General features: G+C 40.7%; 3 protein-coding genes and 1 long non-coding RNA gene across 6 annotated transcripts; 2 read left to right on the forward strand and 2 right to left on the reverse strand.

The window, feature by feature from the left end:
- Positions 1–60,528: 60,528 nt before the first annotated feature.
- On the forward strand, positions 60,529–426,237 carry ANKFN1 (ankyrin repeat and fibronectin type III domain containing 1). 2 transcript variants are annotated; one of them, XM_033183583.1, is made up of 17 exons: positions 60,529–60,578; positions 136,980–137,020; positions 240,792–240,926; positions 265,185–265,386; positions 268,303–268,513; positions 287,966–288,160; positions 289,931–290,044; positions 346,003–346,100; positions 348,456–348,546; positions 354,697–354,804; positions 362,465–362,564; positions 362,862–362,994; positions 363,469–363,585; positions 372,268–372,483; positions 392,022–392,188; positions 395,339–395,489; positions 397,032–397,322. In XM_033183583.1, the coding sequence occupies exons 1-17, from the start codon at positions 60,558–60,560 to the stop codon at positions 397,221–397,223; spliced, it is 2,292 nt and encodes a 763-aa protein (XP_033039474.1). In that variant the 5' UTR covers positions 60,529–60,557; the 3' UTR covers positions 397,224–397,322. The 2 variants fall into 2 exon arrangements, with proteins under 2 accessions (XP_033039474.1, XP_033039472.1); XM_033183581.1 differs by lacking the exons at positions 60,529–60,578; positions 136,980–137,020; positions 240,792–240,926 and adding exons at positions 406,898–407,064; positions 413,627–413,843; positions 425,343–426,237 and having other exon boundaries at positions 265,201–265,386; positions 397,032–397,200.
- On the reverse strand, positions 393,667–453,416 carry LOC117067266. Of its 2 annotated transcripts, none has more exons than XR_004430677.1 (5): positions 453,300–453,416; positions 450,909–451,021; positions 450,319–450,417; positions 449,704–449,795; positions 393,667–395,740 (listed from the first exon to the last, which is right to left on the reverse strand). It is a non-coding gene; the product is annotated as an uncharacterized LOC117067266 (long non-coding RNA). The 2 variants fall into 2 exon arrangements; XR_004430676.1 differs by lacking the exon at positions 453,300–453,416 and adding an exon at positions 451,763–451,881.
- Positions 453,417–512,607: 59,191 nt separating this feature from the next.
- Positions 512,608–514,706, reverse strand: LOC117067267. The gene is made up of 2 exons (XM_033183584.1): positions 513,487–514,706; positions 512,608–513,261 (listed from the first exon to the last, which is right to left on the reverse strand). The coding sequence occupies exon 1, from the start codon at positions 514,704–514,706 to the stop codon at positions 513,975–513,977; it is 732 nt and encodes a 243-aa protein (XP_033039475.1). The 3' UTR covers positions 512,608–513,261; positions 513,487–513,974.
- A 61-nt stretch (positions 514,707–514,767) lies between these two features.
- On the forward strand, positions 514,768–516,672 carry NOG (noggin). Its single transcript, XM_033183585.1, has one exon. The coding sequence runs from the start codon at positions 515,287–515,289 to the stop codon at positions 515,983–515,985; it is 699 nt and encodes a 232-aa protein (XP_033039476.1). The 5' UTR covers positions 514,768–515,286; the 3' UTR covers positions 515,986–516,672.
- Positions 516,673–576,716: the final 60,044 nt, after the last annotated feature.

Genomic DNA, 576,716 nt, shown 5'->3' on the forward strand with positions numbered 1-576,716 from the left:
CCCAAGGAGGATTCAAGACGCCCAAGAACTTAGGAAGTAAGTGGAGACTAGGAATTCTGCCCATCTAGCTTGGTGGTTTTTAGATCTTGTCCAAATGCTCCATCCATGTACCCCAAAAAAGGCCAATGGCTAAACCATCATTCATTTAATCTGGCAAGTTTTTGGAGGGTCATAGCAATGAATTTTACAAGGACAGGTCAGGTAAGGTGATATCTGAGTGAAGTCAGAGCAATTATTCACTCCCACAGCTTTAGGGCCTGGCTCTGTTTTCTTTATTTTTAAGGGGCTGTGTTTAAGGAACTTGCTGGGAAACTAAGCTATAGTCAAAATTATTTATTTCCTGATCCCAAAGAGCCTGCTAGTGTTCTCTCTTATCACACCTTTGAGCCAGTCATCCAGGGGGAATTGCTCCACATTATCCAAACTTGCCTTTTCCCTCAGTTCACATTAGCCTTCTTCTGGAAGCCTCATACCTGGCCTCTCCCCTGTGTTCACCTGGTAACTCCTACTCTTTCCCTAAGACCCAAGCAGTGGTTCCTTTGACTAGCTTTCTCTGAACTTCCTACCCTTAAATACATTCACTGTCACTGCATTCCTATAGCACTTTTTTTTTTTTTTTTTTTTTTTTTTTTTGAGACGAAGCCTTGCTCTGTCGCCAGGCTGGAGTGCAATGGCGCGATCTCAGCTCACTGTAACCTCCACCTCCCAGGTTCAAGTGATTCCCCTGTCTCAGCCTCCCAAGTAACTGGGACTATATGCATGCGCCACCACACCTGGCTAATTTTTTGGTTTTGTTTTTGTTTTGAGATGGAGTCTTGCTCTTGTTGCCCATGCTGGAGTGCAGTGGCGTGATCTCAGCCTAACTGCAACTTCCACCTCCCAGGTTCAAGTGATTCTCTTGCATCAGCCTCCCTAGTGGCTGGGATTACAGGTTCACACCACCAAGCCTGGCTAAATTTTGTATTTTTAGTAGAGACGGATTTTCACCACATTGGCCAGGATGGTCTCAATCTCTTGACCTTGTGATCTACCCACCTCGGCCTCCCAAAGTGCTGGGATTACAAGTATGAGCCACCGCACCCGGCCTCCCATAGCACTTTCATTACATGCCTACACATGGAGTCATCTTAGATGGCAACTAGGGCTTTTCTTCTTTCGACTCTTCTTTTCTCCTTGCATTCCTTCAATGGAAACTTCGTGTTTAACAAATGCTTAGAACACACTATGTGACAACCATTGCAAATATTGGATATTCAAATCCCCCTGATAACCTCACTAGAAGAGTATTATTGCTACTCCATCTGATTTTACAAATAAGGAAACTAAGTCGTTTAGAGGTTAAGTAAATTAACCAATATAACACAGCTAGTACAGGGCAGAACTGACATTCAGACCCTAACTCCAGAGTTCTGGCAAATGAACAACTAACAATGCTAATTTTTCTGGAGGTAACAGGATATCTCCAAAGTACTAGAATTAGGACTAGGAAGAAGGTTTTTATTGTGTATGTACGAGGAAGTATGGAGAACAAAAGCAAAATATTACGATGTTGAGATACTATCTTGCTTTATAAGCTGAACCTGTTTTGCAGCATCTTTCTGAATTCTTTCTGCAAACAGGTATCAGATAAATAGGAGTAATTTTGTAAGCCACCTTCTTCCCAGTGGCTCTTGGTTAAGGCCATTTTCCTCTGAGGTCTGTGAATAGGATCCCAAATGACTAACATTTGGTTAATCATTAATAGAGTGGTTAACACATAGGCTTTAAAGTTCAGATGATTTGGGTAACAGTCTCAGCTCTGCCTCACTGTGTGGTCTTGGGCAACTTACTTGACATCTCTGAGTCTCAGATTCCCGATTTATAAAATGAGAATAGTCACTGCATCTACCACTGTATTTATCAGTCAGGATGAGCTTATGCCAGAGTAACAGGCATCTCGCATTTATCAGTGGCTCAGTACAACCAAGGTTTGTTTTTCATTCAGGCTTATGTTCACTGCAGGTTAGCAGAAGGGATTTGCCCATTATGGTTACTCAGGGACATGGGCGGATGGAGCCTCCACCTAGACCAATGGTTCTCCACCTCAGCACTCTTAACATTTTGGGGCCAAATAATTCTTTGTTGTGAGGGATGTCCTGTGCATTGCAGGATGTTTAGCAGCATCTCTGACCTCTACGGACCAGCTGCCAGTAGTATCACTTCCCCCAGCAGTGACAACCTAAGCTATCTGCAGAAATGTCCAATGTCCCATGGGAAGCAGAAATCACCCCTGGTTGAGCATCACTGATTTACACATGCACTGCCATAATCAGAACAATCAGAATGGCTGAAAAAAAGGAAAGGTTGAACAGAACACTGGCAATGAAATGCTCCCACATGAAAATGACATACTCACTTTTCCTCAGTGTGGATTGACTAAAGCTGGCCACTTGGCCAAATCTAACTTCAAGGAGGTAGCAATACAGTATTATTATAAATCAGGAAGGGGGAGAGCTGAAATATCTGTCAACAGTTCTAATAAACAACCATCTAAGGCTGTTGAGAGGATTAAATGAAATACTGCATGTGATGTGTTTAACACAATGCCAGGCAACAATACGAAGAGTTCACTACTTAGAAACTATTGATATTAGAACACAATGCAGGGCTGGCCAGGCTGGGAAGAATGGAGCTATGGGTCAAACTGGCTTTACCGACAGCTCCTTTGTAGGGACATAGAATTCGTACCTCAGTTGTTAGAGTTTTATCTAAAGGCCAGGAGAGCTTGGTTAATTTGTGGTGCTTAATTGCAAAGAGTGCTCTTATTAATCAATATTGTTGGCCAATTGAAGATTCCTATTATTATTTAACAACAACAGCATCAGCAAAGAACCTGGTTGAGCCCTGCCTGAAAGCAATCCAGCCTCTTAGTTAGTAAGCTAACCTTCTTACTCTGGTGTTCTAGCCACTCGAGCCTTCTTCTTTGAACACACCATAGATACCATCTTTTCTAGCTCAGGGTCTTTTATTTCTCCTGTCTAGAAGGCTCCTGTCCCATTTATCTAGTTAATTCTTACTAATTTGTTTACTTTTCAGAAAAGCACTCCTGACTTCTCCGGCTAGATATTCCCTCCTCCACCCTCACTCTAATAAATGTTCATAGACCTGAAGCCTTTCCTTCATTACACATTACAATTTGTAATTATATATTTACTTCTGGGATTAGTTGATTAGTGTCTGTCTCCCTTACTGGTTTCCAAATCAGTCATGACTTTTTTTCTTTTGCTCGCCTTATAACCCCAGGGCCTTTCACCTGGAATATAGTAGGCACTCAGTAAATATAGACTGAATGAATAAATGAACAAATGAATGAAGGCAAAGTGAATGAATGAATGAAAGTGAATGAAAGAAGGCAAAGTGAATGAATGAATGAATGAATGAATGAAGGCCAAGACTAAACTCTAGGTCTACTGATACCTGCTTTGAAATCCTTCCTTTAAACCACACTGCGGGTAACAATGTACTCATCCCAACAATACATTTTCCAGGAAAGGAAAGTGGGAAAAAGTCGTAACCTAAAATGTCAGGTCCTTCACTTCCTTGAGGGCACTCCTAGCAGAAGGTATGCCACCTGCACACATAGTGACCAAGTGCCTCACCCTGGCATGCCACCACAGTAGCTGTGTTTGCACAGAGCTCCCAGTTCCTGGTTGGGAACCATGGTGAAGAGTCTCTAAACAGAACTGGCTGGGCAACCTCAAGGTGGAGCCCAGGGGAACAGCCTGAAGGCTGGGAGCACTGACAGGCCATTTCCGAGCCCCAGGTGGTAAGTCTGCCCTTCTTTCTCAGGTTTTAGGGGTAGCTCTTGGCCTCATTCATCTGACCCACTCCCGGTGACCCTTAACAGCCTGGCAGCTGGCCTTTCAAACTTGAATGGAAATCCATTTTCTTCCCTCTTTTAACCTGGAGGGAATCCAAATCTCTTCCCCACTGGCTTGGGGCCCATTCGCACCCGTGTGCTTGCCTCCATCTCCAGTAAGAAGTAATCACTTTCTCCTTGGTTAACTGAACCCTGGTCTGCAGAGAATCAGTGGGCTGCTCATTGCATCTTTCCCAGGCACACATAGATTGGACCTGCTCAAATGCCACTTACTCTCTGCCCACCACCTCTCTGCCTCTCCTTGTGTGCCTGTGAGTCTCTTTCTCTCTTTGAAATATGATCATACTGCTTTCTGCTGAGGCCATGCATGCCATACCTAAAAGTAATACAAGTAAATATTTAAGACAAAACTTCTCATAAATGGCAAAAAAAAAAAAAAGATTTGCTGTAGTAAAGCTGGGTTACTACGAACAAATCCCTTGGTACAAATGTATGCTAGAATAAAAATAAAACGTACAAGCAAACCCCCAAAATAAGCATCTTAGCTGACATCTTCCATAGTTCTAAATTTGTTAAATTACCTGTTTGGGGGTATGTAAACATGAAAATTGATGGTATTGGTCAGAAAGAAAAAGTCTGATAGTTAATGCTAAAGTTTTTAGGTAACTAGCTAACATAATTATAAAGTACATCTTTTAAAAAAGAGGATGGCAAAATAGTGGTGACATAACTCATTGAGTTTACTCCATTAACTCTGAAGAGCACTTGAAATCATAACAAGCAGAATGGCTGCTATTCCAGTGGCACAGCCTGCTGAACCAAGGACAAAAATGGTAATCTGAAGGAGAAATCTAGGGTCTGAATCAAGAGTATGTTGCCTGGGCTATATATTTTTACTTAAGTGCATGGCAGAATTCTCAAGAGGCTAATTACAGACGAAATTATCTTCACCTTATAGATTAAATTTGTTCATGCAAGGCTTTATTGATAAAAAATTGTCATAGTGATATATAAATTATTCAGACATTTAGGGCCATTGCTATTATGATGCAGTCTTTTATTAGAACAAGAAGTCATTTTTAACAGTCCAGGAAGGGTTATGCATTGTATAATTCCAGAGCTTGTTCATGACTAAAATCCATTCTAATATCATTCTTGAGGGACTTGACTTATAAAAGGATGGCCTCCCTCCAGAATGGTGAAGACTGTTTAGCTGTGGTTGCTACTTTAATCTGATTTACTGTTTATGAGTCATAATGTGAGGATCTAGTCGGGTTACAACTAAAATCAGTTTTATCCAGCCTCTGGTCTTTTTTCTCTCATTTTTGATTTTTAATTACTAAAGTAATACTTGATTGTAAAATAGCCAAGCAGAACAGATGTATAAAGAGTAAAAAGTGAAGTTCTCTTTTTAACCCGTGTATCCAAGCCAAATCTGTTCCCTTCCCTCTCTAGATATAACCACCATTGACTGGATAATGTTTTCTAAAAATGAACAGGACCACGCACAAGGGGATTATATATGAAAATAAATTCACATGGGGTTAGATTATCTTAAACTTTTAAATAGAATCACACATATATTTTGGTCTGCAACAAGCTTTTTTCCACGTAAGCATATGTTATGGAGAACTATGCCAATATGTATAGATACACCCTAATTTCTTTTAAACTATTGTGTAGTGTTCCATTCTATAGATTGCCATGGTTTATTTTACTTTTCTTCTATTGTTGGAGTTTAGATGGTTCCTGTTTCTTCACAATAACAGATATGTATCAGATGTATATATACATGCATATATATGCGTGTGGGTATGTGTGTATGTAATTGATGTGTGTGTGTGTATTTCTACAGCATTTCTATATGACATAATATTTCTGTAGGATGAATTCCCCAAAGAGCAATTGACTGAGCTAAATTGTATATGCAACTTAAACTTTGATATTGTCAAGGATACTATCATGTGACCTGAAAGTGCTCTGCCAATTTACACTGTGTGATGGTGTGTGTGATGGTGCCCTTTTTGCCATGCCTTCACCCTGCTAGATATTATTCATCATTTCATTTTTGCCGATCTGGTGGGTAGAAAATCACATGCCAACGCTGATTTCCGCTGCATTTCCAAGGTTGGGAGGGAGGTGGACCTAGCCTTATCTTTAGGTTTTTTTGTGTAATAAACCTTCAGATGAAGCAAAATACAGTCATTGAGAACTGTACAGAACCCAAAAAATGAAAGAAAATGAGACCACTTAAGCTCAGAACTGCATACATAATGAAAAGGAGCCCCAAGCTGACTTCTTTAATGAGGCAGTACTAATTATGTTAAAAGTTAGCAAGATAAAAGAATGGAAAGGGCCCTATTTAGCCCATTGCGTGCTGTGTAGAAAACAAGCTGGTGGAGTCAGGCTGTACAAGCTTTCATTGAATATCTGGACGTGTACTGCGGGACCATGGACAAGTTATACACCTTCCATGTATCTCAACCTTCTCATCCATAAAATGGAAATGTTGTCATTTTCATAGGACAGTTGTAATGAGACAGTGCATGTCTAATCTTTGGCACAGTGCCTGGAAAAGAAATGTTGGGCTCTATAATTGTTAGCCATAATAATAGTAAACACAATAGTACTATTGCCATTATTATCATAAGTCAAATAGACAGTCATACACCCACAGGGAGAAATAGAGTCTTTGCGCAGTGACTAAGTGGCAAGTGAGCAGGTCAGATGGATATATGATTAGGACAGATGTTAGAGAGAAATTCATTGATCCTTTGTAGAGCAGAGTACAGTTAGCCAGAGGGAAATGATGAATTATCTTCTAATTGCAAACTAATTAGTTATCAGAACAGGAGGGGATCTTAGAGGCCGTGGAATACAAAAATTTCATTGTGTAGATGAGAAACCAAGACTCAGAGAGAAGTGACTTTACCTAAGATTACACAGCTACCCAAGCAAGAGAAGCAAGACTGGGATCTGTGCCCAAGTCCATGTTTCCTACATATTCATATTTTCTGAATTATTCTTCATCTTTTAGTTAAACAGAGAAAGATATAATGAAGAATGAGTCTGCAAAAGCACCTTTTTATTTCTTATTTCTGATTTTGGATGACAGCTTTTAGAAAAATAACCAAGTTAAGTGTGCTTGCACATCAGTAAAGAAATGACACCTCAAGAGAAAAATGGGACAAAGTGAAGACCAGGTAATTCACAGAACAGGAAGTACAAATGGCTAACACACATGTGAAAAGATGGTCAACTTTGCTAGTAATCAGGGAAGGACAAAACACTAGTCCTTCATTTATGCAGTCAACAAGAATTTTTGAGTGCCTGTAATGGACTAGGAGTGGTTCATTTTTCATCATCCAGATTGGCAAATATTTTAGAGCATGATGTCAAGTGCTGGTGAGAGTATAAGGACTCTCAAACATAGTGTGAGGAGTGAGAAATTAATACATACATTTGGAAAGCACTTTGGACAGCTCCTGGCAGATTAATGCTCCTACCCCAAAAATATCCATGTCTTAATCCCCAGAGCCTCTGAATACACTGGGTCACATGGCAAAGGGGAATTAAGTTTACAAATAGAATTAAAATTGCTAATAAGCTGATCTGAAAATAGAGACATTTCCTGTATTATCCAGTGAGAGCCAATGTAATCTCAGGGGCCCTTAAAAGTGAAAGAGGGAGGCAGATGAATCAGTCAGAGAAGGAGAAATAATGACAGCACAGTCAACATGCTTTGAAGACTCAACCTGCCATTGCTGGCTTTGAAGATGGAGGAAGGGGCCATGAGCCAAGGAGTATGCACAGCCCCCAGAAGATGGAAAAGGCAAGGAAGAAGATTCTCCCCTAAAGCCTCCAGAAATAAATGCAGTCATAGCAACACTTTGATTTTAGTGCAGTGAGAGCCATGTCAGACTTCCAAGATAATAGATTTTGTATTGTTTTAAGCCACTATGTTTGTGGTAATTTATTATAGCAGCAATAGAAAACTAATATATTAAAATTTCAATCGAAATGTGTTGTGCCACTTGTCTCAGCAATTCCTCTTCTTGTTATTACCTTGGAGAATCACTGCAATTTGTATTTGAGGGACCACAGTCAAAGATGTCTGCTGTGACACTACTTGTATGGATGAACAATTGCAGGGACTTCAGCATGTTATCCATGAAATGGGATAGTAAGCAGATGTTAAAGTGAATGAAGCAGATCTGTAAGTAACTAACATGCCAAATTCTCCCTTCAAAACAAAACACACAGAAGAAGCAAGTTGGAGACCACCGCACGCAGTATATACCAATCATATAAAATTGTCACTCTCACACAACTAAATTATATATTTTAATAATCCGTACAAGTGAATGGAAGGATGCATGCCAAACAAAACAGCTATAACCATGCAGAAAACAAACAAAACAGTTATAACCATGCGGAAGACTGTTGAGTTTGAAAAGTTTATTCCTTATATAACTTTAAAATAAAATTTAATTGAAAAATAATGAGAGATCATCTGAAGACTCATTCTCACCAGCTCACATATACCTCTCCTTTGGTTTGGTCTACTTGAATGTAAAAGGACCTTGTGCTAACATGTCTGGGAAGAAAATGCTCCAGCATACAGGAGAAAGGATAATTTTGAATAACTGAATTTTCATTGGGGCTAGAAGTCACAGGACTCCCAGTTTTCTTAGTTCTGGCCAGGAGAGTTCTGGTTCTCTTGAGCCCCTGGTCCTACAGGGGAATGGCAAGGCAGGAATCAAGGGTGCACAGTCAAGGCTCTCTAGCACCTTCTCTACTAGTTATGCTATTACATTTTAGAGGACAACATTGAATGTTCCATTTCCCAAATAGGCATTGAGTTTTTTGTGCATAGAGCACTGCAGTGGCCAATATGGGGAATGGAAATTTTTCATAACTCAGTTCAAACACCACCACTTCTCCAAAGTCTTTCCTGACATTTCCCAGCCACCTCCCCAGGTAGAACTGAGCATCCTCTTTTTTCAGCCTTCTTAATGTTATCTATATTTATACTGAATGCTAGATTGCATTCATTGTTTTTACGTATGTCTCCTCAACTAGACTGTATAACTCTTGAATTCAGGCATAATGCTTTATTCTTTGTGGTATTTCATGCCTTCGACATAGTAGGGCCTTATATAGCAAGTACTGGATTATTATAAACAGGATGTACTTTTTTACACTCAAAGGATTTACAACCCAGTGGCTAAATGAAAGGTGGTATAGTTTGCATATGGTTTGTTTGACTCTTCCAAGTCTCATGTTGAAATTTGATCCCCAATATTGCAGATGGGGCCTGATGGGAGATGTTCAGATTATGGGGGCAGATCCCCCATGTCTGGCTTGATGTCATTCCCAAGAAAGTGAGTGAGTTCTCACTTTTAGTTCCCACAAAATTTGGTTGTCAAAAAGAGCCTGGCGGGGGGCGGAGCAAGATGGCTGAATGGGAACAGCTCCAGTCTCCAACTCCCAGGGCGACCGACACAGAAGACCGGTGATTTCTGCATTTTCAAATGAGACTCCACCTCTGGGGACAGGGCACAGCTAAACAACAAAAGGGGAAGTAGCAGAGGCCTGTGCAGACGCGAATGACTCTGTCTGACAGCTTTGAAGAGAGCAGTGGATCTCCCCACACGGAGGTTGAGATCTGAGAACGGACAGACTGCCTGCTCAAGTGGGTCTCTGACCCCTGAGTAGCCTAACTGGGAGACATCCCCCACTAGGGGCAGTCTGACACCCCACACCTCACAGGGTGGAGTACACCCATGAGAGGAAGCTTCCAAAGTAAGAATCAGACAGGTACACTCGCTGTTCAGCAATATTCTATCTTCCGCAACCTCTGCTGCTGATACCCAGGCAAACAGGGTCTGGAGTGGACCTCAAGCAAACTCCAACAGACCTACAGCTGAGGGTCCTGACTATTAGAAGGAAAACTATCAAACAGGAAGAATACCTCTACCAAAACCCCATCAGTACGTCACCATCATCAAAGACCAGAGGCAGATAAAACCACGAAGATGGGGAAGAAGCAGGGCAGAAAAGCGGAAATTCAAGAAATAAGAGCGCATCTCCCCCTGCAAAGGAGCGCAGCTCATCGCCAGCAACGGATCAAAGCTGGTCAGAGAATGACTTTGACCAAATGAGAGAAGAAGGCTTCAGTCCATCAAACTTCTCAGAGCTAAAGGAGGAATTACGTACCCAGTGCAAAGAAACTAAAACTCTGGAAAAAAGAGTGGAAGAATTGATAGCTAGAATAATTAATGCAAAGAAGGTCATAAATGAAATGACAGAGATGAAAACCATGTCACGAGAAATACGTGACAAATCCACAAGCTTCAGTAACCGACTCGATCAACTGGAAGAAAGAGTATCAGCGACTGAGGATCAAATGAATGAAATGAAGCAAGAAGAGAAACCAAAAGAAAAAAGAAGAAAAAGAAATGAACAAAGCCTGCAAGAAGTATGGGATTATGTAAAAAGACCAAATCTATGTCTCATTGGGGTGCCTGAAAGTGAGGGGGAAAATGGAACCAAGTTGGAAAACACTCTTCAGGATATCATCCAGGAGAACTTCCCCAACCTAGTAGGGCAGGTCAACATTCAAATTCAGGAAATACGGAGAACACCACAAAGATACTCCTCCAGAAGAGCAACTCCAAGACACATAATTGCCAGATTCACCAAAGTTGAAATGAAGGAAAAAATCTTAAGGGCAGCCAGAGAGAAAGGTCGGGTGACCCACAAAGGGAAGCCCATCAGACTAACAGCAGATCTCTCGGCAGAAACTCTACAAGCCAGAAGAGAGTGGGGGCCAATATTCAACGTTCTTAAAGAAAAGAATTTTCAACCAAGAATTTCATATCCAGCCAAACTAAGTTTCATCAGTGAAGGAGAAATAAAATCCCTTACAGATAAGCAAATGCTTAGAGATTTTGTCACCACCAGGCCTGCCTTACAAGAGACCCTGAAGGAAGCCCTAAACATGGAAAGGAACAACCGGTACCAGCCATTGTAAAAACATGCCAAAATGTAAAGACCATCGAGGCTAGGAAGAAACTGCATCAACTAATGAGCAAAATAACCAGTTAATATCATAATGGCAGGATCAAGTTCACACATAACAATATTAACCTTAAATGTTAATGGACTAAATGCTCCAATTAAAAGACACAGACTGGCAAACTGGATAAAGAGTCAAGACCCATCAGTCTGCTGTATTCAGGACACACATCTCACATGCAGAGACATACATAGGCTCAAAATAAAGGGATGGAGGAAGATCTACCAAGCAAATGGAGAACAAAAAAAAAGCAGGGGTTGCAATCCTAGTCTCTGATAAAACAGACTTTAAACCATCAAAGATCAAAAGAGACAAAGAAGGCCATTACATAATGGTAAAGGGATCAATTCAACAGGAAGAGCTAACTATCCTAAATATATATGCACCCAATACAGGAGCACCCAAATTCATAAAGCAAGTCCTTAGAGACTTACAAAGAGACTTAGACTCCCATACAATAATAATGGGAGACTTCAACACTCCACTGTCAACATTAGACAGATCAACGAGACAGAAAGTTAACAAGGATATCCAGGAATTGAACTCATCTCTGCACCAAGCGGGCCTAATAGACATCTATAGAACTCTCCACCCCAAATCAAAAGAATATACATTCTTCTCAGCACCACATCACACTTATTCCAAAATTGACCACATAATTGGAAGTAAAGCACTCCTTAGCAAATGTAAAAGAACAGAAATTATAACAAACTGTCTCTCCGACCACAGTGCAATCAAACTAGAACTCAGGACTAAGAAACCCAATCAAAACCGCTCAACTACATGGAAACTGAACAACCTGCTCCTGAATGACTACTGGGTACATAACAAAATGAAGGCAGAAATAAAGATGTTCTTTGAAACCAATGAGAACAAAGATACAACATACCAGAATCTCTGGGACACATTTAAAGCAGTGTGTAGAGGAAAATTATAGCACTAAATGCCCACAAGAGAAAGCTGGAAAGATCTAAAATTGACACTCTAACATCACTATTAAAAGAACTGGAGAAGCAAGAGCAAACACATTCAAAAGCCAGCAGAAGGCAAGAAATAACTAAGATCAGAGCAGAACTGAAGGAGATAGAGACACAAAAAACCCTCCAAAAAATCAATGAATCCAGGAGTTGGTTTTTTGAAAAGATCAACAAAATTGACAGACCGCTAGCAAGACTAATAAAGAAGAAAAGAGAGAAGAATCAAATAGACGCAATAAAAAATCATAAAGGGGATATCACCACGGACCCCACAGAAATACAAACTACCATCAGAGAATACTATAAACACCTCTACGCAAATCAACTAGAAAATCTAGAAGAAATGGATAATTTCCTGGACACTTACACTCTCCCAAGACTAAACCAGGAAGAAGTTGAATCCCTGAATAGACCAATAGCAGGCTCTGAAATTGAGGCAATAATTAATAGCCTACCAACCAAAAAAAGGCCAGGACCAGATGGATTCACAGCTGAATTCTACCAGAGGTACAAGGAGGAGCTGCTACCATTCCTTCTGAAACTATTCCAATCAATAGAAAAAGAGGGAATCCTCCCTAACTCATTTTATGAGGCCAACATCATCCTGATACCAAAGCCTGGCAGAGACACAACAAAAAAAGAGAATTTTAGACCAATATCCCTGATGAACATCGATGCAAAAATCCTCAATAAAATACTGGCAAACCGGATTCAGCAGCACATCAAAAACTTATCCACCATGATCAAGTGGGCTTCATCGCTGGGATGCAAGGCTGGTTCAACATTCACAAATCAATAAACCTAATCCAGCATATAAACAGAACCAAAGGCAAAAACCACATGATTATCTCAATAGATGCAGAAAAGGCTTTTGACAAAATTCAACAGCCCTTCATGCTAAAAACGCTCAATAAATTCGGTATTGATGGAACGTGCCTCAAAATAATAAGAGCTATTTATGACAAACCCACAGCTAATATCATACTGAATGGGCAAAAACTGGAAAAATTCCCTTTGAAAACTGGCACAAGACAGGGATGCCCTCTCTCACCACTCCTATTCAACATAGTGTTGGAAGTTCTGGCTAGGGCAATCAGGCAAGAGAAAGAAATCAAGGGTATTCAGTTAGGAAAAGAAGAAGTCAAATTGTCCCTGTTTGCAGATGACATGATTGTATATTAAAAAACCCCATTGTCTCAGCCCAAAATCTCCTTAAGCTGATAAGCAACTTCAGCAAAGTCTCAGGATACAAAATTAATGTGCAGAAATCACAAGCATTCTTATACACCAGTAACAGACAAACAGAGAGTCAAATCATGAATGAACTTCCATTCACAATTGCTTCAAAGAGAATACCTAGGAATCCAACTGACAAGGGATGTAAAGGACCTCCTCAGGGAGTACTGGAAACCACTGCTCAATGAAATAAAAGAGGACACTAACAAATGGAAGAACATACCATGCTCATGGATAGGAAGAATCAATATCGTGAAAATGGCCATACTGCCCAAGGTTATTTATAGATTCAATGCCATCCCCATCAAGCTACCAATGACTTTCTTCACAGAATTGGAAAAAACAGCTTTAAAGTTCATATGGAACCGAAAAAGAGCCCGCATTGCCAAGACAATCCTAAGTCATAAGAACAAAGCTGGAGGCATCACACTACCTGACTTCAAACTATACTACAAGGCTACAGTAACCAAAACAGCATGGTACTGGTACCAAAACAGAGATATAGACCAATGGAACAGAACAGAGTCCTCAGAAATAATACCACACATCTACAGCCATCTGATCTTTGACAAACCTGAGAGAAACAAGAAATGGGGAAAGGATTCCCTATTTCATAAATGGTGCTGGGAAAATTGGCTAGCCATAAGTAGAAAGCTGAAACTGGATCCTTTCCTTACTCCTTATATGAAAATTAATTCAGGATGGATTAGAGACTTAAATGTTAGACCTAATATCATAAAAACCTAGAAGAAAACCTAGGTAGTACCATTCAGGACATAGGCATGGGCAAGGACTTCATGTGTAAAACACCAAAAGCAATGGCAGCAAAAGTCAAAATTGACAAATGGGATCTCATTAAACTAAAGAGCTTCTGCACAGCAAAAGAAACTACCATCAGAGTGAACAGGCAACCTACAGAATGGGAGAAAATTTTTGCAATCTACTCATCTGACAAAGGGCTAATATCCAGAATCTACAAAGAACTCAAAGAAATCTACAAGAAAAAAACAACCCCATCAAAAAGTGGGCAAAGGATATGAACAGACATTTCTCAAAAGAAGACATTCATACAGCCAACAGACACATGAAAAAATGCTCATCATCACTGGCCATCAGAGAAATGCAAATCAAAACCACAATGAGATACCATCTCACACCAGTTAGAATGGCAATCATTAAAAAGTCAGGAAACAACAGGTGCTGGAGAGGATGTGGAGAAATAGGAACACTTTTACACTGTTGGTGGGATTTTAAACTAGTTCAACCATTATGGAAAACAGTATGGCGATTCCTCAAGGATCTAGAACTAGATGTACCATATGACCCAGCCATCCCACTACTGGGTATATACCCAAAGGATTATAAATCATGCTGCTATAAATACACATGCACACGTATGTTTATTGCAGCACTATTCACAATAGCAAAGACTTGGGATCAACCCAAATGTCCATCTGTGACAGACTGGATTAAGAAAATGTGGCACATTCGCTAATCAATAAACGTAATCCAGCATATAAACAGAACCAAAGACAAGAACCACATGATTATCTCAATAGATGCAGAAAAGGCTTTTGACAAAATTCAACAGCCCTTTATGCTAAAAACGCTCAATAAATTTGGTATTGATGGAACGTACCTCAAAATAATAAGAGCTATTTATGACAAACCCACAGCTAATATCATACTGAATGGGCAAAAACTGGAAAAATTCCCTTTGAAAACTGGCACAAGACAGGGATGCCCTCTCTCACCACTCCTATTCAACATAGTGTTGGAAGTTCTGGCTAGGGCAATCAGGCAAGAGAAAGAAATCAAGGGTATCCAGTTAGGAAAAGAAGAAGTCTAATTGTCCCTGTTTGCAGATGACATGATTGTATATTTAGAAAACCCCATTGTCTCAGCCCAAAATCTGCTTAAGCTGATAAGCAACTTCAGCAAAGTCTCAGGATACAAAATTAATGTGCAAAAATCACAAGCATTCTTATACACCAGTAACAGACAAGCAGAGAGCCAAATCAGGAATCAACTTCCATTCACAATTGCTTCAAAGAGAATCAAATACCTAGGAATCCAGCTTACAAGGGATGTCAAGGACCTCTTCAAGGAGAACTACAAACCACTGCTCAGTGAAATCAAAGAGGACACAAACAAATGGAAGAACATACCATGCTCATGGATAGGAAGAATCAATATCGTGAAAATGGCCATACTGCCCAAGGTGATTTATAGATTCAATGCCATCCCCATCAAGCTACCAATGACTTTCTTCACAGAATTGGAAAAAACGGCTTTAAAGTTCATATGGAACCAAAAAAGAGCCCGCATTGCCAAGACAATCCTAAGTCAAAAGGACAAAGCTGGAGGCGTCACGCTACCTGACTTCAAACTATACTACAAGGCTACAGTAACCAAAACAGCATGGTACTGGTACCACAACAGAGATATAGACCAATGGAACAGAACAGAGTCCTCAGAAATAATACCACACATCTACAGCCATCTGATCTTTGACAAACCTGAGAGAAACAAGAAATGGGGAAAGGATTCCCTATTTCATAAATGGTGCTGGGAAAATTGGCTAGCCATAAGTAGAAAGCTGAAACTGGATCCTTTCCTTACCCCTTATACGAAAATTAATTCAAGATGGATTAGAGACTTAAATGTTAGACCTAATACCATAAAAACCCTAGAAGAAAATCTAGGTAGTACCATTCAGGACATAGGCATGGGCAAGGACTTCATGTCTAAAACACCAAAAGCAACGGCAGCAAAAGCAAAAATTGACACATGGGATCTAATTAAACTAAAGAGCTTTTGCACAGCCAAAGAAACTACCATCAGAGTGAACAGGCAACCTACAGAATGGGAGAAAATTTTTGCAACCTACTCATCTGACAAAGGGCTAATATCCAGAATCTACCAAGAACTCAAACAAATATACAAGAAAAAAGCAAACAACCCCATCAAAACGTGGGGAAAGGATATGAACAGACATTTCTCAAAAGAAGACATCCATACAGCCAACAGACACATGAAAAAATGCTCATCATCACTGTCCATCAGAGAAATGCAAATCAAAACCACAATGAGATACCATCTCACACCAGTTAGAATGGCAATCATTAAGAAGTCAGGAAACAACAGGTGTTGGAGAGGATGTGGAGAAATAGGAACACTTTTACACTGTTGGTGGGATTGTAAACTAGTTCAACCATTATGGAAAACAGTATGGCGATTCCTCAAGGATCTAGAACTAGATGTACCATATGACCCAGCCATCCCACTACTGGGTATATACCCAAAGGATTATAAATTACTCTACTACAAAGACACATGCACACGTTTGTTTATTGCGGCACTATTCACAATAGCAAAGACTTGGAATCAACCCAAATGTCCATCTGTGACAGACTGGATTAAGAAAATGTGGCACATATACACCATGGAATACTATGCAGCCATCAAAAAGGATGAGTTTGCGTCCTTTGTAGGGACATGGATGCAGCTGGAAACCATCATTCTTAGCAAACTATCACAAGAAGAGAAAACCAAACACCGCATGTTCTCACTCATAGGTGGGAACTGAACAATGAGATCACTTGGACTCGGGAAGGGGAACATCACACACTGGGGCCTATGATGGGGAGGGGGGAGGAGGGAGGGATTGCATTGGGGAGTTATACATGATATAAACGTCATGCACATGTACCCTAGAACTTAAAGTATAAAAAAAAAAAAAAAAAAAAAAGAAAATGTGGCACATATACACCATGGAATATATGCAGCCATAAAAAAGGATGAGTTTGCGTCCTTTGTAGGGACATGGATGCAGTTGGAAACCATCATTCTGAGCAAACTATCACAAGAACAGAAAACCAAACACCGCATGTTCTCACTCATAGGTGGGAACTGAACAATGACATCACTTGGACTCGGGAAGGGGAACATCACACATCGGGGCCTATCATGGGGAGGGGGGATGGGGGAGGGATTGTATTGGGAATTATACCTGATATAAATGGCGAATTGATGGATGCTAACGAGTTGATGGGTGCAGCACACCAACATGGCACAAGTATACATATGTAACAAACCTGCACGATATGCACATGTACCCTAGAACTTAAAGTATAATAAAAAAATAAATAAATAAATAAATAAATAAATAAATAAATTTAAAAAAAAAGAAAAAAGCCTGGTTCCTCTTCTCTCTTTTGCCTCCTCTCTCATCGGCTCCGCTTCACCTTCCGCCGTGAGATGAGTACCCTGAAGGCTTTACCAGAAAGAGATGTTGGCACCAGGCTTCTTGTACAGCCTGCAGAACCATGAGTCAAATAAACCTCTTTTCTTTATAAATTACCCAGTCTCAGGTATTCCTTTATAGCAACAGAAACAGGCTAAGACAGAAAGCAAGTTAAGACAAAAAAGATTACATTAAATTAAAATGTGACTTTCTCATGATAGATGTGATGGTTACCTTTCTAGGGGATAGTGACTGCAGGGAGCATGAAGGTGGCTTATTGGAATGCTGGTCATATTCTATGTTTTGATCTGGGAGTTAGTTATACAAATGTGCTCATTCTGTGAAAAATTACCAATTATCTGTATATACGTTCTTCTTCAATAGAAAGTTAAAAATTTTTCACCTCCTCAGACAGGTCCATCTTGACCACTTCATCTAAAATAGCTCCTATTCTTGCCTTATTTTCCTTATTTTTTTCTTCATAATTCTTGTCACTCCATGGTATTATATTATAAATTTATGCCTTCATTAAATCCATAAGGATTGGACCACTGTCAGTCTTTTTCATCACCGTGTCCCCAGAGCCTCAAGTGGGGCTGAGCACATGGCCCTCAATGACTATTTGTTGAATTTTCTATGAATACATGTAGTAACAAGGAATGAAGTGATTGACTTTCACTCAGTAACATCACAAAGGACACCTGATTTTAGTTGCATCATTAGGAGACTATTCTTATCAAATGGATGAAAAATAGAAGGAGATAGATTGTGAGCTCACAGTAGTCATCACTGGACTGCAAAAGTACTTAAATAAATGCCCTTAAATTTTCCCTCCAAATGGGATGGGCCACAAAAACACTACCCGGGGCATTTGCAAAATCTAATTATCTTCTAGAGAAGTTTTTACTGAGCAAGAAATTTATCTCAAGAAGGCTTCAAATGTTGATTTACTTTAAAGTTAGACTTCCTGTTCTTTCTCATGATCTACCAATTACACAGGAGATAGCCAAGGCGAGAACTGGAAAAGGAATATGCAAAGACAAATAGTATCCTAGGAGGGCAATTTTCCCAGATTCTTTTGTTTTCTTGTTCTGTAAGGTTTCTTTTAAGCTACATTTTACAAACCACACAAATTACCAGTTTAAAGTGTTCCATTCCATGGTTTTTAATATATTCATAAAGTTATGCAACCATCACCACAATCCACTTTAGAGCATCTTCATCACACCACAAAGAAGCCTAGTACCTATTAGCAGTCACTCTCCATCTCTGCCAATTCTCCAGGCCTGGCTACCAGACTCGCTGACTTTCTGATTCTATAGGTTTGCCTATTCCGCACATTTCTTGTAATAGAATCATACAAAATGTTGTCTTTTGTGACTAGATTCTTTCATTTGGTATGATGTTTTCCGGGTTCATTTACATTATTGTGTTTCAGTATTTCCTTCCTTTTTATTGTAAAATAATACTCCAGTATATGGATATATTACATTTTTGTATACATTCATCAGTTAATGGACATTTGTACTTTTTCTTCTTCTCAGCTATTATGCATAACACTACAATGAACCTGCAAGCACAAGTTTGCAGGGTCATATGTTTTCATCTCTCCTGGATATACATCTACAAGGGGAATCTGTAGATCAGATGGTAACTCTGTATTTAACTCTTTGAGGAACTGTTTTCTAAACTGCTCTCAAAAGTAGCCACAACATATTACATTTCCACCAGCAATGAATGAAAGTTTTCATTTTTCCACATGTTCTTTTAACTTTCAAATACATTTATTGTAATACCTGATTTGCATATAACTATCTCTGTCATAAAATCAAATGGGTATACTTATATCTTAGAATCTGTGATATTTACTTATGTCCCTTATTAGTCCCTTACTAATATTGCTGCTGCTGCAACTACTGCTGCTATTGATGATGATACATAGCATTTATTAAGGACTTATGATATTACAGTCACTGTTCAGGTATGCTACATGTGTTAACACACATTTCATCTTCCCAGCAATCCTCTAAAACAGATAGTCTAGATGAGAAATAATGAAAATTTGTACTGAAGGAACAGTAGTGGGATATTAAGAAGTGAACATATTACATCATTTATCTATTTACTCAGTCCACAATATTTATTGAGCATGCCCTCTCTGCTAGGCATACCGTGTAGTTTACCAAGTTGACTGCTATAAGCAAAAGAGATTTGGTCTCTGTCCTTAATGAATTTGTAATCTATGGGTTTGAAAGATATTTAAGAAATGAAATCAAGATGCATTGTTAGTTAAATTGATATGGAAAGTGATACACAAAAAGGTTTCCAGTTGGGGCGGCAGGAAGACAGTTGTGCTATTTTCTTAAGGAGCATGGAGGTTTGGGGAGGTGGAAAGGTGGGTATAAGACAGAAAAACATATAGTTTCTCTTTTGAACATGTTGATCTTTAGGGATCTGTGAGACATATAATAAACAGCTGGAAATACATGTTTGGAATTTAGAACAGAGATCTGCTCAATGTATAAATTTTGAAGTCCCATAGATCACTGAAATCATGGGCACAGTTGCCTAGGGGAAGCATAAAAAAATGATGTGAGAAGACTTTCTAGGACTAGACCTCGAGGAACTTTGACATTTAAAGACAAGTTAAAGAAAGGCAAGGCAGTCAAGAAACAAGAGCTTGTAATGCTCCTGAAGCCAGAAGAAAAGTATGTTTCCTGGAAAAGAGCCATCAACAGTTGTGAATGCCACTCAGAGGCCCAGAAGGATGAAGACGCTTTGGATTGAGAGGCCTGGCAGTTATTAGTGACCTTCTGGATAGCCATGTGGTAGGGTAGTGTGGGAGAGTACACCAGGCCAGTAGAACATGATGGAATGGAGGCAGAAAAATGTTATAACTCTTTTTAAAAGCTTGGTAGAGAAGAATCTGGAATAGGGCAGTAACTAGCAGGGAAAGAAACATGGTTCACTTTGCCTTTGATAGAAAACGCTAGAAGAGTACTTATGGCTATTGGTAAGAATTAAGTAAAGTATGAAAGTAATGATTTATGTTCCAAGTTAAATTATACTTTATTAATTTCGCCTGCACCTTTTGTGTATAGATTGAGCAAATGTTGAAAGTTTTACTAAGCACAGGGTAGCAGAAAAACATGAACTCATCCTGGACCTGTCATGTATAGATTAAGTTATTTGATTGCTTTAAGCTTCAGTTTCCTCATCCTGCTTTCAGGATTGTTGCAATGATGAGAAATCACATATGAAAAGTCATTATTATCACACCTGGCACATAGACAGCTCCCAATAAATGGTAGCATTTATTATTTCACTCCACACAGCTGTGGGATTTGTGTTAGTCAAATCCTTTCTTAGTTTTCATTGCTGGCAGGGATGTTGTTTCCATTAATCTAAGCTTCAAATAGCTAACTTGGTTTCCTGTTCCTAAGCCTAATTCTCAAATGATGCTTCATTCTTCTATCATCAACATGTATTCAATTTTTCAACATGGCTTTACCCTTTTGATTACATTACTCAGCCATATTTTTAATCATCTACTGTTGTCATCATTGTCATTATCATTCCATAAAAGGGAGTTCCCCAGCATCAACCTGCCATTCACAGCCCTGGGCTTACACTGCTTGACTTGATGTATTTCTACATCTCACTCCATTCTGCCCTTCTACAAGACACATTTTCCACTGTTCTGTTATGTCCATCTTCTCATCACCCTTTGGACTTGATCTATGATATTTTCTCCCTAGAGTTGAACTTGATTCCTTTTAGAATGATTCTTATAGTCTTTGGCAATCTTGGGATATGATATTCTCAGTTTAATACAACCCTTAGGATTTCTTTTAGAGTGGTTCTAATGGTCTTTGGCAATCTTGGAATATGCCATGCCTAGTGGAATTCAACTCTTATGACTCTCCTACCCAGGAAAAATGCCCACCAGATTACTGCAGCCTCATCTGGACAAACATTGGACAAGCATGAAAACAAGAGAAAAATCGCAATGCCAATTGATATGATGAGTAATATACCTTGATAGAGAACTTCCTAGAATGCACTAATTGTTTCACAACTTCAACTGTCTTCTTGACACCTCCAGTGATGGTTGCACCATTACCTTGAATTCAGGAGGTTTGAGTGTTAACTTGCCATTATCAGCTCCATTTCTTTAGTGTTCTTTTCCTGGCAGTATGCTATTTGTTCTTCCAGTACAGACTAGAACTATTACTAGTCCAGTAATATTAGAATTAGTCAAAACTCTAATATCGTTTTGATTCCTATAACCCTTGCCCCATACCACCAACTCTACTATCATCCATTTAGTCATCAATACTCAAACTCCTTAATGATTTTGAATTTATCAATTTTTCCCATTTCCCTGACATTTTAACCTATATCCTAGTCTTCCTAGTTCCTCACAACACTCAGTGATTAATCTTCTCAGAACTGCACTTTGATCATATCACTACCCAGATAAAAAACCCTGTGACTCCATATATTTGAAAAATAATGTCCAGATGTCCCCATCCTACCCTTTCATCTTTTTAATGTTTTCCTACTTCTTTTTTAAAAAATCTTATTCCAAGCAGTGTATTCTACTTGTTTTTTTCCCAGTGTCGCCCTGGAGTTGTTCTTGCTTTCTCTCCTTTACTCGTATAGTTTCACTCACATACAATCATCTTCCTCAAGACTCTCTTAAGTTGAACATCTTTCAGAGAATCAGCACCTTAGTGTTATTGATTCCCACTGTATGAGCTAAGAGCACTCAGCTAGCTTAATCATGTCCTGGATGTTAGTCATGTAATGCCTTATTTTTGTCCGTCTTTCATTTCTTAGAATTTTACATCTGGTAAACTCTTAAAGATGACATTATCTTTGGCTGTTTTGCTAGAGGTAAAGTGTTCATTATATGGGGACCTTTGGTCTCTTTTTTTTTTTTTTTAATACTTCAAGTTCTAGGGTACATGTGCATAACATGCAGGTTTGTTACATATGTATACTTGTGCCATGTTGGTGTGCTGCACCCATCAACTCGTTAGCACCCATCAATTCGTCATTTATATCAGGTATAACTCCCAATGCAATCCCTCCCCCATCCCCCCTCCCCATGATAGGCCCCGATGTGTGATGTTCCCCTTCCCGAGTCCAAGTGATGTCATTGTTCAGTTCCCACCTATGAGTGAGAACATGCGGTGTTTGGTTTTCTGTTCTTGTGATAGTTTGCTCAGAATGATGGTTTCCAACTGCATCCATGTCCCTACAAAGGACGCAAACTCATCCTTTTTTATGGCTGCATAATATTCCATGGTGTATATGTGCCACATTTTCTTAATCCAGTCTGTCACAGATGGACATTTGGGTTGATCCCAAGTCTTTGCTATTGTGAATAGTGCCGCAATAAACATACGTGTGCATGTGTCTTTATAGCAGCATGATTTATAATCCTTTGGGTATATACCCAGTAGTGGGATGGCTGGGTCATATGGTACATCTAGTTCTAGATCCTTGAGGAATCGCCATACTGTTTTCCATAATGGTTGAACTAGTTTACAATCCCACCAACAGTGTAAAAGTGTTCCTATTTCTCCACATCCTCTCCAGCACCTGTTGTTTCCTGACTTTTTAATGATTGCCATTCTAACTGGTGTGAGATGGTATCTCATTGTGGTTTTGATTTGCATTTCTCTGATGGCCAGTGATGATGAGCATTTTTTCATGTGTCTGTTGGCTGTATGAATGTCTTCTTTTGAGAAATGTCTGTCCATATGCTTTGCCCACTTTTTGATGGGGTTGTTTGTTTTTTTCTTGTAGATTTCTTTGAGTTCTTTGTAGATTCTGGATATTAGCCCTTTGTCAGATGAGTAGATTGCAAAAATTTTCTCCCATTCTGTAAGTTCCCTGTTCACTCTGATGGTAGTTTCTTTTGCTGTGCAGAAGCTCTTTAGTTTAATGAGATCCCATTTGTCAATTTTGACTTTTGCTGCCATTGCTTTTGGTGTTTTACACATGAAGTCCTTGCCCATGCCTATGTCCTGAATGGTACTACCTAGGTTTTCTTCTAGGGTTTTTATGATATTAGGTCTAACATTTAAGTCTCTAATCCATCCTGAACTAATTTTCATATAAGGAGTAAGGAAAGGATCCAGTTTCAGCTTTCTACTTATGGCTAGCCAATTTTCCCAGCACCATTTATGAAATAGGGAATCCTTTCCCCATTTCTTGTTTCTCTCAGGTTTGTCAAAGATCAGATGGCTGTAGATGTGTGGTATTATTTCTGAGGACTCTGTTCTGTTCCATTGGTCTATATCTCTGTTTTGGTACCAGTACCATGCTGTTTTGGTTACTGTAAACTTGTAGTATAGCTTGAAGTCAGGTAGCGTGATGCCTCCAGCTTTGTTCTTATGACTTAGGATTGTCTTGGCAATGCAGGCTCTTTTTTGGTTCCATATGAACTTTAAAGCCGTTTTTTCCAATTCTGTGAAGAAAGTCATTGGTAGCTTGATGGGGATGGCATTGAATCTATAAATAACCTTGGGCAGCATGGCCATTTTCCCGATATTGATTCTTCCTATCCATGAGCATGATATGTTCTTCCATTTGTTAGTGTCCTCTTTTCTTTCACTGAGCAGTGGTTTGTAGTTCTCCTTGAAGAGGTCCTTGACATCCCTTGTAAGTTGGATTCCTAGGTATTTTATTCTCTTTGAAGCAATTGTGAATGGAAGTTCATTCATGATTTGGATCTCTGTTTGACTGTTACTGGTGTATAAGAATGCTTGTGATTTTTGCACATTAATTTTGTATCCTGAGACTTTGCTGAAGTTGCTTATCAGCTTAAGGAGATTTTGGGCTGAGACAATGGGGTTTTCTAAATATACAATCATGTCATCTGCAAACAGAGAGACAATTTGACTTCTTCTTTTCCTAACTGAATACCCTTGATTTCTTTCTCTTGCCTGATTGCCCTAGCCAGAACTTCCAACACTATGTTGAATAGGAGTGGTGAGAGAGGGCATCCCTGTCTTGTGCCAGTTTTCAAAGGGAATTTTTCCAGTTTTTGCCCATTCAGTATGATATTAGCTGTGGGTTTGTCATAAATAGCTCTTATTATTTTGAGGCACGTTCCATCAATACCGAATTTATTGAGCGTTTTTAGCATGAAGGGCTGTTGAATTTTGTCAAAAGCCTTTTCTGCATCTATTGAGATAATCATGTGTTCTTGTCTTGGTTCTGTTTATATGCTGGATTAGGTTTATTGATTTGTGAATGTTGAACCAGCCTTGCATCCCAGGGATGAAGCCCACTTGATCATGGTGGATAAGTTTTTGATGTGCTGCTGAATCGGTTTGCCAGTATTTTATTGAGGATTTTTGCATCGATGTTCATCAGGGATATTGGTCTAAAATTCTCTTTTTTGTTGTGTCTCTGCCAGGCTTTGGTATCAGGATGATGTTGGCCTCATAAAATGAGTTAGGGAGGATTCCCTCTTTTTCTATTGATTGGAATAGTTTCAGAAGGAATGGTAGCAGCTCCTCCTTGTACCTCTGGTAGAATTCAGCTGTGAATCCATCTGGTCCTGGCCTTTTTTGGTTGGTAGGCTATTAATATTGCCTCAATTTCAGAGCCTGCTATTGGTCTATTCAGGGATTCAACTTCTTCCTGGTTTAGTCTTGGGAGAGTGTAAGTGTCCAGGAAATTATCCATTTCTTCTAGATTTTCTAGTTGATTTGCGTAGAGGCGTTTATAGTATTCTCTGATGGTAGTTTGTATTTCTGTGGGGTCCGTGGTGATATCCCCTTTATGATTTTTTATTGCGTCTATTTGATTCTTCTCTCTTTCTTCTTTATTAGTCTTGCTAGCGGTCTGTCAATTTTGTTGATCTTTTCAAAAAACCAACTCCTGGATTCATTGATTTTTTGGAGGGTTTTTTGTGTCTCTATCTCCTTCAGTTCTGCTCTGATCTTAGTTATTTCTTGCCTTCTGCTGGCTTTTGAATGTGTTTGCTCTTGCTTCTCCAGTTCTTTTAATTGTGATGTTAGAGTGTCAATTTTAGATCTTTCCAGCTTTCTCTTGTGGGCATTTAGTGCTATAAATTTTCCTCTACACACTGCTTTAAATGTGTCCCAGAGATTCTGGTATGTTGTATCTTTGTTCTCATTGGTTTCAAAGAACATCTTTATTTCTGCCTTCATTTCGTTATGTACCCAGTAGTCATTCAGGAGCAGGTTGTTCAGTTTCCATGTAGTTGAGCGGTTTTGATTGGGTTTCTTAGTCCTGAGTTCTAGTTTGATTGCACTGTGGTCGGAGAGACAGTTTGTTATAATTTCTGTTCTTTTACATTTGCTAAGGAGTGCTTTACTTCCAATTATGTGGTCGATTTTGGAATAAGTGTGATGTGGTGCTGAGAAGAATGTATATTCTTTTGATTTGGGGTGGAGAGTTCTATAGATGCCTATTAGGTCCACTTGGTGCAGAGATGAGTTCAATTCCTGGATATCCTTGTTAACTTTCTGTCTCGTTGATCTGTCTAATGTTGACAGTGGAGTGTTGAAGTCTCCCATTATTATTGTATGGGAGTCTAAGTCTCTTTGTAAGTCTCTAAGGACTTGCTTTATGAATTTGGGTGCTCCTGTATTGGGTGCATATATATTTAGGATAGTTAGCTCTTCCTGTTGAATTGATCCCTTTTACCATTGTGTAATGGCCTTCTTTGTCTCATTTGATCTTTGATGGTTTAAAGTCTATTTTATCAGAGACTAGGATTGCAACCCCTGCTTTTTTTTGTTCTCCATTTGCTTGGTAGATCTTCCTCCATCCCTTTATTTTGAGCCTATGTATGTCTCTGCATGTGAGATGGGTCTCCTGAATACAGCAGACTGATGGGTCTTGACTCTTTATCCAGTTTGCCAGTCTGTGTCTTTTAATTGGAGCATTTAGTCCATTAACATTTAAGGTTAATATTGTTATGTGTGAACTTGATCCTGCCATTATGATATTAACTGGTTATTTTGCTCATTAGTTGATGCAGTTTCTTCCTAGCCTCGATGGTCTTTACATTTTGGCATGTTTTTGCAATGGCTGGTACCGGTTGTTCCTTTCTATGTTTAGGGCTTCCTTCAGGGTCTCTTGTAAGGCAGTCCTGGTGGTGACAAAATCTCTAAGCATTTGCTTATCTGTAAAGGATTTTATTTCTCCTTCACTGATGAAACTTAGTTTGGCTGAATATGAAATTCTGGGTTTAAAATTCTTTTCTTTAAGAACGTTGAATATTGGCCCCCACTCTCTTCTGGCTTGTAGAGTTTCTGCCGAGAGGTCTGCTGTTAGTCTGATGGGCTTCCCTTTGTGGATCACCCGACCTTTCTCTCTGGCTGCCCTTAAGATTTTTTCCTTCATTGCAACTTTGGTGAATCTGGCAATTATGTGTCTTGGAGTTGCTCTTCTGGAGGAGTATCTTTGTGGTGTTCTCCGTATTTCCTGAATTTGAATGTTGGCCTGCCCTACTAGGTTGGGGAAGTTCTCCTGGATGATATCCTGAAGAGTGTTTTCCAACTTGGTTCCATTTTCCCCCTCACTTTCAGGCACCCCAATCAGACGTAGATTTGGTCTTTTTACATAAACCCATACTTCTTGCAGGCTTTGTTCATTTCTTTTTCTTCTTTTTTCTTTTGGTTTCTCTTCTCGCTTCATTTCATTCATTTGATCCTCAATCGCTGATACTCTTTCTTCCAGTTGATAGAGTCGGTTACTGAAGCTTGTGGATTTATCACGTATTTCTCGTGACATGGTTTTCATCTCTGTCATTTCATTTATGACCTTCTTTGCATTAATTATTCTAGCTATCAATTCTTCCACTCTTTTTTCAAGAGTTTTAGTTTCTTTGCGCTGGGTACGTAATTCCTCCTTTAGCTCTGAGAAGTTTGATGGACTGAAGCCTTCTTCTCTCATTTGGTCAAAGTCATTCTCTGACCAGCTTTGATCCGTTGCTGGCGATGAGCTGCGCTCCTTTGCAGGGGAGATGTGCTCTTATTTCTTGAATTTCCAGCTTTTCTGCCCTGCTTCTTCCCCATCTTCGTGGTTTTATCTGCCTCTGGTCTTTGATGATGGTGACGTACTGATGGGGTTTTGGTATAGGTGTTCTTCCTGTTTGATAGTCTTCCTTCTAATAGTCAGGACCCTCAGCTGTAGGTCTGTTGGAGATTGGTTGAGGTCCACTCCAGACCCTGTTTACCCGGGTATCAGCAGCAGAGGTTGCAGAAGATAGAATATTGCTGAACAGCGAGTGTACCTGTCTGATTCTTACTTTGGAAGCTTCCTCTCAGGGGTGTACTCCACCCTGTGAGGTGTGGGTTGTCAGACTGCCCCTAGTGGGGGATGTCTCCCAGTTAGGCTACTCAGGGTTCAGGGACCCACTTTAGCAGGCAGTCTGTCCGTTCTCAGATCTCATCCTCCATGTTGGGAGCTCAACTGCCCTCTTCAAAGCTGTCAGACAGAGTCGTTCGCGTCTGCACAGGCCTCTGCTACTTCCCCTTTTGTTGTTTAGCTGTGCCCTGTCCCCAGAGGTGGAGTCTATAGAGACAGGCAGGTTTCCTTGAGCTGCTGTGTGCTCCACCCAGTTCGAGCTTCCCAGCGGCTTTGTTTACCTACTTAAGCCTCAGCAATGGCGGACGCCCCTCCCCCAGCCTCTCTGCTGCCGTTTCAGTTAGATTGCAGACTGCTGTGCTAGCAATGAGGGAGGCTCTGTGGCCGTGGGACCCTCCCGGCCAGGTGTGGGTATAATCTCCTGGTGTGCCGTTTGCTTAAAGCGCAGTATTGTGGTGGGAATTACCTGATTTTCCAGGTGTTGTGTGTCTCAGTTCCCATGGCTAGGAAAAGGGATTCCCTTCCCCCTTGTGCTTCCCAGGTGAGGCAATGCCTCGCCCTGCTTCAGCTCTCGCCGGTCAGGCTGTAGCAACTGACCAGCACCAATTGTCCGGCACTCCCCAGTGAGATGACCCCAGTACCTCAGTTGAAAATGCAGAAATCACCGGTCTTCTGTGTCACTTGCGCTGGGAGTTGGAGACTGGAGCTGTTCCTATTCGGCCATCTTGTTCCCCCCCCCCCCCCCCGCTTTGGTCTCTTATGTGTGATTCAGCCTCCACCAGGAATGTCACATCAAAGAGGGACAGTGACCAAATGAAATACGTTCAGAGGGAAAGTGCTATGGGAAAAAAGGGTGGGGGAGAGATCTGAAAATGGGAATATTCAGGGTTGGTAGATTGGACAGTTGTCTCCACATAGTTATAGAAAAATATTTAGAGTTAGTCCATGTGACCCAGAGAATAAAGGGGTCATTAACATGGGTTATATGAAAATATTTTAGCAATCAGTACAGCAGAAACAAGAATCCATTAGAAAGGAAATTGGCTGTAGGTTCAACGTAGAGCCCTAGAGGGCCTCCTTGCTGTACTAGACGTGAAGCCTTTGGTTTCTGGATCATGGCAAAGTTAGACATTCCTCAGGAAGGTGCTGGGGTTTTAGGGTAGCAGGGGTTGGTGACGGGGAGATAGTTTGGGCAGTGGTTATCTAACACTACTACAGAGGTGCTTTAACAACTAGCACATATTCACTAGTACCTGCTAGCTGAAGATCAGATCTGGCCAGTTAACAGATTGACATTCTGAAACTTGGCGTAGGAAGAATCTACCCCTAGAATTGGACAGTCTGAGTAGTGGCTTTCCAAGACTTGGACAGCTTTCAGAAATACTACCAACAGGAGGAAGTTATAGGGAGATAGATTCTCACTAAAATATTATCTAAGTTTTAACCATTGAGCTAATAGTACATAATATTGGCCTAGAAGACCTTTACGGCTCCTTCAAACCTTGAAATTACAGTTTTATAAATTTATAATAACGTACTTTCTTCATTTTATAGATGAGGTACCTAAAAGGAAGGTCACGTGCCTGAGATCTACTTTGTTGTCGCTGTTTAACTTCCATATCATGGATTTGCTTTTCTATGTATATTTGTCTTGCTCTCAACCGCAGTTTGCTTCTTCTACTGCCTACAATGATTAGAAGCATAGTATATATACACAGGGTGTTAATAAGCATGTGATATATGAATGGATAGATTGTTCATCCCTGTCCACATCTCAAGCTCAGGATCCCACAGAGAAAACTTCATTCATCCCGTGCTCCCTTCTTCTGCTTCAGACTATTAGAACTCACCACTGCTTCTTCTGTCCCTGACCAAATGCTAATGGAGGTGCTAATGAGGCCCTCTGGCCATCAGAAAGAAAGAGAAAGAAAATCAAATAGTCTAATTAATCCACAAATTCTAGTCACTGAAAAAAAGTGGTCATATTTCCTATAGAAAGCCAGACGGGGACTAATGGGCACTAAAGCATTGGTCTTGGCTCTTGTGGGTGTGTAGTTTGGAGGTTACCTGTTGTTTTTTCAGGGATTATGAGGCACCACTTGGCTTCCATTTGGGTGGAGCTCACCAGAACTCTGTTCCAAGTCTGAGTTGTCTGTCTGCTTATTAAATGGAAAAGGAGGGCAGAGAGTAACCTCTTTGTATAAGGTGAGCCTAATATTAATAGCAAACATTTATTGAGTACTTATTATGTGCCAGGAACTATACTAAGCATTTTCCTTGGAAGAGTTCATTGAAACCTGTACCATTATTTCCCCTACTTTATACATAGGGAAACTGAGGCATGGACCGGTTAGGTAAAGTGCTCAAGGTCACACAATAAGTGGCTAAATATATGGTCAGACACATTTTAGCTAGTGCTAAGTCCATCGGCTGCATTCTGTAGCCCATGTTCTTGACTGTTTCTGCCAATACCATGTCAACCAGAGTGGCTGCATCTTCCATTCGCGAACTCTGAGAATGCGGAACAGCTCCTGCTTTGAGCATCTCAGTGAGAATGGGGCTGAAACCTCACAAAATGGGAGTTTAATAGATAGGCTTGAGGATGATAGGGAGGTCAGGAGTAGGAATATGCCAGAATCATCTGGTGGGCCAGAGCAGAAACTCTGTGGCCTGTGTGACCTGTGTTTGGCAGGTTTAGAGTTCAGCCTTTTTCAGGCCTCCCAAAAGCACACAGAAGATTTTCACTATAGCAGGGAGCCACATGGGCCTTATCCGGTGAGAATCAAGACGACTGCACTTAAAATCAGTATTGTAAGTGAAAAGCACATTTAAGTGTGAAATCAGTAGGTGTGCTAGGTTGAAAATCTAAAATATGAGTCAAGAAGTTAGGAGTAATTAGGTGTAAAGAGAGACCTTGCTGCTCATGGATTAACAAACTCAAGTTTGTTTTTTTCTGAAGGCCTTGTGTACATTATGGGTGTGAGCCTATGTGCATGAGTGATTGTGTGTATGTCTGTGTGTGTGTGTGTGACAGAGAAAGAGACAAAGACAGAGAGAGAGACTGTGCAACTCACTGCAAGTCTACATGAATTATGAGAGGCATTCCCCAGTAGTCTTAGTCCCACTCTAGGGGTTCAGTAAGAACCCCCAGAAGGAATCTCTTCTGAATTTGGGCTGGCAATTAGTCACACCTGCTGACCAGTAGGTGAGGCGTCCATGGTGTGCAGAAAACAAAGCAAGTATACCAACTTTTAATCTAGTTAGTCCTTTGTTTAACATGTAAATCACCTGGGGTGTCGAGTTAAAATTCAGATTCTGATTCAGTAAGTCTGGGACGGGGGCTGAGACTATATTTCTAACAAATTCACAGACATTTTGCTAGTCTGTGAACCACACTCTAAAGTCTACATAATTTTCTCTTTTGATCCTAATATAATGTGTGTGAATTTCCATATTTGACAGATAAAAGTGCTGAGGCATAGAGTACTGAATGATTTGCTCAGTCATGGAGCTAGTGGGTTCAGTCCATGTGTGATGGCCACAGAATCCATGCTGCTCCTGTTACACACCACTGTAGCACACATGCACATTCAAGCTGCAGCTTCTTTGAGACTCAGTGTAGTGGCATACAAATGTGGTCCTTGGCACTGGGACACAGGACAGACCCCAGCATCCCTGCTGGTTTACTCAGCCCACTGTTTTCTTGGGTGCCTGGGTTTGGTGTATGCTGGGACAGGAGTCTGGCTTTACCCACTCTAACCTTCTTGTTCAGGACCCCAGTCAGCTCCTAACCTAGGGTTGGGCCCACTTTCTATTGTCCCAGTCAGACGCTCAGAACAACTCCCATTACTTTTGTTGGACTAGCCACTAGACACAACTACAGGCCCTCACTCTGCCCCTTGGATGGAACTAATGAATTAGAATACCATTTGGAATGTTCTAGAGTAACAAGCCTGCCTTTGGGATTATTTGTTTGCCATTGCCAGTCACACCCTCAAGGGGCCAGCCCTTTTCTCTCCATATTTTTAACCCATGCTGTCCTTGGTTCTCTTTCCTGGTCTCCGTGTGACCTCCTGACATGCCTAATGACAAGGTGACACTATTTCTGAGATGGTCTCTAGCTTCCTGGGGCTCATATTTGAGTTGCGTAATGAAAGCAAATAACCAGTCACTTGTCTCTCTGCTTTGTTCTTTTCCCCACTCTTCCCATTGTTAAATGCATAAAACCTGAGGAATCTACCGCAAACACCATTTGTCCATAAAGCCTTTCCTAATCACCTCAACTTACATTGACCTCTCTTTTCTCTATACCCCCCTACCCAACAGCATCTTCCTTTCATGTGTCTCATAGTACTTAACACTTTTGACCTTTCACTATGGGCAGCCTGAGCTGTGGCTTCCCTTTGTATCTTTGGTTCCTCAAAGGGAGCTCCAAATCTGGTTGGTCCTCCTATCTCCAGCAATATGCTTTGCACATTGTATGTGCTTAGTAAGTGGCTGTTAAAGGAATGAAATTATTCCAAGTCAGACTAATACTTGGTACAATGAAGGAACAAAAACCGCAGAGGTGGAAGAACAATTGAATAAAAAGGAAGCTGGGAAAAGAGGAGACTCCCTGAAGGTCTCATAAAAGAAATGTGGTTGATGTCTCTCAAAGGGTGAGTAGGACTTCCATAGTGGGATTACTAATAATTATAATAACTAAAAGGTATTGTGTGCTTACCACGTTCCAGACACTGGCTAGACCATGTGCTCATTTTATCCTCATCATAGCCCTGTAAAGTAAGTTGTTTCTGTGATCGTCTCCATTTTACAGGTGAGGAAACACAAGGAAAGGCACAGAGAGGCCAGTTTACTTTCTCCAGGCATGTGGGTAATAAAGTTATGATTTGAATCCATCACTGGAACTCCACAGCATGCACTTTGAATACCAATGCTCTAGGTAGAGATGGAAATGCTCCAGGCGCAGGTAAAGCCATGAGCAAAGGCAAGACAAGTGAGGGAAGCAGCAATGCACCCCACACAGCAGGGGCAGACAGGCCGGCAGGGGCCACCATGGTGCCAGGCAAGGCTGGGAAGGTGGTCTGGGCACAGTCCGGGGTCATGTTTTCCCCTCATGAGAATGAAGACTATGAGCTACAGAGAAGAAATACCAAGTCAAATTTGCACTGAGAAGCATTATTTATGTGCTGTCTCTGGCCCTGCCCAGGGCTGCTGTTCTGTGGGGAACGAGGATCCCAGCCAGTGCCCCTGGACTGTTCTGTGGGCCAAGGAGCTCACTGCAAAGTCACACTTTGGAGAATAAAACTGCTGGTGATGCCCAGAGTGGCCCAAATAAAAGTCAAATACCACATTCAGTCCTCCAGGGGTGTTTTTGCTATTAAATTAAGTCTGGAAAATAAATAATTGTCTTTGGATTTGATTTGAGAGATTTTTGGTCATTGAACACTCAGGAAAAAAAGGGGGGGCTAACTATTTCTTGAAAGATTGCTTGACTGGCTCCCCCTGCCAGACGACAGCGGATCACAATGAAGGCATGCTGTCTGCAAGGAGATGCTTTTCTCCCCCTCCTTGACACAATTATCCCAGAAAAATAGAGGGGGGAGGGGAAGCTTCGTCATATGTTCCAATTTTTATTGCTACATTCCTTGGATGGCTCCATATGTTTACCTTTTGCTGACTTTAGACTTGGTGTTCTCTGTGGCTGCTGGCGTCGGCCACAGAATTCTTTCATGTCTATTACTTTATTAAGGAATGTAAAAGCCACATACAGACCGACCAGGGGACACAACAGTAGGAGACACAAATAACCCTGAATGCGCTCGCAAAGAGGAGGCTTCACACCTAATTCTCCCGGATGAGTTGTAAGGCTCTCCAGGACCAAAAGGGGGCACTCTTAGCACTTGCTCCCAAGCCCAATCAATAATACCATTTTGATAAGTAAAATAGTGCAGAAACAGCACCAGGCTTTAAGATTGGTCCTGATGAAAGCAGAATGGGGTGAAAGAAACCAGCTTCATTACTAGAGATTTAAATTTTTTTTCTGACTTTTCATCAACTAGAAATAGAAGCTCTAAATCATGGGGAAATGGTTAAAATTAAATGGGATAAATGCACAAAAAATTGCTTTGCACAATGCCTTGGCACATCTATCATAAACGCTCAAAAAGAGTAGCTATTATGTACTCAACTCTTTCTGCCTCTTAAAAGGGGCACTGAAGCTAGGTCCAGATTGGCTCATAACACAAGAGTGTAATAATGGAATGAGTCTTTATATTGAATACCGTTAGACAGGACTGAGGGATAACAAGTAATGACTGAATTCCTACTGTGCACTGGGCACTTTGCATAAATTATCTTGTTATCATGATTTTGTAGATGAGGAAATTGAGGCTCAGGATGACTAAATATATTGTCCTTGTATGTAGGAGAGGCGGGATTTGAACCTAGGTCTGTCAGATTGATTCCAAGCCTGAGCTCTTTCTTTTTTTAATTTTTTTTTTTTTTTACTTTTTGAGATGGAGTCTTGCTCTATTGCCCAGACTGGAGTGCAGTGGCACAGTCTCCGCTCACTGCAACCTCCACCTCCCAGGTTCAAGCTATTCTCCTGTCTCAGCCTCCTGAGTAGCTGAGATTACAGGCGTGTGCCACCATGCCCAGCTAATTTTTGTGTTTTTAGTAGAGACGTGGTTTTGCTGTGTTGGCCAGGCTGGTCTTGAACTCCTGACTTCAGGTGATCCACTCACCTCGGCCTCCCAAAGTGCTGGAATTGGAATTACAGGTGTGAGCCACCACACCCGGACAGCCTGAGCTTTTTCTATCAGACAAAAAACAGTTTAGGATCTTCTGTTCATAATGCATTATTTTCTCACTTAGTCTCAGACCCCCACAATCACTTTACCAAAGCCTGAAACCAGTGCCAGAAAGCTCTAATCCCTTGTAGATTACAATTCCATTTCAACTCAAAGACCTTAACTAAAATTCTTCACTTTTTCAGCAAAGCTTGTTTGTGGAGAAAGGAAGAACTGAGGGGCTAGGTAGTGGAGGTATTCCCTGTGCCATCAGCCTCCAAAGATGTTTGTTGGTGTCTGGAAGATGCTTGCTTGTTTTCCTTTCAATGAGTCTCTCCAGGCTTCTGCACCTGCTATGTAATGGCAAAACCATTGCTATGAAACACACCAAAACCAAGTCCTCAAACTTCACAGAATTCATTTTATTTCAGCACCAGTCCTCTTCCCATTTCCTTCCCAGGATCTTCACTCAACTTGAAGATTTCTGCTTTCATAGGAGTTTATAGTCTGCACTGTAACCACCCAATACATTAACAGGTTAAAAAAAGAGCATTCTTGCTCAGAAAGAGCTAGAAAGACTGTGTAGAGCTGGGGAGGGTGTTTTTACCTCCCTCCCAGAAGCCAGTAGCCACTTTTTTTCTTTTTCCTGGGAGGTGCTCAGTGATTAGGAGTAGAAATACTTTGACTTGACATGCAATGGACAGAAGGGATTCTTTGCTGAGATGACAAAATGTGTTTGCTTTGTGATTTTCCTTACGATCCTGAAGTGGGTGAATGACTTGCAACTGAAGGATGTTTTGATTATCAAGAGTGTTGCCCCTTAGCCAAACTAAGAAAGACTTCAGTCTCACTTAGGATTGAATGTTCTCTCATTGAGTATAGGAGTATAGGGTGTTCTGGTCTGTAACAATGTCCTGGTTTTTAGCCCTGCAAGGCTTCCAAGATCTTCAGAAACAACATCTCTTTCCATCTCTGCATCACTGGTGAAACTTTTTATAAAACTGGATGCTCTTTCTAATGAGAACTGGCTATGTGTGTCTAATGTTTGCACTGGGGCAGTATTTCCCAAGGCAGTAGTAAAGGCTCTGAGAAGTCCTACAGTAAAGAAACCTATGTCACTTTACTTAATCCAGGGATTCTCATATATATCTGACCACAGAATCCTTTTAGCTAACATCTATTAATATCCCATGGAAACAGTTTAGGTATAAACATATAAACTCTTGGAACTGCTTAGAAGGGATAACCTCAACTTATTGATGGATTTGGATAGACTATTTAAAGCAGAACTATTGGTCACAGATTTGGAATAAACACTGAAGCTGCCTTCGTGGTCTGTCTGAATTATTTTTAGATCTGTGTAAGTATTTATTTTTAGATCTGTGCATGTGTTTATATATACTCCATATAAATATGCATTTTAGCTGTGAGGTTAGAAGATCAGGAGGAAAAAAGGAGAAGATATTCCTTTTTATAAAGAAGCAATCAGTGTCTTGCAGGACAAGGGAAAATCTATTAATTTTAAGGCATCATTGGTACCTTCTATTGCTGGCAGGCTCTGGTCACAAAATTAGCATCATATAGCTTCCTATAATGATAAAAACATCTGAACTCCTGTTCTCCATGAATGCCCTGACAATTGGAGATAACGCTTCTTCTTATCAACCTCCCTTGATTCTTTTTATTCAGCCCAGCCCACTCTTCAGCCCCAATGCAGCACCCAAAACACTTCTTTCAAAGTCATTGATACCTATACGATATACTCACTGGTACTCTTTTGGATGATGCATTAAGTAATTCAGAAGACCGTGTTATCTTATTCAATGTTGTGATCTAGTTTTTATTTCCAGAGCATGTTTGAAACCATCTAAAGAAAGTTCTTAGAAACCCACTCTGGAAAAAAAAAAAAAAAAAGTACAATGATATATATATTTTTTTAATTGTTGAAAAGTCATGGGAATTCTTTTTAAATATTTTAAATGAAACATAAGGTTGCTTTCTGAAATAGAACTTTACCCATGTATTTTTTTAATTGTCACATATAGGCTGATTTTAAAGTAAATAAGAACACAAGGTTCATATTATTTTAAATGTATATTGTATTTGTCTTCTCAATGCTGTGGTTTTTAGGTCTGTGAATAGCATCATAGTATGGAGCCAGCCTATTAAGCAGCCTGTTTGGGTAAGGAAACCCTTAGACCAGCACAATGTTGTATTGCTCACTGTGTCCTTCCAATATGGTTAGAATTCCACAACCTAAATGATCATTTGTTGAACAAATTCATGCTTTTATTAGTCAAAATACAGAGAAAACAGAGCCTCCCTGTTTCAAGATATTTGCTAATGCATGGTTAATTATCACATATAGCTTACTATAATTCATTTTACAGGGGAGACCTCCTGCAGGTAACATACTAGCAGTTTATGAACCAAAATAACCTCACTATAGATTAGAGCCGTCCCAGGGCCGCTCAGACAGTTGGTGCTTCTAGACCTTCTCACTTCACATTGCTAATTCGAACAAGGCTTTATTTTTATATTTGTCAGCAGCAAGACTGTAGGATGGTTGTTAAACCTCTCCCAGGCCTAATTAGAGCAGCAATGCTCGCATTCATAATGAAGCTCGTGTCTTGCTCAGGAGGCAGTGATCTGGGCTGTTACAGTAGCTTCCTGGCAGGCCCTCGCTGGCAGTTTTAAGGTAGCTAGTGGCTGCGATATTAAGTGACTGTTGAAATTCATTGACTCCACCACGGCTAATGTGTCTAGATGACAACAAGTTTACACGGTTCTTTTATAGTTGCAGCAAATGGGTTCATTTAAATATTTATTGGGTGATTATGGTGATGTGAAATGGAAAAAAAAATGCAAAGTGCAATATCTCAAGTATGGCTGTTTTTAACTGTTTATGTGAGGTCCGGATCATGGTATCACTCAAAATCGCTGCATCTTTCCCTTATAAATATTTATACTAGATCAGCAGTGATGAATGCTAATTTATTTGCATTTTGTTTCTTTATTGACTTCTTCCTGGGCAGAGGTTAGCTGTGAAAAGTCATGCATGCAGGCTTACTGGATTGAAGGATATTTTGATCTGCCAACCAAGGGGCGTTTTGATTAGCTGGGGGGAGGACGTTTCACTTTGCTGAAACTGAAGAGCCCTTTTTGCTCTTGGAGATGCAGCCTGAGAGCGTATTCAGGCAGCTGGTGTTTTGCCCTCTGTCAGAGTTGATATGCACACTGGCAAGCAGTTTTGCCTCCAAAAGACTGCTTTTCTGTATAGCAACTTGTCAAACCTCCTTGGACTGAATTGAGTGAGGCTGGCTGATCTGGGGGTTTGTCAGGCTTCTAACTCAATTTGTTTTTTCTTATTCTGTGAGTCACTTAAAAGATTACATTTTCACAAAAGCAAAAAAGGCATATATCTTAAACTGAATGGGGCATCTGAGACAAAGAGAGGAGTAACTGAAAGGAACCCAGCTTTGTGCTGTAAAGATTAAACCTATATGATACCAAAGAACTCAAAAAGTCTGTAGGGGAAACTGTCAGAAAATTCCAGGCAGATAAAGGGCAAATGGAAGCTGTCACTTTGCAATTGAATATTTTGACTCACTATGTAGCTAGAACATAAGATAGTGATTCTCAATACACCATCCATAATGCTATTTATTATTTTCTTTCTTATGTCTTGAAACAAACTATATCTGTATAGCCTCAATATGTGTACGTGTAGAATATTCAGGAGGTTTTTAGTAGCAGCTTTTGAAATAACCCATTACTACATATAGGATGCCCTGGAGATCTGATGACTGTCTAAATGAAAGTTTGCATGAAACACTTAAGGCCACTGAATCAGAAATCTCTGAAGCCACCATAGTTGTTTCAGTTGGCAAAAAATAAATAAATAAATAATCTCTGACTCTAATTATGTATCTCTTTTTACAAAATGCACGCATTTAGAGTTTGACCTTTTCTAGTGGACTCCAATCTTGAACCTGTTCTGAGGACATTAATTACCCAAGAATCCAGAACTATCTCATGATGTGATCAATAGTATATCCTTCTGGGCACGGATGTAGCAAGAATTCACTGCAGTGTGGTTCTACAAAGTCAGGTTATTTAAAGAGATTTAAAATTATGTGGGAATCTCACTATTAAGAAAATTCTATGGTTGGGGTGGTGGCTCATTCCTGTAACCCCAGCATTTTGGGAGGCTGAGACAGGATTGCTTGAGCCCAGGAGTTTGAGACCAGCTCGGACAACATAGCAAAACCCTGTCTCTAAAAACAATTTAAGATGAGAATATTATGGTGAATCTTTGATCATATGAAGACTCCTCTGAGGAATAGAATTATTCTGAAATCTACAAAGGTGTACTCTGACTTAAGAATCTAATCATATTGACCCTCAAATTAAAACTTGTAATCATGAATTCCTTTCAATGTAAGAATTCATGGCTTCATTTACTGTTCACAGTTGTAGCTATTTGCAAGTGACTCATGATAGGTAGTTCATGATTTCTTTTTAATTTGAATCTTCTGAGCTACAGAGATGATGTGCAGAGGCTGATCATGTCGTGCAAAACAAAAACCCGCATCTCAGTCCAGTTTTGTTGGTCTCAGTTAATATAAAAGTATCTTTTAATCCTCTCAGCTCAGTGAGGATGCATTTACTCTCCCCATTTGATAAATGAAGAAACATGGCATTAAAGCAACTTTGGCGTTTTCTGGAGATCTCAGGTCTGTTTGAGAGGTGTGACCTGGCATGGGGCAATGCTCCTCTGCATAGCCATATGTGGCCACCTGCTCTCAGGGCACCTCTTGCAACTGTGAAGGCTCCACTGTAATGAATTAACTAGTATCTTTCATAAGAGATTCAGTCTACCAAAATTTTCTTTATTCACAATTCTTCAATTTTATGAAGCAAGGACTGTCTCTAATGGGTTTTCCTCAAATTGGAATACATCAATAAATTACAGACACAGTTGGTCATTGGGAAAAGTCATGCCTTAGTCTGTCCAGGCTGCCATAACAAAATACACTAAAATGGGTTGCTTATAAGTAACAGAAATTTATTTTCCACAGTTCTGGAGACTAAGAAGTCCAAGATTAAGATGCCTGTAGATTCAGCATCTGATGAGGGCGCTCTTCTGGGTTGCAGACTGCCGACTTCTTGCCATGTCCTCACATGGTGGAAGGGTACCCTCTAGCTAGTTCTCTGGGGTCTTTTTCATAAGGACACTAATCCTATGCATGAGTGGGGAGCTCTCCTGACCTAATCATGTCCCACAGACTCCACCTCCTAATACCATCACCTTGGTGATTAGGTTTTAAGACATGAATTTTGCGGGGAAACAAACATTCAGACCATAGCAAGTCATGAGGATTCTAGTTCAAAATTGTTTACTTTAAAATCAGTACATTGGTGCAAGTGTCAAACACAAAATAGGGAAGTACATTCTGTTTACACATGAGAGATTATTTAAAAAATAACCATTCAGGCTTACCTTTCTAGATACCAACCCAGGAAAGTCAACTCTCCATTACATTTGCTGGGGGAAGTCAGTAAAGAAGATATCGACTCTTTTTTGTCACTGTCATTAAGTGGATGTATCCTTGAGTTGGCTGGTTAATTTATTTCTGGTGAAAAAGTAACAAATATCCTTTCCTCAAGTGCACAGGTTCATTGATTTTTACATGGTGCAAGATAATTGCTGAGAGTCCTTGCTTACATGTGCACTATGACCCCCAAAGTAAACTAACCCCACATTTAAATTAAAATCAACTTCAGCATGTATGACTTCAAACAAAAGCAATAGAACCCTCAGTTCACTTTCTTCTCCTACTGTGTTTTCCTTTGTTCTGATCTGCTGAAAAATGACAGCCTTAAAAATGGAATAGCAGCGCCTGTTTGTTCTCGGCTCTGATACCATTTGGGAGGTGTATACCTGTGTGTGTGTGTGTGTGTGTGTGTGTGTGTGTGTGTGTGGTGTGTGTGTATACATATCTATATCTCCTCCTGTGTGCTCATAGATTTTTGGGCTTTCTGGGCTACATTCCATCACTCTACATTTCCATGTCATGTGTCTGAGTCTGTACCCACTAATGTCATTCTCTCTTTGATTCTCAAGCTTTGTCAGTGTAGACAATCATTGAATCTGTAGTTCTGGCTGAACTGTACTATTAGAGATAAGAAAAATAAATCCAAAGTGTTTTTTTTCCTACTCTCACAGACCACTCAACATAATACTTCTGACACCAGATGTGTAGGGATATTTTATCATACAACAAGCAGTTCTCCAGCACACACCAGCTGGATGTCTTACAATTCAATTCAATTCTGACATTACATACCTGCAGATAGCATCAGATCTCATAGGTTAAGGCCTGAGTTCTGTAAGACTTACCCCAGTTTTTGATGCCAATCGCAAGTAGTAGGATGTTACCTATACTATACAAGTGTACTATATAGGTATGTGGGCTATAAATCATGGTTCCCACTACTTCCTTCTTGCGTTTAAGAATGGCTCACAGAACTCAGGGAAAGTTACATTTACCAGTTTATTAATAAAGGATATAATAAAGAATATAGATGAACAGACAGGTGGGAGGGATATGTAGGGTGAAGTTGAAAAGGGTCCCAAAGTGCAGGAGCTTCTGACCCTCTGGAATTGGGGTGTGGCATGCTGCTGGCACATGGATGCATTTGCCAAACCAGAAACTCTCCAAACCCCACAGTTTAGGGATATTTATGGAGGCATCATCACGTAGGCATGATTTATTATTCACTCCATTTCCAGCCACTCTCCCCTCTCCAGAGAATGGGGGCTGGGACTAAAAGCTCCAAGCTTATAATCGTGGCTTGATCTTTCTGGTGACCGGCCCCTATCCAGGAGGCCACCAAGAGTAACCTCAAAAGAACAAAAGATGCTTCTATCACCCAGGAAATTCCTAGAGATTTAGGAACTCTGTGTCAAGAACCGGGCTCGAAGACCAAATGTTAGAACTAAAGATCCTCCTAGCATTCCTATTGTTCAGGAAATTGCAAGGGTTTTAGCAGCTCTGTGCCAGAAACTGGGGACAATATGTGTATTTCTTATTATTTCACAGTATAATAAAGAATTGTAGATAGAAAATCAAATAACCAATTAAGGATGGCATGGCTATCCAAAGCTGTAAGTTGAAAAGATAGGTTCTACTTCAAGCTATTTTGTACCCTAGTATAAAATATCCTAGTGCAAAGAAATGTCAATTCTTTCTACCTCCGTCTCAATCAACTATTTTACAAGGCATGTTTGTATAGATGTTGGTTTTATTATTTTTTTCTTCTGTTGTGTTCTTCTGATGGACTCTTCAGGTAAAGTTGTGATTTCAGAGTTGAGTAGGGGCACTTTTTTTCCTGAAGGCTGAATCTTCCTGGTGTCATTCATGAGGTGAAGAGGTTGAGCCTCAGGCCAGAAAGCAGAACTTAGAAGGCCAGATATTATTATCATCCCCAGTTCACAGATAGCAGAATTCTCAAACAGGATGAGTGGCCTGCTCAATCTCATATAGCCCCTCTGCTATAAACAAACAAACAAAAAAATCAAAGAATCTAGGATTATTCATTCTAGCCTATCCTTTTTATGAGGGCCATAGGTTGGCAAGCTGCCTTAAAGCTGCAATGATAGTTACTTTAAATGTAGCATTTGTGCAGCACTATTCACTTTGTAAATTGTGTGTGTGTGTGTGTGTGTGTGTTAACCTCACGACTACCCAGTGTAAAACAATACGGACTATTTCCTGCCCCAAGTCGATAGATCAGGAAATGAGATTCGGAATTCAAATAAATAGCCCCAAACCACACAATGGAGGAATTTGTATTAGAACCCAGTTCTCCAGATCCCTTACCTGGTGTTCTTTTAACAACATCATGGTGCTGATTATGGGCTTTCTAATGTCTCAGTATCAGCTGCTGAGAAGCCACATGAAGATTCTCAAATATACAGAGCACTTGAGAAGGTCATTGCTTTGTTCCAGTCAGTGGGGCTTGAAAACAATCGTTCCCTGCAGCTCCAAGATGCTTTCTTGTTCTTCAGGCTTAGAAGTGATGTACAGATTAGAGCTTTCTGACCTTTGGAATCCATTTTGTGTTTGTCTTCCTCTGATTAAGAGTTCTATTTACTCTATGTTCAAGCTTCAGTGGCCATTAAAAATGAAAGAAAAAGTTTGAGGATCACCTTGTTACATTCTAGTTTATTAGAGCATGAACATAATAGGAAGTGAAAAACTAATCCAGGAAGTAAGCAACCAAGTAGAAAAAGATGCCGAAATTATGAATGGAAATAGACGTCAAAAGTTATGTGAATGAAAAGAAAGGAGGAAATTCCACAGAGATTGTAGTGGAGCATGCTATGAGATATTTTGATAAAAAGGTATCATTTCATGCTCTAAGAACAATAAAAGAGATTTTTAGGGGCCATCACATAAAAGAACCCCATTATTATTCCTGTAGGAAATTATCTATCAGGAAGAGTTTGACCTGTGCCATCCAGAGGCACCTATGCATGGACAGTCAGTCACAAGACCACAGTAGACAGGGTATGTGGCAATATACCCGATAAGACCCCTGAATCTCACCATTCACTGCCCCCCATGGAAACGAATGGTGGGTTGGGTGCCCAGAGACCCCAGTGTTCTGTATGGAAAATTGTAAAGGGGCACTGAGGACACAGGTGATGTTTTCAGCTATTCCAGCTGAAGGCCATGTCTTTGGAAAAGAAAGGAGGCTAAGGGAGTGAACAGCTAGAGACAGTGTTGAAGAGAAGATGTTAATTTCCAAGACTGTGGCCTATGACACCAGAACAAATGTCCTGGCTAGAATCTGTAGAATCTGGCTACACGTCACAAAGACTGGGAAGAATGTATTTGACAGACAATTCTGCCCTGATCAACAAGAGTGGAAACAGGGATTTTGTCAGAGAGAGGTAAAAAGGCCAAATATACTGCAAAACAGAATTATATGGAAGATGCTATATCCGACATAGCAAGATGAAGCACAGGGCGGGCAGAAGTTCCTAGTAGTTCTTAGGCAATGGTAAATGTCATTTATATACCAAACCTACAGAATAGAGGGGACAAACAGTTGGCATGTCAAGATTCAAAGATATATGCAACCTTCTAGATATTTCTCTATTTGCATGGTGAAGCCTATGACTAGAATATACAATAAATGAACCATTATAAAAAAGCCAAAAGAGGAATATTAATCCTATCCAGAGAAACACATTTAAATGGCAAATACTTCTGACCAGAATTCTTGCCCTGGCTAAGTCACAAAAGATGGAAATTCTGTTGCTCTGAAAGATTAGGGTTACTCTTGGTACATGCAAACAGACACCCTTACCTGGGATCCACCATAACTGCTCACAAAGGAAATAAGATCATTTATTCAAGAAACATCTACTATGGATTGGGTGGTGGAAATGCACAGATGAGGCAGACACAGCCTCTGCCCTCCACGAGGTTGCAATCTGTTAGGGAAGAGAGATGTGAAAAATGAATATTTAAAATCCAGCAGGTCAGGTGTATTTGGAGGTATAATGGGGGTAAAAGTGAAAATCATAGGGGATTGAAAGGGAATGAATTTCCCAGCAGAAAATGTGACCCTTCTTTGAATAGTGGCTTTGGAGGTTTGTGGATGAATGAAAATAATGTATTCCCTTAGGGGGCTGGCTCTATAAGACACAAATCTTACAAAACATCAGAAGTTGGGTGCTTAAGCAGGGTCAATCTCAGCACTGCTAAAGAAGTTTCTCATGAGGCAAATCCCTTGCCCAAGTTTCCCTTATTTACTGCCAGCCCTGATGAGCCCTCATAGAAACTTCCAATCTACCTATTTCAAGCCTTTCTTGCTTGACATTGGCTTGTGGCTAGTCCTGCCTACTTGTAAATCTTTTCTTAATCCCATCTGAAGAAACGAGGTGGGATATTGCCTATCAAGGATAGGAAAAGCAGAAGAATTTAGACCTGTAAATAATGGAGTCATATACTAGTATAAAAACCTATAGATTGGAGAGGGGAAGTAAAGTAAAAAGCCTATCAATTGTAATAAAGGGAAAGAGAATCAAAAGTTCTGTTTTGGTGGAATTATATCATAGGATACCTAGCCAGATGGTGTTTAAGGATGATATTTTTCTAATATAATTTATTTAAAATTATTTCCTAATACAGAGTATATTTTAAACATACAGAGATAATAGGATGGGAGACTTTAACTCTACATACGTTTACCAGAAGTCTGATTCCATTAAAATTAGACTATCTCACAAATATTAGCCTCATTGACAATTTTATCATTTAGCAAACAGAGGGAAAAAAATAGATGAATTTCCCTTTGACTTAGAATTGGCCTTCAAAACAGTCTTGAATTAACAGGAATTTTGAGAGAACCTTCTCCAAAAGGTTAAAGATACAGTAAGGATTGCTGGACATGTTACCTAAGGCTTCAAGAAATTCAGAGACTAGCTAGAAGCAAGCCCACATCTAGAAGACATCTAAAGAGACTGAGGACTTCTAAATTTGAGGAATACTGAGAGTTAACACTGTGATTACTCAGTTGAAAATAATCCCACCAAAGATAAAAGGAAACGGGCAACTCATGAACCCTATTGGATACATAGTGGGAGTTTGTGCATTTAGATCTCAGAAAAATTCATCCAGAAAATGGGTTTGAATGCGAAGATATAGTATTAGTGCCAGTTATTTGCTGATCACTAAAAACAGAATGAAGTAAATCTTGGGTAAGATCCTCATATCACTGAAGCCTTTCATAGCATGCATACAGAGTGGGTGCTTAAACAGCTATCAAACTGAACTGCTGTCCTGAATAACAGAGAGAAGGAAGAAAGCTCAACTTTTTTTTTCTTTTCTTTTGTTTTCTTTTGAGACAGAGTCTTGCTCTGTTACCCATACTGGATTGCAGTGGCGTGATCTCGGCTCACTGCAACCTCTGCCTCCTGCATTCAAGCGATTCTCCTGCTTCACCCTTCCCAGTAGCTGGGATTACAGGTGTGCACCACCACATCCAGCTAATTTTTTACATTTTTGTTAGAGACGGAGTTTCACCATGTTGTCCAGGCTGGTCTCGAACTCCTGACCTCAAGCGATCCACCCACCTTGGCCTTCCAAAGTGCTGGGATTATAAGTGTGAGCCACTGCACCCAGCCACAACACTCAACTTCTATTTAGTTTTTTTTTATTTTCTAGCAAGAATTATCTTTACACTCAATGAAACAAACAATATAAAAAAGGAATTCAAGTCAAGATTGAGGGAGAACAATTAGGCACTCATGAGCTCAACTGTTTAGGTGTTAGAAAGTTGTAAGCTCTAAAATAAATATACATATGTCCTCTTAACAATCTTATGATTAACTATCAGATGAAACAATGAATGGGAGAGTTCTCAGAAGGCTAGTGATCAGAAGCTATCCAAATTTACTAATATCTAATTCCTTAAACCTAAATGTTCATAAACATTTGTATGTTTTTATTTTATTTTTAATGCCATTATTAAAATCCTTGACAAAATTCTAGAAAAGATGATTAAACTGTAGGCTAAAAAACCAAACAAAAAATAAAGTGATCACCAAGAACCCACCATTGTTCACTAAGAACAAATCATGGCAGGTTAACTTCATTTGCCTTTGAGTTAAAATTTACTATGCTGATAAATTAAGGGACTACTCCCAAACATAGCACTTATTAATTTCAACCAGACATTCAACAAAGTATCTCAAATGGATTCACACCTGGTTGAATAATTGCATTCAAAGACTTGAGGAAATGTTGTGCCATGAGAATCGGGTTCTGCCCTCAGCTTGTGACCTGTTCAATTGGTTGCCAAATTTGTTTTTACCAGCAGAGGTAAAAACAAATTTGGATTTGAGCCTACATGATTTTCCTCCCAATTATGCTCTGTTGCTGACAGAGGAAAGTGATAGGAGGTTGAAAATGTTAAAATCATTCTATATCAGGAAATGTTAACAGAACAGGCAAACTGCCTGAAGAAGTGAGAAAAGAACCACGCTACTCATATGGGCTGCTCAGAAGTCACTGTCTTTTTTCTGGCCCTTAAATGCTGTATAGGACATTTCTTCCCAATCTCCATAGCCTCATTGCAGCATTACACATTACTGACCACATTACCAACTTTTTTGCATCATCTTCCCTTGGTTCCCACAGTGTTATACTATCTCAGTTTTATACGTTTCTTCCTATTCTTTTCTCTGTTTATTAGTTAATCCATTTCCTCTGGCAACTGGATTGAAACAAAGTTCAGTCCTTAACCTCTGCTCTTCTATCCCTTGGAGCAGTTGTATTACTTCTGCACTAATGGTTCCTAAATCTATAAACTCAAATTGACCAATTTCCTAAGCTCAAGTCCCGCTTAAGCAATTGTTTGATGGACATGTATATTTAAAAGTCTATAATCATCTCAAACTCAAAACATCTAACTATGCCAAATTGGAATATATGTCTTCCCCTATGTTCACTATTAATATATCATAGACATAACCTTTATCTCCTCCATTTATTAAATTATGTTGTCACTTACACTCCCGCGTAGGACATCTGTTAGCCACCCACACAGACTGAAGGCTTATTTAGAGTAAAGGTCACATCTTGTGTTTCTTTATATCTCCACAGTCCCTACTATCAGTCTTACCTATCAGAGATATGCAAGTAATGATTTAAGCATTGATTTGCTCCTGGCTTTCTGGATGTGCACCCAGATTCTCCAATTCTCAATCTCACCATCTCTGCTTTATTTCTAAACCTCCCCTTACTGATCTTCTCCAAGGGCTTGGTGTGTGTGCTACAATCCACCTCTCTTGTTAGCCATCTCTGAGCGCTACATTTATCAGGGACAGTGGGTGTTGGCAGGCAGACAAGAAACACAAATCTGTAGACAGAGCCACCACAAGCCAATCTTGCCAGTACAATTCCTGCAGTTTGCTGACAGCCATGTGGTGATTTTCCAAGCCTCTAATATGGAATACCATAGGGCCTTTAAGGAGAAGTAGTTGAAGATTGGGGCAGCTGGCGATTTTCCCTCCATTTTCTATCTTTGAGAGGGTATGTACCTGACATTTGATTCTAAAATGATCTGGGATGCCATAGCCGTCACATAAAGAATGGTCCAGCAACAGAGTGAAGTTTTGGATTGGAGTGGTGTGAATGCTTCAGCAAATCTTCTGAAGACCGTCCAAAGCCACACATAAATAATGAGTTTGGAAAGACAACAAGAATGCATGGGATGTGGCCTTCTGAATCAGTCATATAGTGTTCCTGGAGTGGTGGGGTATTTAGGATAAAAGATCATTCGCAAAAACTCCTCAGGGTGTGTGTGGGGCGGGGCGGGGGGCAGTGAAGGGTGGGGGAGTTCTTTGAGCACAGCCTTCCAGTGCAGTTTGAATTTCCACACAAATCCTCACCCTGATGCTGTGACCTCAGCTGAAGCAGCACAGTGTGGGGGTGGATAATTGCCACAAATTCATGAACTGTTTCACACCAAAGCAGCCTCAGACATCCTTAATCAAAAAGCACTTCCAACCCCATGTCAGCGTGTAAGATAGCCCCCTCTTTTTCATAACCAGGGTGTACTTTTTATTTATTTATTTTGGAGATTGAGTCTGGCCCTATCGCCCAGGCTGGAGTGCAGTGGCGCAATCTCAGATCACTGCAAACTCTGCCTCCCGAGTTCAAGCGATTCTCCTGCCTCAGCCTCACGAGTAGCTGGAAATACAGGTGCCCGCCACCACGCCCAGCTAATTTTTGTATTTTTAGTAGACGGGGTTTCATCATGTTGGCCAGGATGGTTTCGACCTCTTGACCTCGTGATCTGCCCGCCTCGGCCTCCCAAAGTACTTGGATTACAGGCATGAGCCACCGCACCTGGCCAGCTAGGGCTTACTTTATGGTCTAGGCAGTTTCATGGGAGTCAAAAAAGAAGTCACACCGATGCTGCTCTGATAATTTTGTCAACTGGATGGAAATGACCAGTTGAAAATCTCCTTATTGTTTTGTCCCTCCACACTTATGTCAAGAGTAGCTATTGGCCAAGTTCACTCCATGAAGAGTAAATCATTCCTCTGGCCCAACAAAAGATGCCTTTGCAAGCACATAAGATTTATAAGCTAGTGATGGGCTTAAAGGACACTGCCCAAGAACTTGAATCATCTGCACCACATGCCTAAAGGGTTAACTTACCTCAAGCAGGCTTACAGAATGAAATTCAGACCCTGGAAAACTCTGGCTCTAAAGATAGGAAGCTCCATCTCTAGAAGGCTCTCTGTGCTTCAGACTTTTGTTTGTTCATCCATCCTATCCTGTATTTCCTAATGCTTAAGCCTTCATTTCTTGAAAACCAGGGTGGTCCCCAAGCAGCAGCATCTGTGTTTTACAGGTGAATTTGAGCTATTTGGCTTCAGTACACCTTTTCCAGTTTGTGTTTTGCTGTAGGACTTTTGTTATGATAGACTCTCCATAATTTGCCTTCTGTTTACCTCTCCAATCTGAACTAACTTCTCCACCCTACTCACACTCCACACACCCATTCACACAAACTCTCTATGATTCCCCACTCCCACCATTTTTTCTATTTGGTCAGTTTACCCAGAGGCAGGATCTGATCACTCACCCAAGAATGCCTTTGGAGGTTGAGATAGGTGACACTCACCAATGAATATGAATGAACGTTTAGTTAGTATTCACAGCAAGCTGAGATTCTCAGAAAGGGAAGACGTTGCAAAGAATTCCAATGATGAGAAGGAGAACAATTAGGGGTGGGGTTGGGGGGTAGTTTGGGACTTTTTTATGTTTAGATGAGAGGCTAAGGTGGGGGACTTCATGCATGGTAGGCTAGAGGCTACACTGTTTGAAATTCCAGCCAGCCCAGAGAGGTCTTTCTTGTCAGGTATCAAAGGCAGTGGTGGAGAGGAGGGTTGAGCACAGAAGGGATCCTAGGATCCTGCCAGCACTCAAATACCAAAGATGGAGTCATCCCCTTTATGACACTTGGAAACCTCTTCACTTTCACACAAGTAGCCCCTCCTTGGGACACACTCCAGCTTGTCCCCCCCAAACTCCCCTTATGAGCCATCTCCTCTGGAGCCCTTTCCTGACTCTCAGTCAGCTGCAATGGACCATCCTCTTCTCTGCTACAATCATGTCCTGTGCTTTCCTCTATTTTTATGGTATATATCATATTTGATCTTTGCTATAGATTGAACTGTGTTCTCCCAAACGATATATCCAAACCCTAAGCCCCATTACCTTATGAATGTGGCCTTATTTGGAAATATGATATTTGCAGATATAATTAACTCAAGGGTCTTTGGATGAGGTCATCCTGGGTTCAGTATGGGCTATAAATCCAGTGATGTGTCCTTATAAGATAAAGGAGAGGGAGATGTGACACAAAGGGGAGGCCAAGTGAAGACAAATGCAGAGACTGGAATTATGCAGCTACAAGCCAACAAATCCCAAGGACTGCCAGCAGCCACCAGAAGCCAAGAGACAGGCATGGAATGGATTCTTCTGCAGAGTCTCCAGAAAGAATGAACCTTGCTGACCCCTGGATTTCAGACTTCTGTCCCCCAGGACTGTGAGAGGATAAGTGTAGGCTTTTTCAAGTCACCAAGTTTGTGACAATCTGCTGTAGTAACCCTAGCAAACTGATCACTTTATAATCATCAGTCTGGATTTGTATCCTTATCACAAGAGCAGTGTGCTTCCGGAGGGCAGAGGTTGTCTTTTGTTCATCTTTGGATCCCTCCAGCCCAGCACAAGTGCCTGACACAAATGGAGGCGCATCTGAAAAAAAAACTACTCAGCCCAAACCAAATGAATGCAGAGGCAAAAGGACCACAGAAATTCTGTCTACAGCAGGAGGACTTCTATTGAATCTACCATCTATGGCGAAATCATGAAGGGCCCCATGTGAAAAATCAAGAGTACACCATGGTTTGCACTTTAGGTTTAGGCTGTTTCTTTACTTTTTGCCTGCAGGTGGATGTCTAGAACTATTGGGTAATGGGAAGAGTCCATGCACCAGTCTGCACAGGCACTAAAGTACTTTGGCATGCATCCAAACTTTCTCTCTGAGTCCATGTTAATCAGATTTGTCCATAAGATAGACAAGTAGCTTGGGTACTCTGATTTAAACCACATGCCCTCGTGGGAGTCCCTAGAATGAGGGTTCAAATGCTGCAAAGAATCTGTTGTTTGGTTTGGGTGCTTTCTTCTCTCACTGAGCAAAAAGATGGTTTTTTTTTTCCTCAGGAGGGGGTGAATGAGTGAGGATAAAAATATTTACTTAGGGACCACCTAGGCCAGGTCTGAAAACTCAGCCCAGGTGGGAAACTTCAGCCTAGTGAGGGTTCTCTGTTTTTGTTAAAGAAAAAAGAAATTGCAGATGGACAGCCCAAGAGCATTGGAGCAGACGTCTGAGGCACGAATCCCTGAAGCAGACCCAGGGACCACTGCCCTTTCCTGCTTTCCATCGCCTCATTTTACAGATGACAAACAGCCCGGCCACTTGTTTAAAGCTCAGGGTTTTCTTTTTCCGCCTTCTCTTCTCTTACCCTTTTTTTTCTAAAAGCCACAAGAGTGTTAGGTGATTTTGCCCTCCCTAGCTAGGGAACATTTATTACAGATGCTTAATCTTTCCCCTCTTCTTGGAGCAGCTCAGGCCCTCATACCAGGCAGAAGCTGAATTGTTGCCTTGGCAGAAACACTGCCCACACAAAAGGGGTAGGTGTTTTTAACTTTATCTTGTTCTATAAGGCAGGCATGGGTGAGAAACAAGCAGTGAGTATGCACTGAGCAGGCAATGGGAATTAGAAACCATGCAATGGGTACAAAAGAAATTAAAGGATCTTTCCTTGACTTCAATACGCTGTCAGACCAACAGACAGACATAAAGGGAGTCAGAAAAATAGAACGTTTTTTGCTAGCAGATGTGTAAAACCTGTACTATTAGTCCATTCTCTTTTTTTTTTTTTTTTTTGAGACGGAGTCTGGCTCTGTCGCCCAGGCTGGAGTGCGGTGGCCCGATCTCAGCTCACTGCAAGCTCCGCCTCCCAGGTTCACGCCATTCTCCTGCCTCTGCCTCCCAAGTAGCTGGGACTACAGGCGCCCGCCTCGTCGCCCGGCTAGTTTTTTGTATTCTTTAGTAGAGACGGGGTTTCACCGTATTAGCCAGGATGGTCTCGATCTCCTGACCTTGTGATCCGCCCGTCTCGGCCTCCCAAAGTGCTGGGATTACAGGCTTGAGCCACCGCGCCCGGCTATTAGTCCATTCTCATGCTACCATAAAGAACTGCCCAAGACTGGGTAATTTATAAAGGAAAGAGGGTTAATTGACTCACCTCTTTTGCTGCGGAGGCCTCAGGAAGCTTACAGTCATGGCAGAAGACAAAGGAAAAGCAGGCACCTTCTTCACAGGGCAGCAGAATTGAGTGCCAAGCGAAGGGAGAAGCCCCTGATAGAACCATCAGATTTCATGAGAACTAACTCATTATCACAACAGCATCAGGGAAACCAACCCTATGATTCAATTACCTCCACCTGGTCCCACCCTTGACACACGGGGATTACTGGAATTACAATTCAAGGCAAACTTTGGGTGGAGACATAGCCAAACCATATTATTCTGCCCCCGGCCCCTCCCACATCTCATGTCCTCATATTTCAAAACCAATCATGCGTTCCCAACAGTCCTCCAAAGTCTTAACTCACATTAGCATTAACTCAAAAGTCCACAGACCAAAGTCTCAGCTGAGACAAGGCAAGTTTTCAAAACTATGCCTTCCAAACAATAACCTGAGGTCTTACCTCATTCCAGCATTAACTCAAAAGTTCACAATTCAAAGTCTCATCTGAGACAAGGCAAGTTCCTTCCACCTATGAGCCTGTAAAATCAAAAGGCTCATATCTGAGCCTTTTTTGTATCTGTTATGTTTTTGATTGTATCTATTACTTCCTAGATACAATGGAGGTACAGGCATTGTATAAATACACCCATTCTAAATGTGAGAAATTGTTCAAAACTAAGGGGCTACAGGCCCCATGCAAGTCCAAAATCCAGTAGGGCAATCATTAAACCTTAAAGTTTCAGAATGATCCCCTTTGACTCCATGTCTCTCATCCAGATTATGCTGATGCAAGAAGTGAGCTCTCATGGTCTTGGACAGCTCTACCCTGTGACTTTGCATGGTATGAGCCCCCCCCCCCCAAGCTGTTTTCATGGCTGGCGTTGAGTGCCTGCAGTTTTTTCAGGTGCATGATGCAGCCTGTCAGTGGAACTACCATTCTGGGGTCCAGAGAACAGTGACCCTCTTTTCACAGCTCCACTAGGTCATGCCCCAGTGGGGACTGTATGTGGGGGCTCCAACCCTACATTTTTCTTTCACTCTGCCCTAGTTGAGGTTCTCCATGAGGGCTCTGCTGTTGCAGCAAGCTTCTGCCTGGGCATCCAGGCATTTCTATCCATCCTCTGAAATCTAGATGGAGGTTCCCAAACCTCAATTTTTGACTTCTCTGTACTCACAGACCCAACACTATGTGTTAGCCACTAAGAAATAGGACTTGCACCCTCTGAAGCAATGGCCTGAGCCGCACATTGGCCCCTTTTAGCTGTGGCTGGAACTGAAGCAGCTGGGATATAGGGCACTGTGTCCTGAAGCTGTATAGAGCAGCAGGGCCCTGGGCCAGGAAACCATTTTTACCCCCTGGCCATGAAGGTCTCTGACATGCCCTGGAGACATTTTCCCTGTTGTCTTGGTGATTAACTCTCAGCTCCTTGTTAGTTATGCAAATTTCTACAGCCAGCTTGAATTTTTCCCCCAACAAAATGGGGTTTTCTTTTTTATGGCATCATACGGTTGCAAATTTTCCAGACTTTTATGTCTGCTTCCTCTTGAGTGTTTTGCCACTTAGAAATTTCTTCTGCCAGCTACCCTAAAACATCTCTCTTAAGTTCAAAGTTCCACAGATCTCTAGGGCAAGGACAAAATGACACCAGTCTCTTTGCTAAAGCATAACAAGAGTTGCCTTTACTCCATTTCCCAACAAGTTCCTCATCTCCATCTGAGACCACCTCTGCCTGGGCATATCATTGTCCATACCACTATCAGCATTTTGGTCAAACCATTCAACAAGTTTCTAGGAAGTTCCAAACTTTCCCACATCTTCCTGTCTTCTTCTGAGCCTTCCAAACTGTTCCAGCCTCTGCCTGTTACCCAGTTCCAAAGTCGCTTCCACATTTTCGGGTATCCTTATAGAAGCACCCCACTCTACGGGTACCAATTTATTATATTAGTCCATTCTCATGCTGCTATAAAGAACTGCCTGAGATTGGGTAATTTATAAAGGAAAGAGGTTTAATTGGCTCACAGTTTCACATTGCTAGGGAGGCTTCAGGAAACTTACAATCATGATGGAAGACAAAAGAGAAGCAGGTACCTTCTTCACAGGGCAGCAGAATGGAGTGAGTACTGATCAAAAGGGGAAGCCCCTGATAAAACCATCAGATCTCATGAGAACTAATTCACTATCATGAGAACCACCCCCATGATTCAGTTATCTCCACCTGGTCCCACCCTTGACATGTGGGGATTATTGGAACTACAATTCAAGATGAGATTTGGGTGGGGACACAGCCAAAATATATCACTGTACTTTTCATTTTTCAAGAAATCTTCATATCCATGATGTTATTTCATCTTCACAAGATTCCTGGGATATAAAGCAGGTATATGATTTTCAGTTTCCAGATATGGAAACAGAGAGGTTATGGGAATGGACTATTTGTGTCAAGTTAAGATAAAAATCTCAACCTGTTAGCTACAATTTCTTCTACTTGCCACTTTAATAAGAGTGGCTACCCTCTGCTGGATCCTTTTCCTCTGCCAGATCCTATTCTAAGCCTTATTTCATTGAATCCTCATAAAGGCTCTCTAAAGGAAAAACTGTTGTTACTCCTGTCTTACAGATAGAGAAACTGAGACTTATCCAGATAACACAGCTAGTTATTGTTGAAACCAGGTTCAAAACCAAGTCTGTCTAACTCAAAAACTCTTTTTTCTTGTAACTCTAAAATTTTAAAATTTCATTTGATGAGACAGAGTAAAGTAGCAGTTAGCGTTAAGAGGACTTGATCAAGGAAATTTCTTAGCAGATGTAAACATTGGAGTTCACTTAAATGGAAAGAAAATGGGAGGTAACATTTATTGCATAGTTAAAATAGGTGAATCCCTTTCAAAGCGACACTAATCTAGCATTCCCTACATGAATGGGATGATTCTCTTAATTTTACAGGAAAGAGACTGAGGCTTGGAGAGATGGAATACCCTGCTTGCAGTCCCACAGCTAGGACTTTAAATTAGAGACAGGATTCACATTTGGGTTTGTTTGACCTCAGGTAATTTGCATGTTTCTGCTTTGCTGTGCTTAACTGTGCTATGAAAGTGGAAAGTGACTGCAGGCCAGATTGCACAAGGTTGAGCATGTTCTAGTTGTTTACAAGGGGACTTGCAGGGACTTTGATCAGAATCACCTATCTGTGTTGGAGGAGAACATAGGTGTGACACAGCTAAAATGTTTAGGAGGAAAAAAAAATGATAAAACTTGGTAGCAGTAGACTTTTATCTTCTCTTTTGATAAATTCTTAAACATTTTCTTTTGCTCAATAGCAGAACAAATAACTGCACATTTCCATTAATTATTTACTTTGCTTCAGATTCTTTTGACATTTCTATCATGTGCTGACAGATGTAAACACCCTCTTATTTTGTCTCTTTAAGGCTACATTTGTGGAGAGTAATGTTAATGACTGCTACTGTTTTTTGAGTACTTACAGTGAGATAGCATGCATATGCTTATGTCATTCTCCCAACAATCATGAAAGCTATGTATTAATTTCCCAATTTTCAGATGAGGTAACTTCAGGCAAGAGAGGTCATATAATTCGTTCAGGTCACATAGGGAGCAAATGGCAGAGTTAAGACATAAACGGGTCTGTGTGATTCCAAAATGTATTCTCTTTCTGTTGCCTGAAGGTAACCGGATAGGCTATACATGGAGGCAGTGGGGGGTGAGAGAGGGTAGTCTTTTCAGGTCATGTTTGTGTATTTTAATTTGAGATAATAAATAATAGGGAAGGAGATGACATGATGGAAGTGGTGTTTGGGGCAAGTGGGGAGAGACTGGAGGCAAGAAACCCCTTTTTCACAGGCCATGAATAGTAATAGGAATTTGAAATCTTGGGCACGTGGATAAAGGATGGTGGCTGTAGAAATAGAAAGTGATGTCTTGGGATGAGTAAGCTTTGTAGAAAAATAACTGGTGAGACTTTAATCATAACTAAAGGAAAAGGAAGAGCGGAAATGGCACCAAAGGCGAGTTCTCAGGAGGTAAAGTCATATTATCATCACTGGGAGAAAGTAGATGAAAAGGGTTTTGAAGGCCAGCATTGTTTCCTCCTCATGGTTAAACAGAGAGGCCTAGAGGCAGGGCAGCCACTGTGAATGATTGGGCCACATGCACTTGTGCCAGTACCTCTACAGGTGGTCACAGGTAAAGAAAGAGCTTCCCTTCCCGAGTCCAAGTGATTTCATTGTTCAGTTCCCACCTATGAGTGAGAACATGCAGTGTTTAGTTTTCTCTTCTTGTGATAGTTTGCTAAGAATGATGGTTTCCAGCTGCATCCATGTCCCTATAAAGGATGCAAACTCATCCTTTTTTATGGCTGCATAGCATTCCATGGTATATATGTGCCACATTTTCTTAATCCAGTCTGCCACAGATGGACATTTGGGACTGGGGCCTATCATGGAGAGGGGGGAGGAGGGAGGGATTGCATTGGGGAGTTATACATGATGTAAATGATGACTTGATGGGTGCTAATGAGTTGATGGGTGCAGCACACCAACATGGCATAAGTATACATATGTAACAAACCTGCACGTTATGCACATGTACCCTAGAACTTAAAGTATAATAAAAAATAAAAAATAAAAAAAATTTTTCAGTAAATGTAAGAATATATCTAATTTCACTAAAAAAAGTTAAAATTTAAAAAAAAAAAAAAAAAGGAAAAGAAAGAGCTTCCTTCGAAAGGGGAATGTCATCATTATCAGCCCCTCCCCAGATGTGAAGCCTTGAAGTTATGTTGGCTAAGAGCTGGGAGAAGTATGCTTGAGGCCACTGAGAAAAAGAAAAACCTATGCTGAGCCACACGTGTGTCTACACACCTGGCATGGCAATCCTGTTCTCCATGACGATGTCCCTCCCTACCCCTCCATAAGCCCAGCTGCCCTGCAGGAGGATTTGGGAAGACTGCCTCTGGAGCTGTCCAGCTCCCAAGGTTGGAAGGAAGCCTTTATCAATCCCATTACCACTTCGAACAAAGCCATGCTTTCTGAGGAGGTGTAGATCTTATTATATTGTTTTGTTTTCCATTCTTTTCTATCCATTCACCAGATCACCCTCTCTTTTGCTGAGTAGCTTGCTGACATTGTGTATGACTCTCGTTGCCCTGAGAATGTTTCTACCTAAGTTTTTTGGCCCGAATTACTGACAACAGCTACAAACCCCTGCCTGCAGATATCTATGCACACACTGGAAAGTTCCATATAGGGCAGAGGTCACAAAGTGGCAGCCCAGAAACTAGATGTGGCCCACTGATATGTAATTTTCTTTGACCTACACAATGTTTGTTAACACTTGGAATCAACATGATTAAGCTGGGAAGTTTCACACATTTTCACATTTGTAGCTTCTCTTAAAAATATAAAAAGCCCTGGAAAATACAAAAAGTTTCTGGGTCAGAACCCCACATATCAGTAAGCAGCTGGAGCTGGGTTACTGATACCCCCTTTACATGTAGCATTTGGTCCCTATTTTGCCACAGTCTCTACCACTCTTTATTACCTGACACAAAACCCACTGCCCTCATATGTCTCACTTAGCTGGCCTCTGTAGGCATTTAACTTTGAGATCCCAATGTGTGGTAATGGTATTGGTTTAAGCAGAAGCTAGTTGGTGCCTAGACATTATAAATGCACTTGAGTAGTAGATATGACTGAATTCGAATTCCTTTCCCTTCCTTTAGGCATTCTTCTGCTAATCACATTCTCTTCCCAAAATGCTCAGCACCTTCTGATGAATGCTGAGCACCAAAATATTGTCCCTTCCTGCCACTGTAGTGTAACATAACCCCAGGTTAGCCTCCTTCCACCAAGACTCTCATTCCATGATGTCTCGCTTCTTGCTCCCTAGCCCAAGCAGAATGATCTTGCCAGCTGATTCAGGGAGATATCAGTGACATTGCTGTCACTTGAGTCACATTTTGGCAAAGGAAAATGCAAGAGAAAGAATGTGATGAAATAATTAGTTGATTATTTGGGAAAGGATTTGGGACACTGGGGAAGTGAGCAGAGTGGCCTGAGGAGGTGGAATGATCAGCCTGGAGAGCTCACTCTGGGGACAGAGTGAGAGGCAGAATGGAAGGACAGGGACCTGACATGGGGAGCCCACTAGCGAAGCTGTGGCTGAGCGTTTCTAGGCTAAGAGTGTAGTCCCATCTCTGCTCACTCAGTATGCAGCCATCTCTCTGGGCCTCAGTCTTCATCTGTGACCTCCTCATGACCTTAAAGCATTTGTCCTCTATTACTCACTTTGGCACCTAACACCTTTACCTGCTGTTTTCATCATGAGGGTGCAGTGAAGACAGGACCCTGCTCCCTTTGGTCGAAATCTTCCCCTGGTTAGCACTGTCATCCATGCAAAGTATGTATTGTGTCATCATCCCCTGAAGAAAATAAGAAGGAAATCTGGGTCCAGATATTCCCAAATGATATGAATGTCTAAAATGCTGGGTTTGTGACTATGTGCCAGTTTTTATTTGTGCATTTTGATAGTAGGTTTTGTTGGATTTAGATTACTCTTTTTATAAAATAAGCAGCATGGTAAAGTGGAGAAAGTGCTGGGATGGGGCTACTTCCAGCCTGTCTACTACTACGAAACATACCCTTAAATGGGGTCTCTCTAGAGGAGATGGGCTGAAAACCCAAGGGTATTGAAAAGAAGAAATAAGCATGTACCTTGAAAGCCTAACTGGGTCTTTTTGCAACTCTGAGTTTCTGGGATTTCATAGCCACCATCTGACCAACAGCACCACTGAGAGAGCTGGTTTTTATCCATTAAATAAAAGCATTACTTCTGTTAGTCTCAGCTACACTTACTGCAATAAGCCTAAGTAATGTTAAAGACCAAGTCACCTTTATCTTACATAGATTTTAAACTTTTCGAAGCAGGCAGATACTATAACTTCACCTTTACTGACTCTTTTCTTGATCTTAATGTAGCTGACACTCAACAAAACACTCACAAATTGACTCATTGCTGTTCAATTCTTCAGTATATGTATCATGCACTTCCTGTGTAACAAGCATTTTACTAAGTATTAAAGAGTTTTTTTAAAGAAAATGAATGAAGCATGGTGCCTTCCATCAAGGAGATTCTATTCTGGTAGAGGGCCATTCCTGGGATTATATACACATACAGCAACAACTGAATCCATTTGATAAGCATTCTGAGGAAAAACTGTAAAAAGTACTATGGAAGCTGAAGCTGGGGATAGTAATGGAAAGCTCCTGGAGTAACTGATGCCAGAGCTAAGCCTTGGAAGATGAGTAATATAAGAAGCTCACCATCTTGCAGGGAAATATATATATGTGTGTGTGTGTGTGTATGTGTGTGCGTGTTTAATTTTTCTGAGTTCATCACTGTCAGTGTGATAGCCTCACTCCATGTTTAGCCCAGATCACCTGCAGAGATACCTGTTATTACTTCTTTTCATTTACTTGCCATTTTTTTCCTACTGTATAGTAGCAGCAACATTTAGATAGAGAGTTCCCTTGAATTCTCTTTTTTTAAAAAAGCAGTTAGACATCATGATCAAGGGTAATGGGGCTCTGTGTTCGAGTCCTTTATTTCGTTCCCATTCATCTGTGGGTCAATAGGTAAGCCACATCCCCTGAGCCTCAACTGCTTCAAAGTACACATCCTGATACCTTGCTGGACAGGCAATTGCTGGAAACAAGTTTTTCTTCAGGAATCATTCAGGTAGCAAATGTTTTATTGAACATCTAAACTGTGCCAGGCACTAGGTGAGGAATCAGGGTCCAATCAAACTCTCCAAACCACTGCTCAACACACTCTTCCTTTGACAAATGGGTTTTCAAAATAAGCATGCACATAATGTGCCTCCTTTGGCACATTTCCTAAGAGATTTCATTCTGAAAAGCAAGGCCAACCTCAGCCCTTAAAGTGCAGGCCAAATAAAAACTTGCTTGACTATCAAGATGATATTATCATCTCCCCTCCAGTTCCCACCAGACTTCTAGGAAATAGCCAGACAGCTCCTCCAACCAATGCAGTAGCCAAAATAATCCATTCCAAAGCTTCAACTGAGCATCTTAACTAAATAATTGTTTACCTGATTAGTATTCAGCATCCGCAGAAGGAGGCTGAAACCCACCCCTTTCAACCTTTCCTCTCTCCGTCTCTCTCTCTCCTTCCCGCCCTGTCTCCTTTCAGATATACATTCGAATCTCACCCCTTTCAGGGGCACAGAGACCAACTCAAATCTGATCGCAGCATCATCGATAAACTTATTCCCTCCCTACCGGGCACCTCCTAAGATATTTTTCACCATTTCTTTCATTCTTTGAAAATGATTTCTTTGTCACCAAGCCTGTGTGGCACTTCCCCTGCCTCTCCTCTTGACCCTGCACTGTAATCTGGACACTCCTGGAGCCAAGCCGTGGGAGAGGCAGCCATGCTCAGTCTCCCTGGATAAAGCCAGGGTTCCCTTGGCAACGGGTCCGTGTGGACATTCGCAAAGGGGTTTCCTCCACCCCTCAGGTCCTCTTTCAACTCAAGAGCTCAGTCCCGTGTCTCTCATGGAGGCGTCTCTAACCAGGGTAGGAAAACAACAGTTCTGAATATCGGTAATTGGTGTTTGGAGACCATTGTTTTGCATTCAACAGGCAGGAAAATGTGAGTTGAGTGGGCGAGTGAATTCGGGCGTGAGCTGGTGAGCATCCCTGGTCAGGCAGAGGGAAAGCTGATTTCGTTTCTGTAAACAGGCAAGTGTTGATCCGAAGTAGTTTGGGTCTGTAATGTGTGTCTTTGTCTTTTGGGAGGTGGGAGAATGGGAGATGAAAGGAGAGAGGCTTCTAGAAGCAAGTTTTTACTTTATTGTCTTATTTTCTTTTATCCTTATCATTTTTATTTATAATAAAGGCAAAGAAACCAGGGATTACTTGTCTCCATGTTAATGCCAACTCTTGCTCATGATTTCTGACTGTGCATGTGCTCTCACTCTCTCCTGTATGGATTCTTTCCTTTCTCTCTCTCTCACACACTTTTTATGGACTTTATTGTCATGACGATGGAGAAGTAAAATTTTTTTTAAAGTTGGAAGTGGACTTTTTTTTTTTTTTTTGTAAGAGGTCATCTCTGAAGAGCTGAGCCAGCGCTAGGCAGGACAGGGACTGATTGACACGTACTAACCCTGTGGGCTGTGTCGGTGGTATTGGAATCCCTGTTACTGACCCAAGTTGGTCCAGAAGACCTCAAATGTGCCTTTGGTTGATGGAAGAAATGCCTGTTATTGACTTGGTTGATACTAATCACAGGTTTCTACAATAATTCAGAAGGTTATTATTGACGTCCTGGCTGAGGTCCTGGTAGGGGATACTAACAGGAGGAACTGATTCAGTGCCTTCACTTCCCCTTAGGAGTTCAGAGTAGATGAGGACCTTACCAAAAAGCTTCTCAAGAATGAACCTGCAGCTTAAGACTTGAAAAAAGCAGAGATAAGTGCAAGTAAGGCATGAAAGTAGAATGCCAGAGAACTGCTCAGTTTTCCTTTCCTTGTCTCTCTTTTCCTTCCTTTCTTTCTTTTCCTTCCTTCCTTATAAAATCACATCCAGAGTGAGGCCTAAGCATAACTACTTATGGAACCTCTGAGATCAGTACCTTGAAGTACTCGCTGAGTTTAAACTGGTTACTGCACTAACCTATTAACCAATATGCCACTACACACACACACACACACACACATACACACACACACACAAACCGCAATAACAAAAAAAACACTTATTCTTTTTACTGTGTATTCATAGTAAACCCTTTGGGGATAGGAACTATACAGTTTCCAATATTTTACCCCTGATTCTAACCAGTTGGGGGTCAGGTACATTTGGGGGGCTCCATTCATGGTTGTAGAATTGAATTGAATGAACAGTGTGGAGTATTATTACCATTTGTTCCACGAAGTGTAGAGCTAGGACTAGTCTTGTGGTCAGAAGACTTAGGCTCTAGGCTCAGAGCTGGCACTAATTAGTGGCAGAACTTGGGCCATAGTATTTCAGTTCTCTAACCCTCAGTTTCTTCATCCATCAAGTGAAAGGGTTTAAATGAAAACAGTGTTTTCCCAACAAAAGTAGTTATCTAAAGCCTTCATGCCACCCTCAAGCCTAGAGGATAGGAGGGTTTGGGAGAGGGAGGCCAGTCTGGTCAAGAACAGCTGCTGTAAAGAGTAACATAGCAGATAGAGGAAGAGGTAGAGCAATAAGTGGCTCAGAGACTGGAGGCTGGAAAATGCTGGACCTTAGAGGACTCCTCAGGTCCCTTGTAACTCTGACATTCAGAGTCATGAGACTAATCTCTTCCAGTTTGGTGCCACTTCTCCTGTATTAGGTACTTTGGAAGAATGACACAAAGCAGTACCGTTATTTGTTCCAATACGGGCCAGCAAGCTATCCTTTCTTCCATGAGACAAGGCTTCTCACTGCTAAGAGGTTTGAATCTCTGCCCTTGGAATGTGCCAAGCAGCTGGTCCTAAGCCAGACACGCTCTGTCACTTCATTCCAATATAGTCTTTCATTTATTCAACAATCAACAGGTAATTACTGAAAGCCAAGTTTCCTTTTTCCTGGATAGTGTGGTCAGGAAGGTTCTCTTTGAGGAGGCAACAGCTAAGCTGAGGCACCAGTTAAGTGAAGGAATGAGCCCTGCTTACACTGGGAGAATAGCACGGGCTCCAGGATGAGGACCCCTGTAAGTATGAGTCTCTTGATTTGGGAGTCAGCTTGGCATGTCTTAAGGCAAAGCAAGGTGCCTGGGGCAGAAACAGAGTAAAGCAGAGAGGAGAGGTCAGAAGGTTGGAGTGAGATAGCACAGATCACAGGGGCCTTGTAGGTCATGATAGGGAGCAATGGGAAGCCATTGGACAAATTTTTACATAGAAATAATTATATCTGATCACTCCAGCAACTGTGCAGAGAACAGTGTTTTAGAGACCCTACCTGTAAAGTGGTTAGTTACAGTAAAGGGCTTGGAAACTAAGCAGCCTATGTGGGAAGTCACATGGTGTCTGGGAAACTTGAATGTGATTGAATCCTGATCTTGGATTTGAATCCTGGATTTGAATCCTGATCTTGAGGCTGACCTATTATGTAATTTGGGCAAGTTATTTAACTTCCCTGATCTCCATTTCCTCCTCCTCTCTCTCTCTCTCTTTTTTCTTTTTCCTTGAGATAGAGTCTCACTCTGTCACCCAGGCTGGAGTGCAATGGTGCAATCTTGGCTCACTGCAACCTCCACCTCCAGAGTTCAAGCAATTCTCATGTCTCAACCTCCCGAGTAGTTGGGACTACAGGCATGCACCAACACGTCAGGCTAATTTTTGTTGTGGTTGTATTCTTAGTAGAGACAAGGTTTCACCATGTTGGCCTGGTTGGTCTCGAACTCCTGGCCTCAAGAGGTCCACCCACCTGGGCCTCCCAAAGTGCTGAGATTGCAGGTGTGAGCCACCATGCCCAGCCTGTTTCCTCACCTCTTAAAGAAGGATCGCATTATCTACCTCAATGAGTTGTGAAGATGAAAGCAGAGAGATTACATATGTCATCTCAAAGCAGCTGCTTAAAATGATAGCGTTATTGTCCAAACTAATCCCATGACCTTTGCACTATGGGCCACAGATGAGCAAGACCACTGGAAATGTAAGGTGCACGGTGGGTTTCATATATTATCCTCTTTATACCTTGCTCCCTCTGGGAATGTGGGAGGTGGAAAAGGAAGAAGTAAGGTGACTTGTGCCAAGTCTTGCAGCTGGTTAAGTTCAGGGCTGTGTCTAGGGGCCAGGTTCTTTGTTCCTGCCTCGTGTTCTTTCTTCTGCACTTAGAGTTAACAAACTACAGCCCCATAGGCCAATCCTAGCTTGCTCTCTGATTTTATAAATAATGTTTTATTTGAACACAGCCATGCTCATTCATTTATATACTATCTGTGGCTGCTTTCACACCAGGACGGCAGGGTTGAGTAGTTACAGCAAAGACCATATGACCCAAAAAAGCCAAGATATTTACTTGCCAACACTTTACAGAAAAAGTTTGCCAGCCCCCCATCTACACCATTCTTCTCCCTTAATTGGCATGGCTTTATTGTATTTAGCTTAGATATTACCAAATAGGAAGGGCTGGCCTCTCTAGGTCTCCAAAACAGAGGGATTCAGAGCACTGTCCTGGTGGAATATTGCAGTGAGAGATCTCAGGCCACTGGGAGCCAACAGAAACACACTGGTCACCTGGCGGGGGACAGAAAAGGGAGAGGATGGGGACTCTGAGCATAGGTACCTGGGTAGAGAAGAAGGGAATCCCAAATACTTGCCCTTAGCTATTTCAGACCCCAGAGACAGCTATCTAAAACAGGTGAGGAGGAATGTAGAGGGCTCAGGATATGGGCAATGCAAGCAGCTTCATCTGACTACCACATCTTGAATGTGCACTGCTGAGTGGGTCTCTCTGAGACACACCTATCAGGGATCAGCCAGACCTCAGGGCTGCTCATCACTTTATACCCCCGGATGACCATCATTAGCACACTGGGAAACAATGCTTGCTTATTCCCAGAGACCACAGTTCAAATGCATATGGGTCTTTCTGGCGACCCCTCCTTCCTCCCTCGAGACTTTAGGAGTATGTGTGGACTGTGGTTTCTTACCAGGGACTATTTCCCTGCCTGGCACTCAAGAAGCTCATAGCCTGGCTTCAGGTGTTTGGATTTCCAAGTTCCCACTGATGCACTTAAATAGGCTCTTGTATGCAAACTCCACTGCCTTTAAACCTACTGATGCATTCAGTCTTGACAAGTGATTACTTACCTACCTCAAGGTTTTAATCTAGTGCTTGAGGATACATTTGTAGGTGTAAATCTATAGGTCAGAAAGCAGTGGAGGCTTCACTTGATTGGATACGTGGAATCCGAACTTTAGTTTTACCGGTACGTGTTCCTCTCCACTCCCGATTTCAGGCTTGTTGCCTTAAGCAGTGGAAACTGAGTTACACAGTTCTTCAACTCCAGGTAATATAAATATAGTGCCATGTATTTCTTGGCACTCATAACTTTCCAGCCAGCCTACATGGAGAACACCCCAGCTTTTAGGAATGCTAAATAATCCACCAGACCCATCTGCCATGGTGTTTCAGGCTCAGTAGGCTCCTCCCACTGATCTAATGAACAGATGTGCTAATTTTTCACTTGCTGGGAATGTTTCAGCCATTTGAACACCATGGACTCCGGGTTGGATCAATCACCCAGTGTCCTAACACTCTAGTTAATCCACAGACTGAACAACTCCTCTCACATACACCCCAATGGTTATCTTGCCTAATTCCAGAAGTTGTTCAGTAACTGAGTTCAAGTGGCATGATAGTCCAGTTCCAACATGGGCTCATCCTCCCATCCCAAGACCTTTTTAAAAAGAAAAGGAGGAAGAAAAGCAATCTTAGCCTCCACAATAATTCCCTTCCATTTGCCTTCTTCCATCCTGGTGCTTAGATGAGGTTACAACCCTAGCAGAAATGAAATGAAATGAAACTATAAGAAAAGGTCAGCAAATCTAAAACACTGCTGCCTGTTATCAGTGCTAGTAGTCTTCATTAAGCCACTGGGAGCTTGGACAAAGCAAGTGGAGCTAGATCAGCTTCTACTTTCTTGGAATGTGCCATCAAAATAAGAAACTGCTGAAATGAATTGAGCAAGCGGATTCAAGGGGGTAAAGACAGACAACGACACAGCATGTGGAAAGGGAGGGAATGCTACAGAGGAGCCCATGCTAAAAATAAATGATTTTTTACAAGTGTGGTTAACTTTACTGAGGCTTAAAATTGCTAAGCACCGCATGTATTTCCCCCCCTAAAATAAAAGCTTTGGGGAATTTTGATCTGCCTCATATAAAAAGCTACAGAAAAGGAAGGTATCTGTGAAAGCTTTTAAAATTATTACCATATTTCAAGTAGGATAATTATCAGGAATACTTGATGCCATCAGAAGTAAACTAATACAGAATTGCTTTATTTACAGCAATTTAGGCATTTGTTTTGCCCCATTAACAAGATTCCCTAGCATTCTTGTTTATAGAAAATATTTACTACCATCTAGGAATGGTCTAGGTCAAAAAAAAAAAGAAAAAGAAGAAGAAAGAAGAAAGAAAAAGAAAGAAGAAGAGGAAGAGGAGGAGGAGAAGGAGGAAGAAGAAATAGAAGAAGAAGAGAAAGAAATGGGCCAATTTTGTTGAATTCTGTCTAGTGTGAGAACTTTCCCTGTCTCCTGAATGAAAGTCATCATTCTGCATTTAATCAATATCGAGAAAATGATATTCCATGTTAAGTGTGACATTTTGTTTTGTGTTTAGTTGGGATTGGAACCAGTTGATTGACTGAACAGGCTCCAGTGCTGCCCTTATGAGTCAGCACATGAGTCTGTAATGACCTAATTTCATAATTTAGGATTGGACATCTATCACACAGCCCCTGCCCTGTCTCTAATTTGCCTTTTATTTCAGCATGTCACAGTTAGCCTGAGCAGATAGTACTTTTGTGAGTTCTGAACATTTCTTCAGCAACTCTGAAATAAATATGAGATTTATAGCATTACCTTTGTCCAACCAGCGTATATTTCCCCAGATATAATTTTGTTCCCGTTTTATAAGATGTTGACAAGTAATAACTGCTAAGTGTTTTTATGTGATGTGATTAAAGCTAGTAGTGCGTGAGAGTGTCCGTTGGAGACACACTCTAACCTCTACCCTCCCCCTTTCCAAGACACACGCATTAATAACACTTTAGCACCAGTAGTTACTGTTTTTCTTGAACATTGTCAGTCTTGCAGTCTGATTAACTGCTTTTGCATTTGGGGTTTGGGTTGTGTTTTTGTTCGTTAGACAGAAAGCTGGAGGAGCAGAGAGAAATGGGGCACGGTCAACTTTCCTGCATGTTGTTAGAGCAGGGATAGTAATGGAAATAGCATCTTAAAATTACAGGATATAACCAAAGGGGCGGAGGCGGAGGATAGGAGTAATTAGAGGATTTGACCAGAGGTGGGGGCAGGGCAGGAGGGCAGGGCAGAGAGATGGGAAGGGTGGGCCATCTGGTGTTAATCTCCTGCTGTGTGTTTGCAGGGCAAAATAGTCAGGGTACTTTGTCAAGGTACAGTCTGCTTTTGCAGACACAGATGGAGCAAAAGGGAGATTAATACATGTGGTTCTAACCACCTTTCATATCTTTACAGCTAAACATTATTTATAGAAATCAATTAGTTCTCTGTCTCTGCAATTTTATTATGAGGCTCTGTCCAAGTTTCTGGCAAGCTCTTTAAGAGGATGATTGATGGTAAACTTTCAGAATGAATAAAAAATGAACCCTCCCCTAGGAATTGGTGTGGTGGAGAGAAAGGTAAATGATAAAAATTACAAACTCTGCAAGTTTCTAGGAAATTAATGTAGGATCAGTGTGGTCCTTGTTACACAGTTTTTCCTTATAGCTAGCTTTCTTTTCTCTTTCTCTTTCTCTTCCTTTCTTTCTTTTTTTTTTTTTTCTTTTTCTTTATTTTCCACAACATTCAGCAGTCTGTTTGCTATGGAAACTTTAGGAGAGCTTGATGCCTACAACTGAACTTGTGGGAAAGTAAAGGTTTATTCATTTGCCAAGCTAGTAAATGCCACTTTGATTACTGATGCTCATAAGAGATAAAGAGTTCCAGGAAAAAAAATGGAACAGAGCTCTCATGTTTTGTCTTATGGAAACTTTTATAAGAGATGGGAGCTGCCAATTGCTTCCATTAAATTAGTCTAGGAGCCAAGTAATGATAAGTATGAAATCCCTTTGTAATGAATCCTGTGGAAGATGCCTATTGATTTATTCTGAAATTCCAGTCTTGGTAGAGACTGCTGCCAAAGCTCACACCCTCCAGGCTCAGAAATGAAACAGTAATGATACCTTAGAGGTGAAGAGGGAATGATAAAATAAATCAAAGTTCTAAACCCAGGAGAAGACAGGAGACAGTGGCACATAGTGTACAAGTTCTAATGCTATTGAACCTTGGGGTGTGAAGTTGTTCTGTTTTGTTAACTATTTTGAAAAAACAAGAGGGTTCCTTCGGCCTCTGATACTTGAGATGGTGGTGATGCCAAAGATCAAATAGAAATAGAGGAGATTTGTATGCCACTTTAAGAACTCTAAAGGTTGCTGGAGAGTTTCCTAGTCTCATTCAACCTCAGTTTTCTCCTCTGTAAAATAAAGATTATGATGGTATCCACCTCAGTGGTTTGCTGTAAGTATTAAATGCATTAAATTGCTTAGCATAGTATAAACACAACAAATTCCATCGTGGTAGTATCAATAGGGTTAACAGGATTCAGAATAACTTTTCTCATTTTCTCAAGGTTTGGCATTTACTATAGAACTTGTTCCTATTTACTAATTGAGAAATGTATCTGAAGGGGTCCTAGTAACTGCCTTCAGGGAAGATAATCATTATTTCCATTTTGTATCCCACTCTGTATTACTTTGATACGAAACTTATACACAGTAAGTGCTCAATAAATACTTCCTGATTTAAAAATTCTAGATTTAAATGAAATTTGCTTGAGCTGCTAATACAAACTTATACAGGCTCTATATAATGCAATGTGTTCATCTATGAAATAACTAATTTCTAAATTTCCGTAATTCCCCACATTACACAGAACATCCTTTGACATCTAGTTTGATGAAATCAGCTAACATAATGTATGACACATAGGTGCTTAATAAACATTTATTGAATGATGAATTGTTGCATCAACCCTGTAGAGGAGAATAAAAGAAAACTAGGCAAGGAAAAGATTTTAAATTAAAAAAAAATTAACTTTTCTCTTAGATTTCAGTAAAAAAAAAATTCATGAATTGAATTAGAAATATAATTGCTTACCAGCCATACAAAATGTGTCTTCCTAACTTAAAGGAAAATACTTTGTATAAGATATGGGACAGTTCTCAGAGTCTATAGGAATGTTGGACAACCATGCTTGCCAAAATGCAGGGTGCAGGCAAGCAACACAGATGTGAGAGCAGAAGCTTTACCAGCTTCACTGGTAAGTTTCTGTTGTTATTTTCATCCTAGTTCCACTTCAAAGTCAAAGTCCCAGGAAAGTCTGATTGGCCTAGCTTGGGTCACATGTCCACCCCATCCCCAAGTGTAGTCAGGGCAGGGTGTCTTATTTAGAGTCTCACCAAGAGTACATAAAACTAAGGAGAGGTAGTTCTCCCCTACCTAGAAGAAGTCAGGGTTCTGTAACCAAATTTAAAATGTCCACATTATAAACTTAATAATAGCTATACATAATAAGTATGCATCTATGTTTATTTGCTTAGGGCCGCCTCACAAACTACCACAGATTGAGTGGCATCAGCAACTGAAACTTATTGTCTCTCAGTTCTGGAGGCTGGAAGCCCAAGATCAAGGTGTCAACAAGGTTGGTTTCTTCTGAGGACTATGAGGGAAGGGTCTGTTTTAAGCTTTTCTTTTGGCTTATAGATGGCCATCTTTTTTTTTTTTTTTTTTTTTTTTGAGGCGGAGTCTCGCTCTGTCGCCCAGACTGGAGTGCAGTGGCCTGATCTCAGCTCACTGAAAGCTCCGCCTCCCGGGTTTACGCCATTCTCCTGCCTCAGCCTCCCGAGTAGCTGGGACTACAGGCGCCCACCACCTCGCCCGGCTAGTTTTTGTATTTTTAGTAGAGACGGGGTTTCACTGTGTTAGCCAGGATGGTCTCGATCTCCTGACCTCGTGATCCGCCCGTCTCGGCCTCCCAAAGTGCTGGGATTACAGGCTTGAGCCACCGCGCCTGGCCTAGATGGCCATCTTGTCTTTGGGCCTTCGTGTGGTCCTTCTTCTGTACATATCTGTCCACATTTCTTCTTGTTATAAGGATACAGTTATATTGGAGTAGGGTCCACTTCAGTGACTTTGTTTTTTAACTTAAGTACTTCTTTAAAGACCCTAACTTCAAATAGAATTAAATTCTGAAGTACTGGGGTGTGGAAATTCAACATATGGATTTGGGTGAGGGAACAAAATTTAGGCTGTAACCACATGTTTTAAACACAAATGAGTGGAAATATCAGTTAGTAAACACCTATTTTATCTATAACACTTTTAGTAAAAATGGAGTAATTGGCCAGGTGCAGTGACTCATGCCTGTAATCCCAGCACTTTGGGAGACTGAGGCAGGTGGATCACCTAAGGTCAGGAGTTTGAGACCAGCCTGGCCAACATGGGGAAACCCCGTCCCTACTAAAGTACAAAAATTAACCGGGCATACTGGCAGGCACCTGTAATCCCAGCTACTTAGGAAGCTGAGGCAGGAGAATAGCTTGAACCCGGGAGGCAGAGTTTGCAGTGAGCCGAGATTGCACACTGCACTCTAGACTGGGTGACAAGAGTGAGACTCCGTCTCAAAAAAAAAAAAAAGAGTAATCACTTAGTAAAGTCTACAGAGTTATTTAACTTCCATACTTGCTGGTTGAGCTCATCAGAATAAACAGGTTTTTCTCCCCCAACCTGTTCTTTCTCTTTGAAACCCATACTTGAACCTTAATAAATGAAAGTCAGTAAACCCTTTCTAACCGAGATGCCAATTTTGCCTATAACATTGTTCAGAGAGATTTTTCTAAGAGCAGAGCCAAGCAGAAATGACTCGTTATTACCTCCGCTACGCATACAGATTTTCATTTGGACACTAGCCACTGTTTAAACTTGACACTGTCCAGCCTCGAGCAATACATGAAGCAAATAATAGTCATGTAGCGGTACAGAAAGCCCTGGCTGGCTCCTGGGCTATCTAGCTTGCTTCCTAAAACTTCCAGCAACCCTGGTTTATAATTCTGTGATTCACATTTTCTCAACACACATACCTGTGGGCTTCTTCCATGACCCATGCCGACTTCCATACCTCCATACCTATGTTTCCTTGGAAAGATGTGCCCTTGGCGACAGGTTTCTACTGACCAAGGAACGGAGAGGTAGCTTACTCCAGAAAGTTTAGGGGTAGTTTGTGCTGTTGACATCTTTGTAGGGGAAAAAGTAGCATAGCAGTGCCATGAGGCCTGCCTATCAATGGGAACTTGTCCATTTAGCTCTACCTAATAGTGTTTGCCTTACTTTTCCTTCCTTTCCAATGCCTATGAATATTAATCCGTCAGAATTAGAAGACAATCTGAACAAGCACACAAGCTACATGAGTGAAGATGCCAACTCCCATCTATGAGGGAGAAAGTATCTCGACATGCTGAATAGTTTTGGTTTATTGCTCTTCCCTCAGAGTATAGGCATAATGTGATGTGTGTTGTATGGTGTGTGTGTTTTGCTGTTTGTACACATAATCATGGAATTTGGGTAAATCTGCATCAGCAATAGCAGGTGTGACTTAGGTGTAAAAAAGTAATCCCCTATGTGAGTCAAACAGTAAAAATGTGGACCCCCAAGGCCTCTCATGATCTCTCGTCCATCCATATCTCCAGCCTTGTCTTTTATTCCCATCTACTCTGGCCACATAGTCCACTCACCTTGCTTTTCCACCCTTCTGTGCCTTTGGATCTGCTGCTCCCTTGGCTCAGAAAGACCTCCATTGCATCCCACCCTCCTCTACACCCAGATGACTTCTAATCATGTATTGCATTTCAGCCTAGATGCCAGATCCTCTTCTACTCCTTCTCTGCCCATCTCCCTACTCCTTGGTCTCAGTCAGATGCCCTTCCTCAACATGCCATAGTACACTGCCCATCTCTACTGGATCTGGTTCTCATGTTGTACCCTAATTCATTGTGAGTTTGTTTGTTTCTACCCAGACTCTGCGATGCTTGAGGGTGGGGACTGTCTATCTCACCTCTTACTCTCCAGTAGCTGGCACAGTTACTTAGCACAATAGCTGGCACATGATTAATGTTTAATGGCTAGATCAAGGACTGAATGAAGAAATGGATTAATTAAATGAAAAAAAGAGCAATTTAGAGACACAGCTTTCTTAATATCAACAATCAACAATCTGGAAGTTCTGAAAGCCTCTTTATTTGAAAATAGCAAAGGCTTTTTAACACAGTCAAACGCCCCCCAGATTCCAAGTTGAAAATTGTCTGTGACCTGTAAATTATTCTTGGGGCCTCATATCATAAAGTTCAGCCAGTTTCTCAGGATAATGCATCAATTTGTTTCTCAATAGAAAGCTGTTCTGTCAGTTAAAAATACTTGGTGGTGATAACTATTGCACAAGCCATGCTGGAAAATAAAATCCAGTACAGATTGCCAAAATTATAACCTACTAAGAAGAAATGATAATATACATAAAATGCTCATTATTATGGTGCAGTGAAAAGTACACTGGATTTAGAGCCAAAAGGCATCAAACCTGGTCCCCATCATTCACTAGTTAGATGGCACTGGACAACTTAGTTAATGTTTCAGAGCCCACCTAATTTGCTTTTCGTCCAGTAAAATAGGGTTCATTCAAGTTATCTTATGAACTTTAAGCTCTGTGTCGGTATCATGGAATGAAAATTGATATTGCTATGTGCCTTTCATTCTGTTAAATGTTTTAAAGTTGAGTAAACCCAAATGCAGATTCCTTTAAGGTCACATAGGATCTGTTTCTTTCTATACCATCCTCTATCTAGCTCATGGCTTAGCAATTACAACAGAAAATATTTCAGAATCACCCATCGAGTCAGCGTTCCATGCCATTATACTTGCTATTACATAGACTGCTATTCTATATTACACAAGACCACTATTAACTAGGCCACTCACTATTCTAAGCAGGATTTTACTTAAATGAGATAGGGTATGCTTTATGTCTCATTTCCTCGTCAAGTGAAGTAGATTTGCCAAAAGGATTCAAATAAGTGTTGTCTATGTAACATGTTCTACATACGCAAATTTTTCAGAGTCCTAGTGGAATTTATAAAATGTCCACAACCAACAGTCAGCACCACACACCCTCTTGTTGCCTCTGAATCAGCTGCATGGGATGCTTGGCGTCATATAGACCAAACATTCAGATGTTGGACTGATTTTTTTTTTTTTTTTTTTTTTTTAGTTTTCATATGGGTGTTTGGCACTCAGAGAAACAATCAGCTTCAGCCTGGAATACAGGATCCAAGGATTGTTTAAACATGGGATTAGTCTGGGTTTTCTGGAGGAAAATGTTCTTTTCAACATCACTTTCCAGAACAGAGATCTGATCCTGTTTATGAACCACAGTGCCAGTGTTGTTACTAACAACAAGAACTGTTCCTCTTCTGTTGAAATCACACTCATCCATCCTTTTCACTTCTAGTGCCCCAATTCAGGCCCTAGTCCATGATTCCTAATTCTACTTGGGAATTTACCTAACCTTCCCTGCCTCTGTTTTCCACATGTCAGTCTGCCCACCATACTCTCATCATCATTTCAATGCAATCTCCCTGCTGAAAAACTTGCAGAGCTTCCCTCTCACCTACCGATAGTTCAAATGCACTAGATCTTCCAAAATCTGATGCCTAGTGTGAAGAAAAAATGCACAAAAAGAGAAATCAGGTGGTCTTTGTTCTAGTTCCAGTTATGCCACAATGTAACCATGTGACCTTGGAAGAGCTACTTTCCCTGTCTAGGTTGTAGTTAGCTTTGAAGAGTTGCTTTTCCTCTCTAGATTTTAGTTTTCTGGAATGTGAAATGAATGAAGTGATTGGACAAGATCAGAGATGCCAGATAAATGACATTCAGGCACCACTACTTTCCTATAGTGTCCTTGGAATTCATCGTTAATTGATCTTTGGCTTTTTCCCACTGAGCCCTAATGAGCTTCAAAATTATTAATTCAGTCACTTCCAACAGACCAGTTAACTTTTGAGACCAAAGCCCTTTACCTCCCTAGATGGGGTGATCTCTGAAGTTGCTTCCTGCTCTAATATTCAGCAATCCTACAGTCTCTTTCCATCTTAACCACCTACTATTTCTAACGTGAATCCCATACTGCAGCCAACGGCATTTTGAACAGTTCCTCTAAATGCATTTTGAACATTTTAGGCCGCAGGAATGGCCTAAAATGTTTTCAGTCACAGTTTTCAGTCAAAATCTGACCCACCCTACAAAGCTCAGGTGAGTTCCCCTCTCCCTTGAAGCTTTTGCCAGTAAATTTAGCTGGACATGACCATGCCCTTCACTCCTGAATCCCCATAGTATTTTTTCGTTTAGTTATAACATATATTGATGACAAACTCTATACCCCCTCTCTAGCTTTTTGACTGCTGTATTGAATATTTGTGTAGCTTTCTTTGCCTTCCATTAGATTATAAACTCCTGAAATTTAAAATCAGACAACCTATGTTCAAAGTCCAGTTCTTCCTATTAGTTGTCATGAGATAAAATATTGAATCTCTTTAATTATTGGATCAGCCATCACTCTATACCCAGCCCCTAGTGCTGTGCCTGGCATAGCTTAGAAAATCAATAATGACTTGTTTAACAGAAGGAAGAAATGGACATAAAGAGAGAAATTTACTAAGACCTACCTCATGAGCGTAGTGTGGAAGTTAAATGAATATACATATACACATAAATATTATATGTTAAACATGCTATATAAACATATATCACGTATACATATATGTTGCATATATACATTCATATGTGTGTCCATACGTGTGTGTGTGTGTGTATAATGGAAAACCTTGGCTCAAATGTTGAAAATGTCTAAGTTGCTATCAGTAAAAATGATACAATAATAAGGGATAAAATACTTACTAAATTCTAATTGTGTGCCAAGGACTTCACATAATTATGAAAGCTGGCATGGTGTGGTAAAGCAGTGCAAACTTTGGAGCCCAATTAAATCTGGGTTTGTAGCCCCACTTTTCTGCCTTAGATGACTTTGGGTGAGTTACCTAACTCCTGAATACCTTCATTGTGTATATTCAAATGTACTACACTATAGTGTAGTAACAACTCCAAAATCTCAGTGGTTTAGCATGACAAAAGTTTCTCACTCATACTACATATCCATTGCAGGCAAGCAGGAAGTTCTGCACCATGTAGTCACTCAGGGACCTAGGCTGATGGATCTAGGCTTCACCACCTTACAACTATGTCATCTGGAACATGTGAAAACTTCCAGTGCTACAGCAGGGGAAGAGGGAGAGAGAGAGTGTAAAGGCTCTCACTTAAGCAATTAATGGCCAACACAGAAGTGACTTATGTCACTTCTAGTCATAGACCCAACCTTGGTGAGCCTGGAAAATGCAGGCTTCCACATACTCAGAAAGAGAGGTGAACCAGATGTCAGTGACCACTAGAAATGTCTGATGAATAGGCAGGTGTGGTGGCTCTCGCCTGTAATGCCAGCACTTTGGGAGGCAAAGGCAGGCGGATCACTAGTCAGGAATTTGAGACTAGCCTGACCAACATGGCGAAACCCCATCTCTACTAAAAATACAAAAATTAGCCATGCATGGTGGTGCATGCCTGTAATCCCAGCTACTCAGGAGGCTGAGGCACAATAATTGCTTGAACCCACGAAGCAGAGGTTGCAGTGAGCCGAGATCATCCTGCCAGCCTGGATGACAGAGTGAGACTGTCACAAAAAAAAAAAGAAAAAGAAAGAAAAGAAAAAAAGGCTGATGAGGATAATAATGACAACTGTGACTACTGTGTAGGACTCTTAGGAGAATGAAATGTAGTAACCTCATCAGGCAGATAGGACAGGCCTTCAGCAACTGTTGGTGTTTTTCCTCTTTTTTTCCTAATGAATTGGGACAAGTTGTATATGTATTTGCTATTCCTTTTTCATTTCAAACTTAAGTCTTTGCACATATTACTCAATAAATATTCACTAAATAATTTAAATAGGAAATTTGCAATTGTTTTTCATGGGCTATTTTAAATTCACAGGAAATGTATTTTTGTGGTTATAATCAATTGCAAGACTAATTTACCATTTTGGATAATTGTCATATCTAGAATATCGATAGACATCGTACGCTCTTAGCTTTGTTTTTTCTTGTTTTGTTTTGGTTTAGTTTGTTTTCACAAGCACTTTTAGAATTCACGCAACTTGTTGATAAGCTTATATTTCATTAGTATTACAAGGCATCTTGTTAGCATGATGATGCTGGTTTCATACAGGTGCTAATGAATTCCATCATCACCCTAATTGGAGCAGTTACTTTAGAGGGGTAGAGGCTATTTGGAAAGGGAGGTGGAGGAGTGAATGGATAAATGGAGCGAGTAGGCTTAGACCATTGCTTCTAGAATTTTTGACTAGAGATCACTGCCTTTGTTGAGATGTGGTTTCAAAGGAGTCTTGTTTTGTTTTCGTTTTAATATGGAGGGAACCGAGCCTGTTTGAATACTGTGAGGAATGATCTGGAAGGCAGGGGGAGTTTGGAGATGTAAGAGAAAGTGGGGAAAACAGTGGTCTTTAGAGAGCATCAAAGAGGCACATCCAGAAATCATCTGAAGGCCTGGCCCTGGACCAGAGGAGGGGCATGTTCTCCTTTGAAGCTAAAGGAAAGGCACAGAGGAAGTGTGCAGAGGCAGGGAGGTGTGTGACCCTGGCAGGAAAAATTTAATTTCCATTTGAGAGCTTCTAATTCCATTTAAAATTATTATTGTTTATTATTATTATTTTTCAGAGACATCTCACTCAGTTGCCCAGTCTAGGGTGCAGTGGCACAATCATAGCTCACTATAACCCTGAACTCCTGGGCTCAAGCAATCCTCCTGCCTCAGCCTCCCAAGTAGCTGTGACTACAGGCACGCCACCACATCCAGCTAATATTTTAATGTTTTTATTGAGACAAGGTCTCACTATGTTGTCCAGGCTGGTCTCCAACTTTTGGCCTTAGGTGATCCTCCCACTTCAGCACCCCAAAATTCTGGGATTATAGGCATGAGCAACCATGCCCAGCCTTCTAATATTTTTATGAAGTAGTACATCTACCAAGTGAGGAGGAAAGGGATGAAGGGTAGCAGGATGAGTGGCAGATTTAAGGAGAGCAGAAAAGTAAGATGAGCATTGATCAGAGTGGCAGAGCAGGCTTCCTAGAGATCCCAGGAGACAGTACCAAGCCATCCCGAGGGCTCAGTGTAGAGATGTTAGTAATACATCCATGGCAAGCTGCACTGCTACACCCTGTTCTGCCCTGTTGGCAGCCTCAGCGACAAACCCTAAAGGTGCTTGTGCTGGGGAGGCAGCAGGCAAGAGCAAGTGCCCCAAGGCTGCTCTTTATAATCCTAATCAAGTGGGTTCACTGACTTTGGTCAATCTGATCATCTATCCAGAAGCTTAGACTGCAGAGATTGGGTTAACAGAGAGAGGCCCTGATCAGGCCAATCTGGTAAATCCACATGGATGAGTGGCAGCCATGCTGAAGAAAAAAGACCTTGCAAGCCCCCATCCCAGGTCCTGAGAGTGTCCTCTTGTTCTAAGACTAAGGATTCATTCACCTTCTTTGCTCCATTTTGAAAAACAAATATGGAAGAATCTTCCAAAAATGACCTTGGAGTCAAAGAAAATGATTAGTGACGGCACCCATTCACTCCGTCAGTCAACACTTATTGAGCTCCTCCTATTGAGCTTCCTCCACGAGGAAGAAGGAAGGCTCCCTGCTCCTTCAGGGATACCTGCCCAGAGAGTAAGATAGACACCTAAGCAAATAATTACCAATGCGAATACAGGAGTAGGTATAAGAGCTATAAGAACTCAGAGCGGGAGCGACAGAGTCTGCAGGAGGCAGACAGGTTGCTGGAGCTAAGTGGATCATCAGGAAGTAGAGGGATGTGTTTAATGCCAGTCTTCATTAAATGTATTAAAATAACCTAGCAGGCCGGGTGCAGTGGCTCATGCCTGTAACCCCAGCACTTTGGGAGGCCAAGGCGGGTGGATCATCTGAAGTCAGGGGTTCAAGACCAGCCTGGCCAACATGGTGAAACTCCCATCTCTACTAAAAATACAAAAATTAGCCAGTCATCGTGGCGCATGCCTGTAGTCTCAGCTATTTGGGAGGCTGAGGCAGGAGAATCTCTTGAACCTGGGAGGCGGAGGTTGCAGTGAGCCAAATCGTACCACCGCACTCCACCCTGGGCTACAGAGTGAGACTCTGTCCAAAAAAAAAAAAAAAATATATATATATATATATATATATGTGTGTGTGTGTGTGTGTGTGTGTGTGTATGTGTGTGTGTATTCCCCATATTTATATATATCTAGTTACCTGCCCTTACTACCACCACCATACACACATACATCCCTATTTTCTCAAGTTGATATAAGTCTCTGGAATAAGAACAACTTTTAAACTTATCTTTGGGGGCTGGAAGGAAATTGAGAGCAGGCGTGGTAAAGCTTTCTCGGGACCAGGTGTGGCAGGGGCTGATCCTCAAGAGAGATATTTGCAGGAGTTAGAAACTCAATGAGAGTCTCTGAAGGAAGCAGGAACCAGCACTGGCAGGGAAATGCATATGATGGGAAATGGCCTCAGGGCTTCACTAGGAACTCTCCATTTGAAAGCAGAAGTACCAGGAAGCATTGTCTTATCTCCATCTCCCCTGGCCTTTTGTACTCACTCTCCCTTTTGAAGGAAGTGAGGGACTAATGCTGGGGAAATTGGAGCCAGTGGTTTTGATTCATGGCAGGGAAGGAACAATGTACACATGGGAATTCTGTCTCTGGCATTAATTAGCCTGGTGGATGGGCCAGGAGCCTGTGTTTTTCCCTCTGACCTAAGCAGCACCTTCTGTACCCCAGGAGGCCTCTGCAAACCAACGGTCTACAGCAATGGTGATAACAGCAGTGTAATGAGCAGCCAAGGGCATTCCAGGAAGTTGTGTTGTTTATCCCCAAACTACCTCTCCATTTGTGTGAATGAGTGGCATGATTCATTTTCCATAAACAGCGTGGGTGAACAGAAGGGGAAAAAAATCCAAAGGCTGGAGACTGACATTTCACTTTGTAGAAACTGCCAAGGAAAAGTTTTCTTCATTTTGGTATCCCTCTGAGAAGAAGCCAATTCTCTGAAACAAGAGGCTGTCCACAGCTGGGTCACATACACTGAGTCTGGGTCTTCACACGGACCCATTAAGAATGGCCAGGCACAGATGAGAAGACAGAAACAGCAGGGAAACATGTGACTGAAATGCAAACTCTACCCAGACATACCCTGATGTCTTAAGGAGGAAACTCCTAGCTAGCAGGGCTAGCAAAAGAACCAAGGAGGGTCTCTGTCCTGGCTTTTCTATTTATCACATTGACATTTAACCTCCTTGATCAAGATCTTCTAGAACTTAATCCCCAGCATCCTTTGGTATTTGCTGTTATCAGGAACAATAATAATAATAGCAAAAAACAAAAACAAGTCTGTGTTTAATTGCAGGCTTACCATGTTTTTGTTATATACATGAATGATTAATGTAGTTTATTTGATACTCTCTGCTTTTCTGAAAGATAAGTATTATTATCCTTATTTTATGAATGAGAAAAAGTAATCTCAACGTGATTAAGTAGCTCTTAGCCTCTGATGAGACATAGCAGAACTTGATTTCAAATCCATGCCTGTCTAATTCGAAAGAATATGTCTTTCGGAAGGGCTGTGATGCACTATTCCTTTTATGTACCTCGTAACTTTAGGGAAAATGGTATGTCTACTCCTCTTTTCCCCAACAACTCCTGTAGCTTTCTTCTTCTGCATCCTTGATTGCAAGCAGCATCTTCTTCTCACTCTTTCACTTACCTGACTTTTAATTATCATATCAAGTGAAACGTCAAAACATCAGGCTGGGAGGAACTGTATCCAGCAGATTCAGGACTAGGAAACAGCAAGCTGGTGACAAGCTCAGTGTGATACAAAAGACAGGGCCATGAAAGCTGCCATGCTCAGTGCTAGGTGGTGGCAGTGAGAGCTCTTATTGGTCCCAAGAGCAGGACATGGTGGGTGCCAACTCAGAGTCTAGAGGCTGAGCCCAGGATTAAGAGCCAGGGGAGCTGCCAAGTAATTGGAGACAGGAGCATGGAGTGTATTTGCTGAAACAAGCTGTTTGGCCTGGGGAGCCCATGTGGGGCATCCAGAGAGTACTGGAATGGGAGCACTTTCTCAGTTGGCCCCTGTCCCATGCTGTCTTAAAGACACTACCTGACAACTGATACTACCGGTCAGGCAAGGCCCATTTCAGGAAGTCCTCTGGAACCAGCCAGCAGACAGGGACACACAGATCCCTCCCTGGAGCACTTGTATCATCTGTTGTCGGCACCGCACACTTAGCTCTTGGCAAACGTCATGCTGTGTGGTTAGTTTTCAGTCCCCACCACTGTGATACAAGGTCCTAGAGGGCAGGCTGAGAGCAAGAATGCCAATTACACTTGTGGGTTGGCTTTCTCCATCCACTCCCTGGGCCTCTATCTGACCCTAAGTAAAATTTGTGGAAGTGGATTTTATCAACTAGCTCCAATAATTGTAGTTTTAGAATGATGTCCTCAAATGTCAGCTTACCTATGGATCTGTCTGCATGCCTGTCCTCTGCTAGCTCCTGGCTCCCCTCTCTGGTCACTCCTCATCACTCTTGGGCTCTGCCACTTTGCCACCTGGCGGTTGTCCACACATTCCTGCCTTCACCGGTTGCCTTCTGTTCCCCCTGCAAAGAATGTATTTCCCCAGACATGAGTGTGGCTTCTTTTACCACCATGTTCAAGTATGTGCTTAAGTATCACCTTGTCAGTGAGGCTTTCCTTAACCTTCCTACCACCCTGGTTTATACTACACAGATGCCTGTGCTTCCTACACCTTCATATTTCCCCATAGAACTCAGCATGTACCACCTTGCCATATACTTCACTCTCTCTCCCACAAGAATGGAAATTATAGGAGAACAAGGATTTTTGTCTTTTTTTTTTTTATGCTCCCACCCCAGCCTTCCAAGTAGCTGAGGCTAAAAGTGCACACAACCATACCCAGCTATTTTTTATTTTCTCTTTTTGTAGCGACAGGGTCTCCCTATGCTGCCCAGGCTGGTCTTGAACTTCTGGCCTCAAGCGTTCCTCCCACCTTAGCCTACCAAAATGCTGGGATTCCAGGTGTAAGTCACCACACCCAGCCAGATTTTTGTCCTTTTAACTTACTACTGTACTGTCTCTCCAATTCCTAGAAAAGTGCCTGGCATAGAGAAGATACTCTATAAATATTTGGTGAACGAATGAGTAAGTATCATCTGGGAAATGTCGAAATTCAGATTTCTGAGACCCCCTGATCCCAAATATTAATGACTTGGCTGACATTCTCCACAATCTGCCCTGAGTACTCCTTCTTCGTCAGGGTAGACTCTTCATCAGGGTAGACTCCTGCCTCCTTTCTCTGATATAGCTGAGTCCTGGGGCCAGGCAGGTCCATGCCATCTGCCAGGTTCCTCTGTACTTGCTGTGCTATCAGGTGCCATTGCTGCCTTCCAAGAATCCGTGGGTCAGCTTGACATTGTGGGTGGTGCAGTTGGGAGGGGAGAGACTGCATTCATTCTCTGGAGACTGCATTCATTTCCTGGACTGGCCACAGAGCCAGATGCCTGCAGGGTTCTCTCTTTGCCAGCAGCCCTTCAAAGGCTTGTGAGCCCACTCAGCCCTCCAGAGACACTCTTCACTGCAAAGCCTCAGGCAGCCTAGCCAGGGGACTCTGGAGCTGATGCCACCTGGAATCCCTAGCAAGTGTGCAAAGCAGCCACATTCTGGGACAGCTGGATTGGAGGAGGGAGCAGAGGCTGAGGTTGGCTTCCAAATCCTCCAAGCGATGATCTTTTTAGTGAATTGCTTGAGGGTTCTCTGGCTAGACCTGGTGCAATTACTTGTACTCCCCCTCCTTGGAGCCTCTCTGTGCCTTTGGGACAGCCTTTCCCCCTTCTCACCATCATCTTTGGTGATTCATGGTTGTTTTCTGCCTATGGATCAGCTGTTCATTCCTGCTAAGGGTCCTATAATTAGACAGAGCACAAGAGCTACGGCTCCCTGTTTGTGTTTTGCCCAGAGAAGTCTCCAGGGACACTCAGACCCTACCTACTCAACTCTCAAATCTATTCACTGACTCCCACGTCAGAGAATAAGGATGAACAAAGATTGATCTCTCTAGTGGAGCCCCTCCTCCCACCTTTATGCTTCCCTTCATCTTTCCCCTCCCCCAGACTGAATGTCAGTGTTTGATAGCCAAGCTTAACCCTGGGGATTTGAGAGGGAGTGGCAGGGAATGGGTTTTACTCAGGTCAAAATGAGTCTATAAGATACATAAGCTTAAGTGGACCTTCTTTATTTATTTTTTTATTCAGTGGGAGGGAGTTAATTATCTCTCTCCGTGTCACAACTCCTTTTCCTGCTTCCTGATCACCCCCACCCACCTTTTGAAATGAAGAGTAATACAGGAAGAAAACCTATATCCATGTTTGTATTAAGCAAATATTTTCTAACTTTTACACCCAGACTACCATCCACCATTATTCTTTGATGTCTGCAGGATTTTACTTATACACAGTAAGATATCAAAATATGTGCTCCATTGATTGAGGACCTACTTCATATTGTCATTTTTTAGTCTGGAAAAGTTTACTCATGATATGACAGGGTAGGAATTTTGGATGCCAGACAGTTAGTTGTTGTCGGTTTGTTTGTTTTTGTTTTGTTTGGTTTTTACAAGGAGAGAGGTAAAACGAACAAACCAAAAAATAACAACGAACAAAACACCTAGATACAACTGGTTGGGACTGAAGACACTACCAATCATGGACATCGGCACCTTGAAATGCCCTGTGTTATCACAAAGATGATACCACTATACCTGGTGCTGTGAGGTGGTGAGTGGAATTGTTTGGGGAATTTGCTACACACATTGCAAAGCCCTTGTGAGACATCTTCAGAAATGAGCAACTCAGCTCGTGAAGTCAGAGCCAGTGAGGCCAGTTGGCAAGCAATGGTGAAGTCCAGATCCCCACCTGCCTTCACTGGATAAAATGCCTTGTCACCATCCATTTCCACCATTCCCCACTCCCTCCTTGGACTACTCAGATATGCTTACTCCTGCCGTCCCAGCTGTAGAACTTTCCAGCCCTATGCATTCAGTTATCAATCAATGGAGATTTCAGCTGCACTTGGGCTGGAGCAGGACAAACCAGCCTTTCTTTATGCCAACAGGGAATGCTTGAAATAACTAGACACACAACTCTGATTGATGCAGCCACAGTTTACACACCACACTTCAGACGGTCTGAAATGGCTGGAATTAATAGCCTATTATAAGATAGTAGGGGTGTGGGGGTTGGGAGTGGGGGTCTGGGAAAGGGAAGCAGGAGAGAGAGAGAGTCAAAAAAAAAAAAAACCTTTTTAATGGTCTTCTAATTTAAATCTATTTATTTGATTTTTGCAGAGTGTGACACGAAGCGGGGTACTGGGAGGGGAGTTCTTATCACCCTGCTGTGAGTCCCTTGGGGAGCTCCAGCCAGCTTGGCACCAACTTACTGCAGTTTTTTAGTAAATGATGCACATCCATGTGGTTGGGCAAGGAGGGGTTAAAGAGGCTAGGGAGTCAGGGACTGAAGAAGGGAAGAATGGCAATCGCTTCACTTGCTTTCATGCCAGGCTCTGCTAGCCAGCTGGAGAGAGGGGAAATGGAGTTTAAAACTCCTGGTAAGGAATTTTTCCTTGGTCTGAACATTGTTTAAATTCCTGAAGTGGGTGATCCCTGTAATAAATACCTTGGACTTTGTAAGACAGATATATTTACTCAAGTTTAAAGTTTGGATTTGATGGATATGCACTTGGGAATGCATGGGATTGGAGTGTTTGTTATAGGTTGGAACCCATTCAATGCGCACAAGGAGTTAAGAGAACTCCATTTATAGCAAAGCAGACTGTCTTCACCATTCCTTGTGGTCACTATGTCAAAGTCTGTGCTTGATCCCTTATTTTGAACATCGTTGGCTCTCAAAAGACGTTAAATGAGAAAGAGAATTTGGCCCAAGGTACTAAAAGCACTTTTTTAAGACTTACGTGCAAATGGAGCCTTGAACTAGGTCACCTGTCTTGTATGTAGGAAAACACTTCTTTGAGGAGAGAGTAGATAATATGAAGCAAAGGACAAAGATGAGGGTAGAGCCAGAAAGAGCTGAACACTCCAGTTTATGTTCTATTTCCCTGTAATGTCACTGGCTCAGGACTGATTACATGTTGTAAAAGAAAAAAAATCACCGTATCATTGAGAGTATGGAGTCTCACAGAACACAATGCCTTTTGTCTAGGCTGAAACACTTGCTATTCCCTTACGGAATATCACTCAATCCTATTATCACTTAAAACAAGCAAGCCAGGTAATTCCAAGAAGGCCAGGTTGGGGTTACCAGGAACTCAAGCCACCTTTGCCCTTTTTGACTGTAGAATGGTAGGCATTTCCCCAGAGCCCCCAGGTGAAAGGGCCTCCTGCCCTTTTCTTCTTGGTGAATGACATGATTCCAGCCTAACTGGCAGAGTGAAAAGTTGACTAGCCACCATGGATTCTGTTCAACCATTCGGTTTGGTTTTCCCGAGGGGGTTCCCATCTAACCACAGGCCTATGCCAGAACTGCATGACCTTGCCAAGCTTCATGGGGTCCATGTTTAAGAGGGTGCAGCCTCAGGCCACTGTGTGCATGCCCTTCTGCTGCTGCCCAACAACACAGATGAAATTTTGGTTTCCCAACATGGGAATGAATTCCCAGTTTCCATGATGCATATGTGTGATGTGAAAAATCATCTCACCTTGGGCTTGAATAGGCCTCTCAGAAGCAAGAGCCAGGTACAAACTGGAGATTCCTGTTCCATCTGCCCTGTTAAAAGAGGTTACGAGGGAACATTTTTCATAATCCACTTACAATTAATTTTCCTCCTTTGGCTGATGCTCAAGCCCACACATCAGTGACTCCCACGTTCCAGATGGACTTCGTTGCAGGAATCAGAATGTGCCTCACAAGATAAAAGATCAATATAACATTTGTTTGAGAAAACACATTTCTCTTATAGGCTGAAGTACGTGATGTCTGCAACAGCAGAAATAAAGATGTGAAAATATTACTTTCTATGATATTGGTATTTTAACAGCCTAAGCTCCTAATTTTACTATAACTGCCAACATAGGGTTTTGTTTTTGTTTTTGTTTTGTTTTGTTTGTTTTTGTGAGATCCTGAAATTTGTTTTACTATATTATTAATTTTTAAGTTATTTTCTATGCAATATTCTCCAATTAAGTTCATTATTTAGTTAGGATTTCACTGTCACTTAAGGAACGTCACAATGGAATTGGTTATAAATGCATAATAACTGCTAAAGAAATTTACCAATTTTTCTTGTGTATTAATGTAACCAGCCCTTAAAATTGATTACCAGTCTTTTGGGGATAGTGGGATGTCATTTGCTCTCCCCTGCAAGTCCATACCAACTTTGTTTTTAACCAGGTTGAAAAGTCCTAAAAGGTTGTAAGACTCTTCAGAGGGAGAGGTGCAGACTTAGGTGAGCTGGGCCGGGATTAAACTCTGATGAGAACGATCTGATGCATCAGGCTGCTTCATGTATTATATGACTTGAGGGCACCAAGAGAATCATAAGAACTGCTTCAAAAATTTAAAATAGTCATTTGGGGGACATTCATTTAAATATGCCACACTATAAAACGTATCATTAGATATGTAAAGTTCCCAATATAAATACTTTGGCAACATAAGCTACTTTTGCTGATGTAAATACATTTTAGCCTGTGGATCCCTGAATATATAGAGTGCTAACCTAGATTCAGACTCGAGGCTGCATGTGGAAAATCTCAAAAGTAGGAGCTGTGAATTCAGCAGTTGGTTATTAGAATTAAAGTCACTTAAAATCTATACTTAAGAAGGTACTTAAAATTCTCTGGGCTTTTCCCAAATCAGACTCTCTCAGCGTGGGCCTGAGGATCTATATATTTTTAAAACTCAACCTTGAAGAATGAGTAGGATTTTTATCCTTAGGGTAGGCGGGAATGACATTCCAGGGGGCATGATGGTTTAGTTGAAAGGCATGGGTCAAAGAAAGATAATGTGCTTCATTTACTTGGTCTTTGCTGCAGAACTTCTCAGACCTTTTATATGCTGATAGACAGATTAAAGCATTGGAAGGATGTAACATGTAGCATTTGCCAAATCTGTTTGAACATGTTTCTTGATCACAGGATAAATGTCCCTTAAAACAGACTTTGGGAAATTCTATTATTAATATTAAGTTATTTTCTATGCAATATTCTCCAATTAAGTTCATTATTTAGTTGGGATTTCACTGTCACTTAAGAAAAGTAACAATGGAATCGATTATAAATGCAGAATAACTGCTAAAGAGACTTCTAGTTACTAATTTTTCTTGTATATTGATGTAACCAGTCCTTAAAATTGATTATCAGTTTTTTTGGGGGTGGTGAGATGTCGTTCACCCTCCCCTGCAAATCCATACCAGCTTTATTTTAACCAAGTTGTAAAGCCTATTTGAATACGTTTCGTGATCACAGGTCAAATGTCCCTTAAAACATACTTCGGAAAATTCTAGGCTTAGGAAAGGAGAAGGCAAAGTAGAGAGACTCCCTGTTAACACTTTCTAAGCTTTTAGTCACACAAGGGCATGGAAAACAAACTCTCCTGTGGTTTCTTAACCAGGAGCAGTAGACCAGGCTCCTGCCAGTCACCATTGCTCTCTTGGTGTTGACCTGGCCTTGTTTGGTACATCCCTGGCCTGTTTGAAACACAGTACTCCTGCTCCAGACAACTTGAAGAACGGAACACATTTTTTCAAAGCGCCAGAGGGGGGATAAAAAAGCAGGCAAAACTTGAGACAAGAGCCATTTGTAGGGCAGCAGAATGAGCTTTGGCTTTTTTGCCACTAGCTTGGGCTAGGAAAACACAGAGACCTGAAGGAGCTGAATGTTAGGAAGAAAGGCCATCTGAGACATGAATTTTAATATCTGCTTGACTTCTTGCAAACTGTGTGACCTCAAGCAAGTCACTTTACCAGTCTAAATCTTGGTTGTTTCATCTGTAAAACTGAATTGTCTGCCTACATAGTTCTCTGAGGTACCAAAGAAATCATATTTGTAAGACACCCAGTACAGAGCCTGGTGTTTAGTGGAGACATATGAAGCCTAATAAAGCATTCCTTCCTTCCCAAAATCTGGAAGCAATTTTCTTTAAGCTGACTTTGATTCAAGAAGCATTCGTTGCACATTCTATTATATGAAAACCAGTAGATTGAGCTCATCTCATAGCTTGATGACTAACCAGGGAAGGTGTTCAATAAATACTTTTGTATGACTGGATACTCATATGGGAATAAATAAGTCAACAAACAGAACCATAGATTCACAGAGGAAGAAGTGATATCCGGGGGATGCATGTAGCCTTCCATTCCTCTTCTCATATATGGAGTATTGGTGGGCACTCTTCTGACCTCTCTTTCTACCCTTTACTTGACCTTCTCCAAGAGAGAAGTGTGGTTACTCTGACAGTTTACTAGACCACATTTTTCTAGGAGGCAAGGTCATATTCTGTCTCTGAGCTACAAGTAGAATAGAGCCAAATTTAGCAGACCTGCCATTCTTTGTATTGCCTGTTGCTAGGTGTGTCAGCGTGTCTGTGGTCCTCATCCATGTTTATGGCTGTGTGAGGGGACTCAGGGTCTCTTCTGTAAGCCCATTCTTGCCTCCTCACGTTACCCAAATGTGCAAACCCTAAGATTCAGGCTAGAAGCCTTCATCTGAGCCTCAGGCCTCCACATAACATTCAACTAAGCAGTTAAAAGGAACTTTATTATAGAGATGACACTACTGAAAATCACCAGAGTAAAGTATTCAGCATCTAATTTATAAAATGAAATCATAGGTTCCCCTAGTATATAGTGTTTTCATTGGTAAAACAATTATACTGTTTTCAATCCTTATTAACTCTCCTACAGGCAACATATATTGGTATCCTCCATGACAACATAATTCGTATTCTAAGCATATTTTTCACCATCTGCTTATGTATTCAAGTTAAAATTCGACAGCTAAATATATAAAATGGAAAGAGCATAAACAGTAAAATTGATTTTAGTACTCAGAATGACTTGATTATCTATATTTATAGCTGTAATTAGAGAAAGACTTAATGCCTTATATAATCAGTTCTTTATTGAAAGTTTCATGACATAGGACTTGATGCTAATTTACCTTGTAGCATCAAGGAAGGAGTGCTGTTCTCTAAGCCACACTATTGGCTTTAGCTTTTAGGTTCATTAACTACAAAACATGTTGCCTTACCTTACTTTTAGTACATTAAGGGCTCTTTATTGAGCAGCTTTCAAAGGGAGTTTCTATTCCAAGTTGCTAACATAATATATGCTTTTCCCCAGAGTCCAGTTGGCTGTTTGAGTCTAGGGAATGAGTGATGCTCTTTGTTATTAGAAAAGTAATGTTGGCCGGGCGCGGTGGCTCAAGCCTGTAATCCCAGCACTTTGGGAGGCCGAGACGGGCGGATCACGAGGTCAGGAGATCGAGACCATCCTGGCTAACATGGTGAAACCCCGTCTCTACTAAAAAATACAAAAAACTAGCCGGGCGACATGGCGGGCGCCTGTAGTCCCAGCTGCTTGGGAGGCTGAGGCAGGAGAATGGCGTAAACCCAGGAGGCGGAGCTTGCAGTGAGCTGAGACCCGGCCACTGCACTCCAGCCTGGGCGGCAGAGCGAGACTCCGTCTCAAAAAAAAAAAAAAAAAAAAAAAGAAAAGTAATGTTAATTCTGTATAATGTCAATATATCTATAGCATAACACAGAGAAGAAGTTTCATTTTTCTTGCATGGATGCCTTTTTATTTGGGAAGTTTTAGAGCTATTCCTACATATTTTTAATATTCTTTTTGTATTCTGATCTCTGAAACTGGATGATTTCCCCCAAAGTTTTTTTTTTTTTAAGTACACATTTTCATAATAGCATTAACTACTAGTTATAGAGCACTTACTGTGTGCCAAATCCTTTGCAAAACACTTTATATAAATAGTGTGTCATTTCATCTTTGCAACAACCTGACAAGGAAGGCACTGTTATCTGTCTGTTTTATAGACGATGAAACTGAGGCTTAGAAAGGTGAAGTGACTAACCTAAGATGACATGACAATGAGTGGGAGCACTACTAGTTAAGCTCAGGCAGGCTGGCTTTCAAGGATGAATTTCCAGTCATCCATTACAGCTGTAGACCAGTGAAATGCAACTTCCGGAGATCAGATCACTGCTTATCGCCTATTGTTTTCTTTCTCTTCTTAGCATATACAACCATTACGTATGCGTGTATGAATGCATATACACACATATGTCATATATGTGTGTATACATGTTTTTATATGCTTATATATACAGACATACTCATTTAATTGTGCCTCGTTTTATTGTGCTTTGCAGATATTGCATTTTTTACAAATTGAAGGTTTGTGACAACCCTGCAGTGAGCCTATCGGCATCATTTTTCCAATAGAATATGCTAACTTTGTATCTCTGTGTCACATGTTGGTAATTCTCGCAATATTTCAAACTTTTTTGCTGTTATTTTATCTGTTGTGGTGATTTATGATCAGTGACCTTTGATGTTACCATTGTCATTGTTTTGGGGCACCACAAAGTGCTCCCATATAAGATAGTAAACTTAATCGATAAATGCATGCATTTATTGATACTCTGACTGCTCTGCCAATGGGCCATTCTGTCATCTGTCTCCTGTTCCTTGGATGTCCCTATTTCCTGAGACACAATACTGAGAATAGGCCAATTAATAACCCTACATTGGTCTGTTAGTGTTCAAGTTAAAGGAAGGGCCGCTCATCTCTCACTTTAAATCAAAAGCTAGAAGTGATTCAGCTTAGTGAGGAAGGCAGGTCGAAAGCCAAGAGAGGCGAAAAGCTAAGTCTCTTGTGCCAAGCAGTAAGCCAAGTTATAAATTCAAAGGGAAAATTCTTGAAGGAAACTAAAAGTACTACTCCAGTGAACGCACAAGTGATAAGAAAAAAAACAACCTTATTGCTGATATGGAGAAGGTTTTAGTGGTCTGGATAGAAAATCAAACCAGACACAACATTTCCTGAAAACAAAGCCTAGTCCAGAGCAAGACCCTAACTCTTTGAATTTTCTGAAAGATGGGAGAGGTGACAAAGCTACAGAAGAATAGTTTGAAGCTAGAAGAGGTTGGTTCATGAGGTTTAAGTAAAGAAACCATCTTCATAATATAAAAGTGCAAAGTGAGGCAGCAAGTGCTAATGGAGAAGCTGCAGCAAGTAATTCCGAAGATCTAACTAAGATAATTGGGGAAAGTGGCTACACCAAACAACAGATTTTCAATGTAGAAAAAATAGCCTTCTATTGAAAGAAGATGCCATTCGTGACTTTTATAGCTAGAGAATAGAAATCAATGCCTGGCTTCAAAGGACAGGGCAACTCTCTCGTTAGAGGCCAATGCAGCTGGTGGCCAATGTCAAAGCCAGTGGACATTTATCATTCTGAAAAAACTAGGGTTCATAAGAATTAGGCTAAATCTACTTTGCCTGTACTCTATAAATGGAATAAGAAAGCATGGATGACAGCACATCTGTTTACAGCATACGGATTACTGAATATTTTAAGCCCACTATTGAAACATGCTGCTCAGAAAGAAAAGATTTCTTTCAAAATATTACTGCTCATTGACAATGCAGCTCGTCATCCAAGAGCTCTAATAGAGATCTGCGAAGGAGATTAATGTCATTTTCATGCTTGCTAACACAGCATCCATTCTGCAACCCATGGATCAAGGAGTTATTCTGGCTTTCAACTATTATTATTTAAGGAGTACATTTCATAAGGTTACAGTTACCATCAATAGTGATTCTTATGATGGATCCTGGCAGAGTACATTGACAAACTTCTGGAAAGGATTCATCATTCTAGATGCCATTAAGAACATTTATCATAGATGGAAGAAAGTCAAAATACCCAACATTAGCCAGTGATATAGTTTGGATGTTTGTCCCCTCCAAATCTCATGTGGAAATGTGATCCCCAGTGTTGGAGGTGAAGCTTAGTGGGAGGTGACTGGATCATGGGGGCAGATACCCCATGAAAGGCTTAGCATCCCTTGGTAATGAGTGAGTTCTCTCAGAGTTAGTTCACATGAGATCTGGTTGGTTAAGAGTCTGGGATCTCCCCTTTCTCACTCTTGCTCCCTCTCTTGCCATGTGATATGCCTGCTTTTGCTTCACATTTTGCCATAAGTAAAAATTCCCTGAGGCCTCACCGGAAGCCAGGCAGATGCTGGTGCCATGCTTCCTATACAGCCTGAAGAACTGTGAGCCAATTAAACCTCTTTTCTTTATACATTACCCAGTCTCGGGTATATCTTTGTAACAATGCAAAAACAGACTAACACAAACAGCATTTGGAAGAAGTTGATCCCAGCCTTCGTGGATGACTTTGAGAGGCTCAACACTTCAGTGGATGAAGAAACTGCAGATGTGGTACCAATAATAAGAGAACTAAAATTATAAGTAAAGCCTTAAGATGTGACTGAATTGCTGTGATCTCATGATACACCTTGAATGGATATGGAGTTGCTTCATATGAATAAGCAAAGAAAGTGGTTTCTTGCCATAGGATCCACTCTTTGGTGAATATGCTGTGAACATTGTTGAAGTGACAATAAAGGATTTGAAAGGTTACATAAGCTTATTTGATAAAGCAGTGGCAGAGTTTGAGAGGACTGACTCTTATTTTGAAAGAAGTTCTACTGTAGGTAAAATGCTATCCTTCTACAGCATTCTGTAGAAAGAAATATTTTGTGAAAGGAAAAGTCAGTCAATGTGGGTGAACTTCATTGTTGTCTTATTTTAAGAAATTACCATAGCCACTCCAGCCTTCAGTAACCGCCACCCTGATCAGTCAGCAGCCAGCAACACAGAGGCAAGACCCTTTGCCAGCCAAAAGGTTAAGACTTGAAGATTCAGAGTTGATTGTACACAATTTTTAACAATATTTTAAATTAAGATATGTACATTATTTTTTAGACATAATGCTGTTGCCCAGTTAATAGACCACAGTACACTGTGAATGCAAGTTTTATATGCACTGGGAAACAAAATAATCAACGTGACTTGTTTTATTGTGATATTTGCTTCATTGCAATGGCCTGGATCTCAACTCGCGTTATCCCAAGGTAGGCCTGTTTCCTACATGCAAATGATATAAACATTAACTATGATTTTGGCATTCAAAACCACTTCATTATATATTTGTAGCTGTAATTCCTCAAGGCATATACACATATGCACTCCTTTGTGCTTCAGTGTCATTTGAGAAAATTTTCAAGCTTTTTAAATATAAATCATCATTCTCATGATCTCATTTGATCCTCAGATCCACCCTGAGAGGTTGACACATCCTCTGCTATTGTCTCATCTTAGAAATGAAGTGACACATCCAAGGTCAGTTCACCACTTGTGGTAGAACTCAAACCAGAACTCCCCCTCAACTGTTATGCCAGAATATTAAAGTATTGTGCTATCTTCCATAGGTCCTCAGGCAAAGAATAATAGTCTGGGCTGCACACAAGCTAACAGATGGAAATAAAATGTCAACCTTCAAGTAAGTGACAGAATAGGAATCTCAGGCACAGTGCTCATGTAATAGCATTTCATGGGTGAATTTGTCGTTTTTGTGAAGAATCCACCATCTTTGTTATTCATCAGTCTCTGTCCATATAGTTAACTATGTAGTTCGCCTTGTACCACCTTGAAATCTCGACCTAAACTCAGTCCCAAATGTCATCCTAGGTGTACATATGGTACATATGTACTGATGTGACTTCCCCCACTAGATTGCAAGTTCACTTCTGTGATCCGGTTTTCAGTATAGAGCCTAGTAGTAGACGATCTCAAATATTTATCCATTCATGTATTTGTTCTGCATAAATTTTTGCTGAATTTACTGGCAATTGGAAAAGAAATGGAGAAATAGAAAAGGAAAAAAGTTTGAGACATAAATCCCAGTTTTAATTATTTTGCCATAGGACAGGGTCTCCATAACCTTTATAACCCCCCTGCCCAAAATATCAAACTTTGTCTGGAAAAACATCCCTAAGAGCTTCTCTGTCCAAGAATGGGTCAGAGCAGGGCTGGTTGTGCCAAAAATGGCCTACGAAGATGTTCTTTGGGGACTTAATGTGCCCTCTAGGACAGTGGGACCTATAAAACTTGTAGGAGGGAATTCTAGGGAGGAGACTAACATGGCAAAGCAAACCGCTCCCTCCCACCACAGAGTTAAAAACAATGTCCAGCCTTTAAGTTGTGGGAAAGAGAATGGTGAAATCATTCTCTGTCTGGCACAAGTTGCAGACTATTAAGTCGTTTGGGAAATGTGGACTTGTACCAATCTACGAGATTGGCCATGGCCATTTTAATATGTTTTTGAAAATCAGCAAGTGCTTAAAAACTTGTAGTAAAAGCCCTAATAAACTAAATTCGACCAGGACTCTGCCAGAATTGTATTTACCTCCTGAAGTGGAGAGTTAGGAAACCACGTTAAAAATTAAAGTGGAAAAAAAAAAAAGAAGAAAAAGCATAGATCCGTTAGTTTGGGCAGTTGTTTGGTCAAAAGAATTAACTGTCCACTCTCCAAGGCAGCTCATGTTTCAAGTGACAGGTGAGTTTGTTTGATGGCATGCAGTTACAAATAATGCCATCTCCCACCTTTCTACTTTTGTTTTGTTTTACAAGTCTTATTTGCTTTTACAAGGGTAAGTTTGGAGGGGGGTAGGTAGTTACTGCAGCCAGAAGAATAAATGCTTTGTGCATTGTGCATATCCATGTAGTATACTGAACAAGTACTAATAAGAATAAAATTATTGGAACAAATAAAAAAAAATCACATATGCTTTCTAGTCACCTGGGAGAGGGGCCGTGCCAGCCTTCTTGAGCATATAAAAATAATAATTCCTCACATCTAAATGGCATAATAGAACTTATAAAGCCCTTTCACATATATTATCATGTTTGATCCTCAATAACTTGAGTTAAGAATGATCTGTGTTGTGATACCATTTTACAGTTCAAGAGGGGTTAAGCGGCTCGTCCAAGGAGCTACTAAGAATTGGTCAGTCAGTGATTCCAACAACGTCCTGGTGCCAGAGCATTCCACGTTGTCCACTGTGACGCAAAAGAGCAAAAATGTATGAATTGGAACAAAAATCTCTAAGGTCGTTTTGTGTAGAAGAAAACTATTTGGCACAGGAAATGACTTATCCCTTGGCTCCCTACATATCAGAGAAATGGTCTATACCAGGACAAGAGCACAGTGCTAAGAATCACCTACAGCCCAGTTCAGGCACAGACTAGTTGCGTGTTGCTTAAGACACATATGCAAAATGAGGAGCTAATGTATGGCGTCCTGTTACCTAAAGGTGTTGTTAAAAATCACACGGGGCTAATGTAAGTTACTGTGCCTTTTGATATTGCCTAAGAACTCGCTGGCTTTGAGGTCGCTTTTTCTATCTATATTGATGAGGAGCTGGTGGGTTAACTTCCCAGTGTTTCTGTAACAAATTACCCAAAACTTAATGGCTTTAAACAACTGAAATTTATTCTCATAGTTCTGGAACTGGAAGTCTAAAATCAAAATGTCATTGATTTTTAAAAAGGCAAGGAAGAGGAATCTCCCTTAAAGGCCTAGAGGGTTTAAAGGATGTTCCTCTTCTTGTCTTTTTCAGCTTCTAGAGTCTGCCTATGAAATAAGAGATAATAATTATTATAAGTATTAAATAAGTGTTTCTTAAATATGTATATGTATATGTATTTCTTATTACATATGAGAAATAAAATAAGATATATATATATGAAATACACATATTGTTCTTTGCTACCAGTTATTAACACAGAGCTCTTGAAACACCTATGCTTTTCTGAGTGATGGGGGTATTAGAATAGTCTTTTGTGCTAATATTTGGTCCCTGACCTGGTGTCTGACACAGAACTCCTAAATCCTTCAGAATATCCTGGGTGATAGGAGTGTCTTTTGCCCTAATGAGGCAATTCTTGATGAGCTTCTAGATGGCTTCAGGATGGGAGATAGTCACCAGAAAGACCAAACCTTGATTAGAAGCTCAAAATTTCCAGTCCCATTTCCCCATCCTCTAAGGAGAGCATAGGTTCTGGAGACAGTTAATCAATTATGCCTATGTGGTGAAGCCTCCATAAATATCCCTGAACTAGAGCTTCTGGGTTGGTGAACACATGGGGGTACTGGGAGGGTGGTGCACCTCGAGACAACATGAAAACCCAACACCTCTTTCCTATACCTGGCCCTTTGTGTCTCTTCCATCTGGCTGTTCCTGAGTTGTGTTTTTATAATAAACTAGTAAACCTAAGTAAGTAAATGTTGCCCTGACTTTTTGTGAGCTTCACTTATAGTGAAGTATCAAACATGAGGAAGGGGATGCAGGGACCCTCACTTTATAGCCAGTTGGTCAGAAGTGCAGCTGACAACCTAGGACTTTTGGGATCTGAAGTTGGATACAGTCTCGTGGGACTGAGCCCTTTAACTGTGGGATCTAATGCCAGCTCATGATTCATAAACAGCTCCAAAAACACTATCTGCAACATCCCTTTTATCATATAATGTTTCCTCTTCACAGATTTCATAGATTAGGACTTGGACATCTTTGCAAGCGCTGTAATTCAGCCTACCACAGCTGGAATAAACAATACTTCAATCTGAACTTGTAATTCTGCTCTATCATTCATAAATACAATTCTAAAACTTGCGGTTTCAATGGAACAAAATAGAGAGCACAGAAGTCAGCTCACATAAATATAGTCAACTGATCTTTGACAAAGAAGCAAAGGCAGTATAATGAAGAAAAGACAGCCCTTTCAACAAAGGATGCTGGGACAACTGGATATCCATATGCAAAAATAATAATAATAATAATCTAGACACAGACCTTACACATTTCACAAAAATTAACTCAAAATGGGTCACAGACCTAAACAAAAAGCATAAAACTCCCAGAAGCTACATAGGCAAAAATGTGGATGGCCTTAGATTTGACAATGACTTTTTAAACACAACACCAAAGGCCCAATTCATGAAAAAAAAAATTGATAAGCCAGACTTCATTAAAATTAAAAATTTCTGCTCTGCAAAAGATACTATTAAAAGAGTGAAAAGACAAGCCACGGACTGGGAGAAAATATTTGCAAAAGACATATCTGATAAAGGATTGTCATCTGAAATATATAAAGAAATCTTAAAACCCAACAAGAAGAAAACATACAAGTTTGTTTTAAAAAAGAGGTGAAGATCTTAACAGATGCCTCACCAAAGAAGATATACAGATGGCAAATGAGCACCTGCAGAGGTACTCCATGTCATATGTCACTAGGGTGATATACCACTATACACCTATTAGAATGGCCAAAATCCAGAAGGCTGAGAACATCAAATGTTGGTGAGGATATGGAACAATAGAAACTCTCTTCATTGCTGACAGCAATGCAAGCCATTGTGGAAGACAGTTTGGTGATTTCTTACAAAACCGAACATACTTTTGCTGTAGTACCCAGCAATCACACTCCTTGGTATTTATCCTAAGGAGTCGGAAACGTATATCCACACAAAAACCTGCACACTGATTTTTATAGCAGCTTTATTTATAATTGCCAAAGGTTGAAAGAAACCAAGACATCCTTTAGTTTGTGAATGGAAAAACTGTGGTACATCAGGCAATGGGGTATTATTTAACACTAAAAGAAATGAGCTAACAAGTCACGAAAAGACACGGGAAAACCTAAATATTTATTACTAAGTAAGCAAAAGGCGACATATTGTATGATTCCAACTATATGACGTTCTGGAAAAGGCAGAATTATGAAGACAGTAAAAAGATCAGTGGTTGCCAGTGGTTAGCAGGGTGGGAAGGATGATTAAGCAGAGCACAGAGGATTTTTAGGTAGTAATACTCTGTATGATACTATAATGTTGGATACACATTAATACATGTGTCTTAAACCCACAGATTACACAATACTGAGAGTCAACCCTAGTGTAAACTGTAAACTTTCGGTGATAATGATGTGTCAATGTTAGTTCATCAATTGTAACAAATGTACCACTCTGGTGAGGGAGGCTAGGCAGGTGTGTGAGCAGAGGATATATGGGAAATCCCTGTACCATCTATCAATTTTGCTGTGAATCTAAAACTACTCTAAAAGATAAAAATCTATTTAAAACAAAAAACAACAATATAGGTGAGCTGCCCTTTCCCTCCTTCCTATTATTCATCTCTGTTCTCTATGACTCATGTAGACAGCTGAAGATGTTTCATGAATGAAAGGGGAGAGAAGAGACAGAAGATACCTCAGGAACAGGCACATGAGATGCATCTCTTAGCTCCCCTTTTTGTATTACAATGAATATTTGATCAACCTATTTGAACAGTTCACCCTAAGAGCGTTAATATTCCTTTGACCTTCAAACTCCTCCATCTAGATTGGCATCTTCCTTGGTTGGCTCTTTTGGGAAGTTGGATAGTTTTTTTGGTGCTCCCATGCACTTTGCACACAATACAAATAGAACATTTACCATTTTGAATGCTAAAAACTAACTTGTCATCCAGAAATCATGTCTTCTGCCTCTCTAGATTCTATGCTTCTCAAAATCTGTGTTTAATTCATCTCTGCCTATTCAAGGGTCTACCTAGCTCCTACAGACAAGTCCTTGGTAAATGTATATGGGACAAGTGTGTTATACAGGATTTTATTTTACACAGTCACAGGTCCAGAGGCAAACTCAGTTCTTCCTAGTTCCTCTTTCTTGGCCCCCATCTCTAATCGCCTTATTTCCTCCATGTCATTGTCTCTAACCCTGTGCCTGGTGCCAAACATCCAATCTTAAACAACTGGCTATGTAGGAAAACCCAGGAACCAGAAGGAAGCAGGTGCTTATATGCTCAAAGCAAAAAGAATAACTCTGAGTCCATTTCCTTCTCCCCATCAAGTAAACTATCAGGGGTCTATGACAGCAGCCAGACTCAGGACAAATAACTAAAAGTATCCCTCAGCGTATTATTCTCTTCGCTCTGCGAGTGCCTACAGCTTTTCAGCTTCCATTCCATAACAGGGCGTGTATCTTTATTGATGATGTTCCCATGTACTTAAATAAGAAAAAATAAAATAAGGAGACAAAATAAAAATGCTTAGGCATAGTACATATATATGCCACATTACAGGATAATTAGTTCCCCCCTCAAATATTTTAACACTACTTCTTATTAACACAAAAAGAGATACTTAAGAAAAAAGATGATATCAAGTAAAGCATTCAAAATGTGAAGTTATGGGCCTTCTCATCTTGGAAGGCTGAAGCAGGAGAATCGCTTGAGACCAGGAGTTTGAGACCAGCCTGGGCAACATGGCAAAACCGCATCTCTGCAAAAAATACAAGAATTAACCAAGTGTGGTGGCTTGTGCCTGTAGTCCCAGCTACTTGGGAGGATCGACTTGAGTCCAAGAGGTTGAGGCTGCAGTTATCCATGATTTCACCACTGTGCTCCAGCCCAGGCAACAGAACCCTGTCTCCAAAAAGGCAAAACAACAACCACAACAACAACAAAAGTGAAGTCATGGCACCACTTAGGGGACATGTAAATATAAAGAATTATTGTTTCCTCCATGTACTCAGTCAAGTAATTCTACCAGGGAATCAAGTATGAGAATTGAAGGTTTAATCAGAGTTGCAGCCAGGAAGACTGGCTCAACTGCCTTTCAATCCTGAGAAATGGCCAGGCATGGTGGCTCACATCTGTAATCCTAGCACTTTGGGATACCAAGGCAGGAAGATCGTATGAAGCCAGGAATTCTAGACCAGTCAGGGAAACATAGTGAGACCCCTGTCACTACAAAAAAAAATTTTTTTTTAGTTAGCAGAGCATGACACCACATAGCCTATAGTCCTGGCTACTCAGGAGGCTGATATGGGAGGATTGCATGAGCCCAGGAGTTTGAGGCTGCAGTGAGCTATGAATGCACGACTCCACTCCAGCCTGGGTGACACAGCAAGACCCTGTCACAACCAATAAAACAGAAAATCCTGAGAAGGAAGATTCCCTGATGCTTTTTTTCATTTTGAGCTGCCATAGCTGTTCTGGTGCCTGATAGAATATTAATGACTTGGGAAGAAGTTATGGCCCATCAGAAAGGTCATGTCCATTGTGTCATGCAAATGACCCTTTCTAACCTGGCAATTTGAAATCCTAATGTGAGCAGGTCTAAGTGTGTCTTGATTTGAATTATGTCGATATTTACTTCACTGACACAACTTTACTGCTGGATATTTCCTAGTACTTCATAAAAAACACTTTTATGTTTGTTCAACTGAAAGAAGATTTGTCTCCCAGGAAAACCATTTAAACATGTAGAGACTGAAATCTCATTTTCGAATATTAGGTTTCATTTTATGACATATCATGCTGTTTAGTACAGCGTATCTATATTAAAAAGCATGAACAAGTCAGCCTTGTTCTGTTCCATTCCTGTCCCTCTCTAATGTACATTTATAAAAACACAGACCTATCTGATTCTGCACACACTGTACAATATTTTATCGATTACAGTGGAACTTAGTTATATCGTGTTTCCAGAGACTAAGAAAAGAAAACATAGAAAGTGGGAAACACTGAATTTGATTATGCTAGGCGTGGAGTTTAAAAGACCTGAATTGTGGGGAGGTCTCGTATGTGGGAATAATAAAAATAGGTTTTACTAAAAACTACCTTTTACAAACCATCGGACAGAGGTATCCCAAGTGTATTCCTTTGTGTCTAGATACATACTACACACAGCAAATTCCTAGGGAGGCTGCTGTTAGTTTTCATTTTCTTCTGCGTTTTCCCCACTGCTAAACTTTAGTAAGGCTCCTGGCGTCTCTGGATGATTATTCCAATGGTCTTCTAACTAACCTGCTGACTGCAGGAACTCTCTCCTCAGTTAGCAAATGCTCTGAAAAGGACAAATCCCCTTAAAAACCCTTCATGTCTTCTTACTACCTGGATTTATATCCTTCAAAGACTTTTATTTTTTTATTGTATTTATTATTATTATACTTTAAGTTCTAGGGTACATGTGCACAACATGCAGGTTTGTTACATATGTATACATGTGCCATGTTGGTGTGCTGCACCCATTAACTCGTCATTTACATTAGGTATATCTCCTAATGGTATCCCTGCCCGCTCCCCCTCCCCACAATAGGCCCTGGTGTATGATGTTCCCCTTCCTGTGTCCAAGTGATCTCATTGTTCAATTCCCACCTATGAGTGAGAACATGCAGTATTTGGTTTTCTGTTCTTGCGACAGTTTGCTGAGAATGATGGTTTGCAGCTGCATCCATGTCCCTACAAAGGACACGAACTCATCCTTTTTTATGGCTGCCTTCAAAGACTTTTAAACCAAGTGGAAAATAATTTATATCCAAAGATCAGCTAAACCAGCAGTCCCCAACATTTCTGGCATCCGGGACCAGTTTCGTGGAAGACAATTTTTCCACGTGGGAAGGTGGGGGATGCCTGTGATATGTGCCTGTAGTTCCAGCTACTCAGGAGGCTGAGGTGGGAAGATTGCTTGAGCCCAAGAGGTCAAGGCTACAGTGAGCCATGATCGTGCCACTGCACTCCAGCCTGGGCAACAGAAGGAGACTGTCTCAGAAAATACAAAACAACCCTAATGTGAACTGTGCATGTGAGGGATCTAGGTTGTACATTCCTTATGAGAGTCTAATGCCTGATGATCTGAGGTGAAGCAGTTTCAGGACGATTACAGTGGAACTTAGTTGTACTGTGTTTGCAGAGACTGAGAAAACGCAACATAGAACTTGGGAAACACTGAATTTGATTATGCTAGGCACAGAGATTGAAAGACCTGAATTGTGGAGACGTCTTATATATGGGAATAATAAAAATAGGTTTTACTAAAACTACCGTTTTACAAACCATTGGACAGTTTCAGGGTGAAACTGTTCCACTGCACGATCTCTCACATGCGCAGTTCACAATAGGGTTGGCGCTCCTATGAGAATCTAATGCCACTGCTGATCTGACAGGAGGAAGAGCTCAGGTGGTAATATGAGTGATGGGGAGTGGCTGTAAACAGATGAAACTTTGCTTGCTTACCCACTGCTCACCTCCTGCCATGTGGCCCCGTTCCTAACAGGCCTCCCACCAATAGGTACCAGTGTGTGGCCCGGGGGTTGGGGACCCCTGAGCTAAACATTTGTCCTTATTTCCTTCTTTTTGGTTTTATTTCCATAGTTCACTCTTCAGTGTATCTGAAAATTAGTGTTTTCTGTGAGGTAAAAATTACTATTTTTTCCCAATTAGATATTCAATGATTTATAACGCCTTTTCTTAGGTGATCCTTCCCTTCCCCGCTGATCTGTATTTTCTCCCATGTTGTGTAAGGAGATGTTTCAGACGCCTGGGTCTGTTTCTGGGCTCTCCGCTCCATTCTGTTGTCCTTCCTGCCTATTCCTTCCCAAACACAACTCTGATATAAGGAATGTAGCATTGGGAATGTTTTAATGTCAGGTAGGGATCGCTACCACCTTCTTTAATCCTTTTTCTTAATAACTATTTAGTTCTTCTTAGTAATTTGTTCTTGCAGATAAATGTTAGAATCATTTTGGAGTTCTGGATATATTCCACTGAGATCTTGGTTGAAATTTCATTAATCCTAAAAAATACATTTTGAGAAAATTTATGTCTTTACAATATTTGCTCTGCTCATATGAGAATATGGCATGACCCCCCTCTTTTCATCTCCTTTTACGTCTCTGATAAATTTTTTCCTATAAATCCTGCACATTTTGTGATTGTATAGTTTACCTACAGTTGCTTTATATCTTTTGTTGATAATCCAAATACAATTTTTCCCATTATGTTTTCTAGCTTGTTATTGCTGTTACAAAAAAAAAGACACAGACTTTTTAAATGTTTATTTCATACTTTATGACCCTACTGAACTCTCTTCTATTCCAACATTTTTTTAGTCTATTCTTATGGGATTTTTAAGAAGTTATTTTCTGAAAATAATGATTTTCTTTTCTCTTTTCCAATAGGCAAAGGTCATGCTCTTGATTTCTGCTCTGGTTCTCATTACATTGGCCTGAACTTCCAGAACAATACAAAATCACAAAATCAATTTTGATCTCCCAACTTTGATGTTTCTCTCTCCCCAGCCCAGCCCCTAAATATCCTTTTTTTCCTGGCATTTGGATTTGACTCCCCTTAGTGCATTCCAGCATCTCTCTGTGTCTTGGATAAGAGCTCCCTTTTCTAACACTCACCCCATGGAACTTTATCCTCTAGTCTGTCCAGGTGCACCAGGCAGTGTCGCCAGATAAAATTGAGGACACCCAGTGAAATCTGAATTTCAGATAAACAACAAATACGCTTTTAGTATAAATGTGTCCCATGCAATATTTGGAACACATTTATACTAAAAAGCTATTTGTTGTTTATCTGAAATTTAGATTTCACTGGGAATCCTGTGTTTTTCTTTGGTAAATCTGGCAACCCTAGTGCCAGTTCCAATTCTGAAGACAAGTTGACCTCTGGGATCACACATCTCTATGCACGTTTGTCTATTATCATGTGATTAATATTCTGCTATAATGGTATGTTCAGTTGCTACTTCATATCCTCAGAAGCTACTGGCAGTTGATGTATCCTAGGCATTTGGTTGTTAAATGGATTTTCAAAATGCATGAATGATGGCAAGCAGATCATCAACTATTTATTGAATATTACTGGAATACATGAACTGTAAAATGTTTTGAGGCTTAAGTAGAGGAATAAACAGGTGTGACTGAGTCTACTAACTGCCAAAGAATCCAAGAAAAAGGGAAAAGTACAGTCAGTTTTTAAACTTTTCAAAACTGGATTTTTTTAAAGTTCAGAAGATAAGTGAATGTATCACTTTATCTTTTTATTATTAGAAAGAACCATGAGGACTGAAATGGAATTGAGAGACCTGAAATCAAATTCTGATTCTACCATGAATTGGCTATTTGGCCATACACAAATCACTTCAACTTCCTGGTTTTAGTTGCTTCATCCGTAAAACAAGACCATTGGAATAGGTGTGGTTATCAAGCATTGTTTTAGTGATGGGGTCCTTAGAAATGAAATATTACACAGAACCTCAATATGTAATGCAATAGAAAGCAATTCTATTTAAAGAAGATGCAGCAAGTCCAGGATTCCCCGACTCAACTCTCCCTTGCCCTTCAGAGTGGCCCCTTAAGGAACTCTGTAGAACATGGACACCCTTGGGCTGTACAGTCTTCAAGACTAGCGTCCCAATCTGCTTTGACATACGTACATGATACTGTAGTATAATAATCAGGTACAGATTACCTGAGAAGAGATAGGCATATAGATGTATGGAGAGTGACATCTCAAGTCACCAATGCTTAATTTCTACTCTTGATTCTTATTTGATGAAACAGAGGGAATCTATTAGTCTGAAGTCATCCCAATCCTCTATAGCTATAGTCTTATTTAATAAAAATAGTCATAGTGATGATCAAGGTCATCAGAAGATTGTGAAGCATTACATAAAAAGATTAATTTCTGTGGAATGCTAGATTTCTCCTTGCACCCCTCCAGACTAGTTCCAGTGGGTGGGACTACTGCAGTCACCTTCTAATGGTGGAGCCCTCACAATCCAATCTCTTTGCCTCCTCAAGAGTGACCCTTTCTAAATGACCACCCCACCATGTCACGCACAGTGCAGCCTTCCCACCATTACTGTTGCCTTTCATTGCTCTTAATATAAAATGAACAGCCCTCAGTGAAGCTCACCCAGTCCTGGATACCTCTCAAGCACTCTCTTTCTAGCCAGGAGGCTCCTCCTCAAACCCACCATAGTTCCTCCCACCGTCAAGCCTTTACATATGCTGTTCTTCTACCTAGAAAACTATTCCCTTCTGTCTTTTCCAAGTTAACACTGACTCATCCATCAGACCTTTATTTGAGTGCTGCTTTCTCAGCTGTAAGTAGACTGCCTTATTGTGCACTGTCATAGTGTCCCATATCCTCACAATCACTTGTTATCGTTGTATATCCATGCCTGTTCATGTCATTGTTTGATTAATGTCTGTCTTCTTTAAAAAACTATAAACTGTAAACCCCATAAAAATCCAGCAGCACTGTGTCTGACATATAATATATCCTTAATAAATATTTATTGATTAAATTACTTATGAGATAGAGAAATGTGTTCATACCTTTTACAAAGATTTGCCACAAGAGTTAAGAACTAATGAGTGCTTTGGTTGATCAAATGTTATTTGGAAAAAAAAATTTAGCTCTTCAGTATATCTAATTCTCTATATATCTGTAATCATTGTGATTTAATGTTTTGTTCACACCAGTCACAAGTGGGGAAAGACTACTCTAGCATTTTTAACAAAGAAAATGTAGTAAAATATTTTCACAGGGGTAAAACCACTGAAAAACTAAGTAGGAGACCATAAGGCAACTCACAAGTTAGCAATGCAGAAAATTACTACTATCCCTGTACTGGAAGAAGAAATAAACTAGGGCCATCCAGTGGACACTGAGACCATGGTGGGAGGATATGTCCATGGGAGCCAGAGCACAGAGGAAAAACTGCTTCTGCCAGAGATGCTTCTGGGGGCAAAGTACAAAGGGCAGAAATGTCCTTCCCCATTCCTCCAGTGCTTTAATCTTTTCCAGCTCTTTTCCAGAGGCCAGTAGGTAAAGTAGCCTGGGAAGTGATTACACTTGATATACAACAGAGCAGGGGGAGAGTTGGAAATGGATGTGAGCTCAAAGAAACAGTTAACCCTCATGGTACCCAACTTAAATTATATGATCAGCAATAGTATCACATCCAAGAGTTACAGAATTAGTACCTACATGAGTAGTAAGAGTCAAAGACTTTCTCCTCAGCCCAGCCTAGATCAGGGCTTTCCAAACTCATCTCCATGCCTCCAGCCTGGGTGGCCTTTGTATGGTTACCAGCATAATCTTCCTAAAACACTTGTATGCACAGACAGGACATTAGTGGGGGCCTTCTTAGATTCTCCACTGTTTGTGGAATATTGAGGAAGTGTCTTATCCTAGCATTGCTAATCCTCCAGTCTGCCCCTACTCTCCTCTCCAATTAACCTATGTATGATGAACCAAGGAAGCCAAACATCACCCATGCTGTGCCTGTTCCATTTCCCCCCTCCACACCCTTTTCACCATTCACCTATTCATCTTTTGGGGACCAATAAATATTCTGCCTCCTCCAAGAAGATGTCCTTGATGTCATCAGCTCAAATGAAGTGATTCATAATGGAAGAACATGGATTTGTATAGGGGTAGATTGTCCGTTATAATGGAGGGGAGATATCATGGAGTGTCCATATATTAGAATATTATTATGGAACTGTTCAAAAAGGTTTTGAAAAAAATATAATGATGTGAAAGAATGTTCATTATCATGTAACTGTAAAAAGTAAAAAATCAAAACTGCATTTATAATTTTTTAAAATACATACACATGTATACACACATAAAATACAAATGAGAAATGTTAGCTAAAATGTTAACCCTTATTATTTTGGGGTCAGAGAACTTTGAGTTACTACCACTGTTGTGTTTTTAGATATCTGTGGTATCTAAACTTTCTGTAACATGCTCTGCTTTTATTATGAAGGAAAATAAATAAAAGACATGATGAACGTGGACTTTGGATACACACAGGCCATTTCAGACCTTGATGAATATTCTCTCTCTTAATTCATACCATGATGTAGGTAATCTACTGTAAGTTTCCAGGGACATTTTTTGTTTTTATGAATATATCATCATTCTGAAGGTCTCCCTAAGTATCTAAGATCTCCACAGGACATACATACATCTTAGGCCCTTTCATCCCCAGTGCCTCAAATTGTAGTGCACACATCCCACACTTTTAATAAGGGACATAATGAAGACATCTCCTTTGCCCTGTCTCCTGTGCCCATGCACATCCGTCGTCAGGTGATGCTCCCCTCATGGTGCTTTTCTGACTGCCCCTAGACAAGTCCAGGTCCTCAATATTCATTCCTGATCTCTAGGACTTTGATCTCCGTGGTTAGTCTCCAAGCTGCACATCACACTGTGTTCAGCTTCATTTTCCTAAAACATGACCTCAGGGACTGAGGGAATGCCCACCATCTTGAGCCTGATTGGTTGCCATGCCAGAGGGCAAACAGAGTTTCCAGAGTCTTACCTCAGCAAATGAATGAGCTGTCAAGGAAGTAACTTCCTGTTATTTGTGTTTGCTCTTTACTTATTGGCTAGAACTAGTCATGTGATTTCATTCATGTACAAAGGAGTCAGGAAGTCAGCTCTCCATGTACCTAGAAGATGGAGAGTCAGAAATAGTTGGCAAAGAGTGTAAGTAACTATTATGAGGCTCAATAAAAGTTGAATGTTGGTTTAGAATACAAGTTAGGCATAATCTAGCCAGAGGCATCTATTTTTATAATAAAAATATATAACCAGCAAAGAAAGCTCATAGTGGGATATAAATTGGGAGGAAGAGGGGCAAGAAATGGGCAAACTTTCAGGCTATGCCTGCTTTTTCTCTGAAATGATATCTTAGTGGTCCCTCTTGGGAAATTAGGTACTGTTTATTTATTTATGTTAAATTAATTAATTAATTTTTTAGAGATGGAGTCTCACTCTGTTGCTCAGGCTAGAGTGCAGTGTCACAGTCTCGGCTCACTGCAACCTCCACCCCCTGGGTTCAAGCAATCCTCCTGCCTCAGCTTCCTGAGTAGCTGGGATTATAGGCACCCGCCACCACACCCAGCTAGTTTTTGTATTTTTAGTAGAACTGGGGTTTCACCATGTTGGCCAGGTTCATCTCGAACCCCCGACCTCCAGTGATCTGCCCGCCTCGGCCTCCCAAACTGCTGGGATTACAGGCGTGAGCCACCATGCCCAGCCTATTTTTATTTTTGAGATGGAGTTTTGCTCTGTCGCCCAGGCTGGAGTGAAGTGGCATGATCTCAACTCACTGCAACCTCCCCCTCCTAGGTTCAAGTGATTCTCCTGCCTCAGCCTCCCGAGTAGCTGGGATTACAGGCGCCCACCACCATGCCCAGCTAATTTTTGTATTTTCAGTAGAGCTGAGAGTTTGCCATGTTGGCCAGGTTGGTCTCGAACTGCTGACCTCAAGTGATCTGCCTGCCTCAGCCTCCCAAAATGGTAGGATTACAGGCACAAGTCACTGCGCCTGGCTCAGGCACTGTTTATGATCATACATTATGGATTGGAAACCATTGTCATAATATAGACATTTCAAAATCAATGTCAAACGCTTTTTGTGAGCTTTGCCCCTGTACCTCCTCCCCATCTGTAATCCCAGAACCACTGGTTTTAAAAACTTTGTATTGGCCAGGCGTGGTGGCTCACGCCTGTAATCCCAGCACTTTGGGAGGCCGAGGCAGGCGGATCACGAGGTCAGGAGACCGAGACCATCCTGGCTAACACGGTGAAACCCTGTCTCTACTAAAACTACAAAAAATTTAGCCGGGCGTGGTGGCGGGCGCCTGTAGTCCCAGCTACTCGGGAGGCTGAAGCAGGAGAATGGCGTGAACCTGGGAGGCAGAGCTTGCAGTGAGCTGAGATGGCGCCACTGCACTCCAGCATGGGCGACAGGGTGAGACTCCATCTCAAAAAACAAACAAACAAAACAAAACAAAAATTTTGTATTATACCCTTCTTGACTCCATTCTCCTGAATCAAGATTTCCTTGGCTGCAGAAGGCGGCTTGCAAATCACTGTGATTTCAGGACTGAATGAAGAGTTTATTTCTCCATGGTACAAAGGGGTGACTACCCAGTCTTGTTCCCCAAAGCACTCTTCAGATCAAAGACATTAGCTGAGCTACTGAAGTATTAATTAGCTGGGTATAATTGTCAAAAATTAGTTTCTGTGTGAACCAGTTGAAACAAAATAATTGGGAGTTGTCAGCACTTCTAAATATTTATAAAAGTTGATGCAAATATTTCTTTACATATCATCTGTTTGTAATTTTTATTGCTCCTGCTCTCTGCAAAGTTACTCATAAGTCATTAAATCCTTTCTCTTGATACTTAAATTAAAATATAAACTTTTTCTACTCAACTGACAGAAAGCTAAAATATTTTTGTTTGAATTCATTTGACAATGTGTATTTTTGACAGTGTGTTTATATTCCTCATTTATAATGAAAAGTGATACTATACCCATCCCTTCGAGGAGAAATTTCTGATTTTTTTTTTCGTAGCCAATTCATTCTATTTTTCCATGTGGTATTCATTAAGTCATTCCCAAATTTGTTGATTTTCATTATATCTATAGAGTGTTAAAATTTCTTTCACACTTCTACAATTGGTTAGCAATATTAGGCCAGCTTTGCTTGACATCTTTCCTTGTGCATCAAATCTACACTAGTCCTGAAATATCAAGAAATGACAGAATCTCTTGGTTAATAATCCCTCCCCCATAGGAGAAGTAATCACCCTTTCCTCTTCATACATCCTCTATCAGATCACAAGTCTCTTTATCATCTGAAAGCATGCTTCCGTCCACATTTTCCCTGCCATTTTGAAATTTATTTTTCTACTTGTCCTGTCTGAGAAATAAAGATCCTCATGACTTTATAATATTAACACTTGCATTGAAATACTCAAAGTTGATAAAGTTTATTATTCCTATTATATATTACATTTAAATTCATTATAAAAAATTTTGGACAAATTCCCACCACTTACCAATAGCCCTAGTATATATTTCAGTGCATTTCCATTTATAGTTTTGTCTGTATATAGTATTTTATTTGCTGTGTTTTCATGTAATTCATATCATTATCTATTCAATTGTCTTCTGCTTTATTTTCCATTGTATCATGAGCTTTTCCTCCAAGTAATTACAACTGTTCATTAAGTTCTCCCCTCCCCATGGCCCATGGTTACATGATAGTCCCTTAGTAGATGGATGTATACAGTTTAGTTGAGCAGTTTCTTACTAGATTTGAGAAGCACAGGATGGAGTTTGTGGCCTGAATCTATCTTTTCAACCCCCATTTCTGCTGGTAGAATATATGCACAGAGAACAGCAAAGAAGCCAATGGGATGGAAAGTACCAGGCTCACACTGTGGTTATCAGCTATGGATCACAGTGTTATCTGGGGGAGAAGGTTGGCAGAAACATCTGGAAAAAAGAGAAAATGTTTTTGGTTTCAGTTTTGTAAGAATGCCAGTCTAGCATTTGTGACCTGGGAGCATAAATAATTGAACATAAAAATTTTGTGCCAAGCGATATGAAGAAATTAATACTATCCCCGTGCTTCCCATATCCTTTGGCAAGAGATGGCGATGGGCCCATGCATCCTGTTTCCTTTCTCAGAGACTGGCCTTTGAGACATTCCTCTCTACTTGCAAAATTAAGAAATTTCAGTGGTGGCCTGTGTCTCTGGGTTTCCTTGTGGCTCAGTTCTATGTTATACATTTTAATGTTTTTAATTTCCATTCCAGATTTGAGCCCTACATGTTGCCCCCTCCTCAATGCTCAATCAAGGGTAGGTTTTTACAATAGCCCAGCATCCTCTACCTCTCAGAGCAGAGTGCTCCAAGAGCGAGAGGCCCCTGTCTAAGCAAGGTGCATGGTTGTGCCTTCCCCAGAGTTTCAATCTTGCTCGCCTTTTTATATTTCTGCAGCTGCAGCAGAATCACAGGAGGCAGTGTCTATTGTCTTTGCTTCCTACACTGGAGTTCTGAAGACTAGTGCTTCTCAAAATGTGCCCCCTGAACAGCAGCATCAGCATCACCTGGGAGTTCATTAGAAATACAGACTCTCAAACTGCATGCAGACCTATTGTATCAGACACTCTGAAGCTGGGGCCCAGCAATCTGGATTTTGACAAGCTGTTCAGGTGATCCTAGTGCACACTGTGTTTGAGAACCACTGCTGTAGTCATGTCTTTGAGTGATGCGCCTCCTCTGCTGGCATAGTTATCTCAACAGATCTTCATACTGAAGCTCTTACGGATGTAGCTGCAGCTGGCTTGCTTAGGTAGGCATTCTATCCTCTACCATGTGCTTTTCCTTTCCTTGGTCTTTAAATCTCCAGGCCTTGAGTGAATTATGCTACTTCATTGATAGCTAGAACATTCATCTCTGCCACCTTCATTCCTGTTGCAGTGGCAAAGGCCTCTGCTCTTTCATTTGTCTTATCATTCTCCACTCTTTTCAAACAAACTCAACTGTTTGTAAAAGTGTAATATTCTTCCTAATTTGGCTCCCTCCCTTTTTCATATGTATTGCTAATACCCTGGCTGGATCATAGCACCTCTCTCCTTTTTCTTTCTCTTTCTCTTTGCTTTCATCCCCATTCATTTGTTTTCTTTATGATACTATTCCAGATGTTGTCCTTCAAGATCCTCCTTAATAATAGATGTGAAGCCAGTAACTTCAGAAGCTGCCAAAATATCCATGGTTTAAGCAAATCCTGTCCACGTCTAACTCTCCAAGCAGGATACTTGTACCCATCAGCCCAACATTTGACTCCATCTGGACTCAAAAGTTGTAGCCCAGACTGGCTTTCCTTAGACAAGATTTCTTTTTTTTTCTTATTTGAGACAGAGTCTCACTCGCTCTGTCACCCAGGCTGGAGTGCTGTGGAGCGATTTTGGCTTGCTGCAACCTCTGCCTCCCCGGCTCAAGCGATTGTCCTGCCTCAGCCTCCAGAGTAGCTGAGACTACAGGCACATGCCACCAAGCCTGGCTGATTTTTTATATTTTTAGTAGAGATGGGGTTTCACCATGTTACCTGACCAACGCCAGGCTGGTCTTAAACTCCTGACCTCAGGTAATCCACCTGCTTCAGCCTCCCAAAGTGCTGGGATTACAGGTATCAGCCACCACACCCAGCCGTTAGACAAGGTTTCTCAATCTCAGCATTGCTGATGTTTTGAACTAGATAATTCTTTGTTGTGTGTGCATTATAGGATTTTTAGCAGGCAGTAGCTTCACCCCCTCCCTGCCCCCCAAAATCCTGATTATCAAAAAATGTCTCCAGACATTGGCAGCTGTCTCCTGGGGGTAAGGTGAAAAATCTACCAGTGGGAAAGCCAGTGCCTTAGTCTGGCTATCTCATTCTCCCTGAACCTTCCATTAGAAGATTACCTGCATGCAGTTCCTCACGATATCCACTGATCCTGCCTCACCGCTATAATAACTGTGTCATCTTGGCACTTGTGAAATAATCCCTGAAAAATTTCACTCTGATCTTCCTGGTCATCCTTTATAGTCCAATACAAATTTTGCACGCTATTCAGTGTGGCTCTCCTATTCCTCAATGCAGCAGCTTTAAGAGTACATCTCCTACGAGTCCCCCAAATCTGGACAATCTTTCGGGACAGTGGTCTCCTTTCTTTTCTTTCTTTGCTTTTTGGATGTTTAGGCACCAGTCATGATGCCTCTTTTATTGTTATTATTATTATTTTTTAAGACAGAGTCTCGCTCTGTCGCCAGGCTGGAGTGGCACAATCTTGCCTCACTGCAACCTCTGCCTTGCGGGTTCAAGCGATTCTCCTGCCTAGGCCTCCCGAGTTAGCTAGGACTACAGGCGTATGCCTTTAAGAGCATTTAAAACTTTTCAGGTTTATATCATCCAACCTAGTCTCTAAAATAACAACATTTTTCCTAAAGAAGTAACTCCTTTTCTTCCACTCATCAAAGCATCTTCCACCATTTTTCTTTCATTTCCAATAGCTCATATTCTAAATGCAAGATCAAAGCCTATGTTTTAAACAATTCCATTCTTCCTTAACTCTCTGAGCAAATTTACCGTAGTGCTCTTATCCTATTGACAATGTTCCAAAAGATAGAGAAAGAGGAAATCCTTTCTAAATTGTTCTATGAAGCCAGTATCACCCAAATACCAAGATCAGGAAAGGATGTAACAAAAAAAAGAAAACTACAGACCAATATCCCTGATGGTTGGATATCAATAGGATAACAGCACTAGGGTAAACTTACTCAGAAAGTTAAGGAAGAATGGATTTATCCTAGTGTAAAATAAACAGATTGTCAAGAAAACAGCCTTTTAAATATACTTCTTAGCTGAATGCCTGAAGATAACAAACCAGGGGCCCCAATTCTCTTTGACCATTATCTGAGTCAGGGTCTCCTAAATCAGAGGTCATAACCAGATATGCATTTAAGAAATAATAACTTATATAAGAAATAAGTTTTGTTGTTTTTAGGAGAGGGACTTTTTTATTATTTCTTTTATATATATATATACTTTAAGTTCTAGGGTACATGTGCACAACGTGCAGGTTTGTTACATATGTATACATGTGCCATGTTGGTGTGCTGCAACCATTAACTCATCATTTACATTAGGTATATCTCCTAATGCTATCCCTCCCTCCTCCCCGACCCCACAATAGGCCCCAGTGTGTGATGTTCCCCACCCTGTGTCCAAGTGATCTCATTGTGCAATTCTCACCTATGAGTGAGAGCATGCGGTGTTTGATTTTCTGTTCTTGCGATAGTTTGCTCAGAATAATGGTTTCTAGCTTCATCCATGTCCCCACAAAGGACATGAACTCATCCTTTATTATGGCTGCATAGTATTCCATGGTGCATATGTTCCACATTTTCTTAATCCAGTCTATCATTGATGGACATTTGGGTTGGTTCAAAGTCTTTGCTATTGTGAATAGTGCTGCATGTGTCTTTATAGCAGCATGATTTATAATCCTTTGGGTATATACCCAGTAATGGGATGGCTGTGTCAAATGGTATTTCTAGTTCTAGATCCTTGAGGAATCGTCACACTGTCTTCCACAATGGTTGAACTAGTTTACACTCCCACTAACACTGTAAAAGCATTCCTATTTCTCCACATCCTCTCCAGCACCTGTTGTTTCCTAACTTTATAATGATCACCATTCTAACTGGTGTGAGATGGTATCTCATTGTGGTTTTGATTTGCATTTCTCTGATGGTCAGTGATGATGAGCATTTTTTCATGTGTCTGTTGGCTGTATAAATGTCTTCTTTTGAGAAGTGTCTGTTCATATCCCTTGCCCACTTTTTGATAGGGTTGTTCGATTTTTTCTTGTAAATTTGTTTAAGTTCTTTGTAGGTTCTGGATATTAGCCCTTTGTCAGATGGGTAGATTGTAAAAATTTTCTGCCTGTTCACTCTGATGCTAGTTTCTTTTGCCATACAGAAGCTCTTTAGTTTGATTAGATCCCATTTGTCTATTTTGGCTTCTGTTGCCATTGCTTTTGGTGTTTTAGTCAAGAAGTCCTTTCCCGTATCTATGGCCTGAATGGAATTGTCTAGGTTTTCTTCTAGGGTTTTTATGGTTTTAGGTCTAACATTTAAGTCTTTAATCCATCTTGAATTAATTTTAGTATAAGGTGTAAGGAAGGGATCCAGTTTCAGCTTTCTACAAATGGCTAGCCAGTTTTCATAGCACCATTTATTAAATAGGGAATCCTTTCCCCATTTCTTGTTTTTGTCAGGTTTGTTAAAGATCAGATGATTATAGATGTGTGGTATTATTTCCGAGGGCTCTGTTTTGTTCCATTGGTCTATATCTCTGTTTTGGTACCAGTACCATGCTGTTTTGGTCACTGTAGCCTTGTGGTATAGTTTGAAGTCAGGTAGTGTGATGCCTCCAGCTTTGTTCTTTTCGCTTAGGATTGTCTTGGCAATGTGGGCTCTTTTTTGGTTCCACATAAACTTTAAAGTAGTTTTTTCCAATTCTGTAAAGAAATTCATTGGTAGCTTGATGGGGATGGCATTGAATCTATAAATTACCTTGGGCAGTATGGCCACTTTCACAATATTGATTCTTCCTATCCATGAGCATGGAATGTTCTTCCATTTGTTTGTGTCCTCTTTTATTTTGTTGAACAGTGGTTTGTAGCTCTCTTTGAAGAGTTCCTTCGCATCCCTTGTAAGATGGATTCCTAGGTATTTTATTCTCTTTGAAGCAATTGCGAATGGGAGTTCACTCATCATTTGGCTCTCTGTTTGTCTGTTACTGGTATATAAGAATGCTTGTGATTTTCGCACACTGATTTTTTATCCTGAGACTTTGCTGAAGTTGCTTATCAGCTTAAGGAGATTTGGGGCTGAGATGAAGGGATTTTCTAAATATACAATCATGTCATCTGCAAACAGGGACAATTTGATTTCCTCTTTTCCTAATTGAATACGCTTTGTTTCTTTCTCATGCCTGGTTGCCCTGGCCAGAACTTCCAACACTATGCTGAATAGGAGTGGTGAGAGAAGGCATCCCTGTATTGTGCCAGTTTTCAAAGGGAATGCTTCCAGTTTTTGCCCATTCAGTATATTGGCTGTGGTTTTGTTATAAATAGCTCTTACTATTTTGAGATGCATCCCATCAATACCTAGTTTATTCAGAGTTTTTAGCATGAAGGCTGTTAAATTTTGTCAAAGGCCTTTTCTGCATCTATTGAGATAATCATGTGGTTTTTGTCTTTGGTTCTGTTTATATGATGGATTACATTTATTGATTTGCATATCAGTGTTGTGTTCAACACCAGCCTTGCATCCCAGGGATGAAGCCAACTTGATCATGGTGGATAAGCTTTTTGATGTGCTGCTGGATTTGGTTTGCCAGTATTATATTGAGGATTTTTACATTGATGTTCATCAGGAATATTGGTCTAAAATTCTCTTTTTTTGTTGTATCTCTGCCCAGCTTTGGTACCAGGATGATATTGGCCACATAAAATGAGTTAGGGAGGATTCCCTGTTTTTCTATTGATTGGAATAGTTTCAGAAGGAATGGTACCAGCTCCTCTTTGTACCTCTGGTAGAATTTGGCTGTGAATCCATCTGGTCCTGGACTTTTATTGGTTGGTAGGCTATTAATTATTGCCTCAATTTCAGGTCCTGTTATTGGTCTATTCAGGGATTCAACTTCTTCCTGGTTTAGTCTTGGGAGAGTGTATGTGTCCAAGAATTTATCCATTTCTTCTAGATTTTCTAGTTTATTTGCATAGAGGTGTTTATAGTATTCTCTGATGGTAGTTTGTATTTCTGTGGGATCGGTGGTGATATCCCCTTTATCATTTTTTATTGTGTCTATTTGATCCTTCTCTCTTTTCTTCTTTATTAGTCTTGCTAGCAGTCTATCAATTTTATTGATCTTTTCAAAAAACCAGCTCCCTGATTCATTGATATTTTGGAGGGTTTTTTGTGTCTCTATCTCTTTCAGTTCTGCTCTGATCTTAAGTTATTTCTTGCCATCTGCTAGCTTTTGAATGTATTTGCTCTTGCTTCCCTAGTTCTTTTCATTGTGATGTTAGGGTGTCAATTTTAGATCTTTCCTGCTTTCTCTTGTGGGCATTTAGTGCTATAAATTTCCCTCTACACACTAGTTTAAATGTGTCCCAGAGATTCTGGTACATTGTATCTTTGTTCTCATTGGTTTCAAAGAACATCTTCATTTCTGCCTTCATTTCATTATGTGTACCCAGTAGTCATTCAGGAGCAGGTTGTTCAGTTTCCATGTAGTTGAACAGCTCTCAGTGAATTTCTTAATCCTGAGTTCTAGTTTGATTGTACTATTGTCTGAGAGACAGTTTTATTATAATTTCTGTTCTTTTATGTTTGCTGAGGAGTGCTTTACTTCCAACTATGTGGTCAATTTTGGAATAAGTGTGATGTGGTGCTGAGAAGAATGTATATTCTGTTGATTTGGGGTGGAGAGTTCTGTAGATGTCTATTAGGTCCTTTTGGTCCAGAGTTGAGTTCAATTCCTGGATATCCTTGTTAACTTTCAGTCTCACTGATCTGTCTAATGTTGACAGTGGGTGTTAAAGTCTCCCATTATTATTGTGTGGGAGTCTAAGTCTCTTTGTAGGTCTCTAAGGACTTGCTTTATGAATCTGGGTGCTCCTGTATTGGGTGCATATATATTTAGGATAGTTAGCTGTTCTCATCACATTGATCCCTTTACCATTATGTGATGGCCTTCTTTGTCTCTTTTGATCTTTGTTGGTTTAAGGTCTGTTTCATCAGAGACTAGAATTGCAATCCCTGCTTTTTTTGTTGTTTTCCATTTGCTTGGTAGATCTTCCTCCATCCCTTTATTTTGAGCATATGTATGTCTCTGCACGTGAGATGGGTCTCCTGAATACAGCACACTGATGGGACTTGACTCTATCCAATTTGCCAGTCTGTGTCTTTTAATTGGGGCATTTAGCCCATTTACATTTAAGGTTAATATTGTTATGTGTGAATTTGATCCTGTCATTATGATATTAGCTGGTTATTTTGCTCGTTAATTGATGCAGTTTCTTCCTAGCATTGGTGGTCTTTAGAATTTGGCATGTTTTTGCAGTGGCTGGTACCGGTTTTCCTTTCCATGTTTAGTGCTTCCTTTAGGAGCTCTTGTAAGGCAGGCCTGGTGGTGAAAAAACCTCTCAGCATTTGTTTGTCTGTAAAGGATTTTATTTCTCCTTCACTTATAAAGATTTGTTTGGCTAGATATGAAATTCTAGGTTGAAAATTCTTTTCTTTAAGAATGTTGAATATTGGCCCCTACTCTCTTCTGGCTTGTAGAGTTTCTGCTGAGAGATCTGCTGTTAGTCAGATGGGCTTCCCTTTGTGGGTAACCCAACCTTTCTCTCTGGCTGCCCTTAACATTTGTTCCTTCATTTCAACTTTGGTGAATCTGGCAATTATGTGTCTTGGAGTTGCTCTTCTCAAGGAGTATCTTTGTGGCATTCTCTGTATTTCCTGAAATTGAATGTTGGCCTGCCTCACTAGGTTGGGGAAGTTCTCCTGGATGATATCCTGAAGAGTATTTTCCAAGTTGGTTCCATTCTTCCCATCACTTTCAGGTACACCAATCAGACATAGATTTGTTCTTTTCACGTAGTCCTATATTTCTTGGAGGCTTTGTTTGTTTCTTTTTACTCTTTTTTCTCTAAACTTCTCTTCTCACTTCATTTCATTCATCTGATCTTCAATCACTGATACCCTTTCTTCCACTTGATCAAATCGGCTACTGAAGCTTGTGTATGTGTCACATAGTTCTTGTGCCATGGTTTTCAGCTCCATGAGGTCATTTAAGGACTTCTCTACACTGTTTAATCTAGTTAGTCATTCGTCTCATCTTTTTTCAAGGTGTTTAGCTTCTTTGCGATGGGTTTGAACATCCTCCTTTAGCTCGGAGAAGTTTGTTATTACCAATTGTCTGAAACCTTCTTCTCTCAACTTGTCAAAGTCATTCTCCATCCAGCTTTGTTCCATTGTTGGTAAGAAGCTGTGTTCCTTTGGAGGAGAAGAGGTGCTCTGATTTTTAGAATGTTCAGCTTTTCTGCTCTGGTTTCTCCCCATCTTTGTGGTTTTATCTACCTTTAGTCTTTGATGATGGTGACATACAGATGGGGTTTTGGTGTGGATGTCCTTTCTGTTTGTTTGTTTTCCTTCTAACAGTCAGGGCCCTCAGCTGCAGGTCTTTTGGGAGTTTGCTGGAGGTCCACTCCAGACCCTGTTTGCCTGGAGAGGCTACAGAACAGTAAATATTGCAGAATGGCAGATGTTGCTGCCTGATCTTTCCTCTGGAAGCTTCATCTCAGAGGGGCACCTGGCTGTATGAGGTGTCAATAGGCCCCTACTGGGAGGTGTTTCCCAGTTAGGCTACTCAGGAGTCAGGGACCCACTTGAGGAGGCAGTCTGTCCGTTCTCTCTGTTCTCAGATCTCAAACTCTGTGCTGGGAGAACCACTACTCTCTTCAAAGCTGTTAGACAGGGACGTTTAAGTCTGCAGAAGTTTCTGCTGCCTTTTGTTCAGTTATGCCCTGCCCCCAGAGGTGGAGTCTACAGAGGCAGGCAGGCCTCCTTGAGCTGCGGTGGGCTCCACCCAGCTCGAGCTTCCTGGCCGTTTTGTTGACCTACTCAAGCCTCATCAATGGTAGACGCTCCTCCCCGAGCCTCGCTGCTGCCTTGCAGTTCAATCTCAGACTGCTGTGCTAGCAGTGAGGGGGCTCCATGGGCATGGGAACCTCTGAGTCAGGTGCAGGATATAATCTCCTGGTGTGCCATTTGCTAAGGCTGTTGGAAAAGTGCAGTATTAGGGTGGGAGTGTTCCAATTTTCCAGTATTAGGGTGGGAGTGTCATGGCTTCCCTTTGCTAGGAAAGGGAATTCCCCAACCCCTTGCTCTTCCTGGGTGAGGTGATGCCCTGCCCTGCTCCTTGGGCTGCACCCACTGTCTGACAAGCCCTAGTGAGATGAACCTGGTACTTCAGTTGGAAATGCAGAAATCAGCCATCTTCTGCGTGGCTCACACTGGGAGCTGCAGGCTGAAGCTGTTCCTATCCGGCCATCTTGGAACCTCCCTCAACTTTTTTATTATTTCAGTAGGCTTTTGGGGAACAGGTGGTGTTTGGTTACATGAGTAAGTTCTTTAGTGGTGATTTCTGAAATTTTGGTGCACCCATCAGCCAAGCAGTGTACACTGTACCCAATGTGTAGTCTTTTATCTCTCATCCCCTCCCACCTTTTCTCCTGAGTGCCCAAAGTTCATTGTATCGTTCTTATGTCTTCGTGTCCTCATAGCTTAGCTCCCCACTTACAAGTGAGAACATACAATGTTTGGTTTTCCATTCGTGAGTTACTTAACTTAAAATAATGGTCTCCAGTTCCGTCCAGGTTGCTACAAGTGCCATTATTTCATTCCTTTTCATGGCTGAGTAGTATTCCATGGTATGTATATTATAGATAGATAGATAGATAGATAGATAGATAGATAGATAGATGTATCACATTTTCTTTATCCACTTGTTGATTGACAGGAATTTGAACTGGTTCTGTATTTTTGCAATTGCAAATGGTGCTGCTATAAACATGCGTGTACAAGTATCTTTTTTGCATAATGACTTCCTCTGGATAGATACCTAGGAAAGGGATTGCTGGATCAGGATGGTTTATTCACTTTTAGTTCTTTAAGGAATCTCTACACTGTTTCCCATGGTGGTTGTACTAGTTTACATTCCCACAAACAGTGTAAATGTGTTCCCTTTTCACCACATCCATGCCAACATCTATTATTTTTTGATGTTTTGATTATGGCCATTCTTGCAGAAGTGGGGTGGTATCACATTGTTGTTTTGATTTGCATTTCCCTGATAATTCATGATGTTAAGCACTTTTTTTTATGTTTTTTGGCCATCTGTATATCTTCCTTTGACAATTGTCAATTTGTGTCCTTAGCCCACTTTTTGATAGGATTGTTTGTATTTTTCTTGCTGATTTGTTTGAGTTCTTTGTTGTATTAGTCCGTTCTCATGCTGCTATGAAGAAATACCTGAGATTAGGTAATTTATAAAGAAAAGAGGTTTAATTGACTGAGAATTCTGCATGTCTGGAGAGGACTCAGGAAATTTACCATCATGGTGGAAGGCACCTCTTCACAGGGTGGCAGGAGAGAGAATGAGTGCCAGCAAGGGAAATGCCAGACACTTATAATCCTGTCAGATCTCATGAGAACTCACCATCACAAGAACAGCATGGGGGATACCACCCCCTTGATTCAATTACCTCCCATCGGGTCCCTCCTATGAGATGTGGTGATTATGGGGATTACAATTCAAGATGACATTTGGGTGGGGACACAGAGCTAAACCATATCACTTATAGATTCGGGATATTAGTACTTTGTCATATGTATAGATTGCAAAGATTTTATCCCACAGACTCTGTGGGCTGTCTGTTTACTCTGCTGATTATTTCTTTTGTTGTGCAGGAGCTTTTTAGCTTAATTAAGTCCCATCTATTTGTCTTTGTTTTTGTTGCATTTGATTTCGGGTTCTTGATTTTGAAGTCTATGCCTACACCAGTGTCTAGAAGGGTTTTTCCAATGTTGTCTTCTATAATTTTTACAGTTTCAAGTCTTAGATTTTAGTCTTTAATCCATCTTGAGTTGATTTTTGTATAGGGTGAGAGATGAAGATCCAGTTTCATTCTTCTACATGTGGCTTGCCAATTATCCCAGCACCATTTGTTGAATAGGGTATCCTTTCCCTACTTTATGTTTTTGTTTGCTTTGTCAAAGATCAGGTGACCATAAGTATTTAGCTTTATTTCCGGGTTCTCAAGTCTGTTCCATTGGTCTATATGTCTATTTTTTTGTACCAATACCATGCTATTTTGGTGACTATGACTTTATACTATAGTTTGAAGTCAGGTAATGTAATGTCTCCAGATTTGTTTTTTTTTGCTTAGTCTTGCTTTGGCTATGCAGGCTCTTTTTTGGTTCCATATGAATTTTAGGACTGTTTTGTCTAGTTCTGTGAAGAATGATGGTAGCATTTTGATGGGAATTGCATTGAATTTGTAGATTGCTTTTGGCATTATGGTTATTTTCACAATATTGATTCTACCCATCCATGAGCATGTGATGTGTTTCCATTTGTGTCATCTATGATTTCTTTCTGCAGTGTTTTGTAGTTTTCCTTGTAGAGGTATTTCACCTCCTTGGTTAAGTAAATTCCTAAGTATTTTAAATTTTTTGCAGCTATTGTAAAAGGGGTTAAGTTATTGATTTGATTCTCAGCTTGGTCGCTCTTGGTGTATAGCAGAGCTACTGATATGTACACATTAATTTTGTATCCTGAAACTTTTCTGAATTTACTTACCAATTCTAGGAGCTTTCTGGGTCTTTAGGATTTTCTAGGTATATGATCATATCATCTGCAAACAGTGACAGTCTGACTCCCTCATTACCAGTTTGGATGCCCTTTATTTCTTTCTCTTGTCTGATTGCTCTGGCTAGGAATTCCAGTACTACGTTGAATAGTGGGCATCCTTGTCTTGTTCCAGTTCTCAGGGGGAATGCTTTCAGCGTTTCCCCATTCGGTATAATATTGGCTGTAGGTTTGTCATAGATGGCTTTTATTACCTTATGGTATGTCCCTTCTATGCTGATTTTGCTGAGAGTTTTAATCATGAAGGGATGCTGGATTTTGTCAAATGCTTTTTCTATGTCTATTGAGATTGTCATGTACTTTTTGTTTTTAATTCTGTTTGTGTGGTGTATCACATTTATTGACTTGCAGATGTGAAACTATCCCTGCATCCCTGGTATAAAACCTGCCTGGTCATGGTAGATTATCATTTTGATATGTTGTTGGATTCTGTTAACTAGGATTTGGTTGAGGATTTTTGCATTTATGTTCATCAGAGATATCGTTCTGTCGTTTTCTTTTTTTGCTATGTTATTTCCTGGTTTTGATATTAGGGTGATACTGGTTTCAAATAGTAATTTAGGGAGGATTCTCTCTTTCTCTCTTTTGGAATAGTGTCAATAGGATAAGAAATAAGCTCTATGAAAGAAACCAGTTTGAGACCATTGGGCAGGGAGCCCCAGGAGCCTGTGGGCAGGCTACATGAATAAGAAGATTAGTCTTTCAGCAGTCCTCCTTGAGCCTATGCAACTTCATACAAAAAAAAAAAAAAGGAACCCAATTTGGATCAGCTGAGCTAGTAGTTCCAGTGCCTAGCACTGTACCAAAAGGCCCAAACCACTCACTCTAGTTCTCTTTACCTTGCATGGAATTTAGCTGGGGTTTTGTTGCTACTTGGTCCAAATAACACAACGTTGGTCTCAGCAGCACATTTACTACAAGCCATTGCCACCAAAGCAAGCCAGAAACTAAGACTGGCATTGCCCATTCATGTTAAAACTGTTCACAACAGCTGTACCAAGAGCAGCAGCCTCACATCTGAGTTCTTTGTATTTATTCTTAACGTTTCCAGGAAGTACACTAACTTATTGGGATTGAGATGCTAATCCTTCACCCCCTCTTCTTCACTAAGTGGTATCAAAGTATCAACTTTATTGATAGCCAGGAGTATCCAGTAACTTTAAAATACAGAGCAGCTGGGAAGCTTGACTAAAGAAGCCAAACCAGGGTTTCTAGCTACCCTTCTCTGAATTGAAAAGCCTGGAGCTGGCACCAGAGCAATGTGACTCAACCATCCCGTCACAGGCAGAAAAGCTGGCCCCAAGAGAGCAGGCCCCTGACTCGCAGCATCAACACAGGAACCCAGGTCGCTGTGCACACAAGAGCAGTGGCTGTAACCAGCAGGCCAACCCACTACAGAAACATGGCCCACACTGTATGTCTGGTTTCGCACAGTCTAGTAAGACAATCTCCTCCTGGACAGAGAAGAAAGTAAAAGGGCGAAGAGAGGGGTCAGTCATTCTCACTTCACATCTCTCACTCATGTGTGGAAGTGTGGAAGCCTCTACCTCAAGGAAAACAGAGGGAGGCAGGAGGCAGGAGAAACATTTCTCCCTCTCCATTTATTTAAGCTATCTGCACCTTTCCCCTGATTTAAGAAAGCTTTGCTATGTACCAGGTGCCATCCTAAGTGCTGCCCATAGAGTAACACATTTCAACTGTCTAACAATCTTGGGAGAAGACTAATATGATCTCTGGTTTACAAAGGAAATTGAGGCTGAAGTAATTTGGGATTTCAGTCCACATAACTCTTACCCCAAAAGCTGTTCTTAAAGCAATAAGCACATGGCTATTTAGTATATGCTGAAATCCCTTCGAGTTCACTTCAGTTCACGTAAACATTTCATATGTTAGGAATCGTACTGTGCCCAGGGAGGCAAAGGATGGGAGGACAGTCCTGAAGACTTGTTATTAATACATATCCACACATCCCAAATGTGCATTCTCATGCCCCAGGAAGCAAGACAGTAGTATAAAAGAAGGTTTAAAACTAGTGTGTCTCTTACTCCAGATATAGGTATAAAAGATGGATTGAGTGACCTCAGTGGTAATTAATTTAAAACATTTTAGTATTAACATAAACAAGAATGTATTTGGGAGCAGAAACACAATTAGCCTGTATTTATTAAGAGAATACATCAGACTTCACAAAAATATGGGGAGGTCTCTTTGGCATATCCTCAAACCTCTGGGGATGTACCTTTATTCACCTCTGTTGTAGAGCTCTTTTAGTAGAAAACTTTTAGAACAACCAAATACGCACTAATAAGTGTACATCCAAGATACACAGTGATGATCTCTGTTTGGGATGGTGAAACTTGAGGGTGGAGGGCATCAAGAAAAGCTTCCAAGAGGGGCTGTTGCCTTTCTAAGCCAAAATTTGTCAAAGAGTAGGAAAAGCAAGTTTTGAAAATAGATGAGCCAGGAGTGTGGCCTGAGAGAGTTATGTCTCTGAGATTTCATCTTTCATGTATTAAAAAATGGGGTGATGCTCCCCATTGCACGGGTGACTTGGAGATTCAAATTAGGTAATGCATATGCCTCATACATACATGGTTAGCAAAAAAGAATGCTAGTGTCTCCCCACCTCATTCTTTCTTCAACTGCAGCTCTCACTTACTCCTCATTCTCTCTAACCTGGTTTCCACTCATTCCACTCTGCAAAATACCTTTCTCTAAGATTTCCTCTGACCTGTCCCATCACTAATCCCAAAGGCTACTAGTCAGCCCTCACTCATTCTTTTAGACCTCTGGAATATTTAACCTACTTGTCATATTCAGCCCATTTTAGTCTATTTCTCCTAATGATTTCCATTATATCCTGTTGTTGTCCTCTGTGATAAAAATGGGCTAACATGCAAACAAATAATATACAGCTATTAAAAATAAGGATGTATAGCAATGTGTATTGATATGTATAACCCAAGTGCCCCAAGGCCTCTAGCCTTTTGGGGCAGTAACCTTTTCCTTTCATAACCAAGTTAAATAAGTTAAGTCCCCATCCACATAACTGGAGGAAATCCACCCACTTTTCCAATATCTCTGAGGATTTCCTGCATGATGCTTATGTTCACTTATGGTTATCTATCATCCTCATCTCCAAACTCCTGCCTCTGGTATAGAGTCACCTTATGTGGCCAAGTAAGTTGGGCTCTGTACAAGGAGGCTGTACACTTTAGCCCTGACTGGGGATGACCCTGGAGCAGCAGAGCACCGTGGTTAGGTATGAGAGCACCACACTGCTTGAGTCCAGCTCCTGAATCTATCACATACCAGCTGTGACTTGGGCATTGTATTTAACCTCTCTGTCTGCCCTTCACCACACCCAGTTTCCTCATCTGTAAATTGGGATTAGAATAGTACCTACCCTACAGGGTTATTGTATGAGAAAGCCCATTACCAATAAGGTGAGCAGACACACAGAGAAGGCTGAGACTGAGGTGATTTTTCTCAACTTAGAATAGGGGTCCAGAAAACACAATGAAAGGGACAAGAACAGGAAGATGGAGGGGCATGGGCCCAAGAAGAAAGTATCTGATTGAGACAGATGCACTCAGTGAAGCCACACAGGACTCTGTGCTCAGTTTAATGCTCTGCTGTCACTGTCTTGAAATTCCTAATAAGTTTATAACATGGGGCACCATTTTTTCACTGAGCCCCACAAATTATGTACCTGGTCCCAGGCACAGGTATTGGTGCCAGAGGCAGCGTGGGTGGGAGGCTGCTGGGCAGACAGAATTGTGTTGCTGGAGAAGCCTAGAAGTTCGTTCACCTCACTGCACTCTATTGAATAGCCATGGTGTGTTGAATATGCTAGACACCATAGAAGATAAAAAGATGAGTCAACAGTTGCCTGAGTTCATGTTCTGATTCATAAGGAACTCAAACCATATACTCTCCTGTTAGAAGGGTTTTAGAGTAGCATCAATTGAGGTTACCTTTTGTGAGAAAGAACTTCAGTGTGGCCTTTTTTTCCCCCAACTTTTATGTATGTAGACTTCATAATATTTTGTAAGTGACCTCAAATAAAATGTTCTATTAAAATTTATAGCTAAATATGTAAACACTGGCCATTGATCAGCTTTCATATTATCCACAGCAGTTTTGAAAGCAGATCCTTTATTCCTTACCAAAAACTACTGCTTTGATATCAGACCATCCTGGCTAACACGGTGAAACCCCATCTCTACTAAAAAAAAAATACCGAAAACTAGCCGGGCGAGGTGGCGGGCGCCTGTAGTCCCAGCTACTCGGGAGGCTGAGGCAGGAGAATGGCGTAAACCTGGGAGGTGGAGCTTGCAGTGAGCTGAGATCCGGCCACTGCACTCCAGCCTGGGCGACAGAGTGAAACTCCATCTCAAAAAAAAAAAAAAAAAAAAAAAAGGAATAACTAATCCTTAGAAATTTATTATTTAATTATAACATTTGGACAGTAACCTACGAGACATGAAAGATTTCTGTGAGTCTGTATTGTCAGCTGATGACTTGGGGTTGGAAATTTGAAATGTTTGAAAGTTGAAAATATTCAGAGTCAGATCATAATGACATCATGTAGAAAAGATTTGAATACTTCAAGGAACTTCAAGGCCTCATTGGAGAGAGTCTTTAGTCAAACAGCTCTTATTCTGCTTTTTTATTCTAGCAGGGTTATTACATTGAAGTGGCTAGTGCAGAAATCAAAGACCTTTCTAAATGTTGATGTCAGTTAATCAGAGAAGGGTGATTTCCATAGATGACATGCTCTGCTAGAAAAAGCACAAAAATGGGAGCCAAAAGACCTAATTTCTCTAAACAAGGCACACTCCTCTGTGCCTCAGTTTACCCATCTGTAAAGCAAAGCCTCAGGTGGAGGACCCCACATTGTTAATGATGCCACTCTTTAGGTGAAACTCTGCCCAGATCAGCCTAAAGGGCCTTTCTGGCCTCCTACACCTCAAATTCAGCATCCCATGGGGTAATTAAGCTTACTGGGGATTCTAGTCAAATAAATTATGCTCAAGGAAGGAAAGCTTCTGTTGTAGGATGTGAAATAAAAGGAAGAAAAAGGAAAATATAAAAAGAAAGAGAAGATGACAGTGGTGCGGCCAAAGCTTATAAGCTTAAACCCCACACTTAAAGTCTCTGCAAAATCCTGGGAGATAACATTCTCTCACCCACATCAGGACTTTAGGACAAGGGAGAAATCTTACTCTAAAGAACAGTAAATAACTGAGGATTGAATACTAAGCATCCCTGTCATTAAAGGCCCTCTCTCCATCCTCCCAGCCGGCAAAAATTTCACACCGCCCTCCCTTCTCCAGAGGTCTCACCTCTCTACTGCTCAACAAACTCCCCCTAGCTGACTTTAGGAATTTCATCCCTCTCACTGTCTTCTGTAGCAGCATTTGGCTCCTAGACCACCGATTCTAGATCAACTTTGCATTTACTAAGTCAAAGACCATTTCCTCATGGTTTCACCTTTTCGTGACTCCAAAGTGTTAGCAGAGTTCTTCAAAATTCCACCGCAGTATGTTGAACGGAATGCATAGAGCAGTGGTTCTTAATTGGGGAGGAAGGGCCCAGCAATTGTGCCCCTCCAGCAACATTTGACAATGTTTTGTGACATTTTTGTTGTCACAAATGACAAAGAGGATAATACTAGCATGTGGCAGGTAGAGGCCATGGACACTGCCAAATATCCTACAATGCACAGAGCAGCCTCCACAACAGAATCAATCAGTCCCCAAATGCCCGTAGTACTAAGGTTGAGAAACCAATATAGAAATTTATTTTCCCACTGATATGAGTAAGTCCATCTCCCCTTCAAAGGCAAAGGAAGTGAGTCAGTTTAGCTTTTGAATAGTAATTTTTTTCACCATACTGTGTTTTAAAATAATTTGTACTTGTCTTTCCCCAGTTAAGGGGTTTTGGGTATAGAACTTTTAAATGATGTCTGCATTCCCTGAAGAATAATTATGTGACTTCTAGATTTCTAGCACTATTATCTCTAATAGATTTACTTGCTAGGATCTCAACAGTTACGTGTCCCAATGGCTCCGCAAATTCAACATATCTAACACTACTTTGGCCACAGCTGTAGCTTAGAACTTCATCCTTTTTCACCTGTATTCTACCTCCTAGTGAGTCATTAGATTCCAACAAAATCTTCTCTCATATTGCTCATTTCTGTGGCTAGCCATATCACCCACCCCATTCTCCAGGCGTCACCTAATCCCCTGTCCACATCCAGTAGATCACCTGGTCCTATAACCTGTTTCTCCTTAGCCCCTTCTTTCTCTCTCTCTTCCCCCTCGCTCCCTCCACTCTTCCCTCCCCTATATTACTCCTCTGGTTCAGTCCCTCAACACAGATATCTGGGTTAATTAAATAACTCCTTCTGACTATTCCTTTCTCCAAGTTGACCTTTCTAAAATCCATGCTATATAAATCCATTCATATTTCTTCCCCATTTTACCAACTTTTAAATACATTTCTTGGCTTTCAGAATAATGTTCAACCCTTTACCTGGCTGAGGTGATCTAACTCTTGCTGGTCTCTGTCCCATCTCTTTTCAGTCTTCCATGTGGAATTCTTTAGTCTAACTTTTTTGAGCTACTTTGTGTTACTTCAGCACACGCCCTGTCTCGGGGACTTCACACATGCTGTTTTCAGCAAAGAATAATCGTTTCCACCTCTTCTTCTTACCCAGCACCTAATCATCTTGAAATCTCAGCTCTGACATGAACATCACTGCTCTGGGAGAGTGTCTCTGTATCGCCGGAGCCATCCTTCAACATGTGTGTCTCTCAAATACCCTTAGAATAAAGGGCACTTTCATCACATAAATTTGTGACAGTCCCTCTCCCTGGAATTCATACCCAATATCAGAATATTACAAGTTCTGGAAAAAGACTGCCATAAAAATATATATTTATCTTTGATCCAATATTTACCAAACTTACTTGAACATTTGACTTATTTTTTTTCCACAAACCTATTATCGTTTGTTTTTGGAAAATTTTGCCTTAATCTGATTTAGGAAGAGCTTTCTTTGCTCCTATAGATACCCCAGGCGTAGCTCTATTACAGTACTTTTCACACATCCCTATAATTGCAGAGTCATTTTCTAATAGGTCTCATATACAATAGACTGACTACAATGCCTCAATAATAAAATAATCACCATGTTTTTATCAGCATTATACATCCAATACCTAGAACACATTTTAAATATCTGATAAATATTTGATAAATAAATACATTGGACAAAGGACAATCTAGTTCATTGCTATTAATAATTCACATATGTTAAAGAGTAGGTGCCTGGCCAGGTGCGGTGGCTCACGCCTGTAATCCCAGCACTCTGGGAGGTTGAGGCGAGCGGATCACAAGGTCAGGAGATCGAGACCATCCTGGCTAACACAGTGAAACCCTGACTCTACTAAAAATACAAAAAATTAGCCAGGCATGGTGGTGGGCGCCTGTAGTCCCAGCTACTCGGGAGGCTGAGGCAGGAGAATGGTAGGAACCCAGGAGGTGGAGCTTGCGGTGAGCCAAGATAGCGCCACTGCACTCCAGCCTGGGCAACAGAGCAAACCTCAGTCTCAAAAAACAAAAAGAGTAGTTGTGTTTTTTGTTGTTGGTTTTGTTGTTAGTTTTGTTTTTTTGTTGTTGTTGTTTTTTGTTTTGATAGAGAGTCTCACTCTGTCACCCAGGCTGGAGTTCACCATGTTGGCCAGGCTAGTCTGGAACTCCTGACCTCAGGTGATCAACCCGCCTTGGCCTCCCAAAGTGCTGGAATTACAGGCATGAGCCACCATGGCCAGTCAATATCATTGTTTTGATAAAATATTTTAATATTCAAGATAGAATATAATTTGTGATATTGACATGCTTTCTGAGCGTGCCATGTTTAAGTAAATTTCTTAATGTCTTTATCCTGAAGATAAGGGTTGATGCTTGGTCTGGCTTCTCAATCTGGCATGGGCATGGAAATCTTTTTTATTGTTTTGGGAGTCAGTTTTGAATTTGTTGCTGTTGTTGTGTGTTTTGTTTTTTAAGAAGACCACAACTAAAGACCACAACTCAATTGTGAGTTATTTGGGGTCATTTTCTGCCCCAATGGTGGCTACTGAAACCAGCACAAACTGTCAGAGCAGTTTCATTAAAGGTATTAGGAGACCCTTGTTTTTTTTAATATTAAGCTCAAATCAAAATGACCTTAAAAGGCAGTAACATTGAAGTCAGAAAATCTGTATTCTAGTTCAAATCACTTGTAGCATGATTTGGAGATGATCATTAAATCTCACTGATTCTTGTTTCTCCCAGTAACTTAATATACTGATAAATTTATTCTCTGTCTTCCGAAGGTGATATGAGAATTACATGAGATGATCTATGGAAAAACTGTAAGCTTGAAAGCGTTCAACAAGGTACTCCCAAATGAAATGCAAGCCCCTCAAAGGTGGAGCTTATTGATCACTCTCATACTTAATACCTGGAAAAAGAGATATTCATAAATATTGAATTAATTAATGCAGATAATAAAATAATAAAACATTAGCCCTGAAGCTATGTTAATACAATGGGAACAAAAACAAAACACATTTAAATATTGTGTTAGTCCAGTCTCCCATTATTATAAAGAAATACCTGCTGGGCACAGTGCCTCACCCCTGTAATTTTGGCACTTTGGGAGGCCAACTTGGCAGGCAGATGGCTTGAGCATAGGAGTTCAAGACCAGCCTGGGCAACGTGGCAAAGCCCCATCTTTATAAAAAAAATACAAAAATTAGCTGAGTGTGGTGGGCCGTGTCTGTAGTCCCAGCTAATTGTGAGGCTGAGGTGGGAAAATCACCTGAGACCAGGGAGGTCGAGGCTGCAGTGAGCTGTGATTACACCACTGCAATCCAGCCTGGGTGACAGAGACTCTATCTGAAAAGAAAGAAAGAAAGAGGAAGGGAGGAAAGGAAAGGAAAGGAGAAAGGAGAAAGGAGAAAGGGGAAAGGAAAAGGGAAGAGGGAGGAAGGAAGGAAAGAGGGAGGGAGGGAGGGAGGAAGGAAGGAAGGAAGGAAGAAAGGAAGGAAGGAAGGAAGAAAGGAAGGAAGGAAGGAAATAAATACCTGAGACTGAGTAATTTATAAAGAAAAGAGGTTTAATTGGCTCACGGTTCTGCAGGCTGCACAGGATTATATCTTGGCATCTGCTCGGCTTCTGGAGAGACCTAAGGAAACTTAGAATCATGGCAGTAGGTGAAGGGGGAAGCAGCCAGGTCACATGGCCAGAGCAGGAGCAAGAGAGAGAGAGAGCATGAATATGCCACACACTTTTAAATGACCAGATCTCATGAGAACTCACTATTGTGAGGACAGTACCAAGAGATGGTACTAAACCATTCATGAGAAATTCACTTCCATGATCCAGTCACCTCCCACCAGGCTCCATCTGCACCATTGGAGATTATGTTTAAACATGAGATTTTGGTGGGGTACACATCCAAACTATATCAAATATATAAATATATGCCATATTTATACATCTGTTTGTATATATGCCTATTGATGAAAGGCCTGAAGTAGATGAAAGGTGACCAAATTATGAAAATTTATAAGGAAAATTAAATGTCAATAAACATTAGAATCAAATAGAAGCTTATATGATGTACAAGAAATTAATACTTTTGTTAAGAAATTCAGTGATAGCCAGATATAAGTCTATATCAAGAACAATTTTAAATGGTTAAAAATAAAATTCAAATATTCTTATAGCAATCAAGATATACAGAAGTCCAAATATAATTTGAAGTGGTTGGAAACATGGATGAACTTTACCTAAAGAAACTCCCAGCTCTCTGCAGGGGTGACAAAGCAATTTCGAATACAGTTATCTGTAGATGGGAAAAGCTCGGTCTACATTTGTTGGCAATGCAGAAGGATTCCCCGACACCCTGGCTTGCAGGTTTTGGAGGTGGTGGGCAGATTCAGCCAGTGATTGGCAGCTTTTGGACACCACCATTTACAGGGCTGAGGAATGTGAGGGCACTGAAGCCTGGGAAAATGCCTGCCTCCCAGGAAACAGGGAACACAGGCTCTTTTTCTCTTCAGTCCAAGGGGCCCACACCATGGAGCCTACTGCCCTATCTGGAAACTTGTAAGAAATGCAGAATTCCAGTCCCCACCCGAGACCTTCCAAACCAGAATCTGCTTTTTAGCAAGGTCCCAGGTGATCCAGGTCCCAGGAGCACTGGCCTAGAGGTTGTTCTCAGCAGGACTGCTTGCTTTAGATGTGTGGCTGGGGAGGAGCCCAAAAGATACTCTTTTTGTGTAACACGAAGAGACTTGCCACACTCTGAACTTGTCTGGAGGATCCTGAGAACTTGGAGGCCTCCCCCGCACCCTCATTTGAGGGGTCCTAGCCTACCAGCCTGTTCACCAGGAAAATATTCCTCCTTTGCCTCTCACAACTTGCAGACCCACTACTACCCCAAAAGCCTGTCTACATGTGTGCTGAGGACTCATTTCCCTGTAATGGGTTAGAAAGATCTGGATGTTTGCAGACGAGTAACAGTGAGGAGAAAAAATGCACAAGGCATTGAAGATGACTCAGCAGTTTGAAGGAGGAAAGAACAACACAATCAGAACAAGTGGCTCTCTGTGAGGTAGTCTTAAAGAAAGAAAGAAAAAGGACACTAAAAGAAAATAATGCAAATTCCTAGGTAGACTAGGGAAATTATTACAAAGGAATGATCTGAGAAAAAGAGAGTTCTTGAAACTCAAAAACATTGCTGAAAACTGAATAAGGTGTCTTGAAGTTCAGGTGGAAGATTAGCACACAGAGAAGAAAAACTCAAAGAAATGGAAATTATGCATGCTAAGTGAAAAATACATATGGAGGACACATCTTCTTGTTGGTAGAGGATGAATAGTTTCAACCTTCCTGAAGAGTGATTTGCACAACCCATCTAATATTAAGCTGCATCTACCCTATTATAAAGTACTTGCAAGTCACAGAACTACTTTACAGTATAAGAACACACATCTAAAAGCAAATGTTCAAAATGCTTGGTCATTACAAGCCCACTGTAATTGCAAAAAATTACCAACAACCTGAATGTCTGTGAATATAGGATTAGTTAGGACATGTCCATAAATGATTCCTACTTAGCTACTAAAAAGAATAAGATCTCTGTACACTGACTTGGAATCAGTGTCCACAAAAATATCATTAAGAGAATAAAAGCATATTATAGAAAATTGTCTAGCACGACTTATAGAAAATTATCTAGCACAATCTTGTTTTTGTTGTAAAAATTTTCATGACATACATATGTATGGATAAAGGTTTATATATGCATGCTTTCATAAGCATAAAAATATTTAGAAGGATACCCTCACGTGCTGTTGATAGAATTGCTTCTGAAAAGTGGGGATGTTGGGGAAAGTGTTTACTTCTTTGTGTGCTTCAAAATAAATCTGTGCAATTCTGAGTTCTTTTACTTCATTTGAGTGGGTTTTTTAATATTTTCTAAATGTTTGATAATGAAAATTGCTTATTTAAATTAAAAATATTTGTAACTGTTAAAAAGTTATAAAGAAATCAAAACACAAGGAGTCATGTATAAATAAACATGCTAAGTCAGTGGAATGGTTCACCAAGGCCTCAGCAAAGGCACAGAGTCAAGGCTAGGAAAAACAAAAAACAGCAAATTCCAATACCGTAGGAGAAGCCATTGGCAGTGTTTATAAAATTAGTAAAATACGAGTGAGGCCAAGGGATTAAAAAGCTACCGTGAGCAAAATTATTAGAAGTCATGAAAAACAATCTGATATCACTTTTTGAAGTTGAGTTTATTGTGGGGTCAAATCAGAACCCACAGAGAAAAAAGAGGTCATGTCCCCCGACTGTAACCATTTAAGGAACTAGTACAGAATATTTTAATCCAATGAGTGGTACAATTCTTTGTACAATAAGTTTTCAGTTTGGACTTAATGAAGACAACATAACTGTCACACAGTAAGCACTAGGATTGGGCCAGTTCTCTTCCAAATGCCTTATATGTATTATCCTTCAATAAACACAACAATCTTAGGAGAAGTACAGTGCTACTCTTACTTCTATTTTATAGATGAAGGTCTCGAGACTTAGAGAGATTAAATAACTGGCCAGAGGTCACACTGGAGGTTGGTGGAAGAATTGAGACTTGAACTCCTGGCTCTCTGATATTGCTTCTGCCCCCAGAGTGGGGGCCATGGGCAGAACCCCTACAACTCTTGACATCACATCGCTATGCTTTCATCACATAGTCTTGGCGTTTAAAGAACACTTGATCAAAGCAAAGAGGAGATACACTATTCGTAAATTATTATTATTACCTGATAATTGGCATATTCTATCTTAAATAAAGCCTTTATTCTTAAATTAATTTCACAGGTAATTTAAGTGGTTACCTGTACTCCTGAGAATAAGTGGGATAGAGAATAGGTAGTCCTACCATAGCATTAAGCAAATAAGTAAAATTAACATAAGATAGAATTAATTCAAAATTCAGAATAAGAGAGCAGTAGCCACCTCATCTCAAAATTCATAATCTTGAACATATAGGAACTAGATTATTGTGTATCGTAAAGAGGAATAGGTATATAGGAGATTTTACTCCATAGGTTATATTATAAAATTACACTTGCATTGATGCAACTTTTTACAAACCATAGACATTTTAAATAACTGACAACTCAAACCAGATATCCTAATCAGCATAGAACACTCAGAAATCTAAGTGATCTTATTTTCTAATGAGTATCAATTGTAGGTTACAGATGACAACAAGATGGGATCAACCACAGGAACCAGGGTGAGAAGTTGAGATCAATAAATGGTATGGAGAATCCCCTAGTTGAGCGCTTGGTTTAAAGATAAAGTTCTTAGAAGAGATCACAGACAGAGATGTATCCTCAGTGTTCAACACAGCTCATGTGAAAGTGGATTTCAGCAAAGGGACCAAAGAATGTGTCCCAAGGGCTTCGGGCAAAGTCTGTTCTGTATGAACCTTGCTACTGAATCAGGCGCATGTCCTACCATGATCCAAGGAGGATAACCTGCTGACCATGCAGATCTTCTGAGGTGGGCATAGCACAGGGCAGAGCCAGGATGTACCTCACATCTCCCCTGATGTGGGAGCAGAGAGACTAGGCTCCCGTAGCTAAAGTCTTCTAAGATCCACATAAGAAGATCCCCATTTATGATCTCTTAAAGACCCTTGTGTGGTGGGAGAATGGACTCTGCCAAAGTATATGCAAATAATATAAATGGTGGTCCCTCAAGTGAGCCAGTTCCTCCTGCCCAGGGTCTTGCACTCAGTGATGTTCCCTTGCTTGGTCTGCCCCACACTCGCCATCTGCCTTCTTATGTCCTGCTCTAGGGTAAGAATAATATCTCCCTAGGGTTACTATGAGGAATAAACTACTCAGTACATTAGGAGGTTCTCGATGCATTAAGCACTCCATAGTAACTGTTATTATTATTAAATATGAATTTTTTACCAGATGCTATTTCAATGCTTCCCCAAATTAGACTTCCTTGACCTTTCTGTCTGAATTGATTACCCAATTTCACCTTCCCTCGTCACTGACCACTGTTGTAACTTTGTGTTACATTGTGATGCAATCTCTCTAAACTGTCCAGTTGTCTCTCCAGCCAGACAGAGGTTAATCACGAGGGGAGGGGATGTGTTCTTAGGGCCCAGCACAGTGCCTTGCACATAGTAGGCATTCAGTAAGCATTCAGTGAAGGAGTTAATACTTTGAAGGCCTCTCTTTCTCCTTTAAGAATTCAGGTTTTTCTTTGTCTGTTGTGGAAATAAGCTTTAAAAAAGCAGAGGTGAGTTTTTATGTAACTCTCTGGTCTGAAAAAGCACACTGCCACAGTATGCGTAACTGCTTGATTTATTTTGTACCTCAAGAAAAATGATCAGTAACATTGAATTGAATAGATACATAATGCAGTCTCAAGGACATCCCTGAATAGTTTTCAAAGTAATCAATGATATTGCTGTGAAAATGTTGCCCAAATGAAGACTTCTTGTCCAATGAATCTGTCAAGTAATAGACAGATAATTTTCTTTGTTAATACTTTTGTGGCCAAAGAAGAACCCATTATGTGAGACAGCAGTAAAAACTTTTCTCAGTAGGTGAGAATGTTCCAAATTTGTTTCCTAGCAACAAGTTCTTCAAAGGAGCTGAAGGGTACACAATTTCAGAAGAATTTTCGGTGCACTGTTTTTGTTTGGAAGGGCAGGGGGTGGGAGGAAATGTGTGTCAGGCTGTGATCAGAACGGTGTTCCAGTTAGTGCCACATGTGAGATCTTGTTGGCTCAAACTATAGAATAATAACTAACAACTAATAATAATAACTTCTTCCAGTTAGTGACACATGTGAGACCTTGTTGGGTCAAACTATAGAATCCGTCTGAGAAATTCAGTCCGATAAAAATGTATCAACCTCTTACCTGTATAAAGAAGAATTATCTGTATTATTTGTGGGCCCAGAAATTTAATAATTTAACAATTTGTCGATCAATAAGCCCCCTCCTAACCATCTTCACAGATAGTAAATGAGGAATTGGGTGGCTTGCTAAAACAGGTAGGGATTTTTTAATAAGGATGTTGACTGGAGATATTGAGTAGTTGGAGGAATGAAAATTGGAGAAAAACAATCTGGAAGAGGAATTTGGGACAAAGGTGCAGCTTTGACTGTCATAAATGGAGACATCTTACCCAAGCGAGACCTCCATAGCTACCTTCCCAGCTCCCATTTCATGGATTTATCATATATTCTTAATTTGGTTTTACAACTTGGTCTGCTGATAATAATAACAACAACAGTAACAACACCAGGTAGTACTGGAGAGAGTGCTGGAGACAGGAAATATGATAAGTCTGGTTGCCTAGTTCAATGGCTTAAGACTTTCATCATTTTCTTGCTTCTGGAGCACATTGACACGAGGAGGACTTTATCTAACTATTTTTTATATATAATTGTATTTAACCCTTACGGCAATTCTTTGAAATAGCCACTAGTAACATTTCTATCAATTTTAGAGCATTGAACCAATTTGCCCAAATCACACTATTATTAAGAAATGGCAGAGCTTGGGAAAACATTGTTCCACTGAAGTAACTAATCTGACCTATCCAGATCACTGTGGGTGGTGTGGAAAGATCTTTCTGTAGGTCTGAGGACACCACGATTTGAGTGCTTAGTCTTAGAGATGATCTGGAATCACTTGAATTTCAGAATGCAAATAGTTCATATCAATCATAGGGACTTTCCTGCCATTTCCTATTAAACCTACTGCACTAAAAAGTACCCCTTTCAATATAACCACAATAGGTTCAATAAATTATGGATTTGGAAGCAAGCTGAATTGTCTGGTGGGCTGCCACACTGAACAAATTGCCTGCACAATTGGCCTTCCAAGCATAGGCATAGTCTATTTGTCCCTCCCCTTTCACCAACATCTTGAATAAAGAGAAACTTGGCTTTGGTTTCAATCCCCCTCCTTGCATCTCCCACAAAAGCTTTCTATTTCTTGGAAAAGGAAACTGTCCGTTTATCCTAATAAGTATGAATTGAGAAAACCATATCTTTAGGAGAAGTTTCATTTAAAGGAACAATGTGTCAGAACTTGGCCAACAAGAACAAGGTACAATGTCAGTGTGAACCAGAAGCAAGAGAGTGATGAGCGTCTAAGCCATTGAATGAGCCAGCCAGACTTACCATGTTTTCTGTCTCCAAGATTGGACCTGGGAGACAAAGCAAGCATCAAGTAGTCTTGAAATTCTAGGATATTCAGGAGCAGGGAGCAGAGCATGTGATGAGATACAGCAGCTAGCATAAATGTTTTCTTTCTGGGCTACAGCCTCCTGTATCCCCAAGAAAAGTCTCCCAATAAATATATATTCTTCTGTAGGCTAGGCTTCTCTCTGTCTTTTTTTTTCAGTCAGTGGCTTCAAATTTGACTCCTTTTTCATTTTGAATTAATTGTTGTATAATTTTTTAACATTCTTTTTTTCTTTCTTTGTTTCAGAGGCTACTGTTTAAAGACAGGCATTTTACTTGCAGCAAAATGTAAGTACGTTTCCTCCTTGAAATGGTATCTACTTCTCAGCTGTAATTCCTAAGCCTCCTAATCTTTAAGGCTCCCATCTCACATTGCTGCATTTTTAAAGTCTAGCTCAACACACACAGCCAATCTAACATTTCATACTATTGATTTGTGTAACACCATGGAGCATTTCAGAAACCATTTTGGAAGCAGATTCAGCCTAATTGTGGTTGTGACAATATTGCATCTAAAGCTAGATAAAAGTGAGGAATAAAAAAATAGGCAATGTTCATTTATATATTATGACCATGTGACACTAAACATTTAAATATTCAGTTCTCTCAAATGACTAATTTATTACTCTTTTCCCATTTGCTCCTCACCATGTAGTCACAGACTGTTTCTTGTTTAACAGCATGGTGGTAACCTTAATAATTCCTTCCTGTGTGTACTGCGTTATGGCCACTCTGTAAACCAGTAGTCTCTCCAGAACTAATCTCCTGTGTATTATGTTTCTTTATTCTTAGTACTTCCAGTGTCTATACCTAATTACAAATCCCCTCTATTCTGAAAGACCAAATAAAATTATAGCAGATCTGAACTGGGAGTTCCTGAGTTTTGTCTTTGGAATTAGGGTGATTTTTTTTTCTTTTTTAATGAAATGAAGGTAAGAATAATTTTAACAAAGGAAAAAAAGAAAGTTTCATATGTCTCTGGTGTAATTTAATAATATCCAATGTCCACAAGCAGGAGGTAGATTTAGCTGTAATATAAAGACCCTAGCTGTTCAAAAGTACCTCAAAATGTGTAAGTTGCTTGTCACTAAGCAAGTAATCAACAACTATAAGGTAGATGGTTGAGTCATGTACCCTCATGGAGGCTACATCAACTCTCAGCTTCTAATTCATACAGAATTTCCAGCAGAGAATGCATCTCAGTAGTCACTGAAGCATTTAATTAGACGTTCTAGTACCTATCAGAAACCAAAGAGCACAGTTAAATTGTATATATTATACATGTTCTAATAAATTCTCTTTTGAATCATTCAGTCCCTGAGAAGATTATATGTTCAGCTGAACTGCAGGAAAAACTTAGTTTTTACTGATTTCCCTGGATGATAGTTTTTTGTTTGCTCTCTAGAATAAATTGATCCCACTGCTGTACATCAAATATTCAAGCGTTAGCACAAAAGACATTCACCCTCAAAACATTCAGATTTAATGTCAACATATTACACATTCACTGAAATTTTTTAAAATGTCAATCTCTGTATTATCTTGCTTTAGTCTTTATTGCATTATCAAGACACCTGCATGCTATGAATGTTTTAAGCAGCTTTTACCAAGAAAGTCATGTTAAATTTTATGAGTAGTCTTCTTTTCATATGCTATCATGAGTGTATTGTTTGTACAAATGTTAACTTTTGACTGTATTCTTTCTTTTGAACACAGAAAGCTGTTCAGGGGAAATTGCCTATGTTTACTTTCTTGCATATTCATATTTGCTGGCTCTTTACCATACTGTTACTGCCTATTTAGGTTTTACTAGTATTTTAAATAAGTTAATGTTAAATACCGAAAGATACTTGGTGTATATTAATCGTGAAAATTTGATGAAGGGTAATTTAAGGCAGCATTTTTAAGTCACTATATGTAAATTTAAACACCTACGTGTTACCCTAGGATCTCTTTGTCAAAATTTCAGTTGAAAGTGCTCTTTATCTTTCAGACTGAAAAAAATAAAATAAAATAAGAGGGTGGGGAATGGCTATTTTACCTCAGAGGTCTCAACTTGTGATTGTTTGTTTTCTTTTCATATTTTTTTTTCTTAGAAACATACAGGGTGCTTAGTGACCCTGTATGTTTCATTAGTAAATATTTTGAGAAGAAGGAAGCTTGCACTGGAATTATACACAATCCAGACAAAACGGGTCTACCCGGCTCCCCAAGCAATCTCTGAGCAACTGGGGAAAGGTTGGTCTGACCCACGGAGTCACAGAAACATATTAAAATCACCAGGTAGTCTTGACCTGGGTTCCTTTTGGCAGCTACGTTGAATCAGCCCCTCTGGAGTTGACATTTTGTCCTCATGATGATTGTATTATTCAACCAATGCAAATGGAAAACGACCTAATCAACGTTCCATTCAGACAAGTGAATGACAGGAGACTTTCCAAGTGAAGATCCTGCAAATGTATATGCAACACATAAAATCCCAACCCACGGACGGAGGACAGCCTCATCCAAGTCAGGAAAATATGCCCCCATAGAGGAATAAGGCTGGGTGGTGGAAGGAATTCAGGAGAAAAAATCAAAAGGCTAATGGCTAAGTCCCAGTTCACTCCTTCAGTAGTATGATTGCAGTATGTTACTTAACACTTCAGTTTCAAAGTATCTTTTTAGGGAAGGAGAGAGGAAGGAAGACATTTTTCCTGACCCCTTCAAAGGGTTGTTGTGATAATCACATAATATAATGTTTTGGAAAAATTTTACCATCTAAAAATGCTTTGTATTACCAATAATCTTATTAAATTATTGGAGACCCTCCCTGTTTTAGTGGGAGTCCTTGGGATTCTGGTGGCAAGCTTTGGGCTTTCAAATTAATACTACACAATAGAAGAAAATAGAACACTATTGGGCCAGGTCAGTGCTCTGGAAAGACTTGCACCCCCATTCTTTTGTTTATTTTCAACTTATCATATTCTTTAGGACCACTGCCTCTGGTGGAAGAGAATTATCTTCTGGGTGGTATGGGTGAGAAAGTTGCCAAACAAACCTGAATTATCCAGAGGCCTGTAAAATGCGCAATTGCTTTTTTAAGAGGCATGGTGATATCGTGTGTTCCTTTCGATTTTTGGCAGTAACCATTTTCTGCAATTTGTGGTTTTGCAATTTCTCTTTTCACAGACAACACCCTGGCTCTCATTCAATGCCCCATTGGTGGGGGTGAGGTGGGGAAAAAGAAAGATTCCCTGGGGCCCTGACTGCTCCAGAAAAAGAAGGAAATGTTAATGAAATAAGTCAGAAAGAACACTAGAGACTAGTGGAAGCTGGTTGGTTACGGGGGAAGAAACAACTTTTAATAAATTGCATGGTGTGGCTAGGATTTTAGCTGGGTCTTTCATCGTCTGGGCAAAGACTTGTTCTTCTCTTAATTCTTCTTGCCTCTCCATTGAGCTCTGTTTGGGTTACAACATCAATCTTTTCTCTTCATTTTTTTCCTGTATTCAACAAGCCTAGAGCAGTCTCTTTCACTGTCTCCTTGGCCTCTTATAGAGGGATTTTCTTTAAATATTCCATCTCTAAGTATCCATTTGCCAATTACATTAACTTATTTCATGTAAATTAGCTCAAGAGCTATGCACCAGAATTTTTTGCCCTCATTCTGGGTGCCTTTTCTTCCCCTTCCTGATGGCTTTAATGCCCTTTGCAGAGGAGGTCTGTGGTCAGCAAAGCAGTACAGGGATGTAGCATTTATCTAGGCGAGAGTGATTTGTTCTGTTTCTATTCATTGCCTCTGGAAAGGGTTTGCAGACTTTTGTTTGCTTTTTTATGGCTGCTAGGCACTGTGCTGAAGGATTTAAAGTTGCATCCAGTGTTAACCTTGTATTCTTTCTCTGTTCACTTTTTTATATCAAAACAGTCCTCTGTTCCCCATGGAGTGGATTCCCAGGGCCTATGCCCATTGTTCTTGGGCTTTCCATGCACAAAGGCCGTGTATTTCTTCTCTTGTCATGACCTAAATATCACTGCTTCTTGTACTTCTAATTGCTACTCATATGTTAATTACAATCCCCCAAATTTCACATATTTCAGGAAAATATGATTTTATTGTGTGTGTGTGTGTTATAAACGTTTAGGGAATTACTTCTGTTATGGAATCATAAATCATGGAACTTTGATTTTGGAAGATGCTTTCAGTATGATGCAGTTCAGCAGCCCACCCCTAGCTGTCCTCACATCTTCTCTCGAAGCCCTTCCTCTATCTCACATGGTAACGTAATCCATTTTTTAATAGCTCAGTATTCAAACTTTCTTTTGCTAACCTGAGATAACCTCCGTCTGACTTTGGGTCATTTGTGCTAGTTTTACCTTTTGGAGCGGCTCAGAAGTTGACTCCTTCCCCACATGACAACCCTTCAAGTATTTTGGAATCTGATCCCGTATACTCTCTGAGTATCCTTGTCCAGGCTAAACATCCTCAAATCCTTCAGCCATTCTTCACATGACTTGGTTTAGTTATCCTTTTCCATTTATCCCAGTTGCATTTTTCAATGCTCCTTTTAAAATGTTACAGCCTGAACTGAAAAGAATACCGCTGAGATGGCTGACCAGTATAGAGCTTCTAGAAAAAAACAAAAACAAAAAGGAATGCTCATTCTGGTGTGTTAGTTTTATTACAATAACTAAGAGCACATCAAAAATTTTAACAGCGCTTTAGTCCTGAGGTTAATCTAAAACCTCTAGATACAAAAGCTGCTACAAAAACAGATTTTCAGTCATGTATCTTTGCACTTGGTTTTGAATATGATGCAAAATACATTTATCCCTGCAACACTTAGTAATTTCAGAATATAAGTGAAACTATTCAGAGTTTTTTGATTTTGAATTATTTTAAATCCTTCGTCAGTTTAATCTGCCTCTTGGCTTCATTCAAGAGATTGGTAAAGACAGTGAATATCTGGATTTTAAGCTCCTCAAAGGTGGAACCATGTTTTATTCATCTTTGTCTCTCCTGAAATGTCTGTGATATTCTTTTAAACAACCAGATGCTCAGTAAATGCTTATATTAACTCAATCAATGGAATCAAATACAAAGTAGCTTTCTAACACCCAGTCTGGAACCTGTCTTTAAACTGATATCTGTGCCCTTTAGAAACTAAGATAAATACTTAAAATACACTATACTGCTAATGCTTGGCAATTTTGTAGCATTGTAGAGTTAACTAATAGTGCCACCTCAAGGGCTAGATAGTCTGAATTCTAATCTTGCTAGACTTTACTGGTTATGTGCTTTGGAGCAAATTAGATCACCTTGTCTGTTCCTGACAAATAAAATGTAATAATAAATTATTTGTGTCTGCCTCATAATGTTTTTGTGAGGCATGTAAATGCATGCTCAAATTACATGTAAAGAATATAGAAAAATTACTGGTAATATAAAAATAATAATAGTAGTAATAGTTGTATTGTTGTTGCTTTTGTTATTATTTTCAATATATGCTAATAGAACCACCCAATCCTAAGAGGAACAAAAAATAACTTTGGTATAACTTGTTCATATTAAACCTGTCTTGACTTCAACTAATAATTTTATTATCAAAATGCTAGTGTGATCTGAATATAACTGACTGCTTCATGGGCCATTTAAGCTCAGACATGCATTCGAAAATGAAAAAATCAAAACATCTAAAAAAGTGACAACAATGTAAATTTTTACCAAAGTCCTTCAAAGGGGAATTATGTTACATTCTACAGCAAAATATTCTAAAGATCTTCTTAACCCAAATTTCTCATTTTGAGTAACAACTGAAACATTTTACCATTCTCTCTCTGCTTTATAAAAACAAAATGTGGGCCGGGCGCGGTGGCTCAAGCCTGTAATCCTAGCACTTTGGGAGGCCGAGACGGGCGGATCACGAGGTCAGGAGATCGAGACCATCCTGACTAACACGGTGAAACCCCGTCTCTACTAAAAACTACAAAAAACTAGCCGGGCGAGGTGGCGGCGCCTGTAGTCCCAGCTACTCGGGAGGCTGAGGCAGGAGAATGGCGTGAACCCGGGAGGCGGAGCTTGCAGTGAGCTGAGATCCGGCCACAGCACTCCAGCCTGGGTGACAGCGCGAGACTCCGTCTCAAAAAAAAAAAAAAAAAAATGTGCTGTTTTGTTCTTGTTTTTTTCTCACTTACCTCTTCTCTCCTAATCATGTCCAATTCTCCAGAACTACTAAATTACTAGCCTAATCTTTTCTATTTCTCCTCCATTCCCTATATAATTTTATGTGGCCCTTCCAGGTGGCATGTGAAAAGATGTGTATGTTTGCCTATGTGTATGTGTGTGTGTACATTATATATTATATGCATAATGTATAATATATATTATGACTTTTACTGATATAATAGATATGTAACAAAATTTATGATTGATGAATGAGTATAGTTTCCATGTAAATGTTGTTGATATTTATATATATATGTTAATGAGTGAGACAAAAATGAAACAGAAAAGATATACATCACAGGTCCACTCTTCATCAGTAATGTGAACAACTTCTTTGCTAAACTGGATAATAGTTTTGAATACAGTTGAATATTTCTTCAAATTTCCATGTTACTCACAGTATGACAGCTACAGACAGAACATTCCTTTTTGTTTAATCTGCATTAGTAACATTCTCATAACTTTCTTAAACATAGATGATCAACAAAACAATAAATCAAGACCTGGTTTGTAGCATTTGCCAATTTCTGTGGTGTAAATGCTCCTGCCATGGCCATTTTCAAGTTAATGTGATGTCACTAAATGTGTAATTAGGAAGATGTACAGCAACACACCTTTATATGGTATTTATACCATACGGATACAAAACATGCAAATAAACTAAAAAGCATAGGTAATTTAAAATGCAGCAAAATAATTAAGAAGTGATGAATTTTTAGCACTTATTTCCTTTGGGTTTTTTTTTAAGCTTTTATTTTAGGTTAACGGGTACATGTGCAGGTTTGTTGTATAGGTAAAATTATGTTACAGGAATTTGTTGTACAGGTTATTTTATCACCCAGGTACTAAGACTAATACCCAATAGTTACTTTTTCTGATCCTCTCCCTCCTCCCAACCTCCACCCTCAAGTAGGTCCCAGTGTCTGTTGTTCCCTTCTTTGTGTCCATGAGTTCTCATCATTTAGCTGCTACTAATAGGTGAGAACATGCAGTATTTGGTTTTCTGTTCCTGCATAAGTTTGCTAAGGATAATAATCTTCAGCTCCATCCATGCTTCCACAAAAGACATCATCTCATTCTTTTTTATGGCTGCATAGTATCCCAGGGTATATATGTACCACATTTTCTTTATCCAATCTGTCATTCATGGCATTTAGGTTGATTCCATATCTTTACTATTGTGACTAGTGCTGCAATGAACATTCACATGCATGTGTCTTTATGGTAGACTGATTTACATTCCTCTGGGTATGCACCCATTAATGGGATTGCTGGGTTGAATGGTAATCCTGTTTTTATCTCCTTGAGGAATCACCACACTGCTTTCCATAATGGTTGAATTAATTTACACTCCCACCAACAGTGTCTAAGTGTACCCTTTTCTCCGCAACCTTGCCAGCATCTGTTTTTTGTTTTTTTTTTACTTTTTACTAATAGACATTCTGACTGGTATGAGATGGTATCTCACAGTTGTTTTCATTTGCATTTCTCTAATGTTCAGTGATATTTGACTTTTTTTCATATGCTTGTCAGCCACATGTATGTCTTCTTTTGAAAAATGTCTGTTCGTGTCCTTTGCCCACTTTTTTTTTTTTTTTTTTTTGAAACGGAGTCTCGCTGTCACCCAGCCTGGAGTACAGTGGCCGGATCTCAGCTCACTGCAAGCTCCGCCTCCCAGGTTCACGCCATTCTCCTGCCTCAGCCTCCCGAGTAGCTGGGACTACAGGCGCCGGCCACCACGCCCGGCTAGTTTTTGTATCTTTTAGTAGAGACGGGGTTTCACCGTGTTAGCCAGGATGGTCTCGATCTCCTGACCTCGTGATCCGCCCGTCTCGGCCTCCCAAAGTGCTGGGATTACAGGCTTGAGCCACCGCGCCCGGCCCTTTGCCCACTTTTTAATGTTTTGTTGTTGTTGTTGTTTCTTAAAAACTTGTTTAAATTTCTTACAGATGCTAGATATTAGACCTTTGTGAGATGCATAGGTGGCAAATATTTTCTCCCACACTGTAGATTGTCTGTTTATTCTTCATAGTTTCTTTTGCTGTGCAGAAATTTTTACATTTGATTAGATCCCATTTGTCAACTTTTACTTGTGTTGCAATTACTTTTGGCATCTTCATCATGTCATTTTTGTCCATTCCTATGTCCACAATGGTATGGCCTAGGTGGTCTTCCAGAGTTCTTACAGTTTTGGGTTTTACATTTAAGCCTTTAATCTATCTTTAGTTGATTTTGTACATGTAAGGAAAGGGTCCACTTTCAATCTTCTGCATATGGCTAGCCAGTTACCCCAGCACCATTTCTTGAACAGGGAGTTCTTTCCTCACTGATTGTTTTTGTCAGCTTTGCCAAAGATCAGATGGTTGTAGGTGTGCAGCCTTATTTCTAGGCTCTTTATTATGTTCCATTGGTCTATGTGTCTGTTTTTGTGCCAGTACCATGCTATTTTGGTTACTGCAGCCCTGTGTTATAGTTTGAAGTTGGGTAACGTGATGGCTCCAGCTTTGTTCTTTCTGCTTAGGATTACTTTAGCTATTCAGATTCTTTTTTGTTTCCATAGGAATTTTGAAATTGTTTTTCCTAATTCTGTGAAAAATGCCATTGGTAGTTGGATAAAAATAGCACTGAATCTGTAAATCACTTTAGGCAGTATGACCATTTTAATTATATTGATTCTTCCTATCCATGATCCATGAGCATGGAATGTTTTTCCATTTATTTGTGTCATCTCTGATTCCTTCCTTCTTCCTTTCCTTTCCGTTCCATTCCTTTCCTTCTTTCGATGGAGTCTCACTCTATTGCCCAGGCTGGAGTGCAGTGGTGTGATCTCAGCTCACTGCAACCTCTGCCTCCCAGGTTCAAGCGATTCTTCTGCCTCAGCCTCCCAAGTAGCTGGGACTACAGGCAAGTGCCACCATGCCCAGCTAATTTTTTGTATTTTTAGTAGAGATGGGGTTTCACCATGTTAGCCAGGATGGTCTCAAACTCCTGACCTTGTGATCCGCCTGCCCTGGCCTCCTAAAGTGCTGGGATTACAGGAGTGAACCACTGCGTCTGGCCCTGATTTCTTTGAGCAATGCTTTGTAGTTCTCATTGTAGATACCTTTCACCTCCCTGGTTAGCTGTCTTCCTAGATATTTTACTCTTTTCGTGGCAATTGTGAATGGGATTGCATTCCTGATTTGGATCCTGGCTTGGCTGTTGTTGGTGTGTAGGAATGCTAGTGGTTTTTGAACATAATTTTGTATCCTGAAACTTTGCCGAAGTTGTTTATTAGCTGAAGGAGTTTTTATTCCAAGACTATGGGGTTTTCTAGATACAGAATCAGGTTGTCTGCAAACGGGGTAATTTGACTTCCTCTCCTCCTATTTGGATGCCCTTTATTTCTTTCTCTTGCCTGATTGCTCTGGCCAGGACTTCCAATACTACTAGGCTGGTGCAAAAGTAATTGTGGCTTTTACATTTACTATAATGGCAAAAACGGCAATTACTTTTGCACCAACCTAATAAATTGAATATGAGGAGTGAGAGAAGGCATCCTTGACTTGTGCCAGTTTTCAAGGGAAATGCTTCCAGCTTTTGCCCTTTAAGTATGATGTTGGCTGTGGGTTTGTCATGGATGGCTCTTACTATTTTGAGCTGTGTTCCTTCATTGAGAGTTTTTAGCATGAACTGATGTTGAATTTTATTGAAAGCCTTTTCTGCATCTATTGAGATAATCATGTGGTTTTTGTCTTTAGTTCTGTTTGTGTGATGAATATCATTTATTTATTTACATTTGTCAAGCCAACCTTGCATACCAGCAATGAAGCCTACTTGATTGTTGTGGGTTAGCTTTTTAATATGCTGCTGGATTTGGTTTGCAAGTATTCTATTAAGGATGTTTGCATCAATGTTCATAAAGGATATTGGCCTGAAGTTTTTGTTGTTGTTGTGTCTCTACCAAGTCTTAGTATCAGGATGATGCTGGCCTTATAGAATGAGGTGGGGAAGAGTTCCCTCTTCAATTTTTTGGAACAGTTTTAGTAGGAATTGTACCAGATCTAAACACCCACATCTTTGTACATCTCTTTGTACATCTGGTAGAATACTGCTGTGAATTCATCCAGTCCTGCCCTTTTTTTTGGTTGGTAAGCTATTTATTACTGATTCAATTTTGGAGCTCATTATTGGTCTGTTCAGGGAATCAATTTCTTCCTGGTTCAGTCTTGGGAGGGTGTATATGTCCAGGAATTTATCCATCTCTTCTAGGTTTTCTAGTTTATGTGCATACAGGTGTTCATGGTAGTTTCCGATAGTTATTTTTATTTCTGTGGGGTCAGTGGTAACATTCCCTTCGTCATTTCTAGTTATGTTTATTTGGATCTTCTCTCTTTTCTTCTTCATTAGTCTAGCTAGTAGCTTATATATAATTAATTTTTATAACAAACTAACTTCTGGATCTTTTGAAATGGTTTTTTGTGTGTCTCAATTTCTTTCAGTTCAGCTCTGATTTTGGTTATTTCTTGTCTTCTACTAGCTTTGGGGTTGGCTTGCTCTTGCTTCCCTAATTCATTCAGTTGTGATGTTAGGTTGTTAATTTGAAATCTTTCTAACTTTTTGATGTGGGAGTTTAGTGCTATAAATTTCCCTCTGAAGGCTGCTTGAACTATGTCCCAAAGATTCTGGTATGTTGTATCATTGTTCTCATTAGTTTCAAAGAACTTCTTGGTATCTGCCTTAATTTCACTACTTACCCAAAAGTCATACAGGAGAATGTTGTTTAATTCCATGTAATTGCATGGCTTTGAGCAATTTTTTTAGTCTTGACTTCTATTTTTACTGTGCTGTGGTCCAAGAGTACGTTTGATATGATTTCAGTTCTTTTGCATATGCTGAGGGTTGTTTTATGTCTAATTGTGTGGTCAATTTTTTTTTTTTTAATTATACTTTAAGTTCTAGGGTACATGTGCATAACGTGCAGGTTTGTTACATATGTATACTTATGCCATGTTGGTGTGCTGCACCCATCAACTCACCCGTCAGCACCATCATTCATCATTATATCATGTATAACTCCCCAATGCAATCCCTCCCTCCTCCCCCCCCCCCACGATAGGCCCGTGTGTGATGTTCCCCTTCCCCAGTCCAAGTGATCTCATTGTTCAGTTCCCACCTATGAGTGAGAACATGCGGTGTTTGGTTTTCAGTTCTTGTGATAGTTTGCTAAGAATGATGGTTTCCAGCTGCATCCATATCCCTACAAAGGACGCAAACTCATCCTTTTTGATGGCTGCATAGTATTCCATGGTGTATATATGCCACATTTTCTTAATCCAGTCTGTCACAGATGGACATTTGGGTTGATTCCAAGTCTTTGCTATTGTGAATAGTGCCGCAATAAACATACGTGTGCATGTGTCTTTGTAGTAGAGTAATTTATAATCCTTTGGGTATATACCCAGTAGTGGGATGGCTGGGTCATATGGTACATCTAGTTCTAGATCCTTGAGGAATGCCATACTGTTTTCCATAATGGTTGAACTAGTTTACAATCCACCAACAGTGTAAAAGTGTTCCTATTTCTCCACATCCTCTCCAACACCTGTTGTTTTTCCTGACTTCTTAATGATTGCCATTCTGACTGGTGTGAGATGGTATCTCATTGTGGTTTTGATTTGCATTTCTCTGATGGCAAGTGATGATGAGCATTTTTTCATGTGTCTGTTGGCTGTATGGATGTCTTCTTTTGAGAAATGTCTGTTCATATCCTTTCCCCACTTTTTGATGGGTTGTTTGTTTTTTTTCTTGTATATTTGTTTGAGTTCTTTGTAGATTCTGGATATTAGCCCTTTGTCAGATGAGTAGGTTGCAAAAATTTTCTCCATTCTGTAGGTTGCCTGTTCACTCTGATAGTAGTTTCTTTTGCTGTGCAAAAGCTCTTTAGTTTAATGAGATCCCATTTGTCAATTTTGGCTTTTCCTGCCATTGCTTTTGGTGTTTTAGACATGAAGTCCTTGCCCATGCCTATGTCCTGAATGGTACTACCTAGATTTTCTTCTAGGGTTTTTATGGTATTAGGTCTAACATTAAGTCTCTAATCCATCTTGAATTAATCTTCGTATAAGGGGTAAGGAAAGATCCAGTTTCAGCTTTCTACTTATGGCTAGCCAATTTTCCCAGCACCATTTATGAAATAGGGAATCCTTTCCCCATTTCTTGTTTCTCTCAGGTTTGTCAAAGATCAGATGGCTGTAGATGTGTGGTATTATTTCTGAGGACTCTGTTCTGTTCCATTGGTCTATATCTCTGTTTTGGTACCAGTACCATGCTGTTTTGGTTACTGTAGCCTTGTAGTATAGTTTGAAGTCAGGTAGTGTGATGCCTCCAGCTTTGTTCTTATGACTTAGGATTGTCTTGGCAATGCGGGCTCTTTTTCGGTTCCATATGAACTTTAAAGCTGTTTTTTTTCAATTCTGTGAAGAAAGTCATTGGTAGCTTGATGGGGATGGCATGGAATCTATAAATAACCTTGGGCAGTATGGCCATTTTCATGATATTGATTCTTCCTATCCATGAGCATGGTATGTTCTTCCATTTGTTTGTGTCCTCTTTGATTTCACTGAGCAGTGGTTTGTAGTTCTCCTTGAAGAGGTCCTTTACATCTCTTGTAAGCTGGAATCCTAGGTATTTTATTCTCTTTGAAGCAATTGTGAATGGAAGTTCATTCCTGATTTGGCTCTCTGTTTGTCTGTTACTGGTGTATAAGAATGCTTGTGATTTTTGCACATTATTTGTATCCTGAGACTTTGCTGAAGTTGCTTATCAGCTTAAGGAGATTTTGGGCTGAGACAATGGGGTTTTCTCTACATATACAATCATGTCATCTGCAAACAGGGACATTTGACTTCTTCTTCTTCCTACCTGGATACCCTTGATTTCTTTCTCTTGCCTGATTGCCCTAGCCAGAACTTCCAACACTATGTTAATAGGAGTGGTGAGAGAGGCATCCCTGTCTTGTGCCAGTTTTCAAAGGGAATTTTTCCAGTTTTTGCCCATTCAGTATGATATAGCTGTGGGTTTGTCATAAATAGCTCTTATTATTTTGAGGTACGTTCATCAATACCGAATTTATTGAGCGTTTTTAGCATGAAGGGCTGTTGAATTTTGTCAAAAGCCTTTTCTGCATCTATTGAGATAATCATGTGGTTCTTGTCTTTGGTTCTGTTTATATGCTGGATTACGTTTATGATTTGCGAATGTTGAACCAGCCTTGCATTCCAGGGATGAAGCCCACTTGATCATGGTGGATAAGCTTTTTGATGTGCTGCTGAATCCGGTTTGCCAGTATTTTATTGAGAATTTTTGCATCGATGTTCATCAGCGATATTGGTCTAAAATTCTCTTTTTTTGTTGTGTCTCTCTGCCAGGCTTTGGTATCAGGATGATGTTGGCCTCATAAAAAGAGTTAGGGAGGATTCCCTCTTTTTCTGTTGATTGGAATAGTTTCTGAAGGAATGGTACCAGCTCCTCCTTGTACCTCCGGTAGAATTCAGCTGTGAATCCATCTGGTCCTGGACTTTTTTTCGGTGGGTAGGCTATTAATTGTTGCCTCAATTTCAGAGCCTGCTATTGGTCTATTCAGGGATTCCACTTCTTCTCCTGGTTTAGTCTTGGGAGAGTGTAAGTGTCCAGGAAATTATCCATTTCTTCTAGATTTTCTAGTTGATTTGCATAGAGGCATTATAGTATTCTCTGATGGTTGTTTGTATTTCTGTGGGGTCGGTGGTGATATCCCCTTTATCATTTTTTATTGTGTCTATTGATTCCTCTCTCTTTTCTTCTTTATTAGTCTTGCTAGCGGTCTGTCAATTTTGTTGATCTTTTCAAAAAACCAACTCCTGGATTCATTGATTTTTTGGAGGGTTTTTTGTGTCTCTATCTCCTTCAGTTCTGCTCTGATCTTAGTTATTTCTTGCCTTCTGCTAGCTTTTGAATGTGTTTGCTCTTGCCACTCTAGTTCTTTTATTGTGATGTTAGAGTGTCAATTTTAGATCTTTCCTGCTTTCTCTTGTGGGCATTTAGTGCTATAAATTTCCCTCTACACACTGCTTTAAATGTGTCCCAGAGATCTGGTATGTTGTATCTTTGTTCTCATGGTTTCAAAGAACATCTTTATTTCTGCTTTCATTTCATTGTGTACCCAGTAGTCATTCAGGAGCAGGTTGTTCAGTTTCCATGTAGTTGAGCAGTTTTGATTGAGTTTCTTAGTCCTGAGTTCTAGTTTGATTACACTGTGGTCTGAGAGACAGTTTGTTATAATTTCTGTTCTTTTACATTTGCTGAGGAGTGCTTTACTTCCAATTATGTGGTCAATTTTGGAATAAGTGTGGTGTGGTGCTGAGAAGAATGTATATTCTGTTGATTTGGGGTGGAGAGTTCTATAGATGTCTATTAGGTCCGCTTGGTGCAGAGATGAGTTCAATTCCTGGATATCCTTGTTAACTTTCTGTCTCGTTGATCTGTCTAATGTTGACAGTGGAGTGTTGAAGTCTCCCATTATTATTGTATGGGAGTCTAAGTCTCTTTGTAGGTCTCTAAGGACTTGCTTTATGAATCTGGGTGCTCCTGTATTGGTGCATATATATTTAGGATAGTTAGCTCTTCCTGCTGAATTGATCCCTTTACCATTATGTAATGGCCTTCTTTGTCTCTTTTGATCTTTGATGGTTTAAAGTCTGTTTTATCAGAGACTAGGATTGCAACCCCTGCTCTTTTTTTTTTCTCCATTTGCTTGGTAGATCTTCCTCCATCCCTTTATTTTGAGCCTATGTATGTCTCTGCATGTGAGATGGGTCTCCTGAATACAGCAGACTGATGGGTCTTGACTCTTTATCCAGTTGCCAGTCTGTGTCTTTTAATTGGAGCATTTAGTCCATTGACATTTAAGGTTAATATTGTTATGTGTGAACTTGATCCTGTCATTATGATATTAACTGGTTATTTTGCTCGTTAGTTGATGCAGTTTCTTCCTAGCCTCGATGGTCTTTACATTTTGGCATGTTTTTGCAATGCTGGTACCGGTTGTTCCTTTCCATGTTTAGTACTTCCTTCAGGTCTCTTGTAAGGCAGGCCTGGTGGTGACAAAATCTCTAAGCATTTGCTTATCTGTAAAGGATTTTATTTCTCCTTCACTGATGAAACTTAGTTTGGCTGGATATGAAATTCTGGGTTGAAAATTCTTTTATTTAAAACGTTGAATATTGGCCCCCACTCTCTTCTGGCTTGTAGAGTTTCTGCCGAGAGGTCTGCTGTTAGTCTGATGGGCTTCCCTTTGTGGGTCACCCGACCTTTCTCTCTGGCTGCCCTTAAGATTTTTTCCTTCATTTCAACTTTGGTGAATCTGGCAATTATGTGTCTTGGAGTTGCTCTTCTGGAGGAGTATCTTTGTGGCGTTCTCTGTATTTCCTCAATTTGAATGTTGGCCTGCCTACTAGGTTGGGGAAGTTCTCCTGAATGATATCCTGAAGAGTGTTTTCCAACTTGGTTCCATTTTCCCCCTCACTTTCAGGCACCCCAATCAGACGTAGATTTGGTCTTTTTACATAATCCCATACTTCTTGCAGGCTTTGTTCATTTCTTTTTCTTCTTTTTTCTTTTGGTTCTCTCTCGCTTCATTTCATTAATTTGATCCTCAATCGCTGATACTCTTTCTTCCAGTTGATCGAGTCGGTTACTGAAGCTTGTGGATTTGTCACGTATTTCTCGTGTCATGGTTTTCATCTCTGTCATTTCGTTTATGATCTCTCTGCATTAATTAGTCTAGCTGTCAATTCTTCCACTCTTTTTTCAAGATTTTTAGTTTCTTTGCGCTGGGTACGTAATTCCTCCTTTAGCTCTGAGAAGTTTGATGGACTGAAGCCTTCTTCTCTCATCTCGTCAAAGTCATTCTCTGACCAGCTTTGGTCCGTTGCTGGCAATGGGCTGCGCTCCTTTGCAGGGAAGATGCGCTCTTATTTTTTGAATTTCCAGCTTTTCTGCCCTGCTTCTTCCCCATCTTTTTGGTTTTATCTGTCTCTGGTCTTTGATGATGGTGACGTACTGATGGGGTTTTGGTATAGGTGTCCTTCCTGTGTTTGATAGTTTTCCATCTGACAGTCAGAAGGACTGTCTGTTGGTCTGTTGGAGATTGCTTGAGGTCCACTCCAGACCCTGTTTGCCTGGGTATCAGCAGCAGAGGTTGCGGAAGATAGAATATTGCTGAACAGCGAGTGTACCTGTCTGATTCTTCCTTTGGAAGTTTCCTCTCAGGGGTGACTCCACCCTGTGAGGTGTGGGGTGTCAGACTGCCCCTAGTGGGGGATGTCTCCCAGTTAGGCTACTCAGGGGTCAGGGACCCACCTGAGCAGGCAGTCTGTCCGTTCTCGGATCTCAACCTCCGCATTGGGAGATCCACGGCTCTCCCCAAAGCTGTCAGACAGAGTCGCTCGCGTCTGCACCGGCCCCCGCTGCTTCCCCTATTGGACTTCAGCTGTGGGCTGTCCCCAGAGGTGGAGTCTACAGGGACAGGCAGGCTTCCTTGAGCTGCTGTGAGCTCCACCCAGTTCGAGCTTCCCAGCGGCTTTGTTTACCTACTTAAGCCTCAGCAATGGCGGGCGCCCCTCCCCCAGCCTCGCTGCTGCCTTGCGGATAGATCGCGGCAGACTGCTGAGTTAGCAGTGAGGGAGGCTCCGTGAGCGTGGGACCCTCCCGGCCAGGTGTGGGATATATTCTCCTGGTGTGCCTGTTTCCTTAAAGCGCAGTATTGGGGTGGGAGTTACCCGATTTTCCAGGTGTTGTGTGTCTCAGTTCCCCTGGCTAGGAAAACGGATTTCCTTCCCCCTTGTGCTTCCAGGTGAGGCGATGCCTCGCCCTGCTTCAGCTCTCGCTGGTCAGGCTGCAGCAGCTGACCAGCACCGATTGTCCGGCACTCCCTAGTGAGATGACCCCAGTACCTCAGTTGAAAATGCAGAAATCACCAGTCTTCTGTGTCGCTCGCACTGGGAGTTGGAGACTGGAGCTGTTCCTATTCGGCCATCTTGCTCCGTGCCCCCTGTGTGGTCAATTTTAAAGTATGTGCCATGTGGTGATGAGGAGAATGTATATTCTGTTGTTGCGGACAGAGTTCTGATGAGGTCTATCAGACCCATTTTGTCCAATATTGAGTTCAGGTCCTGAACATTTTTGTCAATTTTCTGCCTCAATGATCTGTCCTCAAAAATACCGTCAGTGGAGTGTTGGAGTTTCCCACTGTTATTTTGTGGGAATCTAAGTCTCTTTTTAAGCCTCTAAGAACTTGCTTAATGAATCTAGGTGCTCCTGTGTTCAGTATATATATATTTAGGATAGTTAGACCATCTTGTTGAATTGAACCCTTTACTATTTTGTAATGCCCTTCTTTGTCCTTTTTGATCTTTGTTGGTTTAAAGTCTGTTTTGTCTGAAATTAGGGTAGCAACCCCTGCTTTTTTACTAACTTCCATATGCTTGGTAGATTTCCTCCATCCCTTTATTTTGAGCCCATGGATATCATTATATGTGAGATGGGTCTCATGCAGACAGCATACCATGAGTCCCTTGATTTTAATGCAAGTTATTCAACTAAGTTTGAATAATTTAATTTGTAGCAATGATTGTGTTTAACAAATAGCTTACAAATTCTTGAAAATCTGACAGTTGCTCCCCGGCAAACTGGTACAAACCATCTCTAGCATAACACTGGTCCTTCCTCTTTAGACAGCAGTGAGGGTAGGAAGTGGGAAGAAGAGATTGGGATATGATTATGAATATTAAGTTGATTTTTTTTCTCAAGTTATAATTTTTTTAAAATCTGTTTTAGACTTTTGCCAAAGATCAGAGACAATCTCCTAAGTCTTCAGCAGGCAGTTTCTACCATCCTTGCCATGAAAATGTTTTCATCTTTAGTATTGATTATGATTCAAAGATTTCATCATTCTATCTTTTCTAAACAATTTTTTTGACTACAAGAATCACAAGTTAAACAGAATGGGGAGGAGAGGATTGTAAGGTACAGATATTTAATGAAATCCACAAATAGAAAAAAAAGCTTAATTGCATCTTATATTAATCTGAACTGCAGAGCTCCATAAGAAATGGAGAGAGGTTGGTTAATGACTACAAAATTACAGTTAGATTGAAGGGAAAAGATCTAGTGTTCAATAGTGAAGTAGGGAAAGGTAGTTCACAATAATGTGGTGCAATAGTTCAAAATAGCCACAAGCTAACAATTGAAGTGTTCCCAACACAAAGAATAAATGTTTGAGGTGATGGATATCCCAGTTACCCTGATGTGATCATTACAACATTGTATGCATGTATCAAAATATCCCTTTCACTCCATAAATGTGTACAACTTTTTAAATGTATCAACCTTTTAGAAGCTAAAATACATATTTTTTAAAAGGAATCAGGGCTGCTGTCTTCTCTCTGGGGCCTCATAGTATCACCTACCTCTGTTGACAAGGCCAATCTATTTACTCTCCAGATTGTATATGTCCCAAAATGGCAGCCACAGGCATCAAGGATTAGACATTTTAGCTCCTCTTTCCATTGGGAAATCCACAAGGATTTCTAAACTCCAAAGAAAAAAATTCCCATGGTTCAAGTATTTTTTCCTTGGCAGGCTACTGGTCAGCATACAAATGGGGTTCCTCAGATTGAAACCCTTCTGGTTGCATTAGATGTGACTCCAGCAGAGTTGTGGGAAGGGATAGGGTCAGAGGAACATCAAGGACTATGAGCAAGGACAGCTTACATATTAGGGAGCTGTGAATAGAAAAACATAATGATTGACATTTTTAGTGTAGTATTCATAGGCTTTTTCATTAAGAAGAAGAAGCGTTATGAAATATTTCAAACATACAGAAAATAATATAATGAGTACCTATGTTTTGTTACTCACATTTAACTAATTTGAGTACATCAATTTTTGGTTCAGATTTTTATAGATTTTAAAGAAATAAATTATTTTAAATGCAATTAAATCTTCATATGCCCCCTTTCCTGATCTGATTCTGCTCTTTCATTCTCAAAAAAAAAAAAAATCACAATCCTGTGTGCTTATCCTTATTTTTCTCTATCAGTGAGCAATATGCATCATCGCTTCATAATTTTTAAGTTTTCATAAATGATACCAAGTCATATATGCCATTCCATATTTTTTTTCAGTCAACATTATGTTTTTGAGATTTATTCAACTCGACATGTGGGTATAATTTGCTATTTTAACTCTAGATAGTATTCCATTGCATGAATATATTGCTATTTTCATTCATTCATTCTATTGGTGAACAATTAGGTTGTTGACAATTTTTGCTATAAAAAAATACTGCAATGATTATCTGTGTAGCTTCATGCACCTGGGCAGAATTTTCTCCAGGATACCAAGATGTAAACTTATTGGATTATAAGATATATGTCTCATTAATATTACCAGATCTTGCCAAATAACCCTCCTAGGGTGGCCAGTTTACATTTGTATGAGCAGGTCATGTAAGTTTTGGTTTCCCCAAATCTTTGCCAACATGGGTTATTTTCAGACCTCAAAAATTTTTTTCAATATGATGAGAGTAAATGGTGTGTCATTTTTCCAGTTTTCAATTCCCAAATTTCTAGTGAAATTAAGCATCTTTTAATATGTTTCTTGGTCATATTTTTGTGAATTGCCTATTCACATATTTTACTATTTTTTAATGAGCTACTATTTTATTTTTATGGTTTTGTATAAGTTAATTATCTCTTTCATTTAGTAATCTATTGTATGTTGTATGCAAATATCTTTTCCAACTCTGTTGTTGGCCTGTTTTTATTTAACTTTTTGTAGAATCATTTTAATTATAGAGACATTGACATTCTAACATAATCTATATTTTTAAGATTTTCATTTAAAACTTTTTTTATTTCCTGCTTTGAAGATGTAAAGATATGCTTCTGTACATTGTTATGTAAGTTTTAAAGTTTTGATTTCGCATTTGTGTTTTTTATCCATATGAAAGTTATATTTTCTGGAGGCTGAGGCAGGAGGATCACTTGAGCCCAAGCGTTCAAGTCTGCAGTGAGCTATGATTGTGCCACTGCACTCCAGCTTGACCAACAGACTGAGACCCTGTTCTAAAAAAAAGAAACAAAAAAAGAAAGTTATATTTTACATGCTGTGAAGTAGGGGGTCTAACTTTATATTTTTCTTATGGAAAATCAACTCACTCCATACAATGTAAGAAACAAACAGTCCGTGATTTCCCCATGGAATTGCTATGCTATCTCTATCATGAGCTTGCTTTCCATATGTCTGGATATGTTTCTAAGGAATCTACTCTGTTCAAATAGCCTATTGATCATTCTCTGACCCAAAGGCGCATTCTCTTAAAACACTATGGCATTAAATTACAGCAATCTCCCCTTATCCATGAGGAGTAAGTTGCAAGACCCCTAGTGGATGGTTGAAACTGCAAAAAGTACCAAAACCTATACTATATATACTATGTCTTTTCCTATGCAAACATACCTATCATAAAGTTTAATTTATAACTTAGGTACAGTAAGAGATTAATAACAATTAACAATAAAATAGAACAATTAAAACAATATGCCAATATCACTAGTCTTGTGCTTTGGGGCTATTATTAAGTAAAATAAGGATTACTTATAAACATAAGCACTGCAATAGCATGGATACTATGACAATCAGTTTCATAACCAAGATGGCTATTAAGTGACTAAGGGGCAGGTAGCATATTCAGCGTGGATGTGCTGGACAGAGAGAGGATTCACGCCAGGCTGGGACAAAGTGGAATGGTGTGAGACTTCATCACCCTACTCAGAATGGTGGATCATTTAAAATTAACAGTTGTTTATTTCTGGAATTTTTCATTTAATACTTTTGGATAATGTTTGATCACTGGTAACTTAAACCACAGAAAATGAAACTGTAAGTAAGGTAGGACTGCTGTAATTTTTAGTAGCTGATAGGACAAGGTTCTGTACCTAGATCTTTTTCTTCAGTATTATCTATATCTTCTCTGTCTTTCAATTTCTTGTGTGATTTTTAAGATTGGTCTGTCAATTTCCACAAAAATCACTATAAGAATTTTGATGAAATTATATAGAATTTATATTCAGGAGAATTGGCATCTTTGTTATACTGTACTATTGCATCCATGGGTATAACATGTTGTATAATATATTTAATCTCTTATAAACTTTAAAAATATTTTATAGTATTCTCTACAAAACTATGAAATATCTTTTGATGTATTTATTAGTATAGTTTTAATGTGAATGATCTCTATACTTTTTACAAATAGTTATTTTTGCTATCTAGGAATACAATTGACTTTCATGTTTGATTTTAAATCTAGCAACACTACTAATCTCTCTAATTTGTTAATGGTATCTCTGTAGATTATTCAAAGATTGTCTATAATCATATGCTCTGCAAATAAGAATAATTTTATATCATGCTTTCTAATTCTTGAGCCTCTGATCTTATTGATTTTATTGCATTGCTTTGGGTCTTCAATTCATATTGAGTACCAGGATGATGACAGCTATTCTTGACTTGCCTCAGACTTTAATAAGAATTTATTTAAAATTTCACAGTTAGGAATAATGTGTGCTGTATGTTTTTTGTTAAATGACTTCCATTAGGTTAAGAAAAAGTCTTCTCATTCCTTGTTTACTAGGATTTTTTTTTAAAATGATTGTGTATTTAATTTTATCAAATATTTTTCTGCCTCTATAGAGATGATGCTATTGTTTTGTTCTGTTGATCCTTTCATGTGAAATATTCATAGATTTTCTGATGTTAAACTATTATTGCATTCTCGGTCTACTTGGTAATGCTTTTTAAAAATGTATTGCTATATAATTTGCAAATATTTCATTTAATTTTTCTCATTTATGTTCACTTGCAAGAATAGTCTATAATTTTCTTTTGTTGTTGTGGTTGTCATTATATTCTTTTTTACATTTATTTAGCATTGAATTTCTTTGTGCTTTGGGAATTTTATGAATATCTTACTTTCTTTGAGACTTTCCTCTCTTTCTCTTCCTCCCTCCATCTCACTCTCCTTAGTCCTCCTTATCTAAAGGTTTTGCTGTTGCCTCTACTGAGGGCCTCACCCAAGACTCCCATTCTAACCATACCTTTAATAGGGGATTATGCCCCTGCTCCATGGTGATATTGCGACTATCCAAGAGCCAAGCCTCCAAGCTAGTGATAGTTTGGCTCAGTTGATGCCTGTAAGGTGAAGCCAGTGTTTCCAGCCTTCCTGGGCCACAACTCAATAGTCTCAAGGACAGCGACCTATTTCTGCCCCTTTGACAAACTGAGAAGACCTACATTAACTCCTGGTTTCAAGTAGTAAGCGCATCTTCAGATGTCTACTTGATATGAAGTATTTTTACTTTGTAGTAAACTACAGGTGCTAAACTCCTAGCCCTCCCTGATTCTAGTCCTTCCTAGCTCTGATTCCAGATGGAAGCCCAGGTGGCTAAGGGCTTCACCTCCACCCGCATCCCATCCCCTGTTTATCTCCTTAGTTTTCAGTTTAACTTGTGATCTATAGAATTATGTATACACACACATACACACACACACACACACACACACATATGCACTTTAAATCTGGAATTAGTTTTAATCTCCAAATGCACTAAGGAGTGTTTCAAGAATGTTAGGTTTTTAATTAAAATTTGAAATCTACATAATTATCAAGTTCTGTAGTTCTGGGCCTTTGAAGACATTTTTAGTTAAATGAAACTTCATTGTACTGGGGTGGAGAAGCCAGTTAGCCCTAGTTTAGCCACAGACCCTCATGACGTATCAGGGGTGGGAAGTGGAACTATTAGTGACCACTAGGAAAGCAGGAAGGTAGAGATAGGGTGTTGTTTGGAGAGAAGTTCTGAGTGGCATACATAGAATGTGGCATGCGGCAGAAAAGGAGTGGTGACTATAAAATACTGTGTAAGTGATGAGCTTTCTTTCTCTACTCACATCTTGTAAACTTAAACACATTAATTTTAAAAATATGTATCAGCATGTACTATTTGTCAGACACTGTGCTAGGTGAAGTCAATAAAAAAAAAAGACAAACAATGCCTATTACCTTAAGTAGCTTATATTCCAGTGGAAAAGGTAAAGTGAAGATGGGGCAGAATAGCTCTCGGAATATTTCCCCAGTAAGATTTGACATAGCATTCCCTGTGTGCTGGTACCCAAAGTCACATGCCCAGAAGAAGCTGGCTCCATGACTCACAGTTATTGCATCATGAACTTCTCAATCTTCAACTCTCAGGGTCCAGCAGCTAAAGGAGAGAATGGAATTACTCAGCTTAGAAGGGTTTTCTCAATACCAAGGTATGAGAAAGCTGAAGGAGTGAGTGATGTTACCATTCATCTTTATGGTTTTTGGATTTTTGTGCTTGAAGCTATATGCTGAGTCATTTCATGAATCCAGGCAGGCTGCATACAGCCAGCAGGCAAGGAATGAGCATTGCTTGGTCCAGACGACCTTAGCAGAGCAGTTAGAGCTGTACTTACTAAGAGTACCAGCAGGGTATAGAGCGTACAGAGACCAAGCTTCCTAGAATTTCCATTGTGGCTCTCTGAAGCTTGTCCCAGTTTGCTCCTCAGTAAAATAGACAATTTAAGCCACTGCTTTGTGTTTGGAAGGGTTTAATTTAGACAAGGATCACTCAGATGGGCAATTTTTTTGTTCCATTCAGATTTCAACATATTTCCTTAGTCTTTGTAATTAAGGTTTTTCTAATTTCAATATATGTTTCCCAAAAGAGGCTTTCAATAATATTGATTGTATGAATCATACATTGCTTACTTGTCTATAGCCCCTTGAAATTTGCTGGATATAGCTCCAAAAAACCCTATTTGTATTTCAAATTCTTTGTATTTAATAGTCTATTTCTGCAAAAGACAAATTTAAATATATATCATTCTGGAAAATAAAAACAGCTAAATCATGTGAGAAACGTTATATGCCTTTCCACACACTGACCCTTTACTAGGCACAGGCATCAGTGGAGGGTCTGAAGCTGTGGTTCCTCAGGTAATTCATTCCCTGCCCTTTTTAATGCTCACAGAGTAAAGAGCTCGTCAAGCAGACAGTGAATCTAGTATTTAGAGGGTTTTTCCTTTGTTTGTTCTCTAGCATCAGGGCACCTCAACAGAAGACAACTACTTTATCTGGTTCTCACCAGCGATCCTTCCTGCCACACTTCTGCTGGACTTAATTGAAAGGTGGTTCTGTAGTGTACTTTAGGGGTGATTTAATGAAATTTCACTGCTAATTTTGACAATTGATTATTTTTACCTTACACACTAATTTTAAACCCTAAATGCCACATGAGCTGTGACTTGATAGCAATTCTAAAATTTAATCAGTAACATTTTAAAGCTGATAGTGAACAGTTAAAATAGTACTGTTTTATCTGGATAAAAATTCATTTATAACGTTTTAAAGTAGAAACATTCTAGTGCTTTTTAATTATGTCATTAAAATGAAGATGAAACAGAAGTGGAAGCTGGGAGACACTATCAAGGGAAAAGCACTTTCCTAAGGAAACTGGAGAATCCTACTTGGACATTTCAACACAGACCTGCAGGAGCCCTGCTGGTAATTGGTTTTTGTAGCTTTGTTATAGCACTAAGTCATGTTTTATGGATTCTTTTAATAGGAGAGCTTTGTTACAATGTATTAAAAAGGAAGACAAAGACAGGTAGCATCCATCTACCAAAAGGTCAAAGAGAAAAAAGCAGATGGGCCCCTTCCCCTGAATCAAGTTAAAATGGTCCTGCCTATTAGAATATAGCATCTCTTTATAGATGCATATATATAATTTTTCCAGAAACAGGCACTCACAATCAAAGTTACTCCTTTCTATAGTTCTACACCCCCGCTGCCTCTAATCAGATGAGTCAGTAGGAATTGCAGTGTGATTCCGAACTGCATCAGAAATATAACTTGGGATACTCAGAGGTCTTCTTCCTAATTTGCTTGTTTGGAGCAAACCTGACTCATTCATAGTATCATGGGCAATCACTTCTCACTCAGCCTTTTGGCTCTGATTAAGTGCAGTATCACGGGCAGAGGCTTAGTGAGAGTCGAACTGAGACCTTTTATCTGTTCCTCTCCTAAGAAAATAATCTGCTGTATTCAGATTAAGACAACAAAAAAGAAAGGAAATAATATGTTCAAAGATATCAAGTCTCTGACAGATACATCATAATAGTAGCCATTGACCCACTTTTGTAACTAAAGTTAACGGCTACAGCTCAAGCTATGTGTGTTGGACCTATCTGGTTTCTAGCCTTTTCTTAGTATTTTCTTTACAAACTCCTTTTGCAATTCTTTTCCCTGGTGGAGCACATGCCTTGAAGGGCTTAGCCTACTAAGTAAATAGTTAATTAACAATAAATGTTATAATTTGTATGAACCAAAATTGCAAATTGCCAATCAGAACTTTGATTTGACTGATGCCATATGTGAGTTGTTACAATTCCGTAAAGAAATAAAGAAACTTCACATTTTCAATCAGACTTAAAAAACACAGGCCATTTCCTTTGATGTATGTAATACACAACTAATAATTATGATATATTCTGGTACGTGAATGTTAAAGGGTAGTCATACATGTTGTGGGGGAATTTCTATTCGGAGAAACTGAAAAAGCATTATAAAATTCCCGGTTACATCTTCCTTTTTATGTTCAAGCTTCAAGCATCAATTACTTATCCCAGAGTTCTGTTTAATTTTTCTTTACCAGAAAAAACAGTTAGCTAGCTTATGTCAAAAGAACATCAAGCTAAAGTTAAAGATCTGTTGCTTTCAACATGTAGAATGGTTTCCTTCTTAAATCTATGCTTATTACTAGAATCCTATCTTTTTTTTCATTTTCCATTCATTTTTATAAAATAACAATAGAAATACAATAAGCTACTCAGATAATTGACAAATACATGCTGCTTTGCAGAAAACATTGGCATTGCCACGAAATCTGATTGGCAAGCAGCACCACATAAAGAAAACTTGAAATGGTTCTTTGATAAGCTAAGGTGCAAGTCTGAATTTGACACAGGAAAGAAACTTTAGAGATTTAAATGTATAATAAACAAAAATGCAGGTCATTTGAAAGTTAAACTTTTAAAACTCAAGCACCACATGTACTGGAAGTAAGATAAAGACTTTTCTTTGTTTTGAAATGGAGTCTCGCTCTGTTGCCCAGGCTGGAGTGCAGTGGCATGATCTCGGCTCACTGCAAGCTCTGCCTCCCGGGTTCATGTCATTCTCCTGCCTCAGTCTCCCGAGTAGCTGGGATCACAGGCGCCCGCCACTACGCCCGGCTGATTTTCTTTTTTTTGTATTTTTTAGTAGAGATGGGGTTTCACCGTAATAGCCAGGATGACCTCCATCTCCTGACCTCATGACCCGCCCCCCTTGGCCTCCTAAAGTGTGGGATTACAGGCGTGAGCCACGGCACCCGGCCACAGACTTTCCACAGATATTTCAGGCCTTGGGCTAACAACCCTAGGTAAAAACAAACAGACAAATAAACAAAAAAAAAGAAGATAAATACTTCAGAGTAATACAAGTAGCTACATAGTAGAAATTTATTGTTTTGAGTATTTATTAGGTGCCAAACATTAAAATGAGTATTTTATACCAGTGATTTTTCCTAATTACCTGATTTAATCCTATTAATAACACCACAAAATAAGGATTCCATTTTATAGAAGAAATTGAAGGTCAAAGAGGAATCATTTTGCCCAAGATCACATGTAACTAGAAAGTGGAAGAACTAGAATTAAAATCAAGTCTGAGACCAAAATCCCTGCTTTCTTCCACACTGACTTGTCTCCTTCTTAAGATTGTCTATTAAAACTAAATAAAATTGTTACATTTCCCCAGACTTCTAATTTGACCTTGGTATGTTTTCTTCAAAGCCCCATTCTAGAAAATTTATTAGACAACGGTTAGCAGGGTCTTGTTTGTGGCCTATATCAAATGTATAAAAAGCAATGTTGTTTTAACTGCTGTTAATTCTGGAGAAGAATTGGACAGAGTAGTGTCTTGCAATCAGACTTGTCTAAACAACATTTGAATGCAACACATTATCATTTCAGAAGAGAATGATGCAATTTACTTAGCAGTCAACAACCATGAGATTTTCAGGAAGGGCGATTAAGAGAAGTAACATTACTGGAGCCTGGCCTTTTGGTCCATTACGTCATTGGCTCTTCACCATAATCCTTTATGTAGATATCATGATTACCATCCTACAAATAGTCTTAGAGAACTTAACGAGATCAAGTTAATACACCGGGTACTTGAAGCCAGCCTCTGCCCTCAGAGGCTCACCTCGTGATACAGAGTATGAGAAGGCTTGGTGCATGCACCTACAGAGAGAAGAAGAGGTAATAGATCTCTTCTCTGGCAGACGTGTGTCCCTCTACTACCAAATATTGCTGTTGTCACAAGTTCCCTTAACGTTTGTTCTGCTTCTAATTCATTAGTATACACAATCCCATAGTTTCCATTTATTGTACAACCGTCTGTGCTAGTTACTTAACTATGTTCCTAATGTATATTATGTCTGGATAAATATTTGTTGAATGAGTATAAGACTTTACACATCATTTAATGATCAGAACAATATTATGAGGCTTATATTACTATTTTCATGTAGGTGGAAGGCAGAGGTGAATCGAGGCCATGCAGTATGAGTAGAGGAGCTGGAATTTAAGCATCTACCAGACCCCAAAGCCTATCCTCTGCCCAGGAATGACTCTACCCAGAGATTACTATTAATGGAGGTTTTGCTTCTAGGCTCTGAGAATTATATTTTATTACATTTGGTTTGGAAATCTATTTAACACTTGTCATGGTTTCCCCAGAAGCAGATCCTGGGGGAAGGATGAAAGTATATGTGGTTTATTAGGAGGCGATCCCAGGAAACATGAGTAAGAGAGTAGGGAAGTGAGCGACAAAATGGAAGACAGCCAAAAATGTCCATTATCCAATAAGTTCACATTATGAGCAACCAAACTTAATCCCACTGGAGTGAGTAGGATACAGGGGAGGGTACAGGGGAGGTGGTGAAGAGAACGCTGTCATGTGGAAACAGCATAGAATAGAGCTGAAAAATTCCAGATCACCTACAGTTTGGTTAGAATAGCTTGGGGTATCATTCAGCAAGTAATTTACCTATAGCTAAGATCATCCTAGCCTTTGAGATTTTCCTAAGAGAATGTTGTTGAAAGACATAAAAGTAAATCTGAATTATGCCTGTAATCCTAGTACTTTAGGAGGCCGAGGTGGGCAGATCACCTGAGGTCAGGAGTTCCAGACCAGCCTGGCAGCATGGTGAAACTCCATCTCTACTAAAAACACAAAAATTAGTCAGGCGTGGTGGCCGGTGCCTGTAATCCCAGCTACTCGGGAGGCTGAAGCAGGAGAATCACTTGAACCTGGGAGGCAGAGATTGCAGTGAGCCAGGGTTGCCCCACAGCACACCAGCCTGGATGACAGCACAAGACTCTGTAAATTCAAAAGAAATCTAATCAAAATCCCAACTGGATTGCTTATAGGACTTGACAAACTGATTCTAAACTCCATATGGAAGAACAAAAGTCCCAGAATAGCCAAGACAATTTTAAAAAAGAATAAAGATTAGGCAAACTTGCCATGAATAGTCAGCTAGACTTACCAAGTTGCAGCCATTAAGGTAGTATGTATTGTCCCAGGGATGCTGGACTAGGATAGAGATCTCAGAAATGGACCCATAGAGGACCCTGGGAAACAAAAGTGGAGGTCGTGAGACATCAGTGGGGAATGGTAGATTGTTCAGTGCTGTGGGTCTGTTGGTTTTTTATACGGAGGTAAATTAGGAGAGGATTTTACTTGTTCCCGTATAGAAAGCCAACTCTCCCACCTCACTGATGGAGATGTAGTCACTGGGGCAGTTTCCAGGGCTTCTGGATTTTCTCCTGCACCATTGTTAGCATTATTTCCAAGGAAAAAACAAACTTCTGTGGAATGGTGTTACTGTACACATTTATACAGTGGTTGAAACAAAGGTAAGGACGTTGGAGCCCAACTTGCTTGGTTTCCCCTTGATACACCCACCCCCAGCATATCCATAGGAACAGAGGCCCATTTTCTCATTAAAAAATGGAGCAGAAAAGACAACAATAACCCAAGGATACTCCCTTCTCTATTTCCTTTGGAAACTTGGAGTTCAAAAAACCCGGTTTTACTCTTCATTTAGAATCCAGTGTTGAGATACACCTACTTAAAACATTCCATGGACCCTCCTCTAGTACATTATGCCCGCTTCAAAATGCATGGGAAATAAGGCTGCATCTTACATGAGCGCTACAATCCACTGAAACAGTGGTTCAAATGATCCTAAAGTCACAGCGCAGCTATTGAAAAAGAAGGGCAGAGTTGTTTAGTCATGTCTGCCACAGGCACAGTAGGGCAAAGTGATGGCATACTTGCCAAGAATTTATCCTTCTTTAATTAACATGTTCCTATTCAAAAATAAAAACATAATTATTACATCATTAACCCAGGGAGCTTGATATTAATATTGAAAATAGTAAATCAGTACCAATTTCTGCATACAGAGTATTTTTTCTTAAAGCATCTATGCCACACAAAGTAGATCTATACATCATATCACAGCTCTTCTTAAGTGATGGGAAAAGGGTACCATCAAGAGTTAATTGCCTTAAGCAAGCCAACAATTGATTAGGAAATATGGTGTTCAGCCCAAGGTTTCCCTTCTCAGTACAATAGACCATTATGTATGGCCATGTATTTAAAATAGTATAACTATCATTGATTATTATCTCAGGCTTTATTACTTTTTAACAATTTAGACAATTTTTCCCATGCAGGAAAGTTGGAGGGCAAGCTAAACCTGTCACATCATTTTATTTATTGAATGTATTTATACCTCACCTCTTTCCAGAAACAAGTTGAAACTGCTTACCACAGTGCCAGATATATAATCTTGTTAACGACAAAATAAAGATTGGTAATTTTTTTTTCCCCAAAGAAAGCTAAATTGTATTTACTCAGCATTTCTTTAACGGGTCTCCTTTAGCATGAGAGCTATGCACAGCTTTGCAATGCTGTGAGATAATGTTTCAACTGTCACGTTGATAAAGCACTTCTGAAGGCTGACCGCAGTGGCTCATGCCCATAAGCCCAGCACTTTGGGAGGCCAAGGTGGGCAGATCATTTGAGGCCAGGAGTTCGAGACCAGCCTGACCAACATGGTGAAACCTCTGTCTTCTACTAAAAATACAAAAAATTAGCTGGGCATGGTGGCACATGCCTGTAATCCCAGCTACTAGGGAGGATGAGGGATGAGAATCACTTGAACCCAAGAAGCAGAGGTTGCAGTGAGCTGAGATTGCACCACTGCACTCCAGCCTGGGCAACAGAGTAAGACTCTGATAACACAATATCTGACTCAAAGAGTAAAGTAGTAAATGAAATCTTATTTGAGTGCATGTAATTGATTTTCTTAAAAATGAAGCCTCTGTTTGGGACAGGTTTTATTCTAGTTAAGCCAACATTTGACTTAATTGCACATAGATCAGGAAAGACTTTTGTGAAGCAGTTAGCAGACTATGTGAATCTCTCCCTACCCAAAAGGTTTTTCCCCATTGTCCAAGTTCCAGATTAGGCATCCCCATCTCAGAACTGCACAGTGGTTATTTTTACTTAACTTGTTTTGATGGTACCAACCAACCACTTGACCTCATCTCATTTGTTTTGAGTCCCACTCCAGATGAAATTTGAAAGCTAACATGGAAATGCATGTTCTATCAGGAGAGTTAAAAGAAGAGAAAAAAAAAGTCACCAATACTCCTAGCTTCTGTAAAAAGAGATCTCTGAGACCCTACAAAAGAATACTAAATTTGAAAAGCTATTCAAGAATGTATTTATCCACTCATTCATCCTTCTATGTATTCAGTAAATGCTTACTGCATGCCTGCTCTCCTTAGGATATTGAGAATAATGAATTTCAGAGATATCTATTAGATTATAAACTCCCTAGAAGGTACCAAGTTGACTCAAGGCAATTAACTGTCAGGTATTTTTTTGTGAATTACAGACTGCGGCTTAACCACAGAATAATAGAGGATGATAAGCTAGCTTCCATTTGCCATTCAGAGCCTTTGTGAGTTGATTATATCTGCTCAGAGAAGCAAATTCCTTTATACATGTAAGGTTATGACTACTGAAAGTAACTTTCGTCATGTATTTCCACTTCTTCATTCTATAGCTGAAGAAACAGAAGACCTGGAGATAGTAAAGTGATTTGTTCAAGTTACACAGCTAACCGATGATGAAACCAAGACTAGAACTCTTGCTAATATGCTCTTTTCACTACAGAGAAAATGAGGGCATAAAATCTGCAACATAATTATTTAAATGTATTTCTAGTCCAGCTGCATTTATTTGTTTGCTTGTTTGGTTTCCTCCCACTTCTTACAAGTTTTTTCTTTTAAATTTTAAATACTTACAGTACAATATGATGAAAATAATAATTGATGGACCAGGTATGGTGGCTCACACATGTAATCCCACCACTCTGGGAGTCCCACGAGGGAGGATCACTTTAGGTCAAGAGTTTGAGACTAGACTGGGCAATGTAGTGAGACACCATCTCTACAAGTGATTTTTTAAAATTAGCTGGGCAGGGTGGGGCATGCCATGCCTGTAGTCCTGGCTACTAAGGAGAGTGAGGTAGGGGGATTGCAGTATAATAAGATAATTGAAATACTTACAATATAATAAGATAAAAATACTTACAGTATAATAAGATAAAAATAATAGAGGGACCAGGTATGGTGGCTCACACATGTAATCCCACCACTCTGGGAGCCCCATGAGGGAGGATCACTTGAGGCCAAGAGTTTGAGACTAGACTGGGCAACATAGTGAGACCCCATCTCTACAAGTAATTTTTAAAAATTAGCTGGGTAGGGTGGTGCATGCCTGTAGTCCTGGCTACTCAAGAGGGTGAGGTGAGGGGATTGCTTTAGCCCAGAAGTTTGAGGTTGCAGTGAGCTATGTTTGTGTCACTGCATCCAACCTGGGTGACAGAGTGAGAATTTGTCTTCAAATAATAATAATAATTGATGTAATCTCGAGTGAGAAAGAAGAGTGAGGAAAATTAAGTGAAGCAATAAGTAGCTTTGGTAAACTAAATGCACTGAAAAAGTTCTACACAGTTGCTAAAAATGGGCTACCAATTAATGCTGTGCTTCCTAGCAGCAGAGAAAGGAAGAAAACATAAATTTTGGTAGGCATCAAATCAAGAGTCTAGATTCTCAGAAGAAATACAACTGTTCTCGCCCTAAAGCCTCAATGAAATTTCTCCATTAGGTCCTCGGAAAAGACATTGCTTCTATTAATTCAACAGTGAATTCTGACAGGTTGTTTCCTGAGCCATTCTGAAGGCCATTGGATGTACAATGCCCAGGACAATGAAAACATCTGGATAAGAGGCCAGGCCAGGTGCAGTGGCTCATGCCCATAATCCCGGCATTGTGGGAGGCCGAGGCAAACAGATCATTTGAGGTTAGGAGTTTGAGACCAACCTGGCTAATGTGGTGAAACCCCATCTCTACTAAAAATACAAAAATTAGCAGGGCATGGTGGCACGTGCCTTTATCCCAGCTATTCAGGAGGCCACGGCACAAGAGAATCACTTGAACCTGGGCGGCAGAGATTGCAATGAGCCGAGATCACCCCACTGCACTCCAGCCTGGGCGACAGAGTAAGACCTTGTCTCAAAAATAAAAATAAAAAGGCCAGAACGTTATGAGTCCACATATACAGCTCACTGAGGGCCCAGCTTTATTCAGGGATATCCAGGATTTACATCACCTAGAGCAATAATAAAGGATTTGCTTTGATTGGGCTTTTGGAGTGTGCCCAGACATTGTATTTTGGGTATTTACATATGTATCTTCATATCTTCTGTGCAAGTCCTATTTATTATCTCTTTAAACTAGTTTTTAATAAGGACTATGAGATGGAACATTCAAGGTTATAAAGGTCATGTATTCTGTTGAGAATTTGGAGAACAAATATTCAGTATTGCTGAAATTTTTCTAACACTGACCCCAGTAGTCTTTTATGAAAATTAATGTTTCACCAGAACAGAACATGCGTCAGAAAATGCTTACAGGAGCAAAGGCAAATAAAACAATCCTTCAGCATATTGGATTTCTGAACCACTGCCCCATTCTCACCATTGTTCCAGGTAATTGGTAATTTATACTATTCTGGAGCGCTACAGTGCCAAGAGAGTGCAAGGTGTGAATGTTTTTACCAGTTTTAAAGTTATAATAATGAGTTAGTGCTACATGGTCAATGGGAGCCTAAGTGTAGATGAATCATAGCGGTTTTACACATTGAAAGTTACAACAAAGCTGCCCTGTTGAATTGTCTGTGTGTACCTTTCATTATCTAAGGGTGGTTAGTTGTGCTTACCAGATTTTGTGAATGACTATGCTTCTTTTCCTATAGCCAGGATGTCCCTGTATGTCCTTTCCCTTGATTCTATCTCCATACCTGCTGTCCTCTGGCATTTCCAGTAGTCTAATTTCCCTGGCATTCATGCTGGTTCCCGGAAAGAAATTAGGGTCCTCTTTCTGAAGAGCTTCTCAACCCCTAGGGCACATCAGAATCACCAGGGGAGCTTTGAAAAAGCCCTCCATCCAGGTTACATTGACCTCAGACACTCTGGGATGGAACTTTCACAAGACAGAGGTAGAGCAGAGACCAAAAGAGGACACCATGAACATGGGCCCCAGAACCCTGGGAAGAAGGGATAGTAAGAAGGGAGGCTGATGAAAGAGTGAAGGACCTGTGCTCTGGAAGGGAGGAATATAATTCTATAGCCATGGCTGCAAATATATGGCAACTCCCAGACACAAAGAACCCTGCTCTTTCACCCCTTTCTGCACATCCTGCCTCCAGCCATCAGACCAGTCTGGCCTCTGAAATCCATTAACACTAACACTTAAATGACTGCTGTCAGAGAAGGTCCAAAAGAGAAAGAGTGAGCAATGAGACAACAGACCCATATAGAAAGGACTGAGGGTGGGGACAAAGGTAGCCATGGAAGGAATTCCTCCATTCTAAACCAGCCTTGACCATGGCCTTGCAACTCTCGGACAATTCCCTTTTATGCCAGCCCTATGTTGATGGTGTTTTGGAGAAGATGGTATTGTTGGTTGTGTCTCCACAGTCCTTGAACCAGGGGCCCTCAAACATACTGGAGGGAACATTGGTGGCTTGGGATGCAGAGGGGATAGAGTAAGAAGTAAGTCTCAGCTTTTCTCAGATTCCTCCCTATTTTGAATCATAGCACAGCTCCAAACACCTAGGAGTAGGGTTTAACCCTCTCTGCCAACACAATCCCCTAACCACAGAGGTTTGCCCCCTCCGAAAGACAATCATTACTTTCTTTAGACTCAGGCAGTGTGAGAGGGATATTCCTTGTGAAAATCAGACTGGAAAAATGAAAATACTGCATTTCCATCTTTTCCTTGGCCCCACAAAAAAGTCAGAATTAATGGCGTACATTTAGAAGCGGTTATTTTTTAATGGAAATTTAATCTACATGTTACCCTATGAAAATGTGGCCTGTTTACAAAGCAAGAAGGTCAGTGTGGCATTGTAACCCAATCACGCTTTGTAAATGGGTCAACTTTTCACTGGGCTATTATATATCGCACAGCATTTACACATGCTTGTTAAATGTTAGACATTCAAGACCATCAAGTTTAAAACGTTTGGGTACCATGATTATATTTTATCATTACTTGTTAAGCCTCCATAATCTAATATTAGGAATTTATGTAGGAACTGCAAAATTGCCATGGAGAAAACTCATTAGAGATAGTAATTTGGGGCTGGGTGCAGTGACTCATGCCTGTAATCTCAGCACTTTGGGAGGCCGAGGCAAGAGGATTGCTTGAGACCAGGAGTTCGAGACCAGCCTGGGCAACCTGGCAACACTGTATCTCTATTTTAATTTTAATAAATAAATAAAATATAGACATAGTAATTTTGCCTGAAGAAAAAATGTATCATGAGCTGAACCCTGCCCCAAGAGTGGCCATTTCCATTCTGAATTCCTTCAGTGTCTAGCAATGTACATCACCAGCGCTAGAGTTAGTCTGAGAACAGCTGCGAAGGAGTTAGAAAAGATGAATGAAAACATTTTCAAAAACTCAAGTCAATCCATTTTATTGGGAAATGGGAAAGTATTTATTTTAATCCCTTGTTTGTGAGCTTGGAAGGAAATAATTATTTACAAATTGCAGAATAAGAACAATGTAATATTTCTTTTAGTCTCTCATAACTCAGGCATTTTCCTCATGGCAGACAAAAGCCTATTGTCTAGTTCTCCGTCCTTATTAAAGGAGGCTGCAATGTGCAGGGTTTGCTTTTTCATGGTGGAGAATTATTTGGGGTTGTGAAACCTGGAATGAAGAATAGAAGAAGAAGAGTCTCACATTTTGAAGGTATAAGAATTGTAGGACATGAGGGGGCAGAAAATGAGACTGCCATCTGACACTTTTCTTTTTCTGAATGATAGTTTTAGGTCACATGAAATGATTAATTAAAATAAGCATTTAAAGTATTAGAAAATAGTATGTAGCCCATATTAAGGACCAATTATGAAACAAGCCCTTTATCTATTATACACAAGAATATTTATAACAAATCTACAGAGTGGCTAATATCCTCCATTTTACAGATAGAAAATTAAGTTCAGATATATAATTACCAGCCTAAGGCCACACATCTAGAAAGTGACTCATCTGGAATTCAAACCCAAGCCTAGCTCTCTTACCGAACACTACTATCCCCTAATATTATCAAGAGTCACTAAAGGGACTCAAGTCAGAATGGATCTTTATAATTATTTGCCTACTCATTCATTCATTGATTCATTCATATTAGTCCCAGATTGCCTAACTGCAACATCACAGGTTTTGAAGTCAAGTCTTAGACCTGTCACTCGCTGTCCTGGTGACCTTAGTCAAGTCACATTAACTCATTTAACTGTGGGTTACTGATTTATAAATAGCAGTATTGTGATGGGACCAACTTCAAAGGGTTACAGTAGATTAGTGAAATGATTGTTTGAGGCCCTTGGTTTGGTGCCTGGTATAGTAAGGACTCAATAGTTTTTTTTTTTTTTTTTTTGAGACGGAGTCTCGCCCTGTCGCCCAGGCTGGAGTGCAGTGGCCGGATCTCAGCTCACTGCAAGCTCCGCCTCCCAGGTTTACGCCATTCTCCTGCCTCAGCCTCCCGAGTAGCTGGGACTACAGGCGCCCACCACCTCGCCCGGCTATTTTTTTTTTTTTGTATTTTTTTAGTAGAGACGGGGTTTCACCATGTTAGCCAGGATGGTCTCGATCTCCTGACCTCGTAATCCACCCATCTCGGCCTCCCAAAGTGCTGGGATTACAGGCTTGAGCCACCGCACCCGGCCGACTCAATAGTTTTTGTATCAATGGTGGTGGTGATGACGATGATGATAATGTGGTGGTACTTGGGGTAGAGATGTCATTTCTCTACTAAGAAAAACTGACACTGGAGGGCTAATGATCAGAGATCCTAGAATCCTAGAATCCTGGAGCCCGTAAGCATCTATAGGATTCACTGTTCCTTGCCTTTGGCTGCAGATGGAACTGCAAACAATAGGGCCACATTCATGTGAATGTGCTACGCGACTGGTTGTTCACCGGCCCTTAAACATTAACAGTCTCTGTCTTGCTCATACATCTGGAAAAAGAGGGCAAATCTCACAGGCTCAGGCCCTGCAGACACCCAGATGATATGGTGGTGGGAGAATTTTCCAACATTCTCCACACCAAACTTAGCTTCTCCGCCAGAACGATGCCCTCACAGAACCCTTGCCAGTATACTCACAGTCACCTACCCTCCAGGCTACGAGGAAATGAGGACACAGGGCCTGTTCAGGGGACTCCTTCTCAACAGCCTTCATCCAGGTGCTTATCACGGTGGAAACAGATAGCCATAGTTTCCCTTGGACAGTTTAAGAAATTATTATTAAAGGATGTGTCACCCTCAATCTAGAAAACAGGTTCCCATAGGTTTTCTCAAGTAGTATTTGGAGCTCCAAGAGAGGATTTTGGAACCAAAGGGGAAACATGTTGGTTTCTTACCTGGCGAAGTCTTCTTCCCTCTCTCCAACCCCTCCACATTCCAAGAGCGTGTTGTCAGCTGCTCACTCTGTCCCTATTCAGATGCTACCCTGGAAGCCTCACTGTCATTACTCCACTTAGAATATGAGAAAGATCTAGACACTAACACCAGCTTCTGCAGCAGATTGATGATGTGGCTGCTAACAGGCTCTTCTCTTGGAGGTTTACAATTTCAGCCAGAGTAAGAAGAGCTGGATAAGGACTTACAAATTCAGTTCTTTTTTCTTTCCATGTTCACTTGCACATGATGATTTTATTAAAGTGATATAGTATTTTTATTTGCCATGAAATCTTCATTCCACAATTTTAATGGGCTTCAGATGGCTTTACCTGTTAGGTGAACTTTTCGGAACTTTCATGACTCATAATCCAAACTAGAAATGTTTTCTCCCTACTACAGCTTAAAAATTATATTTTAAAGACAGCACTAGGCTCTTGATGTGAAAATAAAGACAATATTGTAAAATGGTTGCTATGATGCTATATTTTTTCCTCTAAATTATCTCAGTTTTGCTTTCACATTCCCATAAGGTGTGAGGGTTTGTTGGTGGGCTCCATGCTGGGCAGATGGTGACACCATGTGCTTTCTGCCACAGACCTGTGTGCACCTGGAGCCTGTTTACCATGGGGCAGAATTTGGAATAAGGGGCTGGTAGAGAGGCAATACTTCAGGATACATACAATTTAACTGGTCCACAGCATCTAGTACTGGCATCTTTATTAATAAAATGGTAGAGGCCGGGCACAGTGGCTCACGCCTGTAATCCCAGCACTTTGGGAGGCCGAGGCAGGTGGATGACGAGGTCAGGAGATCGAGACCATCCTGGCTAACACGGTAAAACCTCATCTCTACAAAAATGCACAAAAATTAGCCGGGCGAGGTGGCGGGTACCTGGAGTCCCAGCTACTCGGGAGGCTGAGGCAGGAGAATGGCCTAAACCTGGAAGGCTTGCAGTAAGCCGAGATGGCGCCACTGCACTCTGGCCTGGGCAACAGAGTGAGACTCCGTTTCAAAAAAAAAAAATTAAAATTAAATGGTAGAGGTTTTCCTTTGCACTGATGAAATTTCCAAAGTATTAGAGATGTAGAGTGTCCATGTGACTTGAGTGCTTATTAATTACATCTAGACACTGTGACATGGAGTATCTTATGTAATCTTCACAACAGCTCTGTCGTGTAGGTACTATTATCTCCATATCTGAGGGAACAAAGCTGCAGAAAGGTGAAGTAACAGGCCTAAAATCATCAGCTATTGAATGGTGAAGGCAGTACTCAAACACTCTTTACAGATCTCTTTTTTAATCAACATGCTACGCTGCCTCTGTGGGAGATCATGTGAGATCCTGACTCTTCTACTTACAAACTCTGTAACATTGCTCAAAATTGCCATTTTCACATCCGATAAAGGAGAGTAGCAGTGGCTGCTACGTTAGGACTTCTTTAAGGATTGGAAGTGACTAATGTATATGATGTGCCATATATCTGTATATAGGCATTTGATTTTTGGCAAGTACTGCTAAGGCAAAGTGGTGAAACTGCCTGACTTCAGGAGCCCAATTTTCTATGGATTGTCCCTGTTTTGTCACTAACTCTTAGACTTCTGTTTCCTCCTCTGTAAAATGAAAAGGTTGGGGTAGGGAGGTGTTCCCAGTAGAATGTATACCATAAGCTACTGTGAGATTCAGGAAAGGGAAATAAAATGATAAAAAAGAGAGTGAAGTTCACTGGCATCTCTTATCACAGAGGATGGAGAAAAAGGAGACTAAAAATTTGCTAGTTTGCCGGTGAGCTTGATAATACTAGTTCAATGACTCTGTAGTTAATGAAAACTATATCTAATGTGTTTCCTGTTAATGCTTGTGGCAAATATATAAACAGTTTCAAGCAAATTCTCTTCTGTTTTCAGCATATAGTTTCTTTTTCAGTCCCATTCTTCCAGGTATATTTAGGATCCAAAAGAGTTGGTATCACTCCCCTACCCCACCTCCAAACACACACACACACACACACACACACACACTTTGCAAATTACTCAAAGGAAGTAACATACTCGCACATGCAATTTAACTGATTATGTGCAATTATAAGCATACATCTGCCATCCAAGCAGAGAGCTGCACTGGGTTCCATGCAAGGATAGGCAAAAATAGATTTATCTAAACCGTGGTGGCCTGAGAATTATCATACCAAATTTAAACTTTTGGAGGATATTCAGCTTTCCCAATGTGACTTCCTGTTTTGCAGGAAAGAGCTGGAAGAAATAATAATAAAAGAAAGCTCATATTCATTTCTGTTCACCAAGTGGCTTGTTCAAAACAACATTTTAATGATTTAAGTGTAAATGAATCAGAGACATATGGATTAGATTTCCCTTAAAATGCACAAGATTTTTCAATGAGGGAGAGTGGAATAAAGAATTTCCCCAAATTTAGTACTCCTTGGAATTGCCTTTTCTAATGTTATTAAAAATTGGTGGTGGTGGTGGTGTGGGATAGAGGTGCTGATTCACTTTGCACTGCCTTTGGCCAATAGGGGTGGGTGGGGTCAAGGTTTCTAACATCTCCTTTAAAAGGAGACCATACTTCTCCTTGGGCATCAACTAATTCATCCCAACCAGCATTTTTGATGAGTTAAGTGTAAATGAATCAGTAACATACGGATTGCATTTGAAATACACAGGGGATTTAAAAATGAAGGGAAAAAGTACTTGGTAAAGTATGGCTGGGGTTTTGCCAAACCCATAATGTTCAAAAAATAAGTTTGAAACAATTGATGAATTCCTCCCAGGCCCTGCCAGCCTCACCAGGCACAGTAGAAGCATGGCTGTTCGGGTGATTACTCCAGCCACCTCTCTTTTAAACAACACTAGGGAACAGCCAGGTCCAAACAGTCTCACCTGCTTACTGCCTGGGTGGCTTCCTAATTTTAATATGCACATTTCCTACACAAAAGAGGATTACTTCCCAAATGACAGAGAGAGGTAACTTACTCCTCTTTTGAGAGCATGCAAATACAGTAGACTGTTCAGCCATTTGTTCTCCTAGATAAACATAAAAGATAAATTGAACAGAGATTGGAATCTGTCCCTAAATGGGTTCTGCATCTTGTGTTTGCTTTACTCTTTGACTTCCTCATTTGGCACCTAAATTAAAAAGCAGTGGCCTGGTGCTTAGTAGCCTGTGCAGAGTCCCACCCCTAAGCCAGTGGCACCCTACTTTTCACCTTCACAGACCTTGTTATCTTCCTTTCCTCCCAGCTACTATATTTTGAACAATATTGTCCACATGCCAGATGCTGTTATTGAGAAATAATTTTTACATTTTTCTTATTAATCAAAAACTGCCATTGTAAGAAGACCAACATGAAACACATTGAGTTGCTAGCATTTGAGTTAACAGAAAGAAAATATGTCTTAGTTTCCCTTTGCAGTTGAACCTGGGTAGCTCTATAACTCCGGTGAGTGTTTCTGACATTGTACTAGGGTTCTCTAGAGGGACAGAACTAACAGAATAGATGTATATATGAAGGGGAGTTTATTAAGGAGTATTGTCTCACACGATCACAAGGTGAAGTACCACAATAGGCCATCTGCAAGCTGAGGAGCAAGGAAGCCAGTCTGAGTCCCAAAACCTCAAAAGTAGGCAAGCCAACAGTGCAGCCTTCAGTCTGTGGTCAACTAAGAGTCCCAAAGCTGAAGAACTTGGAGTCCCATGTTCAAGGGCAGGAAGCATACAGCATGGGAGAAAGATGAAGGCTGGAAGACTCAGCTAGTCTAGTCCTTCCACGTTCTTCTGCCTGCTTTTATTGTAGCCATGCTGGCAGCTGATTAGATGGTGCCCACCCAGACTAAGGGTGGGTCTGCATCTCCCTATCCACTGACTCAAATGTTAATCTCCTTTGGCAACATCCTCACAGACACACCCCGGAACAATACTTTGCATCCTTCAATCCAGTCAAGTTGACACTCAATATTAACCATCACACACATATTGGGAATATCTCAGAGAAGACCATTTCTCCCTGCCTGGGTCCCAAAGGGCCATGATTCTAGATAGAGAATCATTAGCCTAAGGGATCTGAAAGGCATTTCAAGATCAAGGTGAAGAGATTTCCAGACCGGCTCCAGTGGAATTCTCTAGGTCCAAGCCCTCCAAGAATTCCCATATAATTTTAACAAAGCTTTCCCAAATACTAGGCAGGTTGAAAGACTCGGTAGCTCTGAGAATCATCTCAGAGAGAAGCTGGAAAGGATTGAAGGCTCCACCACCTTCTTCCCAACACAGAGTTTCTGATGCCTCAGGGCAGTCACCAGCCTCTTCCTTTCATCTAGGGCATCCTACTCCTCATGTGGAGTCTGAAGTCATTTGGCCTGTTCCATTTAAGACTTCTGCAGTAACTTCAATGGTTTCAATCCATCACAGCCACCCAAGCACCATTTTATTTTTAAGAAAAGTAAGTGTGTGTCATCAAAGCTCATTGAAGGGATTAAGGGAAAATTGATTTTATTATTTCCCCGCTCTGTTTTTAAGGGTGAGATGGGGGAGGAGGGTTGGAGGGATTATTTGGAGATTTATATGGAAATTAAAAAGTTACCCTTTTCAAGTCAAGACTTTCAGCAACCGTATTCCTCCATGTTTTTATCAGAGTAGGTGGGAAGGCAGTTTCTTTTGTAGCATTTGAAAATAAGTTTGCTCTATAAATTCCTACGAAGCAGACATAGCTCTGGCAAATGCCTCCGGGGAACGATCATCTTGAGACAGCCATAGAAACAGTTTGACATTAATGAAAATGTGCAAATGAGATAATAGATGAGGATGGAAGAACCATTTCAAAACAACCTGTGACCTTTTTTAATTTTTTTCCTGCCATACCCCCTCACAGAGCAGTAATACAGCAAGATAGTTAGAGAGACGAACCACAAAAGAAGTAACAATTACAGGAGAAAGAAGATTCTTTTCCCCCTTTGTCTATGCCCTTTCCCATTGTCAAGCACCATAGTTAAGATGCTTTTGTAACATTAAGCAGCTCTTGGAACTGAATTATGTCTGCAACTCATGTACATTTGTGCTCGAATGACCAAACACTAGCAGAGAGGTCGAGTCATGGAGGCATGAATATATGCTTAATTTTATTTCCGGAAAGCAATCAAACAAGGGCACTTAGGCCCTACAGTGGGGCCAACTCAGAAACAAGAGGAACAAGTTCACAGGCATTGCTGACATAAGATCGATTGGCCATCCTGGACCATTTAGCAAACAGTTTACATAGGCAGCCTGGGTACTGGATTTAAACTAAATGAAAACTATCGAGAGAATTCCCTATAAAGTGGACTTGATCTATATTAGGGAGCAGGCTAATTATAGGGATTGGCATATATGGATTCAAAGTGAAACACTATATGGGACTAGAGAGTGGTGGTCTTTTATACCAGGGTGGTCTGAAACTGGGGTTTAATGTATGTACAATATACAAACATTTTTGACAGACCATTAACACCTATAATCTTGTAAATATTTGCAATTTTCTAGATCATAAATATAGCTGCATAAGCAGTTCTTTCAGAACATCATTTATACACCATTAAAGGTTAATTTACAAGTTAGTACCTTATAGAAAGAAGATATGTGGGCTTTCTGCTAACTTTCTGTAAAGGGAGACTGGTGTCTCCAAAAGCAATTTGTAGCTCTCCTGTGGGTCTGACTGGGGTCCTATTCAAAGCACTATTTGAATTCTTTTCATCAGCTCATGTTCACAGCAAACTTAATCTTCTGTTTTGGGGGGAAAGAATAACAGAGGGGAGAGAAAGATCTGAGGTCTTCAGACTATGCTTCCAAGCATCCAACTGTTTATTTGAACAGTCTCTTTTGATACCATTCTCATTTGTCATAGTCCCTCTGATACCTGCTGTTGTACCTTAACCTCCATCCCAAAGGACTTTCAACAGTTCTAGATTTAAAGACCCCTTCTAGGGGCCAAGTAACAATGGAAGTCTAACCTCTGAGGCTGCCATTGTGACAGTACATTTGTAAAAAAATCGAAGAGAGCAAAGAAAAGAGGAGAGAAAGTGTTTTGTGTGAGACTCCCACACCCCTCACTTTCCAGACAGGTAACATGGTACTGTAGTCTCACTGAAGATGGTCATAGAGACCCACGTTCCTATAGGAGCTGCCCATCAATCAAGTTGACAGAAAGATGCCATGGAACTCTGGGAAATGGATTGCTAAATGTTGGTCAAATCTGTGGGAAAGCCACATAATAAAGTCAGGTGACCACAGTGGGTTTGTGTTGTCTCTGAAGAGGCTGAGCTGTGTAACTTACTCATATGCTGGAGCCTCTTTTCCTCTGCAGAAAGATTCCATCAATCTCTTTGCCCTTTTTCTGAAATATGAACAGCCGGACCTGCTGGCTACATGCCTGCCTGGGCTGACATGGGCATCTTTTGTGCATCACAAGCCTACTCTGCCTGTTAGACTTCCCAAATTTAGAGGATTCTCAATATTTTCCAGCAGCTCTGGTTTTCAAGAGCTCATTAAGACATCAGAAGGAAATTTCAAGTTTGCAGTCTACATACACTTTCTTTCCCTCCTTTTCTATTGATTTGGGAACATTTCCCACACATATCTCATCTTCCCTGTGCTTTTCAGGCCCCTCAAAGTCAATGAGTTCTCAGGATAACAAGACAGCTCTTCCATACTCACAACTCTTCAGCATAGTAAGCATAGTAAGTGACCTTGGATTCTGTGGGTTTGGATTCTAACATTAGCTCTGCCACTTTCTGACCTTAGAAAAATGGCAGTCTACTTGGGCTTCAGTTTTCTCATTTGTAAGCGACTACCTTGGGCTATTAACAATGGCCTCAAAATTCCTTTCCATGATTCATAGTCCATCTTATTTGGGACCCATGAAACCTGTTAGTGCTATATTTGCCCTCTACAAATACTTTGGGTTTTTTTGTTTTTGTTTTGTTTTGTTTTTGGCATAAACAGCATTACCCTCCCCCAGCCCTCTAGCTCAGGCCATATCCTCATCTACTTTTCGCATTTTTATGTGATATCCCCATCTAAATTATAGCCACTCTGAAAAGTCCCTCTTAAATCTCTCTGCTCCACACATCCCTTTCCATGCCAGTTTAATATTATTTAAAAATAATAATATATGTTGATATAGGCTCATGGGTTTTGTGGGATGTAAAGAACCACAGATATTCTGAGAACAATCCCAAGATTTGGGCAAATGGTATTCTATTAGTCCATTCTCATACTGCTCTAAATATACTACCTGAGACTGGGTAATTTATAAACAAAAAGTTTAATTGACTCAGTTTCACAAGGCTGGAGATGACTCAGGAAACTTAACATCATGGCAGAAGGCAAAGGGGAAGCAAGCACCTTCTTCACAAGGTATCAGGAGAGAAAGAGAGAAAGAGGGGAACTGCCAAACACTTTTAAAACCATCAGTTCTCTTGAGATCAGCATGGAGGACACCATCCCCATGATTCAATCACTTCTCACCAGGTCCCTCCCTTGACATTGTGGGGATTACGATTTGAGATGAGATTTGAATGGGGACACAGAGCGAAGCCATATCATGTGCAATGTTTAATAAAGTCAGAATTTTAGGCCGTGGTTAGAGATTTTGGGAGCCTGAAAAGGACTTTCACAGCATGGAAGCCAAGTATAGGACTGTACAGCTGGCCTTCAGTATTCCAGGACCCCCATGGATACCAACATCCATGGATGCTCAAATCCCTTATATAAAATGGCATAGTATTTGCATATAACACATACACACCCTCTTATTTACTTTAAATCATCAGTAGATTACTTACAATACCTAGTACAATGTAAATGCTATATAAGTTGTTGTTATACTGTATTGTTTTTATTTGTATTGTTTTTATTGTTTTGCTCTCTTTTTGTTTTCAAGTATTTTCAATCCTCAGTTGGTTGAATCCACAGATGCAGAACCTGTAGATGTAAAGAGCTTACTCTACTGGCAAAGTAACCAGTCAAAGGGCATAGTATCTGATAGGGGAGGGACACATGTAAGAAGGTCTTATTACCTGGAGGAGTATCTAGCTACTGGCTCTTCTCTGGGACACCAGAGTAGGTAACTTTTGTAAGCTGTAAATGTTAAAATTTGATTTTCTTGACATTTTTCAGTGGTGCTTGAATCATGAATAACACTGTTTATCTGGGCACTGGAGATCTCTTCCATTTGGAAATACAATCATTTTAAACCCTGGGCTATTTATTGTCTCTTTAATTTCTTATTTGGGGTCTCAAAGGTAGGCCTCATTGCACGAGCACTGTATACTCTGTGAGAATTTTACCTACATTTGAATCTAATTCTGTGGCCTCCCAGACACATTGTTGTTGAATCATTATGAGTCTGTATGCTGCTTTAACCTGAGCTCTTCCATCCTGCCCTTCCATCTCCCTCTCTCTACTGTCAGAATTGCTCTACATACATACCCTTCATTCAGAACCCTATTCTCAGCTTTCTCCACTAGCAATTAACTGAGGTGATAACCTACTGTGTGCACATTGGTGGTTTCCACTGGGTTAACTTGTTAAGTGTCCCTCCTAAGAGTCCTTAAGCCTATCTATCCCTGTGTAAATTGAGATCTTCTAAACAGTGTATCAGGCTACATGACCTTAGTTTGCCAGTGTAGACATTCCTACAAAGAGCTATAATTTCATAATGTCCTTGGTTTTTGTTGAATGTCAATAAATGAAACAGCCATATGAAGAATGTTTCTGCATCTTTTGTAAATTTGCTGTTAAAGACCATGTAATTCAATATCCTTTATATGAAGAACCATGTGACCAATTTTTCTTAGGATTCATCAGTGAAAAACAAAAATTATGTTTCCCGCGGCCGGGCGCGGTGGCTCAAGCCTGTAATCCCAGCACTTTGGGAGGCCGAGACGGGCGGATCACAAGGTCAGGAGATCGAGACCACCCTGGCTAATACGGTGAAACCCCGTCTCTACTAAAGAATACAAAAAACTAGCCGGGCGACGAGGCGGGCGCCTGTAGTCCCAGCCACTTGGGAGGCGGCGGCAGGAGAATGGCGTAAACCCGGGAGGCGGAGCTTGCAGTGAGCTGAGATCCGGCCACCGCACTCCAGCCTGGGCGACAGAGCCAGACTCCGTCTCAAAAAAAAAAAAAAAAAAAATTATGTTTCCCTCTCAATTAATCATTTTGCTTGTGTTTAGTGGCTAACAGCCACAAAACTCAAGAGTGTTTAGAGAAGTGCTTTTGTTTTTGTTCCTTTTAATTTAGGAAAGGAATTCATCTCTCCTCTTTTCTGCCTTGGCTACCAAGAAATTCAGTGCCGAGTCTTTCACTCGGTTGTCATTGATCCTTATCCTAGTTTCTGAACTCATCTAGCCTCTTCTTTCCTCCACTCAATAGGTAGTTTTTCAGTCCTCAGCCTCCTCCCACCCCCACCCTAAAGTAGGCCCCATTGTCCCTTGCTCCCTTCTTAGCTCCTGCTTATAAGTAAGAACATATGGTATTTGGTTTTCTGTTTCTGTGTTGATTCACTTAGGAATGGCCTCCAGCTGCATCTGTGTTGCTGCAAAGGACATAATTTACTGTAAGAAGTGTCTGTTCATGTCCTTTGCTCATTTTTAAAATAAGGTTGTTTGATTTTTGCTTGTTAATTTTTTTAATGTCCTTATAGATTATGGATATTAGACCTCGTTGGATGCATAGGTCACAAATATATTCTCCCCTTGGTAGTTGTCTGTTTACTCTGTTGATAGTTACTTTGCTGTGCAGAAGCTTATTCGTTTAATTAGGTCCCAGTTGTCAATTTTAGTTTTTGTTCAATTGCTTTTAGAGTCTTCATCATGAAATCATTCACAGGGCCTGTGTTCAGAATGGTATTTCCTAGGTTATTTTTAGGTTTTATATTTAAGTTTTTAATCTATCTTGAGTTGATTTTTGTGTGTGGTGAAAGGAAGGAGTCCAGTTTCAATCTTCTGCATATGGCTAACCAGTTATCCCAGCACCGTTTACTGAGTAAGAAGTGCTTTCCCCATTGCTTATTATTGTCAACTTTGTGAAAGACCTGATGGTTGTATGTGTGCAGCTTTATTTCTGGGTTTTCTAACTTATTTCATTGGTCTATGTGTCTGTTTTTGTACCAGTATCATGCTGTGTTGGTTATTGTAGGCTTCTAGTGTAGTTCGAAGTCAGGTCTTGTGACGCCCTGGCTTTGTGTTTTGCACTTAGGATTGCTTTGGCTATTTGGGCTCTTTTTTGGTTCCATAGGATTTTTAGAATTTTTTTTTCTAATTCTGTGAAAAATGTTGGTATTTTGATAGAAAGAGTGCCAAATCTGTAAATTATTTCAGGAAGTATGGCTGCTTTAACAATATTTATTCTTCCTGTCCATGAGCATGGAATGAAAACTAACAAAGATGTTCAGGACATATATTCAACACTTCACCAAATGAACCTAACAGATATGTACAGAATACTCCACCCAATAACAAAATATACATTCTTCTCATCTACACATGGCACATACTCTAAAACTCACCACACACTTGGCCATAAAGCAATTCTCAACAAATTTTTTTTAAAACTGAAATTATATCAACCACCTTCTTGGACCGCAGCACAATAAAAATAGAAATCAATATCAAAATCTCTCAAAACCATACAATGATGTGGAAATTAAACAATCCGCTCCTGAATGACTTTTGGGTAAATAATGAAATTAAGGCAGAAATCAAGAAATTCTTTGACACTAATGATGACAAAGATACAACATACCAGAATCTCTGAGATAACAGCTAAAGCAGTTTTAAGGGGAAAGTTTATAGTGCTAAACACCCATATCAAAAAGTTAGAAAGATCTAAAATTAATAACCTAACATCATACCTAGACGAACTAGAAAAAACAGAGCAAACCAATCCCAGGGCTGGCAGGAGAAAGAAAATAACCAAAATCAGAACTGAGTGGAATGAAACTGAGATGCAAAAACTCATACAAAAGACTAAAAAAATCAAAAGTTTGTTTCTTGAAAGAATAAATAAGATTGATAAACTGCTAGCTAGCCTAATAAAAGTTTTTTTTTTTTTTCCATATATATCTTGTTTCCACAGACAAGACTGTAAGCTGGACTATAAGCTTCTCCAGGATGGAAATCATGCTTTCCCTTTATTTTCAGCTCATCTTCTTCCTATCTGACATTCTTCTGTCTTTCTCAGTCTGCAAATTTTTATTAAATGTGTATGTCATCCCAGGAATTACGCTAAGCCCTGGAGATTTAAGATAAATAAATAAATACACAAAATGCTGAGAAAATGCTTTACAAATAACTGACTCCTATCTTTGTGACATTTCCACTGCTAAGAATGCACCTTACTCTCTCAGGTACAGGCATCCTGGCAGTTTTCTGGGGGTAGTTACATGACCTGGGCCAGTTGTTTCCCCATTTGACTCAGATTTCTCAAGTGTGAAATAAAGAGTCTAACACGATGTCATCCAAGCCCTAGAATTCTAGGGTTCTAAGTCATGATAGCTGTGTAATATGAACAGGAAGTCATGCTGACTTTCAACTCTTCTCTCATTCCGACCCTTCCTCAGCATAAAAGAAGAAAACTACATTTCACTGTCCCCTCTACCAGACATCTCTTCCAGATAAGGTGATTGTACCATTTTAAAGTCATTCACAACCCTTCTCTTATGTTCATCGTAATCGTCCATTTTATTTATATGTGTTCTGCAATTTACACAGCCCTCCCAAACAACTCTGGAAGCAAATAATGAAGGAGTTGTCCCCCATTTTACAGATGAGAAAGCTGACTTTGAGATATTATCATTACTGACTTGCCCAAGGGCATGGAGCTCATGTAAGTTTCTGAATGGTGCCAAAACAGTGTTCTCTCTCAACTACATGAGGCTGCAGCACAGCCTAAAAGATAGAGTCAGCTCTTGTCATCAAAAGCCTGGATTTCATGAGAAAAAAAGTCTGTGAACTTCTTAAGATGCTTAAGTCAAAATAGTTTTGGTGAAGCATAGTTTTAACCCACAGCATAACAAGGCCTTTGGCAAGGAAACAAGGAATACTAGGGACATAGTGTCTGCAAGGAAAATACAACAGAATGCCACATACATCAAGCTGCTCTCACAGTCTGGGGATGAAATAAATTAGAGTAGGGAAAAATTGCACCATGTTTGGGGCCCTCTGTTCTGTGAAGTTCTCATTTAGGTCTTTGCAAAACTCAACCATGTTTTCACTCATTCCCCTAACCCTTGTGTTTCATTTTTAAACCCAAGTGCCTGCAAAGAGACATCCAACGCACATGTTTCTGATTCATTTACACTTAACTCATCAAGCTCTGTTTAAGAAGAGCTATCTGGTGTCCAAAAATCTTTTGGAATCTTTTCCTTTCCTTTGAATAATCCATTGGAAGTTGTTTTTTGTTTTGTTTTGTTTTTTGTTTTGTTTTATTTTGTTTTTACTGGCATGTTCGTGCTTGAGTTGAGCACATGTAACAAAGTTGGGCACTTAAAGAGCCTAGTGGACAGGCACACCCCAATCTGCTTAGAGACTGAGAGGGACATTTTTGGTTAGCAGAGTCTCCGAGGCTCCACAGTCACGGGGCTTCACAAGAGGAGCCTGAAGAAGCTTGAGACAGGGAGCTTGTCCATGACCAGGTCCATGTCGACCACTGCAAGGCCCAGCAAGAAACAGACAAGGCGGCAGACTTGAGGGAAAGGGTTTTCTCTGTCCTGCCCAGCCTCCGGGGCTGCAGGAAGAGAGAAAAGCTACAGAATTGCTGGCTCAGAAGAAGACAGTCACCCCAGGGAAAGACAGTTCTGCTCCCAAGGTAAGCTGTCCTAGTCACCATCATCCTACCTCTAGATTCTGGCAACCCCCTCCTAGTTGGTGGCTCTGCATGCACTCTTGACCTCCTTCATCCCAGATATAAATCAGAGCATGCCTTTCCCTGGCTTATGACTTCCTGGAGCACCTTAAATAAAACCCAAATTCCTCACCATGGCCAAAGTAGTCATCATGACCAAACCTCATTGACTCCTCCAACCTCAGCCCTTACGATTCTCCTCATTCACTCTATTGCAGGGAAAGAGCTTCTGTTCTCTAACTTGAACATGTCAAGCTCATTTCAGTTTCAGGGTCTTTTTGTTGATTCCTCAGCCTGTAATGTTCTTTTTCCTGCAGTCATATGGCTACCTCCATCTTATTATTTCTTTCTTTTTTCAGACATTCCTCTTCCCTTATCACTCCAGCTATAGTAGTACTTCTACCCTAACTTGCTCTTTAATGTTTTTCTTCTTAGCACTTAGCACCATCACCTAACATTATTTTAATTGTGCCATTGTTTGTAAAATAATTTTTTTTATTTTTATTTTTTTGGAGACAGGGTCTTGCTCTATCGCCCAGGCTGGAGTGTAGTGACATGATCTTATCTCACTGCAACCTTTGCCTTCTGGGCTCAAGCGATCCTCCCAACTCAGCCTCCCCAGTAACTGGGATTTCAGGCATACCACCACACCCAGCTAATATTTTGTAAAGATGGGGTTTTGCCATGTTGCCCAGCCTGGTCTCAAACTTCTGGACTCAGTTCACCTACCTCAGCCTCCCAAAGTGCTGGAATTACAGGTGTGAGACACCATGCCTGGCCTATATGATTATTTCTGTTGGCCCCCACCAAACTGTAAGCTCCAGGTCGGGGACCATTCTTCCTTAGATACCTCTGAATCTTCAGTGCCTAGAGCAATACCTGACACAGGGAAGAAGCTCAATATTTAAATGAGTGAGTGAATGAATGACTGTCCTTGACAACTGTTTAACCCAGAGTCATACATAAGCTTAAGAAGCCAGGGAAATAAATGTCTCCTGGTCTTAGAGCAGCAGAAGCAAGCAGACACTAGAAGAACCCCATTTCTGTCTTGGATAAGGTGGTATCGATGCATTGCTCTCAAGAATCTGGCCATTGAGGCAGCTGCTGTGACAGTGACCAGGAAGGGCAGGGGATTCTAAAACAGGTGACTATAGAGGAACAACTTCTGACCCAAATCCATGGAATATTAGAAGGCTTGATCCTATAAGACAAGTTGGGACATGGTACCTGCAAGAGACCAGAGTGACTCAGGAAGATTGCAGCCAGAGTTGGGTAAGCCAAGGCCTACATCCTGCCCCTGAAAATCACTGACAATTTGCCTTTAAACAAGGCATTTACCCTCCCTGAGCCTGTTTCCTTTTTTGCAAAATGGGCATGATAACAGCATGTTGTATAATATCAAATGTATAAAGTACCAAACACAAGATCTGATATAAAAAGGGTACCCAATAAATAGTAGCTGTTGTTATTGGAGAGACTACAGTTGCAAACATTTTAATCATAATGAGCCCAGAAAACATGATTTTGTTACAATATTAGGATAATATTAGGACACCTGTCCTAATAATGACCTGAAAAATTAACCAATTCAAAAGTTGCATTTACTTTTCTATTTTTTATTATGGTATAATACCTTTAAAAAGTACTCTCTTAACCACTTCAAATGTACAGTTCAGTCTACTTTTGATATGGTTGTACAACTATCACCTCCATTTATCTCCAGAACTATTTTCATTTTGCAAAACTGACAGTCTATACACATTAAACAGCTCCTTGTTTCCTCTCCCCTCAGTTCCTGGAAACCACAATTCTATTTTCTATCTCTATGAATTTGACTACTCTAGGAATCTCAGGTAAGTGGAATTATATAATAGGTGTCTTTTTTGTAACTAGCTTATTTCACTTAGGATAATATCCTCAAGGTTAGCATAAGGTCCCCAAGGTTCATCCACATTGTAGCATGTGTCAAGATTTCCTTCCTTTTTAAGACTACATAATATTCCAGTGTATGTATATACCACATTTTGTTAATCCATTAATCCATCCATGGACGATTGGGTTGCTTCTACCTTTTGATTATTGTGGATAATGTTGCTATGAAGATGGGTTGCTATGAGACCATGTTTTCAATTCTTTTGAGAGTATCTCCACAAGTGGAATTGCTGGTATTTACCCCTCTTCATCTGTGGGGTATCCCTTTCAATTCAACTTATTTCCTCTGCATTACAGAAATTGCTTCCTCCTTTAGTCCCTTTCACTAACTTGCCCATTCTTTTGTAAGTGTTCTTATTAATAACCTCCCCTCTGTTCTTCTGTTTGAAAACACTGTATGATTCTTGCTGGGATCTTGAATAATACATCATATAATCCCTATAACATCCATGAGAGTATCTTGAAATGGATAGCAACAGTACTCTTTGCAACTTTAAACTGAACTGAAAAAAAATACTCGTGTTAAATAAATATAAGGTGGGTAAAATAAATACAGAGTCCTTTAAAAACACTGGACAAGGAAACTGTATCTGTTGTGTTAAATCTGGGATATCACTCTTAAGAGAGCATTCCTCATTAGCCATCTGAAAAACCCACAGGTTGAAGTCTATCATCACATTTTATTCCATTCCTTTTTTAAAATTATACTTTCAGTTCTAGGATACATGTGCACAACGTGCAGGTTTGTTACATAGGTATGTATGTGCCATGTTGGTTTGCTGCACCCATTAACTCATCATTCACATTAAGTACCTCTCCTAATGCTATCCCTCCCCCAGCCCCCCACCCCATGACAGGCCCTGGTGTGTGATGTTCCCCACCCTGTGTCCAAGTGTTCTCATTGTTCAGTTCCCATCTATGAGTGAGAACATGTAGTGTTTGATTTTCTGTCCTTGTGATAGTTTGCTGAGAATGATGGTTTCCAGCTTCATCCATGTCCCTGCACAGGACATGAATTCATGCTTTTTTATGGCTGTATAGTATTCTATGGTGTATATGTGCCACATTTTCTTAATCCAGTCTATCACTGGTGGACATTTGGGTAGGTTCCAAGTCTTTGCTATTGTGAATAGTGTTGCAATAAACATACATGTATTTATAGTAGCGTGATTTATAATCCTTTGGATATATATCCAGTAATGGGATCGCTGGGTCGAATAGTATTTCTAGTTCTAGATCCTTGAGGAATCGCCACACTGTCTTCCACAATGGTTGAACTAATTTATACTCCCACCAACAGTGTAAAGCCTTCCTATTTCTCCACATCCTCTCCAGCATCTGTTGTTTCCTGACTTTTTAGTAATTGCCATTCTAACTGGTGTGAGATGGTATCTCATTGTGGTTTTGATTTGCATTTCTCTGATGACCAGTGATGATGAGCATTTTTTTCATGTGTCTGTTGGCTGCATAAATGTCTTCTTTTGAGAAGTGTCTGTTCATATCCTTTGCCCACTTTTTGATGGAATTGTTTTTTCTTGTAAATTTGTTTAAGTTCTTTGTAGATTCTGGGTATTAGCTGAAAGGGAGTTTATTCTTATTCATTTTCCCACAGAAAATTCATTCCCTTTATTTTAAACAACTTACCTCTCCCCAGATTTTTTCTCATTCATGATCTATTTTGGTTCATCATAGGCTATAATTTAAATGCATTGAGTTAGATGATTTTTTGCTGAGGGAGCCCAGCTTCACTGCATTTCCTTTAAATTGTGACAAATTCCATTTTGAGGTTTATTTAAGGGAAAGGAGGCTTCTTAAACAAAAGTGTAGTCTATGCACAGTGGTAGTAATGTTTATGGGTTACCCCCACTAACTCCTAAAATCTCAGCTAAAAAATAATGATCTAGAATATAGAAGCCATTCACGCCAAGCTCCCACTGCCATGTAAGGGAATGACTATCAGATGGTAGCTTTTTGGTACTTCCAGCTTCTGTTAATCGTTCCTACAGTATTTGATAGAATAAAATACCTATTTGAATCAACACTAATAAAATTAAAGTAACTTTGATCTCGTTCTAGAGTAATAACTAAGCACCTCCTAGACAAACTGGTAATGAGAAGTATAGGAATGTACAATTCCAAATTCTACATGTTTGACTTGCAGGACATCAATCTTGTGAGCTCTTTATTTTTATTTAAGACTATTTCTTATTCATTTATTGACCTACAGAGTTATCCTGTGGTAGTAGAATAATAATAATGCTAATAATAATAATAATCACTCTCACGCATTGAGTACCTACAATGTGCCAGGCACTATCTTGAATGCTTCATGTACATTTTCTTATGTAATCTTCCGAGTACGCCTGACAAGTCAGTATTTGTATTCCCATTACAGAGGATGTCATTAAAGATTTAAAAAATGGTACAAAGTCTCATGATAATAAATGTTAGGACCAGAATGAAACCCAAATATGGCTAACTCCGTATTAGCCATAGTCTACACTGCTTGAGAACTGGGTTTGCAACCCTTCAGAGTTTGAGTTTTATCTAGCTCATCGCCATAAAATTATATTTTTAGCCAGAAATGATACATTCAAAGAGATTTTATCAAAACCTGAAAGCTAGCAGTATAGGTATATTTTCATGTAAGAGAATATTGAGTCATATGATCTACAGTATTTCAAATAATGAGACAATGGTATCACCATCAGTGGCATCATCACAGGTGACCTTTTCAATATATGACTCTACAAATAAGATCAAGACATGATACACACTCTGTGTGTCAGAATGTCTGATAAGGGTCATTTGAAAAACCCTTGCTTCCTTAGGAAGGTAAACATTTATAGAGCAAATACCAAGAGATAAACTGGCTCTATATTATCAATTGATAACTTGTTAAAAGCAATTCCCAATAAAAGCTCCTTTGAATTACCTATCCACAACAATATCAAAATGATCAAAGCAGCTTACATCTCACATTGAAGGAAGACTTAACTCATCTAAATGCCTCTTTGCCAACCTCTCTTCCTTCTTAAAGGTAACCACTGGGGAATACAGTTCAGGTTCTGGCAAGAGGATCCCTGAAGGATTCCTTCCCTGTTGCCCCACACCCTCCCTCAATCACTCCCCTCCTCAGCCATCCTCTTGGATCTAAGTTCTCCAAAATTCCCAAATTAGGTATTAAGTACATGTTTATTCCATCATGATTTTCTCCTCTAATCTGGCAGATAAAAATAACAGAAAGAAATATCTCTTTGAAGTCTCATTTTATCCTCTACTATCCCAAAAGTAAACTTCAAAATGTTGCCGGTCTCCTTTCTTCATTTGACCCCAGTCCAAACAGGACAGCTTTAAGGATAAACCCCACATACAACTCCAGTTCAAAAAAATTCCCATTGCTTTAGGAATATGCAGACTGATTCTAAATATGCATCTTGCCCATCACCAGTATTTTTTTTAAGTTCTATTTAAAAAACAAGAGAATGGATCTTTTATTGGCAACAGTAATTCTGACAGTGGATGACTAAGAGACAGCTTGAAAGACATCTTGAAAGATGCCTTATGACCAAATACAAATAATCAAAAACAAAGCTGAACAGCTCAGACATTTGAACTGAACATGTACATTAGAATAGTCTTCTATTGTCTTGAACTGCCTTGAAGTGATAAAAACTTTGAAACTATGACATTTATTTTGAAAGATGTACAACATGAAACTTAAAGGTGAAAGATCTGTTTAGTGTGGTTTTTTTTTAAGCTTCAAAATGAACAGCGTCTGATTCTTAAAGTAAAAGCTGTGAGACTTTTGCTGGAAGCATTTTAATATGTCCTTTAGTTTTTCTTCTTTAGTAAGATATGTCAGTTCCACATTTGTTGACACCCCTCTCTGTGCCATGCACAGTGCTAATGAGAATATACCAGCTAAGGAAAGTGTAGCCTCTGCCTTTGAGGAGATTAAAAACTCTTATGCTGGAAAATAAAAGGAATTACAAATTCTAATATACCCAATATAAAGAACTAAAAATTATATAACATCAGTTTTTCTACCTATTGTCCTATAATTTCCATTTTATAAACAGAAAGAAGTGGAATCCCACAGAGAGAAATAATAAATGTGCATGCTGAACAATGTTCTTTTTTCTTGTGATGTCTGAAAGCAGTTTTCTCTAAATGAAATTTAAATAGAAATTGCTAATATTGAATTAGTAATATTATCAGATATTCTGTGTTTTCACCCAAGAAGCATAAGGCTTCAGGCTTCATAGAGTTTCTTCAGATAGTCTTTTTTGTTTTTATAGCTAGAAAATTGACAACACAAAGACAGCTATTGACTTGGCATCCAGGAGTAGAATAACACACCTGGTCCTAATGCCTATGTTTTTTCTTCCAGTCTTCCCCCTCTCTCTGTTTTTTCTCTTTGTTGCTTCCCTGAGGATATTCATATATAGAACTTTGCTCAGTGCAACACAAAGAGCTAGATGACATTGTCTTCTGGCAGAGAAGTGACAACTATTAGCTTTGGGTTGGAAGCTGCAGTGGTTGTTGATTTTTAAGGTCTACACACATTTATTGAACAAAATATTCATATGACATTTAAAATGAGTCTATTTGTAAGTTTTGAAAATTTAGGCAACTTGCATGTCATTTCTGGGCCTCCGTTTTCACATTATAAATATGAGCACTAAACCAGTGGTTCCCAAAGTTTGCTGCACACCAGAATCACCTTTTAAAAGGAGAGCTTTTAAAAATCCTGATGCCCAGATTGCTTGCCAAACCAATTAAATCAGAATATTTAAGGTTGGGAGCCACATATGTCTTTTTGTTTGTTTGTTTGTTTTTGTTTTTGTGAGACGGAGTTCCTTTCTGTTGCCCAGGCTGGAGTGCAGTGGTGTGATCTCAGCTCACTGCAGCCTCCGCCTCCCGGGTTCAAGCAATTTGTCTGCCTTGGCCTCCTGAGTAGCTGGGACTACAGGTGAATGCCACCGTGCCTGGCTAATTTTTTGTATTTTTAGTAGAGACAAGGTTTCACCATGTTGGCCAGGCTGATCTCGAACTTCTGACCTCATGATCCACCCGCCTCGGCCTCCCAAAGTGCTGAGATTACAGGCATAAGCCACCATGCTTGGTCACATATGTCTTATTTAAAGATTCCCAGTTGAATCCAATGTGCAACGAAGTTAGGGAACCACTAAAGAAAACTACAATTTATCCAATGTCTTTTCTAGCTCCATGGTCCTCTGAGCTTGGACCACGGAATCCTCTGAGCATCAGTTTCCTCATCTCTGTTGTGAGACTCAAACTGTAAAAAACTTACTCATAGTTTTAATGCAACCCCAGTGAAAATCTGTGATGGTTAATTTTATATGCCAATTTGACTGGGTTAAGGAATGCTCAGATAGTTGGTTAATATATATTTCTATGTGTATCTGTGAGCTTTTTTCCAGAAGAGATTAGTGATTGAATCAGTAGACTGAGTGAAGAAGATCCACCCTCACTAATGTGGGAGGGCAGCATCCAATCCACTGAGAACCTATAGAATAAAAGGGCAGAGGAAGGGCTATTGGCTTCTTAAACTGGGATGACCATATTCTCCTGCCTCCTGACATCAGAGTTGCTGGTTCTTGGGCCTTCCAACTCCAGGACTTACACCAGAATGACCTTGCTCTTTCTTCCAGTTCTCAGGTCTTTGTCCACTGGCGGATCTCCTGGTTTTAAGGCCTTTGAACTTGAACTCAATTCTATACCACCAGCTTCTCCGGTTCTCCAGCTTGCAGGTGGCATATTATGGGACTTCTCAGCCTCTATAATTGTGTGAGCCAATCCCATAATAAATCTCTGATATATCTATATATATCCCATTTGTTCTGTTTCTGTGGAGAACTCTGGCTAATACAAAATCACAGAGTTCTTTTGTTGAAGTTGACAAATTAATTCCACAATGTTATAAAAATGCAAAGGATATAGAATAGTCAGAGCAATCTTGCAAAAAAAGAACAAAGTTGGAGGCTGACATGGTTTGGCTATCTCCCCACCCAAATCTCATCTTGAATTCCCACATGTTGTGGGAGGGACCCAGTGGGAGGTAATTGAATCATGGGGGGTAGGTCTTTCTCGTGCTGTTTTCATAGTAGTGAGTAAGTCTCATGAGATCTGATGGTTTTAAAAAGGGGAGTTTCCTTGCACAAGCTCTCTTCTCTTGTCTGCCGCCATGTGAGATGGGCCTTTCACCTTCTGCCATGATTGTGAGGCCTCCCCAGTCATGTGGAACTGTAGGTCCAGTAAGCCTCTTTCTTTTGTAAATTGCCCAGTCTCTGGTATGTCTTTAGAAGCAGCATGAAAATGGACTAATACAGAGGCCTTGAGACTATCAAACTACAGTAATCCAGATATATAGTATTAGTGTAAGCACAGATGAGTAGGCCGATAGAGAACAGATAATGTAACACTTGACCCTTATGAAATAATTAATTGATTTTTCAGCCAAAGTACCAAAACCATTCAATCAGGAAAAGAAAATATTTTCAATAAATGGTTCTAGAACAACTAGACCATAATTTGAAGTAAAAAAAGAATCTCAACCCCTACCTCATACCGTATACAAAAATTAATTTTATATGGATCACAGACCTAAATGTATAAGCTAAAATTATAAAGAAGAAAATGTAAGATAAACCATTTGCAAAGACTTCAAACAGGACACAAAAAGTACTACCCATTAAAAAAGGATAAACTGTACTTCATCTAAATTAAAAATTCAAAGACTCCATTTAAAAATGTATGAATAAGCAAGCCACAGGCTGAAAAAATATATTCGTGTCACATAGGACTTATATTCAGGATATATAAAGAACTACTAAAACTCAACAACAAAAAGACAACCCAATTTTTAAAATGGGCAAAAAACTTGAACAAACACTTCACAGAAGACATAAAAATAATTAGCAGCACATTTTTTAAGTGCTGAAACTCATTAGACATCAAGGAAATGCAAATTAACATCACAATGAAATACCCCTCACACTAATTTAATGGCTAAAAATACTGACAATACCAAATGTTGGTAAGGATGTAGACAACTAGAATTCACATACATAGTTCATGGGAGTATAAAATGGAATCATTACATTGGAAAACTATTTGGTAATTGATTATAAAATTAAACATATACCTACCCTATAACCCAGCAATTCTACTCTTAACTACTTACCTAAGATAAAGGAAAACATATGTCCATTCAAAGACCTGCATATGAATGTTTATTGGAGTCTTATTCATCATAGCCCTGCACTGAAAGCAACCCAAATATTTATCAACAGATATAAGGATAAATAAATTTTGGTATATTAGTGCTCAATAATATAAAGCAATAAACTATGAATACAAACAACAGCATGGATGAATTTCAAAAACATGCTGAGTGAAAGAAGCTAGACACCAAAGTATGCGTACAGTATGAGTGCATTTATATAATAATAAAAATCAGAAGAACAGTTGCCGTGTGTGTGTGTGTGTGTGTGTGTGTGTGTTGGGGGGGGAGGGAAGAGGGTGTGCAATAGACTAGACCTCGCTGGTGTGCTACAAATGTCCTATCTTGATTGGGGTGTGGGTTATGTAGGTATATACATTTATCAAAACATTTGTTAAAATTCATCAGACTTAAATTATCATATGTAAGCATACACCAAAAATTAAAATTTCAAAACCATTTTCATAAACTATAAAGTGTTATATAAGTACTATAAAGTGTTTTAATTTTTGAAGTCTCTCGAGACAAAGATGAGTTTGACATGATGGCAGTAGTGAACTGATGCTAAACAATGATATAGCTCTGAGTTTCCAGTTTTCATCTGCATATTTGAAGTGATTACATCCAACAAAATGAGTTTATTTTATAACTTAGAAAATGAATGCAGCACCCTTTAACCCACTCTAACTAGGAATATTTTTTGAAGGCCTGGTACTAGGAGTGATCTGTACCTATCTGTACCTAAACTTTAAGCTTTGACAAAGTGTTGGCACATTCACTTTATGAATTGCTATTCTTGGCAATTTTAGCAAAATACCTTTAAATTGAAGTCAAAAAAATAAAAGCATAAGAAATGTCATACTGGAAATCATATCCTTTTTTTCTCTTAGGTATGGTAGCAGATGGAAAGGAACTGCTACCCTATATGATTTTATTTTGTTTTTTAACTTTTATTTTAGGTTCAGGGGTACATGTGCAGGTTTGTTATATAGGTAAAGTGCATGTCAAGGGAGTTTGGTGTATAGATTATTTCATCACCCAGGTAATAAGCATGGTACCCAATAGGTAGTTTTTCAATCCCCTCCCTCCTCCCACCCTCCATCCTTAAGTACACATGTGTCCATGTGTACTCAGTGTTCAGCTCCCACTTATAAGTGAGAACATGCAGTATTTGGTTTTCTATTCCTCCCTCAATTCACTTAGTACAACGGCCTCCAGCTCCATCATATTGCTGCAAAGGACATGATCTCATTCTTTTAATCGCTGCAAAGAATTCCATGGTGTATATGAACCATATTTTCTTTATTCAGTCCACCACTGATGGGCATCTAGGTTGATTCCATGTCCTTGCTATTGTCAGTAAGGCTGCAATGAGCATACACATTCATGTGTCTTTATGGTAGAAGTATTTCTATTCCTTTGGATATATACCTAATAATGGGATTTCTGGGTCGAATGGTAGTTCTGTTTTAAGTTCTTTGAGAAAACTCCAAACTGCCTTCCACAATGGTGAACTAATTTACAGTCACATTAGCAATGTAAGTGTTCCCTTTTCTCAGCAACCTTGCCAGTATCTATTATTTTTGACTTTTTATTAATAGCCATTCTGACTGGTGTAAGATGGTATCACATTGTGGTTTTGATTTGCATTTCTCTAATGATGAATGACGTTGAGCATTTTTCTATATGCTTGTTGGCCAGATGCATGTATTCTTTTGAAAAGTGTCTGTTCATGTCCTTTGCCCACTTTTTCATGGGGTTGTTTGTTTTTTTGCTAGTTAATTTAAGTTTCTTATAGATTCTGGACATTTGATCTTTATTGGATGAATAGTTTGCAAATATTTTCTCTGATTCTGTAGGTTGCCTGTTTACTCTGTTGATAGTTTAGTTTGCTATGCAGAAGCTCTTCAGTTCAATTAGGTCCCATTTGTCAGTTTTTGTTTATGCTGCAGTTGCTTTTGGCATATTCATCATGAAATCTTTGCTAGGGCCTATGTCCAGAAATCACATTCCATAGACCAAATTCTATTAATAACCTTACAACAATATGAAAATATGTCTATGAAGCTAAAGGGTAAAACTGATTTAAATGTGATATAACAAAATCTTAATTAATAAATTATCTAGGAACAAAGGCTTCCCCAACCCGCACCTCCATTTTTCACACACAGACACACCACACCTTCTGTAAAGCACAGGGAGAAGCATTTGTTTGCATGACAGCTCCCAACACCAGTGTCCCTGTTGAACAACAAGTACAGATATCCAGGAGAAAAACCCTCTTCTCCCCTCTTCTTTTAACCATACCCAGCTTCACGCATAAAGGACTATTCTGGACAAAGTTGTAGAGCATGGCAGGCTTACTCTGACAACACCAGCTTCTTTAGGAGCTTTGAATATTGTTCAGGGATGCTGCTCAGCCTAAGTAATCAGCCTTGAGTGTTCTCTACACACCCTCTCTGTCCTCAAAGTCATTCTTCCAGGGAAGCCCCAACCTAAGTTCAGATCCACTAATTAGATATTCTTATATATAACACAAGGAGCCTCTCCTGCAAATAATTTAAGCATAATCTCTTTACAGAGTGTAAGCTCATTAACATAATAGGTAAGTGGATGCCACATATATTGCATAGATTATGTGGCTCAATGAATGAATACTGACCTCACACTGTCATCGCAATGCTTTAATGAAGTAATATATTTGATGTGTTAGCAGGCACCTAACACCTGGGTTAAGTATCAACACCTGGACTAAGTACCATCCCCTTTTCACCTTTCTCTTTACAGAGATTTTTACTTCTTCATATTAGATGTTTCCTCATATTAGATGACTAGATCAAAGCAAACAAAAAAATAAAGTGGAGAAAGGACACCGTATTCAACAAATGGTGCTGCGATAATTAGCAAGCCACATGCAGGAGGTTGAAACTGGATTCTCATCTCCCACCTTATACAAAAATCAACTAAATCAACACAGGATGGATCAAGGACTTAAATCTAAGACCTGAAACTATACAAATTCTAGAAGATAACATTGGAAAAACCTTCTAGACATTGGCTTAGGCAAGGATTTCATGACCAAGAACCTGAAAGTAAATGCAACCAAAACAAAGATAAATAGGGGGAACTTAATTAAACTAAAGAGTTTCTGCACAGAAAAAGGAACACTCAGCAGAGTAAACAGACAATCTCCAGAGAGGGAGAAAATGTTCTCAATCTATACATCTATACAAAGGACTAATATCCAGAATCTACAAGGAACTCAAATAAATTAGCAAAAAAAAGGCCGGGCGCGGTGGCTCAAGCCTGTAATCCCAGCACTTTGGGAGGCCGAGACGGGCGGATCACGAGGTCAGGAGATCGAGACCATCCTGGCTAACACGGTGAAACCCCGTCTCTACTAAAAAATACAAAAAACTAGCCGGGCGAGGTGGTGGGCGCCTGTAGTCCCAGCTACTCGGGAGGCTGAGGCAGGAGAATGGCGTGAACCCGGGAGGCGGAGCTTGCAGTGAGCTGAGATCTGGCCACTGCACTCCAGTCCCGGCAACAGAGTGAGACTCCGTCTCAAAAAAAAAAAAAAAAAAAAAAAAAGTGGGCTAAGGGCATGAATAGACAATTACCAAAAGAAGATATACAAATGCCAACAAACATAAAAAAAAGTTCAACATCACTAATGATCAGGGAAATGCAAATCAAAATCACAATGCGGTATCACCTTACTCCTGCAAGAATGGCCATAATGAAAAAAATAAAAAATTAACAGATGTTGGTGTGGATGCAGTGAAAAGGGAGAACTTCTACACTGCTGGTGGGAATGTAAACTAGTACAACCACTATGGAAAACAGTGTGGAGATTCTTTAAAGAACTAAAAGTAGAACTACCATTTGATCCAGCAATCCCATGGCTGGGTGTTTACCCAGAGGAAAAGAAGTCATTATATGAAAAAGATATTTGCACACATATGTTTATAGTGGCACAATTTGCAATTGCAAAACTATGGAACCAGCCAAAATGCCCATCAGTCAACAAAGGGATAAAGAAACTGTGGTGTGTATGTGTGTGTGTGTGTATGTGTATGTGTATATATATATATATATATATATATATATATATGATGGAATACTACTCAGCCATAAAAAGGAATGAATTAATGGCATTCACAGCAACCTAGATGGAACTGGAGAATATTATTCTGAGGGAAGTAGCTCAGGGATGGAAAACCAAACATCATGTGTTCTCACTCTTAAGTGGGAGCTAAGCTATGAGGATGCAAAGACATAAGAATGATACAATGGAGTTGGGAGACCTCAGGGGAAAGGGTGGGAGAGGAGTGAGGGATAAAAGACTACAAATTGGGTTCAGTGTATACTGCTTAGGTGATGGGTGCACCAAAATCTCACAAATCACCACTGAAGAACTTACTCATGTGACCAAATACCACCTGTTCTCCCCAAAACCTATGGAAATAATTTTCTAAATCTTATTTTTTCTTTTTTAACCACCACAACCCAGCCACTTTAAAAATAGAAAATAATCTGATATTATTTACCACTTTCAAAAGAGTCAAAAGACTGACTAGGTTATAGTTTGTGTGTTTCCTCACCTAGTAATAGACTTTCAGAGACACATCTGACTGATAAATTAAATGCTCTGTATCCTGGTATTTCACAAGAGTTTCATAGAGATTTGGAAAATGTGTGTGTGCGCGCGCGCACACTCACAGGCAAACATTCATGTTCACGTATGAGAGAAGAGATTGATTTTCCTTAAATCCCACTATAGGCTCTGTCCTACTTTCATACATACAACATACTCAAATTTCCTCTGAGAAATTCCTGTGGGAAAATTGGCTTGTAAAATTTCAGCAATAGACTTAACTGTTACAAATTCCATTCCTAGGATACTGAGAAGTATAAAATTTCCAATTGTAATTCACCTTTTAAAGTTGTCTTTAAAAGTATGAGATGAAAATACTCCTATGATATTTCCTTTTCTTTTTCCTTTTTCTTCACAAGTAAACACATAGTCAATTCTTCTTAAGTCTAAAATGTTTCCAGTCAGGGTTAATGATTTCCAATTTATAGTGATTGAATTTCACTTAATCTAATAGAATCACCCAGCATAGGAAAGCACAGCTCAAAACAATATGTGATGGAAACCATTAGAGTACAAAGCAGGGTGCTATGTGACGTCAATAACATTTTGTGAAATTTTTGTTTCAGTTTTACATATGCAATATATGCATTTACTGAGTCATGGTCAGAAACATTTGAAGGCCTCTGCACCATGCAATGGCACAAAATGTCCACTCCACAAAACAGGTGAGAAAATTCAAATCTGGCATAAGAACTGGGGTTTAGGGGTGTTGATGTATAGAAGTGCAAGAGGTCCAGGAACAAACAGAAAATTCCTAGGCAGCCCTAAAGAGAAGCTTTGTTAGTTCATTGAGCACAGCCTTAGTAAGATGAGTGAAGAAGAGCAGGAAAATTCTCCCCAACTCCCCAGAGGAGAAACAATTGCCATAATTGTCAGAAACATGTCAGAAAGACCCAAATTATCTGGAATGAGCTATGTAAAATATACAGCACAAGTCAAGATCGTATTTCTTCTGTGACCATATAAATATTACAGTATTTTTTGATAGAAAGGAATCTTTGAGTACTTCAGTAAATCACCTCATGGAGAAATCTACAACTACAATGTCCTTGTAATCTGTTCCTCTCTCACAAAATTTTAATTGAACCACAACAATGTCATGTAGGGTGACAGCAGGGGTGTGGTTGGGGACTGTGTGTGGTCTTTCCCTTGCAGGCAAATTCCTAGTCTCTGAAGAGTATGAGGCAGACACTGGACAAGCTTCTAAAGACTTATTCCCTAGAACTGCTGGGCTGAAGGTGGCATACCATCCTTATGTATTTAAGAATCTACAGCTACCAGCACCCTAGCCCAAGTCTGCCCAAAAATATCTTCCCTCTAGAACTTCCTTGTACTCCTTTTCTTTTCTTTTCTTTTTTTTTTTTTTTTTGAGACAGAGTCTGTCTCTGTCGCCCAGGCTGGAGTGCAGTGGTGTAATCATTGGTTCACGCTATTCTCCTGCCTCAGCCTCCTGAGTAGCTGGGACTACAGGCACCTGCCTGCTCCTTTTCTTATGTGCCTGCCTGCTCTCCATACATAACAAATTCTCCAGATGACTCCTTTATGCCTTTTTTCCTCCTTATTCCACTTCTCGTTAAGGAGTTTTTCTCAAAAGAAAATGGATGTAGATGAAATTCACCCTCTCAATTAAGATACTGCTCAGTGTTGGAGCAGTATAATGCTGACGTGTTTTCCTTCTTAGCTTTTCCGTCATTAAAACTGGGCTCCTCTCTCCCCACGTACAACTCAACTCCTGCTTCTTCACCACAACTTGTGACTCCATAACTGTTGCAAACACAGACTTCACTGCCCAGATAGTCCTCTTCCTTGATTTCCTCCCAATACTCCTCTTCCTCAATTCTCCAAATAGTCTAAATAGAAGAGATTCCTCTTCCTTTCCAAATAATCCTCTTCCTTGATTTCCCCCTGCTGTGGCTGGGCAGCCTGTCAGATGATGATGATGGTGATCACCTCCTACTGATCTCCCCAGTGTTGACCTAGTCTTTGTAACACAAATTTTGGTTTACCCAGGACATCTCCATCTACACTTGTTGTCCCAGAGTCCCAGAGTGACTCTATTTTAATTATACCCCTTTTCACTTTCAAAAAAATGTATAAAGTGTGGAAAAGTTACCCTATCCAGTATCCTGCTCTGCCTGCTTGGTTAGCTATTTTCTAGTGGCCTGCAGCTGGTTCATCCTTCAAGTCTCTAATTCCAAATTGGCCTAGACTCAACATCTCCTACTCCCAGCATCATCTCAAACATCAAGAATGGAAAGCTCCCCTGGGAGGATGAATCTTAGAGAACTAACTATGATGTTATCCTGGAGTCTGTCTGCCCCTATTTTTAGTGTTTCCCTACATTAGGTATCTATTGCTGCATAACAAACCACTCTGAACTTAGTGACTTAAAACAATGATAGTCATTTATTATCCTTCATAGTTTCTGTGATTCAGGAATTCAGTTCAGACATATTGGGGATAGTTTGTCTCTGTTTCATGATGTCTGGGGCCTCAGCTGGAAGATTCAAAGGTTGAAGATATCAAATATCTGGAATAATCTGAAAATTCATTTGCTCACATGTCTGGAGATTGATGCTGGCTGTCAGCTGAGGGCCTCATTGTGTCTGTTGCCTAGAACACACCCATACATGGCCTCTCCATGTGACTGGGGCTTCCTTACAACATGGCAGCAGGATTCCAAGGGCAGGTATCCTGAGCCAGATGGAGACTGTATCCTTTAAATGATGTAGAATCAACTCTCAAGTCACATAGCATGACTTCTACCATATTACATTGATCATGAAAGTTGCAACCCACTGCCAAGATTCAAGAGCAAAGAACATTAGACCACCACCTTTACACTCCTTTTTGTAAGATGATCATATGGTATAGCATATATGTATATACAAACACACGCACACACACACACATATATATAAGCACATAGAAACATACAAATGTATGTATACATATATGTGTATATATGTATATATTTGGGAAATATAATCAGCCACCCCTTCTAAGAACCCTGCCAACCATAGGCAAAGGGTCATCATTCTTGTTACCTCCTTCTATCAAAATTTTTCTAGGATGAGTTCCCCGATATTGTGACATGGGGGTGAGGCTTCTCTAATCAGAAATACTTTAATCCCTTATAGTTGTGAGGCGTGTTACAGTTGCAAGAATCTTTGCATTTGGTCTTCACAACTCTGTGAAGCAGATAAGGGAGGTCTTATTCTCCTCATTTTACAAGTAAGAAAGGACATACAGAAAGGTAAATAATTTACTCAAAGTCGCAGAGCTGGGACTCAGTGCAGTCAGTGAGATGTGGCATTGGGTTTCTTTCCATTACCAACCAACCTCAATGAATGGAAAAGCAGCACAGTACTGTAGTCTGAGCCCAGACTTCAGATCGGACAAGCCTGGCTTCGATTCCTGGTTCTACAGCATTGTAGCTTTGGATAAAGAGCTTCACTTCCCTTACTTTCAGTTTTCTTATCCTTGGAATGAAGGCAATACAACCTACCTCATGTGTTTAGTTCCTGCCATGAGATGAAATGATATTTGTGAAGTGCATAGGATGGTGCCTAACACATCTTTGACCACCAAACAGCACCTAAGAAGTTAATTTTGATAATGGTGTGTGATCTAACAGCTGACATACTACATTTAGAGCCAGGTTTTCTTAAAAAGATCTTGAAGAAGTAAATGCTGATCTGGGCCATGACAAACAAAAGATATTCTGCATCTAAGTGTAGGTGGGACCCATCCTCAAATCACACGGCAAGCCAATCATCTTAGATCTTTTTTCATAGCAAAATATTGTTCTTTTTCATAAGTTTGTAAATGAAACCTTGAAAAGGGCAACCAATTCTCAGACTCCTCTAAACAGACATTACTGAATGGGATATAGGCTAATATTAAATCTCCAGCTCAAAAGGCTAAATATAGAGGCTGCTGGGGCTAGGGAGGTTTGCTTTGTTACACACTGTGGGAATGGGTGCTACATAATGATCTTCGAGTGGGCCAAGCTTTGATGGCTGGGCAGAGCACAAGGTTAACACAACTGGGAGGCCTTCAGCAAGTTACCCTCAGATGCCATTTAAATGTAACTGTGTATGTATACATTTCTGTGACAGTGGACCCAGAGTCATTGAAAGGCCCTGCATTTTTCTCTCATTGTTTCAAGAAAATGTTCTTGAATGTTCTGCTAGCATAGGCAGTCTGATATTTGCCGTTAATGAGAGGCAAGTGAAGGGGCCAAATTAATCAGTGTTTATAGTTCCTGAGAGTTATGCCATGAGGGTAGGGAAGAGCCTCACTTTAGAGTCCTAGAAGTTGCTTTGTAGACTCAGAAAGAGCCATTTTGCTGGCGTTCAGAAATAGTTTTCCATTTTTTTTCTGCCCATCACTTAGGCCTGACTATAAGGCCTCTAATTCTGCTTCCAAGGCCAAAAGGACAGCAGATTCGCTCATAAGAAAACCCAAGGGATACTTAAAATTTACGAGCCAGTCCTCAGCTCCTTACCAGTGTGAAGTTCTCATTCACGTCAGCAGGAAGCTTGCCTACAGGGCAGGGCATCTCAATTGAGTTCTTTCTCTGCTTTGCTGGTTCAGAATCAAACTTGCCCTGTGGCTGCTTTAAGTGTTGATGTCTTGGCATCCAAAAGCAGGGAGACAGCTCCATTTCTCCTGGCGCCTGGAGCCCATGCTTCAGGGCAGCTTACTCTCCTCCCTTCGGGATTGCTTTGGAATCCTCACTGTTTATAAAGGAGGGCCACATTGGCCCCGTTGTAATGTGTGGCACTCTTCACTCAATAGCAATGGGGAGTTCAAAACGTCTTAAGTGACCCTCCAGGGTAACCAAAATCCCAAATCCCTAATATGGAGTAACTGTTTCTGCCATAGTGCCGCCTTAAGGAGTTGAACGGCACTTTGTGTTTTCCAAAGCTCTTTCATATACTTGGTCTCCTGTGGTCTGGCAAGCCCTGTGAAAAAAACAAGGCAGATATAGTTAGTCCCATTTCACAGATAAGAAAACTGAGATTCAGACAGTTGAATCATGCTGCTAGTTAGTTGTAGGACTGGGATGCAAACTCCCAGATCATTACATCTTTCACTGCCATGACTGGGTATTTTATTTTCTCTTCCTTTCCACCCCTCTAATTTTCCCCTTTCCCTTTTCTCTCCAATTCTGTTTTCCTCTGCCCATTCCTTGCTCCCTTTTTACTTTCTTCCTCCTGCTCAATCTGTTTCTCTTCGTTCTCTTCAACTCTCTTGTTCTAACAAGGATTTCAGGCAGGACCAAGAACCCTCTAGAATTACAGCACCAATTTTACCATTCACCCAGCAATTTCAGCAGAAACTTAAACAACTCATAGGGAATCTCTTTGCTTTTCTGTGACTCATTTTTTCTGGCTATGAAATAAGAGTATCATGTGTGTAACTGTAAGATAATAGAATTGTAAAGGTTCTTAAGCCAGAAGAGCCCAAGGAAATATTGATATAGGACCTACATATAACCTGTCTCTTTAGATCAAATTTATGTATGCCTTGATGTAGTGATTTTAACCTTCCCTTAACATTTTGAATAATGTTAAATGGGCACATTTGAGTTGCAGCCAAACCCGAGGGCATTCTCACCCACCATCCTTTCTACTTAGGGAAACACGCAAACTAAATATTCTAAGAGTCCAGTGAAGAGTTGAGTCTATTCGATACTGTAAATAAGGATATCTCAGAAATTGAAAGTGAAAGTGTTAAATTATCTATTTGCAGTCCAGTTTAGGCAGATAGATGGTAACTAGTTTCATTAGCCACTGTACCATGCCTTTTAGTGACCCCTCTCACCTCAATTTTTATTGATTTGCAGATGTTTGAAAGAATATCTGATATCAAAATTACTCTTGGAACAGTGTCTGATCTCATTTCCTTCCCTCCTCTGAAAATTAATGACATGAAGACAAGCTTTCATGAGTGTTTGTCTCCAGCCTCCAAGCCATGAGGGACTGGAATGCTTAGAGAACAATGACTTAATAAATGAGGATTTAAATACTTCCATCCTAATTTAGAGAGACAAAGAAAGGCAATATCTCAAAACCATGCCCCTCAACTCTTAAAAGTATTATGTATTATTTCTAGTTTGAGAAGAAGAGTCTGGATCAGTCAGCCCGTTCTATCCTGACAAATGATCAGGATAGATAGACCCTTGTGGAAGCTGTCAATAATTTCTGAGGGGGCAAAACATCCACAGGAGAATGTCACTGGATCATTTCAAAAATCTGTGTGTATTTGATTCTAGGACTATGTCTCTTCAGAATCTTTTTTATATCTCCCTAAATTCCTTGCCTGGGATGGTATTTTAACTCATTATTGACTAAACATATGCGATTGTCTATTTTGAGTGGATTCACTCTTGTAACAGAAGACACTCATATGACTGGGAGATACCTGCTTATGATGACAAGTAACATCCAAGTAGGGCAGATTAATCCAGGTCAAGCCGATGTCAATAGACATGTGCTATCCTACTGCACAGAACTGACCTTCTGATACCCAGATGTCTAATAGCCACACATTTAGGGGTCTTATGGTATTATGTATTTATTATTATTTATTTATTGTGATGATGATTATGATTTATCCCAGCTAATTTAACTGGTTTCATTTAGCTGGGCAGACCTGAACACTGGCCAGCTGCCTCTAACAGTGGCCTTGAGTACCCTTTGCTTCTCTTGTAAACTTGGCCTGTAGTTCTTTGCTACAGATGGCCCAGCCACCTAGGATGCTACTGGCTCTTTCTGTGGGCCATCCAGAAATTCTTCAGGGATCCTTCTGAAGCAAGGGAGGGTGATGGCTTCTGACACATGGTTCAGGGCATCTGTTGAGCTTCCCTAGCCTATTCACTTATTTCTCTAAAGTATCTTTTTAGCACCAAATACTTGCCTCACAAATAAATTGTCAAATGACCCTAGTTTAACAAAGAACCAGTAATTAGCTAGCTTAGAGAGGAAGGTACTTAATCCACTAGGCTACATGTAATTCTCCTAAAGTTTATGACAAATTTTTATTACCTTTAGAGCTGCACCTTTCATATCCCCCAAATACTGCTGCTAGTATTTTGTTCTTCATTTTGATAGAGCATAGGAGAGCCAATCAGTTGGCATCTCAGAAGGAGGAGGTTGTGAGAATGCCTGTTGCTAAGTAGTGGGCATCATTTGTACCTCCCTGGTTTTCCTTTACATCACTGGCATGGAAATCAAATGCCTTCCAAAGAGGCAGAAGCTGAGTCAGATTTTTGCTAGGACAAAGTAAAACTTGGTTTCCTGGGGAGTGTAGCCAAACTGACTCAGAGGTTAAGGGTCTAACAATTGCAGAAGGAAAGTCAAATCAGATTTTAGTGCTCTTAATCCTATACCATCTTAGGGCTGCCTTCCAGCTCCAGAAGTGATGAGATCAAAAGAAAAATACGATCTCCTCTTCAGAGAGTGTGACTCTGAGAAGCTAAGGACCGTGCCTGGGGGAAATAAACTTGCTCTACCAAGAGTGTTCCAGATTCAAAAAGAAATCTCTTGGAAGAAATGGAATGTCCACTCTTTTCTTGTGTCTGTGATGGGTCTCCAGGTGGTCCTAGAAGGACAGGGGCACAGACATCAGTATGCGTTGCTCATATCCTCCGTATTTTTCTTTTCTCCAATACCAAACCAGAAAGCTTCTGTGTTAGCATCTGTAACCATTTCTAGTTAACATCCACATTCCCTTAAGCAACTGGGAAGTGAATCAAGCAAATATAGCATCTCTAAGCAAAGCAGTTTGATTTGGGGGAAAAAAAAACCACTGCCATCTCACCTAGCAAAAACTAGCATGCTAGAAAAGAGCACAGGATGAAGCCTGACTGCCTGGGCTACTGAGTCAACTAGGAAAAAGTTTCTCATGCTGAAAAAGCAACCATAACCCTACTAAACAGTCATACTTTGCTCACCTACCCATTATAATTACAATGTCTTTCCAGCTGAAATCTAACAACGATCCCCAGTGAAGCATCTTTCCTTGCCTTGCATATTCATTCATTCATTTGTTCAGACAACATTTATTTCATGCCCACTTATATGCCAATGGTTATCAATTTTATGACTTCACTTATTCATTCAGAAATTACTTATTTTTGAACCCCTATAAATGGGCCAAGTACTGTCTTAGGTACTGGGTATATGAAGATATATGAGACAAAGTCCATAACATTAAACATTTATGGTCTAGTTAGTAATTCATATTTTATTCATTCATCTGGTCATTCATTCATTCATTTGCTTATTCATTTTGACAAATCGTTGCTGAAGATCTACTGCATGCCAGGCACCATGTTAGGCACAGGGCCACATACATTTATCCTAATCTTCTCCCCCATCTTGTTTCTAATTCATTGTATCACACAAATGCCACCATCACCAAGCACAGAAGCAAAAACAAACACAACAACTTTTCAGGTTTTGTGTGTGTTCGTGTTTGTGGTCATTTTAAAGGGAGAGGAGGGTAGACTTCAGATGGGTGAGTAAGGTTATTGAGTTATTCCAACGTATTCTTGCAAATATGCACTGGTTTCATGCAGGGTAAGACATAAGAAGGCAGATCCCAGATTCAGGACAGTACAAAGTGAACCTTTAAGTGATGGTGACTGTGAGACAGCGGGATAAGCTGCCTCACAAAGGTGAGATGTGGTTGGAGGTCAGGTGATGACCCACCAAGGATAGCCCAGAGCAGATGCTACCCAGGAGACTTCTGACCCCAAATCGAGAGACTCTCTCTACTCTGAGATTTGATTGCCAAAACAATCTCCCTGGCACATACTAAGTCTTCAATAAATATTCACTAAATGAATGACTAAGTATTAGGCCATTTGTTGTTCCTTGGGCTCCTTGAGGGTGAGAGCTAGGCCCTAATTATCTCTTACAGTCCCAGAGCCTCTGTCCCTTCTCCAGGGATCTAAGGAACAGATCTGGAATGCAGGCCCTCACAAGCTTCCTTCTTAATAACCTAGGCATAAACGTTTTCACCATGTGGTTTAGCCACCTGGCAGATGCTCTCCGCAAAGGAGGAATCCTTTAGAGGCATATTCAGTCATCTCTTTGTTAAATTTCAGGCTTTGTTTTCTTCCCTGATTAGCAAATTGTTGGTTCACCTCCATCACCATGAGACCTTATGTACTCAGGGAACAAAAATTTGTTTTGCCATCAGCTAGAAGGACAAAATAGCTATATAAAGAAACCAAATAATGCCTTCTCAAGCCAAACACTAGAATTGGCTTCTGGTTTAGCTCTGTTTAGGGTTATCTATGGCCCTGTTTCCCTCCAGTAGCTGGTAATCAAGAAGAGAATGCATGATTGCCACTGGAAACCAAGTGATAGATCCACAGCACTATGGGCCAGGCACCACTGCCTGAGGAGAGGCTAGAAGCAGGCGAAGCGAGGAGCCGACTTCAAGATTCTTAGGCCACAGGCCACACCATAATTCAGGTCATTGGACTTTGCCAAGGAAGCTTATCAAAGAAGAAAACAGACTTACATTTTCTAGCTCTCTGCTTCTCTCTCAGACTGCAAGCCTTGGAAATTGGACTGGTTTTCTCCATCCTGGGCAGAGGGAGTAGAGGTTTGAGAATTTGATTGTTTGATAATATACAATGTGTAGCCTAGTACAGCACTTTGGATGCCATTCTACTTTGCCAAAATAGTTCAAGACACAAAGAATTTCAAACTGGAACAAGGGTCTGACCTGCTTGTTTGTGTCATTTAGGGACAGCCCAAGTCTGGCAGAAATAGCAGAAACTTTCTGCCACAGAACTCAACCCGTTAATTTAGATGAAAATATTACTAAATACTAATTCTAAACTTTCTCTACTCTGTGCACAAAGAAACTTCCAAAATCAATGCATACAGAACAAGGCCTGAGCCATTGAGTCCTGGAAGAACTTTCACAGGGCATTTTGATGGGCAAATTTGGGAAGCAATCACCGTTCTAGCAAGAGACCATGATCTTTCTGGCAACAGGAGGAAAGTCCAATTTCTGTGATAGCTACAGAAAATGACTGAGTTTGTTTGTGACCATCTCTGAAATTACATCAGGTAACAAAGAAGCCAATATCTTTTCCTATTATTGACAAAGAGAAGACTGTGTTAAGCCAGCCTATTGGAAAACACTGGGTTTCCTCTGGCTCTAATCTGTTAATGACCACCCCTGGGAGTTAAGGGCTACAACCCTTCCTTGGGGAAACCCCATGTCGTGATATGAAAGACTCGGTTTGAAGTGGGCCCAATTCTTGAGATGGTCATCCTTTCTAGTTATATCACCACTCATTTCAGCAAAAAGGCAGTGCAGTGTGAATTCAAGGAAGAAAGGCAATTTCCTTTAAAATATTGTGACAGAGTCTCCTTTCTCCACAGAGTCAAGCCTTGGTATATCCTCTACTTCTATCATTCTCAAAGGTGATCCCAAGACGAGTAATACCTGTATCAGTATCACCTGGAAAACAGCTGCTTGGTTCTCACCAAGGACTCTTGAAGCAGATACTCTGGGGTGGGGCCCAGCAGTTTTTAACAACCCCTCCAGATGATTCCAATGCACATTGACACATGAAAACCACTATTCTACTCTTCATTAAGGAATCTGGGGTCCACCATGATATTAAAAAAAAAAGCCATGTGTGTGTGTGTTCAGTTACTGTCTTAGTTTTGTGCTGCTATGACAGAATACCACAGATTGCTTAATTTGTAATAAACAGGAATTTTTTCTCACAGCTCTAGAGACTGGGAAGTACAAGATCAAGGCACCAGCTTCTGGCAAGGGCCATCTTACAGAATGCACCACATGGTGGAAGGGGAAAGAGAGAATGAGAGAGAGAAGAGGGGGGCCAAACTCGTCCTTTATAATGAACCTACTCCTAAGATAAGAACATTAAGGATTCATGAGGGTGGAGCCCTCATGGGCCAACTTTCTCCTGAAGGTCCCACCTCTTAACACTGTTGCATTGGGGATTAATTTTCCAACACGTGCTTTTTGGGGGACACATTCAACCACTATGGATACATGTGTATTAAATATATAAAATTATGGCTATATATGTACCAAATTATGGATTTTTTAAATTCAGGGTTTTTTTTTTTTAATTAAAGTAGTAGCTTTTATTGAAACCTCTTGCTGTTTGATATGATAACTCTAAGTCCCTTCTATACTGACCTCCACATGCTCCCTGTGATCTGAGCACGGAGGTGAGGGGCACGGTGTGAACCAGCCATCTAAGAAATCAGAGAACATTCTATTGACTAAGTTAAACTAGATTATTAAGAATCGACTCTACCATTTAAGATTCTCAAAAAAAAAGTGAAATATTTGGCCTTTGGCATTTAAATGAGCCTGATGAACCGGAGATTAAATACTAGATATCTTTGTAAAAGAAGCTGATTAAAACGGCTGTGGGTCAGGCGAGGTGGCTCACACCTATAATTCTAGCACTTTGGGAAGCCAAGGCAGGCAGATTACCTGAGGTCAGGAGTTTGAGACCAGCCTGGTCAACATGGTGAAACCCCATCTCTACTAAAAATACAAAAATGAGCCAGGCATGGCGCACGTGCCTATAATCCCAGCTACTCAGGAGGCTGAGGCAGGAGAATCACTTGAACCCAAGAGTCGGAGGTTGCAGTGAGCTGCGATCACACCACTGCACTCCAGCCTGGGAGACAGAGTGAGACTCCATCTCAAAAGAAAAAACAAAACAAACAAACAAACAAAACAGCTGCGAAGAGCATGAGCTTTGGAGTCAGACAGACTTAAGTCCACTGCCGAGTGGCACTGGGCAAGTGATTTAACTTCTGCGGTCCTCTTTCTATATTGGTAATATGGGAAGACTGATAGTGCTGAGCTCCCAGGGCTCATATGAGGATTAAATTAGATAATACCCACACATCACATGCTTGGTAAATATCACTGATCAAGCAATACTTGGTCTCCTTGTTACTATTATTTTACTGGGCTCACCCATGGTGAATAGTACCGGAGTATCCAGAGAATACTTCCTGTGAAATGTAGATTCATTGGATCTCTGGAATTTTTCTTCAGGGAGAGTGTGAGACAATGAATGAGAAAGAGAGTCATTGATATTTGTGAACTTTTGGGGAAAGGTAATGGATGAGAAGAAAGGCACAGGCCATGGGGTAAGAGTGGAGGTTGCTTCGGATCACTGGCCTCTGAAGCTCTGTGGTGGCCGCAGTTTTCCTTTCTCCTTATTGTTACGGCGTCTGAGCAGAGAGGAGCTTCAGAGCCAGACCTCTGAGGCTGTGTGTGGTGAGCCTGCAGGGGCTGGCAGTCGCTAAGGGCGGAAACCACTGTTTGGGAGCTGCTGGCGGTTTAACTGTTTCTGTTGCTCATTGCTGAGGATGAGAAAAGGGCAGGAGGGCAAGAGCAATCTGCTTATGATTCTGTTTGTGGTGAGTCTGCTAACCAAGAGCTTCCAAGGTCTCTTTGGAACCATGAGTTTATCAAGCAGTTTCTGGAACAAGATTGTTACTATTTCAGCTGGTTGTACGTCAAAACAGCAGTCTCTGAGCCTCATTTTGATTATCTCCTTCAAAAGAACCACCTAGTCCATTGTAGAAGTCACTGGTAGCAACCTCATGGGAGATGCAGCTTTCCTCAGCTTATGAGGTCCTTGCTGCACACCTAAAATTATTTAATCGGGAGCCTTCCTATTGGTGGTGTGAGTGTTGTGATCTGATCCTCTAAAATGCAAAGTAACCATAAAACGTCTCCTAGTGCCTCACAACCTTAGGTGTGCTTCTGTCTCAAGGCTAGAGGTATATCTCAGTCATCTTAGAATTATTTTGGTAAAGAAATATGAAACCTCCAGTTAATGGGTATAGAAAGACTGTTCAACACTGGGGGATGGTTAATAAATCATGTAATAAAACATTATGCAACCATTAGAAAATATACTTTTATGTAATTTTAATGGCTTGGGGGGAAATGCTCCTACTGCAATATACAGAGAAAATAGCAAGAACCAAAACCTTGTACAGCAGTGGATCTCAGAGTGTGGTCCATGGACTAGCAGCAGCAGCATCTGGAAACTTGGAAACTTGGCAAAAATGCCAATGCTCAGGTCCTACCTTGAACCTACTGAGTCAGAGACTCCAAGGGTGAGCAATTGTGTGTTTTAATAGCCAAGTGAATTGATGTGTGTTACATTTTGAAAGCAATTGATATAGAGCCCAAATCAATGGAAAACATATACATATGGAAGAAAATGCACCAAAACATATAGTAGTTCTCTCTATTATAGAATTATGGATGATTTTTGCTTTTTCCTGTTTATCTTTTGTGAGATTTTTTTCTGTATATTCTACTTTTTAAAAAAATGAGTATATTTTGCTTTTATATTTAGAGAAAAAAGTCAAAAGAATAGTTATGTATTTCTGCTACACATGTATCATGTCAACTCATACCATATTAAGATTGTCTGGAAGATTTAACCATTCATGCATCCTCAGTGTTCTTCAATTTCTTTTTCTTAAAAATCAACTTCCCTGTATTTTCTTTGATGAATTTTCTCAGCTTCGCTACTTATTTACTGACTTTCCCACCCCCAAGTCTTAAAGCCCCCTGCTATTATTTATAAACAACATTTTCATCAAAGATCTCTTTGCTTTTTTTTGTCAGAAACAAGCAAATAGTTGTTTTTTTGTTAAGCACAATATTTCTTTATATATAGAGAGAGAATAATATATTTTCATCCATTAGTAACAATTTTAACTTTTACATATATTTTCACACACAATGTACAGTTTCTTTGAATTTATTTGTTTTTTGCTGCATCTTCTCAAAGCATTTTTAACAACTTAATCCTTCTTTCAAGAGTTCATTTACAAAGTAAGCAGATATAGTGGATCTGCATTTATACAGGAAAGTTAAGTTCTAAAATCAGAAAATACAGCCAATATCACATATGATCACATTTACCCCATCTCAGTGATACCAGCATAGACTGGAACAGTCTTGGAATAGACTTCTTCTGAGTCCCAGCCAACATGGCAGAGGCTGTGTTGTGCAAAAATGTACACCTTTAATTACTTTAGCACTGTGAGATGCTCACACCACAAGAGAGTCTCAGTCAGAACCCAAATGAGGAAATAACAGACTCCTTCTATCTTATACTCATTTTCTGGGCAATAGCAGATGAAATTGCCTGAGCTATTTAAATTACATTGGAGGGTTTGTTTTTTGTTTCAGTGGCTGATAGTACACAAGTGCATTTGCCTGGGTCAAAACTGCATGTGGTGAGGTCTCCCTGCATCTCTCCAGTACCTTCCAGTGTTCCCTGGGCTTCTCTCTTTAATATCCTCTCCCCTACCCTTGGATGGTCTCCCCAGCCAGAAGGACTCTGACCCCTCCCTGGTATTCAGGTTGTACCCATCCTTTAAAATTCTTTGCAAAAGCTGCCTCCTACATAAAACCTTTCCAATCTTAGCAGAAAGTAAGCCCTGTACGTTCTGAATGTCTTTGGGATATTTATCCCTCTTTATTATAGTTACATTTGAATATGACTTAGCTTGCCCAGAGGACTTCCAAGCTTCTAGAAGGCAGCATCCAGGTGTCTCTCTAACATCAATATGGGCTTTGAATCAAGATCTGTTCTTTCTGGCCAATCTTAGGAAATTTATCAAATTCCTCTATGTCACCCTCCTCATCTGTAGAATGGAGATAGTTGTAGCACAGACCTCTGAGAATTGAAGTGAGCATTAAATGAGATACTACATGTCAAGGGGCTAGCACAATAGCTGGCACATGGTAAACCCAAATAAGAGCTAGCAGCTTTTATTTCTATTCTCCATTGCAATTCAAATAGTACATTTGGACTCCATAAGCATTTGTGTGTTGGCTGAACGAATGAATGAATGGTATTAGTTAAATTTAAACACACCCCTCTGAATTCTCAATGCTCAATAAAAAGTTTATACTTGTCATCTGTCTGCAAATTCACCACAGAACTTCTTGAACCAAGGATTTTCTGTACTTAAGGTAAGTGTGGGGTGCATATGGTCAATTTTCTGTCTTGAGAAACCTGCCACCAGTTCTCTAGTTTAGACCTCATGGAGCTCCGTGTTTTCACCCATGAAATGTGAATTATAACGCTGATCTCTGACTCTGCCTGGGTACAAGGAAAACCTGAGGAAGACTAGGCCTTTAGGGAGAAATCTTATAAACAGGGAATGCTTAGGGTAATTTGAAGAATCAGAGCATGAGTTTGTAAATTAGCGCATTTCAGTTAGAGGTTCCAATCACACAGGACTCTAGATGTCGCTCGATGAGGGCACAGGGCAAAACCAGCTGCTTTTTGGGTTTGTCAAGCATCTCAAGTTATTTCTCAGGAGTTGGGGTTTGGCAAAGCCTGAAACCCACTTTGCCAAGTCCTTCTTTCCCCCCTTAATTTTTAAGCCCATGTGTATTTTAAGGGAAATTTAATCCACATGTTTCTGTTTCCTTTACACTTAACTCATAAAAATGGTTTGTCAGAGCAATTTGATGTCCCAAAAATCTTTGGAGCCTTTATAATGATATTTTTTAGCCTTTCCTCTCTCCCTTAGACACAGGAAATTGTGTTGTTGTTGTTTTTTTTTAAAGAAAACGAATCGAACTGAAAGTCTCAAGGTCAGTATTGATGGATCAGACAGATAAGCTCCAGGAGCAATGCATTTGAGAAAATGTCATCTTTCACTGCTGCTCCTAAGGGTGATAGGAAGATAGATTCCACACTTAGGCAGATGTCAATCATTGGCAGTGTACTGTGATGGAGTCCTCAGATATTTGATTGGTTGCCCACCAGCCTGAGAGTCTTTCTCCTATTTGTACTTCTGTACTGAGAGATCTGTTCCATGTTGCTTAGAATTTGGGTCCCTCCACCTTGGTAAAATCCTGAAGTTCAGCATTAGAAACTCATGCATGCAAGTAGTCTAAGAGAATTGTAGCCACTAATTCCAAAACATAGTAACTGTTTTTTCCACATCATCCCTAGAGAGAAAACACAGAATTTGGCAGGCTTGTATTAGTAGCCATAGGCAATGTTCTTACAAAGCTTGGTGAGGATGGCATTCCTCCAAAGTTAGTGAGTTTCCTGTCACTGAAGGGATTCACACAATGTCCCAGATATCCACAGTGCAGGCAGAAATGTCCCATGTGTTTGTACCACTTCTCAGCCATAAGAGGGGATATTTGGAGTTGTTTGACCTGCATCAGCTCCACGCTGTTAGCCATGTCACCTCTTCTACCCTCAGCTGCCATTCATCTTTCATTTGTCTCCTTCCTGGCAACATGCTCACTGCCATAATGGGCTGAATCTTTCTGGACACTAAGGGTCACAGAATCTTACATTGTATGGCATGTAATAGTTTGGAACTAATCAACCATAATGGCTTGACTTAATCTGAAATGCTCTAAAATCATCTGGCTGGCTTATCTCAACCCATTTTTACTACACAACATCAGAACTCGGTAGTGTAATGGCCCAAGCTAAGTCTTTCTCTGCCCCAGGAGCCAAAAGCTAGGGAACACTTGTCTCCCAAAACAAAGTTGCAAATAAGAGATCCAATCAAAGAACATCCTGGTTGCTTCTACACCTAGTCCCATTTAGCCAGATTTACTGAATGATGAAGACACAGAGCTTTGAAGGGCTTCTCTCCATCAGTAAATTAGCTTATAATAGAGATAGAATGGTGAAATTCTGAACCTGAATGGCTGAATGAAGAATAATTGATAAGTATGTCTGTAGAACATGAACACCAAACCAGGGCACTGAGACTGCATATGACATTGACTTTGGATCTTGGATGAGAATAGAAAACAACTGACAGGAAGTAGCTGTCTTAGAAATTCAGTGAGTCCACAGGGCCAGGTGGATATCAAGGTTTTATGTGATTGAGATGTTGTAGGCAAGTGCAATGATCAGAAATCTACCACTCTTCAACAGTCTTGGCAATTGAAAAAGGAATTCCTTGGCAGGAATTTACTTTATAGAGTAACTACTTTAAGCCTAGTCCTGGATCATATATTACCTCATTGAATCTATAGAACTTTATGGTAAGTATCATTCTCCCTATTTTACAGATGAGGAAACTGGGGCTCCTAAAATTACTTACTGGGGAGACCAAGTAACTTGTCCAAATTCGCGTAGTTAACAAAAATGCTGGAATTCAAACACAAGTCTGTTAACCTCCAAAGCCCATACTCTTTCATTAAAAGAAAAATGCCAGTAATCCAGTTGCTTTGGGAGCCTGAGGCAGGAGGATCACTTGAGACCAGGAGTTTGAGACCAGTCTGGGCAATATAGCAAGACCTCATCTCTGCAAAAAATTAAAAACTTAGCCAGGCATGGTGGCAGTCCCAGTTAATCATGAGGCTGAGGTGGGAGGATTGCTTGAGCCCAGGAGTTTAAAGCTGCAGTAAGCCATAATCACATCACTGCACTCCAGCCTACATAACAGAGTGAGACCTTGCCTCTAAAAAATAAATAAATAAATAAATAAATAAATACAAATAAAATAAAAGAGAAAAGAAGAAAGAAAAAAGAAAAACGTATTTGTCTAATTACAACAAAAATTCTTGATATTAATAGAAACCCATTCAAACTTAAAGAGATAGAGAACAGAGTTAAAAGTTCCTCATAATCCTACCCCCACAAGATAACCATGTTAATAGAACAGAGTATGTATTTCTATTTTTTCTATGTATAACCTACCAAACCAAGAGACTTACATACAAATTTTTTACACAAAAACAAGAACTGTTCTAGAACTTGCTTTTTAAAATTCTTCTTGAATATCTTCCTGTATCAGTAATACACACCTACCAGATCCCTTTAAATCACTGCATGGTCTTCTATTATAAGAATTGTCATGGTTTAAAGTCCATTAAATAGTTTGACTGATTTCAACTTTTGGTGACTAGAGGCACTACTGTAATGAAATGTATAGTGCCTGTTTATATGTTATTGTACATTCAGTGATGGATAATTATAGGATAATATGTAACTCATGCTCTGTCTACTATACAAGGCCACTTCCTTTGGCTTCCACCAAGGGGTGTTGTTGATTTCTCAGTAAGTTGGATACCAAATTTTCAGACAAGTAATTTTATCTTTCCTTTGGACTTCATCACTAGGGAATCTAAAAGCCGACAATTTCATTAGACTTGAGGTAAAATCAACACAGTCCAACTCTGAGGCAGTACAGTTAGCAGAGTCATGAAAGTGTCCTTTTATTTATTATTATATTCAATAAATACCTATTGATTTGTTGGTGTTGGGGGTGGGAGTACAGGCATGTGCAAAGTGCTGCACTAGATTCTGGTTAAACAGTGGTAAATCTGGTAGCATACCTCCAGGCCACTGGAGTAAATAGTATGTACAAAATTCATCTGCTGCTCAACACCAAATTGTTGCCACCCAAGCTGACAAAGCCATAGTAACACCAGAACCACTCCACAATGCTCATTTTAGCTTTTATGCCAAGGAACCACTAATGGGAGGCATATTAAAGAAGGTTAAACCAGACTATTGAAGCAGGCTATTTTCATAGTGGATCAACTTTTTAATTAAGCTTCTTATTTTGAGATAACTGTAGCTCTACAAACATGCTGTTGACAAAAATAATAGAGGGAGATTCCATGTACTTTTTAAAAGTTATTATTATTATTATTATTATTATTTTGAGACGGAGTCTCACTCTGTCAGCCAGGCTGGAGTGCAGTGGCACAATCTTGGCTCACTGTGACCTCCACCTCCCAGGCTCAAGCGATTCTCCTACCTCAGCCTCCCGAGTAGCTGGGACTACAGGTGCGCACCACCACGCCCAGCTAACTTTATTTTATTTTATTTTATTTGTATTTTTAGTAGATACAGGGTTTCACCATGTTGGCCAGGATGGTCTCAATTTCCTGACCTCATGATCCGCCCGCCTTGGCCTCCCAAAGTGCTGGGATTACAGGCATGAGCCACCGCACCCGTCCAGATTCCATGTACTCTTTACCCAGGTTCTTCTAATGGTAACATCTTCCATCCAATGACAACAATACCACAACCGGAATATTGATATTGTCAAGAAACAGAACATTCCCATCACAACAAAGATCCTTTAACTTGCCATTTTATGACCACACCCACTTCCCTCCTGTCCCTACCCCCTCCTTAACTCTTGACAACCACTAATCTGTTCTCTATTTCTATAATTTTACATTTCAAAAATGTTATATAAATGGAATAATATAGTATGTAACATTTTAATGTTGGCTTTTTTTCACTCAGGATAATTCATCAAGGTGGTTGTGTGTATCAACATTTTGTTCTTGTTTGTTGCTAGGTAATATTCTGTGAAATTGATGTAAATAACAGTTTATTTTAACCATTCATCTGTTGAAAGACAACTGAGTTGTTTCCAGCTTTTGGCTAATATGAATAAGGCTTTTATAAACATTTGTGTACAGATTTTTGTGCAAACCGAAGTCCTTATTTCTCTGAGATAAATGCCTAGTAGTGCAGTTGCTGGAATATATGTTAATTACATGCTTAGTTTAAAAAAAAAGTCCCAAACTGTTTTCCAGAATGGTTGTACAGTTTCACATTTTTACTCAATGTATGAGTGATCCAGTTTCTTCACAACCTCACAAACATTTGGTGTTGTCTTTTTTTTATTTTAGTTATTCTGATAGGTTTGTTATGATTGTGGTTTAATTTGCATTCCCCTAATAGCTAGTGATAGTGAATATAATTTCACAAGCTTATTCAGTGGCTAATAGTGTTGAGTATAATTTTACATATTTATTTAAAATGCTTGTTGCATTTTTGCTATCTATATAACCTCTTCAGTGAAATATCTCTTCATGTCTTTTGGCCATTTCCTCATTGGAATATTTGGTTTTTATTCTTGAGGTTTGAAAATTCTTTATATATTCTGGATACTTGTTCTTTGTCAGATGTATGGTATATTAGTCCATTCTCATGCTGGTATAAGGACATACCTGATACTAGGTAATTTATAAAGGAAAGAAGTTTAATTGACTCATAGTTCTGCAGGGCTTGGGAGGCCTCAGGAAACGTACAGTCATGGTGGAAGGGGAAGCAAACACATCCTTCTTCACATGGCAGCACCAAGAAGTGCCAAGCAAAAGGGGAAACACCCCTTATAAAACCATCAGATCTTGTGAGAACTCACTCACTATCATGAGAACAGCCTGAGGGTAATCACCCCCATGATTAAATTACCTCCTGACGGCTCCCTCCCATGACACATGGTGATTATGGGAACTATAATTCAAGATGAAATTTGAGTGGAGGCACAGCCAAACCATATCATATAACTTAAAAATATTTTTTCTCACTCTGCAGCTTTTCTTACGGTGTTGAATATAATTTCACATGTTTATTTCAAATGCTGATTTCATTTTTGCCACCTATATATCCTCTTCAGTGAAATATCCCTTCATGTCTTTTGCCCATTTTCTCATTGGAATATTTGGTTTATATTGTTGAGTTTTGAGAAATCTTTATGTATTCTAGATACTTGTTCTTTGTCAGATGTATGCCTTGAAAATATTTTTGCTCACTCTGTAGCTTGTGTTTTTAGCCGCTGAACAGGATCTTTCACAAAACGTAAGTTCATTTTGTTAAAGTCCAATTTGTCATTTTTTAATTTTATGGATGTGCTTTTGGTGCCGTTTTAAAACTCTTCCCAGTACTAGATCCTGAAGATGTTTTTCTATGTTTTTTCTACAAGTGGTATTATTTTACATTTTATATTTAAATTTGTAATTCATCTTGAACTAAATTTCATGTATGAGGTGTGAGGCTTAAGTTGAGGGTTGTTTTTTTGGCTCAGTTTTTTTGCCTCTGGTTGTTCACTTGCACCAGCATCCCTTGTTAGGATACTGTCTTTTCTATGTTGGATGGTTTTTGCACCTTTGTCGGAATTCAGTTGGCATATTTGTATGGGTTAATTTCTGGGTTCTCTGTTCTGTTTCATTAATCTGTGTGTCTATCTCTCTGCCAACATCAGACATTCTTGATTCCTGTAGATATACAGTAAGTCTTGAAACAGAGTAACCTTATTCCTCCCAATTTATTTTTGTCTTTCCAAATTGTTTTAGCTATTCTAGTTCATTTGCCTTTTCAACTATATTTTAGAGAAACCTTTTCCATATCTAAAAAAAACTCTTGCTGAGAGTTTAAGAGGAATTGTATTAAATGTATATGCCAACTTGGGAAGGATGGACACCTTTACTATGTTGAATCTTCTTTTTTTCTTTTTTCTTTTTTTTTTTTTTTTTGACACAGAGTCTCACTCTGTCGCCCAGGCTGGAGTGCAGTGGTGCGATCTTGGCTCACTGCAAGCTCCACCTCCCGGGTTCACACCATTCTCCTGCCTCAGCCTCCCGAGTAGCTGGGACTACAGGCGCCCATCACCACACCCGGCTAATTTTTTGTATTTTCCGTAGAGATGGGGTTTCACTGTGTTAGCCAGGATGGTCTCAATCTCCTGATCTCGTGATCCACCCGCCTTGACCTCCCAAAGTGTTGGGATTACAGGCGTGAGCCACCGCACCCGGCCCTATGTTGAATCTTCTAATCCAGGAACACAGTATGTCTTTCCATTGATTAAGATTTTGATTCTTTTTCATCAGCATTTTGTAGTTTTCAGCATACAAGTCCTGTATGTGTTTTGTTAGATTTACACTTAAGATTTTAATTTTTTTGAGCAATTGTAAATGGTATTGCACTTTTAAATTGCATCCATGTAGTCATTGCTACTATACATAAATACAATTGATTTTTGTACGTTCATCTCTTATCTTGTGACCTTCCTGAACTCATTTATTAGTTCTAGTGGTCTTTTTGTAGATTTGTTCAGATTTTCTACAGACAATCATTTCATCTGCACAATTCTAGGAATGGTTTTATTTTTTTCTAATCAATAATTTTTTTCTAGTTAGCATTTCAATAAAATGCCTTTTATTGTGTTTTCTTGATTTCTATTACTAACTAGAACTCACAAAATTATGATACATAAGAGTGATGAGAGTAGGCATGACTTATTCTTGATCTTGGGAGGAAGCATTGTCTTTTACCATTTACTGTTATGTTAGCTGTTGAATTTTTGGTAGATGTTCTTTATCAAGCTGAAGATGTTCATTCTATTGATATTTCCTTTGCATTATGATCATGAATGAATGAATGTTGAATTTTGTTTAATGCTTTTTCTTCATCAATTGATACGATTATGTGAGTTTGCACCTCTTATCTGTTAATATGGTGAATTACATTGATTGGTGTTCAAATACTGAAAAAGCCTCGCATCCATTGAATAAACACCAAAACACCACTTTGTCACGGTATATAATTCTTTTTATATGTTTCTGAATTCTGTTTGCTAATATTGGTTAATGATTTTTTGCATCTACATTGGTGAGGAATATTTTCTTTTTTGGTACTGTCTTTGTCCAGTTTTGTTACCAAGATAATATTAGGTTTATAAGATAAAATATTATGTGTTCCCTCCTCTTTTGGGTTGGAAGAGATTGTGTAACATTTGTGTTCATTCTTTAATTCTTTTTGGAACATTTGGTAGAAAATTCTCCAGTGAAGCAATCTGGGACTAGACATTACTTTCTTTGATGTTTCTAAATTATAAATTCAATTTCCTTAATGGTTAAAAGACAGTTAAAATCATCAATTTCATATTGGGTGAGTTGTGATGGTCTGTTTTTTAAGAAAGTGGTCCATTTCATTACAGGTATCAAATTTATAGTTATAAAATTGTTTATTGTAGTCCCTTATTATCCTTTCAATATCTGTAAAATTGGTAATGACATCCCCACTTAATTCCTGATATTGATAAATTGCATCTTCTCTCTTGTTCTTCAACAGTTAATAGAGGTGCCAATTTTATCTTTTTAAAGACATTTTCTCTGTTTCATTGATTTTCTCTATTGTTTTTCTATTATCAATATCATAGATATCCGCTCTTTTTTTGATTCATAGATTGGAAGAATTTTTTAAAATCTCTTTTGGCTTTCTTTTGGTACAATGGTGCCCTTTCACCCACAGGGGCTACATTCCAAAACCCCCAGCAGATGCCTAAAATCCTGGATGACACTGAACGCTATATATACTATGTTTTTCTTATACATACATGCCTATGATAAAGTTTAATTTATAAATGAGGCACAGTAAGCTATTAACAACAATAACATAATAAAATAAATACTTTTAACAATATTCTGTAGTAAAGGTTATGTAAATGTGTTCTGTCTCTCTCAAAATATCTTATTGCACTCTGTTCACCTTTCTTCTTGTGATGATGTGAGATGAGACAATGCCTACAAGATGAGATGAAGTGAGGTGAATAGCATGGACATTGTGATGTAGCACTAGACTACTCCTGACTTTCTGATGATACATCACAAAGAGGATTATCTGCTTCACATGGTGCGAGATCATTGAGCCATGATGATGTCAATAGTTAGGTATCAGGAGCAGATGAAATCAATGACTTGGGGCATGTAGTGTATACCACATGGATACGCTGGACAAAGGGATGATTCACGTCCTGGGCAGGACACTGGGGTGGTGCAAGATTTCATCATGCTATCCAAAATGGTGTAAAATTTAAAGTTTATGATTGTTTATTTCTGGAATTCCCCATTTAATATTTCCAGACTGCAGTTGACTATGGGTAACTGAAATCACAGAAAGCAAAACCACAAATTAGGAGGGACTGCTGTGCTTTGGAAAATTAAAAATTGTATATAGTTAAGGTGTACAATTCCATGTTATGATACATATTGTGAAATGATTATCACTAGCAAGCTAATTGATATATCCATCACCTCACAGTTACTTTATGTGTGTGTGTGTGTGTGTGTGTGTGTGTGTGTATGAACATTGAAGATCTACTCTATTAGCAAATTTCAAGTATACAATTCAGTATTATTAACTATAGTCACCATGCTGTATATTAGATCTCCAGAACTTAATCAACCTGTGTAACTGAAATTTTGCAACCGTTGACCAGTGTCTCCCCATTTCCTCCCCCTGGCCCCAGATCCTGGCAACCACCATTCTACTCTCTGCTTCTGAGTTCAACTTTTTTAGATGCTGTGCTAGAGCGACATCATGAAGTATTTCTTTTCTTGTGCCTGATTTATTTCTTATTTCATTTAGCATAATATCCTCCAGGTTTATCCATGTTGTCACAAATGATAGAACTTCCCCCTTTTAGGGCTACATAATATTTCTCTCTCTCTCTCTCTCTCTCTCTCTCTCTCTCCTCTCTCTCTCTCCCTCCCTCCCTCTCCATCTTGCTCTCTTTCTCTCGTGTGTGTGTGTGTGTGTGTGTGTGTGTGTACCACATTTATTTTATCCATTACTCACAGTTCATGTGAAGGTGATTATTTTACAAAGTATTGGCTCTGCCACCTTCTAGCCATGAGATTTGGGCCTCACTTTTCTCATCTGTAAATTCAGGTGCTTCTAATGCTACTTCCCATCACAGGGTTGCTGGGGGGTTCAAAAGAATCGGTGAGCATAAGGGACTCATCAAGTACAGATTGAGCATACCTAATCCAAAAATCCAAAATCCCAAATGTTCCAAACTCCAAAACTTTTCAGTGCCAATGTGACACTACAACCTACCCTGAGTACATTATATTTTCACTGTATTAATGCATGTCATTTTTTTTTACTGTTAAGTATTTATGTGTGAAAACGTATACAAACATGATTGCTTATTGGTAGCATATAAATTCAGAAGCAGGAGTGGCAGTGATGCCAAACAACCACAGATTGTCCACATGGGTGGCTGTGATAGTGACGCTTTTGCCTTCTGTTGGTTCAGTGTACACAAGCTTTGCTTCATGCACAAAATTAGCAAAAAATGTTGTATAAAATTACCTTCAGGCTATTTGTATTAGATGTGTATGAAATATAAGTGAATTTTGTATTTAGACTTGGGTCACATCCCCAAGGTATCTCATTATGTATATGCAAATATTCTAAACTCCAAGAAAAAATCTAAAATCTGAAACACTTCTGGTCCCATGTATTTCAGAGAAGGGATACTCAACTTGTAGTCCCATTATTTTGTGATATCAGTGTTGTTAGTTTGTGATCACTCTCTGATCACAGAATCTAGAACTCTTTACAATCTCCTTTTCAGGTCTATGGTTCACCTGAAAACTTGGTTCTAAAAAGCAAGAGTCATTCCTAAATATTCTATTCCCATTGGACATTATCTTCCTTCACCCCCACCACCCAGTGTTGGTCTGACCATAGTAGGTCTGCCCCTCCACATGCTGAGGCCTACCATGTGGTTACTGGAAGCCATCCTCCGCCTACCTGACAGTAGACCTGTGTTCTGTGCTTCTGCTCACTCCCAGCTTGGCTCTGGTTTGCTTAAAATTAAATGATACTTTTCTGTGAGAAGGTGCTTGATTTTCCACGTATGTCTGGCTGCCAATTCCCAGAGACCTTTTGATTTGATGCTGTCTATGACCCAGCGCTGCCTATGTAGTCTAGACCCAGAGTATAAAAGGAAGCCAATCCCAGGAGACCTCAGGGTTAGCATCTAGGCATTATTTCTGCGGATCTTACTCTGACCCATTCTCCCAGCACCTCCTTTCACACTCCTTTAGTTGAATCCCTAACATAGGTACTTCCCACTTTCTTGGAGCCTCTCTCCTAATCCTAGCTGCCCTAACTGCCAGGTCTCTGGCCCTCCATGGTCCTCCACCTACCTCCCTTCCTTTGCTGGTCTCCAGTTTTTCAGCCTTTGTTACCTGATCACCTACTGGAAAGGTCACTAACTTCCAGCCTCACACCTCTCCAAACCTGCATCTGATTTTGTCATTCATCACATATTTGTAGGGCCCCTACTATGTGCTAGGCACTATGCTACATCTTGGGGTATTATTGTGAACAAGGGATGGATTCTCTGCTCCCATGCAACTCACAGTCTAAAAGGGAGCAGATTACCAAACAAGTAAAGAAAGTAGTTACAAACTATGGTTGGTGCTTTTAGAAAAACAACAGGGGGCTGGGCACAGTGGCTCACACCTGTAATTCCAGCACTTTGGGAGGCCAAGACGGGTGGATCACGAGGTCAGGAGTTCAAGACCAGCCTGGCCAAGATGGTGAAACCCCATCTCTACTAAAAATACAAAAATTAGCCAGGCGTGGTAGCAGGTGCCTGTAATCCCAGCTATTTGGGAGGCTGAGGTGGAGAATTGCTTGAAGCGGGGAGGCGAGGTTGTAGTGAGCCAAGATCACATCACTGCTCTCTAGGCTGGGTGACAGAGCAAGAATCCATCTCAAAAACAAAACAAACGAACAAACAAAAAAAAACAGGGTGCTGAAATAAAGATTAATGGACATGAGGGAAGGATATTTCCTCTCTGAGGAAATGATATTTAAGCCAAGACCTGAGAGATGAAAGGGACCCAGTTCCATGAAACAGGGACAGATGTTTTAGGCAGATGGAACAGTATGTGCAAAGGCCTTAAAGAGGACCTCATATGAAGCTGTGCAGATTGTTCAGGGCACAAACAAGCCTGGTCCAGGAGGTAAAGGGAGTGCTGAAACCCAGCCAGGCTCTGTTCCCCAAGCAGTGTGCCACAGTAAGGGGAAGGAACTGGTTCTTTCTCTGAGCCTCATAAAGACACTGTATGAGCTAGTAACAATCTGAGCCTTAAGGTGAAAAGAGGATGGCTCTCAGTCCTTTTCTCTTGGTCCTTGGGCTGCCGCTTGGGTCCACATCCTGGGATCTTGCACTCAGCTTAGAAATACCCATCTCCATATGCCTGCCCATTCTTAGATTAGTCTATGTTTGATTTTATCTATCAAATGATAACAACTCAGATTTACATGGCATTTTACATTTGCTTCAAATCTCATCTGCTCTTCCAATATCTCTGTAAGGTAGCTAGGGCAGGCATTATTCATTAATTATAATTTGCATACAATACCATGAATAGATTTTGTGTTTTGGTTAGTTATGTTTCAATAATTGTATATTCCCCCCTAACCAACACCTAAATCAAGATACAGAATGTTTCCAACAGGCCTGAAAGTTTCCTTCTGCCACTGTCCAATCAAATATCCCACCACCCCAGTCCTACCTAGGCAGCCAGTGTTTTGATTTCTGTCACTACTGATCAGTTTTTTCAGTACTTGGTCATCATGGAAATGTAATTGTGTAGTAAATATTCTGTTGTGTCTAGCTTCTTTTGCTTAATCTGATGTTTCTGAGATTCATTCACATTATTGTATGTCTCAGTAGTTTATTCCTTTTTTATTGTTGAGTAATAGTCCATAGAATGAACATACCACAATTTGTTTAGCTATTACTCTATTGATGATATTTGGGCTATTTCCAGGTTGGCTGTTTTTACTAAGACTGCTATATTCTTGTGTAATTCTTTCCGTGAGCATTTACTTTTCTTTCTTGTGGGCAGAACCCAAAAGTAGAAGTGCTGAGTCATAAGGTATAGTATATTTAACTTTGTAAAAGACTGTCAAACAATTCTCCAAAGTTATGCCATTTTATACTCCAATCAGCAACCTAAATACACTATAGTTACTCCACAACCTCACCAACTCTTGGTTTTAGCCGTCCTGGTGGGTATAAACTAGTATCTCATTTTAATTTTATTTTACAGTTCTCTGAGGACTAATCATATTGAACACCTTTTTATGTGCTTATTGACCATTTGTATATCTTCTATTGTAATATGTCTGTTCTAGCCTTTTGTGTGACTACTATTAATTTCACTTTATAGATAAGAAAATTAAGACTCAGGTCAAGTGGCCAAAGACTACAAAGATTCTCAGCGAATAAGTAGCAAACCCAAGTCTTTTACTCATATCTCCTGACTCTAACCGGTATTTCATTTCCAGTATACTGGGCTTTTTCCTACAATGGGTCTCAAGCTTAGGCTGCCCTCATCAGTAACCTTTATAGCATCCTGAATCTCAGGACATTTTAGATAAAGGCACAGTCAAAAAATGTATGGATGTAGACAAAAGAAGAGGTGAATGATTTTGCATTAACTGAAAGCAACATAATGTTTTTTTTAATAGTCCTCAAAACCATCACTCTAATTCTGGAGTTCTTGTTTGGTACCTGATACCCTCTCAGGCAGGTATTCTCAGTCTCAACTACTCAATGCTGCCAGGCTCAAAATAAGCCCTTTTTGTTCAGGTGCAAATGTGTTTCACTGGGCTACACATAACTCTTTTCAGCCTATTTGGTTTTAATTCAATCAGTTAAAATAGCCACAATTTCTCCTGTCCATATGCCACATTGCAGTCGGTTAATATTTGGTTAATGAAGTGTAAATGCTCCTGAGGCTTGATTTTCTCACTGGAATAGCTGGAGGAGATGGTGAATATGTAGCATGATTCATTCTCTTGCTCTCTCTCTTTCTCTGTCTTTTTCTGTAAGAATTAAATGTACTTTGAAGTTGCAAATGTCATAGAAAACTCCCACTTTTCTTTGATGCTGAAGATAAATCACTGACGGAACAATAAGAATGGATAACCAGCCTTGGTTATAGTTGTACTTGACAGATTGAGTTTGAGCATCTGACAAATGGGTGAAACATTGTGACTCCTCTTTCAAACTGAGCGGAGACTATGTTAGCTAGCAGGGCAGCACAGAGAGAAGGTGCCTGTTGCTGTCCTTTTAATCCTCTCTGAGCAAAATCTTGTACTTTTCTCCAAAATGGTGAAGGAAGTGAATAAGCCATTGACCTTTTAATTCTATTCAATGCATTTGCTGTGCTGCAAGGTGTATCCAGTAGGTTTCACAATGCGGAATAATGACATTGAGTATTTGGCATATGCAGCCCTTGAGAAAGCTCCTCTGAGCTTAGAAAGCTCCTTTACTCCTTAGAAAGTGGCCACAGCAGCCCATTCAGACCCTGCTCTATCTGATTTCATAGGAGTTCAGAGTCTGGGACAAAATGAAGAAAGAGAAGTTGGACGGAAGTCTGAAGACAGAAGAACTAGGCCAGAAATAAAAGGGTCGCACCAATGTCTGTGAAGAGGAGATGGGAATAATAAAGATGAGGCTACAATTTAGCAAGATGAATCAGTCAAGCCTTCTTAAAAGTATTCCTACAGCTTCTTCAACTTTCTTTTTTTTTTTTTCCTCCTCTGTTCTTCTTTCTTCTCCAATTCATTAAATGCCTCTTTGCTGCTATATGCCTTAGGTCACATGCTCCTGGCATTTGTACAGCAAACTTCATCTGACAGTTTTAGAAGAAAGGGGACAAAGTTTTATTTTAAGCTGAGAGTAATTTTAATGGGTAAAGTGGCATTTACAGACAATGTTTAACTGATAGTGCAGACGGCCTTTATAATTGCTGGGTCTTATTATACAGCTATAGGTCTTTATTATTATGTTCGAATGTGCAGATAGAATTAACTTCCTTGCTCCTCTTAGTATTTCAAATTCTCACTCTGATTAATTACAAAGAATTCTCTCTTTAATACTAAGGATCTCATTCCATGAAGTTGTGGAGATAAACCAAGGAGGCTTTTCCGTTTGTCAAAGGGAGGAGGTATTTCTTATGACAGTAGAAAGCTGAGCAATTTGACAGGAGACTGGGTCACAAGCCACCCACACGAGTATCATCTAAGGAACACTTCAGCTGTGAAGTCAATGGAGAAAAGGACCTGGAAAATATGGAAGGCTTCTTTAGAGATTTATTTATTTAGCAGTTAACCAAGGGTGCGAGGACCCTTCTGGAAATTTAGTCTTGGGCACCTAAAATTTAACTTAAGCCTGGACTCAAATGCCAAACAGAAGTATTCCTAGAAGAATTGACAAAAAACAAAAAAACTCATTTTGATTGGCACTCACGAGAGAACAATAAATGAGGGTGGAAGGAGGAGAGTTTTCTCTATGGCTTGACTGACCATTAAAGCTATCCAGATTCCTCACCCAAATCACCACCCACTGAGTGGGGCCACCTAGGGTAATTAAAGGATCAAATGCTCCTGTGCTATATTGTAAGCATTTAAAAAGCACCAGTCCCACTAATAGAAACATCTTGTTGGCTTTCTCTGAAGAAAATCTGAATAGAGAATAGAATTCTATTAATGAGTGAGGCAAATCTCCATTAGTTCCTTTTAAAAAAAGAAAACATTCTTGATAAATAACATTTAAAGCAGATTTCAGGGCACTCTCTAGAAATAGAGATCACATATATTGACTCTGAAATATTAGACTATGTCCAATACAAACCAAGACTAGCTGGGTTGAAATGAAGCATTTTTTTCTCCTTTGTGGCAGAAAAGTTCTTCTATGTGTTAAGTGCTTTATGGCTTCCTGATATCATAGCATGTTAGAGCTAGGAATGATTTTCAATGTCATCTAGCATGACCCCCTCACTTAGAGGAGAAAACTGAAGGTGTTTAAAACAAAACAAAAAAAAGGCCAGAAGAATCTTCAAGAACATTCCAGTTGCTGTCCAGAAACATTACAAATCAGCCTTTTTAGATGCTGCAGCAAAAGCGAAAACTCCAGCCTTGCCTTCATCTTTGACTCATAGGAAAGGTGTAAATCCCACCCACGTAGTTAAAGCTTTCTTGCTGAACTCCTGCTTATTTTGAATTGAACAAAGGCTAAAAAGCCCATTGTGAAATGTTTGTTTGGAGGGCCAGGATCTAAACTTGCATTCCTTGTCATGGTCAGTTTTTTAAAAGAAGATGACAGATTGGAGTCACGGAAGGGGAGAGACTCCAGCAATGCTAGACATAAGAGACCATCAGAAGAGGATGCTCTTTCTTTCTGGCTTGCTGTTGTTATTTTTATTTTCCACGTACTCCCCAGGGTATCAGGTTTATCACCATGGCTGGGATGGGGCTTGGAATGTGGTGGACAATATGACAACAATTTCCTTCCTGGTGTGTCCCTGAATGGCCAGCACAGTCAACGCATAATCAGACAATCTAGAGCTGCACTGTTGCTGTTGACAACTTCATTATGCCTGTGATATTCAACTGGGTAATTCATCTCTCCAGCTTGGCAATATGTCCTGATATGCCTAAATGGGTTCAATGTAATTTTGTAAGCTTTTGAAGATGCTTCCTCTTCCCTTGTGAGACACGATACACACTGTCTCCCCTTGTGCTTAGCTTTGTCCTAATATGGGAAAAAATGATAACTGCCACCAGGAAATAGCGTTGCCTTGTTCAGCTCTTTAGTGCGGATTGAGTCTCCAGACCACAAAGGCAGGAAATATTAGTGATTGGAATGACACAGTAGGTCACTTAATGTCCCTTGTAACTGCCTTTTTTTAATTTTATTTTTATTTTTTGGCCTGCCTCTGCATTTAACCTTCATATAACCAGGGCATTTTTCTACAAAATCAGATGGCCTTGCCAAGGATGTAAAAATAGATAATTAATGGTTCTGGGGGAGGGTGCTGGCCTTTGGCATGATATGTCTACCATCACCAATACTGTTCTGAAATGGAAGAAGCAGATGAGAAATTAGAAATATGAGCATGCATAGCATCCAACACCGATGCTGCACTTTTTCTTTACACTGGGCAAAAGTATAAAATGCATTTCTCTGAGTAATCTTTAATTCTGCTCAATTAAACCTATATGTATTGAAAATTATCTACCACGCAAAGGGTCCCAATCCAAGAGCTGAGAGGGAAATTCAAAAATCAGTGAGGCCCGGGTCCTGCCCTCATGGGGATTTCAATCCAGTAAGAGAATTACATAGAGCCCCAAGTAACTCTAATGAAGTTAGGCTGTGCTGAGAGTGTTAACATTGTTATAAATACTACAAGGAGGGAGGAGAAAGACACTCATTCCACTGGGAACATAAAAGAGAGGTAAATAGGCGGTCTTCAGGGTCACTTTCCTTATTCCACCAGCCAATCTGTATTCTTTTAAGAAAATCTGGTCTGCTGAGAATCTTATTGGAGTCAACTTCTTAGTTCTGAGAGTTAGGACTACTCATCTATCCAATTTCTAAGTGCTTGCTGGTCGTCGTTGATAATGATCTGTTCCCAAGTATCTCAAATGAAAATGGAGAAGATAGCATAAAGATAGGTCAAAGAGTCTTTCAGCTTATTCTTTTATCTTTTTATCTACCTGTATTCTTGACTTTATACAGCTAAATTCTCCTAAGTGGACTCCCGTTGGCAAGTAGAAAATAGCGACTGAATCTGTGACTTTTAACTACAGGTATTTCAATATTAAGATTTTCTTTACAAAAAAAATGAGGAGGAAGGAAAAACATAAACAAAGGAGTAAGAGGAGGAGGAGGGGTCTGTCTAAAATTGAGTAGTCATTTATCCTTCAGTATTTTGACTAATCAACTCAACCATTTTGACTTGTCTATTGAATAGTGACCTTATGAATTCCAGCTTCCATGCCTACTGGTGAAGATTCATATGATTTGATGGGTAGCTGTACATATACATAGGGTTTTGAAAAAGCTGAAACCCTGAAGTCTGATAAATGTTTTATTTTTTTGTCTAGACAAACATTGGTTTATGAATTATCAAATCCTAGAGTATTAACCATTTCATTTTCAAATTGTTTGAGAATTCTGCATAACATCCTTAAAGTAATCCAAGACACAAAAATCATCTTCGGCTTTGAAGCACCAATAAAAGACTTCCCCAGAGGAACGGCCAAAATGAGTGTTGTAAATGGAGAGGGATACCAACATCTCTGCCGTGGATAATAGTCCTCTACCACAACTGCACTACAGTCCAGATATCACTATACAAAGGCATGATTGAGGTCCAATTAGCCACCAACCTATTACACATGTTATTCATTATGACCAAATCTAGTGCATCAAAGAATACAGATGGCCTAGGGATTGGTCATAAGAAGAAGCAACCTGTGCTGGCTCCTTTTAAAGAGATTTAGGTGAATACTGCCACCTATTGATAGGTGAAATTTATGCTACAAATTCCTACTCTGACCTGATGTGCTAATGCTTATCAGAGCAGATCTCATTTCTCGGCCAAAGCATTTTATTAGCCTGAATTCCATAATTATGTACATGTTTTGATGAAAAATAATTATGTTACATTAATGTAAAGCAACTAATGAAATGTATTATATTTATTATATTATTATACATGTTATGTATTATTTCTTATTTCTTGGCAAAGGAATGAGGTGGAAATACCACAAACTTTACAGAGACCTGGGTTTGAGTCTCAGCTCAGTCCCTAAATGCACATAAACAAGGTGATTAATCTCTCTAAACCTTAGTTTCCTCATCGATAAAAAGTGGATAATCCTACTTTGTAGGCTGTGAGAATTCAGTGATACCATTGCATGGCACATAGAAGGTATTTAATAAATGGCACCATTTATTATTATTTTTCCACCGAGCTATTAAAAGTAACTATTTTGATGCAATGATTGGTAATATGACAAACCACATCATGTATCAGACTCCGGTGAACTCTTCCACATGGTTCAATTATCCTTTGGCAATGCTACTTGTCTAGTATAGTATCTTTGACATCCAAAATTAAGACAGTGTGAACATAAATATTAGAACCTGAAGTGTGCCAATTGAGAAAATGAGGATAAATGGGCTTCATTACCAAATGTCTCCTGACTGCCCTAGAGGATATATGGGGCCGAGCAGATAAAGAATTATGATAAAATGTTGGAGCTGCATATAAATGGGGCTTTGTGACCTGCTGGATAAGGTTGAGACTTAGAGCCAGACCCAGGAGGCTCACATTCCTTCCTCGGCATGGTGTGGGGGATCCTGGGCTCATACAGACAATAGGGGATTCATAGCTTGAGAATTCTAATGATGACTGAAAGGAGGGTGGCAGCCAGGACAAGAAGGCTTTTCAGAAGCATGGACTCTGATTATCACGTCGGTGCTACAGCCCAGTGAGAGGCTGCTGAGAGGATGGATGAAGCCGTTCTTGGAAAGCTTTCAGTGAAGTGTTTGTAACCTCCTTTAAGAGAATCCCGTTTCTCATAAATGTGGCACTGGAAAATCCCACATGATTAGTTCAGATAAACACTCTGTCATCGGATTGCACTACCAGGAATACGGGCCATCTCTTTTTGAAGAGTCTTTTTGAATGCAATGTGTCTTGTCTCCAAGACTTAGAGAAAAATTCTGAAAGAGGCTTTCTCAGGATATTTTGGGACCATTACTTTTAGTCTGAAAGGTCAATTGGTACTTAAAACAAAATAATCAAGAACTAGCATGCCCGTGAGCAGTCTGCATCTTTTCTTTAGAGAGAGAGAAAAAAAAAAAAAAAAAAGTCTGCTTTGGATTGAATAGCCAGTGCACTCCCCCACCCCTTTTCTTTTTTCTTTGGGGATTAGAAATTGAGAGGGAGGAGGAGGAAGAGTTTCACATTCATTACTAACAACTTCGCACATAATAAGTATATTCAGATACACCCTGGGGTGTTAGTTTTCTTTTCCTATTTTTTTGTCTCCTTTTTAGCAGCTTTTGGTAAGTAGCACATTTTATTTTTTAAAAAAGAATTGGAGCCGTTATTGAGTAGCCGCGCCCTAAGGAAGGTCAAGAGATTAGGGAACGGAAGAAGGCTGGCCAGGCTCTTTGCTGACCACAGTAAGGGAATGCCACTTCTTATAATTTAATTTTGAGATCCTGATGAAAAGGCACTCCCTAAGAAAAAAAAATCTTTACTGAAAAAAAAGTGAAAAATTGTTAGAAAATAGCCATCAAAAAGTGATCAATTTAAATTTATGTCTAACAAACAAACCACATGGAACTAACCACAGGGCAGACATGCATTTGCAGCGATATATGGACATTCTCAAAATATGGTCAGGATTTTGCAGGGGAAAGTGGACATTACTGGCTTCTAATATTGGTGGGCTTTGGCCTAATTTTATAAGTATTCTGAAATTCTAAACATCATATGTTACAAATCAGAGGAGAGTATACTAAAAGAAACCTTTGAATTTAACTGGTCCAACTCTCTCATTTCGCAAGTGGGAATAAGGAAGCCTAATGGTAAAAAGTAACTTGCCCAAGATCACACAGCTGGTGAGGGGCAGCTCAAGGACTCAAGTTCAAACTCCCCATTCCCAGACCCAGGTTCTTTCCAATGAGCTAAACAACTGCAGTGGGAAACCGCAAACTCTCACATTTAATGGAAACCCTGTACCCATGCCCCCTGGAAATGGCCCTGAATGTTGCTAGAGGCAGCTCATCTGTCACAGCCTGGACTGAAGTCTTTACCTGGTACTAAATGGGTTCTTCAAAGCATTCTATGAATGTCTAGGCACATTGACATGACTCCAAGGACTCAGCTTCTGTTCTTTTCTCTGTCTTAGAAAAAAAGAGCACAGACCATAACCTGCATGCCATAATCATCTCTAGGTGTATATACTAGAATAAATTAATGTCATCATCATCCGCCATCATGTAGGCTAAAACTTTAAGTCACCTTCAACTTGTCTCTCTCTCTCATCCTCCCCGCCCCCCACCTATACTATTGACAATCCTGTAAGTTCTATCTCCAAAGATAGGACTTTCATCTCCTAATTTACATCTTCACGGGCCTTCATATCATTAGTGTCTTCCTGCTTCTGGGTTCTCACCACTATCCACGATGGCCAGGCCAGGTGGATCCTAATCAACTGTTCTGGCATTCTCCTGCTTAGAAAACTGTCACCTAGGCCGGGCGCGGTGGCTCAAGCCTGTAATCCCAGCACTTTGGGAGGCTGAGACGGGCGGATCACAAGGTCAGGACATCGAGACCATCCTGGCGAACACGGTGAAACCCCGTCTCTACTAAAAAAATACAAAAAACTAGCCGGGCGAGGTGGCGGGCGCCTGTAGTCCCAGCTACTCGGGAGGCTGAGGCAGAAGAATGGCGTAAACCCGGGAGGCGGAGCTTGCAGTGAGCTGAGATCCGGCCACTGCACTCCAGCCTGGGCGACAGAGCTAGACTCCGTCTCAAAAAAAAAAAAAAAAAAAAAAAAAAAAAAAAAAAAAAGAAAACTGTCACCTATGGCATAAAGTCCACACTCTTTTACATGGCATTCAAGCTCTCCCCAGTTTAGCTCCTGCTTACTTTTTGAGACAAATTCTATCAGCTCTTCCCTACATTATTCACTCCAGTCCACTGGACTACTTGTCATTCCCTAAGAGCCCTGGAACTCTGCCTTGACACTATGCCTTGACTCCAAACCTGTTTCTTCTTTTCAACCTGTAGAGAGATCTTCATTCCTCCAGTTCCAGTTCAAATGCCACCTTCTCGGTGAATCTTTTCTATGCGTTACAGAAAGAAGTAATAATTCTATGTTCCCTTAGCACATTGCTCATACTTTTTTATGGCACTTAATTCTGCCTTGTATTATAATCGGTTGCATATCTCTTGCTAAATATATCTCTTTTATCTTTGAAAAGATGCCCTATTCATCTTTGAATGGGAGCAATGCGCCCTCCCAACCACATTGCTTCATTTAATACACTGCATATAATAAATGATTTTCTTTCTTAACCTTTACTGAGCACTTACTAGGGCAGGAGGTGTAGTGGCTGAAGGAGAAAGATGCAAAATAAAACACAATCCCTGCCTTTAAAGGAGCCTTTAATTGAATCAGTGAGACACATTCGCAAATACCCTAAGCAAGTTAAATAACTGTGGGGGTGGAATTGGGTGGAGGGGAAGTTCTGAGTGTGGAACAAACATTCTCAGTGTTCCAAATGAGAACATTGGTATTATGACATGGAGGGTGGAGTCATGGGGGAGGAGTAGAAGGAAAGAAAGGGCAAAGCTGCCTTTAGATCCCATCTCGTGCTGTAGTCATTATTAGAGTCTTCTCTAGGTCTGGCTAGTCTCACTTATACTTCCCTCAGAACCAGAGAAATCTTCCTAAAACAAGACTCTGATCATTTAACTCCCTGTTCAAGTGTTTGATGTTCAGTGAATCAAGCATCAGATAATTGCAGGCTTATGCTAAGAGTTATAGAGTACCAGTTTGCAGAGATGAGACGAAGTCCAGGAAACAGCCAGAGAACAAAAAGGAAGAACATCCTGTAAAAGTGCTAGAAAGTGGGAGACAAAGTAAGAGTGTGATCAATGTGGGCTGAGATTAATCCAGAAGGATTAATTGGAGGAGGCAAGCCTTCTGTGGATGGTCACTTGGCAAGAAAGATTAGACATACCAAGAGAACTTTAAGATTCCTTTCAATTCTGAGACCCCATTTCCCATTATTCCTGGAGGTGATTTATGTATTCATTCAAAAAATACATGCTAAGCACTTCAACAAAACATCAAATATTTATTGAATGCCTTCTATGTGCCACGAACTCTGCTAAACCCTGGACATACAGCAGAGAATAAGAGACTTTGCACTTAAACTCTGACAGTATAATGGGGATGACTGATGCTAAACAATGAATGCAATAAAATATAATGGATATAATGATGGCAGAATATAAGGTGTCGTTTCAGACCACAGAACAGGGACCCTAACAGCCTAGGGGCTAGAAAAATATCTCTGAGAGTTGATGTTTAAGCCAAGATTCCAAAGCTGTACAAGAGTTAGCCAGACATAAGGAACTGAGCATCCAGGCAGAAGAACACCCATCATATTTGATGATCTGATTTTCAGAAAGAATATAGTATGTCCAAGGAACTAAGAGATATTCAAAAAAGCTACAGCATGGAATGCAAATAGAAAGGGAGTGAGAAATTAGGCTAGAGAGATAGGAAGAGCCAGAATATGGGAAATTTTTCTAGGGTATGTCAAGGAGTTTATACTTCATCAATAGGCTCTAAGTAACGTTAAAGTATGTAGCACAATGAATCTAACCTACTAAATAGTTATTAAGTGTCTACTGAAGAGTAGATTAATGAATAGATGGATGAATTAATGAATTTCCTTTGCAATAAACATGAGCTTTTTGACTCAACTTGAGTATTTGCTGTAGAAAGTGTTGCTACTATTATCAGAGGCACTGTCCTCTTAGGTCTGTATGGCACGTGTAACTCATGACCCCTGTGAGGCAACCCCCTAACCTTAGTAGAGTTACTCAGTCACCTAGCTTACCACAGCAGATGTAATTCAAGTAAATCTGCATTAAAGCCAAAATGTTTCTAGATGAAAGTGTAGATTTTTACCTGGCAATCATTTTGGCCTAGGCTGTGCAAGAGAAGCCAGACTCTTTCTTAATCCTTAATGAAAAACATAGCCCTCTAAGCCTCAAGGGCATGAATATTACTAAATTAGATTATTCACAGCAATGCTTCCATGGACAAATAAATCCAAGGATAGAAAGTGATAGTAAATGTTCAAAAAAGATATTTTGCCTTTTTAATAAGAAAAGAAAAAGTAAGACAATTGTTAAAAGCTAAACCAAGCTCTTCCTTTTGGCCACCCAGGTTTTATGAGTCACTGAGCCCTGCCTCAGATCGGAGCTGCAGAACAGTCACCTGTTGGGGGCGAGCGAGCTACGGGGGGAGATAATATCTTTAGAAAGGGGGAGAGTTTGGGGAATACAATATGTCATTTCCAGGATTCTAAGCAATTACCAGGCCAAAGATTAACTCTCCACCCTCTTGTTTATGATCAAGAGACTTTCTCCTGATTTGCTACAGAGTCTCATTCAAAATTTGAGAGTTTATTTGGCTCCAGGTATAAATAACAGACTAGTCAGTGCCTAGCGGAAGAGTCCAAAATTACTCCTGAAGTCATCACAGCAGCTGAACATTCATTTGGTAGAGAAAGAATCAGAACAGAGCTTTAGAAAGATTCTTAATGCTGTTGCTAGGGCCATGTGTTGCTGTGTGTGTGTGTGTACGCGCATGTGTGCAGTATTCGTATGTGCCATCAATCGGCAAGTCCCACCCCCAACATAACAAGCAGCCTGTGAAGATCATTTGCCATTTTATTTCAGTGAGAACCATTAAGAATGCCTACATATGCAGCTTTCTAGGAAATCTATTTGTGTCTTTCATTAGTCATGTAAAGCACAATGCTGTGAAAGGAGCCGGCTATACCCATATGTGGCTGGCATAGAAGCAGCACTGGAATTGTCTTCCTGAGACTGAGCCTCTTGCTGCCCTAAGTCCCACATCTGCTGACTACTTTCTCTGAACCTGCTCAGACAAAAACCCAAGCACAGTTTCAGCAGCCCTGACTGGATTTAGAGCTTTCTTAAGATGCCCCCTAGCTCCTGCTAGGAGCTTGTAAGGAACTGCGCAGGTGCCCTGTGGTAAAGGGATGTGACGGCTACCTGTGTGCTTCTGGTCGGAGACAGCTGTGGAAACAAGGGGGTGTCTGGCCCCAGAAGGGCTGTAGATCATTTGCACTCACAGATTGCTGGATGAGCTCTTGGATGCCAGACAATATTTCTTTCCCTGCCGTTGATGTAGTGACCGACTGCCCCTCTGCTCACCCCTGAGTGACAGTTGGTTCGGATTTAGTCTTGTTTGCCATGAAGCTAGATGTCTCTGCAAGCCGTTTCAAATGGTCCTCACAGATACGATAGGCTAAACACACACTGAAGTCATGGTATCCTTTTACTACACGCACACAAGCTACAGGAATCAAACCTTCCCCAGGCTGCAGTCTAGAGAATACACCTAGCCTCTGAGCCAAGCTGTTTACCTCTCCCTTTCTCTCCCCATGCATCATTTGCTCTTTTATTTTGCATTAAGAGTAGCTTCGTGATCATGGACTTCGTCTCTCGCCTGTAGTGATCCTGTTCGCATTTCATTCTTTATGCAGAATAGGAAGGAAGTTCGCTTGCTTTGCACAGAGGCTGAGCCACAGGAGAAAGCAAAGCCAATGTGATTTATTGAATGAAAGCACTGGACAATTACCAACAACTTGTTCCTCTGCTGCCTCAAACAGCATAAACTGGTAAGTCAAATTTATTGTTGTCTTTCTTCATATGAATATGGAGGTTTCTTAGTCGCTGATTATTTTTAATGTGTGTATGTGTTGCTGTGGCTTAAATAAAACTTAAAAATCTGCATCTTCCGAAGTTAGCTGCAGGTGGTCCATGAAGAATACACACAGGCACACACACACACACATAGTGGTCTGCAATTGTACATACACGTCCCTGTGGAGAGACAGGACGGGGGTAGGGAAGCCCCATTTCTGATAATTGGGCATTTTATTTGCAGGAAGCTTAATCACATTAAGTGCTTGCATAACTGATTAGCATTAGCTATGAAAAATACATTACTGTTTTGTTGTGTAAAATTATTTTCCAGTCAGGTTCCTGAGTCCCTAACAAAACACCTGTTGGGTCAGGTAAAGGTGAGTTCCATCGTGCTGATAATCCTGAATGCAAACCCAGATATATTACTGTCTTTAATCCAGTTTTCAGACTGGGCAAGCAGAGCGGAATGCTAGCACTCTGTTCATCCTGGGTGAGCATGCCCATAAATAACATTATAACTGTGATACTGAGGATATCTGCCAAAGGAATCAATGGACATGTGTTTAAACCCTTGCTTGATCCACCACTACTTTTGCATCTATGTTATTTAAGTCTTTTCTTTATTTCATAAAAGATATAGGGTTGATGAGGTGCACTGGGTTCAAAGTGGGATGTTCTAAATATCCAGTTACCCGTGCTGATCATTGGCCTGGTCAGAGTCATCAGGAACTCCACTGATAATCAAGGCTGAGTTTGCTTCTGTACTGGGCTCCAAAAATCCCCATACTCACTTGGTTTCTTCATTTTCTAAATAAGATATAGGCCAACCTCAGCAGAGAGAGAAAGTGAATGTAGAAAGATCTTGCTTTTCTTACCACCGTCCCCGCCCCCACCAGTCTCCTTAGTCTTTTGTTTGCCTTGCTACCCCAAGGCTTTATGGCAGCATCAATCCATCTCTGGTGAATTCAGAGTCCATATAAGTGTCATATAGAGTTTAATGTCTTTGGTGTACTCTATCTGCAGTATATCACTGGCTGTTCAGACAAAGTTGTGGCCTTGGGTGCTGACAAAGATGAATGATGTTAGAACAGTGAGCAGCATGTTTCTCTAAATAAAAACCAAAGTTAGGAAACAGGAGAGATGGGTGAAGTTTTGCCTGGTGGAAAGGATCTCCAAGCCACTCAATCACAAGAGCCAAGGTCATTCTCCCAGGTGATTTGGCCATTTCACAAATGATGGCATTCTAACAGCAAGGAGACCGAATTGCCTACTGGTTGCAAGACTGGTGAGATGTCAGGATAGTCGCATATTTGTGCTGGTTCCCAGATTAAAGATATGTCTTTTGGAAATTTCCTTAGCCTCTGTGGATCTCTGTTTTGCCATTCCTTCTATTCCTAATTGTTTCAAAGAAGACATGCTAAGCTCAGTTAATGTACTCATGAGATACTACTTTAGGTTCTTTTGTTAAATGATGCATTAAGTATTCAAGATCATTGTTCATGTACTTTAATCCAGGGGTCATTCATCAGAAATACACAGATGAGAGTTTATGTGAGGATAAGGGGATCCATGTCCCTTTCCTCATCTAAGAGATCCAGAACACTCTGAAGGAAGCATGATCACACTTAGGGAATTAGAAGAGGAGAAAGGAGCTGAGAAGTGATGTTAAAAAAATTCAAATTCAAATAAATAGGTCATGTAAATAAATAGGATTTTTTAAAATATTGATTAGTGATAACTGACTTGCTATACTTATAACCCCAAGATCCTAAAGATCATCAATGTTTTGAAACAAACATGGAAGTATTTTTTTTCAGAGGGTAGTTCAGGTATGGGTATAATCCGTGTATTATAGAACTATGGCAACTTTCAGCTGCTCAAATTGCTCCTGTACCCATAAATTTAGAATTAGCAGCTGCCAATGTACTATGATTTGAGAACCTCTAGAAGGCTTATTTCCACCCCCCAAAATTTGTCCCATCTCTTTGTATTAGGGTACCTGAAATTCTTTCATCAGAGATTCAGTTAAGTATTGATATCTTTTTTATAAAATTCAAACATTTCTAGAGGAAATAGTAAAGTAAGCCACTGATACTTTATGATAAATGAGTGTATTAAATTTTTTCTACTTCAAAGATAACCCAAAGGATGTGGAATTAGTATTCTATCAATTACTCTGCTTTGTGTTTGCTTCATACCTGTCTCTAAGAACTTCACTTATAATTATTATTTCACTCTTCATGAGAAAAATAAGTACCCTTCAGGCAAGTTATTTCCTTCTTTTATGGAATATCTGGATTAGACAATACCATCTAAATTTCCTATAGGCTTTTGAGAGTCACACTGTGGAAAACCAAACTCACTATCTTTTCCCTTTCTAAACTCACTTCTCTGCCTATGTTCCTTTTAAAAAAAAAAAAAGTGTGGGGGAAGGCGGGGGAGGGTGACTATCATTCGCCCAGTCAGCTAATAAGGCTCACAGAATTTATCACTGGGTTTCCTGATCTCTCTAGCCCCTTCATCCGATCACTAACAAAATTTAGTCCATTTTATTTCCTTCGTCTTTTGAATCCGTCCAGCCCACTCCATCCCCACTGCCACAAGCTTTAGTTGAAGTCGCCAGCTCTCATGGGGTAATTTTTTAAGAGCTTCATACTTGGTTGTCCCCCACCACTGTTCCTACATCTCTCCCCTTTCCAGCAATCCTCTAGTTGCTACCAGAGCAATTCTCTAAAAAAGCAAATCTCAATTTTTACTTCAAAGTCTCCAGTGCTGCCCTGTTGAGTACAGGTTAAAGTCTATGATTCTTATCGTGGCATAAGGGTCCTTTGGTGGTCTGGCCCTGCTACCTCTTTGGGCTTCTTTCCAAATGTCCTGGCATGGTTGATGAAATGTACCACCGTGAGTGTCAGAGCCCAGAAAAATTTCATGGGGACCCTCACTGGCACTGACTTACCAATGTCACTATGATGTTTCCCATCTCTATATCCTAACCTGAACTATTATTCCTAGAATGCCCCTTTTGCCCTTCCTGCTAGCTAATTCCTCATTCATCATTCAAAATCCTCAGGCATCTCCTTCTCTAACCCATTTTCTCACCACCTCTTATCCAATGACCACATCCTGTCACCCAGAAAGTTCATCACTCACCCCTCTGTGCTACTTCTGTGTCTTAGGTTTATTGAGAGAAGTGTTTAGAGGTTAAGATCTCAAATCTAGACTCATACTGCCTAGATTTGAATCCCAGATTTACTACCCTTTAGTAGTGCCTCAATTTCTAGCTGTGTAAAATGGAGATACTAATAGTCCTTCCTCCACATGGCTGTGATGGGATTCAATAAGTTAATATATGTAAAAACACTGCAACACACTGAATGCTTATGTTTCTCTGAAAGCCAAATGTTGAAATCTTAACCCCCAAGGTGGTGATATTAGGAACTGAGGCCTTCAGGAAGGTATTAGGTCATACCTCTCATCATTGAAATTAGTGCGCATCCCCAGAGAGCTAACTAGTTCCTTCCACCATGTGAAGATACAGCAAGAGAGTTCTGTCTTTGAACCAGAAAGTCAGCCCTCACCAGACACCAAATCTTCTGGATGCCTTGGTCTTGGACTTTCCAGTCTCCAGAACTGTGAGAAATAAATGTGTATTGTTTATAAGCCACACAGTTTGTGGTATTTGGTTATAGCAGCCTGAAGGGACTAAGACATGCGTTATTCTAAATAGCACTTGGCTCATAGAAAGTGTTATAGAAGTGTATTAGTCTGTTTTCACATTGCTACTAAAGGAAATTTATAAAGGTAAGACTGGGTAATTACGAAGTAAAGAGGTTTAATGGAATCACAGTTCCACATGGCTGTGGAGGGCTCACAATCATAGCAGAAGGCAAAGGAGAAGCAAAGACACATCTTACATGGCAACAGGCAAGAGCACTTGTGCAGGGGAACTCCCATTTAAAAAACCATCAGATCTCATGAGACTTATTCACTACCATGAGAATGGTATGGGGGAAACCGCCCCCATGATTCAATTATCTCCACCTAGTCCTGCCCTTGACATGTGGGGATTATTACAATTCAGGGTGAAATTTGGCTGGAGACACAGTCAAGCCATATCAAGAAATATAAGCTAGTATTATTAGTCCATAATTTCACATACGACACTATTTCATAGCTATGCATTTGCATAATTGACTACCTTTCTAGCCTATGAGCTCCTTGGGAACACGTAGGGTAACCAGCTCATTTCAATTTCCCTAGGACTGTCCCAGTTTTAGCTCTGAAAGTACTGCATCCTGGAAACACTCTCTCAGTCCTGAACAAACTAAAACAGTTGGTTACCCTATGTGGGATACTGTCTTACTTACTTTCAATCCCTTGGGTCTATCACAGGATACAGGTTACAAAGTAGATCATCCATAAGTACTTGATGAACTGTAGAATCAATACTAATCATCTTTCTATCCTCTTCTTCATAAACAAATGCTTTCATACATCAAAAATAGTGTTCCTCTTGCCATGGAGTTACAGCTGACTTTTCAAAACTTGTCACTTAATATATATACATTAAAGGGCACAGGAACTAGAAAAGTGGCTTCCATTCTGTGTCATCATTGTAATAGAATTGGCCACCCTTTCACACTAAAAGACACACCTGTTACGTTAACAGCAGGTGGGGAATGGAAAGAGTCTAACTTCCTTTTCTGCCTAGTCACAGGCAGGTTGAAGGCTTAAGGTCCCCTAGTTCACATCACAGCTAGAAGAGCAATCTTTCCCGGTCAGAAATGTCCCTCTCACTGACTATATCTGTCTACCCAGCTGTCAAACATGGTTAGAACTCCTATTTTGAATATGCTGTGTCTTACCACTGCTTCTCATCCAGACTGGCTCAGATCTTTTGTCACAGTACAAATATGCTGAGAAAGTCCCACAACCCAAGCTCCAGTGAAACATGACCTCTGGAGGTGTCAGGACTCACAACATGGTAAGAAGTCTTGACTTCAGAATCAAGATCTAGGAAGATGAAGCTGACAGGCAGCCAGATCAAGGTCCCTTAGAATTAATAATAGCAGAGTTGTTATAAGCGTGGACTTTGGAGCCAGAGTTCAAATCCTGCTGCTCCATTTACTGGCTGTAACATCTTGGACAGGTTAGCTAACCTCTCTGGGCCTCAGTAAAATGAGAATATAGTTAAAAGTAGCTATTTCCTCAGAGAGTTATTGTTATATATTGTTTTAGCATGTACAAACAAAACTTAAGGTAAAGCCAATTGCAAATGATATATTGGATATTGACATACAACCTCAGGGCATCAAGAGTGAAGAAAAAAGGGAAGTGAGTCAAGGAAGAAAGGAAAACAAAGGTGGCTGTAACTGAAATAGCAATCGCCTCACAAGAAGACACATCTTGTTGTTCTTTTGTATGCATTGGCTTCCAGGTAGCCCTCAGAACAATCTACAACAAGGAATAGAGAGGAAATTATCTACAGGCTACTGAAAGTCTCCTGTGTCTCACCGGTCCAATTTTCTCCATTTTAGTGGTGTTAGTCTCTTAGGGTAGCCACAAGCAAAGCTAAGGCCTCCGTGGGTCTTGATGGGTCAGGGCTGCTGCAGCTACTGTCACAACCAGCATGATGGGGGCCATGTCAAAACACGCCCCCTACCTGAGACAGCTGGTAGTGTTAGGAGACAGGATGATGGTGGCAATCAAGGCTCTCTGCTTATGTAAGCAGCAAAGCCCAGGGAACAGGTGGTTGTGAAGCCAATGTGAGGAGGCTCCACTCTGCACAGGCTACTCCTCATTTTGGACCTGCATTCTCCAGGCTACTGTATGATTTTTTTCCTATGTTTTCTTCTAAACATTTTATAGTTTTAGCTTTTACATTTAGGTCTAGGATCATCTATTTTAGGTTAATTTTTGTATATGATGTGAAATAGGGATTGAGGGTTTTTAAATTGTTCGGTATGGATATACCATTGTTTCAGTACAATTTGTTGGAAAGATTATCATTTTTCCTATTGAATTACCTTGACACCTTTTTCAGAAATGAATTGATCATATATGTACAGGTTGTTTCCAGGCTGTCTATTCTGTTTCATTCATCTGTATTTCTATCTTTATGATATTGTCTTTATCTATATGGCTATCCTTAATCCAATCCTATATGTCTTAATTACTGTAGCTTCATAGGAAGTTTTGAAATCACAACTTCCAACTTTGTTCTTCTTTTTCAAAATTGTTTTGGCTGTTTCAGATCCTTTCCATTTCTATAAAAATTTGAGAATCTGCTTGTCAATTTCTACTAAAATAAAAAGCCTGCTAGGATTTTGATTGAGATTGCATGGAATATATAGGTCAGTTTGGAAGAACTGACACTTTAACAATACCTAGTCTTCCAATCAATGAACAAGGTATGTGTGTGTGTGTGTGTGTGTGTACACGTACACATTGTGTATATACATATATAGCTCTTCTTTAATTTCATTATTTAATATCATGTCATGTTCAGCATCCAGGCTTTTCATAAGTAGATTTTTATAGATTTATCAGATTATTCTATGTAAACTTTCATGTCGTCTGCAAATGAAGACTATCTCACTTCTTTCTTTCCAATATATAGGTCTTTGACTTATTTTCCTTGCCCTACTTCACTGGCTAGGATGCCCAATACAGTAGAAAAAGTAGGAGTGGACATTTTTGCTTTGTTTCTGATCTTAGAAGAGCTTAATCTTTACTCAGTAAGTATGATATTGGTTATAGGTTTTAAAAGATTATCTTAATCAGGTTGAAGAAGTTCCCTTCCATTCCTGTAAAATTTTTTACCATGAATAAATGTATATTATGAAATCCAAATGCTTTTTATGAATCCATAGACATGATCATATAGTTTTTCCTCCTTATCCTCTCTTTTAATGTATTAAATTACATTGACATTAATGGGTAGATAAATGTTATACTAACCTTGCCTTCTTGGAATGAACCCTGGCTAGTCATGATGCATTATCCTTTTTATAATATACATTGCTGGATTTGATTTGCTAACATTTTGTTGAAATTTTTTGCCTCCGTGTTCATGACAGACATTGGTCCATACCTTTGTTTTCATGTCTTGCCTTTTTCCTGGTTTTAGTATCAGGGCAGTACTAGCCTTGAAAATGAAGCCAAATTTTTGGAAGAGTTGTGTGTCGAATTGGTATCATTCCTTAAAGGTTTGGTAGGCTGTAACATTTAACATGGCATTTATTAAATATTTTAGGATACATTATTAGCATGCAGAAAAAGAAAATGTAAAACTAGAAATTAACATTCCCATAAAAGGTAGTCTCCTAGCTAATATCTCCTAAAGCCTCGTCCTATAGCCAAGTTGTAGAGAACAGCCCACCTTTGACCAATCAGGAGAGTGGGGAAAAGATTACAAAAAGACACAAAGAAACTTTTGAGAATAATGTATATGTTCTCATGAGTGAACACTTATGTCAAAGCTAATCAAATTGTACTTTTTAAAACATGCAGTTTATTTTATGTTAATTATACCTCAAAAGACCTGTTAAAAGGTAATAACTAATATTTATTGAACACCTATTTTTTCCAGCATGCTACTAAACAATGTATATGTATTTGCTCATTTAAAATTCTAATATCCCTTTTTGGACAATACATGACTATTACTATTAACGTGAGGAATAATATTAATTATGAGGAAATTGAGGTTCAGGAAAGCTAAGTAAGTTGCTCAAGGTCATATAGTTAATAAGTTAAAAAACCAAAACATAAAGTTCAATCAACCTTATATCAGAGTTGCTCAAGGTCATATAGTTAATAAGTGAAAAAGCCAAAACGTAAAGTTCAATCAACCTTATATCAGAGTCATACTTTTAATACTGTGCTTAAGACCACCATAAAGAATAGAATAAAATGTCCTGAATGGGATTGCCTAGGTTTTCTTCTAGGATTTTTATGGTTTTAGGTCTAACATTTAAGTCTTTAATCCATCTTGAATTAATGTTTGTGTACGGTGTAAGGAATGGATCCAGTTTCAGCTTTCTACATATGGCTAGCCAGCTTTTACAACACCATTTATTACATAGGGAATCCTTTCCTCATTGCTTGTTTTTGTCAGGTTTGTCAAAGATCAGATGGTTGTAGATGTGTGGTGTTATTTCTCAGGCCTCTGTTCTGTTCCATTGGTCTATATCTCTGTTTTGATACTAGTACCATGCTGTTTTGGTCACTGTAGCCTTGTAGTAGAGTTTGAAGTCAGGTAGCATGATGCCTGCAGCTTTTTTCCTTCTGCTTAGAATTGTCTTGGCAAGGCAGGCTCTTTTTTGGTTCCATATGAACTTTAAAGCAGTTTTTTCCAATTCTGTGAAGAAAGTTATTGGTAGCTTGATGGGGATGGCATTGAATCTATAAATTACCTTGGGCAGTATGGCCATTTTCACGATATTGATTCTTCCTAACCATGAGCATGGAATGTTCTTCCATTTGTTTGTGTCCTTTATTTCATTGAGCAGAGATTTGTAATTCTCCTTGAAGAGGTCCTTCGCTTCCCTTGTAAGTTGGATTCCTAGGTATTTGATTCTCTTTGTAGCAATTGAGAATAGGAGTTCACTCATGCTTTGGCTCTCTGTTTGTCCATTATTTATGTATAGGAATGCTTGTGATTTTTGTACATTGATTTTGTATCCTGAGACTTTGCTGAAGTTGCTTATCAGCTTAAGGAGATTTTGGGCTGAGATGATGGGGTTTTCTAAATATACAATCATGTCATCTGCAAACGGACAATTTAACTTTCTCTTTTCCTAATTGAATACGCTTTATTTCTTTCTCTTGCCAGATTGCCCTGGCCAGAACTTCCAACACTATGTTGAGTAGGAGTGGTGAGAGAGGGCATCCCTGTCTTGTGCCAGTTTTCAAAGAGAATGCTTCCAGTTTTTGCCCATTCAGTATGATATTGATTGTGGATTTGTCATAAATAGCTCTTATTATTTTGAGATATGTTTCATCAATACCTAGTTTATTGAGAGTTTTTAGCATGAAGGGCTGTTGAATTTTGTCAAAGGCCTTTTCTGCATCTATTGCAATAATCATGTGGTTTTTTTCATTGGTTTTGTTTATGTGATGGATTATGTTTATTGATTTGTGTATGTTGAACCAGGCTTGCATCCCAGGGATGAAGCCAACTTGGTCGTGGTGGATAAGCTTTTTGATGTGCTGCTGGATTCGGTTTGCCAGTATTATATTGAGGATTTTTGCATCGATGTTCATCAGGTATATTGGTCTAAAATTCTCTTTTTTTGTTGTGTCTCTGCCAGGCTTTGGTATCAGGATGATGCTGGCTTCATCATAAAATGAGTTAGGGAGGATTCCCTCTTTTTCTATTGACTGGAATTGTTTCAGAAGGAATGGTACCAGCTCCTCTTTGTACCTTTGGTAGAATTCGGCTATGAATCCATCTGGTCCTGGACTTTTTTTTTTTATTATTGGTAGGCTATTGATTATTGCCTCAATTTCAGAGCCTGTTATTGGTCTAGTCAGAGATTCAACTTCTTCCTGGTTTAGTCTTCGGAGGGTGTATGTGTCCAGGAATTTATCCATTTCTTCTAGATTTTCTAGTTTATTTGCATAGAGGTGTTGATAGTATTCTCTGATGGTAGTTTGTATTTCTGTGGGATCAGTGGTGATATCTCCTTTATCATTTTTTATTGCGTCTATTTGATTCTTCTCTCTTTTCTTCTTTATTAGTCTTGCTAGCAATCTATCAATTTTGTTGATCTTTTCAAAAAACCAGCTCATGGATTCATTGATTTTTTTTGAAGGGTTTTTTGTGTCTCTATCTCCTTCAGTTCTGCTCCGATCTTACTTATTTCTTGCCTTCTGTTAGCTTTCGAATGTGTTTGCTCTCGCTTCTCTAGTTCTTTTCGTTGTGATGTTAGGGTGTTGATTTTAGATCTTTCCTGCATTCTCTTGTGGGCATTTAGTGCTACAAATTTCCCTCTGCACACTGGTTTAAATGTGTCCCAGAGATTCTGGTACATTGTGTCTTTGTTCTCATTGGTTTCAAAGAACATCTTTATTTCTGCCTTCCTTTCGTTATTTACCTAGTAGTCATTCAGGAGCACGTTGTTTAATTTCCATATAGTTGTGCGGTTTTAAGTGAGTTTCTTAATCCTGAGTTCTAATTTGATTGCACTGTGCTCTGAGAGACACTTTTTTGTGATTTCTGTTCTTTTACATTTGCTGAGGAGTGCTTTACTTCCAATTATGTGGTCAATTTTGGAATAAGTGCGATGTGGTGCTTGGAAGAATGTATATTCTGTTGATTTTGAGTGGAGAGTTCTGTAGATGTCTATTAAGTCCACTTGGTGCAGAGCTGAGTTTAAGTCCTGGATATCCTTGTTAACCTTCTGTCTCACCGATCTGTCTACTATTGACAGTGGGGTGTTAAAATCTCCCATCATTATTGTGTGGGTGTCTAAGTCTCTTTGTAGGTCTCTAAGGACTTGTTTTATGAATCTGGGTGCTCAGGCAAGGACTTCATGACTAAATCACCAACAGCAATGGCAACAAAAGCCAAAATTGACAAATGGGATCTAATTAAATTAAAGGGCTTCTGCACAGCAAAAGAAACTACCATCATTGTGAACAGGCAACCTGCAGAATGGGAGAAAAATTTTGCAATCTACCCATCTGACAAAGGGCTCATAACCAGAATCTACAAAGAACTTAAACAAATTTACATGAAAAAAACAAACAACACCATCAAAAAGTGGGCAAAGGATGTGAACAGACACTTCTCAAAAGAAGACATTTATGCAGCCAACAGACACATGAAAAAATGCTTATTATCACTGGTCATCAGAGAAATGCAAATCAAAACCACAGTGAGATACCATCTCACACCAGTTAGAATGGCGATCATTAAAAAATCAGGAAACAACAGATGCTGGAGAGGATGTGGAAAAATAGGAATGTTTTCCACTGTTGGTGGGAGTGTAAACTAGTTCAACCATTGTGGAAACAGTGTGGCGATTCCTCAAGGATCTAGAACTAGAAATATCATTTGATCCAGCGATCCCATTACTGGGTATATACCCAAAGGATTATAAATCATGCTACTATAAAGACATATGCACACGTATGTTTATTGCAGCACTATTCACAATAGCAAAGACTCAGAACCAACCCAAATGTCCATCAATGATAGACTGGATTAAGAAAATGTGGCACATATACACCATAGAATACTATGCAACCATAAAAAACATGAATTCATGTCCTCTGCAGGGACATAGATGAAGCTGGAAACCATCATTCTCAGCAAACTATCACAAGGACAGAAAATCAAACACCACATGTTCTCACTCATAGATGGGAATTGAACAATGAGAACACTTGGACACAGGGCGGGGAACATCACACACCAGGGCCTGTCATGGGGTGGGGGGCTGGGGGAGGGATAGCATTAGGAGAGATACTTAATGTGAATGATGAGTTAATGGGTGCAGCAAACCAACATGGCGCATACATACCTATGTAACAAACCTGCATGTTGTGCACATGTACCCTAGAACTTAAAGTATAATTTTAAAAAAAAAGAATGGAATAAAATGTAATGATAGACTTCAACCTGTGAGTTTTTCAGTGAAAATGGCTAATGAGGAATGCTCTCTTAAGAGTGATATCCCATATTTAACACAACAGATACAGTTTCCTTGTCCAGTCTTTTTAAAGGACTCCGTATTTATTTTACCCACCTTATATTTATTTAACACTTGAGTATTTTTTTTTTCAGTTCAGTTTAAAGTTGCAAAGAGTACTGTTGCTATCCATTTCAAGAAACTCTTATGGATGTTATAGGGATTATATGATGTATTATTCAAGATCCCAGCAAGAATCATACAGTGCTTTCAAACAGAAGAACAGAGGGGAGGTTATTAATAAGAACACTTACAAAAGAATGGGTAAGTTAGTGAAAACCAGTAAGGAATGGTAAAGCCTGCAGGGACAAAAGGAGGAAGCAATTTCTGTAATGCAGAGGAAATAAGTTGAATTGAAAGGGATACCCCACCGATGAAGAGGGGTAAATACCATTACCTGACTCTCCAATTTCCAGTCAGTGCCTCCCATTGGGTGGGCAATATCAAGGTTTCTAATCCATGAACAAAGAATGTCTTTCCATTTGTTTATATTTTTCTTAATTTATTTCAATGATGTTTTGTATTTTCTGAAAATTAGTTTTTTACTTCTTTCGTTAAATTTATTTCTAAGTATTTTAATCTTTTTGATGCTATTGTAAATTAAATGGTTTTCTTGATTTCATTTCCATTTCATTGTCATTTAAATCAGAAAGGAGAAAAAAATACAAAAATAAAAGATAAGTTTATGCCGTCTTTATATTTATACTGTATTTTATATTTGTCTGTATAATTTCCTTCTCAGTGCTTTCTGTTTTTTAACTTTGGTTTAAGTTCAGGGGTACAAGTGCAGGTTTGTTACATAGGTAAACTTGTGTCATCGGGTTTTGTTGTACAGATTATTTCATCACCCAGGTATTCAGCCTAGTACCCATTAGTTGTTTTTCCTGATCCTCTCCCTCTTCCCACCCTTCACCCTCTGAAAGGCCCCAGTATCTCTTGTTCCCCTCTATGTGTCCATGTGTTCTTATCATTTAGCTCTCACTTATAAGTGATAACATGCGACATTTGGTTTTCTATGCCTGTGTTAGTTTGCTAAGGATAATGGGCTCCAGCTCCACCCACGTCCCTGCAAAGGTCAAAATCTTGTTCTTTTTATAGCTGCATAGTACTCCATGGTATATATGTACCACATATTCCTTATTCAGTCTATCATTGATGGACATTTAGATTGATTCCCTGTCTTTGCTACTGTGAGTAGTCCTGCAATGAACATATGCATGTATGTCTTTATAATAGAATGGTTTATATTTTTTTTGGTTATATACACAGTATTGGGATTGCTGAGTCAAATGGTATTTCTGTCTTTAGGTCTCTGAGGAATCACCACACTGTGTTCCACAATGGCTGGACTAATTTACACTCCCACCAACGGTGTATAAGTGTTCCTTTTCCTCCACAACATTGCCAGCATCTGTTATTTTTTGACTTTTTAATAGTAGCTGTTCTGACTAGTATGTGATGGTATCTCATTGTGGTTTTGATTTGTATTTCTCTAATGATTAGTAATGATGAGCTTTTTTCGTATGATTGTTGGCTGCATGTATGTCTTCTTTTGAAGAAAATGTGTCTGTTCATGCCCTTTGCCCACTTTTTTATGTGGTTGTTTCTTGTAAATTTGTTTAAGTTCCTTTTAGATGCTGGATATTAGACCTTTGTCAGATGTATAGTTTGCAAAAAAATTCTCTTTTACTGTAAGTTGTCTGTTTACTCTGTTGATAGTTTCTTTTGCTGTGCAGAAGCTCTTTGGTTTAATTAGATCCCACTTGTCAGTTTTTGCTTTCGTTGCAAATGCTTTTGGCATCTTCATCATAAAATTTTTGCCCATGCCTATGTCCTAAGTGGCATAGCTAGGTTGTCTTCCAGGGTTTTTTAAATAGTTTTGGAATTTACATTTAAGTCTTTAATCTATCTTGAATTAATTTTTATATATAGTGTGAGGAAGGGTTCCAGTTTCAATCTTCTGCTTATGTCTAGCCAGTTATCCCAGCACCATTTATTGAATAGGGAATCCTTTCCCTATTGTCTTTATCAGTGTTGTCGAAGATCAGATAGTTGTAGGTGCACAGTCTTATTTCTGGGTTCATTATTCTTTTCCATTGGTCTATGTCTCTGTTCTTGTGCCAGTACCACACTGTTTTGATTACTGTAGCCCTGTATTATAGCTCAAAGTTGGGTAGTGTGCTGCCTCCAGCTTTGTTCTTTTTGCTTAGGATTGTCTTGACTATTTGAGCTCTTTTTTGGTTCCATATGAATTTTAAAATAGTTTTTGCTAGTTCTGGGAAGAATGTGAATGGTAGTGTAATAGGGATAGCATTAAATCTATAAATTGCTTTGGGCAGTATGGCCATTTTCAGGATATTGATTCATCCTATCCATGAGGATGGAATGTTTTTCCATTTGTTTGTGTCATCTCTGATTTATTTGAGCAGTGGTTTTAGTTCTCCTTGTAGAGATCTTTCACCTCCCTAGTTAGCAGAATTCCTAGGTATTTTATTCTTTTTGCGACAGTTGTGAATGGGAGTAGATTTCTGTTTTGGCAGTTGGCTTGACTGTTGTTGGTATATAGGAATGCTAGTAGTTTTGGCACGTTGATTTTGTATCCTGAGACTTTGCTAAAGTTGTTTATCAGTTTAAGAAGATTTTGGGCTGAGACTGTGGGATTTTCTAGATATAAGATCATATCATCTGCAAATAGGGATAGTTTGACTTCCTGTCTTCCTATTTGAATGCGCTTTCTTTCTTTCTCTTGCCTGATTGCCTTGGCCACAAATTCCAGTGCTATGTTGAATAGGAGTAGTGAGAGAGGGCATCCTTTTCTTATGCTGGTTTTCAAGGGGAATGCTTCCAGCTTTTGCCCATTCAGTACGATGTTGACTGTGGGTTTATCATACATGGCTCTTGTTATTTTGAGGTGTGTTCCTTCAGCACCTATTGAGAGTTGTTAACATGAAGAGATGTTGAATTTTATCAAAAGTCTTTTTTTCATCTATTGAGATAATCATGCAGCTTTTTTTCTTTAGTCCTGTTTATGTGATGAATCACATTTATTGATTTGCATATGTTGAACCAACTTTGCATCCCGAGGATGAAGCCTACTTCATCGTGGTGGATAAGCTTTTTGATGTGCTCGTGGATTCAGTTTACCAGCATTTTGTTGAGGATTTTTGCATCAATGTTCATCAAGGACATTGGCCTAAAGTTTTCTTTTTTACTGTATCTCTGCCAGGTTTTGGTATCAGGGTGATGCTGGCCTCATAGAATCAGTTAGGGAAAAGTCCCTCCTTTGCAATTTTTTGGAATAGTTTCAGTAGGAATGATACCAGCTCTTCTTTGTACATCTGGTAGAATTCAGCTGTGACTCCATCTGGCCCTGGGCTTTTTTTGGTTGGTAGGCTATTTATTACTGCATCAATTTCAGAACTCATTATTGGCCTCTTCAATGATTCAATTTCTTCTTGGTTTAGTGTTGGGAGAGTGTATGTGACCAGGAATTTATCCATTTCTTCTAGATTTTCTAGTTTATGTGCATAGAGGTGTTTATCATATTCTCTAATAGTTGTTTGTATTTCTATGGGGTCAGTGGTAATATCCCCCTTATCATTTCTGATTGTGTTTATTTGAATATTCTCTCTTTTCTTCTTTATTATTCTGGCTAATGGTTTATCTATTTTATTATTTTTTTCAACAACCTTACTCCTGGATTAATTTATCTTTTGAATGGTTTTCCATGTCTCTACTTCCTTAAGCAAAGCTCTGATTTTGGTTATTTCTTGTCTTCTGCTAGCTTTGGGATTTGTTTGCTCTTGGTTCTCTAGTTCTTTTTGTTGTGATGTTAAGTTGTTAACTTGAGATCTAACTTTTCGATGGGGGCACTAAGTGCTGTAAATTTCCATCTTAACATTGCCTGAACTGTGTCCCAGAGATTCTGGTACATTGTATTTTTGTTCTCATTAGTTTCAAAGAACTTCTTGATTTCTGCCTTATTTTAATTATTTACCCAAATGCCATTCAGGAGCATGTTATTCAATTTCCATGTAATTATATGGTTTTGAGTGAATCTCTTTGTCTTGAGTTCTAATTTGATTGCAACGTGGTCCAAGAGATTGTTTGATATGATTTCAGTTCTGCATTTGCTAAGGAGTGTTTTACTTCCAATTATGTGACCGATTTTAGAGTAAGTACCATGTGGCAATTAGAAAAATGTATATTCTGTTGTTTTGGTGTGGAGAGTTCCAGTGTTCCAGTGTTGAGTTCTGGTCATCTTTGTTAATTTTTTGTCTTGATAATCTGTCTTATATTATCAGTGGGATGTTAAAGTCTCCCACTGTTACTGTGTGGAAGCAAAGTCTCTTTGAAGGTCTCTAAGAACTTGCTTTATGAATCTGAGTGCTCCTGTGTTGGGTGCATGTATATTTGGGATAGTTAGACCTTCTTGCTGAATTGAACCCTTTACCATTATGTAATGTCCTTGGTTTTTGTTGTTGTGGTTGTTCTTTGTTGGTTTAAAGTCTGTTTTGTCAGAGACTAAGATTGCAACGTCTGCTTTTTCCTGTTTTCCATTTGTTTGGTAGCTTTTCCTCCATCCCTTTATTTTGAGTCTATATGTGTCATTGCTCAATGCTTTATCTTTCTTCATGTGAATTTGTATTACTATCTAGTGTCCTTTCATTTCAACCTGAAGGAGTCTTGTTTATGTTTATTGTAGAGTAGGTATAGTATCAAAATTTTTGTTTATCTGGCAGTATCTTAATTTCCTCTTTATTTTTGAAGTGTCATTTTGTTAGGTAGAGAAATTCTTGACAGTCTTTTGTTCATCACTTTGATTATGTCATACCACTTCCTTTTGGCCCCTTTGATTTGTGGTGAAAATGTTAATCTTATTGAGGATGCTTTGAATGTGATGAGTCTTTTCTCTCTTGCTATCTTTAACATTCTCTCTATGTCTTTGGCTTCTAATGGTTTGATTATGATGTATCTAGGTGTGGCTCTCCTTGAGTTTATTCTACTTAATGCTCATTGAGCCTATGGATACATACTTAAATTGGGGGATATTTTGGCCATTATTTCTTCATACAGCCTTTCTATACCTCTCTTCTTGTCCTGGGACTCCTATTATTTGTATGTTGGTACACTTGACAGTGTTACAAGGATCACTGCACTCTTCGCTTTTCTTCATATTTTTTTCACTCTTCATACTGGATAATCTCGATTGATCTGTCTTTATGTTTGTGATTCTTTCCTCTGCCTGCTCAGATCTGCTGTAGAGTATATTTTTCATTTCAATTAATGTACTTTTAAATTTTAGAATCTCTATTTGGTTCTTGATTTGTTTCATAATTTCTATCTCTTTATTATATTTTCTATTTGGCAAGACGTCATTCTCACAATTTTCTTTAGTTCTTTGGGTATGGTTTAATTCTTTGAACATATTTAAAATAGCTAATTTAAAAGTCTTTGTGTAACAAGTCCAGCATTTGGGCTTCTGCAGGAATCATTTCTATTGACTGCTTTATTTCCTCAGTATAGGACATAATTTTTGTTTCTGTGCATGCTTCATGCATAGTTTTCTTGAAAACTAAGCGTTTTGTTAATGATGTAGCAACTCTGGAAACTACCCCTCCTCCCCAGTGTTCATTGTTGTTTAATGATTTTTTCAGAATTAAATTTGTAAAACCTGTATTTTTTTTGTTATATGTGGCCACTGAAGTCACTACTTGGTTAACTTAGTGGTGAGTTAATGATTGAACAGAATTTCCTTAAATGCCTAGAACTGATAAGCATCCTAGTTTTTGCTGAAGAGCTCTGTATGTGTGTGTTGAGGCACACCTTCAGTACTCAGCCAGGCAGCTGAAAATACCACCTTAGTCTTCACTTCCTGCTTGCAGAGCCATGAAGTCAGAGAGAGATGAGATTTTAGGGTGTTTTCAGGTCTTTTCTGAGCATGCTCCCAGCCCTGTAGTCTGTTAGATTCTCAGGAAAATGACAAGAGTTTTTCAAAGCCCTCTATGGACATCTAATTCCCCATCTAACATAGTTAAATTATTGTTAAACAATTACTAATCTTTGTTTTTGGGGGAAAAAAAAACCCAGCAACAACAACAACAAAAAAAAAAAAAAAACAGAAGAAAAGGCTATTAGCCCTCAGTAGGCTCTAAGTCAGAGTGATTAAAGATAAGCCTTGCAAGTAGGGTTTTCTAGAAAACCCCCATACAGGTCAAATAATGACAGTTCTCTGGAAGTGGTGTTTTAAAGGAGCTACAACCCCATTCTGCCCCCTTCCAGTGGCTGACAGGTTACTGTTTGTTTGTTTGTTTTTTAGTTTTACTTTATGTTCTGGGATACATGTGCAGAATATGTAGGTTTGTTATATAGGTATACATGTGCCATGGTGGTTTCCTGCACCTATCAACTCATCATCTAAGTTTTAAGCCCCGCATGCTTTAGGTATTTGTCCTAATGCTCTCCCTCTCCTTGGCCACACCCACCAACAGACCCCCGTGTGTGACGCTCCCCTCCCTGTGTCCATGTGTTCTCATTGTTCAACCCCTTATGAGTGAGAACATGCAGTGTTTGGTTATATGTTCCTGTGTTAGTTTGCTGAGAATGATGGCTTCCAGCTTCATCCATGTCCCTGCAAAGGACATGTTTTATGGCTGCATAGTATTCCATGGTGTATATGTGCCACATTTTCTTTATCCAGCCTATCATTGATGGGCATTTGGGTTGGTTCCAAGTCTCTGCTATTGTAAACAGTGCTACAATAAACATACATGTGCATGTGTCTTTATCGTAGAATGATTTACAATCCTTTGGATATATACCCAGTAATGGGATGGCTGGGTCAAATGATATTTCTGGTTGTAGATCCTTGAGGAATCACCACACTGTCTTCCACAACAGTTGAATGAATTTACACTCCCACCAACAGTGTAAAAGCGTTCCTATTTCTCCACATCCTCTCCAGCATCTGTTGTTTCAGGACTTTCTAATAATTGCCATCCTAAATGGCATGAGATGGTATGTCACTGTGGTTTTGATTTGCATTTCTCTAATGACCAGTGATGATAATCTTTTTTTTCATATGTTTTTTGGCCACATAAATGTCTTCTTTTAAGAAGTGTCTGTTCATATACTTTGCCCACTTTTTGATGGGGTTGTTTGTACTTTTAAATTTTAGAATCTCTCTTTGGTTCTTGATTTGTTTCATAATTTCTATCTCTTTATTGTGTTTGCTATTTGGCAAGACATCATTCTCATAATTTTCTTTGTTTCTTTGGGTATGGTTTAGTTCTTTGAATATATTTAAAATAGCTAATTTAAAAGTCTTTGTGTAGTAAGTCCAGCATTTGGGATTCTGCAGGAATCATTTCTATTGACTGCTTTATTGCCTCAGTATGGGACATAATTTTTGTTTCTGTGCATGGTTCACACATAGTTTTCTTGAAAATTAAGCATTTTGTTAATGATGTAGCAACTCTGGTAGTCTTATAAATTTATTTAAGTTCCTTGTAGATTCTGGATATTAGACCTTTGTCAGAGAGGCAGATTGCACATATTTTTCCCCAATCTCTAGGTTGCCGCTTCACTCTGATGATAGTTTCTTTTACCGTGCAGAAGCTCTTTAGTTTGATTAGCTCCCATTTGTCAATTTTGGCTTTTTTTGCAATTGCTTTTGGTGTTTTAGTCATGAAGTCTTTTCCCATGCCTATGTCCTGAATAATATTGCCTAGATTTTCTTCTAGGGTGTTTTATGGTTTTGGGTTTCACATTTAAGTCTTTAATCCATCTTGAGTTAATTTTTGTATAAGATGTAATGAAGGGGTCCAGTTTCTGTTTTCTGCATATGACTGGCCAGTTTCCCCAGCACTATTTACTAAATAGGAAATCCTTTCCACATTGCTTGTTTTTGTCAGATTTGTTGAAAATCAGATGGTCGTAAATGTGTGGTGTTATTTCTGAGGTCTCTGTTCTGTTCCATCGTTCTATATATCTGTTTTGGTACAAGTACCATGCTGTTTTGGTTACTGTAGCCTTGTAGTATAGTTTGAAGTCAGATAGCATGATACCTCCAGCTTGGCTCCTTTTGCTTAGGATTGTCTTGGCTATATGGGTTCTTTTTTGGTTCTAGATGAAATTTAAATAAGTTTTTTGTAATTCTGCCAAGGAAGTCAATGGTAGCTTGATGGGACAGGCCACTGGTCTTACCATGAATGTAAACTGTTAGTTTCCAAGACTGCCACAGACCTGGAGAATATGGGAACAGGGCAAGTTAGAATGCCACAAAGCTTGCTGTTCTTACTAAATTCAGCCATTTTTCTTGAATAAAGACATCCTGGATTGCTGCAAGCCTTTGGTTAACTTCCCAGATCCCGAAAAAGTTAATTTTAGCCATTTTTCTATGGTTCTCTTTGCTTTTATAGAGAAAAGGACTTTTGGAGGTCCTTTCTCTGCCATTCCCATTGACATACTATTTTTTTTTTTATTTTCAATCTTTATGTGAAATGTTTATTTAGGTGTGCCATTTGTAAATGGCTTTTTAGGAATTCCAGTTGGAGAGTCTTTGTCTTTTATTAGGAAAAGTAAACTTTTGAATATGTTGTGAGCACAGATATATTCAACCTATAGTTTTGGTTCTGGAATGGCAGGCCCAAATGAATTCTGATACTGTTACCTACAATCTCTGTGACTTTTGGCACCTTATTTAAATTCCCTGAGTTTATCTCATCGTTTATGAAAAGCCAATATTAGGACATTAACCTTATGACTTCATTTTACATTTTCTGTTTATTATGTTTTTTATTTTTTAATTTTTAAATTATTTTAGATTAATCTTTATTCTACCCTTCCCTCTAATAGTTTGAAGTTTCTACTTCCTATATCTGTTTTGTTATATGTTACTATAAACAAACATATAGAAGTCTCTACTTGAGTACATAAAATTAATTTCAAGACATTATTTAAAACAAGCAATAAAACTATTTAAATTGTTATGATATACTTTGATGTCTCTATTTTGAGAAAGATACTTAATGTAATAATTTCTACTCTTTATTGAGTGGATACTATGCACAAAACAGAATAGGTACCTTTCATTTGTTGATAAATTTTCACAACTCTAGAAAAAAAGAGTTTTGATAAATGTCTTTTGATAAATGATGAAATAAACTCATAGAATTTACATAAGATTCCCAAAGTCACATAGATTGCAGGTAACAATATCAAGGTTCCAATTGGGCCTGCCAAATTCCAAAACTAAAGCTACATTGATTTTCAAATGCTTGTCTCTTTCCATAAGGGTAAAAATTTAAGAGTACAATTTGTTGGGAGGGGCATATTTGTAATAACAAATAACAGAAAGTTGTCTTTCTCACCATCTTATCTGACAAAATTTTAAATATAGAGTAGAAAAAGAAAACATAATGATAGAAGAAGCTAGAAGAGTGGAAACGGCTACAGAATAGCCTGGAAGGAAGGGACAGCTGGGGGAGGATGAGAAGGAAGTCAGAGAGACAGAGAAAGTCAACCTATGTTGACTGAAGGGAACAGATGGGAGATGAGCAAAGACAAAAGGGGCCATGTGGGTAGGTGTCATCAGTTAGAGGGCAAGTAGCTGGAATTTGATCAATAGACAAGAATTTATTTACTGGACTTCTGGGCATTGTGGGAGATACAAAAGAATGTAGAGTTATTTTGGGAACAATAATGATGTAGAGAAAACAGATGGCTTGAACTGGGGCATTAATGCTGAAGGAAAAAGCTAGAGACAGAAGGCAGAAAGAAGGAAGTTAAGGCAATCCGCATGTGAGCCAGCTTGCATATGAATCTGGAATTTTTGTGGGAATGGAAAAAAATAAGTTAGAGAAAACCCTCTATTTGCTATTGAATCAACGGTAAAGGATTTGTAGATGAAGAAAAAAGATGCCAAATCACCTTGCTTTCCATTTCTACTTTTGAGAAGGTTATTAAAGATTTATGAAAACATGCACATACATATACGTTACAGACAATGCATTGCATCATCCTTCCAAATGTAAATATGTCCATTTAGCTAAACCTGGGTAGGGCCTCCTGGACATCACTAAGACTGACTAAGTAGGACCACCTTAAAAGGATCTAGGAAGTATTTTTGTCTCGAAGGAAATTGCAGACAAAACTTAAAAGGTGCCTCAGCAAAAGAAACTATCGTCAGAGTGAACAGACAACCTACAGAATGGGCAAAATATTTGCAGACTATGCATCTGAAAAGGTCTAATATCCAGCATCTACAAGGAACTTGAACAAATTTACAGGAAAAAATAACAACCCCATTAAAAAGTGGGCAAAGACATGAACAGACTCTTCTCAAAAGAAAATATACATGTGGCCAATAAACATGCAAAAAAGCTCAACATCACTGATCATTAGATAAAATCCACGATGAGATATCATCTCACACCAGTCAGAATGGCTATTACTAAAAAGTCAAAAAACAACAGATTCTGGCCAGATTGTGGAGAAAACAAAACACTTTTACACTGTTGGTGGGAGTGTAAATTAGTTCAACAATTGTGGAAGACAGCATGGTGATTCCTCAAATACCTAAAGGCAGAAATATCATTTGACCCAGGAATCCCAATACTGGGTATACACCCAAAGGAATACAAACCGTTCTATTATAAAGATACATGTATGCATATGTTCACTGCAGCACTATTCACAATAGCAAAGACACAGAATCAACCCAAATGCCCATCAATGATAGACTGCATAAAGAACATATGGTTTATATACACCATGGAATACTATGTAGCCATAAAAAAAATGAGATATGTTCTTTGTAGGGACATGGATGAAGCTGGAAGCTATTATCCTCAGCAAACTAATGCAGGAAGAGAAAACCAAATATTGCACGTTCTCACTTTTAAGTGGGAGCTGAATGATGAGAACACATGGACACATGGTGAGGAACAACACATACTGGGTCCTGTCAGAGGTTGCGGGCTGGGAGGAGGGAGAGCATCAGCAGGAATAGCTAATGAATGCTAGGCTTAATACCTAGGTAAAGGGATAATCTGTGCAGCAAACCACCATAGCATACATTTACCTATGTAACAAACCTATATATCCTGCACATGTAGCCATGAACTTAAAAGCTGGAAATCAAAAAAAAAAAGAAAACAAACAAACAAACAAAAAGCCTGAGGACATTTAACAACGTAATGAAAATGAATCTCCATTTCTTAAAGTCAAAGTGAATCAAAGTTAGTTTGTGCTAGCAGACATGGAATCCAGTTCAAAGGCATGAAGATGAAATTAACTTTCTGGGTAGTGCTCTAGTATATTAAATATAATAGAATCTCGTATGTGCACTCATTTATTCTAAATTATCTATTGAATGCCTACAACAACAAAAATATTAGATACTATGAGTCTTCCTATATACTAGGCTCCTAAATATTTAAAGTGATAGGAATTTACACTGATTTGATCTTTGTAAATTATATAAATGTACTAAATTATCACATATACCCCAAAATGTGTATATTTATTATGTACTAATTTTAAAAATTAAATTTAAAACATTTGAGGGGAAGTGGTGAGAAGGCAGTGACATGCTCCAGAGAGTGCTGGGCCTGGTGCATCAGAGGCTCTACCAGGGAGACACTTTGCACAGAATTACCTTGACTAGTTATTTCATTCATTCCTTTGTTCATCCAATACATATACACCTGCCAGGCAGCCACAGCCTTGATAGCATCAAAATTTCAAGATCAATACCCAAATTAATTGTGGGTGGCTTTTGAATGGCATGGCTGATCTGGAAACTGACTTCAGGTGTGACATTGGTGGGGATGTCGTTAGAGATTTCTGAAACAACAGTCAAGTACTAATTGAAGAACGCCAGTAGTGAGTGCTTTGGTGGACCCCATCCACGGTATCTGAGGTGAGCAGGGATGGGCCTATGGGTACAAATTCCCCAAGCTTCTGAGTACTGGGATAATTCGCCAAACCTCAGATGGACAGAGGACAGATGCAAGTTAACTGCTACCTCAAGAAATTGGGGCTATGCAGAAGTTAACTTGTGTCTGTCCATCTGAGACAGAGCCACACTTTCTTATATACCCAACAGAAGCCAGCATCTAGGGGCATGTAAGTAGAAAACTCCCAGTTGTATATACCCAAGAGGAATTGAACAGACCCCCTAGGTTACAGAGAGACACTTCCTCACTTGGGATAGAGAAGTAAAGACTTGAGTCGAGGTTCAATCATATATATGTCTGTATGTAAATGAATATGTTTATATAGTAAATGGAGGTTGTCATTTCATTCCTGCCACCAATTAGCTCTGTGGCCATGAATAAGCTACTTCCTCCCTCCGGGTTTCAGCTTTCTCATTTAAAACATTAAAAAGTGGGGTCTGATAATCTCTAAGGTCCCTACCAGCGATAATATTGTATTGGGATTCCAGATACTGACTGGAGATGATAAAATTATATGTCACCTTACAATTTGTGGTGTAAAAGATATAACATCAGACTTTCCTCTTCTTAGGAATTGTTGTGTGAAAATGACCCAACAAATGCAAAATTTACATCTCTGTCAGTCAAAAAAGCATAGTGCTCCCTCATCTCCCAACGCAGCCAAACGCCTGTACAGGAACCTCTCTGAGAAACTGAAGGGGAGCCACTCTTCCTTCGATGAGGCCTATTTTAGGACAAGAACTGATCGGCTGAGTCTCAGGAAGACCTCAGTGGTAACGAAACCATTTTTATTCTTGTGTCAGTTTGATTTATTCAGTTATGTTTGGGTTTAAGTATATTCTAAGATGATTTACGTTTATTTCAGAAGTTGATGCTTGCAATTTTATAAATGCTGGAATAGAGTCAGGTAAGGCAGTAACTGCACATATTAATGTTTTTAGACAAAGCCTGAGTGATTGTGAGCTGTTTCCCTTTCTTTTTGTTTCTTTTTCTTCTCCCTTAATTTTTATTTCACTACTACACTAAAAAATAAATAAACCTCAAAAACTAGCAGCTTGACAAATATGAAGTCTCAGGTTAAATGGGCTTTCTGAGAGTTCCAGTGTTCATTCAAATAATAATATTTCTGATTTCTTATGTATACCACACATTCTTTCCAAAAGCATTCAAAATAGAATCCAAAGAATGCACATGTATTATATGATAGACAAAGAAAGAGAGAGAAGAGGAAGGAAGGAAAGTAAAGGAAAAATGTAAAAAAAAAAAAAAAAGAAAAAAAGACACAAAACACACACACACACAAAAGAAAACTAGGAAAAGAAAATATTGGATATAAGAATAAAAATAGATATATCAAAAAATCTAGGCAAATAGAGTACCTGTACCTGAAATTTATCATTACATTCATCTCTGAGTTCCCAGAAAGTCAAAGCAGAAAAAGAAACACAATTGGTTATAGCATCCCATCTGTTGATAGCTAAAAATGTCTCAGTCCATCAGGAGAAATGAATATTCACCTGTTGCTCAGTCCTCTGGACCTTGTAGATGTCATAGTGAGTTATGTAATCGAGAATGGCATAAATAGTGGAACTGATGATGTTACAGACTTTCACATATAATAGTTTCTTAGAATGGCCCTCAGTAAAAGCTGAGAGCATAATATTAACATGCTCAGCAAGGGGATTTTTGCAGGGAGTAATGGCACCATTTGTTTGCTCTTAAAACAGAAATGAGTCCTAGCCTTTCCAGATAGAAGCATGCCAAAGTTTGCCAACAAAAGCTTGGAGGAGGAAATGACTTAAGAGTGAGAGTAAATATGGCACATGAGAAATTAGGAATACTAAGAGCCAAAAACAAATACATGACTGTGGATGGGGTGGCACTTTAATTTTGAACTCATTTGTTTTCTAATATGTTTTCTAATTTCAAGCTCATCTTTTTGGAGGACTTGGCTGTGGTTAAATTGGGGCCTAAGCATCAGAGGCTCTTCAGTTTAGCAGATTGTGGATAAAACACTTTACCATTCAGCAGATTGTCTTGCAGCAAAGAAAACTGCATACCAAAATAGCTTTATTCCCTGGGTCCCCATTGTCAAAACAAGCATTTGCATAATAGCTTTGTATTTTCCTCAAATTTCAATTTTGTGTTATGTACTCAGCTAAAGCTGACCTGCAGCCTTTGATAGGGAGAATTGATTTTTAATGAGACTAAAAATAAAACCTGACCACCTGAACATTTGGTCACTGGAGATCTTCCACATGTTAATCAGGTGATTCCTATGCACATCAAAACCAGTGGTATTTCAACTCTTTTAAAGACCAACCAACTCTTCGTGAAGATACCAGATACATGTGTAAGTAATACGTGTGTTGGTCTTCTCCCACATGCTAAGAAATATGTACCTAAAAGAATTCCGGAATTCTTCTCTTTTGTTTACTATTAATCCTTTGAAAGAACTTTTCAAAGGAACCATATTTTCTTAAGTGATTTTTTTCTGTAAGTGAACTGTATTCCACAAATATTCAACTCTAGTCCCATGAGGCCCAAAACCAATTTGCCATCCAGTCACTGAAACCCTCCCTGAACACTAACACTTGGACCCCTCATCTCAGGCTCAGAAACTATCAGCCCGCAGGCAGCGTGGAGCTAGTAGATATTTGGAAATACGGAAGTAACATGTAACATGTATATTTTAGGAAGATTATTCTTGTATCAGTATAGAGCGAGAACTGGGGGAGCCCAAGACTAGCAGCAGGCAGGTCATTGCCATGGTCCAGACACAAGATGACAATGTAGAGGCTGGGGATGGGGAGGGAGGGAGTGAGTTTGAGGAAAAACAGAACAAGTGTACTGTCAATTCCAAGCCAGCCGTAACGGCTACCTTAACATTATCTATGCCAGCATTTCTCAAACTGTGCTCTATAGAACACCATTCCAGGAATAGTCAAAGCAAATGCAATAAAAGACATGTTAAAATTATTAAAGACCTGAGGAAGCCTACAGGGAAATAATGGGGTACACTTGGTTTAATTTAATGTTTATCAAATTGATTTGACCACATGCTATTTTCTTCATAGAACATCTCTTAATTATTTTTTTTTTTTCCATGAGATGGAGTCTCCCTCTGTTGCCCAGGCTGGAGTTCAGTGGCACGATCTCAGCTGACTGCAATCTCTGCCTCCTGGGTTCAAGTGATTCTCCTGCCTCAGCCTCTGGAGTAGCTGGGATTACAGGCACCCAACACCACATTCGGCTAATTTTTGTATTTTTAGTAGAGATGGGGTTTTGCTATGTTGGCTAGGCAGGTTTCAAACTCCTCGCCTCAAGTGATCTGCCCACCTCGGCCTCCCAGAGTTCTGGGATTACAGGCGTGAGCCACCACGCCCAGCCAAATGAACTATTAGAGTACTTTTCAGAAGACTGCTTTGGGGAAAGCTGAGGTTTGCTCTTATCTACAGCCTAGCCAGGCTATCCTGTATTCTCTCAGTGCATCTATTCAATGTCCATTAGAAATGATGGAGAGGAAGTCCAACAGAGTGTTTACTTTGGAGACCTTGGGATAAATTGTAGTTATACCACTTATAAGTGGACATGCAGTCCCTGAAACAGTCTCTAAACTTCAAAAGAGCTAAGCTACAAAGACACACTGGTTTAAGAAATTGTGTTAATCTACCTTTGCTCCTCTCTAGAATTTCCAGGGCAATGAAGCCATGTTTGAGGCAGTCGAACAGCAGGATATGGATGCTGTGCAGATCCTCCTGTGTCAGTATACACCAGAAGAACTCGACCTTAACACACCTAACAGCGAGGGCTTGACACCCCTGGATATTGCCATCATGACCAACAATGTGCCCATTGCGAGGATTCTTCTGAGGACAGGGGCCCAAGAAAGTCCACACTGTAAGTAACCTGAGAATAAACACATGTACTGGTAAAGACAGATTCCAGCCTTATGCCACCAAAATAGTTTACTATTAATCCTTTGAAAGAACTTTTCAAAGGAACCATATTTTGCTCTGCTGACTTTCAGAGCAGGAATGATTAACTAAGCATAGACTCTGATAGCCCTCGGATGTTTTCATGGACTTTTCATGCAAGTAGTGACAGCACTTATTGGTCTCAGCATCAAGTTCCTTTCTAAATAGAATATGCTGAGTGGTATTGAAAAGGAACCCCCAAAGAACTTCTAAGAATTTTATCACAAGCTTAAAATTATGTGAGATACTCCAAGTAAGGATACAAAATAAGAGATATACATAGGAGAATGAGCATTTGCGTATTTCTGTTTTGTATCCACAGTCAATGCAGTGGCTTCATTCATTCATTTAATAAACACCGAGTGCGGGACACTGTTCTAGGTGCTAGGAATGTAACAGCGAACAAGACAAAAATCCCTATTCTCACAGAAATTACATGCTTGTTGGGAAGACGTCCAATGAGCAAGTAAATAGATAAAATACAAACTCAAATAGTGATAAATGCTATGAAAAAAAATAAAATGGATGAGTGGCTAGAGATTGATAGGGAAGGGACTATTTTAAACCCATCACCCTGAAATGGGTTGGTACCCATTGACCAATCTCTCACAATCCCGACCCCTCAGTTGTCGGTAATCACTGTAATTTCTGCTTCTATGATATCAACTTTTTAAAAAATTCCACATATAAGTGAGATCACGGCATATTTATCTTTCTTTGCTTGGCTTATACAACATGTTCTTTATCTATTCATCTGTTGATAGACACTTAAGTTGATTCCATATCTTAGCTATTGTGAATAGTGCCATAATAAACATGGGGGTGCATATATCTCTTCAACGTACTGATTTCATTTCCTTTGGATGTATACCCAGTAGTGGAATTGCTGCATTGCATGGTAGTTCTATTTTAAATTTTGACAATTAGGTAGGAAGAATGTCTGCTGTTTACTGCACAGTAGGGTGATGTTGGAATGGTTAACAGTTAGGTATTGTATATTACAAAGTAGCTAGAAGAGAGGCTTTTGCATGTTCTCACCACAAAGAAATGATAAATGCATGAGGTGATGGATACACTAAATACCCTAACTTAATGATTATACAACATAAATGTATATGAAAACATCAAGTTGTACCCCATAAATATGGGCAGTTACATTATGTCAATTAAAAAATGAATACATAAATAGGGTTGGGCAAGAAAAGCCTCTCTGATGTGGTAATATTTGAGTTGAATTCTAGATGATATGAAGGAATGAGCTATGAGAAGATGTAGGGGTCAGATTCTCAGCAGAGTGAATGGCAAATAGAAAGATGCTGAGAAAGGCAGGAATAAGACTGACATTGGAAGAACAAAAAAAGTCAATGGGGCCAAAGCAAAGTAGCAAGAGGGAGAATGATGATTGATGGAGAAGTCACAGGGACCAGATTATGCAGGACCCTGAGGCCATGGTCAGTGTTGAACTTGAATTGTGGAGAGTATGATGGGAAGGCAGTGGAGCAATTTAGGAAGATAAATGACATATTCTGATTTACATTAGAAGATCACTACAGTGCTCTATGGAAAAGAGACAGTGGCGAGGCAATTGTGAAATTGAGAAGACCAGTTACAAGGTCATTTTAGTGGTCCAGGAGACAGACTGGATGCTTGGACTAACAACACAGTGATGTTGAATAGTGTCAGAATTCTGGAGAGAGAGAGAGAGAGAGATTTTTTTAGACGGAGTCTCACTCTGCCGCCCAGGCTGGATTGCAGTGGTACAATCTCAGCTCACTGCAAGCTCCGCCTCCTGGGTTCACACCATTCTCCTGCCTCAGCCTCCGCTGCCAACACGCCCAGCTAATTTTTTTGTATTTTTAGTAGAGACGAGGTTTCACCGTGTTAGCCAGGATGGTCTCGACCTCCTGACCTCATGATCTGCTCGCCTTGGCCTCCCAAAGTGCTGGGATTACAGACGTGAGCTTTTGGAAAGAATGTGTGGTATACATAAGAAATCAGAAATATTATTATTTGAATGAACACTGGAACTCTCAGAAAGCCCATTTAACCTGAGACTTCATATTTGTCAAGCTGCTAGTTTTTGAGGTTTATTTATTTTTTAGTGTAGTAGTGAAATAAAAATTAAGGGAGAAGAAAAAGAAACAAAAAGAAAGGGAAACAGCTCACAATCACTCAGGCTTTGTCTAAAAACATTAATATGTGCAGTTACTGCCTTACCTGACTCTATTCCAGCATTTATAAAATTGCAAGCATCAACTTCTGAAATAAACGTAAATCATCTTAGAATATACTTAAACCCAAACATAACTGAATAAATCAAACTGACACAAGAATAAAAATGGTTTCGTTACCACTGAGGTCTTCCTGAGACTCAGCCGATCAGTTCTTGTCCTAAAATAGGCCTCATCGAAGGAAGAGTGGCTCCCCTTCAGTTTCTCAGAGAGGTTCCTGTACAGGCGTTTGGCTGCGTTGGGAGATGAGGGAGCACTATGCTTTTTTGACTGACAGAGATGTAAATTTTGCATTTGTTGGGTCATTTTCACACAACAATTCCTAAGAAGAGGCCCTGGATATATTTTTAACAGCTTTATTGAGATACAACTCACATACCATAAAATTTACCCATTTAAAGTATGTAATTCAATGGTTTTTAGTATATGCACAGAGTTTTGCAGCCATCACCATCGTCAATTTTAGAACTTCATCGCCCTGAAAAGAAACATCATACCATTTAACTATTATCACTCCCCAACCTCCCCAACTCTTCTCAGTTCTTGACAACCATGAACCTAACTTCTGTTTCTATAGATTTACCTGTTCTAGACATTTCATGTAACAGAATTATATAATATATGGTCTTTTGTGACTGGCTTCTTTCTGGATGTGTTTTGAAGTAGCACTGATAGTACTTGGGGAAGAAAGCTGCACTGGGGCCAGTGGCAGACCCCACCCAGGAGTGGATGGGATAATATCATGCAACACTCACCCTGTGTCAGGCACTTTTCTGAGCACTTCCCTTGTATTGACTCCTTTAATCCTCACAGCAACATTATGAAGTAGGCACTCACATTCCCTTTAGTGAAAACTCTCTGACCCATTGACCACAATGGCTGTGAGCCACTGTTTTTATGTTTCCTAAAAGAAAAAAGTAAACTCATCAAACTGTTAGTTTCACTAATACTGATTCACTTACTTCCAAGTGGTGAGACCCAGAAGGCTGAAAGAGAAGCAAGCAAATATGTAATTAGAGGTCACATCTCTGCTCCTAAATTTCATAAATCACCACTACCCAAAGACTAGGTACAGAAGCAGATCCTTGTATCAGAAAATTTCTTACTTTAAAAATGCTAAGCTCACCACATCCATATCAGAGACAGTGAAGATTTGGGTTCAGTAGGATTTCAGCTCTTCAAAAGAGCTCTGTAGTCAAAGTGCTGCCCCTTTTTAGTGGAACTGTAGGATTTGGAAGGATGATAAATGAGGATGGAAGAAATTGAAATGGCATCTTTGCTGCCTTCTGATTTATTCTGCAACAACGTCTGTCCCAAAGATCCAGGGAGAGAAGGGTGGAGAGACAATCAGAGGGTCTGAACATGGAGAATGCAGACTGAGCCCCATTCTACAGGAACAAGGAGACCATTCATCCAGATGTTGCCATGGCCATCCTGCACGGGGCTGGATGAAACATTAGTCCTACTTACTTACCTGCGACACTACAAAGAACTCTGCTTTTTCTGTGAAAACAGTAAGACTGCCTACCTCCCAAAGCCCCCTGTGCATAATTAAACCTCTATAAAAGAACTCAAGTACTAAATATCTAGTTAAACCAAAAGCAAATTTGTTCAAGAGATCCCTGGTGTTCCTCCTCATTCTCTCTGGGATGATAACCATGTTACCATCACAAAGTTGTAAAGGACAAATGATGGGAGATAAACCCAGGTTTCAATCTCCAGGAAACATGACACCTAAATGACCTTGGCTACCTAAGAAGGCAAAGAGATACTACCACATATAGACTCACATGTGTAAAAATGGCAATGCAATATTGGTTGTGTACCTATGAAGTCTCCACATGCAACATCTCTGGTTTTCACACCAACTCTGCAGGATAAGGTTATTGACTCCATTTTGAAGATAGGAACTTGTGATTCTGAGAAGTTAACTGACTGTCCCAAGGTCACACATCCAGCAAATGAATAGGGATGCCAGGGAACTCAAGCCCAAATCTGTAGGATGCCAACCCCTGGAATCTTTCTGCACAAACTCACTGCCTTTCCACATAACCAATGTGGAGGGCTATGGCCTCTGGGCCCCTGCACCTCTCCCTTTCTACTGTTTGCTAAAGTCATATGATGTATTTCTTTGTTCTATTCTGTCCACTAAGGCGTCAGTCCTGTTGGACAGAGGCAGAATAGAAAAACATAGTGTTTTCAGGCATGTTTAATTCACTTTATATATCAAGTACAAAAGAATCAGAAATGCTTCTGTACATGAATTTGAGCAAGCCCAAGAGAAAAACCAGTCTGCCAACCAGAACCAGATAAGCAAACACCTGCTGTAAACTGTTCCTCAGAAGCCAAAGAGGCAGGATATATAAGAGAGGAAAAGTAACAATGAGGTCTGAAGCTCTTAGAGTGTTTTACACCTACAAAAATGCTTTTGTCTACATCATCTCCCTTGATCCTCACAACTGGCTTGTGAGGTAGAAGTTGTTTTCTTCATCTTTATCAATAAAGAAATTGGAATTTTAAAGGTCAAGTAGTTATCCCAACACAACAAAGTTAATAGGTGGTAGAGTCAGAATTTAAACCCAGATCTGTATGAACTGCCTTGGTGTTTGTGAGAAAACTTTGGCATGCTCACTGTTACACGTTAGATGCTCAATTCCTCCCTGCTTTGGCTCTCCATCTGCTCCTCTTCTAATGACAGTTACATATTTCAAAGCAGAGTGCAGAGTCCAGGGTTTCTAACAAGGTTAATTTTCTTTCTTCTCTTTCTCTGTGTATTCCCTTCTGAAAACTAGCCCAGTATTCTTTTCACTATGCCAACTAAGTATCCTCACACAATTCAGAACATCCTCAGTAGCTTTTTCCATGTCTTAACAGGAATCACAGTGACACAGAGGGTTTAGGGACTTAACTCCTAAACCATTGGTCAGGCCTGTCTTCTATCTTTAACCCCTTGATGTCTGAGCCACATGGATGTGTTCTTTGTATGCATAGCTTGAAACTCAACCATGTGTGTTTCCTTACTCATACAAAAGTCTCAGAAGCGGTGCTCTATACTTGCACACTGCTCTGAAGTTAAATATATGCAGAACCCCAGCCTACTCATTAGATGAATCCACTATCTTTATTCAGTGACTTTTTTCTGTTCCTCCTAGCTTCATGCAAACAGCACAAAATAATATACTTTCCTTGCAGAAAAACAATCAGCCATTATTGAAGTACAGTCCCAAGTACTTTCTTGCAGACTGATGTGCTGAGCTTAGGAAAACAGCCACCAAATCTGAAAGGACTGCAACTTGCAAAGCCAATGTATAGAGGAACCGCAGGACACCCATTGGTATGCCATGGACTGTTTCATACACTTAGGATCCCAGTCGCTATGACTCATTCTCAGTTGAACAACTGCTATCAAAGAAACACTTGTTGTCTCTGTATACAAAAGCCCCCAGTCATATACCCCTCCCTTTTTCTGACTAACTCATATTCTGTCCCCACCCTCAAACCAGTAGCCTCCGGGAGGAATTTGCTGAATCATCGATGGGAGTCTTGCCTTTCTGAGATGGCCATTAAGGCCCCATAGATAGTAACCATAAAGAAACTAGCTCTTTTGCCTATCGTGTACAAATTTGGTCACTCACAGAGACTTTATTTCATTCTTTGACTCTAGTACCTAGTACATAGTAGATGCTCAGAAAATTACAGTTGAATTTTTTTTTTTTTTTTGAGAGGAATCTCACTCTGTCGCCCAGGCTGGAGTGCAGTGGCGCGATCTCGGCTCACTGCAAGCTCTGCCTGCCAGGTTCACACCATTCTCCTGCCTCAGCCTCCCCAGTACCTGGGACTACAGGCGCCCGCCACCACACCCGACTACTTTTTTTTGTATTTTTAGTAGCGATGGGGTTTCACCATGTTGGCCAGGATGGTCTCAATCTCCTGACCTCGTGATCCGCCCGCCTCGGCCTCCCAAAGTGCTGGGATTACAGGCATGAGCCACCGTGCCCTGCCTACAGTTGAAATTTTAGCCTTTGTGACAGCCTTGTCTTATGTTACTGGGAGTCACAGATGTCAAGTCTTAGTGTGCACATGTACATTCATTATGTGTATCCTAGACAGACACAGACCCCCACACACACATGCATATACACAGAATGTATGGGAAAAAACCTTCAAGTATTCCAGTAACTTAAACTTTGGGGTATCTTTTGTTGTTAATACTGTTGTTATTGTTTTCCATACATTGTTACAGAATTTGGTTGTAGATGTAACCTTGGTTGTTTTTATTTTTACACTATTTAATGATACGGACCAGTAAGAATGGAGGAATACCTCTTAGTTTCAGTCTTTTTGCCCTTTCCCTTAGCTACATTCTCCTTCTCTCTAGTCCCTCTCCCCTCCCTCTGAATTTCTTGGTGAATGCCTCCCTCTCACTTTCTCTCAGATGCTGCCTGTGGAACTAAAAAGTGTCACTCAGAATTTGTTGTGTCCAGTTACTTCATAAAATGCAACTGCAGAATTGCTGTCATTTGAGTATGGTGCAGACACCAATGTTACAGTTTTGGCAGTCTCGTCAGGATGCACCACTCATTTCTGCAGTAGTAAGGGGTTCGTGTTTGTGCTGGGACTGGTCAGGCCATGTCTAAGAGGTGTGACTATAAACTAATGAGGCTGGTTTTATGTAAACAAACACACTAGAAAGTCTACAATCCAAGCGAATGTTATCCTTCCACATGGTCCTCCTGGGAGACCCCACACTTGCCCCAACAGTGCTGCCATTGCTCTGAACACTTTGGAATTGTCCTCGGAGTCAGTTTATGAGAAAATCTGACTCGTTGCTGAAAGTCACACCTGATTTTTGTTCCAAAACAGCATTGCCTAGCGTCATCACCCTCTGTGTTCGTCAGACTTGGCTTCAAATTATTTAGAGAGATTTCCTGAAATCAGATCCACCCTCAAAGGACAAAGATTTGCAGCCAATAAGAATATATAAAGAACAAGCCTTAGACAGGTCTCTAGAATGAGCCCTCAATATTTTTTCTGCTTCACTAAAATAGGGGTATAGATCTTCACTCACAAATCTGTTCCTCAAACCTATCTTATACTGCGCACTCCTCACCCACACCATCCTCCATTCTGTTCCTGTAACCTGACAGGCTATCTTACCATAGGGCCTTCATACTAGGTATTCCACCTATTTGAAATGCTTGAATGCTTTTAATCTTGTTCAATACATGGCCAAATCCTTCTTAACATTCACATTTCAGCTTAAATGTGACATCTTCAAGAGAGGCTTTCTCTGGCCACCAAGTCCAAAGTCTAAAATGACATTTTCTTATCACATCACTGTCTTGTCATTTTGTGCATAGCACTTATGATTTTTCTCTGTGTTTTTATTTACTTATTTTCATCTCTTCTGCAATAGAACATAAATTCCAAAGGACAGCACCTCTCTCATTTATTACTGAATCCCCGGCAAACAGTAGACACTCAACTGAATTTAATTGACTCAATCCCAAGCCTATTTCTTTGGAGGGGGGTGAATATATTATCCCTTACGAAGAGAATGATTTTACTTAATGTTGGGCTTATTGATCTTTTTTATGTTCTCAAATAATTATTTAAACACCAGGTGGCCAAAGCCTAAGTTCCTGTTACCTGTTCTTTGAGTTGATAGTTGCATTTTTGTGGTTTTTTGCTTTAAAATATTTAATTGACAAGATTGTATATATTCAAGGTATACAATGTGATGAGTTGATATACATATGTGGTATAAAGATTATCATAATCAAATTAATTCACAGATCCATCACCACCCATGCTGTGTATTAGATCCCCAGATCTTGTTCATCTTCTAATTAGAAATTTGTACCCTTTGATCAATATCTCCCTATTTTCCCCACCCCTAGCCCATGGCAACCACTATTCTACTCTCTGTTTCTATGTGTTTGACTTTTTAAAATTCCAGATTTAAGTGAGATCATCCTTTATGTCTTTCTGTGTCTGTCTTTTTTTACTTAGAATAATGTCCTCCAGGTTCATCCATGTTGTTTTATAGTCATCTTTTTTTTCTTTTAAAAAAAGTTTTAAATATACATACAACATAGAATATCTTCTCCTTGTCAGAAGTGGAAAAATTATAGATAAAGTTAAAAAGTATCTTTGATAGCCCACCCAACTCATCCCCACATGCACACACAATCTAGGTTCCCATCCCTCAAAACCCCAAATATATTCATTGTTATCAGTTTAGAGGGTATGCAGACTTTTCCCCATGATTTATAACATAAACACAACAACAATAGAATTGTTTGGGGTGCAGCTTTTAAATTAAACCCTTAGAAAAGGCTAAAAATTAAATTTCTGAGGTCAGAGTGTTCTGGCTTCAAATCCCACAACTGACCTTTTATAGCTGTGGGAAAATTCCTTACCCTCTCTGTGGCCTCATTTCTTCGTTTGTAAAATGGATATAATAATTGTACTTAACTTGTATTATTATATATTGCTGTGTAATCATTACCCCCAAACAGCAACTAAAAATAATAGTCAATGTTTGTCGCATGTGAGTCTGAGATCTGGGAATGGCTTTAGCCGGATGGTTATGGCTCAGTCATCATCTCATGGGACCCCATGAGATTGCTGTCATTGTAAGGCTTGACTGAGCTAGAGGACCCACTTCCGAGCTTACTCATAGTGGCTACTGGCATGAGCCCCGCATTTCTTGATATATGGGTCTCTCCATATGGCTACTCTACGACATGGGAGTTGGCTTCCCCCAGAGAAAATGATCTAAGAAAGAGAAAAAGAGAGACCAGCCAAGGTGGAAGCAACAGTGATGTTTATAACCTAACCTCAGAAGTGACATAGCGTCATTTCTGCAGAATTCTGCTGATCTCACAGAACAGCACTGGTACAGTGTGGGCGAGAACTATACAAGGGTGTGAATACAAGCAGACATAGGTCACTGCAGGCCCTCCTGGAGGCTGGCTACCTTATTACCCATATAAGATTGTTGAGAATTAAGTGGAATAATACCATTAAAACATTTATCGCATTACCTGGCCAATTGTAAATGATTTCTAAAAATTGTTAGCCAACCTAACTTTCAAAAACAAAATAAAATGACCCAAGAGTTCCTGGTAAAGAATTTAAATATTTTACCCGTTAATTATACAGTTTGCATTCCAAAACACTTCCCAATAGAAGCACTTTTTAAAATGTGTATAATTTTATGTTCTAAAACTACACTGTCCAACACAGAATCCACTAGCCACATATGAGTATCAAACATTTGAAATATATCTCTTCCATTGACCAATGGAACAGAATAGAGAGCCCGGGAAAGGAAACCATGAATGAACGGTAAATTGATTTTCAACAAAGGTACCAAAAACATACAACGGAAAGAGAATAGACTCTTCAATATATGGTGTTGGGAAAACTGGATATCCACATGCAGAAGAATGAAATTGGACCCTTATCTCATACCATATACAAAAACCAACTCAAAATGGAGTAAAGACATAAATATAAAGCCAGAAACTGTAAAACTACTAGAAGAAAGTATACAGGAGAAACTACATGACATTAGTTCAGGCAATGATTTTTTGCATATGATCCCAAAAGCACAGATAGCAAAAGCAAAAGTAGGCAAATGGGATTAAAACAAACTAAGAAACTTTTTCACAGCAAAGGAAACAACAGTGTTAAGAGACAACCTGTGTATTGGGAGAAAATATTTGCAACCTGTACATCCAGTAAGGGGTTAATGTCCAAAAAATGTAAGGAACTCAATTCAACAGGAAGAAAATAAATAAACCAATTTAAACATAGGTGGCCAGGTGCAGTGGCTCACACCTATAATCCCAGCACTTTGGGAGGCCAAGGCGGGCGGATCATGACATCAGGAGACCAAGACCATCTTGGCCAATATGGTGAAACTCCGTCTCTACTAAAAATACAAAAATTAGCTGGACATGGTGGTGGGCGGCTGTAATCCCAGCTACTTGGGAGGCTGAGGCAGGAGAATCGCTTGAACATGAGAGGCAGAGATTGCAGTGGGCCGAGATTGTGCCACAGCACTCCAGCCTGGCGACAGAGTGAAACTCCAACCCAAAAATAAAAATAAAAGTAAAAATAAGCAAGGAACCTGAATAGGGTTTCTTAAAAGAAGACATACAAATGACCAACAGATTTATGGAAAAAAATGATCAGTACCTCTAATCTTCAGGAAGATGCAAATTAAGATCACAATGAGAAATGAGATATCATCTAACACCTGTCAGACTGGCTATTATCAAAAAGATGAAAGATAAGTGTTGGTGAGGATATGGAGAAAAGGAAACGCTTGTACACTGTTAGTAGGGATGTAAATTAGCACAGCCATTATGAAAACTGAGTGGAGGTTCCTCAAAAACCTAAACATAGAATTACCATATGACCTAGTCATCCTACTTCTGGGTATTTACCCAAAAGATTTGAAATCAGTTTGTCAAAGAGATGTCTGCACTTCCATGTTCACTGCAGCACTATTCACAATAGCTGTTATGAAATCAGCCTAAGTATCCATTAACAGATGAGTGGATTTTTAAAATGTTATATATTATATATATACATAATTGAATACTATTCAGGCTTTAAAAAAGAAGGAAATGTAGTCATTTGTGACAAAATCGATGGAATTGGAGAACATTGTGCTAAGTGAAATAAGCCAAGCACAGAAAGATAAATATCTCATATTCTCATTTACTTAGAGTCTCGTGGACTCTAAAACGATTGAACTCATAGAAGCAGAACGTGGAACAGTGGTTACAGAGTCAGGGGGTTGGGGACAATGGGGAGATGATAGTCAAAGTGTACAAAATCTCAGTTAGACAGGAGAAATAATTGGTTTTATTAAATTTATTGCACTATGTCATGAATATAGTTAATAATAGTGTGTTGTACATTTCAAAATTGGTAAAAGAGTAAATTCCAGATGTTCTCACCACAAAAAAAAGATATATGTTTGAGGTGATGAATATGTCTAGTTAGCTTGATTTAACTATTCCACGTTGTATTCACAAATCGTAACATTACTTTGTATCCCATAAATACATATGATATTATTATCAATTTATAATAAAATAAAATTTAAAAAAGAAATGTGTCTAGTGCAAATGAATAAGTGTTCTAAATGTAAAATTACATTGATTTCAAAGTCTTAGTACCAAAAATAACATAAAATATAAAATTAATAAATTTTATATTGATTACATGTTGGAATGGTAGCATTTTGGATATATTGAGTTAAGTAAAATATATTATTAAAATTAATTTCACCTATTTCTTTTTGCTTTTTTATTGTCATGACTAGCAAATTTTAAATGATGTGGCTCACACTATACGTCTATGGACAGCACTGAAAATATTGGCAGAAGACATCGTTATCTTGTTTTATTACTTAAACCTCCAATGATGTCATGGGGCAATCTCCTTTGAATTTCCCAAATAATCCATTCAAGTGTCTTGCATGTTGTGCTTTTAGAGAAGATGTCCATTTTCCCCTTTGAGTTTGATGAGTCCCAAAAATTCCTTTCTGTGTCATTTGTTCTGGCTTCTTAAGAAATCACGAGTTACAATCTAAGTTATATAAGGACTTTGTGAGTCAACATTCCGCTGGAAAGTTGCAGAGAACACTTCAGATCCCCATGTCTGGGTATAATAAGTTGTAGGAGAAGAAAATTTCACAGTAATTAAAATGAAACATTTAATCTCCAGATCTCTAAAACCTTTTTGGAACCACATCTCAATGTCCCTGAGAAAACCTGAAAATGTAATAACAACTCGAGACCTCAGTGAAGCCAAAATGAGTCTTGCATCCTGAATCTTAAGACGGGTAAATTGGAACTATGTTTTGTGTTTCTCTGGTATAAGAGTTTTTGAATTAAAAATATTTAATTTTTAGAATTCCCCTACATTACTTTGTTTGTCATTCCTAGCTTAAAACAAGTCAGTGGTGAAGTTGTTAGAAGGTTGTCACTTATAATCAGCAAAAATAAATGTTATTAACTGCCCAGTGTATATTCGTTACAATGCAAGGTTCAAATCTAAGTGACCTTGTTTTCTGCCTTGAAATAACAGAGTTGAAATTGCTGTTACTTACTAGTATATATGTCTGAACAGTAGCTAGGATGGAAAAATTTTATTTGAGGCAAGAGGGGTTTTTGATGGAAAAACATAGAGTTATTTTATAATACAAGTATTTTGATTTATTTTGTGTGCTTTTAAAAATATAAGATCAATGGATGCAATAATAATAAGCAAACCTCCACTAAGAGAGTCTTCTATGTAAAGACTATCATTAGTTTGTTACAAGTTATAAGACAAGTGCTATTATAATGCCAGTTTTGCAAATGAGAACCCTGGGCTCAATATAGCAGAGGAACTGGTTAGGATCACCCATATGTAAGGGCAGCGCTTGATCTATAGGACCCCAAAGCCTTTTTACCACATTGCTTGCAGTTTGGAAGTACAGTCACACGCGCATAACATTTCAGTCAACGCTAAGCTATGTATATGGAAGTAGTCCCATAAAATTATAAGGGAGCTAAAAAATTCCTATTGCCTAATGATGTTGTAGCTGTTATAACATCACAGTGCAATGCATTATTCACATGTTCATTGTGATGCTGGTTTAAACAAACCTACTGTGCTGCCAGTCATATAAAAGTATGGCACATACAATTACGTACAGGACACACTACTTGATAATGACACTAAACTACTATGTTACTGTTTTATATATTTACTATACTTATCCTTATTTTAGAGTGTACTCCTTCTACTTATTTAAAAAAATGATTAACTGTAAACCAGCCTCAGGTTCTTCAGGAGGTACTCTAGAAGAAGGCATTGTTACCATAAAAGATGACAGCTCCATGCGTGTTACTGCCCCTTAAGAACTTCCAGTGGGATAAGATGTGGAAGTGGAAAACTGTGATATTGAAAACGTTGACCCTAGGCATAGGTGTAGGCTAGTGTCTGTGTTTGAGTCTTAATTTTTAACAAAAACAGTTTAAAATTGTTTCTTTAATTTTTAAAAAGCTTATAGGATAAGGATATAAAGAAAATATTTTTGTACAGTGGTACTGTTTGCGTTTTAAGCTGTTATTACAAAAGACTCAAAAAGTTTTAAAAAGTTTATAAAGCAAAAGACAGTATGCTAATTTATTATTGAAGAAAGAATTTTTTCTACATTTAGTGTAGCTTAATTGTGTAGTGTTTATAAAGTCTACAGTAGTGTCAGTAATGTCCTACGTCCTCACATTCACTCACCACTCACTCACTGACTCACGCAGCGCAACCTCCAGTCCTGTAAGCACCGTTCAGGGTAAATGCCCTATATAACTCTACCATGTTTTATCCTTTATGCCATATTTTTAGTATTTTTAGTGTACTTTTTTCTATGTTGTAATAGATTTAGATAAACAAATACTACTGTCTTACAGCTGCCTACGATAGTCAGTACAGCAACATGCTGTACAGGTGTGTAGCTTAGGAGCAATAGGCTATACCATATAGACTGGATGTGTGGTAGGCTATACCTGCCAGGTTTGTGTAAGTACACTATGTAATGTTTGCACAACAATGAAATTGCCTAATGATGCATTTCTCAGAACATACCCCTGTCAGTAAGTGACATATGACTGTAATAGGAAAGCAAATTTCAGTTCAGGATAAAGAAACTTTCCAATTTGGAGTTGTATGAAAATAGACAAGGTCATCTCAGTAAACAGTGAGTTTCCCTCATGTAGGAAATTATACAGGACCAAGGGTACTAAAGGAGAGGTATCTAAGGTTGGTTGGAAGGTTTCCTTCTAACTCTGAGATGAAATGATTGTCTTACTGCCTCATTTTGTCATCATTAAAAAAGAGGAACATACCAATAATAATGGAAAAGCTGTCACTAAATCGAAAAATGGCACATCATTAGTAATGGATAAATATGTCCGTCTTTTTCAAGCAAACCAAATAAATTGTTCCCTGAAATCCTTGGTTAAAAATTAAAATTAGTATACATTTTACACTCGTTGTATTTTCAAGCTTTAAGCAATTATCAACCAGGCCCAAATTTAGTAATTGCAGGCAAGGGCAAAATTAAGAAACTGTAGGTGGCAATCTGTAGGTTAGATTCTAATGGTGAAGAAAATCCCTTCAGTCCCTGATCATTATTTATCTCGGGATTTAAACAGTAACTCTAATTGTATTCTTTGAACACAAAATTCCCGCCCCACCCCCCACCCCATCCCGTAGTTAATTAGCTGGGTAGGTCTTATAACAAATATCCACTCAGAAGCGCTGGGAGGTAGAAATGCTGTTGATAATTAAACACCACAATAGCACAGAGCCTGTTTCAGGAGCCACCGAGTGGTCTTGCCCCTGCCGACTGCTTACCACACAGTCACAGACCCTCCATTGTGCTGGCATGGCTGCTCAGAAGGATAGCTGCTTGGCTGGAGAAGGGACCAGTTGCAATGAGAGAAAAGACCAAACCTTGCAAAGAGATCAGGAGTATGGCCTCCAGGGAACAGTGTCCTGTGGGTGGAAGTGAAAGGGGAATGAATCCAAGAAAAAGAGAAGTGGATGGGCAGGAATGATAAAACAGACATAGCCTTTCTATTTTCTAAATCAAACCAACCAGTCAAACTGAGTTCACCAATTTCATACCAAATAGATAACAATCAAGAAATTGCAATATATAAATAATAGGTTGATTTGCATTCTATTTGGTTTAGAGAAAAATCCACCGAGTTCTTTAAGGTTTAGATGAAGATCTTGAATAAGTCATCCCATCTCCCTGGGTCTCAATTTCTTCATCTTTAAAATAAGGAAGTTGAAAATGTCCCCATTCTGCCATCAAATCCAGAGGCTAGTAGTTACACTTCTGTAACACCAGATGTTAGTGACAATGAACCTGATCATTGTAGATATTCTGACACCACTGACTCTGATACACAAGTTACAAAAGTCTGATTTTTTTTTTTTATCAAGAGGGATAAAACACCATGAAAACAAACTTGAATAGACTGAAAATGGACCTTTTTTTTTTTAAATGGCAATAAGACATCGTGTCAGATTACCAATTATAGGAACAATTCTCTTTTCCTGACCAATCTTGTTTTACCCCATACATCCCCAGGGTTTTAATACTTGTTGTCCATTTGAAAACAGGTTGTGTAGCTGTGTCATGTATATACCTTTTTGTGTCAAAAGGACATTTAAAATTCAATTAGGATTAGTAAAAATGTCACTTTTCCATTTTATTCCAGTTTTATAAAAAGTAGAGACAGACTGATGTGTATACTTAGGAATTTTTTCCTTTTGTGTTCTGTCACCAATGAAAGTGGCTAAAGAGCTTTCTGATATACTGGTTCACATCCTACCCCTTTGCACTTGTGGCAACAGATGAGTTTGCAGTTGGCTAACAGAAGTTTCCAAAGGGTTTTGCTACATTTTAATGCATGTAATCGGGTTAGGGGAATGGAGGGAATGCTCAGAAAGGAAATACGTTTTATCCTGGACTCTGGACCATACACCATCTCCAGCCATTTACACACACCTTTCTTTAGCATGCTACAGTTATTAATCTGGACATTGGAGGAATTGGCCACTGTCACTGCTTGTTGTTTGTGCGTTTTTTTTAAAGTATATTGGTGCTAGAAAAGGCAGCTAAAGGGAGTGAATCTGTATTGGGGTACAGGAATGAACCTTCTGCAACATCTTAAGATCCACAAATGAAGGGAGATAAAAATAATGTCATAGGTAAGAAACACAGCAACAATGACTTAACCATGTAAATGTGGAGGCTATCAACAAAGAATGGACTTGAAACATTATGAAAAATTGATAATGATTTATTAAATATGATTTCTCAATTGTAAAAAAAAGAAAGAAAGAAAAGAAAATGCCCCCATTCCAGGGTGGCAAAAATAGAAATGGGATTCCCAGAACAATTTTCAAGCTTCCAAAAAGCCTATCACACCATTACTCAAGATAAACTGCACAGTCTAATATAATTATCATATTTACTTGCTTCTGCTTAAAATTTATTAACCCAGTTTGTTAGGTTGATTATCTCATTCTGAACAGATGCTGCTTCTATTGATGGTTATATAGGTCGTTAATAATAGGGAGAAACATGATCACTTTATAAGTCAGCTGGTTTGGTAGACAAAAAAAAAATCTTTCAAAAGAGGGTGTTTTATTAGGCTATTAAAAAAATCCACTGGAAAAAATAAATAAAGGTTTGCTTGCTGAAATGGTTGGAAACCAGTGGCTCAGTCAGTCCTTCTCTGACTTGTGCATGCAATTACTTTTAACAACAGATGCAAATGATAGTCTCAAGGGCACCTGTGGACTTAACCTGGAAAAAAGGGATAGAGTTTTACAAAGTTTCCCTTTTTTCAAAATCTTCAATTTTTGAAAACACTTTCCATTCTTCTCCATAATAGACCTATTTAATTTCTAAATAATATGCTTAATCAAAATCTGCACATAAAATTTGATGCTCCAAGAAGACACATTCATTCCTATTATGTTTTTAGAGACGATCATTTCTCCCCCTACTTCACCCACCATCACCACCATATTACGTTAGAGTTTAGATATCCCAGTTTGAGGTACACTGGGATCTAAATAATCTTGCAGGGCTCACCCAGCTATAAAATTCTGTCTTTAAGTTTCTGAAGAGGCAAAATGCATTATCTTGAAGAGGTGGAATTCCTTTACCATTATAACTCAAATTGCATCTAAAGCCTAGAAGGAAAGGGAAAATGCAGAAACAAAATGTGTGGCTCTAGGGAAAGCAGAAAAATTGTCAGAAGGAGCCAAGCATAGCTTAAGAGAAACTGTCCATCTGAAATGCCACCTGGAATTCACACCAGTAATAGCTGTTGTGGATATAAAAATTAATAGGGGGGATTTCATAGTATTAGAAAAATTTATTTTTATAAATCATGTGTCTATCACCCAAGTGTTGACGCATGCATGCAATTCAAACATCAGGCATACAATAAAAAGCTCACTGGATAACTTAACAAGGACAATTCCCCCATTTTCTCTATAATTTGGAGTGGAAGAAGGAGGGGGCAGTGGGTAGAGAGTGCAGTTACTGGGTCAATTAATCAACCTGAAAACTGTGACACAAACTCTGACGCCTAACCTATGTCTAAAAATACACAAATGTATACGAATTTGTTTTAAACTGTCAATGCCTATATTTAGGACCTTCCCAGCAAGGCTATAATGAGACTGTGTTTGAGGGCTTCAGTTATAGCAGACTCTACCATTAATCTGAAGTTAGTTAAATTAACAGCATTTAGTACTGACTTGTCAATCTCACTGCTCCAGGAAATTGCACCTTGAGGCTACTAATATTGCCAATTTTTCCACTGGAGTGTGCGCCCGCGTGTGTGTATGTGTATTTTTTTTCTCCAGAACCTCTGCGTTCATACCCCATCATTGCTTCCCTACGTCCACAGCACTTATATTATCATTTATTCTGGCCTCCTTTAGCCTTCCCCAGGGATTCTGCATAGTGTAGCTGCTCAGTGAAAGAGTTTTTTAGCTTTATATTTATTTGTTTATTTTTCTGTCATGGCTCATGACTGAGGCTTTTAAAAAAAAGTGTGACAGTATTTAGAGTACATGATTGACTGCTACAGCAACATTCATTAACCATGACAAATCTGCAGCGAAACACAGTCCTGAGTGTTCTAAACAGCAACTTTAAAAAGAAAGAAGAAAGAAAGAAAAAGAAAAAAGACTCAACTCATTTTTCATTGACCTCATCTGTAAATAAATTTAGACTGATGGTGCACAGAGGCAATAATAAATTAGTATTCATTTCCTGTAATTAATGCAAACATGCCTATGAACACAGAGAATATGAATATATAACCACCTAATTACAACTTCAAAATACACCTAACAAATTTTCACTTGAGTTATCTTCACAATATATTCCCCCTTAATTAGAAGAATGAAAGAGTTATATTTCTTTCCCACCCACCAGAGAGAAATATTGTTTTGATCACAGGGAGTGTCAAACACATTTCAGCAACAGATCTGCAGGACTTTATTCTGGTTTACTTGGTTATTTGGTTATCCCCTACCATATTCCCATGCTGAGGCTATCTTTTGTCACTTAACCAGGAGGGGCTCTGAAGTGACCAAGTGACCATCATGGCAGGCCCTCATATGCATAACAGCCATGAGGAGATCATAGGAGGCAGCCTCACTGCTCATCACAAGAAAGGGAAACATTCCTTGCCATTCATTGACATGAACACAAGGGCAGGATGGCTAAACAATCTGATGTAAACCAAAGAAGACTGTCACATATTGGGTAAAATAGAAATAGCATGCTCTCCAACCTCTCTCAGCAAGAGGAGCTTTATGTAACTTATCCTTTTGAGCGTTAGTATCTCTGGAGATCATTCCTACCATTATACCACAATCAAAGATCAATTTCTGATCACATTCGAGCCAGCCAGTCATCAGAACTCATTAGCTCAACTGTGGCACCAGTAGTGGAACTCTTTGTAAGCAATAAATGCACTGATTAACAATAATAAAACTGTGCCTCTAAGATACACATACAAAAATGTCTATAAGCTGGGAAGAATGTGTTAAAGGCAGAAAATCTGAATCAGGTTCTACCAAAAACAAAACAGAACTTCATCAGAATGCAACTTGCCTCATGGATGACTTTTCCTAGGGTCTTCCTGGCCGTACAGAGTTTTGTCCCTACGTGTTTGTCCTTCCGGAGGTCATGGCAACAAATGTGTACTCTCTGGATGAGAAGTGGTCCTTTTGGGTACTTGATGGTGGAATTCTAATTAGCCGAGTTAAGCAGCTAATTGAAGTGCGTGTTACAGGAGGGCCAGAGAGCAATGGGAATATATTAATGTGATGAATTTACCACTTAATCTGATTGCAAGTGTCACTAATTAGATCTTATCATAGTAAGATACTTGATAACAAACACAGATCCCACTTTTCCCAGGCATTTTTTTTTTTTTTTCAAATCATAGTAGACTCTGGGATATATCCTTCCAATGAAGCAGCATTTCCCCAGAAAGAAAGAAGTAATCCCATTTCTTTCCCTTTAGTTGTCAGCCTGGAAAGCCGAGCAATGCACCTCAACACACTGGTCCAGGAAGCCCAGGAGAGGGTGAGTGAACTGTCTGCCCAGGTGGAGAATGAAGGATTCACTCTGGACAACACAGAGAAAGAGAAACAGCTGAAAGCTTGGGAGTGGAGATATCGGCTCTACAGACGCATGAAAACAGGCTTTGAGCATGCGAGTGAGTATAAGCAGAAAACGTCTACATTTCACTAGACTGAGCTTCAGTTTGAGACAGCCAGGCCTTCTTTTAATGATTTTTTTTTTTTCAGCTCTACAGGGTCATGGATGGCCGTTGTCAGCCTGTGTGGAGCAAGGGCTCTGAGAGGCTGTCAAAGGGTCTTTTGTCTTGCTTGAGTTTCTGGCTCCTGATGGGTGCTCTGACCACAGCCATGAGGCTTCATGCCTCTGGCCTCTCTCCACCATGTCACACTCATCTAGCACTTTCCACCCGCTATGCCCTAATGCCTAATGACCTGGATGGTCTGATGCCTTAGGTGGCTATATTTTGGGATAGGGAGGTGGAAAAATATTTGTTTGCCTGTTTGTCCAGTTTCTGCTTCAAGCTCAAGTTTAAGTTGTTTTCAACTCTCCACTGCATTTTTTATATAGAGCTATAAAGTGAACTTCAGTTAACACAGGCAACCGAAAAGAACAGTCAGTCAACTCAAGAATTATGCTTTTGTCTGCACTTCCATTCTCTTTACCAATTCTTTTTGTTAGTTTAAGAAAAGCCTTCTTTTTGGATAATACTCATTAGCACTGAAAAGTAATGCTGAGTGTAGCTCCTGATATAAAAGCAAAATATAAAATTCAAACACTTGTGAAATGTTAAGCTCTCATTCTAGAAGGAGATCTTATCTAAACAACAACAAAAAATTAGGCTTGAAATTTTAACTATAAGGGAAATTTCATTAGTTTGAAAATTCTCTGCCTCTGCTGTAGGAACCTTTGTTGTGATGTAGACAAAGACCAAAGACAGTGATGATGTTTTCTTAAGTACTACTGTACACTAAGTACCAAATCTAGGCCTAATCCTTTCTCTTGGAGCAAATAACTTAGCAACATTAATGAAAGTTTGATTTCAGCATCAATACTCTCCAGCAAGGCTGGAGGGTGCATGGGTTTGTTTAAAGAGATTCAGCACTTGTTTTAATAAATGCATTTGCTATTGTTCCTCATTTAGGACAGAGTAATACTGGAAACAGACATATTTTCAGACTTGAGGTCAATTTTTGTAATTTTCTAAATTATAAAACACCTTCTACGTGTTAAGCAATACCAAAAGCCGTCAGGAGTCCTTTAAAACCTGAGGTTAGCGGACATGACATCCACCCATAAATTTTTTTCTCAGAAAATACTGCTCATTTGTAATAGGAGAAAGCCTGAGAGCAAGGTGAGTTAGAATTCTATCAATACTGGAAAGAGCCCAGAAGTAGGCATCTGAAGCCAGGGGCTTTCATCCTGGCTGTTTGTCTTCACTGTGTTCTTGAACAAGGAATTTGGCCACTTGGGGCTGCAGTTTCCTCACACCAAAAGTGAGTGTGCTGTTACTTGCCCTTCCTACCTAGCAGGGCTGCAAAAAGCCTCCAGTGAAACGATGTACTTTATAAAACATAAGGGTGTCCACAGACAATGTAGGATCCTGCTATCACTTCCTGCCCTTCTCTTCACTGATCCAGCCCAATCTCCTATCATGTTTGCAGGATGCTTTAGGAAGGCTTAACTGGTATTATTTACCTTTTCAGAAAATGTTCTATTGCTCAAATAAGACCCCAATGGCAACAAATAAAAGCCATTGAGACATCTAATGAAAATGTTCAAAAGCTATTAGGCTCTACAAACAAATGTTTCCATAGTGTGTATTTCAGGGTATCCTTTGAAGAGGGAGGAAGATTGTTTGAAAAGGATTTGCTATGTTTAGATCCTTGTGTTTTTCCTTCTGTCCCAGGAGCCCCTGAGATGCCAACCAATGTCTGTCTCATGGTAACCAGCAGTACATCACTCACTGTCAGCTTCCAAGAACCTCTTAGCGTCAATGCAGCTGTAGTTACCAGGTATAAAGGTACTGGACCCAAGGCATTTTTTTCATCACTCCTTTTTAAAAAAGCATCTGCTGTTTGAGAATCAATTGTGCATTTTTTGTGTGTGTTTTTCCTGCTGATAGGAATGTGTTTATCCCATTGACTTTTGGAGTTGAAATATTTCCATAGGCGCTCATGTAAAGGAACAATCAAGTGACTGAGAATGTCACAGAAAGGAAGAACCACAAGACCAGGCTGTCATTTCAAGCCCCTCAATTACTGTTTCATTCTTGTCTGCAGAGGTCCTGCTCTATGCATAGCGTAGGGCTGGGGACAGGTCTGAGTAGGAAACACTGAAGAATCAGACTTGATCCAAGGATCTGAGGGGCTGTGATATGGAACATACTAAATAGGGGTAAAAAAAAAAATAAGAACTAAAGCCAGGTAACAGGGTTGAGGTTTTTCAGAAATGCCGATAAAGTACATTAGAGGTCAGGAAAGAACAAATGGAAGATAAAATGGTGGGATCAGTAAGGGTCCCCTGCAGTGGAGGTGGCATTCAGGCCTGTTTATGAAGGGTAAATAGGCTTTGGACTGGAAGATACTGGGGGGAAAGTAAACTCCAAATGGAAAGGACAATGAACACAGGTATAAAAACAAGAACATACGAGAACAGGTAGAGCAAACTAAGGGAATAAGTAGAGGGAATAGAAAATAGCATGGCTCCAAATGAGCATAGGGTCATGAGAAGGTGCAGTAAGATGTTAAGATTAAAGAAGGAAACTAGGATCAACAGATAAGGATGGAATGAGGCTTGAAATTAAGGCTAGGGAGTTTAGACTTTATGTGATGAATTCTGCAGAGCCATTGAATCAGGTAGGGACAGGATCAGAGGTAGACTTTTGAAAGATTGGAGTGGTAATACTGTGTATGATTTATTGAGAGAAATATAGATTTAGAATAAGGAATGAATTATGAACCTATTCAAGAGGAAGTCATGACAGCCTGACCTGGCTACGATGGCAGCACTGGGAAAAGAAAGGGAAAGCCCAGAGGAAAAGGTACTGCAGAAGTATTGTGATGATAACATCTAATGCTTACATAGCACCTACTATGCACCAGGCACCATTTAAAGCCGTTTAAAGTTTTAACTCTATTTAATCCTCACAATGATCTCATGAGACAAGTATTGTTATGATTCCAACTTTGCAGATGGAAAAACAGAGGCAATGAGAAGTTAAGGAATTTGCCTAAATGCTTACAACAGAGCCAGAATCATCACGTTATGCTGACTCTTGAATACGAGGAACAAAAGAGGAAAGCTATTTTCCGGATTCACAAGGACATATGGAACTACATTGAACAGCCCTAAAAGCTGATAAAACTCTCCACACATATTCCAGGGTTCCAGGCTACAGTGTGGACTTTCTTTGCATTCAGGTCACTATGGCTCTCTCTGCCCACAAACATGTCCAAGTAGTGCACATGCCTTCCTTTCTCCTTCTCAGGACTGTCCCTCGGGGGAACTTCATATGTCTCTGCAAACTTTACTCTGCCCACACCCTGTAGCTTTCTTGGGTACTTAGAATTTTCCAGATAACGCCACTGTGTTTGTAATACCTTAGATAAGGCAGCATTGAATTGATTATCCCTGGATTTTCTGTATCAGTCTAAGAGAAACCAGCCTTAGGGTAATAAGGACAGCAGATAAATGAAACCACCCAGGATGGCCCCCCACAGCCATCCTTTGAAACAGCTCTGATACCTTCTCTCGGTTGTCTGTTCTGCCACGACTGAAATTCAGAGCAAGTGTTTGTAGACAATGTTAGATATGGGTATTTTCTTTTCTTTCTACCTCTCTCCAGCTCAGGATATCAATGAAGAATTTCATCAGTGCTGCCCACCTTGACATTTCCTTCTTACTTTGATGAGTGAGCTATCAGGAACCAGTGTGTCCACACTGTCGGCAATTTAATACTTACCCATAATGCTGGCAAATTCTATCCACATTCACATATTAACACTTCTCATCTCAGGAGACTTGCATTTGGGTGAGGTTGAAATGAAAGGTCACAAGTGGGTTCTGTTAGAGACTGGAGGGGATTAATTAAGCATTATAAATTGAATTGTCTGTTGCATTATGGAGTAGGTTTCCTTGTGTTAATTTATAAGGTCATAAATTGAGTCCTTAACCTGACCACTCTCAAGAGTTATTTAAAACAGCTGGTAGCCTACTGTATCCACAGGGACAGCAGTGCAGTTTTTAATTCAGGGGTTGAAATAATTATTTAATTATGAAAATATTAGCAAAATTACCCTGAGACAGGATAATCATTTTATTTGCAAAAAAGAAAGAAAAGAAAAAGAAGAAACAATTGAGAAATCTACAGAATGAAATGACAATTATCTAATTGGTTAGAGGGAAAGTTTACCCCTGCGGTATTCAGGGTTTGGCAAAAACATCTCAGACTATTCTCCAGAATTTCTGGGTTCAGCAAAACCTCAAGCCTGTTTTGACAACTCAATGTTTTCCTCCTTCATGCTTAACCTAGGGTGTATTTGAAAGGAAATCTAAATCCTTCTGTTTCTCATTTGTTTACACTCAATGCATCAACATATTGTTTTATAAGAGTTTGCTGATATGTAGACATCTTTTTAAGAGCATCTCTTTTTAAGCTTTCTTCACACCATGGGGACATGCACCAGGCCAACTGCCATCACAGCTTGGAGATTAAAGGCATCAATTTCCACATCAAACCTAGGAAACAGTTTTCAGTGAGACCCACGTGATTTTTTCTGAATTTCCCCCTGAATGCAGTAAAACAAGGCTAGGAGAGCTACTGTCTGTTTCTAGGTGTTTTCTCCTTGGAGTCAAAGGAGGTTTGCATCTTTTGGTCTCATCTCACCCATTTTTATGGCTGACAGAGGAAAACCTATAGTTGTTTCAGATGCTTTGATGCTTTGGACAATTGCCAGAACTTTGTTTCACATTTTCTCCTCACTGCCTTGGGTCACCTGCCTGAACCTCTCATTTGCAGATTATGTCATTTCTCTACAGGCCTGTGGCAGAAAACATTTGCAAAAGTGATTTTACTGCTCCTTGCAGGGTCGGGGGATGGTTAGGAAGGCATCCTGAAAGAGGTGCAGTGCAATACCTCTTTTCCATCCACAAGATGTAACATTTTCTAGTTATTATTTTTTTTTTTCTTAATTGGGCCTGGAAGTGGCCACACCTTGGGGTTTGCTAATTACAACATGCTGCAGTAGTTGCTGCATTGCCTGTGTGCAGTACCCGGGTTCTGGGTAGTACCCTTGCCCGCGTCTTTTCCTACCTCCTTCCCTAAAAGATTAGAAACCACCACCCTAGTTCCTTCCTACAAAGACTTGTAATAGCAAATTGTTTAACTGCTCATCATTTGATGACATTTTTTTAAAGTAAAAAGCATCTCTCCTTGCAGAAACTGCCAGGGCCCTTCAGGAGCTCATAGTGTATCTGCTTCTGCAGAGACCAGGCCCATATCACTGCCAACTACCACCTTCAGTTTCTTTCTCAGGAGAAGCAGCCAAAAAATTCCAGGGAGGTGTATGAGGGCATTTCAGCTTCTAGGAAGGAGAGTCTACCATTGGGACATTAAAACCCTCAGGGTTGATCATTTATAATAATAATAATGTGAACTTGATCATAACCTGATGACTTGGACCATCTTTTCTATAAGACTGGAGAAAACCCAGACCTTACAAGCATGGGTGCCCATTGCTGTGTTATGTATTCTTTTTACGCTTTCTGTTTTTTTCCTCGTACACCTTGTAGTTGAGTGGATAGTTACCTATCAAGAAAAATGCATTCCATTAAAGAATATAATTATTTCGATGTTTAATTCATTGAAGGACTAATCTGATCATAGGCATGAGGTAGCTACCTTCATTACTAGACTGAAGTGATACAATTCCACAAAGCAAAAGTATTTATAACTTTCTTTAGCCTCTTTGGGGAAGGAGAGGTGGGGAGGAGGCCAAAGGTTTGCAGATGAGAGCAATGAGGAGGAGCAGGAAATGTTGTCTAGAGGACATGAAACTTAGTGGATTAACATTTTTTGTGTTGGGGTGAAAACACGAAAGTGGGGTTAGTGACTAAATGTATGATGGAGAAAAATAACAAGTCTGGTGGGGATGAGAGGATGAAAAATGAAAGGCAACACTGCTCAAGAGTCACTTCTTCTAAGCTGCTAAGGCTTCTACATCCTTACTCATCCTACTTTCATTCACTAGTTGCTGATTTGTCAGGATCCAGCCAATTTATTCTCCAACCATCTTGTAAACCACCTCAAAACCTTTCTCCAATAATGTATATTGTCAAGAACAGCTTTTCTGCATTTTCATCATTTAACAAAATGTTAACCCTCAAACAATATTGTATAGGAATATATATACATATAAAAGGTCAGGCCAGGCGCAGTGGCTCACACCTGTAATACCAGCACTTTGGAAGCCCGAGGTGGGCGGATCACGAAGTCAGGAGATGGACACCATCCTGGCTAACACGGTGAAACCCCATCTCTACTAAAAAATACAAAAAATTAGCCGGGCGTGGTGGTGGGCGCCTGTAATCCCAGCTACTTGGGAGGCTGAGATAGGAGAATGGCGTGAACCTGGGAGGTGGAACTTGCAGTGAGCCGAGATCGTGCCACTGCACTCCAGCCTGGGCAACAGAGCGAGACTCCATCTCAAGAGAAAAAAAAAAAGGTCAAAGTCCTTCGCCCTTCTTCCAATCATATTCATACCTCAAAGTCTGTAGTGAGTTTGATGTATGTCCTTACAAATTCTTTTTCGATACATATATGCACATGGATATGTACAAAGATTTATAGTTTTGTTTGTGTGCTCTAATACAAATGCTATATTGTTTTTCTAATCCTACAACTGGAGTTTTTTCCACTCAGTGATATTTTTACAGTTCAACAGTATAAATTACACATCTATGTAAATGTGTTTGACTTTTCTTACAGTTGTATAATATTCCTATTCCACAGATAGGTATGATCATTCTCCTATTGATGGATATTGGTTATTTTAATTTTTTCTGTTATATAATGTTACAATCCTTATATGTGTCTCTCTTTTATCTGGAGAATATTTTTCTAGTATTGTTAACTAGAAGCTGAAGGGACTGTTTGTGGATTCACACACTGTCCCATTGATCTGTCTATACCAGTGTTACTATCATATATACCATAATTTTACAGTATATTTTAACATCTGGTAAGGCAAGTTCCTCACCATTACAATCTTTTGCAAAATGTCTTTATTATTCACACACATTGTCTCTTACAAATGAATTTTAGAATTGGCCTGTCAAGTTCACTTTAAAAAATCTTATTTGTTGGATTTACATCATATTCCTAAATTAATTTGGGGAGAGTCTCATCCATGAGCTGTCTTCCTAATCAGGTTGAATTGTATATATTCAGAACAGTCTAATTATTTTCTTTATATATATTCTATATTTCCTATTGAGTTTCATGCTAGCTATATTTTACAGTTTTTGTGGCTGTTATGAATGAACTCTCTTTTCAGGACATTTGGTTGTGGGACAATAGAAGAGTATTGCTAATTAAAAAAACATTAATTGGCTGCTTCACTAAAATCTCTTACTAATAGCTTTTTATCAGTAGATTGTCTTGCATCTCATGAGTTTTTTTTGTTTGTTCGTTTGCATATTGTCTTTAAGAAGGATGCGTTTGTCTCTAATTTTTTTTTTCTTTTTCTGATCTCAGTTCTTTGACAAGAATCAATGTGAATTCAGTTCCCACTATATTGTGAATAGTAGCTGTGAGAGTTGGTATCTGTCTCTCTTATCTGCTTTTAGCAAAATTCTTATTATATTTTACCATTAAGTATGACTTCTACTGTAGGTTTCTGGTGGATACCCTTTATCAAATTAAAGAGATCTTATTTTCTTACCAGCTTAGTAAAAGTGTTTTTGTTTTATTTTGTTTAAGAAAGATATGTTAAATTATATCGTGATTTTTACTATATTTTTCCTAGAAATCATCATGTTCATCTGGATTACAATTACTGATACAGTGTTGTTGAACATAATGTTTAAATCACTGTGATTATAGTCCCTTTAATATTTCAAAAGCTTGTGCTTTTGTGCCTTTTCTTTTAGAATTATTGAACATTTGACTATTTTGTTGGTTTGTTTGAAGAGCTTTTTGATTCATAAAACCAATTTTTTGCTTATTTTCTATTGTATTAATTTTGGATTTTAATGTTACCAATTCCTGCTATTTTCTATGGGCTTACTTTATTATTTCCTTCCTAGTTTTGCTTTTCTTTTATTTGAAACTTAATTTGCTTGTTCCTTTATTTTTCCTGTTTTCTAATCCATGGGTTTAAGGCTATAAATGTTCCCCTGAGTGCTGTTTTGTCCATATCCAAAAAGTTTAAAATGTGGTATTGTAAGTATCATTTATTTGTAAACAATTTGTAATTTGTTTCACTTCCATGTTAATACAAGAGTTTTTCAAGGAATCACTTTAAATTTCCAAGTGGCCAGATTTTATTTGGTGTATTTTTATTGTTAATGTCTAATTTTATTATGCACATATTTTAAAAATCCAAAAATATGGACTATAGTCCTTTTGGGAATTTAACATTCTTACTTGTGGCTAACCACTGAATCAGTTGTATATGTGCCATATGTGATCTTTGAAAAGAGTGTGTAAACTCTTTAGGTTATAAAGTATGAATGTGTGTGTGTATTGTTTAAGTACCCTGATTTTTCCTTAAAGTATTTGTCCCTTTGGTCTTTGATCTCTGAAAAAGCTGCTTGATTTGTCTTGCTTCATGCAGTTTGACTTGATTTCTATTTCAGTTGTAGTTCACATTGCTTCGTCTATGTTTCCATTGCGTGCTGTCTTTTCTCTCCCTGTTGTTCTCCTTTCTAGGACATTTGCAATGCATTTGTCTCTTGTAAAGGGTATATAGTTAATCTATATGCTCAGTCTAAGAGTCTGTCTTTTTTCATATACACATTTAATTGTTTTGTCCCAGGTGACATAGGAGATTTTTTTTGATTTGTACTGAAAAGCTTATTATGAAAAATAGGCAGTGGTTTACTTCATTGTTCCTACTCTCTTCTCAGAGTCAGCCACTTTTAACTTTTTTTAGTTTTATCAGTTACCTTTAATTAATAAGCTTCTGTGGCTTTTTTTTTTTTTTTAGACGGAGTCTCATTCTGCCACCCAGGCTGGAGTGCCGTGGCATGATTCTGGCTCAGTGCATCACTGCCCCCTCTACCTCCTGGGTTCAAGTGATTCTCATGCCTCAGACTCCCGAGTAGCTGAGACTATAGGTACATGCTACCACCACCCAGCTAATGAGACAAGGTTTCACCATGTTGGCCAGGCTGATCTCAAACTTCTGACCTCTAGTGATGCACTCACCTTGGCCTCCCAAAGTGCTGGGATTACAGGAATGAGTCACTGCACCCAGTCAGCTATTTCTTGATTTGTCAATACCTATGCAATTATAGCTACCAAAGAAAAGCCCTTAATTCTCATAATACTGCACTCCTCTGCACTCCCTTATTCTCTCAACATAGCTATATTTCTATTTTAATTGTCAACTATGTTTATACGTTACGAGTGTGTACATTTTTGATGTTGCAAAGTCAAGCAGTGTACTATGATTATATTTCCTTTCCATGTATTTTCTTCATATCTCTAATTACCTTTTTTCTCTTCTACATTATTTACAATCAACATATTCTCATTTCCTTTCAAATGTTCCTTTCAGAGTATTACATATTTCCCCAAGAGTAGTACCTATTTTCCCTCTCAGGGTATTCTCTACTCCTGTTCCACTACACAGTAATAACTCATTAGGGTTGCCATTAGGGAAATGCAAATTAAAACTGCAATGAACTGTCAATACATGCCTATCACAGTAACAAAGAGTTTAAACATAGTGACAGTAGCAAATGCTGGCAAGTGTTTGGAGAAACTAGATTGCTCATACATTGTGGGAGTGTAAAATGGTACAGCTCCTCTGGAAAACTGTTTGGCAATTTCTTAAACAATGGCGATTTCTTAAACAAACAAAAGAGAAAAAAAGAAAAAACAACTAAACATGCAACTACCATACATCCTACCACTTGGCATTTATCCCAGAAAAATGAAAGTTTACATTTATAGAGAAACCTGTACACAAATGTTTATAGCAACTTTATGCCCAATAGCCAAATTGGAAATAATCCAGATGTCCTTAAATTGGTGAATGGTTAAACTGTGGTATATCCATACCATGGAATGCAACCCAGCAGTTAAAAAACCAAACTATTTATACATACAACAATCTGGATGAATCTTCTGAGAATTCTACTAAGTAAAAAAGGCAATCCCAGAAGTCTACATGTTACACAATTCCATTCATGGAACACTTTTAAAGTGATAATAGAAATAGGGAACAGATTAGTGGTTGCCAAGAGGAGATGAGGGAGAGGGAAGAGGGTGTGTATAGCTCCCTTTCTTGTTTTCTAGCTAATGGATGCATTTTAAAATACCTTGTTTACCTTTTAAAGGATTTAGAGAGAAAAGGGATAGGTAAGCAAGTATGTTGGTTTGGCCTCTTGATTCAAGTTCCAAGTCACTTCTCCTTCTTATTCAGGCTGTATGCTCAGTAAACATGACCTCAGACTAACATTAGCTTAAGTCAACACTTGTGGAAGTATATCTGGTATTTCAAAAAATGGTGTAAGTTAGCTAGAGACAAATATAAAACTGAGGTTTTATGTCAGTTGGAGAAGGATTATTCTTGACATTGATTTCTTATTCTTCCTATAAGATTTGGAAAATTATAGACTCACAGAGTATTAAGAAGTTTTTGGAATATGTGAGTTTTTTCCCGAGATATCAGTTCCTTGAAGGCGGAAACCATGTCTTTTTCATTTCTTTTCCACACCTGCTATGTTACACAAGCATTGGCCTTCTTTTTGCTCTTGAATAAGTTCCCCCCCAACAGGACCTTTGCACACGATGGTCCCTGTGCTGGGTACACTGCCTCTCCTACTCACTTGCCCACTGATTGTTCAGGTGTCTTTTAAAAGACATTTCTTCAGAGAAGTGTTTTCTTTTTTTTTTTAATTTTTTAAAAAAATTTTACTTTAAGTTCTGGAGTACATGTGCAGAATATGCAGGTTTGTTACATAGGTATATGTGTGCCATGGTGGTTTGCTGCACCTACCAGCCCATCATCTAGGTTTTAAGCCCTACATGCATTATGTATTTGTCCTATTGCTCTCCCTCCCCTTACCCCCCACCCCCGACAGACCCCAGTGTGTGATGTTCCCCTCCCTGTGTCCATGTGTTCTAATTGTTCACTCCCACTTATGAATGAGAACAAGTGGTGTTTGGTTTTCTGTTCCTGTGGTAGTTTGCTGAGAATGATGGTTTCCAGCTTAATCTATGTCCCTGCAAAGGACATGATCTCATTCTTTATTATGGCTGCATAGTATTCCATGGTGTATACGTACCACATTTTCTTTATCCAGTCTATCATTGATGGGCATTTGGGTTGGTTCCAAGTCTTTGCTATTGTAAATAGTACTACAGTAAACATACGTATGCATGTATCTTTATAGTAGAATGATTTATAATCTTTTGGGTATATACCCAGTAATGGGATTGCTGGATCAAATAGTATTTCTGGTTCTAGATCCTTGAGGAATTGCCACACTGTCTTCCACAATGGTTGAACTAATGTACAGTCCCAGCAACAGTGTAAAAGTGTTCCTATTTCTCCACATCCTCACCAGCATCTGTTGTTTCCTGACTTTTTAATAATTGCCATTCTAACCGGCATGAGATGGTATCTCATTGTGGTTTTGATTTGCATTTCTCTAATGCCCAGCGATGTTGAGATTTTTTTCATATGTTCGTTGGCCACGTATATGTCTTCAGAGAATCATTTTCTAAGTATTTACTATAGACCAGGCCTATCATAAGTGCTATTATGCCCTCCACCTTTTCTTCAAAGTAATATTTACAGCTGCAAGCATCTGTTTATTTATATAGCATATTTTTAAGTTTAAACAGATTTCTTTATTATAGAACTTCTTAGAATCTTTCACATCTAATATATATAATGAAATATTTCCCGAATTTAATTTGACCATCACTGGATGTTTCATGGGGAAAATGTTTCATGGAACCTTCAAAATATTTAGACCAGGAATTCTCAAACCAAGCTGAACATTAGAATCACTGGGGATCCATGCCAGAGCCCCTTCTAAGACCAATCAAATCTGAGTCTTTGCAGGGTGAAGGCCCAAGAATACATATTTTTTAAGAGCTACTAAGTGATGCTAATGTTGATCTAGGCTGAGAACGTATGGTCAAGTTTTTAATATCTATCCCTCCCACCAGACTGTAAGTCTCATGTAAGCAAGAATGTTTTGTTCATCCCTATATTCCTAGCATAGGATGTACCCATATATGCAATGGGTACTCAGTTAATTAATGTATTTATTCATTAACAATTTAGTGACAGCTATTACGTGTCAGACTATATTCTAGGCAGTGGAGATGTAACCATAAACAAGCAGACAAAAATCCCCATCTCCATGGAGCTTATGGAGTAATAATAATATATACTAAGTGGTTCCTACATGCCAAGCCATGTTCTTATGACTTTATGTACATGAATTGACTTAATTCTTACAGCGTATCTTTAGGAGGCATTATTGCCTCAATTCATGGTTGAGAAAACTGAGATACAAGGAGGTTAAGAAATTTGTGCAAGGTCCCATAATAAGTAGGGGCTGAGCAGGGAGTTGAACCCATGCAATGTTGCGCAAGGGCCTATACAGTAACCACCAGCAAATCCTGGGTGATAAAATGTCTCTGAATTAACAAACAAATGCATGAATTGGTCTCTGACTCACCTAAAGCCTAAGGAAGTGTCCTGTTCATGATGGCAAGCCAGTCATTTAGCCCCATCTCCCATATTCTGCTCTACCCCAACAGGTCCCTTAGAGGGCATCTCCAGCCTTGGAGTGAATAGCTCTACACACAAGGGATGCACCTCCCAGTAGGGCAGCTTTTCCATTGTTGAATGGGAGTTTCTAACCTTTCTGTCTTGTGTCCTTCATTTTAAAATCAGGTGGGCTGAGTCACAGATAAAATAAACACACCGCGGGCACAGCAAACACACTACAGAAACTCCTAATCTTCTCCAAATACTTCACACGGTATGGAAAAATTTCAGAACCAACCAAAAATAAACAACCGTTGAGATGATTTATAGTCTGGCCAATAATCAGGCTCAGGGTCTATCTGGCTTTCTCAATATCAGGACCATCTGCCAATCCTTTTGCTCCAGATTGTGGAATCAGGATTAGCATCAGAAGTTAGAGGAACCATATTTCAGAAAACTTTCTCTAATATTTACTGTTTATCTATTATATGCCTCGCATTGTGCCAGCTCCTGTCATATGCAAAAGCTCTCTGATAACTTTCCACTGATTTTAGCTCTGACCTCTAAGAGCACCCAGGAAGTCTGAACAGCAGCTCTTCTAATCTTTGAAATTGCTATCACCTTCCTCTTTCTCCTGCCTTAGGTCATTTTGTTCCAGGCTATAAAATATCCCCTGTTACTTTCATTGGCCTTCATATGGTATGGTGACTCTTTCTCCTAAGTGTAAGGCCCACAGTTAAACAAAACCTTCAGTCCTGTGGCCTGAGTGGCTCTGATACCAACAGAACTGAGTCTTTGGCCCTTTGGATACAATACCTCTGAGGAATCCACCTAAAACTCTTCCTACCTAAAGTCACTGCAGGAAAGAGTCCTGTGGAAATTTCACCATTAACTCAGTCTTTAGACATGTTCTTTCCTTCCTCCAAACCTTTTCTCTGCCCAATAAACCCTTAGACATTCTTCAAAACTTTATGCAGGCAATGCCTCACTGGCCCCCACCTCCCACCCATACAGGACCAGCCACTTACATTCTCTGTAACACTTCAGTGGCCTGCGAACACTATTTTCACTGAACACATTAGACAACATGACATTTATTTGCATGCCTGTCTCTATGGATAACATGAGGGCAAAAAGAAATTACACCTTATTAACTGTCAGTGCACAGTACCTGGCTAGTTGTTGAGCTGAACTAAACTCTTGATGAGAAACAACTGTGAAAGCAAAAATTCTGTGTAAAAGCAAAACGAAAACAGAGGAATAGGTATTATTTGTTTGTTATTCAAAAAACCTTCAGCTAGGTAATGTGAGCACAGTGAAGATGTATTATACGTGATTTCTCCCCACAGGGAGCATATAGTTAAGATGTCATTTACTCATTCATTCACTCATTCATTCACCCATCATTCAACAAGCACTGCTGAAGTTCCTACTATGTGCCAGGCATTTTTCTAGTCACCATAGATGCAGCAGTAAATAAGATCAGCACAGTTCCTGCCATAATAGTGGAGTTCCTAGCCAAGCAGTGCAGGAATTTACTAATATTTAGGCATCCATTCCTTTACCAGTCAACAAATACTAAGCGTTCATCATATACCAGGTAGTGCACAAGGCTCTGAGTATGCAACAATGAACAGACTAAACACAGTTCCTTTGTTTATGGAGCTTGGATGTTAGTGGTGTAAACAAAGCTCACCAACATAAGAATTCACTTTGCAGTGTAAAGAAAATAAGGCCTGTCACTGACCAAAGTGTTGAGGGGAGACTTTCTAACTGACTTTGTCCAACAACCTTCTTTCAGTGAGCCTCACCTCAAATCCCTTTCTTTTGTAAGTACTGTGGTTCACAGCTCTCTTCTCAGACCCCGACCACTTGTCTTCAGTTTCATCTCACACTATGGTGGCTCCTCCAAGCTCACTGTCTTCAACACACTTGCCACTGGAAAGTTTCTGCAAAGGTGATTATGTCACCAACTTAGTAGAGCAGCTTATTCCTCCCTCTTCCCTGTCACACACCCCTCCGGAACTCTGGAGCCATGAAGCTTCTTGGCGGAGATGGAGGCCCACCAGGCAGCTCTTTATTGCCACGCAACTGTGAGATTCCTCTCCACACTTCCTCCTGGGGAAAAGTCAGCCTGCCAGTGGAGATTTAACAGTGGAGCAGTGCACAGTGATGTGCCAAGTTTCCCTTGCCCCCCAGCTACCACCATCCCCACAATCCCCACCCCTGGACTGAACAAATGGCATCACTTATCCCCTGGGAGCCTGGCAGTTGCTGAGCCCATACGCCTCAGGGGCTGGTGAGTTTCCAGTGGCCACATAGGCAGGTCTCCACTCAAGGCACATGCAGACTCAAGCAGAGCTCTGTCTGTGACTACCCAACTGGACACGCAGCTGGCACTGCAGATGATGAGCTGCTTTCTAGGTCACCTTCTCCCCCCAGAGATTTTTCTCTTGAATCATTTTTGGCCAGATCCCTTTGCAGCATTATAGTTTGTCAATAGCCCGCGACTGCTTTCTAGAATTTCTCTCCAGCAGAAAGTGTGTTTTTCTAAGAAATAGGTGTTGTAGCCTGAAGCCTAATTTCATGAGAAGGCTCAAAACTGAAACAAAAATAATCACCCTCAAGTCTGGAAGCTGAGGGGCCTCTCCAGTCCCTGAAGAGTACTTCCCTTTGGGAGGTGGGGGGTGGAAGGTGGAGGTGGCACTTTGTGTTGTTTTAATACAATTTTTCCAATTATAAAAATAATGTAGGCTCCTTATATCAGTTAGGGTTCCAGCGGAAAACAGAAGCCACGCTCATCTTGAATTTTGAAGAAATTTTAATGAAGGGTTTATTTCATGAAGGGACAAGGGATTTTAAAGCACTTAGGGACTAACAACATTGGGCTGCTGTTATCACCCCTACACTTGAAAGGGAGTGGGGTAGAAGGTAGGATGAGAGGAGCACCAATCAGATGCTGTTGTGTGAAAAGACACAACCACAGCCAGACGGAGGCACTGGCTGTACCCAACTAGCAGCCTGAGGGCCAGGGGCCCTGGGTGATGCAGTCCATAGGGATCAGCCTCCCAAAGACACAGAGTGGGACAGAGAAGGTCCACAAAGAATTCCAGGGTGAAAAGACAAATTGTTCTAGAGGACCAATGGAAAAACCAATATAATAATCAGAACATTGTAGACCGGGTGCCGTGGCTCACAACTGTAATCCCAACACTTTGGGAGGCCAAGACAGGCAGATCACTTGAGGTCAGGAGTTCGAGACCAGCCCGATCAGCACGGAGAAACCCCATCTCTATTAAAAATACAAAAATTAGCCAGGCGTGGTGGTGCATGCCTGTAATCCCAGCTACTTGGGAGACCGAGGCACGAGAATCACTTGAACCTGGAAGATGGAGGTTGCGGTGAGCTAAGATCGCTCCACTGCATTCCAGCCTGGCAACACAGCAAGACTCTGTCTCAAAAAAGAAAAACAAAGATGGGGGGAAGCATGATTCCCATCCCTGGAACTTCTTCAGTGCAGACTCTGCGTCTAATTCAGTTTTGCATCCCTCACAGTGGCCAACATCTGTAGAGTAATCGTTCCAAAAACCGCGATTGAATGAATAAAATAACATCACTTCTCTCTCCTGGGACAAAATGAAAAAAAAAAAAAAAACACTTGTTGTCAGCTGGGTTCCCAGAAACTATAATGTGTGCAGCATCTTTTTCATCTCATCTACATCCTACTGTTTGAGAGCACATTTTAAGAAGGGGCCACAGCCGAGGCATGGTGGCTCACACCTGTAATCCCAACACTTGGGAGGCTAAGGCGGGCAGATCACTTGAGGTCGGAAGTTCAAGACCAGCCTGGCCAACATAGTGAAACCCTGTCTCTACTAAAAATACAAAAATTAACTGGATGTGGTGGCACATGCCTGTAATCCCAGCTACTCAGGAGGTTGAGGAAAGAGGATTACTTGAGCCTAGGAGGCGGAGGTTGCAGTGAGTTGAGATCGCGCCACTGCTCTCCATCCTGAGCAAAAAGCGAGATTTGTCTCCAAAAAGAAAGAAAGAAAGAAAGTAAGAAAGGAGGGAGGGAGGGAGGGAGGGAGGGAGGAAGGGAGGAGGAAGGAAGGAAGGAAGGAAGGAAGGAAGGAAGGAAGGAAGGAAGGAAGGAAAGAAAAGAAAGAAAGAAAGAAAGAAAGTATTGAACATTGCAAAGAGCAGGAAAAGATCATTCTTGTTTTCATATCCCAAAGAAATCTACTGCTTGAAGAAACTTCTGGTATTTTTTTGACATTTTATAAAAAAGTTGAGATTATATATTTAATAATAATTATAATATTATTATACCTACCTAAAAATAATGATGAATACTTGTCAAACCCATACCATGTGCTAGCCATTGGGTCAGGACTTTATAAGCATTGCTTCTTCTAAACCTCACAGAGTCCTGTGGAGTAGGTACTACTATTATCCTCTCCTAATGAATGAGGAACCTAAGGCAAAGAGAAGAGCTTGCTGAAGGTCCCACAGCCAGTATATGCCAGAATCAAATTTAATCCCAGTCATTGATCCCAGAGTCTCTACTCTTAAGGACTACACTATCCCACCGGCTTTTCCACTACCCATCAGCTTAAAGGAAGGTTCCAATAGTTTCTTCCCCCATCTTGATTTTTCTAGTTTCAAATCATATAGTTGCAGAAAGCTAAATGTAGTGTAGGAAATAATATCAAACTCTCCTATTCTACCAGTCTACCCCACCTCCAAAGAAAAGAAAAATAAAATTAAGAAAATTTTTTAAAATTAGAAAAATTATATATAGCTTTATAAAATTATAAAGTTAATTTTATACTCATACTCAAAAAAATGGATCAAGTAGCTTACATTTCAACAAAAATTGGCATCTAAATAGATGAAGATCCATCACCCCTAACTAACCCCACTGCCTCAGATGTTAAATGGGAACACGTCCATGAATGCTGAGAGCAGGCTAAACAGGATGGGCTGCCTACACATTCACCACATCTAAATAAACAGGTTTGGAGATCTTCTAATCAACCATTTCCACTTCTGATGGCATGTGTGCTAAGGACTACACCGATCGATAGAAACAATTCATCAAGGGAATGGAGGTTAAACTGCTCACTGCCAAAAAACTGTCCACTGCCAAAGGAAGGGTTTAGTCTGTTCTACAAAGTGCTTTACATTCTGACAATGTGCCCTTGGTTTAGGAAAGTCCATCCCACTCTTGCGACTCTTTACTACAATGACTGATGAACCTCTCAAGAAAAATGAGATTAACTATATTCTAAAAAATGCCTCACATCAATGGCAAGTGTTTGTCAAAATCTTGACTTGTCTGTTCTATACAGTGTGTTAACTATGGCGTGATATAAACTAAGCCAAAGTGATACAATCCCCAGTGAGCCCATGACCTGGGAAGGATGAGGTCATTGCAAACTTTGGTAGCAGAACCAGGGTCTTCACTAAGACGGAATTATGTAGAGGAAAGAGACCTAGCCTGAAGTCAGGAGGCTATTGTGCTAGTTCTGGTTCTGCCCTAACTACATAGGCAACTTTGAGTAAGTCATATCTCCTCTTTAAACCTCAGTTCTCCCCTGTGAAGACATCAGGGAATAAGACGAGATCAGTGGTTTTCAAACATCTATGGAAATGTAGGTCTCCACAGAGATGTCTATGGGACAACATGAAGTGCCAGGGGAGGTGGCAGTAGGGGTTTCCCAGACTCCACTGTCTAAATTAGGTCTTCCTGTTGTATGCTTTCAGGGAACCATGTAAGTTTCTCTCACAGTCCTTTTCCCACTTTGTAATTTAATCTTTATTTATATATTAATTGCTTAATATCTGTTTTTTCTAGATTATATTCTCCATGAGAGCAGAGACTATGCCTATTTAATTCACCATTACAAACCCAATGAGTAGCCCAGTAGCTGGCACATGGTACATAATACATTATTGAACGAATGAATAAATGAATGAATTAATACCTCTCATTTCTGGCCCTGGAAGTGTCTGTGAACGTGGATATGATTAGTCTCAGTAAAGAAAACACATTGTTTTCCTCCTTCTCTTTATTGCTAAACCAAGTGTAAAGAACTGTGTTTGAGTTATGGCTTGGCCCGACCTCCTTGCTAACTATATGACCTTGAGTACAAAGATCATAACTTCTCTGAGCTTTGGTTTCCTTTTCTTTAAAACAACTAGGTTAATTTGTGATCTCTCAGGTCTCCTTCTGTAGCACTCCATAATTTCATTATTTAGTCCCTTCCTCAATCCAAAAGTTAAAGCTGATGATCCTGCATAAATTTAGTATTCAATAGCATAGAGTTAATCTATGGAAATGAACAAACTCTCTCTCTGGTGAAGAGATACCCAGAGATTATATGAGATACCCTGAGAGGTACAACCATGAATTGTCAAAGACACAGAACTAAGAGACAAGTCATTACTCTGCCACCTAACATCTTTGTGATCTTGGAAAACATTTCATCTCTTCCGATAAGGAGAGTATTACTGTCCCAGCCGCCCCATGTGATATTATGAAGAACAAATGAGATAATGTAAGTTATAATGCTTTGTAAGTTATAATGTGCCATATAAATGTGAGATAATGCTATCACTATTAGGTTAACATAAAGGTCATAATATTAACACATCATAAAGGCAAAATAGTTAAGCAATGCCATGCTGGTACATAATAGACCAATGGATTCAAAGGTAAAATTCATAAGTAGCTCCAAATACAGAAATTTTGTATAAAATAAAAATGATGTCATGTACCAGTGAGGAAAAGATATAAATTTCAATAAGAAGGCTACTGGCTTACCATCTAAAAAGTAAAATAAAATTGTATTCATTTTCACGTCATTCCAGAGTACATTATAAAGGGACCAGAGATTTCCATATAAAATGAAATAATAAAAGTTCTAGAATAAAACATGGGAGAAATCTTTTATAACTACAGAAGGAAAAGCATTTATAGCATAGCATGGTTTAATATCAAGAAAAAACTCAACCTCACTTTTTAAAAGAGAACTTCAACAAAAAAAAAAAAAACTATGAGCAAAGTAAATAAGACAAATATTCATAACAATGGACATAGGCTCATATTTCTTTTCACTTTCTTTTTTTTTTTAAATCTCTCAACTCACAAGTCATAACCCTTTATTTAGGCTTTGGGTTTTTATTTTTCCAAAAGTTATTGGGGTACAGGTGGTATTCGGTTACATGAGTAACTTCTTTAGTGATTTGTGAGATTTTGGTGCACCCATCACCCGAGCAGTATACACAGCACCATATTTGTAGTCTTTTATCCCTTACCCCACTCCCACTCTTCCCCCCAACTCCCCAAAGTCCATTGTATCATTCTTATGCCTTTGCATCCTGATAGCTTAGCTCCCACTTACCAGTGAGAATATATGATGTTTGGCTTTCCATTTCTGAGTTACTTCACTTAGAATAATAGTCTCCAATCTCATCCAGGTCACTGGAAATGCTGTTAATTCATTCCTTTTTATGACTGAGTAGTATTCCATTATATATATATATATATATATAATGTATAATGCAATATACATAATGGGATATATATAATGTGATATATATAATATGACATATATGTGTGTGTATATATATATCACAGTTTTTTTATCCACTTGTTGATTGATGGGCATTTGTGTTTGTTCCATGATTTTGCAATTGTGAATTTTACTGCTATAAACATGCATGTGCAAGTATCTTTTTTGAATAATGACTTCTTTTCCTCCGGGTAGATACCCAGTAGTGGGATTGCTGGATCAAATGGTAGTTCTACTTTTAGTTATTTAAGGAATCTCCGCATTGTTTTCCATAGTGGCTGTACTAGTTTACATTCCCATCAGCAGTGTAGAAATGTTCCCTGATACTGCATCCACACCAATGTCTACTATTTTTTGATTTTTTGATTATGGCCATTCTTGCAGGATTAAGGTGGTATCGCATTGTGGTTTTGATTTGCATTTCCCTGATCATTAGTGATGTTGCGCTGTGATTTTTTTCATATGTTTGTTAGCCATTTGTATATTATCTTTTAGAATTGTCTATTCATGTCCTTAGTCCACTTTTTGATGGTTTTTTTTTCTTACTGATTTGTTTGAGTTCGTTGTAGATTCTGGATATTAGTCCGTTGTCAGATGTATAGATTGTGAAGATTTTCTCTCACTCTGTGGGTTGTCTGTTTACTGTGCTGACTGTTCCTTTTACTGTGCAAAAAACTCATGCAAAAGTTTAACTAGGTCTCAGCTGTTTATCTTTGTTTTTATTGCAGTTGCTTTTGGGTTCCTGGTCATGAAATCCTTGCCTAAGCAATGTCTAGAAGGGTTTTTCCAATGTAATCTTCTAGAATTTTTATAGTTTTAGGTCTTAGGTTTAAGTCTTTAATCCATCTTGAGTTGATTCTTTTTAATAAGGTGAGAGACCAGGATCCAGTTTCATTCTCCTACTTGTGGCTAGCCAATTATCCCAGCACCATTTGTTGAAAAGGGTGTCCTTTCCCCACTCTATGTTTTTGTTTGCTTTGTAAAAAATAGGTTGGCTGTAAGTATTTGCGTTATTTCTGGGTTCTCTATTCTGTTCCATTGGCCTTTGTAACTATTTTTATGCCAGTATCATACTGTTTTGATGACTATGGCCTTATAGCATAGTTTGAAATCAGGTAGTGTGATGCCTCCATATTTGTTCTTTTTGCTTAGTCTTGCTTTGACTATGTGGGCTCTTTCTTGTCTCCACATGAATTTTATAATTGTTTTTTCTAATTCTGTTAAGAATGATGGTGGTATATTGGTGGGGGTTGCATTGAATTTGTAGATTGCTTTTGGCAGTATGGTTATTTTCACAATATTGGTTCTACCCATCCGTGAGCATGGGATGTGTTTTCATTTGTTTGTGTCATCTATAATTTCTTTCAGCAGTGTTTTGTAGTTTTCCTTGTAGAGGTCTTTTGACTCCTTTGTTAGGTATATTCCTAAGTATTGTATTGTATTGTATTGTATTGTATTGTATTGTATTGTACTTTGCAGCTATTGTAAAGGAGGTTGAGTTCTTGATTTGATTATCTGCTTGTCTGCTTTTGTTGTATAGAAGAGCTACTGATTTATGTACATTAATCTTGTATCTGAAAACTTTGCTAAATTCTTTTATCAGTTCTAGGAGCTTTCTGGAGGAGTCTTTAGGGTTTTCAAGGTAAACAATCATATTGTTAGCAAAAGTGACAGGGTGACTTCCTCTTTACCAATTTGAATGCCCTTTATTTTTTTCTCTTGTCTGATTGCTCTGGCTTGGATTGGTACCAACTCTTCTTTGAATTTTGAAGAGGAGTGATGAGAGTGGGCATCCTTGTCCTGTTCCAGTTCTCAGAGGGAATGCTTTCAACTGTTCATCATTCAGTATTATGTTGGCTGTGAGTTTGTCATAGATGGCTTTTATTATATTAAGGAATGTCCCTTGTATGCCAATTTTGCTGAGAGTTTTAATCATAAAGAAATGCTGAATTTTGTTGAATGTTTTTTCTCTGCATCTATTAAGATGATTATGTGATTTTTGTTTTTAATTCTGTTTATGTGGTGTATCACATTTATTGACCTGCATGTGTTAAACCATCCCTGCATCCCTGGATGAAACCCACTTGATCATGGTGGACTATCTTTTTGATATGTTGTTGGATTTGGTTAGCTAGTATTTTGTTAAGGATTTTAGCGTCTGTATTCATCAAGGATATCAGTCTGTAGTTTTCTTTTTTGGTTATGTCCTTTCCTGGTTTGGGTATTAGAGTGATGCTGGCTTCATAGAATGAATTAGGGAGAGTTCCTTCTTTCTCTATCTTGTGGAATAGTGATAAAAGGATTGGTACCAATTCTTCTTTGAATGTCTGATAGAATTCTGCTGTGAATCTGTGTGGTCTTGGACTTTTTGGTGGTAATTTTTAAATTATCATTTCAATCTCACTGCTCATTATTGGTCTATTCAAGGTATCTAATTCTTCCTGATTTAAGCAAGGAGGGTTGTATTTTTCCAGGAATTTATTCATCTCTTCTAGGTTTTCTAGTTTGTGTACATAAAGGTGTTCATAGTAGCCTTGAATGATCTTTTGTATTTCACTGGTGTCAGTTGTAATATCTCCTGTTTTGTTTCTTAGTGAGGTTATTTGGATTTTCTCTCTTCTTTTCTTGGTTAATCTCTAATAGTATGTCAATTTTATTTATTTTTTCAAAGAAACAGCTTTTTGTTTCATTTATCTTTTGTATTTTTCTTTGTTTGTTTCAATTTCACTTAGTTCTGCTGTGATCTTGATTATTTACTTTTTTCTGCTGGGTTTGGTTTGCTCTTGTTTCTCTAGTTCCTTGAGGTGTGACCTTAGAATGTCAGTTCATGCTCTTTTAGTCTTTTTGATGTAGGCATTTAGGGCTATGAACTTTCCTCTTAGCACTGCCTTTGCTGTATCCCAGAGGTTTTGGTAGGTTGTGTCATTGTTGTTGTTCAGTTCAAAGAATGTTTTAATTTCCATCTTACTTTTGTTTTTGACCCAAAAGGAGCAGTATGCCTGTATTTGCCATGTATTTGCATGATTTTGAAGACTCTTTTTGAAGTTGATTTCCAGTTTTATTCCACTGTGGTCCGAGAGAGTGCGAGAGTGCTTGGTATAATTTCAATTTTCTTAAATTTACTGAGGCTCATTTTATGGCCTATAATATGGTCTATCTTGAAGAATCCATGCACTGTTGAATAGAATATATATTCTGTGGTTTTTGGATGAAATGTTCTATATATATCTGTTAAGTCTATTTGTTCCAAGGTATAGTTTAAATTAATTGCTTCTTTACTGACTTTCTGTCTTGATGACTTATCTAGTGCTGTCAGTGGTATATTTAAGTCCCCTACTATTATTGTGTTGCTGTCGATCTCATTTCTTAGGTCTATTAGTAATTGTTTTATAAATTTGGGAGCTCCAGTGTTAGGTGCATATATGTTTAGGATTATGATGTTTTCCTGTTGGACAAGGCCTTTTACCATTATATAATGTCCCTCTTTGAGATAAGAATAGCTTATCTATTCTTATAGATATAGCTACACCTGCTTGCTTTTGGTGTCCATTTACATGAAATGCCTTTTTCCACCCCTTTACTTTAAGTTTACCTTATGTGTTAGGTGAGTCTCCTGAAGGCAGCAGATGGTTGGTGAGTTCTTATCCATTCTGTGATCCTGTATCTTTTAAGTGGAGCATTTAGGCCATTTACATTCAACGTTAGTATTGAAATGTGAGGTACTGTTGCATTCATCATGCTCTTTGGTGCCCGTGTACTTTGGTTTTTTTTTTTTTTTTCTTTTTAACTTGCATTTTTGTTTTATAGGTCCTGTGTGAGTTACGCTTTAAAGAGCTTTTGTTTTGATGTGTTTCCAGGATTTGTTTCAAGGTTTAGAGCTCCTTTTAGCAGTTCTTGTAGTGGTAGCTTAGTAATGGTGAATTCTCTCAGCATTTGTTTGTCTGAAAAAGACCGTATCTTTCCTTCATATATGATGCTTAGTTTTGCTGGATGCAAAATTCTTGGCTGATAATTGTTTTACTTGAGAAGCCTGAAGATAGGGCCCCTATTCCTTCTGGCTTGTAGGGTTTCTGCTGAGAAATCTGCTGCTAATCCAATAGGTTTTCCTTTTTAGGTTACCTGATGCTTCTGTCTCACAGCTCTTAAGATTCTTTCCTTCAGCCAGACACAGTGGCTCACGCCTGTAATCACAACACTTTGGGAAGCCGAGGCTGGCAGATCACGAGGTCAGGAGATCGAGACCATCCTGGCCAACATGGTGAAACTCCGTCTCTACTAAAATACAAAAAATTAGCCAGGCATAGTGGTGCACACCTGTAGTCCCAGCTACTTGGGAGGTTGAGGCAGTGGAATCAATTGAACCCAGGAGGCAGAGGTTGCAGTGAGCCGAGATCACGCCACTGCACTCCAGCCTGGTGACAGCAGTATTCTGTCAAAAAGAAAAAGAAAAAGAAGATTCTTTCCTTCTTCTTAACTTTGGATAACCTGATGACAATGTGCCTAGGTGATTATCTTTTTGTGATGAATTTCCCAGGTGTTCTTTGTGCTTATTGTATTTGGATGTCTAGGTCTCTAGCAAGGCTGGGGAAGTTTTCCTTGATTATTCCCCCAAATATGTTTGCCAAGTATTTAGGATTCTCTTCTTTTTCAGGAACACCAGTTATTCTTAGGTTTAGTCATTTAACATAATCCCAGACTTCTTGGAGGCTTTGTTCATATTTTCTTATTATTTTTTCTTTGTTGGATTGAATTAATTTGAAGACCTTGTCTTTGAGCTCTGAATTTCTCTCTTTAACTTGCTCAATTCTATTGCTGAGACTTTCCAGAGCATTTTGCATCTCTAAAAGTGTGTCCAAAGTTTCCTGACTTTTTAATGATTTTTTTCTTTAAGCTATCTATTTCCTTGAATATTTTTCCATTTACTTCTTGTATCGCCTTTTGGATTTTCTTGCATTGGGCTTCACCTTTCTCTGGTGCCTCCCTGATTAGCTTAATAACTAACCTCATGAACTCTTTTTCAGGTAAATCAGGGATTTCTTCTTGGTTTGGACCCATTGCTGGTGAACTACTGTGATTTGGGGGGATATAGAAGAGCCTTGATTTATCATATTACCAGGGTTGGTTTTCTGGTTCCTTCTTATTTGGGTAGGCCCTATCAGAGGGAAAGTCTAGGGCCGAAGGCTGTTGTTCAGATTGTTTTGTTCCATGGGGTGTTACCTTGATGTAATGCTCTCTCCCTTTTCCTATGGATATGGCTTCCTGTGAGTAGAACTGCAGTGATTGCTGTCTCTCTTCTGGGTCTAGCAACCCAGAGAGTCTACCTAGCTCCAGGCTGGTACTGGGGGTTGTCTGCACAGAGTCCTGTGGTGGTCTATGGGTCCACCATCTAGACCATCTATGGGTCTGTCAGCCATGGATACCAACTCCTGTTCCAGTGGAGGTGGTGGTAGGGGGTGATGCAATGAACTCCATGAGGATTCTTAGTTCTGGCGGTTTAACGCTCTATTTTTATGCTGGTTGGCCTCCTGTCAAGAGATGGCTCTTTCCAGAGAGCATCAGTAGTATCCATATTTCTAATATATAAATAGCTCTTGAAATATATATGAAAAAACGAGGGAAAGATTGTTCACAGAGAAGCACAGACAACTCCTAAGCATATAAAAAGATGTTCAAACTTTCTCATTATGCAAGAAATGCAACTTAAAACTAACTTGAGGTATCACTTTTCACCTTTCAGAATATCAAAAACTTCAGAAGTTTAATATACACTCTGTAGATTAAGTTCTAGGAAACAGTCAATTTCATATAATGCTGGAAGACATGTAAATTATTATGACCCTTATGGAGAGCAGTTTGGCAATATCTATCAACAGTATGAATGCAAATAATCTTTGACCTAGTAATTCTAATTAGGGGGATTTATCCTACAAATACACCTAGATATGTATAAAATGACATATGCACAAGAGTTGTTTATAAGAATTTTAAAAAGTAAATTGCATCAATGTTGTTTATAAGAGTAAAATATAGAGTATCTTTCAACTAGGAACTAGTTAAATAAATTATCATACATGTACATATAAAACAGCTATAAAAAAGAATGTGGGATCTCATTTTGAATTGTATATGGAAGGACCTCCAAAGTATATTGTTAAAAAATTGAAAGAACATATATATAATATACTACCTTTTGTGTAAAATTGAGGGAGGAGGATCTATATTCAAATTTGCTTGAATATACATAAAGAAACTCTGGGAAAATGTATAGGACACTAAGAACAATGAATATCTATGGTGGAGGGAAAATCTAATAACTGGGACGATGGTAGATAAGGAATAAGGGAGTCTTATCTCTTTATAACTGTTGATACCTTTTGGTTTTTTAACCATGTAGATGTTTAAAACATTTAATTTAATAAAAAGATCAAAATAAAAGTAAAGTTAATGAGATACAGAGGAAGCAGAATGAGGCAAGAGAGGAAAAGGCAATGGGAAAAAATAGGTCAGACAGAAGGCTACCATAAAGGAATAGTCTTTAAAATCACATAATGGCAGTCAAAATGAGGAGGCCAGGTACAGACTCTTTTCATCCCATACCCAGGAATAGAAAATATTCAAAAGTATGCCTGAAAGAAGGGACAGAGAGAACAAAGTTTTCTGTAAATTTCCACAGTGTTTTTTCCCCCTATATTGACAAACAGGAGAAAACAATACAGTAATCCAAAATGGGCAATTATTTCAAATCTTTCAGGGAGAAAGAAAAATATCTCCATTGCTATCATTTCTGTGACCACGGAGGGTGAATTTCATGGAGCAGGCTCCCATACTGAATGAAATAATAAATTTCCCCAAAAGAGTCTTTTATAATGCTTATTTAAGCTATTGAGAAAGAGAAGAGTCTTAAATGACAGGAGTGTTTACATACTTAATTTTTGTGTAATGTTAGAACCATAAACTCTCTCTCTTTCAGATGGGGAATATGTGACACATGCAGTTAATTTCTACTTTAAATTATTGAATGAAAAATACACACATTATCCATTGTGACTCCAGGATTAGGTCAGGTCAAATTTTATTGCTTTCGGCCAACAGCTTTTGTGAGACTTACAAGGCTAGGAGCAGGTACAGTGTGATCTTTGGTATAAGTTATAGAGTTAGAGTGAGGTTCTGAGTGGGAAAATGCATAGCATTTCAGAGATAATTTCATGAAAGTCATCATGGGACCAGCACAGTGCCATGCTGATCTACCTAGGACTTTATAAGATCACTTTAGCTCTGGTTTCTGAAACTGCCAAGGTTCATGTATCCACCTGACAATAAATAACCAATCTCTTCTAGATTGATCTGTAATGGATGCTGATTGGAATTAGCCCGAAGAAGTGTCTGTCATGGGGCCAGATATAAATAGGGAGGGGAAAAGGGGGAAGGAAATGTGGGTAATTCTGTAGCTCAGGGGTTCCAAAAATAAACATTTGATTAGCCAAAAGTGTCTAATAGTATCTGTTTTCAAACTTGGAGGTTAGCATGGAACCCAGAAAGAGGTTTAATTATTTTACCAGAGTAAACAAAATCTGTATCTGATTAAAAACAGTCTACCATACAGAGCATTTTGAACAAAATGCTATCCCTTAGATTGATTTATGAGAGAAATGACGTAGGAGTAGTAGTAGTAATACTAGGAAATATTTACCGAGCTCTTACCAGGTGCCAAGCTAAATGTTGTATATGTATTATATCATTTAATCCTCTCAAAAATCTTATGAGGTAGGATATATTCTTAACTGCGTTTTGTAGATGAGGAAATTCAGATTCAAAAAAATTAAGAAGTTGCCCAAGTCTAACAACTAGTAAGCGATAAAACCAGAATACATAGTTCTCTGAAGTGTGTGCTCATAACATCAAATCAGAGCTCCATCAGTATTAATACACATTCAGGCTTTAATTGTTCTGTAGAGCTTACTAATGATCGACAGATTATTTGTATTTGATTATGGGCTCTTAATCATAGGCTTGAATTAAAGGGAATCCAACCACTCTCATCTCAGAACTCCCAAAGTACCATAGGATTAAAAATAAAATAGCAAATAGATGAGAACACTATCACAAAGACTATTTGGCTACAGTAACTGCAGGACATTTTAGCTACATACTTCTGTATCAGAAATAAGTTAAACTAGAATGATCTTAGAGATAGTTTCAATAAAATTTCTTGATGCTTTCTTCAATAATGCCAATTACTACAACTGATTTTAATATAAACTTTTTAGAAGAGAATTGTGTTAAGCACAAATAACTAAATATTTAAATTTTTTTTTTTTTTAACAGAGTCTCGCTCTGCCGCCCAGGCTAGATCGCAGTGGCATGATTTCGGCTCACTGCAACCGCCGCCTCCCGGATTCAAGCGATTCTCTTGCCTCAGCCTCCTGAGTAGCTGGGATTACAGGCATAGGCCACCATGCCTGGCTACTTTTTGTGTTTTTAACAGAGCGGGGTTTCGCCATGTTGGCCAGGTTGGTCTTGAATTCCTGACCTCAGGCAATCCGCCCGCCTCGGCCTCCCAAAGTGCTGAGATTACAGGCTTGAGCCACCGTGCCCAGCCAATATTTAAATTATTTATAATGGTCAATCAGTTGGCCCATTATAATATTCTGGGTGTCTCTTTGAATATTATCAAAGATGTTTATACAAATTATATCTTCCTATGTGAGTGTTTGTTAACCATATTTTCTCCATTTCTTTTCTTTAAGACACTCTAGTTAACTCTGGGTTCCTGTCGTGAATTAATATAGGTATAAATTGCTAGCAGTGGATTAGGATACATACACCTGTGAAAATGGTGGAAGCTGTTATGCAGGCCCACCAGGGATGCACTCTGCATTACCTTGGTGGTGAAGAAAGAGCAAGCAGATTCTTCATTCTCAAAAACTACATTCAACTCACATATACTGCAGAAAAAGAGAGGAGAGGGTCAGAGATACTAAGGTTAGATTATTGGACTAATGAAAGATTTTATTTCTGTTACCTATTTCACAATTATTTATGCCAGGCTAAAAAAGAGAGAGAGAAGTTTGGCATAGTCTGTGATGTGAGCATCCTTCCTGGTTACAGAGGTAACTAGCTCCTTAAAGATCAGTATTGCAGATTCTATACAGATGATTAAATTGATGTAAAAACAAAAGTTTCTCCTCTCACTTTAGACTGGGTTTGAACACAAAAATTAAAAACGATAGAGTTAGGAGGCAGTCATGAGATTATGTTACTTAGAAAACAAAATGGTAAATGCTTTTAAGATTTTTTTTTTTTTTTTTTTTTGAGATGGAGTTTTGCTCTTGTTGCCCAGGTTAGAGTGCAGTGGTGTGATCTCGGGTCACTGCAACCTCCACCTCCCGGGTTCAAGCAATTCTCCTGCCTCAGCCTCCTGAGTAACTGGGATTAAAGGCACCTGCTACCATGCCTGGCTAATTTTTGTATTTTTAGTAAAGACTGGGTTTCATCATATTGGCCAGGCTGGTCTCGAACTCCTGACCTCAGGTGATCCATCTGCCTCGGCCTCCCAAAGTACTGGGATTACAGGCGTGACCCACCGTTCCAGGCCAAGATTAATTTTATGTCTGTGTCTTATGATTTGTTTCCCCACCTTATGAGATTCCAAGAAAGCAGCTGGCTTTCAATAATCTTAAAATCTCATCCTGGGACTGTTTGCACTTACAGGAAGATGGAGCAGATGTACTTTCCCTCATTCTTCCTGCTAAATGCAACCCAAAACACTTAACATTGTACATAAAACAAGCATAAAAAGACCCTGGAAGGTGAAGAAAGAAAGCAGACCAGCTAGGAGCCTCAGAGCCTAAGAACGACACAGAGGTGACTTCTGGACTTGGAATTGAAGAACATCTCATACTAGTCTCATTTATTTAAAAGCTTGTTCCTAAAGCCATCAGAATTAATCCTGATAGCTGACTGTTCTATGATGAAGAGAGCCCTCACAGAAGTTAATCAGCATCTCTTTAACGGAGACTCAAATAGACTTCATAACCCTTGTTCCTCCTGATTGAGCCAAATTATTCCCAGACAGCTACCTCATGATTATAATACTCTTATTATGCCCAACTTTTTTCTAAAACATTAGTTTAATAAGGGGAAAACAGGTACTATTGTTTAAACATAAGCAATCACAATTACCTTCTTCATTAATTTGAATTTGTTCTCAATTCCTCTACTTAGCTGTGTGACCTTGAACAAGTTACTTACATCCTCTAGCCTTCTTAAAATAGGAAGGCAGTGCCTCTGTTTTCAGAGTCATAAAAATGGATGCACCATTATCTAATATAATATATAATTTTTTTAAAAAACTGAAAGTAGAGTACTATTAAGCAGAAGAAAAGTCAGGCCAATTTTAGGAGGTAAGACCCCAAATGACAGAGTTTTCATTTTCTTTATTTTAATTTTATATTATTGTTTTGTTTTTTTTTTCTGAGATGGCGTCTTTTTTTTTCACTCTGTCGCCAGGCTGGAGTGCAGTGGCGCTATCTTGGCTCACTGCAACCTCTGCCTCCCAGGTTCAAGCAATTCTGCTGCCTCAGCCTGCCAAGTAACTGGGATTACAGGCACGTGCCACCACGCCCAGCTGATTTTTGTATTTTTTTGGTAGAGACTGGGTTTTACCATGTTGGCCAGGTTTCACCATATTGGCCAAGATGGTCTCGATCTCTTGTCCTCATGATCCACCCACCTCAGCCTCCCAAAGTGCTGGGATTACAGGCATGAGTCACCATGCCTGGCCTATTATTATTATTATTTTTAATTCACAAAGAATTGCATATAAGTATGGGGTATAATATGATTTGATCTATGTATACATTGTAGAAAAAGTCAATAAAGCTGACTTACATATCCATCACCTCACCAACTTATTGTTTTGTGGTGAGGACTTTAAAAATCTTTTCTTTTAGCAATTTTGAAATATATAATGTATTACTAATTAACTGTGATCACCAAACAGTGCAATAGATCACTAAAATTTTTTCTTCCAGTCTCACTGAAACTTTGTGTCCTTTGATCAACATCTCCCTTTCCCCATCTGTCCACCTCCAGCCCCCACCACCACCTCTCCACGAACCTCTGGTAACCACCTTTCTACTCTGCTTCAGTGAGATTTATTGAAGAGATTGTCTTTTCTTGACTGTATATTCTTAGCATCTTTGTCAAAAATCAACTGATGGTAAATACATGGGTTTATTTCTGGGCTTTCTATTCTGTTCCATTGATTGATGTGTCTGTTTTTATGACAATACTATGTGATTTTGATTACAATAGCTGTATAATATATTCTGAAATCCAGTTTTGTTATTTTTGCTTTGATTATTTTGATTACCTTGAATCTGTAAAGATTCAAGGTAATCAAGAGATTGCATTGAATCTGTAAAGAACAAATATAACGCATACTCAAACTATTCCAAACTCATTCTACAAGGCTAGTATTACACTTATACCATAACCAGACAAAGACACATCAAAAAAAGAGAAAACTACAGGCCAATATTTCTGATGCATACTGGTATAAAAGTCCTCAGCAAAATACTAGCAAACTGAATTCAACAATACATTAAAAAGATCATTCACCATGACCAAGCAGGATTTATCCCAGGGATGCAGAGAGATAATACAGAGAAAGAATTGATTTGACATACGCAAATCAGTTAATATAATACATCATATAATCAGAATGAATGACAAAAATCATATGATCATTTCAATTGATGCTGAAAAGCATTGATAAAATTCAACATCTTTTCATGATAAAAATCCTCAAAAGCCTGGGCATGGTGGCTCATGTGTTTAATCCCAGCATTTGGAAGGCCGAGATGGGCAGATTGTTTGCGTCCAGGAGTCTGACACCAGCCTGGGCAACATGGTGACACACCATCTTTACAAAATATACAAAAAAATTAGCTAGGTATGGTGATGTGCACCTGTGGTCCCAGCTACGCTGAGGTCTGAGATGGGAGGATCACTTGAACTTGGGAGGCAGAGGTTGCATTGAGCCAAGATCGCACCACTGCACTCTGGTCTCAGTGACAGAGTGATACCCTGTCTCAAAAAAAGAAAAATGAAACCGTCAAAAATTTGGGTAAAGAAGGAACATACCTCAACATAATAAGAGCTACATATAACGGACTCACAGCTAGCATCATACTGAATGGGGAAAAACTGAAAGCCTTTCCTCTAAGATCTGGAACATGACAAGGATGCCCACTGTTATTCAGCATAGTACTGGAAGTCCTAGCTAGTGCAATCAGACAAGAGAAAGAAATAAAAGACAATCAAATTGGAAAGGGAGAAGCCAGATTATCCTTGTTTGCAGACGATGTGATCTTATATTTGGTAAAACCTAAAGACTTTACACTCAGAAAAAAAAAACTGTTAGAACTGATACATTCAGTAAAGTTGCAAGATACAAAAATCAACATACAAAAATCAGTAGCATTTCTATATGCCATCAGTGACTAATCTGAAAAAGAAATTTAAAAAGTATCCCCATTTATAATAGCCACATATAAAATGAAATACCTATGGATTAACCAAAAAAAAAGTGAAAGATCTCTACAATGAAAGCTATAAAACACTGATGAAAGAAATTGCAGAGGACACAATGTTGAAGAGGACACATATCCCATGTTCATGGGTTGGAAGAATCAGTATTCTTAAAATATCCATACTACCCAAAGAAATCTATAAGATTCAATGCAATCCCTATCAACATACCAATGACTTTCTTCATAGAAATAGAAAAAAAAAATTCTAAAATTTATATAGAACCACAAAAGACCCCATATAGCCAAAGCTATCCTGAGCAAAAAGAACAAAACTGGAGGAATCACTTTACCTAACTTCAAATTATACTACAGAGCTATAGTAATCAAAACAGCGTGGTACTGGCATAAAAACAGACACATAGACCAATGGAACAGAATAGATAACCCAGAAACAAATCCATATACCTACAGTAAACTCATTTTCAACAAAGAAGCCAAGAACATACCTTGGAGGAAGAACAGTCTCCTCAATAAATGGTGCTAGGAAAACTGGATATTCATATGCAGAAGCATAAATGCAGAAGCATAAAACTAGACCTCTATCTCTCACCATATACAAATCAAATCAAGATGGATTAAAGACTTAAATCTAAGACCTAAACTATGAAATTACTACAAGATAACACTGGAGGAAAATCTCCAGGAATGATCTAGGTAAAAATTTCTTGAGTAATATCAAAAGCATAGGCAACCAAAGCAAAAATTCTCAAGGGATTACATCAAGTTAAAAAGCAAAGGAAACAATCAACAAAGTGAAAAGACAACCCACAGAATGGGAGAAAATGTTTGCAAACTCCCATCTGACAAGGGATTAACAACCAGAATATATAAGGAACTCAAACAACTCTACAGGAAAAAAATCTAATAATCTGATTTTTAAATGGGCAAAAGATATGAATAAGCATTTCTCAAAAGAAGGTGTACAAATGAAAAACAGGCATATTAAAAGGCGCTCAACATCATTGCTCATCAGAGAAATGCAAATCAAAACTGCCATGAGGGCCGGGCGCGGTGGCTCAAGCCTGTAATCCCAGCACTTTGGGAGGCCGAGACGGGCGGATCACGAGGTCAGGAGATCGAGACCATCCTGGCTAATATGGTGAAACCCCGTCTCTACTAAAAAAATACAAAAAACTAGCCGGGCGCGGTGGCGGGTGCCTGTAGTCCCAGCTACCCGGAGGCTGAGGCAGGAGAACTGCGTAAACCCGGGAGGCGGAGCTTGCAGTGAGCTGAGATCTGGCCACTGCACTCCAGCCTGGGCGACAGAGCCAGACTCCGTCTCAAAAAAAAAAAAAAAAAAAAAACAAAAAACAAACAAAACTGCCATGAGATATCATCTCACCCCAGTTAAAATGGCTTTCATCCAAAAGACAGGCAATAACGAATGCTGGTGAGGATGTGGAGAAAAGGAAATCCTCGTACACTGTTGGTGGGAATGCAAATTCGTACAACCACTATGGAGAACAATTTGGAGATTTCTCAAAAAATCTAAAAATAGAGCTACCATAGCAATCCCACTGCTAGATACATACACAAAAGAAAGAACATCAGTATATCAAAGAGGTATGTGCACTCCCATGCTTGTTGCAGCACTATTTCACAATAGCCAAGATTGGTAAGCAATTTAAGTGTCCCTCAACAGATGATTGGATAAAGAAAATGTGGCACATGTACACAATGGAGTACTATGCAGCCATAAAAAAGAGTGAGATCCTGTCATTTGCAACAACATGGATGGAGCTGGAGGTCATTAGGTTACATGAAATAAGTCAGGCACAGAGAGACAAACTTCACATGTTGTGACTTATTTGTGCGAGCTACAAATCAAAACAATTAAACCCATGGAAATAGAGAATAGAAGGATTGTTACCAGAAGCTGAGAAGGGTAGTGGGAGGTTGCAGGGGATAGTGGGGGTGGTTAATGGGTACAAAATAAAAATAGTTAGAAGGAATGAATAAGACCTCATATTTGGTAGACAAACAGGGTGACTATAGTCATTGATAATTTAATTTCACATTTAAAAATAAGTAAGAGTATAATTGGATTGTTTGTAACACAAAGGATAAATACTTGAGGGAATGGAGACCCTATTTTCTGTGATATGATAACTTCACATTGCATGCCTGTATCAGGGTATCTCTTGTACTTCATTAATATATATACGTGTACTATGTACCCACAAAAGTTTTTTAAAATACAAAAATTCAAGATCCCTTTGTTCTTTGTGTTTGTTGGAAATTCGTTGATGCCCTGTCCCTGCTGTTTCTCAAGCAGAGTGACTTAAGAGTCAAGCCCTGCAGCAGGGACTATATAGTCAGGTACTATATGTGTGGTACAAGTCCCTGTCCCCTCAGGAAGAAACTGGGATTTGGAGTTTTCTCTCGAGTTTAAGGGCTCTGTACCCAAGGTAGGGTTAGTGCATGAATGCATCTGCCTTTTTTCTACCCATTTTGTTATGGATATTTGCTCAGTCACCCAGTGTGCAATCTTTCAATTGGATTCCACTTTCTCTGAAGAGAATTGATACATACGTAGGTGTTTATTCATTGTGTCTGTGGGAGCAGGGATAAGCAGGAGCTTCCTATTCCATTATGTTGCTGACATCACTCTAGACTTTCCTTTTTTTTGCCCTGTGTTATAACTGGGAGCCTACTAGAACTCTCTGAAGTCCACTTTCTTTTCTTTCTTCAAGGCGTTAGGTCTTAAGATAGTTTTGTTCACACAGGAGGATGAGCACTTCTGGGAGGCTTCGTCTTTTCTACATGAGTGTTTTCTTGAATCAGAATATACTTTGTTTGCTTTACTAGTCAGGGGCAGGGAATCTAATTTCTTGCAACTTTTATTTGAGAAGTCTCCTACTATCTAATAGAAATTGTTTGGCAAAATTTCCCCCGGATTTTTAGTAAATTTTATTTGATCATAATTATTAAATGGTTTCTGGAGGCATCCTTGTAAATAAGACCTCCCTTTATTTCCTGATGTTTTGTTCTTCCCCATTTAAATAATCAAAACTATTTGACACTGTGGTGATAAATTCTTTGTTATTTGGTAAGGAATTAACAATGGTGAAGGATGTGTTTGTGTTGGTTTGATGTTCTTTGAGATCAGAGAATAAAAATTTGGCCTCATGGATCTTTTGCTCATATTGCCTGATACAATTCTGGAAAATCAAAACCCTGTGATAGTTTTTTTAAACAGATTAAAATGGTTTTAAGAGAAGCCTCTTTGTTTTAAAACAGTAAGAGTAATGCAGAGTGATGAAAAGAGTAAAATAAAAATGAAAATGTATAAGTTGATTTTCGTAGAGTTTTGCTTAAGATGGCAGTGTGATGAGATCTTAAAAACCTGAAATAAAATAATGAAACACTAGAAGCCCTTTAAAATATACATGATAATAACAAAAGAAAACCCCAGGAGTCTGGAATTTAATAACAAAATAAAAGCAGAGATTATCTGGCCCAATTTATTCTTTTAAAACTGAGGAAACTGAGACCCAGAAAGGTGAAGGGACTTTCTCAAGGTCACAAAATTATTTGGCAGAGCCAGGACAAAAATGCAAGACTCCTGACTCCCAGTTCATTATATTTCCCCTATAGCATACTACTTTCTAAGTTAAAAAAAAAAAAAAAAAAAAAAAAAAAACAAGAAACCACAGAGAGTCCGAAGCCTAGGCTAGAAACTTCAAGGGTTAATGCACCTTGCCCAGGATCTGAGCAATTTGTAGAACTGAGGTGAGATTTCTTGAGTTTGTAGAAGTTAAGCATTCTCAACAAGAGAAGCTTGGTTCAACTCTGATCTCAGGGGGATTAGAGTAACATGCTGAGAACTCTTAGGCCTTTGCTACTTCTAATGGCTTCAGAGGTTCACACCTCAGCCCTTAGATCTCTGCATTTTTAACTGAGTGGACCATGGGAACCAACTCATTAGGTCAGAATCTCCAGGCAGTTGGCTAACCCCCAGTCAGTGGATGGGAGCAGCCCACTGGCCTTTCCTCTCCATGGCCCTGGCCATGATGTTAAGATATAAATTTGGGGCCAGGTGCAGTGGCTCACACCTATAATCCCAGCACTTTGGGAGGCAGAGGCGGGCCAATCACCTGTGGACTGGAGTTCGAGACCAGCCTGACCAACATGGTGAAACCCCATCTCTACTAAAAATACAAAAAATTAGGCAGGTGTGGTGGCAAGTGCCTGTAATCCCAGCTACTCAGGAGGCTGAGGCAGGATAATTGCTTGAACCTAGGAGGTGGAGGCTGCAGTGAGCCGAGATCTTGCCATTGCACTCCAGCCTAGGCAACAAGAGTGAAACTCCATCTCAAAAAAAAAATATGAATTTAGGTCAGGTGTGATGGCTCATGCCTGTAATCCCCGCACTTTGGGGGTCAAGACAGGAGAATCAGTTGAGGCCAGGATTTCTAGACCACCTGAGGCAGCATAGCAAGACCCCATCTCCACAAAACATAAAAAAAAAAAAAAAAAAAAATTAGCCAGCCATGGTGGCACATACCTGTAGTATCTACTACTACAGCCTAGCTACTCAAGAGGCCAAGTTACTCTTGATGCAGGATAGCTTTAGCCCAGGAGTTATAGATTACAATGAGCTATGTGCTCCAGCCTGAGCAACAGAAAGAGACCCTGTCTCAAAAAAAAAAAAAAAGAAATGAAATATAAATTCAATAATTTGATTTTTATCTGTATATGGATTCCCTTTAAGCATAACCAGCTTCATGGGGCAATGACTGCATGGGTCCATAGTGCTAAATAGACAGACAATCTTTTAATAACCTGGTTCTCCACATCTTTCCAGCTTCATCTCCCACCACTTATCCTGCAGTCTACGGCCAAATCCCCAGAGCAGCTCATGTTACCTTGGTATTTATAATCTCATATACAGTCATGCCTTCATGCCATTGCACCATGTTATTCCCCTGTATGACGTGCCTTTCTACCTCCCCCCAACATCTAGACTGAACAAATAAGTGGCTGCATAGATGAATAGATGGATGGAAAATGAATGAAGGAATGAATACATATAATATAATTTAAGGAGCACTAGAGAACCTGCTGACTTAGAGTCATTCCAGCTCCCATTCAAAAAAGTTAAATTACACCTCTATTATCTTAATAAATAGTCTCAGCATCCTTGTGGGCCACGCCAATCTTGTGATGATTACTTATGAGGTCTATGGCAAATAGTTAAAATAATGGTTATGATACTAAAGTTGGAGTGGCAAAGATGGCAAACTATTTCTTTTGTTGTTTAATGTTATGGGAAACTCAAGGTTATCTATATATTATTTTTACTCACTTGCATTCTGATACACTATCTTTAGTATAAAAGCATTGAAATTATACCTAGGGTGCAGGTAATTGTGCATAACCCTGGATACATTGATAGGAATTCAGCATATATGAGAATCCATAATCTGTTATTGGCAAAAATAAAGGCCTAGAAACTCCATGGCAGAAATTAATATTCTATGTTGCTTCTTCTGACTCCTTTTTTTTTTTTTTTTTTTTTTTGAAATGGAGTCTCACTCTGTCACCCAGGCTGGAGTGCAGTGGCGCAATCTCGGCTCACTGCAAGCTCCACCTGCCGGGTTCACACTATTCTCCTGCCTCAGCCTCCCGAGTAGCTGGGACTACAGGTGCCTACCACCACACCTGACTAATTTTTTGTAATTTTTAATAGAGACAGGGTTTCACCGTGTTAGCCAGGATGGTCTTGATCTCCTGACCTTGTGATCCGCCCGCCTCAGCCTCCCAAAGTGCTGGGATTACAAAGTGCGTGAGCCCGGCTGACTTCTTCTTTTACAATGAAAATATTTGTTGGGGGGGGGGACAAATAAATAATTAATTAAAATACAAAATTGAAAATGGTCTCAGGGCACGTCTCTATGCCCTTACCATTAATCACACTTTGAGGGAAGGTAGTTTATCATTAGATGTGTCTTTAATTTTTAGTTAGAAGTGTTTTCCTCTGTGATAGCTAGGTTCAGAGTTTTGATAATGAAAGAAGGCTGGAAGGTAAGTCTGGAAGCTTGGGACAATGGTGCAAGACAGTGGGCTTAGTTAGAGGAATGAGATGCCTCAATGAGGAACACATAGGCACTGGGTGAAGTGTATATCAGTTATGGATGAAGGCCAGAACAGGGAGAGAGGTCTAGAAAAAGGGAGTCAGAGGGTCCCAAGGACAACTATTAATGCCTTGCAATCTTCCTCCTCTCATTCATCTGATGCTTATTCAATGAATAGGGCACAAACCAAAAACAAAACAGCAGTAGGCTCTAAAGGCTGATACTAAACCTCTTCGGCATCACTCTCCCTTTGAGAAACTCTTGGCTATCATGGCTTTGTCTGCCTAGGAAAAATACAAAACAAAACAAATTATAATAATGCATGAGGACACATGCCCTGTTTATTGTGTCTACAACACTCGGAAACCAAGCTTTAGACTTTTCTAAAGGTCCACAGACTCCAGGTTAAGAAGCTGTAATCGGTTAAAATTTGCAAACCCTCCGAAAGTTCAAGGTTTTTTCATATCATTATGTCATTGAACAATCCAATCAGTGAAATACTGCCTCATTTTACTCACGAGGAATCGTAATTTCACTCTGGTCCATCAGAATATATTCTGTCTTTATATACATGGAAAAATATCTAAAAGGAGAATCAAGAACTGATATTAGCATGCCTCTGGGATACCAAATAAGGGGGGATATAACCTTTTGCAACATTTATATTTTTTCCATGTGTGATATCACATTTCTTTTTGAAAGAAATATGTCAGATCTACCACTTTCACCTGTATTTTTATCCCTCTCAATGAGTGAAATGATTAGTACACTTAGAAAAATCAGATATTTCCAAAGTCTTCTGAAAATAAAAACTAATTTTATCCAAATGTATACATAATTTTAAAACCATGTGTCTCCTAATACTAGTCAGATAATTTGTGCATAAATTATGCATTTTAAAAGTGAGTTTCTTTGCAACGTGTTCACACTGCACCTTGCTAATACACGGTACTTATATCTGTCACAAAACGTTTTATTGGGTTTCCTTGGCCTTTTACATGTAAATTGATTTTCCTAGCCTTATTGGACCATGTAGTTTTATACCAGATATTTTGATACGGTAAATACTAAAATAAACAAACTTTCATCTCTTCATTCTCCAGTCCTGGCAGCATTTAGTCAAACCCCCACCCCTGCTGCCACCACACACACACACACACACACACACACAGGCGCACACACACACACATGCACACACGTTTCAACTACTTCTTCTCTGAACATGCTACTGCGATTTTTAGATAAATAATCAGTGTCCAATGTTTGCAAATGCTTTTTGAAAATCAAAACCTTGAAGCACAAAATCCTCACTACTTTTTTTTTTTATTTTAAGCCTTCAGAGGAGGATGATGAACATTTGATAAACCCTTACCATTCAAAATAACTTGAAATAAATTATTGTGGTGACCATTAAGATGCCCCGAAATTCTTGATTTCACCCTTGACCCAATGCTAAACATTTTTTAGCGTTTTCCACTAAAAAAAAAAATGGAGGAATCTGTTTCATAAAGAAGATGGCCAAAGCTGCATAACTCTTTTTAACTCGGCTGGACCCTAGCTTTTGCTAGACCACGTGTTTGGTCTGTAACTATAGTTGTTTGGGTTCCCAAAGTCCTGGTGTTGCCCTAGGAGGGCGAAAGCAACCATTGGTCCCTGCAGCAGAGTTCTCCAGGGACTGCTGTCAGCACAACTGCAGTCAGATGATGTGATTCAAACTTTTGTCAACACCATCCAGCAATTATTCTGAGGAGATTCCTTTTAATAACTAAATTGAAGTAAAAAAAAAAAAAGTGTAGAAATGTCACTGTTCTCATGTAGGGCAATCCTTCAAGGGAAAACTAGGTGATTTGTGCAGTGTTGACAGTGAATGAGCTGAGCAGATCACCCCAAATATTACAGACCAAAGACTCTACAGAAAGCAAGTAGGCTGGAGTCATGCATCACACAGACACGTAGTGTCAATAGGAATTGAAGTCAGAGATTGTACAGCTAAGTTGTGGCGATTCCTACCCCTACTAGCTAGTAGCGGGCAAAGTCCTTGAAAGAGTATAAGAAGCAGCTCTCTGATTTGAAATATGAGTAAGAACAGCAGAGCTTGTAAGATTTAAATGTCTCCAATGACCCTCCTTACACCAACATTGGTCATCAAACTAAACCAGGAATTGATCACCTCATTCCCTTGCTCATAAACCTTCAGCATTGCATACAAGGCTTTCTGCATATCAACCCATCCCTCAGCCCCTACGTCTTGCCTTCCTCTTCTTCCTCTTCTGCAGAACATCTATTTTTTCACTTGATTGCGCCCGAATTTTTCAGCTCTCAATCTCTCTCCCTGGAATGCCCCAAGATTGAGTTAAATCCTACTCAATCTTCAAAACCCAGACTAAATGTTACCTTCCCTTATCCCATCCTCCTCCCTGCCCCAACTCTGTTGGTCGTTGGCACTTCAGCAACACTTTGCTGATGTGCCTGTTATAGGGAGCATCACATTTTTATTGTAATTATCTGTATCTTTATCCATCTATGTGCTGGGCTTTGATAATTCTAGGGTAAAGATAATTTCTTATTTATGTTTACATCCCTGTCATCCACCAATCTTAAAGATGCTCAGGAATGGATTGGCTTTATATGTAGAAACCTGAGTACATAAAGGTGTTTGTTTTTAAACTGCAAAGTGTCATTAAAATGTAGTAATTGCTATAATTGAAGGTAAATAACCTAAATAAAAGGTGAATTTAGTCTCAGAGTTTTATGCTTGAAGGAACTGGTGTTACAGACCTTCTAAAAATAGATGCTACAGATTTTTCCAGAGCCCTGCAGGGTAGCAGGTGGGTGCACCAAGGGATGACACCCTTAAGGACATAAAACTCTACCCTTTATCATGGGCCTGCACTGATCCATGGAACTGTACTGTCCCTCAGACTTACTCAAAATGAAAACTTACAGACCTGTGTACCTCCACGATTCCTTCTCTACAACTGCTGTTTTCCTCACTTTTGAGTACATGCTGAAGTTTCATTAAACTGTGTGAGAAAGAGGCTCTGGATTTTGAACCCAGGCAGACCTGGGTTCGAAATCTGGCCCTGGCATTCATTCCCAGTGTGTGCTCTCAGTCTGGCAAAGCCTTAACTTCACCTCTAAAATGAGAAAAATATATAACATGGTTGTTGTGAAAATCAAAGGAGAAAAACGTGGAAGAAGGTGTCTCAAAGTAAAAATGTTACGGAACTGCAAGGTGTTACTCTTGTAGTGAGAAGTAGACAATTAGCTCCAGTCTCCCCTTCCTTGGTTGCTTCTTCCCCCATATCTCTCTCTTGGATTCCCTGCAGAAGAAACAGTATGAATGTACATCTGGCTGGACTTGGGTCTGCTTTTCCTGACAGAGTATTTGCTCCAATCCCTAATAAGGCTGATCCACTTTATTATCTGCAAAGGGGAAACTTTTTGGGGGGAAATAACAGTTTTAGCAGCCCCTGTGGTAACAGAGCGTTTCTTTGATCTCTTGCCACTATCTGAGTGTTGTTTTGAAAGTTATTTAAGGATGAAAGCATCCCCAAAAAAACCTACTGTCAAAGGGGATTTCAGTTCACCTCAACTCCAACCAACTCTGAGGTTTCAAATGTGTAGAATTGAGATGGTGACAGCTACATAAATATTAAGTGAGCAATGAGATGCCAATGTTTTTATTACTGTTTGCAATTGAACTTCGAGTAAAGCTGAGACCTGTTACATACACCTGGAGAGAGAGCATGGTTTTTGATATGACCACGATATTTGATTTGGAAATGTTTAAGTATACACTGTTGCTAATAGCTCTTAGTTAAAAAAAAAAAAAAAAAAAAAAAAAGGAGCTGAACTCTAGTATTCAGCATTCCTATGAGAGCTTGTGATGCTGTGATGCCAAATATTTGGGTTTACATAGAAATTTGGCTCACAGATGGCTCAATGAATAGGAAAATGTGGTTTTGGTGGGTAACAGAAAGTCAGGAAATTTCCTCCTGCTCACAAAGGTGGAGATAATGTCCACAATGAACTGGTACCACATCTCACATAGATCATAGCACCAATGTCTTTCTGGTCTCTGTAACTACAGCATTAACTCTCTCCAATTTTCCTCCTACAAAATACAAGAGTAATTTTCCTAAAATGCAAATCTGATCATATAATGGCCTGATCTTTCGAGAGCTTCAAAATGCTTTCAAATAATGCTGATACTTCTTAGCATAACCTGAGCTCCTGTCTCCTGTCCCATCTTATCTCTAAAGTCACACTCCCATCTCACCTCACCCCTTCTCCTGTTCCTTGTAATTGCCTTGAAATTCCCTGACCACATCATGACTCCATGCCTTTGCACACACAGCAACCTCTGCCTGGAATGATTTTAGCCACTCTTTCCTATACATCCTTCAGAAGTCTGCCAGGAGCCAGCCTGTCTAGCGAGTTATCCCTAACCACTCCCTGCCAGACTGTTTAGGGTGACCCTAATCTGAGCCTGCCTCTATCATTACTCTCATCAGATTGTATTATAATCTTAAATTGATTTGACTGCCTCACTCCCCACCATTGTACTGTTACTGTCTGTAGGATAAGATTTGGGCTTTATTCATATTTACATCCCCAGGACATTTCCTTGTCCCTAGAAGGGTGTCAGTTAGAGTCTGATAAATCAGTCAGCCAATTAGCACTATATTTAAAGTTGGATTTGATTTCTTATCCTGAATGTACCAGCAATTAGCTTGGTATTGAGTATTTGTCCAAAAGATACAAAATTCAAAATTTTCTATTATGTTTATTTAGAACCTATTATGTATATTTCCCTCCAATAAGTCCACATTATTATCTTTCCTGTCTATGGGACAAGTACCTTACTCCCAAGATTTAATCCTGGTCAATGACTTTCCTGTCCCACCTTGGTTACTTTAGAATATATAAAACTTTTCAAAATCTGAAGAGTTCCTTTCTTTCAACCACATTCTCCTGCCCACAGTGAGTGGCCTCTTTTGAATATTTCCAAATAGCAGTCTCGTTCTTCCTTTTCAGCTGTCAGTGTGGCAGTCTTCTTTACTAATTGAACAACTGCATTCATTCATTTAAGATATCTTTATTGGATACCTACTATGTGCCAGCTGCTGTCATGGACCAAAATAAAAGGCATGCGTGAGTCAATCTACCAGTTAAACAGATGAGCTGGAAAATACTCCCCATTATGCATTTTAGATCAAAGCTACTGTTTTAACTGTGTTTTGTGAATGCTGAAAATTTAGAGATATCACATACAAGTAGATATGCAGAAACCAAAGGCAATATGGCAATACACAAAATAGAGATAACTACAGCACTTTCCCAAGAAAAGTAACTAGGTCCTTCAAATATCCCTTGCCGGGATACGCAATGTATGTTGAGATGTTTAACCTTTCACAGGGATCTGGAAAAAAAAAAAAACACACACATATATCTTGCTTATAACATAAAGGGTTTTCTTTGATCTTCTGAAGGCTATTTGAGAATCCCCCAAAAAATAACTCCCATGTGACTTTATGGAGAGTTATGTCTCAACATCAGCCAGTCTGATCATCACAAAAGCAGAAGCTGAGCCTGGGAATGGAGGACAAGGCTCTTTGTTTCCCTGGGAAGCTGCGGAAACTTCTTGACTTGATGGGAAAATCTAAAGATTGGATTTTTCAGGATCAGTAAGGCACCTTGTTGAGTAATTTACAGGAGAATGTGAAAACAAATACAGAAGAAAAAAGCCCAAAATAGCACATTCTTTTTAGTGAGACACAGAGGGAAGAAGACTGGGGCTGGCCTCCCAAGGGGGTCAGGTTTTTTCTTTTTTATTTATTTCCCCACAAATTCCTTTGGGTCCTGAGGACCCGCTGCTACTTTGGAGTTGTTTTGTTCCCAAGTCTTCCATCCTGTCTCTCACCTTAGCTTACATGTCTCTAGCCAGAGGAGAGAGAAACAGGTGACTAAAAGATATGAACCTTATCCAGAACTGAGAGTGCTCAGAGTAGGCTATTAGACAGGGAGGAGGAGAAAGACTTGGCACCAGTAAGGCTGCATAACACGAACCAGGCTCCAGTTATGGGCCAGCAATGTACACGAGCCTTCTGTGACTGTTTACATTGCTGTTTATTTATTTATATTTTTACTCTGTACTTATCTTGGCCACCATTGCCACATGTAGCTGATATGAACATACAGAACACCTTCATGAGACTCATAGACTCAGTACAACCCCTTGTTCTGCTTGGTGGTCACTGCCCGCAACCCTGTCTCCCTCTTGAAATGCATAACAAGGAAATCACAGTATTAGAGACAACCCTAGCCCTTGGAGAAAGGGGACAGAGGCGCCAACCAGGAGTCCCTGCCTTAGATTCAGTCAGTGAAAGTCCAATATCTCACAGACTATCTGAGCTTTACATAGTGGAGCTTTCTCTAGCCAAAATGACCTCAAAATGGCTATTAATCCATTTATTACTTTCTCCCAATATGGACTTGGGAGGCAGATGAGACAGATAGGGGTTCGAATCCAGCTTCTGCATTGATGGGCTGTGTGGATCTGAGCTCGTTATTTACAAGTTTTGAGTCTCAATTTCCTCATCGATAAAATGAAGAGAATATTACCTACCACATAAGAGCATTAGGCGGATTAAATGAAATATTTATGGCCACGTGTGGTGGCTCATGCTAGTAATCCTAGCACTTTGGGAGCCCAAAGCAGTTAGATTACCTGAGATCAGGAATTCAAGACCAGCCTGACCAACATGATGAAACCCCATCTCTACTAAAAATACAAAAAATTAGCCAGGCATGGTGGCAGGCACCTGTAATCCCAGCTACTTGGAAGGCTGAGGCAAGAGAATTGCTTGAGCCCAGGAGGCAGAGGTTGCAGTGAGCTGAGAAGATCGCACCACTGCACTCCATCCTGGGCAACAAGAGTGAAACTCCATCTCAAAAAATAAAATAAAAGTAAAAATAAAAAACAGAAAGAAATGTTTATAACTAAAGCACAAGGCTCCAGTAAATATTAATAGATGGTCTCCCAGCATTCTCCAAAGATGACTAAGTGTTAGCTCCTATAAACCAATGTGGTTTTGATTGTTTCAGAATTTTCTTTTTACCGTTCACCTTTTGTGACATTAATTATATGCTATATTTTAAAAGGTGATTATTTTTAAAATAATTGGAGCAATTTTCTTAGGAAAAACTACTAACCCCACACTTTGCCAGTGATTCTTTCCCATTATCAGAAGACACCTGGCCTAACTCAGCACCAACTAGAAATACCCTTCACTAGGACACTTGATGTCCCCATAGTAACTGTTCTCTGAGAACTATACTGGAATTCATGGCCCCTTTTTCTTTTCTCTTCTTCATTTTTTTTTTTTGGTGTTTGTTTGTTTGTTTGTTTGTTTGTTTTTGAGGGTGTGTCTCATTCTTTCGCCTAGGCTGGAGTGCAGTGGTACAGTCTTCGGTCACTGCAACCTCCGCCTCCCACATTCAAACGATTCTCATCCCTCAGCCTCCCAAGCAGCGGGGACTACAAGTGCCCGCCACCATGCCTGGCTAATTTTTGTATTTTCAGTAGAGATGGGGGTTTCACCATATTGGTCAGGCTGGTCTTGAACTCCTGACCTTAAGTGATCTGCCCGCCTCAGCCTCCCAGAGTGCTGGGATTACAGACGTGAGCCACTGCACCTGACCCATGGCCCCTTCTTAAAATGTGCTCCCATCCAGTAGAGTGTAGATGAAGTGAAAAAGATACTGCACACATTATGGTTTCTTAGGACCCAGCTGATAAGTGCTTTTTTTTTTTTTTTTCATTTTGTCCTAGGAGGAGAGAGAAGTGAAGTGACTGTCATTTTATTCATTAAATGCTATTTTTGGAACTATTACTCTACAAATGTTGCCTACTGTGAGGGATGCAAAAGTGAGTTAGATGCAGAGTCTGCACTGAAGAAGTTCCAGGGAAGATAAGATATTCCTTTAACACAATTTTTTTAAATGCCATGTGCATATCCTCTTGTATACAGTGAGGTAAAAACAGACAAGCCCATGGATCTCACATTTTCTTAAGTTAACAAGTAAGTAAATAAATAAACAAAACAATTTCACATACTGATAAGTGATAAAAAGTAAAATGAGATAGTGTGTTGGGGAGAGGCATAAATGGACTCTGTAGAAACCACTCACTAAGTTGGAGAAACAGAAAGTGCAGATGAAACACAATGGATAGAATGGTAGAAGACGGGCTTTCAAAGAAACAAGCAAGACCCAGATCATGACGCCTTGTAGGCCAGAGCTTAGCAAACTTTTCCTGTAAAGGATCAGATCGTAAATATTTTAGGCTTTGCAGGTTATATGGTCTCTATGCCAACTATTCAGTCCTTCTATTGAGACAATGCATAAGCCAATGAGTTGAATTTAAATTTTGCATAATTTTCACATTATGAAATATTTTGCTTTTTCTTCAACATAAAAACCACTTTCAGCTTACAGGCTGTACAGAAACAGGCAGCAGGCTGGATTTGGCCTACAGATCTCAGTTTGCCAGGTCCTGTTGTAGACTATGTTGAGGAGTTTAGATTTTATTCCAGGTACGTTAGAGAACCGTACAAGCTTTCTATGTTAGAAAGTATTGTGATAGGATTTATGCTTTGAAAAGATTGTTCTGGTGTCAGTGGATTGGTGGGGTTATGAATAAAGGCAGATAGACTAGCTCAGCTATAAAACTGTTGTAGGAGTATGGATGTGAAACAATTTCGGCTTGGATGAGGGTAATTATAGCAATGGAGTTTTTAAAAAATTAATAGGAGGCCAATTTGAAATACAGTGTGCTAGTAGAGTTGAAAATGCATGCACATAAATCATTATAATATGAAGTAGAGTATATTAATGCCAGAAAGAATGACAGTTGAAATTATTCTTGAAGACCCGAGAGAATGACCTGAAGTTGATGGACCACAAGTCTTTCACTTGAATAGGTTTTTGACAAGAAGAGAAGGGAGAGTCATTGTGATGGGGGAAAATAATGTTCCTCCTGTTTTCATCTCTAAGAAATGGACCATGATATTAAACTGTAAGCTCCTTGAGGTCAGAAATCATGTCATATGCCTCTCCATAACCCTACAACCTAGCTGATCAATAATCTAATGTCATTTGTGATACAGATGAACCTGGAGGGCATAATGCTAAGTGAAATAAGCCAGATGCAGAAAACATAGTGTATGACTTCTCCTGTATGTGGAATCTTTAATTTTTTAAAAAAGGTCATGAACAGAAAAAGATGGTAGAATAGCAGTTACCAGAACCAGTGGGGTGGGGAGAGGGAAAATGGGGAGTTGTAAATCAAACAGTAAAAAGTTATAGTCAGGTAGACTTCAGTTAGTAATACTGCATTGTATACTGAAAATTTTGCTAAGAGAGTAGATTTTGATGCTCTTACCACACACACACACCCACACACACAAACACACAAAGGTAACTATGTGAGAGATGAATATGTTAATTGGCTTCACTGTATAATCATTTCACTATGTATATGAATATCACAACATCATGTTGTATACCTTGAACATGTAAAGGAAAATAAAATTTAATGGCAACTGCTAAAAAAAAACTAACATCAATTCCAAAAGTATTTAGTGGTGTTCTGCATGCTATGGTATGTTCTAGCTGCTGAGGTCTATAGGTTAAATGCTCAGCAAAGATGTCCCTATTTTGTGGCTCCCAGGGAGCAAAATGGAACTATGAAGATTGTCCTCCCCTTATCAATGTCCACACATAAGTCAGATCCACTCAATCTGAGCCCCGATTCTGTGCTTCCACAAGAGGAAGTGGGAGTGGATGTACAAAGATCAATCTGGTATTGATCCTGTCCTCAAGGAGTTTCATTCATTACTTAAAATTATAAGGAGGAAAATGGGATCTTTTCAATGGATGAGGTAGGTGGATAAAAGAAAAGCCAAACAGAGTGCCCCTTTCTAAATGAAGGCTCAGCATCTGGCAAGAAAGTTGAACTGTTTTTGCTTTTGCCCCCATGGCTAGTGATCTTAATTTCAGGAAGGCCCAACAGGACTCAGAAAGCTGTGGATGTAAACTGACTACATATCTTGGTCTTTGTGTGTCTAAATCAGACAGCTAATCCTGTGCTCTCCTTGCTCTGTTCCTTTAGAAATGTAAAATAGCTTGCAGGAGCTCTCTCCATGCAAGCAACATGGGTATCGCTCTGCTGAAAACAAAACAAAACAAAAATGTCAGAATCCCAGGAGACATCTCCAGGAGAGCTCTTGCCCCATGGAAGCGCTGTCAGAGGCTGCCTCTTTTCAAGGGAGGTGTGGTGGGGTTAGCAGCCCAAGCCTGCTGATCTCCAATTGTCATTGGGTTTTGAGTTCTTGCTATTGTTCAGTTACATCAATTACAGTTTTTTAAAGGCTCATACCTCTTTCATGACCAAAAATTATCAGGACAGTTTCTCCTAAAAACTAGTCTAAACAAGTGACAATCTATCTGGACATCTTACTGAAGGATATGGCAGGGTTTCAAGGAAGAAGAGAAAGTAGAAGAGTTTGTCTGAGTTAGTGACCTATGTACCTACTTTTGGTTCAGTGTCCTAAAAGTGCTTATTCATAAGGTCCAGATAACATGAAATAAAATATTGTAATAATGTATAAAAAAATTACTACACATAGTGATAAAATGTAGTAATCATGAAGCATGGTTAGTCCTGTTCACACGTAATCTTTTACGCTATCAGGAGTAGTGGCCTGGTGTGTCCTGCCATCCATACGAACAGCATTTAGTTTGTCATTCCATGACTGCTGTTCTATTGCTCAGTCAGGTCCACAGATGCCTACCCTGCAGGCTATGTCCTTCACTAGTTTCTGAGCCAGCCCTTGCTTAGACAAGAGCTAATACAGGGAACCTGGGCTCTTGTACTGCCCAGGACCTGTAGCCTGACCACTGCACAGACCTCCCAGGTGGTGACTGTTTGGTAACTGACTTTCTGCCCCAGAGTCCCTCACTGTGCCACTCCTGTGTCCTAAAGGGGCTTAAGTACCTCATTCCTGACTCCTGATATCAGGATGTTACCTAAATTATGCCCAAGCAGTCTATACCCCTCAGACATTCAAAACCTGCTAATCATGATACATGTACCTTCCAAAGTCCACCTCAGCAATCATCTAGCATTTATGCAGTGATGTGATGGTAAGTGCTTAACAACTGATACCCTGGGGAGGAAAAATCTACATATATAGATAGATTATATGTGCATATAATTATATACATATGCATATCATCACACAGACATATATATGCCTATGTCTATTGTAAATTTTACTGATAGAATGTGTAGCACACAATTTACAAATAACAATAAAATACACAATACTCTGTATTGTAGATTATTTATCACCTGTTGATTCTACCAAAATGCTTTTGTTAATTTTTGTTGAACTTTTGAATCTGCAGCCAAATGATGGCTGCAGTTAATGGAATGGTGCAGTTCTCATGTAATGTTGGTTGATATTTTCATTTACTTTAAGGAAGTAAAACAAAGAGCAACAAAGACCTGTTTTAGAACTTATTCATCACTGACATAAGCAACTTTGTTGAAATAAATAATAGTTTTTGAGTATTAGAAGAATATTTCCTCAATTTTTTGTGCAATTTACAACTGTAACAGTCACAGAAATCTTTAGTCTGCATTATTAACATTTTCTCCATCACTTTCTTAAGTCTCAGCCAGTGGTCAGCAAATTTCTCTGCTGAGGCAGGAGAATTGCTTGAACCCTGGAGGCGGAGGTTGCAGTGAGCCAAGACTGTGCCACTGCACTCCATCCTGGGTGACAGAGCAAGACTCCATCTAAAAAAAAAAAAAAAAAAAAAAATTTTAGGCAAGAGCCATAATATAATAACTATTAGGAGAGCGATTAACAAGCAAATGATTCAGACTATGGAGGAGACTTTTTGTGGTTACTTGGTTACTTGTAGTGCTTATGAATTTTTCAAAATCCTGAACATTTAGACACCTCTGCTCCCTACCTGTATCTGTATGTAGATCCATCACATGATAAGCAAAACTAGGATAGTACACGATATATGCAGAGAAGCACATATTATTTTTGTGGATGGCAGAACCTGCCAATAAATAAATGAATCTAGCCTTCTGATTCCAACTTTGCTTTTAATCTTCTAGAAGTAGTACATGCAAGAAGGTTTTTCTAGTGTGAAGAAGAAGAAAGAAGAAGAAGAAGAAGAAGAAGAAGAAGAAGAAGAGGAAGAGGAGGAGGAGGAAAAGGGGAAGGAGAAGAAGAAGAAGAAAAAAGAAGAAGAAGAAGAAGAAGAAGGAGGAGGAGGAGGAGGAGGAGGAGGAGGAGGAGGAGGAGGAAGAAGAAAAAAGGCTTTAGCCCTTAATTTAAATCATTGTTTTTCTAGGGAAATTTAATTTGGGGAAAAAAAATGTTTTTCTAATTAACTGGATGACTGTGTGCTATGCAAACAATAAAGATTCTTGTTTGAAAGTAATGCATGCCCCGTTCCTAAGACTACCACGGGAATTTAAAATAAAAAATGCAAGCAGCTCCGGCCTCATATTTTGCCAGAGTTAAACAGAATTCCCAGATCCAGAGTTTTCACGTCAGTTCCTAATTTAAAACCCACAAGTGTTGAGCCGGTTCATGCTGCAGCAAGACACATCTTCTCATCTCTAGAAATGACTGTATTTGATCTCAGTCTGGGTTTCTCGGCACATCCTTCTCTCCCTCTCTCTTCTTCTTGTGCTATGGATGGCCTGAAAGGTTAGAAACTGCACAATTAGATGGATCGGGGGAAGATTTCATAATGCTCTGGTGCTGGGTTGGGCAGTCTAGCCAAATTCCGTTCATTAGCTAAGGCGCCAGGGTGAATGTGGCCAGTAAGAATGCTGTTTTGGTTCCATCAAAGAGCTGATAGGGAATAGGAAATACACTTTTAGTTTTTTTGATTTCTGAGAAGCAGTATGGACAAGTGAAGAGTCCAGGATGCTTGGAATCTGGAGGCCGGGAATTAATCTCCATTTCAACCACTAACTGAGCAGTACAAGTAACTGCCATTCTCCTTTTGACTTTTTTCCCTCCATTCTGACAGTTTTCTTATGCTGTCTGTACTAGCATGAAATTCCTGTCTACTGTAGACTTTAAGCATTCCAAAGTCAAGAATCAAGTATTCACCCAACATTTACTGAGCCACCTACACTCTGCTGGGTGCTATGATAGGTGCTTTGGAAAGTGGTATTAATCAGACATGGTCCTTGCCCTAAGGAGCTTGTAGACTACAGAGGAGATGGATCACTGAAAAACAAAAAACATAAAACAATAAAGCAAGTGCAATGTGTGAGACATATTAAAATTGCTAAGGGAAAATTGGCAAGGGTGATTCCCTTGGGAAGCCAGAGAAAACTAGAAAAAGGAAAGGACTTTGAACCAGGACTATTTGAATAAAGGGATAGAAGTTTTTGTGGAAGAGGAGGCCATACCACAGGAGAAAACAGCATAAGCTATGGATGGGTCTAAGGGCAAGTGACCAATAAGGCTAAGTGGAGGATTTGGGTGATGTTTGATTAAGAAGAAGGTATGTAACTTTTACAGTATATTCCTCCCGATGTGTGAACAGGATAAAACAATTCTGAGCTTTGAGGCATTTGAGATTTTAGGGAGAATCTGCGTAACAGCAAGTTTTATGAGGTTTTTTTGGATCAATTGAATAAAAATTAATTAGACATTGCTGCACTGTTTTGTCTTTATGCCTTTACATTAGCGTAGTCTTCACCTCTCCAAAACCTGGCCTGCAACTTGGGTGTTTTCAGCTAAAACACGGTGTATTATGTAATCCACATCATAAGCCTTGAAATTTCCCTGAGCTTTATACTGTGTTTTCTGCTTGGGTATCCTAACTCTTTCGAGTTGTGAATTTGCTAGTCTTGTAACTAATTCTGTGACATTTCCCATTACATTATAGACCTCAGAGTGACAGGGCCAGGCTTCAGGGGCTCTTTTTCTTTTTAATCTTTCGGCCTGTGATTTACATAGCTGCCATCAGATAATGGCAGTGTTCAGGTAGAACTTCCCTGCCCAAATGACTCTACATATCTGAAACCTAGATAAAAATTAAATTTTTGTTAAAATAACAAGGAATCCCATTTGGAATAGTCATAGTTACCTGATATAAATACAATGAATCACAGTTTGAGCCACAGCCAAATTTTAGGGAATACTAATACCTAGGTTTTATCAAGTACCTTTCTTGCTAATTTTCAACTGCTAAGAACCATTGTGCAATTAAGCCCTGCTTTTCCTTCTCAGACCCAAGTAGAAACAGTTTCTCTCATCTTTATCTTAAATATTATAAGTTTTCCATAGTTTTAGAACCTGCTTACACGTGATTTTCTCAGGGTTTAATGGTAAGTCTGTAAACTACCTACATACAACTTTCCAAAGAGACCATTCTGAGTTAACCTTCTTAGAATTCCCAGTTGCGGCTGGCACAGTGGCTCACGCCTGTAATCCCAATGTCTTGAGAGGCCGAGGTGGGCTGATCACCTGAGGTCAGGAGTTTGAGTTTGCGACCAGCCTGACTAACATGGTGAAACCCCGTCTCTACTAAATACAAAAAAGTTAGCCAGGTGTGGTGGTGCATGCCTGTGATCCGAGCTACTTGGGAGGCTGAGACAGGAGAATTGCTTCTACCCAGGAGGCGGAGGTTGGAGGTTGGAGGCTGCAGTGAGCTGAGGTCATGCCACTGCACTCTACCCTAGGCAACAAGAGCGAAACGCCATCTCAAAAAAAAAAAAAAAAAAGAATTCCCAGTCGCTCTCAAAGTGACTCCTGCTCACTCTGTTTCCTTCTTCATTCTTTAAATGACCAGAAATTCCTTTCTTCTTTCTATGGCTTCATGCCAAAAGGAGTACACCAACACAAGGAAATACACAAAGGGAAAAGACTGTTGGTTGCCCCAGAATCGACTGGCCATTCTAATATGGAGAATTGTTTGCCTTTGATGTGAGTCTTCTCTTTCTCTAGCCCCTTCCCCTTTGAAACTCAGATATGTTCTAAAATCTAATTAGACTTAACTGTTTAAAACCCTCTATTAATTCCCAAAGAAGAACCACATCTTCTTACAACCAGCTTCTGTTTATGTGTTGTTCTGCAAGAAGCCTGATGCTCTTTTCTACCTGAAACTTGCTTTGTAAAACATGTTTCACTAAAACTTGAGCAGTTTCAAAAATAAATTGAGGTTTCTGTAGAAATTCTAAAAACTGTATCTCTGAAACTTTTCATTAATCATCTGCCAAATAATCTGGTATTATTCCCACTAATCCCTTGCTCTTCTTTTGGCAAGTTCTCTTGAGTTCTTAGTCTGGAGTCACAGCCCTCGATTCTCAACCTTCAGCGTACGGCCCTACCACAGCAACTAATCATGTCTGTTTCAATGGCAACCAAAGATATTTTTGTTTCCAGAATTTTCCTACATTCTTTGCTTTTCCTAAATTTCTTTGCAAATTTGCTACTCATTTTTGTTTTGTTCTGTTTGTAATAACTTACTCAAGCATACCGTTTTTCTTCCATAGCTAAATTAGGTGTAACATTATTCTCTGATTACAAACCTTCCCCAGTTTGACTTTCAGAGACTTGGCTTCTTCAAGAGTTAGTCGCTCGTAAGCGGAATAAAACATCTTGAAAAATGGAAACATGTATGTAATACATATACATATATATAAACAAAAATATGTGTTTTAGAATACATATTTGTAAGGAGGTATAGATCCAAGTTGAGTTAATATATAATCTTAATCATTTTATTATAACTAGATTATATAACATACCTGAGAGCTTCAAAGGGCAAGAAACTAGAAAAGGAGAAGATTCACATGAAAGAAAATTATTTTTGTGTTGGAAAAACTAATCTACTCTAGGGGTGTGTGTGTGTGTGTGTGTGTGTACATATACATGCATTTGATTTGTAAGTACTAAATAAGCATCCTCTATGCACCAAGCACAGACCCACGTACTAGAAAGGGAAAAAAAATGAATGACACTTTTCCTATTCTCAAGTTTCTCATGATCAAGAGAAAGAGATACATACCATAAAACATAATGCATTATAATAAATCTCATTTTTACAGAAACAAGGGACTTAGGGAGCAGAAAAACAGGTGTATTTGATTAATTATTCCTGATGAATTTAGAGATGACTTTGCTAGGTCCTCAATGATTGGTAGAGTTTCACCAAGCAGAAGTTGGAAGATGGGGAAAAGCCACAGAAGCAGAAAATGCACAAAATAATCAAGTAACAGAGACTTACAGAACAAAGACTTTCTTCTGAAAAATGGCAGGAATTTAGAAGAATAATATATAGTTGGGACCAGATAAGAAGGTCCTTGAATGCCTTCCTAAAATTTCATTTTATTTCAAAGCAACTGGACACTATGACAAGATACTAGGTGGAGGAATAGAATCATTACAGCTTCATTTTTTCAACTATAATTCAGGATATAGTAAAAGGATTTTTTTTTCTTGAAACATCACACTCTGTGGCCCAGGATGAGTGCAGTGGTGCAGTCACAACTCACTGCAATCTTGAACCCCAGGCTTAAGCAATCCGCCCACCTGAGCCTCCCAAGTAGCTGGGACAGTAGGGGCATGCCACCACACCCAGTTATTTTATATATATATATATCTTGCAGAGATGGGGTCTCATTTTGTTGCCCAGGCTGGTCTTGAACTCCTGAACTCAAGCGATCCTCTTGCCTTGGCCTCCCAAATTGTTGGGATTATAGGCATGAGCCACTGTCCTCCAGCCTAAGAGGGTTATATGTAAGGATGAGGAAACAAGCAGAAAAATCAATTAAAGAGTTATTGCAGAGTTGATGTTCATATTCATAAAGCCATTCTTTGAGGTAATCACAGTATCAGGGGAAGAGAGCAACTTATAGGAGACATTTTAGAACCAGAAACTACTTAGTTTAGTGATGAACTGATTTTGAAGAATTGAGGGAAAGGAGAAGACAAGGATGCACTGAGATTTTTGGTTGAGTGACTGGATACATGACAGTGCCATTAGCTAAAGTTGAGGAAATAAGAGAAGAAACATATTTTGGTAAAAAAAAAAAAGTACTTAGGGGACCCTCGGAATGGGAGGCACTCAAGTAGAGATTAACAGAAGGAAGTTCAAGCTCAAGGGGGAGGCTAGACATAGAGTCACGGTTTTAAGACTCATAGTTAGAGCCATAAAAGTGGATAAAGTCAATACCAAAGACAAACATGTGGAGTGGAAAGAGAGCCAGGCATCAAACTCCCAAGGAACACCACATCAAAGGGAGAAGGAGAAGGGGCAAAACCAGGAAGAGTCTAGAAAGAGGCAGTTAAAGGATAAGAGAAGTAGAAAGGCAGGTGCAACCAAAACCGGGGGGGGGGAAAGGTTGCACAAAGTGAGGAAGGCCAAACATGGCAAGATTTCCCAAGGAGAGGCTGTCGCTGATGATCAAAGCATGAGGAATTTTAGGACAACAGTTTCAAGAGTGTGAGGAAAGCAAGCGAGATGCCCAGGAACATTCTGAAGAAGAGGAGAGCATGCAGGAGCATCCAGAGCAGAGGAATTGTGTGACTCGAGTGGCACAGCAGGCTTTGGAGATGGTTTGATTTTGAAGCATTAAAGTGTTATAGAGAGAATGTCATTTAAATCTTAAGATCTATTGCTTATCACAAAGTTTAGAAACAGAGGCCTTGCTTCCCATGGGTAAGTTCCTGCTTCATTTATGCTTGCCTTAAATCCCACCAGGTATAAGCAATTACTTAAGATACTTATTACTGATGATGCACAATTTGTCTTTCCTGACCATGGCTTTGTCAACCGATAGAAAATGTGATGAAAGCATATGCTATCACAGTAAAATGGGGTGTTAGAATTTGCATGATTTAGCCAGGAATAAACAGTCGCCTTGGGGATGTCAAGGGAGAACAACATTAAACACCTTAGCCACAAACCCCTTTTCCAGTGAAAAGGCTTGGAAGAAAGTATCAAGGAGGAGAAGGAGAGAAGGAGAAGGGAGCAGTATATAAGGCATTAGGGGAAGAGAATGTTTTCAGAAAGAGAAGGTGTCAAATGATGTGGAGATAATGAAAGGAGGCTTCTTTATTTGGAATGAAAATCTCACTCAGACTTTAAGAGAGCATTTTCAGTAGAATGGTGAAGCAGATGTCAGGCTTGGAGAGCAAATAGAAGGTAATGTCCTAGTGGATCCTTTGGTTCTCAAATGCAGTAAATAAGTTATCTACTATATAGAACAAACTGTTATATGTATTGTGCCTGAGTATATGCGTGTATATACATATACACATACAAATACACACACAAACGCACACACACACAATGTGTTTATATGGCAATGGCCTCATGAGCAATATATTTAATATAACTTACATCTGACATTAAGAACATCACGTAAGTGTACATGTACCACAATATACATTATATTTATCAAGGCTCAAAAAACTAGTAAGTTTTTATGATTCTTTTCTGCTCTTCTTTTAAAAAAAATGTGAACTTGGAAACTAAATGGACATTTCAAGGAACATTGCCTGAAATACCAATATAAAGAAAGGAGGGTATGCTTAACCCTTTTTGAGAGGGATTGTATGCCAGAGTTTCTATGGTACTTCCTGATGTGTGACTGAATTTTATTCTCCCTCTTTCTTTCTCTCTCTCCCTGCCCCCCTCCTCCTTCCAGTGGAATGGAGTATGTCCAAAGATTTTTCTCCTTTGGCTGGAGAAATCATCATGGATAATCTGCAGACTCTGAGATGCACAATCACAGGACTTACAATGGTAAATGTCCGCAGTAGACTTTCCATTTCTCTATCACTGATATTTGTGCTGGAATATTAGTAGCAAATGCCTATTCTGAAAGCAACAGCCAATGCCCAGTCCTCTGGCAACAACTGCCACTCATTAAGCATGATATGTCTGGTATCTATAATCTGAATTTCACAAAGGAGTAAGCAGACGGCATGAATCATTTTGTAAACTGCCCTGTTCTAAGGAGATCAGAAAAAGACTGGCCTCATGCAAGCCTTGAAAGTTGCTGCTTTCTGGATCACAGTCTAATCTTTTGGGGGGAAGCAGGGAGTGGATCAAAGGCTCCAAGAGATCCAATTTTGACTCCCTGTCTGATGGTAAAAATAACAGCTTCATCTCACCCTCATGCCCACAGCCTCAGCCTCGGTTGAGATCAGTCATCAATTTCAGTCACATAATTTCCTGAGAGAAATCCTTTTCCCTTGATTAAAAAAAAAAAAAGGCCTGTCTAAATATGCTTTCACAAAAAAGAAACTATATATGGTGGAGCTATGTTTCTCAGTAACCTAAACCAATTTAAATTGTGAATGAAAAAACTGGAACAAACTGCGCTTATTTGTTTAATAGAAACTCAAAAGTTAATTATTTAGAATTATGAATATACGAGCATATGAAATGCAAAAAAAAAAAACACCTTGTAAATCAGTTCAAACTGGAGCAAACCCTGTATTTCTTCAAGCAATTAAAATGCAAAAGATAAAATTCTTTTTTCTCAAAATATTTTAAAAGTAAAATCAAACCTTTTTCAGTCCAATTCAAATATTTAATATCTAAGGACCTTCACATGAGGGAAGTAGAGGGATAATTTTGTTCTTATTGTTGTTGTTTACTTAAAGGTTGCTTAATTAAAACAGTTACTTACAAAGTATAATCCTAAAGCCCAGCCTTAAAAAAAAATGCATCAGGTTGCATTTCTTCAAGTTTAAACTTGCTTATTCTAATGGAATTTTTGATGCTTGGGTAATCACCACGGAATCCTGACGTTTAGTCCTAATCGCATATCTATACCAGGGGCCAGAACTGTGGATTACCAGAGCAAACAAACCCCTGAGTGGGTGGCCCCCAGAGATGCTATCAGCAGAAGACTGATTCCAACCCTATGGCTCACAAGATGGAAGAGGGCCAGAAGGAACCCTGGGGAATTTTCATTGCTTAAAAGAAAAAGTGATATGGTGATAAAAATGGAAAACTCTCCATAAAGAGTTTCTCTAATATCTGAACTAATTTCCATAGGGATTAAGTTTTTCCACTTGACCATCTAATGATAGAAACGCAGACACTATTGTAATCATATAAAAGCCTAGGAGTAGATTTACACTTTTACACAATCTCTATAACTTTGAGGGGCATAGAAACCCATTTTCAACATTAAAAAATGGACTTCCTCACATAGTAAAGTCAATATTTTAAGATCCCTAGAAAAGTCTCTACAAAGATGTGCTTTTTTTTTTTTTTACTTCAAACATCATTTTACAATTTTTACAAGCAATGTTTCATCAAATGCTGGCTTCTCAAATGCCCTTTGGGTTCACTGGAAAAATACATAAAGGCAAAATATAAAATATAAAAACTATACAAAAGATTTTAAAACACGATCAGCAAACAAAAACAATTCCTTAATTCTTAATGTCACAAAAGACCATTAAAGAATATAAGCCATTGTTTTAACAATGGCTTTGAAATTGAATCACATCAAAGAGTTAATTTTTTAAAATGTGTGTGCAGATGAATGAAAGATGTTTATTGCAGCATAGTTATTTCCCTGCACAAAATGTGGGAGCCATCTAAATGTCCACCAATCAGGGACTGGTTAAATACATGATACCGAATATTGGCTCCCAGTGAAATGTATGCAGCCACAAAAAGAACAAGGCAGGTATTTAATGCATTACTCTGAAAAGGTATTTATTATAACTTATTCATTTTCTAAAGCAAGTTGATCACTAAAAGAAGTGATAGCTATTGCCTATAGGAAGGGGAAAACAAGGAGAATGATGTGAGAGTGGAAATTGCTATTTTTAGTAAACCTTGTAGAACTATGTGACTTTTAAAAATTTATATATAGTTTTAGGGGGGTCAGGAAAAGTCATTATGATACTTAAATTTTGAAAAGAAGAAAGTGCATAGACACTAAGAGGGAACTTCAGATATGGTTACTGTGACATATAAACATAATAATCAAGAAAAACCAGAATGCTAAAGTATGGGCAACAGAGCTTCAAAGAGATGAAGGAGTTAAACTTAGTAATTAAACTCTATGCCCATAGAGTCTAGGGTAAAAATGATCAAATAAAATGCCTGATGCATCATTTCAATACTTTGCAGGGCCAACAGTATTTTGTTCAAGTCTCGGCTTACAATATGAAAGGATGGGGACCTGCTCAGACCACAACACCGGCATGTGCCTCTCCTTCAAGTAGGTGTTGGCTGTGAACTCTCTCCAGCACGGTAACAGACTCCAACTGCAACTCCATCCTCAGGATGCCATTGCCGTTCCCTTCCCCCACTGCTTGCAACCAATAAGACCTTCTCAGGGCAGCATCTGGGCCACATAATGAATAATTCCCCTGCAGAAATGCTCCTAGGGAAGCAGCTTAATGGAGTAAAAGGAGAGGGAATTTGGAAACAGAAAGGCCGAATTTGATACTCATTATGCCTCTTATCATCTGTGTGGCCTTCAAAAGTTGTTTAACAGCCAGGCATGGTGGCTCATGCCTGTAGTCCCAGTTACTAGGGAGGTTGAGGCAGGAAGATCTCTTGAGCCTAAGAGTCAGAGAGTTCGAGGCTATAGTGAGTTATGATCGCATCACTGCACTCCAGCCTGGGGGGCGGACGGAGACCCTGCCTCTAAAGAAAAAAAACAAAACCAAGTCTCTGAGACTCAATTCCATGTCTGTAGAACGGGTCTAACCACACCCGTTCATAGGGCTTTTGTGGGGATGGATCAGATGCCACTGTGGGAGTGGTGGCCCAGAGTACATACAATTCATTGTAGCTCTCCTCTTTCCTTCCTCACCTGCAGTGCACACTTCCATATTGATCTGAAAAGAAAATGAAATCTAACAAATCTTACTGATCTGACACTCTGTCAGAAAAAAAGCTTTCTTACTAACAGGATTCTGCTACAAACCCACAAACATTATCTATAGCATTTGTAGTGGTGACTGAGAAACCCAGCAAAGGCCTTCTGATTCTTTGAAAATTAACAATCTATGTCTGGTATGTTTCAGCATTCTCTATTAACCAGAAAATTTAGTTAGCCAGAATAAATATCTCCAGACTTATCATACTATAGATTTTTCTATGTAATGAACCCCGTGCTCTGAATTGTATTTTCATTTTTTAAAAACATTTTACTAATGTGAGAGTTAAAAGTGATATCATATGTTTCTTGTGAGAGTACAAACTGCTGCATCCTTTATGGAACACAATTTGCCATGTTATACCAACTGCCTTAAGAAAATCTGTTTCTTTTCACTCCGTAATTCTATATCTAGGACTCTACCCTAAGTAGAAAGAAATGCAAACAAACCAGTCTGTACAATGGTGTGTAGCAATGCACTCATAAAATGAAGCATCATGTGTGGTAGGGAGAACAAATATCCAATATTAATTTAGTAGTAAAGTATGATATATCTATCTTTATATCCGTAACTATGACCACTAAACATGGTCTTTTAGGAAAACACTCATTGTGTGGGAAAAAAAAAAAAAACTCCTACTGTGCAAGTTTTATGTTTTATGTTTAAAAAAAATGCAAAATGTGGGATTTTTTTTCACATGACATTTAACTGTAGGTTTGCATATAATTAGATAGGGGGTGTCCATTGTCTTAATAACTCTCCAAATTTATCAGTGGACATTTGGGTTATGAGATTATGGTCTCTTTTGGTTTTTTAAAATATGTCTGTGTATTTCTTTTTATAACAACCATTTACTCAAGATCAGCCATGAATCAGGCAGTATGTAAAGGGCTTTCACATTCAGTATCTCTTAATCCTTGCAGCAATCTTTCATCATTATTTCTGTCTTGTAACTAAGCATCATTGTCACTATTATCTGCATCTCTATCAGCATTGGAGAGAACCTTTATCAGACTCATTATATGGAGGGCAATAATCTAAGTACCTCATAGGGATTAACTAATTTAATCTTCCTAACATACCTCTTGAGGTGATTTTTATTATTAGGCTCATTTTACTGATGAGGGAACTATAAACATAGAGGCATATATATACAGAGCCCAGCATCTGAACTGGGGATCAGAGATGTTGCCTTTCCAAAAGTCACAGCACTGGTACATGGCTGAACCAGGATTCTAGCCTGAATTGGTCAAGGCTCTGGCATGTCTCCGATGCTACAGTAACTACTGCCCTGCTATCGGGCAGACTAAGAGCCAACCATCCATGCCTGACTACCATCTTTGGCGGATTCAGATAACTACACCAGGTCAGACAGGGCCTTGGACCACCAATGCCTGAGATCCCTAAGGTCCCTGACTCTCCTGGCATTTGATGACTTCTTCATTCTAGTCTTATTTGGACTAGTCACCTTTTTATTTCTAGTCATTTATTTCTAGTTGTCTTTTTACCAATGATTTGCCAGAAACACAAACTGGGGATTCTAAGATTAAGATAAAAGGAACCAATCTCACGTTGGGGATGGCTAGTAGTGTGTGTGTATTATGGGAGGGGCAGAAAATGCACAAAAATGCTAGTCTCAGTTGACCTGAAAGTGAGGAGGTGGGTGGGGAGCCCCACTCCAAATACAAGTTCTGATCTCCATACAGATGCATTTGCTGATAAAGTTCAGAGGTTCAGTTTCTATAAGCTACATGTTCCCTTCAGACACTATCTGTCACAGCCCATTTGAGGTGCTGTCTCCAGAATGACCACAATAGTTGTTCAGGACTGGGAGGAGTCACTTATTAACTGGTAATTAACATATCAAATAGCCACCACTTTCTAAAATGATACGTTTGATTAGTAGGGATAACTGGCAAAGAACTGAAATCCTAACATGTGGTTATAGTTGTTGCAGACATGCCCTATCGCTTGGGAGGAACAATATAAAAACACTCCTATTTATAAACAGAGTATGACATTGTGATGTAACATATATCGGTATTCAGATATTTACTAGAGGACAATGTATTCTAACATGACAGGGTAATTGGAAATTTGGTAATATGTTCCAGTAGGCTATAAAAACTTTTTTAAATATTTTCACAAAAGGCCTTAATGTGTTTTTATAGACTTATGTTATATGGTATGGTACATAATAAGAGAAAAGGACCCAGACAGGCTTGTCTGAGTTACGATCAGGAAAATCCCGATATCACCAGTGAATGTAAGCTCGGCATTGTGTTGCAGTTGAAGTGTCTCATTACCAGAACAGTGAGCTGTATTATGTGGCACAATCTGCTCTTTTCCTACCACGCTAAGTTTATTCCTGTCAGGTTCCTGATTTCTTAATATATTTTCAATTTTCTCCCTCATCCCTAAAGTCTCCTATTTTATGTAGTCGTCAGAACCTTCCAAATATCTATGAGAAAAACTCATTCTTTCCAAAAACCTTGGCATTATGTCCAGTGCTCGCTCGGGCTGCAATTTAGCATTAGCAATTTTCTAATGTATCATAAAGTCATCAGATGGAGCTCGCCTCTGATGTAATAGGGCTGAAAGAGACAGGCCTATTTCAGCTCTCCTCGCATTGATGGCAGCAGTCACACTCCTTAGAATGCATTAGCATGTTCAGGGACGCATAGTAATTCAGCCACCTAGGAGTCTTACTCAAACACACAACCTTGCTTATCTGATCATGAGCACGTCAGATGCATTTATCCAACTAAGAGAACAAACTCCTAATGGCCTGTGGGAATCTATGAGAGCAACGTTTATTCTCACTGTGCCCCAATTCTGGGGGTGCTAAAAACGATCTAAAGGATACCGAGTGTTTATTTCCTCAAACATTTTTTAACTTCCCAGTAAAAATCCTTTCCTATCTTATCCTAACTGAACACCATCATGCTTCTATTCACAACACCTCACCAACATTTAATGAGTCTGCTCTGTGCCCCAGATGGTGCTTTATTTTCTTAAACCTCAGGCAAACTAAAAAGAGACTTAAAAACTCCTGTAATGCCAGCACTTTGGGAGGCCGAGGCGGGTGGATCACCTGAGGTAAGAGTTCAAGAGTAGTCTGGATAACATGGTGAAACCCTGTCTCTACTAAAAATACAAAAATTAGCCGGGCATGGTGGCACATGCCTGTGGTCCCAGCTACTAGGGAGACTGAGGCAGGAGAATCGCTTGAACTCAGGAGGCAGAGGTTGCAGTGAGTCGAGATTGCACCACTGCACTCCAGCCTAGGCAACAGAATGAGACTCCGTCTCAAAATGAAAAAACAAAAACAGAAACCTCACTTTACAGGCCAGGCCCACGGTGGCTCACGCCTGTAATCCTAGCACTTTGGGAAGTCAAGGCAGGTGGATCACTTGAGGTCAGAAGTTCGCGACCAGCCTAGCCAACATGGTGAAGCCCTGTCTCTACTAAAGCTACAAAAATTAGCCAGGCCTGCTGGTACACACCTGTAGTCCTAGCTACTCAGGAGACTGAGGCAGGAGAATCACTTGAACCTGGGAGGCAGAGGTTGTGGTGAGCCAAGATTGTGCCACTGCACCCCAGCCTGAGTGACAGAGAGAGACTGTTTCTCAGAACAAAAGGAAAAGAAAAACCTCACTTTACAAAGAAAAAATCTGAGGCAAAGAGAAATTAAGTCATGGTTCTTGACCACAAGGAACAAAGACTCTACAAAAGGTACCTATGCCAATTCCCTGTCTCCAGCATTGACCACAATTAAGCCACATCACACAAACGCCAACCAAGCTTCTGACCTTCCTTCTCAAGAGAAAATAGAAAAATAAAAAGCATGTCCATGGTATATGAAATGAGCAATGTATTGAGGGTTAGGAGATGTTATTACTGCCCTGGCTGTGCCACTAAAAAGCTGAGTCATATACAACTGGATTGGTTATATCAGTCCCGGTCTCCTGAAAAGTAAAATAAAGACAGGTACATGGGGGACGGTGGAAAGGAAGAAGGATCAAAAAATCACTGAGGCCCCCTTCTTCATAGGTAATCATGTGATAGGGTAAGAAATGGTGTTTCCATCATGAATTCCCTTCCTTTTAAGTTATATTTACAGAATGCCTATCATGTACTAGGCATTGTGCCAGATACCTAAGATATCTCTCATTTAATCCTCACAAGTATCCTGCAAAGTGGATACTATCCTCATTTTTTCATGTTAGGAAGTAGAGGCCCTGTTGGTATAAGTAACTTGCCTGCAGACACTGAGCTAGGAATTGGAGGAGCCAGGATTCACACCTGTGTTTACCTGACTTCAGAACCCATGGTCTTCCTAACTATGCTATATGCCCGGGCCTTGGATGAACCACTATGGAATGCTTTTACATAACTTTAACTGTCATGACATCTACTTAAGTTTCTGATTGAAAGAGACCCCCTATTTTAAAATGAATCTGTGGGGGAAGGAGTTTGAAACTTGTTCAACTAGAATTTAAGCCCAAGATACACTCATGAACTAACTGGCTTTTCTGGGGAAGAATGACTAGCAATTTTACCGAAAGCATCCCCACTAAGAAGGACATTAAGTTGCTACTTTCTGTTTTTTCCTCCAGAAAGGAAAACTGGAGGAAAGAAAATAGAAGGAAGAAGGGATGGACTCTGAAATGACTGACCTGCTGAAAAAAAAAAAAAAATCAAGAGTTGGAGACAGCAGAATTACAATCTTGACATTAGTCCCATATGGGTTATTACTCTTGATATCATTATAGCTAAACGGAATGAAAACAGAAGGGGGAGAAAAATCTCAGTGGGTATTGCAATTTAAATTTGCCTTGTAAGCTAATACTGTATATTTAGAGACTGAGCAGACAGGGTGGTTGGTGGCTCAGAGTATGTGCAAGGGCTGCTGTGCCAGCTAACCAAAGCAGACATTCATTAGAGCAAAATGTAGATTTCCATTTCTTGGCATCTGACATGGGCTCTTTCCTTGGAAAGAAATGTCAATTTGGCCAAAAGTGTGAAACCTACAATAAAAGCACTGGGACTGTGGATTTCATCTAGTCTGCACATTCCCACCGCTTTCTTTCCTACTGTGAAAATCCAGTTGAGACTTGGGGTGCTCAGTGGAGAGATGGCAGAGGAACTGGCTAGGATATAGAAGGCTAAAAGGGGAGAAAGGATTGGAAGAGGTGAGATTGGACTCCCAAATTCCTGTTTTCTTTTGGCCTTCAATTACCATTTTCTCTTGCCCTAAGACTGCTCGACACAAGAAACCAACCACAATTACTGTTTTGCATAGAGCTCTGAACAATGGCAGCTTCCAAATCCTTAGCATCGCCTGCTTGCTCTGCATGTGCGGGACACTCATCCGCGGAGTTTGTGGGTAGTATGAGCAAAACTCCGGCTCCTGAGGCAGGGCAAGGAAGAGGCCTCCCCTGCTTTAAAATTTCACTATGTTTATTTCTTTTGTTCAATAGACTGGAAAGACTATGACGACAGAGAGCCCAGACACAAGGGACAGAGTGAAGTTTTGGAAGGTCTGCTGCAGCAGGTCCGAGCCCTTCATCAGCGTTACAGTTGCCGGGGTAAGGATAAAAATCTGTGCCGGGCCATCAGCTGAGGTCTCGGTGGCGCCGGTAATTTTAGCAGTTTCCTAACTGGGTCATACCTTCTCATTCATCAGGGAGAGAGATATTAATATTTGTACATCTGGAATCACTTTACAGCACTATCTTGCTTTAACCCTTCAGAAGAGACTTCTCTCTCCTTCCCTCCCTTCCTTTCCCTATCCCTCTCTCCGAACGGTTTGAAAACAAGCACAAGAAAAACAGCAGCTGCCATGAGTTCCCTTCTCTCGGAATTGTCCCTTCACAAGACTCTTCAGTGGGGCTAGCTCTTTGGGGTATTCACCCAAAAACATTTTGCCTCCAAGGAAAATCCCCTGAGTATCCCTATAGGAACCCAACCAATTATAATAACAACAATAATAATAAACCTCCATATTAATTAATAATATATTTTACAATGCAATCTCACACCCAGTATCTCATGTTCATCCTCATTTTGGCAGTTACCACTGAGGCTAAGTGGTGTTCCTCAAGGTCACAAAGCCAGGAAAAGACAGAATCAGGACTTCAAGCTGGATTTTCTGTTTCTAAGTCCAGTCTTCCTGACACGCTTCATTTTTGTCCCGCACCCTTACATCAGGACTGGGTACTGAACTGTAACCTCCTCCTGAATTTTAATCTTCCTCTGCACCACTGCTCACAGGAAAGTAGAGCACATATTCCCTAGACTTTTACCAGCTACACCCAGAGAATCTCTGAGAAGGCTTTAAAAGCTTCTTTTCTACTCCGGCTGCTCAATTGGGACAGGGTCAGATTTCTGATCTGTGTATCGATTCGTGGAAGAGGTACTTAGTTTTATTTGGAGAATTAAAGCCTACATAACGTTTTCATTTTCCATGCCCCCATCAGATCTCTAACTGCATTGTGCTCTGTAGATTTAGGGCACTGCTGAAACAGCTGGGTAAGAAATCCACTATTGTGGAGGATCTCTTGAGCCCAGGAGTTCAAGGCTGCAGTGAGTTTTGATCATGTCACTGTGCTCCAGCCTGGGCAACAGGGCAAGACTCTGTCTCTAAAAATAACAATTTTTTAAAAGAAAAAAAAATCCACAATTGAAACTAAGAGATACTCACTGAGTTTGAGCTTGCTATAGAGAAATCATACTGAGCATTAGTAAAAGGTTGTTCCCAGTTACTACATAGCTATCACAGTAGGGTCCTTCAGCAATGTAGGCTCTAGCTAGAAATGAGGACAAGTGTTTGCAAGAAAATAATATTCTTCTAGAGATGAGTTCATTAGGATATGTAAATATGCACGGAGTAGCTCTGAAACCCAAGTGGGATTTCCCTTCCCAGATCTCTAAGAAGTCTTTACCCAGACCAGAACCTTCAGTGTATTCCACACTGACCGAAGCCTACTTAGTTTTCGGTTATTGAGGGCTTGTTTAACCAGGCCAGTTGTTACCAAAGCTCCTTTCTCATCTTCTGCCTCTCCATCACATCCCTGCCCATTGGTTCCTGTGTGACAGCAAAGGCAACAAAGCAAGTGGACAGATGATTCTTGGAAATTCATAAGCCACTGTGTGTTTGGTCTTGATCAGAAGGGGAAAAGCTGAAACTACTCATGAGAGTGAGAGTTTTTGTAATATTGTCTGAGGATTCATGCTCTCCCCATTACCACTGGATTCCTATCTAATAATCAAAAAATGATTGCCTAGATGGCCCAATCGTTTCGATAGTTTCCATCCAACTTCTGTCATGTACATGCTTTTCCCCCAGAGGAATGTAAATCTGCACACAATATCAGGAAAGATTTAAGTAAGGCATGAGGTAGAACTTTCCAACAAAGAAGAATATATTTTATATGAAATATACTCTGGACACTTAAACAGTGCTGAAAGTATGTTCCAAAGATCAGTGCTCCAATAATATGCTCAGCTGAAAAAGGTTCTCTTGTCACGTAAGTTTTGGAAATGTTGAATTCTACATCTTCTCTTAGAAATTTAAAAAATACTTTAGAATATTAAAGACTCTAATAAAGAGACATGTCATATTTGCTTAAACAAGCATTTTCCAAACTTCTTTAGCCATGTAAAACTTTTTCACAGTGTTGGTATTCCAAAGCACAAATTTTGGGAAATGCTGACTTATAATATGCCAAAATAAATTATCTCACACACACACACACAAAGAATGAATCTAAGATGATTTAACATAACCCTAAGTGCAGAAGGATAAATGAAGGATAATATAAGTATTGCTTACAGAGAATTGCCAAATTATTATTTATTATTTTTATTATTACAAAATTTTTATTTAAAATATTCAAATACATTGAAATACTATGTGGTTTCTTGGGGACATAAACTTTTACCAACTTTACAATTAGCAAAAGTAATTATTTCAGATTCCAATTCTACCACTTACAAGCTATTCATTACTGGGAAGAGCATTTCACCACTCTGATCCACAGCCTCTTGATCAGCAAAGTCAGGATAATATTACCTATCTTGCAGGATTGCTATGAAGAGTAAATTACATGCATTAAATTCACCTGACGCAGTCTTTCCCTGGCAAACTATGACTTACTTTTCTCTCATTGAGAATGGAGCCACTCTCCATCCTCAGCACTTTATGGATATTCCCTAGAATTGAAGTGTAATTGGTAACTGAACTGTAATGACCCTCTAATGACTCACTAACTATACAACATATTCCAAATATGGGAGTAATAATAAAAATCACTTCTCCTACTAAACTCCTAAATAGGAGGTACCAACATCTACATTAATTTCTACATTTTGGCTAAAGAACTGGCCAAAGCTGATCTGCATGCTTAGCATTGGGATGAAAATTCAAGAGAGATGTTAAGCTAACTTCATTGTTCACAAGGTGAGTACACTGACGTACATAATGAATTACAATATTAAAACAGCAATCGTGTTCATCATAGCAATATCCTATAGGGATGAATTTATATTATTATCCAATTATTCAACCTGCAAAACAATATTAACTGAAACCCTGCCTACTATGTAATTTGTAGGTCACATAGTAGGGGCTAGACATGCCAACATGAATGAAGTAAACTCCTATGCTCCATGCACTTACAAGCTAGGGAACTACTGCATTCAGAGTACAGAAAATGAACTGTTGCTCCAGAGCTCCAAACCAAGCAGAGAAGTACAGTAGAGAAGCCGCAAGGTTCTTAGGAGAAAAGTTAGTTTAGACCATGTGTCAGTCAAGGTGAACCCTACTATGTTACAGTAACCAAATCATTCCCCAAACCTTTCTCTCTCCCTCATGCTATGCATTTTCCACTGATCAGTGAGAGTCCTTCTGTGTTGTTACCATCCTCTCTCCGGAAATATTTGCTAGCAACCGTAGGAGAGAAGAAAAAAACTCTTGAAGGTTTCATATGGGCAAGACTTTCTGCATGTTATTACACCCAAAACTCATTGGCCAGAGGTGGTCACATGGCCCCATTCAACCACAAGGGCTCCAAAGTACAGTTTTACCATGTGACCAGACCTAGAATATTTAAAGTTTGCGTGTGCCCTTTTCCCAGCTGGTAGTAGTATTTCTTATTTTTCTCTTTTTATTTTTAGTCTGATTTTTTTTTACTTTAATCTTCATTTTTATGTAAGCTATATATAACTATAATGCGTCTCTGAAGCCAGACTGCCTGAGTTCAAATCTGGGCTGTACTTTTACTTTTGCTGGCTGTGTGACCTTGAGCAAACTGCCTAAACAGCTCTGTGCTTCATTTCTCTCATCTCTAAAATGCAGATAATAATTATTTATACCTCATTCATTCATTGTTTAAGGATTGAATGACTTCAGTAAAACACTTAAAACAGTTTTATTATTTTCTTAAAAGCAATTTCTTCCTTCTTCCTTTTTTTCCTCCCCAAAGATAACCTCTTAACCTTTAGCTAATTCTTTTAGTATTTTCCCCATATCTCTAAATAACATGCTCATATTTCTAATTATGTTTTTCCGTTTTAGTCATTACCTCACTAAAGAAAGTAATGATGCATCTCTTTTTACCCTACCCCTCCCTTCTTTGCATGCATAGTTTCTATCTTCTCAATCTCCAAATATACGTATATTGAATTTTAGTAAGATCAGTATTTGCTGTTTACATTATAATGATAAATTGTATGATTATTTTCCTTTCCTGGATAGCTTTTTGTTTTCCCTGAGTTAATAATCATTTATTGTGCATTTGCTTGTTTTTCTATATGGCTATAATAATTAATCCCCAAACTATTCTCAAATTGGATCAGTCTTCTCTCAATATAATCAGATGCTTTAGGTGTTTCTATTGCCTCTTCATAAGGAAACATTCATGGAGTCCTCTGTCCTGCTCCAGTCTAGACTGGCCACTGGTTGCCTAGTGTGCAACTGTCACCCTTGGATTGCCTTTTACCACGGTATTGGGGACTCTTCTTATCACTCTCCAGTACTGGGTTCCTTCTTTCTGTATCATATGGTGGAGCTTTCCCCCTAGCAGCATCCTGAAAGGGGGCTTGGGAACTAATTTTTGGAGACATTGTATATCTAAAGGTGTATTTATTCTACTTAACATTTATTCAAGGTTTTGGATGAGTATAGAATTCTTGGTTGAAATCCTTTTTTTCATATTTTGAAGGTATTGTTTCGTTGTTTTCCAGCTTTCAGGACTAAATCTGATGTCATTCTAATTCCAGAGGTTCTATATGAAACCTTTTTTTCCCCTATTTGGAAGGTTTTAAGTTTTCTTTTGACTCCAGTGTTCTAAAATTTCACAGTGATGTACTAAGGCATCTGTTGTCTGTTATACTGGGCACCTGGAAAGTCCTTTCAACATGAAAAGTTATACCCTTTAATTGTGAGACATTTTCTTAAATTACTTCTTTAAGTATTTCTTTGCCTTCTTTTCCTCTCCACTATCTTACTAGAACTCTTGTTATTCAGATTTTGGTTCTCCTACATTCATCCTTTAATTTTCTTTTCTTTTTTTCTTCTGCTTTCCATCCTTACATCCTTTTGCCTTACTTTCTTGGATATTTCATCAGCTTTAATTGCTAAGCCTTCTATTGGGTTTCTCAGCTTTTGACAACATGTTTTTAATTGCCAATGCTCTCTTTTGTCCTCTGGTTCTTTTTATAGACTCTTACTCTCTTTATAAGGATGCAAGTCTTCTCTTACCTCTCAGAATATTAATGACAGGCTTTGTTTCATTTTATATTTTCTTTTCTCAGAATCATCTTTCTTTTGTGTAAGTTCATCTTTTGTTCACTAATTTTTGGCCTTTGTATTTCATGTTAGATGCTTTTCTCAACTGTCTGGTGATCCTTCAGTGAATACTCAGATTTCAGAGAAGGGAAACAATAGCCATTGGGAAGCTCTGAGCACACGCATAGGGTTCTTTACTTACAGGATTCATTGTAAGGTGACCTGGCACCACTTTTCCATTGGGATATTCCCAATGTCAGAATCTTTGGGTAAGTTCTCTTAGGCTGGTCAAATTTTCCACAGAAGTTTCTTCCAGTGTCCTGCTTGGAAGGTAGAAGTTTGGATACCAGTGTTCTGAGAACCCAATAGGGAAATATTATGTATAAAAACTTATGCATAAATCTGCCCGTTTGGGGTACACTACCACCATCAGCAACACCCCATTTTCAACACTACCTGATGTCTCCCATTCCAGAGATGCCTGTTGTTGTTCTTTTGGGTTTTCGTTTGTCTGTTGATTTCCAGAGAACAAGCCACTAGCTTTCTTCTAGAGTGGGGAAGAGGTATGTGTCCAGTCATATAGCAGGGGAGGAGATGAAGAAGTCTAACTATTTTTTTGAACAGGCTTCCACAAATCCTCCTGGTGTTTAGCTCACACTCACCCCTCACTTCGAGCAGTCCATGGAGTGAATCAGATCACTTTGGAACTTTCTCCACTGCTGCCTTCGACTTCATCTGTCTCAAGTCTTAAATCTTTGTATCCATCTGCTTTCCAGCTGAAATTTACTTACTTTTGTCTCCTTTCCCATCACTTTGTCTTTTAAAATTTACGTTGTTTCCTTCTTTTCTTAATTTCTACTCTGCTTTTAGTGAGGTTTGGGGAAAGGGCAGTATGTAATGAACATGTTCACTCTTGTATATTTAACTGGAAGTCCCAGCAGCATTATTTCCAAGCAGCCAAACTCATGTTCAAGTCAGAAAAAAAGAATGATTTCGCTGTGTTCTGCAAGGAATAACCATTACCAACACAAGCTTGAAACTGGCATGAACGCTTGTGTCAATCAGCTGTTCCTATGTAATCATAGCCAAAGACACACTGGCCGTCCGTCATGGGCCACCTGCCCAGGTTTCTATGCCTAACAGCAGTCATATGGACCATATTCTCATCTCCAGTGACATGTCTGTCAGCTGTCTGGTGGTGATGCCAACAACCTCAGCTTCCCTTCATTACATAGAATATGAGAGTGACAATAGTGATTATGTAGTCCAGCTCCACGCAATATTATTTGCAAAGGCTGTTATAGGAAGTATAGGAAGTCTACTACCTTTATTACGGCAAGCTCCATGTTATAAGCAGAAGACCTGAACAGAGGCAATGAATTATTTGCTTACCACTGTAGCTGCAGTCTAATGCATAGTAGTGCCCCCAATAAATATTTGTCCAATTAATGAATGTCTGTTTTCCCAGGTACTCACTTTTTGAGCAATTCATTTCACTTCTCAGCCTCAGTTTCTTCTTCTGAATAATGAGGATGATAATCATACCCGTCCCTACATGCATTTTTGTAAACCAACATACACAATGAAGAAAAAAACTGTTCCAGAATGCTAGCAGTGGTTATATAGAAGTGAAGAGATGATATGGATGGGGTTTTGCTCTTTATTTTTTTTCTATTCTCCAGACTTTCTGTAATGTGCTTGTAATAATTTTATAATGAAAAAAATTAATGGAATATGTAGACTTACAGGGAATGCTTTAGCAGCATTGAGAATTGTATGAATATTAGAAGGCAATTGCGGGAGTAGGGAGAAGGGCAAAGGAGTTGATTACATGTCTTTTTATCCTATCTTAAAATAAATCAAAAATTTCCAAGCAAAGAGTATCAACAGAACACCTAGGTGGTCTCCTCTGCAGTTATAAATACTACTCATCTCCAGCATTTTTGAGGAGTTGTTCATTGAGTTAACAACCACTGGCATCTCAAGATACAAGAGCTTTTTTTTTTTTTTTTTTGATATGGAGTCTCACTCTATCACCCAGGCTGGAGTACACTGGCGTGATCTTGGCTCACTGCAACCTCTGCCTCCTGGGTTCAAGCGATTATCCTGCTTCAGCCTCCTGAGTAGCTGTGATTACAGACGCATGCCACCACGCCCGGCTAATTTGTGTATTTTTAGTAGAGACAGGGCTTCACCATGTTGGTCAGGCTGGTCTTGAACTCCTGACCTCGTGATCTGCCCCCCTCGGCCTCCCAAAGTGCTGGGATTACCAGTGAGAGCCACTGCGCCCGGCCACAAGAGCTTCTTATAGGCATGAATGAGCAGAATCCTTACATGAACCTGAGGATAAGTGACACTAAAGGGATGGGGGAGGGGAAGGCAGGAAGGTAGGAAGACGGAATTGGGAGTGTTGATCTGCCCAGTGGAATTTATACTGTATTTTTTAAAATACATTCCAGAAAGTACAAAATTACAAACCACAGGCCGCAAGCAGTCAGTCTCAAGGAGCCTGAAACACCTGTTCCATTCCTCAAACAAGTTTGTGAAGACCTTAAAACGGTGGGTTCTATGTAGTTTTTTCAGGAAATCTTAACTTTTCAAGAATGCGCTGGTTTTGGTTCTGAGTGGAAACTTGGTAGAAATTTCTTTTTTGTGTTCACAAGAATAAAGTTCACTTTTCTCTTGAGAATTTGTGCAAGACAGTAATTTTCTCTCTGAGTTGTAACTAGTGAACTTGTGATGCTTAGCAGGAGTGTGTTCCTAGGTATATTTTAAATTCATCTTTTATCACGTCCAAAACAAATATTTTTCCAAGATGGTTGAGGACAATACTTTTATTTTTCTTTTTCTTTTTAGGGGACTCTACATAGCCGTTATATTTTATTATAAAGACAATATCTTAGTCACCAATGAAGACCAAGTACCAATTGTTGAAATAGATGACTCTCACACCAGTTCTATTACACCAGATTTTCTGTGGTTCACGAAGGTATACTAAGTTCTGATTTCATTTTTCTCTACTTTGTACCAATGTTGCAGCACACAAATCTCTGAAACATTAGTTGAGGGGTCTCCAGTGATCAAAGTTTTGGAGTAGAAATAAAGTATCTCAAAGGTCCTTTTCAGCCCTAGTATGCCCTATGTCATATAAAAAAAGCACCAAAGTAACGTGTACACTACATTTTCAAAGCAAAGAGGCTTGCATCCCATCACAATGTGTCTCCACTGTTCTGAGTTATGGAATCATTTGGCAAAGACTAAAATGTGGATCTGACCGTTTCATTAGCATTCAGATCTTTTTCCAATTGGACAGAGATCAAAAAGTTGTTTCGTGTGTGTCTGAAAATGGAGTGGAGAATAAACATCAGGGGTCAGATTTCTTTCTCCCTGCTTTGCTTTGATGCCACAACCTAAATCATGTACTGGCTTGGACGATGACATGACTGTGTGCCTTCTTTTGCAGCTGTCTTGTATGTGGGAAGATATAAGGTGGCTGAGACAAAGCGTACCAGTATCCTCATCCTCATCCACAGTGCTGCAAACTCGGCAGAAGATGCTTTCAGCAACAGCACAGCTACAGGTAAGGGACCAGGTTTCAACCCAGGCCCCCAAGGAAAATATTTTGAATGTGGAAAATTCAGTTACTAGTCCCTTCTAGAAAGGGAGAGGTGGGCTCCCTTCTCTTTCAGACCCCTAAGAATATGAAGTTTTCTTGAACAGCCGGAGTTACATCCCTGTAGGTGTATGCAGGTTTCATGTAGCAAAACTGTACCTTTAGCAATCTCCTCCAAGTGAGTCTCTCTTGAACAGTGTATAGGAGTAACTCATTAAACAAGGAATAAGGAGACTTGAGTTCTAGATTTGATATTAATCAGCCAACTCAGTTCTCCTCTCTGGGCCCCAATTTCATCACCTGCAAAATAAGAGAAGTTTAATGAGATCACCTGAAGGATTGCTGCTGCTCTGGTGTCCTATGCATTAATGGGTATATGGAGATGGAAAAAAGAGATGAGCAGATATTTTGAGCAGTTTCTTGGTGTGATGACTTTGGTAAAGCACAGACATTTTTGCTTACTTATAAAAAAACAAACAAACAAACAGAAAGCAACTCTTAAAAGATTATCTTTAAGCCTGAATTTATTTATCCTTCCATATTCTTAATCACATCAGATCAAGTCCCCAATCTTTGTAGGTTACAGAGCTCCTCCTAGAAGTAGCATTAAATTCTAACCAAGATTTTCTAACCCACTTCTGAGTTTTCGTCTTACTGTTTTCTAGTATTAAGTGAATTTGTAGATCTTAGCACAGAAAAAAAAAAAAAGCTGCTACATGGGATTGGGGCCATTAAGAGATCACTGAGCCTTTATCAGTAATGGGTATCTACCTACAAATCTGCAGTTACATCAACCCCAGAAATATGCATAGCAGGAATCTATATAAGCTGTGTTTGGCCAGGCCATGTAGGTCACAGCATAAAAATAGGGTCATAATAACAAAAGAAAAAATCCTATGGCTTTGTCCCCCACCTGCAATTATAGGAATGTCATTTCTTGAACCCTCACAATAATAACAATTCAACTTCCTGCAATATTTTGTTGCTATTACAATTAATTCCAAAATTTAAATTTTGCTCCTCTGTGATATATTCTGTTACACAGGTAGCTTGCTGCTTTGTATGATCGGTGAGATTTTAGCAAACAGAGCTGTTCATTTCAACTCACTCGGGGTTTTTTTGGGTAGGGGGTAGGGTGGAGTCTCTCTCTGTCGCCCAGGCTGGAGTGCAATGGTGTGATCTCAGCTCACTGCAACCTCTGCCTCCTGGGTTGAAGCAATTCTCCTGCCTCAGCCTCCTGAGTAGCTAGGATTATAGGCACCCACCACCACACCTGGCTAATTTTTGTATTTTTACTAGAGACACGGTTTTACCATGTGGGCCAGACTGGTCTCGAACTCCTGACCTCAGGTAATCCACCCGCCTCGGCCTCCCAAAGTGCTGGGAATACAGGCGTGAGTCACCGTGCCTGGCTTCAACTCACTCTTGATTGCATAATATTCTCTTCCAACTCAAGAAGCAGTTCTTGGAGCAGACCATGATGACTGCTGAATTCAAAGTGCCTCGTCCTTTCATTACTGACCCACTTGAGTTGGCCCATGCCACTGCACCTCACACTACTCTTTCTTTAGGATAAAATACATTCCCAAGAGCCTCAGACTCCTTAGTGGAACCTCCCATCACCCTACCATACAGTCCAGACATGCCTGGATCACAGACTGGAAAACCTTAGAATTTCTTTTTTTTTTTTTTTTTTTTGAGACGGAGTCTTGCTCTGTCGCCGGGGCTGGAGTGCAGTGGCCGGATCTCAGCTCACTGCAAGCTCCGCCTCCCGGGTTCACGCCATTCTCCTGCCTCAGCCTCCCGAGTAGCTGGGACTACAGACGCCCGCCACCTCGCCCGGCTAGTTTTTTTTTTTTGTATTTTTTAGTAGAGACGGGGTTTCACAGTGTTCGCCAGGATGGTCTCGATCTCCTGACCTCGTGATCCACCCGTCTCGGCCTCCCAAAGTGCTGGGATTACAGGCTTGAGCCACCGCGCCCGGCCAAACCTTAGAATTTCAAGGGGAGCTCTTTATTATGTGTTTATTGGAGGTTTCTTAGAACTTTAATCTGATATCAGCAATATGAGAAGGATCAGGCTGCTACAAGTCAGTGCAGTCAGACGCTGAGTGATGCAATGATGGCCAGTGTGACCCTACTCAACTACTCCCATTACAATACTTTTGGACTTCTTCAGCTTCCAAATCTATAGACCTCACCACTTTTCATAATGCATCAGCCCACTTCTGAAGTCATTTCCTTCCTTGACTAGCTTAGATTCCTTAGCCCCTCTTAATCACTTCCTTGAAAATATTCCATTTTTTTCCCTCTATATTATTTATTTGGAAAAATCCCACGCCTGGATGAATCCAACATGTCTAAAGTAGTTACACATTGCCACATTAAAAATAATCACAAAAAAAGGCTGACTGGTTTTATGTTAAATTCATGACTACAATTCTCACATGTAATGTTACCTAGTGGTCCAATTTCCTTTCTCTACTAAATTTGCTTTCTCACACTGTAAAGCAACTATTTTAAAACCTTCCCCCAGCACGTTGGGAAGCTGGCAGGTGGATCACTTGAGCTTAGGAGTTTCAGACTAGCTGGGCAACACGGCAAAACCCCATCTCTAGCAAAAATACAAAAATTAGCTGGACATGGTGATGCACATCTGCAGTCCTGGCTACTCAGGAGGCTGACATGGGAGGATCACTTGAGCCTGGGAGGCAGAGGTTGCAGTGAGCTGAGATCGTGCCACTGCACTCCAGCCTGGGTGACAGAGTAAGACCCTGTCTCAAAAAAATAAAATAAAATAAAAACCTTCTTCATTCTCCCACATCCCTTCTCCTTCCCCACACTCTCCTTCACATCTCAGGTGATGATTTCACTGTATAATTCATCCAGGAAAAAAAAGGAAATTAATGATTTTTTCTGCCAAATTTATAAACCTCCTTGCACAGACCGAACCTTCTTTTTTTTTTCTTTTTTATTTCAGAAGATAAAGTCTCACATTTCCTGACATAAGTTCATTCCTCCACATGTGCTCTGGGTCCCATCTCTTCCCTTTCATTTTTATTTTAAAATACTCAAGTCTTTCCAGTTAAATCTCCCCCTAAATTCCTCCCATAGCCCCACATGCCCCTTCAGCTACCAAACTATTCTCTTCCTTACACCCAAACTTCTTGGAAGAGTTACCTACATCCTCTTTCTCCACTGACATCTTCATTTCCTATCGGTTCTCAACCCTCTCTCTGACTTTGGTACCATGATGCATACGAAGCTGCTCTTTAAAGGCACCAGAAATCAGAGGCAGATGATGCTGCCAAAATGGAGCTTCAGGACGCTTCACTTGCATGAGCTGTGAGCGCGGGACCCCTGTGAATGTGAAACCCACAGTGTTTGAGGGAAGGGAAGCTGAACTGCAGTCAGGAAGCATTTCTTGCAAACTACCTAAAGAAATTTCAGGGGGAAAGGGAACCCAGAATTCCAAACACTCTAGTATTTGCTGGAGAGAAGGAGATTTCTTTAATCATTCTAGATAAAGATTCACTTTTATACCTAGTTTTATTTTTGTAATTTTGTATTCTTTGTCTTAAAGAGTGCCTCAAAATTGTATGGTTCAGGCCCCCACAAAACCTAGATCTAGTCTTGCCAATGACTTCAGTTTCACTAAGCAACATTTTATACCCTTGGTTCCATACTCCTTGTGTAGACTGGCATATCCTTTGGCTTCCACAGTTTCACACTCTCCTGATTTTCTTACAACTTGCTGGTCTTTCTCAGTATCCTTTGCTAGTTTTCGAGCTGTTTCCTTTGCTTGGAATCCCCTTCTTTCCTCACTTTGCCTTACTAATTCCTACATATCCTCCAGGTTTCAGCTTAACTTTTATACTTCCTTAAAGAGCCTTTCTCTGATCCCTTGATTAAGTGAATCACTCTCTTAGCACCTTGTATTCTTCATTCAGGAAAGTGATCAGAATCCTAGAGTTTATTATTTGTATTATAATCTGTTTAGTGACCCACTTGGACTGTGAGTTCCTCAGTTCAGGGAATGTGTCTGTCTTGGCTACCACTATATCCCCAATGCCTGGCATGTGGTAGACACTCAGTAAGTACAGGTTGGATAAATAAATATATCTGTCAATCCAAACCCATGTACCCCAGTGATCACACTTGAGGGAAACTTTATCTAGCCAAAGGGAAAAGGGATCACAGAAATGTTTTGTAGCATAGTTACCACCTGGATGGATAGCTCTCTGGTCCTGCACTATGACCAGAGAGCCTCATAGTCTTCAATAAATGGTCACCTTCACAGTGCCTCCATCAAGGCCTGAGTACTATATGCATGTCCTCCTCTCCAAGTTTCCGTAAGCCTAGTTCAACAATAAAAGTTGCTTTCATCACTTTTTTTGGTCGGACCTATTGCCCAAACTATTTACTAGTCTCTATAAAGAAAATGTCTGGAAATACTGAAGGCACCTTTTGTTGGGGAGGGAGGTAAGAGAGGTGGAAGGGAGGTGTAAGGTACAGAAAAACTTCTGAAGGGAAAGAAAAAGAAATTTGAGGATTGACACATAGTTAATTTGTTAGATCACTCTACTAATTTAAAATATTTTACAATGTGGCCAGGCGCGGTGGCTCACGCTTGTAATCCCAGCACTTTGGGAGGCCAAGGCGGGCGGATCACCTGTAGTCAGGAGTTCAAGACCAGCCTGACCAACACGGAGAAACTCCATCTCTACTAAAAATACAAAATTAACTGGATGTGGTGGTGCATGTCTGTAATCCCTGCTACTCAGGAGGCTGAGGCAGAAGAATCGCTTGAACCCGGGAGGCGGAGGTTGTGGTGAGCTGAGATCATACCATTGCACTCCAGCCTGGGCAACAAGAATGAAACTCTGTCTCACAAATAAAATAAAATAAAATAATGATGTTCTGAGAAAAGTAAAAATGCATTATACATAGTTTGATTGGCATCAACCAAAAATAAATTCTATTGATTTTCCTCTGGGGCATCTCATTTTACTCTCCTCTCCTTTCCAGTTTTGTATACTACTGCCTGAATACTCCAATTAGGTCAAAAGCCTCCAAAGTCATCCCTCTGCTACCAATCTTAACACCCTCCAATCCACTCTCCATACTTTGGCCAGAGTAGCCAATCTAAAAGATTCTGACCAAGGCATTCTCTGACTTAGACTCCTCCAGCTGTGGCTCAGACATTTTATCACGGTGCGCAGAGGCCTCAGTCATGATCTTTCTCCCCCTCATCTGCACTCATAGTCACTGGGCTAGTCACTGGGTCCAAGTCGGGAGACCTACCTTTATCACAGTGCATATCAAGCACTGTGCAATCTGCACCTTGTTTTCTGGGTTTCTGCTCTCTAGTGAGCTCCTTTAATATGTAATAGTAAATAATAATAATGAAGTGACTACTTTCATTTATTTAACAAACTAGGTGCCAGGCCCTGTGTTGAGTGCTTTACAAACTTTAATCTCATTTAATCTTTACCGCAACCTAATGAGAAAGTACTATGATTGGTATTCTTTTAACAGATCACAACGCTAGGGCCTAGAAAGGCTCATTTGTGCCAAGGTTACACAGATAGGAAGTAGCAGATTATAGATTCAAATCCAGATTTATGTAACTCCAAAGCCTGCATTCTTTCCAGTACTTCATCATCTTACTGCGTAGTAATTTGCAAAATTTTAAAGAGAAAAAATTATATTATGGTAAAAAAGAAAAAGAAGTCTATTCTTAATTAAAATTACCTAGGCAGGAGGAGAGATAAGTATCTTAGCATTTGGGAAACAAAAATTAAGATGAGAAAGGCTGTAAGTGACCAAGAGCCCACATTGTTCTTCTTTCTCTTAGGAAAATGACACAGGGCCCCAAGAGGGAGAAGTGTACATTGCTCTTGCATTGAAAGGTGTCTAAACTACTTATCCCCCAAAGACAGTAAAACTCTGACACTGCAGGTTGTGCTAAACTTTCCTCCTCCATAGCTTTTAGAAGTGAGTGTTAGTGAGTAAGAGGTAAGTAACAATGTATGAATACTGTGTTCTTTACATTTGTTAAGGGGGAAAAAAGATTTTCCCAAAATTTTGCTCTTCTTTTTCAGGCCTCCTTATCCCAACTCTGGACTTCCTTCACCTTCCCATGTCCATGCCGCCCCAAACTGAGTAAAGACCTCTAAATATTGTGCCTCTGCCTAGGGCTTATTGACAGCCCTGTGATTTGTCCTGGTTATAAACTAGATGCATTCCTGTTAGCCATCAGGTGGCTCTTGTAGGATCATCCGGAGCCCCAGATCACCTAACTTTGATTATGACCTGTATTAACATGGTCTATTTTTCCTCTAGGCCCTAAAGAACCCTGAATTCTCCCTCATGGAAGATGGTTGCAATTTATTTTCACAATAATATTCTACTTTTAAATTGGACTCTCCCCAAAGCAAGCTATCTAACCTAATTTGATGTTAATAAAAAATTTCAAGAAGACTTCTAGTGCTTTCTTATTCAACTCCTTAGAAAACCTATCTACAGCTGATAGTGAACCACTGATAATAACTGTTTAAGTGAAAAGACCACCGTAATCAATGTCTACCCATCAGCTTTGGTCCAAAGTGAATCACATTTTCCAGCCTTTTAATGATAATACAGAATGTCAATTAAGTCAACAAAAAGTGACTGAGTTCTTTCCATGTTGCAGGCACTGTGCAAGGGACACAGAGACACAGAGATGAAACAACTATGAATTCATAACATGAACTCATACACTAATACATGCAGTAAAGCCAGAGACATGCTAAGATGGAAGTTTGTACAGGAAACAGTAAGGGACAAAAGAGGGATGGTAAAGTCTACCTTAGAGAGTTGGAAAAGTCTTCCCAGAGGAGTTGAAATCTGGGATGGGTCTTGAAAAGGAGTAGATGTAAGCCTGGGTGGGATTCCAATTAGAGCAGTAAAGAAAGCCCCCACCCTACATTGTATCAAGCTTGAGAGTTTGCAAACTACTTTTTCATGAGTTGCTTGATTTAACCCCTCAAACACTCACTGAGATAAGGATTAGCATAACAGCTGTCTGAGCTGTAAAGACTCTTACTTTTGGATGATGATACTCAGGACCAGAGAGGGTAAATAATTTTTCGGAAGTCCAACAGTTAATAAATGGTAGCCAACCCTGAAATTCAATACCAAATATAAGTAAAGGCTTAATAGCAATGGTAGGCTGGAGCCAACTTGTACTGGCCCAAGAGAGCCAACTGTTAAATATTCAGGGATTTTGAAAGCCTGTTGTCAAACTCTGGGTAGTTTGAAATCCCACTACAGCAAGAGTATTTACACCACTGAAACTGGCATATGCTACAAATCAGGCCTTTCTTTTCTTTTCTTTTCTTTCTTCTTTTCCTTTTTGGCTAGCCAGTTTACCAACATCACACTGCTGATTAGTACCCCACAGGGCTGGACTCAAAGCCACACCCACTTCTCTATGATTTAGAAGTCAAATGGTGGAAAGAAAAAATATGACTGAGTGATTAGGCCACTGCAAAAATATCATAATCTTGCTAAATGAATTTTTATGTCAAAAATTACTTATGAAATTCCTTATTTGCCCTATGTCTGGTCTTTGTGAGGAAGAAGATAAGGTTTCAGACGCAGTCCCTACCTGTGAGGGAAAATTGCAGAGTTTTCATAGATGTAGATACTGACTTCCTGGCTCATTCATGTTTAGGTCGTCCTTGTCAGTTTTACAAATCCCAGTTCTATTTCTGTATTCATGCTAACAGGGCATCTCACCACCACTTATGTGAGCTCACAAAAGTAACAACTAGGAGCTCTAAGATGATTTATAATGTTTAGAAATCATAGATATTTAAAGCAAGAGGGGATTCTATCCTATTCATCCAGTGTTCTACGTTAGAAATCTTCAAACCCTGCATATTTGTAAAACTCCTGTTTATTTTAGGAATAACCTGAGCCCCTCCACATTGAGTGTGTGGCATCTTTCCCTTCCTACTTTCCTGAAAGTATTGTCTGCCTCAGGTGACCCAGTTTATAAGCAATTTTAACAGGTTTTTAAATAAACAGAAGCCCCTGAAATACAGATAAGTCAAACCAGGCCACTTTCCCAATTAAAGTATCTTGAAGGGAATGTGCAGTCATTTGGGGACCTGTACAATGTGCTACATTGTCAATTCACTTCTTCATTTTAAACAACCCCACCTCATACCAGCTTGCTGCAGATCTCTTGAGAACTCCACAGAAGCATACTTTAAATATCAGACATTTTTCTTTAAAACATCTGGGATTCTCTTCAAGTGCTGGTAACTGAGGTTTATGTACTGGTGTGTCTATGTGGGTAAGAAATATTTACAGATACTGAATTTGCTTTTTTAAAAAAACATAATTTTTGTGTGTCTTGCTGTAATCTTTGCAGGCTCTGCAATCGTTACAAATGTCTTTGTAAAGACATTTTCTTTGAGCTTCTGTGAAGTACATTTCTATGATGCCATATATTCTAGGTTTAAGTGCAAAAAAAAAAAGAGAGAGAGAGAGCAAACAGCTTCTCAGCAATCAGATAATTATTCACAGTGTCTTTTGTTGCTGTTGTGCTGCTTTGCTAGCATAATACCCTCTATGCTACCAGTAATCCATTTGTTTCCAGAATTTACTTGGGACACACAACTTGGGAAGAGTTTACTATGAGCCCATTAAAGATCGACATGGAAACATACTCATAGTCACCATCAGGGAGGTGGAGATGCTTTATTCATTTTTTAATGGCAAATGGATGCAGATCTCAAAGCTGCAAAGCCAGAGAAAGTCTCTATCAACACCTGAGGAGCCAACAGCGTTAGACATTTTACTGATAACCATCCAGGTACGTAGTTTTTTTCTTAATTCCCTGGTATATTTAAGGTTCCAAACACAATTATTGAAGGTCTAGTGAAATATAGCAAGAACCACTTACATATGCAATGATGGAGTGGAGAAGGTCCAGAGACATGTTGTTGCAAATACACTTTTTATTTATCACTCTCTAGATCTGGAATTCATTCGGCAATACAAATCATGGGCACCCAATAAAGCATTTTCATGCCCTGGCCAATGAGCCAAAAAGAAACATTGAGGCCAGGCGCAGTGGCTCATGCCTGTAATCCCAACACTTTGGGACCAAGGTGCGTGGATCACCTGAGGTCAGTAGTTCAAGAGCAGCCTGGCCAACATGGTGAAACCCCATCTCTACTAAAAATACAAAAAAAAAAAAAAAAAAAGCTAGGTATGTTGGTGCATGCTTATAATCTCAGCTACTTGGGAGGCTGAGGCAGGAGAATCACATGAACCTGGGAGGTGGGTTGCAGTAAGCCAAGATCATGCCACTGCCCTCTAGCCTGGGCAACAGAGTAAGACTCCATCTCAAAAAAAAAAAAGAAAAGAAAAGAAAAAGTAAAGAAACATTGAGACAAATAATTGAGTAGGGGATAGGGAAACTCTAGATAGTGTAATCAAAACATTAAACCAATATCTGAACGAACTGTAATAATATATTACATATATATGTAAAACATATATATAAAATATATATTGTATATATATGTGTGCATGTTTGTGTATTTGTGTGTGTGTACATGCGTGTGTATGTACAAAAACACCCTCACACATATTTACTCCTGCATACTCCTTACAATACTCCCTTGGGACAGACAGGCATGATTAAGTCCATTTTAGGAATGAAATAACTAGAGGCTGGGCGCAGTGGCTCACACCTGTAATCCTAGCACTTTGGGAGGCCAAGGCAGGCAGGTCACCTGAGGTCAAGGGGTTCAAGACCAGCCTGGCCAACATGGTGAAACCCCATCTCTACTAGAAATACAATAATTAGCCAGTTTTGATGGCAGCTGCCTGTAATCCCAGCTACTCAGGAGGCTGAGGCAGAATTGCTTGAACCTAGGAGGCGGAGGTTACAGTGAGCCAAGATCACACTACTGCACTCCAGCCTGGGTGACGGAGTGAGACTCCATCTAAAAAAGAAAAGAAAGGAATAGAAAGAGGGAGGGAGGGAGGTTGAGAGAGAGAGAGAGAAAAGAAAAGAAAAAAAAAGAAAAGAACTAGAGCTCAAAGAGGTTGAATGACATAGGACTACACACAGAGGCAATTTAGTGAAGCTAATGAAGCTTTGATGTCCTTCAGCCTTCACTTGTACAAGCCCTTTCCAGGTCCTCTCAGGGACCATAGCAATTTTGCATTCATGACTTTGTGTTGTTTTCCTTAAAAAAGACACCGGAAACTATATCCACTTGCGTCTCCACAAAACTTGATTTTGTCCCTTGGCACACAGCTAGAAAATGACAAAGCTGAGGCTTCAGTTCCTATCTTCGGATTGGAAGCAGGCTTCTTTCTGCTATATTATATCACATTCTGAGGTAGAAGTCAGGATTTTAGTGAGTGGGGGACAGGAGATGAAATAAAGGATAAAAGACTTACTTGAATACTGAATATCCACCAAAATTCAAAATCCAGGTAGCTTGCATGCAGCCGTTGGCCTGGATGGTGGAATTGGGACACCAAGCCATGTATGCTCCTGATTCCAGCAGGTTCTGTTGGCCTCACACATTTTTCGTGAACATGGGATTCAAACTGTTTCTTTTTTGCTTTCTTTCCTTGTTTTTGTTTTTTGTATTTTGGTTTTTTTTAACCAGGTGATAGGAATGAATTGTATAGGACACTTCGGTTAGGTAGAAAAGCTGTCAGAAACATCTACACTGAGGCCCACGCAAGCAGTGGCATATCCACAGATAGCCAAGTAAGGGAGAAGGAAGGACCTAGTTGCACAGAAACAACCCAAATCTGAGCTTCCGTCCCAGGAGCCATTTGTGGTCACCCTAAACAGCTAACTTAGTTTCTAAGTTACTTTCATTCCCCACCAAGGGGTGGCAAGTACAATAATCTCATTTTTTCATTACTCACACTGGCCCAAACCAGCACAAAGGCCAGTGCAGCAAAGGTAAGCTAATTGGTCAAAGCCAATACCTCTGGATTTAATTTTGTGGAATTTGGGTTCATAGGGAATTGACAGAGAGTATGGGCTTGTGTGAAGCAGGTGGGGGCAGGGAACACAGACACATTTGAGGCTCCCCTCTTCACCTTTTATAAGCAAGTGCTAAAAGAAACATTTAAAAAATCATAATAAATTGAGCTTTTACAGGGTGACTAATACACTAATCCCCTATAGGGATAAACTAGGGTCTGGGCTACCTTTGCTCCTAGAAACACAGCACAGGCCTCAGCATGATATAATACCTGGTTTCTCCTAGACTTATTACATTAAAAATGTGTTACAGGTGCAGAAAAATTCCAATCTGGTGAAAGGTTGTTAGAGAAGGAAACCAAAAATAGAGGCAGGATCAGGTTTCCACATAGATCCAAGTGGAAAATTTACCCCCGCTGACTGGCACATTCCCACCTGATGTCATTCCCCCCACCCCCCTCTCCCTTCTCCTCCCCCTACTTCTTCTCTCTCCCCTCCTTCCCATACAAGTCTCACACTAGAGAGGAAATGGGAAATAAAACTACGAGGACTAGTATCCAATCCCTCCTAGACTTAAGATTTAATTATGTCAGGAGTTGGCCCCACCAATCCAACATAAAGGGAGAGATAGGTCTTGGTGGTACCCAAAGCAGGCTGACAATTCTCACAATAACAGGCCACAGACCACTCTCTTTTCTCAGGGATAGTGGAGTGATGACTACCAGGCCTTCTCATTGGAAGCCTGGGCTTCTTTCTGCTACATCACATCACATTCTGTACACCGCTTTGAAATCAGGATGACTGGGTGTGATACCGACTCCACCCTTTCTGGTTATGTGTCCAGGGCATTATTTAACTTCTCATCCCTCATAGTTCCTCCTCTGCAAAAAAACCTACTTCATAGGGTTCTAATGAAGATAAGTGAGTTAGTACATAAATGATTAAAAGAGTAGCATAAAGTAGTGCTCAATAAATATTAGTGAGTTTTATTATGTCTCAGAAATTTTTTTTTCATTTTAAGTTCCAGGGTACAAGTGCAGGATGTGCTAGTTTGTTGCATAGGTGTGCCATGATGATCTGCTGCACCTATCAATCCATCACCTAGATATTAAGCCCAGCATACGTTAGCTATTTTTCCTGATGCCGTGATGCTCTCCCTCTCCTTGTCCCTACCAACAGGCCCCAGTGTGGGTTATTCCCCTCCCTGTGCCCATGTGTTCTCATTGTTCAGCTCCCACTTATAAGTGAGAACACATAGTATTTGGTATTCCGTTCCTGCATTAGTTTGCTGAGGATAATGGCTTCCAGCTCCATCCATGTCCCTGCAAAGGACCTGATCTCGTTCCTTTTTATGGCTGCATAGTATTCCATGGTGTATATGCACCACATTTCTTTATCCAGTCTATCACTGATGGACATTTGACTTGATTCCATGTCTTTGTAATGGTAAATAGTGCTGCAGTGAACGTATGTGTGCATGTGTCTTTATAATAAAATGATTTATATTCTTTTGGGTATATGCCCAGTAATGGGATTGCTGGGTCAAATAGTATTTCTGATTCTAGGTCTTTGAGGAATCGCCACACCATCTGCCACTTTATTGAACTAATTTACATTTCCACCCACACTGTAAAAGCTTTCCTATTTCCCTGCAGCCTTGCCAGCATCTGTTGTTTCTTGACTTTTTATTAATAATAATCACCATTCATGTCTCAGAAAATTTCAAGCAATGCTAGGCTGCCCTCAAGACACACCCAGTCCACGGAGACCTCTGGAAATGGCCTAATCATCTCGTGGGGCATTTTATCACGTTTTCTACTTTTCCATCACAACTAAGGAAAAGCTGTATAAAACTAATGATCCATGATGGGGTTTTCAAAACAGATAAGGGCTTTAACAAAATCTAGGCCCAGATTTTGTTAAAATCTATGAATCCCTGGGACCCCAGGGAAACTCCAGTGTCCAACTCCCTCAAATTCCTGACCTTCTCAAATCCTAGGCCTTCACAACAGGCCTCTCTCATTTATCTGTGAAAGAGCAAAAAAATCCTCCTCACCCTTGCCTGGGAAGGAAAAGAGTTATTGTGGACAAGAGTCCCTATGAGCAAACTAATCGGCAATGAGAGTATTTCCAACAGAAAGGCCCCTCTCAGATGCTAAGTTTCTCCGACCATTCTCTTCAGGGAACACTTTAGTCCTTGGAAGCCTCACATGCAAGCTTTTTCCTGAAGTTTAATCTCTCACATGTGTACTATATATTCAGCTTTCTAACACTTTGTCACTTCCGTGGTATCATTTGATCCTCCTGCAAACCCAATGAGGATGAGTGAGTCATTTTGTGTCCAGTTTGCATAAGAAGCCATGAATTTCAAGGAAGTACATTGTCAAGGTCATATCAGCCAAAAGAGGGACCAAACCTACAACTTCTGACTCCTAGGCTGATGCCCTTCCCATTCCATCATGCTGCTATACACCCCTTCCCCCTCCTTTTCTCTGCATCCTTTGTGATCCTAGGGAAGCTGTGGCGAAGCGTGTCTTCTGTTCCTTCTCATCCCTGTTTTCCTTTTCTTCTCCTTAGGCATTCCTTGTCACCTCTAGGTATTCAGTCTCTTCTTCTTACACCCTAGGTGCCCAGGACCTCTTCTTCCTTTTTCTGCTTTTTTTCCAGCACATTCCTACTCTTTCTACCCCTAAGCAGCTCCAAACACAAGGATCAAAAACTACAGGAATCAGAAAGATTGCTGGAAATGAGGCAATTGGGCTGGACTTAGGAAACAATTGGGTTCATGTAAAAACTTGTTCACCAGTGTTCACAGAAGCATTATTCACAATAGCCAAACTGTAGAAGTAAACTAGATGCCAAACAACAGACGAATAGGTGAACAAAATGTGGTATATCAATATAACGGAATACTATTCAGCCATTAAAATGAATAGCATATGATCCATGCTACGATATGGATGAACCTTGAAAATGTAATGCCGAGTGAAAGAAGCCAGACACAAAATGCTAAATGTTGTATGATTCCACTTATATGCTATGCCCAGAATAGGCAAAACCATACAGACAGAAAGTAGATTAGTGGTTTCAGGAGCAGCAGGGGGAGAGATAGGGGAATGATAGCTAATGAATGTGTGGTTTCTTTCTAAAGTGATGAAAATGGTCTGGCATTAGACACTGATGATAGTTGCACAACCATGTGAATATGCTAAAACCACTGAATTATACACTTGAACAGGGTGAATTTTATGGTATATGAATTATAGCTCAATTAAAATAAAACGAAACAAGTGTAAGTAAAGACTGCATTAATCTTGTCCCCTTTAAAGAGAGCAGCTCTGATTCAGCCTCAGCTAATTACAATGGAAGAATGTGGTCCCAGGCTTGAAATTTTTCAGTGTTTTGAAGATAAGTTGAAAGAAATTTGGGTAAAGTCTTTTTATTTTTATAATTTAGAAAATCTTCAGAAAATTAAATTATTTGCAGTCCATATAATCTTGGTCCTACAAAGACCACTAGCCACCATTTTGTCACCTCTACCATCGTGGATGTTTGGGCTTTCATACTCCATCCAACAAAATAAAAGTGCTGTAGTTATTGAAAAAGCAACTACCTATTGTTCCTCTAACAAGCTCTCAGGATCTCTGATCAATGACGAGAAGGTGGATATACCCTTCCTAGTCACTGTGCAAGGACAGCATATTTTCTCCTGAAAGACCAGCCCCAGACCCCACCTCCTCTGGTCTTCTCATTTCACATTTAATGAATATTTTTTTCAGTGTCAACTAGGTGCCAGGCACTCTTCTAGGTGCTACAGAAAAAAACAAATGAATAAGTCAAGGTCCCTACTCTCAAGGAGTTCAGTCAAAGGAAGACAGACAGTTTTGTAAACAAATCAAGGTAATACAAGACAGAATTAAACTAGAGCCTGATAGCAGTACAAACGGTGTACTATGGGGAACACAGACAAAGCAGCTATTAATTCTGCCTGAAAATAACAGGGAAGGCATTGCAGAAGAGGTGGCATTTGGCTGAGCCATGAGGGTAGTTAAGTTAACCAGATGGAAAAAAAAAGAAAGAGAGAGAAAGAACAAAAGGAAGGAGAGAAGAAGGAAGAAATTAAATAGATGGAATTAAATTAAATTGAAAGCATGATAAAGAAATGAGGCAGAAACTGGAAGAGTGGCTTTCACCCTCCCTTAGGCCCACAATAGACCTTCCACAGTCTTCTTATGGCCTCTGTGATGTTGGGTGAGAAAAACTTGCTTACATAATTCTCTCACACTGAAATGTGAGTTCCATGAAGGGAAGGATCGTGTTTTATTCATCTCGGTATCATCAATATCCTAGCCACAATGACTGCTACATAGTAAGTGCTCAGTAAAAGTTGGTAGAATGAGTGAATTTGTGAAACAACAAACAATCAGAACAGAGAGATTAGGGCATGTATGGGGAAAGGAAAAAACAATCCATTTTGACTAGAGATAAGGAACACAAAAGGGCTATAGTGGAAATGGAGGTTATAAAAGCAGATTAGAGGTCAAATCAGGTAGAACCACAGGCATTCAATTTGGCGTTCGAAGGCCTTTTTAGGCTGGGTGCAGTGGCTCACACCTATAATCCCAGCACTTTGGGAGGCTGAGGCGGGAGATCACCTGAGGTCAGGAGTTCAAGACCAGCCTGGGCAACATGGTGAAACCCCGTCTTTACTAAAACTACCAAAATTAGGTGGGCATGGTGGCGCATGCCTATAATCCCAGCTACTTGGGAAGCTGAGGCAGGAGAATCGCTTGAACCCAGGAGGCAGAAGATCAAGCCACTGCACTCCAGCCTAGGCGACAGAGTGAGACTCCATCTCAAAAAAAAAAAAACAAAGATGGCCTTTGTAATTATCATAGATTATGTGGATGAGATAGCTTCTTTCCATTCCCACACATTTCTCAGGCTCCAAAACATTTTAAAGAAGGAAAAATGACTACATAAAGGCAAGAAAACACAGAGTAGATGCTCAATGATAGTCTTTCAAAAAATTGAATGAAAGAGTGAATTACTTTTTCCCAGAATGCTGTTGGTTTTTGTATAACCACAGTGTACTTCTAACTCACATTCTATTTGTGGTCAGTTCTGACCCCCACATGTTTTTCTCTGATACTCTTACCTATCCTATATTTGTAATCTTGGGTGTAGGTCTTTACAAGCACATTTTCTTATTAAGTTTCAACCCTAATTATCATAGGCTTATTTTTCCAATGCATAGGGTCATTTAGAACTTATTACTGTTTTCCAGAAAGGCAAAACCATACCAAATTTGGGACCCACAAATTTGATGCACACATTCTTGATTTCTTTGTCCAGAATATCAGTAAATAAGCTGAACAGACTGGTCCTCAGGACCAATCCCTACTGGACCATCACTCAATAATATGTCTACTATTTATTCACCACCTCCGTTATCTACAAATCTCCCACCCAGATATTCAGCTTGTTAAAAGCAATGTGGTCCAGATTCTATTTTTCCCATGTTATCCAGTGTAACAGATTACACTGGAGACTTCTCCCTGGTCTTGGAATCCTGTTCTATTGCTATAATAAATTAAGGTAATCCGTATGGTTTGCTGTTCACGGAACCATGCTGACTCCTCTTTAGTGTCTCCAGATTTCCTGGATGACTGCAAACTGATTGTTTGATGGTTCTTTCTCATTTCTCCTAAAGATCAATAAGTTGGCGGTCTTTAATTACTAGGGTCGTTCTATGTTTCTCCCCTTCCTGTTTCAAAGACAGCCATATTTGTCCTTTTCTAGTCTTTAGGGACTTCTCCAGTTCTCCATGACTTCTCAAAAATAATGACCTGTGAGTCTGTAGCCACATCTGCTTGTTTAGCAAGTATCCCTAGGGTGCATATCATCAAATTCAGTGGAATTGAATACTTCCATTTTTCCTTCCCTCATTAACCATTTCTCTCCCTTTGATTAGTGTTCATTTCCCAAATTCTACCTTGACTGAATTTATTGTAGTGAACTACTTACTTGTGATCTAGGCTGAAGAGACAGGATAGAAGACATTTAAAAGTTCAGCCTTATCCATCCTGGTACTAATAAGAATTCCTTCTTGATCATGAGATCAAATTTTTTTCTAACCTGTTTTTTTTTTTGTTTTTTTTTGTTGTTGTTGTTGTTTTGTTTTGTTTTGGGGGGGTCCATACATTTTTATTCAAAATAAGTTTTTTTTTCGTTTTTTAAAGATATTTATTTTCTAATCACTGAAGCATTTATCATACATATTTTTTATTGTGGTAAATATACATAATATATAATGTAACATTTTAACAAATTTTAAGTGTGCAATTTTGTTTTGTTACAATTTAGCTGGAATTTTGATTAGCGGAATAGAAAAATTAAGAGTTAGCTATTGGAATTATGTTCTCTCACATCACAAGTTCAAACTTAACCCAAGATTGTCTGCTTGTTAGGAAATCATTGGCAACCTCCTATGTACATTTTAAAATGGGAAGAACCATACAGTCGAAGCAATAATTTGGATGCAATCATTAGATCCAGCTGCCTGATCCCTCAAGATGCCTTTAAAGGAAGTATTTATCTTCCAAGTTATCTTCATAACAACACTATGATAGAGGTATTATTGTTTATGGATCAGAACACTGAATCCTTTAAATTACTTCGGTAACTTGCCCAAATTAAGTGGAGTATTTGAATGCAGTTCATTCTGAATCCAAGTCCTGTGAAATTAACCTCCACACTGTTGTTCCTGTCTCTATCAGACAAGGCTCATTAGCATCTAAATAGGTCTTGATAAGGTACTCAGCATGGGAGAAAGTAGATAAAAATATAAGACAGAAGAGGTTATATAAAAAACCTGTAGTCCTGAATTTGAATTGAAAGTACTAGAATAAACTCATGGTGTATTTTGCCTCTAAAAAGCCCTAGCCCTCTTCACAGAAAAGGACTAGAAAACTAGCACCTGACTTGTGATTTTAAACTGGTATTGCCAACCCAATGGCACCCGGGCTCTTTGGAGACATGGCTGATTCTAGGTCTACTCCATGAACTCTACAAGTTGAGCCTGGAGCATCTTGTCATATCAGAATTCAAGAAAGTGGTCACAAGTCATGTTAGGAGGGCTCAGGAGCCACTGGCAGATATTTCCACTGGCCAAAGTGAGCTCATGTGAACTTCAAGGATAAGAATTTCACAGTTAGTGTGTCCATTCCTAGTTTTTTCACTTTGGTGTACATCTGTACACTCTATGGCTTAGTTGATTTTTAAAATGTCTTTTTTTTTTTTTTCTTGAGCCTCTCAGTCTACTCTTATTCTTACAATTTATCTGTTGGAAAACGCAGGATACTTAACCTGTACTCTCCCACAGTCCGGCTTTGTTCATTCAAACTCAAATTGAGTTCAGCATTTCCTTGACCCTCGGTATTCCTTGCACATTGGTATCTAGATCTGGAGGCTCAAATAGACTCAGGATGGACCCCTTTGGGAAGATGATGATCAGGGTATCAGGGTTAGTGGTGTTTCATTTCATCAGAAGCCTTATGAATGACATTATTAGGCCTTACTGCCCCTCTTCTATACTTTGCTTAATCAACAGCACAGCTCTTAGGAAAGAGAGGATGAAGGCAGATCCTTTCATTTCCCCATTTTCAACCTCATAAATTGATTCCTTACCATCTTCAGGAAGTCATCGATTATATTTTGGAATATCATTATGAATTTGTCAATTTAAGTTTTTGACTCTTTAATCTATTGCTGTATATATAAAGCTGAAATAATTTGTAAATTCATACTAACATTCCCATTCAAATTCAGGACTGTAGGGCTTTATTTGACCTTTTTAATATTACATTAACCTTTCTTTTCTTCCACACAGAAAATGTTGGTGTCCAAGACACAGGGGATAACAGAATTAGAATATCTCATAATTACCTTTGTAATTCTATATTACACATAAAATAAACTCAAAATAACACTGCAAATTCTCCCGCTACTGATTATAATCACTGGAAACCATTGGTTTGTAATAGATATCTCCATTTTCCATAATTTTTAAATAGCCATGTTAAATCTACATTGTTACATCACAGTCTCATTGGACATCTAATCACTCACTTTTAACCTTCATTTGGATGTCCACAAATAATTACATGTTCGATGTTTATCACCATTAACACACTTACACAATTTTTCTGAAGCTCTTTCTCTAGTAGAATTCTTAGGAAAGGCTCACGGGAAATTTCCCAGATTCTTATATGTTGATTATAATTTGTGCCTTTAACACTGGAAGCTCAGTTTTCTCTTTCCCTGACCATACTATCTATGTTAGTCTGTCTTCTTCTGGCATTCTTGTCCATAAGCCTGATGATAGCCTAATACATTTTTTTCTAAGTCACAGACCCTTTGTGCCTAGATGATTTTAAATTTTAGTTGTTTTACTAGAACCTTTTTATGTTAGTCATTCTGGGTCAATATTTGCAGATATGTAGTATTTCAATATTTAGGTTAAAATCATTTGTTTTCAATTTTTAAAATGTCTTAAATTATAGTGTTTACTATTTGTTCTGTTCTTGCTTCTATTTTTTCCTAAAGGATTCTTATTGTGTCTATGTTATATCTTACTTGCCTACATTCAATTATGTCACCTTCTCAAAAGATTTTTACATCTTTCATCATTTCTTTTCTTTTTTTTTATTATTATACTTTAAGTTCTAGGGTACATGTGTATAACGTGCAGGTTTGTTACATATGTATACTTGTGCCATGTTGTGTGCTGCACCCATCAACTTGTCAGCACCCATCAATTCGTCATTTATATCAGGTATAACTCCCCAATGCAATCCCTCCCCCCTCTCCCCTCCCCCCTCCCCATGATAGGCCCCCATGTGTGATGTTCCCCTTCCCGAGTCCAAGTGGTGTCATTGTTCAGTTCCCACCTATGAGTGAGAACATGCGGTGTTTGGTTTTCTGTTCTTGTGATAGTTTGCTAAGAATGATGGTTTCCAGCTGCATCCATGTCCCTACAAAGGACACAAACTCATCCTTTTTTATGGCTGCATAATACTCCATGGTGTATATGTGCCACATTTTCTTAAGCCAGTCTGTCACAGATGGACATTTGGGTTGATTCCAAGTCTTTGCTATTGTGAATAGTGCCGCAATAAACATACGTGTGCATGTGTCTTTATAGCAGCGTGATTTATAATCCTTTGGGTATATACCCAGTAGTGGGATGGCTGGGTCATATGGTACATCTAGTTCTAGATCCTTGAGGAATTGCCATACTGTTTTCCATAATGGTTGAACTAGTTTACAATCCCACCAACAGTGTAAAAGTGTTCCTATTTCTCCACATCCTCTCCAGCACCTGTTGTTTCCTCACTTTTTAATGATTGCCATTCTAACTGGTGTGAGATGGTATCTCATTGTGGTTTTGATTTGCATCTCTCTGATGGCGAGTGATGATGAGCATTTTTTCATGTGTCTGTTGGCTGTATGAATGTCTTCTTTTGAGAAATGTCTGTTCATATCCTTTGCCCACTTTTTGATGGGGTTGTTTGTTTTTTTCTTGTACATTTGTTTGAGTTCTTTGTAGATTCTGGATATTAGCCCTTTGTCAGATGAGTAGATTGCAAAAATTTTCTCCCATTCTGTAGGTTGCCTGTTCACTCTGATGGTAGTTTCTTTTGCTGTGCAGAAGCTCTTTAGTTTAATTAGATCCCATTTGTCAATTCTGGCTTTTGCTGCCGTTGCTTTTGGTGTTTTAGACATGAAGTCCTTGCCCATGCCTATGTCCTGAATGGTACTACCTAGGTTTTCTTCTAGGGTTTTTATGGTATTAGGTCTAACATTTAAGTCTCTAATCCATCTTGAATTAATTTTCCTATAAGGAGTAAGGAAAGGATCCAGTTTCAGCTTTCTACTTATGGCTAGCCAATTTTCCCAGCACCATTTATGAAATAGGGAATCCTTTCCCCATTTCTTGTTTCTCTCAGGTTTGTCAAAGATCAGATGGCTGTAGATGTGTGGTATTGCAAGGCCGGCGGACCCCGCCCCGCTCCCTCGCGGGGACGAGGGGGCGCCGGGGGCCTCCCACTTATTCTACACCTCTCATGTCTCTTCACCGTGCCAGACTAGAGTCAAGCTCAACAGGGTCTTCTTTCCCCGCTGATTCCGCCAAGTCCGTTCCCTTGGCTGTGGTTTCGCTGGATAGTAGGTAGGGACAGTGGGAATCTCGTTCATCCATTCATGCGCGTCACTAATTAGATGACGAGGCATTTGGCTACCTTAAGAGAGTCATAGTTACTCCCACCGTTTACCCGCGCTTCATTGAATTTCTTCACTTTGACATTCAGAGCACTGGGCAGAAATCACATCGCGTCAACACCCGCCGCGGGCCTTCGCGATGTTTTTTGTTTTTTGTTTTTTTTGTTGTTGTTGTTGTTTTGTTTTTGTTTTGGGGGGGTCCATACATTTTTATTCAAAATAAGTTTTTTTTTCGTTTTTTAAAGATATTTATTTTCTAATCACTGAAGCATTTATCATACATATTTTTTATTGTGGTAAATATACATAATATATAATGTAACATTTTAACAAATTTTAAGTGTGCAATTTTGTTTTGTTACAATTTAGCTGGAATTTTGATTAGCGGAATAGAAAAATTAAGAGTTAGCTAATTGGAATTATGTTCTCTCACATCACAAGTTCAAACTTAACCCAAGATTGTCTGCTTGTTAGGAAATCATTGGCAACCTCCTATGTACATTTTAAAATGGGAAGAACCATACAGTCGAAGCAATAATTTGGATGCAATCATTAGATCCAGCTGCCTGATCCCTCAAGATGCCTTTAAAGGAAGTATTTATCTTCCAAGTTATCTTCATAACAACACTATGATAGAGGTATTATTGTTTATGGATCAGAACACTGAATCCTTTAAATTACTTCGGTAACTTGCCCAAATTAAGTGGAGTATTTGAATGCAGTTCATTCTGAATCCAAGTCCTGTGAAATTAACCTCCACACTGTTGTTCCTGTCTCTATCAGACAAGGCTCATTAGCATCTAAATAGGTCTTGATAAGGTACTCAGCATGGGAGAAAGTAGATAAAAATATAAGACAGAAGAGGTTATATAAAAACCTGTAGTCCTGAATTTGAATTGAAAGTACTAGAATAAACTCATGATGTATTTTGCCTCTAAAAAGCCCTAGCCCTCTTCACAGAAAAGGACTAGAAAACTAGCACCTGACTTGTGATTTTAAACTGGTATTGCCAACCCAATGGCACCCGGGCTCTTTGGAGACATGGCTGATTCTAGGTCTACTCCATGAACTCTACAAGTTGAGCCTGGAGCATCTTGTCATATCAGAATTCAAGAAAGTGGTCACAAGTCATGTTAGGAGGGCTCAGGAGCCACTGGCAGATATTTCCACTGGCCAAAGTGAGCTCATGTGAACTTCAAGGATAAGAATTTCACAGTTAGTGTGTCCATTCCTAGTTTTTTCACTTTGGTGTACATCTGTACACTCTATGGCTTAGTTGATTTTTAAAATGTCTTTTTTTTTTTTTTCTTGAGCCTCTCAGTCTACTCTTATTCTTACAATTTATCTGTTGGAAAACGCAGGATACTTAACCTGTACTCTCCCACAGTCCGGCTTTGTTCATTCAAACTCAAATTGAGTTCAGCATTTCCTGACCCTCGGTATTCCTTGCACATTGGTATCTAGATCTGGAGGCTCAAATAGACTCAGGATGGACCCCTTTGGGAAGATGATGATCAGGGTATCAGGGTTAGTGGTGTTTCATTTCATCAGAAGCCTTATGAATGACATTATTAGGCCTTACTGCCCCTCTTCTATACTTTGCTTAATCAACAGCACAGCTCTTTAGGAAAGAGAGGATGAAGGCAGATCCTTTCATTTCCCCATTTTCAACCTCATAAATTGATTCCTTACCATCTTCAGGAAGTCATCGATTATATTTTGGAATATCATTATGAATTTGTCAATTTAAGTTTTTGACTCTTTAATCTATTGCTGTTATATATAAAGCTGAAATAATTTGTAAATTCATACTAACATTCCCAATTCAAATTCAGGACTGTAGGGCTTTATTTGACCTTTTTAATATTACATTAACCTTTCTTTTCTTCCACACAGAAAATGTTGGTGTCCAAAGACACAGGGGATAACAGAATTAGAATATCTCATAATTACCCTTTGTAATTCTATATTACACATAAAATAAACTCAAAATAACACTGCAAATTCTCCCGCTACTGATTATAATCACTGGAAACCATTGGTTTGTAATAGATATCTCCATTTTCCATAATTTTTAAATAGCCATGTTAAATCTACATTGTTACATCACAGTCTCATTGGACATCTAATCACTCACTTTTAACCTTCATTTGGATGTCCACAAATAATTACATGTTCGATGTTTATCACCATTAACACACTTACACAATTTTTCTGAAGCTCTTTCTCTAGTAGAATTCTTAGGAAAGGCTCACGGGAAATTTCCCAGATTCTTATATGTTGATTATAATTGTGCCTTTAACACTGGAAGCTCAGTTTTCTCTTTCCCTGACCATACTATCTATGTTAGTCTGTCTTCTTCTGGCATTCTTGTCCATAAGCCTGATGATAGCCTAATACATTTTTTTCTAAGTCACAGACCCTTTGTGCCTAGATGATTTTAAATTTTAGTTGTTTTACTAGAACCTTTTTATGTTAGTCATTCTGGGTCAATATTTGCAGATATGTAGTATTTCAATATTTAGGTTAAAATCATTTTGTTTTCAATTTTTAAAAATGTCTTAAATTATAGTGTTTACTATTTGTTCTGTTCTTGCTTCTATTTTTTCCTAAAGGATTCTTATTGTGTCTATGTTATATCTTACTTGCCTACATTCAATTATGTCACCTTCTCAAAAGATTTTTACATCTTTCATCATTTCTTTTCTTTTTTTTTTATTATTATACTTTAAGTTCTAGGGTACATGTGTATAACGTGCAGTTTGTTACATATGTATACTTGTGCCATGTTGGTGTGCTGCACCCATCAACTTGTCAGCACCCATCAATTCGTCATTTATATCAGGTATAACTCCCCAATGCAATCCCTCCCCCCTCCCCCTCCCCCCTCCCCATGATAGGCCCCCATGTGTGATGTTCCCCTTCCCGAGTCCAAGTGGTGTCATTGTTCAGTTCCCACCTATGAGTGAGAACATGCGGTGTTTGGTTTTCTGTTCTTGTGATAGTTTGCTAAGAATGATGGTTTCCAGCTGCATCCATGTCCCTACAAAGGACACAAACTCATCCTTTTTTATGGCTGCATAATACTCCATGGTGTATATGTGCCACATTTTCTTAAGCCAGTCTGTCACAGATGGACATTTGGGTTGATTCCAAGTCTTTGCTATTGTGAATAGTGCCGCAATAAACATACGTGTGCATGTGTCTTATAGCAGCGTGATTTATAATCCTTTGGGTATATACCCAGTAGTGGGATGGCTGGGTCATATGGTACATCTAGTTCTAGATCCTTGAGGAATTGCCATACTGTTTTCCATAATGGTTGAACTAGTTTACAATCCCACCAACAGTGTAAAAGTGTTCCTATTTCTCCACATCCTCTCCAGCACCTGTTGTTTCCTCACTTTTTAATGATTGCCATTCTAACTGGTGTGAGATGGTATCTCATTGTGGTTTTGATTTGCATCTCTCTGATGGCGAGTGATGATGAGCATTTTTTCATGTGTCTGTTGGCTGTATGAATGTCTTCTTTTGAGAAATGTCTGTTCATATCCTTTGCCCACTTTTTGATGGGGTTGTTTGTTTTTTTCTTGTACATTTGTTTGAGTTCTTTGTAGATTCTGGATATTAGCCCTTTGTCAGATGAGTAGATTGCAAAAATTTTCTCCCATTCTGTAGGTTGCCTGTTCACTCTGATGGTAGTTTCTTTTGCTGTGCAGAAGCTCTTTAGTTTAATTAGATCCCATTTGTCAATTCTGGCTTTTGCTGCCGTTGCTTTTGGTGTTTTAGACATGAAGTCCTTGCCCATGCCTATGTCCTGAATGGTACTACCTAGGTTTTCTTCTAGGGTTTTTATGGTATTAGGTCTAACATTTAAGTCTCTAATCCATCTTGAATTAATTTTCCTATAAGGAGTAAGGAAAGGATCCAGTTTCAGCTTTCTACTTATGGCTAGCCAATTTTCCCAGCACCATTTATGAAATAGGGAATCCTTCCCCATTTCTTGTTTCTCTCAGGTTTGTCAAAGATCAGATGGCTGTAGATGTGTGGTATTGCAAGGCCGGCGGACCCCGCCCCGCTCCCTCGCGGGGACGAGGGGGCGCCGGGGGCCTCCCACTTATTCTACACCTCTCATGTCTCTTCACCGTGCCAGACTAGAGTCAAGCTCAACAGGGTCTTCTTTCCCCGCTGATTCCGCCAAGTCCGTTCCCTTGGCTGTGGTTTCGCTGGATAGTAGGTAGGGACAGTGGGAATCTCGTTCATCCATTCATGCGCGTCACTAATTAGATGACGAGGCATTTGGCTACCTTAAGAGAGTCATAGTTACTCCCGCCGTTTACCCGCGCTTCATTGAATTTCTTCACTTTGACATTCAGAGCACTGGGCAGAAATCACATCGCGTCAACACCCGCCGCGGGCCTTCGCGATGTTTTTTGTTTTTTGTTTTTTGTTTTGGCCAAGTGATCTTTTTAAAAATTGTTTAGATTTTGCTTTTCTGTACATGCTCATTAGATGTTTCTCCCAGTTGTGACCATTCTTGTTCTATCCCTCTTCTACTATTCCCTTATGTTCTGTTTAAGGTATCTGGCCTAATTTTCCACATGTTGTGTACCTATTTTATACAGAAAAGCACTGCATACTAAGGACACAAAGCAATGAGAAACATAGCCTTACCATAATTTCACAGTACAGAAAAGTACTGGGTACTAAGGACAGAAAGCAACGAAAAACATAGCCTTACCATTAATTTCACAGTCCAGTTCAAGAAAATAACATGAAAGAAGAAAAATATAAGTACTCCTTCTGCTGTATGCCAACATTGCCTCTATTATAAAACTGATTTCAATATATTGTGATCATCTGTTTACTTGTCCTTTTTGACCTCCTCAAAAGTAGGGATGACATCATATTCACCTGAAACCCCAATGTCTCACATGGTGCCTGACACATTATACGGACTCAAAATGTGTTTGATAAAGGATGAGACGGAGGAGACAATACATAATAACATCTGTTAAATGTTGCAGATGGCTAATTCTACAGAGGAAAGATCACTCCTTCAGAGTATGATTGTCAAGGAAGATCCCATACTTTTCCATTCCATATAGAATTCTATAGACATTTCAATGTTTGTTTTCTCACCTTCCCTGAATTTAATGGTTGAGTTGATTCCCTTTACCTTACCCTTTCAAAAAAAATTTATTTTCATTAGTATTATTTTTAATTGACAAATTATATTTGAATATATTTGTGGGGTACAAAGTGATGTTTTGATATATGTATACAATGTAGAATGACTGAATCAAGCTAATTATAACATATCCATCACCTCACTTACTTATCATTTTTTTGTGGTAAGGCACTTGAACTTTACTCTCTTAGTTATTTAACCCTTGTTTTTTTGAAAACCAGGATATGCTCTAACCTACAGGAAACTTTCTCCTATAATAAGTGTACTAGTCCATTTTCACATTGCTATAAAGAACTACTTGAGACTGGATAATTTATGAAGAGGTTTCATTGAATCACAGCTCTGCAGGCTTAACAGGAAACATGCCTGAGAGGCTTCAGGAAACTTACAATTATGGCAGAAGGTGAAGGGGAAGCAAGCATGTCTTACCATGGCAGAGCAGGAGAAAGAGAGTGAGGCAGGAAGTGCCACACACTTTTAAACCATCAGATCTTGTGAGAACTCACTATCATGAGAATAGCAAGAGGGAAATCCACCCCCATGATCCAATTACCTCCCACCAGGCCCCTCCTCCAATTCAACATGAGATTTGGGTGGGGACACAAATCCAAATCATATTAATAAGTTACCTGATTCACCACTCCTAACTTTGTGTCACAACCCCCACTGCCTAAATGTAAAAAGTTGTACCTACTGATATGGGGGGATGGTTTCTGAATCTTATAATTATTCATTATCTGAGTCCCTGCAGTTGTATAGAGAATCAAAAGTCACAACCCAAATAGTTCACTGGAGAACTGACCACATAAAAAACAAGATTCCATTTAAACATCCCTGTACTTAACTTGGTTGACACTTACTAGTGAATCAACAGCTTTGTTCAGTCTCTGCCGCTTTTGGAATATTATGATGTGACAATATAATGCAAATTCAATGAAAATCCATTACAGGGAAAAATTTAAAATCTTGCAAAAGATACAGAATTCAGTGAAGCTGATGATATAGAGACCTAATCAAATAACATGCAAAGTCACTGACAACTGAGAATCTAGAAGTGGTAGACCAGTTAAGGATTGCAAAACATAACACGAACAAGGATTTCATAAGAGTGTGACTTGAATATCAACATTTTGTAAAAGATGCCAGGAAAAAAAAATGTGAAGACTTCAAATACTTTTACAAACATTATCTTCTTCATGGTTACATTTTAAAAGTCAAATATAAGTAGTAGCATTTTAGCTATCATACAATTTAGTTTTAAAAATTAAGCCAAAAAAGAACCAGTGGTTGAATCATTCTTTCTTCATTCTCAGAATTAGTGCATAATTATAGCTACAACTTAAATGTTAACATAAAATTCAGTAAACCTCTTGGCAGTACCTTTTTAATTTTCAAGGTAAGGAACCTACTTACTGTAAAATTTGGATTCTGTTTTAAATCCTTTTACTTAAACAACTTTTCCATTTTAACAATCCAGAAATTACAAAGCTTCCGTAACTGTTCTGTCAGCTTTTACACTTGCAAATATTTGTTTTCTCACAGCTAAACATTAAAATCTTCAAGGACAGAAATTATCAACTCTATTTTTCTGTATTAGCTGCCTCCATCACCACCTGTTCCCAAACAGAACTCACACATCTACGCTGGCACAGAAATCTTAGGCAAATAAGCATATAGAATATATTAAAAACTGATTACTGGCCAAGAGGAGAATTCCCCTGAAGGTAACAGTAGCTGTGCCACCACTTCCCCAGCATTCATGGTATACCTGAGGTTTCTCACCTAATTACTTAGTGACAGCTCCTTTCATCCATGACCAGCCTGCCTTAGAAAGGAAAAGGTTTTGAGATTGCCCTTCAAGGTGTTTTCTTTTATTCTTTTTTATTCTTTTTTTTTTTTTTTTTTTTTTACTCTACAGGATATTCTCTCCTATCACAAAAGGAGTCATCAGCGTCTCTCTCCTGGATTATATCTGGGTTACCTAAAGCTCTGTAGCTCTGTGGATCAAATCAAAGTTCTCGTTACCCAAAAGTTGCCCAACATTCTCTGCCACGTAAAGATCCGTGAAAACAATAACATTTCTAGGTAAGTGATCAGGAGTTAAGATTTTCCTTGTGATGAAACAGTGGCTCAAATGACCAACTTGATGTTCCAGAAGGAAACTGAAGTGTTACTTCCCAGTGCAGATTTTATGGTGAGGTGTCCTCAGGTGCCACACTGGAGCAGGGCAGAGCTTAGTTTTGGGTTTTTTTGTTTGTTTGTTTTGTTGTGTTTTGTGTTGTTGTTGTTGTTGTTGTTTGAGATGGAGTTTCACTCTTGTTACCCACGCTGGAGTACAATGGCACAATCTCAGCTCGCTGCAACCTCTGCCTCCCCGATTCAAATGATTCTGCTGCCTCAGCTTCCCAAGTAGCTGGGATTACAGGTGTGTGCCACCATGCCCAGCTAATTTTGTATTTTTAATAAAGACGGGGTTTCACCATGTTGGTCAGGCTGGTCTCGAACTCCTGACCTCAGGTGATCCACCCACCTCAGCCTCCCAACGTGCTGGGATTACAGGCGTGAGCCACCGTACCCGGCCAGAGTTTAGTTTTAACGCTAGAATTAGGAGAGCTTGCCTGATGGTTAGTGGAAGGCGTGAGCCCATTAAAGAGGACACTGTCCTTTCACATTCCTCTCTGCATTACTCATGGTACAACCACTGATGTTCAGTTGGTTACTGAACAGCTGACCTTTTCTTTCAACATTGCTATTTCCAGGATATTTTCTGTATAATCTAAAACAGTCATGTTCTTTTTGTTTTCTGTTTTTATATATGGCCTATAGGAATGGGTTTTATAGAGCCAATGATTCCCCCTATCTTAAAATATCTCCTCACCCTCATTCTCCCTAACTCTAACCCTCTGGCCTGAGGACCTTGTATGTTTTCTACAACCCTTATAATTCTCTATGGAAGAAAAGAAGTAACAAGGCCTGAGCTTCTGGAAACTTGCTCTACAGTTTGGCATTTGGTGAATTACCCTGTTAGCTTTGGGAAAGTTGCCCAATCTTGGTAATCTGGCTCAACTTTACAACCCTCATAGCAGGCCTCTGAAAGTCTGCTATAATGAACTGAATTGTGCTCAACATAAAAAAAGAAAGAGAAGAAAAGAAAAAAAGGAAAGGAAGGAATAGACAAGAAAAAAAAAAAAAAAAAGAAATTATCCAGAATTCTTCAGACCTCAAAGGGCATCAACTAGATACTCCCAAAGAGTATAAACTAGATTCCAGTTACACTCATGGATTTGCTTAGCCAAAGGAGACTCTAATTTGGTTGTTTAAAATGTGATCCCTAAAGTGGCAAGACTTTATCAACTCTAATGTCTCACTAGGTTTCTTAAGTATTGCTTGATGACAATGGAAGAGAGAGGAGGAGGAGGGGGAGGGGGAGGAGGGGGAGGAGGAGGAGGGGGAGGAGGAGGAGGAGGGGGAGGAGGAGGAGGGGGAGGAGGAGGAGGAGGAGGAGGAGGAGGAGGAAACTTACCACCATATTCTCTCCTTTCACTTACCAACTACACCTGGATTTTAAGTCTGCCATCTGGTGGTCACTGCCACAATCAACATTCGTTATCGCCTCAGTCCTTCCCAAAAGGTTACATGGTTCATTTGTGGGTTGACTTAGTAATAATTGCACTCATCCATTTTCTAGATTTGTGTCTTAAAGGCTTGGACTCCATCTCCTAGTGGTTATACCAATGAATTTTCCCTTGCCAAGGATCCAGTTTTAGTTTGTACAAAAGATTCCAGTAGCCTTTTCTCTGTCAGTTCCATCTCCATCCTTCTAGCAGAAACTGATTAGTGGCAGGTGTTTCACGATAGTCCTACTGGTAATTTATTTTCTAACTTGATTACAAACCTTATTTTAGCCTTGTTGTCCTTTAGGTTTTATGAGTGCATGTGCTAGTCACAAAACTCTCATTTTGTTCCATATCAGTGATGGGAGAAAAAAAAATAGTTCCCAAGCAGGTTCTCAAAGATTTCAATTATTTGTGAAGCCAACAGTATGCCCAGATTGAAGTAGGATTTAATTTTGAGGGTTTTCTTTTCTTACTGGGACAAAGGGTAAATTTTCCATAGTCTTGTCCAGTGTGAGACTTGAAATGAAACAGATATCTTGAAAACAGAAACTTTTCTAAGAGGGTAGTTAAAAGAGAGTGGTTTTTGATGAAAAGCTCATGCCACAGTCAATTTGGTTTCCTGACCCACAGATTGGAGCCCAGGCTGGTAGAGCCCTTTGGGGAAAGCCTCGGAGAGTTTTCACTAGGGTGGGAACATATGTCAGCACCTCCTCTCTTTCCATCCCCTGAGAGGAGGGCTTTCCTTTCCTCTCTAGCCTGCTCCTGAGAGCCTACTGCTGCTCCCTGCAGAGTTCGAATGAGAAACTGGGCCAACCGAATGTGTTTAGAGACTTGTGCTAAAAGACCTGTGGAAACAATGTTGCCCAAGAGGCATTTACCTTGATCTTTTCAAGCTCCTTTTGAAGAGCAAGTCTTTGGGGGCAAACCAGATGTGCTTTCCTCCCACTGCCATTCTTTTCCCTTCCCTTCTGTGTGACACTTGGAAAAGTTCATTAGGAAGGATTTTAGAGCATGCAGAATAAAGACACAGATGACTGGTTTGTAAGGAGGATAGAAGCCGTGATATGTGTCCCTTGGTTCCTTTTATTGGAATTGTCTGGTGTTCCTGTTTGTGATTCTCCTCAAACTTTTGGAAGGGGAGAAAAACCAAAATATCCTCCATGATTACAACAGGCCAGGGTTGAAATGTGCCAAGTGGTTTGTTGCCTGAGTTGGACCAGAGTCCTGTGGTTACTAAACTGCAGAATTAGCCAGCAGATGCCCCTGTGGTAAAATGTAGGATCTTAGAATTTACAGGGGATCTGCAGAGAAAGAAAAATGAGGACAGTCAGGAAATTATTACAAAATATTTGAGAACCCCAATCTCGAAAACTGATTCATACAAATTAGGCCTGCTGTTCTGAGGTATATGTGGTTTAATAGGTGAACTAAGCTGAAATTAGAAAGAGATCATTTTAAGCTCCATTTGGGTGGCAAAATGTTCAAATTTCATGAATTACACTGAGTTTTAACCACCGAGTATTGGTTATCCAGGTTCTGGACACATGCACTAAGAAAGTTCTGAGCCGTGTTCTGAACTTTTGTTGTATTTCTAATTTTAACTCGATTCAACATACAGAGAGGAATGGGAATGGATCCAAAAACTTTCTGGCTCTGAATCTATGGAAAGTGTGGATCATACTTCTGACTGCCCCATGCAATTGTTCTTCTACGAGCTCCAGATGGCAGTGAAAGCTCTCCTTCAGCAGATCAATATACCTCTACACCAGGTACTAGACTTTACCATTTTTATCTTCTTTTTTTATGGCTCATGGAAACTGCATTGTAACATTAAGTGGGGTGTGTGTGTGTGTGTGTGTGTGTGTGTGTGAATTTTCCTTTACTTAAACACCACTTTGCATGTCCATGCACGTTTTGAATTGATGCCCACAGGTAGACACAGGCTGCACTTCTGCTCCTTTCCTCCAGCTCCTCTGCCTTGGACCTCTTCCACGTTTTCTGGACCCCACTGTACTATGGTCTGGTCGGCAAAAAAAAAAAAAAAAAAAAAAAAAAATCAATGACTAGTCTACCTTGAAAGACAACCAGGCTCAGCTTCAAGGCTTCAAGATAGCTAAAGCAAAGAGAACAAAGAGAACATACAAATAAATAAAGGTGTACTCACATGTACAAATGATTTCTCTAAGAATAGAAGGATGATGGTGGTATAATCTACAGCAATGTCCCAAGGATATGCCATGCTATTTTTTCCTAGAGAACTTTCTGTCAAACTTATTGTCATATCTAAATCAAAATATACAAATCTAACCTCCACTAATAAGCAGCTTCAAGAAAAACTGTTGGCGTGAAGGAGAATAGTAAAACTTTGTTAGGCTCTGCCCAATAGGTTAACATGAGGTAGCATTATTGAATTTTTGGGGGGGCCTATGTTCATCAATCCTGCCTTCCTCCCCAAAACACACACACACACACACACACACACAATGAACCAAGTTTAGCCTGTTAACTGGGAGACCATTACAGGAGTGATTGGCTCTTTTTAAATACAAGAGAGAACCATGAATTGGCCTCTAACCCATGGAAGCAGAAGGATAAATTCGAGTTCTAAGAATGTCCTTCCATTGGGGTGCTCTTTTGATTTTAAGTCTAAAGCAGCCAACACTAATCAAGACTAAATTGCACAAGATGCCATAAAGACAATAGGGAAGCAACTGGATTATTCTAAGGGTGGCTGTGTGTTCACTAGGAGAAAAAAAAAGTAAGAGCTCCACTTGTGACAGTAGATACTATTAAAGGGTTTCTTGGACTTAGCAGGTTTGAAGCAGCTCGTATTTCATTGGTGACTCTTGGGCTACATATACATGTTGGGAGAAGGCTGCCTAACTGCCTAAGAGTGCATACAACTTTTTTTTTTTTTGGATACTTGTAAAATTTTCTCAGTCCTTGGCCAGAAACTACGTTTTTCCCCCTTAACCAACTTAAATTGAAACGAGTGGATTTTTAATTCAATCCATTTTTGTTGCTTCATGTAATTATCGTCATCATTTTGAAAAGCCCACAGAATGCAATCATTTTCTGCTTTTATAAGAAGCATAAATGTTGTTTTCAGAGTTTATGTGGAACATTACTGCCTTAAATCTTGATTTTATATAGCATTATTAAATGGGCTGAACCCTAATATTTATGTTGTATAAAAATTCCAAGCTTGAAGTTGTGTAATTTTGTTAGATGTTTTATGCCAGTTTGGTGTTGTTTATGTAAGTGCCATGTTGTAACTCTCCTATTTTTCCTCCGCGCGTGTCCCTCTGCAGGCAAGGAACTTCCGCCTCTACACACAGGAGGTGTTGGAAATGGGTCACAATGTGTCCTTTCTTCTCCTGCTCCCTGCCTCAGACGACGTCTGTACAGCCCCAGGACAGAATAATCCTTACACCCCACACTCAGGGTTTCTTAACCTCCCTCTTCAGATGTTTGAACTTGGTATAGTAGCTTGTTTCACCTAGAAATATTAACCCAGCCTCCTTATAATAAAATCACAAAGTTATATCTGTTCCCCCTTGTCCCAGTGGAGGGTCAATAAATCACATGATGGCTTTGGCAACAACCCTTCCTAGAACTGTGTACAAGTCTGAGAAAAAGCAAAGCTCCAAGACTATGTGCCTGAGCAATAATTATTGAAACCTAGCAAAGGCCCAATGGAGAAGAAGGAATTCTAAACAGAAAGTTCAGTTATCAGGCTGGACTTCTTGCCTCCCTTCTGCTTTCTTAAAACATAAATATAAAAACCGATGTTTTCATGAAAAGCACTGCCCCTTCTCCTCTCTTTCTCTCTCTCTCTCTCTCTCTCTCCCCCCTTCCCTCTCTCTCCCCACTTCCTTTCTCTCTCCTTTCCTCCCTTTCTCTCTCACCCTCCCCACACCCCCAACCAGAGAAAAAAAATAATAATGAAATTAAAATGTAGAGTGTGTATCACTTTGGAGGGGAAAAAAGCCTATAATTTTAAGTAGCACTGACTTATTAAATAGACTCTAAATTTCTGACAGACCATTTGAGAAATGGAGAGGGTCTCCCAGGATGCCATATTGTGATTTTAATGTGGGATTCTGAATGGTGGAAGATCTTGTCCTGACTTTCAAAAATGAATAGCCTGGGCTCCAGTTTCTCTACTTTTGCAGAGACCCCTGCTGCCCACTGAGATTGTGAATAGGGAGGCTTTGTCGCCTTCCCATGCTTCATCTTGAAACAGGCCAGTAAGAGGCAATTAGCAAGAGTTCGGTCAGTTCAAATGAAATGTACAATTTGCAGGAGGGTGAGTGAGTGGGTGGGTAGAATGGAGGCAGACCCTCTTTGGATTGCTCCCCAGTCACCAGATTTAGAAGCAGACAAGGCCACTGCCTAATGTCTCATTTGAGCCCTGGGCGTCTGAATTTATCCCTCAAGGATGATTTGCTTAAGCCTCTCAGTTTCCCTTGCTCCAAGCACTTCAGATGCCCAAAAGCTGATGAACAGCAATTGTTACTTTCTAGAGGAGGGAGTACTCTTACAAGAAGCTCAAATCAGACTTGTAGCCTGGGACTTGAGAGTCCTAGTTTCCCTATTGTATGACACTGGCAATTGCTTAACCTTTCTACACCTTTTCTGTGTCACACAATTAATCACATTGGCCATACCACTCCCAAGAGGCCTAGATGTGAATGTGACCATTTAATGAGTTTCTCAGCCAAAAAGCATTTTTAATCTGTAATATAACAACACTGTTTGGGGTGGGGTATTTCCATAAGTGTCTATTGGGTGCCCACTGTGGAGATTTAGGGGTGAGTAAGACAAACGTTCTTTCCTCAAGGGGCTTTCGTATGGTGGCAGGAGTAAAATAAGAATACAAATTATTATAAAACAAGGAAGAATATGCCAGAAATTGGAAGTGTTAATATTGAAAGAAAGCAAGCACATTTTCTCAAAGAAGATATGAGAAAAACCTTCATGGAGGGGAGGATATCTGAGATGGGGTGTTGAAGAACAAACAGGATGTTAATAAACATAAATAAAAAGAAAAGCTTTCTTTTGGGGCGAGTAGAATGAGCAAAAACATGAAACGAGAAGAATTCAGAAAGAATTGGGAAGAGAACAAGTGGTCCAGTTTGGCTAGATCAGAGAAATGTGAGGAAAAGGTGGGACATAAATCTGTACAGACAAGGTAGGGCCATATTGGGCAGTAGCTCCAGCATCAGGCTGAGGAAACTGTTTATGATAGATGGGAAGCAGGGGTCAAAAACTTCAAAGATGATTTTATTCATCCAGTGTTAGGGTAAGAACCAAAAACAGAAGAAAAAAAGAAAGAAAGAAATACAGATATTTAAAAAAGAAAAATAAAGTTGCCCAAAAGTAGGTAACTATTTAAATGAGAAGTCTAGAGAATAATCTCATTGTTTTCAGCTTCAATGACTATGAGGCTATTGCCGCCTTTTTCAGAAGTAAGGAAATCAGAGGGGAAAAATAGTCTGCTGAAGGAAGTGATGCTTTTAGCTTTGAATATGTTGAGACTGAAGGTGCTAAGTCAACATCCAAGTGGACATGTTTCACTGGCAGTAGAAATGCAGGAGAGAAATTGGATACTAAACACAGAAATCTGTCCAGTGTCTATTAATAACAGCTGAAGCCATGAAAATGAATGATTTCGCAGGGATATATAATTGACAGAGAAAAGAATTAAAGAAAACATTTCATTGGAGAGCTAACCAGGATTCCATTCTGTGTTAAACAGTCATTGTTATTCCATGATTACAGGCAAAAATACATGAAATTCATTTCCCCATGGCTTAATGGCTTTGGTGGGAACAGTCTACAACTTGGTATCAATCATTAGAGTACATGTGACTCCTAAGGCCCTGAAGGTTCAAGCCATGCAACTATCCTCTCTAGTCTGTTCCTGTGAGGCTCACACACTCTTCTCGAGTGGCCACCCTTTGTCCCACTGTTGTTATTCTCCATTCTATAATTTGGTGAAGTCTGTTAGCATCCATTTCTTTTCTTCATTCAGTTTTTCATTCATTCATTCATCAATAAATATTCATTGAGTAACCTACTATGTGCCAGGCACTATTCCAGGCACTGAAGAATCAACAATGAAAAAACTTCTCATAGAGCTTACGTTCTAGTGGAAGAGATAAATAACAAACCAATCAATAAAGCATAATATTGTAAATATCAGAGAAGTGAAGGTCATGAAGAAAAATAAATCTGGGTAAGGGACTCGAGTGAAGTAAGCTGCACTTTATACAGCTGGGTGATCTGGGAAGGCCTCTCTGAAGAAGAAACATTTGAGCAGAGACCTAATATTTCCAGTCAATGAGAACAGTAAGTGCAAAGACCTTAGAGTAAGAGTGTGCTTGGCTAAGAGATCAGCATATCTGGAGTGTAGTAAGCAAAAGCAACAAAGATAAGAGATGAGGTCAGAGAGTCATGGGAGCTAGACCATGCAGGGCCTCACAGGCTATGATAAGGAATTTAGATTTTACTTTAAGTATGTTGGAAGTCCAATGAAAGATTTTGAGCAGCAGAGTAACATATGAAAAGCTCTGTAAAATCCGATGGTCATCCCCCTAAAAAATAAAAAATTTTAAAAACATTTTTTAAAGTTCAACTTTGTTTAACCTAGCATTTTCCAAATTCATTTGACCATGATTAGAGCAATGTTTTGCATGGGACCTATTAATAATCTGTAGAACATATACTTTGGGATATGATAGCCCTAGAACAGTGCTTCTCAAATTTTAACCTGCATAAGAATCACTTGGAGAGTTTGTTAAAATACAAATTCTTGGAGCCCAACACCAGAGATGCTGAGTCAGTAGGCCCAGCAGGAGGCTGGAAAATGTACATTTCTAGTAAGTTCTCAGGTAATACTAAAGCTGCCAATCCATGGACCACAATTTAAGTAGCATTGCCTATGACAAAGAGATTAATACATAAATACAAAACTAGAGATATGGTTAACACAGGAATTCAGCCAAATTCAACTGTGCCTGTCCTTTTTACCTGTTTTACCTCTTCACATTGCTAGAAGCAATATGAGAGCATCAGATACTATCTTCCATCTACGAAAAATAGGCCATAGATCAAAGCCTGACTTTAAGATAGTTTTTCCTAGAGTAAGGTATACTTTCTCACCTTCTTAGTCCTCCCTTGTTGCCATATCATTGGTCATCCAACTGATTAATGAGGACCATGTAAGTTTCCAGAAAAGACCACTTGGTTGGGCTCAGTTCCATTGGCATAAACAATTCTATTAGTCTTTTTTTAGGGACCAGAGGAAATGTTGCCAGTAGCAGAAAATTAATACATGCTCTAATACAATAATTATTGTACTTGAGCACCACCAGCAACAATTTCAAAAACATTCCTCGGCCTTGGTCTCAGTAAGAATCATGACAAACTCCATCTTATCCCCAAGCAATCAGAGCTTTCCAAGAGGAAGTTTATCGTAACTACTTCCTCCATTAGGCATTAAATGCCACTAAGCATTTAATGACACCTTATATGGGAACTTCCAAGGGCCTGCTACAGTGGACCTAAGCCTCTCTAAGAAGGATGCTAAGCATTGTTTTTTCTATAAGTAGGAAATTCCATTCATAGGTAGTTACACAGTAAAGGGTCAAGAGATACACTAAGCATTTCTGAGAAAGGAGAAAATGTTTTTGGAAATTCAGTCAGAACTCAGAAAATTTTAATAACCACATGGGAATTCTAATGAAACTTAAAAAGGTGTGAATTATGGGAATATGTAAATTATAATAGAATAAAGGGTTGCACTATATTTCAGTTTGACTTGTATAAGTCATCCCTGTCCCCATGAAATAATTTGAGATTTGGCAAACTGACCTTGTTCCTGCCAGTGGCCTAAGTGAATCATAAATAACTTTCTAACCAGCTATGGAAACTGCATCTCTGCCTATTCCAGCACTGCGTAGATCTAGCAAAAACAAAATGATAAAGGAGCTCAGTTCTCTGTCTCCTAGAATAAGGACTAGACTGTAGCAAACCCACAGGCTATTCCTTCATAGGATTACTTGCGGGGTCAAGAGAAATTGTCCTATTGGAGGATGTTGTGAGACCTGGATGAGGAAGATTGTGCTGGGGCAAAGCAGATTCACCAAAAACCCACTTCTCTTTCCACAGCCTGAAGGTTGACACTCTACCATCCTTTGTGTGGGAGCAGGATAGGACCCTTTTGCAGTAATAAAGCATGTCTCTGGGGGCCTACAAGCATCACTGTTTACAAAGTTCCCAGGAACAGAAGGAAAAGCAACATCATGAGCCATTAGAAACTCTATCAGGTGATGTGGCCTCTTGAGGACTTGCCTAGCCTGCACAGAGGAGGTCACCCTGCCCTGACCTTGTGGGTGCTCACAACTGACAGCAGGCCTATAACAAGGGAAGTTGGTTTTTGTTGATTTCCTTGGCTTTATGATTTACACCAATTGGACTAGAAAGACAAAAAAAAACTAGGGAATTTTTAAAAAAATAGTTTGAGGCCTGATATTATATATTTCATGCTCGGCTTGTGCTTGGCTACATCCTTCGTTCGACAAACATTTACGGAGCTTCTGCTAATATGCCAGGTACTGTGCTGGGACTGAACCACACAGACATTAATAAGGCACCATCTGCCCATCACAAGCTCAAAATCCATTAGAGGATGTAGGTATCCCTACCGATAGTCTTCATAAAACGAAAGCAGTGCTATACGAGACAGGCTGTTGAGTTTCAAAGGAAAGACATCTAATTCTTCCTTACAGAGATAATACTTGAGCTGTATCTTGAAGGATAAACAGACATTCAGAATGGGAAAGAAAAGGCAGGCAGAAAAGGAAAATCATTTTGAGCAGGAGGAACAGTATGTACAAAAGCTCAGAGACCTGCAGCTTGATTAAGTACACTCTTAGTAGCTCACTGTGATGGATGCTTAAGGCATCTGAGGAAGAGTGACAGAGGATGAAGCTAAAAGTTTAAAAGATCAAAATCATACATGGCTACTTATGTAACACTAAGGGGGTACAACTTTATCCCATAGGTAATAGGAAGCAAAGAAAAGATTTTTTAAGAAAAGGGATGATGTGGTCTTATTAGATTTTGACAGCTCATGAAGGACTGATTGCAAGAGAGTAAAAAACAAATAAATCAGGCTGACATTGGATATGATGAGACAATTAAGAAATTAAGACACTACCTCATAGATCCACCTGGTCATATCTCATGGGTCCATGAGCCCAAACCAAGGCAGCATTAGTGGGGGTATGGAAGAGAGAGCAGAGAGATGAGGAATTTAGGAGTTAAAATGATGGAACTTTGTGATTGATTTGATGTGGCTGAAGAGCAAGATGAAGGAGCCAGAGAGTCTGAATAAGAGTGCCGAGACGGATAATGTTACCATCTACCGAAATGGGCCATAGGAAGGAGAAATAGGTTTGGGGCAGGGGAATGATGATGAGGTCAGTATGACAAATGATGAGTTTCAAGGAACCTACGGAATATCCAAGCAGTGAGCCTAATGGAATTCAGGCCACAGGCTTGCAAGAAATGGCATAGTGTCAACCTTCATTCCTAATACCCGTTTTACATGATTTATTTTACATGATTTATTCCACCTGTCAACTCATTCACTACTAGGAATCTTTAGAGGTGCACCTTGTGCCCCAGTTCTTTCTGACACCTTGACAAAGACTCATTGAACTAAACTGACCCCAGGAGGTCATCTCGTTGACTCCTTGGCTTCCAAACTAGGCCACATGGCCCAGACTGATTAGGATTTTAGTGAGTTTGATATCCTTAGGAAGAATATTTTAATCCCAGTCCTGTTTTAATATTCTAATCACTACCACTAAATGCCTCATTCTTTACGGGTGGTGAAAAGGTGTGGTGGAGGGACATTTATTTTGTATCAGGAATGTGCCATATGTTATGCTGGGCACTTTATATACATTGTATTACTTAATCCTAGGTAGGCATTATAATCCCCATCTTAGATATGAGAAAACTGAGACTCCCAGAGGTCACGTGCCCACTGTCACACAGGTGGTGAGTGGCAGAAGTATGGTTCAAACCCAGGTCTGTCAGATAGCTAAGCCCACGCACTTTCCACTGTACTATACTCCTAGTGTTGATGCCAACCTTATTTTAGTCTGCCACTATCTTATGTAGAAAAAAGAGGGAGAAAAATACCGCAGAAAATTCGTCTTAGTCTGTGTTACTAACAAATCATGTGGTCCAGCTAATGACATTATTGTAGCCTTATACCATTTTATACATAAAATGCATGAGATTCACATTTTTAAAAATTAGAAGCTTCCAGTCTATCTTTCTTGCCTCAGTTATGGCTACCAAATGTATCATTGCTAAACCACAAAAGACTATGTTAAAGTAACATTTGTTAAAGTAACATTAAAGGTTCTGGATTAAAAAAAAAAACCACAAGAGCAGGGTAACTGAAGCGTTATGGTTGAAACCTCCTCATAACTCACTTGTGGTGCATGGCATGGACGGTGTGGGTGCTGTGAGACCACCCACTGATCCAAAGCTCCAACCACGGAGACACAACAAGAGAAAGCTGTGAACACCCTAGCTTGTAAGAATTCAGATCAGACTGATAGTGTGTCTTTTAAAGAAGTTATTCAGTGCCTCTCCCTATTTTTCCAGTCATATTTTGGAAAGGGGAAAAAAGCCAATTTTTTTTTTTTTACTACTTGGTTTAGAAAGGCAGGGTGTGAGACACTTCACTCTCATCACTTTCCAGCCAAAAGAGGACATCTGTCAAGTGCTAACAGGACATAATCCCTCCTTGAAAGTCATAAAGACACATTCAGGGAGCTACCAGGGTCAAGAGTAAGCTAAGAAGTCGTGGTGATTCCTTCCTGTGGAGCTGCCAGGAAATATCATAGACCTGAAACACCTTTCCAAACAGGAAAATCAAGCCCACAGTAAAGGAAAGACAATGGAGAAAAGAGGAGCCTTCAGGCGAAAGCTCAAAGATCCGTTCATGCATTTGTTCATTTAGTCATTTGGTCAATAAACCTTAATTGACAAGCTACAATGTTCCAGGTTTCAATGATATAAAAATTAATAGGAGGCATAGTTCCTGCCCTCAAAGAAATCACAATCTAATGCCAAGGCAGTCAAGTAAACAGAGAATTACAATGTAGTAGGATAGTGCCATGAAATGTTTTGAAACAAGTGATCTAGGAGCACAAAAGAGGGAGAAACTAGTTCCACCTGGCAGGGAGATGTCAGTGAAAACCTGGCTGAGGAGAAAACACTTACCGTGAATCTTCAAATATCACAAGTTGACCTGGAGGTATTAGTAAAGAAAGGTATGTGAGGAGGAGGAAAAGGCATGTTTAAAAGCATAGAAGTATAAAGGGACTCGTAGTAAGTTCAGCTTGACCAAAGCTTAGGACTGATGAGGGACTAGGGCTGGAAGGTGGCATCATGAGGGAAGGTGTGACTGAAAATATATTCAAATCTTAGGTCGCAGGGAGCTTTCCTTATGGGGAGATGTTTGGATTTTATCCTCAGGTCCAGAGGAAGCTCTGTAGAAGTCTTTAAGCAGGGAAATAGTATGAGAATTAGATCATTTGGGAGAAGCTCCATAGCTTGTCATTTACTGAAAGGGCATATGAAATCAGTTCTCTGTGTCAGGCAAACAAAGTGCTAAACAGAGCAGAGAAAAATGGGAAGGAAGGATCTGACACCACAGAGAAAAATCGAGCCCAAGACAGAGGCCTCCCAAGTTGAGAAACACCTCCTTGAAATGAGGCATAGCTGGAGTAAGGATGGACTACTCACACCCTCTTCTCTTCTCTTCTACTTCCATGGGCGGAAAGACAGAGCACACTGCCCTGGCATTCACCTAAGATTTATCCCCAGAGAAAAAAAAAGCGAGGAAGTAGTAGGCAGTGGTAACATGGGAATTGTAGGGTGCACAGAAATCTCTCTCAATATGCAGAAAAGTAGGGCTTCCTCATTGAGGTGTAGAGATGACCAATGCCCCATTTTGAGGTACTGTGGTTTTAGCTTCCCTAAATGGCCAGATCTGGGTCTCAGGAATCAACATCTAATTACTACCTGTAATTAGATATTCTTCCTAGAATTCCTCGCTAAAGAAGCCAGAATAAAAATGTTTCAACAGACTTGTGAGTTGTAACAGCCCTATTTCCAAAGCATGGAACACACTGGTACAGGTCAGAGGTAAACAGAGTAAAAGAGGTTCTTGAAGAATGAGTCTCCAAATTCATCAATGCCCAGGAAGAAACCAGTACTATGATAGTCTGAAACAGGGTGCTTTCCTCATCCTACTAGAATCTGAAGTTACGGTGTATGATCAGAGCTGGTCAGAGAAGTACAGGAAATCTGACCATCTCAAGCTGCCTACACCAGGCTCAATCCTACACTGCTCTGTTCCTCCTGAAAAAAGGAAATGATGGAGATGAAGGCTGGACTCCTTCCTGTGGTCTCTGTCCCATTATCTGTTGAGAGAAGAAAACCAAGTCTGCTGAAAGCAAAAAAATTGTCTGTCCAGGCAGCAACAGCTCTTATCATTCATCCAGAGGGGCCAAGAAGGGGAGAGGCAGAAGAGGATCAAAGCCTATCGTAATAGGCCCTTGGGGAAGTTTTGCAGTCAGACTAAAGACACTCTGAGAAAAGGATGTCTTCTGTCTTCTGGGGGTGCTGGCCTTGGAAAGGAGTAGGCAAGATATGTACTGGAAATCAGATGTGAAACCCAAAACTAGGTTTCAAATTGCTACTTGGCTTTTTTTCTTTAAAGTGATAAGCAAGCTTATTTTCCCAGTATGTGTGTGTATATATGTGTGTGTGCACACGCACACACACACACAGACACACTCAGCCCCAACTTGAGGGAAACGTCCACATAACTGCAGCTTTAGCCAACCCCACTTCCCCATACCTTACTAGGAGTTGGTAAACCTTAAAAGGGAATACTGTCTGACTAAAGCCAGACAACTGGCCCCTTAAGAGCACATTTATAATTTATTTATGGCTTAATATTTTCCACTGATAGGATTAATAAATCATGTTTTCATTCAACTTGTTTTCTCTGAGGTATGAATTTCTCTATTTTGATACCAGATCTTAACATGTTTTATTTTGCTTGTCCATTTTCCAGTTCATTTTTGCAGCTACAGAGAGAAATTTATTAGTCTGTATTGCCGCCTTTCTGCTGTTGTGGAACTGGATTCTCTGAATACCCAACAGTCCCTCAGGGAAGCGATCTCGGACAGCGAGGTTGCAGCTGCCAAACAAAGACACCAGCAAGTTTTAGATTTCATTCAGGTAATTGTGTGTTTCTTCTGGGGTAAAAGGAAGGGAAAAGAGGCAGGGTGGAAAAGGCGACAGCCAAGCATGGGAAAGGACAGCAGCCAGGCTGATTCAAAGAACACGGTGTCTAAGTAGCCTATTGAGTTGGTTAAAATGTGGAGCTCAGGGAGATAAGTTTTCAAACAGAGTCTTAAGAAAAAGTTACAAATAAATCACAATATTGTGAAGAACTGTTATCAGCCACCATGGTAGGTAGTGGTAGCTTTCCATACAGGAGAGAAAAATCACCCCCTAGAAGCAGTAACTAGAATATTATTCTTACCTTGTAGCCCATTGACAATTCTAATAGAAAGAAAAATTGTATTAATTAACTCAATATCTCAGAGAAAAAGAAAATAAAATGACCTACCAGTTTATGTTAACCCAGATCCAATTAGAACTAAAATTCCTCATGTTTTGGGCTTCTTTCTCACGGAATTGACACTTTAATATGTGGCTGTTAAGATCAGAAAATGTGTTCCCCTTCCCATGGTCTTGTCTGGTAAAGCCTATGGTAACACCTTAGGGTCTTGTGAAAGGGGTACTGACTAGTAGTCAAGAGAATTTGGATCTGGCCTGAAATTGCTTCTGAATCCCTTAGCCAAACCTGTCAATCTTTCTGTCCATCAGTTACTCAGTTCACAAAATGAGTAGAATAGCAATAGCCCCATGATAAATATCACTATAATACATATTCAGCTCAATTTGATAAACCTTTATTAAACAACCAGATGTCAGGCACTGTATGCGAGATATAAAGTTGAATTAGACATGGTCTCTGATCTTAAGGAGTTTAAAATCCATCAGGGTAGATAAGAAATGTGTGTAAATATAATTTGTAAAATGTGCTAGGTGCCAAAAAAAGATATACCAAAACAAACCAAAGAAACAAATAAGCTCTGTGTCAACACAAGGAAGTAAAAATTTACTTTCCCTTGTATCAGAAACATTCCCATGAAGGATGTAATTGATATCTAGCCTGGCCTACAAGGATAGGTTAGATTATAGTAAGGTGAAATAGAATGTAGAGCATTCAAAGAGAAAATATAAACAGATAAGGCAGACAGAGCAGAAAAATAGTATTTGGGGAATGATAAGTAGTCAAGCTATTGGCTGGGACATAAATTGAGTGATGAGAGGTAGAAATCAGGCAAGAATGAAAGATGGCAATGATAGCAGATCACAAGGGCTTTATTAAAAGCCATGATTAAGAAATCTGTACTTTATTCTGTAGGCAATAGGGAGCTACCCAAAGTTTTGAAGAAAGTTAAGTTACAGGCTCTCACAATTCTGTTTAGGATAGATTCAAGCATACTCTTGAATCTATGTATACGGGAAGGATACTCTTTCCGTATACAGTGGTACAGCCATACTGGTTGTTTATTGTAAGCATTTACTCTGGTCATGCTCACCAAATAAGGATTTGAGGACAAGACTAATGGCAGGGAAACCAAGTAAGAAGTTATTATAGCTATCCAGACAAGATGTAATGAGGACTTAAGATGAACAAATGCTGTGAACTTTGGGCAAAGGAATCTCTTGTAGTCCCAACAGTCCCAATCTCCTCATCTGTAAAATAGGGATGATAAGAATAGGCTACCTCATAATGTTACTGAGAGAATTAAATGAGATAATACATATAAAACACTCGGCAAAATGCCTGGCACACAGTAAATGTGTAATACTTTATATATTCATTCATTCATTCATTCATTCACAAGAAGGAGAAATTCTTTGAAATATGAATATATGAGATTTGAGGTGTTTGAAACACTCAGGAAGAAAATATTGTAATTTACTTGCAAAGTGAAGAGCAGACAAATCTTTAGGTTTATCCTACTTTCCTCATCCTGTGAATGAGATATCTTAGGTGACCTCTTAGAATACAGAAATAACTTTCAAGAAGTTACTTTCTCCATTGGCCTGAGAATATAGAATTTAAACATTCAAAACATTTACTTCATTGATTTCATTTCTAGTAAAAATGGAACACAGATGGTGGGCAAGGGGAGGGAAAAAGAAGAGAGTGCAGCATGAGGAGAATATGAAAGACTGGCTTATTTTTGAACTCCATATAAGGGATAGTGGAGCATAGTAAGAATAACAACAGATCAGAAGTTGGTCCCAGAGGAGGCTGGGAGGCTGAGACGGGAGGATCTCTTGAGCCCAGAAGTTCAAGACCAGCGTGGGCAACACAGTAAGCATCCATCTCTATTAAATACAAACAAAAAAATAAAAAGAAATCAAGGAGCATACATTTTTAGTCCCAAATCTTCTGATAAACTCTGGAGTATTGGACAATTCATTTGATCTCTGGGGCCTCAATTTCCTCATATGTAAAATGAAAGAACTGGACTAGATGACTTCTGTGGGTCTAGTTGGCTCTAATGTTTTATGACTTAACAACCAGAGATATTTTTAGAGGAACACTTCTCTACCCATGCCTTAGGTTCTGTTTCTGCCTTATTCCACTTATGCCTCCCTGAATCCAGTAGGTTCCTCCAACAAGAAGGCTGACTTTCTTCAGTCCGTTGTGTTCTCAAACTCCTCCCAGAGTTCCCTGGCCTCATTCCTACTCCCTGACTACTACCCCTGCTCCTTTCTTTTTCATGTAGCATAGGGCTTCACTGCCTTTTTCTCTTTCTTTTATATCACACCAGTAAGTGGGTTGGATAAAGGCAGGCCAGGCTGGGAATTCTTCAAAGTTCTAGCCTGCTCTGGTCTCCCAAAGCAGGTAACTTGAGAGCCCTCTCTACATATTTCCCTTCTAGTCAGCCAGGTACACGCAGACTTGGATAAAAGCCAATTCTCAAAGGGTTCAAAATATAACTTCTTGGTCGGGGTGGAACAAGACCATTTCCCTATACTCGTAGCCTTCAGTGAACCACCTTGCTTCCTTGCTTCTCCCAACATGAATAATTTCACTGAGTGGAGACAATTCAATATCATCTCTCCCTTTATGTTGACTTTGTGGTCTCGGTCTCTCTCTCTCTCTCTCTCTCTCTCTCTCTCTTTCTTTCTCTGTCAAAATGAAAACCAGCTGTAGCCACTCACCCATTGGTGTTCACAGCTCAGCCCACCACACACCATAACCTGCAGAGGCGACTGCCAGTCATGAGAGCATTTGTATGATTCCAGATCTAAGACAGTGTTGAAGTCACTACACAAACCAAACATTGTAAAGAGCAAGGGAGTCTATGTAAATACAGTTAGGAAAAGAAGCCAAGGAGTGCAGCCAGAAAGAGGGAGGGCTAGACCAGGGGAGGTGTAGAAAATCATAGATAAGGCATACAGGCTTTATAGACAGCACATGCAGCAGAAATGTCAAAGTGTGAAGACCTGGAGCTTGGCATATTTTGAGCTGCTAAAGCCTAAAGGGCAATTAGGCTATAATTTATATACTGTAATGCTTCAAATGCTCCTAAGCTGTAATAGAAACACAGCTCATTAAATATAGCCAATCTATCATCCCCTCGAGCACCTTGTAGCTGTGCTGTGAGAAAACCAATCACCTTTACATTTTAATAAAAATATTATCTTGCCTGAGTACAGAGAAAGGAATATAATTTACGAGATGAAAACTGAAATTTTTAAGGGGCAGGGTGAGAAATGGATACAGAATTTTTAATCAACAGACCTAGGGAATTCATGGTCTTTCTTTTTTAAAATGTGTCAGCAAGTCTTTAGAAGGTGAATTTGGACCTTAAAATCAGGGGGATTATGTTGTCAGTTACTTTTAGATCAACAGTATAAGGTAAAATGGGTGAAAATTGGCCTTCTTTTGGAGCAATTAGCTAAGTCTCATTAAACTCAATCCACAGACCTCCCTATACCCATATGGTTTTTTAAGTTTTTCTTCAGCTAAGACCTCTTCACATCACTGATAAAAATTAAGAAGTAAATATTGTTTCTACATACTTCTAAAAAAAATTCTACACTAAATCCCTCTATTCATCGTCAGCAATAAAGTTGAAACAATCTTATCCAAAGAGAGCAGGTAGATTATTTACTAATAATTATATTAGCCTCCTAGGGTTGCTGTAACAAATTCCCATAAACTGGGTGGCTTAAAATAACAGAAATGTATTCCCTCACAGCTCTGGAGACCAGAAGTTTGAAATTAAAGTGTTGGCAAGGCCACACTCCCTCTGGAGGCTCTAGAGGAGAATCTAGTCTCTGTCTCTTCAGTTTCTGATGGCTGTTGGCATTCTTTGACTTCTGGCCACATCAGTTCAATCTCTCTTTCTGTAGTCACATTGCCTCCTTCTCTTATGTCTGACAAATCTCCCTCTGCCTCACTCTTACAAAAATGTCCTTATGAGGACATTTGTTGTTAGAATTAGGATTCGCATAGAAAATCCAGGATAAACGCCTCCTCTCAAAATCCTTAACTTAATCGTATCTTTCGCCATATAAAGTAATTACTTTGTATCATATCAAATAATATTCATAGGTTCCGCAGATTAGGATATGGATGTATTAAGGGGGATTCCATATTCAGCCCACTACAGTAATCATGATTGTCATTATAAAAACTGAACATTTTATGACAATGTATAGTTGATAAAGTACACTCATCTACATTATCTTACTTAATCCATATAATAACTCTCTTTGCAGGTAGAGATCTAAAGAATTAGATCATTCATTCATTCATTAAACAGTCATTTTTTGAATGCATACCTACTCTGCAAAGCTGAAAGCAAAAAATACCAAAACACAATCCCTGTCCTTGTCGGGCATTCTAAAAGCTCTCCACAGTCATGCGGTGCCTTTAAAATAACTTTCAACAAGTTTATGCTGCATGAGGTAGGGCCAGTAAAAGCCAGCTGAGAGAACAACAATCTCATTGGGAAAATTCATCTGAGTCTCATCTGGGATTCCCACTTTGGCTTTATCCCCAGACTTTAGATTTCTCCCTTCAAAATGGCTTAGTGCCTCCTCATGGGCCTGCCTACTGCTGAACTTCCTGCACAACTGACCAAGCTAAAAAAGCCTGAAGCTCAATATCATGCTTTCATCACTGGCCCTGAATACTCTGCTGAGTCTTGTCACCACAGGACTGACAAGAACTAGAAAGCAAGGGAAAACGGCTGTAGACCATACCCTTCCATTCACTAGTTCACTCTAGCTAGCTTTTCACTCAACTTGGCGGACTGAATGTCACAACTTCAGACCTACTCTGTGTTTGTTGGGAGGACCAGGTTTGTGGATATTCTTAATGAGTAGGTTTTAAGTACAGATTAAAGACCTGTGAAGAAATTTTGAAAGTAAAATATAACACTGGGCAGTGTTTTAGTTTTAAAACTTCAACAATCAGAGAGAGAGATTAACCTTGCATGACTCATATAATGAACACCTTCTATCTGGAAGTTAGTTAATACCAAATTTCCAAATGTTCCTCAAAAATCCTAAAGTTTCAGAGCTGGAAGGGACCTTGGACATCATGTAGACTAATTACCTCTTCTTACAGTTGAGTAAATGGGCCCAAAGAAGTTGGCTTGCCCAAGTAATCGAGTGAACTTAAATAGAAAGCCTACCACAAATTCCAGGGTCATAAGAAAGAAATACGTTTAACCAGCAGCCCCTCCTTAAGATGGAATAACAAAAAAGCTCATGGCCCATGTCTATCAAGATCTGGAAAATTTTTGTCATCTATGTGTAGAGAGTCACAAAAATCTGAGGGAATTTTATGCAAATAGGCTTCAAGGAAACTACTATTGTACTTTACAATGAAAATATCATTAAAATGACTTTGATAACCCAAAAATCAAAATGGAACAACTTAAAATGGACTACTCTAGAAATGCAATGATGTTTAAATTATTTAAGAATAAACTGTTTAGGCCGTTTTGAACTTTAGAAGCCCTTACTCTATATGTAAGAATGTAGTAAGTCTAATATATAAAGTCAATAATTTTCTACTAACATAGGTCCAAAAATATTCCAGTACAGCTTTGCTTTTCTAGTTCACATATAAGAACTACGACTACATTTCTTTCTTAAGATATTCTGAAATTCAGGCTTTATCATATGCCTTCACAATATCTTAATGAGGAATATTTAATTAGAATCTGAGAGATAATAACCCTTTATATGTGTGAGTAATGTACCCTGCAGCATCACAAAGCACTTTCAAATTCATCACTTCAACTATCAGCCCAGCAACCATGGGAGGTATAAAGGAAAAATGTTTTGGCCATATTTTACAAATAAAGCAACTAAGGCTCAGAAAGGTCAAGTGACTTGCTACAAGTTAGTATATCACTAATAAGTGATATATCCCAGCTAGCATCCAAGTCTTCCACTATTTTCACTAAATGACAGAACCTCTCTGGTAAAAATATGCAAAACACAAAATATTACAAAAAAAAAAGAGAGATTTTCTGGCTTAACAAATCTGTGTTAAAAATATTTTACTCTTGCTCAAAACTAATATTGTGGAAAATGGATCGGATCATATTGGACTCTCAGGGAAAGGTATTCTTTTTTAATCACTGCTTGATAACTTACTGTCTTTTACCATTTTATTCCAAAGCAAATAGATGAAGTTTGGCGGGAAATGAGATGGATCATGGATGCTCTACAGTATGCAAGATACAAGCAACCAGTTTCTGGCTTGCCCATCACTAAGCTGATAGATCCCTCAGATGAGCAGAACCTAAAGAAGATCAGTTCTACATCATCATCACATATAGACTGTCTTCCATCCCCACCCCCATCCCCAGAGATGCACAGAAGAAAGGCAGTGAGTGGTAAGCAATGAGATCTGAAGTTCTGTTGTTTAGTCCCTGGACTTTTGGTCCTCTCTCCACTGATAAGGACTTTCGTGCTGAGGTATTGGTTCCAGAAAGTGGTTGAAAACACTGCTCGGGGTCAGAGTCTAACAGCATAGAGGAAACAAAATTGGAACAGTAGAGAATAGGAAACTAGAGCAGTAACCTAAGATCAGTGCCATTTGGGGGCAGGGAAGATTCATTCTAGTTCTAGCTCACACTTACAAGATGCAAAAGGATATAAAGCAGGGATACGGCTTCAAAGATGCAGAATGGGGACTGCTGTGATGCCAGGTGAGGGCCACACAAGCCAAGGGAATCTGAGCAAGACAAACTAAGGAAGGAGAACAGGCCCAACCTCTATTAAACAGCATCTGACAAGAATGAGGCAGGAAGCAGGCCCCAACCTGGGTGAGAGTTCGGGAAAAACTTCCCATCCACATAGCACAATGTTTTAGAGTGCAAGGTGGGAAAGAGAGAAACCTTGGATAAACTAGAATCCTGAAACTGAGTGCATGTAAGTAGCGTGGCCTCATCATGGATATAATGAACTTTAAACAAGTTGGAGAAGGTAACTAGCAAGGCACCTCTCCACCCTTGCGTATTAAGTGTAACAGCAAAAACCTGACCCGATTAATATAAATTTCTACAAAATACCTCTATGCTTTTAAGTAGAGAGAAAGCATACTAGGTAAAGGCAATAAAAAGCTCTTGCCTAACCATGCTTAGACTAGTGCCATTTTCTAGTCAATTAAAGTAATGGCAATTCAAATCATCTTTCTTGATTCAATAGTTTGTAAGAGCTCCAATTTTGCAAGCTTCATAATAATATTGTTAATAAACAGGCCTGATTTGTGGACTTGTCCCGTAGAGGGCGGCATGGTGTAACAGAAAGAGCTTGCACTTAGAAATCAGAGACCTGGATTCAAATCCCAGGTTTGTTTTACTAGCTGTATGAGCTTGAATAGATTACTACATCTGACTCTCAGTTTCCATGTATGTAAAATGAGAATAATACCTATACCTTGAAGAGTTACTGGTGAATAAGGTAATCTATATCAAAGATGCATGGCATATAATAGACAATATATTGTCAATATCATATTTAATGTTATTTTTATTATAGAAAACTTTACTGGGAATCTGAGCCTTTTCTCTGAGTAAGTTTGTGTCTGCACCTGTATTTTAAAAACTCCAATGTGTTAAGCCAAAACTTGACAAGTGGAAGAACTTAGGACACAGCTAATTTACGTTACCAAAGGAGTCTATGACTTACCAAATAACTCAACAAAATATTTAAGTAGAGTTTCTAGAGTGCATTTTTATAGACTGCCACTGGGCTAGAGATACAAATCAAATATCTCTGCCAGAAGTTAGGCTGATAAGAGAAACAGATATATTAACAAAAAATTACCTGATAATTGCATACCTGCTATGAAGTTTATCAGAGGCACTAAATATTAAACTCCTATGATCAAAGAGAGCTTCCTGGAGGAGGTGACGGAATCTGGTATGAAGGATAAGCAGGAGTTGAGCAGAAAAACAGGAAAAAGAAGAGCATTATAGGCAGAGGAAGCAGATTATACAACTGTTTGTAGTTTAGGGAATTGCAAGCAGTTTGGCTGAAACTCAGGATCTAAGAACATTGTTCATTCTTTTCTATTTAAAAAAATATATTTATTTACTGGTCACCCTCTACGTGCCAGGCTCTCTCTGAAGTAACAGGGATACAGTGATAAATAAAGCAAAGTATCTGCTCCCGTAGAGCTTACTTACATTCTAGAAAGAGGGACAAACAATGAAAACATAAACAAAAAAGATAATTTCAGGTTGTGAAAATTCCAGCGTATAATACAAAACAGCAGTAGGGGTGGGAGTAGGCAGGAAGTGTGTTGAATTCACTAGGATAATGCTCAGCAGAGACCTATCTGGAAAGATGACATTTGAACCAACCCCAGAAGAAGAAGCTAGTAATGCAGAGATCTGGAGTTGGAATATTCCAGACAATAAAACAGCAAAAGACCCTGAGGTAGGTGAGGAATAGAAAGAAGGCCAAGATCTTTGACACACAGTGAACAAAAGGGTGGATTGTGAGACATAGGGTAGAGAGCAAGACAGAAGCCAGAAGCCAGAGTAGGCAGGGTTCTGTAGGTCATAGAAAAAGTCTGGATTGTATCCTGCTTGTGATGGAAAGCCATTGGAAACTTTTAAACAAGGATTGATATAATCTGAATTACTCTTTAAAATCAAATCGGGTTGCTGTATGAAGAGACCCTAAGGGGGAAATATTGAAGCAAGGAGGCAACTTAGAAAGTTATTAACGAAGGAGACACCAAGTTTTCTGGCTTTGGGTGCCTCGTGGTATCATGATGGCACTTACCAAAAAAAGGTAAGAGAGAAGGAAAAACAAGCTTGGGTGGTTGGGCATGTTGAATTTGCGTTGGCTTTGGAACATTCCGTACAAAAAGAAACATTCAGCAGAAAACAAGCTGCATGGAGTCTAGAACTCAGGAAAGAAAACTGGGCTAATAATATAGATTTAAGAATTCGTTAACATGTGAATGACATTTGAAGGTAGGAAAATGCTTGGGATTCCCTAGAAAGAGGAGGTAGAACAAGAAGAGGAGACTGTGGAAGGATCCCTGTGGAATGAAGCGTCAAGACATATTAAACTAAGAAGGAACAACCAGAGAAAGATTTAAAAAAAAAAAAAAAAAAAAAAAAAAACAAGAGAGTAGTGTCACAGAATCAAAATGTGTAGAGAAAGGTTAAATTCAAAAACAAAAGCTTCAGTTATTTTGCTTTTCTCAACAAGGAAGTCATCAGTGAGAGCAGTTTTTGAAGGGAAAGAAATAGAAACTGAACAGAAGCAAATCAGGGAGTAAATGAGAGGTAAAGAAGTAGGACAGGAATTTTCACTCTTTCAAAATCTTGGCTGCAAAAGGGAAGAAGGAGGGAAGGTAGTAGCTAGAGAAGTGTAGGGTTGAAAGGGCATTTTTTAAGGCAGGAAAGCTATGTATGCTACGATGTCCTACAGTTTGTTTAACTCTACAAACAACTCTTCATTTCTGTTTCCACCTTTGCAGCCCTTGTCTGCCCTCTCAGCTCACAGAACCTTCCCAGTGTTTAATCTTCTCTTGGCCACAAGGTCCTTAGTGGATTCCTCCCTGGCTGTATGAGGGTGGCCTTCTCTATGCCACAGAAGTGCCAAACTCTCACGTTGGCCTGAGGACGGGTTGCACCACTCCCTGCTAAGAGGATCTGGCCAATTACATTCAGATTTTATTATTAACTTAAAATGTGAGTGATCATCATTCTGTTTCTTAAAATATAACTCTCTCTTGGGTCCATTTACTTCTTGGAAGCCAAGATTCCATGAGCTATGAAACACAAAGATGTGGAAAGCTGCAAATGAGAAATGGAACCCAGTGACGGGGAAGTGCTGTTGAAAGCTGGGGAGAAACATTCAGTGTCCTACCCCTCACAAAAGCAGAAGCATTTCAGAGCAATGAAATCTGTCACTGCATTCTCTGTCCTTCTCACAAGTGTGACCACTTTGAATTGTTCAAAAGCCATTCATGAAAGGGGGGAAATGCAGTTTAGAGGAACATACCTGCTGGGTTACCCGCAGAGCAAAGTTTGCAGCACAATTCCATTCTGTGTGTATAGGATTCACTAACTTCTACAGAGCCTGCTAGAAATATAAAGCCTATCACAAACCTAGCCTCTGGTGCCAGCCCAAGATTCTGTTTTAAGGCTGTTGAGTATCTTGAATTTGTTTGCGTGTATCTGTTAGGAGTAGGGGATGGAGAGTGGAACTCTTTCACTTACTTCCCATTTCTGTGTGGTTTTCAAAACACAAAGTAGAACTCTTGTGAGTCAATTAAAATTAAGCATCTCTCAAGGACCCAAGGGGGAAAGTTGGCTCCTAGAAAAGGCAGCTCGAGGCAGGGGGTGGAATTATTTGGTCCATCACATGGGTATTTTCTCTCCCCCTCCTTTTCTGTGGGTATAGTGGTCACAGGCAGCAGCAATTTTTTTTTCCAATACTGCTGTTTCTCCTAGTGACACATGGGTGAGGCAATAGAGGGGAGGGGGGTGTTGTTTCCTTCAGATGCATTTGAAGGTTATCCTGATCTTCCAAATGTAAATCTTGGTAACCTTTTTCCAGATGATGTTAAGAGCACTATGGCAGAAAATACATAGCTCAAAAAAAATCAACAGGAATCTGAAGGTATTATTTCTCTTGGGCTATCAGAAGGTGAACAAAACCCGGAGGTTCTACCCAAGGCCTGATGAAAGATTCAGTAAAAGTCTTCATTTATAAATTATTTAAAGACTACTCAGACAAAGTGGAAATAAATTCACTGAAGCACAAATTTTATATATATATAGAGAGAGAGAGATAGAAATAGATATAGAAGTGTATATATATATATATTTAGACAGTACATTAAAACTGTGAAGATAGATTTTGGGGCAAATATGGATTATTATTCTTTACTTTCTGTCCTGCCATGCCCCCTGCCTTTAAGAAAAAAGCAATAGCTTTAAGTCAATTATTCTTTCCTGAAATGTCATCTCCCCATAACGCCCTCAAAATCCACATCAACTCTACTCTGCTGTTGTTGGCCTGACCCACAGAAACCAGGAGTTACAACACTCATTACAATGGCAAGAAAGCCAAGCTTCCTAAGCCAGCACTAATACTATGAGCAGAACTTTCATCAAACAGCTCCTGGGTCAACCAGAGGGGAAATTCAAGGCTCTACCAGTCCTGGCCTGCCCAGTGGGCCCTCTCAGGGAAATTGGGGAGCATAAGCAAGTTTATTAAAATAACAACTGGGCAAGGTGCCTACAATGGTTAATGGAGCATATGGCCTGAATCTGGGGATGGAAGTTGCACTTTGCATTCTTTTCCAGGAAGGGAGGGAGCAGCAGTGGCCTAAGTCCTTGGAAACTCTCCTCAGTGCCCTGGCTGGCATCCTGGAGATTTTCCCAGACTGTTCTGGGAGGGGTATCCCACCCTAAGCAATAGGTTCCACTAAGTCTTCTAATAAATAATACAATCACCATGCAAGTCAAATATTTAGATTCCCACTACAGCAGTGTTTCCCAAGTGTTGGTCCATGAACCAAGGAGATAATATTTACCACTTAATATTCAAGCTCTTTTGCATCTGCTTCCTAGGTTACTATTGTTTTAACTAGGTCTTCTCTTGAAATCAAGAGAAGCTTTGAGTCAATAGTCTTTCCTGAAATGTCATCTCCCCATCTTTCCTGAAATGAAATCTCCTATCTCTCATGTTCTGGGAGCTACAGAAAATCAGTTATATCATTCACTAATTCACTCTAAAATGTAGGTTAGGAAATCTACTGGACTAGATCATCACCAGCAGAAGATACCATACAAGAAATTATTATTCACCTTTATTATCAACAGCATTCTCACCTTGAAATATATCTGATTACTGGTTTATATTTTAATGATATTAATATGTTATTCTGTATTTAGGGTGAAGAGGATTTCAATAATATTAATATCTTCTGTTTTTAAGGCACTTAAAGTATCTTTTTTTTTTTTTTGAGTCAGAGATTTACTCTCTTGCCCAGGCTGGGGTGCAGTGGCACAAATTTGGCTCACTGCAACCTCTGGCTCCCAGGTTCAAGTGATTCTCATGCTCAGCCTCCCGAGTAGCTCGGATTACAGGTGCCCACCACCACACCTGGCTAATTTTTGGATTTTTTTTTTTTTTTTTTTTAAGTAAACACAGGGTTGCACCATGTTGGCCAGGCTGGTCTCGAACTCCTGACCTCAAGTGATCCACCTGCCTCGGCATCCCAAAGTGCTGGGATTACAGGTGTAAGCCACTGTACCCAGCCCACTTAAAGTATCTTTAACAAACTAATTACTCCTCATAGTACTTATTCATAGTACCAGTTCACAGAAGCTAAGTGATTTGCTCAAGATCATATATGCAGTAGGTAGCAAGACAGGACTTCAGTCCAGGTTTCTCTAATTTTAAGACAATTGTTCTTTCTGCTATATTTGGGCTGGCTCTTCAGTCAAATATCGCAAAGATAAAGCAAAATTATCTGGGTGATTGTTTTCAGGAATCTATGGTAGATTAAGTAAATTGGATCCTTTCAGGATGCTTTGCTTTTAGTATTATTTCTAAGAGACAGTCAAATATCACTATTCGTTATGTTCCCAGATTTCAATATTTGTTTCAGTTTCAATTCCACTCAATATGCTTTACTGAGAGTCTTCTATGTACCATTTATAGCACAAGAGGTTAATAATACAATGATGCTTAAGACACAGTGTAGTTGGGAGGTCCTCATAGTCCACTCATATATCCATGTTCAGACTATATGATCTGAGAAATACAAAAGATTCTACACATCCCTTTGGTTGATTTGTTCCTTAGACCATTCCTTTGTTGACTGACTTACTCAATATTTACTAAGCAGAGATGAGTAAGACATACATACTGCATGCTCCCTAGAGTTCATGGTCCAATGAGGAAGACAAATAGGAAAATGGATAATTTATAATAAAACTTGGTAAATGCAGTTACAGAGATATAAATAAAATGCTCTAAGAGGCAAAAGAACCGAGCAGTTAACTCCACCTGGGGAAAACAATACAGGCTCTCCTTGAGAGATTGGGTCTTAAAATATGATACTTCATTAAAATATTAGACTGTCAGCTCATTTAAGGCACATTTCATATACTCCTTAGTTTCCTCCCAGCAATGCGTTCTCACTATTCGTGTGTTGGGAGATCAAAATACAGACAGATTTTGCAAAGTGCTTGACTATGGACTGAAAGTGTCACCTACTACAGTGGTTACTTCTAGTTCTGGTAATTTTTACTATCAGTCTTCTCCTGGCCCCCAAAAACTATGTCCATGCCTGAACGCTCATAACCTGTGAATGTGACATTATTTTAAAAAGGATCATTGCAGATGTAATTAAAGATCTTGTGATGAGATCATCCTGGATTATATGGGTGGAACCTACACCCAGTGAAAAGTTCCCTTATAAGAGACAGAAAAGAAGGCACAGACACAGAAGAGAGGCCATGAGAAGACAGAAGCAGAGATAGCAGTGGCATGTTCACAAGAAATGCTAACAGCGGCCGGGCGCGGTGGCTCAAGCCTGTAATCCTAGCACTTTGGGAGGCCGAGACGGGCGGATCATGAGGTCAGGAGATCGAGACCATCCTGGCTAACACGGTGAAACCCCGTCTCTACTAAAAAATACAAAAAACTAACCGGGCGAGGTGGGGCGCCTGTAGTCCCAGCTACTCGGGAGGCTGAGGCAGGAGAATGGCGGGAACCCAGGAGGCGGAGCTTGCAGTGAGCTGAGATCCGGCCACTGCACTCCAGCCCGGGCGACAGAGCGAGACTCCGTCTCAAAAAAAAAAAAAAAAAAAAAGAAATGCTAACAGCCACCAGAAACTGGAAGAGGCAAGAGAAAGTATTCTCCCCCTAGAGCCTCCAGAGGGAGTGTGGCCTTGCTGACACCTTGATTTCAAACTCTGCCTTCCAGAGCTGTAAAAGAATAAATTTCTTTTATTTTTTTATTGTTGTTTTAAGCCACCCAGTATGTGGTAATTTGTTCCAGCAGCCACGGGAAACTAATACAAGATCTAGTATGTTTCTCTAGTAGCAGCAATGTCAAGAAGCCCTAAGAGTTTAAGTAATTTAACTCTGTGTACCACAAAAAGTGAATTAGATGAACTAAGTGCCACTCCTCAGGAAGTTTCCACACAGAGTCATGGAAATGCTAAGGTGGATGGCAGCATAGCAAGTCTTTGTAGTGAGACAGATTTATATTTGGCTGCCTATTCTACCATTTATCAAGAATACAAATTGGAAAATTTGATAAGCCTGAGCTTCAGTATTCTCATCGGCAAAATGAGAATTGCTGTAAGTGTTAAACAAAATAAAGCACTTAGAGCTCTTAGCATTATGGCTGGCTCACAGTAAGTACTAAGTAAATGCAGGATATTGTTTATTACCATTGTGGGTACACACAACTACATGCACACAGCTGAACGCACTGATCAGATAAACAAAGAAGGATGTTCAACTACAGTCAATTACGAATTCTTTGGATGGGTCCTATTTCAAGTCCAATTTCAAATCCTCAGTTATCTTCTCTTCTTCCTCACTCCTAAGGCACCTACCCCTGCTATCATCAAAAACAATCAACAATTTTGAAATCCTGTTACTTGCAGTGTCCTATTTTTCCCACTAAAGTTTGGAAAAAGTACTAAGGCTTTTTAAAGAATATCAAAGTTATTGAGCCCAGGCCTTTATACATTTCTCTCCTTGTAACCTGGAAATATATGTTTCTTCTTTCCTAACCACTTACCTCTGAGGACAATGTGTCCTTCCTTCTTTCTCACTAAGCACCAATGCCAGCACTGGTGCTCACAATTGATCACTCCTCTTTATTATCTCATCAACCTCACCACTCATATATTCAACCATTCTCTCTCCAATAGTTTCTTCTTCTCTACACTCACAAATAGCTTCCTTCAGCTTTGCTACCCACATGCTCTCAGTTCATCCCCTCCTTGACGTTTTGGCTTTCCCTCAGCTCAACCTGTCCCAAATTAAACTTACCATCCACTCTACCCCCCAACCCAAATCAAGGCTGAAATTTAACTCCTTTAATTTCCTGTCTTCCTAGGAATCACAGTTTGATATCTACTAATAACTTTGGGGCCATACAGTCACTTCTCCCAGTTATCTGGAACACTTGTCCCTAAAACTTTCACATAGTCGGTTCCTTTGATCACTGAGTTCTCACCTAGACTCCCCTTTGTACAGTGATGCTTCCTCCCCTGGCCACCTTATCAAAAGCATCTTCCTCCTAAGTCACTCTCCAGTTAAAATCCACTTTCATTGTCTTCACAGAACTTCACACTACCCAAAATTAATCTTATGTGTTTTCTGACTTACTGTCTAATCCAATCTCTTTGAGCTATTTGAAAGCAGAGACCATATCTGTCTAGCATAAAATAACTGTTCTGTAAACATCTCTCCATGAATGACTTTCCTGGACTTCTATTTTCTTCCACACAACCACAGCTCTTGCTTGGCCCCAAAGCCTGAACAAGATAAACATTTGGAGGGAAAATATAGCCTGGACCACAGCTTCCCAGCTGGCCTCCCTGCTATCTCTTCCTCAGCAAGTTGATCTTACATCCTAGTTGCTATCCTAAATCATAGCTCTCATCTTGTCAATTCTTCAAAATTCTTTGATGACTACCCACTGGCTACAAAATAAGGTACAAACTCCTTATCTAAGCATTCAGTACCCTCCTCTGGTTCCACCCTACCTTTTTAAAAATTAAATGCTGTTTTTAAAAATGTTTTTTGAAATAATTATAGACTCCAAAGATTACAAAGAAATGTACAGGAAGTCTCATGCACCCTTCCCTCAGCCCCCAACAATTTTAACATTTTATACAACTCATATAATATCAAAACAGGACTACTTGTGCTCTTTCTTCTTCCTCTCTTGTTTCTAATCCTTTTATCGTTTGCATATTTGCTATTAAAAGCTACCTCCAGTCATTTTTTAAAAGTTGATGAAGACATAAATTAATATAGACATAGAGATGAATGAATGGAAGGAGAAAAATAAATGAAATTATAGAGTATTTCATCAATCCTGTCCCAATAAAATATAATCCCCCTTTCCTACATACCTGCACTTATTTGCTGAACTTCTCTTATAAAACCTATGTTCTGCCACAGTCTCACAGATGCATACTTTCTTTATACATCCATTAAAACAGTAAACTCCCTAGAGACAGATATAATTTCTTATTAATTTTATTTCCACTCAAGAACCAAGTACAGTGCTTCTATTAGAGCAAGATCTCAAGTAATATAGAATCTTCATTGTGAATAAATGGATGAATTAAATATCTCTGCCCCAAGAGTAATTAAATATCTCCAACAGTTGGGGGATGCTTCCTAATGGAAGTTTTGTTTGAGGAAAACCTTGAACAGATCAGTAGAACTCAAAAAGGCAGAAGAGGGAATCCTTTTATTGGTAGCCATTATTTAAAGAACATATAAATTGATCTCATCCTTTGTAGCTGCTGGATAATATTCCAAGGTACAGATGCACCACAGTTATTTAACCATACCCCTCTCAGTGGATACTTAGGTTTCTAACAGTTAAGATAAAGTTTGGGTTCATATTACCGAAGACCCAAATAAGAATGTCAAAAACACAAGGTACTTTCTATCTTGTGTGAAAGAAGCTCAAAAGGAGACAAGTCAGGGTTGATATGCGGACTTAATGGTCTTCAGGCAACAAGCTCTATTTTTCAGCCCCACCATCCTAGCATGTGGCTTCTATCTCCAAGGTTGCTCCATGACCTCATCCAACACATCTAGTTACAGGTAAACTGGAAGGAAAGAGAAAGAATGTAATGACCCAGCTAAGCCAGGTCCCTGTATGTAGCCTTTCAGAAGTTTCATACTATACTTCCATTTCCATTTCGGTGGTCAGAACTTAATTATATCGCCATGCTTAGCTGCAGGGAAAGCTGAAAAAAGGTGGTCTTTTACATAAGTGCATTGGTGTCCCAATTAAAATTAAGATTTTGTAACTAAACAAATAATAATGGATACTGGGTAACAACCAGGAGTGAAAAGGCAAAACTGACATCTTGCCCTGCCAATTAAGAGCAAGTATGCACATCATCTCTTATAGTAAGGAAAAAAAGCATTCCGTCTAGTTCTAGTCCCTAAAATACAAGAAACCTTGATACTGACTCCCAAACAAATCAAACTTTATCCATGAATTTTGCAATATTCCGAGGATAATCATGTCTGATTTTCCACCATCAGCAGACTGTAACCGGGTTAGAATGTGGGCTTTTCTTCAATTAACTGTTGTATTTTTTTAATGAGCAAGGTAGTCCTTCAGAATATGGAGGTGGACGGCAGCTAGGATTTGAAGCCAGGTTTACCAACTGCCACTACTGGCGTCTCCTCTTCTTCGTTCACCTTTTTAAATTCCTGCTACTTTGTCAAATGCAAAACTCACCTCTGAAATAATAGGGAATGAATAAATGAATAACATTTAGCTTTCTAGCCTGTTTCACCCTGTCCACAGCTGCCCAGCTAATAATAAAAGCGTGTGTGATGGGAATGAGGGAAGGTTGCCCTACTTCTGTCTAGGCTGGACCCGTCAGAGTTCCTCTCTTTCCTTTCCTACCGCTAAGACCAGAGCCCACTACACAATTTGTGGGGCCCTGTGCAAAATGAAAATTGTGGGGCCCCTTGTTCAAAATGTGTAAGCGTTTCAGGAGGTGACAGCAGGGCATTAAACGAAGCACAGGACCCTTCTAAGTGCGGGGTCAAATGCACTGATCCTATGCCTGTGAAGCGGGCTCCAGCTAAGACTGTATTTTTCCTAACATCAGTTTCTGGCTTCGCAGATTCACAGCCCTGCTCTGATGAAGAAGGCTGCTCAGAAGTCTTCCTCCCCACCGACAGTGACTATGACTCCAGCGATGCCCTGAGCCCCCGAGACCTGGACCTGGTCTACCTGTCATCGCAGGACATTGCGCAGCAGACCCTTATTGGCCTAAGTGGCAGCACCCCCGACGTCCTACAAGTGCACGACGTGAAAACCCCACTGGGGCCCGGCCAGGATCCCCAGGGCGAGGGCCCAAATCCCGATCGCTCATGTGCTGAGTTCCTCCATAGCCTGACCCTCACGGGGTTCACACCCAAGAACCACGCCAAGACTGTGTCAGGTGCGCGGCCGCCGCTAGGCTTCCTGGGAAAACGGAAGCCAGGCAAGCATCCCCACTACGGCGGCTTCAGCCGCCATCATCGCTGGTTGCGAATGCACAGCGAGACCCAGTCGCTATCGCTCTCTGAGGGCATTTACACACAGCACCTGTCCCGGGCCTGTGGTCTGGCCCAGGAGCCCGAGGAGGCCAAGCGGCCCGGCCCTGCCCTTGATGGTCCCAGGGGCCTAACTTTGGCCCACGCTGCCAGTCTTCCTGAGGAGCGGAACAGCAGTCCCCAGGACGCGAGGCCTTCGATCCGCCGCCTCTACGTGGAGCCTTACACAGCGGCCCTAGTGGCCCAGGATGAAAAACCATGGGCTGGCTTGAGCCCGCCCTCTGGAGGCCGCAGCACCCTGCCCAGCCCCACAGGCCCCGATGTGAGCCAGGAGGGCCCCACCGCCTCTCCCGTGTCAGAAATACTCAGCAGCATGCTTTAGGGAGGCCTATCCCGGCTGTCCACCCCTCCATCACTACATCACCCTTACCCCCATCCTGCCCCACTGTGACCCCACTCATTTTCAAGAGTTTTGAATGTTATAAATCCAAAGGTTACAAGTTCAGGGTCCTCCTTTTTTGGATAGAGTCGGGGGTGGAGGCCAGAGTTGCCAGTGCCATTCCCACTTCAGCCTAGAAAGGGCATGGGGGAGTTGTGTCAACATGGAATACGACATGCAATGACTCAAACATGCCACCCTGTTGGTGGCACCTATGACTGAAGTTGGCCATCCCAAAGAGAGACCCTCTGTTCTGCAGCTGGTTCTGTAATCAGACCCCTGGTTTAGGGCTCTTTCATGAGTTTGTGATTGATGACAAGAAGTTCTATAAATGAAAATAAGATTAGCATCGTTTCTCCCTCCATTCCAAACCTTCAGAAGAATTTGAGGGAAAGACACCAGGTTGTGTCTCCAGGGCACCAGGGTCAAGTGGGCTTGACCTTGGTTCCCTGTCAGCTAAACTAGGTCATTCCAAAGTACAGAGTTCTCAGGGCTCACCTTATCCAGTTTATCCATCAGTACTTATCTGATTAAATAGGCCTTGGCAGGCCTTTTTTTCTTCGCATAGTGGTGTGTGGAGACCACCAGAAACAAAAGTAGAGAATTCTTCTCTTTCAGCTCTATCTTGCAAAGACAGAATAGGACAGAAAGTAGCCCTTCCTGTATACTCAGCTCCCATCCAAGCATGAAAATGAACCATAGATTGTTACAGGGGTCAGGGAGATGGCTAAACAAAGTGAAAGCCTGAATTACAGATAAGACAGGGGAGGGAGAGAGACATGGGCAGAAATATATTTCCTTTACAATTCTAAGTTAAGCGATGTAAGTCCATGGGGGCTGTGTCTCTGAAAATCATAGTGGATCAGCTCCAGATTCTTCGATGATGAAATTGTCATTGAACCATAAAGTGCCCTGCAGATATGGCCAGTCAGCAATGGGCTCCTCACAATCCCACAGGCATATCCACTCACCCTACATCATAATCAAGAGTCAGATTGTCCAGGGCTAGGGTGGCTGCCTTCCCCTTTCATCCTACCTCCTTACATCAAATTTGCCCCAAAATCATCTGGCCCAATTGGCATCAGAGAAAGTATGCTCAGAAGCCCTTACCAGTGGTTCATTCCAAGGATGTGCTAAGAAACAACTGGAAATTTTGCTTTGGTCTCATTACCTCCATCTGAATTTCTCACAAGAATCCAAATTAGACAAATCACACTGCATATTCAGAAAAGGCACGAGTCTCTTCATCTCCTGGAGCCAAGACCCATTCACTTCACTGACGTTCTAAATGATCCTTTTCTGCTTCACAGGCATTTCAGTTAAATATTGCTCTTTATGGCCCTATCCTTGTCCACAGAGTTCTACCATTCCTCCTCAGGGGAGTTCATACAAAGTCCCCTGTTCACAATGTTATTCTGATCCCTTCCATTTTAAAAACATTTGATTTAAACATAAATAATTACCCTGCTGCAAAGGTACAGATTTGGCCCATGGCCTATGGTCATTAGAAAACTAAAGCCCAGAGCTCAGACTTTATTTTTTTAAGAGATTTTATACTCAATGAAACCCCCAAAGAATCTTGATCAGAATCACTACAGCTCCCTTTTCATGCCTGGGAGGATTTTAAAATGCAGTTTTCTTCTGTCTAAGTGAATTCTATGTGCATGGAAAGGGAGAGTGTTAGAACTAGAAGGGATCATAAAATTCATCTAAGTCATGGGTTTACAGGTAGGGCAATTAAGACCCAGAGAGGTTAAGTGACTTGCTCAAGGTCATGGAGCTGGTTTAGTCTCAGAGATAGGGTCAGAACTAGAATCATTCCCTTTATACCAGACTGTCCCATTGGGAATTGGTCCATACCTAATTAACTCTTGATTGTTGTCTACAGGGTGCCCCCTATTTTGTAGATCATCTACCTACTTCTGATTTCAAATTCAGCCTTTACCTAACAAGTTTCCAATATTACAAAGCTGCTTGTTGCCAGGGAATAGCAACTTCATGTAATACACATCTCAGTTAAGTTAATTAATTAAAAAGTAAATTTGGGAAAAACATTTCGAATTATGCCTCCTAGTTAATAACAAGAATGGCAAAGTCATTTGCACTCAGTTTCTACTTATTTCTAATTATAAAATGGATTGTTCTGTTCAATGAGTTTGTGAGATGATATTCTAGGATTGTGAAGAACTAAGAATCCAAGGAAGTTCCTGATCCTGATCATTCTGATGGCATAGGAGGAAGTTTGTGACTGAATCAGGTGGGAGGCATTCAACAAACAGCAGAGGCAGAAACTGACCCACCCTTCTGACCCCTCATTTGGTTGGTAACTTCTGGCATACTGGACCAAAATTGCATTAATTTTAAACCTGCTATTTTATATTGGGGACATAAGGTTATTTTTTCATCTTCTGGGAGGAAAGAAGGCATGCCCACAAAAAGAATAATGCATGTTACATTTTAATGGGCATACTTAAATCAATTGAAAATGTATTTTATTAGCAATATTCCTAAATAAAACTGGGTATTTTATAGCTTCCATAATTAGCTATTATTCAGGTAGGTTTCCCCATACCTCCACTTTGCAATATTTTGTGAGCCCAGTTTAAATTAATCCATTCTCGTGAGGGACAACTGTGTTCTCTAATTCACAGTCCTTTATTCATTTGGCTGATCTCCTACGTATAGAGACTTTACAATGTCTGAGGATATTTTGTTTTATTTTATTGTTTTTGTTTTGTTTAATTTTGGATACAATGGATTTTTGTCTTTCACTGTTTTTTTGTTTTTAATCCAATATGAAAGCCTCTGAAGGAAACTGTCCCAGGTCTTCTTTTCCAGGGTTTTTCTAACATGCTTGATCAGCTTTCGTCATTTGTAAAAATCCTCAAAAATCCTTGATTGAGGTTCTCTCATATGTCTGTCTCGATTCTAAGTCCCACTGAGATCCAAAGAATCAAGTGTGAAACATAGTCCTGGGCCACAAGAAGCTCACAATCTGATCTAAGAATGTAATCGTATGTTCACCATACATCTTCTCAACAGTCTCTTAGAAGAGGCAGGAGCCTGTCTCCTCAGCCAGGCAGACATAGTGCATGTTGGACTACATCTTTGATTTCTTCTTGCTGTATAGACTCTTGAGGGAGTACAATCTGGAAAATGCAAGTCATGGATGTATATGTTTGACAACTACTTAACAAAGCTAAAACATCCTCTTAATTGGCAAGGGTGCCTGGGAAACAGTCATTAAAAACATTCACTCCAGGGAATGAGTATTTTAAGAAGTAGGTACTTAAAGATGAGAGTCATTCCCTTTAAAGAACATTCACTAATGTTCGAAGCAATAATTACACTGGAGAAAATTGTTTCATTTGGTTTGAAAATTGAAGCAAGTTAGTAATAATATTTCGCCAGTCCTCTTTCCTGAAGGATCCCAAAGCACTTTATGAAAAGCAATGACTGGAGCCTTGTTGTACTCCCTTAAAGAAACTTTGTCCAGGAGCCACCTGGCAAACACCTACCGTGTCCTAGCCAGGAGATCATGCCAGACAAGTGGAAAGGAGGACTGGCCCCTCATTCATTGTTATCCTGCCACACAAATGTGTGCCCTGGTGAGTTTGGAGCTCTTCCCTTGAAGATAACTCTGTTAGACAAGGAGACATCCCAGAAAATACCTCCTTGGTCTCCTCTGGTTCTTCATCCTCCAACCAAGATGTACTTACTTTCTCTTGGAGAACTAACTTAACAGCTTAAGTTAGGTATGTCTGCAATGCATTTAAGTTGCCTAGTTATGTCAACAAGACACAGAATTCACTGGCTTCTGAAAATGTACACGTTAGGAAGGTGATAACATTTTTCTACAGCTCTCTCAACTTTGTATGTAGCAGAGCTACAGCAAAGAGTGTGCATCTCTTGGTATATGTGCTTATTAAGCTATCACATACCAATTAGAGAAAGTAGCTATAGATTAACAAAGAACACTCTCTAAGAATTCAAACTGGGTCTTAAAATTCGAGGGGCGGAGCAAGATGGCCGAATAGGAACAGCTCCACTCTCCAACTCCCAGCGCGAGCGACACAGAAGACCGGTGATTTCTGCATTTTCAACTGAGGTACTGGGGTCACCTCACTAGGGAGTGCCGCACAATCGGTGCTGGTCAGCTGCTGCAGCCCGACCAGCGAGAGCTGAAGCAGGGCGAGGCATCGCCTCACCTGGGAAGCGCAAGGGGGAAGGAAATCCCTTTTCCTAGCCAGGGGAACTGAGACACACAACACCTAGAAAACTGGGTGACTCCCACCCCAATACTGCGCTTTAAGCAAAGGGGCACACCAGGAGAATATATCCCACACCTGGCCAGGAGGGTCCCACACCCACGGAGCCTCCCTCATTGCTAACACAGCAGTCTGAAAGCTAACTGCAAGGTGGCAGCCAGGCTGGGGGAGGGGCGCCCGCCATTGCTGAGGCTTAAGTAGGTAAACAAAGCCGCTGGGAAGCTCGAACTGGGTGGAGCTCACAGCAGCTCAAGGAAACCTGCCTGTCTCTGTAGACTCCACCTCTGGGGACAGGGCACAGTTAACAACAACAACAACAAAAGCAGCAGAAACCTCTGCAGACGCAAACAACTCTGTCTGACAGCTTTGAAGAGAGCAGTGGATCTCCCAACACTGAGGTTGAGATCTGAGAAGGGAAAGACTGCCTGCTCAAGTGGGTCCCTGACCCCTGAGTAGCCTAACTGGGAGACATCCCCCACTAGGGGCAGTCTGACACCCCACACCTCACAGGGTGGAGTACACTCCTGAGAGGAAGCTTCCAAAATAAGAATCAGACAGGTACTCTTGCTGTTCAGCAATATTCTATCTTCTGCAACCTCTGCTGCTGATACCCAGGCAAACAGGGTCTGGAGTGGACCTCAAGCAATCTCCAACAGACCTACAGCTGAGGGTCCTGACTGTTAGAAGGAAAACTATCAAACAAGAAGGACACCTATACCAAAACCCCATCGGTAAGTCACCATCATCAAAGACCAGAGGCAGATAAAACCACAAAGATTTGGAAAAAGCAGGGCAGAAAAGCTGGAAATTCAAAAAATAAGAGCGCATCTCCCCCGGCAAAGGGGCGCAGCCCATCGCCAGCAATGGATCAAAGCTGGTCAGAGAATGACTTTGACGAGATGAGAGAAGAAGGCTTCAGTCCATCAAACTTCTCAGAGCTAAAGGAGGAATTACGTACCCAGCGCAAAGAAACTAAAAATCTTGAAAAAAGAGTGGAAGAATTGACAGCTAGACTAATTAATGCAGAGAAGATCATAAACGAAATGACAGAGATGAAAACCATGACACGAGAAATACGTGACAAATCCACAAGCTTCAGTAACCGACTCGATCAACTGGAAGAAAGAGTATCAGCGATTGAGGATCAAATGAATGAAATGAAGCGAGAAGAGAAACCAAAAGAAAAAAAGAAAAAAAGAAATGAACAAAGCCTGCAAGAAGTATGGGATTATGTAAAAAGACCAAATCTACGTCTGATTGGGGTGCCTGAAAGTGAGGGGGAAAATGGAACCAAGTTGGAAAACACTCTTCAGGATATCATCCAGGAGAACTTCCCCAACCTAGTAGGGCAGGCCAACATTCAAATTCAGGAAATACAGAGAACGCCACAAAGATACTCCTCCAGAAGAGCAACTCCAAGACACATAATTGCCAGATTCACCAAAGTTGAAATGAAGGAAAAAATCTTAAGGGCAGCCGGAGAGAAAGGTCAGGTTACCCACAAAGGGAAGCCCATCAGACTAACAGCAGATCTCTCGGCAGAAACTCTACAAGCCAGAAGACAGTGGGGGCCAATATTCAACGTTCTTAAAGAAAAGAATTTTCAACCGAGAATTTCATATCCAGCCAAACTAAGTTTCATCAGTGAAGGAGAAATAAAGTCCTTTACAGATAAGCAAATGCTTAGAGATTTTGTCACCACCAGGCCTGCCTTACAAGAGACCCTGAAGGAAGTACTAAACATGGAAAGGAACAACCGGTACCAGCATTGCAAAAACATGCCAAAATGTAAAGACCATCGAGGCTAGGAAGAAACTGCATCAACTAACGAGCAAAATAACCAGTTAATATCATAATGACAGGATCAAGTTCACACATAACAATATTAACCTTAAATGTCAATGGACTAAATGCTCCAATTAAAAGACACAGACTGGCAAACTGGATCAAGAGTCAAGACCCATCAGTCTGCTGTATTCAGGAGACCCATCTCACATGCAGAGACATACATAGGCTCAAAATAAAGGGATGGAGGAAGATCTACCAAGCAAGTGGAGAACAAAAAAAAGCAGGTTTGCAATCCTAGTCTCTGATAAAACAGACTTTAAACCATCAAAGATCAAAAGAGACAAAGAAGGCCATTACATAATGGTAAAGGGATCAATTCAGCAGGAAGAGCTAACTATCCTAAATATATATGCACCCAATACAGGAGCACCCAGATTCATAAAGCAAGTCCTTAGAGACCTACAAAGAGACTTAGACTCCCATACAATAATAATGGGAGACTTCAACACTCCACTGTCAACATTAGACAGATCAACGAGACAGAAAGTTAACAAGGATATCCAGGAATTGAACTCATCTCTGCACCAAGCGGACCTAATAGACATCTATAGAACTCTCCACCCCAAATCAACAGAATATACATTCTTCTCAGCACCACACCGCACTTATTCCAAAATTGACCACATAATTGGAAGTAAAGCACTCCTCAGCAAATGTAAAAGAACAGAAATTATAACAAACTGTCTCTCAGACCACAGTGTAATCAAACTAGAACTCAGGACTAAGAAACTCAATCAAAACCACTCAACTACATGGAAACTGAACAACCTGCTCCTGAATGACTACTGGGTACACAATGAAATGAAAGCAGAAATAAAGATGTTCTTTGAAACCAATGAGAACAAAGATAAAACATACCAGAATCTCTGGGACACATTTAAAGCAGTGTGTAGAGGGAAATTTATAGCACTAAATGCCCACAAGAGAAAGCAGGAAAGATCTAAAATTGACACTCTAACATCACAATTAAAAGAACTAGAGTGGCAAGAGCAAACACATTCAAAAGCTAGCAGAAGGCAAGAAATAACTAAGATCAGAGCAGAACTGAAGGAGATAGAGACACAAAAAACCCTCCAAAAAATCAATGAATCCAGGAGTTGGTTTTTTGAAAAGATCAACAAAATTGACAGACCGCTAGCAAGACTAATAAAGAAGAAAAGAGAGAGGAATCAAATAGACGCAATAAAAAATGATAAAGGGGATATCACCACCGACCCCACAGAAATACAAACACCATCAGAGAATACTATAAATGCCTCTATGCAAATCAACTAGAAAATCTAGAAGAAATGGATAATTTCCTGGACACTTACACTCTCCCAAGACTAAACCAGGAAGAAGTTGAATCCCTGAATAGACCAATAGCAGGCTCTGAAATTGAGGCAACAATTAATAGCCTACCCACGAAAAAAAGTCCAGGACCAGATGGATTCACAGCTGAATTCTACCAGAGGTACAAGGAGGAGCTGGTACCATTCCTTCAGAAACTATTCCAATCAATAGAAAAAGAGGGAATCCTCCCTAACTCTTTTTATGAGGCCAACATCATCCTGATACCAAAGCCTGGCAGAGACACAACAAAAAAAGAGAATTTTAGACCAATATCCCTGATGAACATCGATGCAAAAATTCTCAATAAAATACTGGCAAACCGGATTCAGCAGCACATCAAAAAGCTTATCCACCATGATCAAGTGGGCTTCATCCCTGGGATGCAAGGCTGGTTCAACATTCGCAAATCAATAAACGTAATCCAGCATATAAACAGAACCAAAGACAAGAACCACATGATTATCTCAATAGATGCAGAAAAGGCTTTTGACAAAATTCAACAGCCCTTCATGCTAAAAACACTCAATAAGTTCAGTATTGATGAAACGTACCTCAAAATAATAAGAGCTATTTATGACAAACCCACAGCTAATATCATACTGAATGGGCAAAAACTGGAAAAATTCCCTTTGAAAACTGGCACAAGACAGGGATGCCCTCTCTCACCACTCCTATTCAACATAGTGTTGGAAGTTCTGGCTAGGGCAATCAGGCAAGAGAAAGAAATCAAGGGTATCCAGGTAGGAAAAGAAGAAGTCAAATTGTCCCTGTTTGCAGATGACATGATTGTATATGTAGAAAACCCCATTGTCTCAGCCCAAAATCTCCTTAAGCTGATAAGCAACTTCAGCAAGGTCTCAGGATACAAAATTAATGTGCAAAAATCACAAGCATTCTTATACACCAGTAACAGACAAACAGAGAGCCAAGTCAGGAATGAACTTCCATTCACAATTGCTTCGAAGAGAATAAAATACCTAGGAATCCAACTGACAAGGGATGTCAAGGACCTCTTCAAGGAGAACTACAAACCACTGCTCAGTGAAAGAAAAGAGGACACTAACAAATGGAAGAACATACCATGCTCATGGATAGGAAGAATCAATATTGTGAAAATGGCCATACTGCCCAAGGTTATTTATAGATTCAATGCCATCCCCATCAAGCTACCAATGACTTTCTTCACAGAATTGGAAAAAACGGCTTTAAAGTTCATATGGAACCAAAAAAGAGCCCACATTGCAAAGACAATCCTAAGTCAAAAGGACAAAGCTGGAGGCATCACGCTACCTGACTTCAAACTATACTACAAGGCTACAGTAACCAAAACAGCATGGTACTGGTACCAAAACAGAGATATAGACCAATGGAACAGAAGAGAGTCCTCAGAAATAATACCACACAGCTACAGCCATCTGATCTTTGACAAACCTGAGAGAAACAAGAAATGGGGAAAGGATTCCCTATTTCATAAATGGTGCTGGGAAAATTGGCTAGCCATAAGTAGAAAGCTGAAACTGGATCCTTTCCTTACTCCTTATACGAAGATTAATTCAAGATGGATTAGAGACTTAAATGTTAGACCTAATACCATAAAAACCCTAGAAGAAAACCTAGGTAGTACCATTCAGGACATAGGCATGGGCAAGGACTTCATGTCTAAAACACCAAAAGCAACGGCAGCAAAAGCCAGAATTGACAAATGGGATCTAATTAAACTAAAGAGCTTCTGCACAGCAAAAGAAACTACCATCAGAGTGAACAGGCAACCTACAGAATGGGAGAAAATTTTTGCAATCTACTCATCTGACAAAGGGCTAATATCCAGAATCTACAAAGAACTCAAACAAATGTACAAGAAAAAAACAAACAACCCCATCAAAAAGTGGGCAAAGGATATGAACAGACATTTCTCAAAAGAAGACATTCATACAGCCAACAGACACATGAAAAAATGCTCATCATCACTGGCCATCAGAGAGATGCAAATCAAAACCACAATGAGATACCATCTCACACCAGTTAGAATGGCAATCATTTAAAAGTCAGGAAACAACAGGTGTTGGAGAGGATGTGGAGAAATAGGAACACTTTTACACTGTTGGTGGGATTGTAAACTAGTTCAGCCATTATGGAAAACAGTATGGCAATTCCTCAAGGATCTAGAACTAGATGTACCATATGACCCAGCCATCCCACTACTGGGTATATACCCAAAGGATTATAAATCATGCTGCTATAAAGACACATGCACACGTATGTTTATTGCGGCACTATTCACAATAGCAAAGACTTGGAATCAACCCAAATGTCCATCTGTGACAGACTGGATTAAGAAAATGTGGCACATATACACCATGGAATACTATGCAGCCATAAAAAAGGATGAGTTTGCGTCCTTTGTAGGGACATGGATGCAGCTGGAAACCATCATTCTTAGCAAACTATCACAAGAAGAGAAAACCAAACACCGCATGTTCTCACTCATGGATGGGAACTGAACAATGACATCACTTGGACTCGGGAAGGGGAACATCACACACTGGGGCCTATCATGGGGAGAGGGGAGGGGGGAGGGATTGCATTGGGAGTTATACCTGATATAAATGATGAATTGATGGGTGCTGATGAGTTGATGGGTGCAGCACACCATACATATGTAACAAACCTGCACATTATGCACATGTACCCTAGAACTTAAAGTATAATTAAAAAATTAAAAAAAAAAGAAAAAGAATTCAAACTGTTGCATGGTCACTTTATGAAGTCTAAATATTTTTCCAGATGATTTAATGAAGCAAACCTGGACTTTTTTCTTCAAGGTCATATCTTTAAGGAAATTTTTAAAATAGCTATTTGGAAAGCAATGGTATCTCTTCATAGGTAATAGGGTGAGCAAGGGAAAAAACTGTTTTCTTTGCTGGTCACCTCTCATAAGATGTTCAAACACGTGGCTTATGACTGTTAAGCTAAACTTCAATGCGGCCTTACAAACAACAAGGGTAGTATATTTGAAACCATGTTGTACCGCTTGGAAACTTGTTCTAAGATCTTAATACAGACTTTTTCTGAGGTGTTGAACTTTGCCATTAGCAAAAAGTATTTTTAGAAAAATCCATTGACTGTTTATGAAGCACTGATTTTGCCATATTTCTGGTCTCTGCTTTTTCCACCGCATCTGCACACAGCAGTTATATTTGTTTTTTCAATTATTTCTTCTATTTCCACTAATAATGACTTTGTAAAACGGTTATTCAAAAGGATGATTGGTTTTGTTTAACAATTGTATAGGTGGGCTGTGAAAAATATTCTATTGTGATAAAGGAAGTAGGAGATTTGTTGTTGTTTTAAATATTATCATAGGGTCTTTCTCCTACAGATATATACATTTTTTTTTATTTTAGCAAAAGCCAATATTTAACTTAGTGGCAAAGGTTATGAAGCTATTAGTTAAGGCTCTTTGCTCCTCTTCCTGCAGTCCATGACATGAAAGTCTGAATATACTTTCACAGTAATCACCCTCCAGTGACTGATTTTCAAAAGCCAAGTCTGGCAAATTATTGTAAGTCACTCTGAGTTGCTGTGTTGCCTCTTGCCTTGTGAAAATCAGATGTTTCGGGGTATCCCATGTATGTGACCACAAGCATCAGTTTGATGTTTGTGATTTTTTTAAAAAGCGTGTGCATGTGTGTGTGCGTGTGTGTGTGGTGGTGTCAGAGAGATGTTTCATAGAAAAAGTAATTTAAGTGACATTCTTATTTGGCAGTATTTAATTGCTTCCTTCCTAATGTGTACATAGCAATCTGGCTGATTATTGGTTATTTGTTCAGAATTTATTGTATCTTGTTGCTGTGTATGCAACTGAGTGTATGTTAAAGTTTAGACTTCAGTACGCTATCTGCACAATTTTGTGTGCTTTAAACCTCTGTAAATATGCAGATGAATCATGATCATGTATGGTGTGTTAAATGTGACTTCCAGTCTTGAAACAAAAATATTTTATTGTATGTACATTTGAAAACTATTTGAAAAATCTAAATGTATATTGTAAATGTCCAGTATCCTCAGTCAAAAACAGCACTGGTAAACTGTATGCTTCCTCAACCTACCAATTTATAAGAGGTCAGGGATTAATGAGAATTAAGGTAATTTTTCTAATGGCCTGTATTTTTGGTAATTTCTTACCTGCCTAAGTGTATTTTCAGGAAAAATTGTTGACAGAAGAAATCTAAGCTATCAGAGGGAATGACTTTATTTCATAAGCATTAATTATACTTTATGTCTTTCCTAATATTGTTGAAATCTAAGTCAAGCATGAAGTCAAAAAATATTTTTGATTGTTCATTAGATTTTTTGCTGTTCAAGGGACAGTTTCCAAGCCCATTTGTCTTAAGTGTGGAAAAATGTTGATTCAATAATAAATAGAATTCTTAATACTTGGCTTACCTAATGCTTTTCCTTGTCTCAGGAAAGACACAGATTTTTCGCCTGAGCTTTTAAAATCTCCTCACTGAAACTTTGGAAGAATTATCATTTGTGGCATTGCTTTGGCAATTATCAGCAAAGTCTGACCAGCTGGCTCTTGATTAATCAGTACCATTCAAGTTATTTCTCTTTCGTAATTGGTTATTGTCAAGTATTGAAAATACAGCAGCAGATCGTCACAGCAAATACTCTCACCAAGTTGCACCCAGGAGCTTGGCCATCATAATCTCGCATCTTCCTCCACTGCATGCACGTTTAAATGTCTTTGGTGCATTGCAGCATGCGCTGTCCCATCTCAAATTCTCCAACCCTTCTATTTCCACACCCATGAAGCTCCTTCTACCCCTACTCCCGCTGGCTGAGATTTGAGATTTCCTCTGTGTTTGAGAACACTACAAAGAGATTGCTTCCACCCTAGGAACCTGTACAAAGTTTCCCCTGAATTCCCAAGGATGGGAAATGTGCTGCTTTGGACCACGTATTTGTCTTATGCTGTTTTACAGAATTCTTTTACACACAGACGAATTCAACCCTTTATTGGCATGTTTGTGGTCAGCTTTCTTGACAGTCTCAGAGGGCTGTTTTGTTGTCCTGGCCAAATATGCTGTTTTCCCTCTGTAAATTGTCATCTTTGTAAGCAAACTATTACTTTCTTTTCCTAATTCTTTCTCTAAATAAAAGTTTACCCTCTTTTTCAAACCAAACAGATGACATTCTTCTCTAATATCCCCTGCCTTCTATGAGCACTCTTGGGGTGGTATTGGAGTAGGGACAGAATGAAGTAAAGAGTAAGAGGAGGCTTTTCAAATGTAACCTGCTAAGTAAGAAGTATGCCTTCAGGGAATGCCTAACCTTTTTGATAAGTTACGCCAAGCAATATGCAGTATTTCTGTCTGCCAACAAGAAATCACTCCTTCTTCTCCATAATAAAAGGAAATCATTTTAGGGAAGTAAGCAAGTTTAAACCAAGCATTTCTTATCGATTTAAAGTGACTCCTAGACAGGAGAAAAACATTCATAAGGAAATTATCTTACTGATATTATAATGTCAAGCAAGTTACATCTTTGCAATGATTTTTTGACTATGCAAATGCGTTTCCTCTTCAGGTAGCATGTGGCATTCCCATCTTTACATGATGCCCCTTCTAATGGCCTGTCCTATCAAACGTTGCATTAAGATATTTTGCCAAAGAAAGTACTAGTGTTAGATACTGACTACAGGAATTCAGGCACCAGTTCCATACTAGACTAGACCAGATGTTCTAAATGAAAAGCAACTGGCTGCTTTGTTACCCATCACCCCACCCCAGCACATTTTATAGCACCTGACATAAGTATCTTGTTAAATGAGTGATAAACCGATGACCACCAGAAATTGTAGAGAGCGCAGTTAAAATCAGGTTAAATCGCATACCTTGCATAATTTCTCTGTAAAGAATGGACATGAAGACCTTTTCACATGCCTACCAGCCTGCAGCTCTCTAAAATGGCTCAGATGAAGCTCAGTGTATCCCCTCAGGATACCTTGAAAGCATTTCTTTAGGATTTCCTGAAAACTTCCACCACTTACCCCACACATCACCTCCAGAGTACCTTGATTGGGTGGGAATGTACCGTCCAATCTGGCACTGGCCCACCTGATGGAAGCCAAGGGTCTGGGAAGAAACCTGCCCTTTCTTGAGGTGCAAGATGCACCTCCAGATGGCCAGCAGTTTTCTGAGTGTCATGATATCTTGCCCAGTGATTGGGTACCACTGGATTGACATGTAGATCACTCAGCCCAGCCGCACCCACTGCATACCCAGAAAACCTGCAAAAGTCTCGTCCTCGTGCCCAGTAAGGCTGCTTTTGCACATACCATTTTCCTCATCAAGCTTTAATAACTGCAATGTTTAGAAAATACTTTTCACAAGCACCATCCTTTCTGAGCCTGACAAGTAGCCCTATGAGGTTAGCAGGGCAAGAACGTATATCTCCGCTTTACAAATAAGAAGAGTGAGGCTCAGTAGAGTGAAAACTAGGGCCCAGGACTCCTGACTTTCTAGAGTGCCACGTGCCATTGAGTTAGGTCCTTTGAGAAAAGAAAAAAAAATTTACAAGGCCACTGGAAGCTGTGTCTGTGGAAGACACCCTGCACAGCCAGACACGCAAGGGACATTTACACAGACACAGATAACAATGGCAAATGCAGCCAAACGGGACAACAAAGCACACAAACCCTTTCCCCCAAGGCAAAGTCAGGCACTCTGTGACTGCAACCAAGACGCTTCTCCTTGCAGTCACAGAGGGCCTGACTCTGAGCGAGATCCTGGGCCTCATGCGAAAGAGTTTGTGTGTCTTTCCTCTCTGAACTTACAGATGAAGATGTCTATAAAATGTGTAAGCTCTTTTTCAGCTTTGAAATTCCCTGAATTTAAAACACACACATTGACTACCTATCAGAGATAAGAAGGGATTCTCAGAATGTTTCTATTTTGGGGATGCGTTTTGTGTTATTGTTGTTTTTTGGGGTGTGCATAGGTTGTGGGAGCTATGTAGATGACATTGAATCTATTATAAAGAAAGAAAGTAACTGAGAAATCCATGCTCGGTGTCCCCAATATTCCCCTGCCCCACAAGAAATCTTTCATTACAGAAAGATTTAGGTCAGTCTTCTGCCTCACCTGACCCCCGTCTCTCTCAGAAAACAATTTCACCTGTTTCAGTTACCCTCTCCTTGCTGTCCAGCCACTGGGATCACAGTGAATATGGTCTGGAATATCCCTTGGACCTTCCCCAGCATCGAATCTGACACCAGCACCGCCCACCAGCTGTTCTCTTAGATCTTGCCTGATCACTGCTGTAAGATCACTTCCCTGGAGTGTCCCAGAAAGGGTCAAGGCATTGCACAACTACAGGGGGCACTATTATTAAGTGTGGAATGTGCTCTATTAGCCACTTCCCAGAACCCAGGCATGAAGCAAGCTGGCCCTTTGCCAGACAGCAAGCCTGAATTGGGCATCTCCTTTGGGGTCAAGGGGAAGATGAGAGACTGGTGTAGAACAGGGTACTGGGCCCCACCTTATGAAGGATGTTTATCAGCCCACAGTGGGTGGGTTTAACAGCCCAATGTTGGACACACATCTGACTCTTCCAAGTTTGGGCCAACTTGAGCACCAGCTTGGACTTTGCTTGGGCCATTCTGGCTTGGCTAGAGCCAAGTGTCAGGCATTGTTCTCCCTCTGCCCTCAGCAGAGTCTGTGAAGTCAGGACATGATCATTCTCTGACAAACATTCAGTACATTTCCCTGGGTCCCAGGAGGCCTGATATTGAAATGTTTTCCTCTCCATAGTTATATTTTCCTTGGTTGAAAGAGTTTTGTTTTGGAAGTTGCTACCCTGTCGAGGTAATGAGTCAGTTTGGGAGGCCGGTGCAGAGGGGAAAATGCACATCATTGGCAGAGGCCAGAAGGATGGGGGTGAGAGAAGATGGGAGATTCCCAGTGGGAGAGAAAGACCACACCCTCTTCCCCCTCCCACCCTTTTAGGAAGAACATGACCCCTCCTTACCAGCTGAGGGCTTCCTCCCTGGGACCAGGAGCCAGGCCCAACTGCTGCCTTAGGACGTGATCCTGGGAGAAATAGGTAAGCAGGAAAGGAGTTAACATTTATGGGTCATCTTTTGAGTACCATTTAATCTTCTATCTTATACTTCTTGTGAAAAGCAGTAGCATCATCATCCACATTTTACAGACTGAGAAACCGAGGCTCAAAGGAAGGAAAATTGCATGCTCAGCATCACACAACCAGCAAGTGGCAGAGCCAAGCCTGGAATTCAAGTTTAATATAGGAGTCCAATGCCCATTCTACTATGTGGTCTCTCTGCAGGACTCAGGCCTACGCAGAAAAACAGACCCAAGAAACATGGGAATAAGAAGACCCTGTTGAGGGACAGCTGAAATTATCCTACTCCGGGCAGGGAAAGCACTGATGGCAGAGGGAGAAGAGGAGGTTTATGGACTTAGGCCACCCTTTTTCTTTGTCTCTAATCTCCTCTCCTCAACTTTTCCATCCATACATTTTCTTCACATGGAAAGAAAAGTCACAGAGATACAAAAAACACACATAAACACACAAATATACGCAGGTCTCTCACACACAACACAAATACACACATCCATACAAGCACAGAGGCACACACATCTGGAGGTAAATCTCAGGATTCAAGGGTTGGCCTCATGCCAGCCCTGAGCCCCGAGTAGCCCACTGAGGAGTCCTGGTCTGCCTCACTTTGGGAGGTCAAATCAATGAAAGAGCCCTGGTAGTTGAAAAAAGAGAAAGGGAGAAAGAAAGAACACCAGCACCTCTCATGATGGGAGGTCAGAGCGAATGAAACCAGGAGAAGGGGGTGGGGGGCAGGGTGAGAGCAGGGGGATGGGGAGCCTGGGGCTGGCAGCTGAATTCCTACCCTGGCCCAGCTCCAAAAGATTAAAATAGAGCTCTTAGAGTGTCCCCTCCACAGACTAGCCTGCCAGGGGCCAGACAATACGTGGGTTTGTGCTCCAGCACAGGCCTCCAGAGAGGTGATGTTTTTACCCGGACGGCTAAAGGCACAGAGGCAGGTCTAAGCAATTCCAAGCCTCCTTCGGCTGGCAGTCCCAGAACAGGCCACGGCACAGAGAGAGCTGCCGGCTACTACGGCGCAGACAGATATGCCCTTTTCTCACCCCGGGGCAGGCCGCTGGACTCCTACTTCTTCATTTTATCTACCCTGAAACACCCAACTGGTGGGGCTATGTGGGACAAGGTCTTAGCAGATTCATTATACTCTAATTGCGAAAGAAAAAAAAAAAAAAAACTCAGCATGCCTGTAAACAGCCAGCCCTACCCACAAGGGATGGACAAGGCATCCCTCGGATTATCTGAAATACTCAGATGAGTACAAACACTTCATTTTCTCTAACCAATGAACATGGCTTCCCCAGAAGGAAACCCTGCTGGCCGCTTGAGGTTACATCTTGGAATTCTTGAGGGTTTCAGGTTGGCTAGGTAGGACTCAAGTCCAACATCTCCGACCAGTATATCAGCTAAGCACACAGGCTCTGGAGTTTGCCAGACATGGGTTCTACTCCTGACTCTGTCCCTTAATAGCATGTTGAACATGGGCATGTTACTTAACCTTTATGGGACTTAGGTTCTTTATCTCTGACAGCGCCTAATTATGGTCTTAAGGGTTAAATGAGCAAAATGCATAGAAAGTGATCAAACCAATGCCTGGTGTGTCACTGGCAAATGTTAGCCAGAAACAAAGATTATTCCATCCTGCCAGGTCCCTTATAAAGGGAGAGAAAATAAAATGTATTAATCAAATTTTTGACAGTGAGAGTGGATGCTACCTGGACAGAACACTGGGACACTGGCTTACCAGGGACTACCTGGGAAAACTGGGACATAGGATCCCCTTCCTTTATGGTCTTTCAAAGAATTCCTATTTAACACTCCATCAAGGTAATCTCTTCTAAAATGGCCCTAAAGTTTGCTCTATAGCATAAAGCCCATTAAAAGCCACAGTCTTTTATAGAATACCATGATACCTATATATAAAATTCTTATTTAACATATAATCATATTATATGCTATAATATAATATGGTAAATCATATTATGAAGAGAGGACTTAAAATTGAGAAAATTCTGTCATTTTAATTTTTTTCTGTTAATTGGAAAAAATAGCTGTTATTCCATTTTAATGGAAAAGCTCCTTCTTTCATCTCACAGAACATTAATATTCTACAAAAGCAAAATTAAAGAATCAAGAATAGCCCCTAGGGAAGTGAGGGATGGAGGACAACTCTCATGATCACGACATATTTTCTTTAAACAATTTTAATTATTCACATATGAAGATCAAGACATAAGATGACCAACTGTCCAATGTGCCTAGCTTTGAGGATATTGGACTTTCAGTTTTAAAACCAGAACAGTACTGGCCACACCAATGAACTGGTTGCCTCAGTGAAAGAAGAAAACACCTGAAAAGTATATAAGGATTCCTTAGCACAAAGCTGCAGCAAACAGCCTCAATCTATCAGTGGTCATCTTTAAACCCATTACCAAAACTAGACAGCTCTCCAAAAGAAAGTAATCCTAGTCAGCCAGGTGATTTAAGAACTTTCAAATGCGGAAAATGTTTGAACAGCCTTTTGTGTGTGGCTGTTTTGAAATATACTTACTCTTTAACCTCTGGTTCCTTCCACTCAACCTGGCCATCCCCTCTGTGGTCCCTGGATGCCACTGGAATTTGCCTTCCTGGGTCTCTGGAAGACCCCTTCAACATAAGGTCTTGGTGACCTCTTTCTAACTTTATGTTTTTATTTGTTTGTTTGCTTCCTGGCTGGCTTGTTTGAAAAGAAAAGCACCTTCCTCTGGAGTGTTTGGCTAGCATTAAATAAATTCAAAACACATGGGAAAGGCTGTATGGTTTACAAAGTAATCTTGCTCTTAATTCTCACAATGTATAAGGTGGGCAGTATGATTGTGCCCATTTTTTTTATGAAGATACCAACTCTAAGAGAATATAGCCAAATATATTTTTTCTGTAGAAAAAAATTTTTTAGCCAGTTTTTTCTGTAGGAAAAAAACAGAAAATTCAGATGCGGTTCTTCTGACTTTAAATCCTATACCATGCCTCACTATTAAAATCCATCAGCATGGAGTGATATTTAATATGGTTAGTCCTTGCATTTCAGCTGAGTCATTTAAAACACACACAAACACATATGTATACATACACTCATCAACACATACAGACCAGTCTCAAACCTGGGTCCAAATAAACTCACCCACCTCACTCCTCCACCTAAACAGTGAACAGATGCATTTTCCTGGATTTTACTTCAGCCAAATAGTCACTTTGAAAAATAAAGTACTGCATGACAAAACAGAATAATGACTTAGCAAATTAAAAGAGAAGGGTGAGAAGACAGTAGCTAGTCAATCATACCATTGACTAGCGTACAAGAATGTAAAACTTGCTACCAGGTAAAACCAATACATTGGGAAATGTATCCAATAGAGAGAAAATCAGTAGTAGATACAGATATTTGTACAACATGCTTATTGCAAAGTTGCTGGTTGTGACACAACTAACTGGAGACAACCTGAGTGCCCACAAATAGCAAAAGAATTAGACAAATTCTGCTATATCTTTAGTATCGTTATGCAGAATGACTACAGGCCATTTGCATTGACATAGAAAGATCTCTATGATGGATTGGGAGGAAGAAGCTAAGGAAGGAAGGTGGGAGAATAAAATGTATTTTTGTAATCCAGTCTGCTATAAGCAATTGTTTTAAGTTATATTATATGCATATGTATGTTATACATACATATATATGTATATATGTGTGTGTGTATATATATATAAACATACCATAGAAATAAATATGAAAAGAAACATAAGTTGTTAACTTCAGAGTCTGGGCTAGGAAAAGGAAGGGAGAAATTATTAACATTTTTACACAATCCTGAATTATTTGACTTTTTATTTTTAAAAGCATATATTATTTCTGTAATTTAAAACAATAATAAAATAAGTCAAAAAGAAAATAAACTAAGCCCAGAATTTTGTCATGTCTAATTTGAGCAAAGAAAACTCAGATTCCTCCCCTTACATCTTTGGGTTCATCCAAATGAACTCTCTTAATTGGCCCCAGACATTGACATCTGTGTGGGACTCATCCCCTCTTTATTCTCTGTATTGTTTTTAAAATGGCCACCTCCACTGGACGTTAAGATTTTGATTGTGAACTATGCTCCCGCTCCCACTTCTCCCTCCACCCTCTCACCCCCAAAAAGACTTTGGTTCCTGCTAAAAAGGCCAAGAATAAATCCTCTCCACCCCAATTATTCTACCAATACATCATCCTCCCTACTCTTTTCTCCCTAACCTCCAGATGTTGGACTCTGGAAATGGATAACTGTGGGAGGCAGTGGAATCTCCCTCTCTAAAGGCCTTTACTGAGGGAGCGAGTCACATCTGTTGAGGATGGCTTGGATTTAAGTGCAGTTAGAACAAGTTAGTTATGGGTGGTTTGTCATTTTTGGAGTGCTGATTGCATACAGAGCCCAGTGAGAGAGAGGGGCAGGAAATCAGGAGCCCTGGTGGCAGAGCAGACCTGCACAGAAAAAATAAATTGGTTGCCTGACGAAGCAATATTTGATCAATGACTTGTATAGACAACTCCTAGATTACACTTTTAAACCATATAAATCTAAGAAACATAGATTATGCTAGATGATAGACTATTATTCAAAATGGTCTTGACCAGCAGATGTCATTTAATAGAGATTAAAGACAATTTCCATATTTCGTTAAAGTAATCTAAGAACAAGATGAGAGAATTTTAGCTGGGCAAAGGATTGGGGGAAAAAATTAATTCAAGTGTTTTAGTTAACAAGCTCGAATTAAGAACAGTATAAAAAGCTGCTTTTTTAAAAAAGTCCACTAGTGCGATCTCTACATATTTTGACAGAAGTAGATCCATTCATATAGTCATTATTTTGTTCATTCTTTCAATAGCAAATATTAGTTGAATGCCTACTACATGCCAGGCACTGTGTTTAGAATGTGTTAATGAGCTCTAGGAATTACATAGCACTCTTAATTCATAGTTTGAGTTTTATGTTCAATCCAGGATACCATGTTTTTGCTTCATTGTCACACTATACAAGGATAATACAGAGATATATACCAAGTCATGCACAGAATAGTCAAAGAAATTGAAGCTGTCTAGCCAGAGGTGTTAAGGTATGATAACTGCAGTGAAATACCTGGAGGATTATTGTGACAATCGTTAAACAGATTTATTTTATGTAGCAGCATTTAGGAGAATTGACTGTGATAGTTTAAAAACACGTTTAGAAATTCTTTGATACCCTTCAAAAGATGGAGCCTAATTTCCCTTCCCTTGAGTGTGGGTTAGACTTAGTGACACACTTCTATTGACTAAAATGTGGCAGAAGTGATTATGTGTGACTTCCAAGGCTAGATCATAGAAGGGCATCATGGATTCCTCTGTGCTCTTTCTCTTGGACCACTTTCTCTGGGGGAAGCCAGCTGCCATGTCCTAAGGATACTCAAGCAGCCCTATGGAGAGGCTCACCTGGTAAGGAACTGAGGTCTCCTGCCAACAGCCATATGGGCAAACCATTCTGGAAGCAATTGTCCAACTTCCAGTCAAGCCTCATTCGACTACAGTCCTATCCAACATGTTGACTTCAACTTCATGAGCTATTCTTAGCCAAAACTGACCAGCTGAGCTGCTCCTGAATTCCTGAACCACAGAAACTGTGTGAGATAATAAATGTTTGTTGTTTTTAAGCTGCTAACTTTGTAGGGTAATTTGTTATTCGGCAATAGATAAGTAATACAATGACCAAAAGATTCATCTGAGAAGGAAACTAATTTAACCTTAACAGAAAAAATAATTGCAAATGATAACTTTTGTCTAAGAGTGAAATGGTGCCACTCACAACTGAAGCAGTGAGATCCCTGTGTTCAACCAGAAGCAGGACCACCAATTCTCAGGATACTGTAAAGGTGATATCTACACTGGGTGCATGAGTATGAGCTTAGAACCCAAATTCTTTATTTTTCATCTCATTCTTCATATTCCAACCAGCCACCATTGATTTCTTAACCTTCAATCTTCTCTCTGGTTAAGAAAGTAAGGTCACCGTCATAGCAACACAAAGCAACCCTGGCATGATTTTCCTCTAGATCTTGTTTGGGGCCAGACTGGCTTGCTCCCACCATGAAGAAGCCATTGCTTTGCTTTTGCAATGGCACCTCCGCCATGATTTAGAGACCTACCAAGCGGAAATTGGATTTAAGACCTCGTTGGCCCTGGATTGCACCAAGAGCACAGTAATCTCTTAAAAGCCCAAGCTGTAGCAGTCAGCATTCCCCCTGCTGCTATTGATAATTTGTACCATATTGACTGGGTTACTTAGCATTTGTAAACAGGACCCCATGGTGGCTGGATGTCAAATACATGGAAATAACTCTTCATCAACCTGGAGTCTGGCGCCCACCCTCCACCCATCCTTTGGCCACTGGAATGCAGGGCAGCCCAGGCTGTCCTTACCACCCACATACACAGCTCATTGCCCTGCTAAAGGTAAAGACCTCAACTTCATCATGCATGCAGCTCCTTGGGGGAGGGAGGGATGGAGGGAACTGATGGACACTGGGGAATCCCAAAGAGTAAACCTAAGGCAGGTGAAACATGCCCAGGACCTGAAGGATGCAATTAAGCCCAATTCACCGGGATCCAGAGTTTTTCTACCAAATTCCTGAGGAAACCAAATTGCATAATGTGTGACTTATTCAGAAACACACATCCCCATGTTGTTGGCCAAGGCAGAGGCAATGTGGTGGGGGTCTTAGGCAAGGGGTGCAGGTGCACAGAAATGAAAACAACAGACTAAAACAACAAGCTCCCTGGCCTATGAAGAACAGTCCCATGTTTTGCTGGATTCCTCAGTCAGAGCAAGCATGCATATATATGTGGGTTCTTGTGTACATGTGCAGCTGGGGCTGAGGGTGGGGAGTGGGGGGCCTTCCAGGGAGGGAGCAAGAACATGTCTACACATTTTAAATGGCAATTGCAAAGGAAACCATCAGAGGTGCTCTCACATACATTGGGCACTACTTACTTTTTGCCAGCTCCTATAACTTCTGAATCTCCCCCTTCTCATTTCATAAACATTTTGTGTATATTTTTAAGTGGGAATATTTTTGCTCATTTGGGAAGACTGTGTCTTTATGGAGTCGAATCAGGCTAACTTGTGCCTTCCATGTTTCTTCAGTGGTGGGAAACAGGAGCAGTGACAAATGCTAAAATGTGGGATGGGGACAGAATGATTTGAGATGAGAGAATTTGCAGAAAGCCAGGAGGGAGATAATTCTGTAAAAAATAAAATTTTGTCATTGTCCTTCTTTGGGTCTTTTCCACACCTTTCCAGTGGAAAGCCTATTTAACCTGCTTTTAAAAATTTCAGCAATTGGAAGTTATGAGTTTTTTCTGTTCGGCCTCCACTCCTACAAGACTGAACAATTCAATCTCTCTTTCCCCGGCTTACCTGTGGCATGTGGGGCCTGCTTGACTTGAATAAATGGTTGTTTATGGATGATAGCATCTGGTATGCCCCTGATTAGGTCACTGTGTTATGTTAAGTATTTCTACTTCCTGGTGGAGAAACCAAAGCTAACAGTTCTCAAGACCACCACTCCCAACACAGATAGCACAGCACCCGAGATGGGATCTACCCCTTAGAAAAGCCAGTTAGGCTTTCTGTCAACTTGCAGTACTCTTCTGGGACCATAGGATGAGAGCAAAAGATAACAGCTTCAACCTAATAATGACAACATTCATACTCCGATGAAGAACCTATCTATACAGGACTCTGAACACCTCCTCTGGTTTCATTGTCACAACCACCCTGGCAAAGTTGCTATTGCTGCTTTGATCCCCATTCTACAGATGCATGGCCTGAGGCTTGAAGAAATTAAGCAACTTGCCCAAGGCCTTACCTGAAGTAAGCAGAAGGCACGCAATTTGAGCTCAGGTCTTTCTGGCTCCCAAGTTTAGAACTGTTCCACCAGAGGTTCTGGGAAAAAGCAGCCTGGAGTAGTGAAAAGAGTCATAAATGCTATGCAACCCAGTTATTCAACCTCACCTTGCCTCAGTTTCTTTGGCCATAATAGGTTAGAATTGCTCCCATTATCCTAAATAGGACTGCTATGGGCCAGCTAAAATCTTAGCTATGACTTGAAAATTTACTGAGTACCTCGTGGACAGTTTGTTGACTGAAAGAATACCAATAAATGAACCAATAGATAGGTAAACTAACATTTCTTCTTAGTGGAAGTTCCCAAAGGAACCCCTATAACTGTTACTCAGGAGAGTAACTCTAAAAACTCCCACTGCTAGCTCCTGAGTTCCTGAACAGCAATGGAAGATTTGGATCTTTAAGATCAGAGTTTCCTGCATGAAGCAAAGAGCTATGTTTTCCTGAACTGTAGGCCAATGAAACTCCAAAAAGACATGTTTTTCCAATGTTCTCTCAGTAGCTATCCTAGGATGTAGAGGAACATGTGAAAGAAAACCAAATGGATTCGTTTTTTAACAAGGTCTGAAAGACATACCAAATATTTCAGTTCTCCAAGGTGTCTGCTTCCCTCCAGCTGTCCAGGGTTTTCAGCTGGGTCTCAGAAACGAAGTTCAGGACACCCAGACAAGTAATTCTAACCAGCAGTGCCAGGAAAATATTAATGTTTAAAAAAATAAAGCAGAGATTTGTTTATTTTTTAAACATATACATATCTTCCTATAACGTCCCTCACACCCAAGAGCCCTGGACAATTTTGCTTTCACCTGAGCAGGATTAACAAGTTCAGAGCCAAATATATTTGTGTCTCGCTAACTGAACCTTATAAGCATCACCCCCAACCTCTTTTTTCCTCTTGACGCTGATTTTCAAGCGTTCACTCCCCTGTGGGATAAATTGGTTCTATTCCAAAGAGGTGGGGGCGTTCGGCTGGGATGACGCCGTTGTGGTGAGCAAAGCCTCCAGAACTATTGGGCCTGAAACTCTCTCCAACCCTGGCCTTTAAACAGCCAGTTCGCCAGATGTGGCAGCCAAGGCCTGCTGCCTCCTGCCTTGAGAAACAGCCCAGGGGTCGCAGAAGGAGACCCCAGAGAGCCATAGGGTTAACCAACCAACCATAAACATTACCTCCTCTGTTGATCTTCAAAAGTTTGGGGAAAGAAAACAAACCACATAAATCTTTATCAGGGCTCCTTACAACTGCCCTGGGAGGTGGCTCCAAGAAGAACTGGGTTGTGACTCTGTATGGAGGATGAAAAATGATTTCAATGAACAACTCCAGTGCCAGAAATAGATTGCTTTTATTTCTATTTTATTTTTTTCCTCTCCACCCACCCCCCGCCATTAAAAATGACTTCTTTTTGTTATTTGCCACCCAGAAACTCCATGGCGAGAATCCCTAGTCTTCTACTACTGGCTTCATGGTTTCCACTGTAGATAATTCCTGGACAATGCCAAAGAAAGAGGAAACATTAGCTCAAGGGCTATAGTGTTTAGAAGCCAAGGGAGGAGGTGCCATGTCCATGTTAGAGGTTAACACATCTTCTATGAATGGGATCATGGAGTAGAGTAGATTAGGTGTGGGGCGGCCACCCCCTCCTGAAAATCTTTCAGTAATACACCTTTCCATCCAGGACAAACTCTCCAAACCCTTCCTAAACTTCCACGCAGACATACAAGGTGGTGTGGCCTGCACCCAAGAGCACAGAATCTAAACTGCCTTCTGACCCTGACTTTCTAGGGGATCTTGGGCAAGTCACTCAACTTCTGCAGGCCCCATGCGCTCATCATAATAACAGTAGGTAACATTTATGAGCCATCTAGTAACTCCAGCTTAACATCTTGTTAAATACCTTGTGTACATTTTAAACCATAACTCTCCAAGGTTTTACAAATCCCATTTTACAGATGAGGAAACTAAGACTTACAGAGGTGAAGTAATTCATCCGAAGTGACATGAAAACAGGGATAATAGCACTTACCTCATAGAGTGGTGAGGAGTGAATGAGATAATGTCTGTAACGTGCTTAGCATGATTCCTGGCACCTTGTGAGCTCTCATTCAGAGAGTTCTCCCATCTCTGGAAATCGTCCCTGAACCCTGACCCTCAGCCTGCCCCACCCTCCCAATCTCTCTAGTGGGTCCCTGCTCCCAGGCCCTCATCAGTCACCCCACCTCAGGAGCCCATCAGGGGCAGCAATGAGTCCCATTTCTGTAGTGTCAGCCAGTGTCTGCCACACAGTAAGAGCAAAGTAAGTGAGTGTTAAACAATGAATGAAATGTTGTAAGCAAATACCTAATTCGTAGACAACTAATGCAAAAAAAAAAAAGCAAAAATAAATACTAATAATGAAATGACTTGTTCTAAGGATGGCTAAAGATCCAAAATTTCCTGGAGGAGCCTGTATGCTAGTGGAAAAATGTACAAAAGGGAACGAGGAACGAAGTCATGCTCTTTTTTTAAATACCAGCTTTCACTGCAGTTTAAGGGCTTCACAGACTTCCCCAGAATGCCCATGAATCATAGGAAGAGAACCCAAGAGTCCTGGGTCCCAGCCATTCTGACTAACTTCAGCAAACGTCCTCCAAGCCCATGGAAGGCAGACTGGTATGGAAACCACACCCATATCCACCTGTGCGCACACATACACACACATCTGCACACACACACATACCTGCACACATACACATGAACTTAACCAACACCAACAAATCAATCTCTCAGCATTGGCTGAGCACTTAGCTGGTGCCGTGCCCCTTACAAAATTCAGAAATAAGATATAAAAGATTCTAAAGACCCCAGGACACTGACTGTACGGAATGAACAGTCTAGCTGTCGAATTGGGGCTGGGAAAATGAGCAAGTTTATTGCCACACTAATAATACTAGCTGTCATCTTCTGGATATGTGCCAAGGATACACAGAATCCCCAAGGAGAATGCGTCATTTGAAAACGTGTGTTCATTCATTCAACAAGTGTTTATTGTGCTTCTACCCTGTGCCAGGTGTTGTTCTAAGTGAAGAGGATAAAACAGTCAACAAGCTGGACAAAGGCCCTGCCTTCGTGGAGGTTACCTTCTAGTCCTAGAAATTTTAAAACCCAATGTTACAAATTTGTTTGGAAATGGCAGTGAAATGTAAAACAAACTACAGAAAGCTAAGTTTCACACAAAGCTTCTCAGTTACTGGGGATGCACAGATGATGGCGATTCTTTAGAAGGAGAGAGAACAGGTGCCTTTGGCAGAATCTCTGGGAGGTAGGATTGGGGAGGCTTGTGTGTTTCTCAAAAGGCAGAAGGAATTAAAAGAGGCCTCCTAAAAGTTAGGGCACTTACCTGATGTCCCCCAACTTGTAGCCTAGGGATATTTCCTCCAGTAAAATTCCCTCTCCCTTCATATCCTGAACCACATTGGCAAGATATGGTGGGAGAAAGCCCATTGGCCTGGAAGCCAGACAGAGTGCATGTAAGCCCAAATAATTCACAAACTCCTATAAAATTGCAGGGTAACACCACTCACCTCCCCATTGTGTAAACAAGAAGCCTGAGTATAAAGCTGCTACTTAGCGATTCTTCTTCTCCTCTTCCCCTTCCCCTTCCTCTTCCTCTTCCTCTTCCTCTTCCTCTTCTTCTTCTTCTTCTTGCCCGTGGCTTCAGACTCACCCCACACACACCACCCTCCTCGACCTCACGGCTTTAGACAGATAAGGACAGCACTGTTTACTGCGTTAGGCACTGCCCACATATCATCTCATTTAATCCTCTCAGCACTCTCAAAGGGATGTATGGCTTGTGATTTGCTCAAGGTCCCATAACTGGAAAATGGCTGAGTTGAGGACACCCAGACAAGTAATTCTAACCAGCAGTGCCAGGAAAATATTAATATTTAAAAAAATAAACCAGAGATTTGTTTACTTTTTAAACATACACATATCTTCCTATAATGTCCCTCACACCCAAGAGCCCTAGACAAGGGCTTCATGAACTTAACCACCGGGCTATACTGGCTCCCCAGGATCCTGAAAACATTGCCTTCCTCAAGGCACTGTCCTAGCTCAAGAACCTCTCTGCCAGCCCAGGTGACCACCAGCTGCACCAAGTTCAAGTGCTCACTGTAGTTGACCAGATCTCCCTGTTAGCTCCTGCCATGCCATTCTCTTTCCTGTATCTATCCTTTTCCCATGTGCCTTCCCCACCGTGAGCACCTTTTTATCAGTCATCTATCTACCTAAATGTTAAAGGTCCATCTCTTCCCCATACCTTTCTGCAGCTTTTCTGTCCCTCATGGATCTAAATCTTCTCTGAAATGTCTAATTCACACCTGGAGTCACCATTGCCTTGTTTAGCACCTATCTGCTCTCAACTCAATAAGCATTTCTTTACTGAGCCTCTGCTCTATGCCAGGTGCAGTACTCAGACCTGTAGAGAACACTAAAATGGAAAGATCCTCAAGGATTCTGCAATCTCTAAGGGGACGACAAGACGTGCATGCAAATGACTATACTTCACCCAAGACAACGCAGTGTCAGGTCTATGAGAAAGATCCATGCAGTTTTAGAGATGTTTGCTCAGTGTCCTTGGCTAGGTGTGTGCAGGTGTGCACATATAGTGTGTGCAAACTCACTTGCATCTCCCACCAAATGAGGCAGTATAAGAAGTGGGTGAAGAGAATGGGTTCTAGAACCAGAATGCTGGGGCTCAAATCATCAACTGTGTGACTTTGCGTAAATTACTGAACTTTGCCTCAGTTTCCTCATTTGTGAAAATGAAGATAAAAACAGCACATCTCTCACAAGGTGGTTGTGAAGAGTAAATAAGTTTACACATGTGAAGTCACCATCTAGTTCAATGCCTGGTACATGAAAAGTATTCAATAAATGTCTGCTTTTACCAATATTAACACTATTATTATCCAGGCAAAAGGAAGTTCCTCTGCTCCACCATTTTTGTTTGTTTGATATTTTTTGCAAAATCATAACAACATGCCATTTTTAGACTGTATCATTGGACCTTTTCTGCAGTCCTAACAGAATTCTCTCGCTGCCAGCTGAAGGGGGCAGGGGGATTTCACTGATTTTATTATATGGTAGTTGTTGTTTTCCTGCCCTCCAACATTTTAACAGATTGCTCTTGTTTTCCCTGTCTTTGGAGGGAAAATGGGGAACACAATTTTCCAAATGAAATCAATGCATAAAGCAAAGAGTTCGGCTCCTCCTTCCTGTGGACATAGGCCTGCCAGCTGCTATGCGTCCCTCCTTCATGCAGGCAGCCCCTCCAGTTTATGCTTCCCAGTGGGACAGTAATTTTCAGTACAGGCCAAAAGGCTTTGTTTAAATGTGACGCTTATGTGGTAATAGAGCGTATTGCAGGGGTCGTTTTTTCTGAGGGTCAATGTTGAATTTACTCTCAAAATAAACAACTCTATCTTTTTCCATCATCTTAAAGTTGTGGGTGGGATTGAAAAAGGTGGAAGAGACTAGAGCATGAAGAAGATGGAAGGAAAAGAAAAAGACAGGGAAGGGTCCAAGGAAGTTTAGAGAAGAAGGAGAAGGATAGGAACCAGTGTCCTCCATAGATGAAGCAAATCTACCTCCTATCTTCCTGAATGATTTCACAAATAACAACAGCAGATATTTACTGCAAGTCTGCTGTGTGCCCAACAGTATGCTAAATGTGTTACTGACATGGTCTCATTTAATTAATTAGGTTTTTTTTAATAGATAAAATCTCGCTATGTTGCCCAGGCTACACTTGAACTCCTGGGCTCAAACCATTCTCCCACCTCAGCCTCCCAAGTAGCCAGGACTACAGGCTCACACCACCGCACCCAGCTTTATTTATTTTCATCTGAATCCCCCTGCAGTGTATGTGATTAAGACCATTTTGCAGATTAGGACACTGAGGATCAGAGAGGTGATATAACCTGCCCTAAATTGCATAACTGGCAAGTTTGTCCAGATGAGATGAGAATCCAAGTCTCTCTGGCTCTGCTGAATGTGTACTGTCTACTGTTCCATGGGGCAGCATTTGAGGACTCTTCAGTAATGGAGTTGATGAGGGGGAAATCATGGGACCATATGTTCTAAACTAAGAATGGATATAGAGCTGGACACATGTTGTAACAAAGCCATGTAACATTTGATATTGAGTCTGCCTAGAATATGTAAAATAAGTGGTTGCCCTACAGGAGGGTAAGGCTGAGGTGGAAAGCAACAGGACAAGCAAGGGATGAATGGAACTTGGGAATGCATTTCCAAGTGGAGAATGAGAGGAGAGATTGGGTGCTGGGGAGAGACAGGAGCTAATGGTTACCCTCTAACAGTGAGTCTAGAACTCAAGAAATGCTACACCGAGAGGCCAAAGGAAGCTTTGAATCTTGCTGTATGCCAGGCAAAGGAAAAAGTATGTCACAGAAGCCTTGTAGTTGCAGATTGTCACAGTCACCACCCAGGTGTCTCCAAGCAATACTGTGGGACTCCTAGCACAGAGGAGTCTGTGGATTTTCCAGCACTCGTTGAAGAAATTGTTTCAAGGGCTTATGTTTTCTTTCCAGAAACCTAGCTTAAAACCAGTTCTCTGCCAGATGTGCTCTCCAGGAATTCCTGACTGTGAATATCCTTCTTACCCAGTTAATTTATGGTATAAGCACCCCCATCTTGAAACAGATTGAATTAGGCAAAATTAGAAGTCTGGATCATCTCTTGAGCCTAAGCACCCCCATCTTGAAACAGATTGAATTAGGCAAAATTAGAAGTCTGGATCATCTCTTGAGCCTACTTCCAGAGACAAGAAGAATGATGAAGACATGGAGATTCCAGATAAAATTGGACAATATGAACACAATTCTTCCTCAACTGGAATTTTGGAAGGACTTAAAAACTAGTCCTAGGTCAGATGCAGTGGCTCATGCCTGTAATCCCAGCATTTTGGGAGGCTGAAATGGGAGAATTGCTTGAGCCCAGGAGTTCAAGACCAGCCTGGGCAACGTAGTGAGATTCATTCCTATAAAAAATTTAAAAAGCTTAGCCAGGTGCGTGATGCATAATTGTAGTTCCAACTACTCAAGAAGCTGAAGTGGGAGGATAACTTGAGCCCAGGAGGTCAAGGCTGCAATCAGCTGTGATCGCTGCACTCCAGCCTGGGCGACAGGGTGAGACCCTGTCAAAACAAATGAAAAAAAAAAAAAAAACAGTCCTTCGTCACTTCAAGCAATTGACGTGCTTGGGGCTTGTTGATGTATTATTCATGTTCTTTCTCATCCCATGGAGGTAAATGAAATAAGAAATAGATATCAATTCACAAGAATAATGACTGATAATTTGGTATATGGGATGCACAGACCAAAGACTCAAAAGTCAACTCTTATTAAAGTACCATAATCCATATTAATATGACAGACCAGAATAACTCTGAGCAAGCCATTATGGTCCATTATGAAAATAACGTTCATTTGCAAAATGAGGAACATACCAAAATGAAAGTTGTTCCAGTTCTTTCAGCTAAATTACACATTAAGCATGCAGACTTCCTCTTCCAACATTTTGAAACGGTTTAATGTGCACTCAGGCTGGCCAAGCCATGGATTTTCTAAGACTGCCACAAAGGTGAAGCCTAGAAAAATGAGGGTTGATTGCCAGAGAGACATTCAGCCCTGCTGGGGTATTGATCAAGTGGGCATGACTGTGCTTTGGAACTTCGCCTTGGGGGATAAGACTGACACCAAGAGGCAGCTGTGAATCCCAGCTGGCTTCATGCAAGAGCTTATTGGCTGTTCACCTCCAGTAGTTGGTTGTTAGAACTTGGGGAGAAGTGTAGAGGACATTTGCTGTTTTTGCCTTTGAAGCATTCATTCGTACCGTCTTCTGGTAACGGTCCCCTGAATTTCCTTTGGAAACCATCTCTTCACTATTCTCAGTCCATGCAGTAATAGCTAAGAATGATAACTAACATACATTAAGCTCTAACCACATGCCAGGCACTGATCTGAGCAGTTTCCATAATTAACTCATTTAATCCTTATGCCAACTCTTTGATACAGGTACTATTATCATTCCCATTTGAGAGATGGCTCAGATAACTTACAGATAAATATGTGATTTGCTCTTAAATGGCAGAACCGAGATTTACAAATCCAGGTAGACGGCATGCAGTGCCCATGACCCTAACCATAAGTAGTTGCAGTAGGGCTGAATTCCAACACACCTTCAGGCTCATGAACTAGGTCTGGCCAATTCAGGCATCATATATATCACCCAAAGTAGGCCAATCTTGTCCAATCAATGCAAACCCAAGGTTTTATGCTGGAACAACCAAAAGTAGTTTCTTGTTTGTTTGTGTCTTCTGAGCCTGGACCTGAGACAGGAAATCTTGAATGTCTGGGAACCACCATTGAGACAGAACCTAAGAATAACACCAATGCAGACAAGATCAAAGCTGAAAAGACATTGGTAACAATACCCAAGCACCTGAAATTATTATACTTCCAGGACTTTTCTGATATATGAGCCAATCAATTCTCTTTTTACTTAAGCTAGTTTGACTTGGGTTTTCTGATATTTGCAACATAACTAATACAGAATTCAACGTGTTAGTCTAAGGATAATACTTTCTATTTATGTAGTACTCTACAATTGACAAAGCTTTTCATTTAATTACTTCAATATTATATTTATTTATTCATCAATTTATTCAACAAATAAATATTTACAGTTTATCTAATTACAGTCACTGACGTAAGTCAAGGCGATCCCCTCCACCTTCCTCTCTTAGTTATAGTTGGTTCCCATAATTTTGTGCCCATCATTCTTGCAGCACTTACCTCTAATTACTCTACATAGGTATCTATAACTCAGCAAAACATAGGCTTCTCTGGCTGGGTGGGCACAGTGGCTCATGCCTATAATCCCAGCACTTTGGGAGGCTGAGATCAGTGGATCACTTGAGGTCAGGAGTTCCAGACCAACCTGGCCAACATGGTGAAACCCCATCTCTGCTAAAACTACAAAAATTTGCCAGGTTTGGTGGCTCTTGCCTATAATGCCAGTTACTCAGGAGGCTGAGGCAGGAGAATTGCTTGAACCAGGAGGTGGAGGTTGCAGTGAGCCAATATCACACCTCTGCACTCCAGCCTGGGCAACAGAGCAAGACTCCATCTAAAAAAAAAAAAAAAAGAAAAAAAGGCATCTCTGAATTAGAGGTTTATTTATCCTGGAATTTCTGATATCCACCTTGGCCCCTGACACTCATTCATATTCATTCCTTTAAGAATACTTACATGCTGGGTACTATGTAACTAGTCAACATCACCAGTTATACACAACAGAAAGCAACTCTGGCTAACTTAAACATAAATGAAATTCTGAAGGGATATCAAGTAGCCCGGAGGATCACCAGCAAGGTTGGAGAACCAACTTGTAAAACGGATAGGCAGGAACTAAAGGAATTTGGGCAGCCATAGCACAGCCAAGGTTATACCTCAGAGGAGTCAGTTAGAGCATGGAGGCTGTCACTACTGGACACCAGATGCTGCTACCAGGGCCACCAGAATGAATCCTCAGCCCCCCCTGCTTCTCTGCATCACTGGGTCCAGATTCTAAGACCCAGGCAAGAGCATCTGACTGGCTGAGCTCTGGGCACATGCTGTGCCCTGTCTGTCAGATATTCTCTAACACATAAAGACTTTCCAACTTCCTTACTGGAAGGCAAATTCCTGCCTCTCCTGAAACTTACACACAAAAAAAGATTCCCCAAACATTTCTTAAGTGGCCATGAAGTGACAATTGTCAATGATGAGCCAAAACAAAGCCCCAAAATAAAAGCAAAATAAATGGTCAGCATTGTCTTTGCCCTTACACAGCTTATAGATTAACAAGAAGAGAATCCTTAGAGAATCATTAATTAAATAATTAGGCATGAAACACACAGTCACAGCTGTGATGAGTACAACAAAGGAGTGGAGTGATGTACCCTAAGGAATATAATGCTGCAAATGTGTTTCAGGTATCCGTTGCTGTGTAATAAACAATCCCAAAACTAGTGGTTTAAGACAAACATGTGTTTTTGTTTCTCATGGTTCTACAGATTGACTAGGCTCAGCTGGGTGGTTCTGACTTGGCCTCTGTCATGCAGTTGCAGTCAGATAGCAGTTGGAGGTGGAGGCACATGAAAATTCAGCATCATGGTCAGTTGATACTGGCTATCGGCTGGAACTCAAGCTGGGCCTTTTGACCACAGCACCTACCTATGGCCTCTCCATGTAACGTGGGATTTTCACAGCATGGTGGCTGGATTCTGAGAAGGGGAGGCGTCCCAAGAGCAAGCATTCTAAGAGATCCAAGTGGAAGATGCAAGGCTTCTCAAGACTGTCTCAGAAACCACAGTGTTACATCTGCCACATTCTATTGGCAAAAAAAAAAAAAAAAAGAAAGTCAATAGATTCAAGGAAGGGGAACCACAAAAGTGCATGAATGCTAGAATATATGGTTAATTGGGGATCATCTTTGGAAATTAACTCCCATAAAAATTTTGAAATAGAGGAAATTGATCTAGTTTGGGGGGTCAAGGAAAGTTTCCAAGAAAGTGCCATTGCTCTGAGATATAACAGTTGAGTTGAAGTTAATGAGATAAAAACAAGAAGTATGTTCCAGGCAGAGGGAACAGTATGTGCAAAGTCCATGTGGCAGTGAGCAGCAGGACACATTCAACAACATAAAGAAAGAGAGTAGAGCTGATGAACAGAGACTAAGGCAGGATGTGAGACAAGATAAAACAGGAGAGGCTGGGCACAGTGGCTCACGCCTGTAATCCCAGCACTTTGGGAGGCCAAAGTGGGCAGATCACCTGAGGTCAGGAGTTCAAGACCAGCCTGGCCAACAGGGTGAAACCCCATCTCTACTAAAACTACAAAAATCAGCTGAGTGTGGTGGTGGGTGCCTGTAATCCCAGCTACTCGGGAGGCTGAGGCAGTAGACTCACTTGAACCCGGGAAGCAGAGGTTGTAGGGAGCCAAGATCACACCACTGCACTCCACCCTGAACGACAAAGTGAGACTCTGTATAAAAAAATAAAAAATAAAAATAAAATGGGAGAATTTGAGTAGAAATTCATTCTGGAAACCCTTCTATAGGCTATGCTAAATATTTTTTTCTTTACCTGAAGAGCAATGAGAATATTTTTAAGTGGCCCTCAGAAAATACTCATAGATTAAATGAATGAGTGAATGGTTTCAATCATTCTATAGATATCTACTGAACATTGACTATAGGTCAGGAAAAATAAGTGCTATGAATAAAATCAACTTGATAGAAGTGGCTGGAGGCAAAGGATGATACAAAAGCATGAGGCATGGCAAAATCTGAGGAATGAGTATTCCCAGTAGAACACAGCAAATGCAAAGGCCCTGTGGTGGAAGTCATTGTGGTGTGCTCCAGGAGCAGAACAGAAGACCATCGTGGCTGGCGTACTACTGTCCTTGTAGGGAAGAATTCAAAGCCAGCTTTCTATAAATGGCAGGGGCACCAGCAATGCTTTCATATCAGGACAGCACACCACCAGGACTGCGGCTTCAGTGACTCTGGAATGTCTCTTCCTGCTAGAATGTTTGGAATGCTCTTTCTCTCTGGCCTGGCCCTGCCTGTCCTCGGCTATGAGACTCATCTTTCATCATGTACTTCCAAAGCTCAACAACCCCCAAGGAAGCAATTTGGCAGAACGTTCAAAGAACCTTAAAGATGTTCATGCCCTTTGATTCAGTGATTCCCCATCTAGGGATCTAGCCAAAGGAAATAATCATAAATATGGAAGAAGATTATCCCAGCATGATTTATTATAATGAAAAAGTGCTAGTAAATCAAATATTCAACCGTAGGGGAAAGATTAAGTAAATTAATGTGCATCTCCTAGATGTGGACATTAAAAACTATGTGGCTGAAAGACTAAAATAACATCAGGAAAGGCTTGTGTTATAATGGTAAGATTAAAAAGAGGATATAAAACAGTATATATATATATATATATATATATATATGATTTCTTCAACTATTTAAAAAATAATATACAGGAAACAATGCTGACAGTCATCATTTATTTAAGGTGAAATTACAGGTTATTTATTTTTCCTTCTTTTCCATAATCCTTCTGCTTCCCAGGATAAGGATTATTACTTTTAGGATAAAAAAATAAATTTTATTCTTTTTAAAGAAAAAGAAAAAAGAAACAGCAATGACTTCCCACTGCCTTTAGGATCATATCTGAACATCTAAGCAGGCAGTCAAGGACTTCACAATGTGGCAACAAATTATATTTTCTACTTTAAAAAATATTATATTGTTTCTTGTCTCCCAAGATTTTTTTTCACCAGAATTTGATGTTTCAGCTAACACAAGTTTCATTTGCTTTCCCCAGATGACAATTTTTTTGATAGTACACATTTTAAGCATGCTATCTTCTTCCTACCCTGGGTTCAAGGAAGGGAGGGACGGAGGAAGACCTATCAACCTCCACCTGCTCTCATCTAAATCCTACCCGTGTCAACCAGTGCAGTGGTTCATGTCTACACTCCCAGAACTTTGGGAGGCCGAGGCAGAAGGATCACTTGAGCCTAGGAGTTCAAGACCAGCCTGGGCAACATAGCAAGACTCTCTCTCTACAAAAAAAAATTTTTTAATTAGCCAGACATGGTGGTGCAATCCTGTGGTTCCAGCTACTCAGGTGGGAGGACCACCTGAGCCCAGGAGGTAGAAGCTGCAGTGAGCCATGACCATTCCACTGCACTCTACCTGGGTGACAGAGCAAGATCCTGTCTCAAAAAAAATAAGAAATAATAACAATAAATAAATCCTACCCATCTCTCCACCTCAAGTCACTCATTCCTCAGAATGCCTTTCCTGGCCATGGTGGCCCGCTCTGATCTCCCTTTTCTAACCATCGATATTCATTATCATCACATCTGGCTATATATTCATATTTGGGGCTAAACATGCCTGGCCTTACATTGCTCCTCAGACTGAAGGTCTTTTCTTACGCCCCATATGACTAATCATTCCTGATATGATTTTCTTGCCTTCCAGGACCATCCCATCTTGACCCCTAACACAATCCATTTTGTTTGTTTCGTGATGGTAAATGAGTGTTTTATTAGTGAATAAAAGAGTGACTGTATTTAAACAAGTCTCCAAGACAAAACAGCATCTTTGGGAAATTTCAGTCTACATCTAGCTGAGGCCCAGCTCCTGATGGGGATGTCTTTTCTGTGCAGACAAATTTCTCTCCCTCCATTCCACCCTCTCACACGCTCTCATCCCCACCCTTCCACCACCACTTACCATCTCCAGCTCATAAGGATTTCAAACCAGGGCTGGCAATGTCAGAGGGAGATTGACACACAAACTCCACACATAGTCAGCCTACTCAAGAAAGGACCCTTTTGTTTTCTTCCCCATGGGCCCCCATAAATTATGAGTTACAACCTTTCCTTATTAAGTGAGCCTAAGGTTAGAGTAGAGAAATCATTGCTCACAACCCACAGAAATGCTTTTTTTTTTTTTTTTTTTTTTTTTTTTGAGACAGAATCTCTCTCTGTTGCCCAGGCTGGAGTGTAGTGGTGCGATCTCAACTCACTACAACTTCCACCTCCGAGTTCAAGTGATTCTCCTGCCTCAGCCTCCCAAGTAGCTGGGATTACAGGTACACCTCATCACCATGCCCGGCTAATGTTATAATTTTTAGTAGAGATAGAGTTTCACCATGTTGGCCAGGAGAGTCTTGAACTCCTGACCTCAGATGATCTGCCTACCTCAACCTCCCAAAGTGTGGGATTATAGGCATTAGCCACTGCGCCCAACCCAGAAGTGCTTTCTGCAAAAGCAGATTTCCCCTAATTTTGAGCACATCCATACCATAAAGCATGTGTCTCTGTTTTAATAAGATATTCATCATCTCCCTGCAAAAATACCGAGGTGCCCAGCCCCACTTTGTGCTCCCACAGCACGCACCTCTAAGTGCCTTTCTCTGTTGGCTAAGCTACTGCTTTGGTTCCCTCTGTGAGCTCCTTAGAGGGCCAAGCTGTATCTTACTGTCTTTGTTTTCTCAGCACCAAGAACAGTGCCCGGCACATAGTGGCCCTGAGTTGTGTGCCTCAAGAGGGAGTGAATGAATGAATTCTAAAGGCCTGTGAAAGCTCAGAAAAAGCTGGCTTCCAACTATGGATTTCCATAATAAAATTACTTGCTAATGCCCTGTATTCGTTTACTAGAGCTAATGCAACAAATTACCACAAACTTGGTGGCTTAAAACAACAGAAATTTATTTTCACACAGTTCTGGAGGTCAGAAGTCTAAAATCAAGGGATTAGCAGGACCTGCTAAAAGCTCTGGAAGAGAATCCTTCCTTGCCTGTTCCAGCTTCTGGTGGCTTCAGGCATCCTTGGCATCTGGCTGCATAACTCCAATCTCCGTCTTCATCTTCACATGGTCTTTTTCTTTTGTCTCTGTGTCTCTTCTCTGTGTGTCTCTGCTCTGTGTGTCTCTTATGAGAACACCTGTCATTGGATTTAGGACCACCTAGATAATCCAGAATTATCTCATCTTGAGATCTTTAACTTAATTACATATGTAAAGACCTTGTTTCCAAATAAGGACACATTCACAGATTCCAGGGATTAAGATGTATATATGTCTTTGGGGTAGAGGGGGAGGTTTACCATATAATCCAATAAGTGCCCTTATTATGGTAAAGATATATTTTATTCTCACTAACCGCAACAGCAAGGATAGAGTCAATTTTTTTTTTTTTTTTTTTTTTTCTTTTGAGACAGAGTCTCACTCTGTCGCCCAGGTTGGAGTGCAGTGATGCGATCTTGGCTCGCTGCAAGCTCCGCCTCCCAGGTTCACGCCATTCTTCTGCCTCAGCCTCCTGAGTAGGTAGGACTACAGGTGCCCACCACCACACCTGGCTAATTTTTTGTATTTTTAGTAGAGACAGGGTTTCACTGCATTAGCCAGGATGGTCTCGATCTCCTCACCTCGTGATCCGCATGCTTCGGCCTCCCAAAGTGCTGGGGAGTCAATTTTTTAAATGGGATAGATGGATGGATGGATGGATGGATGGATGGATGGATGGATGGGTGAACAGATGTTCTGTCACTACCTATAACCCCTAACACACTTGGTTAGTGCCTGCTAACAAAATGTAGCTGAGAACAACTTTCCCCAAGTACCAATGCTATCTTTTCTCCCACTACCACTTAAGATTGATACTCCTGGGATCACATGCACATTATCCCTCCATAATATCTCTACTGATGTAAAACACCGAAGCAGCCATTTGAGGAAAGGCTAGAGTGTTTCACACAGATGTCTTGATGTATTAACTACACAAAGTGTTGGTTGAATTGATTCAAATCAGCTTAACTCAATTCCAGAAACATTGACTATGCACCTGAACTTTGCCCACAGAACTTTCCTGAATAAATTGTTTCCTCTCCTGGGCAAACAACCTAGATCAGCAACCCTGAGCTGTTATCTTATAAATCCTAAATTTTATTTAAAGCCAGCCTTATAGCATGGTACAAAGTTAATGACTTCCTTCACAATTTTGATTAGCCTCTCAGATTAACAGGTGGACAAACAATAGCATAGGCAAAATCAAACCTCATTTGAGTTGTTGAGCCAGAGCAAGAGAGGTGATTTTCAGAGAGTGGAGAAGGATAGAAAGAATGCTATGCCACTCTTGGCAAATGGCACCATTTTAGAGCAGGCTTTCCAATGGGGAACACTTGTGTAGAACCCAAGGACCCAGGTACCAACAGAGCTTGTGTGTCACTTGTAAATGTGCAAGCAATGAGCATTTCAAGCTCAGTCTGACACACCCTGTAAACGCAGCTATTTTGGCAGCATCAATCCCAGTGTCTATGGAGGACAGAACAAACTCAAGTTAACCCTAGTTACTTCCTTGAGCTCTGCTCTCTGAGAAGGATCAGCCAGGCAGACAGCTGCCACTGCAAATTCCACTCCCTGGGAACAATGTACTTTATTTTTGGAAAGAGGGAAAAGCAAAGGAGAAGAGAGCAATGCCGACAAATATACATTTGCTTTTCTATTTATGCAAAGCCTCTACCCCTTCATCACCTCAGTTACCAGTTGTTTAGAGCAACCTTAGAAAATAGACTTGTAAATTGTCACTGGCCTGCATCCCTGCAGAGAGTAACACAAGTCAGCTTCCAGGATGGCACATCCATTGCTGTAAAGAGCTACACAAATAAAAGGATTATTTTCATGACAGGCTGTTGGCCCACATAGTTATAATTAATGCTCCTATACAATAAACACTTTCCCTGGATCCTTTCTATGTAAGAGCCACTCTCTATAGAAATAGTATCCTGATTATGGGCTCTTCATCATACATAAAAAAAGGTGAAGAAAGCAAAACTGCCCCTCCTCGCCATTATTTTCCTATCATTTTCTACATCTCCATAGTTACTACCTCCCATGCAACTTCAAACATCATTTTAATCATGCTTTCCAAAATATAACCCCACACGAAAAGCCCACTGGTGGACACAAGGAAAGAAGAAAGGAAGGGAGAGAGGAAGGGAAGGACAGGAGGGAGGGAGGAGGGAAGAGAGGGAGGGAGAGAGGAAGTGGGGAGGGCAGAAGGGTTGGTGGAGGGAAGGAGGGAGGGAGGAAGAAGTCAAAGACAAAGAAAAGTTTTAAAACAACTCTACAGGGACAAGGCCTGTGTCCTGCTTGCCACTTCATTCCCATAACCTAGCAGGCCTAGCAGCCCTGGCACATAACAGTAATTAATTATTTAATGATAATGGGAATAAATGCAAACACTATCTAATAAATGGAGCAATAGGCTTAGTTCAAAAATGTCTATGACAGTTTCCTTCTTCCACTGTTTGGTTCAGAACCCATTTTGTCACTAATTTACTTTTAGGGAAAAGATTGAAAATGGGCATTTAATGAACACCTACTATGTGCCAAGCATTTTGACTTTTTATCTCATGTAAAACCACATGATAACCCAAACTATTTGATAAATGATACATATATGCTGAGAGAGGTTAAGTAACTTTCTCATAGTTACACTGCTAATAAGTGGAGAAATGGGAATTTAAACACAAACCTGACTGACTGTGTAACCAAGAATGTTTGACTGTATCCTGCTGCTTCTCGGGTGATGGTGAGAGTATGTCTGCTTCAATATAGCATCAGCTCCTAAGATGGGACTGCAATTCACTGGGTCTCATTGTAAGTAAATTTTACTATGACAAAGCCATTGGGATATTTGGAGAAATTATTCTTAATGAGATCTTATTTGTTATGCATAACACGAAGAGGCAGTTTAAAAAAAAAGAAGAAGATACTAGCACTGTTTGATTTACTCCCCATGGGATTTCTAAAGAAGAGTCCTCTGAGAAGTCAGAATCACATATGTATCACTTATTTATTGGCTATCTCTCCTCTGGAATCCAAAAATCCAAAAGAAAAGGTCTTATTTGTTTTACTCATTGTTCCAAGCCTAGTAACCAAGAAATATGCCATGGCACTCAATTTTTAACGAATGAAAGAGATGACAATGAACTCTCCATTGATTAGACTTCTGTATCCACAGCCTGGGACTCCAGACAGACTAGGATGATACGTGTGAAGCTGTGGGCTTTTGCTGAATCAAAAGCATGGTCTTGGGAAACAGCTGAAGAAAATGAATCCAGACTATGGAGAATTATTTTCTTCCACTCAGCTATATATCACATTCCTCCTATGTGAAAGGCCCTGAATCAGATGGAAAATAGCATTTACTCAAAGTTCAAGCCATTTTTAAGGGCAACGCAGCCTCCTCCAATTTCCCAAACAACTACACATGGTGGCTGTGGTCAGCAGTAGGCTATGAAAAAACTCTGATCCACCTGGAAGGACCAGAGATTCAGGATCCTAGGCCAAAGCCAATCAGCTTTCAGACGTGGAGATAAGCTTTATTTGGGGCATGGACTATAGAGACTCCAAGAAACTTCAAAATCTTTCTCATCTGTCACCAGAAAAATGTGGCCCAAGGTTACCCACCTCATTAGTAGCAGAGCCAAGACTTAAACTCAGGCCTTCTGACACCTTATAATCCAAAATTATTTTTACTACCCCAGAAGAAGGTGTGTGGTAGAGGCCAACATAACATGAAGAAGGGAGCAGACAGCACACAGTCATCATCCTCATGGACTAGATGGTCACTGGGATTCTGAGATAAGTAAAGGGCAAAGAGAGGCACATACATGCATTCCCTGGATTCTGGGGAAACCTGTGTGTCAGGCTAAAGAAGGCAGAGAAGTGAGTGTTTTGAGTGGTATCTAACCCAGGCATAAGTGTCTCTCTTGAAGGACAAGGGAAGTGGGGTGCTGAAGAAGAAACAGTATAGACATGGAGTCAAGAATATAGGTGTGAATCCTGGGCCAGCTGTTTGCTAATTCTATGACCTGTGGCAAGTCATTTAACCTCTCTGGGTCTCGGTTTTGTAATCTGTTCAATCAGAACCACAATCGGACTTCTGAACAAGGTTCCTCAGTCCAGCACCAATTAGGTGGACTGTCATAAAAGAAGACCTGGGCCAATCAGATTTTTTCTGTCTAGTATTTGAACAATAGAAATTCCGGGAGAGTAAAGCATTTAGCAACAGATAGCTAGAGATCACGAGACAGAAAGAAACCAGAGGGACCATGATGCATCACGAACAAAGTGAAATTATGAAAGACAGAAATGATGGGCCGGGTGTGGTGGCTACACCTGTAATCCCAGCACTTTAGGAGGCTGAGACACGCGGATCACGAAGTCAGGAGATCAAGACCATCCTGGCCAAAATGGTGAAACCCCATCTCTACTAAAAATACAAAAAATTAGCTGGGCACGATGACATGTGCTTGTAATCCCAACTACTCAGGAGGTTGAGGCAGGAGAATAGCTTGAACCTGGGATGTGGAGGTTGCAGTGAGCGGAGATCGCACCATTGCACTCCAACCCGGGTGACAGAGCGAGACTCAGTCTAAAGAAAAAAAAAAAGAAATGATGAGGTTGAGGCCAGGCACAGTAGCTCAAGCCTATAATCCCAGCACATTGGGAGGCAGAGGTGGGTAGATCACTTGAGTCCAGGAGTTAGAGATCAGCCTGGCGAACATGGCAAACCCCCATATCTACTAAAAAGACAAAAATTAGCTGGGTGTCGTAGCATGTGCCTATAGTCCCAGGTACTTGGGGGACTGAGGCAGGATGATTACCTGAGCCTTGGGAGGTCAAGGCTGCAATGAGCCTTGATCACTCCACCGCACTCCAGCCTGGGCAACTCTGTCTCAAAAATTACAAAATAAAAGATGAGGTCAAGAACATAAAGGACAGAGGCTGAGGAAATCAGTCAGTAGGAAGAGAAGCCATGGGGAAGAGATGAGTCATCAAAATGGTGGACCATCAGAGTCAAGATCCATGCACTCCTGAGACCAACATTCCTGGAAGCAGCAGGATCCAAATGACCTTCAATTCCACTTTCTGTCTCTGTATGGCCCAGATTCTGCTGGACTTCTTCATCTTCCCAAGGCCAGCTAAATAGCTTTCCCTGAGTTCCCATGCACATGTTAACTTATGACAAACCTATGAGTAACTTAGATGACTCTCTGTTTGCATTCAAACAAGTCTGATTAAGTCAACCTGTTTGCTTCATTTAACATATACCCTGGATTTCCCACGATCAGTTCAGTTCCATGAATTTGTCCTAATTCTTGAAGGGCAAACATTTAAACTATGAAAAAATGTGACTTAATTTTCACACTTTGTTATGACTTTTGCTATAAGTAAATTAACAAATAAGAATGGCCTGGATTTGGGCTTAGGTAACATGGGTCTCAGAATGATGTGCCAAGCAGTTGGCTAGGCTCTGTGGGTTGAAAGGATGGGGAGAAAGAGCATAGAGCTACATAAATCTCCCTCCTTCCACTCAAAAATGCTTTTAATTGAGATCATTCAACAGAACCCTAGCAAAAAAATCATAAAGAAAGACCAACATAAGCTCCATAAGAGTAAAGATCATGTTTGTTTTATTTGTTATTTATCACCAGTACTTGGCACCAAACCTGAACTTAAACAGCACTCCAAAAATATTAACTGAAGGAAAAAAAGAAGGAAGAAAGAGAAAGAAGGAGGAAAGAAGGGTAGAAGCCATGCAAATTTGCCTCTCAGATCTACTACTACTAAGTGCATAATTGACTGATGGCTCCAGCTGCCGAGCTCCAAATGCAGCACTGTGTGTACAGACCACACATTTCACAGCTGCTGTCAGTCAAAGGGTAAGCATGGCAGTGATACTTGGGCATATAGTTCCTGCAAAACATGGGACTCTTAATATGGACTTTGGTTCAAGGACTTCCCTTTGGCCTAACTGAAACGTTTTTAGAAGTGCATTGTTGTCTGAGACTCTATGTATCCAACCCTCTCTCTTCTCCCTTCAAAAGTGTCAGACCTGCATCATGGTCTAATGGCTCTTGTAATCTCCTCTGGCTTCCTCTCCTTTTGTTACTTACAGTCATTCCTCCCAGTAAGTCTAAACCTGTCTTGGCATCTGCATCTCAGAGTACCTAGCCAATATAAGGACAGAAGGATTAAGAGAAAGAGGGGGGTTGCTGAATGTGGCTCTGTTTGAAATCAGCCCATCTCAAAGTTCCTGAGCTTGGAGTTAGGGAGAAGGTTTTTTTGGTTCTGTCCCAGTGGTATGGCTAAAGAAAGAATGACCTGCTTGATACATATACCCAGATACACTCTCTGCCCTCATCTATATGCTCTGTGACCAGGGAGGCTGACCTTTCTGGCCTATGTCTTCTGGGCTCTTCTACTGACTGGCTTCAGGTTGGGTTTGGCCAATGGAAGGCACTAATAGGAGCTTGTCCATCAGGGAGAGATTGTGAGACATTTCTTCGTCACCTTTCCTTGCTTCAGCCCTATGTATCTGCCAATATTCACATTTTCTCATGACTACAGCTCCCACCAAATGATTGTCTTTATATTGTTCCAGGTGGTATTTCAGCAACCACTTGAAAGAAGATAGAGTTGATCTTATTATTAGGTTAATTATATTAATGGTCAATTAATGGCCTCCCTATGGCTATCTTTTGCCCTGTAACTTCATAGTCCTCTCCTACTCTGTATCTTGCCTTGGCCATATGGGAAAACAGCTCCACAAAACAAAAACAAAAACACTTACATGTTTCTACTTCTACCATGAGATGGTGATAGCCTCACGATATGACTGAAAGAGCCTGCTGGAGGATTATAAGGAGAGTATAGTTTTCCCAACCAAGGCTTCCTGTACCAGCCTATAGCTAGCCAAGTCCCGAGCATAGAGAATGCTCAACCAAGAACAGCAGAGCCACCCACCAGACCCACAGCTGACTACTGAACAAAAGTGACCCCAACTGAGACCACAAGGACCATTTGGCAAACTCTCGATTTCATGAGAGATAAGAAATATATATTGTTGGCTGGGCATGGTGGCTCATGACTGTAATTCCAGCACTTTGGGAGGTCAAGGCAGGTGGATCCCTTGAGGTCAGGAGTTCAAGACTCGCCTGGCCAACATGATGAAACCCCGTCTCTACTAAAAATATGAAAATTAGCTGGATGTGGTGGCAAACACCTGTAATCCCAGCTAGTCAGGAGGCTGAGGCACAAGAATCTCTTGAACCCAGGAGGCAGAAGTTGCAGTGAGCCAAGATCGCACCACTGCACTTCAGCCTGGGCAACAGAGAGAGACTCTGTCAAAAAAAAAAAAAAAGTCAAGATATGTGTATTGTTTAAAGCACTGAGCTTTGGAGTGACTTGCTACCAACATCACTGTGGCAGCAGGTAACCAATACAACGTTTCAATTAGTTTTCATTTCAGGGAGAAAGTAAAGCCTGACCAGGCAGGTTGGCTTTATGGTAAGGAGGAAAAGGAACCTGGTAAGGGAGGAGTTGGCAAGAAGTCCCTCTTTTATGAGGTTAGGGGACAAGTTTCCACTCCCTCAAAGAAGGACAAACAATAAGGCCTGATAAACTTCCTTGGCCCAAACCAGATCTACCTCAAGTATTAGGGGACCTAAGAAAGTCACTCTATAGGGAGGAGACAAGAACACAGCTTTTAGGCTCCTGGGCAGAGATGCACCGAAGGTCAAGTTTCAAATGAGGTTCTGAGAATTCTGTCAATGCAAGAGCAAGACCCATGAGACAAGGCACTGGTAAGAAAAGCCAGAGTAGATGCAGGTTCTACCCCACTGACTGAGGACCTTAGATAAACCTTTCCACAGGGTCAGTAGGCTGAGGAGGGGGAAAAGCCCTGAAGTATTAGTCCATTCTCACACTGCTATAAAGACATAGCTAAGACATAAATTACCCTGGAAGGTAAGGGGTTTAACTGACTCACAGGTCTGCAGGCTGTACAGGAAGCATGACTGGGAAGGCCTCAGGAAACTTACAATCATGGTGGAAGGTGAAGGGGAAGCAGAAACATCTTCACATGGCAGCAGTAGAGAGAAAGAATGAAGGAAATGTTAAATAACCAGGTCCCATGAGAACTCTATCACGAGAACAGCAAGGGGGGAGTCCACCCCGTGATTTAATCGTCTTCCACCAGGTCCCTCGTCCAACATCAGCGATTACAATTTCACATGAGATTTGGGTGGAGACACGGAGCCAAACCATGTCATCCTGGCACTGAAAATCTCAGCAGAATTGGATCCAGAGAAGGGGCTACAGATCAAATCCAACCTTAGGCATGGATAAGACAGGAAAAATCACACCTCCCTGTGAGTCTGAAAAGATCTGGCATTTTCCTGGTGATGCCCTCTCTCCCAGAGATAGCAATTTATCATCTACCAGAGATGGCAATAAAATATGCTACGGGGAAGTATATTTAGAGATAAAAAAAAAAATAAGCCTAGAAAGGAAGTTCTCACTAAAGTCAAGAGGGACTACATATGCATCTAGCTAGAAGGGTAAAGCCACAAGTTAAGGCTGTCTATTGCTTCAAATAGCCTTTAAATGTGGTGTCTTAAACAACACCATTTTATTATATCTCATGTGTTTGTGGATCAAGAATTTGGGCAGGGCACAGCTGGCTGGTTATTCCATTACACACAGTGTCAACAAAGAATTCACCTGGGTGGATGGACAGAAGACAGCTTCACTGTCACTTCTAACATCTGTACTGGGATTGCCAGAAGGCTAGGCTCAGCCTGCAGTATCAGGCGGGGTAACCAAACTTCTTATGCAGCCGCTCAGGGATCTCATGGAGAGTGTCTCAAGAGGTTCAGTCCAAAGCTTCAAGGGTTCATATGATCATGCTTTTGAAATTCCGGAATGTCATCTCCACCCTTGTTCTTTCTGCCAAGCAAGTCACTTAGACCAGCTCAGATTCAGGAAATAGGAAATGAGATTCCACTGCTCTATGGGAGAAGGAACAAAGAATTTGCAGCCACCTTTTGTCTACTTCACCATATCAATCAACAGTCAACACAATTAGTTTTAACATTCCAGAGGATGCACACAACAATCCCAAGAACTGAGAGAAAACATTAGCATTGCAATGCGTATTTATTTTATCTTAAAAATGAATTAATTGAGCTTTACGTTATTTAATGTCTAAGTTGTCACTTGTGGTCTTCCTTGGTCCATAGGACAGAGGAAACATAGCACAAACAGCATGCAAGGTGTACTGAGGGTTAACTGGGGCTCCCAAAATACAGATGACTGACAGCAATGCCCTTCCTGGTTTCCCTGATTTCAGTGCATTTCTATGTGTATTGCAATTTACATGTGCCAATTAAGTAGATTAATGTTTTACATTACCTAATTTTAACCGAACTCATTGCAAAATCAACGAATGGTTTTTAAAAGAATGTTTGCAAAGAAAGTATGGATGAAGGATAATACTGATAACACAAGCACAAGTGACAACAAAATACGGAAAAATGACAATCCTGCTTTCCCTACTTCTAGTGAGCTCTCCATCAACTAAATTATCAGATATGATAAGAAAATTGTCCATCAAATCAAATTATTAAGACTGTTTGAGGCTGGACATGGTGGCTCACTCCTGTAATATCAGGACTCTGGGAGGCCGTCATGGGCAGATCACTTAAGACCAGGAGTTCCATACCAGCTTGGCCATCATGGCAAAACCTGTCTCCACTACAAATACAAAATTAGCAGGCATGGTGATGCACACCTGTAGTCCCACCTACTCCAGAGGCTGAAACAAGAGAATTCCTTGAACCTGGGAAGCAGTGGTTGCAGTGAGCCACCATCACACCACTGCACTCCAGCCTGGACAAAAAAGAGAGACTTTGGCCGGGCGCGGTGGCTCACGCCTGTAATCCCAGCACTTTGGGAGGCCGAGACGAGCGGATCACGAGGTCAGGGGATCGAGACCATCCTGGCTAACACGGTGAAACCCCGTCTCTACTAAAAATACAAAAAAAATTAGCCAGGCATAGTGGCGGGCACCTATAGTCCCAGCTACTGGGGAGGCTGAGGCGGGAGAATGGCGTGAACCCGGGAGGCGGAGCTTGCAGTGAGCCGAGATCACGCCACCGCACTCCAGCCTGGGAGTCTGAGCAAGACTCCGTCTCAAAAAAAAAAAAAAAAGACTTTAAGAAAGAGAGACTCTGTCTAAAATAAAATAAAATAAAATAAAATACTATTTGAAAAATGGGTGGCTACAAATTCACTTTCATTTACAATTTACCTTACCCTAAAGGCATGGCTGCTTATATGTATTTGGTTAGTACAATTAGGGAGACTTTTAAAACACTATATTTCATAATTGCATAATTGATTTGCACAACAGCTTTTAGTTATATATGTGAAAACCACTGTTGGAAATAGCAGACAGACAGCAAAGGCAGTGGCCAAAAGTGCAGGTGAGGAAGGCATAGAGCACATGAATTGTGACCTGGAAAGATCATTTCCTGATAGGAACATTTGAATGTCGTGTGAATGTCCATAGCTCCTGATTGGTCATAAGTCATAGCCCCCAGTGCCTCCCCAGACAGTCATGTGTTACCATAATTTCTGGTCTCCTTCCCTTTTCAGCCCCAGTCCCAGAATAAGAGCTCCAAGCCAAGGATTGGATTAGGGACGGCTCATCTCTACATCATCAGCATCTATTGCAGAGCCCTTTCCACAAAGATATTCTGTCATTTACCTAGGCCTTGGATGCAAATGTCCATTGGGGCCACACAATTCAAGTCATTCTCATTAGCAACGCCCAAAGGGATTGCTTTTAAATGAAGGCTTTCTACAATGAAGCAATGTTGAAAAACCCCCAGACCAAGCATGACCATAAAAACTGTTTCCCCATGGTTAAAAGGGCTCACTAAATTGATACGATATCTCTGGAGGGCTGTTGGACAGTATGTATCAGCATGTAAACTGTGCAGAGCCTTGTCCTGTAATCTCACTTCTAGGAATTTACACCAAAAAGATAATTGGCCAAGTGCAAAATGATATGCAGCAGATAAGGAAGATTACATTACGTGAACATTTAACAAATATGAACACAAAAATATATGACAGCAACATAGAGAGGAAAAGAAATCATTTAAGTAGGCTGGGCACAGTGACATGTGCCTGTAATCCCAGCTACTCAAGAGGCTGAGGCAAGAGGATCACTTGAGCCCAGGAATTTGAGACGAGTCTGGGCAGTATAGTGAGACCCAGGCTCAAAGTTTTGAAAATAATAATAATAAAAATAAATAAAAGGGAAAAAGAGAAATAATTTAAGTAGTGTGTGTGATTCTGAAATACTTTCACCCAATGAGCCTAAGTCCAAGGCAAGCTTGATGTGGGAGACAATGAATCTCTTGATCTCTCAGTTCCAAACTGCCTCTCATAGAGTAAGCATCTCTTCCTGCTGCGTGTGAAGCTAGTGTTTAAAGATACATGACCTATAACATAATCTCTACATGCAAGCCAAGCAGAGAATCAATATGTTCCAATGCTCGAAGAGACACAGGATAAAGTGACCTTCTGAAAAATGCTGTGCTGGTCCCCAATGCGGCATAACCTAAGGAACTCCACTTTGTTTACAGAGAGGCTTATCACAGTATTGTTATCAAAACTGAGTGAAAATTTGGGAACCCTCTGGGTGTCCATCAGCAGTTCAGTAGGGTTTATTGATGTGCAATACTTCCATTTAATGGAATATTATGCAGCCACTAAAAATGATTCCAACTATATTTGTTGGAATGTAAAAATTAACACAGCATGTCATCAACGAATAAAAAGATTATATAAATGGACACTCAGTATGATCCCACTTTTATTAAATTATAGTCATATATCTCTATGTATGAATAACCTATGTAAATATATCCTTAGAAAAACGCCTCGGTGAAGCTCAGCAAAATCTTAGTAGTAGAAATCTCTGAGTAACCGTATTTTGAGTGATTTAAGAGTTTTTTTCTGATTTAAAAAAAATTAACAATAAACATTTAAAATAAACAATAAAGCTACTTTTAAAACTCATTATATGGTTAGTTCCACTCTCATATAAGCAAATGGTTCTAAACTTCGCCCCCAATGACCCCTGGTTATTGCTGCCTGGGTTTTGGCCATTCAGTCATTTCAGAACTCACCAGAGGTGATACAAAAACCATGATACACGTTTGCCAAATTTGATTCTATAGCTGTATGTTCCTTTGTCTTTTCTCTCTTTTCTCTTCACCAAATTAGTTTGTTGGATATTTTTCACTTCAAGAGGGACCAAATCTGTTGTAACTTACTTAGTGCAACTCAGGATAGCACCACATCTGCTCCTCTCTAGCATCCCCACATTATTCTCAGAAATAATAACCCATCAGAAGGTGCTTGGGGTGGTGAGCTACTGGTGAACATCCAGCTGCATCTGCACCTCTATCTCCAGGAGCTGTTTTCCCTTAGGACTCAGGTTAGGTGCTGCCTCCTTTTGGAAGTCTCTGATCTCCCTTTACTCCTGAGTTAGCTGTCTTTTCCCCTGTTCCCCAGGTGCCAGTCTTCCTTCCTAGCATTGTAGTCTAATCCTAGTACTGTATTTTATCACCATGTATTATTGTTGCCTGTTTATTTGTTTGTTCTTCCGATTGGACCGTGAAATCCTTGAGGGCAAGAGATTTCACCTTCTTCATTTTAATATCCCCATCCCTGGCACAAGCTTAGCACACAGTGGGCATTTAATATATGTATGTATGCAGAACAAATAAATAGGAAGGGATAGATGTGGGACCACAGACCATTTATCATGCACGGGTTTCATAAAATGACTGTCCATAATTCCTTTCCCAGTTTCTGTCTTCTCCCCCTCAGAAACACAGTTTTGATTTGCCTGAGGATGGTCCACAAGCCATGACCTTTATTTGAGATAGAACTCTCAGACTAGTTGAGGATTAAAGAAAAAGGATGAGGAAACTATATTTGTCCATCAAAGCGGGAAATCATGGATGAACCTGGCACCAGGCATGCCTAGGTCCAGGTATTCAAGCACAATCCTCAAGACCCTCTCTCACCTTCTTCCCCATTGCTTGGTACTGATGCTTTTTCTGCATATTTCCTTATTCTCTCCTATTCCTCAAATAGGTCATTGCCAAATTGTAAAAAATATGGCCACCTGCCATCCCCAATTCATATCCTCCTAGCTCTCTGTCATAAAAGGCACCACCTTCTCCTTCAAATCCAAAGTCCCTAAGAAAAAGAGAAAAAAAGGCCGGGTGTGGTAGCTCGCAGCTGTAATCATAGCACTTTGGGAGACCAAGATGGGCAGATTACTTGAGGCCAGGAGTTCAAGACCAGTCTGGGTAACATAGCACGATCCCCTCTCTACAAAAAATTTAAAAATTAGCCAGGTGTGGTGGCACACCTGTAGTCTCAGCTACTCAGGAGTCTGAGGTAAGAACACGGCTTGAACCCAAGAGTTTGAGGCTGCAGTGAGCTATCATTGTACCACTACACTTCAGACAGGACGACAGAGATACCATCTCAAAAAAAGAAAAAAAATGTTCCAGAGAAAGATTCTGATGGGTCCAGCTGCAGTTAAATGTCCATTCCTGCCAGCGGAATGCAGTCCTGTGATTGGCAGGTCATGACCAGGTCCCACCCTTACACTCAGGAGCATGAGAGACTGATTGGCTGTACCACCGAGTCACATGATTGGGAAGTGGGAACAATGTCTTAAAGCAGGGTATGGGGACTGCTGGACAGAAAAAAAAATAATAGATGTCTCTCCAAAACACTCTGGGAAAGTAACCCGTACAAGAATTCCCATTGCTGCCTGGAAAATTCAGTCCCAATCTTTGGAGTAGGGGGGAAAAAATCACGTAACAGATCAGTCTCCTTCTGCCTGCTCAAACCCTCTTCAAAGAAGATTTTGTTTCTCTCTTATTCATGTCCCTACCAAAATGATGCTGGGTGGTCAAACTTTCAAGACCCCTCAGAGCCTACAGCCAGACTCTGACAAGCAAACCCAGGCCCCACTCTTGGCTCATGAAGCCTCTCACCACAGGGCCTCAGTTAGCTACCGGCTGTGCTGTGCCAGCCCCAATCAAATGCAAGCCCGAGGGCCATTCCCAAGGCCAGCACTGCGCTGCTCCAGGGGGCACCTCCTGCCAAGGTGTTATCGGCAGGCCTCTGTTCCCAAACGCCACATTGGGAAGACTGGTGCGTCTTGTCTCAGCCTGGCTCTGACAGGCTGGGCCCCTGGCCTAGCTGGTGGCTGCAGATCAACAGCACTTTGTCAGCCCAACGCACCTCTAAGAAGCTGAAGTACATACTGAATGGAGGTGTCTGCAGACCTCCTGGCCTCGGCAGCCCCTCTGCGTGTTTGGGTAAAGAAATATGCAGTTTGAGCTGTGGTCATCGCTGCCTGAGCCGCTGAACTGCAATCAACATCAACACCACAAGGACACAATATTTTCTCCCGATTTACAACACGTTCATTTATTTTGGAATTTCTGTGCCAGCTGAGGCTACAGGGCGGTGACAGTGGAAAAATTGTCCTGGGGCCAAGCAAAAGAGAGTGTTGCAACCAAGCTCCTGTTCTGAAAAATGGTGCTCGAAAGCAGCAAAAAGCAAGCAGAGCTAAGAGAATGACCTTCCACAAACACCAGCCCACAGGCCATGGGTGCCAGTCTGGGAAACAACTAATTTGGAGATCCACTATTGCTCCTACACCAAAGTCTGAAGATGGGCCATTGGAATCCAGGGTTCCTATGAAACTGCTGAACCCCTTCGAGTTTCCGTTATACAAGATAATCTGCTTTCCTTCTCAAAGTTCCCCAGGGAGTCAGAGATCCTGTGGCTTCGAAGGTCCCCTGTAAACTCCTCCAAAGTAGGCTTTATTGGAAAACACCACAAAGAAGTGAAAATGATAGGATTTGGAGTGAGAAAAACTTGAGTTTGAATTGTTCACACTGCTACTTACTTACTGAGTGTTCTTAACTCTCTTAGCTTCAGTTTCCACATCTGTTTTTAAATGGACGTACTAATATCTAACTATCAAAGTTGTTATGGGAAATAGAGTAATTTATCGAAGTACACAGTACAACGCCCAACTCTTTGTGGGCACTCAGTACATGAAACTTTCAACTCCTTTGTCTTCTTGTTTTATACTGGATCATTTAGATGTTCTCTACTAGGCTTTAATGTGTACCTATAAAATAGGTCAGGATGCTGCCAGTGTGGAAGGTCCATTTGTTGGGCTCCTTGGGACTGAAAACTTGTCTCGATTTAAGGATAGTCCATGAAAGAAGGAAGTGGTAGAGAAGGGAGTCAATGAAAGAGAGGGGATGTGCAATTATCAGTATTCCCAACAAGAGGCCCTAAGAGGTGGCCACTCCCGTCATAATCACAGGAGGACTCAACAGACAGGCTAGTCTGTTCCAGATACAAGAAGGAAACTTCACCTGTCAACTGGAGCAGGCTTACACAAGATAATCTACTTCTCCAAGGCAATAACAAGCTGTACAACTTAAGGCAAAAAGAAAGGGAACCCCAAGTGCATTCTTCTTATCCTACTGAGAAGAAATCTGACATCTGCCCACGGGAAGTGACCACTCAAGGTGTCACAACTAGCATGAAGCAGAGCAGTGTTCTGGAACAAAGTCTGACTGATTACAATCTGGTTGTCTCATTAAAAAAAAAAAAGAATTTTAACAAGGGTAACAAAACACAATCAATTCACATTTTATGTTCTATAAAGTCACCTGAATTAGCAAGTACTGAATCATTGCAAAATACAAGATTAGGTTCCTGCAAGCCTCTGGTCACAAGATCTCCATCATCCCATCAATTTATAATGTTGTTTTATGTGTGTTTTTGTTTAAAGGCACCATGACAGTTAACTTTATGTGTCAACTTGACTGGGCTAAGAAATGCCCGTATAGCTGGTAAAATATTAATTCTGGGTGTGTCTGTGAGGATATTTCTGGAAGAGATTAGCATTTGAATTGGTAGACTCAGTAAAGAGTATTGTTCCCACCAATGTGGGTGGACATCATCCAATCGGTTGAGGGCTCAAATAGAACAAAAAGGCAGAGGAAAGGCAAATTTACTATCTCTGCTTAAGCTGAGACAGCCATCTTTTCCTATTGTCAGCCATCGGTGTTCCTGATTTTCAGACTTTTAGACTCAGATCAAGACTCCACCCCCAATTCCCAATTCTCAGGCTTTCTACCTCCTGAATCAGACTCACCACTGGGTTTCCTCGTTCTTCAGCTTGCAGATGGCAGATCAGGGGACTTCTCAGTCTCCATAACTGCATGATCCAATTCCTATAATAAATCTTTATAGGATTATAAATATATATATGTATATATACACATGAGCACATGCATCCATATATTAAGAATAGGATTTATCTGAAGGACAGGATATATATATATATTATATATATGTATTCCAACATATATCTATTATCCAATACATAATATTTGTTCTATTTCTTTGGAGAACCCTGATGAATACAGATTTTGTTTGGTACTGAAAATGGTTCTAGAGGACAAAATTTTAAGGATAAGTTTTCTGAATTGGTTCTAGGGCTTCTGAAATGGACTCTCCAATATGATTGGATTTAAAGACACTGATGACTATGTTCCCAATAGTAAAATGAGCACTGATAATCCATGGAGTGAATTATTTAGATACACAAAAAAGTCTGCATGGGATACTTCTAATCACCTATTCACAAGAAGCAGGGTGCAGAGCTTCCAGACAGCTGAACACATGGAGGTTCCTGGAGGGTAGCGTGTCCAGGGAGGGCATGGAAGCTCCATGCCTTTTCTTCTATACCTTGCCCTACACATCTCTTCATCTGTATCCTTTGCAATGTTCTTTATAATGAACCAGTAAACTCTTTAGGAACAAAGCCATCAAGAAAAAAGAGAGAAATTGAAAGCAGCCCTACTATGTAGTCAGACCATCAAGACAGAATTGAATTCATTGCCATCAGGGTCTGACTATCTGAATCTGAGTGAGACTTTATCCCAAAGGGAATCTGACAAACTTTCAAGTTTCTGATCATAAGACTGCTATCTCCAAGAGAATAATATAGTTTACAAAACAGAATAAGATCTCAGAGGCTTTTAATCTCCTCAAGATTAGGAATGCAAGGGAGGGCCTCGTTTAGAAAGGCCTGAAGCTTTGAATCAGTTGTGATTCCTCATATATTATTCAAATAAAATAAGTGCCAAGTTTTAAAAAATACTAAAGAAGAAGTAAAGTGCTAGTAATTCTATATGTGATACTTTCAAACATTCTTGGAAAATAAAGGAATATAATGATGTTGGTTGGTTGCTCCTAATGTCACTGGGCAAAGTGGTGAAAGAAAATATGAGCTTAGGGATGTGAATTCAAAGCTCAAGCATTGCATAAACGACATAAGTGCTGGGTATGCCCTTAAAGAGAGTCTTATCTCCTGTAGCCACAGGGCTGAAATTGCTAAAAATCAAATGCAGAGTCTCATCTTGCAATTTGCTGAATTACAATGCAAGTTGAACTCCCAGCATCACAGGGTGTCCACTGTTAAACTGATGGCATTGACTGGGGGAAAAAATGGAGTCCTTTAAGTTGAAATGGGGATATGTGGGAAGACCTTGATGAACATGGGGACGTTGAGTCCCTAAATGAGTCTTCTTTGCCAGTGGAAGTGTTTTCCTCGCCCCCAGTGGAAGTGGTCTGCCACTCCCAATAGCTACAGTCTTTCCATCTCTATCTGAGGGGTTAATCCTGCATTACCTTAGGAAATGGTAATAACCTCTCCTGGGGCAGCTACCATGCAAGATGATGCTAGCTCTCCTCAGAACCTTTCCCCATCACCCTTCTTTTCTTCTAGACGTATAACCTGACTCATGTCCCAGCAGGCCCCTAAAGGCAAAGTATGAAGTATGAGCCATGAGGAGGCATGCTACACTCCAAAGGAACTACAGTCATGCCCCACACAACATTTTGGTCAACCATGGACCACATATACAATGGTGGTCCCATAAGATTATAATAAAGCTGAAGAATTTCTAGCACCTAGTGACACCTTAAGGTTGCCATCTTAATGTTTTGACATCATAGAGCAATGCATTGCTCACATGTCTGTGGTGATGCTGGGGTAAACAAGCCTACTGTGCTGCCAGTTGTATAAAAGTATAGCATATAACAATCATGTACAGTACATCATAGTTGATAATCATAGTAAACAATTATGTTACTGGTTTATGTGTTTATTATACTAAACATTTTATCATTATTTTAGAGTGTATTCCTTCTACTTATAAAAAAAAGATAGTTAACTGTAAAACAACCTCAGGTAGATCTTTCAGGAGGTATTCCAGAAGGCGTTGTTATCATAGATGACACTTCCATGTGTGTTATTGACCCTGAAGGCCTTCCAATGGGACAAGATGCAGAGGTGGAAGACAGCAATATTGATGATACTGACCCTAGGCTAATGTGTGTATATGTGTCTTAGTTTTTAATTTAAAAGCTTAAAAAGTAAAAAAAATATATATTTAAAAATAGAAAAGACTTTATATAATAAGGAGATAAAGAAAGAACTATTTTTGTACAGTTGTAAAATGTTTGTGCTTTAAGTTAAGAGTTATTACAGGCTGGGCGCAGGGCTCATGCCTGTAATCCCAGCACTTTGGGAAGCCAAGGCAGGTAGATCACCTAAGGTCAGGAGTTCAAGACCAGCCTGGCCAACATGGCAAAACCCCGTCTCTACTAAAAAGACAAAAATTAGCTGGACGTAGTGATGGGTGCCTGTCATCCCAGCTACTCAAGAGGCTGGGGTAGGAGGCACTTGATCCCAGGAGGCAGAGGCTTCAGTGAGCTGGGATCACACCCCTGCACTCCAGCCTGAGCGACACGGCAAGAATCCATCTCAAAAAAGAAAAAAAAGTTATTACAAATGGGTCAAAAAGTTAAAAAAAAAAAACCTAAAAGTTTATAAAGTAAAAAAGTTATAATAAGCTAAAGTTAATTTATTATTGAAGAAAAAAGTATAAATTTAGTGTAACCTAAGTTTACAGTGTTTATAAAGCCCATAGTAGTATATAGTAAATGTCCTTGGCCTTCACGTTCATTTATCACTCACTCACAGACTCATCCAGAGCCATTTCTAATCCTGCAAGCTCTACTTATGGTAAGGGCCCTATACAGGTGCACCCTGTTTTTGCCTTTTCCACCATATTTTACTGTACTTTTTGTTTAGATATGTTTAGACACACAAGTACTTAACATTGTGTTATAGTTGCCTACAGTTTTCAGGACAGTAACATGCTGTACAGTTGTGCAGTCTAGGAGCAATAGGCTGTACCATATAGACTTTTGTGTAAATATACTCTATGATGTTCACACAATGACAAACTCTCCTACAATGCATTTCTCAGAACATGTCCCCATCATTAAGCAACACAAAACTGTACTTGAGTTTTCTAATTTATGCAATCAGAAATCTGGGGAACATGTGTAAGAATGGGTATTAAGGGTGTGGGATAATGGTGGCAGAAACAAAGTTAGATGAAGCTGAATTTATTGATGTGAACTCACCAAGAAGTGATTCTGCATTTAATGTTGCAACTCAAGAAGTTAGAAAGAGCTCTAATAGTTTGGTTGGTTGGCTAAAACCTGGATCAAAAGATGGGCTACCAAGAGCAAATTCGAAATATCCAGCCTCCTGTGGTTTAATGTAGAGGAAAGGATTCAAAGAATTAGGGAGATTGGAATGTTAGAGTGGATTTGTCATTTAAGACCTGCTTACCCACACCAGGAGAGTCCAGAAGACATAAATTTCACCAATACTTTGAGAAATAAATTTCTGAGGGGAGCCCCAGCATCCTTTAAGAGCTTCATGATCACTATTCTCTAAGACCAGACCTTACAGTAGGAACTGTAGCCACTCAACCGGAAAATCTAAATGCAGTTGGAATAATTGGATCCAAGTGTGGCACTCAACTGCCAAAGGCAAGATGGACATAGTTACCAACATGGATAGCAGACTAGATGCAACAATCAGGATAGTCTGACTCATGCAGATCTATGGTGTTGGCTGGTTCATCATGGTGTTCCTAGAAGTGAAATAAATAAGAAGCCTACTATGCTCTTACCTGATCCATATAAGCAGAAAGGCTCTAGGTCAAGTGAACCAAAGTGTAACTCAAACCATAAAAACAGAGTCACAGCCCCTCGATCAATTCCCAGACTTGAGCTAGTTTACAAACACAAAACTTCTTGAGTGAAGAGAAGGGAGAGTCCTGTCAAAGAAAAGCCTAGTTCACCACTGAACACACACTGCTAATCTTACTCCCAGCCTTCCTGCAATGAGCTCACAGCCTTTCATCAGGGTAACTGTGCACTGTGGGAAAGGAAATGATCAGATCTTTGGGGAGCTACTAGACACTGGCTCTGAACTGACACTGATTCCAGGAAACCCAAAACACCACTGTGGTTCTCCAGTTGGAGTAGGGGTTTATGGAGGTCAGGTGATAATGGAGTTTTAGCTCAGGTTCATCTTACAGTGGGTCCAGTGAGTCCATTGGGCCCCAAAATCCATCCTGTTGTTATATCCACAGTTTCAGATGCTTAATGGGAATAGACACACTTAGCAGCTGACAGAATCCCCACATTGGTTCCCTGACCTCTACAGTGAGGGCTAGTATGATGGGAATGACCAAATGGAAGCCATTAAAACTGCTTCTACCTAAGAAAATGATAAATCAAAAGCAATACTACATCCTTGGAAGTACTGTAGAGATTAGCACTAACATCAAGGACTTGACAGATGCAGGAATAGTGATTCCCACATCTCCATTTGACCCTCTTATTTGGCCTGTGCAGAAGACAGATGATCTTGGAGAAAGACAGTGGATTACTGTAAGCTTAATCAAGTGGTAACTTCAGTTGCAGGTGCTGTGCCAGATATGGTTTTATTCCTTGAGCAAATTAACACATCAGCTATTAGCTGGCATGCAATTATTGATCTGGCAAATGCTTTTCTCTCTATCCCTAACTATAAGGACCACCAAAAGCAGTTTCCTTTCAACTGGAAAGGCCAGCACTACACCTTCACTGTTCTATCTCAGGGGTATCAACTCTGCAGCCCTATGACATAACTTAATGCTCAGGGATCTTGATCACCTTTCCCTTCCACAAGATATCACACTGACCCATTATGTTGATGACATTATGTTGATTGGACCTAGTGAGCAAGAAGTAGCAACTACTCTAGTTTATTGGTAAGAAATTTTTGCAGCAGAGTTTAGGAAATAAATCCAAAAAAATTTCAGGGCCTTTCACCTCAGTGAAATTTCTCAGGGCCCAGTTTGTGGAGCATGTCAAGATACCCCTTTTAAAGTGAAGAATAAGGTGTTGCATCTGGCCCCTTCTACAGCCAAGAAAGAGCATGCCTCGAGGGCCTCTTTGAATGTTGGAGGCAACATATTCCTCATTTGGATGTGTTACTCTGGCCCATTTATAAGTGACCTGAAAAGCTTCTAGTTTTGAGTGGAACTCAGAACAAGAGAAGGCCCTGCAACAGGTCCAGGCTGCTGGGCAAACTGCTCCGGCACTTGTGGGTATATGATCCAGCAGATCCAATGGTGCTTAAAACTGTCGGTGGCAGATAAGAATGCTGTTTGGAGCCTTTAGCAAGCCTCATTGGTGAATTGAAGTGTAGGCCTCTAGGATTTTGGAGCAAAGCTCGGCCATTATTTAGAGATTACTACTCACCTTTTAAGAGATAGTTCTTGACCTGCTACTGAGCCTTAGTAGAAACTGAGTGCATGACCATGGGCCACGAAGTTACCATACAACCTGAGTTGCCCATCATGAACTGTGTGTTAGCTGATCCACAAAATCATAAAGTTGAGCATGCACCGCACTACTCCACCATCAAATGGAGGTAATACATACATGATCAGGCCTGAGAAGGCCTTGAAGGAACAAGTAATTTACATGAAGGAATTGCCCAGATGCTCATGATCCCTGCTCCTGCTACACTCCTGTCTTTCTACCAGGCTGACCCTACAGCCTCATGAGGAGTTCCCTACAGTCAGTTGACTGGGGAAGAAAAGACTTGGGCCTAGTTTACAGCTGGTAGACAGCTTTCTGGCAGTGTTTGCATATTGTGCAGGCCATACAGCAGCACTACAGTCCATCTTTGGGACACCCTTGAAGGACTGTGGTAAAGGGAAATTCTACCAGTGCACCTGGTTGTGCACATTACTTGGAAGGAGAAATGGCCTTACATGCAACAATATACTAATTCATGGACTATGGCCAATGGTTTGGCTGTATAGTCAGGGACTTGGAAGAAACATGATTGAAAAATTGGTGACGAAAAAATTGGGGGAAGAGGTATGTAGATAGACCTCTCTGAATGAGCAAAAACATGAGGATATTTGTATCCCACATGAATGCACACTAAAGGATGGGCTTAGCAAAAGAGGGTTTAAATAATCAAGTAGATAGGATGACCCATTCTGTGATATTAGCCACCTTTGTCATTGCCCAATAGGCTTATGACCAAAATGGCCATGGTGGTAGAGATGGATGTTATGCATGGGCTCAGCAACATACACTTCCACTCATAAAGGCTGGCCTGCCTATGGCCATCACTGATTGTCCAATCTGGCAGAAGCAGAGGCTAACACAGAACCCCAAGATATGGCACTATTTCCTGGAGTGATCAACGAGCTATCCAGCATCAGGTTGATTACACTGGACTGCTTCCATCATTGAACAGGCAGTTTTTTGTCCTTACCGGAATAAACACTTACTCTGGTTATGACTTTTTCTTCTCTGCATGCAATGCTTCTGCCATCCGTGGGCTTACCGAATGCCTTACACATGGTCATAGTATTCCACACAGCATTGCTTCTGATCAGAGAATTTACTTCACAGCAAAAGAAGTGTGGCAATGGGCCTAGGCTCATGGAATTCACTGGTCTTACCATCTTTCCCACCATCCTTAAGCAGTTGGCTTGATTGAAAAAAAGAATGACATTTTGAAGACTCATTTACAGTGCCAACCAGGTAGAGAGTAGTACTTTGCAGGAATGGAACAATGTTCTTCAGAAAGCTGTCTGTGCTTTGAATCAGTGTCTGATATATGGTGCTGCTATTGATAGCCAGGATTCATGAGTCCAAGAATCAAGGGGTGAAAATGGGAGTAGCACTACTCACTATTACCCATAATCACTACCTAACAAAATTTTTGCTTCCCGTTCCCATACCTTTTATGCCTTGCTGGCCTAGAGGCCTTAGTTCCAGAGACAGGAATGCTTTCACCAGGAGACACAACAGTGATTCCATTGAACTTGAAGTTGAAACTGCCTGTCACCTGGCCACTTTGGACTCCTCATACCTCTGAGTCAACAGGCAAAGAAAGTAGTTATGGTGTTGGCTTGGGTGATTGGCTGGAACTACCAGAGAGAAACTGGACTATTATCCCATAATGGAAGTAAGAAAATGTAAGGAATACAGGAAATCCTTTGGGGTATCTCTTAGCATTACCATGTCCTGTGAAAAGGTCAATAGAAAATGAAAACCCAATCCAAGCGGGACTACTAATGATCCAGACCCCTTAGGAATAAAGATTTGGGCCACCTTGCTAGGTACAAAACTATGACCAGTGAGGTGCTGGCTAAAGGCAAAAAAAATACAGAATGGGTAGTGAAGAAGGTGGTTACAATTACCAGCTATAGTCATATGACCAGTTACAGAAACAAGAACTGTAATTACCAGGAGTATTTCTACCTTATTTTGTTATGAATACATTTGTGTGTGTGTGTGTGTGTGTGTGTGTGTATCCGACATCTTTGCTTTCTTTCCTCTCTTATTTCCTTATCATATAACATAAGACATATTGACTTTATATCAGTATTTAAGTCTTGTTAATTTTATAACATAGTATTTAAATCACAAGGTATCGAGAAAAGCATAAACATCACTCAAAGACTTTACCTCCTCTTCTGCGGAAGGGATAAGTGCATCTTCAGTTGTACGCAGGACAGTTGCATCATCTTGGAATTATGACCTTGTTACTGTCTTTATTTGGAGATTAAGTATGGTTTAAGGAGACGCATATCGGTGCCACATTGACGAGGGGTAGACGTTTGATGATTAACTTTATGTGTCAACTTGGCTGAGCTAAGGGATGTCCAGATAGCTGGTAAAATGTTATATCTAGATGTGTCTGTGAGGGTGCTTCCAGAAGAGATTAGTGCTTGTTTGCTTGTTCATGTATAATATTTTCAAGCTTTATTGAAGTATACTTGACAAATTAAAAGGATGGATGGCTGGATAGATAGATAGATAGATAGATACATAGATACATAGATAGATACAGATGTTTTCATATATTTGTACATTGTGAAATGATCACCACAATCAAGGTTGGCCTTTAAATTGGTAGGCTGAGTACAGAAGACCTCCCTCGCTACTGTGAATAGGAATCACTGAATTCATTGAGGGCCTAAATAGAATAAAAAGGTTGAAAAATGGTGAATTTGCTCTCTCTGCTTGAACGGAGACATCCATCTTCTCTTGTCCTTGGTCATCAGCACTCCTGGTTCTCCAGGTTTAGGGCAGACTCAGACTTACACCGTTGGTCCCTGGAATTCTCAGGCCTTCAGTCTCAGGCTGAATTACACCACTGGCCTCCTGAGTTTCTAGCTTGCAGACAGCAGATCATGGGACTTCTTGGCTTTCATAACTACATGAGTCAATTCCTATACTAAATCTCCTCTATCTATCTAGCTAGGTAGCTAGTTAGCTTGCTATCCTATTGGTTCCATTTCTCTGGAGAACTTTGACCAATACGGACTCCTTGTTTAATACACTGTTGCCTCATTAACATTGAGCTCATGGCCAAAAACACTATAATTCATGCCTGAATGAAGTTTATCTAACACTTTTGTTTTCTTTGCAAGGCACATCACATCTTCCTGTGCCTAGAAACATTAGACAGCACTTCAGCACTATGCCTGAAGGCCATTTCAAACAGCAAAATCACCAACAAAAGACCATGCCAAAAAACATGGTAATAGATAGACCATGAAAGGAACACTTGTTTACAATATGAGCGCTGAAACAAGAACATAAAGTATCACCTAGTTCAACCTCAGTTGAAACATACATATCAGACAATTCAATTTTTTGCCACTCTACATAGGCCAGTGAATGGCCACAAAAGCACTCTGGGTGTTGATTTTGGGACTGCAAATAAATTTTAGCAATGGGAAATTCACAAATAGGAAATCTGCAAAGAATGAGGATAGATTGTAACTTATCATCCACACCAAGACACTTTTATGAGTGAAGAGTTGCTATTAACAATTACACCAGGACAACTGGTGTAAACTGGACTGTCTCAAGCAAATGGGGATGTATGATACCCTAATTTTAGCTTTTGAGATTCCTTTAAGAATCTGATGAAAGCCATGAGCACACACATTTTTTATAGACAATTCCAAGGAATTCATAGACCCCAAGTTTCCTTAGGCTACCCATGTCAGCCTTAAAGAACAGTTTTTAAAAATAATATACAAACTGAAATATGCTAAAAGTATGCCTAAAACTTGAGACCAACATAATGATGGAGCAAGTTTATGCAGAGAACTTAAGGCATTCATGGACAAGGCCACTATCAACATAAAGTTGTCTATCAGGGCCACTGCCTGCTCGTCTTGGATACAAATGCACACTAAATTTAAATTCAAACACCAAGAATCTCATCAGAGAAAGGAATGAAAACAGACTATGGAGAATCTTGAAAGCCCAGCATGGATGTGTTCAGAGCCTACCTCATTACCCTCTTGCCAAATGCCCCCATCTTAGCACTCATGCCCATTCTCCATGTCAGGCATGGGGAATGTCTACAGCAAAGGAGGGGCCATCTAGGAAACAGTTTGGACTCCCTTAGTAGAGAGCTCAAGGAGAATGCCCCCCATTGCCTGGGATTAAGAACTAAAGACCACCAAAAAGTTAACTGACACTCCCACCACCCCATACCTCACCTCCGTGAAGGAAAAGGAAGGAATCTACAGCCACTCATAGGAGCCACAGATAGCACTGAAAACTTACAATTCCAGTGTGATGGATTAAACACTGTAGGTTGATGGGGGCTGAGTGTCATTATCTTTAATCCTTCACCACACTCCTGCCCCTAGTGCTCACCTCCTCACTCGAGAGAGACAGCTGCCCAGATGTGTGTTTCCCATTAACTCCGCTGCCTCTAGTCTGGGATAAAGAAGACATTTTCATGCCAAATTAAAAACGACTTGGAAATGTGCATTGTGTTGGGAGAATTGGCCTTTTGAAAGGGATATAAAAATGAGGGAAGCCGATTTCATCACCCGCCTGCAGACAGGCCATCAAAGCATCCTGCCCTGTGAAGCAGGCAGGCCACCTCTGCTCTTTCCCCTTTACAGACTGTGTTAGCCTCTCCATTATTTACCCCCAGGGTGGGATAAAGGCACAGTGCAAAGGCTAAGATCTTTAAACTGCCTTGAGTGCCCATTAAGCACATTAATAACATCCACCGTAGTGAAACTTACCAATATAATTTCTGACTTCAAGCCAGGCGTGAAAAAAAAACGGAAGTCAGCTGAGTTTATCAACCGAGGAGACCACCTTAAATGAGAAGCGATTACTTAGTGATGGGGAAGGAAAGAGTCAGCAGGGAAGACCTCAGAACAACCTTGACCTTTATTTGGCTAGTATTTCCCCTCCCCCACACTCATGTCATTCGAGGGAGCGGGCTGCGCCAATGTGACACTAAGAGCATTTAATCAGTGATGCTGATGTTGCAGTTTGGCCTGGGAGGGCAGGGTCCCAGCATTACAAGAAGCCATATTGTGATCAATTTTAAAAGAAAGGCAATGATTTGAAAAATGGATCTTGGGATTTGTGTCAGTGCTGTAGTTGCCTGCTCTAAATGTGTGTGTTGGGAGATAGAGGTGGAATCAGGGAAAGGAGGTTGTTTAAAATAATAAAAGGCATCACTTCCTGAAGGATTGGGTTCCAGGCAATTCACGTATCTGAACTAGCCTCTACTTCACAGCTCTCCAAAACAGATAATACTGGGTCCATTCCACAGATGAGAAGACTGAAGCTTAGAGACGTCAAGTGGCTTATGCTGGGGCCCACAAGCTGGAATGGAAACTAAGATCTTCTGGGCTCTGAATGAAAGATGTGCTTTTAACTTCTCTATACCACCAGAGCCACTTGATCTCATGTGGGTAAGTGTGACTATGGAAAGAGGGAGGAAGGTTGGAGACAGATCTGTTTATTTACTGGTTTGGAACAGAAGATATTTCAGAGAAGCCTGATCCGCATGCCCAGGGTATGGGGCCTCGGGCCTCAGGCCTCCGGGCTGTGTGGGGTCAGAGGAGGGCCTAGCTGGCTGCCCCCATCTCCCCTCCTCTCACAGCCCAAAGCCACAGGACCCAGCCTGCCTGTCTCCTCTCTTGCCTTCCTCATTAGCTGGGATTGGGACCAATTTGTGGATGCCTTTGGTGCCCTTAGGCAGTGTTTGAGTCATCCTCCCTGATGCTAAAGAGAAAAGAAAGGAGGAGACAGCCATCCCCCAGGAGATTGGAGACGCCGGGAGAGGGAAGCAGTGATGGATGGAGGTCAGGAGGGAGAGGCCAGTGTTCGGAGGTCATTCCCAGTCTGGCTTTCTTTAACCTCACTCTTCCCTGGGGACCTGCTCCCCCATGAGATCACGTCCCACCAAAGACTTCAAAAAAAAATGGGCTTGCTCAGGGATCGGCCCTCACTATTTTGAGAACTGTGAACTGAAGGGACCCATACCCTTCCAGCCCCCTGGGGCTTCCTAGAGCTCCAAGTACAGAATCCAGGTAGAACTCAGCAGGAGTAAGGCTAGCAAGAGGTATAGGTCTTCCTATACTAGCTCAGATGATGCAATCTATTTGCTTCAGAACTTGACAAATACCCATGGGTCTCTGAAACTGGACTAGGAGCCAAGTCAGGAATGCACCATTGAATTAGCCTTAGGCATTCAGCCTGGTGCAGAAATATAGCTCCGCCATTTCTAGTTGTGGGACACTGGAGAAGCTGTCTCACCTCTCTGAGACATCATTTCATGACATCTTATAAGAATGGGATTAAAATGGTTACAGGGGCTTGTAAGCAATTACACACCAAAATATTAGTTGTTGTTGTTCTCATCAAAACTAAAATCATGTGAAGGATAACCATCTCAAATGCCTCACTGTGTTGGGTTGTAAACCTGGGAGTAGCACCCTGCACCATCATTTTATGTAAACCTCACAAGAATCCTGAACCATTGATTAGTATCTATTCTACAGATGGGGAAATTGAGGCAGAGCTAGGTTAAGTACTTTATTCACTGTCATAAAACTAAGCACATTGCAAAGTTGAAACTGGAACACATTGCATCTGGCTACAATAATGATACATAATTACCCCATATCGCAAAAAAAAAAAAGGTGGAGAAGGGAATGGGGAATCTATGTGAACTGTGCAATGAAGAGAGCAGGACCACAAAGGCAGAGGGAGTCAAATGAAAACACTAACTGAGCGCCTCCAATAAGTCAAGCACAATGCCAGGTATTAACATAGCTATTAATAACATAGCTATGCTATAACATAGCATCATGTCATTAAAGCAGTGAGCAAAATGTCAGGGACTGGCATGTGATCTCCAACTCAAGGTCAAAGAGAATACTCACACTATTGGGTTGTAAGTATGAGCACTATTCGTACATTCACTCCATTATTTCTTAGGCTGCTACCATGTGCCAAGCCCGACAGCTAAAAGTTAACCTTACCGTATTGGGCAATCACACACCATTCTGTCATCCTCTCTCCAAATGTCTCACAGTATTAAAAAAAAAAAAAAAAGCATCCCCAAGAGCTCCTTGCTACTCCCCAAATTTCTCAAAAGCTTATCTGAAGCCTAAAGAAACATGGTTTAGAAACTCAATCCAAGACCCTTCTCCCAAAGCACTCAGATACCAGAGTACATTAATATCTATGCATAGACTTAAATACTATCCAAGCTGCTCTCTGTATCTGTATCGAAGCAGTAGTCCTCCTACCAAAGATCCATCAAATCTGCAGTTTTCAAAATGACATACCTTTTTATAAAACTTTCCCATACCACACTGGGACACTGAGGCATGCTCTCTTCATAGCAACCCCGTGGAGTGTGAAGACTATATGACAAAATCCTGTTCAGCAGGTTAGGGACCTGAGGTTCTTGGAATTCTAGGTAGTGAATACAGGTGCTACAGCTCCAGATGCTACAGCTAGTAAATGGCAAAGACCAGCTGGAAGCCAGTCTTCTAATACTTCCTTCTAATTCTAGCACCCTTTCTCCTGAAGTAGGCTACCTGTCAAAGGCCAAGGGCACCTTTTTTGAACTATCTCCTTATGGGTAAAAAAATCACCATGTGCTATGTTCAAAAAGATAGGTTTGCTTAGGGATCAGCCCTCACTATTTGGGGAACTGTGAACCGAAGGGACCCATACCCTTCCAACTCCCAGGGGCTTCCTAGAGCTCCAAGGACAGAATCCAGGTAGAACTCAACAAGAGTAAGGCCAGCAAGGAGAATATGTCTTTTTGTACCAGTTCAGATGATATAATCCATTTGCTTCAGAACTTGACAAATACCCAAGAGTCTCTGAAGTCTTATTTGTTTATTTTGTTTATTACTATCTCGGCTCCACTTCTGCTGGGAAGGGTTGTTTAAGGGAAAAGTAACAAATGTAAATTCTCAGGACAGTCTTGGTTTGTCACTCTTACTCACTTGAGGACCTATAACTGATCATATTCCACTGGATATGGTCGACTGCAGTTAGCATAATGAATAGCAAAAAATGCCCACTATAGTATGGGTAGATAAAGGGCACTCTTCTGGTTGGTGTGCAAATCGGAACTTTTTAAAGGGAAATTGGCCACACCAAAATTACAAATGTGCAAACCCTCAGATCCAACAATTCACTTCTAAGACTCTATTTTCAAGAAACACTCACATGAGTGAGCAGAAGACATGTGTCAAAGCTGTTCCACTGCAGCTCTATCTGTTATAACAATAAAAAGAAAAAAAAATGTAAAGAGCCAAATGCTTCTTATTAGGAAAACTGTTTTTTAAAAAATCATGCTCCTTTCTCCGCCATCGTGGTATATGCTTGACTCCACTTCTTATCATGTCTTCTCACAAGACTTTCAGGACTAAACATTTCCTGGCCAAGAAACAAAAGCAGAATCATCTCGTTCTCCAGTGGATTTGCATGAAAACTGGTAATAAAATCAGGTACAACTCCAAAAGGATACACTGGAGAAGAAGAAAGCTGAGTCTATAAGGAATTGCACATGAGATATCACACATATTTATGCTGTGTCAAAGTCATGATCATCTTATCATATCAAGCTGAAGATGTCACTATCTGGACAGTTGGACATGTTTTATTGGGAATATATTTTTTCTCTTGTGAATCTGTTATGAATGCACTGGTTGGCTGGGTTCAGTAATAAATATGTGATACCTTTCGTTTCAATCAATAAATAAATAATCATGATACCTCCATGCTACGGAAGATCATGCAACTGTTACAAAGAGTGTGCTACTCTGCTTGTGATCCTATGGACAAATACTCATGTAGTTAAATGTGTTAAAAATAAAGCAAGTTGAAAAAAAAAACATCGAAATAGGATCAAACATTTTTGTTTAAAAAAGGAAGATGAAAAAGAAAAAAAGGAAAACTCAAATTGGGACCCACCCCTTGGGCCTCAAATAGAGTGCAGGCTGTTCTGGGCCTAGGCTTTCGGGGAAGGTGGGGCAAGGAGAGGGAGCTGTAAGGTGCTGCCTTTGAATACTCTTTTCTGAATATCATTAAAATTTAATTTTGAAATTTCTGGTCTTAATGATGTTCTAAGAGGCTTATAAAAAATGCCTACAAGTGCAGAACCATATCAAGCATAATTATCCTGGCCAGCCCCACTGACTGAATCGCCCCAGCCCTGTACCCTTTAGGGATGGCCGTCCACTTTATATATGAGTAGATATTGTGTATTGTATGACTGTCATATATACGTACCACTGGGGAAGAACATACACCACCACATCATTAACACTAGTTACTCAAGGGAGGGATGAGGGGGACTTTCATATTTTTACTTTTATATTCCTGCACTGTTTTACTTTTTTAGTGTATTACTTTGTGATTTTTAAAATTTTTAAAGGGAAGAAACATTCATTTAGGCATAATAGAAGAAAATACGAAACGACAAGCCAACAAAATACATCAGATGAGTCATTGTTTCCACGTTGGAAAAAATAAACTGGATTTCTCTCTATCAAACTCTAATCAAACCAAATCCCATTTAATAGCAATGTGGCATATCAGCCATGCTTGGTGGTGCATACCCGTAATCCCAGCTATTTGGGAGGCTGAGGCAGAAGGATAGTTTTGAGCTCAGGAGTTCAAGACCAACCTATGCAACATAGCAAGACCCCATCTCATTAAAAGTATATATGTACATGGCTGTCAATATCCTACAAAGAAAGTTAATAGGGGAGGGAAGTGAGGAATTAGTCTATTTTGTTTATAAGCTGGAACGGTGCCTTGCCTATATTAGGTACTCTATAAAATATTATTGAATGTAGAATGAATCGAGAAGAACTCAGGGTATACAAAGAAAGGTGATTTTACTTGATTTAAGCAATTGACATTAGGAGACTGATCTGTGGCCAAATATCAATACCCCTGAGTGCAAGTAACACTGGTCTGTAATTAGCATATCAAGTGTTTACGTACCTGTAACTACTCCTAGATTGCTTTTACACATTCACTCTCCAAATATCTATTAAAGACCCAAGAATCAGTCCCTGCCCTTAAGGGGTTTCCATCAAGCTGTGTGAGTAAACCTATAAATCCAGTGTCAGAAAATGCTAGTTAGCAGAAATAGTCCTGGACAAAGATAGAGTCCTGGCTAAGACTTCATCGGCCATAACCAACTGTGTGACCTTTGGCCTCTCACCTTCCTGAGCTGTCAAAATGGCAGGGCTTGAGCCAGATATGTCTCAAATATCTAATCCCATTATACTCCTGAGAGCAGGTTCTCCAAAATCCGGGAGCCCTAGATCCCCAGTTGGAGAGACTTTCCACTAAACATCATTCTCAGGTCCTTTCAGCTCACAAGTGCTGATTTCAGGCATGTTGACTTTTCTCTTTAAAGTATCACCAGTGTCCTAAGACCAGTAAGTCCCACTTTACTAAGAGCTTCAAAGCTTCCAAGTGAGCACTGATTCTAGATTAAAAAGGTTTTCCTACCAAGCTAGCGTTTTCTCTGTTTGTCACTGAACTAAAGTCATGAATTTAGGCTGGTATTGAGATAATCAAGATATGTATTATCCTATATTGCTTCATTTCCTTTTACTGTCTATGGGTAAGAGTGTAGCCTCAGAGTTGAGATAGACCTCTATGATACTAGGTAAGTTACTAAAACTCTGTAATTCAGTTTCCTTGTCAGTAAAATGGGAATAATAACAGTTCCTACTACATAGAATTGTTTTGAAGACTAAATAAGAATTTAGTTCATCTTGAATTAATTAACATGGGTTGAATATTTATTACATAGTAAATGTTCAGTAAGTGCTAGCTTTAATTATGGGGATTACTTTTGCTAGGCTATAAGCTTCTTGAAATCGTGAACCATGCATATCTCAAACTTCATTAAGCAATTAGTACTTATCACAAGTTTATTATTATTCATTTGTATAATAGTTATGTTTAGTAATAAGAAAGACAAAAAAGAAACACAATGAAAGGAAGATTATTGCATTTGATTCTGGTTTCTTTATGTTACACTTCTTTATTCCTTCAAGTTGATGAGTTGCACTTCATGCAGTTTTCTTCCTTTCTCCTAATCTGACATTAAATTTTTTCTTGAAAAATAAAGATAAATAAATAAATAACAGGCCGGGTACAGTGGCTCATGCTTGTAATTCCAGCACTTTGGGAGACTGAGGTGGGAGGTCACCTGAGGTCAGGAGTTCGAGATCAGCTTGGCCAGAATGATGAAACCCCATCTCCACTAAAAATACAAAAAAATTTGCTGGGCATGGTGACGGGCACCTGTAATACCCACCTACTTGGGAGGCTGAGGCAGGAGAATCGCTTGAACCTGGGAGGCCGAGGTTGCAGTGAGCCAAGATTGCGCCATTGCACTCCAGCCTGGGTGACAGAGCAAGACTCTGTCTCATAAATAAATAAATAATAAAAAGGTTTTTCTGAAGATTCATGTGAGGATTAGGATCACAGACTATTTTATTTTTTGTTTTTGAATTGGAGTCTCCCTCTGTTGTGTAGGCTAGAGTGCAGTGGCACCGTGATGGCTCACTGCAGCCTTGACCTCCTGGGCTCAAGGGATCCTCCCACTTCAGCATCCCCAGTAGCTAGGACTACATACATGTGCCATGACACCCAGCTAATTTTTTTTGGTAGGGACAGGGTCTCTCCATGTTGCTCAGACTGGTCTCAAACTCCTGGGCTCCAGCAATCCTCCCACTTCAGCCTCCCAAATTGCTGGGATTACAAATCCCACTGTGCCCAGCCTAAGGAGCACAGCCTTGAGATTTAGACTTAGTTTCAATCCCAGCACCTTATGAACTAGGTGACACTGAGCAAGCTACTGAATCTTTGTCAGCCTCAGTTTCCTCTTATATCAAATAGGTATAATAATGGGACCCAGCTTGTATTCAATGCATGGGCAGAAATGGTAGTTTCCCTAAACAGTGAAGGAGGTCATGAAAAAAGGACTATAGACGTAGGATGAGAGACTGAAATTTGAGGTCCGACAAAGCAAGGATGACTTTGGGAACATCCTCTCAGGAACTGTAGTTCCTGTTTCCTCCACGAGACTGGGAGTGGTGGTGGGGTAGGAGGCTGTGGAAGGGGGCAAAGTTCTAGCTTCCCCAGGCTGACCCCCGCTCTGATTATGTTACATTTCTCTCTTGGGTTCAGCCCTGTACACAGCTGCATGGGCTCCATTGCCCTGAGCTGGCATGTTGCAAGACTGAATCACAAATCAATACTGCTCTTGTTATGATTTCTGATCTGCATTTAAAAAGTTGCAGGCCCTCCCAGGTCCCAAACCAAAGCCCTCCCAAGTCGTGCCCCCACCCCCTGGCTCTCGCAGCTCACTTAATACCACAAAAGGCCGCTGCTTTTGCGTAAATACGAGGAAATTAAGTTCCTGAAAGATCTACCAAGAGGCAGCTAATGAAATAATGACCTGGGTAAGCTTAGGTTAAAAAGAATGGGCATTCAAGAATTAATTAAGCAGCCATTGTCATCAGTGAAGCAAAGTCACCTAGAAGTAGACCAAAAAAGGTTTTATTTCCCAGTAGTTTTATAAACTGACTTGGTGTCCTGGACTAGGAAACTGAACTGAAAGCCCAGGGGTGTGCAGAAGCATTATGACCAAGTCACCAGCTCTAAGCTCTGGGAGCCCCAAAACCTGATGTAAGGCTGACTGTCCCAACCACTCTCACCTACCCACACATCTACCCTCACAATTTCATGTTGCATATAACTCACCCTGCAAAGCAACGGGTGTGTTGGGACCCAGCCAGTTGGGAGCCTTTGTAAAGACAAGATCCTTTTGCTTTGTGTTTGTTTTAATTTTCCCAAGCAGCTCAGATCTAACATGAAAAGTGCAATAAACTGGGAGTATCAGTGTCCACTGAAAATATCATTTCACAAGTGAAAATATATCCAAACAGCCAGTTGTAGTTTGAGAGGCTCTCCCTCCTCAAAAATGCAGCTGTCACCAAAAATATATTTGAAATCTCTCTCTTTCTCACTCTCTCTCTCCTTTCCCTTCCTTCCTCCTTCTTCCAGCTCTCCCTCTGTCTTGCAATTTAACTTTAATTGCCCTGTCAGCTCTAAAGGCTGCTAATTGACGCCTTTTATTCTGGGTTAAAACTCCTCAGGAAGAAAAGAGCTCGCCGGGCCCCCAGATTCGACCGATTTGGCACGCTTGTCTCCCTGCGAATTGAAGCTGGGTGCTGCTAGTGCTGGGGGCAGGCGTGGGGGAGTCGCGGAGGCGGGGAGGGGGGCTGGGCAGGGGTTGGAACGTCTATTTTTAGTGAGGGTTTTATAGAGTGGATCCCTGTGGCTTGGCTCCACACTGAAATATTGTCCTCGTCTCAATGACATAAACACAGGGCAACTTGGAGATCTTGGCGCCAGCCCTGGCCGGAGCCTGTGAATGGGCAGAATGGTGGGATGGGAGCAAGAACCCTACTGTAATTACAAATAAATCCGCCACCCACCCCCACCCCCTGGCTCTCCCAGCTCGCTTAATACCGCAAAAAGCCGCTGCTTTTGCGTAAATACGAGGAACTTAAGTTACTGAAAGATCTACCAAGAGGCAGCTAATAGAATAATTACTTGGGTAAGCTTAGGTTAAAAAGAAGGGGCATTCAAGAATTAATTAAACAGCCATCGTCATCAGTGAAAACCAGAGACGGAAGCAAAGCATGGACTCCTTCTTGAGCTCCTGGAGTAAATCCAATGTGTTGCTTCCCTCTGAAATTATCAAGCATTCAGGCTGGCCCTAGTACAGGAGAAATTGGAACTGATAAATTGGAACCAATTAGCAACAAGGTCTCAATATGATTCTTTGGAATGTCCCCGGCCAGGCTGGATGAAGCTGTCACCCAGGGCTGCCTCAGACATGGAGCCACACTTTCCAAAGCATATTTAAATATAGCCTTGCTTCCCTCGAAATGTAATCCCAACCCTCATTTTATCCTTGGAAGCTTGGGGGGTGGAGTGCAGGGTGAGGTGGGATTTTCATAACCCCCATCCCCCACTCCCACAACCCTGTAAATAAATAAAAGATTACACCAAATTCCATTTGAAGTTGTCAGTCCCGGAATGGAACTTTTATCCCATTATGAATTTCATGGGTGAGACCGGTCAGACTTTGAATGTGGCTAACACCTCCATTGAAAGGCCCTAATTGCAGTTGTAGGCACTGACTGTTTGCAGACACCACACTGTACACACCTTCACATTCCTCTGAAGAAAGGGCATCCTATGAGAGCCAGCCAGGGCCTCCCCTCAAGTCAGTAGGACTGTCAAGGTTTCACTTAAACTTTAAACCAAAGTTGCCCTATTGAAGGGCCAGGTGCTAATTTGGGATTCTGAGGTTCGGCAGCTTTGCCTTGGCTGACAGGGCTGTTACTATACCCAGGGGGCTGGCTGGAGTCATGCTTCAGCCTCAGAGGCTACCAGGAAGGGAGTCTTTCAGTCCAAATGGACCCTTGAAGGACTGCTTTTATTTTCAGATGAACTTCCTCTGAGCCTGAAAGCATCCAGGGCTTGGCTGAGCGACAAAAGAATGGAGAAATGCATTTTGCACACAGCTACTGGCCTGCTAGAGGCAAGAAAGCTGCTTGTTAAGAGCCCCAAGGGAAGGGAGCCTCTCACTTAACTTCGGGACTCCTGGTGGGGAACAAGCCACGGAAAGATGGCTTATGAGGGAGAACTCTTTACAGAGTTCTGCTCCTCCCTCAATGGACACCACCAAAAAATTTAATTTTTGTGTTGTGGTAAAATATGCATAAAGTAAAATTCACCATTTTAACCATTTGTAAGTGTACAGTTAAGTGGCATTAAGTACATTCTCATTGTTATGCAATCGTCACCACCATCCATCACCAGAACTTTCTCATTATCCCAACTGAAATGCTGTGACTGTGTCCCCACCCAAATCTCATCTTGAGTTGCGGCTTCCGTAATTCCCATGTGTCATGGTAGGGACCTGGTGGGAGGTAATTGAATAATGGGAGCAAGTCTTTCCTGTGCCATTCTTGTAATAGTGAATAAGTCTCTCAAGATCTGATGGTTTTGTAAATGGAAGTTCCCGTGCACAAGCTTTCTTGCCCGCTGCCATGTAAGACGTGACTTTGCTCCTTGTTCACCTTCAGCCATGATTGTGAGGTCTCCCCAGCCATGTGAAATTGTGAGTCAATTAAACCTCTTTCCTTCATAAATTACCCAGTCTCAGATATGTCTTTATTAGCAGCGTGAGAACAGACTAATACACCAACTAAAACCCCATACCCATTAAACAGTAACTCCCCATTTTCCCTCCTCCCAGCCGTTGGCAACCATCATTCTACTTTCCATCTCTATGACTCTGACCACTCTAGGTACCTCATATAAGTGGAATTACATGGTATTTGTCCTTTTGTGACTTATGCTTGTTTCACTTAGCATAATGTCTTCAAGATTTACCCATGTTGAGGCCATCAGAATTTCTTTTCTTGTTAAGGCTGAATAATACCTCATTGTATGGATATACCACATCTTATTTATCCATTCATCAATGAACACATGAGCTACTTCCACCTTTTAGCTACTGTGAATAATGCTGCTATGAAAAAAAATATGTATAAATATCTGAGTCCCTGTTTTAGTTATGTGAAGGATATATCCAGCAGTGGAATCGATGGATTATATGCTATTTCCATTTTTTATTTTGTGTGGGAGTGCCATACTGTTTTCCATAGAGGCTGCATTATTTCACATTCCCACCAGCAGCACACAAGGGTTTGTGTCTCTCTGCATCCTCATCACACTTGTTATTTTCCTTCCTGTTTTTTGATATCAGCTATTCCAATGGGTATGAGTGCTATAACATTGTGGTTTTTGAACACCAAAGATTTGTATTTATTTTATGTTTGCTTTGAACTCTTTCCTTTTTAAAAGAAATAATATGGTATAGATACACATAAGTATCCACCAAGTACTTTACATTCTATCCCTCTCCCTAGAGGCAAGCACTGTGCCCAAGTTGGCGTGTATGATTGCAATTCATGTACAAATTTACCAAGCCTATTTGCATTCATTAATAATTTATACTACTATTTTGTGGGTTCCACTGGATTCCACTTTTGTATCCTTCTCCACTCCCACCACTACCTTCCACATTTATAAGTGGTACGAAGAATACCAAAAGCAGAACTCCAGATGAAACCAGAAAAGGCCACATGGAATAGATCAGAAACTTTGGAGTTAGGCACAGAGTAAAACATCAGCTGTGTTACTTCCTACTTGTGTGACCTTTGTCAGGTCACTTGACCTCTCTGAGCTTTAGTGTTCTTGATTATAAACTGAGATGTCTGCAGGACTGAAAAAGATAACAAATATAATGCACTATATCAGCACATAGTAAGGGTTTAGTAATTGGTAAGGTGGAGGGGAAATAGAAGAAAGTGCTTAACATTAATATCCTTGGACCAGGCGCAATGGCTCACACCTATATTCCCAGCACTTTGGGAGGCCAAAGCAGGCAGATCGCTTGAGTCCAGGAGTTCGAGACCAACCTGGGAAATATAGCAAAACCCTGTTTCTACAAAAAAATTCAAACATTAGCCTGGTGTGGTGGTGTCACCTGTAATCCCAGCTACTCAGGAAACTGAAATGGGAGGATCACTTGGGCGTGGGAAGTTGAGGCTGCAGTGAGCCATGATCATGCCACTGCACCCCAGCCTGGCCAACAGAGCAAAACCCTATCTCAAAATTAATTAATTAATTAATTAATTAAATGTTCTTACTGAGTTGTTGCCTCTCCACAGCCATTTTTCATCCATGATCCACTGACTATTTTTGCCTGCATCTTCATGCTGCCCCGAGGTAGGACAGAACATGTGCGAAAGTAAGACCAAAAAAAAAAAAATGCAACCCTGTTTGACTTTTACAAAAATGTTGATGTGAGTCATGGAGAGTGAGTGTCCCCCTCTCCCCTTCCACCTCCCACCCAGAAGGCAGTGAAGAGTGGAGGAAAGTAAGGAAGGCGGGAGGCCTGACCCACTCTGCCAAGTCACCCTACTTGGGAGAGAACATTCAGCACAGGCCCTGAGCCTGGCTAGAGAAACTGTAATCTAATATCTTAATCCATTTCTTCTTCAAAGCATTGCTCTTTGTGCCAGGTGGACAGAGCCTGAATAACATGGAGCTCTCCCTGAGAAGCTCTTGCATTGGGCTGCGTCATTCAGGCTGGGAAAAGAATACCCAAAGGTGCACCTTTGACCTGGTTATCTGGACAATTGTGACTGGGGAATGACAGTTTAGAGGACCTAAAAGATGTTTAGGGAATTGCACCCAGTCGGTGTTGACAGTGAACCCAGCCATTGATCCAGCCACCCCCAGTGAGTGCTGACCATGCCAGATGGTGAGCAAGGCTCTTTGGCTACACAAAGAGGAATTGGACACCAAAGAGAGCTGTCTTCATAGAGATTAGTGCTCTTCTGCCCTTTTGGAAATGGCTTCTGAGTCCACCTCTCCAAGAAGATGGCAGGGACTGGGAGCAGTGGGGTGGAAGGGAAGAAAAATAGTTCCAGCAAGAACTAGGTCCTGGGGTCCCAAGGATGGGAGTGGGAGCCTGCACCATCTTCCTTTCCAAGGACATGAGCTGAGGTTAGCCTGACATCTCACAGCAGCTGCTGCCTCTCCAGAATGAGCTGGGATCATTCAACTACCCCCTACCCTCCCCAACAACAGCTCAAGCTGCAGCTTCCTGGGATAGAGCCAACCATCCCTCACCCTCTCCCCTGCCCTGAATTGCTTCTGCTGCCAAAATCAGCTGACTTCAAGATACAGAGCTGCTAATTTGTGAGGATTCAGGCTGCTGAGGGTGTTGGTACAAGAACCAGGCTGTCTTTAGTTCAACAGAGACAAGACATTGGTGTGTACCAGTTAAATTGTAAAGCATCTATTTGGGCCAAACTGGTCTTTTTATTTTCCAGACACCTAGGAGGAAGCTGATTCAACTTTTCTCTGTAAATAGACAGACTCAACCAAGAGAAGGATGTGATTTATAAGAGAAGATCAAGCATCATAAGTTGTTAATTAAGAAACGGGCATTGTTTTGACCACCATTGCTTCCATCTACCCACTACCAGGATCCAATATGGTAACCAGAAGTAATTAAACAAATTCAGGTGTTCGTTCATTTACTAGGCACCTACTATATAGTAAACACAAGCCTAGGCACTGGGAATATGGAGTTGAACTCCCATAACGAGCTCGTTGTCCGGCAGGCAAGACAGCCATCAGCCTGAATGCAGTCACTGATGGGTGAGCTAGAGGAAGGAATGAGATGGTCTAGGACTGAGAGGAGGGAGCAATTTGTCTTCCCAGACAGAATCAAGAATGGAGGAAGCAATGTTTAAGCAGGATGTAGAGGATGGCAAGTGATTTTGCAAAAGGGAGAAAGTGAGCACACAGGACACCTAACAGTGAGGAAGGGCAGGCTATGTGTAGAGACCTCCAAGCTAAATATACAGCAAACAGCAAAAAGTAGAACAAGGTAATAGGAGAAAGGTAGATTGTGGTCAGGTTGGGAATGGCATCAAATGTCATAACTTTATCTTGAGAGTAACCAGAAGAATCCTTAGAGGTTTTTGAATAATTACAATTCCCATCTTATACAGCAGTTTATTTTAGCCTGTTTCTTCTTCAGGAATACTAAGCCTTTGGGAGAAATGAGGGGGCACTTCACTGAACTTCAGCAGGAAGCTGTCTGTCTTAGGTGGGCCAATATCTGCAAGCCTTACTTCTCAGTGGTGACCTTAGGGTAACTTTGGTGAGAGATAAAGACCCCATCTAGGATCCCATACCTATGAGACGAAGAAGAGCTGCCACAAATGACAAGTCAGAGGTCTCCCCAAACCTCTGCAACTAATGACAGCCTTGAAGTCCCTAGAAAAAGTGCAAGTGCCCCCAAGACTTGCTTTGCTGTCAAAATATTTAGAAGAAGCATATTTAAATCACAGACGGAACAATAGGACTAGCTCAGAAGTAAACGTTAATGCTCTTGAAGAAGCTTAAACCATAAACATTTAGTCTAAAATGTAGCTGCCTCTCCTTCTGGGCTAGGATCTGAAAGAAAAGCAGAGTTCTATAAAATGTGATCTGCCAGGATTTTCTTACCCCCATGGCATGATCATTATGATGCCTCTTATTATATTTAAAGCCTTATCCGAGGTGACTCCAATCCTTGAGGAGGTGCGGGAAGCAGCTTTGCATTTTTCTCAATGTATTCTGCTGAACCACTGCAGTAATTCACTTTTGAAACAATGCAAAGGGAAAATGAGATTGAAATCACAACCTTGCCTCATTACTGGCCTGCCTCCTCCCTGCCACCTCCAGGCACTTTAAGGGCCCTTCTCCCAGCATTTTAGGGATTATCTTTGCGAGTTTAATCAAGCTTTACATTAACCAGTTAACATGGTTAAGCCTTTGTGTAAGAAAAGAGACATTTGTCTGAAATCGTAGTGTACTGAATTCAGTTTGTAGGGAAGAGACAAAGAGGTGCAAGCCTGGGTACCAGCTCTAACCTTATCCATTCTATCACGAGTGAAAAAAATTTTTTCTTTAAATTTATAAGCATACCAACAATTTATAAAACTAATTTTTTTCCAAAACTCCAATGAATAATGAATCATATCTCAAAAAAATCCTGTGTTGAAACACAAGCATACCTACTAACCATGCTGGTGAAGGACTAGCCACTGCTTTATTTATTTTTATTCATATTTTAATTAATAAATTTACTTATGATCTTAACCTATTATGCCAAAGAACAGATTGGAAAACGTTTGCGGTTGCCCAATGGGTTACAGGAAAAGTAAGAACCCCTTTTAGAACTTTAAGGAAGTTGTTCATGTAACTTTGAAGCCTTCCTTTCATTTGCTGTAGGTATATTTTGTGAATTAAAATTAAAAAGCAAATTTTTTTGTCCTTAATTGAGGGCATTTTTAAATGAAGCTGAGTAAAGACACTAAGATGAAACCTTAGATATAAGAAAAATTAAAAAACAGTTGGGGGTTTCAGAGACATTGTTTGTCTTAAGAGTGATGTGGAGAAGCTTGATCAAAAGCCTTGTTTTACTACAGTCATGCTCCATTATGGGAGGTGGGGATGAGGATGGGGTCGGGGGAGTGGGAGGAAGATGAAATGAGCCCTCTCCTCTACTCAACCAAGTTGCCAAAAGTCACTGCCCACAAGTAAACCTCCCTGGCCTGCTGGTACTGATGACCTCCAGAGTCAAACATGGATTCAGAGCAAGACAGCAGATGCATTAAGAAGCCCGCCTTAGGCTCACGGCTCTGAGCTAAGAAGCCTGTCTCTGCCTCCATAGATGATCCTTGAGTCAAGAGCAGTGCATCGAGATACCCCCTCACTTCTCTGGCCCTCAATTTCTCTATCTATAAAATGGGGAGGTAGTTGTCCCTACCTCCCCATTTTACCAAAGGGTCAGTTCCTTTGGTACTTATTTAGGGACCTCATCTTCCAAACCTTCAACTGAGGTGACTTATTTCCCATCATTAGCTTCCACGCCAAACTCATTCCAGACTGCACAGTTTTTTTTTCATCAAGCATGAGAGTGGTTTTTTGGTACATTTTATTTTTATTTCCCAGCCCAGTGGTGGGTTTTCACTTTATTTGGAAAGCAATCTGATTTCTCTGTAGATGCCTGAGACAGGAAATCAAAGTGTCATGAAACAGTGTCTGTCACATACTTACATGTGTGCACGCGCACACACACATATGCATATGAAAGTTCCATAAATGTACTTCCTCACTTTACCATCATAGGTGAGCACTGCACCATTTAACTCAACACAAAATGAAGAACAGCTAAGAATAAGAATCGTGCCTACCCTGCAGCCCGCTGCTGGCTTCAAAAATCTTTTTAACATTTAGAGTTTTAAACACTGTTTTCAGTTTTACTAATGCCTAATAGTTACTTTGGGGGAAGTTCTTTCTTCTAAATTCACTGATTTTAATCTTTTACTGATTTTTTCCTTAAATACAAAAATGCTAATTGCTCTCTTTTTAAAATCAGATTTACATAAAGTAAAAAGTGAGCTTCTCTCTCTTCCTCACCACACACTTTAAGGGTAATCACCCCATTCTTTAAGGATAATCATTACAATTAATGACTTACAAACATTTTTTAACATATTTCCTGGTACGTAAAATAATCTCTGCATACAGATTAAAATCAAGGGCTCTAGAGTTGAACAGGCTAGATTTCGATCTTGATGTAACACACAATTAATTTTTGTTTTCACTTCTTAATAGGGACTGTCTTGAAATATTTAAGACCTATAGTCACCATATTTAGATGGTTTCTAAGGTTTGTTTCAAATATTCTAAGCTCAAGTCTAAATTCAAATCCTATTTAAAATAGCTTAAGGCCCTTCAGTGGTCCACCATGCAAGGCCTCTGGTCTTCCAGTCTCTATTCCTCAAGCCCTAACTCTGGGTGCTGCCAACTCATCCCAGAATTTGGATTATGTCATACCTGCTCCCCACTACCCCAAATGTCATACAGCCCGTGGCGTCTCCTCACCCATTTGTTCTGTAACCACCTCTTGATTTTTCAGGTCTTTCAACTTGGACATCAAGCCAGGCGTGGTGGCTCACACCTGTAATCCCAGTACTTTGGGAAGCTGAGGCAGAAGGATCACTTGAGGTTAGGAGTTCAAGACCAGCCTGGCCAACATGGTGAAACTCCATCTTTACTAAAAATACAAAAATTAGCCAGACGTGGTGACACATGCTTGTAATCCCAGCTACGTGGGAGGCTGAGGCAGGAGAATCACCTGAACCCGGGAGGCAGAGGCTGCAATAAGCCGAGATGATGCCACTGCACTCCAACTTAGATGACAGAATGAGACCCTGTCTCAAAAAGAAAAGAAAAGAAAGAAATTAAAAAATCAACTTGGACATCAAATCTTCTAGGGAGCCTTTTCGGATCCCCCAGCCCAACATTTCTGTGCCTCTTGATGGCAGCTGACATCCTGAATTGTAATCTTTATTTTTTTTCCCCAATCATCTGTGACCTCCTCAAGCGATGAGACTCCATCTTATCTCTTGTTGAGCAATGTGCCTATAATTGAGGTACATGCCTGGCGATGAGATAAATGAATAAAAGACTGATGGATGACAGTAGGTGGTCACAGCAAGTCATATCCAAAGCTGCACCATGACTTGGATGGTGAGGAGACGGAGTAGGGGCTAGGAAAAAAGTCAGAGATGTGAAGGTGTTGTGTGAGGTGGATTCGGTAGCTGGAACCCGTGATTCATCGCACCCACCTGAAATGGGGTCATTTTTCACCTTATTTTTCACTCCATTGAGCTTCTGTCTCCTTGTTATGTTGAGCCTTTGATGGGATAAGGGAGACTAGACCTTATTATCTCAATACACATCTATCTGAGGCAGTGGGATGAGAGGATGTGGGAAATGCGAGTGTACATTGAGATGGGTGTTTGTGTGTTTTTGGCAGGAGGAGGCAGTGTATCAATTTCCCATGGCAGGTCACTAAAGGGAACTGCCTTCAGAAACCTTTAAGCCCAGATGGGAAGAGAAGAGGCAGAAGTATGGGTGTGTGGTGTGTGTGGTGAGTGTGGTGTGTGTGTGTGGTGTGTGGTGTGCGTGTGTGGTGTGTGGTGTATGGTGTGTGTGTTGTGGTGTGTATGTCTGTGTTGTTGGGGAGCAGTGCATAGCAAGTGTGTGTGGTATGTGTGTATATACATGTGTGTGTGCATGTGCACTCATGTGCTTGTATTGATTAACTACATATGTACTGGGGCCGGGAAGGTAGGCTTTTCAATGCATGCATCAGTATCTGAAAACTGTGCCTGTGCAAATCTATGAGAGTGTATGGTGGAGAGTGGGAAGCAGGTCCTAGAGCATTCAGAGTTTGAGTTTCTATTCGATGGCAGTTACCCATTCACATCATAGCCCCCCATCATTTTGGAGATTCTTGTCCCACACTAGCAGTACTCTATCTGTAGTATTCCATTCATTCCCCTTTTGAAATACTGGGTCACATATGGTAAAAGTCCATAACTCAGAACCAAGTGTTACTGGTCTTTAAATTTTATTTTATTTGTGTGTGTGTGTGTGTGTGTGTGTGTGTGTAAGGCAGTGACTGGAGAGAAAAGGACTGTACAAGGATTTCCTTTCCATAGGAAAACGTTGGGTCCATCCTAGATCCAGACTTCAGCCAAGGAAACACAATGTGAAGCCCAGGAGAGCTGAGGGCAGGAAAGGGGAGAAGATATGCCTGCTGGCGTCACCCCACCCACCCCCAGGCCCCCCACATCAGGGCAGGCTAAACATGCCGAGGCTTCTGTCTCCAGGGCTGGAGAGAGGCGCCCTCGTTAAAACTCAGATAAACAGTTTATCAGGAGATGAATGAGCCACCGGGCTCCAGAGACGTCTCCCCTTCCCCAGTGTGGAGCCAGATGGGGAGGGGGCTACAGGCGGAGCAGGAGCCAGACTGAGGAAGCGAAGGGGCTGTCGGGGCTGGAATGAACTAGCTGAAGCTCCTTTCCTCCTTTGGTCTTAAACTTTGTCTCTATTTTGGGAAATGTATTTCACATTTATTTGCCCACATTCCCACCCCAGACCACGTTTTAGAGTGATTTCCCACTCTCCCCATCCTCTTTCTCTCCTATTTTCCCTCTTTTGCCCAGCATGCCCATTTTAGTTTCTTCTTACCAGAATCTAATCAGCAATGGGACATACACACACAATTAAAATGCCCTGTGAAGCTGAACTGGGTTCTTTTCACCCTCACTGTGAGTTCTGAACTGGCCAGGGCGCCCCAGCACCCAGAAGGCTACATGAAGTTCACCACCCTCTGACCTCAGTGCCACCTCCTACTGTCACCTCCTTCTGGCAGTCAGGAGAGATATGTGGCAAGCCTCATGACTGACTTGTTCTCCCTTTGCTAAGTCCAGTCCAAGAATGCCATTTTGGGGTCTCACTAAGAGAAAGCCCATCAGATTCTACATTTATGGGTCCCAAGAGATTGTCAGAAACAGAGGGTCGAGACTTTTAATGCCTGGGATGACTCGAGATGTAAAAGATGGCAGTTCTCATGCATTCTCCATTATGATGTCTCATGGTCCTTAACAGGCAGAGTGTCTCACCCAAGGTCACACAGCTGGTAGACTGCAAGTTTTCTGACCTCAAGCCGCATGGCCTTTAGGTATCACCCACAGTTGCCTTAGGTCTATGTTTCCATGGCCAAAGAAGCAAGAAGATTGTCAAATTGTTCTTAGAATCATGATAGAAACAAGATACATAAAAGCACTCACAGGTTCCTCTTGCCTTTGACCTGGAGTTGCCCCAGCAACTATTTAAATGAGTGCTTCCACTTACCTTGTGCAGAGAATTTTACAGGGACAGAAACCTGATATGGGGCCTACCCACGGATGGGCCTCCATTCATGTTGTTCATTAGACTCTTCCTATGCAGCCTCCTGAGGCCTAAGTCCCCAACCAATCCCCACTAAAGTCCAAACACCACCCACAGCGAGAGTCAAGCTGATAGCCGTCCTTCCATTGGCCCATCTTCCACCCACAGCTTCCTTTGGAAGAAATATAACCCTCTTTGTCCAGTTTGTCAAGCTCCCTCTTCAACAGAATCACAGAAGCATCAAAATGGGTTGGCTACAGAATCTCCTAAGAAACTACAGTCCTCCCTCCCTCAAACTCCTGAAGCCTGGCAGCCCTCAAGTTGCACAGATGGAGTGGACAGAAGGCAAATCCAAAGGTGTTGCAGTTGATTTCAACAGCATCCTCACCCCTTCAACCCTCTTCTGCTCAAACCTGAGATGGTTGGCCAATTGAGGGCAGTGGGGTCCTCTGAAGAAGTAACATGTGTTGAAAAACCATTGCCCAATATAAGCTCTGCCCCAGACACCTTGCTAGGCTGGGCATCCTTTACCTCTTTTACATGGCACGATTCTGAGAGGTGTGTATCATCCCCATCTTACAGATGAGAGAATGGAAACGGGGTGGTTAAGATGACTGTGTTAAAAAGGTAACACAGCCGGTGAGGGGCACAGGCAGAAATCCAACTTAAATCCACCTGGTCCAAAAGTCATGGAGCTTCCCTGTCTGGGACATTTCTTCCTCCACCTCTCATATCCCCAGATTTTCTGACTGTCCCTCATACAAGTGTGGTTCCCTTCTTCATGCAGTTGTATATCCTATCTCTCAAATGTCCTCCTCTCCATGCTCAGATAAATACATCCTTCTTCATGAAGCTCAGCTAAAACTCAGCTCTACCATTAAGGTCTTAGTACTGCTTAGTCTCTGATACCAGCATCCCAAGGTTCACTCAGTACCTAAGCGCATGGGCTACTCCCACATGTGTGTGGCACAGAGTTAGGGGTGCGAGCTTCCCAAATGCGGCATTTCAGAACTTCACATTGAAGAGGAGTAGATATGGTTTGAAAACAGTATAGCTAATATAATAATTGCTTGGGCTTCTTTTTGGTTATAATAATGTATTTTAAAAACTTCAAACAACATTCAAAGAAGAGCATGATATTGTTATATTTATCAAAAAGGGACGTGGATTTTTAAAAAGAAAAGGTTATTGAAAAACTAGCCCACACTGTTATAGGAATTTAAAATTTTTCTGATGCCCTTTTACTATTTTCTTCTTGTGCCTGTCATATCTCCCCTAACTGTACTGCAAAAGTCTTGCAGGATGGAGACTGACTATGAATTCTTTCTTCTTTGTGTTTTTCCTGATGGTCTTCACCCAGTAGATACTCCATAAACAGGTCACCCAATCTGTTCTCAAGCATGATTTGTTTCAGGTTCCTGAGGGACATTTTTTGCTATTCAGTCAAATCTGCTCAGCCTAACTAAATAAAGGATCTGGGTTGGTTTTCAAGCAAAAAATAGGTGACTTGAAGGAGAGGAGAGGAGATTGAAAGAACAGAAACCAGCACTATACAATGTCATTAATTGGAACCTACCATCTCAGGAGGGCTGTGCTAGAGTTTAGCCCTTGAACTCCACTAAATAATTTTCTTAGTTAATTCACATCAGTGACAAAATTGCTCTGGAACATGTAATATTCATAAGGAAACAAACTAGTGCTGAATCCCCATAAAGCACATAAAAAAGAAAGAGGTATGCTTAGGCACCTACTATGTGCCAGGTTCTTTTTTTTTTTTTTTTGGCGGGGGGAATCAGGGAGGTAGGACAGAGTTTCACTCTGTTCCTCAGGCTGGAATACAGTGGTGCAATCTCAACTCACTGCAACCTTCGCCTCCCAGGTTCAGGTGATTCTCGTGCCTCAGCCTCCCGAGTAGCTGGGATTACAGGAGCCTGCCACCACGCCCAGCTAATGTTTTGTTTTTTTTTGTTTGTTTGTTTTTTTGTTTTTTTTTTGTATTTTTAGTAGAGACAGGGTTCCACGATGTTGGGCAGGCTGGTCTTGAACTCCTGACCTCAACTGATTCGCCTGCCTTGGTCTCCCAAAGTGCTGGTATTACAGGCATAAGCCAAGGCCCCCTGCCTGTACCAGGTTCTAATCACACATTATTTCTAAGTCAGCCCAATTCAAACCACCAATGGGTTGTTGTTATCTCCAGTATCCATCAAAGCAAGATCTACTTTTGAGCAGTCCCTTGATAGTCTAATTCTAGTTGTCTAGACTTTAAAATCGAGGGAAACGCTTTCAGCTGAAACTGCCCACTCCTTTTAATAGAGGTTTTGCAGAAAGACTGTAGTATACAATAAAGTGCTTTCTTCCTTAGACAGATGATAAACTTTGGGAGTTGGGGTGGGGCAGGTTTAAAGGAAAAATCAGATCTTTGGGGAAAGAAAGTTGAGCGATTTAGGTTGTCACAATGGGATCTCTTAACTCCCACTCTGTGGAAGACTGGCAAATACTTGAGTCATCCACTCCAAGTGTCTCTTCTCCAGCTTTTTCCAGATTCCAATCACATTCACCACAAAGAAAACCGAGTTTGCATTTTAAAGCTTAGATTGAGTTCCTCGTCCAAGGGGAAATTAACCGGAGGTGTCACTTCAGTACCCATCTCCCATCAAAGAGAAACTGCTTCTGAAAGAGAAAGCATCATGGAGGTTTATTTAAAATCACAGAAAGGTAGGGCTGGAAGAGAAACCTATTAATAGTTATGTCACTAATGCGAAAAGTGAGGAAAATGACTTGTCCAAGTTATATCAGGGTGGACCCCAGGCAAGACTCAAGTGCCTCTGCTGTCGGCTCACCTTTCAAGTTTCCAGTCCCCACTCGCACCCACTGAGACCAGAGAGACCAATTTACCTGAGGCAGAAGGTGCTGCACGCATTCTTGTCAAATTTGAAGGGACTGAGGAGGAATCTCAGTAAGTTTGTTTACACTGAGGGCCTGGAGAGCTTCGGGAAAATAGCCAGAACCAAAATGGACCCGTCAGCAGACGCAGACACACACAAAGTGACACGGACACAGAAACAGAAGCTGAGCTGGGCAGAGCGGGCAGCGGCCGACCCACCTCGCAGGGCCGCCCCCCGCCAGCGCCAGGTGCAGGGCTCGCAGCGGCCCAGCAGAGGGCGCGCCGCCCCCAGGGAGCCGAGCGGCGGCCGCGCGGAGCCAGGCGGACTAGGGGAGCCGCAGGCGAGCCAGACGCGCCCCTGAGGCTAGGCCACTCAGGGTGCAGGACCCGGCCAAGGAGGAGGAGGATGGTGAGGAGCGGACCCCCGTCGTGGGCCCGAAGGACAGACAGGCAGGAGTGCTTCCTAAGAATTACATCACGCTGCGCAACGTTGCGGTTCTCAGACTCCCTGGTGCAAAGAGGGGTGGGGTAGGGGCTGTGTGTGTGTGTGTGTGTGTTGGGGGGAGGGGACGTAGATCAAGAGCCCGGGAGAGAAGAAGGCGAGACGCGCCCGGGGAAAACGCTCCATGCACATGGAGAAATTTCTTGCTCCGATCTGCATGCACCGAGAAACGAGCCCCCAGCACTTCCCCGCTGCTCCCCTCCCAGTGCAAAGCACCCAGCTAGTGAGAAACCCTCCAGCCCCCACCTCGAGCACCGCCCCCCCAACACCGGCTCTGCACCCTCCAGCCCGGCTCCAGCGCCGCCGCGAGCTTTCCCCAGGACTGGCCCTGGCGGGGCGCCTAGAGCCCCAGTTGCATTGCTCCAGGAGAAAGGAGGGGGGCGGTGCATTTTGCAGGAGGAGGAGAAGGGGGGTGGGTGGTGGGGGAGAGAGAAAATTGCGCGGAGACCTGCCAAGCGCCACCGCCGCCACCACCGCTGCTGCCGCCGCCGCCGCCTGTGAGCTCCGGCGGGCAGCCTGACTGTCGGCTTCCCGGGGCATCTGGGTCCGGCGGGGCACAGCCCTGGGCGCTGCCGAAGCCGCCGCCGCCGCCTCCGCGGCGAGTACAGGCGGCTTCCCCCGGAGCCTCTGCAGCTCCAGCTCCTCGGGGGTGGAGAAGTGGGGGGTGGGGTTGTTGTTTGGGGGGAAGAAGGGGGAGGGGGCAACGCCGAGAGAGTCAGTGGTTTCCATGGTGATGGAGCTGAAAGTGCAGGAAATTTAAAGGCTTGGACCCTGCGAGACAGACAAACCGGTGCCAACGTGCGCGGACGCCGCCGCCGCCGCCGCCGCTGGAGTCCGCCGGGCAGAGCCGGCCGCGGAGCCCGGAGCAGGCGGAGGGAAGTGCCCCTAGGACCAGCTCAGCCAGCGGCGCTTGCACAGAGCGGCAGGACGAAGAGCAGCGAGAGGAGGAGGGGAGAGCGGCTCGTCCACGCGCCCTGCGCCGCCGCCGGCCCGGGAAGGCAGCGAGGAGCCGGCGCCTCCCGCGCCCCGCGGTCGCCCTGGAGTAATTTCGGATGCCCCGCCGCGGCCGCCTTCCCCAGTAGACCCGGGAGAGGAGTTGCGGCCAACTTGTGTGCCTTTCTTCCGCCCCGGTGAGAGCCGGCGCTGCGCGAAGGGCTCTCCCGGCGGCTCATGCTGCCGGCCCTGCGCCTGCCCAGCCTCGGGTGAGCCGCCTCCGGAGAGACGGGGGAGCGCGGCGGCGCCGCGGGCTCGGCGTGCTCTCCTCCGGGGACGCGGGACGAAGCAGCAGTCCCGGGCGCGCGCCGGAGGCATGGAGCGCTGCCCCAGCCTAGGGGTCACCCTCTACGCCCTGGTGGTGGTCCTGGGGCTGCGGGCGACACCGGCCGGCGGCCAGCACTATCTCCACATCCGCCCGGCGCCCAGCGACAACCTGCCCCTGGTGGACCTCATCGAACACCCAGACCCTATCTTTGACCCCAAGGAGAAGGATCTGAACGAGACGCTGCTGCGCTCGCTGCTCGGGGGCCACTACGACCCGGGCTTCATGGCCACCTCGCCCCCCGAGGACCGGCCCGGCGGGGGCGGGGGTGCGGCTGGGGGCGCGGAGGACCTGGCGGAGCTGGACCAGCTGCTGCGGCAGCGGCCGTCGGGGGCCATGCCGAGCGAGATCAAAGGGCTGGAGTTCTCCGAGGGCTTGGCCCAGGGCAAGAAGCAGCGCCTGAGCAAGAAGCTGCGGAGGAAGTTACAGATGTGGCTGTGGTCGCAGACGTTCTGCCCCGTGCTGTACGCGTGGAACGACCTGGGCAGCCGCTTTTGGCCGCGCTACGTGAAGGTGGGCAGCTGCTTCAGTAAGCGCTCGTGCTCCGTGCCCGAGGGCATGGTGTGCAAGCCGTCCAAGTCCGTGCACCTCACGGTGCTGCGGTGGCGCTGTCAGCGGCGCGGGGGCCAGCGCTGCGGCTGGATTCCCATCCAGTACCCCATCATTTCCGAGTGCAAGTGCTCATGCTAGAACTCGGGGGCCCCCTGCCCGCACCCGGACACTTGATCGATCCCCACCGACGCCCCCTGCACCGCCTCCAACCAGTTCCACCACCCTCTAGCGAGGGTTTTCAATGAACTTTTTTTTTTTTTTTTTTTTTGGGGGGCTACAGAGACCTAGCTTTCTGGTTCATGTAATGCACTGTTTAACTGTGTAGGAATGTATATGTGTGTGTATATACGGTCCCAGTTTTAATTTACTTATTAAAAGGTCAGTATTATACGTTAAAAGTTACCGGCTTCTACTGTATTTTTAAAAAAAAAGTAAGCAAAAGGAAAAAAAAAAGAACAGAGAAAAGAGAGACTTATTCTGGTTGTTGCTAATAATGTTAACCTGCTATTTATATTCCAGTGCCCTTCGCATGGCGAAGCAGGGGGGAAAAGTTATTTTTTTCTTAAAGTACAAAGAGACGGGGGAACTTTTGTAGAGGACTTTTTAAAAGCTATTTTCCATTCTTCGGAAAGTGTTTTGGTTTTCCTTGGACCTCGAAGAAGCTATAGAGTTCAATGTTATTTTACAGTTATTGTAAATATAGAGAACAAATGGAATGACTAATCATTGTAAATTAAGAGTATCTGCTATTTATTCTTTATAATATCCCGTGTAGTAAATGAGAAAGAAGTGCAGAGCAGGATTAAAGAAAACCACTAAAACCGACTGGGCTCCACACTGATTTTCTGTGTTGGTGATTGATGGGGGGTGGAAGGGCGTGGGAGGGGGCGGGTAGGGGATGCTGCTGTGCCTCCTACGCGGTTGGGGAAGGGGCTCATCCCCTCGGACTCACCTCCTGTGGTATGATAGAGGTGACTTAGTTTTTTGAGGGCGGGGGGTGGCGATATTCTCTAACCCCTCACTAAAACATCACGTGGCCTCCGCCTAGTCTCCTAGCTTTTCCCCCTGTGTCACCAAAGCTCGGGCCTGTAGTGACCTCGACACCCAGCCGGCCCCCTGGAGCTGACCCCAGGCTGGGCCGAGGGGCGGGGGGAGGGTGGGCGGCCGCTTTGTCCTGCCTGACAGGCCCTTCACAATGGGGACACGTGTCTTTCACACCTACCCTGGGGGCGGAGTGCCGCTGAAACTTGACCCCCGAGGAATGGGGAGGGGGGAGATCAGAGCGCGCCCACCCAGATCCCGCCACCCCTCCCGCCTCGTACCCCCCACCTCAATATCCAGCCCACGTTAACCCTTTGCATGCCCGGAAGCTGCGGTGGTGCGAGCTGAGGCAATCCCTTGCAATCAACAAGGCTCACAGCCTCCGGGATCTTGCAGGTCCGAGCCCCGAAATCCCAGGCCCTCGGCGGGAGGTGCTGGGGATATCAGGGAGATTTGACACTGGCCTCCCCTCTCCCCAGGGACCTAAGGAAGACTGAGGGCCATGGTTTCGGAGGGGTCCGAAATCTGGGTGAAAATCACCACCTCTGGCATCTACTTTTGGGAAGAGGGTATGCCGGTGCTCTGGGCACTTTCTCCCTTGAGGGGTGGGGAGGAGGGAGAAATCGGAATCGGAATCTTTGCGCTTTAAGATTAGATAGGGGCAGAAGGCACGTAACCCCTTAAAGGGACGTGCAAAACATCACTCCCACCTCACCCCTTAAAAAGCCAACTCCTTGGGACCGACGCCTGACTCTCGCATGCGTCCCTCCGCCTCAGTCCCCAGTGGCGCCCGTCCGCACAGCTCCACATGGGCCAGCTTCCTGACACTGCTCAGCGCTCCCTTTATTTATCTTGGACTCCAAAGTCGCTCTCCTTTGCTCCCTCCCCACCTCCCTGCCACCTCTCCGCACCTCCCTCCCGGCGTTCCTCCCACCCCACCCCCTCAACCCCTAACCCCCAAGTCCGGAGTCCCGGCGAATCTATGCTAATTATTTCAAACCTGCGCCTAGTCCCCAGCGCAGTCTCAATGCCCCCGGCCCCGCCCGCCCTGTCCCTCCAGCCGGGCGCTTTCTTCCCTCCCGACGCAGCCTCGATGGCTCCTCATTTCAATAGCCTGGCCCCGGAGCCGAGCCCCCTCCCCGGCGCTGCCTCCGTCAGCCGTGGGACAGACGTTAGGGTATTCATTAACTGAGAGCCGAGGAATAACGGCATTATTCCCCCCAGAGAGGGCACCCTGCCCCCGCGACTATCTGAGGCTTCATTGTAAAAGGATTAAAAGTTAAAGACCTCCATCTTATGATTCTTTCATTTAATCTTCCTGGCGCCTGGGAGACATGCTCGATGGATGATGGCTTTTAAAATATTCCTAATGTCGGCTACCTTAAGACTCCAAGCTGGGCAAACAAACGTAATTTATTTCCAGAAGAAAGGGGATATTGAGATGTTTAAGTTTATGAACTGCCGTCCCCATGTATATTTGTTAAGTTCTGACAAATACCCAAATAACGTTAAAATCAGCCATTCATCACTTATGAATTTATGCAAAACTTTCTGTGCCCCGGGCCAATATTTTTTTAGACAGAGTTTCACTTGCGAGGGGTGGAGGTGGTGGGGAGTGGGGAAGAGGAGGGGTCTTATGCGAGGGGGGCGAAAGCAAGAATTTTCATGCCTGGTAAACACGCGAATTATGCGAAGAGAGTTATTCCCAGCTGGGCGGGCAGCCAAAACTCGGAGAGCGCGCCGAGGCCAGCGCCCCCACCCCCACGTTGGCAATGTCATTGGATTACAATGCGAGGTCTTCCCCTCCGCGACGCCCCCTCCTCCCTCCGCGGGCCCGCCCGCCCGCGCCCCTCCTCCCCACCCCTGCCCGCTTGGAAAACCCGCCCGCAGCCGGCGAGCTTCTCGGCTTTCAGAGCGGGAGCCGGTGTGAGCTGGGAGGACGCGGGTGCAGACGTGACCGGCGACAGAGAGACCACCGGATGCACAGAACCAGAGAGCAGGCCCGAAGCCGCTGCGGGCGCGGGAGAGGACCCAGCGGGACCCAGACAGTCCCAGAAGCGAACGAAGGAAGTGCTGGTCCTAGAACCTTGTGCCTAATGCACAGTCGGTTACCTCTCCATTATTATTAATGCCGATAATACTAATAATAGCATCAACGCGGAAAGGAGAGGGCTCTGGGTAAAGAGGCAAGAAAACTGTCCTCTCGGTCATCCAGTGCCTATCTCCTGTAAGGAGGACAATTGATCTAGGTGACTTCTGCGGTTCTGACACCTGTGTCTATGAATTTATGCAGCTGCTGGGGGTCTGCACCTCCCCAGGGTGGAGATTTATAACTATTACAGATACATACATGTCAACTTTTTCAAATCCTGGAAGAGAACGGCAGAGTTTCCACCAACCCGTTCCTCCCACTATGATTTCGAGAATTCACTCACCAATCCCCTATTTGCAAGTCTCCCGTTTATTCCTTCCTTCCACTTTCAATGTCCACACACACACACACACACTCTCTCTCTCTCTCTCTCTCTCTCTCTCTCTCTCTCCACACAAGAGCAAACTGAGGCCCAATGACCACACTGACAGGGAAAGCCAGCCCTCTCAATGGAGGGTCCTCTGGCCCCCAGAGTCTGGGAAGGGGATTTAGTTCTCTGCTGAGATGGAGAAGGCCAGGGGTCCATTATCAGTCTTGCTTCTGAGACTCCCTGGGAAAGGGGGTTGAAGTTTGGTGGCAGCTGCAAGAAGAAGCTGGCTGCCTATTAAGAGCTCTTAGCTGTGCTCGATGGGGACTACAGAGGGAGGGCCCAGCCCATATTGGTATTTTGAAGGGGGTGATTCATCCTTTTTCTTTAATGCTCTTGGAATGTCAGAGCTGGAGAGGAGCTTTGATTCCAATGCCCACTGCTCAATTTACCGATGAGAAGACTAAGATCTCAGCAGCCACTTGCTGAAAATCACGCAGATTAAAACAGTTGAGATTGGCTAGGTGGTGCCTCTCTAGTGAGCCTTATCTTGGTTCTCTTTTTCTTTGTTCTCTTTTCTCTTTGCTTTTTTTTTTTAATTGATGGGAGTGAGTTGTCCCTAAAGTTGACATAGTAACAACTAATCATCAGCAAGCAGATCAATCCTTCTGTTGTACCTGTTTAGCAGGTGTTTATTAATGGTTTGTGATGTGCCAAGCAGTGTGTTAGGCCTTTACACTCATTTTGATCTAAAGCCTCTAGTGTCCAAATAAGGAAACTGAAGCTCAGAGAGTTTAAGCATCTTCCCCAATGCCTCACAGTGAGTGACACGGTTACAGTTCAAAATCCAAACTGACACCATCAAAGCCTATGCTTCTTCCAAATATTCTTACTTCCTTTAAGGATTTGAACACCGATCTTGGGATACAAAATGCATGCCACGCTGTGAGCTGGTGAGTCTCAAGTCAAGCTCTGTAGGGGTTCATGACTGGTAAGCCACACAAAAAGATATTTGCACACCCTGTTATGTGCCAGCACCTCCCACTTCCTCTCCCCACACCTCCATAAGGAAGTTACAACGCAATAGAGGAGATAAGAAATGAAGAACTGGTGGCTGGGTGCAGTGGCACACACCTGCAACCTCAGCAATTGGGAGTCCGAGGCAGGAGGATTGCTTGAGGCCAGAATTCAAAATCAGCCTGGGCAACTTCATGTCTACAAAAAGTTTAAAAACTAGCCAGGCATGGTGGCACATGTCTGTAGTCTTAGCTACTCAGGAGACTGAAGCAGGAGGATCTCTTGAGTCCAGGAATTCAAGGCTGTGGTGAGCTGTGACCTGACTGTACTCCAGCCTGGGCAGCAGAGCGAAGCTCTGTCTCTTAAAAATAAATAAATAAATAAATAAAGAACTGGGTAAGGCATAAGAGAGGAGGTAAAGCATCAAATAAACCTGGGCTGGAAAAAGGAGGGCTCACAGCCAGAGAAGACATTTGACTGAAGCCTCAAAGAACAGACTGGATGTCAACCCACTGAAGTGAGGATGGAGGAGGAGATGTAAGGATGGAGAAAGCAGTATATATTAATATAATCGAAGCATGGTGCTGGAAAAGTATGTGTGTGTTTGGGAAATAGCTCAAACAAACTTTAGCATAGGACGGATCTATGCTGAGAAGAGCAAGCAATAAGATTTGAAAAGCAGGTTGAAGCCAAATTATGGAGGATATTGAATGCCAACTAAGGGAATAGTGACAGGAAGCCATTGAGAGCTCTTAAATAGGGCAGGAACCCCATTAGGACACTGCCACAAAATGAATTATTTATTCACTCAGTAAATATTTTTGAGCACTGTTCTGGTTATCCATTGGTATGTAACATGCTACCCCAAAATGAATAATCTTAAAAAATCATTTTATTTTGTTCATGATTCTGTGAGTGAGCAATTTGGGAAGGGCTCTGCTGGGCAATTCATCTCTTATACTCATGAGGTCAGCTGAGACCTGGAGGATCCACTTCCAAAATGGCTTCTAGCACCCAGCTGCCAACTAGGAGCTCAGATGGAATACTGGCCAGAGCATCTACAAGGGACTTATCCATGTGGCTTGGATTTTCCCACAGTCTGGTGGCTCAGGCTAAGTGGACCTACATGGTAGCTCACGGCCCTGAGAGAAAGTGTTCCAAGAGGCCTGAAGGGAAGGTGCAGTGCTTCTTGTGACATAACCTCCAAAAGTCCCAAAACATTGTTTCCACTTTAGCCTATTAGTTAAGCAAGTGTCTAAGACCAGCCCAGATTCAAGAGGAAGGAAATTAGACATCACCTCTCAATAGGAGGAGTAGCAAAGAATCGGTGCCCATCTTTAATCTATCTTGTGGTGGGCACTTCTGAAGTCCAGGTTCTGTATTATATGTCTAGGACACACAAATGAAACGATGCGGTGATTTTCCATTTAAATTTGGTGCCAGTGTCCTGGATAGATTGGAGATGGGAATACTGGCTGCCAGGAGATTAGTTAAGGAGGGCCTTGCTATCGTCAAGGAAGAGTCAAGATGACGTGGTGGTTCATGCCTGTAATCCCAGCACTTTGGGAGGCCAAGGTGGATGGATCACTTGAGGTCAGGAGTTTGAAACCAGCCTGGCCAACATGGTGAAACCCAATCTCTACTAAAAATACAAAAAAAAAAAAAAATTAGCTGGGTGTGGTAGTGCGCACCTGTAATCTCAGCTACTCAGGAGGCTGAGATGGGAGAATTGCTTGAACCCAGGAAGCAAAGGTTACAGTGAGCCAAAATTACGCCACTGCACTCCAGCCTAGGTGACAGAGTGAGATCCTGTCTCAAAAAAACAAAAAAAAAAGAGTCAAATAAGAGTCTATACCTGAGGAGCTTCAATGCCAACAAATACAGAGATCATTTCTCAGAAGACTGGAAAGGACCTGGTCACTGACTGGGTGTGAGGCTGAGGAACAGATTTTAAAAGACCCCTGATGCTTCAGGCCTGCAATGGACCATGCACAGAAGAGGCATTTCAGATGCAGGAGCTCTGTCCCTTCTTTAACCCCCACCCATACATACACAGGACATTGAGAGTAAGAGATAGCTAGACCCTCATGTGGCCATTCATTCAAGTCCTTGTTTGGGGAGCTTGACATAGTGCTTGACATAGTAAGCGTTCACTAAATACCAAGTAAAGAAATATGGACTGATTTGGGGGTCCACAAGGTGTCATGCTAGGTCATTGAGCAAAGGATGAGGTGGGAAGACTTTCTGGATTAAAACTATGTAAAAACGTACGAACAAACAAACAAAAAGATTCGAAAGGTAAAACTCTGGACTGGAAGGCCACATAAGAGATTGCATCTAATCCTGAAGGACAGATAATCAGGAAGTATAGATAAAAGGACAAAACTGACAGATGACTTAAAGGAAAACAGAAGCTGGATCCAGCTTGCATTTTTGTAGGAAGCAATAATTTGCTGCAGTTGAGAAGAAATGGCCCCCTTTGAATAGAGCATGCCCTCCTCGTTTTGCCACAGTCTCCACCTCTCTCTATTGCATACTTTAGTCGTTATGTATGCATGACTACAATACCATGACCATTGCAGACATTTGCAATTGGGACTTCTAGATTAGATATAGTGAGGAGACTGCAAAATTTTATTCTTTTGAAATGAAATAAAAGGGGGCCCCAAAAGAAACCATATACAGAATTTTAAAAAGAGATTCAGATTTTGAGGGAAAGATGATAGAATCACAATATTTGAGCTGGGGTGTCCTTAAAGTTCTTTATCCATTAATTTGACTGCAGAAACTAAGGCTTATCAAGGCCAATTGACTTGTCTCAGTTTTATTTACTTTGGAACAGAAATGGCACTAGAAGCAATGTTTCCAGATTTTCAGTTCAACCCTCCCTTTATAGTTGTTGTAGGTTTGAACAGCATTAGAATTTTAAAAGCACTTTCATGTGCATGATTTTATGTAAAATGAGGCATGAGAACTCCCAAAGATAGGAAATAGGCTTTTCTAATATCCCCAGAGCCTAGCACAGGGCCTGGCCCATAGCAGCACTTAACAGATATTAACTGCAGGAATAAATGGAGATAGATTCACTTTACAGATAAGAAAACTGAAGCTTGGAGAAGTTCAGTTAAGGACAGATGGTCACAGGGTTCATTCCTGATGCTGGAGGCAGGAGTAGCTGGTACCATCAGCACTGGGAGATCCAGCAGCTGCTATTTCTCGATGGTCAGGGTTGAGCTCCAGAAACCAACCACACATCTGCAGACTGCCCGGTAAGTCTCTGCAACAAAAGGAAGATAGTGGGAGTCTACACCTGCCAAGCAAAATAGGCCTTATAGTCTCTGGTTTTGTCAGCGTCTTCCCACCCAGTGTTGTAAAGGACTCCTGACTGGTGTTCAATTTACTCAATTGAGTGAAAAAAAAAATGTTAAGCAAGGAGACCTCCCCCCATTTTGCAGATGCAGAATCTTGCAAAACAGGAAGCCTAAGGGACTCGCCCAAGATCAAACAGCTCGTTGGTGGTGGAGCCAAGATTCAGACAGCTCTAACTCTAGCACTCTGCTGCGCTGTTGGGAGAGGCAAGGGGTTTAGTGCTCCCTGAGTTCATAATCCCAGCCACTCTCCCTGATTCCCTGCTCACCCCAGCTCCAATCCATTCTCCACGCTGTAGCCTGAGTGACCTTAAGACACACATGTGGTCTTGTCACTCCCCTGCTTAAAACCTCTCAATGGCTTCCCATTGCTTTGAGAATAAAGGCCAGGATCCTTACCAAATTGAGGCCCTCTCTCCTCTGGCTCTGGGCTCAGCCTTCCTTTCAGGTCGTCTCACACACCAAGCTCCCCACTACTTCAGGGCCTTTGCACATGCCCCACCTTTAGTCTGGGATAATTCCTCTGCCACCAGGACCCCTAAATGTCACCCTGTCCGTCAGATCACAGTCTTAGGGGAAGCATATCGGGTTCCCTCTGAAGCATGATCTCTCAGCTCTCTGTGCTTTTTCTTCATATGCTGAATTATGGTTTGTAGTTGGTATGCACAATTTACAATTATTTGTGTGACTTCTCTCTTCCAACATATGGATCACCTGTCTCCATTTTACTCATTATGATATCCCTGATCACTGGTGCTGTTTGAGGCACACGTAGACAATATATAGAGAGATAGATAAATGAATACACTGCATAAAAGAAGAAATATTAATTGATTACCTTCCTGGTATAAGCCAGGTTCTATCTGGGGCTCCAAGCATACCAAGAGTTCAGAGTCCAGCTGCTGTTAAATAGTGATCCAGAGGGAATTTGAGAATGTGCCCACATGTGAAATGCAGGGCAGGAAGCAGAACACCCTAAGGTGACTATCAGTTCTAGGGATTACAGGAACTCCCAGGTTACTGAACCTGAAACCCCTTGTCTCCTTGAACAGGTGGAGAGCGAGAGGTGACTTGCCAGATAAACCCTTTTAGCCAATCAAGAACCCTCCCAGTAAGAGAGAGTCCACTACTTAGAAAAGCTTCCCCATCAGAAGCTAGATAGCACTGAATGATTTAATAGAGAAAATTCTAAAAAGACTCCAGGGAGTGGGCCGAAGAATCACCTGCTCCCACATCTGAAATCCTTTAAAAATGGGAGAAATTACCTTATCTGCGGGACAGTTAAAACTTGATCTTTCCTGCCCAGGGAATAATAAAATTAAGCAATGACTAACTCATGTCTAATGCTTTACAGTTGACAAACCACTTTCACATCTGTTATCTCTTTCAAACCCACACAACAGCTCATGGCTAGAATTTGGGTTATCATTTGAAAGATAAGGAAACTGAGACATGAAGAGTAACTTGCCCGTGAGGCAAAAACCTTTCTGCGGAGAGGGAGCTTGATAATATGGAGGAAAACAAAACAGAACACTGTGGACTTTGGAGTGAGAACCACCTGGGTTTGAATCCTGGCTCTATTAACTGTGGACCTCGGTTAAGGCACCTGATCTCCTGAGACTGCTTCTCCATACCTAAAATGGGCATAATGACACCTATCTCACCAGGCTATTGGGATGTTCCAGGGTCTTCCATACGTGTAGCCCCTATCCAGCCAAAGATGGTTTCCTTCTGTCTCCCCAGTTCCAGGGCCTGTGCTGCGCTCCTCTCCATTGGAATGGAAACTGAATGTATTGCTACCCTTTTATCAGATGACAAAAGGCTTTTAATTTAGCTCCAGTTACTTTTTTTTGGTGGCAGTTGTTGTTGTTCTTTTAAATTATAAGACAAAGAATGCATGAGGATGGGAAAACCAATGACCAAAAGCCAAGCTGAGAGAAAAGACAAAAAGTTAAATCAGGATGGAAGAAAATTGGGAAACCAGAGATTTGGTTTTACATGAGCAAAGGCAGGAATCCAGTCTAGGGAAACTAGCCCTAATTTGCTCTAATTCTAAAAATTCTTCATTTCTAGTGATTGGTTTTTTACTGGAAATTATGCAGAAGTGACTCCCTCCCAGAAACAGTCTTGACTGGTGTCATTGCAGCCTCACTTCAAGGGCAGAGACCTGGTCGTCAGTGAGATCATCACAGCCACAGAGGACCAAGGGTCCCAAGAGAGTCAACATGCCATGTCAGCAATTCAGTGCCTTAAAGGACATCTGTCTACTCATGACTACCACAGTGGAGAATGAGGAAATCAAGACCCAGAGAGGAAAAGTGATCTGGTCAATATCAAACCTCAAGTTAGAGACCAAAGGTAATGGAGAAACTTTGATGAGAGTACGGGCTGCTGGTAAGTAATTTATGGACTCAAGGGCCTCACATCCTCAAAGTTGGACAACTTCCCCAAAATGCCACATTCTGAGACAGGTTGACCAAGGGCCTGGGCCTCTGCCGCTGTCTTTCCTTTTCCCTTCAAAGGCAAGCACCATGGATAGGCCTGCTCCAGCCCCTGGGGTCTCTAGGGTCATGCTCAGTGCAATTCCTCTTTCTGGCTGGACCTTTGGAGCTTGATGTTCCCCAGAGTTCTGGTCAGCCTCTTCCCATCTCTTTGCCTGAAAAGAAACTCAGGGCTTCCACAGTGGGAGCCATCACGACTGGATGGCCAGCACCCAAATCTTACCCCCTGGGCAGATGTCTCTCCTGAGCCCACACTTGCAGAGCCAACTGCCTCCTGGACTTCACCACATCAAATACGTTTTCAAAGTTGAATCCTAACCCTATCCCCAAACTTTCTGATCTGTTTTCAGTTTTCTCATTCTTGAGTAATGGCCCCACTGTTCACCCAGGTATACAGACCGAAAGAAATAAAAAATCTCTGATCTTTCATCCTTGTCTGCATCCTTTCCTCACAAACGAAGTATCCGCCAATATCTCCTAAATTGTCTGTCAGTCCATCTTATTCTCGCCCTCAGGCCTCTGTCCTCTCTTGCCTTGGCCTTTGCAATAGCCTGATAGTCCATGTCTTCACCTCCAGCCTTGCCCCATCTTCAACATTGCCACTTGAGTTGCCATTTCCCTAACACACACTCCAAACTTTCAGTGTCTCCCCTTTTCTGTAAAACCCTGGCTACGTTCCTTAGCACGGCACCCAAACCCTTTACAATCTATGACCCCAATTTACCTTCCACTATAATCTGCCATTATTTTCTGCTCCACCCCACCCCCACCAACCAGCCACACCAACTTATTCATGGCTGCCCAAACTTGCCAACCCTTTGATGCTTCTGAGCTTTTATTCACACTATTTGCTCTCCTTAAAAGACTCCTTGTCCCACCCTTGCTTGTCCCATCACCCCAAACCAGGGGAGACCTACTCATACTTCAGGGCCCAGCTTCACGGCACCTCCTCAGCCCTTGGCCAAGGTGGAATTCATCAAGCAATGCTTTCCTCCCACAGTGTTGGTCACTAATAATAATACTAATAGATATGAACTGCCCACATGTGATGAGCACTGTCGTGGGTACTTTATGTGCATTATATCACTTAAACTTCAACAGTAATCCTATGTGGTATTACTCTTGCTATGTAATACGTTCACAGAGATTTGGTGACTTAGCCACAGGCTCCTAATTAGTTAATGGCAAAGCCAGGACTCAAAACCAGGATTCAAATTCCACGGTTTTTCCAACCTTGCATACTTTTTCCCATCACAGTGTGTCCAGCACTTATAACTTTGCACTACATGTGTACGGAACCATATCTGGCTACCTCTGGGTTTCAAAGCCCTTTGAGGCAGCTATTATTTTTGATTCTAATTTGCAACCGTATTATCTAAAATAGTGCCTATAGATAGTAGGCATTTAAAAAATGTGTGATGAATGAGGAACTCAGTGACTAGATGTGAGAAGAGGCTCCAGTTTTTCTTTTAAAATTAAATCCAAATACAATGTGCTTGTTTGTTTCATGAACATCAGTTAATTCCAACTTTAACTTAAGGAGACCTTTTGAAGACATAGGTAATGTGGAGTTGTTAAAAGCAAGGACTTTGAAGTTGGACCTAAGCTCTAGGCTCTATCCCATCCCAGCTGTGTGACTGATAATATTAATTCCATTGTAAGCTCTAAAACCCTGAACAAACACAACCCATTGTTATTAATAATATGTGCTTCTCCAAAGAGCACTCAAGCTGTTTCCTCCGAGACAGAGAGGGAAAGTGGAGGCAGATAACCCTGGAGATCACTGGACTCTTGCTTGGAAAAGCCTGTGAATACCAGGCATTGATGCTTTTCCATAGTTACTACTCTCCCAGAAGGAGCAAGTTCAGCAAAAGCTGGAATAATGAGGAATTGCTACCTATTTATACCCAGAGAAGCTGGGGGTGAAGTCATAGAAGAATAGAGCCAAGGGAACATGAGAGTAAAGTGACTACTGTTTGTCCCAGTCATTGCTTCATTACAGGTGAGGAAATCAAGACCCAGAGAGGTGCACAGACTTGTCTAAAGTAACAAAGCTGGGTGGCATTGGAGCTGGGACCAGATTCAAGTGACACCCATGGAATGCCTGATAATCATCCTCCCAATATTAAAGTCAATTTTTTTCTTTCTTTTTTTTTTTTTTTTTAGACAGTCTCAGTCTGTTACCCAGGCTGGAGTGCAGTGGTACAATCTTAGCTCACTGCAACCTCCACTTCCTAGGTTCAAGTAATTCACATGCCTCAGCCACCCAAGTAGCTGGGATTACAGGTGTGCACCACCACACTCAGCTAATTTTTTGTGTTTTTAGTAGAGATTTTTGTCATGTTGGCCAGGCTCGTCTCGAACTCCTGCCTCAGGTGATCCACCCACCTCAACTTCCCAAAGTGCTGGGATTACAGGTGTGAGCCACCGTGCCTGGCCTTAAAATTACTCTTTTAAAATGCTCTATGTGATTCTCTTCTTTCTTGGTTCCCAAACAAAGCATTTCTTTAAAGAATGTGCCGATTAGACCCCCACTGTACCACAAATGTCAGAGAGACATCTGTCATCTCCAAAGCCCTGAAAACTTTGAGAGGAGCCCAGGGGGCATTGAAAGAACCAGTACTCTGCAGGTTCCCAGGATCAACACCTCCTCCTTGCAGGCCAGACAGTAGTTTGGCTCTCAAAGGCAGATTATTGTCTCCCACCCTTAAACACTTCCAGGGATACAACCTTCCTGAGGCTGGGAAATCAGTCCAGTTTCTGAATCAGGACAACATGATGAGTAGAAAGAGCCCATGTATGCGTGTGTGTGTGTGTGTGTGTGTGTGTGGTGTGTGTGTGTGTGTGTGTTTTGAGACAGCGTCTCGCCCTGTCACCCAGGCTGGAGTACAGTGGGGCGATCTCGGCTCACTGCAAACTCTGCCTTCCGGGTTCAAGTGATTCTCCTGCCTCAGCTTCCCAAGTAGCTGGGATTACAGGTGCACACAACCACGCCCATCTAACTTTTGTATTTTTAGTAGAGATGGGTTTCACCATGTTGGCCAGGCTGGTCTCAAACTCCTGACCTCAGGTGATCCTGCCTCATTGACATCCCAAAGTGCTGGAGTTATAGATGTGAGCCCCCACGCCTGGTTTTGAAATAGGAGACATCTGGATTGATAGCCAACTCATAACCTAGCCATGATCTCATCAGTCCTTCTCCCTGACAGTGGCAAAACCAAGGTACTGTGATCCTTTCATTCATCTGTTAAGCACTTACCCCATGGCAGGTATTGTATAGTGTCAACAAATCAGAAACCCCCTCCTTTTCAGCTGTTTGTCCATGGGCACAATCAATAATAGCAACTATCATTTATTGGGCACTTAAGATGTGTCAGGCACTGAGCTAAGCATGTCTCAACTCACCCCTCATAATGCTGACAGTGGTGTTACTAATTACAGATGAGGAAACTGAGACACACAGCAGAGACCAAAGGTTACACAGCTAGTGATTGGCAGATTTGGGATGTACTGAGGCATTCTGACTTCACAGCCTATACCTTTAGCCTCCTTAACTTCCTCATCTATGCAGTAGCAGTAACATTATTTACCTTCAAGGTTACTGCAATGATAAAGGCAGGTAAGAAATAGAAGTGCCTGGCACAATGTCTGCCACATGTGGGCACTTAAGAAATGTATTCTGTGTCCCCGGCAGGGGCTGAGACCACGAATAAGAAACAAGAAGAGGAGAGACAGAGGCCAAGTTTCTGGGGCCTGTTCTGACTCTGGAGTATCATATGGGGGTGGGTCACTAATATAGTATCTGGAAATGCTAATCCACCTTTGATAATGCCAATCTAACTGTTAAAATATCAGGCCTCCTCCTCAATGGACATCTTTCCTTTTTCTCTAGTTCTCATGCACAAGTGTGCAAGCATGCAGGAGCACACACATGTCCACATCAATATACACACACTATAGCTTTTTTCATCTGCTGTTGTCTTTGCTTCTCTGAATTTGGTATCCATAGCAACACATTCCAGCAGCAATGAAGAGGTGGCACAGTTGCTGTTTCCCTCACACCCCTATCTTGCTGATCAAGGCTGCCCATCTAACTTAAAAGTGTTGCTCAGAGGGCCAGGCTGGCCTTGCCCAAAGCCAAGAGGTCATTTTCCCAAAAGAGAGAGGCAAGGGTAAAGATGATGGAGAATCTCCACTTAAGTAAACAAACAAACACAACAAAACTCTTCCTAGGATGGAGACAGAGCAAAAGAATCAAAGCCCCTGAAAGCCCCACCTGAGTAGCTGGGATTACATGGGCCACCATGCCAGGCTAATTTTTGTATTTTTAGTAGTGATGGGGTTTCACCATGTTGGTCAGGCTGGTCTCAAACTCCCGGCCTCAAGTGATCCACCCACCTTGGCCTTTTCCATGCATGGGTGCCACTGAGGAGCTCTTGCCCCTGTAGTATGCTATGACTAAGGGAAACCAGCTATTTCTAGCATTTTTGGCTGGAGGGCTTCCCTGGATAAGAAATCTGAGCCCAGTCCCTGAAAGTCTGGAATCAGAATCTGCTCCATGCACCAGCTATCAGATGATGACCCGCCCAGCTCAGCTCATGTGATTCCTTCTTATGTAAGACAGGTCAGTAATAGTCATTCTTTTTGTTTTGGTTTCATTTCATTTGGTTTCGTTTGGTTTTGGTGTGTTTTGGTTTCTCATTCCGTAGCCCAGGCTGGAGTCCAGTGGTGTGACCTAGGCTCATTGTAACCTCCACCCCCGGGTTCACATGATTTTCATGCCTCAACCACCCAAGTAGCTGGGATTACAGGCCTGCACCACCATGCCTGGCTAAATTTTGTATTTTTAGTAGAGATGGGTTTTCACCATGTTGGCCAGGTTGGTCTCAAACTCCTGGACTCAAGTAATCCACCTGCCTTGGCCTCCCAAATTGCTGGGATTACAGGAGTGAGCCACTGCCCCCAGCCAATAATAGCCATTCCTTACAGTTATCCTGAGCATGTGGGTGCACAAAGCACATTATACATAGCGTCTCAATTGATCTCATCAACCAAAAGAGAGCATTATTATCACTGCCATTTTTTTGAGACAAAGAAACTGAGTATCCAAGTGGTCCAAGATTATTCTTCCCAGAAAATACCAATCGGCTATTCACAACCTCTTCATCTGATTTCAAATCTAGTTTCTCGACCACTATGCTATAGTCAATCCTGTTCCAAAGCCATGACTTACATATTAACACCATATTTAATTGGGTAACATTATGCCAGGGAAATTGATGAAGGGACTATGTCATTTAGAATTTGAGGGGACCTTAAAGATTATGTAATGCAATTCTCTTTCCTTCTCCATTTCACAGTGGAGGAAGTCGAGACTTACATCATGCACACAACATAGTAGCTACACAATATCTATCCATTGAAGTCCAAAGAGGGCAAGCGATATGCTCAAGACCACACAGCTAGTAAGACGGTAAAATTAAAGCTCCAGTTGAAGTGCTGGAGCCACAGAGATACATCAGAAATGGTCCTTGATCTTAAGGTGGACAAGTATTGCTCTGTGAGCTCTTGGTCCAGCCCAGGAGCTTCAACAAGTTGAACGATGAGTAAGAGTGAGCTGGGCAAAATGGGGAGGCAGAGAAGAAAAGAAGCACTCCTGAAAGAGAGACTGGCATGACCATAGGCATGGAGATCTAAAATAGATTGGTGTGTACTGGGACCACTGCACAATTCAAGGTCCCTGCAGCATAGAGCAGGAGCCTGAGAATGGTGGACAAATAAAAACTAGAGTAGAAGTCAGGGGCCATGCAATGGAGGGCCTTGTAATCCATCTTCAGGATTTTGAGTTTATCTGCAAGGCCCCTAGAAGTCATTAAAGTGCTCTAGTTTACTGGAGAGGACTTTCATGTAAATCATTGAAGCGTTCATGTGAAGTCATGAAAAAGCTCTGTGTGTCATTATAGAGGGTAAATCACCATCAGGGAAGAGACAAATTAGCAAAACTCTTCAATGCCTGAGTTTAAGATTGGGTGGTTCTTTATTATGGAAGAATTGAGATGGAGGGGTTGGAATTGATGCAAGAACTTGGGTGATAAAATTGACAGGACTTGGTTAGACTGACAGAACTTGATTAGATACAGAAGATAAGGAGAAGGGAGGAGTCAAGGATAGCTCCAATGTTCTTCCCATTGCATAATGACTACTGTCTGGAGCGTTCCCAGTCCAATACAAAGGTATCTAAATCTGTATCATTATCTTGCGGTTGCTTGAAGACCACAGACTTGGGACAAAAAGAACAGCCTGGTACCAGTCAAACAGCTCTGCTACCAATAGGAAGAGTGCCATCAGGACTTTTATTTAATTTGGGGGCCTTGATTCCCTCATCCGAGATAGAAAGTTGGCCTGGACCATCTCTCCAGTGTCTTCTAGCCCTATGAACCTTCCTAAGGCAATTGTTATGAAAATCAAATTCATTTGTTCATACAGCATTATCCATTAGGCACCGTTCATGTGCCTAGCTTTGTGCTAGACTCTGGGAGTTCAAAGGCAAACAAGACCCAACCCCAGTTCTCACGGAGAGAAGAGGTGAAAATACAGACAAACAGGCAATTGCAACGTGAGCTGTAGGATTAGAAGGCATTCAGAAGGGCTGTTCACTCAGGTTGGTGGTACAGTGGATCAGGAACTGAGAATAAAAGATCTAAATTGATATTGAAGGATAAATAGTTAGTCTGGCAAAGAGAGAGGAGAGATGTTCCAGCAGTAACAACATTGTACAAAGGTCAAAAAGTAAGAGAGTACAGGATCAACTCAGGGAATTGAAAATAAGAACCGTATGTGCAGGCACACAGTAAGCAGCAAAGTACTTTTCTATTATTATTATCATCATGTTCATAATGTAGAACCTGGTGAAATACACCAAAGACAGGGCACACTTCATTTTTCTGATGACCAAGTTGTCCAAAACCGTTGGATTCTGAACTTCCCTTCTCTGGAATGTGATGATGATACAGAGAAATCTTTTCACTCACTGATTCTTTTTTCCATTCTCCATGATTTTTCCTTATGAGATTATCAGAGATGTGTACAGTATGGTTTAATCATCTTAATGTCTTTAGATTCTCAAGCAAATAAACAAAAAAACGCTCTCTCCATTCTACAGATGAAGATGGTTAAACACAAATAAGTCCAAAGTGGGAGAGAAACTAGGATTTGAACCCCATCTCTCTGTCTCCAGGTCACCTGCACTTTTCCAGAACTCATATCGACTTTCTGATTGCACTTATCACAGAACCACACCCATCATCCTCACAGACTTTTGTGGTAGACACACTTTCCGAAGTCAGCCATCCCTTTTCATAGATTACCTTGAAGGCAGGTCTGCTACTTAAATCTCCTTAGTTAAGCCATCTTCAAATCTCTTTGGCTGGAAGATAGGATCAGTTTATGTCTAAGAAGGTTTCCTGTAGACAGCAAATCTTATCCATAATGGGTAAGACTTCCCAAGTTTAATCAAGGAAGGTGACATTTCCTGCCTCTAGGGTTCTGGCTTTTTAACCACTTTTGCATTAGTCAATGCTTGCTTAGAATTTGGAATTCAACTTATTTGAAGGGCTACACCACATGGTGGGATGAAAGGGGACTAGATCTGGACCCAGAAGATTAGGGTTAGAGCCTTCCTTGACTTTGCCCCTTACATCTGAGACCTGGGGGCAAATCACTCCACTGTGAGCCTGTCTGGGTCCACACATACCTTAGTTTAAATTGCAGTGTTGCTCATTATTAGTTCTGTGACTATGTGCAAGTTGTGGTTTCTCTGAGCCTTGGTTCCACATCCAGAAAAAGATAGGGTCAATCCTTATACCCCTCATGATGTGATACTGCTCAACTGACATTTATTAAATAAATGGTGTCAGTCAACCTAAATTGAATAGTTGCTTAACTGATATTGATTGAATAAATGAAAGCATTTAAAAGAGTTCCCTTCCCCCTTTCTCTTCCTCTCTGGCTTACTTTCCTCATCTGTAAACAGGGATAAAAGTTTCTTTCCTGTATTCTTCCTCATGTGCCTGCACTAATTCCATACAGTCATGTTAGCAAAGGTTATTATAATATTTAAGAGTCTATGATGACCTGGCCGGGCATGGGAGCTCATGCCTGTAATATCAGCACTTTGGGAGGCCTAGACAGGAGGATCACTTGAGCTCAGGAGTTCAAGATTGCCGTGAGCTATGATTGCACCACTATCACTGCACTCCAGCCTGGGAGACAGAGTGAGACCCTGTCTCTAAGCGAAAATGTCTATGATGGTCTGAGATAGAATTTACACTACCTAAGGAATGACATATGTTATTTCTCATTCTTACAAGTTTCCTACAGGGTAGGTATTATCATTATTTCCAGTTGCCAGATAAGGAAACCAGAGCTCAGGCAGTTAAGTGTCTCTCCTAGGTTCAAGATAGTCTGTGCTGGAGCAGAGATTAGAAGCCAGATTGGTCTAACTCCAAATCCAATATTCTTCTCACTATAGCCTCTAATCCCATTGAGTCTAGAGACTACAATCCTAGTCTCTGGAGCCAGGCTACCTGCAGTCCTATTTGGGATCCACTGCTGATTAGTGGTATATCACTAGGGTAGAGTTAAATATCATCTCTATGCCTCAGTTTTCTCATTTGTGAAAGGAAAGAAATAATAATTCTATTTAATAAGAGATAATAATTCTCTTTAATAATAATACGACTCTTCACCTCACTTTCAGTTTCTTCAACTAAAAAAATGAGAAAATAACAATCATTCCACTATGCCAGACTAGAGGCAAGGGGGAGATCCTACTTAATCTTGATTCTAACTCTATGACCTAGGATTCTCTTTATGTGAGATTTACATCTTTCCTCCTCTGGGAAGCCTCCAAGATTATTCACAGAGGGTCTGTTTAGTGTCCCCAACATGTATATAGGGGCAACAGTTAAACATTCATTTGTATGTTGCTGAATTGCTAAATAAATTTCTTTAATTTTTTTTTCTTTGAGACGGAGACTAGCTTTGTTGCTCAGACTGGAGTGCAGTGGTGCAATCTCAGCTCACTGCAACCTCCACCTCCCGGGTTCAAGCAATTCTTCTGCCTCAGCCTCCTAAGTAGCTGGGACTACAGGTGTCCGCCACCATGCCCAGCTAATTTTTTTCTATTTTTAGTAGAGACAAGGTTTTACCATATTGGCCAGTCTGGTCTTGAACTCCTGACCTCAGGTGTTCCTTCCACATCTGCCTCCCAAAGTACTGGGATTTCAGGTGTGAGCCACAGCGCCCAGTCTTTAAATGTATTTTATGCTTTGACTGCTACTAAGACTTCTGTGAAGAATCTAATAATAATAATCTACTAATAATCATTTCTTAAGTACAGGCCATATGCCTGAAACTCAACCCTACGAAGCAAGGTTTATTATTCTTGTTACATAGAAGAGAAGATTGAGAGTCACAGAAGTTAATTTGCCCAGGGGCACACAGCCTTTTGCACAAAAAATGCTAATAAATAATTTGCAGAATGAATGAATGAATGAATGAAGTATGTCCTCAAAACCACTGATGATCTGGAAAACAAAGCTTTTGTCTTTTAAGATCTTACCCTACAGAATCTAGTATAGAATTGATTGCATAATGACATCAGACACAGACTTGCACAAAGTTACAACCAAAATGTCAAATGAGTTTTCTGAGGCCTCCATCCAGTAGACACACACCATGAGCAGCCTAAGGGAGAACACATCAGGCCGGATTTGAATCTTGCCATTTCCAAATGTAGAGGCCGAGTGCTAACAGTTCTGTGAGTTCCAGATCTGCCAAGTAGCAGCTTGAATTTTCATCTCTTTGGGGACATTTGATTCCTGGGATGGCCTGAGGAGCCAGAACTGAAGGTTATTTTCAGTTGAAATCTCACCACTGGTTTCTATTTCTTATGAAAATTGGATTCTCAAAGATCAGTTCCCCTTAACACCTACGATTCTCAGTTTTCCATAAGCCAGATTTCAAAAAATAAAATAAGGTCCTCAGAGTTCAATGACTCTTCTCATACTCTACAAATCTTTTGCCTTCCCTGCCACTTGGCACAATATCAAACAAGCCAAGAGAAAGAATATAGGAGTGGACACAGAAGCTTGGGGCACTGGGGAAAGTCAAGGTTCTTATTTCACCCCAGTGTTCCACAGACATTTAATGGAGGTCTACCAGGTAAGGTTGCAGTCATTGTCTCATTTTCTGGAAGAGGAAACTGCAGTTTGAAGAGGCCTGTCAACATGATTAAGATACGGCCCCTACTCTGAAAGGGCCCCCAGTTCAATAGACGTGACAGACATAGAAGCCACAACCTGTGACCCACTAAGAGTGGGTACAAAGTACTCAAGATGTGTGGAGGATAGCACAATTATCTTAAGACGGAAGGCCTCCCTTTGGGAAGCATTTGCAAGTGCAGTGAAGTCATGCCTGACAATGTCATTTGGCTTTGCCTCAAATCAGTTGTTTCATGATAATATGATTATACGTGTCCTGATTTCTTCAACAAATATGCAAGAAGGACCCTGTGCTTGAAGATTTTGCTGTGTGATTTTAGACCAATGATTTCATATGTTTTTTGGTTTTTTGAGACAGAGTCTTGCTCTGTTTGCCAAGGCTGAGTGCGATGGTGTGATCTCAGCTCGCTGCAACCTCCTGCCTGAGTCTTCTGCCTGAGTCTCTCGAGTAGCTGGGATTACAGGTGCCCACCACCACGCCAGGCTACTTTTTGTATTTTTAGTAGAGACGGAGTTTCACCATGTTGGCCAGACTGGTCTCGAACTCCTGACCTCAGGTGATCTGCCCGCCTTGCCTCCCAAAGTGCTGAGATTACAGGCGTGAGCCACGTCACCGGGCCAATTTCATATGTTTAAGCCTCAGTCTCTTTATCAGCAGAACAGGAATAATATCATAATCCTTATTAGGATTATTCAAATTATTATTATTTCTCTAGCTACCCCCACACAGTTACTGTGGAACTCTAATGGTGAAATATGCATCTAGAAGCACTGAATCAGCAGTAATGTCCGATTTATTTGTGAAGGATTGTATTGTTGCTACTGTTGAAGACTTATCCCTTTATTTCTGAGTGACTAGACATTCTGTATTGATTCTTCAGTAAATCCTTAAATCTTGTCCCAAATATTGATCAGCCTCAAGAAGGTCTCCTTTTCCCTCACATGCCTTGGAGAAACAGAATTTCCTAACCTTGACACTCTTGACATTTTGGGCCAGATAATTGTTTGTTGGAGGGCAGGGAGCAGGGGCAGTCCTGTATCTTGCAGGATGTTTAGCAGAATTCCTGGCCTCTAACTCCTAGATGCCCGTACCCACCCCTTGGTTGTAACAGCTACAAAGTTACTGGACATTGCTACATGTCCATGGGGTTGGAATGCAAAATTGCAAAATTACCTTGTTGAGGATCACATTAGAATCACAACCCACCCATGGGAGGTATGCTGGGCTGGGGTTTCTGCTCACATTTCACAGATGAAAAAACCTGAGACTTAGAACAGGAAGGAATCCATCCAAGTTCACAAAAGGGCTTGAGAAACAAGAGTCCCAACTTGGTTTTCCAGAACACCTATGCGTAGAACTGCAGTGCCCTCTGCTAAAGACCTGAAGGGAAGGAGTAGGTCAGAGGGACCAAAGACTGGCTCTGCTCTTTCCCAGTCCTGCCTGAAACCCTCCCAGCCCCCTCTTCACCATTGAGTGGCAGCCCCCAGGAATGCCTACTCCTCTTCCTCTCCCTCACTCTGTCCTACCCTTGCCCCTTCCCTGTGCTTTTGGAGGGGGCTGCCCACTGAATGCTGGAATGGGCGTGGAATCATCATGCAGGAAGGATGACAAATGACAGTGAGGATAAAGCCCAGACAGCCTTCCCCAACTTTCCAACTTCAGGGGGATGTGCTGTCACCAAGAAGCAAACATTTGGGGGAAAAAAAAAATCCTCAAATGAGATTCCAGTGTTGCCATGTAAGGAAAGGTCTTGGCCAGCTCTGGGCAACCTGGGAGAGTTGGGGTGGGGGTGAGCACAGAGAAGAGTATTGCGGTTCACTCCTAATCTCCGCCCCCAGATCTCCCCACTCCGCCTTTCCATCTTTCTTGGAAGGGCCCCTCAGAATCCACCAAAATAACCCCTCTCTCCTCCTTCACCTCCCTGTCCCATTCGCCTCGGCTGTCCCCCCTGCAGAAGGCCAGCATGCAGCCTGGTGCACGGGTTAGGGGTGTGTAACATTTTGTCTGAATAGGCCCCTATGTTCCCATAATTTATAGTGGTAAGTAATCTTATTTGCAAAGCAAGCCCTTACAGTTATAAAAAACAAGTTAATTGACTTGCATAAAAATCAAACATGTAAAAGTTTTCCATCTTAACACAAACAGCACACTGAGCCCATTTGTACAATAGCTATGATACAGTGCGGCCCGCGTCTGGACTACCTAGGACCCGGCCTCTTTCATAACCCAAAATGGAATCTTAAACCCTGACAAGGCCACATACCGATGGGAGTTACTGAATTTAGAGTCAGTCACTCAACTAATTATACGACGTTTTATTTTTTTTCTTGTGTCAATAAACAAACTTGGGTCTGACTTCTGACACTGAGACCTAGAAGCCAATTAAGAGGCGTTCCCAATATATTACAGGGTCTACAAACAAGGATGGCTTTTCTTGGAAAAGTGAACATCATGTTTCTTTTAACGAGTGTGAAAATATATGAGTTTCTTAATCACTGGCAACTTCGATGGAGTCCGAGACAGGGAAATCACTGACTCCTGACTCTGGAATGACAGGGGCTAAATCTTGATGGGGTTTTTGCAATGGGATTCTCTGGTGAGTGACTGCAGGGAAGACAGCTTTCAGATGAGGCATGACAGAGTTGGTGGCCAGAGGGTGCTTCAGAACCCCAAGAAAGGCAGGGAAGAAGCTTAGTGGTGGCAGGGTCTTCTGCGGAAAGCAATGAGACCCCACGCTAGTGACATGGAGGGAAAATGGTAAACCTGCAGAGGCATCTGTTGCAAAGGGTGTCTCACAGTGCCACTCAATTATTCCCAAACCAAGAGTCCATTTCACAGGTAAGGGGAAGGGGGAGGAAAAAACAATATTTATCAAGTTCCAATGATGTGTTGGGTGCCTTTGTTTTCTGTATCCTATTTAACCCTCAGGTGATCTGCCAAAAAGGTATAATTGTTCCTGTTATACAGATGAGAAAATGGAAGCCCAGAGAAGTGGAATGACCTGACCAAGGCCACTCAGTAAGTTCACGGCAGAGCCAAGGTTAGGGCTCATTCTACTCAGTCTTGTTCCTTGTACATTGCTCTGCAGGGAGCAGGCATAGTCATGCCTGGAGCTCTCAGGAACTCAGGATCAGGTGTGATCTGATGTGTCCACTCTTTCTGGAAAATGGCTCCATCTACCTATCGATATCTATTGCATTCCTACTATGTGCCAGGCACCATGTGAGGAGCTATAGATCCCAGGACATGCAACACTGTTTCATGGGAGACAGACTAGAAAATCAACAATAAAAAGAATTTGATATGTGTTCTGATGGACGTATTCAGCTGGATGGTGGGGGTTAAAGTGGAGGTGAGGTCGGGAAATACTTTTAAGAGTGAGTGAGCATTCATCTATGACTTAAAATCCCAAGGTGGACAAGCAGGGAAAGAGCATCCAGGGGCAAGGACCAGCATGGGTAAAGGCATGAAGTGGGAGAGCAGAGTGAGCATGGCCCTTCGGGATCCCTGCACCGCTGGCAGAGCCAGCTCTTGGGGACAGGAGAATGACTCGGGCCAAGGCTAGGCCTGAGACCAGGAGGACTCACTGAAGCAGGCAGGGGGAACTTAGGGGAATATTGTTTTCTGAGCAAGACATTGCTGCCCATACCTGGGCAGGGACAGACTGTTGACAGTAATCAAACCTGAACTGAAAAGATGGGATGGCACCTGGTACCAGGGCTCAGGACCAATGCAGCACAAAGATGGTTAGGAGTAGGGTTTCTGGAGCCAGTCTGCCTGCAACTAGATGTTGGCTTAGTGTGACCCTCGGAAAGAGACATGACTTCTCCATGCCTCAGTTTCTCCCCTTCAAAATAGGATAAGAAGAGTACCTACTACAAAGGTTTGTTGGGAGATCTAAGTAAGTTCATGCACATAAAACTCTTAGAACAGTATGTGGCATATAATAAGAGCCTAATACATGTAAGTTACTGAAGAGTTCTCACTTATCTTTCCCTCCACCTTATAGGCTTTGCCACCTTGGACAAGTCTCTAATCCTCCCAGTAATAGGGGATCTGCGGGCTCTTGGCTCACTATAGGTGTTCAATGATTAGTAGCTGTCATTATTGCTTCCGCCATCATTATCACTATCTCTGAAGTAACAATGTTTTGCCTTCCCAGGGGAGCAGGAGTCACAGCCACTATCCCCTCACCACGACCTGTCCAGACAGGCTGACATGCCACCCAGGCAGGCAAGACAAATGGACTTGCCACCTACACGGAGCACACGTGCACACCAGGGGCACATAGCCCAACTCGTTAGCACAACAGGGCTCCCTTCTTTTCGGCGCTGCTTCTCTGCTCTGCATGTGCTTTGCTCAGAGCGGAGGTCCCCGTTATTTATGTTTGGAAAATGCATTCAGGGCAGTTCCCAGAAGCACTTACAGAGCTCTTATTTAATTGCTACTTTATAAACTCACTGCTCCGAAGAGTGAGGGATTGATGGCCCGGCCTGGCACCTGGAGTGGCCTTGCTGCAAATGCTTTTCCGAGAATGGTCTGGGAGCCGTCCTCCAAGAAGTCCGAGGCCCAGTGCAGCCCTGGCCTACACCCAACTCTGGAGGGTGCTGTAGGACTCGTCACCCTAATCTCCAGCTTTGGGATGACAGCAGTTGCCAGTGTGGTCACATATACACACATGCACACACATACATGCACACACGAAGATCCCTCATCAGTTCAAGACCAAGGATGTGCAGGGGTAGGAGAGGCCTGTCACTCACCATTCACCCTCCCTTGCCATAGACCTGCAAAACCCCAGCCATGAGGATATCCCAGGTCCCAGATTTGGCCGGGGGGGACACTTTTTTCAGGTCCCGCCAAGCCCATCTCCTATTTGCCTCGTACTCATGCGTTGGGGTCCAGCAGGCTGGGCTGGTGTCCCCATCTCTCCCACATTCAGAGCGAGTTATTTAATCTCACTGAGCCTTGGTTTTCTTACTTATAAAATGTGGTTTGTAGATTCCACTTCTCAGCATCATTGAGGGAATGAAATGAAATTATTATGATGCCATTCCTGGCATGTAGAAATAGAAGATCAATAAATGTTATTTATTGGATTTCTACAGCCACAGAAATAAAGGATCAAGTGTCTTTCTTGAAGCTCTGAGATTCATCAAGGTTAAACCTCCCATCCAGATAAAATATGGGACTTCATAATGATTCCTTTTATTTATGCAGTCACTGTACGCCATACTATCATGCTTTATGGTTCCCAAAAAGCATTTTACAAGCCTTATCTCAAATGACCTTCACTAGCCATCAGGGTATTGATTATGCACCTCATTTTACAGATGAGGAGCTGAGTGAGGCTCATGTAGGCAGGATGACCATTGGCCAGTCAACCAATTTCTGTCTCCAAATCTTGCTTGCATTCCTTTGCACCACATTACCTAGCCCACTCTCAGGTAGACCAAGGCCCATTTGTGCCTCCAAGATGGTCTCAGTGATCCCCCCTTCTGGGTTCATATCCTTGTACAGTCTTCTCCCATAGTGAAGAGGACAGACCTGAATGTGGAAGTGACAGCATGTGACCTCCAAGGCAAGATCATAACAGACATCACTACTTCTACCTTGCTCTCTCGATCACTCCCCATGGGGGAAGCCTGTTGGTATGACACTCAAGTAGCCCTATGGAGAGGTTCTTCTCGTGAGGCACTGAAGCTTTCTGCCTAACAGCAAAATAAATTTGCCAGCCACAGGACCAAGCCGTCTTGGAACTGGACTCTCCAGTCAAAAACCAAAACTTCCACCTAATCCTGACTACAGCCTCACAAGAGGTCCCCAAGCTAAAACCATCCAACTCTTATCATCCCTACCTACTTGCATCCTACACATTACATGCATTTATTTCAGACTACACTGGTGCTATAATTTGTTTTGTTTTGTTTTTTGAGACAGAGTCTAGCTCTGTCACCCAGGCTGGAGTGCAGTGTCGTGATCGTGTCTCACCACAAACTCCACCTCCCAGATTCAAGTGATTCTCATGCCTCAGCCTCCCAAGTAGCTGGGATTACAGGCATGTGCCACCACAGCCATTTAATTTTTGTATTTTCAGTAGAGATGGTGTTTCATCATGGTGGCCAGGCTGATCTCAAACTCCTGGCCTCAAGTGATCTACCCACCTTGGCTCGACCTCCCAAAGTGCTGGGATTACAGGTGTGAACCACTGTTCCCGGCCCAATACTGTAATTATTATACAAATTTATTCTTTTTCTTGGATACTTTTATTCTACCATTTGTCTGTAGGGTGTGTTTGTTCACTTCCCAGATAAAGGCCACACTATCACTTCTGTATATGTGTAGCCCCCTCAAAGGAGGATTCTAATAACCAGCCTTTTCAAAACGCAAATGGTTAGTGTATATTTTAACATTTCAAGACCAACACTTCTTGGTCTTTGGCTTGCTTTTCACCTCCCCATCCATGACTTCAGCTCAGGCCCAAATTTTTCCCCACTGGACTACAGCAACAACCTCCTAGCTGGTTTCCTGACTTCCAGTTGCACCTTTCTCTGTTTCTTCCACATTAGTGTCATGCAAATACCTTTTTTTTTTTTATTTTTTATTTATTTTTTTGTTTTGTTTTGTTTTTGAGGCGGAGTCTTGCTCTGTCGTCCGGACTGGAGCGCAGTGGCTGGATCTCAGCTCACTGCAAGCTCCGCCTCCCGGGTTTACGCCATTCCCCTGCCTCAGCCTCCCGAGTAGCTGGGACTACAGGCGCCCGCCACCTCGCCCGGCTAGTTTTTGTATTTTTAGTAGAGACGGGGTTTCACCGTGTTAGCCAAGATGGTCTCGATCTCCTGACCTCGTGATCCACCCGTCTCGGCCTCCCAAAGTGCTGGGATTACAGGCTTGAGCCACCGCGCCCGGCCTATTTTTTTTTAAAAAACATCTGCTTTAAAAACCCAGTCGCTCCACAGGAGGAAGCCAAGCTCTACAGCATGCCTTACAAGACTCTTCCTGATGGGCCTCCACTCTCCATTTCTCCCCACTAAATTGTTTCTAGATCCCCAAGTGCATCCTGGCATTCTTGCCTTTGTGCTTTGGCACTAACTGTGCTTTCTCTCAAGGAGCCCATCTTTGCCTTGTCTACCTGGCAAAATTCTATTCATCCTTCAAATCCCACCTCAGTCATGACTGTCTTGAAATCTTACCCACATCTCCAGGCAGAGTTAGGTCCCCTCTGTGCTCCTGGTTGTATCTCTCTGATAACGCCCAGCACTTTGTTAGAATTATACACTCTCCCCTGCTAGACTGGGATCTCCTAGAGTTCTGTTTATTTTTGTTCTCTCAGCATCTAGTTCAATGGCTTGGCACATACTACCTAATCAATGAAAATGTATTGAATCAGAAAAGTTTTGTGGCAGGGTGTGGGGGAGCTAATTTTCATTTATTGAGCCAGCATATGTATAGCTCAATGGCATGGTGTTAGGCATACAGGAGGCTTGCCATAAATGTTAAGGTTGGTGCCCTTTTTCCCTTCACCCAATGCACCAAGGGGCAGGCTTTGTTTGTTTAGTTTAACTGTGGCCCTATGGCTTTTTTATTTTTTTTTTTTTAGTTTTATTTTTTTTGACAGAGTCTTGCTCTGCCACCCAGGCTAGAGTGCAGTGGTGTGATCTCAGCTCACTGCAACCTCTGCCTCTCAAGTTCCAGCGATTCTCCCGTCTCAGCCTCCTGAGTAGCTGGAATTACAGGCATGCACTACCACACCCAGCTAATTTTTTGTATTTTTAGTAGAGATGACGTTTCATCATGTAGCCCAGGCTGGTCTTGAACTCCTGAGCTCAGGCAATCCACTCTCCTCGGCCTCCCAAAGTGCTGGGATTACAGGCATGAGCCACTGTGCCCAGCCCTATGGCCTCTTCTTTGAGCACTCCCAGCAATTCACAAGAGGGTCTGATTTTCCACTTGCTTTAAACTCTGCCTGAGCTCTGCTGGATGTTGATCCTCCATAGTTTCCATCTCTGCCAGGTCTCCTGGAATCTTTGTGTTTTTCTTTTATAAACCCTACCAGTGGGTTTGATAAGGTCATGTAGCATTTCCCTTTCCTATCTTCAGTTCATGGAAACTCACTGCATTCATTCATTCATTCATTTGCTCATTATTACCATGGGAGTTAGAGTTTGATATATACCGTAAAGCCTAACTGCCAGGCCAGGGTTCAAATCCTGTCAAGTTCTGTGACCTTAGGCAAGTAACTTAACTTCTCTGTGCCATCAGCTGCCAAATCTATAAAGTGGGGATATAACAGTGTCTATGCCACAAGTCTGTTGTGAGGATTCTAAGAGATAGTATTGAAAAAAAGCAAGAAGAGCTCAAGAAATATTAGTGTTTATTCATTCAGCAAACATTTCTTTAGTACATATTAGGGCCAGACCCTGTTTCATGTGAAAGAGAATAAGACAAGTTTCCTGCGTACTGGAGTTCACAGATCAGTGAGGAAGACAGGGAAAGACATATAATTACAAATGCCATTGAAATACCAAAGGAAGGCATGTTCTCAGTGGTTTACTGGCAGCAAAGAGGAAGGAGTAAATACCTTTGTTGATGAGGGAGTCAGAAATGCATTATTGAAAAAGTGACAGCTCCAGGTGCACACACCAGTGAGAGTGGAAAGATAGCTGCAGACTCAGAGGGCCTTCAGTGTCATGCCACTCAGGGAATAGGCACTTGGAGAAACTGAAGCACTTGAGGCTCTGCCATCCTTACATTTGCATTTAAGAAAGCTCACTCTGTGACCAGTTCAGTGGCTACTACAGTCATCCAGGCAAGATACGATGCACTAAGACAGGGAAAAAGAAGGAACAAACTTGAAAGACATTCAGAGCAGAAGGTTGGCATACTTCATCTGTAAAAGGCCACACAGTAAATATTTCAGGTTTTGTAGACCATACAACCTGCCACAACTCCTCAACTCCTCTGTTGCAAAAGCAGCCACAGACAATTTGCAAACAAATAAGCATGGCTGTGTTCCAATAAAACTTTATATTACAAAAGGAGGCTGCGGGTGAGATTGGACCCACAAGCCAGAGTTTGCCAGCTCCTGATTTGAAGGTGAATGGACAGGAATCCACATCCATCCAGCTGTGTAGGGAAAGTGTAGGAGAGGGCCAGGATGGAGGATTTCAAGAACCTCAAATGGTCACCAGGTCCAGCACTCTGTTGCTATGTCTTATGGCTAAACTATGTTCATTCGTAATACAGAATACTACACAACTATCTCAAATGGTCACCAGGTCCAGCACTCTGTTGCTGTGGCTAATGGTTAAACTATGTTCATTCATAATACAGAACACAACTATCTCAACTGGTCACCAGGTCCAGCACTTCTTCCTTGCCAGAAGGTCTAGCAATATTCCACATCAAATTATGTTCTACAAAAATATAGAGATTGAGATTCAACAAACTCGTCTGCATTGGAAAGTTTTTTTTTTCTACGGATGTCCCGTAGGACTCATGATCCTGCTCCCATCTTTGGAGAGATTGGAGAGCAATTGTGAGACATTGACCCAGGGTGTAACCTTACAGATTGCCCAGCTCCCCATTTCCAACACAGACCAGCTCCAGGCCTATAGAAGAAGTCAGAGCAACCACTTCCCAGCTGAGCTACACAGCAGGGAAACAGCTGGCTCTGAAGGCAGCATACACACTTCAGCAGCCTGTCTGGATTTATGCAATAACAGACTGCTGGAAAACTGCATATGACTATAATTTGGGGAAGTCGTAAGTACCAAGAAAGCTGGCTATTTAAAGAAATCATGCAGATAATTCTAACGAAAAGTGTCTCCCATTATATCCTTCTGCAGTGTTGCTAGGAACATCAATTGGTTTGAAACTTTTGAAAGGTGCTTTGGTTGTAGCTTTCATAGTTTTAAAACACCCCTTTACCCAGCATTGCCTCCTCTAGAAATGTATGCCCTGGAAATACTGGCAAGCACATATGAGCTAGGTTACATTTTTTGTAGCATTCACTGCAAGAGCAAGATTAAAATTTAAATGCTCATCAGTAGGGAAATGGCTAAACTACGGTTCATTCATAGTACAGTATACTACACAACTATTAAAATTTTGAGATAGACTTGCAGGAATTGACACAAACAGTCCTGATTCATTGTTGTGTAAAAAACAAAAAAGCCAGTCACAGTTCAATGAAAGTGATTTTAGTTTTGAAAAATAACTACGTAAGTACCCGCGTGAATGTATGCAATGCTTAGCAAGGCCAGGACAGGGTGAGGCAATAAGGCACACCCAGGGAGCAAAATTTAAGGAGGCCCTCACTCTCTGGCTTATAGAAGTATTGACTCTGCCCTGCACAGGCCACAGAGTGAGAGCCTCCTTACATTTTGCACCCAGGGTGCCTCACTTGCCTCACCCTAATCTGGCCCTTATACAGAAAAATGTTTGGGGCCGATACACAGGTTATCAATGGTGAGAAGTACTGAAAGAATGGCAGGTAGAAATCTTTGCTTTTGACTTTATGATATTTTGTAATGTTCAATTTTTAAATAAAAATATGTGAATTCATTAGGTTATTAACAAAGCAGAATTTCATTTTAAAAACCCACCATCAATTTATCTCATAAATGGAGACTCGCATAAGTTGAGTATTTTCTAAAATGCACATCTTTATATTACCGTAATAATAGCTAACATTAGTTTATTAAGTGCAAATGTGCCTGGTACTTTCATGATACTGGACAGCATGACCACAGTCACAAAAAATGGTGGCTTAGCCAAGTAGGAGTTGCTTTTTCTCATGTAGCAAGAAGTCTGGAGGTAAAAGCAGTGAGAGCTAGTGTGGCAGCCCCAGTACATCATCAGCGATGCTATTAGTTAGTCAGCTTTCCCAGCTGTGCTGCCATAAGGAATAACCCCAAATCTCAAAGGTCAGTTTTTGCTCCCATTAAATGCCCTTCACAAGTCAGCTGCAGTTCTACCCCTATTATCTTCTTTCTTAGGTCCAAGCAGAAGGAGCAGCCCCTCTCTGGGACTTGTGGCCTCATGTCAAAGGAAAAGTAAAATCATGGGATGGCACTGAACTTCTTCTCAAGCAGGGCATAGTCACTTCAGCTCACATCCCACTGGTTCATGCAAGACATACGGCCATGCCTGATTGAATGGCGTGGGAGTGCTCTCCTCTCCCATGAAGTGGCAGGAGCCGGGATCCTACAGAAAGGCACTGTGAATATGTTTTGAATAAATCATTCAATCTACCAATAGGGACCAAGGCACCATTGTCTTCTATTTCTAGCATGTGCCCCTTGCCCTCCTGGTCACTAGACTAAAGCTCAACCTTCTGGCATTTCACTTGAACAGTAAGAAAAATGAAAGACAAACAGAAATGTATACATCAGCTGACACCACCCTCTTTCACAAGTGTTTTCAAACCTTCACCCCAGTGACTTAAGGGATAACAGGTAGGTAAGTAACAGTATGTGCCACATACACATGATCATGGTTAATCTTCACAATCACCAGGGATGTGATGTTTGCTCCATTTCACAGATGAACGAACTGAGGCAAGAAAGTAAATGGCACATCCAAGATCACACAGCTGTTAAGTAGGTGGAGCTGGAGTTCCTCATCCAGGTGTGTCTGTCCCCATGCTCTCTCTGCTGCCTTTCCAGCGACTGGAAGAGATCAACTGTTTGATTGGATTAGCAGCCCTCAATTGTTTCTACTTAAATGCACGTGGGTGTACAGTTGTGCATGTGTTCAAGAGAGAATACATATGTGTGCATGTGTTCCAGATAGATCTCAGCCACAGTTAATGCTGGATCTCAGTCTCCATACTGGATTTCCAAAACGTGACCACATCCTCTAAGCTACATCTGTCCACATCAGGTGGCATGTCCGTTAGTTTCAGATTAAGCCAGGACTAAAAACTGGCCCAAAAGAAAATCAGTGATATTAATAACAGAGCAGGCAAAGAGGTCCAGAGGTGGAGTAGAAAGTGCTCTAGGCCGGACACGGTGGCTCACGCCTGTGATCCCAGCACTTTGGGAGGCCGAGGCGGGAGGATCATGAGGTCAGGAGTTCATGACCAGCCTGGTCAGCATGGTGAAACCCTGTCTCTACTAAAAATACAAAAAAAAAAAAAATAGCTGGGCATGGTGGCATGCACCTGTAGTCTCAGCTACTTAGGAGGCTGAGGCAGAAGAATTGCTTGAACCCAGGAGGCGGAGGCTGCAGTGAGCCGAGATCATGCCACTGCACTCCAGCCTGGGTGACAGAGTGAGACTCTGTCTCAAAAAAAAAAAATGCATTTTTTTGCTGTCCCTGTACTGAGAAACGAATTAGGTGGGAAAATTCAATATACTGTGGCTGGAATGCAATGAGGAGGAGTGGGAGGCAGAGGTAGAGGCAGAAGAGAACCTCCCATTGCTTTACTGATGATGCTGGAGGCTTTAGTGCATGTTAGGGAGGGGAGTGAGTCTTCAGGAACCATTCCATTTGCCATCTTTGGTGGCATCTTGATAATATTTTGGTGATTATCTCCTCTTCTCGGAAACAGTTGAATTTCCCAGTGATTTCCATAAAAGGTACAGGTGTGTGAGACACTGATCCCCTCCATCCTGGTTGGGGAGGCAGTGTTCAGCAGTCACTTATGGCCAGAAGTAGCCTTAAGATAAGGAAGAACAACTTATCCTTTCACCCCATCATGTCTTATAAGTGAGGTATCCTTTGTGTGTCAGAATACAAAAACAATTGAGAAACAAGGCATCCAAGCCCTGAGGGACTGTTTATCAAGGCATCCTGACCTCCATGGTCGACAGGGAGGGAACCTGATCAAGGACAGAACCCGATCAAGGTCAACAGAAAATTCTCTTACTAGAACTTGATTCATGGGCAGTGTCCAGGACTAAGAACATTTTCTCCAGTGGCAGCACCTGGATGAGGCTGCTGAGGAGTTCTTGCTACCGACAACCTCTGAAGCTCCTGCCTGGCCTTGTCTTTTCCAGATCTAAGTTTTCCACCTCTCCTCTTACAAACTCCCTTTAATTCCTCCAGTAGGTTCTCTTTTTCATTTAAGTTAACACATCAGTATCTGTTGCTTACAACCAAGGAATGCTAACCAATTCTGTGATTGCTGTGTTGCATGATGTGTGGTAGTGTGTGTGTGTGTGTGTGTGTGTGTAGGTAGTTGTGTTTTGTGTAACTTAAGGTCCCAAACACCCTTTGTACCTGTGAAAGCTGAAGCCCTTCTTTGCCCTCTCACTCTCATCTCCATTCCACCTTCCCAGTTTCTAAACCTTTCTCTAAAATCCTTGGGAGCCAGAAGATGGGGTGGGAAGCAGCTATGAACTCTGATCCACCTCTCAGAGGTGTGCTGGCAATTATAGGGCTGGTGACTGAGCACTGGGGAAGGTAGGAACAGGACCCACAAGAGGAGGGGAAAGCAGAAATACATTTCTGGGGCCTGGGGGCTGTGGGGACTGTGCTACATCTCATGGAATGATCCTAAGTTGGTCTGCCCTTTAGGGTGGGAGGCAACTTTTTCTTTTCCCTCCGGGTCTGAGTTCACGGCTCTTGGTTGCCATAGTGGGAGGTTAGGAAGGAGTTTCCACCCATCTTTAAAGAGGCCACTTAGCTCAAGACAACCAGGGGTGATATATAGAGATGAGCAATATAGCTGGTATTTACTATTGAAAACACATAAGTGCAAATATTTGGCTAAGTGTTTATTTGCTAGTGGAACTTTTTAAATGGTTGAACGGAGCCCAAGTGTCAGCGTGAGGAGTTTGATTTAAAACAAACCGAAGAAGTGTTTCTCCACAGTTATGAGCTTGGAGAGTTTCGTTTCTTTGGCTCTGGAATCCGCAGTGGGCTCGGTTCCTCAATTCCAGACAGCCTCATGGGGAGCCCCACCCCGGTGGGCTCTTCCTGCCTCTGCAGCCAGCAAGGCGAGGGCCTCGTCTCCCCTCACCAAAACCGGATCCCAGCCCCCTTCAGGCCTAGTGCAGAGCTTGGAGTGATGAGAAACATCCTCTATGCCTCTGGGTATGTTCTGTTACAGAGCAGCCATTGGGGGCGGCTAGCTCTGAGCATCACTCTGGCAATGACCAACTGTCTACAGATCCAGACCTATCCGCCTGTCTTGCCTTCTCCCTTTCTTACTTGTTTTTTTTCTCTCCATGTGATGTTCAGTGCTTGTGAAGTGCATGACTCTTGCTTTTAACTCTGAGCAGCTGGGGGCAGGGAAGGGCGAGACTGTCGTTTGGTAAGGTGTCTCCCGATCACACATCTTCTCTCCCAGGAATAAAACAGTCCAGCATCTCCTGGGTCTGAGCAGCTGGGGTCAAGGAAGGGTGAGATTGCCCTTTGCCAAGGAGTCTCCCGACCACACATCTTCTCTACCAGGAAGAAAACAAACCAGCCTCTCCTGGATCCCTACCATGTGCCAGGCTCCATGCAGGGCACTTCCTCATTCCTCATCTTGGTTCACTCCTACAGCAAAGGAGATGATCGTCTCCATTTTACAGAGGAGGAAACCGGGGCTTAAAGATGAGCTAGGATTGGTCTGAAGCCATATAGTTGGAAGGTGGTAGAACAAGACTTGAGCATGGATTTGTTGGACTCTAAAGTCTACACTCTTAGCCAAGTGCGGTGGCTCACGCCTGTAATTCCAGCACTTTAGGAGGCCAAGGCGGGCGGATCACCTGAGGTCAGGAGTTCTAGACCAGCCTGTCCAACATGGTGAAAACCTGTCTCTACTAAAAATACAAAAAATAGCCAGGTGTGGTGGTGGGCGCCTGTAATCCCAGCTACTGGGGAGACTGAGGCAGGAGAATCGCTTGAACAAAGGAGGCAGAGGTTGCAGTGAGCTGAGATCACGCCATTGCACTCTAGCCTGGGCAACAAGAGTGAGACTCCGTCTCAAAAATAATAATAATAATAAAGTCTACACCCTTTTTTGCTCCCTCCTCTTGCATTTTCTGGCTTTCTGGGCCATTATGCTGACAAGGACTCAAGGCCTGTGAATGTCAAAGAAGACAAGCAGGGGCTCATCTATCAAAACCCTTGGTTCTTAAGAAGGATGGCTGTCCACAGCTCGGGCAGAGCAGAGCCCATTCTGAACTGCTGGCTTCCTCTATAGCAGGATCCAAAACTCCAAGACACTTGCTGGGCACAATCAGGGGTCAGCTGCTATTGTCATCCCCTCCTCAAATTCATTCTGCTCAAGAAAATGGGCCGACAGAGGGGAAAGAGCTTAGGCACTTGCCCTGTTGTCCCCTGGAAACATTCCTCCCTCCCTCCTATATTCCCACCTGGGCTTCTGAGGCTACAGGCCTAGATACATAACTGGGAACAATTACATACCATCTCTGGGCCTCCAGGGCCTCCTCTGTAAAATGGGGATAATCAGGCCACCAAGCAACATTTTCTTTTTTTTAAGATGGAGTCTCGCTCTGTTGCCCAGGCTGGAGTACGGTGGCATGATCTCGGCTCACTACAACCTCTGCCTCTTGGGATCAAGCTCTTCTCCTTGAATCGCCTCAGCCTCCTGAGTAGCTGGGATTACAGGTGCCCGCCACCACACCCGGATAATTTTTGTATTTTTAGTAGAGATGATGTTTCACCACGTTGGCCAAGCTGGTCTCAAACTCCTGACCTCATGTGATCTGCCTGCCTTGGCCTCCCAAAGTGCTGGGATTACAGGTGTGAGCCACTGCGTTCGGCCAGAAGCAGCAGGATTAAATAAGAAGTATTAAATAAGAGGACATCTTGCAAGACAGTGTAGACACTAAGTAGTCACTCGAAAAAGTGTCACACTCCCCCACACTGCCACCACCACACACATGCACACACAGTATGCTTCCCCTGAATCACATACAGGAATATCCGGTTCCTAAAAGGGAAGGAAAAGTCTAAGGCAGCTGCCCACACTCACCTGAAAGATTCAATAGGCAAAGCCAGTCCTTTACCCCTTGCAACTCTGCAAATTGCAAGCAAATAAGGCTGCTCATGATAGGCAGCCATGGAGTTTGGCCAGATTCCTGAGGGAGAGAAAAAACATCACACTAAATGTCCAGGAGACAGTTCCCAGAGAGAAACTGTTCTTACTGAGGGACCCCTGCCTTGCCTCTGCTGGTCTGACCTGAGTATTTTGGCAGGAAATCCCTCTGCAATGAAGTATCCTTGACTGTAGGGACTTCAGTTCCTCACAATAGGCCTGCTAGGTGCTGAGAAGGCATCTCATCCCCCATCTCACAGAAAGGGAAACTGGGGCTCAGAAAAGGTGAGCAACCAAGTGAAGTTCACAAAACAATTCAAGATCAATACTCTATCCCCCAAGACTGGGGCAGATCCACATTTCCGGAAAGTTTGATAAAGTATACTGGGTGTAGGCTGGGCACAGTGGTTCATGCCTATAATCCCAGCACTTCGAGAGGCTGAGGCGGGCAGATCACCTGAGGTCAGGAGTTCAAGACCAGCCTGGCCAACATGGTGAAACCCCGTCTCTACAAAATACAAAAATCAATTGGGCATACTGGTGCATGTCGATAATCTCAGTTGCTCGGGAGGCTGAAGCAGAATAATCACTTGAATCCGGGAGGCGGAGCTTGCAGTGAGCTGAGATCCGGCCACTGCACTCCAGCCTGGGCAAAAGAGCGAAACTCCGTCTCAAAAAGCAAACAAACAAACAGAAAAGCATAAGCATACTGGGTATTGCAAAATAAGGTTATACCTAGCAAAAAGAGAAATAGGTTTCATTTTAATTATACAAATTACTAAAAGTCAGACAAATGTGGTATTGGACATCAGTTAAAAGAGAATTAAGAAATCTTCCTTTAGACAGTGGGGATAAGTAATCCAATAAGAGTTATGTAAAAACCACTCTACTTTTTTGTGAAGAGAAGTCTTTCTTCCCTTTCCTCTCCTCTTTCCTCCCTGCCCCCTCCCCACATACACACAATTGTTCTGTAGTTGTTTCAAATGAGGGAGAGAATGAAACAACACGTAATTAAAATGATGACACATTCATATTTTTCGTAATACTCTTCTCTAACTGGAGCATCATCCAACTTTATGTCCTATGTAGGTTTTGCTTTCCATGTGAAGAGAAAACAGAGATACAATCATTTTCCCAGCATCATACAGCAACTTAGTATCAGAAACTTCTAGCCCAAGTGATCTCTTAACACTAAAAGCCCTTGCTTTCTCCACCATTCTTCTACCTACCCTTGAGACTCCCAGTGGGGCCCTGGTCAGACTCGCTTCTGGATTTTCGATATTCTTAGCAGAAAAACACGTCTGGATGTATAATTACACTGATTATATGTATATTGCATGTATATGCATATATGTGTGTATGCACACATATACATATCTGTAATATATTTTGTATATTTAAATATGTATATAATACATATACACACATATGTAATATCTAGTTCAAAAATCTTACATCTTATACATATACTTACATATGTGTGTGTTTAAAAGACAACTCTTTGGAAATGAGGAGGAAAAAGGAAAAGAGAATGCATAAGAGGAAGTGTGTGAAGGAGGAAGAGAAGAAAAAGGAGATAGAAAAGGAAGAGGAGGAGTCCAGAGAAAAAGAGAGGGGTAGGTGAGTGAAAGAATTGCCACAAGAAGAAATAGAGAAAGTAAAGATGAAGACATCTCTTCTCAGCAAAATAAATAGCCATACCCACTCTGAGGCCATTAACTTACCAGAAATTGTCAGGAGGCTCCTCGGGCCCAAGAAAGCATGTTCAGCCCGTGAGGACTCCTCGAAGCCTGCCTTGCTGAGGAGCCACAGACTCCAAGACCCTTGTTCCATGTCTGCCAGAAGGTGGAGATGACATGGGAAGGGATATGGGTGTAGCTGATGGAGAAGGCATGTACTCGACCCAGTTCAGGAATGTTGGACAGCTGCCTGCTCCAACCCTCCCTTCCTGAAGCTGTTCAGGGCACCCTCCAACCCAGGCACCTCATGTCCAGGTGTCCACATGTCATCAGTTTCTCCCTGGGCCTGGCCTGAGGGGCTTCTTCCCCACTCTCCTTGTGTACCTGGAGATGTAGCCTGGCAACCTCATCATGTCTGTTTCCCCATCTGTAGCTTGGGCTTTGGGACAGTAAGTACACTATATTGGACTGTGCAGGCTGCTGTAAGAGAATACCATCAACTGGGTGGCTTAAACACAATAGACATTTACAGATCCAGGATCTAATTTGGGCCCACTTCCTGGTTTCTACACAACCATCTTCTTGCTGTGTCTACACATGGTGGAAGGGACACGAGAACTCTCTGGGGTCTCTTTTAGAAGGGCACTAACCCCATTCATGAGGGCTCCAATATCATGGCCTAATCACCTGCCCAAGGCCCCATCTTCTCATACCATACATATGGGATTCATTTTCTACATGAATTTTTTGGGGGAGACATAAACATTCTGTCCATAGCAAGTATCCACCACACCGGTAGTCATGAAGAGTAAATGAACGTGCAGACACAACTTGGCCCTGAGTCAGCCTCAATAGCTACCAGCCCTTGTTGTTCTTATTATTACCTGGGCTGAATCCACGTCGTCTGGTTCGCATAGCTATGGCTTTGCTTTATTATGGAGCAAGGTTCCTGGGTTGTCAATCTGAAGCTGATTGTGCACTAAAGACTCCAGGTCTTACGTCTAAGGAAACCAGGTATGGGATTTCTGGCATTTGGAGGCTGATGATGGGGGAGAAAGACTGTATTCACTTAGAGGACATTTACTGCAGACCTACTCTGTGCACACTCCTGTCCACATGCTCAGCAGTGTCTGTACAAATAAGGGACAAAGAGAAGCACCCAACACCCCTTCCAAAACTTTCTTCCTCTTTTCTCTTTTTAAAAAATTACTTACGTGTCTCTCCGCATCTCTAAATAAACTGTTAGTTCCTTGAGGCCAGAGGCTATGCCTTGCTCCTTTTTACTTCCCACAACATGTGGCACAGAATAGACACTTAATAAATACCTGGGGATGAGCAAGGTGGCTCAAGCTTGTAATCCCAGCACTGTGCGGGGCCAAGGTTGGAGGATCGCTTGAGGCCAGGAGTTCGACACCAGCCTGGGCAACATAGCAAGCCTTTGTCTCTAAAAAAAAAAACTGGGTGTGATGGCCCTATGGTTCCAACTGCTCGGGAGGCTAAGGCAGGAGGATCTCTCATTCTTTTTTTTTTTTTTTTTTTTTTTGAGATGGAGATTTTGCTCTGTTTCCCAGGCTGGAGTACAATGGCGTGATCTCGGCTCACTGCAACCTCCGCCTCTTGGATCCAAGTGATTCTCTTGCCTCAGCCTCCTGAGCAGCCGGGATTATAGGGGTCTGCCTCCACACCTAGTTAATTTTTTTATTTCTTGGTACAGACGAGGTTTCACCATGTTGGCCAGGCTGGTCTCGAACTCTTGATCTCAGATGACCCACCCGCCTCAGCTTCCCAAAGTGCTGGAACTACAGGTGTGAACCACCAGGCCCAGCCAGTAGGAGGATCTCTTGAGCCCAGAAGTTTGAGGCTGCAGTGAGCCTTGATGGGGCTACTGCACTCTAGCCTGGGTCACAGACTGAAAACCCATCTGGATAGACAGATGATAGATAGATAGATAGATAGATCAATAGAAAGATGTCTGGAAAATAAGCCAACAACAAAACAATAAGAGTCCCAGGTGCAGGTGTCTAGTGACCATCAAAAACTGTGAGCAACATCTTAGTCAAGTGCAAAGATCTTGAACTGTGGAGGCAATCATACTGTGATCCCTGAGTCGCTGCGTGACTGGGACAAGTGACTCCGGATATTTGAGTTTGTTTTCTCATCTTTCAAATAAAAATATACCCCATAGTTGTTAGAAGGGGGAAACAAGAGAATTAGATGGTGGCACTTGAAGCATAGAAGGGCTCTATCTAGCACCCCTCTTTTCTGTGCCTTTCTCTAGATAACAACAGTACAGAGCCCAATTTCTTCAACAAACTCATGAAACTAAAAGGACACCAGGTCACCCAAGAAGTAACTAGCTTCATCCTACAAGAAATATACCCTTTCGGAATTTTGCAGAAATGCTTTGGAGATATATGGTTTTAAGTCAATGGCATTTTCATAAAATAACAACAGTATTCTGGTGGTTGCTGTAAACATACATTATATCTCATCGAATCTTTGTATCAGTTCCGTGGAGTAGGTGTCCATAGAGGAGGGGACGGAGTTCTTAAACACTCACCCAAATTTGCACAGCTCATGGTGAAGGAGCCAGGATTAGAACATTCCCTTGTGGATCCGTCTGATTCTGAAGTATACTGTCTTTCTCCTCCACCCCATGGCCTCTGTCCATATATGTCGAAATAACTTTTCATTTTCATCAGGAGCTGCAGTCAGAAGATGAAGGAATGAAAATGGGGCGGGGCAGGGTATGTGGGAAAGGGGGCCAAGAATCCCTGTCCTTTCTAAAATGAGTAGAAACATTCCAATTCCATTTTTACTGTCTATTGCATTGTAAGAGCACAAAGGCCTCAGCCAAACCCCTAAATATTTAAAGAGTAACAGAACTCCAGATTAAATTAATATCCACGTTCAAACAGTAGCTGCAATGGGGCAATTGCCAAGTTATTTCTACCCTCATGAGAAAGGAAAGAAAGAAAATATTAGCCGGGACCTTCGATCTGGAGCACTGAAATCAGATCCCAACAGGGCAATTCTGTGCTGGGGAGCTTTAGCACAATCAAATCTTTTCATGTTTCAACTCAGCCTACTCCTTTCTCACTGGGCTCCTGGCTAACAGCTTCCCTCCAGCGACAATGAATTGGTACCAAAGTGATCTGGACTGTTTTGACACTAAGCATCAATTCCACAGACTCGGTTTTCATCGACAAATCAATTATTCTAGCTCATTACAAGGCCAGAGTGAGTTTTCCCATCAGAATAGAAACTTTCATTCATACTGCCTTTCATTTGCCCAGGAAGGAAAAACAAAGGAAGGCAGGAGGGAGCTATGCTCAAGTTATTAGAGAATGCCCACATGTTTTCTCCCTGGGACAGAACCCAGAGAGATGAAATGTCACTGAGCCAACTATGCAGAGTTCCAGGAGGAGGATTTGGGCTTCCTGAGAACAGCCCAATCTGTCTGCATCATCTCCATCTCAGAGCCACCAAGAGGCACCCCTGACAGAAGCTTCAGACTAGCAAAGAGAGAGGAGCAGGTTGGATTGACAGAAGGTGAAATCAAGCCACAGAGGAAAGCTGTGGGATAAAAGCTGTATTAGATTCCAGCCCTTCTCCTGCAGGGAGACAATCACCCCAATACCATAAGTAGCCCATCAGAGAGAGCACCCTCTATGTACCGGGACCCAAGACAGGCACATGCATTGCGCTCCTCCCAATGCCTTCCACTGGGAGTCAGTATAAGAAGCACAGTCTAGTGCAACAAGGAACTGCTCTCCACTTATTCCCAGTCTGTGACCCCTAAGAGAGGACCCCTGGGAGAAATGACTGTGAGCGACCTCAGTGTCAAGGAAAGTTACTCTCCAGAGAAACCATTTCTTTTGTTTTGTTTTATTTTATTTTTTTTATTATTATTTTATATATATATATATATTTTTGAAACAAAGTCTCCCTCTGTCACCCAGGCTGGAGTGCAGTGGCACGATCTCGGCTGACTGCAAACTCCACCTCCCAGATGCAAGTAATTCTCCTGTCTCAGCCTCCTGCGTAGCTGGGATTACAGGCGCACACCCCTATGCCCAGCTAATTTTTGTATTTTTAGTAGAGATGGGGTTTCACCATGTTGGCCAGGCTGGTCTTGAACTCCTGACCTCAGATGATCCACCCACCTCAGCCTCCCAAAGTGCTGGGATTACAGGCGTAAGCCACCGCACCCAGCCGAAACCATTTTTTTAATAGACAACATGAATCTTCTCAGTGAGGTCTTCTGCTTTATTCTGGCCAAATAAAAGCTCAGAAACAAATTTACTAAACAACTTTAATAATTGTGCAAGATTCCAAGTTGTGCATGCCTGTGTACTAACCCTGCCTTTGCTTCGTATTTCTGTTCGGCTCTTCTTTTCTCTTTGCCATGGTTTCTTCAATACACTATATTTTTAAAAAGAGCTGTCTTGTCTCTTGTCTGGAAAGAAAAGAGGTATAAGGGATCAAATCAATCTTCCATTAAATAAATAAACAAAATGCAAACTTCGGTTTTATTCTCACAAAAGCCTGTTGGGACAGTGATCATTGTCCTCAAGTTTTGGCTGAGAAGATTCTGGCACAGAGAGCTTAAGTAACTTACCCAAAGTCACACAGCTAATAAGGGACATGGCCAGGATGCTAACTCAAGTTTTTCTGACTTAAAGGTCCATGCTCTTTCCACTGCCCTGTGCTGCCAGATATTACTCCCAAAAGCTTTCCCTGGCCTCTTGATCCAGGAGGTCTCAAGACCTGAAGACCTTTCAGAGTCCAAGAGTCGAGCATAAAACTAGCCACTGCTCCCATCTTCTTCTCTTTCACCAGGACAGGACAAGAGGACACAGGTGCAGGCTCCAATTCCACGTCCCAATCCAGCCCAAGACTGGCCAGTCTTGAGCCAGCATGTCAAGGGCTTGGCGCCTTCATTCTGGAGCCCGCGTGTGCTGGGAGGAAAGCCTCATGCATGTGTTTCTGATTTGCATGCATCCCGCCTGGTCTCCACAGAACCATTCCAAGTCCGAGACGCTGTGGGAGCCTTTTTTTTTTTTCTCACACCCCCCTTCTCTTCCTATCCCTCTCTCTGACAGCTTTTCTCTTTGAATCAGAGAACTAGACTCTGCCAAGTGAAAATGTAACTCAAACCTCAAAGGGTTCAACAGCCTCTAGAAACTCGCAAGGCACGATCACCCTAGAGATGCAGCGCTCTGCTGTCAGGACTCCCGCTGGGCGCAGCTCTCTGCCTGCCAGAGGGTGGGGTGGGGGCAGGGGCGAGACTGCAGTAGGGTCTGGGTATTTTTAGTTGATAATGATTCTAAACGGCCTTGTGCCTTCGGCCTAGAAGTAGAAGTGATTTCTTCACTTTATAGGCAAGGAAGCAAGATTCTGAGAGTTTAAGACCGTTTTATTTATTTAGTGCCTACTATGTGCTGAGTGCTATACATACGCATCTCTCCATCCTCATAGTAATCCAGGAGGGGAGGTGGGAGCTTCCAAGGGGATGCTATCTTCCCTTCATCACACAGCTTGTTAAGAAGTGAAGTCTGGGCCAGGCGCCGTGGCTCAAGCCTGTAATCCCAGCACTTTGGGAGGCCGAGACGGGTGGATCACGAGGTCAGGAGATCGAGACCATCCTGACTAACATGGTGAAACCCCGTCTCTACTAAAAAATACAAAAAACTAGCCGGGCAAGGTGGCGGGCGCCTGTAGTCCCAGCTACTTGGGAGGCTGAGGCAGAAGAATGGCGTGAACTCGGGAGGCGGAGCTTGCAGTGAGCTGAGATCCGGCCACTGCACTCCAGCCTGGGCGACAGAGCGAGACTCCGTCTCAAAAAAAAAAAAAAAAAAAAGAAGTGAAGTCTGAACTCAAACCCAGGACTATGTGATTTCAAAGAACTTTTTGCCACCACGCAGCAGGGCATCCAGAGAAGGTGGGAGCACCCCAAGAGCCGCTAGCAGGGAAATGGGTACACGCACTTGAAACCACTCAATATTTCCCCTGAGCATCACAAACAAGCAAAAGATTCGCCAAGCCAAGCCTGTTACCTACCTACCTGCCAGGAAGGAATTGAGCGTTCCCGGCAGGTGAGTTTATCTGGGAATGGCTTTCTCAAGGAGGTGAGTCCCAGGCTGGACTGCGGAGAATGGGGAGCAGCAGCCACCGGGGGCAAGCTGCTAAAGTGAGTGGTGTTTGTCTTTGAGACCCCTTTCCTGAGTCACCACCACCACTGCTGCCACCAAAACTGGCTTCATCATTTCCTGGCATAATACCAAATGAAAATGTGGGGCCTCTTGTTCAAAAACTATTCTATTCAGAATGGTGACAGGAGAACATTAGCCAAGCACAGAGCCCTGTGTAGCTGATCAGGAGGATGCCCGTGAAGCGGGCCCTCAGTGACTCCCTCCATATCCACTTCACAGCCTAGGAGGCACCTTGCAGATCATCCAGTCCCAGAAGCCCAGAGGAACTGCACAAGGCTTAGGAGCTCATAGGTGGTCTGGCAGGGACCATCATCAACATACCTGTCTCCCCATCTAGGGCTCTCTCCAAATATACCATTGCCTACCCAATCTGATCTCAAGCAGGCTTGTAAATACCTGTTGATTTAATTCCATTGCAGGACAAAAAGTGATACTCATTCACAACCAAGTGCGAATAATCAGTACCAGTTTAAACTGTGACCCTCCCACAGGGATTTTCATTTTCACAGAGATCAAAGCTTTAAGCTCAAGAAATACACTTCACTTGGTGGCCCTTTAGGCATCAAAGAGTAGATGAGGAGGGGTGCTGGGGACAAAAGAGATAAGGCATTTACCTGCCCCACCCATGGGTCAGGCCAATCCCAGAGAGGCAATACATAGAGAGACCTGGTGCTAGATCTTAGGGACCCCTGCTGGCCTCTCACAGTGGCTCAAACAAGGACTTAATTTTCATCACGAGGTCTTACTCCAGCTACTGGCCACTGCACTCTCCACCACAACAAATCTCTCTCTATGCGAAGCTAGGCCTCCCACAACTTTGGCTTTTCCCCCAACCTTGGTATGGAATCAATTCTTTCCCAAAACCAGAGGTGAAGAAGGAAAGGAGAGAGGAGGAGGAAATAGGATGGAGAGCAGATGGGAGGAAAGAAAGGGGTGACAGAAGAAAGGAAAAACATTCATTTTGCTTTTAATTGATTGTAAGCTTCATGAGGACGGAGACCATAGCTGACTTATTCCCCCAGAGTCTAAGGCAACAAAGGCAGTCAGTGCAATGCCTGATATACTGTAGGTGCTCAATAAATATTATGGATGAGGGAACAGATGGACTGATAGCTGGTGTGTGGATGCATGGGTGGATGCATAGGTGTACATGTAGATGGATGGACATGTGGATGGATGAGTGGATGGATGGATGGATGGATGGATGCATGCATGGATGCATGGATGGATGGATGAATTGATAGTGAGTCCATAGGTGAATGGATGAAAGGGTGATGAACAGTCATATACATCAATGGGTTAATGGATGGATGGGTGGATAGATGGGTCAGGGGGTGGATGAAATGCTGGGCCCTGTGTCAGATACTTTTTGTTTATTTATGTCTTTTTATGCTTCAAACACTGCCTTGAATTCCCTTTGAACAAAGCAGAGGTTTAAACAAGTAAACTATCCCTCATTAGCTCTGTGAGTTAAGTATTGTGATTATCCTGTAATTCAGACGGGGAACCCATGACTCTGAGAGGCGAAACATCTTGTGCAGGGTCAACTCTTTTCTAGCTAGGAAGGGGCTCAGCCAGGTTCCAAATCTTGATCTGTATAATTTGACCCTAAACTCTCTCCACTGCACTAGCATGCTAAAGAGGCTGAGCATTTACCTGGGGGCATTCCACAGCATTTTCTACTTAAACTTAAGCCTGAACCTCTGAGCCCCAACATCTCCTCCACCCTCAAGGACACAGACACACTCAGTATCTTTTCCAATAACATTCATTTACACTCCTTGATATATCACATTTCTTTTCTGGAATATTCTAACTAACACTTCTTGTCCCTCAGAGATGAGCAGACCAGGCTGGGTAAGGCAGGGCATGAAGTCTTTTTAACACAAAACCAAATCATGTAAGTAAGGGCAGTGTCCCAGTGATCTGTCAGCTCAACTTTCTGCTACTCTGATTCTGATTCTGATCTCCATACCCCAAATGCACATAAATACAAAATTATGTACACACACAGACTCCATGTGTGTACATAATTTTGCTTTTATTGATTGTAAGCTTCATGAGAACAGAGACCATAGCTGATTTATTCCCCCAGAGAACAAGTGGTCTAATTCATTGTGTTGTGGTATTCAGTGTTTTGTGTGTGACAACTCTTAGTCCAATGCCTAGGCTCCACAGAGTCATATAAACTCTGACTCTGTCTTTGTGAGCATGGTATGCAGCTTCTAAGAAGTCTCCCAAGGGTCTTGCCTCCTGAAATTTATGACCTTTTAAAATTCCCTCCCCTTGAGCATGAGTTGGATCTAGTGACTTTCTTCTAGTGAATAGAGTATGGATGTCCCTTCCAAGATTACGTTACCAAAAGATTCTGGCTTCTGCCTTGTTCGCCACCTTTGGCTTCTTGCTTGTTCACTGTCATTGCAGGCCAGCTCCCATGTTTATGAAGCAAGGCAGCCTCAGCCACCAGCCAGTGAGGAACTGAGATTCTCAGTCCAACGGCCTGCAAGGAACTGAATCCTGCCAACAACCTCCCGAGTGAGATTGGAAGCAGATTCTTCCCCCTGAGCCTTGAAATGCCCCAGCACCCGAGACCCTGGGCCAGAGGACTCTGCTAAGCCACACACAGAATCCTGCCCCACAGAAACTGTGAAATAATAAATGTTTGTTGCTTTAACCACTGAATTTAAGGGGGTGGGGGTAATTTATTATATCAGCATAAATAACCACACCAGCAGAGATATCTAATACTAACAACTAATCTGATACCTACTGAACATTTGCTCTTTTCCAATAATTCTAAGGGAAAAGAGAGATGATCTACTCTGTACCCTCTAAATACTTTCAATCTGTGAGTCAGCTAGTAAGAAAAGATCATTATAATTCACCTAAAAAATATGGTAAAGTTGTTATTCATTGGCAGAGTAAACAAACAAGGCAAGTCACATGGCCAAGCCCAAAGTTAAGGGGAAGGGAAATATATTCCCCCCTCTTTGGTGGGAGGAACTGCAAAGTCACGTGACAAAGAACATAGCTACAGGAAGGAATGAGGAATTGGGGCCCGAAATGCAATCTACTCTAAAGGCCTATGGCAGTTTAGAAGAACAAACAAACATACATACATTTAATTTGGCATAAAAGGGAGCCTGGAAGGAAACGTATCAAACGTAGACACTGGGTGATGGGGGATCACACATGATCCCTATTCCTTCTTTATGTTTTTTCTATCTCCAAATACTCTAAAATGAGTGTGTTTTCATTTAAAGTAAGAAAAAACTGTTACTAAAACTATGAGAAGGGCCCTGGGGCATGAAAAAAGGTGGAAATTATTTCTGGCTGAGAGAGCCAGAGCACCTAAAGGCAGGTAGCATGGAGCTGGCATTGAAGAATAAGTTCTTCAGCATAGAAGGAGTGTGATAAGGCCATTTTAGATCCAGAAAACAGAACAAACCCCTCACTCAGGAGTGGGACTTGCTTGAAAGCTGTTATGACAGTGAGTACACCTCAGCCAGGGGCATTGATAGGTAAGTGACTAGTAGTGGTGAACTCGCCTTGTCGAAAACAGAGTAGGGAAGAATCAAGTATTATTCAAGGAGTCTCAAACATCAGACATAGAAGGGATTTTAGACAGCAAAACAGCCCCTTCATTTTGTTCAGTTGAACTATATGAAATTACTGATATGTGGTCATTTTTAACCTAAGAATATAGCAATTTCATATGGTCCAACCTAACATCAAGGAGGAAACCAAACTTAAAGAGGGTGAGTGATTTTTGCACAGCCACAGAGAAAGTAAGTATCAAAGCCACAATATATTCAATGCCATTTAAAGACTAAGGAAAGGAGGATGAGTCCAATATGTTTAAGCTCCTCTATGAGTAGGTCAGATAAGGGCAGGTTTGGTGAGGGATATCTTAGAACTTCAGAAATGCCAGCCTTGCAGGGTTTTACTGTGTACACACTGTCAGGCTCCTAGTAAAGAAAGCACTTAATATTCACTGTCATCCTAAATAAAGCAGGTGCCTCTAACTTTGTCTTTAAAGACATTCTGCAGACAAGCATGAGGTGAGCAAGGTTGTAGAAGTTCCTTGTAGGCAGAGAGGGTATCGCATTCTTCTCTGTGGTGTCTACAGGTCATAGCACAAATCTAGGTAGGAGGCCACTGTTCAATCATGTCTGCCAAATCCAATGCCAGTTACCTCTTCAATTCCACCCTCCTAGGTGCTAGGGCTCAGCCAGCTGTCACTGCTTTATCTCCCACTGTCCCAGGTCAGAAGAAGTCTTTCTGATCTTGTTCTGTAACTTTTATTTTTGGTTAAGAAGCTTTGGTGGCAAGGGGTGGGGCCATGAGAAGTAAGGATAGGGACAATGTAGTCATCAAGGGGTCTGAAGCTCAGGGTGGCTCCTCTGAGACACTTTTTGTATTGCATTTAGAAAACACAGGTTTTTATAAGAAAACAAGGGGCAAATCCATCCCTATCCCGGGGGGATTTGGGAGCAAGCATTAGCCTCCTAAGAGGGTTCACAAGTTTATACTTAGTCTCTCTCTCTCTTTTTCTCTCTCTCTCTGACACACACACATACACACCACACACACACACACGCACACACTCCTTTCGTATCAAGCACCAGGTTGAGTAGGTCAGAAAGGAATGGTACCATTGTTCCCTGTTTATGCCTGCTTTTCAAGAGACTGCCCCAGAAAGTCACTTCTCTACCCTTCCCCTACCTGAAAATGAGATTAGAACTTGCCCTTGATTTTGCCCCAGGACCGGTCCAGCTCAGAATGCTCACAGCAGGGCCATTCAACAAGCACTAATCATTTCTTCCTATCTTCCCATGAGATTATAATACTCTGGGCTCTGGCTCCTGGTACAGCCTGACTGTGTTAGGCCCCGACACTCTCCAGCCACTGCGAAATACCCTGGAAAAAACAGGTCCTGGAAAAAAAAGATCTCCTTAAGGAGCTGCAGCCTCAAACTCCTATTTCACCAATGATATTGGCAGGGATGGGGGGAGGGAATATAGGTGCTGAGTCGGCCTGGAAGGAGGGGGATCTGGAAGTTGCCCTTCCTAGGTCCTCTGCACACTGCAGACCTCTGCCCTAATGTAAGCTTGTGCATGGGGGGACTCCGGCCCTTGAAAATTCCTCCTCCCATTTGACAGGGCCAAGCCAGGCACCCAGCAACAACCCAGTCCCTCAGGAACCCCAACTGCAAAGCCTCCAAGCCTCTCCTGAATCAGAGTGTCTCAGCTTCACCTTCTGATTGCCCATGAAAAGGAGACTGGCCCACCTCTGAGTTACCTCCAGCCAAGCTTCAGGCTTGGGACCCACTTGCCTCTCTTTCTCTTCCCAGCTCTTGTTTCCACCAAACAGAGCGTCTCCTGAATGTGAGCTGTAGCACTAAAGCCTCAGAGGAGAGGTTGATTCTCTGATTCTTTCCAGCTGTCAGAGAGGCCAGCTAAGAATAACTGCACTCAAAATAGTACTTGGGATGATTTAGGTGTGGCTCAGCCCAGAGGCAGGTGGATGGACTAGATGACCTTTGGGAGTCTTGTACCCTCCTTGGACACCTCATTCATTCAAAAATATATATATATATATATGCTGAACACCCACTGTGTGCCAGTCACTAGGTTATGTGCAGGGGATGCAATGTGAATAAAATACATGGAGCTCTCAGTTCAATAAGTAAACCACAGCCCCACCTCTGCCCTCATCCCCTCCCCTGCTGTAGTCTGCTTCTGTAAGTACTGCCTCTGTGCTATAGCACTATGTTCAAACCTCTGGCCTAGCTTGTAGCACCGTTTTATACTTATCCATCTCTTCAGTGGCTCCCCTACTAGATTCTGAATTCTGGAAACAAGAATCATTTCTGTATCCTCAGAGCTTTGTACATTGACTGGCCCATTGTAGATGTAGAATAAAGATAAATGGGTGAATGGATAGATGGATTGATGGATAGTGGGAGGATAAATAGATGGATGGATCAAGTACTTCACGGAGATCTTGACTAGTATGAGTTTTCTTCTATTTGCTTCTTTTGTGGACTCCATTTGGTTTGGCTCCACTACACAGATTTAGGCCATATGAATATTAAATATAAGACATCTAAACTGAACATCTGAGGCAGCATAAGGAAGGAAAAGGCAGTGTACGGCATACATGCTGAGGCTTCTCACTTCCACACCAGTGGCCTGATAAGTCCGGACATGCCCTCAGAGCCCTTCTTAACACAGTTCATAGGACATTTGTAGCCTACCACTAAAAGTGTTAGGTATGTTGAAGCTTGTTTGCCATCCGTGAACCAGGAGATCAGATTTGGCAAGGGGAAGCAGAGGTTAGGTTCTGATAGATCATTGAGATCAAATGACATGTTTGATGCTTCTAAAATGAAGTCTTCAATGAACAGTCCTGTGCTACTGGACTGACACTAAGCAGTACTTACAAAATACATTGGCATTTGCATCCAGATGCTAGTTAATGATTTTTGCCCTATTTATTGATTGATGGATTGCTTACTTATTTCCACAAGAAACTCTGGAATTCCCAAAGTTCCCCATGGAATCTCAGAACTTCCAAAGCCATCCCTAGAGAGGATGAAATTCTAATTATGTCACCATCTCACTCAGAGCCCTGATGGCTCTCCATCACCTACATGACAAAGTCCCAGCTCCATAGCAGGCTATTCCCAACCCTCCATAAAATCCAAGGTACAGCCACAGTGGACTCCTTGCCAATCAGCCACTTTCTACAATAAGAACTTTGCCTTCACTTTCTCCTTCCCTAGGAATCCTGATTCCCCATCTCTTCCTAGTTTAAATATGCACATCATTGTGACAACATGGGAATGCTTCTGGCCAGGAGCGATGGCTCACGCCTGTAACCCCAGCACTTTGGGAGGCCGAGGTGGGTGGATTGCTTGAGGTCAGGAGTTCGAGACCAGCCTGGCCAACATGGTGAAACCCCATCTCTACTAAAAATACAAAAATTAGTTGGGCTTGATGCTGGCACGTGGTCCCACCTACTCAGGAGGCTAAGGCAGGAGAATCACTTGAACCTCAGAGGTTGAAGTTGCAGTGAGCGGAGATTGTGCCACTGCACTCTAGCCTGGGCGACAGAGCAAGATTCAATGAAAAAAGAAAAATGCTTCCGATTAATGATTCACTAAAAAAATAAACACAAGAATGTCTGCTTAATATGATAGCACATGATGTGACAAGCAACAGTTATGAAGAAGCAACAGCAGAGAAAAAGCTGATAAGAAAAGCAGCCAAATGCCAACCAAACTTAAGTTGGTGGTGTGAAAATGTGAGTAATATTTCTTCTTTATTCTATTTTCTAAATGGCTTCTAATGTAGTTCTGTTGCTTTTCTATTGAGATCATTATATTCAGCCAACATCTACTACAGGATGGGAATTAAGCTATTTCTAAACCTTACACCTCTACCACAGCCCAGTCCAAATATTATTACCTCAAAGTCAGAGCTTTCCATGACTATGCTCTGACTGTGCCAAATCCATAAGACACAGGATCTTACCCCTCTGTGTCTCATAGGCCCTCATTAGTATCTATTAAAGGAGTTACCACGCTCTGCCTTAAATCATAGATGATTTTATGCATTCCTCTCTCCAGCTTTGTGATGGTATGACTTTTTTTTATTAATAAATGAAAGAATGGTCACATATTTAACCTGCACTGGGGTTAGAAAATATAATATGATATAATATAAATTATTACATTCTCATAACTACTTTTTGACCCCTCTCAATAGTTTCCCCAACCTCCAAAAATTATTCCAAATCCCAGACATTATTTGTCAAGACCAAAATGTAGGGATATTCAGTGTAGAGACTGCCCAGATCTAACACATATTGGCCTTTAAAACAAGTAAAATTAACTACTTAGGTAATTAATTTGTGGGAAATATTAAAACCTACTCTTGGTTGCAAGCTGTACACTTATCTGTGGAATTTAAGCATTCAGCCAGTTGGATGAAGAATTAGATGTGCCAATGATACTGACAATAATAAGAGAATGGGCCTTCACTCCCAACTGAGACTGCAGAATTACCCATCAGACTCACACAGGTATGGCATAATTGGTGGAGGATTATTTGTTTGAACTTGCAAAATGGATTTCTTAAATGTTTGAGCTGGTGCTAGAAGTGTTTTCAAAGTGCCTGTATACTCGTCTTAAACACACACATTATTAAGGGATTTCATTTGACATTTAACAATTTTGTATATTAATATTGCCCTCTTTCCCCTAAATGGCCTAATCCATCTAAATCCACAGCATCAAAAGTCATTACACAGAAAGAACAAGATGTTGCCAGAGCCACTGTGCCCCAGCATTGAATTTGCATGAGCTGAGATGATTCAGGCAGATTTATATCCTGTTATTTCCTGAACTCAGAGCAAAACCTCACAGGTTCAAGATTTTGAAAAGCATTTGTCTGAGCAATCTCACTTCATCACTTTGAAAGGGATGGTGTTTCTGCCATCTGCTTAAGCAGCAATGTCTTCATGAGAAGGTAAAAATCTCTCTCTCCTGTCTCTCTCTTTTTCTCTCTCTCTCTCTCTTTCTCTCCACCTGAGTATGTGAACACTAGGGTGAATTCCAAGGCCCATGGCCACTGGGAAAAACAGGATCTTTACTCAATCTTCTTTCCCCTGGAAAATTTTCTTTTACTTCTTCCCTGGGTTCCCATGGCATGGAAAGAAAATTGCGAGAGTTTGGGCGGACTTTGGATTCTGAAATCATTGCTTTGTTCTTCTCACTAGCAAATGACATAGAGCAAATGACATACTCAGACTAGAGTAGTGGTTTTAATCATTTTTGAGCCACACACACCTTTGAGAACTATGTGTTCTCTCACTAAAGAAAACTAGATATGTGAATATGTGCGAAGTTTTGCTTGCAAATATTGGTGGTTCTTGGGGTGAATTACTCATCCATGACTTTCTCAAGAATCTATGAACCCCAGCTTAAATATCTCTGATCTAAATAACCAACACTTGCGTCGCTCTTTGGTTTACAAAGCATTTTCAAATCTGTCTCCCATTTGACAACTTAGTAAACTTGTCACCTACTTCACTTTCATACAAAAAAAAAAAAAAAGGATCGTCAACCTGGCTCACAAGAAATATGTTTTGACTTGCTGCTCTCAAAGATTACTTTTCATCCACCCCTAATGTTAAATTGCACTTTTAAAATTTAGATTCTATTTGTTATATTTGTAAAACTAACTTGTCGCTGTTAATTTCTTTGTATTGTTTGTTTGTTTTACTATTAATGTGGAAAGATCACAGGCTGCATTCAAAGGGCTGGGCTGGAATCTGGATGCTACCATCTCCAAACATCTACAGGGAAGGTCCAGAGGAGTCAAGCTTACAAAATCTTCTAGACTGGTGGCACCGAGCAGAAGATAGAGTGAGAAGGAGTTTCAGATAGCAGGAGTTGTTTTGTTTTGCTTTTTGGAGACGGAGCCTCAATCTATCACCCAGGCTGGAGTGCAGTGGCATGATCCCAGCTTACTGCAACCTCCGCCTCCTGGGTTCAAGCAATTCTCCTGCCTCAGCCTCCCAAGTAGCTGGGATTATAGACACACACCACCACGCCCGGCTAATTTTTTGTATTTTTAGCAGAGACAGCGTTTCAGCATGTTAGCCAGGCTGGTCTCAAAGTCCCAACCTCAGGAGATCTGACCGCCTTGGCCTCCCAAAGTGCTGGGATTACAGGCGTGAGCCCCTGTGCCCAGCAGTGAAGTTTTATTTTAATTATTTCTTAACTGCTGAGATAATGATTTGAAGTGTCTATCCCAATGTTAGTTTCCTAACCCTCTATCTTTGAGTGGGAGGCTATGAAATTAAAGAACCCAGTTGTCTTACGAAATATTCTGAATTATTAATAAATTATCAGAATGAAGGCATGGATGCTGTCACAGGCTAAATATGAACCTGGCCAGAATCCAAGCCTCTTACCACCTGGAAGAACCTACTGGACCACCACTTACAAATTGCCTGATATCTCTGCTCCAAGGCGCCACCCCATCTTTGCTCACTGCATCCCAGCCTTCTGACCAGCTAGGCTGCTGGCTGATGTGGTCAGGGCTGGAATGATAAGTAGGAAAAGTGTGGACACCTTAAGCACCTCCTGTATCTTTGTCTCCAGCATCAGATGGAGAAGTCAGTGCCAGAGCTCACCTATACAGTACATTTATTATTATTATTATTATTATTATACTTTAAGTTCTAGGGTACATGTGCACAATGTGCAGCTTTATTTTATTTTATTTTATTTTTTTTTTTTTTGAGTCAGAGTCTCGCTGTCACCCAGGCTGGAGTGCAGTGGCCGGATCTCAGCTCACTGCAAGCTCCGCCTCCCGGGTTTACGCCATTCTCCTGCCTCAGCCTCCTGAGTAGCTGGGACTACAGGCGCCCGCCACCTCGCCCGGCTAGTTTTTGTATTTTTAGTAGAGACGGGGTTTCACTGTGTTAGCCAGGATGGTCTCGATCTCCTGACCTCGTGATCCGCCCGTCTCGGCCTCCCAAAGTGCTGGGATTACAGGCTTGAGCCACCGCGCCCGGCCGTGCAGCTTTATTACATAGGTATACATGTGCCATGTTGGTTTGCTGCACCCATCAACTCGTCATTTACATTAGGTATTTCTAATGCTATCCCTCCCCCAGCCCCTACCCCCCAACAGGCCCGGTGTGTGAGATGTTCCCCACTCTGTATCCATGTGTTTTCACTGTTCAACTCCCACCTATGAGTGAGAACATATGGTGTTTGGTTTTCTGTCCTTGTGTGAGTTTGCTGAGAATGATGATTTCCAGCTTCATCCATGTCCCTGCAAAGGACATGAACTCATCCTGTTTATGGCTGCATAGTACTCCATGGTGTATATGTGCCACATTTTCTTAATCCAGTCTAACATTGATGGGTATTTGGGTTTGTTCCAAGTCTTTGCTATTGTGAATAGTGCTGCAATAAACATATGTGTGCCTGTGTCTTTATAGTAGCATGATTTATAATCCTTTGGGTATGTACCCAGTAATGGTATCACTGTGACTTAGATTAAGATGCCTCCTCTGGGAGAACTGATTAGAAATGTAGTCCAACTAGCCTACCCCAACCCGGAAGGCACACGACTTGACAATCAGAAGAAGGACTGAATTTCAGACTTTGCACTCCCCAAGACCTGGTGCTTTTGATCAGTTAATAGACTGAGTAACCCAGGAGCAAGCCTCCCCTTCAGGTCACAGTTATTCTTCTTGCAGTGGACTTAGGCCTATAAGCATATGAGTCAACAACCCCAAACAGGGAGGAGGCCAAATGGCCTCAGTCTGGGATTAGATGCTACCAACCAACCCTGCTCTTTAGTGCTGCTGCTATTGACCATCATCATGCATTTAGTTAACAAATACTTAATGAGCCCATTCTACATACCAGCTACATGAAGTGCATTGAGTAGGTTTTCATTCGCTTCTTACAAAATCTCAGCAAGATAGTAATTATTATTCCCATTTTATAGGGAAGTAAACTGAGGCTCAGAGAGACTATGTCATTTGCTCAAGGTCATACAGCTAATAAACGGCAGGACTGGGATGCAAACCCACTTGTGTCTGACTTCACAGTTCCCTGTGGACCCATCCTATGCCTTAGGCCAGTGGTTGTCAAACCTGGTTGTATGCTGGACTCGCCTGCAGAGCTTTTAAATCATATCCATACCTGTGCCTCTTGCAGATTTTTTTTTTTTTTTTGAGACGGAATCTTGCTCTATTGCCCAGGCTGAAGTGCAGTGGCGGGATCTCAGCTCACTGCAAGCTCTGCCTTCTGGGTTCACACCATTCTCCTGCCTCAGCCTCCCAGGTAGCTGGGACTACAGGGGCCCGCCACCACGCCCGACTAATCTTTTGTTGTTGTTGTTGTTGTATTTTTAGTAGAGATGGAGTTTCACCGTGTTAGCCAGGATGGTCTTGATCTCCTGACCTGTTGATCTACCTGCCTCGGCCTCCCAAAGTGCTGGGATTACAGGCATGAGCCACCGCACCCAGCTGAGATTTTTATTTAACTGGTTTGGGGTAGCACTGGGCATCAGGGTTTTTGTTATTGTTTGAAATCTTCCCTGGTAGTTCTAATGTGCATCCAGGGTTAAGAACCACAGACTTGGGTGAATTGCCATCCTAGTCACACTCAACCCATTTCCTTCCAAATATCCAAAGAGCTAGGTGGTCAGCCAGAGTGAAATTTGATATGGCCTCAGACAAGATTCCCATTTCCAAAGTGTAACTCCACTCCCTACTTTTCCTTTGCACCTTGAATGTTTCCAGTGTCTCCATTTTTAAATATTAAATAATACTTAATTATTCTGATGCATCTTAGTGGGTACTAGCTGCCAATCAACAACAGGAATAGAATTTGCTGCTGTTGTTGTTGTTGTTGTTTTTGAGATGGAGTCTCACTCTGTTACCCAGGCTGGAGTACAGTGTAGTGATCTCAGCTCACTGAAACCTCCATCTCCTGGGTTCAAGCGATTCTCCTGTCTCAGCCTCTCAGTAGCTGAGATCACAGGTGCCCACCACCACACCCAGCTAATTTTTGGGTTTTTTTAGTAGAGACAGGGTTTCACCATGTTGACCAGACTGGTCTTGAACTCCTGACCTCAAGTCATCTGCCCACCTAGGCCTCCCAAAGTGCTGGGATTACAGGCGTGAGCCACCACACCTGGCCAAGAATAAAGTATTAAAAAGGTGTTTGGTGGGGCAGGAAAAATCAAGACACAGGGAAAATAATAGTAGAGGAGATAAATGAGTTTGGGGCTTCTTTGTTACTCAGCATTACTGCAGCAATAGCTGACTGACATACCACCAAACCATGTTTTAGTTAACATCTATTTAATAGCCAGTTGAACAAATGTTTCAAGGAATATATTTTAGAAAGTGCTTCTCTAGAAATATCCGAGGCAAGTCCAGCATTCCCAGCTTTATGTGCCTTCCTTAGCCTCACCATTCAGAAGACACGACCTTTGTTTAGTGTTCAATATGGGCAGCTCATCTCCCTGCACAATAATAATGCAATAGTAATAATAATAATAATGGCAGACCTATGATCCTGTTCTAAGCACTGTACAAGTTATAACTCAACTGCTCTTCAGGGTAGGTATATCTACCTTCCCTATTTTACAGATTAGGAAACGGAAGCACCGAGAGGTGAAATAACTTGCCCAGGGTTACTCAGACAGACAACCTGACACCAGAGTACATGTCCTTCATTTTGGTCTCATGACAGTTTTCCTCAAGACTCCATTTGCCTATTTTCTCTGCCCCACTCGGGGTCATATTTCTGAGGATCACTCAAGCACTGCTTCATCCCTCTCTGCCTAGCCTAGTGTAGTCAAGGCACCTTAGCAAGTGTGGGGTGAGGGGAAGAGCCCTTGTCTGATCATTACAAAGTCTAGAGTCTCACCGCAGGACGGCTACTAAGTGGCTACAAATCCTGAGCAAGCTATTTTCCTCTCTGGGTTTAAGTTTCCTTCTTTTCAAGTAAGGGTTCTACATTGAATCATCTATAAAGGTTCTGAAAAGTCCTGCAATAAATCAAACTAACTCACCAGGATTCCCTAAACTAAAAATGACCACTGCGGTAGATTGCATTATTGCTCCCAATTTTTCACCCCTCCCACCCTCCACATTCTCTGCCATGACTTTGCAGTTCCTGCCACTAGAGGTGGAGTATATTTCCCTGCTTTGTTAACACTGGGGTTGGCCATGTGACTTAGTCTGGGCAATGGGATGTTAATGGACATGACCTGAGAAAACGCTTGGAATATATTTATGCAGGTAAATTTGCCCTCTTTTCTTCCATAACCATGAGAAAACCATGCCCTGGGAGCCTGCTGATCCCAGAAGAATGAGAGACTTGTGGAGCAGAGGCATTCCATCCAGCTGCCCCACAGGCCTACTGTGGGCATACTTTAAAAATAGTCATAAGTATTGCTGTCAGCAACTGGGTTTGGGGCTGCTTTGTTACTCAGCATTATTGCAGCAATCGCTGACTGACATACCACCAAACCACGTTTTAGTTCACGTCTATTAAATGGCTGATTGAACAAATGTTCCAAGGAGCACATTTTAAGAAGTGCTCCTCTAGGAATATCTGAGGCAAGTCCAGCATTCCCAGCTTTATGTGCCTTTCTTCGCCTTACCATTCAAAGGGCACAGCCTTTGCTTAGTGTTTAATATGGGCGGCTGATCTCCCTGCACAAACTAAAGCTCCCTGAAGGCAAGAACTTTTCAAGATCATCTTTCTATCCCCAATGCCTAGCACTGAGCCCAACATACAATAGGTGTCCAATAAATGTTGGTTAAATGCGAGAAAAAAAAAAAAAAAGTGGAAGTGATGGCCCCGTCATCATTGTAAGTGTATGGGCCTCTGTTTTGTCCCAGGAATGTGAACAAGATGATCTCTAAGTATCTTCCCATTTTCAGTGCCTTGGAGGTAAGCAATCAACATCCCTCCTTTAATAAACCATCTGTGAAGACTGGAAGCCCAGACTGGAAGCCTCTGTGCCAACCTCCTCATGTCCTCTCTTGACTTCTGGTTTCATTTTATCTATTAATTCAGCCACCATTTACTCTGCTCTTATTAAGTGCTTCTGTTGTGGTCATAACAAACATGCAAGACACACTGTCTGCACTGGAGAAGCTTAGAGTTGCTGCCAGTCTAACTGGCACTGAGATTTGAGGCTCAAAGTCCTTAGATAGAGACATACAGAGAAAGGTCAGTCACCCAAAGTTACGGAGCAGGAGGTGGCATAGCCAAACTTGAACCCTAGGCCTCAGAGGCCCTATTTACTGCCCTCTCCTCCTGAGTCCAGTCAGTAAACCATCCTGCCTTTGGTGGAAATCCAAGAAAGTCAGCCTGTCCTGGCATGGAGCGTCTAACTAATTAAGCATCTATCTCTCCCTCTCAGGCAACTCTGAAGGCTCCAAGTAAATTTGGGGATTTCCTAGAGGGGGCCAGGCTCTTGTCACTTCAGCAATAATATCCTTTCACACCCTCTAGTGGTTAGAGGGCAACCCGACATCCTGGAGGAGTGAGGTGACTCCCCAGGGCCTATAAAGTGAGCCTGTTTTACTAAACACGGTCCTCTGGGAAAGCAATTTGGCAATAAGTATCAAAAGCCATAAACACAGTCCTACCCTTTAACCCAGTAATTCCACTTCTGGGACTCTATTCCAAGGTGATAATCCAAAAATAAAGGGAAAGCACTGTTAGCACAATGATGTTCATTGCCTCATTGTTTATAATATCTAAAATTAGTAAATATCCTAAGTGACCAAAAATAGGGAAATGGCTAAGCAAATTATGGCACCTCTACACAAAAGAGTAAGTATTACGAAGCCACTTAAAATGATGGGAAGTGGCATGGTAAAATAGCAGGGATATGAATATGGAAATTAGAGGGACCAATTTGGTTTCTATCAGCTGGTTACTGCTGACAAGCTACTTAAGCCCTCTGAGCCTCAGTTTCTCATCTGTAAAACAGGGCTAATGACATCCACCTTCAAAATGGAAAAGATTAGGTAAGAAACTGTGTACAGAGTCCCTAGCACCATACTGGGAACACAAACAGATATGTAATAAATGGAATTGTTACTACTGTTATTCCTAAGCTTTAAAATTATGTTACAACAGGAAAAACACATCTGAAACCACAGTAAGCAAACAGAAAACAGCAAAATAGTAGGTTCACTATGCAAAACAAAGAAAGAAACATAAGAAGAAAACCTCTGAAAGATATATATCAAATGCTTACAACGGGTTTTTTTTTCCCCCCAGCAAAACATTCTTAAGTAGAATGTTCTCAGAACTGAGTGTGCATTCAGATACAAAAATTAATGACAGCATCCTAAGGAGCTTACAGTCCACTAGACGAGACAGCTGAGTCAACGGGCAGCACAGGTGAAAGCAGGTAAAGGGGAGGTCTCAAGAAAGGTTAGCTTGAAGAAGTAGTAGCTGAGCTGGCTATTGAAGACTGATACACTTTTCCGAACCTTCCAAGAGGGTGTCATCTTATTTTGCGGAGTTTAGTTTCCTGACACTCACCCAGCTTCCACCTACATAACACATTTGGGAATGGCTGAAGAGAAGGGTTGAGAGGAGGTTGGTAAACAAAGGGTATTAGTTTTTACTGCACCTTGTACCCAACATAATCCTGCAAGGTCTTCAGTCCTTCCTGTATAGGGAAGTTCCCTAAAAGAGGTATAAATAGTGATATGCCAAACCAGCAAGCAAAACAC

The sequence above is a fragment of the Trachypithecus francoisi genome, unplaced genomic scaffold, assembly GCF_009764315.1.
Source record: "Trachypithecus francoisi isolate TF-2019V2 unplaced genomic scaffold, Tfra_2.0 Lachesis_group20, whole genome shotgun sequence".
Lineage (NCBI taxonomy): Eukaryota > Metazoa > Chordata > Mammalia > Primates > Cercopithecidae > Trachypithecus > Trachypithecus francoisi.

Bases quoted from the DNA above. Each gene is read 5' to 3' on its own strand.
- ANKFN1 (XM_033183581.1), top strand. From the start codon at position 265,201: ATGACCCAACAAATGCAAAATTTACATCTCTGTCAGTCAAAAAAGCAT. The intron at 362,565-362,861 runs GTGGGTTCTATG...TTTTCTTTTTAG, and splicing joins TTTGTGAAGACCTTAAAACG to GGGACTCTACATAGCCGTTA. The intron at 363,586-372,267 runs GTAAGGGACCAG...ATTTGTTTCCAG, and splicing joins CAGCAACAGCACAGCTACAG to AATTTACTTGGGACACACAA.
- LOC117067267 (XM_033183584.1), bottom strand. From the start codon at position 514,706: ATGGAAACCACTGACTCTCTCGGCGTTGCCCCCTCCCCCTTCTTCCCC.
- NOG (XM_033183585.1), top strand. From the start codon at position 515,287: ATGGAGCGCTGCCCCAGCCTAGGGGTCACCCTCTACGCCCTGGTGGTG.